This window comes from Neovison vison, chromosome 7, assembly GCF_020171115.1.
Source record: "Neovison vison isolate M4711 chromosome 7, ASM_NN_V1, whole genome shotgun sequence".
Classification (NCBI taxonomy): Eukaryota; Metazoa; Chordata; class Mammalia; order Carnivora; family Mustelidae; genus Neogale; species Neogale vison.
Window position 1 is genome coordinate 201,336,807 of NC_058097.1, and position 451,678 is coordinate 201,788,484.

The 451,678-nt window shown below is 49.5% G+C and overlaps 13 protein-coding genes and 1 long non-coding RNA gene across 44 annotated transcripts; 9 read left to right on the forward strand and 5 right to left on the reverse strand.

The window, feature by feature from the left end:
* Positions 1-2,729: 2,729 nt before the first annotated feature.
* CCDC87 (coiled-coil domain containing 87) lies at positions 2,730-5,627 on the reverse strand. Its single transcript, XM_044261198.1, is given in 2 exon segments — positions 2,730-5,605; positions 5,607-5,627. Coding segments are annotated over 2 exon segments (2,700 nt in total). The 3' UTR covers positions 2,730-2,926.
* A 60-nt stretch (positions 5,628-5,687) lies between these two features.
* CCS (copper chaperone for superoxide dismutase) lies at positions 5,688-17,625 on the forward strand. Of its 4 annotated transcripts, XM_044259764.1 has the most exons (9): positions 6,133-6,205; positions 9,909-10,114; positions 11,541-11,614; positions 11,716-11,853; positions 12,064-12,241; positions 12,758-12,818; positions 16,937-17,014; positions 17,086-17,189; positions 17,304-17,625. In XM_044259764.1, exons 2-9 carry the CDS (start codon positions 10,110-10,112, stop codon positions 17,455-17,457), a joined length of 792 nt encoding a protein of 263 aa, XP_044115699.1. In that variant the 5' UTR covers positions 6,133-6,205; positions 9,909-10,109; the 3' UTR covers positions 17,458-17,625. The 4 variants fall into 4 exon arrangements, with proteins under 4 accessions (XP_044115698.1, XP_044115702.1, XP_044115699.1 ...); XM_044259763.1 differs by lacking the exons at positions 9,909-10,114; positions 11,541-11,614 and adding an exon at positions 5,688-5,809; XM_044259766.1 differs by lacking the exons at positions 6,133-6,205; positions 11,541-11,614 and having other exon boundaries at positions 8,522-10,114.
* Positions 17,626-37,901: 20,276 nt separating this feature from the next.
* Positions 37,902-38,454, reverse strand: LOC122914567. Its single transcript, XR_006385798.1, has 2 exons — positions 38,407-38,454; positions 37,902-38,208 (listed from the first exon to the last, which is right to left on the reverse strand). It is a non-coding gene; the product is annotated as an uncharacterized LOC122914567 (long non-coding RNA).
* A 209-nt stretch (positions 38,455-38,663) lies between these two features.
* On the forward strand, positions 38,664-54,485 carry LOC122913161 (RNA-binding protein 14). 3 transcript variants are annotated; one of them, XM_044259768.1, is made up of 3 exons: positions 38,668-39,106; positions 44,516-45,980; positions 46,757-47,641. In XM_044259768.1, exons 1-3 carry the CDS (start codon positions 38,770-38,772, stop codon positions 46,962-46,964), a joined length of 2,010 nt encoding a protein of 669 aa, XP_044115703.1. In that variant the 5' UTR covers positions 38,668-38,769; the 3' UTR covers positions 46,965-47,641. The 3 variants fall into 3 exon arrangements, with proteins under 3 accessions (XP_044115705.1, XP_044115703.1, XP_044115704.1); XM_044259769.1 differs by lacking the exon at positions 38,668-39,106 and adding an exon at positions 39,218-39,611; XM_044259770.1 differs by lacking the exons at positions 44,516-45,980; positions 46,757-47,641 and adding an exon at positions 54,401-54,485 and having other exon boundaries at positions 38,664-39,106.
* An 11-nt stretch (positions 54,486-54,496) lies between these two features.
* Positions 54,497-62,120, forward strand: LOC122913162 (RNA-binding protein 4). Of its 2 annotated transcripts, XM_044259771.1 has the most exons (4): positions 54,497-54,594; positions 55,555-55,977; positions 59,155-59,848; positions 61,681-62,120. In XM_044259771.1, the coding sequence occupies exons 2-3, from the start codon at positions 55,566-55,568 to the stop codon at positions 59,838-59,840; spliced, it is 1,098 nt and encodes a 365-aa protein (XP_044115706.1). In that variant the 5' UTR covers positions 54,497-54,594; positions 55,555-55,565; the 3' UTR covers positions 59,841-59,848; positions 61,681-62,120. The 2 variants fall into 2 exon arrangements, with proteins under 2 accessions (XP_044115706.1, XP_044115707.1); XM_044259772.1 differs by lacking the exon at positions 59,155-59,848 and having other exon boundaries at positions 54,499-54,594.
* A 22,888-nt stretch (positions 62,121-85,008) lies between these two features.
* On the reverse strand, positions 85,009-95,561 carry LOC122913163 (RNA-binding protein 4B). Its single transcript, XM_044259773.1, has 4 exons — positions 95,470-95,561; positions 94,359-94,782; positions 88,128-88,804; positions 85,009-85,626 (listed from the first exon to the last, which is right to left on the reverse strand). The coding sequence occupies exons 2-3, from the start codon at positions 94,768-94,770 to the stop codon at positions 88,137-88,139; spliced, it is 1,080 nt and encodes a 359-aa protein (XP_044115708.1). The 5' UTR covers positions 94,771-94,782; positions 95,470-95,561; the 3' UTR covers positions 85,009-85,626; positions 88,128-88,136.
* Positions 95,562-100,548: 4,987 nt separating this feature from the next.
* Positions 100,549-138,813, reverse strand: SPTBN2 (spectrin beta, non-erythrocytic 2). 3 transcript variants are annotated; one of them, XM_044259775.1, is made up of 37 exons: positions 138,273-138,813; positions 131,153-131,331; positions 126,645-126,796; positions 126,025-126,198; positions 125,074-125,165; positions 124,834-124,914; positions 124,392-124,507; positions 122,461-122,573; positions 122,138-122,325; positions 120,793-120,910; positions 120,260-120,418; positions 119,609-119,911; positions 118,513-118,666; positions 117,458-118,328; positions 114,972-115,109; positions 113,856-114,612; positions 113,084-113,286; positions 112,617-112,707; positions 112,227-112,373; positions 109,797-110,060; positions 108,403-108,627; positions 108,005-108,094; positions 107,415-107,675; positions 107,200-107,330; positions 106,743-106,947; positions 105,870-106,244; positions 104,929-105,173; positions 104,693-104,831; positions 104,324-104,408; positions 103,874-104,070; positions 103,393-103,535; positions 103,229-103,304; positions 103,087-103,137; positions 102,640-102,860; positions 102,168-102,341; positions 101,584-101,626; positions 100,549-101,405 (listed from the first exon to the last, which is right to left on the reverse strand). In XM_044259775.1, exons 2-37 carry the CDS (start codon positions 131,307-131,309, stop codon positions 101,172-101,174), a joined length of 7,173 nt encoding a protein of 2,390 aa, XP_044115710.1. In that variant the 5' UTR covers positions 131,310-131,331; positions 138,273-138,813; the 3' UTR covers positions 100,549-101,171. The 3 variants fall into 3 exon arrangements, with proteins under 3 accessions (XP_044115710.1, XP_044115709.1, XP_044115711.1); XM_044259774.1 differs by lacking the exons at positions 131,153-131,331; positions 138,273-138,813 and adding an exon at positions 128,713-128,890; XM_044259776.1 differs by lacking the exons at positions 100,549-101,405; positions 101,584-101,626; positions 131,153-131,331; positions 138,273-138,813 and adding exons at positions 101,637-101,820; positions 128,713-128,890.
* Positions 138,814-152,129: 13,316 nt separating this feature from the next.
* Positions 152,130-253,825, forward strand: C7H11orf80 (chromosome 7 C11orf80 homolog). 8 transcript variants are annotated; one of them, XM_044259777.1, is made up of 16 exons: positions 152,130-152,201; positions 154,309-154,450; positions 160,694-160,747; positions 203,488-203,597; positions 211,758-211,841; positions 213,237-213,292; positions 213,951-214,022; positions 215,420-215,615; positions 224,727-224,877; positions 226,761-226,907; positions 231,370-231,491; positions 233,221-233,331; positions 234,427-234,525; positions 249,017-249,089; positions 253,385-253,557; positions 253,653-253,825. In XM_044259777.1, the coding sequence occupies exons 1-16, from the start codon at positions 152,172-152,174 to the stop codon at positions 253,716-253,718; spliced, it is 1,686 nt and encodes a 561-aa protein (XP_044115712.1). In that variant the 5' UTR covers positions 152,130-152,171; the 3' UTR covers positions 253,719-253,825. The 8 variants fall into 8 exon arrangements, with proteins under 8 accessions (XP_044115712.1, XP_044115713.1, XP_044115715.1 ...); XM_044259778.1 differs by having other exon boundaries at positions 249,020-249,089; XM_044259782.1 differs by lacking the exon at positions 152,130-152,201 and adding an exon at positions 152,415-152,474.
* An 81-nt stretch (positions 253,826-253,906) lies between these two features.
* Positions 253,907-258,041, forward strand: RCE1 (Ras converting CAAX endopeptidase 1). 10 transcript variants are annotated; one of them, XM_044259796.1, is made up of 8 exons: positions 253,907-254,148; positions 254,286-254,388; positions 254,483-254,566; positions 254,820-254,898; positions 255,415-255,582; positions 255,711-255,782; positions 255,998-256,114; positions 257,464-258,041. In XM_044259796.1, exons 1-8 carry the CDS (start codon positions 253,964-253,966, stop codon positions 257,625-257,627), a joined length of 972 nt encoding a protein of 323 aa, XP_044115731.1. In that variant the 5' UTR covers positions 253,907-253,963; the 3' UTR covers positions 257,628-258,041. The 10 variants fall into 10 exon arrangements, with proteins under 10 accessions (XP_044115731.1, XP_044115736.1, XP_044115727.1 ...); XM_044259801.1 differs by having other exon boundaries at positions 256,009-256,114; positions 257,464-257,564; XM_044259792.1 differs by lacking the exon at positions 257,464-258,041 and adding an exon at positions 256,599-257,264 and having other exon boundaries at positions 256,009-256,114.
* Positions 258,042-258,862: 821 nt separating this feature from the next.
* Positions 258,863-355,602, reverse strand: PC (pyruvate carboxylase). 6 transcript variants are annotated; one of them, XM_044259787.1, is made up of 23 exons: positions 355,531-355,602; positions 354,854-354,972; positions 350,829-350,866; positions 281,626-281,761; positions 281,285-281,469; positions 280,915-281,080; positions 280,644-280,789; positions 280,411-280,528; positions 280,007-280,158; positions 278,399-278,517; positions 275,785-275,947; positions 273,370-273,552; positions 263,481-263,625; positions 263,084-263,173; positions 262,779-263,000; positions 262,151-262,307; positions 261,405-261,645; positions 261,042-261,291; positions 260,596-260,840; positions 260,332-260,511; positions 260,006-260,254; positions 259,577-259,717; positions 258,863-259,493 (listed from the first exon to the last, which is right to left on the reverse strand). In XM_044259787.1, exons 4-23 carry the CDS (start codon positions 281,759-281,761, stop codon positions 259,245-259,247), a joined length of 3,537 nt encoding a protein of 1,178 aa, XP_044115722.1. In that variant the 5' UTR covers positions 350,829-350,866; positions 354,854-354,972; positions 355,531-355,602; the 3' UTR covers positions 258,863-259,244. The 6 variants fall into 6 exon arrangements, with proteins under 6 accessions (XP_044115722.1, XP_044115720.1, XP_044115721.1 ...); XM_044259785.1 differs by lacking the exon at positions 354,854-354,972; XM_044259786.1 differs by lacking the exons at positions 350,829-350,866; positions 354,854-354,972; positions 355,531-355,602 and adding an exon at positions 307,657-307,780.
* LRFN4 (leucine rich repeat and fibronectin type III domain containing 4) lies at positions 267,362-270,635 on the forward strand. The gene is made up of 3 exons (XM_044259791.1): positions 267,362-267,425; positions 267,897-269,255; positions 269,799-270,635. Exons 2-3 carry the CDS (start codon positions 267,907-267,909, stop codon positions 270,358-270,360), a joined length of 1,911 nt encoding a protein of 636 aa, XP_044115726.1. The 5' UTR covers positions 267,362-267,425; positions 267,897-267,906; the 3' UTR covers positions 270,361-270,635.
* An 11,297-nt stretch (positions 355,603-366,899) lies between the features above and the next one.
* On the forward strand, positions 366,900-368,677 carry C7H11orf86 (chromosome 7 C11orf86 homolog). Of its 2 annotated transcripts, none has more exons than XM_044261200.1 (2): positions 366,900-367,221; positions 367,812-368,677. In XM_044261200.1, the coding sequence occupies exons 1-2, from the start codon at positions 366,952-366,954 to the stop codon at positions 367,908-367,910; spliced, it is 369 nt and encodes a 122-aa protein (XP_044117135.1). In that variant the 5' UTR covers positions 366,900-366,951; the 3' UTR covers positions 367,911-368,677. The 2 variants fall into 2 exon arrangements, with proteins under 2 accessions (XP_044117135.1, XP_044117136.1); XM_044261201.1 differs by having other exon boundaries at positions 367,815-368,677.
* Positions 368,678-400,309: 31,632 nt separating this feature from the next.
* SYT12 (synaptotagmin 12) lies at positions 400,310-421,982 on the forward strand. The gene is made up of 8 exons (XM_044259802.1): positions 400,310-400,337; positions 406,718-406,777; positions 410,251-410,444; positions 413,016-413,408; positions 416,326-416,541; positions 417,184-417,304; positions 418,199-418,332; positions 419,960-421,982. The coding sequence occupies exons 2-8, from the start codon at positions 406,744-406,746 to the stop codon at positions 420,131-420,133; spliced, it is 1,266 nt and encodes a 421-aa protein (XP_044115737.1). The 5' UTR covers positions 400,310-400,337; positions 406,718-406,743; the 3' UTR covers positions 420,134-421,982.
* A 4,984-nt stretch (positions 421,983-426,966) lies between these two features.
* RHOD (ras homolog family member D) lies at positions 426,967-435,959 on the forward strand. The gene is made up of 5 exons (XM_044259803.1): positions 426,967-427,139; positions 431,507-431,594; positions 432,410-432,519; positions 434,268-434,402; positions 434,974-435,959. The coding sequence occupies exons 1-5, from the start codon at positions 427,008-427,010 to the stop codon at positions 435,139-435,141; spliced, it is 633 nt and encodes a 210-aa protein (XP_044115738.1). The 5' UTR covers positions 426,967-427,007; the 3' UTR covers positions 435,142-435,959.
* The last annotated feature ends 15,719 nt before the right edge of the window (positions 435,960-451,678 follow it).

Here is a 451,678-nt window from a genome sequence, read left to right on the forward strand (position 1 = left end):
AAGCAAAGTTGAGCCTTGTGAGAGAGAACGTATCACTCACAGAACCTAAAATATTTCCTATCTGGCCCTTTACAAAAGAAGTTTGCTGTAGTGTTTCTCACCTGGATTACGTGTACTTTCTGGAGAATGTGGTATTATGCCAGGAGAGACATGAAGCCACAATATATACTAAATACAGCATAGCTTCCCGGAGTACCAGTTTAATCCAAAGATAAGTAATTTCAAGCATCATTCTTATCTAAAAAATGGACAGAGTATGGAATAGAATGCAAATTTTACATAAATTCCAAAAATAAAAGACTATAAATTTCTCAGACCTCAAGCTAGCTAGCACTGCTTCCCACACCCTCCCTGACCAAAAGGCTTGTGTTCCTCCGTTCTAAGGGGAATTGGGGTGGAAACGCTTGGGAAATGCTGTTTTGTTGGGAAAACAAAGTGGAAGTTTATGTGTCAGCCAATGATGAGTGAAAGAAATCAGAGGTGTTCACATTATCTATGCAGGCAGGGAAGGCGGGCTGTGTTTAAGAGCTCTTTTACCGTATCTCACAGAACCAGTATACCAAAAAGACACCTGTAGGCTTTGGGGTCAGACAGACCTGGGCTTGGGTCCTGACTCTCCCATTTATGTCCCTGGGCAAGGTACTTTACCTATCTGAGTCTTCATTTCCTCAGCACAAAATGGCGATTGAAATATGTGCTTTACAAGGTAGATGTAAGGAGTCTAAGAAATCAGGTAAGGAAAGTGTTCTGCACAAGGTAAGAGTTTAGTAAGTGTTAACTACTAACATGTTAGCTGAAGTCCCTAAATATATAAAGAGCTCTGAAAAATCAAGAAAAAGTCAAAACCAATTGAAAAGAGGGCAAAGCGCATGGGCATTTTATGGGAAAGGAAATACAAAGAGCTTTTAAACATACAAAAAATGCAACTTTGCGCATAAGAGAAATGAGAACACAACTCAAATGAGATACAATTTTTTACCCACTAGATGGTAAAGGTTGAAAAATTTGGTAATATTCTACTGGTGAGTGGGGAAAGAAATATACTCATGCAATGTTAATGATACTGCAAATTGTTACCACCTCTGTGGAGGGCAATCAGTAATATCTTATCAAAATTACAAATGTTTTTATGTAAATGCTTGTACATAATTCCACTTTCAGGAACTTAAACTATAGAAATATTTGTGAACAAGGATGTTTTCTAGAGCATTGTGTTTGTAAATGTCCATTAATGTGGGACTAGTTAAATAAAATAAAAAATACACGCAGTGGAATACTATATAGTTATCATGAGTATGAGGCAGCTCTATGTGTGTTGATGTGGAATGAGCTCAAGGCATGTTAAGTAAAATAAGAAAGGAGCAAAATGGCAGTGTGGTGTACTATCAGTGTCGCTATATACATATGCATAAAGAATATATGCATCAATTCTCGTGCATGCATAGGCTTTCTCTGAACTAGTTCACACAATAGCCCATGAGACCTAACATATTCTAACCTGTCCCTTGGCATCTTGTTATGACTGCTCTGACTCCTCTCTCCCCCTTGTTCTGCTCCACCTGCTCTGGCCATCTTGCTTTTCTGGAACAGTCCAGGCACCTGCCTGCCTGAGGGCTTTGTATAATGTCAAGAAAGTTAACCTCGGGACGCCTGCGTGGCTCAGCTGGTTGGGCGGCAGCCTTCGGCTCAGGTCATGATCCCAGCGTCCTGGGATCGAGTCCCACATCGGGCTCCTTGCTTGGCAGGGAGCCTGCTTCTCCCTCTGTCTCTGCCTGCCGTTCTGTCTGCCTGTGCTCGCTCTTTCTCCCTCTCTCTCTGACAAATAAATAAAATCTTAAAAAAAAAAAAAAAAGAAAGTTAACCTCGATGTCCACACAGGGCTCACTTCCCCCTTCTTCAAGCCTTTGCTCAAACTTTTCCTTCCCAGTGAGGCTAGCACTGACCACCCTAATTGAAACACATCCCTCAGCCTGTTTCCTTACCTTAATCTCACTTTTCTTTTGCCTGCGGTATTTAACACCTTCTAGCATTCTACTATTCAGTGTGCTTAGGTACTATGTTTATGGCTTATGGCCTAAGTAATGTAGATATTCAGTTCCCTAGGGAGGAGAATTGAGGTATGGGAGGTTGAGATGGGAAGGAGACTTTGTTTTCAGTATATACCCTTGTGTTCTCTGCACCATGTGTTTGTGTCAACGGGTAAACATGTAATACAGCAAACTGAGGGTTTGGAAGGGAGGGGGGTGGGGGGATGGGTGAGCCTAGTGGTGGGTATTAAGGAGAGCACGTATTACATGTGCATAAACAATGAATCTTGGAACACTGAAAAAATAAAATAAATTTTTTAAAAAATGTAATACAAATGCTTAGCTCTACCAACTGGATCCTAGAAGTGGAAGTGACAACCTGGACTCAGCCCCTTCATCTTATGCTCCAGGGGTGGAGCAGTTAGGGAATTTGCCCGAGGTTACAAAACCAGGCTTTAAATCCATTATCTCCCAACTCCAGAGCCCTGGCTCTTAAGCATTTTCTGTCCTAGAACCTCTTGATTTGGGACTCTAATCAGCCATTTTAAATGTAGTGTGACAAATGCTAAGCTAAGGAGTCGGAAAGGTGAAGGTTGGCTTCTGCCTGACATCTCCCATTACGATGAATTCCAACAGATGGTTTCAGTTTTTTGGATGTGTGAGATTTTGGTTGCAGTGTGCATGAAATAAATGGGCATACTGGGTTTCTGGGCTTGGGGAGTCTTTTATGAGCACTTTACAGTCAAAATAAAGTATTACTCTCGGTCCCTTGGTAGTTAGAAGCACAATGTTCCCGAATCCCGCACTGCCAGATAATTTGTCTTCTAAGCAGTCAAGAGGTCTAGAGGATCTGCCATGTGTTTGGGGGTGAGGGAGGGGTGGGAGGACCCTCGGCCTTGTCACAGAGTAATGGGAGTATTTCCAGGAGTTATTAAAGGCTGGCTGCTGAGCTTCTTGAACAGCCCTGGCTGGTGGGAGGCCTTCTGACCCTGGGTCAGGTGGCGGACCCGCTGCCGCTGCTGGAGCCAGTAGAGCATCTCCACCTTGTCGTGCTTCATCTTGTCCAGGTATCGCCGCCCCCTGAAGGTCACTGGCTCCCCAAAGACTGACTCAATCTCCTCCAGGAGGGAAGCCAAAGGAGCCTGTAGTACACTGATCTTCCTGTGTAGATGGCTGCGGAATTGACTTTCCTCCAGGAAGCGACTCAGGTCCATGGCAGTCTTTTGGAAGAAGCGGTTGGGGTCAGAGGCTTGTCGCTCAAACCATTCTAGTCTCCCCAGCAACATCTCCCGCAGCTGAATGGGCTTCAGGGCTTGCTCCCAGGCACTCACCAATGAAGGCAGCTGCCTCAGACGGGCGTTGGAGCTGTACTTGATGGCCATGTCCAGCCGGTCCTTGTCGGGGACCTCCAGCATGGACCACAGGCGTTCCAGACGCTTCTGTAGGTTCAGGATTTTGTAGGGTTCTCCCAGGAGGCTGATCTTCTTATTTCCTAGCCTGTGCTCTAGCACTGTGTTCCAATCCCACTCTCCTGGCACAAAGTCTGGCTCTTCATCTTCCAGCAAGGGAGGTGGGTACTGAATCTTTAGGGACTCTCTGACAGGGGCTTTAGTCTCCACAGGAACTTCCTCTTCATACATTTGGAAGATGACATGGAGGAAATCGGTCTCTTGGTTGGTGAGGTACTTGAAGTAGTCATCCACAGACAAAGTTGTTTTCCACCAGCTCATCCAGGAGACTTTGTTTGACCACTTCTCCCAGCCTTTGCTTGCTTGGAGTGATGTGAGGGAGGCTGCCTTGTCAGAGGACTGTACAATGTTTGCTCCCTGGGAATAAAGCCCAGCTAACTTGGGATTGATGACGCGATACTGTTTTTCTTGACGTAGAATGGCTGAGGACAGGAAAGCTGACCAGTCTTTACTGGCTGCAGGCTCGACCAGGGGTCCCTGGTCCAAAGAGAAGTGGTCAGGAGAGACACGGCTCATCAACTCCTTGTAGACCTCCTTGATGTTATTGCCAACAAAGCAATTGATATCCATTTCCTCAATAAGTTTGGGTTCTAGTTCACCAGCCAGGTGGTTGTATAGGACTCCAGCCCCATCGACGTGGAAGGAGTCTACGAAGTTTCTCTCAGACAATTGCACAGCAGCTGCCTGGACCACAGCCTGATTTCTTAGCTTCAAAGTAACAGTCACCGGCTGTGGTTGAAGTGGTAAGGATCCGGGGCACTGGAGGCCCCACTGCCCACTGGCTTCCTCCTCTTCGAGGCTCTTCAACATTCTCTGCAGTTCCTGCATGCGATGTGTGGCAGCTGGGCGGCGGGTCAGGGCGCCCAGGAGTGGGGGCAGGCCCGAGTCCAGCGGGGAGTAGTGAGGCCTCTCCAGCCTCATGTTCTTTATCATCTGCTTCAGATCCTCAGCCACCATGTCGCCTGCCAACTCTGTTTTGCTTTCTGGAACCAGGACCAGTGGGGTTAAGGGGCGAGGGGGGAGTGGAGGAAGGCCCAGCTCATTTGCTAGCTTCCAGCCTTCCCGCAGAGAGGGCATGGACTGGCCCCTCTGGAGTTGGGAGTACAGGGGTGGGTGGGAGGATGGGGAGGGAGCTCTGGTGGTGGGAATCACGGGGTACTTGGGCGGTGACACAATCTGTGCGGAACTGAGGTTGCTCTCTCTCTTCTTCCGCATGGTGGACAGCCACTGGAGAGGCTTTTTCTTCTTCAGCTGGGGGATGGACTTCAGTTCCTTCACTGGATCCATCTCAGGCTCGCTGAGAAACTCCTGCGGGCGGCTGAGTTGGATGAGGTAGTTTAGGGTGAGGTTGCAGCTTGGTACTTGGGCGAAGCTGGTGCTGTGAAGCCATGGGATAGAGTAAAGCTTGAAGGCCCCGCTAGGGCCTACCGGGCGCAGCTTATGCATGCCACCGCGGGCCTGTTCTACCTTCAGCAGGGCGAGGAAGTCAGCGAGCAGGCAACGGTAGACCTCAGGACTGGTAAGAAAGATTGTGCAGTCCCTGGCGAGGCTGGCGGTCAAACGGGTGAGTGTGGCTGATTCAGTGAAGACCCCTCTGCGGGTCGACATGGTCTTCAGCAGGTGCAGGTAGCGTAAGAAGAGCTGCTCGCTGCTGAGCAGTACGTAGGTCTGGAGCCGTTTCCGCAGTCTCTGGTTGTTCAAGTGGCTCAGGTTAGGTTCAGTGGGAGGCTCCTGCCAGCTGCACTTCAGCTCGTCCAGGATGACCTCAGTGAAACGGAGTCGGCTTTCGGTAGGCACGCGCACCGCCAGCCCGCTGCTGGCCAGCCGGTTGGTCACTTGCCTGCACAGCGACGCCACCGTCAGCCGGGAGACCGGCAAAGGCAACAGCATCGGAACCTCCGGCGGAAGGCGCTTCTGAGATTCTGAGCGTGTCGCCTTGCGGGGGAAGAGCGACAGCGGGCCCAGCAACCGGTGGTAAAACCGCTGAAGCTCGGGCTCTGGTTTGTAGGGCTCCATCTTTGCTGGGGCGCCGCGGGAGGGCTGGGCAGAAGAGGCCTGGAGGTTACTAAGGCAACCCGGGGCCGAGGGCCCGAGTGCGCCTGCGCAGCCAGTGCCTTCGGACGCGTGACATTAGGGGGAGGGGCTGACGTGCGCGCGCTCCAGGAGGCGGGGCAAAGCGTGGCTTCTGAAGCTCCACCTCCCCGCTACGCCGTTAAGGTTTTGCACTTGAGCCGCGGAATAGTTGAGGCCTTTCCGCCGGTGGCTGGGTCCGGGATGGCTTCGGACTCCGGGGACGGCGGGACCGCCTGCACGGTGAGCGTCGAGGCCTCGTGTGGGAGTCTCTCTGGGCAGAGAGCCTCGGCCCCTGGGGTGATTGTTAACGCAGGGAAAGGTTAACGCAGGCACCTGGGGCGGGGCCTCGGGCCTCCTCGGGTAACGGGTTCGAGATTAGCAGGGCCCTTGGCGTTAACGTTGGGGGTTTGGTCTTGGACCGATAACGACTGGTAATGACGGCCTGAGAAGGGGTCACGTGAGGGCGTTTCCCAGGACTTTTGGGGTGGTCCTACGGCAAATAGTGAAACAGTCACGCAAAGGGGTTCCCGAGTCTCATCAACCGGTCCCTGCCGCCCTTGCAGTTGGAGTTCACAGTGCAGATGACCTGTCAGAGCTGCGTGGACGCGGTGCGCACGTCCCTGCAAGGGGTGGCAGGTAAGAGCCAGAACAACTTGCGGACAGTTCGGAGGCCTCTAGGAGGAGCCGGCAAACCTCTTAAACCAACAACACTATTCCCATTTACACATGTGGAAGAACACAGAGGTAGGAGGAAGGAACGTCTTCCGAGTCGCACGGAGACCCGGAGTCAGAGCCTTGAGTACAGATCTCAAGCCTGCCAGGCCAGAGCCCTCTACAGGCTCTGGTGCGTCTTATATCTCAGGTGCCTAGGGAGTGAGGAGCTAGACTGGGCATACATGGGCCCACCTCCAGAGGGTGTTTCCTGGATAGCAAGCAGCTGTTGCTTGCGAAATGGCATAATCTTGACAAAGCCAACAGCAGCCCTGGCCATGTTCCATCCTAGGCAGCTCCCAATTCTTATGAGCCAGCTAACTGGTCTGGAGGCGACCTTGCACGGTCAGAAACATCTGAGAAGGCAGAGCCACCAGCCTGGCCCTGGGAACCGCTTGCCTTTGATTCTGTTAAATGTTCATCCAGTCATTCAGCAGGTATGGACCGGACCCTGGGGGCTTTTTAGGGAGAAGAGTTCACAAATGTTTCAGACACAGTCCCTGCCCCCAGGGAACGATGAGCATGCAAGCGTCGCTCATGGAAGAGATGAGGTGAGATGGATTCTAAGCTGGGACAGTGGTGGCACTTGGCCGGTACAGGGCAGCGATAAGGGTATGTGACTTCAAATCCCTTTCTTTGCATTCACATCCCAGCTTTGCCTCTTAGCCTCACGTAGACGTCATGCATGTTACTACTTTTGCCTGTTTCTTCTGTGTTTAAATGGGGATGAAAATGGAAGCTACCTTGGAGGATTGTCGTGAAGAGTTAGTTGGTTAATACCTGTAAAGCACTTTATTTTTTGTTTAAAGATTTTATTTATTTGACAGACAGAGATCACAGGTAGGCAGAAAGGCAGGCAGAGAGAGAGGAAGGGAAGCAGGCTCCCTGCTGAGCAGAGAGCCTGATGTGGGGCTCCATCCCAGGACCCTGAGATCATGACCTGAGCCAAAGCAGAAGCTTAACCCACTGAGCCACCCAGGTGCCCTGTAAAGCACTTTAAAAAAATCTCTGACATGTAGTGAGAGCGCACTAAATCTTAGAAAATATGAGAGGAAGGGCTTACAGGTGGCAGTTTGATTGGGCAGAAGCACTTGGGGACAGACATTGAAGCAGAGCTAGCGAGCGAGAGAAATGTTTTTAAAAAGATACTCTTTATTTATTTGACAGAGACCACACAAGCAGTGTTAGCGGACGAGGGGGAAGCAGGCCCCCCATTGAGCAGGGAACCCAATTCAGGACTCGATCTCAGGACCCTGAGATAATGACCTGAACCAAAGGCAGCCACTTTAACCGACTGAACCACCCAGCTGCCCCGAGAGAGAGAAATTTGCCCTCTCCAGGAGGCCTGGGAGCTTTGGGGAAGAGGGTTTTGCTCCTCTTGCAATAAGTGGGAGGAGCTCCCAGCGCAAGGCCCACATCCTTGAACCCTTATCTCATACCCTAGAGTTCCTTGTGGCCTTATGTTTTCTTTCTTAGTGGGCTTTGAGCGAAGCAAGGGCTGGCGTGGCCGCACTCCGGACCAGCCCTGCTGAATCTTGCTCAGCTGTGGAGCCAGCCTCCTCCTTGCTTCAGGTGTGGTTCAAGAATTCTAGAAGTGCACTGTTACAGGGAGTAGTCCACTGGGGCCCTCCCACTCAAGGAGCAGAGAGTCAACTTTTAGGAGACCCAGGACAGGAACCCACCTGTGTGGAAGTCAGTCCGTCGGAAAGTCTTGTCTGCTCTGAATCTAAAATATATTCGGAATTTAGTGGCCTCTCTTTTTCCATTCTTTGGCCTTCACACGAATCCCAGCCACCTTCCTTCTCCCTGACCCACACGAGAACCTCATCTTCCGGGCTTCCTCTTCCCTCTGTTGTCCCCTCCAGTAGCTTTTCTTTTTCTTTTTTTTTTTTTTAATTTTTATTTCTTTATTTGACAGAGAGACCACAAGTAGGCAGAGAGGCAGGCAAAGAGAGAGGGGGAAGCAGGCTCCCCTCTGAGCAAAGAGCCTGATGCGGGGCTCGATCCCAGGATCCTGAGATCACAACCCGTAGGCAGCCAGGAACCCCATCCAACAGCTTTTCCGTACAGAAGCTCAAGTGATTTTAAAATTACACCTTAGAGGGGCTCCTGGGTGGCTCAGTGGGTTAAGCCTCTGCCTTTGGCTCAGGTCAGGATCTCAGGGTCCTGGGATGGAACCCCGCATCAGGCTCTCTGCTCAACAGGGAGCCTGCTTCCCTTCCTCTCTCTCTGCCTGCCTCTCTGCCTACCTGTGATCTCTGTCAAATAAATAAATTAGTTAATTAAATAAAATTACACCTTAGATAATATCACTGTCCTGTTCATTTAGGCCTTTAATAACCCTCTGAGTTAGGTAGTAGTAGTATCTCCATTTGCAGATAAAGCAGCTGAACAGAAAACCCAACAGAAAGGTTGAGTAACTTGTCTAAGGCCACACGGGTGGTATGTGGCAGACTCAGGATTTCAACTCTAGAGTCCACTCTCAACCACTATACACTGTGCCTTCTCCCAATAGCCTCCCAGTGCATTAAAATTGAAATCTGGATTCTTTCCTGTTGGGCCTTGCTTGACTGGTCTCCACTTACAGCCTCCTGTCTTATTATTCTCTTTATTCCCAACTTTAGCCACACTGGCCTTCTTTTCTTCTTGGAACACACGTCACTGTTGTTCCTGCGCATGCTGTTCCCTCACTTGGAAGGCTGTTACCGGACTACATTCAGGCCTTTGCTTAGGGTCCCAGAGAGTCGGTCCTTGACCAGCCTCAGTGGCTCGCCCCCATTTGTTCCCTAACACCTAGTTCACCGATCACTCCTTTCACTGTCTGCATCGCTCTTGTGTGTATATTTGACATTTGTATCCCTGCACTGGAACACATGCTATTTCCTGGGGCACAGATGTTGCATGACTTGTTCCCCGCACACTTCTACTGGCTGGAACGCGGCCCGTGATGGGTGCTTGGTGTCTGCTTGTTAAAGGAGGTGAGCAAACAAAATTTCTCATACTGTGCACCCTACTGGGCTCTGGGAGCCTCCATGGGAGCTGAACCGCACTTTCTGTGGGGCAGGGGGACCGAGCATCAGCTTTGGGGTTGGACAGGCTGCCTTCTGTACTTTGGGACCTCAAGCCAGTTGGGTCACCCTCTAGCCTCGTTTCCTCACCTGCCAGATGAGGGCAGTATCCTCGTCCTGATGTGTGTAAGATGGAGCACAGCTCTTGGCATCCCCTGGAGGCTCAGAGCACTGGAGTTCCCCCATCACCCTCCCTGTACCCCCTTTGCGGCCATGGACATCCAGAGGCATCTCTAGGTGGACCCAGAGCTCACAACGCCCCGCTGGCTGCCTGGGGGCACAGAGTAACATTTTGTGCGAAGTGAGGGCCAGTTTGGTAACTTGGAGGGTTTTCTTCTCACAGAATCCCCCTGTACTTGCAGGGGTGGGGCTGCGAGTCTCCCCAGTTCTGCCCCTCCCCCGACAGTGTCCCTGCCGCCTTGCCTGTACCCTGGGGGTTGTTATTCCCGTCTCTGCCTGGTGGTTAATCCAGGCATAGCTTGGCTTTTCCCACAGCCTGGGAGGCCCCCCTGGGGACAAGGACCAGTGCGTTCCCTGACCCTGGTCTCTTTCACACCCAGCCCAGCACACATTTGGTGAGAGAATACGGAGGAGGGAACCCAGAGATGAAGGGAACAACAGTAGTCCGTGTAGCCTTTGGTTCACAGAGGGCCATCTCAACAGCGTGAATCTGCAGATTTAACCTTTGTCTTCTTGACTGCGCACGGCTCCCCTGGGCCTTATGCCGGAGCAACAAACACATTTGCCAAGATCAGAGAGAGATGAGGTGAGAGCGGCATGATCGTCCCCAGCCCCTCCCCTGTGCGCTGGCTAAGGGCTGGAGAGTTCTCTTAAAAGGCTGGGGAGCCTTGAGTATCTGAATGAAAGAGAAGCGCCTTCTCTTCCTTCTCCCGGGTGGCTCGATGGCCCCCGAAGATGAGCAGGTGTCCGAGTCATCCCACAGTCTCTGCACGCAGGGTGACGTCGGGGATATGGTGGGCAGTTGAAACACACTAACTTTTGAACCTGACCCTTGTGGACCGCACAGAGCTCTCGCGCTTACAGAGGATTGTAGTCAGGGCAGCGGGAGATCCTTGGGGGAAGAGGGAGCTACAGGAGGACAGAGGGCGGGGTCCTAACCCAGCCTGCAGGGTGGGGGCTGTTTCAGGGTGACCAGCGTCCCCATGGGCTCCAGAGCTAGGCGGCCTGAGATGAGTTCCATATCCACAACTGACTACACTGTGCCTTTGAGCAAGGTTCTTAAATCTTTCTGTGCATTAATATTCTCATCTGTGATAAAGGGATAATAGGACCCACCTCGGGGCGCCTGGGTGGCTCAGTGGGTTAAGCCTCTGCTTTCGGCTCAGGTCATGATCCATCGGGCTCTCTGCTCAGCTGAGAGCCTGCCTCCTCCTCTCTCTGCCTGCCTCTCTGCCTACTTGTAATCTCTTTCGCTGTTAAATAAATAAATAAAATCTTAAAAAAAAAAAAATAGGACCCACCTCACAGGGTCACTTGACTGTCTAATGAGCTAATATGGGAAAAGGACAAAAAAGCCCACAGTGCACGTGCGGCAGATGTGAGTTCTCATGATGATGATGATAGCTCCCCCCACCCCGTTTTTTGATGTGTGTAACAGCTTTATTGACATATAATTCAAATATCACAAAATATTCCCATTTGAAGTGTACATTTTAATGGTTTTTAAGGTGTTCAGAGCTGTGTGGCCATTAGCACGGCCACTTGGACGTTTCAGCCCCTCGGGCAGGAATCATGCCCTTCAGCTATCAGCCTCCCGTTCTCCGATCCCCTCATCCACTCGCTATCTCTAGGGTTTTCCCTCTTTTGGATTTTCTGTCCATAATGGCATCACCTACCACGTGAGCTTTTGTGGCCGGCGCTCACTTCACATCGCATTTTCAAGCTCCTTCCCTGTGGTGGCATTATGGGCAGTTCCTTCCCTTGTATCTTTTTATGGCTGAGAAATAATGGCTACATGTTTTCTTGATCCATTCATCTGTTGATGGGCATTTGGGTTATTTTCACCTTTTGGCTATCGTGAATCATGGGCTGTTAATTGTTGGGCCGCTTTTATAAAAACATCTTAAAATAATTATTTGTGTTTTTTAAGTTGAAAAGCATGCCTGGCACATAATAAGGACCAACAATACTCCTGGGGCTGAGGGGGCCTTATCCCCACTTTATTCCTAAAGATACAGACTCAGAGAGGTTGAGGGCCCGGCACAGTCAGAAGGCGGTTTCCGAACTTGCCTCCAGCCATGGGAAGGTTGGTGAAGGTGAGGTGGGGAGGGACGTGTCTCTCTCTTCCCCGCTCCCAGCACAGGGGTGTCAGCCCTCTGCTGCCTTCTCCCCTCTCTCTCCTGCCAGGTGTCCAGAGCGTGGAAGTGCAGTTGGAGAACCAGATGGTCCTGGTGCAGACCACGCTGCCCAGCCAAGAGGTGCAGGCCCTTCTGGAAGGCACAGGGCGGCAGGCAGTGCTCAAGGGCATGGGGAGTGGCCTGTTGCGTGAGTAGCCACTCTGGCCCTGGCCTTGGCCTCTCTGGGAGGGAGGTGGCCTGGCGCTGGTACATAACTAAACCATGGGATTTGGGGGTGTGGGGTTCGAGTGGCTTTGGGGAAGGCGTGAAAGTTATGTGGAGCTCTCTCCCTGCCCTTCCTGGGCCATGTGGGGCTAGCCAAGGTGGCGAGCCAGCCCGGCTGTCTGGTACCTTGCAGAGAATCTGGGGGCAGCAGTTGCCATTCTGGAGGGCCCTGGTCCTGTGCAAGGGGTGGTGCGCTTCCTGCAGCTGACCCCTGAACGCTGCCTCATCGAGGGGACCATTGATGGCCTGGAGCCTGGGCTGCATGGACTCCACGTCCATCAGTTTGGGGACCTCACGGGGAGCTGCGCCAGGTGAGCCATCTGTGACCTGCCCTGTGGCATCTTCATCCCCTGCTCGTGCATCCCCCGGCGTGCCGGGGCTGTATGCGGCTACCCGCACACGCTTTTACGCTTGGTCCTCACAAGAACCGCGAGGCCCGTCCACCCAGGCCCAGTCTGCAGACGAGGAAATGGAAGCTCCGAGGTTAAATGACCAAGGCCCTGGGGCATGTGAATGGTGGGGTGGGATTCGAACCCACATCTGACCTTAATGCTCCTGTTCGTGGCCACTGTATGGCCTCTGTGGTGGAAGTGACTTCTGGACACAGCAGGGCAGGTCCCCGTGTCACAGTGTTTGTCAGGCTGTGTGGCAGTTAGTTCTTACTCATCTGCGTCTCCCCTGAAAGCTTAGTGAGGGCGGGACCCACATCGGAGTCTGGCACAGAGTGAGTCTGTCGGGTGAGCGAGGAGAGTAAACGCAGAGTGAGACAGGGATCGGCAGCCTGGGAGCCAGTGTCTTGCTGCTCAGCTGCTCCCTTTTCTTCTTAGCTGTGGGGACCACTTTAACCCTGATGGAACATCTCACGGGGGCCCTCAGGACTCTGACCGGGTAAGTGTCCATCCGGGGGAGGCTTAGGCTGCGAGAGGGCCCGAGGCCTCAGGCAAGGCAGGCCACTCCTGGGGCCTTAGCGCACTATTTTTCGGTGCGGTCCCCTCGCTTTATTTTGTTCATTTAGAAACATCAACCCTTTCCGTGGTGGGGAGCTCCGCGCCCCCCCCCCCAGGAGCTCCCAGTCCTGTGACGGAGACCCTTGAGAGCCCCGTGCCTGCGGCACAGTGAGGAGATCCTTGTAGGAGGCCCCGGGAGCCCAGAGTATACGCACCCATCCGCCCTGAGCCGGAGGACATGGGCAGTGGGAGGAAGCTTCCTGGAGAAGCCGAACGTGTGGACGTTGAAAATTTACCCGATGGCGCAGCTCCCTTCGTGGAGTCGCACTTTGCCCGAGAGAACTGTTTGCCTTCGGCGGGGCGGCGAGCGGCAGGCCGCCTTGGTTTTGGCTCATCTGCATACGGGCCTGTTCTGTTAGTCAGTCGCATTTTGCTGCAAGTGAACTCCGTTTTTTCCTCAGATAAACTTGGGTATTCTTAATGTTCTAATCCAGCACGGAATGTTTCAAACATTCCAAAGTACACAGACTTGTCCCAGGCTCCTGTGCCCTGTGTCCCCATCACCCACTCTCAACAGTGACCAACTCCTGCCCAGTCCTGTGTGATCTACACCTCCAGGCTTTCTCCACCATTATTTTGAAAGAAACCAAGACATCATTTTATGCAATTAAGGTGGACTTGTTTTTGTTTTTTTTTTTAGATTTGATTTTATTTACCTGACAGAGATCACAAGTAGGCAGAGAGGCAGGCAGAGAAAGGGGGAAGCAGGCTCCCCAGGGAGCCTGATGCAGGGCTTGATCCCAGGACCCTAAGATCATGACCCGAGCTGAAGGCAGAGGCTTTAACCCATTGAGCCACCCAGGCGCCCCTAAGGTAGAGTTTGTTTTGTTTTAGGTAGACTTGTTTCTTAATAAGAAACTTGATATTGCCAGAGAGATGGGAAAACCAGTTCTTTTTTTTTTTTTTTTTAAGATTCTATTTATTTATTTGTCAGAAAGACACAGTGAGAGACAGAATACAAGCAGGGGGAGTGGGAGAGGGAGAAGCAGGCTCTCTGCTGTGCAGGGAGCCCCATGCAGGGCTCAGCCCCAGGTCCCTGGGATCATGGCCTGAGCGAAAGGCAGCCGTTTAACGACTGAGCCACCCAGGTGCCCCAAAAACCAGTTCTTGTAGCCATAAGAGCAGGCCCACTGTGAAAACAGTCTGTGGTGGTCAAATAAACATTAGTAGAGTCCCACTGGATTCTGGCCTGCAAGGTCCAAGAACTGCAGAAGGCCTATGTTTTCTTCTTCCTCTTCTTCTTTTTTTCTTTTCTTTTTTTTAAAGATTTATTTATTTATTTGACAGACAGAGATCACAAGTAGGCAGAGAGGCAGGCAGAGAGAGAGAGAGCAGGAAGCAGTCTCCCTGCTGAGCAGAGAGCCCGATGTGGGGCTCGATCCCAGGAACCTGGGATCATGACCTGAGCCGAAGGCAGCGGCTTTAACCCACTGAGCCACCCAGGCACCCCTTCTTTTTCTTTTTTTTAACATTTAATTATTTAATTATTTGAGAAAGAGCAAGCGCATGTGTGGGGGAGGGACAGAGAGAGAGAGAGACTCTCAAGCAGACTCCCTGGTGTGTGCCCAGCCTGATGCGGGCTCGATCTCACGACCCTGCGATCATGACCTGAGCTGAAACCAAGAGGCCGATGCTTAAGGGACCCAAGCACCCAGGCGCCCCCATGGTGCATGTTTCTTATTTCACGTACTTGATTTTTTGGACAGTTCTGTGGCATTTCAAAGGGTCAGAAGTTTGACTCCATTCCCCTCCCGCCCTGGGAAGCTGGAGAAGCCAGACGAGTTTTTGTCGGGCCCACTGTGTGGTGCTGTGTTTGTGCTCAGCATGGCAGCGGGTTCTTGCTGTGTGTCGGATGACTCCGAACTTGGGGGTTTAAAACAGCAAGCGTTCATCATCTCAGTTTCTCTGGAGCAGGAACCTGGATGCAGCTTAGCCGGGGGCCTCTGGCTTAGGGGGACTGTAGTCAAGGCGCGGCCAGGGCTGCCGTCATCTGAAGGCTCATGTTGCTCTTGGCAGCCTCCTCAGGTCCTCCCTGGCGGTTGGCCAGAGACATCAGCCCTTTGCCACATGGGCCTTTTCCTAGGGTGGCTCGCAGCACAGCAGCTGGGCTTCCCTGAGAGCAAGTGCGTGAGAGAGGGCATCCCAGACTGAGCCAAGCCGTTCTCTTTCTGTAACCGAATCTAGCAAGTACACTAGGTCCAGCCCACTCAGTGGAGGAGCACACAAGGATGTAAGTACGTGGGAAGGTGCATCGCACAGGCTGTTGTCCTCATCGAGCCTTGAGAGGTGCTGTACAGAAATCAAGCCAGAGAACAGAGTGTGAACTGTCAGACAAAGCAGAGAAAATGCCTTAGGCAGAGCCCCCGAGGCATGAACCAGCAAGGGGCATTTGGGAACTGGGAGCACCGTGTCTCTTACAAAGCGGAGATCAGAAGGGTGAGAAGCTGGCTTGCCACCTGTGCCTTGGCTTGTTTGGACCAGGCCCCTCTCTGGGCGGGGAATCAGGAGGGGCTGGACCCAGCTGCCCTAGCGTCCCCAAGTCCTTGATAGAGGAGGAGGAAGACTTGAGTAACATCTAGCCCGCCAAGGCCACCATGATGCCTGATGAAGCCCTTTGGGATTTCTGCATCTGCTTTGGCCAGCTGGAAGTGAATTCAGTGTGGGGATTTACACCAGAGCCTGGTTGTCCCTTTGCACATCTCCTGACTGATCTCCAAGGGGCCTTCTCTTCTCTCGCCTGTCCCCAGTCCTTCCCCTTCATGCACTGTGCTAGAGGGATTGCTGCCAAGCACAGTGTAACCATGGCATGCCCCTGCCCACACCCGTTTTTTGACTCCCTGGTGCCTGAGGGCTCTGTAGGCCCAGCCCAGTTGCTGGGTGTGACATTCAAGGCCCTGCGGTCTGGTTCCTCCTTCCCCAAGTGCAGGGGAGGGAGAGGACCATGCTGCTGGGCCATGCCTCTGAGCCGCACTGCCAGGCTGCTCGCCCCTTCAGCCCAGTCCTGAAGATGCTCCTCGAGGCTTGGTATCCCCTCCCCTTCATTGATCTTTGTACCCGAAAGGCTGCCCGTGCAGGGTCACACAGAGTGCCAGGCGTCAGCAGCAGATGTCTCTCTGGAAAACCGGATAAAGCAGAGGTGGTGCTCCTTGCTGCTTGTCAGCCCCGCCACGCAGTGACATGCTCGGTGACCGTGCGTCTCAGCAAGGTCGTGTGCACCAGCCCACACCAGCAAGGCACCTGCTTCTGCCTAAAGTGTCTGATTGGAGACAACTTACTTGTACCAATGTGGGTCTCTGTGACTTGTCAGTAGGGTCCGGTCCGCAGAAAACCTCCTCTGTGCCGTACTTAGTCTATGTTTCATAATCACTGTCTGTTCTGTGTCTGTCTCCCCACCACGCTTCAAGCTCCTTGCCCGGGGCTGGGGGGCTGCACGCGTACCCCACCCCCATCCCGGCAGTGTATGTCTGACGTAGGCGGTGCTCAGTCGACGTGTTAGGACATTTTGTGCTACCTTAAAAGGGAGAAGGTAGGCAGAGCCAGCTTCTGGGGGGGCAGGACAGGCCCCCCCTGCTCCGTGTGTTTTTCTCTGTTCCAGGAGGCTGGGAGTCAGGGAATGGTCCTGGCTGCTTCCTTAACTTAAGCCCAGGGGAACTGTAGACTGCCAAGAGTCAACGAGAGGTTGGAGAGCTGGGCCCGCAAAGCGGTAGCGGCCGGGCTAGTTTCTGAGGCTGAGACACAGGAGGGGCAACAGCCTTGCAGGAGACAGGGTCTGATCCAGTGGGCAGGACCCCAAGGAAGGCAGTCGCTGTCCGGCATTTCAGTACCCGGGAGGGAGCATCCGGTTGCCTTTCTTGTGCCCTCGGCCATCCCGTTATCCCACCAGACTGTACCCAGAGGAGGACGTTGGTACCTTTGGGAAGGGGAATCGGATCCTGGGAAGCTAGAAGCTAGCAGCTGTGCCCCACGCACCCCTCTTCTCTCCCCCCGGTCTCATTGCAGCACCGTGGAGACCTGGGGAACGTGCACGCTGATGCGGACGGCCGAGCCAGCTTCAGGATAGAGGACGAGCAGCTGAAGGTAGTGGTGGAAAAGGAGGCGGGGGTCTCTCCTAACAGGCCGCTGTCTGAGGCTCTTATCTGCCCTCAAAGGTATGGGATGTGATCGGCCGAAGCCTGGTCATCGACGAGGGAGAAGATGACCTGGGCCGGGGTGGCCATCCCTTATCCAAGGTCACGGGGAACTCAGGAGAGAGGTGAGAGATGCCACCCCCAGGAGGAGACTCCACTCGGCCGGTGGCTTATGGCCAAGCGCAGAGGAGCCCAGACCAGTGTCCAGGGCCTACCCCTGACCACACGTTCTTCCTCAGGTTGGCCTGTGGCATCATCGCACGCTCTGCTGGCCTCTTCCAGAACCCCAAGCAGATCTGCTCCTGTGATGGCCTCACCATCTGGGAGGAGCGAGGCCGGCCTATTGCTGGTGAGGGACGGAAGGAGCCCGCCAAGCCGCCTGCCCACCTCTGAGCACAGCCTCAGCCCTGGGCTTGGGGCTGTTCTCCCCACTGAGCACTGTCCGCTTCCAGAGAGAGGGGAGGGAGCCCTGCTTGCCTGGTCCCAGCAAACTCGGGTACGGGGTGTGAAGGGTCACTTTGATGTTCCCTTGGCAAATTAAAGTTTTATTTTCATATGGAACTCTGGGCTTTGTCTGTGTCCTAGTGTCCCTTTATGGACTTACTGAACACAGTCTGTGTCTCTGGCCATCATGTGAGAACTACCTCTTGGCTTTGGAACCAAACAAAACTAGATTCAGATCTACACAGCTACCGAGGGCAGCATTCCCTTCAGGGTCACAGTGTGGGACCACGGCGCGCAGGTTGCTGTCATGCTCCCTGCTTTAGTTTCTCCCTGTGCTTGGCCCTGTCGTGCGGGAAGTCGAGGGCTGCAGGTGGCTCTCTTCTCCCTGCCCTGTCAGCTGAGTAGCAGAGGAAGCCTGTCTGCTGAGGAGCAGAGGAGGCAGAGGCACAGGGAGCTCCTCTGAGCTGTTGGGTAATGTCAGACACCCCCGAGCGCCTGCTCTGGGCCTTTCCTGAGGCCTCCTGCTTCCTGACCCGGGGGGTCAGGAGTCACTCCTGGATTTTCCCCAGGCATCCCCTCCTCCTGCTTTTTGAATTAATTTGGCTTGAGTTGATTTTTTAAATTCACAAGTAAAAGACTTTTAATTAACCTAATAAGCAGAGTGTTTGGCACAGGACCTGGCACGCAGGAAGTTAAGGGACCGGTGGCTGTGCTTCTGAGGCCAGACGGGGCCCCTGGAGGCTGCCCCAGCCGAGCCCTACTCTCACAGGGATGGCCGGTATCCAGGGACTAATGTGTGGGGCCAGGGATTCTGGGCGTCCCCACTTATCGTTTTGCCTCCCTCCCCCAACACTCCTAACCCCCCACTGGACTTTGTCAAGCTTGCTCATCCATGACAAAACTGCTTTTATAACACAGTGGACTGTCAGAATACAAACTTTGCCCCTTACCATGTCTGCTTGGAACCAGGCAGGTGATTTTCCAGCCTGCTGACCTTGCTGACTTGTGCCTGACTCTGGTCCCATTCCCTAGGCCTTTCCTCTTTCTCCCTCAAGGCTGCCGGCTCTGCGCCCAGCCCTAGCCCTTGGACCCTGCTCTCTCTTGCCAAGCCTGTGCTGGTTGCTTTCCAGCTCCCCTGATTCCTGGGAACCAAACCCCTTTCAAGCATGGGACCCAGGCTATCTTCCCCCGCCCCAGATCATTGCAGGAGCTCCTCGTGGACCCTGCCCACAGCCAGCGCCTGACCTCCTCTCTCCTTCATTCTGGAACGACAGCTGGGTTTCACCCTCCCATGGCCAAACCCTACCAAACCCTACCACTCTGTTCCCACTTCTAAAGAATCAGCATCCCCATTAGCTTTTCTCTCTTTTAAACTCTTAACCGTTGGGGTTCCTGGGTGGCTCAGTGTAAGGTTAAGCCTCTGCCTTCAGCTCAGGTCATAGTCTTGGGGTCCTGGGATGGAGCCCTGCATCAGGCTTTCTGCTCAGTGGAGAGACTGCTTCCCCCCACCCCTCTGCCTGCCTCTCTGCCTACTTGTGATCTCTGTCAAATAAATAAATAAAAGTCTTCCCAAAAAATGAACTCTTAACTGCATTGCTTTCTTTTTTTTTAAGATTTTATTTTAATTTTTTAAGATTTATTTATTTGAGAGAGAGAGAGAGGGCAAGCACATGTGGTGGACGGGGAAGGGTAGAGGGAGAAGAAGAACCAGGCTCCCCGCTGAGCAGAGACCCCCGAGGTCATGACTAGGGCTGAAGGCAGATGCTTAACCCACTGAGCCCACCAGGTGCCCCAAGGTTTTATTTTTAAATAATCTCTCCACCCAAGGTCGAGTTTGAACTTAAAGCCCTGAGGTCAAGAGTCACGTGCTCTCCTGACAGAGCCAGGTGCCCTTTACCTGTGTAGTTTTTATTTTTTTTTTAAGTTTTTGTTTTGTTTTGTTTTGTTTTGTTTATTTTTTTTCCAATTTATTTATTTTTAGAAAAACATTATTCATTATTTTTTCACCACACCAGTGCTCCATGCAAGCCGTGCCCTCTATAATACCCACCACCTGGTACCCAGAGAGAGAGAGAGAGAGAGAGAGAGAGAGAGAGAGAGAGCATGACAGGGGGAGGGGCAGAGGGAGAAGCAGGCTCCCCGCTGGGCAGGGAGGCCAATGTGGGGCTGGATCCCGGGACCCCGGGATCATGACCTGAGCCAAAGGCAGCCTCTAAACTGACTGAGCCACCCAGGCGCTCCTAACCGTGCAGTTTTTTTTTTTTTTTTAAAGATTTTATTTATTTATTTGACAGAGAGAAATCACAAGTAGATGGAGAGGCAGGCAGAGAGAGAGAGGGAAGCAGGCTCCCCGCCGAGCAGAGAGCCCGATGCGGGACTCGATCCCAGGACCCTGAGATCATGACCTGAGCCGAAGGCAGCGGCTTAACCCACTGAGCCACCCAGGCACCCCCGTGCAGTTTTTAAACTTTGGTTTTAAACCACAGAACACCGTTCAAACACGGCTCTTAAAGCCCTAACTGTGAAGCAAATGTGGAAATATGGCTAACGTTCCGAAAAGTCCTGGGGCTCCCGGGAGCACAGTTTGAAAATCTTTGCCAAATTCAGTCATGTTTGTGTTGTGTCTCAGTCTCTACCATGTCCACAAGCCCATTTGTACTATCATTTACCAAATACTTAAGAAATTTTTTAGCCACTTTTAAACTTAATTAAAAATGAAATTTTTATCATTTTTAGCTAACACCTATTAGTGATTATTAAGTGTTTTCTAAACACTCCATGCAGTAACTCATGTAATGCTCAAGGTGATGACACACAGTAGCTTCTGTTATCCCGTGTTACAGATGAGCAAACTGAAGCGCAGGGAGGTTATGTAACTTGGCCAAGGTCCCATAGCAGCGTCTCTGATCAGACCCAGGCGGGCCAGCTCGAGGCCTATACTCTGAACCACTGTTGGTTCTCACTGTGAGGTATGGGAAGTAGGATTCATTTGGCATAAACAGGAATTTGCTAGAGAAAGAAAATACATACATAGCTACTAAAATAATATTAAAAATAAATATTAAAAATTAAAAAAAAATCGTTCTGTGAGCCACCCCACAATTATGTGTCACTCCCCTGGTTTTACACTGCGCTTCAGGGAACCCAGACACTTTCTTTTGTCCCCGGTTCTCTCTGCCTCCATTTATTACTTTTCCTCTGACCCAGGTGCTTTTTCAGTGGTTCCCCAGCAACCCCCCAGCCTCATGTCCATGTCTTAGGGACCTCTTGTCTCTCCCTTCCCTCTTCACTCTGGGTTAGCCCTTTCTGGCGTTCCATTCTCAGCGCTGCCTGGGGTTCCACACTGGATTTGTAGAGCTGTGAACATTTAAGGAACCTCCTATTTTCGCAAGGAGGAGACCTTCTCCCCACCAGAACTCTGGCAGAGGGGCCCAACTGGAGCCCCTTTCCAGAGCAGTGGCAGAACCTCTTTTGGGGACTCCTGGCTGCCAGTGGGGGTCCCAGGAAACAGTGGGGCTGTTTCTGAAGGCAGCTGCAACTCTGGCTCCTGAAAATCCCTCTTCCTGTTCATCTGTCTTCTCCAGTGGCTCTCGCGGTGGGGGTGGGGGGGCTTGTCCCCGGACCAGCAGCATGAGCATCACTTGGAAACGTTTGAAGGCAAATTCCTGGGCGTCCCTCCAGACTCATTGAATCAGAAACTCTGTGGGTGAAGCCTGGAAATCTGTTTTAAGAGCCTTCCTTCTAGGTGATTCTGAAACACACTAAAGTTTGAGAACGGCTAGTCTCATCTTTTAAAAAAATGGTTAGCTTGGGGCCTGGTAGCCTCCCAGAGCTGCGTGTTTACCGCCGTTCTCTATCTTCACGTAGGAGCAGGGTCCGGGACCGTCCTCCAGCCCCCAAAGACTTCTCTTCAAATTTAAATACATATATGATACCTACTTCCAAGGAGGACTTGCTTTGTCTTAGCCAGAGACAAAGAGATTATATCTAAAAACCAAAGTGAGGGAATCACCATAAGAGAGTACACAGCTTTAAAGCAAAGGAATGCACCCAGGGTTCCCACGGCCTGGTCGCCTGCTAATACCATGAACAGTTTCAGTAGGAAAGAGCCGTCTCTGTGTTTATGATGCACGCTAGTGGTACTGGTGCCCCGAAAAGACGGTTAGTGATGACTTGGGGTGGGGGGAACTATTGTGATTCAGCTGATAATGGCCACTGAAGTTACCAGGTCCTAATCCCTAGAAGCTATAAATGTGACCTTATCTGAGTCTTTGCAGATGTGATTAAGTTAAAGATTGGGGGGGATGAGGCGATTATCCTGGATTATCTGGATGGGCCCTGAATGCAAGCGCCTGGATCCTCACAAGGAGGATGCAGGGTTTTGACAGAGAAGGTGTTGGGAGGACAACAGAGGGAAAAACTGAATGATGCTGACCTTGAAGTTCGGTCTGCTGCGGCCACAGACCCAGGAGTGCCAGCAGCTCCTGGAAGCTGGCCGCCAGAGGCAGGCCGTGCGTGGCCCTGCTGACCACGTGACTTCAGTCCGCTGCTAAGGATTTTGATCTCTGGGCCTCCAGAACTGTGAGAAAATGAATTGTTGCTTTAAGTCACGCCGATTGTGGTGATGTCTTACAACAGCCACCAAGAAGCCAGCACGGTTAGGATTCAGTTTTTTGTTTTTTTTTTTTAAAGATTTTATTTATTTATTTGACAGAGAGAGATCACAAGTAGGCAGAGAGGCAGGCAGAGAGAGAGAGGAGGAAGTAGGCTCCCTGCTGAGCAGAAAGCCTGATGTGGGGCTCGATCCCAGGACCCTGAGATCATGACCTGAGCTGAAGGCAGCAGCTTAACCACTGAGCCACCCAGGCGCCCCAGGATTCAGTTTTATTAAAGTAACACATGTAAAACTTCGTTTTCCTTAAGCCTTTAAGTTCCGAATTTCAAAATTTATTTTTCTGTTTTCAAATCTGGTAAAATAAGAACATTATCCCCGGGGCACCTGGGTGGCTCAGTCAGTTAAGCGTCGGCCTTTGTCCTGGGTTGTGATCCCAGGTCATGGAATCAAGCCCCATGTCGGGCTCCCTGCTCAGTGGGGAGTCTGCTTCTCCCTCTGCCCGCCGTTCCCCCTGCTAGTGCATGCCCTTTCTCTTTCTCTCTCTCAAATAAATAAGATCTAAAATTAAATAAAATAAAAATCCTGTTTAAAAGTTAGGGACGCCTGGGTGGCTCAGTTGGTGGAGCAGCTGCCTTCGGCTCAGGTCATGATCCCAGTGTCCTGGGATGGAGTCCCACATCGGGCTCCTTGCTTGGCGGGGAGCCTGCTTCTCCCTCTGCCTCTGCCTGCCATTCTGTCTGCCTGTGCTTGCTCTCTCTCCCTCTCTCTCTCTGATAAATAAATAAAATCTTTAAAAAAAAAAAAGTTAAGTAAATAAAGGGGCGCCTGGGTGGCTCAGTGGGTTGAGCCTCTGTCTTTGGCTCAGGTCATGATCTCAGGGTCCTGGGATTGAGGCCTGCATGGGGCTCTCTGCTCAGCGGGGAGCCTGCTTTCCCTCCTCTCTCTCTGCCTCTCTGCTTATTTGTGATTTCTCTCTGTCAAATAAATAAATAAAATGTTTAATAAAATCAAATAAAAAAATAAAAGTGAAGTAAAAATAAAATCTTAAAATTCATTTTTTTATTTTGTTGAAATAAAAATAACAGAAAATTGATTATTTTAACACTTTTTAATTTTTTTTCTTTTTTTTTACATATATTTTTAATTTATTTATTTGACAGACAGAGATCACAAGTGGGCAGAGAGGCAGTCAGAGAGAGAGAGAGGGGAAAGCAGGCTTTCCGCTGAGCAGGCTTTCCGCTGAGCAGAGAGCCGGATGCGGGGCTCGATCCCAGGACCCTGAGACCATGACCTGAGCCGAAGGCAGAGGCTTTAACCCACTAAGAAAGATTGTATTGGTTTGAGAGAAGGAATGGAGGGGAGAGAAATAGAGCGCGCGCACAAGCAGGGGGCATGGCAGAGGGAGAAGCAGATTCCCCACTGAGCAGGGAGCCCGATGTGGGGCTAGAATCCAGGACCCCGGGATCAGGACCTGAGCCAAAGGCAGATGCTTAACTGTCTGAGCCACCAGGCACTCGAACTTTTTTTTTTTTTTCCTTGAGAGAGAAAGGGAGAGCGCCCCTGAGCAAATGGTGGTGGGGGAGAGGATGGGGAGAGAGAGGAGAATCTTTTTAAAAATTAATTAGTTAACTAATTAATTTGAGAGAAGGAGCACAAGCAGAGGGATCAGCAGGCAGAGGGAGAAGCAGGCTTCCCACTGAGCAAGGAGCCCGATGTGGGACTCCATCCCAGGAGGCTGGGATCATGACCTGAGCCGAAGGCAGCTGCTCCACCAACTGAGCCACCCAGAGGCCCCAGAGAGAGGAGAATCTTAAGCAGGCTCCACGCCCAGCATGGAGCCCACAGCAGGGTTTCATCTCACAACCCTGAGATCGTGACCTGAACCAAAATCAAGAGTAGGACACTTAACCAATGAAGCCACCCAGATGCCCCTATTTTAACCATATTTAAGTGTACCTTTTTGTGGCTTACCTACATTCACAGTGTTGTACAGCCAACACCATCATTCATCTCCAGAACTTGCTCATCTTCCTAATCAGAAACTCTGTCCCTGTTAAACACCAACTTTCCATTCCCTGTCCCCCAGCACCTAGCAAGCACTCTGGCAATCTACTGTCTGTCTCCATGAATTTTACTACTCTAGGGACCTCACGTAAGAGGAATCATACAATATTTGTTCTTCCGTGATTGGCTCATAAAATCAGTATCTTGAGTATTCCTTTTAAGTTAGAAAACCAAGACTGATCTGTCAGATTCTCTAATAGGTCAGCATTTCTTCAAAATTCTTTCAAAATATTCAGGTTTCCCCAAATATGACAAAAATCTACTTATGAGCTTAAAATTATTACTGGCATGTATTTCTTTACTTCAGTACGTTTGTTTTAATTCTACATCTTCCCAGGATTAAGATAGATTACCCACTAAAAGGACACTTTTTCAGCTGAAAAGAAGTTGGGCTACAGTCCCCAGGACAGGAGCTACTGACCTCTGGGACTGCACGTGTCAAGGGCAGTTCTTCTCTGCAATAAGTGTACTTGCTGGGTCTGTCTGCTTTAAATTGTTGCTGTGGTAACGGAACTCCAAGGCCAAACCCTACAGATGGCATTGGTTTTACCAACTATGGTCCCTAAATTCAGATTAAGTCTATGAGGTATGTTTCCATAATCTCTTAATTTTATTACCTGATTTAAGCAATAAAAATTGTGTAAATTGCCTCCCTATCCCCACACCCCCACACTTGTAGATTTCTTCTTGATTTGATCAAATTAAACCCAAATAATCTTTTAGAGGTTGGCTTTTCTTCTTTCCCTCCCCCCTTTCTCCTCCCCTCCTCTCCTCCCCCACCCTTCCTTCTCCTTCTCCTCCTCCTCCTCCTTCCTCTTCTCCCATAATCCTAAAGACCTTCTAAGGACAGATCTTATTCTGTCTGAAAATGTATTTACCACAAAGCAGCATCTTTCCATAATGAGTGAATTCCTTGCTAGTGTTTTCAACACTGCATTTATGGTCTATGTATGGCCATGTTTAATAATCATTCTTACTCATGCATATACCCAGGAAACTATAATAGCGATGAGTCGGGCTTTGGGTCCATCCAGATCCCATGTCTACTGCTTTCTAGCTATGTGACCTTGAGGAATGCCTCTCAGTCTTCTCTATGAAATGGGGATTACAATAGCCCAAACTCCTGGGCCTGCTGCTATGATAATCAAATAAGATTGCCCGTGCAAAGAATAGCACCTGGCAAATTTAGTATTCAGTGTTCAGTGTTATTATTTTGTTTTCACTCACTCGTTCATTCATTCATTCATTTTTTTTAAAGATTTTATTTATTTATTTGACAGAGAGAAATCACAAGTAGATGGAGAGGCAGGCAGAGAGAGAGAGCGAGCAGAGAGCAGAGAGCCCGATGTGGGACTCGATCCCAAGACCCTGAGATCATGACCTGAGCCGAAGGCAGCGGCTTAACCCACTGAGCCACCCAGGCGCCCCATTCATTCATTCATTAAGGAATTCAGAAAGAACCTGCAACCATCTCAGGAAGCTCTCTGCTGCTGTTTAGCTGCATAGGAGGTAGAATCTGTATAAATGTAACGTGAAATAAGATCTTTCCCCCATCTTTCTGATCACTTTGTTTCTGTGCTTTTTATGTCAGCAAAATGTACATGCTGTCCAATCTTTTTTTAAAATTATTTTATTATTTATTTATTTATGTGACAGAGATCAGAAGTAGGCAGAGAGAGAGAGAGGGACGCAGGATCCCTGCTGAGCAGAGAGCCCCAAGCAGGGCTCAATCCCAGGACCCTGGGATCATGACCCGAGCTGAAGGCAGAGGCTTTAACCCACTGAGCCACCCAGGCGCCCCCATGCTGTCCAATCTTATTTGACAACAAAATTAGTACTTTTTTTTTTAAAGAGGTTTTTTTTAAAAAAGATTTTTATTTATTTATTTATTGGACAGAGAGATCATAAGTAGGCAGAGAGGCAGTCAGAGAGAGAGGAGGAAGCAGGCTCCCCGCTGAGCAGAGAGCCAGATGCGGGGCTTGATCCCAGCACTCTGGGATCATGATCTGAGCCAAAGGCAGAGGCCCAACCCACTGAGCCACCCAGGCGCCCCAGTACTTTTTTTTTTTTTAAAGATTTTATTTATTTATTTGAAAGAGAGAGAGAGATCACAAGTAGGCAGAGAGGCAGGCAGAGAGAGAGGGGAAAGCAGGCTCTCTGCTGAGCAGAGATCCCGATTCGGGGCTCAATCCCAGGACTCCAGGATCATGACCTGAGCTGAAGGCAGAGGCTCAACCCACTGAGCCACCCAGGGGCCCCAACAAACTTAGTACTTTAAAAATTAAACTCGAGGCACCTGGGTGGCTCAATCAGTTAAGTGTCCAACCCTTGATTTCGTCTCAGGTCATGATCTCAGGGTTGTGAAATTGAACACCACTCACTCCCGTCAGGCTCCACACTGGGTGTGCAGACTGTTCAAGATTCTCTTCTCCCTCTGCCTCTCCTCTCTAGCGCTTGAGCATGTGCGTGCACACACACTATCTCTCAAAAGAAAAAAAAAATTCAAAGTTTTTTTCCAAATATCCATTGCATCCTGTAGCTTTTCTTTTATTTTCAGTAAAAGTACTTTTTTTTTTAAAAAAAAGATTTTATTTGAGAGAGAGAGCAAGCACGAGTTGGGGGGTGCCTTGGCAGGGAGGGGAAGAGGGACAAGGAGACTCCCTGCTGAAGGGGAGCCCATTGCAGGGCTCAGTCCCAGGACCCTGAGATCATGACCTGAGTCAAAGTCAGACGCTTAAATGACTGAGCTATCCAGGCATCCCTTCATTAAGGTACTTTAAATTTTTTTTTTAATTTTTTTAAATATTTTTACTTATTTATTTGTCAGAGAGAGAGCACACAGGCAGACAGAGTGGCAGGCAGAGGCAGAGGGAGAAACAGGCTCCCTGCTGAGCAAGGAGCCTGATGTGGGACTCGATCCCAGGACGCTGGCATCATGACCTGAGCCAAAGGCAGCTGTTTAACCAACTGAGCCACCCTGGCGTTCCAAGGTACTTTAAATTTTATTTATTGTTTTTTTAGATAGAGAGAGAAGCAGGGAGAGGCAGAGGGAGGGAGAGAGAGCAAGAGCGAGAGCAAGAGAGAGAAAGAGAGAGAAAGAGAATCTTAAGCAAGCATGCCCACCGCAGAGCCAACACAGGCCTCGATCTCACAACCTTGAGATCATGACCTGACCTGAACTGAAATCAAGAGTCAGATGCTTAACCAACTGAGGCATCCAGGCACCCCTAACTTTTAGTCATCTTTTTTCTTCTTTCATATTTTATTTATTTATTTGACAGATCGAGAGAGCACAAGTAGGGGAGGAGCAGAGGGAGAGGGAGAAGCTGGCTCGCCGCTGAGCAGGGCTGATATGGGGCTTGATCCCAGCACCCTGGGATCACCACTGGAGCTGAAGGCAGACACTTGACTGACTGAGCCATCAGGTGCCCCTAACTTCTAGTTCTATTTTTATCTAAGTAATATATGCATACAAGTAATAAGTCAAATAGTACTACTAGGTTTATGATGAAAACCTCTGTCTCATCTCTTCTGAAATCCAGTTCCTAGAGGTACCTAATGCCCTTGGCCATTTCTTCTGTGATTTACTTTCATATATTTAGGCAATAAGACTGTATTGCTATTTCTTATTTGCAATCTTGATATTGTCTGTTGAATTCTATACTAGGATGAACTCTGCATATAATGAGAGTTCTGATAGTAATGGCCAGGGCAATAAGATGTAATTATCTCGTAAGATAAGCAGACTAGAGGTTTCAGAGTGGGTCCAGTGGCTCATGGTGTCAGGACACTACATTACCCTGAACTGTGGTTTCTCTTAGCGCCCCTCTCCTCTTTGTTTGCATGGCCAAGCCTCCCTTCCTCAAATGCTAACACATGGCAAGGTCAAGGTGGGTAGCAGGAAGGAAGGAGGTGAAAAGGGAAAAGCTCTTGCCCTTTATGGGGGAGGAACATCTATGGAACATCGTGTAAGTCCATGCTGTGAAAATGCCTTCATCCATGTTGTTAAGAAAATGTAACTTATGACTATTAGCTTCCTGTGGCTACTGTAACCAACGACTACAAATTGGGTGGCCTAAGGCACCAAAACTTCATCCTCTCATAGTTCTTGAGGTTAGAAGTTCAAAATTCCTAACACTGAGCTGAAATCAGGGTGTCACTTGGGCCACAGTCTCTCCAGAGGCTCTAGGAAAATATGCATTCCTTGCGTCCTCCAATTTATGGTGATGGCTGGCATTCCTTGGTTTGTGGCCATCCCACTCCAATTTTCAAGGCCCAGATCTTCAGATCTCTCTCAGCTCCATCTTCTCAACACCTTCTCCTTTATCTGTACCAATTCTCCCTCTGCTTCCTTCTTATAAGGATACATGTGCTTTATTTAGGGCCCATTCGAATAACCCAGGCTAATCTGCCTATGTCAAGATCCTTAACTTCAACTGCAAAGACCCCTTTTCCAAATAAGGTAATGTTTCCAGATGCCAGGAATTAGGACCTGACACCTTTGACCTATTACCATAACCTATCAAACCAAAGAATTTTGGGGTTATTAATATAATTAACTGAGGCCAAGTTCATAAGTAAATGTGGGCTCTCTTCCTGCCATTAGAGGACAGAATTTCTAACATTTCCTTCTATTTACTGTAAAAAGATAAGGACTTTTCCTAGCAGATTATTTTATATCGGCAATGAATTTTTACAATAAACTTCACACTTTTGAGACTTTTGAGGCTTTGTGAGGGAGATTTCTTTGGTTGTGACAATGCTGAGTGTGTGTATGTGGGGGGGGGGTCCTGGCATTTAGTGGGGGAAAGCTAGGGATCCTTGCCAACCTGCAGTACTCAAGATAGTCTGACACATGAAAAACCAACAGTCCCATTACCTGCCCAGCTTGCAAATGTCCTACCCAATATCCTTGTAGGTGAAAAACATGTTTATAATTAGAGCCCCATTTATTTAGTGTATTATTATATTTATAAACACAGTATTTTTGGTGCAGTTTTAATATACACTGATGTATCTTGTTCTTTGGTTTCGAATATTACTAAGAGTTGTTCACCATTTTGGAGAGTGGTTTTGCTGGTGGTAAGGTCCCTTCTACCACCTGAGTCACTAATGCAAAAGCTCTGCATTGGTCTACATTTGTAGCTGACCAGAAGACATATTTTGTTATATGATATGTATTATCTTACTAGAAATGTCTTTTTATTTTTTAAAAAAGATTTTATTTATTCATTTGAGAAAGAGAGAGAGGCAGAGAGAGCACACAAGCAGGGGGAGACTCAGAAGGAGAAGGAGAAGCAGGCTCCCTGGTGAGCCAGCAAGGAGCCTGATGTGGTACTTGATCCCAGGACTCTGGGATCATGACCTGAGCCAAAGTCAGACGCCTAACCATCTGAGCCACCCACGCGCCCCTAGAAATATCTTTTTAGCTCTCTTTTTTATTGCAGTTAAAGCCACTGGGGACAGCAGTGATGGGCTAGGTATGGCACTGGGCTTACGACATGGTCGGAGAAGTGAAGGATCAGGGAAAGTATAGCTTCGTCACCAGAGAAATAGATCTAATTGTGGGCTTGAAGTATGGGGAAAACAAAGGGAAGCAATTTTTATTTTTGTCTTTAAACACATAGGACTTCATGATTCTAACTGAATGTTGTTCCAGAAACATTAGAAGAACACCTGGCAGATAGTAGGTGCTTAATAAAATTCTAGTTGGGATACTACAGGTTCTTTTTATTTCATAGGATTCATAGAATCCTGTGGCAGACTCTTCTAATTGCTTCATTTATTGAGCTTACTATGTGCCTTACGGGGTGCCAAACACTTTATTGTTCAACGACCTTGTGGTTCATAGGTATTTACCAAGAGAAATGAAAACTTTTGTTTGCACAAATACCTGTATGCCAGCTTGAGTCATAAGTTCCAAAAACTGGAAGCAATTCAGATGTCCTTCAACTTGGGAATGGAAAAACAAACTGGCACATCCAGACAATGCTGGTCATTGATAAAAAGGAGCTAACTACTGATATAGGCAAGGACCTTGATGAATTTCAGATGCCTTATGTAAGTGAAAGAAGCCAGACTCCGAAAGTGACACACTCTATGACTCCATTTGTATGACATTGTAGAAAAAACAGAACTGTAATGCAAGATGATAGATCATTGTTTCCCAGGGCCTGGGGCTTGAGTGGGGGGGTTGACTGCAAAGGAACAGCGGAAGAAAACTTCAGGGTGATGGGCCTGTCTTTATCTCAACTGTGGTGGTGAGTCTGTGACTACATGGTTGTCAAAACTCAAAGGACTCAACACAGAAGAGATTGTTGTTGTATGTAAATTATACTTTAGTTAAAAAATAAAATCCAGGGGTGGTGGCCCAGTGGGTTAAAGCCTCTGTCTTCGGCTCAGGGCATGATCCCAGGGATCCCAAGCCCTGCCTGCATCGGACTCTCTGCTTAGCAGGGAGCCTGCTTCCCCCACTCTCTCTGCCTGCCTCTCGGCCTACTTGTGATCTCTCTCTCCCTCTGTCAAATAAATAAATAAAATCTTAAAAAAAAATAAATAAAATCCAGCCATTTCACTTCTGAGTATATAACCCAAAGAAGTGAAAGTAGGGACTCAAATAGATACTTGTGCACCTGATTTCATAGCAGCATTATTCCCAGTAGCCAAAACGACCATGGCCAGATGAGTGGATAAACCAAATGTAGTATCTACATACAATGGAACAGTATTCAGCTTTAAAAAGGAAGTTCTGACTCACGCTACAGCATGGATGAACCTTGAAGACATTATGCTAAGTGAAGTAAAGCATTTATAAAAGGACACATATTTGTATGATTTCACGTATATGAGGAACTTAGGGTGGTTGCATTCATACGGGCAGGAGAGCGGTGGTTGCCGGGGGCTGAGGGGAGGAGGGAATGGGGAATTAGTTTCATGGGTTCGGATTTTCACTTGGGAAAGATGAGAAAGTTCTGGAGATAGAGTGTGGTGGTAGTAGCACAACAATGTGAATGAATGTACTTTATACCACAAAACTTTGCCCTTAAAAATAGTTATAATGGGGGGGGGTGCGCCTGGGTGGCTCAGTTGGTTAAGCGTCTGCCTTCAGCTCAGTTCATGGTCTCAAGGTCCTGGGATCAAGTCCTGCATCAGGCTCCCTGCTCAGTGGGGAATCTGCTTCTCCCTCTCCCTCTGTGCTTGCTCTCTCTCTCTCTCTCTGTCAAATAAATAAATAAAATCTTTTAAGAAAAGGTTATAATAGTAGATTTGATGTCATGTACATTTTTACTGCACACACACATATGTAAAACTTGTTTAAAGAGAAAACAAGGGGCACCTGAGTGGCGCAGTTAGTTAAGCATCTGACTCTTGATCTCAGTTCAGGTCTTAATCTCAGGGTAGCGAGTTCAAGTCCCAGGATGGACTCCATGATGGGTGTGGAGCCCACTGAATGAATGAATGAATGAATGGGTGAATAACAAAAAAAGAACGAACGAAAGAAAGAAAGAAAACAAAACCCAAAACTCCTTGTCGGAAGGCCAGTTATTTTGCAAGTGAAAGAGGTGAACCTCAAAGATGTGAAGAATTTTGCTCAAGTTTTCACAACTGGCAGATTGTGATTTGAATTATGATCTAACTCTGACCTGGCATAATGGAAAGAACATTGAATTAGCCCCAGTAATACCACCACCTTGATAGTGGGTTATTTTGGAAAATCAGATATATCACCAACGTTGAAGTTCTGCTTTTCCAAAGGATGTCTCTCCAGGATCTGAAGCCCATTTCAGGAGGAAGACTAAACCTGCAGTAGCTAATACAGCAGCCACTGGCCACAAGTAGGCAGAAAAGCAGGCAGAGAGAGAGGGGGGGGGGAAGCAGGCTCCCTGCCGAACAGAGAGCCTGATGTGGGGCTCAATCCCAGGACCCTGAGATCATGAGCTGAGCAGAAGGCAGATGCTTAACCCACTGAGCCACCCAGGTGCCCCATGGCTACTCAATTCTTGAAATGTATTTAATTCAAACTGCTCTTAATTCAAAGTGCCCTTAGTGTACAATACACAATGAATTTCAAAGACTTAGTATAAGGAAAAGAATGTAAAATATTAATAATTTTTATATATTGATTACATGATGATCGTTTTTTAGATAGATTAGGTTAAAATGTATTGTTAAATTAATTTTACTTGTATTTTTCTTTTGAAAGTGGATAGCAGAAAAATTAAAAGCACAGATGGGTTTTATATTATATTTCTGTTTCACAGTGTTCTGACTCTACACCCTACCAGCATTATAGGAACAAAGATAGAACTGCCCCACAATACCCTTAAAATGGCTGTGCTTGCTTGCTGGGGTGGCCAGGGGCCCACTGATACTCAGTCTGGGAATACTGCCAGCAGCTAGGATTTGCAAAGATACCAGAGTGGTATCAAAATGGTACTTTTTTAATTGTAAAAGAATTAGGTGCTCACTGTTAAAAGTCTAATGATATGGGGCACCTGGGTGGTTCAGTCAGTTAAACAGCTGCCTTTGGCTCAGGTCATGATCCCAGGGTCCTGGGATGGAGCCCCACATCAGGCTCTCCACTCAGCGGGGAGCCTGCTTCTCCCTCGCCCTCTGTTGCGCTGCCTGCTTGTGCTCTCTCACTCTGTCAAATAAATAAATAAAATCTTAAAAAAATAAGTCTAATGCTATGGAAAAGTGTAAAAAAAATAACCGATTTCATCCATAACCAATGTTATTTCTCTGCTGAAAAAACAGATGCACCTATATGGAGGATTTTCCCCCCCTGTAGTTTAGAAAGATGTAATATTATACAATTACAGTGTGCTTTTCCCTCTTAAATTATGGTCATCCTTCCATATCAACAAATTCTGAACTGCTTTTAGTAGCAACATGATATTTAAGGTTTTGTTTTTATTATTATTTTTAAGAATTTTTTTAGGGTTTTGTTTTTATTATTATTATTTTTAAGAATTTATTTTATTTTATTTTTTTAAAGATTTTATTTATTTATTTGACAGACAGATATTACAAGTAGACAGAGAGGCAGGCAGAGGGAGAGGGGAAGCAGGCTCCCTGCTGAGCAGAGAGCCCCATGTGGGGCCCAATCCCAGGACCGTGGGATCATGACCTGAGCTGAAGGCAGAGGCTTTAACCCACTAAGCCACCCAGGCACTCCTAAGATTTTATTTTTAAGTAATCTCTATACCCAACATGGGGCTCAAACTGACAACCCCAAGATCTAGAGTTGCATGCTCTACTGACTGAGCCAACCAGGTGCCCCCATAATATTCTATCTTAAGGCAATACCTTATTCCCTTATTTACAGACGTACAGGTTACTTCCATTGCTTGTTACTACAAACAATGCTAAAATAAATAAATTCATACCAATATTCTTTTTTTTTTTTTTTTAAAGATTTTATTTATTTATTTGAGAGAGAGAGAGTGTGAGAGAGAGCATGAGCGAGGAGAAGGTCAGAGAGCGAAGCAGACTCCCCATGGAGCTGGGAGCCTGATGTGGGACTCGATCCCGGGACTCCAGGATCACGCCCTGAGCCGAAGGCAGTCGTCCAACCAACTGCGCCACCCAGGCGTCCCTCATACCAATATTCTTATTGAAGAGCTTTTTTGTACACTAGATTTCCAAAGTTGGATTACTCTGTTAAAGAATCACCACATTGTGGTGCCTGGAAGGCTTAGCCATTAAGTGTCTGCCTTCAGCTCCAGTCATGATCCCAGGATCCTGGGATGGAGCCCTGCATCCGGGCTCCCTGCTCAGTGGTGAGTGTGCTTCTCCCTCTCCCTCTGTGATCTCTCTTGCTCTCACACTCTCTCTAATAAATAAATCAATAAAAATACTAAATAACCACCACATCGAAAGTTTCAAAATTGCCAGAACAGTTCCCAAGGATATAGAGTTTACACTACCGTCAACAATATGCGTGTACTTTTCTCACACCCTTACCAGCAATAGATATAAATCTTTTTTTTCTTTTTTTTCAAATTCAAGGGTGAAAAATCTTCTCATTTTCTTAGGAAAGTGCATTTTCTTGGCTACCAATGAAGTTTCTGGTTTATTAGCTATTTGTACTTCCTTTCCAATAACATGGCCAGTTTGTATCCTTGGCCCACTTATCTCATCTTTTTTTTTTCTTATCAATTTGTAGGAGCTCTTTGTACAGTTTAGATATTAACTCCTTAGACTCCCAAATTTACAAATGCAGCTCAGATCTCCACCTTGAACTCCGCACACATATCTAATTGCCCATTGCATCTCCACTTTGGTGACTTAGAGGCATCTCACACTTACCATGACCCAAACTGCATTTCTGTTTCTCCCACAACAACCCCCATCTCAGTAAATGACAATTCCATGCTTCCAAGTTGCTCACTGTCATCTTTTTTTTTTTTTTTAAGATTTTTTATTTTATTTGTTTGACAGAGAGAGAGAGATCACAAGTAGGCAGAGAGAGGGAGAGAAGCAGGCTTCCCGCTAAGCAGAGAGCCCGATGCGGGGCTCGATCCCAGGACCCTGAGATCAGGACCTGAGCCGAAGGCAGAGGCTTAACCCACTGAGCCACCCAGGCACCCCGTCACTGTCATCTTTCTCCTGGATTTTAGCAGTGATGTTCTGAACAAACAACTTTTTTCTTTTCTTTTTAAAGATTTTACGTATTTAATTTGACACAGAGAGAGAGACAGAGAGGGAACACAAGCAGGGGGAGTGGAAGAGGGAGAAACAGGCTTCCCACTGAGCAAGGAGTCTAATACGGGGCTCGATCCCAGGGCCCCAGGATCATGACCTGACCTGAAGGCAGACACCCAATGACTGAGCCACCCAGGCACCGCAAAACAACTGTTTTCCATTGGTTTTTGCTCATTTCAATAGCAGCCAAAAAAGATATTTGTAAAGCTATGGGAGATAAGCCATATCAGATAAACTCCCCTGCGCTTTGCCCTCCACAGACTTCCAGCCTCACTTTGTAGTAAAAGCCAGGGTTTTTATCATGAATGGATGTTGTACTTTGTCAAATACTTTTTCTGTGTCTATTGAAATGATCATATGGTTCTTATCTCTTCTCTTATTGATGTGATGTATCACATTGATTTGTGAATAGTGGACCACTCTTGCAATCCAAGAATAGAAAATCCAGAAATAAACCCACAACTATATAGTGAACTAATCTTTGACAAAGCAAGGAAGAATACCCAATGGGGAAAAGTCTTCACCAAAGGTATTGGGAATACTGGACCACTTTCTTATACCATATAAAAAAATAAGTTCAAAATGGATTAAAGACCTCAATGTGAGGCCAGAAGCCATAAAACTCCTAGAAGAGACCACAGATAGTAACTCCTCTGACATCAGCCTGAGCAACTTTTCACTAGATAGGTCTCCTGAGCCAAGGGATACAAAAGCAAAAATAAACTATTGGGACTACATCAAAATAAAAAGCTTCTGCGCAGCAAAGGGAACAATCAACAAAACTACAAGGCAACCTATGGAATGGGAGAAGATATTTGCAAATGACATATCTGATAAAGAGTTAGTATCCAAAACCTATAAAGAACTTCTACAACTCAACACCCAAAAAACACCTAATTAAAAAGTGGTCAGGAGACATGAACAGACATTTCTCCAAAAATGACATACAAATGGCCAACAGACACGTGGAAAGATACTCATCGTCACTGATCATCAGGGAAATGCAAATCAGAACCACTATGAGATATCACACCTGTCAGAATGGCTAAAATCATCAGTACAAGAAACAACAGGTGTTGGCAAGAATGTGGAGAAAGAACCTGCTTGCACTGTTAGTGGGAATGCACAGTGGTGCAGCCACTGTGGAAAACAGTATGGAGTTTCCTCAAAAAGTTAAAAACACAACTAACCTGTGATCCAGCAGTTGCACTACTGTATACCCAAGGGATACAAAACACTATTTCAAAGGGATACATGCACACTTATGTTTATAGCAGCATTATTTACAAAAGCCAAGATATGGAAGCAGCCCAAGTGTCTTATCAATTGATGAGGGATAAAGAAACTGTGAGATATAGTAGATCTGTCTATCTATCCAGCCATACTGGCACTTTGCTATTATAGAATATATATATATAATAGCATGTTAATATAATATATATATCAGTATATATAATGTATATATAATGGGATATTATTGAGAATGAAATCTTCCCATTTATAACAACATACGTGGATCTAGAGAGTATAATGCTAAGCAAAATAAGCTGCTCAGAGGAAGACAAATACCATATGATTTCACTCATATGTTGAGTTTTAGAAACAAAGGGAGAGCGGCGCCTGGGTGGCTTTGTGGGTTAAAGCCTCTGCCTTCGGCTCAGGTCATGATCCTGGGGTCCTGGGTCCTGGGATGGAGCCCCACATCGGGCTTTCTGCTCAGCAGGGAGCCTGCTTCCCTTCTTCTCTCTCTACCTGCCTCTCTGGCTAATTGGGATCTCTGTCAAATAAATAAATAAAATCTTAAAACAACAACAACAACAACAAGGGAACAAAGGGAAAAAAGACACAAACCAAGAATTAGACTTGTTTTTTTAAGAAGGAGAAAGAGAGAGAGGGGTGGGGAGGGGTAGAATCTCAAGCAGGCTCCATACCCAGTGTGGAGCCTGATGTGGAGCTCCACCTCACAACCCTGAGATCATGACCTGGGCTGAAATCAAGTTGGACGCTTAATTGACTGAGCTACCCAGGCCCCCAAGAAACAAATGCTTCACTATAAAGAACAAACTGGTGGTTACCAGAGGGGAGGTGGGTGAGGGATAGGTTAAACAGGGGATGGGAATTAAGAAGTGCACTTGTGATGCAAAGGTATGGAAATGTTGCATAAAATAAACACTTAAAACAAGAAGTGAAACCAGTCATTTCAATGGCCCCTGTGGTGCTACAACCTTCCCTTAAACTTCATGCTCTATTATTTACTCTGTTACAGTCTCCAGCCATGTTGGCACATGGCTGTTCCTCGGACAGGCAGACATACTCTTGCCCCAAGACTTACTGACTTGTTACTTTCTGGCTGGAATGAGTCTCCTTAAAATGGCTTGCTCTGTCATTTCAAATCTTTAGCACTACCATTTTTTTTACCTTTTTTTTTTTTTTTAAAGATTTTATTTATTTATTTGACAGAGATCACATGTAGGCAGAGAGAGAAGGGGAGGCAGACTCCCGCTGAGCAGAAAGCCCCTCACGGGGCTTGATCCCAGGACCCTGAGATCATGACCTAAGCTGAAGGCAGAGGCTTAACCCACTGAACCACCCAGGTGCCCCACTTCTTACTTTTTTTAAGTAGGCTCCACACTCAGCACAGAGCTCAGTGTGGGGCTAGAACTCAAAACCCGGGGATCAGGACCTGAGCTGCAAACAAGAGTGGGTCCCCCCACCGAAGAAGCCACCCAGGCGCCCCAATACCATCTCATGGTATTATGTCTTAATGGTCTATATGCTTTACTTCGTTGTTTATTATGTTTCTGTCCACCATAGTGTAAATTCCAAGGTCAGCATTTTTGTCACTTTTGGTTCACAGCTGTACCCTTGGTGCTGCCCATTTGGTAGGTGTTCAATAGAATCAGGAGAATGCGCATGTTGCAGGTAAAATATTGTCCTGAGTTTGTCGCATGTGTTTATGTTTCTGATGTCTTCAGCCATGCAAAATACTTTTATTTACATACACCTGTTGGTTTTGAATTTTTTATTTTGTTTTAAGCCTCAACTTTTGTTCCCTCAGGAACTGTTCTGACCTAATATTGTTTCATTAAACTTTTTATTGTGGAAAAATTTTCAACGCACGCAAGAGAGATACATCTCATTATTCCTCTTGTGGAAATTCCATAAAGGCAGAGACGAAAGTCCGATTTTTCACTCTCCATCTTCCGCCAGGACCTCAGCAACATCATGGAACGTGTTTCCAAAGAATGAATTAACAGCACGAGGGTTCTCTGGGGCAGATGCCTCTCGGGCCCCTCGGACAGCCCAGCACAGTCCTGGAGGCGGCAGTTTGCGGACTGAAGGCGGCTGTCCCGGTTTCTTCGGCCAGGCCCGACCCTCTCGTGGACAGGCCCGCTGCCGCCTCCAGGTTCGCCCTACGTTGCCAGAAGGGGAGGAGCTCTGACTTCCGACTGAACAAAGTTTTCCCTCGCGCCCGCCGATCCCGGCCCCACCCCGGCCAGAGGCCATCTCACCGACTAGGCCTCTCCGCCGCCGACGCTGCCCGCGCGCGTTCCCTCTTCTCCAAACCCTTCTTTGCCCCCTCCCCCCGGCAGTGGCGGTTGGTCGCGCGCCGTCGTCCCTTTCCCGCCCCCTCCGCTAACGAGCGGGCTCCAGACCCTCTGGGATTGGCTGCGCCTGAGTGCATCTTCTTTCAGCCTCTATGATTGGATGCAGGACGCGCGGGATGTGGGCCCCGATTGGTTAGGTCAGGGCGCCTGCGCGGCGGGGTTCTCGGTCGCCAGCCATTCCTGGGGAGGACTGCCGGCCGGTCGGACGTCTCGCCTGTCGCTGGAGGAGAGGTCCCGGCTCCCCGGGAAGGCGGCTGCGGCGACAAAATGAAGATATTCGTGGGAAACGTCGATGGGGCGGATACAACCCCAGAGGAGCTAGCAGCCCTCTTCGCGCCCTACGGCACGGTCATGAGCTGCGCCGTCATGAAACAGTTCGCCTTCGTGCACATGCGCGAGAACGCAGGCGCGCTGCGCGCCATCGAGGCTCTGCACGGCCACGAGCTGCGGCCGGGGCGCGCGCTCGTGGTGGAGATGTCGCGCCCACGGCCTCTTAACACTTGGAAGATTTTCGTGGGCAATGTGTCGGCTGCGTGCACGAGCCAGGAATTGCGCAGCCTCTTCGAGCGCCGCGGACGCGTCATCGAGTGTGACGTGGTGAAAGGTAACGCGGGGGCGCGCGGGGGCGCGGGCGCGGGCGCGGGCGCGCTCTGGGCACTCTGCTTGTTAGCCACGCCCCTTTCCCGGGGGTCGGTCACCGCGCGGTTGGGGAGGGTGGGGAAGTCCGCGGGAGCGAGGCCGGAGGTGTTGGGGGCGCGTTGGGTAGAGCCACCCTCCTCCCCTGCGGTCAAGCACCATTCTCCAGATGGGAGGAAGCGGCTCTGGGTGGGTTCGGCGGCCGATGTGAGCCGAGCTACGGGGCCGGGGACGCGCCTGAGAGACTTGCGAGTGTACCGGGGGCGCGTCTTCCACTGGTCTCCTGGGCCTGGCACCGAGCGGAAATTGGGAAGTGACGGGCACAAGCCGGATCATGGAGCGGGGAAGATTTCGCCACTTCCCCACTTTCTCTCCAGACGTCGGTCAGAGAGCAAGGGAAGAGGGAAAAGGTGGGGGCTGACGCCCCAAGGCCACCCTCGTGTTCCCTCCCGATGAATGCTCCCGAGCGGAAGGTAACGGGGCCCTTGGACGTTTCTCGGGCTGGGATCTTTTAGCTTTGTGTGGCATGGGTCTACTCACTCGTAGGTACAGGAGGGGCCCCTTCCGAATCACTTTGGCATTTCAGTATGGTTAGGTGGGTTAGGTGTGGCAACGCTATTTTCCAAGTTCCTAAAACTTGGGTTTTTTTCCTTTGGGCTCGATTTTACATCTATAAACTGGAAACCCGGACCTTTCGAATGTGGAAGGAGGCTTGTTTTATGAAGGCCTCTCTTCCTTAACCTTCACCTGCCAGCCCATGCCCTTGGGGCTGTGTTCTTTTATAAGGTCGGTGCTTTTGCAAGGGGGCGTATACTCTGTTGCTGAGGGGGACTTTGAGAGGGGTGTGTGAGGGTTCTTGGTTAAACATTGGCAAAACACATTTACTTGGTATTTGTCTTTGCTGGAGTAGTCTGATCCTTAGGGTAGATCCCTAGTTGGCCTTTGAGAAAAATGTATCCCGAATTTAGGCCGGACTTCCTTTTTGGGACCCAGTGTTAACTTTTGTAGTCTAGGTTTCTATCCCGTTAAGTTCTGTTTCCTTTATGTTGGCAAGGTTTGTTGGGATAATCCTTGTGTATGTGGCCAGTTTCTGTTCCCCTTGGGAACAGATCAGAGTTAACTTTGCCATGGTCAAGGCTGCAGCCTGGGGGAGCATCTGATGCCCTATTCTGGGTGTTGGATTCATACCTGCCCTTACTTACCCTGTGTGAAAAGTTTAGGGGATAGGAAATAAGTGGGTGCAGGTGCTTGTTTCCACCAAGACACTTCATTTGCTCTCTTGGAAAGGTGTATCTTTTGGGCCATTCGTTGTATTTTTTGTAACTGGGAAGGTGTGAAGGGTCGTAGTCTCCACTGCTCTCCACTGCTTGGAGCAATTCCTTGTTTTGCGTTAATACCACATTCTGTTTTCCTGAACTCAGGTTATGCAAGTCTACAAATATCCAGAATCAAGCTTTCCTGCTGGTGCTCTAAGGCAGGCTTTGTGGTGCATTGATTTTTGTTTTTGTTTAGAGTTAAGAGTAGAAAGGACTTTAGATTGGGCATCTGGCCAGGAAATGGATGGGGGTACATGACTCATTATGAGAGTTCTGTGTTTAATTGATCTACCAAGTTTCCTTTGTGGTTCTCAGGCAATGTGCCTACTATATTGGGAATCTAGAAACTAGCATCTGAGGGGACAGTCTCCATGGAACTCATTGGTCAAGAACTTTCAGGTGGTAGAGAAACCGAAAATTTGCCTTGATTCGCTCTGGACTGAGACCAAGTGACAGTGGTGGGGAGGGTGAAGTGGATAATAGCATGTGGTTTATAGAACTGGCTGACTTCTAGTGAGAAAGTGAAAGTTATGTCTATTATCCTTTTGTAAACATTCAGTTAGCAGAAATGTGTTAATTACATCAAGGAGTAGTGGTTAGCTCTTATTTGTAGTTACCCTGATAAGTACCAGAGGTCCTGAAAGACTTTGATGTAAGAGACTCTGGGAAAGATTTGACTGTCATATTCTCCACTGATGCTTTTCTGTCTCTATGAGGTGAAAGAAAGTGAAGTTTTTAAGTGGGGAATTTGGCAGAAGAGACTGGCTCTGGCTTTATAAACACGAATTTCTTGGGTTGGGAATGGGGCATTCGATGATCGATGGGAGTTTTTTGGTGTTGGGCTGTGGGGGTCTTTGAACAGCACAGAAGCTTGGGGTTGCACAGCAGACCAGTTCTGTTTTATTTCACAGAGGGAAAACATAGTTGCCTGGTTACCCTTGAAGCTTAGATGTGATTGGATTTACAGAGCAAAAATCTCCATAGCGACAGGGATTGTAACTACTGTCCACAGGTCACATTCTATTGGTTGTTCAGAAATGAAGTATGAGAGTTGCTGACAGCTTTAGGAACCATTTAGGCTTCAGGGGGAGGTCTGTAAGTTAGAAGAGGAAATGGTTTCCTCTGTGTTTTTTGTTTTGTTCTTGTGGTTTTTTTGTTTGTTTGTTTGTTTTGTTTTTGTTTTTTGTAGGGGACCATTTTACCCTCCTGTAACAAATTTGTAGTTTAAAGTTAAGAGATTTTCACTCTTCTGAGGATAGGAAAATTCATTTTTCTCGATTCTCGTAGCTTTGGCGCTAGAGGAATTGTGATGCCACTAGACCGGAGGTGATCTGTGTGAAAGATTGTTCGCCAGTAGGTTTCTTTCAGAGATTACTGTTTTTTGAACTAGCTCTTCAGGCAGATGGGTCCTGGAGATCTCTAGATTTCTGGTTTTACATCGTCCTAGGATTAAGTGGGTTCCTGGGTATCTATGATAGGGCTAGGTTTTGGTTTGGCTCTTGGCTGTGATAGGGTAAGTAAGCCCTGATGTCATTGAATCAGCTGTACAACCAAGTCACATATCTCTTGATAATGTCTGGCTTAGGAACTTTTTGGTATTAATTGGTTTTAAGTGTATTTGATGGCTTTTTAAAAAAAATCAGTTCTAAAAATCAGTGATATAATTAATCTGGGCAATCAGTTGAATTCTACATGTGAAATCCCAATTTTCAGATTTCAGTTTGGTCTGTTTTTTAACAAAACCCAGCTAAATAGGGAGTAGACAGTGGGACGTCCTGTCGCTATTGTAAACCGTTTGAAGTTTTTGTTGGGCGTTTTTCCTACTTTGAATCTGCTGGTGGATTAGCCAGGACTATAATACCATTCATTAATATTCTCTCATAGTGCCTGGAGATTTTTTCATTTTCCTTAATCTGCCTACAAGCTCCCATTTTTTGCTTGCCAGTTGCATTCTCTGGAGGGTCAGCCAAGCCCGTTTTTAAGGAGATCTCTGACCACTAGTATCTATTTTTAGCTACTTTTACCCAAAGTGGAGGTGAGAGACCATAGGGACAGTTCTTGTACCCTGTGGCTAAGCCAAAAGGAACGCTTGCCTACATGGTAGGTGGGAAATCAGGTTCTGATCATGGGGGTGTGAGGATTGAGAGTTGTGATGGTTCGTTTTGTTTTTTATCATCTCTGGCAGGTTCTAAGTTTGCATATACAAATGTTACGGTAACTCTTGTTTTTTATTATTAAAAATGAAGGAAAGTGTTCTGTAGGAGAAGCTTATGGTTATTTCTAGACTTAAATAATCATCATAATTCTTTATTATCATATAGCTATTAATATTTTGCAAGGCACTTTTATTTTCTTATTTGAATCTCCTGGCTCTGAGGTGGGTAGGACAGATTTGGCAAGTCAGTGATATCTGGGTCTATAACTGAGACTTTTAAGTGCTTAACCCAGGATTCCTTGTGCTGTACCATACTTAGGATTTGTACCTGTTAATTAAATTTTTATTTTCATTTGTGCGAGGCGCAGGTTGGTGGCATGCCTCACATTGAGAAAAATTGACTTGCTTTCTCAGAGCAGCTAGAAAGGGCATCCCAGTATGAAAGTTTCTAGAAATTAGAGGACACTTACTTCAAGGCTATTTAAAAGGATTTCTTATCTTCAAGAATGGAATTTTAGTGATTTCATTCAGGTAGTTTTTCATTTCCTAAACTAATGTGAGAGAGATGGTGTGCAGGTACTTAGTACTTAAGTAGCCACAGATTCAGATGGGTTTGAGTGCATGGCTTTATCTCCCAAGAGCATGATCTTCTCATTGTTTTTCATATCCTGCTTGCACCTTTGTGGTTTGTGAGTTTGAGCATGAATAAGAATTTCTTCCCACTCCTCCCTCTTCTAATCTAAAATTGTCTCCTTCTGTGTGGTAGCTGAGGACTTTGAGATCAGCGTCCTGTCGAGTTTGTATCCCACCAGCTCATTCAAATTCTGAATGAGGACCTCAAGGGTAACCTGCTTAGCAGAGCCCACAAGCTTCAGTAATCGCAGCTTCTCACCTTGAGTCTAGGAAACCAGATCTTCCCTGTAAACAGTCACCCTGTGAACAGGAGTCCAAGGGTTAAGGTGTATTTCTGTCCTTTGAAGAGGAATACGTAGAGGATATTCTGTAGCTTGGGGGAGGGGGCTTAGGCCTGAACTCAGCCAAGAGGCTTGATTTCCATTCCCACACCTCACTGGCTTACTTACATGCGTTCCAGCTTCTGTTGTAAGTTTAAAATTTCTAGTCACGTTACACGGTTCTGCCTTACACACTGACTTCTCAGGGATAGACGGGTAGTGAAGGGGCACAGAAGAATTGGGATTCTGTTCCTGGCTCTAATAAATTTTGATTTAGGGCAGGGCATATAAATATTCTCTGAGTATATTTCCCCACCTGTAAAGTAGAGATCATGATCTTTTGCTCTGCCTGCCTCCCAGGATTGTTGTGAGGCCCACATGAAGGCCTGTGCGTGGAAGTACTCTGAGAAAGGGGGAGATCACATTGGAGGAATTTCATGAAGTGTGCATTGGAGTCTAGCTCTCTTGCTTTAATTGGACCCTGGGCTGAGACATGGTCATGTTAAGACAGTGGTCGTTTCCAGGGTTTCAGAGTTAAGCTTCAAAGGTGAGCAGTAGTGTTTGGTGACCTTGGGTTAGAGAACACTGATAATTGAGTGATCCAGAAACCCTTTCTGTGTTTTGTCCATGGTTTACACTTACAGGAGTTGGAAAGATTTTCATCCTGTGTTACAGTTCATCTTTGCTCTTTCTTCTCTCGCCAGAAAGTTGGGTGAAGTCGCAGGGGGATAGGGGAGAATGGGGAGAAGGCCATAGGGAAAGGTGACTGCTTGGGACGGTCGGAAGCTTTGATATATGGGAGCCATGTTTCATGACATACTCCTGGAGAGGAGGGTTTGGAGGCCTGGAGGTAGCTGGCAACAGCTGGGTGCTGTTGTGTGTCCAGTTTGGGACCCATCAGGTAGCATGCCCTGCCCCCCTAATTGCTAACCCTCTGTCTGCTGCTTTATCAGACTACGCGTTTGTTCACATGGAGAAGGAAGCAGATGCCAAAGCCGCCATCGCGCAGCTCAACGGCAAAGAAGTGAAGGGCAAGCGCATCAACGTGGAACTCTCAACCAAGGGTCAGAAGAAGGGGCCCGGCCTGGCTATCCAGTCTGGGGACAAGACCAAGAAACCAGGGGCTGGGGATACGGCATTCCCTGGAACTGGTGGCTTCTCTGCCACCTTCGACTACCAGCAGGCTTTTGGCAACAGCACTGGTGGCTTTGATGGGCAAGCCCGTCAGCCCACACCACCCTTCTTTGGTCGCGACCGCAGCCCCCTGCGCCGTTCACCTCCCCGAGCCTCCTATGTGGCTCCTCTGACGGCCCAGCCAGCCACCTACCGGGCCCAGCCCTCAGTGTCGCTGGGAGCTGCCTACAGGGCCCAGCCTTCTGCCTCTTTGGGTGTCGGCTATCGGACTCAGCCCATGACAGCCCAGGCAGCCTCTTACCGCGCTCAGCCCTCTGTCTCCCTTGGGGCCCCATACAGGGGCCAGCTGGCTAGCCCTAGCTCCCAGTCTGCTGCAGCTTCCTCGCTTGGCCCATATGGTGGAGCCCAGCCCTCGGCCTCGGCCCTGTCCTCCTATGGGGGTCAGCCAGCTGCGGCTTCCTCGCTCAACTCCTATGGGGCTCAGGGTTCCTCCCTTGCCTCCTATGGTAACCAGCCATCCTCTTACGGCGCGCAGGCTGCCTCTTCCTATGGGGTTCGTGCGGCTGCCTCCTCCTACAACACCCAGGGAGCAGCTTCCTCCCTAGGCTCTTATGGGGCCCAGGCAGCCTCTTATGGGGCCCAGTCTGCAGCCTCCTCACTAGCTTATGGGGCCCAGGCAGCTTCTTACAATGCCCAGCCCTCGGCCTCTTACAATGCGCAGTCTGCCCCGTACGCTGCACAGCAGGCTGCTTCCTACTCTTCCCAGCCGGCTGCGTATGTGGCACAGCCAGCTACAGCTGCTGCCTATGCCAGCCAACCAGCTGCCTATGCTGCACAAGCCACTACCCCAATGGCTGGCTCCTATGGGGCCCAGCCGGTTGTTCAGACCCAGCTGAATAGTTACGGGGCTCAAGCATCAATGGGCCTGTCAGGCTCCTATGGGGCTCAGTCAGCTGCCGCAGCCACCGGCTCCTATGGTGCTGCAGCTGCCTATGGGGCCCAACCTTCTGCCACCCTGGCAGCTCCGTACCGCACTCAGTCGTCAGCCTCATTGGCTGCTTCCTATGCTGCCCAGCAGCATCCCCAGGCTGCTGCCTCCTACCGTGGCCAGCCGGGCAATGCCTACGATGGGGCAGGTCAGCCGTCTGCAGCCTACCTGTCCATGTCCCAGGGGGCCGTTGCCAACGCCAACAGCACCCCGCCGCCCTATGAGCGTACCCGCCTCTCCCCACCCCGGGCCAGCTACGACGATCCCTACAAAAAGGCTGTCGCCATGTCGAAAAGGTACTGTATGCCCCCCCGCCTCTGCCCCCAGCTGGGGCTTAGGGCAAGGGGCTGAGGTTGGCATGGGAGGGAAACTGGAGCCATTGGCCCCTCCTTTGGTCTTCACTCCTCTACTCCCATGGGATGTCCAGAGGCCGAGGGGGTTGATGTCTGTGAACTTTTCTGGTCACCAGAGTTCAGGTGGAGCATTAGTGCTCAGCCTGGGGTGGTACCAGCTAGTCAGGCTGGGAAGAGTGTCACCTGTCTAGGCTAGCCCAAGTGCCATTGGAGCTACTGCCTGCAGGATTGTGGCCCACAGCCTTTCCCACCGTCTCAAGGATCCTTAAGCCTGTTACGTGGTTGTCCTGGCTTTGGTGGGGTGGGTTTGAAAGAGTAGTCCCTTTGGCACTCACCGGCTGAAGGCAAGGTGTAGGAGGTGCGTCCACTCTTTGGGAAGTTGGGGACCTTGCTTTCGTCCGCCGTTCTGTTGATAAACAACCAAGGTCTTTCTGTGCAGGGCCCAGGGGGGATAGTTTGTTTGTGGTTTGGGAATGTAGACCAAATCCACCTTGGCCAGTTGAGAAGGGAGGGCTTCGGTGGTGGGCTTGGTTTCCCACTGAGTTGAACCAGGCTTGATTTTGTGCCCTGGATAGGGTGATGAGCCTTCTGACAAAATCGTGTTTGTTGGAGACCAATCTGATCACACCCTCCCTATCCCCATTGGCATCTCCCCCATGCCCACCTGGAGCCCTCCCCTCAATTGTCTCATTCACCAACTGTCTTCTTCTCTCGACTAGGTATGGTTCCGACCGGCGTTTAGCCGAGCTCTCTGATTACCGCCGTTTATCAGAGTCGCAGCTCTCGTTCCGCCGCTCGCCGACAAAGTCCTCGCTGGATTACCGTCGCCTGCCCGATGCCCATTCCGATTACGCACGCTATTCGGGCTCCTATAATGATTACCTGCGGGCAGCTCAGATGCACTCTGGCTACCAGCGCCGCATGTAGGGCCATCCTGGGATGGGGCACCACAGGGAGGGAAGGAGAGGAAAGGTGGGGTAGGGTGCAGACCCGGGTTATAACCACTGGCCCATACCTCTCCCGTTTGCGGTTTTTCATCCCCTCTACCCTGTGGGCCTTCCCCAGGAGATGATCCTTTTGAGTGTTCGGCAGTAACCTACTTTGTTCCTTCGCCTCAGCAGCAAATCTTGCTACTGGCTCTAGATCTGCGGTTTCCCCTCTCCCCTGCTTCCCATCTCCCAGGATGGGAATTTCTTTTACGTTTTTATTTTTTCCTGGCTCCCTTTTATTTTTGTGCGCGATATTTAAGGTCGTCTGGATGGGGAAGCAACCTGCAGCTGAGGTCGGCGGCGCCTTTTTCTTTTTAGATGTGAGGGAGGCCAGGAAAGGGTTAGCTTAACCATTTCCTATGCGCCAAGCTGTGCCAGCAGTCCAGGGGGCCCTGACTTTGTCCCTCTATGGACTATGTTGAGACTGAGTTCCTGTCGGGACAGTCGGTTGGTATACGTCCAAATCCCTACTGTCCCCCCGATGTTATAGCTGATGCTGAGTGGCACAGTCCCACGTCCCCATCTCCCCAAGTAGGTGGTGTTAGAAAACCTTGATTTTTTTTTCCCTTTTGTATGGACTACAAATAAAACTTGGGGCAATTTGCAGTTTGGAAACCTGGTTGTCATTGTCTTGATTGCACTCAGTTTCAGAGGAGCCAGTTTGACATCCAGGAAGTCATGACAGCAAAGGGAAAGGCAGCTGGAGAACCCCAGGGCAGATAAGGAAACGGGTTTGAATGTGGGAATTAGTGATTTTCCTGCTGCCCAGAGGGATATAGGTTATCGTTGGCCTGCTAGTCTGCCATCTTTAGGACTGGAGAGTCCAGACCAAGTTGCTTGGACTTTCTCCGCCCTTAACTTGAATTGATCACACCAAGGTGCAGTAAATTTATTGCCTGTTTCCCCCTAACTTATCTCCAGGTCGGAAACAACCTGTGCTTCAGCGGGGTGGTTCTGGGGTATGGCTTCTCAAGTGAGAAGTGGGGAAGTGAACTGCTTTGGTGCCTAAAGTCTATAGACGATTCTCCAGAGGGTGGGCTTGAGTGCTGAAGCTGGGACCCAGAAGGGAGCCAGTGGTGGGGTAGGGGTGATGTCAGTGTCTGGTACTTCCCTGTGGTTAGAGAGAGGAGGAGCAGGGACAGTCGGAAGCAGGTCTGGGGAATCTGGCTTGAGACCCGGTATTCTGCCTGTTGAACATCACCATGGAGCGTCCTTCCTGCGTCCTGCCAACTTCTGCCGTAATAGTGCCCTGAGACTCAACTTCCCTTATCTCCATTTGTTGGGGTTTTTAGATGTTTTCTTGCTGGGTTTATAGTTGAAGGTGTCCTCACCGACTGGGAAAGGGGTGAGGTACAAGCATAACCCAAGAAGGGTTGCTGGGTTAGGGTGAGAATTGGAAGACACTTTCTAGACTTGAATTCTGGGATGGGGGGGGTTGGGGGGCATTGAGAGGGCCTGGGCCAAAAAAAAAAAAAAAAAGAAAAGAAAAAAAGAATAAAGAAAAGTTCCAGCCACGGACCAGATGGAAGTTTGGGCTTACTGATAATGAGTGAATGGAAGCAAACTGGCTGGGTAGGAACCTGCTGATGTTCTTTTGGGAAAGGGGGCTTTAGAGATTGGATTATGGGAGCCTGCTGGTGCAAGGCGATTTGGGGGAGTTGTCTGTCAAATCAGGTGGAGTTCAGGTGGATTCTTTCCTGCCTCTCACTGGCTTCTCGTGAATTCGCCTGTGACAGAGTGGCTTCCCCCAGATGTTCTCTTCCCTCTGCCCAGTGGGCAGAAGTATATAATCTTTATAACCATGAGCTTTTGTGTATGCTGACTGTAATTTCAGGGGGTTACTGGGGCCATAGCTCTTGTCCTTGCTTCTCTTTTTGCTCACTGCTTTGCCTCCAGGTGCTTCGCTGTTCCTTTTCATTTCTTTACAGGACTGGGAGGGGGGGTTCGATAGGTTTCTTGTCACTTTTCTGCACGGAGGGTGGGGTGATCTGAGGGCCAAGCTAACAAGCTTAGCTCCGATTATTACTCTGGAAAATAGAGGGTTGGTTGATTATAGGGCTGTGATTGTGGCTTGTGTATTTGTGATATTTCTTTGTCATGTGGCTTTCTGTCTTCCTTTTTCTCCAGTGAGGGTGCTGCCACTACCCTAATCCCAGGGTTCCTGTAAAAAAACAGCTAAATGTGCTCTTGGGGCCAGCATTCTTTATTGCAGCCCACGTTCTTCAGAGTGACCTGGCCCTAGAGGATCACTAGCATCTGTAGGTCGTGATGCCCTTGCTGCCTCAGCCCTGAGGTTTTTCCTTGTTTAAGTAGAAGCGAGTACAAAGCTAAATCATGTCATTCTCTTATTTCTTGCAGATTGCTTTAAAATTCCCTTCCTCTTTTATTTAAAATATGCCACCTGTGTTAATCCTATAGCCCACTCCTTATACTTTGCTTTTTGTGGATTTCTGAGTTCCTGGGTCCTATAACTTGGAGGTGGTTGGGTTGAGTGAATGGGAGGACAGACGTATACTGTGTGTGCTTTGGGATAAGAGGGTGGGGAATATGGGCTCCCAGTGTCTTCAGATTTTTGCACTTCTGCATCTGTTACCTCTACAACTTGGCCTTTATTGGAGAAGTTTAAGATGATTTATTACTGGAACAAGATCACATAGGGGCTTCCGGCCTTGCAGTCTGCTCCCTTCTGAGGTTTGGACTTTGTTTCAAATTCTGCCTGGGGTAGACCTGGGGCCCCATCCCTTGTACTGGAGGTAATGGGACTGTCACTGCGACTGGGTCAGCCTCTCGGTAGGCTGCTGTTCTAGTTATGCACATCAGTTAAGCTCTACCAGTGTCTGCACAGACTGTTGGTTCTCCAGTTGTTTTGCCCTATCCAGCCAAGTAAGCTGACTATAATAGGGGATGACTGAGGTCATAATGAAAATAAATTTCCTAGATTTATGGACTGTATCTAATAGGAGGTTGGGTAATAATAGAGAAGAAAAGGTGGAGAGCAGGTGAGGGCTGCCTGGGTGACTCAGTTGGTTAAGTAAGCGTCTGCCTTGGGCTCAGGTCATGATCCCAAGGTCCTGGGATCAAGTCTCTGGGATCGAATCTCCGGCGTCGGGCTCCCTGCTCAGCGGGGAGTCTGCTTCTCTTGCTCTCTGATGTTCCCCACTGCTTGTGCTCCCGCTCTCTCAAATAGATAAATAAAATCTTAAAGTTGAGCAGGTGAAAAAATTATGTTCATCTAAATTTTATAGTTACCTTTAGAGAGATCACAAAAGGGTTTTCCAAGGAAAAAAAGTTTTAAAATTATTTCAAGTAGCTCTAAATCATTTGAAATATTGTGTGTTTATACTACTGGAAATAACGGTGTCGAAGTAGCTGAGCCCTTGGGCTGACCTTGAATTTATAATATGGGGAGGTAGGACCTATCTCAGTGAACTACTTACAGTTAATAAACAATACTAGGGTAGTGAAAGGCAGTTCCACTAGTTACAACTTTCTGGAAATAGGATCTGTTCGGTTGAAAAATTGACTTGGTACAGAGAGAATGACTAAGGGTGTTGACTCCAAAACCAGGTTTCCTGAGTTTGAATCGTGTTTCTATCACTTAGCTTTGTGATCTTGGACGTGTCAGGAACTCTGCCTGTTTTTTCGTCTATAAAATGAAGATAATAGCTAACATTTATTGAACACTTACTAAGCACCATTAAAAGTGCATTTCATACAGGAATTTCATTTGATCTTCATTGCAATCCAAGTGCCATTTAAGTATTTTTAAATCTAATAAACGGGGAAGTTGAGGATGTAGGTTAAATAACAACAACAAAAAAATTCTCACTTTGTTAAAAAGTAGATCAAGGGATTGAATCAGTATTTTGAATTGAACTATCCAGGACTTTGCTTGTAATTATTATAATACTTGGAAGGAACAGATGAGAACATGTGACAAGTGTAGGGCCTCATATATAGCCACTGCTCTTTAAGCGCTAGCTATCTCACAGACAGGAGTTAGAACATTCTGGAGAGATTGGGGTGGCCTAGTAGAACACACATTTGAGCAAAGGACTTTGGATGTAGGTGTGAGTGCAGCACATGAATCCGTGAAACTGGATTTTTTGAATGAGTGGTACCTAGGAGCTAAATAGGACACGGACCACACCAGTTTTTGTCACTTGCAGTCTCAGACAACACTTCAGTGTCTTGAGATCAGATTCTCTTTGGGCGTGGGAAGGAAAGGTATGGGGTAGGAAACCTGCAGAAACATTAAGCGGAGGGTAAGAGGGTGTAGCTGCCAGTTGGATTGGAGGTTTAGGAAGCTTGCTTGACTGGCCTAGTCAAGGAAGGCTAATCTGGACATCCCTGGAGAACGCTGATTTTTAATTTGAGCTCTTGTTAAACCAGTAACTTGTTTCTGGGTAGGAGCCAGAGTTTAACATGTATAAATGTTCACCCCTAAGGGTGTTAAAGTAGTAGATTTGTTTATTCACATTTGAATGGTTTTCACTGACATCAGTGTTTCACCCTTAAGTTTGGATTTTTCCTTTATTGCTCTTTGAAGAGTCCAGACTTCTGTCTTTTTGGGATCTGCAGTGAGAATGTGTATTTTTGCTTGGCTGTGACAGATACCAGCTGTCTAGATGACTTTGGACAAGTCGCTTTCCTTTTAGGTGCTTGGTAACTCGATCAGCAAATCACCCAAGTAGTACCTAAAGTGTTACTGGACAGGGTGCTTTTAAAACTCTGTATTCAGTCCTATTTTGCAAAGTTGGGTTGGTAAGGTAGAGGATTTGGACCAGATGATTTGTAAACCTTAATGGTTTTTAAGGGATGAATATTAAGCTGCTTTAGTGCTCAATACAATAGAGTTGGATAGATGAGGATCAGTATGGACATGCTTGAACTACAAACAGATGTTTCTACCTAAAGCTTCATTTTTTAGCATGTGTCAAGCAGGTATTCCTGATGATCAAAAGCTGTACCATAGTTACCCCCTGGCTTTTGAGCACCTGCTTTTTCTGTTTGAGGGAGACTGGAGAGCATACTAGGTAATAGGGGTAAAAGTGCTTGTTTTTGGAAATAAGGGCGAATGGTCTTAAACTGATATTGACTGAAAATCCGAAGTATTTCTCCTTTTGGTTCCGAGAAGTCTTGCATTCATTCACCTCTGTGTTAACTTAGTCAACAAATAATTGAGTGCCTGCCATGTTCCAGGTGCATTTAACACTGATAGAGTAAGGACGAAGAAAGGGTCCCTGCCCTTGAACAAGTATATGATGAGGGAGGGGGGAAAAGGTGGAAAGAAATGGAATGAACAAATAGAATTTCAAGTGGTGGTAAGTATTTGGAAAAATAACATGAAGTCATGGCATGGAGTGCCAAGGTAGGGTTGGGGTAGGGGGATGAGGTGGCCACCAAAGGACCTGGGGAAAGAACATTCCAGCCTGAATGAACTTGGAACAAAAAGGCCAGTGTACTGGAGCATAATTGGGGTTTGGAGTGTGTGGGGTGGAGCACTGTGTGTGTCCGGGTGGGGGCTGTTAAGGAGATTCTGGCAAGAACCAGATCAGGCAGGGTGAGTTGACAATTTTACAATTGCAGTGGGTTTTAAGAATCAGGTGATGATTTAATGTGCTTTTACTGAGTTGGATGAGCGTGCAAAATGAAACCTGGGATTACTTCACCTTAAAGGCTTTCAGAAGGTAAATCAAGTAATTAGATTGAGGGTGTTGGGGACAGGATTGGGGGGGGGGGGAGGCTGTGGTCTGCAAACTGGCATGGATTGTGATCCTGAGATTTATATTCCCAGTCCTCTCCCCTTTGGGCCTGGAGAGATTCTTAGTTTATAGAGTGAGTGGGTCTCTTCTGCTTTGGTTATTTTGGAAGAAAATTTATCTCCAGGGCGGTTGGGACACACAAAATTTGGAAGATCAGACTGAAAGGAGCTGAGAGGATTTCTATACCAGATGTGTTTCCCTGCAGATTGAGTGCTGACCCTCATCTGATGGCTGGCCCCCTCAAAAGGGCACACACACAGCTGACTAACGTGGAATTGATTTTCTTCATCACTGATTATATGGCCTTTACTCAGTCTCAGAGTTTCAGTATCAAAATCCACAATGAAAACGGACCACCATTAATGACTACACCTGTAAATGTTATATTTTGATGTTTTTAGGTCCTTTGCTCTTCCCACCCTAGAATAAGTCTTGACCAGTTTTCCACCACTTGATTCCCGAGTCATGTCCAGTTTAAAAACTCATTTCCATAACTTTGACTCCTTTCTTTTTATGGTCCCCACCCCTCTTTCTGGGGGCCGTGTTGGACCGTTGCATGTTATACTCAAATGTCATCCCTTGCCTCATAGATAACTCACTGCTTTTGTTTTAAGTTCTTTCATTCAGCACCTTTCCGCACTCCAGCTTTTAACTTTCTCCTCAAAAGCTGCCTCGCAAAGGGTCATTGCTTGCTCCATGAATATGGGATTACGTGAAGAAGCCAAAGGATGAGAAAGAAAGATGTGATGAGGGAGCCGGACGCTCTGGAGAATGCTGTTTTGATTGTATTTTGTTTATAGCTGGATGTGATTAGGCTCCCCTAAAGGTCGGTTCTAGGAGTTTAAACCTGCAGCTCTGGCTGATGGTGCCCAATAAAATAAAACCAAAAACTTTGCTGCTCCAGTTTTTTCTCAGGGCGGGGTGGGGGCGTTTTCAATCTTCAAGGTCACACAGAGAAGCCGTTTTTCTTCATCTTGGACCCACCCCGGGAGGCTGGTTCCTCGCGGGAGCTGGTCTCCGCGCCGTCTGAGTAACGCAGCCTCCGACCCGGCCAACTTCGGGGCCGTTATAAACCAATTGAAGCCGCGCCCATTAACCGTTTCCAGAACTCCTTTCACCATCTATGTCAGTAGTTTTGATCCGGGGGGAGCTCCGGGACTCCTAGGGCTACAGTGTGGATTCTTGGGCAAATGAGGAGGTTGGTTCTTCAGACGGGGACGCTTCGTTATTTTTCTTACCTGGCGTTTGGGTCTGCTAATCGTTCGTAGCATCCTGGCTGCGAGGGGTCGGTGGTTGGGAGTGTAGAAGGAGAAATTTGGAGAAGGCAAAATGGGCCGGGGGAGAGTGTCAGGATGTGCACGTGTCGGTGGCAAAACGTGGAAGCTTCATAAAATTGGCGCCATGAAGCTAAAGACCGCCACACCGGGGCCTCAGCTCGCTCCGCCTAATGGCGGGCCGCACCCCGCCGGCGAAGCCCACGTTTGTAGTTCCTCCTTCACGCCGACCTCTTGCCCAATCAGTGACTTCGGCTTCGGCAGATAGGCGCTCATTGGCATTCGCATAAAAGCTCCGGGGTTACTGACGTTTCCACCTCTTCCCGGCCTCTCAGGTAATTGGCGTTGGTCGTAACCAATCAGGAAGAGGAACTGTGGGAACGCCTGCCTTTAACTTAACTGAGCAGCCAATCCGCTGGTACACTCACCTCCCCTTCTACCCAGAGTCACTGCTGCGGCCGCCGCCATTTTAGCGTTTTGTCAGAAGCGTCTGCGCCGCGAGGAAGAGCCCCTGCTGATTTCCGTGCGGGTGAGAGACTCCAAACCCCTCCACTGTCTTTTTTTTTTTGGTCTTGTTAAATCTTATTTCACTTCTTTGGGCTTCAGGGGTATAGTAGTGGGGTCGCGGCCTCCGCACCCGTCTCTGAGAACAGACCTCGGTGCTGGGCACTGCGCGGTAAGCCTGAAGCAGCCCTTCCCCCACGACCTCCCCCGAGAATATACCCTGCTTTCTCCCCACCTTGCCTTCTACCCGACTTGGCTCGGTTTCCTGCCTAGAGGTTTCCATAGAGATAACCGCGTTTTCCTTGGACTCAGGAAAATTGAAACCCTTTTCTAGAATTCCTTGGGTCCCGAGACACTGTTGTCTGGCTGAAGAGTCTGAAGCCCCTTCTCAGGCCACGCATTTTCCCCGTTCTGCAGGAGCTCGTAGGATGGCACCTCGGGAGAGGCGTTCTCCGCTCTTGCACTTACCGTACTTTACCTCCTGCCGAGCTCTCCGGCCCGGGTCGCCGGTTCTCTGCTTCCAAAGGAAGCCCGAAAACGTAGCCATTATAAGGCCCACTTTCCCGGAAATGGTGGCCGCTCGCTCGTTTGCAAGAGGAAGAGCTAATTCGTAATTTCAGTAGTCAGTTCAGCCAGCCAGTATTTAGACCTTCGTTTTCTGACCTCACAGTGGCTAGAAAAACCCAGTATCTCTAGCCGTGCGTGTACGCCCTCGCTTTCGTTTCCATTTGCGTTAGAAGCTTCCCAACTCTTCTCAAACCCTTTGTCTGTTAAGGACCTTTTTGTTACAGACTTTACCATTCTTACCGGTTCTATCCTTTGTACTGTAGTGGGCTTCCTTATTCCCACTTTCCTTTGATTGTTCTGTGGAGGTGGGCGTGTAAGAGAAAGGGAAAACTGGGAATATTCGCTAGAGGTTTTTGTTTTGTTTTAATCAACGTGAGCCTTAGGTCTTTTGTTAGAAATTTTGTTTCTTCCCGTGCAGGCTGTGTCGAGATGGTGAAGCTGTTCATTGGAAACTTGCCCCGCGAGGCCACAGAGCAGGAGATCCGCTCACTCTTTGAGCAGTATGGGAAGGTGCTGGAATGTGACATCATCAAGAACTACGGCTTTGTGCACATAGAGGACAAGACGGCAGCCGAGGATGCCATCCGCAACCTGCACCACTACAAGCTGCACGGGGTGAACATCAACGTGGAAGCCAGCAAGAATAAGAGCAAAACCTCCACAAAGTTGCATGTGGGCAACATCAGTCCCACCTGTACCAACAAAGAGCTTCGGGCCAAGTTTGAGGAGTATGGTCCAGTCATTGAATGTGACATCGTGAAAGATTATGCCTTCGTACATATGGAGCGGGCGGAGGATGCAGTGGAGGCCATCAGGGGCCTTGACAACACAGAGTTTCAAGGTGAACCACCCTCTTTGGGAAGAGGACTGAACACAGGCTATGTGCAGAAAATAGGTTGGATAAGTAAAGGGAGGGGTTTGGGGTAGAGATACAGCTGTTGGTGTTGATGGTGAAGCACTGTGGGTGATGGACTTAAAATAGAGAATGCATGGGATGTAGAGGCTTTACCTTAGGCCATGTCTACCACATGGCTTTAGTTTGGAACCCCTAAGACTCTTATGCCTAGTAGCACAGAAATGCTTTTCCTTTGATATCCCCAGTTATCTTGTCTTTTTAATTTTTTTCCCTTTTCTTGGTAGAGCACGTTCCATTGGTTCACTCTGAATTTATTGCCTCAGCCCAGTATCAGCATTATATCTTATTTTACATATAAAGAATCTGGCAAGAGTATCCTAAGCAACACTTTAGGGAGCAGGATTCCTGTTAAGCAACACCCCCCCCCCCAGTCCCAACTCATAACTTCCCAGTAAAGATAAGTGATCATTAAATAACTAGTCTTGAGATAGCTGGTGTCTTTAAAGGCTTATTGCTCTTGTTGGTTTTCTGTTATGCTTGTACCAAGAGGTTCTCTTTGGAGGTTGAGGCTACTCCAGAATACAAGTCTGATTTAGGAGTTTCTGAGGAGGAGATTTGGGGACTTGGGGGGCAATAATGGCAATGCCTTTTTACTCTTGGAAGGTAGACTAAACATCCTTGGTGAATAGAGCATCTAGATGGGTGTTAACCTTAGAGCCTTGGCTAGATTGTTAGTGTGCCTGGAGGGCAGCGTGAGTAATGGTATGGATTGTCCCTTTATATGGAAGGTTTTATCTTTTCTTGGTTTAAGATTTGAGCTCCTGTGGCCAGAGTGGCAATCGGGAAGGGTGAGTGTGGTAACCATGGTGAGTTGCTAACTCTTCTCCCACCCCTCCACCCCTTCCTTTTGTGTCCCTAGTAACAAAAAGCCATTTCTTTTTTATTGTGATTGCTACTGAGTTAAACGGGATACTGCCACAACTTCTTGCTACATTTTAAAGTATGTTCCAACCTTTTTAGCCCAGGCAGGTAGTTATTGCTTCCTTTCCCGAGTACTCTTGTTAAGAGTCATTGCTGCTGTTTTGGTGTTTATTTCCCTTAAATTGGACCTTTCTTAGAGCTGGAGGTCTGGTCATCGTTCCTCCAAGTAACGGATGCACTGTGTCGTGGGTATTGCTGTGCGTTATTAAAGAAAAGTGTCATTAGTCTCTCAGGTCTAGTTTTTCTTTTTTAATTGGTAAGTTGAGAATTGTTTGTTGTCAACAACTTAATTGGGGTCAGGACTGCCTTTGTGTGGAGGGTTTGTGATATGATACCTAATTTTTGGACACTCTTCTCCACTTTAATCCAGTCATAGAATGGGTGGCTGTGCCTGCTTGTAGCAGTCACGTGTTAAGGGGAGGCCATTGTGTACCAGTTCAGGACAGCTTATGCGATAAGGACGGCATAACTTTTGGCATATGAATTGTAGGCTGTCTGGTGCCACTTATGCTTATTTTTATTTTCACTGCTTTTCTTATTGTTAGTCATTCTCCTTAGTACTGTTCATTAGAGTTCTTTGTGTACAAGGAGTAGCAGTATTTATTAAGTGGTCTTTTAACCCTTTTAGTTTTTCAGTGTCCGTTGTGTTCTCTGCTGTTTGCTCACTTAAAAGACATCAATTGTAGATCTTTTTAAAGACACCCCCCCCCCCGCCTTTGGAATTGACACATCCTTAAATCAGGGCGTTAGTTAATGACCTTTATGTCGTGAGTGTGCAAGGTTTGTTTTCTCTGGTTTTGTTAGGTGCCAGAGTGGCCCCATGGGCAAATGCCAGAGGGACATAGGTGAGCACTTTAAAACAGTTAAGTACTTAATTAGGTATCTTAGTTCTTAACTTGCAGTGTGACTACACCAACCAGATGTAATGTTTACAGCAGGATTTTTTGGGGTAGTTTGATCCTTCACCTCCTTTTCCCGCTTCCCAGGACTTTTAAGTTTGCATGTGAAATGGTCCATTTACCAACCTCTGTATTGTTAGATCTTAATAGAAGACCTGTCTTTTCACTCTCTACTGCTTCTAACCATTCACTTTGACATCTGCATGTTTGGGTACATCATAGCCACTTGCATTGGAAGTTTTTGCTGGAATTTTGCTTACAGGTAAATTGGTAGATTATGTTAGCTGGAAACTTACTGTGAAAAGATTTTAAACATTAAACTTCTTGAAAAGTTTGTTTTGTAAAGTTTTCCAGAAGTAATATTTTTTTATTTTCAGAATATAAATTGTAATTTTCAGCAGAAGATAGCATTATTAATTGTGTATTTTTAGAATCTCTTGGATGCCTCGTTTAAGTAGAAAAAGTACTTTAATCTTGTTAAAACGAACTCTTTGATCCACTATTAGTACTGGTTAGTCTTAGTTTTTCTCCCCTTTCTTCCCCTTTTTCTAACATGTTTTTCAAAATCTAAGAATTCAGGCATCTTGTGAATTGCCTGTCCTGTTTCCTTAGGAGGTCACTGAAGTTAGCCATCAGATTGTAAAGAATCTTTGGTGGAATGACTGTCAGGACTGGCAGTTGAAAGGACTGTGTTAAGGAGAAAGGCAGTCCTTCAATGTGTATTTATTATCCCTTTTCCCCCAGTTCATGAGTGTTGTTCCAGAAATCTTGAAACTTGCTTATCCCATTCAGCCACAGATCATGTTTGGGTCATGTTCTCCATCAGTGGTAACTCTAGGGTCTTAATCTCTTTGATTTTGGGGTGGGGAGCTAGAGGACTGGCCTTTGCATTATCCCACTTAATGGAATCAGTCTTGGTGGTGAAGATGGGAAATGTCAGAATCTTGGAGGAGTCTTACTGTAGTTTCTTTTGACAGTGGGCCATTGTTCAGGGTAGTTTTTGTCTGCAGTGACTTGGCAAAGGATGAAGTGCTTGTTTTGGGGCACAAGCATTAAATTAGTGTTACAGCTGAAACACCTCATCTAATTGATCTTTGCCTGAAATCAAGTCGTTACATTGAATTTGTATAGTGGATTTTTTTTTTTTTTTAACTTTTTTTTGGCAATGAATTCTGCATTAAGAGTTGTCTAGGTAAAGCCATTGCTATGACCAGTGTCTGGGGTAGGGGCGTGGGCTATGACTAAGAGTGATAGCAACCCTTCTTGCGTCTGTTTCTTCAAGGCAAACGAATGCACGTGCAGTTGTCCACCAGCCGGCTTAGGACTGCGCCCGGGATGGGAGACCAGAGCGGCTGCTATCGGTGCGGGAAAGAGGGGCACTGGTCCAAAGAGTGTCCGATAGATCGTTCGGGCCGAGTGGCAGACTTTACCGAGCAATATAATGAGCAATATGGAGCAGTGCGTACACCTTACACCATGAGCTATGGGGATTCGTTGTATTACAACAACGCGTACGGAGCGCTCGATGCCTACTACAAGCGCTGCCGTGCTGCCCGGTCCTATGAGGCGGTGGCGGCTGCAGCTGCCTCTGCGTATAATTACGCAGAGCAGACCCTGTCCCAGCTGCCACAAGTCCAGAACACAGCCATGGCCAGTCACCTCACCTCCACCTCTCTCGATCCCTACGATAGACACCTGTTGCCGACCTCAGGAGCTGCTGCTGCTACAGCCGCTGCTGCTGCAGCAGCCGCTGCTGCTGTTACCGCAGCTTCCACTTCATATTACGGGCGGGATCGGAGCCCCCTGCGTCGCGCTACAGGCCCAGTCCCCACTGTTGGAGAGGGCTACGGTTACGGGCATGAGAGTGAGTTGTCCCAAGCTTCGGCGGCCGCGCGGAATTCCCTGTACGACATGGCCCGGTATGAGCGGGAGCAGTATGCGGATCGGGCGCGGTATTCAGCCTTTTAAGGCTTGAGGTGAGAGCGGTGGGGTGTCCCCTGTTCTGGTTTTGCCATCCCTCCTGCAGCCTAAAGGCTCCAGTTAGGCTGCCCTGCTTGCTTGCTTTTGCTGGGTCAGGGTAAGGTTACTAGCATGGTTCAGAGGCTAGGGAGAAGACCTTAACTACCTAACTTTTTGAAATATATAAACGTCCGTAGCCCTCATGGCTATTTTTCAGGGCTCCTAGTAGTGGGAGTCCGTCTGATCCTATTTGTGCCTGGAAAAACAAAGAATGGTGTGCTGAATCTTGGGTCACACCTATGTGCTGTAATTGAACTGAACCTGGGACCCATATATTCAGACTGAGGTGTGCTGTTTCTCCAGAGCCTTCGTTGAAATTCCTAGGTGTGCGACATTATTAAGGGTTGCAAGTTTCCTGTTCTGCTTCGTGCTATGTGAAAGGTCGGTTATGACCTATAGTAATATAAAATTGATAACTAGTTAACTAGTCATCATTGCTTGGGTCCCAGTTACTATGAAGACTACCCAGGTGGCATCATCTTAATCTTGAAGCAGTGTTTTTCTGACATTCCTGAACAGTTCACTCCTGTGAGCTTTATAGGAAAGTCGTCTTTGATGGTAAGTTGGGGCAAAGAGGAGAAAAGAGATCTTAATTTATAAAGCTTTAAACAAGGAGTCTGGGGCATAGACTCAAATCCAACTTCTCCACTTAGCACAGATTCATTCCCTGCATTGCTTGGTCTTTGAATCTGCCCTATAAGAGCCTGTTTACTTCGCTCAGTATTTTTCTTTTTCTTTTTCTTTTTTTTTTTAAACTGTCCCACAGTGTTATGGTGGACATCCTCACCCCTTCTTCATGTTGTATAGTAATACATATCTGCACAAACCACCAGGGTTGGGAGCTTTGCCTTAAGCAAATCACTCCCTTCGTCTTCCCACTAGATAATGGGCATTTAATACTCTTGAACCACCAGCTCTACCCTGAGTCCTCTGGCTTTGTCCTCTGCTCTACAGTTTGAACCTCATGATCCATTTGGCTCTACTTGAGTATATTCTTTCTGATATTTGCCAGCTTTGGGCTCTAGGTGTTGGAGATTGCTGTTGCATTAAAGGGTGGTTCTCAACACCATTTGTTTGGGGTAGTCCCCAGTGTATCCCAGACAGTACCTTCAATCCATAATTTTTTAGTGACAGGGTGAGTGACATTCTGTCATCTTTGAGTTAAGGCAGAAGGTATATGTGACTTCCCCGGGATTATAGGATAGGAAATCTCTGATAGGGCTGGAAAAGAATGAATGATTTGAGAGGTAGTTTACACATACCCTCCTCTACAGTCTTTCAGTTTCTTCACTAGGCAGAGTTGGATGCCCTCAGGTCTTAAAAAGTTTGTTCAGTCAATGCTACTTTTGCCTAGACCTTGAATGATTTTTAACTTGGACCTTGGTAGTAAACCCAGATTCAAGCATACTTTTGACTTTTACCCCAGAGAGCTAATTGGAACCTTTCTTTTTTTTTTTTTTTCTGCTCTCTAGTGATAATTTGTGATGTGGAAATAACCTTTTCTGAGGAATGCTAACGTTAACTTCAAGAGAAGTGCATTGTCTTTGCTTAATTTCCTGAAAAAGTATTTGCTATTTAGAGAAAGGCCCAGCCTGGGATTGTTTGACCTTCCCAGTTACTCCCTGGCCTTCAAGCTCTTTTCACTTGTAGAGGTTATTGTGATACTGGGAATGGGTACAAGTAAATTGAAAAGGATTGTCCAGACTTCACAAAGATGCTCTTTGAAGTTTTAAGTAGGAAAGCCCTTTTGAGCTTTGCTGTAAAGCCCCTGTATTGTGCTCTCTTTCAGGTGGGATGTGTGTGGGCTGAAATTCCGAGCTGCGGTTGTGCATGAGAATACACCCTTCGTGGTACCCCATCTCCGGGACGTTCTCGGCTCTGTACGTTCAGTCCCTCAGGAACCGTGGACCTTAATTTACCTTGCTAAGTTCAGACCACCTCTTCCTTTCCTCCTTCCTGCCCATTTTCCTATTCTTCCTGTTCTTTAATACTTCTGTAGTTTCCCGTTTATGTTCTGTTCTCCCAGCAGGCCTCATTGTGTGCAGAAACTGTGGTGGGGTTTGTGCTGTCTCCCCGCCTCCTGCTTCCAGTGGGTGTTGGACTTGGGAATGACCTTGATGAGAGTGTCACTACTCCTGAGTCTTTTTGGCCCAAAGGCTTGTGGCGGGTATACACATAGAGTTGGATAACTTTTTTTTTTCCGGTGAAATAAATGGTTTTTCAACTTAGGGTATGTGTGCTTTGAGAGAGTTTTTGCTTGGGTTTGTGTCTGGATTCTTTATTTGTCCCTGGAAGAGAAGGGGAGGTTCAGTGAGCTTGACATTGAGCTCGGGGTGAACATCATTGCTGTTACTTTATTGTAGATAGAACTTATAGGTACAAAAGGAAACAGAGGTTGCAGAAGAACCCAGGTAGCCTTATTCCAGTAAAGACTTCTTCCCACTAGTCCACATTTGTAATGAAACCAACTAGTTCCTAGTAGTTTTGAGATACAGGTTTTTTCTTGTCTGCAAAGAAATCATCATGCACCTCTTACTACCATTCTAACCACCCAGTCAGTACATCAAGCCTGATTTATTGCCAAGGTAGAGTTCTAGGAAAAGGAAGTGTTTGAAGGAATAGGTCAGCTTTCATTTTTCATGCCGTATGGAAAAATAAAGTTGTGGCTCGGTCAGCATTCTGCTGCTACCTTAGGCCAATAGGTAACATATTTTGATGCCTTTCGCCACGTTTTTAGAGCTCTGCCAAAATCCAAAGAATACCTGAATGGTACCATTAGCACCTCATTAACTTGTACTTAGAGCCTTTAGAATGATAGGTACAGAAAAGGACCCAGCAATGAGCTTTAGAATACTTAGCAGGGTGCCTGGGGATGAGTGCAAGGAAGAGCCACTGCCTCTCAGTTCCATGCTTCTGTCAGATTGTCTCCCAGATTTTTTTTTCTTCTCTGTACCTTGGTGCGAATTTTAACATTATGAATAGTAAGACTTTATGTAGGGTATTTTCTAGTACCATTCATTTAATAAATATTGAGCATCTATGGTATCCCTTTAGGAAAGGTGGATTGGGATGGGTGATAAAAAGGATCTGGTATTCAGTGGAGCGAATTCTCAATTTTTCTACTTCAGGCTTCTACCTCTGACTGGTTCTAATTCATAGATGGCCAAGATGAAAATAACTGTATGTATATGACTTGTAACCTACTGAATGTTTGCTCTGTATGAAACCCCATGATTGGTCATTTGTTCTCATTTAATACTGCCAGCAGCCATTTACCATTTTTCTGTAAATTATAATGTTTGATTTCTTTTACCCTCAAAATATAATCAATTGCTGAACACAGAGGCTGTCTATGATTGGGAGGTCTAGTGACTAAGATAACAGTTCCGGGAAACCTGTTGGAGGAGCTAAGGGGATTAAAGTTGAAAAGAGTTACTGGCTTCTACAGGTAAGAAGTGGTCAATAACGAAGATTATATGAGTATAGTCTAGAGTTAACTTTTCTTTTCTTTTTTTTTTTTTTTTAGAGTTAACTTTTCTTGCATTTGTCTCTTTTATCTTTCTTGGCTGGGTCTGCCAGTCTACTTCTTGGAGGGTGGTGCCTACTTTGATTCCCTTTTCTCTGAAAAGACGGACCCATCTCTCTTTGGCACTTCCATTGGTGCACCATTGGTCTGATAGGTGGAATTGGCAAATTTCAAAAGATGGAGACTGTAACCGTATTTGCTTCAACAAATAATTTGATATTCTGCAGGGTATTGTAGGTGCTGGATATAGTTCTGGAGCTTACGGTATGGGGGGGGAACAAAGTAATGTCAAATAGAGAATTTTATTTAGATGTGAGTAGTGGGAGAAGGTTTTTTTTGAGGTGATGGCATGTCATAGTAGAGTAGCTATGGAGGTAATATATTTTTCTTTACAAAACACAGTGTCTGGTTAAAATTTTAGGGGACTTCATTTTTTCAGAGCATGTCTCCCTGTTAATAGCCTAAGCAGTTTTTCATGACTGTCAAAATCTGGCCGGTTTAATGCTTCATTCCTACTGTGCTATCTGATTATTGTTAAAAGGCAAAACTATTAAGAACAGTGGAAATAAATTCTAAAATTTTATTTAAATTGGACTTGCTGGTATTTCAGCATTAAGTTTTTTGAAATTAGTGTTTAAGCTTCCGGTTAGATGTACCTCTGAGTTGAGGCTACATAGTCTGCTCTGTGTAATAGAATTATATGATACCTCTTAGCTCGGGAGTCCTGTGGTAGTTGAAGAGTAATGCATTCATACACGGATTTCTGTAGCTTTTCACCATTCCTACTGTTGAGTGAAGTGTGCTTAGCATGCACCTGAGAGCTGGCTTTAAATATAGTTTATGAAGTACTTGACTGGTTGGTCACCTAGTACGTCTAAGTACACTTGGTAGAGAATACAAAGATACCTGTCCTCACCTTGTCTGCAAGCAGCTTCCCGTCTAGGCCTTGGGTGTGTAGCTAATTGTTTTATCACTGAAAGTCAGTTGGGGGTGGGAATGGTCACGCTTCTATAGCGTTGGCATCTGGCCCAGATCTGACCCATCTCATTCTGGATGGGTCAGAGGAAATTAGGAGAGATGTTCACAAGGTGATATTGGGGTTTGATTTGGTGGTAGACCTTAACTTTGACATAAAAGAGTCTTCCAGGCCTCAAAATTGGGGTTGACTTGGGTGAATGCCAAATCAAATCAGGCTCCTTAGCCCAGAGCTGCCTCACACTAAACTAGACTCTAGGGAGATGGGAGTCCTGAGAGGTAGAGCATTAGCATTGTGGTTTTGTTTGGGCTTTTTCTTCTTAGATTTTATTTATTTATTTGACAGAGAGAAAGGGTACAACCAGGGGGACCAGAAGGAGAAGCAGGCTCCCCACTGAGCAGGAAGCCTGATGTAGGGCTTGATCCCAGGAACCTGGGATCATCCAAACTGAAGGCAGACCCTTAACTGAGCGCCCCAGGATTGTGGGATTAAGTGCTGTTGCAAACTACTGGAGTAATGTTTGCTAAGTACTGGTGTTTTATGAGGTCTCATGCTGAGGTAAAAAAGAACTCCCAGAATAATGACAATGGGAAGTCCCAGGAACACTTTGCTTTGGGCTTGGAGAACAGTATATAGTCGTGGGATTGAAGCAGAGCAAAGTAGAATTACAGAAGGGAATTCCATGACAGAATTTTAAAATTCCTGTATTTTAGTATTTTGAGGAAATTTTTGGTACATTTGAAGAGTGTGGAGCTTGAATTCCTGATAAGTATATAGAACATAAATGAAAAAACAAATGTTTTACCAAAATTTGTAAAATAGAATTATGGGGCTCAACCTAGTCACGATCATGTCAGCACTGTTAATAGTAATACATGGTCAGACATCTAACTAAATTGGGAGAATGGGGAAGTGTGGATGAGTGAATTATTAGATGTGTAAGAGCAAAACTCATTCCATAGTAGAAATTAACATAATTTTAAGAAGTGGTAAATGGAGAATAATGACTATCTTGCGGAGTCCCATAAAAGTAAGAACAGCTATAAAAAGTTGTTTCTGGCTAGAGAAACAAGATAGACTTGAAAACCTTACATAACTATTTGTTAAACCATGTTCATGGATTTTTTTTTTTTTAAGATTTTATTTCACAGAGTACGAGTAGCCAGAGCGGTAGACAGAGGGAGAGGGCTACACGGGGCTCCATCCCAGGACCCTGGGATCATGACCCAAGCCAAAGGCAGCCGCCTAACCAACTGAGCCACCCAGGCACCCCTCATGGATTATTTTGATAAAAATAAACTTATGCTAACAGTTTGTTAAGCTTGAGGTGATGGCTGAACACTCAAGTGAACCTTTTCAGCTGAAAGGGGCAGGGACTGTTACTTTATTGACCAGTAAATAGGGTTTCTGAGATAACAGGGCAGGGATGGTACTAGCAGTCCATCACATCACCTAGATAGGACAGTAAAGAAAGGAAGTACTTACTGGTAAGTAAACATTAAAAACTGAATTGAGAATTTTTTGTTTGATTGGTTTTGGTTTTGGTTTTGGTTTTTTGAGTGTTTTTTTGGGGGGGTGTCTTTTTGTTGTTTTTGTTTTTGTTTTTTACATTTCCATCTAGTTTCTTTCTTTCTTTCTTTCTTTTTTTTTAAGATTTTATTTATTTATTTGACAGATCACAAGTAGGCAGAGAGGCTGGCAGAGAGAGAGGGGAGGAAGCAGGCTCCCTGTGGAGCAGAGAGCCGATGCGGGGCTCCATTCCAGGACCCTGGGACCATGACCTGAGCCAAAGCAGAGGCTTTAACCCACTGAGCCACCCAGGCGCCCCTGAGCATTTTATTACTGCTCCTGTTTTGTCTAACTTGTCAAGGCCAGCAGAGGGAAACTGTTCTACTTTGTCCACCGGGGCTAGTTCTTCCTTTAAGGGCTGAGCCTGCTGGTTTCATTCAGCACCTCTATCCAACATGCTGAGTTGTCCTTACTCCATTATGTAACAAGATGAGACCTCTCTCAGTTGCACCATGTAGGAAATATTAAAACCAGATGTGAGGGGCTGGAGCTTCCTGAGTATAGAACTTCCAGTCTTACTGATATCATCCAGGCTGTTGCAGGAGGAGGACGGTAGATAGTTTTTACCCAAAGACTTGAGCTGGAGTAGGACTTTCTGGTTTATTTACAGACTTGAAATGGTTTGAATAACAGGCTTGAGTAGTGAACAAAGAAGTTTTTCCTGAAAAGTCTGGGACTGGGAGCTAAGATGCCAAAAAACGTTTCCTATAGCTTTACCGCGGTACCATGTATAAAAATGCCGAAGACCTGGCAAAAGACGGGGAACCAGATTTTGAATATACTTCAATTTTTAAAAAGTTTTATTTAATGAAATTAATATGAGGTTATAGGATTATAATTAATACATTTTCTTCATGTCTTTTAGTATCTCTGAAATTTGAATGTATTTTGATACCCATAGTTAGCAGTGTCTGGGTTTTAGTGGTATGTGAAACAATGATGCACCTTAAAATCAATGACATTTTGTATTAAATGAAATATGGTTATGTTGATGAATGCAAATGTATCTGTAAGCTATATTCATAGAAGTGAAATGGCATTTTACATTTTGGTACATGTCAGATTGTTCTCAAAAGCTGTACAGTTGAGGGGCTTCTGGGTGGCTCAGTCCATTAGGCATCTGACTCTTGGTTTTAGCTCAGGTTATGATCTCAAGGTCGTGGGATCGAGCCCCGTGTTGGACTCCATCCTCCTCCTCCTCCACACATCTGCTTGAAATACTTTATCCCTCCCTCTCTAAAATAAGTAAAATCTTTAAAGAAAAAAAAAGTTATTACAGTTTATATTCCCTCCAGCAAGGTATGAAAATGTTTCCTTAAACCCTGATCCAGTGCATTGTTATCTTTTCCAGCCTAATAGTTAAAAATGATATAGGTAGGGGCGCCTGGGCGGCTCAGTGGGTTAAAGCCTCTGCCTTGGGCTCAGGTCATGATCTCAGGGTCCTGGGATCGAGCCTCGCATTGGGCGTTCTGCTCATTGGAGAGCCTGCCTCCTCCTCTCTCTCTGCCTGCTACTCTGCCTACTTGTGATCTCTGTCAAATAAATAAAATCTTGAAAAAAATATATAGTTAAACTTAGCATCTGTTTTTATGAGTGCGGTAAGTCATCTATTTTTAACAGCCATTTGTATTTCCTTTTTCTCTTCAATTCTCAGTTCTTAACCTTTTTTTTAAAGGTTTTTTTGTTTTTGTTTTTGTCTTTAAAATCATTTATTTGACAGAGATCACAAGAGATCACAAGTAGGCAGAGAGGCAGGCAGAGAGAGGAAGGGAAGCGGGCTCCCCACTGAGCAGAGAACCCAATGCGGGGCTCAATCCCAGGACCGTGGGATCATGATCTGAGCCGAAGGCAGAGACTTTAACCCACTGAGCCACCCAGGCGCCCCGTTCTTAACCTTTTTTAAAAAGAGTTTTATTAATTTGTGGGAACAATATATAAATTAAGGAAATTTTGTGGTCTAAGTTGCCAGTGTTTTTTTGTCACTTGATGTTTTTGTCATGTAGAAAAATTATATGTGTGGTAGTTGAATTTCCAGCCTTTTCTTAAGACTTGAGGATTTTGCATCATACTTGGGATTTCTGCACTTGAAAAAGAAAAGAATTGGAGCAGCTCAGTCGTTAGGTGTCTGCCTTCTGCTCCAGTCATGATCCGGGGCCCTGGGATCAAGCCCGGAGTTGAGCTACTTGCTCAGCAGGAGCCTGCTTCTCCCTCTCCCACTCCCCCTGCTTGTGTTCCCTCTCTCACTGTGTCTCTTTCTGTCAAATAAGTTAATAAAGACTTAACAACAAAAAAAAAAAGATAAGAAAATTCTTAGCTTTTTTTTTTGATACTATTTGGATTCATTTTTTAAATTGAGAATTTTAATCTATTTGGAATTTATTTGTATGAAGTGTGACAGGGATCTCTAACCTTTTTTCCAGATGGCAACTCAGTTGGGGAACTAATTGAAAGAAATCTCAATTGCAGTGGAATGAAGGGATTAAAATAATGCTATTTAGAACATACCTCTTTTTTTTTTCTGATAATAAGAAGGAAGAGGGACGCCTGGGTGGCTCAGTTGGTTGGACGACTGCCTTCGGCTCAGGGCATGATCCTGGAGTCCCGGGATCGAGTCCCGCATCAGGCTCCCAGCTCCATGGGGAGTCTGCTTCACTCTCTGACCTTCTCGCTCATGCTCTCTCTCACTGTCTCTCTCTCTCAAATAAATAAATAAAATCTTTAAAAAAAAAAAAATAAGAAGGAAGAAATTTTAGCACCCTTTTTTTTTTTTTTTTTTAAAGATTTTATTTATTTGTCAGAGAGAGAGGGAGAGAGAGCGAGCACAGGCAGACAGAATGGCAGGCAGAGACAGAGGGAGAAGCAGGCTCCCCGCCAAGCAAGGAGCCCGATGTGGGACTCGATCCCAGGACGCTGGGATCATGACCTGAGCTGAAGGCAGCCGCCCAACCAGCTGAGCCACGCAGGCGTCCCTTTTTGATGAAAGACTGGAATGAACAGGACATAGATGCCTCCTACCTACTCAACAAACCCTGCTTATCGAGAGAGGAGCCGCTGCCTTAGACTAATTATTAAATCATACTTTCTAGTGGTTGGCCTGGCAGCACAAACAACGCTTTGTGTTTGTGGATCTGTGCCTATAGTGCTTAAAGTACTTAGGCTTTACTTTATGGAGTGTTAATCAGGTTTGTTGGGTTTGGCATGCCTGTCCTTCAGGATTCATTCTGTAGGATTCAACCTACAGAGCTTGATGAAGACCCAGTGGTGTTCCCCAGTCCCCACCCATGGGTGCTCCCCAGTGCCTAGGACTTCTCTATCAGGATGAGGGCCCATCTCTTGGTCAAGATGGATGAGACTGATTTTTCCTTCCTCACCTGTTTCTTCTCTACATTGTAACACTTTCTAACTGGTGGAAAGCACAACATACCAACTTGGGGGCAGACACGCAAGTTTTAACTCCTTGAAATTTTCTTTGGCAAATTATACTCATTGGTAGTCTAAGACAAAACTTCTTTGCTCATATTTGCTGAGGGGCTCGTTTTACTTGATGGGGCTGCTCCTGTTCCATCTCTGCATTGGCCTATGTGACCTGTTCTTATATTTGCTCTCTTAGGAGTTATTCAGGTCTTACGGCCATTTCCTTGAAATACGCTGTGTACAATAGGTAAGTTATCTGGCTGCAAGATAAATCTTCAACTTGGCCCAGGTTATGGGCCATTATGTTGGCCTGCTAGAGCTCTTAATCCCTCAGGTTTTCAGCTGAGCAGTAGACTTGCTGAACCTTTACTCCAGTGGCTTCTCCATAGTAGTTGTCAGGTTATAGGTTCTAGTGCTAAATTAGCAGATGTCTTACTTTCTTCGGTGGCCAGAGCCATGGGTTTTGTGTTTTGTTTTTATTTTCCCTTCTTGGCATCCAATTCTTCTGCATTCTTATGCTGCAGCAAGAAGAGTTTACCTCCACCTTTCCCAGTTTCACTAAACTATTTGATAGACTTTACATGGCATGATGTATTATGTTGGCTAGCATTCCTACTGGCAGGTGGTTTTTCATCAGAAACTAATTTCTTATGTAGCTCATATAACTGGATTTAGAAAGTTACGTTAGAATCATAATGCTAGACTTTTATCAAAGTGAATAATGGAAATGGTAGCTGGACATCATAAAAAAATCAATTAAGTGGGGTGTCTGGGTGGCTCAGTGGGTTAAGCCTCTGGCTTCAGCTCAGGTCAGATCTCAGGGTCCTGGGATCGAGCCCCACATCGGGCTCTCTGCTCAGTGGGGAGCCTGCTTCCCCCCCCACCCTCTGCCTGTCTCTCTGCCTATTTGTGATCTGTCAAATAAATTAAAAAATCTTCAAAAAAAAGTTAGTTATAAAGTTTCTTGAAACAAATTTCCTTTCAGGTTTAGCGTTGGACATCTTTTAAGATAGGAGGTGGATAAGCAATCTGGCAGTATTTTCCCCCTTCCGCATTGGATAAATCACATTGGTGGTGTAGGAACCAACGTGGAAGGGTGTCTTGTTTTTTTTTTGGTTTGGAGACAGTCCTTCCAAAATGTCAGCCTCTTAATTTCTCAGAACTTACTGTCTGTTCTTATGTCAGCCATCTTGTGTCTTTCCAGATTGCTTTCTTCAGTATTCCAACCCTTCCATGCCATTGGAACTAATTCATTGATGCAGCTTTCCATTGTCCCTCACCCTTATATTCTCACTTCCTTACCCAACTTGAAATATGTGCCAGTCATTATCATTTCGTTGCTTACAACCTTTTCCTTGCAACCCTTGGGGCTACCCAGTCCCCCAGCTTCATCGTACACACTTGGCAGAACCACTTCCCAGATTAAATCCAGTTCATCTGTTCACAATCACTTGATAGATGAGGCTGAAGGTGATGGAGAAAAACAGTCTCAGTGACTGGTCTCACTTTGATGAGGGTTCACGAACCTTGCCTTGTGTAGGAGACCTGTGGTTCTGCCGGGCAGTCAGGAGTTAGAGGTCCCCAGTCTGTTCTCTGTCTCTTTCACTTCCTCTCTTAGGCCTAACTCCCCTACTGGCCTACTTTACTTATGCTTAACTGAGAAAACAAGCAACCAGAAGGGAGTTTTCGCCTTCTCATCACACTTGGTCCCTTCTAGTATCTGCAGCCACATCACATTCCCTCTGGTTAGCTTTCTTTTACCTAGGACCAGTGTCCCACCTAACACCGTAAGGCCCAGCTCGTAGTTCTTTCCCTCTGCTGTCATCCAGTTTTCCTCTTTACTGGGTCATTCTTACTAGCATTACAAATACTGTAACTCCCCCTAAAAACATTTCTTGACTATTTCTCTTGCTTGTTACCACCACTTTGTTTCTTAATTCCTTTTGTAGCAAAACTCCTCAAGAGCATTTTCTTTGGTTTCTGTCAGTAATTACTGCCGTCCATTTTCTCTCTTTTTTAAAAAAATTTTTATTTATTTATTTGTCAAAGATCACAAGTAGGCAGAGAGACAGGCAGAGAGAGGGAAGCAGGCTCCCCGCTGAGCGGAGAGCCTGATGCGGGGCTGGATCCCAGGACCCTGGGATCATGACCTGAGCCGAAAGCAGAGGCTTTAACCCACTGAGCCACCCAGGCGCCCCCGTCCATTTTCTCTTAAACCCTCTTTATTTTTTAAAGATTTTATTTATTTGAGTTGGGGGGAGAGAGCGAGCAGGAGGGAGAGGAAGAAGCAGGCTCCCGCCAGAATCATGACCTTAGCCAAAGGCAGATGTGGCACTGATTCAACCACCAAGGCACCTGCTCTTAAACCGTCTTTTTTTTTTTTTTTTTTTTTTAAGGTTTTAGTTATTTGAAAGAGAGCGAGATAGACTCGGGGAGGGGAGGCCAGAGGGCGTGGGAGAAGCTGCCTCTCCACGGAGCAGGGAACCCACTGCCTCAGGGCTCAATCATGACCTGAGCAGAAGGCAGAGGCTTAGCCCACTGAGCCACCCAGGGGCCCCTCAACTCTTCCCTTTTTAATATAAAGCTATTTCCTGGGGCACCTGGGTGGCTCAGTTGTTAAGTGTCTGCCTGCAGCTCAGGTCACAGTCCCAGGACCCTGGGATTGAGCCTGGCACCAAGCTCCCCGCTCGGCTGGAAGCTTGCTTCTCCCTCTCCCACTCCCCCCCCCATTCCTGCTGTGTTCCCTCTCTTGCTATCAAATAAGTAAATAGATCTTTAAAAAATTTTAAGTTTTATTATCTTTTTATTTGACAGAGGGAATACAAGCAGGGGAAGCAGGAGAGGCAGGCTTCCCTCGGAGCAGGGAGCCTGATGAGGGGCTGGATCCCAGGATTCTGGGATCATGATCTGAGCCAAAGGCAGACACCCAGTGACTGGGCCACCAGGCACCCCTTAAACTTTTTTGAAATTTTAATTTTTTTTTTTTTTTTTTTTTTAAAGATTTTATTTTATTTATTTGAGAGAGAGAGACAGTGAGAGAGAGAATGAGCAAGGAGAAGGTCAGAGAGCGAAGCAGACTCCCCATGGAGCTGGGAGCCTGATGTGGGACTCGATCCCGGGACTCCAGGATCACGCCCTGAGCCAGAGGCAGTCGTCCAACCAACTGCGCCACCCAGGCGTCCCAGAAATTTTAATTATTTTTTTTATTTGACAGAGAGACAAAAAAATTTTAATACAAAGCTATTCCCTAACACACAGTTTCCTATGTTCACCGTTAACCCTTGAGTCATCGGACTAACACAGAGGAGGAGCCACTACACCACCACAGTGGGCACGTGATATGAGCAAGAAATAAGCTTTGATCTTTTTAGTTTAAGAAAAAAAAAGGTGACCACATGACTTAGCAGCATAAAATTTTAAGCAATGTTCCTTGGGATGATGGGAGTAAAAGTCTGATTAAATAGGTATTAAGGAGATGCCTGGGTGACTGAGTCATTTAAGCATCTGCCTTTGGCTCAGGTCACAATCCCAGGGTCCTGGGATCCAGAGCCTTATTAGGCTCCCTGCACAGCGGGGAGTCTGCTTCTCCCATCTGTCTGCCACCCCCATCTCCCCCCACCTGCTTATGCTTGCTCTGGGCCTGCTGACTCTTAGCAGTCCCGGTGTGAGGTGTGTGACACCCTTTTTATAAAGGAAAAAAAAAAAGGTTTATTGAGGTGTCCTTTCTGTGAAGTTAAAATAACACTGATTTTAAGAATACAGTTTGAGGGCTGCCTGGGTGGCTCAGTGGGTTAAGCCTCTGCCTTCGGCTCAGGTCATGATCTCAGGGCCCTGGGATCGAGCCCCACATCGGGCTCTCTGCTCAGCGGGGAGCCTGCTTCCCACTCTCTGCCTGCCTCTCTGTCTACTTGTAGTCTCTGTCTGTCAAATAAATAAATGAAATCTTTAAAAAAAAAAAAAAAGAATATAGTTTGGTACATTGATAAAGTACAAGATGAAGAACATTTTTGTCACCCCAAAAGGCTCTGGTGCTGCTTTGCAATTACTCCCCTCAGCCCTTGATCAATTTTTAGGTCATCTATCTACTTCTGTCTTTGGTATTAGTATTTTGACATAGTTGACTACTTTCTGTTCCTTTTTTTTTTTTTTTTTTTAAGTAAGATTTTATTTTTTTATTTGACAGAGCGAGAGAGGGAACACAAGCAGGGAGAGTGGGAGAGGGAGAAGCAGGCTTCCCCCAGAGCAGGGAGCCCCCGATATGGGGCTGATCCCAGGACCCTGGGATCATGACCTGAGCCGAAGGCAAAGGCCTAACAACTGAGCCACCCGGGCGCCCCCACTTTCTATTCCCTTAACACTTAATTCATTTGACTTAACAGGACATGATGCCTGGTTTTTCTACCTTTTCATTTTCCTCTGCTCATTCCTCTCTCTGACCTCTTGATGGTAGAGGCTCCATAGTTCAGCTCTGGGTCTTTGGTGATCCTGTGGATTCAAATGTCATCTATATATCAAAATTCCCAAGTTAAATCTCTGGTCTAGATCTTCCAAATTTCAGATTCATATTCTACTGCCCATTTATTTTTGCTCAAGCATCTGGTATTTCAAAACTTGTGTAAGCTTGATCTTCTGTTAAGTAACCCCTCTGCCACCACCACTCTTGTTCCCTTGTCTCTGTTGATGGAGACTCCATACTTCAGTTATTCCGGCCAAGAACTTGGTTACACCCACGCTCAGTCCATTAGGAATCCTGCTGGTTTTCCTTCTCACAATCTTCCGGACTGTTGGTCCTCTAAGTAAGAGCCACCATCTTCTCTCCCCTGGATTTCCCAAGTTCTTTCCCAGTTGATGTCCCTGCTTCTATAGTATCAACTGTCTGTTCACAGTATAGCAACTGGAATGTTCCTTTAATCTGCCATCTGTTCACAGCATAGCAACCAGAGTGGTCCTTTTTTTTTTTTCTCACAATTTTATTTTATTATTATCATTGTTATTTTAGTTAAGTAGGCCGCATGCCTAATGTGGGGCTTAAACCCAGGACCTGGAGATCAAGAGTTCCATGGTCTACTGGCTGAGCTATCCAGTTGCCCCTCAGAGTGATGCTTTTATCTTTAATTTTTTATATATATTTATTTGATACACAGAGAGAGAGACATGCAGCGAGAGAGGGAACACAAGCAGGGTTGTGGGAGAGAGAGAAGCATGTTCCCCACCAAGCAGGGAGCCCGATGCGGGGCTTGATCCCAGGACCTTGGGATCATGACCTGAGCCAAAGGCAGCCGCTTAACGACTGAGCCACCCAGGTGCCCCCAGAGTGAAGCTTTTAAAGTGGAAATCAGATAGTTTGAGACGCCCCACCCCTCAATCCCCCTACCCCATCTAAGGGCTCTTCCTTTCATTCAGTCAGAGTCAGAATCCAGTGAAAGGCCTCTAAAGCCCTCCATGATCTGCCCCACTTCTCACCTTAGCTCTCTCTGTCCCACTCCTTTCCTCACTGGGCTTCGGCTATACCATATCCTGGACTTTTTACAGCCAGGCCTCTTCTCCCTTAGCATTTACACTGGCTGTTCTCTAGATGTTTCTTAAAGTACCCCCCCTTTTTTTTTAAACAGCAGATTTGGGTTTTCAAGGTGAAAGGAAGCTGGTAAGTTTTCAGGGCAGTGAAAATGAAACTGGGGCTCTATTTTTTCTTTTCTCCATGCTCTCCATTTTAGTGGTATCACCAATTCCCTTGGCTTTTTATCTGTCATCTGTATTCTGAAGTTTCCCACATGTGCATCTCCAGCCCCCAGCTTTTCTTCTCTATGCTCAAGCAGGCTGATTGTCCAAAAGGCAGTGGAAGTGTGATTCGAATTTGTTCCTATGGTTTCCTCTAATTTGGATAACTGCCGCTCTCTCCAAAAGGGTATATGGAATTTTTCTTTGAGGACAGTCATTTGTCCTCGGTATATGCTTTTGAAACTCCATGGGTATTCCTTGGTCTAGATGGAAAGGGTCAGAAAAGAGAAAAACTTAATTCTTACCAGTGATGGTGGGGAAAGACTTCTTGATGTAGCTATTAGACATTGGTTGGGTTTTTTATGTGCTAGAAACTGGATCTCTCAGGTCTTCAGGTGAAATCACCAATACCCCGTCCTTCCTTTTGCGTTCCTTTTAATTCATCTATGTAAACTACCTAAGGTGGATGCTAAATCTGGATGTTCCCAGAGTTCTCTTGGACCCTCTTCTGTCTACAGTCTCTCTCTGGGTTCCCCTCGCTGCTCCCCACCCTCTGCTGGGACATTGGGCAGTGTGAAGTTTTTAATTGTCAAAACTGGGGGGATGCTCCTGGTATCTAGTGGGCAGAGTCCAGGGATACTGCCAAGTATCCTACAATGCACGGGAAAGAATTCCTCCCCCCAAAGAATTAACTAGCCCCACATCTCAATTGCCTAGAACAAGGTTGAAACCCTGTTCTAGGCAATTATGAATTCCTTTGGTTTTGTATACCGGCTGGAGTTGTGCTGAGCCATAGAGTAACCCCACACCGATAGGGTGCTGTGCTGTGAGCATGTAATACCCAGGGGGGTTCAGAAGCTTAGTATGAAAAATAATGTAAGACATTCATATTTAAGTGCTCATATAAATTATATGAAATAATATATTGGATATATGGGTTAAATTATTAAATAGTTAATTTAACCTGTTTCTTTTTACTTTTCTAAATGTGGCTGTTAGGGCACCTGATGGCTCAGTTGGTTAAGCGACTGCCTTCAGCTCAGGTCATGATCCTGGAGTCCTAGGATCAAGTCTCATGTTGGGCTCTCTGCTCAGTGGGGAGTCTGCTTCTCCCTCTGACCCTCCCCCTTCTCATGCTCTCTCTCGCTCTTTTTCTCTCAAATAAATAAAATCTTAAAAAAAAAAAAATGTGGCCGGCTGTTAGAAGTGTTCAAATTACAGGTGACCCTTGAACCATATGCATTTGAACTGTGTGGATTCACTTCTATGTAGGTTTTTTCCGGTAAATACGGTACAATACTGGAACTGTGTTTTCTTGTCCTTACAGATTTTCTTAGTATTTTCTCAGCTTACTTTATTGTAAGGATATGATACGGATCGTGTAAAGCATACAGAATACATGTTAATCAACTGGTTTATGTTATCAGTAAGGCTTCCGGTCCACAGTAGGCTTATTAGTAGTCAAGCTTTTGGGACTCAAAAGTTGTATGTGGACTTTTGGCTACACAGGGTCGCAGTGCCCCAACCCCCATCTTGTTCAAGGGTCAACTGCATGTGTAGCTTGCTTTTGTGGCTCACGTTACTTCCGTTGGATTACACCAATCTGGCTGCTAAAGAATGAAATTTACTTCTCTTGTCCCAGACCTCTCCTTGTGCTCGGAGTTCAGGGATCCAGAGACCTACAGAGTTTTCTCCGTGGTTGTCATCTTTCTTTTCTTTTTTTTTTTTCAAAGATTTTTTTTAAAGATATTATTTATTTGAGAGAACGAACAGGGAGAGTCAGAGGGAGAGGGAGAAGCAGACTCCCACTGATTGCTTGGAGCCTGACACGGGTCTCCCTCCCAGGACTCCTGGGATCATGACCTGAGCCGAAGTCAGATGCTTAACCCACTGAGCCATTTAGGCAGCCCCGGAGATTGATTGATTGGTTTGAGTGAGGGCGCATGAGCGGGGACGGGGGGGGGGGGGGGGGGGGGGGGGGGGGGCAGCGGGAGAAAGAGAATCTCAGGCCGACTCTGTGCTGATTGTGGAGCCTGACCCAGGGCTCTATTGTCAACCCAAGATGACCTGAGCCAAAACCAAGAGTTGGACGCTTAACAACTGAGCCACCCAGGCATCCCTCCGTGGTTATCTTAATACACTCAGATTCTATATGTCTGAAATAGAATTCCTGAGTCTCCCCACTCTGAAAGTGATTTTTCCTCCAGTCTTCCCTGTATCTTTATTTCTTACTTTTTACAATGTTTTTTAAAGATTTTTATTTATTTGACAGCACAGTCGGGGAAGCCAGCAGGCAGTGGGAGATGGAGAAGCAGCCTCCCCATAGAGGAGGGAGCCTGATGCAGGGTTCCATCTCAGGACCCTTGGGATCATGACCTGAGCCAAAGACAGACGCTTAACCAGCTGAGCCACCCAGGTGCCCCTCCCATATCTTTAAATAGTGTTTCCATTCACTGCCTTGCTCCAAGGAGATTTCTGGTTGTCATCCTTGATTCTTGTTTCTCATTTCTTATGTTCTTTGGCACATTTTGCATCAAATGTTGTCACTTGTGTCTGTGTCTTTGTCATTGTGATAGTCAAGACCATATGCTCATCTCCTACCCACCACTACTCCATACAGCAGTAACCTTTGCCTGGTTTGTCTTCTGTCTTCCTGTTTGTTCTCTTCAATTAATTGATTAATTAATTTTTAAAAGATTTTTTTAAAAGATTTTATTTATTTATTGACAGAGATTACAGCAGGCAGAGAGAGAGAGAAGGAAGCAGGCTCGCCGCTGAGCAGAGAGCCCAATGCCAGGACCCTGAGATCATGACCTGAGCTGAAGGCAGAGGCTTTAACCCACCGAGCCACCAGGCGCCCCTTTAAAAGATTTCTTGAAAAATTTATTTATTTGACAGTGAGAGAGAGAACACAAGCAGGGGGAGTGGGAGAGGGAGAAGCAGGCTTCCCACCAAGCAGAGAGCCAGACATGGGGCTCATCCCGGGACCCTGGGATCATGAGCTGAAGGCAGACGCTTAATGCCTGAGCGACATAGGCGCCACCTCCCCTCAATTTAATCTCCATTCAGTAGCTGGGATGATCTTGTTCAATATAAATCTGATTGTTACTCCACAACTTTGAACCTTTCAGCAGTTTTCCATTTGCTTTGGAACAATGCCAGTCCTCTACTTCAGCCTAAAATGCTTTGAAATGTCTGGCCTCAACCTGACTCTAATCTCAGGACCTTTCCCCCTCACCCACCTTTTTTCTTTCTTTCCTTTATTTTTAGATTTCTTTTTAGAGAGTGCGCAAGTAGGAGCAGCAGAGGGGGAGAAAATCTTGCTCGGGCAGACTCCCCACTGAGTGTGAAGCCCAAAGAGGAGGACAGCTTGATTCTAGGACCCCGAGATCGTGAGCTGGGCCGAAATCAAGAGCTAGCTGCTCATCTGCCTGAGCTACCCAGGTGCCCCCTCACCCATCTTTTTCTAACCACACTGGCCTTCCTTTCATGTTCTAGTTCACTAAACACTTCCTCCCTCGGGACCTTCTTTCTGTCTGGAAGGATTTTCCCTTTGACCACTTCAGGGCTAATTTCTATCCTTAAGATCTTATCTTCAGGATCAAGCATCAGAGAATCCTCCCTGTCAACCTCTAAGTAGATGTCCCCTTCCATTTTTCCCTACCATTGTGCCCAGTTTATGAATTTTGTGCTTAGCCCACTTTCTTTGCTTAATTTATTGAATGTTTTCCTCACAAAATTACAAGCTAGGGAACAGGGAATTGCCCCTGTGCCAGGCAACAGTGCCTGATACATCACAGACGTTTAATACTAAATGCATATGTGCAAGCTAGCATTTGAATTATGTGCTCTCCTTGAGAACATAATACCTTCTGCCCTTGTCCCATCCATTCATTGCTTTAGCAGTCCTAGTCATTCAGGAAACGAGTGCGCGCATAGAACCAGGCCTTGGAGTAGGACCAGAGGATTGCTGGATACCTACTTTTAGGGTTGGAGTTGTATCCCGTAAGAGTTTAGTCCGTAAAAAGTAGAGAAGGTTGAACTCTTTGATAACCTTGGCGGGCCTTTGAGCTTTGAGATTTGATGATCCCTAAGGTCTGAGCAAGTGGGTTTGTCTTTGGGTCTCAGAGCTGGGTAAGGAATGGAAGGAGGAGGAGTTGGAATCCTCGAAGGACTAGAGAGAGCATGATGTCAGCTCTCCTTCCTCTACCTTTCTGCATGTATCACCCTCTTGGTAGTTTGTCATTCTACATTGTATCTTTGAGATTACACTTACTCCACTAATTGGTGAGCTGCAGAAGGGGTGGAACCTTCTCTTGCTTGCCCACATCACAGTTCATCTGTGATAGGAATGGCCAGCTGAGTGCTTTACATGTATTCCAAACAGCTCTTTTTCTTCTTCTTTTTTTTTTTTTTTAAAGGATTTTATTTATTTATTTGACAGAGCACACAAGTAGGGGGAGCGGTAGGGAGCAGGAGAACCAGGCTCCCCAGGAAGCGGAGAGCCTGACTTGGGGCTCAATCCCAAGACCCTGGGATTGTGACCTGAGACGAAGGCAGATGCTTAACCAACTGAGCCACCCGGGCGCCCCCTCCAAACAGCTCTTAATGGGAAGTTTATTATTCCCATTTTCTGCTGAAACAGGCTCAGAGGGGCACCTGGCGCTCAGTTTGGCGCTCCAGTTCTAGAGCCCGAATTGCAGGCTTCGGGGAGTGTGCTCAGGCTTGTGGCAGTGCACCCAGCTCTGCCCTGGGGGAGCTCGATGGTGAGCTGCACCCAGGATTCCGGCTTCCTTGTGGGGCCCAGGGTTCTGGGCCTGTCCGATGCAAGCCTGGTTCGCCCAGGCCTCTCCCGTGCAGTGCTTCCAGGTGGGGACGCGTACGAGCAGCAGAGTGGTCCCTGGAGCACTGGCCAGCTGCCCAGCTTCAACGGTCTTGTCTCCGATTCTTCACTGTGTCCCTGTGGTGGAGCGGGGGACAGTTCCCACAGCCGCCGAAGCACACCACACCCCAAGGTGGCGGGAATAGAACGGTAACTTGGGGGGGGGAGAACGCTTTCCCTGACCTCTCATTTTCCTAATTCTCATGGCCACTGCCCTGCTTCAGAGATACCAGAGCCAAGGGCAGTCTAGGGCCACCATCTGTGGGGTCTAGTTCACCTTGCCAAATGAAGAGGCTCAGAAACCTCCCACCGTTCCTCCTCCACGCGGGTAGGGTCTGCCCCTAAGACTGCCGCGTCAGATTGCCAGCTCCTTCTCTCGTAAGCGTCTCACTGTGGCTTTCTGCTGCAGAGCAAGCACTGGGGATCCCAAGTCGTTCCCTCAGCGCTGCATTGGGGGAGGGGAGCCAAGTCATTTACCCTTTTAAACCTCTGCTGCGTTCATTACCAGGGCGGCCCAGGATGCTACCTCGCTGGGCTCCTACGGACTAGCAGAGATGCCGGCTAAATCAAATCTCGAGGGCCGTTGTGCTGTTTGAATTTGGCTGGGATTCAGAGGGCCTGCAGAACTGAGCTGCTGCTGACTAAAATCATCTCTACCAGACCTTAACAACTCTTCCCTTGTGGGTTCCTGGGGCTAACGTCTGTAGAGCATAGCCCAGACCTTGAAGCCCCGAGATGGGTTATTCTGACAAGCTGACAGTTTTTCCCAGGAAAGCGTTTTGATCTCTGCTTTCCTCCTTCCAAATCTCCTGGGGCAAGGACCAGATCTGTGAACCAAATCCTGACAAGCCATGAAGCCAACCTTGGGCAAGTTGCTTCTGTTCTCTGGGCTCTCTTGCAGCCTGCCAACCCTTTCTTGCCTTTCAGTCAAGCTCTGGCCAATGCGTTGAGTGCTGAGGGCCTGGTATCTTTTCCTGCCACATGTGGCTCTGCAGTGCTGCTGGCCTGCAGGGTGGAGCAGGCCTTGGGGGGTGCGGTCGGCTGTTGCCAGCTAGAAGCCGTGGCAGATCTGTGTCCCCTCCCACCCCAGGGAAGGCCTTGCAGTAGAACTCGGAGTTCTCAAACACCGCCTGGGGGAATCTGGACGCCTTTCTTCTGGGCAGCAATGTTTAAGTCGAGCTAGGATTGATTTTGCTTTGTACCCGAAGCGCCTTACACTGCTGCTGGTATGGCTGGGCCTTGCGTGGGTAGATGCTCAGAATCCCACCCCAAACAGTGGACCCCTCAGGAAGAAATTCATGGAGATGGAAGACCCGGGCTATTCCTCATTCCCATTCCGCACGCCCAGGTCGGGTCAGGGATATCCCTTGGCCTTCATTATCCCTCCATTTTTCACTGTCTCTGTACACTGCTCAGTTTATTTGTTGCAAAGGAGAGAGGTCTTAAGGCACAAAGAATAAGCAGTAATTTTGGTAGGATTGCAGAAATAATTGCCCTTCTCTGAACCCCACCCAGTGCTTTTACCTTTCTCCTAGCAATTAACGTTTTTGTCGTACTATCCTCTCATCTGAGACCGTACCTCCTTCATCTTCTCTGCCCCTCAGTGGGGCCTCATGCAGAGCCCTTGGGGCCTGGCCAACAACAGGTGCTCGGCAGATGTTAGGGTGGGAGAGGCACACCTCGTTCTGTTATTTGAGGATTGGTTAACCTCAGGGATGTAAACCCTACCCCTTTGAGTGCCCCTTGAATCACTTGTCCTTATGAATGATCCTCTTCAGTCCGTATTTTTTCTCCTTTTCCAGTGTCAACTTTTTTTGGGCTTCTTGATTAGGGGAGAGACCTCTGTTTTGTATCATATAAATTTCACCTTTGTGATGCTATTCATTTTTTTTCTTTCTTTTCCAGAGTGAGTTTTTAATAAGAAAAACTAGTCTGGTCCTGTTAACCCCCCAATTTAAAATCCTTTAATGGCTTCCAGTTAGTCTTGAAGTGAAGATGAAATTCCTAACAGCCTGTAAGGCTCTAATGAGCCGTGCGTGTAACGCACCTCCTTCAGATGCCTACTGCTGTTTCTTCTACCACAGAGCTCCCTTCCTGGTTCCTCATGGGTGCCACGCTCGGCCTGATCAGGGGTCTTCACACGCACTGCTTCCTCACTTGGACGAGCAACTGCCCCACTCCCCCAACCTCCCGAATCAGTCACTGCTGTTTTCCTAGCATCCTGTCGTCCACCCTCCACAGTACCGATCAGAGATGTAATGAAAGTTTGCCTCTCTGCTAGGAACCACATAGGCTGCCTTCATTACCCAAATCCTGACCCACGTAGGAATTCAGTCACTGATAGGTGAATTCACAGGCGCTTTTAGTGTGAGACCTCATGGGACTCTGAAGTGGTCCCAATGAGAAACCTGGTCTTAGTGAAGAAAAGGGATTTATGGCCGCAACATGCAATTTCTCATGGTAATAACAGATTTAGAAATAAACACATTTGTTCCTACTCAACAATTTCCTTACATTGGCTGGAAACTAATCCCTTTCCCAGTATACCAATTTGGGGGGGAATGAAAGGATTTTTTAAAAGGTGGTATTATGTACTTCAGAGAGAATGAGCCGGGGGCAGCAGCAAAGAGAGAGGGAGAAGCAGACTCCCTGTTGAGCAGGGAGCCCGATTCGGGGCTCGATCCCAGGACCGTGGAATCATGACCCGAGCCAAAGACAGATGCTTAGCTAACTGAGCCACCCAGGCACCAGGCATCATGAAAGGTGTTTTTCTTCCCCCCGCTCAAGATTTTATTTGTCAGAACACAAGCAGGGGGAGAGACAGACAGGGGGAGAAGCAGACTCCCTGCTGAGCCAGGAGCCCGCTATGGGACAGGATCATGTCCTGAGCTAAAGGTAGGCACTTAACCAACTGAGCCGCCCAGGCATCCCATGAAAGGTTTTTGCTTTTTTTTTTTCTTTCAAGATTTCATTTATTTGTCAGAGAGAGCACAAGAAGGAAAGTGGCAGACACAGGTAGAGGAAGAAGTAGGAGCAGGCTCCCCCCTGAGCAAGGAGCCTGATGTGGGACTCCATCCCAGGACCCTCAGATCATGACCTGAGCCAAAGGTAGCCGCTTAACCGAATGAGCCACTCAGGTGCAAAAGGTTTTTTTTTTTAAAGGAAAAATATTTTGTAGAATTCTGCAAGCAACCCCCAAAGGAACTTATTAACCATCTAAACTGTGCTGTACAGTGTAGAAGCCACTGGCCACTTGTGGCTAATAATAACTAAAATAAAAAACAGTTCCTCAGCTTCACGGGCCACATTCAGTACTTAACAGGCACATGTAGCTAATGGCTAAAAACTGAGGACAGCACAAATCTAGAACACTTCCAACACTGCCAAGTTTTATTAGAGCGGATGCAAAACTATTTTGCAGACTCCCATTTTTTTTTGTCTTGCCAGTAAGACAGAAATCAAAGAATGTTAAACTGTTAGTTCATGGGGCGCCTGGGTGGCTCAGTGGGTTAAGCCGCTGCCTTCCGCTCAGGTCATGATCTCAGGGTCCTGGGATTGAGTCCCGCATCGGGCTCTCTGCTCAGCGGGGAGCCTGCTTCCTCCTCTCTCTGCCTACTTGTGATCTCTCTCTTGTCAAATAAATAGGTAGAATCTTGGGGGGGGAAAAAAAAGGTAGCGTTCATGCATACACACAAAAACCACAGAAGAGGTACCTGAGATTTTGAGGCGGCCAGTAAAACCTGTACGTATTTGTTTTGCCTGGTGCCTTGTACATTAATTACAAGGATATCCTAGTACCTCTGCCTTTTTTTTCCCTTTACGTAAAACAGACAGCCCTGCCTCTTGGGGAATGTTGAAGCTAATGTGGGCCTTGAATACTTTTACCACTTGTTGCAATGGTGCATGGACAGGTTAACCTCTTCACTGTTGTATCCTACCCCCAAAACACCAGGGAAAATTTTGCTTCACTTATGTCAGGGCTTTTTTTTAAGTAGGCTCCAAGCCCAGCATGGAGCCCAATACTGGGGTTGAACTCATGACCCTGAGATCAAGACCTGAGCGGAGATCGAGAGTTGGATGCTTAACTGACTAAGCCACCGAGGTACCCCTATGTCAGGCTTATTTTAAGTACAAAGTATGTGGGGAAAGTGCTATAAAATTAGGTTGACATTCACAGGTAGTCAGAATTTACACATTAGTGTTACTATACAGGTTTCAATAAATATAGCTTACGTAGTATGGAATCCGTCACTGAACCTGTTTTTATGGGGAACTAAGCAATGATAAAATGTCCACATATCTTTAACAAAAAATCTATAGACATTTAATTGCAGAATGTTGTCACTGCTAATCATTTTTTTCAAAAAAGATTTTATTTATTTGACAGAGAGAGATCACAAGTAGGCAGAGAGGCAGGCAAAGGGGATGGGGAGGAAGCAGGCTGCCGCTGAGCAGAGAGCCTGATGCGGAGCTCGATCCCAGGACCCGGAGATCATGACCTGAGCCACCCAGGCGTCCACTGCTAATCACTAATAACCCTACTTTTCTGCTAAAAAAGTATCACCTGTTCTCCCTCTTTGATCTCTCATTAATGATTATTCATTGTAGCCATAGTCCGCACCTAGCAGAGGACTAGCACCACAGGAGACCTCTTTAAGTAGTTCATAAGTGAATTTAATTGACTATGTACTATGAAGTCAAACTGACTCAACCCGATAGGTCCTTGGCAATATTCTGACTTAACTTTTTCCTGACACGTGGGTTCTAACCTGGGTCTGCTAGCCTGTAAAGTGGAAAGACTAGCTCTGGTTATAGAAAGACGGAACCCGACCGTGAGCAGTAGCACACTAATGTCTCGGGATGCTGGATGATTCTCCTCTGCCCATTGCTAAGGCCCATTAGATCACACTAAATCCTTCCTTGTACATCGAAATTTCCAGTGTGTAGTCATTCAAATTTTAGAGTTTCAACACAACTGAGAACGAACCAGAGATACTGGTGGTAAATAACAGTCAACACAAACACAAAAAGGTACTTAAGTGTTAGAAACGTTTATTTGTCAAAATATTAAAAAAAAAAAAAAAAGTGGGAGGAGTGGAGTAAAACAGGCTAAATTTCAGCTAATGCTGTACCACGATCACAGGTCAGACATAAAAAAACAAAACAAACAAACAAAACAACAACACCCCCACCCCCAAAACCCCAATGGTCCTAGCAGTTTCAGAAGATTAGCTTCAATGTTAGAGTCCAGAGCTAACAGAGAAGAGTAAAAGGTCGCTTGCCACTACATGGTCATTTTAAAGGGAAAGGAGATGTTGCAGGTAGACAGGGAGAAGGGTTCAACTCCTAAGGAAAGCAAGATAAGAGGGGTTCCACTGTACAGGAAAAAGGGGATGCCAGCATAATCCTTACCTAGGGCCGCTCAGAGGCTGAGAATGTAAGGAACAGAGTGAAAGGCTACAGAAACTAGTATCAGGAGGAAAGAAAAGTCAACTTAGAAGAATTAAATTAAGAAAGAAAACATAGTTGGTCACAAACTCCTTTGTTTACTGAAACATGAAGCAATGGAAACATCCCGGCAAAGGGGACCGCGCGGAGCAAGTTCTCATATATGACCGCAGCCCGAGGGTTCAGTCCGCAATTATCCTACCTGAAAGAGAGCACAACACAAGAGGCTTACACAATGCCTGGAGAGCAGCTTGGCTCCGAGTACAAGGGCCCTGGTCCCGTCCTGTATTCCAGGGGGAAAAGAACAAAGAACAAAACAAAACCAAGTCAGACTGGATCAAACTTACATCCCGTGTCATTACCAGGGGATCTACTCACAGCTATGTACAGAATGAGCAGCAGTCTCTCTGGAAGACTGCTGTGCTGCAGATAAAATCTATCTTTCTCATCTTTTAATCCATCTTTTAGGCAAGACAACCTCTGTGATACAAAGCTACTGTCACTGCAACAAAGGGCATACACGATAGTATCAAAAACCATTAATTTAGTTGTGTCCCAAAAAAGAGAGGATGCCAAGATCTCGAATACTGCCAACGGCACTACTCTTAAGTTGGTTTCATGTCACGGTTTCATAGTAAACAGGTTTTCAGAAACGGCAATCACAAAGGGCATCATTTGTCCTGCAACATACCTACATGTCCTACTGTCCCAGAGTTAGAGCCGTAACTCCAGTAGTTCCCTACGTGGTCAAATCTCCCTTAACCAAATCAAAAGAGGAAACCCTACAATTCTCTAATTCTTCCATTGATGATGGGAACTCCAGACACCAATGGCTGGGGGAAAAAAGAAGTTAACTCACACCAAGTTTCTCTACTTATTACAGACAAAGGGCCAAATCTTGGTCTTGATCTGTACCAACCGACTTCAAAAGTTGTGACGTTCTTGAATCAGTTCTGCTAGGGTGAGACCCAAATTCAGATCCCCAACAGTTCTGGAGTATTTCCTCCTGGCAGCCTCATTAACATCAGGCTCCTGGGACTGCAACCAACTCAGGGTTATTCAGTCCATTTGAGGTTCACACCTGGAAGGTAAGTTTCTTTAAAAGTCATCACTAAAAAGAGGTTAGTTAAACAACCACGGCTTGCAGTCAAAATTCACTTTAAAATACCTTAGCGATACCCTTAAAGACTGTAATACGCTAATTTGACTATAAAACACATTAGAGGAAAACAAGTTATCTGGTAGGTGATACCACCTTTAGAGAACTATCCCACTTCGTGGCAGATCCAGCTGCATTAAAAGTAAAAATTAAGGCATTCTACACAAGCTTTAAGTCTGTGTACTTTATACACATTAACACGCTGCTGCTACACAAGGTCTCAGGAGATCACAGTCTTGTCATGGGCATCTAGGACACAATTTACCACAGGTTCGAACCATTGTTTGCTTCTCACTACATAAAAGGGCAAATTCCTATTGCTTTAGTTTCTTCTACACACATGTATCAGCAGGCTAAGTAAGGAACCCTGGAAACTCCATTTAACTTCTTGAGTAGGTTCTTGAGTAGGCCTCCTGGTCAAGTGATGCTCAATTTCAAGGTACAAGGAAAACCACGAGAAAAAGTTGTCGCGATGCCATTTCCACTCAGATGAAATTTACCCAGATAATCCTACTAATTATCCTTGCCATTCCAACATCTTTGGTGTACATTTTCTAAAGCAGGAAAAATTAAATTTCTGGGGTCACCACCAGTGGGATTTTACACACACTCAGAAATTACCTGTTTATCTAGACCCTTACGTGTTCCTCCTGAACAAAAACCAAAACCAAAATTGCTGGGGAAAAAGAAAAAAGTGTTGGGGCTCTAAATGATAGTAACAGGGTATGTCGAAATACGGTTTCAAGGGCTCAGGTCAGGCAGAATAAGGTGCTCTGGATTACTAATAAGGAAAGGACTCCATGGGACAGAGGCACCGAAACATCTCGCTTTCAAGGGTCTTAGAACTCAACACCTAAAGCTTACAGGGCTTTATCTGGCCTATAGATCTAGGATATTAGAAGAGTTTCCTCTCATCAAAACTAATGACCTAAGTAGTAGCTATATTAACAAGTGAGAAATTTAAAGCTGTAGTTAAAATTCTCACTGTGACGTTCATGACCAATTCCTGAACCTGTATTCTTCCACCTACATCACAATGACTTTTCTAGTGGGAAGAGAATGGTTTTGGAGCCCACCACGCCTGAGTTTGAATTCTGACTGCCTCTCAATTATCCACATGACTTCAGGCAAAGTACTTAACCTCTCTGAGCCTGTTTCCTTCTCTGTAAAAGAGAAAATATCTCAAAGGCTTTTTGTGTAGATTAAATGCTATAATGGATAATGAGGGCACTCGGCAAGTGTTCTCTTAACTATGTTTCTGTAACGCAGATGGCTTACATTCGATTAAATAATACCCTCCTAACCGAGTCTGTTGTTGTTCTCTCCGAAGGCGCCAGCTGGTTGGAGTCCTACACTAAAAAACCTCAACAGGCCCAATGAACCTCTGGCCTAAGCCAGAGAAATATTGAAGACTAAAATGTAAATTTCTGTCTCGTGGCTACTGTCCTGGCAGCAAACCGACCCGTGGCTTTAGCCTCCTCTATGCAGCACAGATCGCTTTCAAGGAAACTCGAGTCTCTTAACCACACCGACCCCACTCTCACCTCCAGTTTTTAAAAGGCTGAGTACCGCGCTCGGTCCACATACTGCTCCCGCTCATACCGGGCCATGTCATACAGAGAATTCCGGGCAGCGGCTGAAGCCTGAGACAGCTCACTCTCCGGCCCGTAGCCGTAGCCCTCTCCGACCGTGGGGAGCACAGCGGCAGCACGGCGCAGGGGGCTCCTGTCCCTTCCGTAATAGGAGGACGTGTTGGCAGCGGCGGCAGCCATAGCAGCCGAGGTGGCGGCGGCACCTGAGTTCGGCAACAGGTGTCTGTCGTAGGGATCAACAGAAGTGGAGTTGAGGTGACTGGTCACAGCCGTGTTCTGGACTTGAGGCAGATGGGACATGGTCTGCTCCGCGTAGTTGTACGCGGAAGCCGCTGCCGCCGCTGCCACTGCCTCGTAAGAGCGGACCCGGTAGCGCTTGTAGTAGTCGAGGGCTCCGTACGCGTCGTTGTAATACATGGATTCCCCGTAGCCCATGGTGTAAGGCGTGCGCACCGCTCCGTACTGTTCGTTATACTGCTCGGTGAAGTCCGCCACACGACCCGTACGATCTACCGGACACTCTTTGGACCAGTGCCCCTCTTTCCCGCACCGATAGCAGCCGCTCTGGTCTCCCATCCCGGGGGCAGTCCGAAGCCGGCTGGTGGACAACTGCACGTGCATCCGTTTGCCTTGAGGAAACAGACGCAAGAAGATTTATTATAACTCACTGACGTTCTTTAATCCTCCCCCACAGGCAAGTAAGCTAGCTGGTGTAGGACACCCAGACCTACACGCGCTCCGGCAACCCTAGGTCAGCGGTCCCCTCCAAAAGCAGTTCGCGTTGTGATACAGATGACAGCTAGAAACTGTGAGTCCTCGGAGACCAGGCAACACTACTTCCACCGGGTAGCCCGATTCCCGGCTTCTGTGTCCACGACCGTCCCTTCCTTTCCTCTGGCCCCCAACACAGAAACTGAAAACTTTTCCACTTACCACTGCTAAGACTGATTACAATGGTCCTGATTCAAGACCTGCCAATTCCTCCAAATCAAACAGTCAACAAAACCTCAGTTATGCCGCACTTGAAAAGCATCTTACCAGCCTCTCACTGATTTACTCAGGGCAACGTAAGGCCCCAGCATTTACTGTAGCTTAAAAACCACGGCACCCTGTCCATCTTGTTTCCTCCGGCCTCTTTGACAGGTGTCACCCGAAGGCTATGCTGACACACGCACCATACACTGCTGCACCTCAGCCCCTCTAGGAGTTATGCAACCCTCCGGATTTCAACCCCGCCCCCGAGTTTTTCAGCAAGGGTGATCCATGCCTATGTGGAAAAGAAAACTTGACCAAGGTCTCTCAACAGCAAGAATTAGGAAGATACTGAAGCAGTACTGGGTTTTTTAGGGACAATGTGTACCCACGTAACTCAGCATTTCACCCTGACATGTAACTTACAATCCTTCACAGGGGATTATCTCCTTAGAAAAATGCAGCATTTGCCCTAAGAGCCTCAGGGCACCCATACAAACAAGCAGTATCGATTCTTCCAGTATATGGCCAACACCATGACCAGCTAAGAGAAGAAACCATCTCTGCTCTGGGCTTCTGCCTAGGGGCCCTTACTGATGAAAACATCCAAGGTCTTTAAAAGCAGTTTGAGGAAAGGAATCTTTTTGGCAGGATTCCGTCCCAAACTGCCTAAGACTTTGGAGATCGAGTCAGTAGTTCTCAAACTGTATGTAACCGAAAGACACAGCCACTACAGATGCAGAGAACAGGGACTTCAGGTCACTCTTGAGGGCTGCTCAGAACAAATCCCCCCTCCGCGATCAGCAATTTGCTCTCTTTAACAGACCTTGTTCTGGATGCAGCTATGCGATAGGAGGCCTCGTGCTCCACCATCCTGCTGGAAACGCCTGATTCAGGACGGCAGCCAGAACAGCGGCGGGTTAGTGCAGTGGTATCACTTTAGTCAAACGCAGTTCTGCCCAATGTCTAAGATTCCAACCACCCTGGTTTCCGGTAGTTGCCACCTCCAACTTAAAACCCCTTCTTTAGCAGAAACCGAAGTGCTCAGGTTTTTACTTCTAGCTGCCAGCAGAGAGGCGGTGTCCATCATCACCACTGACAGTCAAGAGATAACAAATCTCGGAATGTAGCATTTAGTCACCCATTGTTTTCAAAGATTTAAATACTCCCATCCTCATTCTTAAAAATTATTGGGCCGCCTGGGTGGCTCAGTCATTAAGCGCCTGGCTTCGGCTCAGGTCATGATCCCAGGGTCCTGGGATTGAGCCCCACATTGGGCTCCCTGATCAGTGGGAGGCCTGCTTTTCCCTCTCCCATTTCTCCTGCTTGTGTTCCCTCTCGTGCTCTCTTTTTGTCAAATCAATCAATCAATCTTAAAAAAAAAAAAAAAAAGTTATTAAGGGCCACATGCTAACTATGCTTAGAACAGAAACACAGATTTTTTTTGCCCCAATTTCTATCTCAAATGTAGAGTTTCCTAGGAGTTAGACTGGAAGACCAATAGTTACTTGGTTTTCACACATGCATGGTGACTTTAACCTCTGTGATAGACATAAACTGTTCCCATTCTGAAGTCGCAGGAACTCTGCCAATCTAAAAAGTAGCTGATTCAGAGACCTAGAAGTACATTTAAAAAAAATTTTCAATTTAATTTGCTTTTTACTTTTATAGATTCTGGCCCAGTTTTTGTTCTTGTTGTTGTTGTTGAGAAACAAAACCCAGTGATTTTTCTTTGGTATTTGTTACTACATCCAATCTTCATTTTAGTTTTACTGAGAGAACGCCTAAGTTTATAAACATCTATGTTTATAATCTACCTCTGTAAGCAGCTGTAAAAAGGATTCAGGTAAAAGAAAATTTTTTTTTTTTTTAAAGATTTTATTTATTTATTTGACAGAGAGAGATCACAAGTAGGCAGAGAGGCAGGCAGAGAGAGAGGAGGAAGCAGGCTCCCCGCTGAGCAGAGAGCCCGAAGCTGGGCTCGATCCCAGGACCCTGAGATCATGACCTGAGCCGAAGGCAGCGGCTTAACCCACTGAGCCACCCAGGCGCCCCGTCAGGTAAAAGAAATTTTTAACTAGAACTAAAAAAAAATCTGTAATAGAAGTGATAGTCGTCCCCCCCACCCCGGACCCATTCCCCTCCCCCCAATCTCTCCTAGGTTGTAACTAGGTTTTTAATTTAAATCCGCTTAAGTTATTATAACCAAATACTGTGCTTCTATTACTCTATTACCTTAAGGAACCAGGGCAAAGGAAATTGAAAGACTAAATTCCACCACTCTGCTACACTTGGAGAGGACAAAAGCTTAAAGATTTTCTGAGACCTCAAAAGTTAGTGAAATACGTTGCCAACATTTCCCAGAAAACCAGCCTAACAGAAGTGTTTTCTTTAGAAAGCTGGAACAAAAAAGATTATTAAAATGCTGAGAGATGGGCAACCTGGGGTCCTCTAAGTGCTGAGCTCCTAGTATGTGCCAGGACCCAGAGAAGGCTGGGGGCGTAGCTGCTCCCTAACACCGCTCCAGCTTCGTGCTTGTTTGCGTACGGCGAAAACCAAGACACCTGACCTCTTACACATCATTCCCAAATCAGTTGCTTGAACTGTTACTTGGGAACAGCTTTTTCAGTTAGAGTCTTCCAATGCAAACTGTTTGCCAACTCAACAGTGGCTCAAGTTCACCGCTGCTTGTGGACAGGAAACCAGGTCTTGAAAGAGCCAGGTTAACTCCGGTTCCCCCGCTTCCTTTGATAAGGATTCCTTCCTCTGATAAGATAAATGCAGAAGCCTAAATGGCAACAATTAATAAAGGTTCGGGGCACCTGAGTGGCTCAGTGGCTTAAACCTCTGTCTTCAGCTCAGGTCATGATCTCAAGGTCCTGCGATCGAGCCCTCATCAGGCTCTCTGCTCAGCACGGAGCCTGCTTCCCCCTCTCCTTCTGCCTGCCTCTCTGCCTACTTGTGATCTCTGTCAAATAAATAAATAAATAAATAAAATATTTAAAAAGAAAATAAAGGTTCAGAAGATGTTCAAAGTGGCACTCCTAAGAGGCCGCCTTCATTGGCAGCTGACTAAAAAAGCTTTACAGACAAAGGTGACAAGCTGGTATCTTGATTATATTTTCTATAAAACTGCAAGGTATTATCCCACGCCAAACGTTCTCTGGTCAGCTGGAAAAAACAGAGCTGGTTATAAAAATATCTATATGTGTAACTCCGAGTAGAGTGCTTTCTCCAGAGTGGACAGGCTAAGAACATGAAGACCAAGTCAAGGATTCTTCTTTTCCAATGATGACATTTTAAAGAATTTCATGGATCACTGTTACTCCAACATCCATTTCCCAGAGTAATTAAACTTGCTTTATTAAAACACACTCTTCCCAAGCCAACTTCCCCCAGTCAACTAACTTGTGTGTGTGTATTTCTGCCCTTATCCTTTTATTCAGTTGTTGTTACAAAGGTAAGGACATGCAGTACTGTATTACTGTGACATCTTTGCAGAGTCTGGACCCGACTTTAATTGCATTCTTCCACATTTTGTTACCTGTCAAGAGAGAACCTCTATTTCCCCCCAACACTGTCCATTCATGATCCCATCTCCAACAAGTGAGAAATAATTAAGAATATTCTTAAGTCTGTCTGAAGTGCAACAGCTTTCCAAAATAAATTTAAAAAAATATATATATATAAACAAATAAGAGAGGGAAGTGAGGAAAGCTATCATTTTTAAGTAAGCTTCCGACTGTAATGCAAACACTTCAGTTGTTGCAAACAACACTCGCCTCTCATCACAGAGCGCTCACCGTCCAGCTACTTTCACATCTATTACCTCATTCTAGCCCTACTACCATCCCAAGAGGGAGGTACTGCAGGGATCATTAATTCTACTTTGTAAGTGGGGAAAATGAAGCACAGAGAGATTAAAACACTGGTCCAAAGTCACACATCTCGTTAATGGTAGCAAGTCATCTGTGACTTTTGCCCTACGCTTTAGAGAAGAGCTAAAGGCCAGGACACCACTGGCTGAACCCAAAGAGATCTGATGCGCTCTTTGTAATCTACACTATTTGCAAACTTTCCTACCCTTTTCTAATCAACTTTTCCTCTTCTGGCATTTCTTTTTTGACTGTTTTCTAGGTTTAGCAGAGGACACTTAAGTACTTCTCAACGAACCTTTTAGTGGCACTCGGAAAAAATGGTATTAACTTATGAACTGAGAAGTGACTGTAAATGCGTGGCTCAAGATGAAACTGTCATCAAAAAACTGTAGAACTGCGCCGTCCAACAGAACTTTTTATAATGATGGGAATGTTTTCCCTTTACACTAATACGGTCACCAATAGACGCATGTGACTTCTGGGTGCTTCAAACGTGCGTCCAACTGAAAAACTGAAATTTAAAATGTATTTAATAGCCACATGTGCCTAGGGGCTACCATATCAGACGGCTCAGTTGCAGTCTTCCGACAGCCTCGAAGTATTAAATTATAACCTATGGAGCTTTATAATTGGTAAAATTATATAATAGGCTCCATAACACCCTTACTGGAAACTTTCAGAAGCAGGACCATCATCTCGTTCGACCTAGTATTTTTAAAAATTTTCTTTTTTTCCCATTGGGGTTAAATAATAGTAGGTAGAACAGTCCAGTGCATGGCCTTGGGCTGACAGACTGAACAAATCTGAGCCCTCAAAAGATACTTCCCCAAATCCAGGTTCACCATCCGGTTATAATATAGGGATCCCTCTAGATGTCTCTGTTCCTCTTTCCCACAACAACCTATCACCCCAGGCTGTAAAGAGTATAAATCCTAAGCACTTAAACTCTCAATATAAGGCCTTTTGATGATAAAAACAGATAATCCACAGACTTTTATCCTCTCTTCTCCCATGAGGCAGGGACTCATTTGCCTAGGCAGGTTAAACTTCCAACAGCACTCAAATGAATGAAGACTGCGGGATGAAGTAACCCAGTTTGTGCCTCTACACAGCTGTTGAGGAACATTTTGCCAAGTAAATCTGCAAAGGGGGTGTTTGCTTCTCCAAGAGTAAACTGTACTTAACAATGGAAAACGCACAATCTTTCCATTACATCCAGCTAAAACAGAATGGAAGACACCTCCCCGCCAGCCTCCTGGTCCTGTGCTCTTGTCTCTGTCTTGTCCTAGACCCCGCTACTCAGTTCTGCCACCCAGACCCCAGGGCAGTTCACCTTGAAACTCTGTGTTGTCAAGGCCCCTGATGGCCTCCACTGCATCCTCCGCCCGCTCCATGTGTACGAAGGCATAATCTTTCACGATGTCACATTCAATGACTGGACCATACTCCTCAAACTTGGCCCGAAGCTCCTGGTTGGTACAAGTAGGACTGATGTTGCCCACATGCAACTTGGTTGAGGCTTTGCTCTTATTCTTGCTGGCTTCCACGTTGATGTTCACCCCGTGCAGCTTGTAGTGGTGCAGGTTGCGGATGGCATCCTCGGCCGCCGTCTTGTCCTCTATGTGCACAAAGCCGTAGTTCTTGATGATGTCACATTCCAGCACCTTCCCATACTGCTCAAAGAGTGAGCGGATCTCCTGCTCTGTGGCCTCCCGGGGCAGGTTTCCGATGAACAGCTTCACCATCCTGACAAGAGCCTGGGAGGGAACAAATAAAATGTCCAAAAGTTAGGGGTGGAGTGGGAAATTTCAGTGCATTGCATTTTGGTTTAATTCTCCAAAAAAGTTCTTAGCACCTTCAAGATTCAAGACCCCCTACATAAACGTTCATTATTTTTCTCTTAACAGAGAGAAAAGGTTTGTACATTAAGAGGTAGTGTGAGACGTGTGTGACACCCCAACGGGAGGCTGGGATCAGCAGGCATCGCACCGTCTATCATCTCCGTGAAATGAGCATTGAAATAACAAAGTTGGCTGTTTTAAGTCTTAAAATACTCTCTTTGGGGGACAGGAAAGAGAAGAGCTCAAGGAGAGGGCAAGAGGCGTCTATCTCGAGTGTCCCCGGTAACGAGGTTTTGGAGGGAAATCGGTGTCCCTCACCTCCGTGCGGTATTACCTTCTACAACACTCGAAGAATAAAGAGGCTTCCTTGGCCCCAATCCGGGACCCCCCCCCAACGACCCAACCTCCAGCTTTTTCGCCCCAACAAAGACTCGACCCGACCCCTGCCCCGCCCCCTCCGGAGACCCGGCCCCGCCTCCTCCCGTTGTCTTCCCCGGACCTCCCGCAGCAAGAGAATTCCACACCTTGGGCTGGCCCCGTCCGCCAGAGGCCCAGCCCGACCCGCCCTCCGGCTCCCCACAGGCCCAGAAGACCCCCTCGCACCTCCGGGTGGCGGCGGCGGTGGCGGCGGCTCCCGCGTCAGAGAGAACCCTACAAAATGGCGACGGCCGCTCGAGCCTCGGCGCGACCGGGCCCTTTCTCGCGCGCCAGCTCACGCACGCGCGAGTGCGCGCTGCCTCCGTCCCCTCCCCCTCGCGGGAGCCGGGCGACCAATCCCGCGGCCGCATACAAATGGCTGCTCCAGGCTAGGCTCCCAGCCTCCCCGGCACGGGGGCGGGGCCAGCTGGTGACGCCACTGCGGAGCGGAGGTCAGCCCGCCCCCAGCCCCGGTTAGCCAATCAGCACTCTGGAAGCCGGGTGGGGTGGGGGTCGGCACTCCAGCGTCAGAAGGGCTCCGGACGCAACCACTACCTTGGCGTAATCAGAAGCCCGGGGAGTCGCTAATCATCACAATGGATCGTGCTATTGGGCCAGTTGGGGCGGGGGGGGGGCGGGGAGCTAATGACAAAGGGTTATCTCACTGGGTCCTCTAAATGGGGTTTTTCTGAGCAGGCTGGCCAGCCACCTCGGTAGCTTGGGTCAACATTTTAGAGACACAGAAGAGCCACATTTTAAGCAAACGTAGTCCATGTTTGTACAGCTGTAAACGTAACTCAGCGTTTCATTGCAAGCCTCTTCCTGGTGAGGAAGCAGAACCAAAGATGGCAGAGCTGGGAGAGCTCTAAGATGCACTGTATCCAGGCTGCATTTATCGGTCACATGTTGTTTGCTCACGGATGTGTGTGGGCTGTTTTTCTCTCTTTAGTTACACTATTAGCTCTAATTGTGTGTCCTTCACGGTTCCCGGTCCGTGGTCACTACGCCAAGGGAGCACTTGGTGCAGAGGCCCAGAAAAGTTCTTTGTTTGGGGCGGGGCGGAGGGACTGGGGTGAAAAAGGGTCTCCAGGTCCACACCAAGCTGCTGGAAGTCTAGGCAGCTGGGACTCCGGGCGCTTTCTAGCATTCAAAATTCTGCTGTGGTCCAAGGGTGCCTCCTGGTGGCAATAGAGATGCTAGTAGGTGGATTAGACACTGTCCCCCTTGAACAAAGAATAGACGTTTATAGAGATTGATGGATCCGGCTTATCTCTGAGTGGAGCATGGTGGGGTGGTTGTCAGTCACCATTCTTCATTGTGGTGGCTCCATAGAAGCTTTTCTGATACCATCAGGCACAAATTCCCCAGGCTTCCCTCCTCCTCCCCAGCTACTCTGATGTGTTTCTTTCACTGAATTCTTTTTGTTTCCCAGCCATTTTAGAAGAGGCACCGTCCTTCCAATTTTAATACGACTCACGATTTTTCCCACCTAATTCGATCTACTTCTCCCTTTTCTCCTCCTCTTGGCCGTTTCCAGTTTCTCTCTACACTCAGACTTCTAAAACATGTATAGGGACCTCCTTACCCATTTCTCAAATACCTTCCACTAACCTTCACTATTAATGTTTTCTATCTTGGGGTCCTTCCTTGTGTTCCAGGTCAGAGGCTTTGCAAATGGGAAGTCTGAACCAACTATTGCCCACCTTTGTACACGGTTTTGGGTTCTGTCCACCTCTTCCAATGCCCCAAATTTTCTGAGGTCATCAAAGCTAATGTCTTTTTAAGTTTTCGCCCTTCTAAAGTTTTCATTTCATTCAGCATTTTCTTCTCCCGTGTTTTTATACTGCTCCTCAGAGCTCTGACTGTACCGTTCTGTCTCCGTCCCCACTTCTATTTCTCTACTCTTATTCCTTTTATCTCACGTCCCCTTCCCTCATAGGCAACCACGCTAATGAGTTTAATATGTATTATTTTGTTTGTGATCTTGCCTGACATATCCTTTCAGTGCACATTTGCTTTATCCATTTTAAAAAATGTCTTATTGTGGGGGCGCCTGGGTGGCTTAGGGTTAACCTGCCTTCGGCTCAGGTCATGATCCCAGGGTCCTGAGATAGAGCCCTGCATCGGGCTCCCTGGATGGCAGGGAGCCTGCTTCACCCTCTCGCACTTGTGTTCCCTGTCTTGATGTATCTCTGTCAAATAAATAAATAAAATCTAAAAGAAAAAAATAAGACATCAGGGCTACACTAATATTATCTAATCTTTATAATAATATTTCCCCTAGGTTGTGGCAAATGCCTTTTTACAATTGTCTTCTAACGTGGATCATAACAAGGTCCATCGGTTGTGCATTTGGGTAAATTATGTATTTATGTAAATTATGTTGCAGGGCTCATTGTTTGTTTTTGCACTAAATACCCGTGTTGCTGCACGTTATGTAACCCGTGGAACTAACTTGTCTAAGTAGTGCCAGATTGCTCTCTGGAAGAACCGTATCCGTCACCGCTCACACCTGCAGCACGTGAGGGGGCCTGTGTATCAATAACTCCGCCAGTGTTGAACATTGTCCAGTTTTCTAATTTCTGCTAGTGTAATAAAGTGAAATAGCACTTGTTTTAATTTGCATGATTACTAATGATCTTAAGGATCTCCTCTTATTAGTTTCTTTGGGATTTCTTTTCTGTAAATTTCCTGTTCATATATTTTGCTTAACTTTCTTAGTGGTTGCAATCTCCTCTTTGTTGTTACTTGCAGGATTTTCTTGTATATTCTGGACAGGGATCTCTTTAAATATTTTCCATCATTCCATTAACTTATTTTATGTATAAACTTTGCCCATGGTGCCCTTCATTGAACAGAAATTAATTTTTTTATGGTATCTAATTAATTTTTGTCTTAAAGTGTGTGCTTTTGCAGTTTTGTATAAGCTGTTCTTTTCTACCCCCCGAGTCACAAGTGTATTCTCCTACATTTTCCTCTATTAAAAGTAATTTTTTTAAAAACTATCCACATTTAGATCTGTAGTCGATTCAAAGTGGTGCCATCCTGGGGTGCCTGGCTGACTCAGTAAGTGGAACTCGTGGCTCAGGGTTGTGAATTCGAGCCCTACGTTGGGTGTAGAGAAGACTTCAAAAATAAAATGTTAAAAAGAAAAACAAAAGCAGGGCTGTCCAGACAAATATAAGGTCAGCCATTTATGTAATTTAAAATTTTCCAGTAAAGACATTTAAAAAGTAAAACGAAACAGCTGAAGTTCATTTTAATACTTTGGAAACCCAATAAAGCTAAAATTTTGCAACATATCATCAATATAAACAGTATTAATGAAATACTTCAAGTTCTTCTTTTCCTCTTCAGTTTTTGAAGTTGGTGAGCATTTTACACGCACAGCACGTTTCGCTTTGGATTTGCCCCATTTCAAGGGCTCAGCAGCCACATGTGGCCCATGGCTACTATCTCGGACAGTGCAGCTCTAGAGTTCGCCCTCAGAGGCCATGTTTGGTGAGAAGGCAAATTCGTTTTTCTCCAAATAATCCATGTCTAGCTGTCCATATTTCGGACTTGTGGTGCCTGCACAGACTGTATTTTTGTGTTCTAATCTATCTCGTAGCCCATTTCATTCCATCTCTTTCTGGAACTTTCTTTTTCTTCCACTCATATCTGAAGGTGTCTCTCAAGACTTACTTCCTGACCTTATGTTTATCCTTATCTGTGTCCAGTCACCTGGATGACGCTCAAAGCACCTTTTCATGACGTCTCCGTTCGCAGGGACTGACTCCATCTTCCCAGATGGCTGTACTTGGCTGCCCTATTTCCACTCACATTTTACACACTAAAATGAGCCTTTCTTCATTTATTTCTCACTCCCATATACATTTCCTTCTAAAATGTCCCATTATTGCTTCTCCTCCCAACTCCCAGGCTTGCCACGTTGCAGTGGAAAACCCGTTTCCCTGGGTACTCTACAACGTTATGGCTCTTTCTTCCTTTGCACAGTTGGACCAGAAAGACAAGAGAAGCTGATGGGTCATCCTGTGTAGTCCCATGACAGATTGTTCCGGTTACATCTATCCAACATACTGACTGTGGAGTACTTCTGAATCTGCTTGTCTTAAGAGGAAGGGAGAATTATTCTGTGGGCTGTCTGGTCTATCAGATCTCACGTTCGGAGACCATGCTGGTTTGGGCTGTGTTGTGTGAGTCCTGGGCCTGCACACACCTGACCCTTTGTCATGGCTGATGATGGTCAGGGGTCTACTGGGCCAGGGTCCTTGGCCACTTGTGCTAAAGATAGGGCTGCTTAGGGGAGGAGGGGCGGGGATGGTGAAATAGGTGATGGGGGTTAAGGGGTGCGTCTGTCGTGAGGAGCATCAGGTGATGCGTGGAAATGTTGAATCACTATGTCGTACGCCCAAAACTAATAGAATGCTGTATGTTAACTGTACTGGAATTTAAAATTAAAAAAATATATATAGGTAGGGCTGCTTCTCTGGAGAGATCTCCTCTGAGCCTCCAAAAGAAATGGTTGTTTGTATGTTTCTGGGAAAAAATGAAAGAACAAAGCTTTTCCTGTAGGAGACCACCAAGGCAATCATACTCTTACCCTCAGACTGCCAAGCCAGAGACAAGGGAGAAAACTATTTTTTTTTAATACTTCACCGGATCTAGAATATATTCTGTGTTTTTGTGTGTTTACACACTTTGGATGTACCTGGTGGCTTCCCAGAGTGAGGTCATCCTATGGGTCAGTGGATTGGGAACTTGCTACTTCTCTGATCCCTGTCTGACGCCCCCCTTGATCCTCTCTGTTGGGGAGGAGACAGAAGATGGGGTCAGTCCTCACCCCCACACGCTCCACTTTCTACTGTCGGGCTGAGCGGTGGCTGACACTTGCTTGGGCAATTCAGTCTTCCATTTTTGAGAACAGTTGAGAGAGTCATGAGTAAAGAAAGTTGTGTACCAGGGAAGGAGTTGTTCACTGCCTTTTAACATTGATGGTGCTTGTTACCATCACCCTGACCCACGGAGAACTTCTTTGGTCTAAAAAGAGGCTTGTCGTTGGTCAACCCAGCAGACTGGAGGTCCTCATCATGGGGAGATGAGACCACGGTAGGGAGGCTCTCAAAATAATGTGGCTTGTTGAGGGCTGGGAGGCTGGTGGCAGAGTGGAAACCTGACATACAGGAGACCAGAGCCAAAGGCAAGAATGTGGGCACAGGTAGGGAGGCTTGTGGTCGGGAAAGCAAAGACACCCGGAAGCAGTGAGAGAAGCTGAGCTGTTTAATCACCTCCTTGGCCAGGCTCCAGGCTGTGGCTGCCCCGAACAACTCACACCGGGAAGCCACGAAGCATTGCCGGAGATGGAGTGGCCGCTCGAGTCAGAGGAGGAGTCAAGGCGGGAAGGGGGAGCTTCGGGGGCTCTGACTCGGCCATCTGGCAATCTCGCCCCCAGGTCCTGCTTCAGCTCTGACAGGTTCCTGGCTGGTCCCCAGGGGCAAAGGACCGAGGGAAGTGCCCTCGCTGCAGTGGGGGAATGACCTGAGGCAGGGGCAGCCGTTCCCACGTGGCCTATGCGGAGGGGGCAGCGCAGTCCGCACCCGGGTCGGGATTGGGGCACAGGGCTGCGGGGAGAGGGAAGAACTCGGGAGGCGGGAGTGGAATTGGGGGTCGCCTGGGTCCCACCACCAGTCTGGAATTAAATAGCAGGAGAGGAGCGTTGCCCTGGGGAACACGGACTTGTCCTCCTAGACAGTTCCTGGTGATGGGCTGACCTTGGCAATAGACCCTAGCAGCAGGCGGTTGTCCTGACAAGAGGGTGGTCCCTGTTGGCAGTCCCTGGCAGTTTCCTGAATCGAGGGAAGAAGCCGGCCTGGGAGTCTCGCCCCCCACTACTTGTTCTTCTTGAAGAAGCTGAAGCGTTTTTCTCTCTCTCGTTCTCTGCCGTCCTTGCTGCGAAGTACGACAGGCCCCTCCGCCCCGACCGGTGACACCGGGGGCATGGTCATGGCCCGGGTCATGCCCCGGGCGGCGCTGGGCAGCGCTGGCTCTTCAGGCTCTCCGGAGGCAGAGGACGCGGTGGCGATGGCGGCATTCACCACCCGCAGCCACGAGCTCATCTCCGCCTGCGCGGGGCACAGAGGGGCCGGGGCTCAGCCGCGAGGCCGCTGCGGGCTGGGGCCGGCGGACGGCAGGCGGGCAGAGAAAAAGGGAGGAGAGGGAAGGAAAGGGGAATCCGCAGCTGGAATGTTCTGAGAAGGGCACGGAAAGGTGGGAGCGTGGGAGGAGAAGGGGCCAGCTCACCTCATCCTTGGCCTGGAATAAATACTCTTTTCCATCCTGTAAGCTGTTGGGAGAAAGAGAAACGTCCGGGCAGAGCTGAGAATGTGGGAGGGCTACCTGAGAGTCGGGGAGAGCTCGGGCGTCAGGCCGAGAGCAGGCTGGGGAACAGGCGGCCGCGGCCTTCAGCGCCGGACCAGACACGCTCTGCACATTCTTCAGATTCTCAGGACCGCGCAGAAGCGCACCCTTGCAGTCCGGCTGCCGGGGAGCGTGGTGAGCTCACTTGCACCCCAGCTCATGCCTCTTGCTCCGGCTGCTTGCCGGCGGGCAGGGGCAGGCCCTGGGAGGTCCCGGGCAGCCGGGCAGCACCGGCCCCCTGCCTTCCGAGTTCCCACCCAGAATCTCATTTTGGCTTGCCATCGTTGTCTTGGGGCTCCTGCGCCCCCTTAGCGTGGATTACAACCAGGACCCCCCACCTTTCCTCATTTCTATCGCTGGCCCCAAACACCCAGCCCTGTAACTCTTTGCCTCTGCTTCTAGCTCGTGGCTTCCCTTTGCATCACCCCCTGCCTCCCTCCCACCCCGAGGGCACCTCGCACTCCTACCCCAGCTTGAAGACATGTTTGCGCTTCCGATAATCAAAGGCGACGCTGCCCTGGGCCCTGGCCAGGCTGACAGGCACCTCTCCGTGGTACGGCACTCCTGCGCTGGCTGCCTTTGCGTCCTTGTAAAAGCCGAGGCTCCCGCGCCGGAGGACGCAGTACACGTTTTGCCATGACCTTGGAGGGACCGTGGTGCAGGTGAGGCAGGTGGCCGGTCTCTGCGGGGCCTAGACCCCCGGGACGAGCTCGGGTGTCCGAGGGCTGCCAGTGCCACCCGTCGGTGTGCTCCTTGTCTTTCCCTGCTCCGGACCCTCACCTGAGGCCCCGCTCTCCTCCTGGGTCCTCTCCCGGTCCCTGAGGCCCCTCCTCCTCCAGGGCACCCCTTACCCGTCTATGGAGGAAGGGTTTGCAGGTTCGCCTCTTCAGAAGGCGGGAACGGGAGAGGCCACCAGTGCTGGGTGGCCGGGCCCAGTACCTGTTGGCAGCCTTCTTGCCAAAGGCCTCCATCTCCTGTTTGCGACACAGCATCCCCTCCATCTGTTCCTGCGCAGAGAGCTCGGGGCCTCGGGGCGGCAGAGTGGCAACCCGGGCTGACTCAGACGACCTGCTCTGGGGCATGGCGGGAGGGGCTGGGCCCCGCGTCCGGCTCTGCTTGTCTCCCCGGGGCCCATTGGCCTCGTCCCCAGGGCCAGACCCCTGTGGGGAAAATGGAAAATGGTCGGCCTCATAGGACGAGATGGGAAATACCTTGCCTGAAGGTCATGAAGCTTGACCTCCAGGAGCTGGTCTGCCCGCCCCGCCCCCCTGTGTCCCTTGGGCCCCCAGCCTCTCCCGTACCCAGCATCACGGCCGCCTGGCTCACGCCCCCGTGCGCCCCTCCATCTCCCGGTTGTTCACACCCAAACCTCCGGGAGAAACTCACAGGTCCTTCTGCGAAGGTGCCCTGCTCCAGTCTCTGCTGCTCCGACAGGGGCTACAAGGACAAGAAGCTGTAAGAAGACCAGCCCGGGGAGGGGGTGGTGTGCTCAGGTCCTGATGGGGGTGCACAGGGCAGCGGGGCTCACCTGTGGGGTCTCTGCGTCTGCACAGACTCCGTTGACGCTGGCCTGCTGGGTGGACGCCGGGAGCCGGGGGTGGGTTCTGGAACAGCAGGAGGTGACACAGACCGTGAAGCCCGTGGGCGGCTCAGACTCCGCCTCTTCTCTCCCCAGAGTGTCCCAGCTCTCACCCGTCCCAGGCGGCGCCGGGAGCTGTCTGGCTGTCCACCAGGTCCCCGGCAGGCCGACCGGCTGTGGGCTCTGGAGCAGGGGGCTGTTTCCTCCGTTCCTCCTCCTCCCTCTTTCTTTTCCGCTCCTTCTCCTGCTCTTCCAGCTGTCAAAACATTCTGGGATCAGAGCATAGAAGGTCTCACTTAAGAGGACCAGGGCCTGGGGGAAAGCTGAAATGCCTCAGCTCAAGCCTGATGAAACAGAAAGGATTGGCAACAGAATTCCAGAAGAAGGTGCAGATCGGAAACAACGGGGGAGATGGTGTCTCTCAGCGTCCCCCTGGTCCGGGTAGGGTCGGGGGGTGGGCTGATGGCTCCAGCTGTGCTGACAAGCGGCACCGGCACCGTTGGCTCACATTTGGGAGAGGCTGGCGCAGAGGGGAGAGCAGGGGCCTGGGGCAGTGGGAGGGGGCGGGCAGCCCTGGGGTCCCACAGCCCTCACCGCTGTGAGCTTCTCCAGTGCGCTGAAACGCTCCTCCCAGGCCACCGCTGACTTCTGGAAGGCCTCATGCCGCTTGATGAGGCTTTCAACCTCGTCGACGGTGCAGCCCAGCTCAGCGCTGCGCACCAGCGGCTCTTGGCTGCACAGCCAGGCCTCCGCCATACCCGCGTCTCTCCCAAACACGAGCACCTCCAAAACTGCAGGGGTTGGGGGGTGGGTCACAGGGAGAGGGCAGGTCAGAGCACCGGCAGGGCACTGCAGCCGCAGCCCTTCGAGAACAGAGACCCGGAGGAAGCCAGTGCCCCAGAGCAGGAGCATGGCGTGAGCCGGGCAGTGCCAAGAGTGGGCCCCGTGAGTTCCATGCCCAGGCCTCTTGGTCTTACCGACTCTGGTGTACTCGGTCTTATCTACCGACCCTTCTGCTGAGCCCCGGCCCCCACGGCAGCTCACCAAGCTGCAGCCAGTCCATCTTCTCCTGCCACTTGTCTGCTGTCTCCTGGCGCCGTGCCTGCAGCTGGGACAGCTTCTCTGAAATCTGGGGGGGGTGGGGGGTGGGCAGAGACGTGAGTTAGCACCCAGTGCGACCTTGCCAGGATTCCTGGAGGACTCACACAGGGAACTAGTGAATTCTGATGTCAGGAGGCAGACGGTTCGGGGGGTGGGGGTGGGGGACAGTTGGAATGGGGAGATCCCTGAACAGCACTGACGTGAGAGAGGTTTCCACGAAAGAAGAATGAGAGGAAGGAGGGAGACTCAGAGACATCGGCACTCGGGCCTCCCCCCGACAGGTTGACCCGGCGGCACACACACATCACCCACCTCCTCGGCTGCGTAGTGGCTCCTGGCAAGCAGCCCCTGGCCCATGTCGATGCATGAGGAGAAGCGGTCGGCCCTGGCCTCTATCTCCGCCTTGATGCCCTGATGGTTCTTGATGACCAGGTCTGCGGAGGACACATCCCTGGGGGCACAGAGACCACGTTACTGCTGGGCCCTCAACCCTCTCCCGGCCGCCCGTCCACACCCCGTGGAGGCCGCGGGGCACCGGGGGCCCTCACCGGGGCCGCTCCTGGGCGTCCATCTGCAGGTTCACGCCGTCCATCCACAGCATCAGCTCCCGGACAGCCTTGAGGAAGCGGAACTTGTCCGTGGTGTCCAGCAGCAGCTGGCGGCGGGCAGCAGAGCTTCCCTGCAGCTGGGTCCAGGCCTCGGCCACAGCCTGCATGTGACGGCCGATCTCCTCGGCTTTGTCTCCGGCGTAGGCCTTCTGGAGACGGAGGCCATCGTCCTGCACCTGCTGGACCTGCGGGGCCCCACTCAGAGTGAGGGAGAGCCGGCGGGGAGGATTCCGAGGAGCTCGGGGCCTCCCGGTCCTGGTCTCGGGTCTCCGTTCTCGCCCTCCTGTCCATTTGATCAGCCAGAGAAGCAGGAGGTGGTGCAGAGGGATGGGGTCTGGGAAGAATGAAGGCTGGTGCCCAGCATAAACCTTGTCACACCCCGCCCTGCTGGGTCTCAGGATGGGGCCTGGAGGTATGGGGGAAGCAGGGCTTTATGGGACCACTGGCCTCCTGAGCTTTCCGAGGCCTCTCCGGGACACGCAGGACCTCGAAGATTGCCAGAATGAGACTTCCAGCCAAGAAGGGACATGGGTAGTGGCTGATTGGGTTTAAACAGTTGGAGGGAGAACCTATGCTTATTAGGCAGAGGTCTAGAGCACTAAGCAGGGCGGGACCCACAGGCTGATTTTAGTGCAATATGAAGAACCTAGGCATTGGGACCATCTGAAAATGTCACGGGTCCTCAAGAAGGCTGTGGACGGTGTGGCTTGACATCCCCTGGCTAGAGATGTTTTCCTAGAACTGGCCTAACCTCATCCCTAAGTGTCCCTCCAGAGAATGCCACCCTCCCTGCGTTTCCGCAAACCCCCCCCCCCGGCCCCCACCATTTCCCACCAAGTCTTCCCCAAGCCAGCCCCCATCTCGCCGCACGGGGCACAGACCTGGGTGCTGAGGGCCTGGATGTCGTGCTCGAAGGCACAGTGTCGGCGCTGCAGGGCCTCAGCCGCGTTGAGGTCACGGCCGGTGCCATCGGGAAGCTGCTGCTGCTTGTGCTGGACCCGCACCAGGGCCTGGCGGGCCCCGTGCAGGAAGCGCTGCAGCTCGTGGGCCGCGGCCAGCACCTGACCCCGTGTGTCCAGCAGCTCGAGCAGGTCAGCCCAGGCCTCATTGAGACTGTCCTTCCACTCGGCCACGGTGGCCCGGGCAGCGTGACCCCCGGCGATGAGCCCATTGGCCAGAGCGTTGGCACCATCCACGCGCTCCTGACCGATGGTGCTCGTGTCCCGGGAAAACTCTCGGAATTTGTCCCGGAGCATCTGGAGGAGACATGGACAGCGCCGTCACGCTGGCGGACACAGTCCCTGCCTGACCCGTGAGTCTTCTCCACCCAAACCCAGAGCCCACTTCTTTCCCTGGGCCCCATGGGGCAAAACAGGTTTCTTCCAGGGGCAACTGGTTTCCATTTACCCCCGATGCAACTGATGCCCCCAGGCCCTAGCAAAAGCACGGGGGGTGCCGGGGACCTTTGGCCTTCAGACAAAGATACCCTAATTATGATCCATATATCTGCACTCATGAGGGTTCAAGCCCCCAAACTCTGCAGAGGAACCTCAAGGCCCCTATGCTGGTGAGTTCTGTTGGGAGAGAAGGATTGGAAATTTCCTTTTTGGCCCGTCTACATGCGGCCCCAGGACTCCATTCTGCACGATTCTTCAGATACCCAAGGATGGCTCCCCTCAGCCCAGTCTCATGCCCTCTGCCCCCAGCCCTCCCCGGGGCGGCTCTGCAGCCAGCGGTGTCCACCCCGCACTCACAGTCACGTGCTCGTAGTCCTGGCCCAGCTCGTGGGAGGCCGCCACCACCTCGCGCTCCTGGACCCACTGCTCCAGGTCGTCCAGCTCCCGGCGGAGCTGGCAAAGCCGCAGATGCTCCTGCAGCCGCTCCCGCCGCTCCCCGGCCAGCTCCTTGAGGCTGGCGTACAGCTTGTCCACCTGGGCTTGGCGGATCGATATCCGGGTGCTGCGGGGGCAGGACAGGCACCGCGGGGCTTAGGATGCCGGGCTCTGATCCCCCTTCTGTTCCGTAGAGTCCTGTCCCCTTGGGCGCCCCCCCAACTCCCTGCTAGGTCTCTGCTTGTCCAGCTCTCTAGACAGGTCTGCACACGTGCAGTCCCAGATGCTCCCCCGTCCCCGCACTGCCCCAGAACCGGCCCCTGTCCCCGTGTCTTACCCCCCACCACCATCCTGTCCCTTGGTTGCGCGCTGGGCTCACCTCTCGGGGTGGTTGTGGTCGATCATGTCCTGGCTGCTGGCGGCCAGCTGGCGGACCGTCTGAGCGTAGTCGGCCAGGGCTTGCTCCAGCCCCTGATGCTTCTTCACCGCCGCCTGGGCGCTAAGCTCGTCCTGGGGACGACAGTGGGTGTCAGAGAGCGGCCTCTGCGGGGAGAGAGCGGCAGCCCCACAGCCTGGCTCTGCCCGGCCTCTCACCTTGGCCTTCTCCTGGCCCATCATGTGCAGCTCCTGCTCACCCATCCAGGCCTCCGCCTCGGCGGCGTCGCGGTAGAACTGCTGGGCCCGCAGGGCGTCCTCCAGTCGCTTTCCTCGAAGCTCCAGCTCGCGGCCCAGGCGTTTCCACATCTCCTGCAGCTCGGCCAGTTCGGGGCCTGCAGCCGCTGCGCCCAGGGCACGCTGCCGCTCCGTGAGGTCGGCGATCCGCGGCTCATGGCCCTGTATCTCCTTCTGCAGGGTCTGTCCCCAGTGGCAGAAGAGGTCACTCTGACAGCAGGCCCCTCATCCTCCTCCCGTTCCCCCTCACCCCTGCTCCGCAGCCAGCCCCTCACTCCCACGTCTTGTTCTCCCTCCGCCCTCCTCACTCGCTCCCTTTCAATCCACCTGGTCTGCGCTGGAGGGAACCCACCCTCCCACGGTGAGGGAAGGCCCAGCCCACCCCTGAGGTGCGCGATCCCACACAGCCTCGAGGCGAACCAGAGAAACCCCAAGGTTTTTTAAGAAAACACAAACTTCTGGGCCTGGGAGGCTCCTGGGACCTTTTCTTTTGCCTTTAGATTTGGCCTCACCTGGTTTTTCTTCATGAGGAGCTGGACACTGGGCAGGTCCTTGCCGTGCTCCATGGAGCTAGCCATGGGCAGCCGCTCTGTCACCCACAACTGCATGAGAAAGAGGGGGTCAGTGGAGGTCCCGAGGGCAAAGCAGGAGGAGGGGTTGGACGGTGGGGAGACCTGCAGGGAGGTTTTTCTAGGTCTCCCGGTGAGTGTGCGCTGGGAACAGCCATCTCGGAGTTGGGCGTGAAGGGCATCCCCAAGAGTCCCTCGAGGGTCTCTGTTCAGCGCCAGACGTTAGAGAGAACAGCGCTGCTGGCATTGCCCCAGCATCCAGGAAGGAGACCAGAAAGCGACTGGCAGGGCACCACTTGCCAGGACGATGACGCGACCCCATCGCAGCCCTCGGGACTCACGATCTCGTCCTCCACGTCCCGGTGGAACTGGTGCTGCTCGCGAGAGGCCTGCAGGCGCTGGCAGCGCTCCTTCATGGGCTGGCACAGGGCCCGGAACTTCTCCTCCACGGCCCTCGAGGTCCTCTCCACCTCCCCTGCACCCTGGTCCTCCTGGGCCAGCGCTGTTGCCTGGGCCTGGATGGCCTCCACCTCCTTCTCTCGCACAGCCATCTCCCGTTCCAGCATCTGCGACCCGGGGAGGAAGGAGCCGTGGTCAGCACGCGCACGGCTTATGCAGCCAACGGAGATTTCTCATCCCCAGGGTTCACCCCAGGGAGAGCATCCCCGCATGGCCTCACTCGGTGGAGCTCAACCCATAACACACGAGTCCAGGGCTGTGTGATAACTGGGCCACCTCCCGTTTATTGCCTCTCGGACCCAAGTTCACCTCCGTGCCAGGAACATCTTACCCTGTTTTGAGACCTCACAAGGGAACCCGGTCAACACTTGCCAGTGTTGGTGCAATGCTACACCTTGTGAGTAGGGGGCGCTAGAGGGACACTACAAGGCACAGGAGGAGAGGCTGCTTGCTCGGGTTCCACTGTGCCTTTCTTCTTGCTCCTGGGGCAAAACTAGCCCATCATGTGCAGGAAATCCAGGGGCTCCCGCCCTCCAGCAAGTTTGGTGGCATCCCATCAGCAGCTTCCTAGTGGCCCGTCTTGGCCTGCCAGCTTTAGATCTGCTTGGTCCCATGATACCCTGGCAAAGTTCTACAACACCCAGTGGGCCTCAGCCCTCTCCACAGTCTGAAACCCCACCTTGGGGTGGTGGTGGGTGGGGGGCACCTTGTTCCTCCTTGGGTACCCCTCCCCAGCCCTGGAGGTAGTAGCTGCTACTCCTGTACTCTTTATCGCAGGGACCAGCAAATCCTGCCCCCTGCCTGTTTTTGCAAATAAAGTTTTATTGGCACAGAGCCCCACCCATTACACATATAATTTTCCATTTTGCCTATTGCAGCTTTTACACTACAAGAATAGAGTTCTTGTGACGGACACCGTATGACCTAAAGGAGCCAAACTGTTACTGTCTGTCTCCTTATAGTTTTCTGGTCCCTACTTTTGAATTCTCTTTACCCTTTTTGGTAGTTAGGCACCTTTTACTAATTGATACTTCTTTTTCTTAAAGTTTCCTTGTTCAAGTTAGAGTGTGGGTTCTGTCTCCTGACTTTGTTCCGACTGATCTGCATTCCCCGAGATTCTGATACAGTGGCCCACAGACCTCGCTTTGAGGAATACCAGGAAAGATGTTGTCTGTGAGGCCTTAGAATGACCTGCCAAGTCTCAGGAGCCACAGACCCCCTCCTCCTTTCTGCCGCGGTTCGCAGTCCCCATCGCAACCAGGGGCCTGCAGAGCACCTGTTGCTTTTTGAGCAGAATGTTGACGCTGGTGAGGTCCTTGCCGTAGTCGTCAGAGTGCAGCTGGGCCTGCAGACTCTCCAACCAGCTCTCCAGGGCGGAGCAGCTCTGGGCAAACAGCTCGGCTCGGTTGGCATCGAAGAGGCTGCGGGCCTTGGCCTGGGTGGTGCTCTCCAGCCTGTCCCAGCGCTTGTGCAGGTCGTCCAGCTTCTCGGACACCAAAGCTTTCAGCTCTGGCTTCTCGAGGGTCAGCTCCCGCCCTTCCTGGGGGGGTGGGACACAGACGGGGTCAGTGTCAGAATTCGATGTCACTGAACTTTATGGGTCAGTAGCGGCCCAGGGAGCTAAAGGGCAGTAGGAACCTGAGGCGTAGGCCACAAGTGCAAGTTCTTGGGTATTCTCTGCAACACGCTCGTCTCAAAGGTTTCAAACGGCTCCTAAACCACGCCTCCCACCGCTGATTACACCCTGCTTGTTCAAGGGCCGGCTCAAACCTCATATCAACGAAGAAGCCACAGAGACCTTTCCTTTGTTGGGCTCCCTCGTGCTTATGGCTTCCGGGGCTGTGCACATGTGGTCTTGTGTACTCGCCGTCCTCTCCCGTGTCTCAGCGAGTCACCCCTCACCTGAGCTATGTACACGCGAGTCCCACCCGCTCTCCCCTCTCCCAGCCTTTCTGCTGGAGGACTTTGGTTGCTGGGGAGGTGGGGGAAGCATGGTCTCTTGACCTGTGTGCAAGGCAGACCGGACGTGTCCGAGAGTTCATGCCCTGGGAAGCAGCCCTCAACCAGTGACAGACGGGGAGCTGGCGGGCAAACACTCAGCATCCTTGTGCCTTGGTTGGGATAACACTGATGCGTGTTCTACGCTGTCTCCCAAGGTGCCTCGTTAGGACTGAGTGCCAGCTGCCCCCTGGGGTGACTGACGTGGCAGAGGACCCGTTATTGAACGTCTTTCCTTTTCTATCCCGCTCCCCACTCCCCTACTGGTGTTTTCTGTGCTCATCTCCCATATAAGTGGTCTGCACTGGAAGTCTCGTTTCGGGGTCCGCTTCTAGAACACAAACCAAGGTGCTGCCTTGAGACTGTCTCAAGCCTGGCTGCCAGGATGAAGAGCTAGTGTTTAGCACTGCTCGTGCAACCCCGTGAGCCTTCGGCACAGTCCACACATCAACGCACAGTCCTTATGTATGGTCAAGGCCTTTAGTGACCTGGCTGGAGGTCACTTTTCCTTCCCACCTTTTCTTCCATGGGGCCCCTTTCCCCATTCTGTGTTCCTGCCAGACTGATATACTCCCTTGTTCCCGTACAGGCACCCTACTTCCACACCTCAGGTTTCCTGTTTTTGCTGTTTTCTCTGCCTAAAAACATCATTCCTCAAATATCTCTGCTTGTCCAAATTCTACTCAAACTTCAGGGACTGCCCTAGAGGCTCCAGGCCCCTAGGATTCCTCTACCTCCTCTCTCCTTGTAAACAGTTTTATGGGCACAGAGCTTTACGGGCACACGCAGAGGAATCAGGCTTTATCGGGCCCTCTCTGAACTGCATCTGTCATATTCTGCTTGGGATGTAACTTTGGTGTTTGCGGATCTGTCTCAAATCCCGACGGTAGCGTCATTTCTCAATGGTGCAGCCGGCAGCAGAATCTCCTTCATTCCCCCTCTCGGTGCCCTGTACAATGCTTCGCATCTAGTAGCGCCAAGTAAATATTTGCTGAACAAACGGAAACACCAGACATACACTGGTCTCCTCCTTTCCCCAGCCCTGCCCTTGAGGGAAGGAGAGTGTCTTTTCACATACCTTGCAGGGTGCTGAGCACACACAAGGTCGCTTGCCCAGGCATACTTGCTGAGTTGAAATAAAGTTTTACCTATGCTCAGCTCTAGAGGAAGTGGTGGGTTTGGAGACTAAGCACCAGGAACAATAAGACTCATAAGCAGGGGTTGGTGAACTGTGCTCTGCGGGCCAAATGCGGCCCCCACCTGTTTTTATAAATAAAGTTTTATTGGAACACAGCTACGCTCAATCCTTATCTATTCTCAATGGCTGCTTTTACGGAGAGTTGAGTAGTCACAGCAGAAACCGTGTGGCCTGCAAAGCCGAAAATATTTACCACCTGGCCCTTGGCAGAAGTTTGCTGACCTCTGCTGAAGAGGGTCACTGTCACCGTGGTCCCGACCCAGGGATAGTTACCACGTTGATGCAAAGCTGCAGTTTGGCTCCCTACTGATTTGCACTTTTCCAAAGTTCTGGAGTCACTGTCTCAGAGACCTAAGACTTTTGTACCCCAGAACTTAAGTTTCCATCTTGGAGGACTGGCACCAGAGACCCCATAACCACTGACCCTGAAAGCACCCCAGCCCGAAGCCAGGATCCCGTCCTGAGGCGGCCCCGGGGCTCTCTTCTTGCTGCTGCTGTCACCCCACTCACCTTATCCACTTTGTCCAACCAGTCTTTGTTGGCGGCCAGCTCGGCCATGAACGCCTGGTGCTTCTGCCACTTGGTGTGCAGGTTGCGGGCCTCGTCATAGGACACGTCCTGGGCGGTCAGCATCTTCTCATCAATCCAGAGCTTCAGCTGGACCAAGCACAGAGTGGGGGTGGAGAAGGGCAGAGTACATTTCAGATGCGCAGAGGCACAAGGGGGTGAGGCGAGCTAGAAGAAGAGCTGGCCGCGGGGAGACGCCAGGCCAAGAGGGGTCCACGCTCTTACTCAGCAGCCACTGCCATGGTCTTGCTCTAGACTCAGCAAGCCAGGGCACATCAGCAGACGGATGGCTAGGAGATGCGGGAGGGGACATGGGGGAATAGGGAGCCTTACCTCCTGACAGTCTTGCAGGAAATGCTGCTGCTCTCGGTTGTCCCGAAGACGGCCCAGAAGCTGCTGCACTGCTTCTTGATTTTTCTTGTGTCTGTAATGACAGGCCCTTGTGAAGCCCTCGAACTTGCTGTCAAAGGGTTATGACCCTCTAATTAACCTAGAAGTCTGCAGTCCTCCTGCTACCGGCTCGATGCCTTCCAGGAGCACTAACCCGGGATTACTGATGTCCGGCGTCCAGCTAGACCAGCGGACGTCGCCTCCCCTGGTGGGGGGTAGGCAGACCTTCCCAGCTCATGGCCTCATCCCTCTCTGGCCACTAACTTCTTCCTCCTCTGCTTTTTGTCAGCCCCCACCACCATCCGTCTGTCTGTGCTGCGTTCTGCAGCTTCTCCATCAGCGGAACAGGCCGGGCTGCTCTCGCTTGCTTCCCCATCGGGGCTCCCATTTACCTACTGTCCTCACCATACCTCCTCTCGATGGAGTCGGCTTTCTCCTGGATCTTCTCGGCGTGGATATTGCCCCCAGACACAAGCTGGCGCCCAGACTCCAGCAGCCCGCGGATCCGTTCTCCGTTGGCATCCATGGTGCTCATGAAATCCTCCAGTTTTTTTATGGCGGCATCCGCAGCTTGGAGCGTCCCCGGCATCTCCGTGTGGGACAAAACGTAGTCCTGTGTGGGAGGACAGGGATGCAGCTCACTTCTCAAAAGTACTCATCGACCTTTTGGAAGGGACCTACCATGAGGACGTGGCGGCCAGCTGGGGAGGGGAGGGTGGGTGGTTTGGCTTGAAGACCATGTGGGGGGGCGCCCCGTTACCCCACGGGCTTGTAAAGTAACAGGGGAGCTGGGCCAGAGGAACTTAGCAGCCCAAATCCTGTTTCAAATTATTTCTAGCCACTGATTTGATTCAGCAGCTACACAAGTCAGGTTTTCTATTTCTTCTTAAGTCAATTTTGGCAAATTATATTTACATCTTTTTTTTTTTTTTTTAAAGTAAGCTCTACACCCAGAGTGGGCTTTGAACCCATGATGCTGAGATCAAGAGTCACATGCCCTACTGACTAAGCCAGTTGGGCACCTACATCTTTTTTTTTTCCTTGCACGGTCTCCCTGTCTGTCCTGGTTTCTCAGTTTTTCCACCTGCTGCCATTTCCTCCCCATCCACCTCTCTCGTCCACACTTCCCTGTCCCTAGTCCCTTCTTTGGGGGGGGGTGTCTCTGTGTCCCCGGGCTCTCACCTGGCTGCTGAGCACGCCCTCAGCCTGGCGCGCATCCCGCAGAAAGCCTTGGAAGCCATGGGCCTGGGCCAGGCGGCCTTGCCGGCTCTCCCACATGCGGCCCAGCTCCTCCCAGCCGGTGCCCAGGGCTTCCAGCCGCTGCCGCAGGAAGAGGCACTGTGGGTCAGCCTGGTCCCTGGTCACCTCCTCTCCTAGGGCCCGGAGCCGGCTGTACTCGCCGCGGGCCCGCTCCACCTCTCCCCGCAGGCCGGCGTGTTGGGCCAGGAGGGCCTCTGCCTCCGGCAGGGTGGCTGGCCCTTCTTCCGAGGCCACGGAGGTCTGTGTGCGACCGAGCCATGCCTGGAAGTCATCCAAGCTGCGCAGGAAGTCCTGCAGCCGCCGCGCCTCGCCCAGTGACTCTTCTCGGCGCCGCATGGTGGCCCTCAGGTCTTCCCAGCCGGCTTGGACCTCTCCAAGACGGGCGTGGATGGCAGGGGCTTGGGTGGGGTGGCCGGTGGCCAGGGCATTGGCCTCTCGGGCCAGTTCGCCCACCCGTGCGGCGATGGCCTCCAGGTCCCGCTCGGTGCCGGCCAGCTTCCGCTGCAGGGCCAGCACCCCGGCCAGGTCATTGCCCAGGCCCTGGGTGGACTCGATGACCTTGGTCTTTTCTCTCATCCAGGCCTGGGTCTCCGTGCACTCCAGGTGGTAGTTCTGGATGCTCAGGGCTGACGTCAGAGCTGCCTTCTTGCCGTCGGCCAGGGTCCGGAACTGCTGCCACCTGAGGGTCGAGGGAGGGTCTGGTGACTAGAGTCACTCAGCTGCCCTGCGCTGTCCGGGTCTATCTGGAAGCTTCTTCCCTGCCTCAGAGGGAGGCACCACCTGCTCTGCTGTGTTAAAGAGGCCGCTCCTGGCTCCTCCTCCCCCGAACCCCTGATTGCTCCCTGTCCAGCCACAAGCCCGTTTGGACTACCTTCACCCCCCTCCACTCCTTCCCTCATTTCCCACCTCTGCCCTGCAATGTATACCAGAGGGCCTTCCTGCCTCGTTTTCAGTCTCCGTACCATGCCCTCCAGGACTCCTCTGCGGCTGCCATCCCCATCTGCTGTCCCCTTTCTTGGCTCCCCTCCCCAAGCCCACCTGTGGTTGAGCTGCTTCTGGGTAGTGACAATGCTGTCCTTGCCCGGCGGCTTGGCCTTCAGCAGCTGCTCCGCAATGTCGTTCACAGCAGTAATCCGGGCTGCAAGGGCATTCATCTCGGGCTCCAGGGTCTCGAACCTGAGCAAGAGGAAGACGGTACAAGAGGTGGCCATGGGTCGTGGAAGTGGTGGTGCACCAGCCCCCCTCCCCTAGATGCCCAGGAAAACGGCTCTCTGTCAACGTGTGGCTGATTTATAGGACATCTGCACATCTTAACCTATGAGGTTTGCAGTATCTGTGGGTCAGGTGGGGAGCCCCAAGTCCCCCCAGACAAGTAGAAGAGCAGTCATCTCTAGAGCAACTCAAGTAGATGATGGTAGTTAAATATCGGGAACAGGTGCACGAACCTACGTAAGGCCTGGCCCAGTGCCTCGTTCTTTATTAGATCCTCCCTATTCCTCCTGGGACTGACCCCTTAGCTGCCTAGCTGGGTCCCATCCTACTACCAGGTGTTAATGAATGAATTGATAACCAAAAATATTTGTTTGAGGGACGCCTGGGTGGCTCAGTTGGTTGGACGACTGCCTTCGGCTCAGGGCGTGATCCTGGAGTCCCGGGATCGAGTCCCACATCAGGCTCCCAGCTCCATGGGGAGTCTGCTTCGCTCTCTGACCTTCTCCTCGCTCATGCTCTCTCTCACTGTCTCTCTCTCTCAAATAAATAAATAAAATCTTTAAAAAAAAAAATATTTGGGACGCCTGGGTGGCGCAGTTGGTTGGACGACTGCCTTCGGCTCAGGGCGTGATCCTGGAGTCCCGGGATCGAGTCCCACATCAGGCTCCCAGCTCCATGGGGAGTCTGCTTCGCTCTCTGACCTTCTCCTCGCTCGTGCTCTCTCTCACTGTCTCTCTCTCTCAAATAAATAAAATAAAATCTTTAAAAAAAAAAAATTTGTTTGAGTGATAAGGGTGTGAAGCCCAACTTCTGTGATTCCCTCACAGTCTGCAAGTGGTTTCTATGAAGGGCCAGAGAGCACATATTCCAGGCTGTGTGGGCCATAAGGTCCCTGTCACAAGTATTTAGCTCTGCTGTTGTAGTGCAAAAGCAGCCAGGGATGATATGGAAATGAATGAGCCTGGCTCTGTTCCAATAAAGCTTTATTTAAAAAAAAAAAAAAAGGCAACAGGCTGGATTTGGCCCCAGAATTATAGTATGCTGATCCCTGTCATAGCATATCTTGGAAACTCAAAAAAAAAAAAAAATCCTAAATACATTTTTAAAACCATCAGGAAATTTGACTCTAGGATGAGTAATAGATGATATCAAGGAATTGCTAATTCTGTTCTATGTGATAATTAACAGTAGGGTGGTTCTATGAGAAAAATTTCTGGGGCATCTGGGTGGCTCAGTAGGTTAAAGCCTCTGCCTTCGGCTCAGTTCATGATCCCAGGGTCTTGGGATCAAGCCCCACACTGGGCTCTCTGCTTAGCAGGGAGCCTGCTTCCTCCTCTCTCTCTGTGCCTGCCTCTCTGCCTACTTGTGATCTCTGCCTGTTAAATAAACAATAAAACAAAACCTTTAAAAAAAATTTCCTTTCTCACCGATTTTAAGATGTATTATCCTGTAAATACAGCTACTTGATGAGGTGACTCAGTGTACCTATCTAAAAGTCTATAACATCAAAGCCTCCACTATTTTAAGTCCCCACAATTAAAAAATAATTTATTATATATTATACATTCTTCCTAATTCTTGAAGGACACATCGTGGGGAACACAGAAGTGAAATGATATTCTGGAGATCTGCTAATCTTTTTTAAAAATATTTTATTTTTATTTATTTGAGAGAGAGAGAGACAGCGAGAGAGAGCATGAGCAAGGAGAAGGTCAGAGGGAGAAGCAGACTCGCCGTGGAACTGGGAGTCCGATGTGGGACTCGATCCCAGGACTCTAGGATCATGACCTGAGCTGAAGGCAGCCGCCTAACCAGCTGAGCCACCCAAGCGCCCCTGGAGATCTGCTAATTTTTAAAACGAAAAATAATCAAATATAGCAAGACGCTGACTATCGCTGAATCTGGTGATGGTGATGTAGGAGATTGTGGAAGGTTTTCTCCCTTTGAGTATGTCTGACATTTTTCAAAAAAACAAAACCCAGACCACTGTTAAGACACAAAGGGTCGGAGGCGCCTGGGTGGTTCAGTGGTTGAGCCTCTGTCTTCAGCTCAGATCATGACCCCAGGGTCCTGGGATGGAGCCCTGCATGGGACTCCCTGCTTAGTGGGGAGCCTGCTTCTCCCTCTCCCTGCTTGCACTCTCTTGCTCCCTGTCTCAAATAAATAAATAAAATCTTAAAAAGAAAAAAAAAAGACTCAAAGGGTCGTAGCAAGAGCAGGCGGTTTATGGTAGGGCCGGTGGTCCACACGCGGGCGGCCCCACTCGCCAGGCCTGCAGTGGTGGGGCCGGGGGAGGTCTGCGGGGGGCCTACCTCTGCTGCACCACCTCCAGGTCCTCCAGGCGCTCGGGCAGGGCCAGCCCATTGAGCCACTGCTCCTTCTCCTCCACCCACAGGCCGCAGGCCCCGGCCTCACTGAGCATGGTGTAGAGCGCCAGGCCCGCCTCCAGGGCCCGCGCACGCTCGCCTGCCCGGGCCTGCAGCTCCTCGTAGTGCCGCTCCAGGCTGGGCACCCTGCCCTGCACCTCCGGTGTGCGGCTCAGGGCAGGGGGCAGGGCGGCGGCCTGGTCCCTCAGGGCATCCAGGGCTGGCCGGTGGCTGCGGATCTCCTCCTCCAGGGCCCGGTGCTGTCGGGCCAGGGCCTGCGTGGAGAACTCGTCGTGCCCCAGCTCGGGGCTGGACACCAGGCGCAGCGCGTCCACCAGCCAGGCCTCCATGTCGTTCGCGTCGGCCTGGAACTGGTAGAGGCTGGCGGCCTGGGCGAGCCGCTGGGCGCGCTCCTCGGCCAGGGCCTCCAGCCGCTCCCACTGGGCCCGCAGCTCGGCGGTGCGGGCTGCGGCCTGGCTGGCGCCGGGGTGGCCCTCGGCGACCAGCTGCCGGCCCTGTTCCAGCGTCAGCTTCAAGGGCCCCAGCCGGCCGCTCATCTCGCCCCGCAGGGCCGTGTGTTTGTTGAGCAGGCGGAGGGCGCCGGTCAGGTCCCGGCCGGTGTCTGCGGAGGCCAGGAGGTGCTGCTGCTCCCGCACCCAGGCCTCGGCCTCACCCGCCTCCCAGAGGAACCGCCAGAGGCGCCGGGACTCCTCCAGCCGCGCCCTCCGGGTGGCGGCCAACTCGCACAGCGCCTCGTAGCTCTGCTCCAGGGAGGCCACGCGCTCTGACACCAGCTGGGGGTCGCAGGGTTTGTACTCTGAAAAGGTTGGGGTGGAGGGTTGAGAGCTGTAGCCCAGCCAGCCCGCTGCCCCCACCAGTCCCTGGTTATGACTCTCCACCGCCCCATCCCCGTGGGCCCCCCTCCCCAGCCCCATCCCCTCCCATCTGCCCCCACCCTTCCCGTCCCAGCTTTTCCCCATGCGGCTGTCCTCCTGGTTCACCTTTGCTTGGGTCGCAGAAGCGCAGGGCCGAGGCGCTGACGGCGCGCACCCTCTCGGCCTGCACGGCGATGTCGGCCTCCACCAGCTCATGTAGCTGCAGCAGGTCCTCCACCCCGGCCAGGTGTTTGCCCAGGTCGTGAGACTGCAGCCGGCCCTGCGGGGACAGGCGGCATGCCCGTGCCCACCCGAGGGCCTCCCACCCAACCTCCCTGGGCGGCTGCGGGGGTCACACCCCGAGGAGCGCAGCCGCCCCTGTCCGTGGGCTCCCACTCACACAGGCAGTGGCACCCCAGCTCTGGGCCAGCACCCCGGTCTCCTTGTACTCAACTGCCCTCCTATGGAACGACCGACTTTCTTACTAAATCTTGCTCCCAAAATCTCTGTTCTGACTCATCCATCTTCTCAGCCCCAGAATTCTCACCACCCTCCTGCGGGTCACTGCTCGGCCCCCAGCACCCCAGCAAGTCCAGGGTCTCTCCAGACCCACCGTCCTCTCCGTCTCTTGCCTAGATCACCGCACAGCATCTAACTGCCCCTTGGGCTATCCACGGCCCTCCTGCACATTGTGGTCACAGTGACCTTTAAAAACATGAAGGCAGAATCATGTCTCTCCTTTCCAGAAGCTTCTGATCACGCTCAGTGATCCATGCTACTCTGAACAAAACCCAAAGCCTGAGTAGGCCTGGCAGGCCCGGGGAGGTGGGGGTGGGGGGCTGGCTGTTCCCACCCTTACCTCATCCAGGGCCCCTCCCGTTCTTCCAGTGCCCCTGGCCCTCCTTCCTACAAGAACGCCGCACGCCTGTGCAGGCCCAGGGCTGTTCCTTCTGCCTATGACACTCCCTGCTCACACCTCCCCACGCCGGCTCCCTGTGGGTCTGAGGCCTTCCTGGACCTCACCCCGCGGCCCTGTGTCCCCGGAGGCTCTGGGTCTGCCTGCTATTCTGTTTCATGACAGGCCCAGGGTTTCCCTCGGCAGCCTCCTTCCACTAGAAGGTGAGCCCCACAATGGCAGGGCCCATTTGCTCTGCGTACAAGGCCTGGCGTGGGGACCTACTCCCCCAAGATGCTCCCCCGCGCCCCCTGGGCCGTCGGTTACCTTCATCTCCTCCATCCAGTCCATGAGGTAGAGCAGGTCCTGAAACACCTTCTGCAGCTCCAGGGTGAGCAGGAGCCGCTCCCGCCGGGCGGCCACCATCTGCCGCAGGAAGTCCCAGAGCCGCGCCACGTTGTGCTGCCGCGCCGCGATGCGCCTGATGTCGTGGTAGCGCTCGGCCGCCAGCTCGGCGGCCACGGCGTCCACGGCCTGCACCCGGCCGCTGTAGGCCACGATGTCCGTCTCGATGGCCTCGTGCTTGCGCACAGCCGCCTCGACGGCCGCCAGCTCCAGGCCGAAGTTGTCCTGGGGCAGACAGCGGGCCAGGGGAAGTGGGGGAGCGCAGGCCCCCAGCTCGGCCCACCGGCCGCGTCTGCCCTCCAGGGCCCGCCCGCCGCCAGACCCCAAGTCCACCAGGTGGCCCGTCTCCTCTCTATCCTGTCCCTGCCTGGCTCCCTTTCCCCAGTTCAAGCCTCCGGCCCCTGGTGCCCCCGGTTCCGGGGACTCTGGCTTGTCTTCTGTGGGATGGCCTCCTTGTTTCTTTAGCTTCCCCACATGGCAGCCCTCCTAACCCACCTCCCTCTCCCCCTCCCTCTCCCTCTGTACCTCCTGCCCAGCCTGCACAGACCAAGAGCCCCCGCCCCCTCGCTCTACCTGGGACACGAGGCGCTGGTTCTCGCTAAGCCAGGTCTCCCGCATGGCCGCTTTGCGGTCGAAGCGGGCGGCCAGCTGCTCCAGCTTCTCCTGGCGGATCAGCTCGGTGCGCAGGGCCAGCTCGCGCTCGTGCTCTGCTTTCTCCAGCCGCTCCCACGCCTGCGAGGTAGGGGGGCAGGGCTGGTGAGGAGGGGTCATCGGGACTGGGGGGCACATGACGAGTCCCAGAGGAGCTCGGTCTAGCGGGTGTGGTCGGATGTGGTCAGTGAGACACTAGTGCATGGAAGCAGGAGAAACGGACAGCACGAGGGCCACGCAGCCACGCGAAAGCACTTCTGCTTACGGATGAAAACCGGAAGGGGACAGGGAACAGTGAGGACCACTGGATTTGTCTGTGGGGGTGGGACTAGAGGTGAACCTTATCACGTATATTAATCTTATGCAGGAGGCCAGGACAAGCCTTCCGATCAGGGCAGTGGGGGTGCTGGTGCCAAGGATGGGACATCTGTGGAGCAAGGAGGGGGGCCGGGCACCTTGTTGATGTCAGAGATGAGCCGGCCCTCGCGGGGCGTGTAGACCTTCTGATTGTTGGCCCGCAGCTTGCTCTGGATGGTGAAGAGCAGAACTTCCAAGTTCCCCTTCTCGGTGAACCTGAGGCAGGAGGCCAGGCTAGGGTCAGAGTCAAAGGCCACACGGGCACAAGGACTCTACATTTCAAACCGAAAGGACCTGTGGTGCTTGTCTTCTCGTGAGCTCAGTGCAAAAGCCAGAAAATATGGGCAAGCAACAAGAACATAATTTGAAAACAAATGAAAACCGGACAGAAATGGCCAGTTACACTTCGGCATGTGTGTACTTCTTCTTCCTTTTTCTTCTTTTTTTTTGGTTACACAGACGGATTATTCCAGAACCATGGCTGACGATCACCGAGGACTCATCCACCACGCGCCAGGCCCTGCTCGTGTCTGGCTCTCACTGTCACCTGCATTCTCTCATCGCTTTCATTTTCCAGTTGGGAAAACGGAGGCACAGAGAGGCCGGAGAAGCTGCCCAGTCCTCATGACTGCTTGACGGCAGAGGCAGGCTTTGAACTCAGGTACTTCGAACCTGACCCCTTAGCCACGTGCTCCCTGCTGCCTACAAATAAGCGGTTCTGTAAACTGCTTCCTCGTTTCCGTTTCATGAACATCTTTTCATGCCAGTAAGTGCATTCCTTCAACACGATCTCTAGTGGCGCTCCCCTGACTTATTTTTCTTTTACAAAGGTCAGGTGAGTGAACATCCCGGAAGTTCTAACTTCCAGAAAGCAGAGGGCTTTCTGGGTCACGGGGCGCACCTCAAACCATTCTTGGAATGTGTAGGAACAGACGTTTTCTGGATTAGTATTAGTTTGGGGGCTAAACGTATTAACTGCGGAAGAGCTCAATACTGGGCAAGCGGAGGCTGTAGCATGTGCCATACAGAGCTGCCTCCTGGCGATCCCATTTAGAAAGTCCATTTCTAAAGCAGACCAACAGAGCCTTTGCAGTGTGCGCAGAAGCAGCCACACTCCCGTGTTGCTGGTGATGATCTGCCCGTCAGATCCAGTCCGCCTGGCCCTAAGCTGGCATTGGGTTCTGGGACACTCCAGCCAGTAATATCGGAGTGGATTGTGTTGACTCTACCTACCATAGTAAGCATTTCCCCAGCTGGTTTTTTTTTTTTTTTAATGGATCATCATTTTAAAAATTTATCTTGGAATTGCTTCTGGCACTTTGAACTGGGGGAAATGAGCCTTCTCTGCATTTATGTCCTGCCAAATCTCCCTCCCAAAAGGCCATCCTAATTTAGGCTCAGGGCTGGCATGTTGCAGACCGGGGGCGGCCCAGGGACACCTACTTGGGTGGCTTCTCCACGGTGCGGTAAGAATTGAAGGACTGCAGCTGGTTCTGGACCCCACTCAGGGAGTTGGCCAGCTGCCTGTCATTGAGGGTCACAATTGTTTGCTCGATCCACTGCAGCAGCTCTGAGGCCAAGGACTCATACTTCTCCACAAGGCGCTCGGCCTCCATGGCATGGTCCAGCACCTGCGAGACAGCAACAAGGGGGTCTTGCCAACGGGGTCCCTGGCCCAGCACAGCAGCTTCCCACTGTCTCTGCTTTCAGGAAGGAAGACCCCTAGGCCTGAGCTCTGTCCCACCCACCTCATGGCAGAGGGGTACCTTGCCAATCCTTTTGCCTTCCACAGCCAGAGCCTTCATCTTGGAGAAGTAGTGATAGTAAGTAGCCACATAAGTGATGATCGATTTCTCGTCTGGTTGGTCCACATTCACATCTGAGAAGAAGGAACACTCCGGTCAGGCCCTGATGTTTAGAGATTAGAAACCTGCCTCCCAGAAGTACACCTGCAACTTGGAGTGCTTACCCCAGTCCCAGGGCCCCCCCCCCAGCCCTCCGAAACTGACATCCTTCCTGCTCCTCTCAGGGCAAAAAGACAAATAAATCATTTGGACTAAAAGGACATGAGGAAGCGAAGTTTCTCCCCACCCCACACCTCCTCTAGAAACAAGCAGAGGACAAAATGCAGAAGCCCAAGGAGACTTTTACCCAGTGTTTCTAAGGGAGACCAAAATTAGCTGTTGAGGGCAGGAAAGGCAAGAAAAGAAACAGCATTCCAGTTTGGGGATGGATCTTGTACTTAGGGGCTGGAAAACTGTCTAAGAAATCAGTGGATTTGGGGGGCAGCAACACGGAAGATAAAAACCAAGCTTCCCGAAGCCGGGATGTTCAGAGGGATGGGCCCAGCGAGCCCCAGCTGTTCTCAGGGCCATCTCGGGGCTCAGTCATGGCTATTTCTGACCTCAGTCCCAAAGCTCAGCTGTGAGTCTAAGGAGGTGAGTGTCCTTTGGGCAAACCAGCTTCTACCACAAAGAACAAGACTGGGACTTGAAATGCCTGGGTTCTACGCCCACAACTGGCAGATTCCACCCTACCTACAGGTAACACTATACGGCTGGAAGCTCTTGCAGTCCCCTCTGAAAGTCCACAGGCAAGAAGGACCCATCAAAGTCATGTCATAAAGTTATAGGAGACTTTGTTTTACTTAAATGTTCTTTATCATAACTGTGCCTCTCAAATGCTTTCCCAGGAATCTGTGTGCGCGACTTCTGTCACTAGATGGCTGATGAGTGTCGCTCTGGACTGAGATGGGGCTATGGTGGGACAGAAAACACGGAGAAAAATACCGAGACGCAAGTCTGCACAGTGAGCTTAGGGAGGAGCGTTTCCAGCACGGAAGCCTCTTGGCCCTCCTCTGCCTCCCTTTTCTGCTTTTCTGGCAGCACCGAGACGGCTCTCCCTGAGAACTGGCTGAGGAAGCAGGTCTGGAGTTTGGATCTCTGCCCCACCCACTGTATGACCTCAGGAAAGTCACTTAACCCCGTGGATAGGTCCCCATCTTCTCTTCCATAAACTGAGGACAGAAACGGCCCTGATTTCCAGAGCGTGTAGTGAGGACTGAGTTGAGTAAAGCCTGTCGAGTGCAGGGCCAGGTCCGAAATAAGAGCCTGTCCTGTCTCAGCAACAAGATCGCTGCCTGTCTCCGCAACAACCAGATCAGAACCAGAGGGGCCAGTCAGCAGGGCCCGCTGACCGTAAGGCCAGAGCTGGGGGAGATTTCAGTGTCACGCAGCTTAAGTTAGAACCCTACAATTTTAGAGGAAGACGGAACCTTAGAGACCTCAGAGACCAATCTTCTCATTTTGGAGATGAGGAAAATGAGCCACAGAGAGGTTAAGCGGCTGGCTCTAAGTCACAGAGCTGCTCCGTGGCGGGGCTGGCATAGAACCACATTCGAGGGCTCTTTCTGCCATAGGACTGCCCGTCTCCCTACATCTTTTTTTGGAGGAGGGATGAAATTTTCACATCATACAATTCACCCTTTTATAGGGGACAATTCAGCGGCTTTTAGTACCTTCACAAAGTGGTGCAGTCCTTACCATGATCTGTTCCAGAACATTCTTATCACCCCCAGAGGAAAGTCCATACCCATTAGCAGTCACCTGACCCCAGCCCCCTGCCCTCAGCCCCTGGCCCCCACTCATCTGCCTCTGCCTCTATCCCACAGCACTTTCTTTCCGTCACTCTGCCCCACCTTCGGGATCCAGCAACTTCGTGAGCCCCAGCTCCTTCTCAGCCAGATTGAAAGCATTTTGCAGGTTATAATGTGCATTGCATTTCTTCAGAGACTCAAAATCCAGCAGATCCGGCCTACAAGGGGAGGGGATAGAGAAGGTATCAAGAGCGTGTGAGCCCCTAAAGAGGAAAAGTGAAGCCACCCCTGTCTTTATCGCCGCCACCAACTTCATTTTGTCCCGAACCCGGCATCCCAAGCCCACACCCACTGCTCCCACCCGCCCTGGCTCCCACCACTGCCCTCTGTGCAGCGTGGTGCCCCCACATCCCAGCTCTCAACTGAACGTTCACCCTTCATAACTGCCGGGTAGCCCATCTCATCGTCCGTGTGGGCATGTGCGTGCCCGAGGGCCATGAGCCCATCCGGCCGCCCGGCAGGCTCGCCGACCCCAGCCCCTCACCGGTGCTTGTGCACAATGGCGTTGAAGGCCAGCCCGTCCCTCCAGCTGGTCGTGAAGTTGTGCACGTTGACATTGGGATACCTATTAATGGAGACCGGGAAGAACAGTGAGTAGGGCCTAGCCCCGGTCTGTGACTCAAGGATGGATCCCCAGCTCGTGGTTCTGGGAGCCCATCCCTCCTTTACCGCACAGCCTCGGTGCGGCCAACCCTCCAAGGCCACGGTCCCTGGGCAGCCTCACCCCGCCGTCTTCATCTGGCACCACAGCAGCAGGGCGTCCTTGGCCGACTTCTTCTCCTTGTTGTCTTCTGTTTCCACACTGATGTCTTGGATCTAAGAAGGAAAGAAGGGAGCGCCTCAGTCCCCCAACAGGGGCTCCTGGAGTTATCGGAGATACTCAGAGATACACAGCAGAAAACTGCTCTTTATAGACTCCTGGAACAAGGGTGCCGGGATGGAGCCGGAGGACTTTTCCTCCTGGGATAATGACCACAAAACATCAGTTCAAAGGGATTTGAGAGTAGGCTGGGGTGGGGATGGTGGGGGGGGGGGTAAAAAAAAAAAAAAGGATTTGAGGCAGCAGGATGGGGTCGCAAGTCAGAAGAGTGGAAGGGCCTCAAAGTGAAGGATGCTGGCTCCTCGGAGTGGGGAGTGGCGGGCGGGCGAGTGAGAGCTGGGTTTCCAAGGCGGCGCCGCTGAGCCCTGCTCCAGGCTGGGAGGAGCGCCGGGGAGTGAGGGGACAACCAGGAGAACTGCGATGGTATGGGGACATTGGCCTGCCTATGCTCAGAGCATAAGAAGCAACAGGGTGACTGTTCTAGAGAGGCAAGCAGAGTTGGAAGCGGACGAGTGGACCAATGAGTTCTCAAACTCTCAGGGGTGAAGGTTGGTCCAGTTTGTACAATCTCCCGTCCCTTGTGGACCAACATGTGGTCCTACCACATGTGGCCAGTAAACAGACCAGGCCACGGGGGACCTGCCACAGAAGTCTGACAACACCCACACTGGTCTCTACCCGGTGGGAGGGGGAGGCTGTCTGGGTCTGGTGCTTGGATAGCACAGCAACCTCAAACACTCTATGAAGCTCTAGGCCCTGCGTGTTTTCGTCGGTCCCACTGTGGACGGGCGGTGCCCGACCGCGGTACGGCACCGATGCGTGACGTCCGCTCTGCGAGACGCTGTGCCGGGCTACCTGGAACCGAAGGATGATGGTCCAGACCAGCCCAAGGGTCAGACGGTGGTTTCCGTCCACAATGTCGTGGGAGCCCATGTTTTCCAAGTGCACTTTCTGCTCCTTCAGGAACTGGAGGGCCTTGTCCACGTTCTCCAGGCAGTGGATCCGCATGCGGCCTTTGGTGGGCTTTGGCTGTTAAGGGTTAGGGGACACAACAACATGGGACCGTGGGGCTCCTCCTCTTTCCCTCTCAGCCTTCTCAGGACCCTGCTCTACGCATCTTCCCTGTGACCCCCGTTGGGAATGCGGGTACAGCCCCCAAGCCTGGGCCCAAGTTCAGGAGCCAAAGTGCAGTTTCCAGAAGTGGCTTGGGCAGATTAAGATTCCCAAGGGAATTAATTGCACCCAGAGTGGGTGGGAAAAGAAAAGTTTTCAATGGGGCCACTGTTCCTGTCTCCGTGAAGCAATGCTCTTATTTAATCCAGGTGGCAAAGCCTCTCAAAACAAAACCATCCTCTGAGCAGAGGGCAGCCAACTGCTTCCCGCTCTGCACCGTCACTCTTCAAAGGGCGACACCCAGCTTGTCCCCCTGACCACTGTTTCTTGGGCTTCCTCCTCCCTCTGTGACCACAGCTCACCAGTGTCTCTCCCGAGAGCACCTCGAGGAGCCTCAGGAGGTTACGTCCATCCCGGAGGTCACTGTACAGGTCTCCTACCCGGCATGTCACCCGGGCCAGGTGCGAGTTCACCCACTTGGTGAAGGTTTTCTTCTGCACAGCTTCTCGCTCATCTGTGGTGGCAACAGGAGGTCATTTCTGTCCTTCAAGTACAGTGCACCTGCTTCTAAACACCAGCTGTCGGGGTTGGGGGGCTGGGGGTGCTTGAGGACCCGGAAGTGAGGTCTAGGAAGGAGGAGGGGCAGGAAAACGCCTGAGACAAAATCCCTGACTTAAAAAGCAGGGAATAAAGAAATTGGGATGAGCTCATAGGGTAAAAAAGAGAAATGAGCAAACAGGCTTTGAGAAGAAAGGAGGAAAGAAATTAGAAGCAGTGAGACATGCAGGGAAGGGCTGGGATCTGGGATCAGGGCTGTCCTGTAACAGTGGAGAGACACTGTTATCATCATCAGTCTTGCTGTCCTCATCTGTTAAATGGGCATACTGCTTGACTTTCCACTTCAACCTGTGACTGCTGACGAAACGAGACAATGTACGTCAGCTGCCCCGCACACATGATGCTTGCTCCTTGATGAGTTACAGTTATCGGGGCATGATCTAACCCGAAGGAGAGACCCAGAGCTCTTGGAAGCAGCAGGAGGCGTGGCCATTCTCTTTGCTGGCGGACAGGGCGTGGACTTAAATGACACCAGCAGCTCTTCCAAGTGGTCATTAGAAGGACAAGACATTACAGAGGCTCTAGCCTCCTGAGTCAGCTTGTTCTTCTGGGATAATTTAAAGAAAAGATGGGGCTCCTCTACTTCTGGGGTAGGTTCATTCAGTTCATTCAGGGCTACAGTGGGATCTAGTCCTGGGACAGCAACATCCCAACTCTAAGACGGAAAACAATCTTGAAGGTTGGGAATAAGGAAATCGCTGAGCCCAGGACACACAGGGGGTTAAAACAGGCAGAGTTGGGTGCCGATCTCAAAGAAGGTGAGGAAAGGCCTTGCTGCCTGGCCCGCAGGACAGGCTGCTGATGAAGCATGCTTTCTAGGTTCCACAGGAAAATTTAACATTTTAGACGTTATAAATGACAGTGAGGGAAGAGGGTCTGGCCACTCGGATTTCTGCCCGTTTCTCCCACAGGAGCCCAGTGCGAGGACCCAATCCAAGGGGCTGGGGCCTGAAGAGTCACTTTTGCTTCCCTTCTCAGCCCCAGCATCTCAGAAACCGAAAAGACCCATCCCTGAATTTCACATTCCTGTGCACCTCACCCATAAAACATAACGACACACCCACATCTATTCTTGTCTCTCTTACCTCCAAGCCCCGTACCTAAGCCAGCCTCCTCCGGGTCCTAACAACTATACAGCCAGGCCCCTGCTCTGTGGGCCTCCTTTCAGGGTCTCCAGGCCCTGCCTGAGCCCAGCACTGCCCAGAGCACCGGCCATGGCTGGAGGCGTGAAGATGGCCCTGATGCCAGGCACACTGGGGTGAGGCCATCCTGGCCTACAGGTAGAAAAAGAGAGGAAGACCAAATCCGTAGCAGCTAGGAGAAAACTGGGCAAAGCCAAGGCCCAGAGATAAAGCATCACTTTACAAGGTGTCCACAACATCCGCAGGCACCCCCCCAGACTCAGTGGTCCTGGAAATACACTGAAATATCGGTGCCAGAATGAACACAGGCCTGCCCGTCCGCACCAGCTCCCTTTGACACACTCCCTGGTTTACACACACACACAGCTCCAGACACCCACTCAAAAAACAAAAGCCACAGGGACAAGCCCTGGGTGGCTCGGCCCCCGGGGGGACCGCTGTCTCTCCTAACAGCCATCCCAACAGGTGCTTCTCCTCCAAACCCTTAGCGGGGACAGCGGACGGCTCGGTGCTGACGCGGGCGCTGCCACCACGCTCACGTCCCTTCTTCCAGGGGGGCCCAAGCCTTTCCCGACTCTGCGGGCGCCCATGGGTTGGGTCCGTCGTAGTCAGTCCCAGCGCACACGGTCTCGCCGGCTCCGTCCCGGGGCCCCTGGGCGCGGCCGCTCACCTTGAAGCTGCTTGAAGCGGCCTTCCAGCACGCTGGCGTACTGCGCCGGGTTGATGAAGGCGGCCGGCGACAGCAGGAGGCCCCCCGGGCTCTGAGCCCCCTCCACGGCCTCATAGTAGAAGTCGCCCGCGCCGTTGAGGCCGGGCCCGTGCGCCCCGCTCACCCCGTTCCCATTCATGCCGCCCGCTGCCTCTCACGCGGCCCGGGGCCCGCCGTCCATGCCCTGCCCGCGCCGCGCGCCAAGCGCCACGGCTCCGCTCCGCGCCTCCCCCCTGCCCCACCGCAGCGCGGGGTCCCGAGCGCCCGGGCTCCCGGCGGGGAGTCGGTCCGAAGGCAGGGGACGTGTCGCGGAGCGGCGGGAAGCCGAGCGCCGGCCGTCTGAGCGCCCGAGCTCCGGGGCCCGTGGGCAGAGCGCACCTGGCTGCGGCGAGGGGAGACCGCGGCGGCTCCAGACAAACAGGTCGGACGGTGCCGGGGGAGGGGCGGGAGGCGGGGCGCGGCTCGCGGCGGCGGCGGGCCCGGCCCTGCGCGGCGAACCGGGAACCGCCGGCGCCTTGCGGACCGGCCCCCCGCCCCCGCCCCGGGCCCCAGCTGCTCAGCGCGGGTCCCCGAAGCAAACTCCTGCCTCTGGAAGGTCTGCAGGTGGGACAAGGATGGTCCCCTCTTGGGGTGACTGTAGGAGGTCCCCCCTTCAGGACCTGAGCTCTGGTCCTCAGCTCGTAGGGCAGAGAAAGAGAAATCCCTGGAGAGGTGAAACCAGCTCCGTAGGTGCGGGGCACTCCGCTGGGCGGTTGCTTAAGTTCTCTTATCTGTGAAATTGGTGTTCCCGTCTTCCCCACTTGTTTGTCACCGCCTCCGGTTCCCGACCCTTCCCTGGCTGGCGGGAGGCTCACCAAGCCCTCCACAACCAGGCCATCCCTGGCCCCCAATGCATCCTGCTGCTGGGACATCTGCCAGATTCCCTTCCGATCTCTCCCCGGGCTTCAGCTCATGTCCCTTACAGGCTACTCTTGGTCTCTCCTGTCTTCATTCATTATTTCTCTGACACCTGCTGGTGCAAGGGGCCGTGCTGGGTGAAGCCCACACAGGAGAGCCCGGTTTGGTGACAGCTCAAGGTGGCATGTGTCACTTGGGCTACAAACATGGGGACAGTCCTGGGTGGCATGTGCATAGACATCATGACCCCAAAACCGGGGTACTAGGGAAACTTCTCCTCAAAGAGGTGACATTGTCCACAACCCACTGTTCTGTCTTCTCTTGTCTACAGAAACACTGAAATGAGTATTTCACAAGCCAGCCTGAGACTCAACCAGAAGGGCAGAGACATCGGGGAGAAAATACACGATGAGGGCTTCCCAGACCTAAGGCCACCATGCAAGGGTCCTGGGACACTGTGCTGCAGGAGAGGAATTATCTGGAGAGCTTTTTTAAAAATCCTCATTTCTGGACCATATATGGGTCCAACGATCCTAATTCAGTGCGTCTAGGAGGGGGCTTCGGGATGTGTATTTGTAAAACTGTCCCTGGGTGAGCCTATAAAAAGTGCTGCCCGGTTTGGGAACCACCCCCTCAGTGTCTCCCTTCTCCCAGGAGGCCACCACCCACTCATGCTGGGGACACTGCCTGCGATGGCGGGGCGTGGTTGTGGCTTCCTCCCAGGGCATGGGGCTGGGAGGCCAGCAGGTCGGTGGAGGAGATGAGGGTGGGCCGGAGGAGGGAAGCCAGACGGGGTGGGTGGCCTTAGGGTGTGTGGGTGACTCAGCCCCACGCCAGCCAGCCGCTGACGGTGTCAGGTGGCAGCTGCACTCTTGTTGCCATGACAACTCCTCCCGGAACGCAGGGAGGCCCGTCAGACGGGTTTGTTTGTGCTCAGCGGAGCTGAGGGAAGAGCCCAGGCCGTAGGGGAGGGCAGAGGAAGAGGCGGGTTGAGAACAAACCGGGGAGAATGGGCGGCTGCAGAAACCAGCGGCGGGTGGAGGGAACCTGCTTCAGGGAACAGGTAGACGAAATAATGGGAGGAACAGGAGGCAGGTGGATGGAACAGGTGGGGAAGGAAGCGGGAGGGTCATGGACTGGGAGAGATAACAGGTGTGACAGGTGACAGGGAAAACCAAGGAAGGCCCAGCGAGGGGATGAAAGGTAAGGGACAGATGGGTGGAGATGGCAGCACTAAATGCCAGAGAGTTCAAGACCATGACTCAGGGACAGAGGGGAACAGAGCTGAGTCCTATGCTTGGGGAAGGGAAGATGGGGAACATTTTGGACTGTATGAAGTTTGTTCTTGGAACTGCAGTTGGGGACCAGGGGCTTGACGGGGTAATCTGGATCAGCTGGCAGCTTAGAAAGAAAGTTGGTCTTCCTGTGACCTTGGAGGACTCTCCCTGACTAGTTTCTCTCCCCAGCCTCCTCAGCATCTCCCCTGGCCCTCCCCTGACCTCACCTGCCAGGGCCTTAATGCGAGACCTCTCAAAGAGGCGGGCTGAGCTGCTGTCATTGTCCCAGTCCGAGTCGGGCAGATCCCAGCGGTTGTTGATGTCGCTGTACTGGCCCTGGATCTCCAAGCTGTCGAAGTCTGTGGGTGACAGGGTGCTGCTCATGGTGGTAGGTGGCCGCCTGCTCCTGCAAGGGGGAACGTGGCTGGTGAGGGGCATCTCAGGACCACTGCGCCCACTACTCACCATGTCCTTCTCTCCTCTTGCCCTAGATCTGCTTCACTCTCCTGAGGGCCAAAGGCTGTGGTTGGTTTCTCTTGTCAATGGAGATCAGCCCCTAGTGGGAGAGGGGAAGCCACAGTGAGGAAGCAGAGGGACAGGAACCCAAGAGATGAACATGGAGGGGGACAGGAAGGCAAGAGTGTCTCGGAGTGCTGTGGCAGAGAAAACAGGCTCCAGGGAGGGACAGTGGGCGAAGCTGGGGACTGAAAATGACGATGGCTAACAGCATGGCTTGGGAGGGCAGTGCGCAAACCAGGGTAGCACAGGAAGCAGACGTAGGACCCCAGTCTAAACTGGAGTTCTTCCATTTCATGGTTCCACAAACTGCTCTGAGCTCCCACTCCGCATAAGGCGACCTCTTATACCCAGTACGTGATCTGAGATGAAAAGACCCTAATCTGGGGCGCCTGGGTGGCTCAGTGGGTTAAGCCGCTGCCTTCGGCTCAGGTCATGATCTCGGGGTCCTGGGATCAAGTCCCGCATTGGGCTCTCTGCTCAGCAGGGAGCCTGCTTCCCTCTCTCTCTGCCTGCCTCTCTGTCTACTTGTGATCTCTCTCTGTCAAATAAATAAATAAAAATCTTTAAAAAAAAAAAGAAAAGAAAAGACCCTAATCCTGCTCTCCAGCTGAGATGGATTTAGAATACACCAGGAAGCCCGTGATGCACTCTTAGGTAAGTATAGACAAAGTGCCCAGGAGTTCAGAGGAGGACATGGTCTGGTTCTCTCCCCCTTTGTTTCCTTTTGTTTGCTACAGGGAATACCTGACAGATGCTAGGTAAATGTCAGCTGTGAGACGTGGCCCTGCTGTGTACATGTGTCACCTCACCACAACCCTTACGGGGCAAGGGTTCATGGTCATCCCCACTCATAGAGGAAGCTGCACGGTGAAAGTTAAGTCATGGTTCAAGGTCACACAGCTGGAAGGAGCAGAGCTGGGTTTCAAAGAGAGGTTCTTTCTGACTTTGGGGAACAAGCTCCCAATCATAACACTTACATGTTCCTCGAGCATCCTGAAGCCCTTCGGAGCTCCCTGGGAAGCATCAGCAGCTGGGGCTCCCTTCAAGGGCCCAGGCTAGGGAAATTAGGACCACATATGCTTGCCAGCACTACTCATGGGTCTACGTTATGCAAACTCTGTCCTTCTCAAAACTAACAAAGGAGATTCAGATTAGCTGCTCGGGATTTAAAAAACCCTCTACTGTCCAGCTTCTTGTATATTTCAGCATTCAGCAGCCGTTCAAGGGAATGGAGGGGGCTGGGTCTGCAACTTCATTAGAACCCCAAGTCTGCATTTCTCATTTTCCTAGTACTTTTCAAACACGAAGACATTTTAACCCTTAACACCACTTCCTAGGGTGAAGGCTATGATATTGGCAGTCTCTGGTTCCGGGAGGGTGGACAGGAGGACCTCGTGTGTAGTTTGGGGGAAAGGAGAAGGGATGGGTGGTGAGTTGTGGGTGGGTTGGGAAGTGTGTTCCCCTGGGCACGCAAAAGCTGAACTTAGCTTCTGTCATTAACTGGTTCCATGAAGCTGAACCTGACCCTGACCCACAGGAAGCCAGGATTGTCTGCTCCTCCCCTTTCTCTCAAAGAGAAATCAGGCACAAGGATTTCCCTGGGAGTAGCATTAATGAGGTGTGAGGGAGCTAAGGTCTAAGACTCCTAGACTGGGTTTTGCATTCCCTGTAATAGGGAAAAGAGCTTAATTTCCACTAGCTGGGACACCTTGCTCCTTTAAAATTCATCATTTCTCTTAATACCCAACAGATTCTTTGAATCTGCTCTGTAAATATTTATATAAAAATAAATTCTAGGGCAGAATTGAGTCACCCTGAGCAAAGAGTGTTGTGGGCAAGGTGTGACCTGAACTAGAGTCACCTAATGCTGGCAGGCACTGAACAGGGAAGGAGCCTAAGCCCCCGAACTGGTACCGATTCCATTTTTCTCAGCCATTCAGGTCCAGGCTTCCTTGCCAGTAGCCATGCTCACACTTAGCTCTGGGATTGACATTTCCAGCACTCACATGCTCTCTACATAGACCTCCCCACAAAAGTCCTACATACATACAGTGCCCTCCAGCCTTCTGTTTCCATAACCCTTTTTCCTTTTATCAGGAGTCACAGAACCTACGAAAGCCAGCCCCTAGGCCTATGTCCAATAAACTGTTTAAAAAGGACTAATTTGGGGGGTACTTGGCTGGCTCAACTCGGGGTCATGAGTTCAAGCCCCACGTTGGGTATAGAGATTACTTAAACAAATAAAACTAAAAGATAACAAAAACAAACAAACAAAATACACAACTGAGTTTGGATTCCTTTAGGTGGGCCTGGCACTTTCCAGTTCTCTACAGACCCCACCACTCCCTCTCTCCTTCCCAGCCATGTCACATATATATATTTTTTAGATTTTATTTATTTATTTGATGACAGAGATCACAAGTAGGCAGAGAGGCAGGCAGAGAGAGAGGAGGAAGCAGGCTCCCTGCTAAGCAGAGAGCCTGATGTGGGGCTCGATCCCAGGACCCTGGGATCATGACCTGAGCCAAAGGCAGAGGCTTTAACCCACTAAGCCACCCAGGCACCCCCATGTCACATATTTTTGTCACCTCTGGGGCCCCGAAGACCTCGAGATTCTTAAATCTTCCTTTATATCTTAGTACTACCAAAGAGCAGACCCTTAGACTGACTCTGTCTCCAAACCACTGTGTGTCCTAGGGGCCCCATAACCTGCACAAAACTTAAACATGTATTACTCTGGCTTCCTTTTGGTGATCCAACCTGGTCCTCCCATAGTGGGACCCAGGCGTGGGATCCAGACCTCCCAGTGAGGTCTGGCTGTTAGAGCCTCTCCATGGAATCCTATCATTTTGGAGAGAAAGTATGGATTTGGAATCTCCCCTCCTCCCAAAGAAAAATTCAGCCACTTAAATGCTCCTTTGGCCAAGTCAAATTTTGACACACATGCTTTGTGTCCTGAGTTCCCAGGAATGCCGTCAGATAGATAAGGACCAGGATGGCACCGGTGTCCTTCGATTACGGATCGCTCTGGGGCCACATGTTGGGATTCCAAGGAGTTGGTTCCCACGGACTTGCATGTGAATGGTGCTCTCTGGTGTTGTTCAGTGCTATTGCCTCTGAGGTTTGTTTGACAAGCATTTGCGCTCTGCAGTCCCTGGCCTTTGGGACAATACTCTGTGTTCTCTGTCCCCTGCTGCCATCTCCAGATTCCTACAGTTCTCTACAGAGTTTCTCTACATAGATCCTGCTCTGAGTTCTTTCACTGAGTACATCACTCCTCAATTAGGATCTGGGTCTCCATACTCACATCTGCTTAGTCTGCTTGTCCACCAGACTCATGACCCCTGTGTGTCTGTATGCTGGAGAATCCTCAGCCTCATTCTCCCCATGGATTCCCAAACTCTGGCAAGAGGACTGCACGGCAGCTAATCCAGATTACAGTTCCACCGGCACCTTATTCTTAGCCACTGACCTCGAGGCCAGGCCCAAGTAGCTTACATTGTTCATGCTAGAATAAAGCCAACTCCCACCAGCTGCAAGCCTGGGGGTCCTGCTGGATTCTCCGCCGGCTGCTGCTGGATTCAGCCAGGGGCGGATCCTCAAGGGCAGCTGTCCCACTTCCCCTTTCCTCCCATTTCAGCTGGCATGCAGGCTAGAAATCCTATCCCCTGGCTATAGCCTGTCTTGTACCCTAATTCCTCCTCTGGCCACATATTGCTCCTGATTAAGTCTTTGCCTCCCTCAGAGACAGTTGATGGTTCTCTCCTCTGAGATCCCACAGCACATGGGAGAGAAGCTATTACTGCCCCCGTCACATTGTATTACACTTGCTTGTTTATGAGCCTCTCTGCGTGCTCCATTTTTAACCCATGGAGGACAAGGGCTGCGTCTTATTCATGTTTGTCTTTTCCAAGCCCGGTACAAGAGGCATTCAGGAAAGAAATAGTGAATGACTCGACCATAACTCTTTTTTCTTCTTTCTTTCTTTTTTCTTTTCTTTTCTTTTTTTTTTGCCAGCCAATTAATGTCTTTCTTAGAGCTGGAGAAAGACACAAGGAAAGAATGAAAATGGGAATGGAGGAGACCCTCGGTTGAAGTACGCTCAGGGTTAAACTCTATAGTTCAGGATGAGGGATTCTCCAACTTGCATGAATTACAATGACCTGGAGGCTATTAAAACACAGACCACTGGGCCCTGATCCCCTTGTCCCCCTCCTCCCTTACCCCCCCAATAAGGTTTCTGATTCAGAAATCAGAAAGCAGGGGCCCAGCACCCTGCTTTTCCTACTTGTTCCCAGAGGACACTAAAGACCTGATTTGAGGGCACCATTGTCCAAAGATGAGGAGCGATAGAATTGGCTAGGGGAGCTATGAGGACTGAAGAGACACCAAGTTTCGGGGGTGAGGGTGATCCAAGGTTAACTTCTGGGTGGGTTCAGGCTCTATCCAATGCTAAACTCAAAATGTAACTTCTCTGAGAAACTTCAAGACCCACAAAGAACCAGAAGCCTCAGGCGATGAGAGAGGAAATGAAGACAGAGAGAACTCTGGATCTAATGAGACAAATAGAGCTGAGGCCCTGACACGGGCGAATCACAGATGTGCGGAAGAAGGACGAGATGGCTGGAGATGCTATGGGCGGTGGCGGGGAGTAGAGTTGACCAAATGACAGCAGGGTGAGTAACAGATGAGAAGAAATGGGGACCTTGGCCAAATAAAAATCTTAGACTCAAAGTCTGAGTGGATCGGCAGAAACATAAAAGGAAAAAGGGATTACAAATAAACTCAGGGCTCCTAGGAGGGCAAAAGAAAACGCACTCAGGGCAATCAGAGACCCTTGCAGAGAAAAACACCCTAACCCATTTCCCTCAAGGCTGTATTCCTGGTGAAACGCAGGGACTCTCCTCCACGGAACTTAAGGACCAGGCTGAAGAGTGGCACTGAATTGTTGTTTGATCCTCTCTGGAATCCTCCACTCAAGGCAGAATTATTCAGACTAATTTTCACTCCCTTGCTATGCCCCTCCCCCAAGCCTGCGCCGGAGGGGTTACATCAGTTTCTCCAAGGGACAAATCTAAGATCCATAATAACTTTTTCCTCTCTAAACCTTTCCTCTTCCGAATTGACCAAGAGCTTGGTCCAGCACCCGACGCATATTTGGAGCTCACTCTGCCCCTTTCACCTTCAAGGAAAACTGGTTCGTGGATACCCTGCCCGTGCCTGCCTGAACCGACCAGCTCGCCAGCGCTGGAACCGTGGCGGCTCGAGGGAGAGGAGGAGGGCGGCGGAGAAGCAACCCGCGGAGACAACATGCAGCAGGTTAGGAAAGGGACAAGCCCGCGGCGCAGCCGAGCATGCAACGCCACGGGGTCAGTGGGGTGAAGTCGTCCCGCGCCAGAGTGGACAGTAAATGCCCACCGTGGTGCTGGAGTTGGAACACCCCAGCGCAGAGGCCTTGCGGGGTAGTTGTGTGCGGGGCGGACTCTAAGCCGTCCGGATGTCCCGGCCACAGAAACACCTTCCCCGCTCCTTCCCCACCGCCCGAACGGGCTGCAAGCTCCCTCTGCCAGCGTTCTGGTCCCCACGGCCAGCCGTGTCCCCTCTCACACACAGTCAGGAAGCATAAAGGGGCGCATGGGGCTAGCTACCAAAGAGGCTAGGAGGAGCCCCCCCCGGCTCCCGAGGGAAGCCCCCCGCAAGCTCCGGAGAGGGAGCCGGGCGTCCGCACACGCCGGGCGCAGACGACGGTAGAGCGTGTCCGCAGCACCTGGATCAGCGCCGGCGGTCGGCGGAGGAGCCGCGGCCACCGGAACAGCCGGCGCTGTCACACACGCTCCGAGCACAGCCGGCCCGAGCCCTCACCGCGTTTGTCAGCCGCAACTCTTGCAAGACTCTTCGCTCCGCTCCGGAAAGGCCCGCGTTCCCCACGCCTCGACCCTCACCCCCGGTACCTGGGTGGCTGGCACATGACTCTCCATCCTGTCCCCCGGACCGGGCGGGAGCGAGGGCCAGGCGCCGCATCCTCCCTCCCCGGCTCCCGCGGCCGGCCCCGAGCCCCGACCCTGACCCCAACCCCGCCGCCCGCACGCGGCCGCACAAAGCGCGCCGCCCCGCCGCCGGGACAAAGCGGGCCCGGGCGCCGGCACCTACCTCGGTGCGGAGCGCCGGCCGGCCAGGCGGGAGTGCGGCGGACGGGGGCGCACCGGTCGTCGCCGCGCCCGCAGCCCCGCCGCGAGGGCCGGTTGCGGGCGGCGGCGGCGGGTGGCCGGGCGGCGGCGGCGGGGCGCACGGCGAGCGGCGGCGGGCGCTGTCACGGGGCGCGAGCGGCGCGGGGGGCGCGCGGGGCCGGCGGCGGCGGGGCGCGTGGCGGCGCGCGGGCGCGAGCGGCGGGACTGCGGCGCCGCGGAAGGAGGACAATAGCCTCCCCCCTGCCGCAGGCCGCCGGCTCCCGCGGGAGGCCCGGGACCATCTGGAGCCGGCGGCCCCGCGGGGCTCGGGGCGGGGCCCGAATCACCCCCTCCCCGCCCGGCGCCATGGTAACCGCGGCCCCTCTCGGTTCTCGGCACAGCTCCCCGGCCCCGGGGTCGCTGACCTTCCCCGGGGCGACCACGGCGGCCGCTCTGCGGCCGGCTCTCGACCCCCGCCACCTTCCGTGTGGGTGCTCCCCATAATGCCGCCTTCCGGTCAACCCTGGGCCATCTGGGTACCCCCCACAGCTGGCGGGGCTCGGGCTCCGCAGTTTGAGGACCCCCACCTTTGTCCCTACTCCTCCTTTCCTCCAAAACCTGTATCCCCGAGACACGCAATCCTTCCTTTCACGGTACTCACCGCCCGGAAGGTTTCCCCAAATTCAGCCTCCGTTTTCCTTTTCAAATTCTCTCTGGGCACCTCCAGTTCATCTCCCTTTAAGCAAGCCTCTCCTCCATCCCCTCTCCCGAGCATCCTCCTTCAGGCAGGTAGGCCGGCTCTCTTTCCCAAAGCGTCTCCATGGTCTCCGTGGTGGAGATTTCGCCTGCTTGCAGATCAGATTCTCGGAACAGTCATCCCCGCAGCTTCTCTCCGCTCCTTCTCAGCTCAGCTTCTCTCCGCTCCTTCTCAGCTCTTCTCATTTATCAACCAGGAGAATTCCGGCCTACTCACTGTCTTAAAAGGGGGTGGGGGTGGGGATGGACATTTCTAGGCCTGGCACAGCTGGGTTTCTCCTTGGTTTAGTAGCATCTGAGTGGTCGAAGGTCTTAGGTCGTTAGGGAAGGTAAACTGGTATCTATCTGCTTGAGAGAGAAAAGAATTATGCCCAAGTATTAATAAAGTTATAAAGTGCCAGCTGGGTATTAAAAGTGCATTATCCCATGTGACCCCCACTCCCACCCCCCACCAACTCCACACTCCAGCTCTAAGAGGTAGGTACTGTTCTTCCAGACTAGGAGGCTAAACTTGGAGATGCACTAGAATAATAGATAGGGTTTTGTACAGAGCGGAATTTAACCATTAGATTATTCTGTCCCTGAGGATGTGAGCCTGTTTCCACAGGGGAAATGCCTGAAATGGCCAAGTAAGGGCAACGTGGGGCGCCTGGGTGGCTCAGTGGGTTAAGCCGCTGCCTTCGGCTCAGGTCATGATCTCAGGGTCCTGGGATCGAGTCCCGCGTCGGGCTCTCTGCTCGGCGGGGAGCCTGCTTCCTCCTCTCTCTCTCTGCCTGCCTCTCTGCCTACTTGTGATCGCTGTCAAATAAATAAATGAAATCTTAAAAAAAAAAAAAAGAATGGGCTTGGCATGAAGTATTGGGTTTAAGGATTTATTTATTTACGGGTAACGGAGTTGTAGGATTTTGCTCCTTTCTGAAAAGGTACACTTAGTGAAACAGACCTGTAAGTGACTGAAGTAGTTTACAGTTATGATTTTGGCAAGGTGAAATTATTTGTTTTAAACTTATTTGAAAACATTTTCAAGGGAAAAAAAAAAGCCCTGCTACCAATCTTCTCTGGTTGTATCATCTCTCACCTACCTGGCCTTGGTTTTCCTAGACTGTAAAATGGGTCGGGAGGCGTATCAGGGAGTTGTACTAAAAGATGACCCTGAAGCTCTCTTCTCGCTCTGATAGTCTGATTCCACCACTCAACTGGAACAGTGATTCCACCACCGAACTGAAACTGGGATGTGCCTCACCAGTAGCCACAATTGCTATTTATTACTTTTTTTAATTTAAAGATTTCTATTTATTTCTTTGACAGAGATTGCAAGTAGGCAGAGAGGCAGGCAGATGGGGGGGGGGCACGATCCCCACTGAGCAGAGAGCCTGACACGGGGTTCGATCCCAGGACTCCGAGATCATGACCTGAGCCAAAGGCAGAGGCTCAACCCACTGAGCTACCCAGGCACCCCTATTACTTGTTTTTTAACAGTCACTGGAATCAAAGAAGTGAGGACATAAGCTGCAACCGTTCCCAAGGATACGAGAGAGTTCAGGGGCAAGGGACCAATGAGGTGTTTTTGGTCATCAAGGAGACTTGGTCAGGGATATTAAAGCTGTTGGGATGAGAATCAGCTGATCTGCCAACGGAGCCAGGACACCTGCTATGCCGGTATGGGAACCAAGGGTCTGAAAAAAGCTATTGGATTGTGACCCAGTTAGAAGACAAGGATATTAGGTCTTATGGGCAACATACTAATAAGGTCTTTTCTATAGTATTTCCCATTTTTAGCATTTCATAGTCCTTTGAAAAGCCTTGTAGGATAAACATTATCATTCAGCAAACTGATGTTCAGATGCCCAAGTGAATGCCCAAGTTCAGAGTTAGTTCATGGTGGAGACGTCAGGTCTTCTGATCCCTAACACGTTCTTTCCCTTCTGCTAGAGAGAGTATAACAGAGTGGTTAAAGGCATCAATTTTGGAGTCAGACTCTTTGGGTTTAAAAGTGGTTTTGCCACCTACTTGCTATTGACCTCAAACAAATTACTTAAACTCTCTGGGATTCAGTCTCCTTACCTGCAAAATGGTATCAAAAGGTGGGGATCAGATGAGTTATTGCAGATAAACAAGAACAGCTCCTGGCACACAGTAAGCCCTCAACCAGCGTCAGCCGTTACTATTTTACCATGTTATCCTCTTACCATACTATTTCCCAGTTTGGGGAGGAAGCAGGCTCAAAAAAGCGAACACTGAGATCGCTAGTTTCAGTTGCTTTGGAAACTTGTTATTTTGCTCTGTAGTGCATCAGCATAGTCAATGATGAAGGAAAAAAAGTCAGCTTCCTTTTTAGGTGAGTTGCAAAAGTGAATGGAATGAAATCAAGCAACTGTGCTGAGCTTCTCTGAGAATCCAGATTTGCTATTTAAGTTACCAAGATTCATGGAAAGGTCTGGTAACACTTCCTGCCACCAGACAGACCTAGCCGAATGTTCATCTCTCATTCCTGTATCATGGAAAAGGTGTCTCTTCTGTCTGAGACTGATTCTTCTGGCTTCTGCACGAAGTGCCATTCCCTCCTGCAGTCTCATGGCATCTAGTCATTCTGGTGAGTTCCCTCTCTTTGGGCTTCTTCCCATCAGCAAGTGAACATGCTCAAGTTTTAACAAGTGAGAGATCCTGAGCCTCCTCCAAGTCTTTCCCTTACTCTTTATGACCATGATCTTCTTGGGTGATTTGAATGCATTGGCTCCACTACCTTGCCTCCCCTTTAACCAAACATTCATTTAAAAACAATTTGGCTTGGAGCACCTGGGTGTCTCAGTGGGTTAAAGCCTCTGCCTTCGGCTCAGGTCATGATCCTGGGATCCCGGAGCCTGCTTCCCCCTCCTCCCCTGCCTGCCTCTCTGTCTACTTGTGATCTCTGTCAAATAAATAAATAAAATCTTTAAAAAAAAATTTGGCTTAGGGGCGCTTGGGTGGCATAGTCGGTTGAGGGTCCAACTCTTGGTTTCCACTCAGGTCATGATCTCCGGGTCCTGGGATCGAGCCCCATTTCAGGCTCCACACTCCACAGAGTCTGCTTGAGATTTTCTCTCTCCCTCTGCCCTTCCCTCTCATGTGCTCTGTCTCAAATAAATAAATAGATCTTAAACAGACAAACAAACAAAAAAACTGCCTAGCTTATGCTTATGTGTCAGGCACTGTGCTGGGTTCTGGGGGATCTAATGATGAGTAACATGGACAGTCTCTATCTTCTTGGAGTTTATATTCTGGGAGGGTTGACAGACATTAATAAAATAACCCCTGAGATATATAATCACAAAGTATAATGAATGAAAGTTTCAGGATGCTAGGGGAGAGTCTAACAAAGAGTCATAATCTGGTTGGGGGGAGTGTGAAGGGAGACCTCCCCCAGATCATTTGAGCTGAGATTTGAAATAAGAGAAGTGTTAACTAGGCTGAGAATGGAGAAAATTATAATGGTAACTAACTCTAATTGGGGACTGCATTTTTAACACTTTACGCACGTAATTTCATTTCATTCTTATAAAAACCCTGACAGGTAAGTATTAACCTCATTTCACAGAACTAAAAACAGAAGCATAGAGAGATGAAGTGTCTTGCCCAGGGTCAGTTAGCCAGGCTGGGGTAAAGCTAGGATTTTTAACCCAGACATCTGACACTTGAACCATGTTCTTAGCTACAGAGACACAGAGCATGTGAATGCCAAACCCGAAGCAGCAAGATGCGTGGTACGTGTAGTAAATGGAGAGAAGGACAGTGGGAGGAAAAACAAGGGCAAGAGGGAATGTGTAGTAAATCCGGGCTGGGAAAATCTGCAAGGACTAGAACATGCAGGACTTTCCAGGTCATTTAAAGAATTTCGGTTTTCACCTTTGGAGCCTGCGGGAACTATTGGAGGATTTGAAGCAAAGAAGTGAAGTGACCAACTATGTATTTTAAAAAGATGACTCCAGCTGCTGGGTGGGGAATGGAGGGGTGCGCCCGTTGACGTGAAAAACCAGTGAGGAGGCTACCCCTGTACTTTAGATGAGAGAGAAGATGGTAGCTTGAATATGAATGCTGGCAGTGGAGACAGAGGAACACATAGGTAGGAAGAACTGACAAGAGGTGATGATGGCTTAGACACAGGGTGGGGAGAGAGTTGTCATGGATAGATCATGCAGCTGGAAGACTGGAGGTACCATTTACTGAGATGAAGCACACTGGGAGACGACCAGGTTTGGGTGGGGGGAGTGTAGTAGGTCTTGGAACTTGCTGGGTTTGAGATATCTTTGAACTAATCAAGTGGACATTCTAAGTAGTCAGTGGTATCTGGGTGTGCAGCTCAAAGGGGGCCCTGGACTTATGATCAACATCTGGAAGACACCAGTGCAGGGCCAGATGGTGAGTGAAGGAGATGGACGGACACTGATGCAATTGGTTTAGTCCAACGCAGTATAACTTCTATTCCTCTGCAGCTGCTTTCAACAAAGTCGTCATTAGTCCTCTTGCTAAATCCAGTGTTAATTTCCAGTTACTGTTCCTCTTGGCAGTGGTTGACTTCAATTATGTCTGCTTCTTGAAATTTTCTTCCTTTGGTTTAGGGTTGCCACACTCCTGAATTTCCTTCAATTCCTGTGGTCCCTCCTTTGTTCCTTTTGTGAGTTCCTTTCCGCTTGTCACTTAATTGTGTTGTTGCCATTGGTGGTTGTGGTTCACTCTAGGCCCTTTCTTCATTCTGTGCATTCTTCGTGGGCCCCCTTATCTACCACTCTGCAGCCAGAGCATCTGTTTAATACAAAATTCTGAGAGATTACTCCTCTGCTGAAACTCCTTCGGTGGCTTTGCAGTGCCTTTGGGATAAAGTCCAGAGTTCTTTTTCTTTTCTTTTCTTTTTTTTTTTTAGATTTTATTTATTTATTTGACAGACAGAGATCACAAGTAGGCAGAGAGACATGCAGAGAGAGAGGAGGAAGCAGACTCCCTGCTGATCAGAGAGCCCGATGTGGCCTTATCCCAGGACCCTGGGATCACAACCCGAGCCGAAGGCAGAGGCCTTAATCCACTGAGCCACCCAGGAGCCCCAAAGTCCAGAGCTCTTAACAGAGTTGACACACACTGCTTACTTCTCCAGCCTCATTGCTCTCCACTCCTCACTTGATATCCTATGTCCTCCAGACATAAAGAATCTGTTTGGGTTTTTCCATTGTTTGTGGGATTTGGAAACTCTTCTTTTTCCATTCACCTAGATTTTACTCATCTGTTACGTCTAAATTTAGGTGTCACTTCTGGACTCTAAGTCTGGGACAGGGGCCTTCTGACAGCACTCCCTGTGATTGGCACGCCCATTGTGTTCCCTCTTAGATGGTGAACTCTGGGAGAGAAGGGAGCACATCTATGTCTTGGTTGTGTCCCCAGTAGAGCAGACATGTAAATATCTGTGCAATATATTGACGAATGACATAAAAGACTTTGGGAGAGAAGGGGATTCCTTGTTGTAAAATGATAAAACTAGATGTTTTCATATCAAACAATGCATTTTCTGTTTCCTGTTTCTTTAACCTTGACTCTATCTCCATCATTAAGCTGGAGCAAGTGCTTTTTAGAAGCAGTATCTTCTACATAGGGATGATATAGAAAGATCAGGGTCAAAGACTTGGGCTTTTGAATCCTTAACTAGACCTTTTAAAATTGATCATAGAGGGGATGTCCCTCAAGGGGGAGGGATAGAGAGAGAGGGTGAAGCAGACTTCCCACGGAGCAGGAAGTCCGATGTGGGCCTTAGTCCCAGGACCCTGGGATCATGACCTGAGCCTAAAGCAGATGCTTAACTGAGTAAGCCACCTAGGTTCCCCTAGAGGGATTTTTTTTCCCCTTCAGAAGTTTCTCTTTAAATATCAAGAGACATAATGTGACAAACCTAAAGCTTAGAATTTATACCATTATCTGGTGAAACGAGAAGGACATGTGGGTTTCCCCTCTACACAGAAATACAATCCTTTTTGAGTCTAGAGCAGAATTGGAAAAGACTAGAAAAAGAGGGAAAGAGTTTAGATGCACCTTTGGGCTCTGTTTTCTGTGCTCATCACAAATAATAGTAGACAGAAGAGGCTTATGCTCCATTCCATTCTTAGAACTCTGAGAAGACAAAGCATTTCAAAGTACCCTGTGCTAACAAGGGACAGCTGCCACAGAGTAGAAGTGGCATTGCCACCTGCGTAGGTAAAGCAGGTCTGAGATAAATTGCATTTCCTTACTACCTACAGCCTAAACCTGAGTCTCCTTGGCTCCTCGACAGTTGGGGGAAATTTGAAAATTTCCTTGGTGTCCAGCCCCTGAGAGGGGTGTGAGGGTGAGCTAAGAGCCAGATGCCCATTGAGGATTGCTTTGGAGTTGGGGGTGTGAACCTCCCAGTTGAGCTGAGGGCTGCAAGACTCAAGCCAGGGGCCAGATGGAGACTCAGTAGTACCAGGAAGGGCTGAGATGGGAGCCACTGAGCTCCTCAGGAAGCAGTCACTGTACCTTTCTAATCCACCCACCAGGGAACGCCGTAGCAGGTGCAGTGGCAATAGAGTCCAATGGCCAAGATCAAGTGAGGCAAGAGAAACAGAAGATGGCCCTTGACCTTGATGCCCCTCCCTGATGTCAGCATGCTATGTGAACCACCAACTAGAACACTGTGGGGAGAAGGAAAGAGAATCCTAAGAGACTGAGTTTAAAACGGAAAGATTGAGTTGGCTGGAATTGGCAAAGTTCATTATTTTTCTGCCATTAGTAGAAATAGGGGGTTGAAGAGGTGGGTTAAGAAATACAGAGAATTGGGTGCCTGGGTGGCTCAGTTAAGTGTCTGCCTTCAGCTGAGGTCAGGATCCCAGAGTCCCGGGATCGAGTCCCACATTGGGCTCTCTGCTCAGAGAGGAGTCTGCTTCTCCTCTACCTTTCCTCCTTGCTGTGATCTCTCCTTCTCTCACTCCTTCTTTCTCTCAAATAAACAAAATCTTAAAAAAAGAAAAAGAAATACAGAAAATTGCATATGTCCTCACCTGGGTCGATGACTTGAGGTTATAAACAAGCCTGGTGTAGAAAGTAAAGGTCAGAAAGGTGGACTTGTAAAGGAGAGTTCTCTGGTGCCTGACAAGGACTGACCTGATTTCCTGCTGTGGACCAGGAAGCTTGTGTAACACAAGCTGGGGGCAAGATTTGCAAAGAACGATCATGTATTTGAAAGCAAAAGTCTGCGGATGAGTCAAGATAAAGTGTCAAGTCAAACCGGGTGTTCTGATGCTGGGGTGGGTGGAGGAGGGGCACAGAGGCCAGACTACTACCTGGAACTCCCTTATATAGCGGAGAAAAGTCTGAGGTTCTAGGAGCCTTGAGGGGCACGTTCTGAGCTGAGCGACGTTGTGTGTGCCTGCTGTTGGGGACTAAACTGGAGACACCGGGACAGATTTGAGGACATGGAAGTATTACATCCATTTGTCTTCGTCCAGTTTGAATTCAAACCAGCATTTTATTTATGGATCTTCCCTCCCCAACTATTTTTAACTTGCAACCCTAAATACAATTAAAAACTGGACCAAAAACATGTTTGAATGATTTCAGCCCATCTAAGAGCAGACTGGGATCAACCACGATGCCAGTATCTTTGACTTTACCTGTCAATAACGAACCACTTCTTTCTCCTAAGAGGCTTCTGCCACAAAGCCTTGAGAATACACAAACCCTTTGAAAAAGTGTCTGATCACACCCATCTGCCTGAAATAAATTTTGGCAGCATCTGCTTCATACTAACAGCTGAAGGGAAGTCTTTGGAGTTCTTTGATCAAATTGCACTGAGAAATGTGAGTTGTGTGGGAAACCTACAAAGAGTACATTTTTGGGTGCCAGAACCCAAAATGAGTAGACTTAGTGTACATCTTTGAAGCTGGGAACGTCTTAGGTCAGTTTTCCATATTGTAGCCTAATTGTGCGGTAAACAGCTAGGTAGGTACACAGCTATGTAGCCAGTCATTTCGATTATTATTGGCATCTGAAACTTCCCGATGGTTAAGACTCTGGAGTTTTATGGCCTTGTTGGAACCCGGGTCCATCATTTTCTAATTCTGTGATCTTGCATAAGTTATGTAACTTCGCTAAGCCTTGGTTTCCTCATCTGTAAATAGGGGATAAGTTTAAAGGAATTGTGGTGAGAAATTAGTGTATTTCAGGTGCAGATTAGGGCTCAATAAATGTTAGCTATTGTTATTATCATCATTATTTTACTTGTTTTGTATGCAGGCAAATCTTGCCTTAAGTAAAATGTCATGTATGGAAATCTAGATTTGCATAAACGTTTAATGGGAAAGAACTCTGCATTACAACAAAGTTCTTCAGTCTATGAAAGAAGCAATAACAGGGTTTCTTTGAGATAGTCAACTTCTCAGTGTGTCTAAAACAATTTGATTCACACACAACTAGATTTACACAATGCATTAGGAACATAGCTAGTGTACAAAGCACGGACATCTGTAATACAATCATGCAGGCCAGGTCTGAACCACTATGACAAGTTAACAATAACAATCCTGGGTATTCCCCTCTGTCCTTTACTAAAAGGATTAGGTGACTGCTCTGTGATTTCAAAGAGCTGAGCTGGGACCAACGGGTGGAAGATGCAGTGGGGGAGTTTCAGTTCAATATAATGGAAAACTGCCTACCAAATCACTGCTGTCCAAAACTGGAATGGGTTGCTTCTGAGGTGGCAAATTTCCCAACACAAGGTATTCAAGTAAAAGCAAGATATCAACTTGTCAGGACTGTTGGAATGACTATTACATAAAACAGGGAGGTGAATTAGAGCAGTGTTTCACAACCCTAAGCACACAAAATATATTGTGCAAACTAGATCAGCTCTCTACCTTGGATACCAAGGGTTGAGGAAGGAGGCAGAGGGAGGCTGTTCAGAGGAGGGTTGGGGATAAAGGAAATGAACTGGAAAAAAAATATTGCTCCTTTGGTTGGGAGATACCAGATTAAATGACTACTAAGATTTTCTCTAATTTAAAGAGTATGGGGACTCCTGGCTGGCTCAGTTGGCAGAATGTGCAACTCTTTTGATTTTGGGTAATAAGTTCAGAGCCCCATGTTGGGTGGAGAGATTACTTCAGGATTAAAAAAAAATATCTTAAGGTGAGCCTGGGTGGCTCAGTCGGTTAAGTGTCTGCCTTCGGCTCAGGTCCTGATCCCAGGGTTGAGTCCCACATTGGGCTCCCCGCTCAGTGGGGAGCCTACTTCTCCCTCTCCTACTCCCCCGTTTGTGTCCCCTCTTTCACTGTGTGTGTCTCTCTCTCAAATAAATGGATAAAATCTTTTTAAAAACTCTTAAAAAAGTAAAGATTCCAAGACTCTCAAATTGTTTCACAGATGTTATTTTAACTATATTCCTGGGATAATTTTCCTATTTTAGTTGAGGAAAACTAGAACATAACACTGAAAATGAGTGGTAAAATAGGAAAAGAATTCAGACATCCTCGCCCTTTTAGTCTTTTGATCCCACAGCCTCTTTTCGGCTAGTGAGAAGGGAAGTTGAAGAAACAGAAGATGATAGAGGCCTTGAAGCCAGAACAGAGGAGATCAAGTCAGCTTCGGAGATGAAGGGAAAACCAGCTTCCCCAAGGTTCTGTATTACTAGCTTTAAAGACTCCATACACCGGCATGCCTGGTAAAGTCCTTAGAGTACTGGAACCAGACAAAGATGGAACCAAGACTAAACTTGTGGAGCCAGTTCCTCTTGAATGTGGCTTCTAGAAGATTTTTTCCAGTTACCCCACTTGTCTTTTGAATAAACGGGATCATCTGGCCTTTGGACCAACAGACTTACTTAGCCATATGTGACCAGATCCCACTGCTGTTTCCATTCCTAAGGTTTCTATGCCACAAAGAATATCTGTCATCCAGTGGACATCAGCTAGTGGACATCAGCTAGAGAGAAACCTAAAAGCCAATTAGCAGAATGAGCTGTGTGATATAGATTTTATTGGTTATCTAGGAAGAGTACAAATTAGACATTAACAGAGAAGGAATAAAATCTCCCGGGCTGGCCCGGGAGCCTATTACTGATGGGTGAGGGATCAGACTCTGTGTACACAGGGGGACTGTCACCAAGAAAACCAGGAAGCTATCTGGTATCACAGTCATTCTAAAAGTAGAGGAAGGAAACATCAGGAAAAGAGGTGAGGAAAATAACACTCTAGCTATACAAACTCTAGTACTGTCTTGGGACAGAGTCGTTCCTTTCCCCATAAGTCTCAGAATAAGGAAGGACAAATGGTGTAGGCAAAGAATTGGCATAAAAGTCAGCACCACTATGGCTACCAGTGCCCCCACAACCCAACATACCTCTGCGAGAACATCCCTGTCTGACCCCGGATAGCAGAGGGAGGTGAGTAGAGAAGCTGCCCCAGATTCTGTGCTCCAGGTGGAGAAGGCCTCAAGAAGGTGAAGGGATGAGCTAATCTGAGCTTCCTGGCCCCATTTCCAAGGATGTGATTAGTGGAGAGGCACCTGGGACCTGCTCCATTTCAGGAAACCCGGTTATGGGAACTGGTGGGGGACAGACTTGGCTCAGGACCCGAGAGAAGCAGTTAACCCTTTCCTATTGCATGTATGGGAAACAGCCTCTTTTAATAGTTTCCCAGGGGGAAATAAACTTCTCAAATGGATTTACTTTTGCATCAGCCTCATAAGGGGGACCACGGGGATATTTTCCACTTAAGTTTCTATAGTCAATCTCTTCAGGGCCTCCTTAGAATGCTCTCAGGGAGCCTAAGCACAAGGTAGACCTAAGAGGTGTCTAGGAAAGATATCCACAGAGAGGGCACATTCGAAAGAGAAAGACAGTTTGGCAGTTCCTAAAATGTCATTGTTCATGGCAGCATTTCTTAGGATGTTCTTGGTTCCACTTAAATCCTTGGGCTTGGGTTAGAATCTTTAGATGGAGTCTCTTGTATCCAGACAGGGGATTTCTTCTCAGAATAAACAAGATGTTCAAAGCAGACACACAACACTATTTCAAATATTGAGATGGGCAGAGGAATACAAGCAGAATTAATATGGCGCTAAGTGTAAGGACTGGGGATAACTGGCCCGCTGAAGACACTGATAATAAGACCCTGAACACCAGGGCTGAAAATGTCCAGAGTAGCTTCCAAAAGCCCCTTGGCTGACCTGGTTGACTAAGGTGACCTTAACCTTGGGCAGGTCACTTAATGTCTTTGGACCTCAAATTTCTTCATCTATTTAAGATAATTGATAACCTCTACAGCCCCTTCTGATTCTGACATTCTATTGCTCTGAGGTTGGGGTCTGAGTAAAAACAATTTTAACAATGTGGAGCCCAATGGTGTATTAGTTACTAGACCCCAAGCAGGATGGGGGCACCCATTGATGGCTTAGGGAAGGTTTGGGAGCTGTGGCTCATTCAAACCTTAGTTTGTGGTAGAGGAGGGCATCTGAGTTCATTGGCTCCTTAGTTTTTGAATGGAGGGGCTGGATTTTCATGGTAATGTTAATGTTCTCATACTATAGAACTCTGAGACAAGCAATCATATTCCAGTAGAGATGTACTGGGTAGCTGTGGGGGAGTAGAAAGAGGTGTTAAGAGATCTTGTTTGTTTCAGATTCTGGCCCTGTCATTTACAACTCACTGTCATACAAGCTCTTCTTGGAACCTCATCTTCATGTTTTATAAAACAAGGACAACACCTTCCATACAATGTTGGGAGGATTACTTAAGAAAAAGTGAAGATCACTTAACACAGAGTAAATGCCCACCAAATGTTAAGACTGCATCAAATCTTGCCTAAAGGGGGCACCTGACTAGCCCCATCAGTTGACTGTGGGGCTCTTGATCTCACGACACGAGTTCAAGCCCCATGCTGGCCATGGAGACTATGTTAAAAAAAAAAAAAAAAGGCTTGCCTAACTGCAAGAGTTTATACTATGGAAGTCCTGATGGCAGCCCTCATATCAAAGCTTCCCTTCCTCACTTCTGCCTACATCCAGTATGGAAGATGACTGTGTTCTTGGTCTCTGTCAGGCCTCCTCTGATTCTAGGATAGTGCTGGGTGTTCCACTGCAGGTTCATCCCTGAGGCTCACTCCAAGGCCAATGGCTGGAAGCCAGGAAAACCAACTCATCTGAAGTACTTCTACATTGGAAACTGTTCTCCACCCTTCATTCCCAATGCCACTCTCAAGGTGGGGCAATTCCTGCTGAGCCAGACTCTTTACGGGAGATGCTTTGAAAAGCCATCCTCAGAGCCTTGGTTCCTCCCTGATCGATAGCGAATATAGTGAAGAGAGTTAAGTATCTCACAAGATCCTTGTGCGAGTGAAAAAAACGTGTGTAATGAGCCAGTGGTGTCAGACAACACGCAGTCATTCAGCAAACGTGAGCTCCCTTCTCCCTGGCAACTCCTTTGCCTAAAGGAACACTGGAGAGAGAAGAGAGTGAAAGGGAGAGGCAGCTTCCAACTCTCTTATCAAGTCTGAGATGGTTTTGTGATGAATTTTCCAGACATAAAAGCCACCTTTCTCCAGTAGGTCTACTGTGAGCCATTGAGATGGAGAGGGTGGTCAGTGGTGCTGAGCATGGACTGGCCAAGATTCAGGTCTCAGCAGACATGTTCTCTGGAGTGGCAGGAAGGCCGCATACGGGACGGGCATTCTGATAGCTTCCCCCATCTGTTCTGCCCAATCCTGGCTTCTTGGAGCTGGGGTGGAAGAATTTCCCCTGAAGGACAGCAGCCAACACCCTGTACCACCCTTCTTCTTGGGCAACTCTTTGCCACACAGGAATCTCTCTCGCCAGTTTCTTTCAGCTGCCTGGGAACCAGCTGCCAGATTTTCAGTTTGGGCTCAAGCCCCGCTCACCTCGTCCCTCCCTGAACCTGCCCAGAGTCCAGCAGCTGGTCTGGAGTAATACCAACCTTCCAGCTGGGAATACTCTGAAAACCCCAGAGCTTGTCGTGTCAGCCGGAGGCCGAGAAAACCAGCTCCTGCGGTTGGCACGTGCAGAGCCAAACGTGGGGCAGGACCTATTCCCCCGCGGGGGCCCTTCCACGTCCTGCCTAGGGCCGGCCAGGAAGCTCGGGATTAGGCTGGGGACATGCGTGGGGCAGGTTGCCAGATAAAATACAGGATGCCCAGTTCTGAATTTCAGATGAGCGAAATATTTATTAGTATATGTATGTCCCATATATTTCATGGGATAGACGTATGCTTAAATTTTTAAAAAATCTTTAATTCAATTTTAATTAGCCGTCCTGTATTTTTATTTGCTAAATCTGGGAGCCAGAGGTTGGCCTAGGACACTTGGGACAGCCTCCGCAGGAGGAGAGGCTGCTCAGGAGCCAAGAACCGGCTTGGGGATCCCGCACCCGGCTCCAGCAGCTTCTCCCGACTGAGGGCTGCTTCTCCGCGGGACCGTGGGAAAGTCTCTTTCCGGAGGAAGGAGAGCCTTGGCTTGGCCCCATTCCCGCTCGCCTCGAGCTTCAGTCGGCGCCCGCGGGTTCTCCCCAGCTCCGCGGCCGGCCCTCCCGCCCGCCCACGGGCCCTCGCGGCTCCCGGCACCTCCTCACCGCTCCTGGCAAGCCCCGGCGGTTCGCGGCCTGGGGGCGGCGCGGCGCGAAGTGCGCAAGCGCGGCGGGTCGGTGGGCGGGGCGCGCGCGCGCGGGCGGGAAGAACGCCGAGCGGCCGGGCGTGGGCGCCCGCGGAGGTCGACGTCTCGGCTAGCAGCCGGCGGTGGGCGTTGCTGCTGCTGCTGCCCCCGCGCCATGGAGGGCTCGGCCGTGGCAGTCTGCGAGGTGATGCCGGGGAGGGAGAGAAAACAGAGGACACTCTGGGAAGGGTTTTGTGAGGGGTCCGCGAAGTCTGGGCAGAGGGGTCTGGGAGTGCCTGAGGTGGGAATGAGGTGCTTCGGTGACAGCCCGCCGGCCCCACACGGGGCTGTGAGGAGCTAATGAGGGGGCCCCTGCGCAGAGAGGAACAGTCCCTCAGCTGGGGGGACGCCCCACCTGACAGCCCAGAAAACCGGGGCCCCGGAGGCTGAAGTGTTGGCCAGGCGTTAGCGGACCGGGGTAGGGCGTGGAGAGCACCCGGGGAGCCCCCCCAGCCCCGGGCCGAGGGGGCGCGCACGAAGGTCGCATGGGCAGCCGCCGGCGGAAGGCGGGAGCAGTGCGGGCGCAGTGGCAGTGAGCGAGAGTCGCGTGCAGCCGGCCGGTGGGCCACGGCGTGGGGCGCCTTCCTGGGTGGGGCCCCGAGCCGGCGGGGGATGGATGGCCCCGGGGCAGAGGCCTCCTGGAGCTCCGACCACCCCGCGGGCCTGAGAACCTTCCCGCCCGGGGGGGGGGCGTGGGGGGGGGCGGAAGGCCCGGCGCCGCCACGCCACGTGGGCTCTCCCGGGGCGGCACCTTGCAGCCGCCACCTGATGCGACTCTCAGGCACTGGTCTTGTAAGGGGAGCGAGGCAGAACAGAACCACAGGCCAGACGGGGCTGACCTGAAGGCACGCGAGAGGTCGCCCGGTCCTCTTGCCTCCTCCGCTGTGCTCCAAGGAAGTTGGAGGATTCGATTTTACAGACGGCAGACGCTAGGCCAGAACCGAGGGCTTCTGACTCCCCGGCCAGTGTTCTTTTCCCAACCGCGCTCTCGCGGGTGAAGACAGCGCGGGAAAATCTTAACAGAGGGGAGCACGCTGCGTCCGACGGTGTGTGAGGGAAGGGGTTAGATTGCAGGAACGCCTGGAAACCATTTTTATAACCTCTGGTACACATTAGGATCTTCATTCCCAAGGTCTCTTACTGAGATCTGTTTGCCTTTAAGAAAAGGGGTACTTGGGGCGCCTGGTGGCTCAGTCTTTGAGCGTCCGCCTTTGGCTCAGGTCTTGATCCCAGGGTCTTGGGATCAGCCCCGCCTCGGGCTCCCTGCTGGGCGGAGTGGGGGGGGGGGTGGGGTGGGGTGGGCGGGGAGCTGGTTCTCCCTCTCCCACTTCTGCTTGTATTCCCTCTCTTGCTGGGTCTCTGTCAAATAAATAAATAAGATCTTAAAAAAAAAAAAGAAAGAAAGAAAGAAAGGGGGTTATAATCTTCCCTATGGTACCTGAGTGTGGAAGTGAGAGTGTACTTTCATGAGTGATGGAGTTAAATACAGTATATTTTAAATTTGTCTCATCAAGATTGAATGTTTTGTCTAGACATCTTGGAAACCTTAAAACTTACATTGTGTGCAGTCTTCACTGCAGATGAACTTACTCGAAATAAAAGCTAATGTCTATTAACCACTTACTATTATATACGCAGAGCACCGTGTTAGGCACTTTGCTCTTATTTTGTTTACATTTCACAGAAGCCATACCTGGTAGTTTTGTCTTCATTTTGGTAAATGAGGAAGCTGAGGTAGAGAGGAGTTAAATAACTTGCCCAAGGTCACATGGCACATCAGGGATTTGGACCCAGGCGTCTGCCTCCAAAGCCAGTGCTCTTAACTTGTATTCTGATCTTCAGAAATGATGATTTAATGAAAGGTAAAGATGATTCATAGCTGGATGCCAGTCTTATTCATAATCTTCATATTGGTTTTTACTTGGGGAGAAAAAAAAGAAACAGGAAAAACAAACTCCTACACAATTTTTCCAAATTATTATTTCCAGATGAACTTACCCTTTGAATAAAGCAATTTATTGTCTCCATTTCCTGTCTTGTTGGGCATTTTGTTAATTTCCTATGTCTCCTTTCTTATGTCACTTTTCTAGTTATTTCTTCTGTAGACACAATACTTTGTTCTGAACAAAATCTAAATCTGACATTTTGTAAGCAAGAATATTTTTTGGAAATTAAGATTGTTAACTGTGTCGTAAATTTGATATTACCTTGCTTTCTAAAGATTTGTTTACTTTGAATTGTGCCCTTTTCAGATTTTGAAATATTTAATAATTCACTGGAAGTGTGAAACAGCAGGAACATCAAAGGGAGCATTGCTAGAAGGACAACTAGTGATTTCCATGGAAGCATTAAATTCTAAGCACCAAGCAAATACTCTTCATTGTGTAACAACTAGTAAGTAGATGAAGAAATATTGATTTTCTCTCTTTGTTTTGTTATGGTTTGTTATATTTAACTTAAAATTTTAAGTTAGTCAAAATCTTTTATCAAGTTATCACTTCAGGGTTATTCCATAGTTAAAATAAATAATTATGTAACAAGTATCTGGTGATAGATTTACAAGTGTGTTATACAGGAAAGGTGAGTACAATGACTCTTATCAGAAGACCATTAATTTTACTGGCTTAAGAATTCTTAGAAACTTTAAAAAAAAAATTCTTAGAAACTGTCTCCTTGCTCTTGGTTTTAACCTCCTCTTTCATAGCAAAATTATATTACATTGAATTTTATCCTCTTTTACATGTCCAGCCTTTGGTAGTTGGAAGAGAGACTTCCAAAATAAAGAAAAAGGAGAAGAAATAATGTTGAACGGTGCATACCTTAAAAATCCCAACTTGCGGGGCGCCTGGGTGGCTCAGTGGGTTAAGCCGCTGCCTTCGGCCCAGGTCATGATCTCAGGGTCCTGGGATCAAGCCCCACATCGGGCTCTCTGCTCAGCGGGGAGCCTGCTTCCTCCTCTCTCTCTCTGCCTGCCTCTCTGTCTACTTGTGATCTCTCTCTGTCATATAAATAAATAAAAAATCCTTAAAAAAAAAATCCCAACTTGCAGTTAGTTTGAAAATAAACCTTTTCTATTTGGCTCTTTTTTAAAAAAATATTTTATTCATTTATTTGACAGACAGAGATAACAAGTAGGCAGAGAGGCAGACAGAGACATAGGGAAGCAGGCTCCCTGCTGAGCATAGAGCCCAATGTGGGGCTCAATCACAGGACCCTGAGAACATGACTGGAGCCGAAGGCAGAGGCTTAACCCACTGAGCCACCCTTCCATTTGGCTTTTATCCCCTCATTATTTCTGCATATACTCTTGAGGGAAAGGTGATGCATGCATTGAGTGTCTCTGGAACAACTAATTTTCTTCAGCTTTTGAAGCAATAACTTGTTTGTGTGTGTGTGTGTGTGTCTGTCTGTCTGTCTAGGTTTACTGAAGGATACTTGGGGATGAAATTATCCCATCAGCCTTAGGGGAGTCATCCTGAGTACCAGCTGAGACTGAATAGTACTTTAGACTCTACAAGACATTGTGTCACTGAACTGGAATGCCCTGTCTTCTCTTTGGGTACTAGTAGTACACATCCTTGAGAGAAGTATGATAGGTTGGTTTGCTCTTACTGTGCATGAACCCCATTCTGACTGGACAGAGTTCCCACCATGCATAAGAGAGTTTTGGTTAGCTAGATAGCTACGGTGATGCTGGTCTGTATATGGTTGTGTTAGTTTATGAATTGATTCTAATCCAATAAACTGGCCAAGGTAGCAGGGTTGATTTCATTCAAAGTGGAGGACTTCAGCCATGGTAGTAGCTTTTGGCAAAAAAACCAATTCCATAGGCGTTTTGAGCTTAATGGACTTGTTCAGACCATGTGAAATATAGGGACCTTTTTATTGTCTTTCATCTTTATGTAATAATTTTCATAATTTTTTGGTAGAAGGAAGGGTGATACATGTTTATCATGAAGCCTTCCAACATTACAGACACATATATTATGGAAAGGGAGACTTTCTAGTCTTTTCATCCCTTGAGATAATTACTAATTAACATTCAATATGCATTCTGCTAGATTTTTCTATGTGTAAATTCATAGCCTCTCACTATGAGAGAGAAAAAGCCAGATTGTGAATCTTCTGGGATGGAGGGGTAAGAGAGGTATCTCAGCATTTAGTCTTTATGTTCATTCAGGCCAGTTATTTTTAATACAACTTTGGTCCTCAACTCAAAAACCCATGCTTTGTCTTTATCAAAGGATAACCCTTTCTCCACTGCCTGCCAGGGTTAGGATGGGTCAGTCCCTAGAATGGTAGTGGAGCAAAGCATCTAAAGACCTGACTACTTCTTAAATTCATTTTTTCAACCAACTCTCCTTATTTTAGCTCCCATCCCACCTCTAATTCTGAAGGTTCCTGATTCTACCATTCCTGAATCTTTGGGGGATTTTGTAGCATTATTTGGGTTGTTTCTTGGCCTTTCTCTTTTTTGGATTATAATTCAATTTCTAAGGTCCCCTGAATCCTATCCCACTTGTCCTTCTGCTTTTCAGTTTCTAGAATTTAAATATCATCATCTTTGTTTCTTCTCTGTCCTAGTTGGTTTATTCCTCTTAAAAAATACCCCTTCTGTTGTTTTATTGCAGTTTCAGGAGGTGGTAGAAATAATGGGTATGTTCAATCTGTCCTCTTTTTAAAGATTCATTTATTTATTTTAGAGACAGGAGTTAGAGAACTAGCTGGGGAAGGGCAGAGAGAGAGAGACTCGGAAGCAGGCTCCATTCCATGCCCAGCATGGAGCCCCAAAGAGGGCTCTATCTTGTGACCCTGATCAGAATCATGACCTGAGCTGAAACCAAGAGTCTGATGCCTGACCAACTGTGCCACTCAGGCGCCCCTTAGTCTGTCATCTTTGCTTGAAAGTATGAAGTGGTGTATTTGGTCTGAAATCTCTGATGATGAAAAACCGTGTATTAGTTTTCTAGGGCTGCTATTAAAAAGTACCACAAACATAAAATAAGTTTATTCTGTCACAGGTATGGAGGCCAAAAGTCCAAAATCAAGGTCTAAGTAGGGTTGGTTCCTTCTGGAGACTCTGAGCAAGGAATCTATTCCATGCCTCTCTCTTTTCCTTTGGTGATTGCCAGCAAGATCTTGGTGTTGGCTTGTAGGCGTATCACTTCAGTCTCTGCCTCTGCCTTCATGGGATAGTCTCCGTCTGTGTTTATCTGTGTCTGTGTCTGTGTCTCCATGTAGGCTTCTTAAAGGGACACCAATTGGATTTAGGTCCACCATAACCAGTATGACCTCATCTTAATTTGATTACATTTGTGAAGACCCTGTTTCAAACACATATTCACAAGTACTGGGGCTTAGTTCTTCAAAATCTCTTTCAGAAGCACAAAATTCAACTCACAACATGAGCAAATTTTATTGCTAGAATGACCCATCTATGAGAAACTGAAGAGATCACTACAGAGTTTTTCCATCAGTAATTGCTGAAGTCTTTAACACATTATTTATTGCAGTGTTTTTCATAGTGTGCTACAGTATGTTTATATGAGTTATGAGGAAGGAGTTTGTATTCATATAAATTTGGGGAATGCTGATGAAAATCAAATGAGGAATGCTGGGGTGTCTCAGTTGGTTGAGCAACCGACTCTTGATTTTGGCTCTGGTTGTGATCTCAGGGTTGTGAGAGTGAGCCCTACATTGGTCTCTGCACTGGGTGTGGAACCTGCTTAAGATTCTCTCTCTCCCTCTACTCCCTACCCTCCCCATTTGGTCCTGAAAAAAAAAAAAACATTAAATGAATTTCATTATATCTTCTCAAAACCTTTGATATGCTACTGTAGACCATGAATCTTCAAAAATGGGCAATAGTATACAATATTTCCCAAACATATTTGACCTCATAGCTCTTTTTTAAAAAAAAATCATTTGCTGTTCTTTAGAGGGAATTTTGGGGAATGATGTTGTTTTATTTTATTTTTTTATTTTTTAAAGATTTTATTTATTTGACAGAGAGAGAGATCACAAGCAGGCAGAGAGGCAGGCAGAGAGAGGAGGAAGCAGGCTCCCTGTTGAGCAGGGAGCCTGATGTGGGGCTTGATCCCAGGACCCTGAGATCATGACCTGAGCTGAAGGCAGAGGATTAACCCACTGAACCACCCAAGTGCCCCATTGCTGTTGCCTTAAAAATGATGTTTTACAAATAAGTCTGTGTTGTTATCTTTGCATTTGAAGGATAGATCTTCATTACTTTAGTACAGAGACATTAGAAGGATAGCTGAAAATTGGGGGCTGGAAAGGGTGTGGAGCAGGCAGGATAATTGCTCTCTGAGTACATTCACTGAAAATGACCCATTTTCTTTTCTTTTCTTTCTTTCTTTTTTTTTTTTTTAAAGATTTTTGTTTATCTATTTGACGGGAAAAGAGAGCACACACACAAGTAGGGGGAGCAGCAGGTAGAGGGAGAAGCGGGCCTCCCGCTGAGCAGGGAGCCCAATGTGGGACTCGATCCCAGGACCCTGGAATCGTGACCTGAGCTGAAGGCAGCCGCTTAACTGACTGAGCCACCCAGGTGCCCTGAAAGTGACCTATTTCCAGCAATAGTTGATATGGTACTTGTTAAAATTAAAAAAGAATGTTTGAAGAGACAGTGTGACATATGCAATTGAGAATTATCATGGATGCACTGTGAGGTATATTGGTTCTATTTTTTTTCTTATTAATGTTCAGTTCCTCAGTAATCACTAGTGTAGGCCTGCCACCACCTGCCATCCCTGTCCCAGTGATCTGCTCTCCAGTTAGAACCAGTGTGTGCCTGTGAAGAATGTTAAGAAGAAAGATAATATTTTTTTAAAAAGATTTTACTTTTTTATTTGACAGAGAGAGCACAAACCGGGGGAGTGGCAGATGGAGAGGGAGAGGCAGGAAGCCTGATGTGGAGCTCCATCCTGGGACCTCACGATCATGACCTGAATTGAAGGCAGATGCTTAACTGATTGAGCCACCCAGGCACCCTGAGATGATTTTTTTTAAGATTATATTCATTTATTTGACAGAGAGAGAAATCACAAGTAGGCAGAGAGGCAGGCGGAGAGAGAGGGGGAAGCAGGCTCCCTCCTGAGCAGAGAGCCTGATGTGGGGCTTAAATCATTCAAAATCTGGAAATGTAAAGCCCTGTTCTTTTTTTTTTTTATTTTAAAGATTTTATTTATTTATTTGACAGAGAGAGAGAGATCAGAAGTAGAGAGAGAGGAGGCAGGCTCTCCACCAAGCAGAGTGCCTGATGCCGGACTCAATCAATCCCAGGACCCTGAGATCATGACCTGAGCTGAAGACAGAGGCTTAATGCACTGAGCCACCCATGCACCCTAAATCCCCATTGTAATAGAATTTCAGTAGAACTTACTGTGATGACAGAAATGTTCTCTATCTGTGCTGTTTAGCACAGTAGCCATTACCCACCCTTGGCTAATGACCACTTGAAATATGGCTAGTGTGACAGAGGAATCTTATTTTTCATTTGTTTTAATTAAGCTAAGTTTAAATTTAAATAGCTACATGTATTTAGTGGCTACTGTATTTGGACTGCACACATTTAGAGAACGATTGCCTCTCACTGTTCTGTTCTTCTAGCCTCTTTCCCTTGCCTAAGGAATACACATTTCTAGAGAGAGAGACACACATTTTCATTGGTTCCTATAGCAGTGATTCTTAGATTCTTAACTGTGGGTTAACCCTCTGGGGGAGAGATGTTCAATTTAGAAAAAGTCTCTAGATGGTTCTGAGGGCTTAGGTACCTGCTTCATTTTTCATCCTCTTCCCCTGGGAAATCATTGCTCTAGGGGCACCTGGCTGGATCAGGCAGTTGAACATGTGACTCTTGATCTCAGGGTTGTGAGTTTGAGCCCCACATTGAGGGGTAAGAGTTTACTTAAAAATTTTTTCTAAAAAGATTGTTGGTGTAAATGTTTTGATGTTCAGAGTTAGAACTCTAGATATGAAGAATTCTTACCTGATAGTCTAATATTTTCTACTAGAGAATAAATTATTTAAAAGAAGGGCCAAATTTTTAAATTGAATCTTACACTGGAATGTGGGTTATTGGCATGATATATTCTGATTACTAGCTGTAGTTTTCAGTCTTCCTATAATCATTTTCTCTCAGGAATAGTAATACCTAAAGAAGCGGTCTTGGTATTGGGTATAGGTGAAAAAGACTTGCCATTTAGTTCTCATCTCCAAAAAGTTATTCTGCTGCCAGAGAGTTGTTAAAGCCTCATAATGCTTCTTTGGTGTCTCCATTTTTAATAAACCCATTACAAAGTGGTCACCTTTTTTTTTAAAAGATTTTATGTATTTATTTGACAGAGAGAAATCACAAGTAGATGGAGAGGCAGGCAGAGAGAGAGAGGGAAGCAGGCTCCCTGCTGAGCAGAGCCCGATGCAGGACTCGATCCCAGGACCCTGAGATCATGACCTGAGCCGAAGGCAGCGGCTTAACCCACTGAGCCACCCAGGTGCCCCAAAGTGGTCACCTTTTTTATGTTCTGTATCTATAAACTGTTTTTAGGCTCCCATTAGATTCTTTAGATAAATCTGTTTAATTGTTTGTGATATTTCTTTGTATTCTGTTTCTTACAGTTGCTTCTGCAGGAAGCATTTACAGTGGTTTGGTTCGCAAGAAGTTCCTAAAAGGTAAAGAAAGAATTACTCTACTTTCGTGAGATTAAGTCTCTTCCTGGCAGTGAATTTGGTATTTTCTAAAACAGACAAACTGAACGATAGTGTTGCCAGATTTAGCAAATAAAAATACAGGATGCCCACTTAAATTTTAATTTCAGAAAAACAATGAGTAATTTTGTAGTGTAAGTGTGTTCCATGCAATATTTTGTCCTGTATTTTATCTGGCAATCCTACAGAAAGATGATGTATAAAATTGTATAGATACAGGAATGAATAAGATAACTAGGTCTCTAGCTTCTCTGAATACTGTCTATACAACTTCAGGCAAAATTATCACAGATACAAAATAAAATTTTTGGTAAAGTATTTGTTTCCATCTACCTCAAAGAAATAATGCGTGGATAAGGCATTATAAATTGTTTTGGCCAGTTTTAATACTGTACTCCACATGCCAAAGTTGGTGTGGTTTAGGAAGTTTTGGTGACCCTGGTTTTAGCTCTTCTTTCCTTTGGCTTGAGAATAATCTAAAGCAAAAGGATATACATTTATTTTAAGGAGATCAAAATGATCTGAGAATTGTTGTGCTTTCATGTTTATCTTCTATAGTTGTGTGGTTTGTAAATTATTTAATGGGCCTTTTCTTTTCTTTTCTTTTTTTTTAAAGATTCTATTTATTTATTTGACAGAGAGAAAGATCACAGGTAGGCAGAGAAGCAGGCGGGGGGGAGGGGAGCAGGCTCCCCGCTGAGCAGAGAGCCCGATGCAGGGCTTGATCCCAGGACCCTGAGATCATGACCCAAGCCGAAAGCAGAGGGTTAACCAACTGAGCCACCCAGGTGCCCCTTAATGGGCCTTTTCCTAATGTGTGGTTAATTTACAAATTTTACAAAATTTTTTTTCTTGCAAGCTTATACCTTTTATTTAAAAAAGAATTTTTTTAAAAATTAACATGTAATATAGGGGTGCCTGGGTGGCTCAGTCATTGGGCATCTGCCTTCGGCTTGGGTCATGGTCCCAGGGTCCTGGGATTGGGCCCCACATCGGGCTCCCTGCTCAGCAGGAAGCCTGCTTCTTCCTCTGTCTTCCTCTACCTGCTTCTTCCCCTGCTTGTGTTCCCTCTCTTGGTGTGTCTCTCTCTGTCAAATAAATAAATAAAATCTTAAAAAATATATAATGTATTATTTGTTTCAGGATACAGGTCTGTGATTCATCAGTCTTACACAATTCACAGCACTCACCATGGCACATACCCTCTGCTGTGTCCATCACCCAGCCGTCCCATCCCTCCAGCAACGCTTGGTTTGTTTCCTGAGATTAAGAGTCTCTTATGGTTGTCTCCTCTGGTTTTGTATTGTTTCATTTTCCCCTCCCTTCCCCTATGATCCTCTGTCTTGTTTGTCAAATTCCTCATATCAGTGAGATCATATGATACTTATTTTTCTCTGTGAGGTGAGTTTTTCCACCTTGTCATTTTGTCCAGAGAAGAACAGATGAATGAGAGAACAAAATGCTAAAAATGTAACAATGACCCCAGAAGAATATACACAAAACAAATCAGAAGAGACCTTCTAGAAGGTGGTCACTTTTCTGTTCATAGGATTGCTGCTCTTCTTTGATCTCCTGTTGAGTTTGTAGGCTGTTCAGAATGATTGGATAACTATCTAGCTATATTCCTGGGACCAGAAAAAATTTAGGTCTCCTGCTCCTCCACCATCTTGCTCCTCCTTATAAAATAATTTTTTAAAAAATTATTTATTTTTTTATTTGACGGAGATCACAAGAGCAGATACTTTTTACAACTGAGCCACCTAGGTGCCCCTGTATCCTAGATTCTTAATGGACCTCAGCTTTTTGCTCTGTGAATCTTATTTCTTTATTTTAAAGATTTTTTATTATTTATTTTTTAAAAAGATTTTATTTGAGAGAGAGAGCTTGTGTGTGAGTGAGGGAGCATGAGCTGCGATGAGAGGAGAGCCAGAGGGAAAGGGCCAAGCAGACTCTATCAAGAAGGGAGCCTGATGCGGGGCTCAATCCCAGGACCTTGGACCACGACCTGAGCCAAAGGCAGACACTTAACTGACTGAGCCACCCGGGTGCTCCCCCATCTTAGGTTCTTCTTGGTGTGCACACATTTGAAGGCAGTAATTGTGGGGGACAATAGCTCCATAACAAAAATTCTGTGAAACCTTGAGGAGAATGTTCTCCTGTGGTAATCATCATAACGACGATTCATTGAGCATTAACTATACACTTAGCTTTGTGCTTGACATGGAGGGGTTATAGAGATGATCAAGACAGATTTGGTGTCTTCCTTATGCATATACCTAAGATCTTTTAATCAATTAATTCTACTGCCTCCCAAAGCCTATGTCTGGAAGAAAAGGAGAATCAGCTTATTGTCCTGAAGAGTTTGCTCTGATTCTAAGACTTTGGGAAGCCTGAGTCCAGCTTTAAGAATTATGAGGTAGGGGCACCTGGGTGGCTCAGTTGGTTAAGCCGCTGCCTTCGGCTCGGGTCATGATCTCAGGGTCCTGGGATCGAGTCCCGCATGGGCTCTCTGCTCAGCAGGGAGCCTGCTTCCTCCTCTCTCTCTCTCTCTCTGCCTGCCTCTCTACCTACTTGTGATCTCTCTCTGTCAAATAAATAAATAAAATCTTTAAAAAAAAAAAAAAGAATTATGAGGTAACTACCTCAAAACCATCTAGCCTATTTATCAATCTTTAGTCCTCTTCTTTTTTGAATTCTGCCATTTGGGTGATCAAGGAATGGAAAGATCATTCTTTGTTTGTTTTTTTTTTTTTTTAAGATTTTATTTATTTATTTGACAGAGAGAAATCACAAGTAGATGGAGAGGCAGGCAGAGAGAGAGAGAGGGAAGCAGGCTCCCTGCTGAGCAGAGAGTCCGATGCGGGACTCGATCCCAGGACCCTGAGATCATGACCTGAGCCAAAGGCAGCGGCTTAACCCACTGAGCCACCCAGGCGCCCCCTGGAAAGATCATTCTTAAGGCCACTGCTTTAGTTAATATGTGTGAAAATGCTTTGAAAGAAGTGCAAATCCATGTAAATAACAGGGAGTATGTTGTTATTAGCACTAAGGAAGTAATAGGAATATTTCCTGAAACATAAGCCTATACTTAACACACCTGTATAGTCAGTGATCAGATTGTATCTAATACAATTTCTTCAATTAATATTTGTGAAAGTGCTTTGAGAAAAGTGAAAAACCTATGTATGTACAAGGGAATGGATTTATTATCACTGTTAATACCTGGAGAGAAGATTTTGAGTTGAATTAGGGTATGGAATAACCACCTGTTATTATGTTAACACAAAATTTAAACAGTTTGTCATGTAACTTAGTTTTAATTCTTTTAAAAGCTCACAGCAATTTTATGCATATTTATTTATTTTTATATCCTTGGTGATAAGGTATAGGTGGCTAACTTTTTGTATTACATATCAATTAGACAATAAAAATTGAATCATTTAATCATAGTTAATCACATTTAATAGCCAACTTCAGCCTATTTTCCAGGCTCATAATACTAACCTCCAGTCAATAATGCTATTTATTTTTACTAATTAGTAATAAAAATGACTCAGTGAAACTCACAAAGGAAATTGTCCAAGTTTAAGATTTAAATCCCTTAGCTCCCTGGTTTATGCACCATTAACTATGGCTTTATTACTATGGTTATTTATTTAGGAGTCCTATAACATTATTAATGAATTGCTTTATTTTTTTAAAAGATTTTATTTATTTATTTGACAGAGGGAGATCACAAGTAGGCAGACGGAGAGGGTGGCGGGGTTGGGAGGGGGGGAAACAGGCTCCCTGCAGAGCAGAGAGCCCGATGTGGGGCTTGATCCTAGGATCCTGAGATCATGACCTGAGCCCAGGGCCCTGAGATCATTTCCTGAGCTAAAGACAGAGGCTTAACCCACTGAGCCACCCAGGTGCCTCATCATGAACTGCTTTAAATTGGTCCATTCACAAGTCTTTGTTTAATTAGCTTCATTAGAAAGTTTCTGATGGCTGATTCATTAACCATCAGATTTCCAGATGTTAAAAAAAATTAATTATCTATATAAAATTAACAGTATGCCTCTTTAACTATTTTGTTTTCTTCAACTTTAACTATTTTGTTCTCTTCATTGCTTGGTTGTTGTCTCTCAGTGCCTAAAATAAGGTCTGATCTCTCTTTGGGGAACTGTGTTGTTGTAGAGCCATCCACCTTCAATTTTCTTTACCTTCAGTCTGTTCTATCAGGATTGTATAGGTATTTTTCACTGGCTCTGGAATACTTCTATTTGTATACAAACAGGCTCTTATTTTGGGGTGTTTTATTTATGTTGGAATAAGAAGTAATCAAGATAATCTCTCCTTTTTACTTCCTCTGTATGGTTTATGTTCTCTTTCTTGCTCACTTTCTTCTCTGCTTCCTAACTGTTCTTACTTTTATCCTGAAAACATTTAATTGAACATCCACCTTGCCACAGGAAGTAATAGGGAGAGGTAGATCTGAAAATAAAATGTAATGTGATTATCACATACTATACCAGAGTATAGTACTATAATGGAGGTACGTAAATTCAAGGTGCTTCTTTGGTAAACTAGAGGATAATCCTTAAAGTTCAGTCACCCATATACCTTTCTTCCATTCATTATTCTGTATTTACTTCAGATAGCTTTTCTACTTTTAAAGTTTTAATATCAATTCTATGCTGATGAGATTTATTTTTCTTGTATCACTAATATGTTTTCAGCTTTGATTGTCAATTAAACTATTCCATTTGAAGGTTCCTTTGAAATATATGTGCAACATATCTGAAATGGGTTTCATTTTCTTGCTACTAACTTGCTCTGTAATGTCTCCATTTCTTTCAGTGATACTAATATTCATAATTTTCCAAGCTTATAAATTTTGAGGGTTTTTTGGCATCTTTTTTCTTTTCTCCATTATCTAATCTTACTGAATTTTGGTTAGTTTTCCTTTTATTGTATAGAATTATTATTTATTCAGTTATATATGAATTTAAATATTTCTTTAAGTTCCTACCTTGATGACTCCCAGTTGCTTATTAGGATAACACCTCAGACAGGTGCTAGGTCTCTGTCAATTAGAATAACTTTTGTACTTTGAAGGATGGTGTCCATTAGTATAGACAAATTCTTAAGTGTTTAAAAACTCTCATTACTTCATACTGATATATGCACTATTATTTTGTGTGATATGCTTATCCATTTATATATAGAAATCCATTTTATATCCATTATATATCTGCTTACCCATTTATGTAGAACTACTTCTATCATAAAAATCTATTTAGCAAAATATAATGATTTTAGTTTATCCTTCTTGTCCAGATCTACTTCCTATCATGTCCTATGCTAGTGAAGAAAAGTAAAAAAAAAAGAAAGGGTAGAAGAGAGTGATAAGATGAGGGAATATGAAAAATCTTGTGTTTATAGGTCCCTGTTTTGCTGTTTTTTTTCATTCATATTATTTTGATTTCTTTTTTATTTTTTAATTAGCTCCTCCTCATTCCCATGTTTATTGACATAATTTAACTCTTGTAAAATACAGCTTAACCAGTCATATTCAATTGTTTTTCCCAAGTCAGAAAATTTACAGCCTTTTTTTTTCCTTCAGAAAGAAAACTAGATAAGAATACTAATCCTTGAAAGTAGGGAAGACAGCTGTGCTATTGATGTATGGTGATATGATTATGATAGTCTAGTTTTTGCCTCTTTGTTGTGTTCCCTTTTGCTGTCAGGGAGATTTTATAAAAAAGTTTAGTTTAATTTTGTCCTCTTTGTTAATATGTTGTGAAAGGAAGTGGAAAGTCATGCTTTTTGTACATTAGAGAGATTGATGGGTCCAGGCTTGCTGATCACTGAGTGAGAAATTCATGATGGTGAACTCTTGGATGTCTGACCTAATACATATTTTTAAACCTGAAATTCTCATATTCAAAGATTAAATTCTATTTTAATTTTATATCTTACAAGATCAGCAAGTCTAAGACTCAGTACTCATCTAACACTTTTTCCCCAGGAGCTCATTTTGTAGACATGATCTCATTCATTCTCCAGAGGTAGGTCAGACTTACGTGTTATCATTTCTTTTTCCGAGATGAGGAGACTGAGCTTTACCTCAGCCTCATATATTAAATTTAGAAGCAAGGGAAGAATTTGTGGGGTCATAGGTCATTGGTTACCCTCTGAGTCCACATTTAATCCTAAAACTTTTGGTACATCCAAAACAGTCTCTTGCTGCTAAATTTTCATAATATGTAGCAAGATTTTATAAAGAGAAGATTGATTAGAGATCAAGAGAATTAGTAAATTCTCTTATACAAAATTATATAAATTCTCATATATTAAAATAAATGAATTTGTTAGGATGCCTGACTAACTCAGTCTGTGGAACATGCAACTCTTGATTTCAGGGTTGTGAGTTTGAGCCCCATGGTGGGTATAGAGATTACTTAAAAAATAAAATAAAATCTTTGGGCGCCTGGGTGGCTCAGTGGGTTAAGCCGCTGCCTTCGGCTCAGGTCATGATCTCAGGGTCCTGGGATCGAGTCCCGCATCGGGCTCTCTGCTCAGCAGGGAGCCTGCTTCCTCCTCTCTCTGCCTGCCTTTCTGCCTACTTGTGATCTCTCTCTGTCAAATAAATAAATAAAATCTTTAAAAAAAAATAAAATAAAATCTTTTAAAAAATGAATTTGTCGTCTTTTTCTTCCTTAATATTTCTTTTCTCTTTTCCCTGTTAAATGTATATAATCATACTTCACTATTGAGAATATATTCAAGATTTGATATGAAGGGAAAGGAGATGGAAAAAACATGAACATTGACATGTTTCTTTTCCTTTTGAGGTAGGGTAGGTAGAGGAAGAAGAAAAGGAGAGCTCTTAACATCAGAGATCCTGGGAGTTGGCTCATCCTCTAGGCAAGTGGTTTTTATTTGGTGGTTAGTGGGAGCTAGCCTACATTGTACCTGCTTTGGCTTAAAATCCTTGTACTGTTGTTACCCCTCATTGTGTAATCAACTGGGCACTTATTGCTCCAACTCTGGCCTCTTGGGTTATCATATTGCTTTCATCTCCATAGCAGACCATGTTAGCAGCCTATGGCAGTGAATTTGGCTGGTATGGAAGGAAGGGACATTTTGAGTATTATTTCCTGAGTAGACTTTATGGTTACCTACTTAGCACATTTTAAAAAGTCATATGACACTATATATAACAGTTAACTCAAAATGGATCAAAGACCTAGATATAAGAGCTAAAACTATAAAACTCTTAAACAAGAAAATATAGGTGTAAATCTTCATAGGACATTTAAAGCACAAGCAACCAAAGAAAAAAATAGATAAATTGGATGTCAACAATATTAAAAACTTTTGTATTTCAAAGAACACTATCAGGGGGCCTGGGTGGCTCAGCCATTGAGGGGCTGCCTTCAGCTCAGGTCATGATCCCAGGGTCCTGGGATTGAGCCCCACATCGGTCTCCCTGCTCTGTGGGAAGCCCTATTCTCTCTCTCCCACGCCCCCTGCTGTTGTTCATTCTCTCCCTGTGTCTCTGTCAAAGAAATAAAATCTTAAAAAAAAAAAAAAAGAAAAAGCACCATCAGGAAAGTGAAGAGATAATAATTATATGATGTGATGGAAGTGTTAGCTTAGACTAAGGCAGTAATCATTTTGGAACATGTAAGTATCAGATTTACAGGTTGTACACCTTAACCTTACACACTGTTATATAGCAATTGTACCTCAGTAAAACTGAGAAAAAAAATTTTAAAAGAAAAGACAACCTACAGAATGGGAGAAAATATTTTCAAATCAAGTATCTGATAGGAGTCTAATATCCAGAGTGCAAAAACAACTTTTACAACTCAACAATAAAAAGACAACTAATTTTAAAATAGGGAAAAGATCTGAATAGATGTTTGTTATAAATTGAATGTTTGTGTCCTCCCAAAATTCATATGTTGAAGCCCTAATCCCCAATGCAAGGGTATTTGGAGATGAGGCCTTTGGGAGGTAATTAGGGTTAGATTAGGTCATGAAGATGGGAACTTTATGATGGGATTAGTGCTTTTTTTTTTAAGATTTTATTTATTTGGGAGAGAGAGCATGAGAGGGGAGAAGATCAGAGGAAGAAGCAGACTCCCCATGGAGCTGGGAGGCTGGCATGGGACTCGATCCTGGGACTCCGGGATCATGACCTGAGCTGAAGGCAGTCGCCCAACCAACTGATCCACCCAGGTGCCCCTGGGATTAGTGCTTTTATAAGAAGAGGAAGAAAGAGAAATATCTCTCCCAAGTGCACCTACCCAGGAAAAGCTATGTGAGGACACAATGAGAAGGCAACTGTCTGCAAGCCATGAAACGTGCTCTCACTGGGAACTGAATTTTGGCACCCTGACACTGGACTTCTCAGCCTTCAAATCCGTGTGAAGTAAATTTCCACTGTTTAAGCCTCCTAGTCTGTGATATTTTGTTATGGCAGCCTGAGAAGGTGAAGACAACATTTATCTATATAAATGGCCAATAAACCCATGAGAAAATGTTCAACATCTTTTTAGGGAAATGAAAACCAAAACCATAATGAGGGGTGCCGGGGTGGTTCAGTCAGTTGAGCATCTGCCTTTGGCTTGGGTCATCATCTAGGGATCCTGGGATTGAGCCCCCGCATCGGGTTCCCTGCTCAAGCGCGGAGCCTGCTTCTCCCTCTCTCTCTGCCCTTCCTCCCCACTCGTGTGTCTCTCTCTCAAATAAATAAAATCTTAAAAAAAACCATAATGAGATACTACTTAATACCCTACTAATATGACTGTAATTAAAAAAGTAACAGGTATTGATAAGCATATTAAGAAACAGGGACCCTCGTACTTCGCTGGTAGGAATGTAAAGTGGTGCAGCCACTTTGAAAAAACAGTTTGGAGGTTCCTCGAAAAAAGTTAAACATAGGGGCACCTGGGTGGCTCTGTGGGTTAAAGCCTCTGCCTTCGGCTCAGGTCATGATCCCGGAGTCCTGGGATCGAGCCCCGCATAGGGCTCTCTGCTCAGCGGGGAGCCTGCTTCCTTCTCTCTCTCTGCCTGCCTTTCTTCCTACTTGTGATCTCTGTCTGTCAAATTAATAAAATCTTTAAAAAAAAAGAAAAAGAAAAATTAAACATAGAGTTATCTTTACTCAGCAGTGTCCACACAAAATCTCATGCACTAATATTTATGGCAGCATTATACATAATAGCCCAAAACTGAAAACAACACAAATGTCCCTTAATTAATGAGCGAGATGTGCTCTATTCACACAATGGAGTAGTATTCAGCCATTAAAAATAATGAAGTCTTGGTATATGTTACAACATGGATGAAAATTGGAAATATGCTAAGTGAAAGAAGCTGGATACAGAAGGCCACACATTGTATGATTCTATTTATATGAAGTGTACAAAGGAGAGTAGAGGGAGAAGGGAGGAATGGGGGGTTAGTATTAATGGGTATGAGTTTTTCTTCTTGGTGTAGTGAAAATGTTCTGGAGTTAGATAGTGGTGATGGTTGTATAACCTTGTGAGTGTACTAAAAGGCACTTAGAATAGTGAAATATATGGTGTGAATTATATACCAGGTTTAAAATAAATCCCCCCCACCAGTGTTTATAGCAGTACTATCCATGGTATCCAAAATATGGAAAGAGCTCAAATGTCCATTGGCTGATGGGTGGTTAAAGATATGATGTACACACACACACGCACACACACGCACACAGGCTGGAATATTCCTGAGCCATCAGGAAGAATGCAGTCTTGCTATTTGCAACATCATGGATGGAAATAGACTGTATTATGCCAAGTGAAATAAGTTCAAGAAAAACAAATACCATATGATTTCACTTGTGGAATTTAAGAAACAAAACAGATGAACATAGGGGAAGGGAAGGAAAAATAAGATAAAAACAGAAATGGAGGCAAACCATAAACTTTTTTTAATTTTTAATTTTTTATTAACATTTAATGTATTTTTTGCCCCAAGGGTACAGGTCTGTGAATCGCCAGGTTTACACACTTCACAGCACTCACCATAGCACATACCCTCCCTAATGTCCATAACCCAAACACCCTCTCCCTGTCCTCCTTCCCCCAGCAACCCTCGGTTTGTTTTTTGAGATTAAGAGTCTCTTATGTTGTGTCTCCCTCCTGATCCCATCTTACTTCATTTTTTCCTTCCCTACCCCCTCAGTCCCCCATGTTGCCTCTCAAATTCTTCATATCTGGGAGATCATATGATAATCGTCTTTCTCTGATTGATTTATTTCGCTCAGCATAATACCCTCTGGTTCCATCCACATCATTGCAAATGGCAATATTTCATTTCTTTTGATGGCTGCGTAGTATTCCATTGTGTATATATACCACATCTTCATCCATTCATCTGTTGATGGACATCTAGGTTCTTTCCATAGTTTAGCTATTGTGGACATTGCTGCTATAAACATTCGGGTGCATGTGCCCCTTTGGATCACTACATTTGTATCTTTAGGGTAAATACCCAGTAGTGCAATTGCTGGATCATAGGGTAGCTCTATTTTCAACTTTTTGAGAAACCCCATGCTGTTTACCAGAATGGTTGCACCAGCTTGCATTCCCACCAACAGTGTAGGAGGGTTTCCCTTTCTCTGCATTCTTGCCAGCATCTGTCATTTCCTGACTTGTTACTTTTAGCCATTCTGAATGGTGTGAGGTGGTATCTCATTGAACCATAAGAAACTCTTAACTATAGGGAACAAAGTGTTGCTGGAGGGGAGGTGGGTATGTGGATGGGGGGTAAGCGGGTGTTGAGCATTAAAGAGGGCACTTGTAATAAACACTGAGTGTTACATGTAAGTGATGAATCACTAAATTCTACCCCTGAAACTAATACTACACTATATGTTAACTAGCTTGAATGTAAATAAAATTTTAAAAGAAAGAAAAAAGAAGTAGTTATATGAAATTGACATTTTTTGAACTGTCATTTTCCCCTTTCCTTCTCTCTCTATATTGACACTGCTTCTGGCCTCCCTACCCATGGTTAATTAACCACTTGGGCCAGTATAATCCCCTGCTGCCTTGATTTTCTATCTTTCCTTACAGCCTTTAAGCTTGAATAAACCCCTTCTGTTTGTTTTTCCCATTCTTATTTCCAAGCTGCCAAATATTGCTAGTATAAATCATAACACTGGGCACCCTACAAATTTAAGCAGAATTTTTAACTTTATAAGGGTTTTCAATAATTATTCTTTTATTTATTGAAAACCCTTATAAAGTTAAAAATTGTTTAATTCCGATAGTGTATGTTTCAACCTACTTGAACTCATCTAAACAAATTTACCTTCTGTTTTTACTGGGAAGATTGAGATTGTCGAAGTGGTATTTCTTTAAATTCTCTTTGTAACTTAAATTTGAAATACTAAGTTGTAATGAGAAAATCTGTCTATTAGCTTCATAGGCTTAGACAAATCAGTCTTATGGCATCTACTTCATCTGCAATATTATCTTTTCAGAAGTTTGACTGTATGTAGAACCTAATTTGTAATTGTTTTATTACAAAATGCTTTTATATTATAAGGAAGTGCTTTTGATAAAGTAGGTATAAGGTATTTATTTTAAAAATTCCTACAAAAAGTTCACAAACTTATCTAAATGTCTGTAGTTAGCATTAAGATGTAGAATAAATATTGGGGTACCTGGGTGGTGCAGTTGATTAAGCACCTGCCTTCGGCAAGAAGTCATGATCCCAGGGTCCTGGGATAGAGCCCAGTGTCACACTTCTTGCTCACTGGGGAGTCTCCTCCTCCCCTGCTTATGTTTTTCTCTTTCTCTCTCTCTCAAATAATAAATAAAATCTTTTTAAAAAGATGTGAAATACATTTCGAAGAATACTGGTTGTAGTCCTGACTCTGACATTAACTACTTGGTGTGAGTTTGGGTATCTTGATCTTTTTGTACTTGGGATTCTCAGAATATAAAATGTAGGGATTCACTGTGTAAACAAATTTCAAGATCCAGTTTTTAAATTCTGCTTTTCATCTCTGTACCTTAATTTTCTGATATATAAAGTGAAAAACCTGGTCTCTTTCACAATTAGCTTTAATTTTGTAATGAGAAACGAATTTAAAAAAGCATAAAGCATCATGTAAATAAACATGAACAATATTCTATATTTCCAGAAGTATTTCTCATCCTATAAAAAAGGATAAATGTGCTATTTCCCTGGGCTTTAGTCCCTTCATATTGAACCTATGTCACATCATTTTTGCTATTTAAATCTTTGCCTCTGTTACACTGGCTTCTTTGCCCTACGTGCATATGTTACAAAGTCTTTTCCAGTCTTAGAAAAGAAGGAAAAAAGACAACCAGTCCTCAATCCTACTATCTATTTTTCTCCTTTCTTCCATAAATTTAAGGGAGCAATCTCTATTCACTGCTCTTACTTATTCTTTTTCACTCAATTCCCTAGTCCCTTATAAATTAACTCTTCACTTTAACCAAATACATTTATTGTAGAACTGTAGGAAAATGTAGTAAAATATAAAGAAAAAAATCAAAATTGTAAGTCCACCATTCAAGGCTAATAATTTTTAACATTTTGATGGTTTTTCTTGCAATCCTTTTTCTTTTTTTTTAAAGATTTTTTTTGGTTTGTTTATGTGTTTGACAGAGAGAGATCACAAGTAGGCAGAGAGGCAGGCAGAGAGATACTGTATCTTTTGGAATTATGATATGGTGTTTAAAATCCGTTCATATGATGACTTACAGTGGTAAACCTTCTTAGGAAAGAAGTCTGACCTTATGAAAGAAGGTAGACCTTCTTAGGAAACATCCTTGCAGTTCCATCACAGTTTTATCATGAAGTTTTATATATCCTGGACTTAGTTTTTACATCTGTATTCTCAGTGAGATTGGTTTCTGTTGTCTTTGTCCTGTTTTGGTAGCAAGATCATTATATTAGCTTTTTAAAATGAGTTGGATAGGTTTATCCATTTCTGTTATGGAACTTTTTATATCTGTTCTTTGGAGATTTGGTAAAGCTAACCTGTTTAAAAACCTGTTAAAAAAAAAGTCATCTGAACCTGGTATTTTGGGTGGAGGAAGGGGAGTGGAAAATATTTTTTATAACAAACTTGTTTTCTTTGATGATGTTTGGTTTAAATTTTCTGTTTCTCCTAGGGTCAAGTCCATATATATATGGATATATATATATATATATATATATATATATATATATATTTTTTTTTTTTTTAGGGTAAGGGAGAGGCAGAGGGAGATGAGAGAGAATCTTATGTGTGGAGACCAATGTGGGGCTTGATATCACAACCCTGAAATCATGTCCTGAGCCAAAATCAAGAGTCAGGCACTTAACACCAGGGTATTTAAAAAAAAAATACACGAACGCACACAAATTATTTCTTACTCCATTTCAGTCATTCATCCAGTACATATTTATTGAGCAAACTGCTATGTGTTAGGCATTTCATTTTATTTTTTAATTTCACTGATACATTTTTATGATTTAAAAATATTTGTATTCTTATCTCTTTGGGATCTATGTTATTTTTTTGTTTGTTTGTCTTTAATTTGACACAGAGAGAGAGATCACAAGTAGGCAGAGAGACAGGCAGAGAGAGGGAGGAGCAGGCTCCCTGCTGAGCAGAGACCCTGACACCGGGCTCAATCCCAGGACCCTGAGATCATGACCTGAGCTGAAAGCAGAGGTTTAACCCGCTGAGCTACTCAGGCACCGCCGGGATCTATGTTATTTTTGTGCCTTTTTCTTAGTGGTGGTGATCATTATACTAATAGCAAACATTTCATTTTTTACATGAAAAGGTGAAGTAACTTGTTCAAAATCACAAAGCTAGTAAGTGGTTGAGTGGGATATATGAACCTAGACAGATTGGCTGCAGACACTCTTACCCACTATTCAATAGTAATATGGTTTACTCTATAGTATACTATTTTGCTCCAGGTTTGCCTATGATATTGGCTTTTTACATAACCAACTCTCGTTTATGCTCAATAAATGAACAGATACTAATTTCTCTCTTCCTTTGACAACTTTTTACTTTACTCTTATACCACAAGTTGAAGAAATCTATAGCCTGTATCACATTTGGTGGTTGAGTTGTTGAGGTTGTGTGAAGAAGCAGGTGTACGTTTGGAAGAATGATCAAGTTTTTTCTCCCTTCATTCTCAACTTACATCCTTTTGGTTTGGGAACTAGTAGTAGTATGAGGCTCAAATATATATTCCCTTGTTGGAGACTTGAGCGATCATATCTTTCCTTCCTGGAGCCCACTGAATATGCAGCAGTGGCTACTAGTCTCTCTACCTTTTTTGAGGGAGTAAATGAGGATTTGACACAATATTTTTAAAAGGTTCTGATCCATTAAAATATTCTGCTTTCTATTTCTTTCTCTAAAGCATGTCTGGGGAACACCTGGGTGGCTCAGTTGGTTAAGCGTCTGCCTTCAGCTCAGGTCATGATCCCAGGGTCCTGGAATCGAGTCCCACATTGGGCTCGTTGCTCAGCAGGGAGCCTGCTACTCCCTCTGCCTGTCACTCTCCCTGCTTGTACTCTCTCTCTGACAAATAGATAAAATCTTTAAAAAAAATAATGTCCAGGGTTGTTTTATAATGTGGAAATAATTAGCCAATTTAACTAACGACATCAAGCCACAGAGCCAACCAAAGAACTTTTCATCTTTTGGCTTAATTGGCTTCCTTCTTGAACATGCTTGATATGGCTGCTTTATTTACTGGTACATTATTTGCAAGCATTATGATAAAGTTATGTTAAAGGACAGGAGTCAGACCAAGTGAGACCAAATGGTTACTGGTTTGTTGAGTCTCTTGAAAAAATAAAACAACATGTAGCCAGATCTTAACATTTGCCCCCAACAAATGAATTATTTTTAAAAGGAACTTTCTGTTAATAGAAGCAATATTACCCATTTTAGAATATTAGAAAACAGAGAAAAAGAAAAACACTTCTTGCATGATAAATCTTGGAATTTTATTATATTCTCTGCAAACTCCCCCCTGATGTATTTTTTTTTTATTTAAAAGGTTTTATTTATTTATTTGACAGAGAGAGAGAGAGACAGAGATCACAAGCAGGCAGAGGCAGAGAGAGAAGCAGGCTCCCCGCTGAGCAAGGAGCCCGATGCGGGGCTCGATCCCAGGACCCCGAGATCATGACCTGAGCTGAAGGCAGCAGCTTAACCCACTGAGCCACCCAGGCGCCCCCCCCGATGTATTTTTAATGTAGTTGTAATCACAATATATATAGTTTTGTCCTACTAGTTTTTTTAACTTAATATGTAAGTATTTTTTCATGTTATGACATAGTCTTCTAGTCCTTATTTTTAATGGGTAAATTGTCCATAAGATGTATCATTTTCATTTTGTATTATTAATCATTTTAATAGTAATCATTTTCATCATTTTAAATTTGATCATTTTAATCATTTCATTTAACCATAATCATTTTAATATTTTAGGCATTTAAGTTTAGTTTTTCCTTCCATTATTATGAATAATGGTGAGTTGCAATGATTAGGAACTCATAGGTGTGTCTTTGAGCAAGTTTTTGATCTTTTGAAAGAACCTAACTCATAAAGCTGTTTTGAAGATTAAATGAGGTAATACACATAATGCATGTAGCATAGTGGTTGTTCCGAGTACATAGTTCTCAATAAATGCTAATGTAAGTGTCACTGGGATGAATAGCTTAATGTATATAGCCTTTTACTTAATTGAGAAACTTAGGGCTAATTTCCCTAAAATAGAATTAACTTAGTCTGTGAACATTTTTTATGGTTCCTGAAATTGATTTTAAAAACATTGTGTCATGTAATGTAGCATTTCTAAGTGAAGATACCAACTTCCTATACTTTGCTAGCCTTGGGAATTTTAATTACTTTAAATATTTTAGCCAATTTAATAGTTAATGAAGTGGTATATAATTTTGTGTTTGTTTGAACCTTTTTATAAAGGTTTCCTATCTGCACTTTCTTTTTTTATGAACTTTTTCCATGTTTTTAGGACTAAATTTCTAAGGTGAAATTTAGAATAAATTTGGCCATTAGCTGTATGCTGTGATGTCAATATTTATGTTTCTCCAGACATCCATATGTTGGAATCTTAATGCTCAGTGTGCTGGTGTTAGGAGATGGGACCTTTGGGATGCTTAGGTCATGTGGATGGAACCCTCACAAATGGGATTAGTACCCTTTTAACAGAGACTTCACAGACCTTTCTAGGTTCTTATGCCATGTGAGAATGCAAGAAGTCTGGAACCTGAAAGAGGGCCCAGAACCCGACAAAGCTAGGACACTCATCACGGACTTAACAGCTTCCAGAACTATGAGAAATAAACATCTGTTAAGCCACCCAGTTCTGTGGTATTTTGTTAGAGCATCCCAAATGGACTAAGATAGTATGCAATTTATATTTTTAGGCTTGATACCATGATTTACAAATCATTGACATTCATTTCACTATTGTAATGCCATTTTGTTTTGAGATGCATAGTTGGCTATGGAATGATAGGTCTAGTGTAATGATTTCCCAGATTGTATTTTCTTCTAATATTTACTGATATAAGGGTCTCATTGTGGAAGTACTTGAAGAGCTAGAATATTATTTTAAAATGTTCTTTAAACAAAAGCTATTTGTGTGATGATGTTCTTTTCCAAACAGATTAAAATGATATTTATGCTGTGTTACTTATGTTATTAAAATCAATTTTACTCTAAATAGGTACGTATAGTGATTGAAAACACAGGCTTTAAAGTCAGGTCAATGCTAAACCCTAACTTTTACATAAGATGTAACATTTGAAAACCAGTTTTCTCAGTTTGAAAGTGGGGATAATAAGGGAATTCCTATCTCATAGAATTAAATTAATTTAGTTAGGTAATATTATAAAGTGTAAGTCCAGTCAGTTGCTCTTTGTTTTGCTCCAAACTTTCTGAAAGGATTTCCTGAATAAAATCACTTGTTTTGGGGAAGCTAAAAAACTAAATGGCATCAGTTTTCTTTATTAATTGGAAAAAAAAACCCATTTCAATTTCTCCATACCTTTTATTCCCACTCAAAAAGGAATAATTTCTTTGCATATTGATTACCAGATATAAAGAGCATAAGCTGTATAGCTTAACCATTGGCAGGAATTTTATTTTTTAAGGCATTCTAGACTTTTCTGTATTTGATATATCAAATCTAAGTTCTTTAGTATTTAATTACTCTATGGGCATTTGGGCATTTAAAATTAATTTTTTCTTATGAACTGTTTTATATGTGTGATATAAAACAAAGAATAATGAAAGAAACATATATCACCCATACTTCTGGAGATAATTACTATTAACATTTAAATATTTTTCCTTAAGGTCTTTTTTTCTTTACCTATATATTTTCATAAATACCATTTTCCATAGTATGTCTTATATTTCTCACTTATAGTAAGCATTTTCTTATTTCATAAGAAGTCTTTGAAAATACCATTTATAAAATCACAGTGGGGGTCCTAGCCAATGTAATAAAGCAAGAAAAATGAAAGGCATAGAAGTTGGGAGGCATAAGTAAAAGGCATAAGTAAAACTGTCTTTATTTACAGATGAAATGATTGTTTATATACAAAATTATATAGGGAATCTGCAAAATAGTTTTAGAAAAATATGTGTATGTAACAAGGTCACAGGGTATAAAGTCTATAAACAAAAAAAAAATATTTTGATATACTAGTGGCAAACAACTGGAAAATAAAACTTAAAAAACAGTTCTAGGGTACCTGGATGGCTTAGTTGGTGGAACATATGACTCTTGAACTTGGGGTTATGAGTTCGAGTCCCACTCTGGGTGTAGAACTTACTTTAAAAAAAAATTGCATTTGGGATGCCTGGTTGGCTCAGTTGGTTAAGCATCAAGTCCATTTTGGCTCATGTCATGATCTCAGGTTCCTGAGACTGAGCTTTGCATTGGTCTTCTCACTCAGTGGGTAGTCTGCTTCTCTCCTTTGTGTCTCTGCCTCTGTTCTTATGCTTGCTTTCTCTCTCTCTAAAATAAAACAAGCAAATCTTTTTTAAAAAATGCCTTTAAAATATTTCCATTTATAATAACATCAAAACACATGAAACAGGGATAAATTTTATGTAAAAAGTTGTTCTCGGGGCAACTGGGTGCTCAGTTGTCTAAGCATTTGGCTTTGGCTCAGGTCATGATCCCAGGGTCCTGGGATTGAGCCCCTCATTGGGCTCCCTGCTCAGTGGAGAATCTGTTTCTCCCTCTGCCTTTATTGCTCCCCCTGCTCGTGCTCTCACTCTGTCAAAATAAATAAATAGAATCTTTTAAAAATAGAAGTTCTCTATGCTGAGAACTACAAAACGTTGTTGAGAGAAATTAATGGAGGTATGTACCATTGGAATATTGGAAGATTCAGTATTTCTTTTTTTTTCTTTAGATTTTATTTATTTATTTGACAGAGATATCACAAGTAGGAAGAGAGGCAGGCAGAGAGAGAGGGGGAAGCAGGCTCCCCTCTGAGCAGAGAGGCCAACGCGGGGCTCGATCCCAGGACCCTGAGACCATGACCTGAGCCAAAGGCAGAAGCTTTACCCATTGAGTCACCCAGGTACCCCAGATTCAGTATTTCTAAGATGTCTATTCTTCCCAAATTGATCTATGAATTCAACACAATCATAATATCAGTAGACTTTTTGTAGAAATTGACAAACTGGTTAAAAATTTATGGGGACTATAGCAAGGCTGCAAGGTGAAAGGTTAACGTACAAAAGTTAGTTGGGTTTTTATATGCTATCAATGAACAAGTAAAGTTTTAAGTTGTGGCTCAGTGGGTTGGGCCGCTGCCTTCGGCTCGGGTCATGATCTCAGGGTCCTGGGATTGAGGCCCACATCAGGCTCTCTGCTCAGCGGGGAGCCTGCTTCCTCCTCTCTCTCTGCCTGCCTCTCTGCCTGCTTGTGATCTCGCTCTGACAAATACAAATAAAATAAAATCTTTAAAAAAAAACACAGATTACTGTTTACATTAGCACCCCCTAAAATGAAATACTTAGGTATAACATAAAAAAATGTACAAGATCTATTGAGGAAATCTATAAAGCTTTGAAGAAAGATATCAAAGAATAAGTGGAAGAGACACTCCATGTCATGGTTAAGAAGGTTCAGTATTGACATGACATCTGTTCTTCCCAACTTGATGTAGAGATCCAATGCAGTCCCAGTCATAATCCCAGCAAGTTATTTTGTGAATATTGACAAACTGATTGTAAAGTTTATATGGAGAGGCAAAAGACCGGGAATAGCCAACTCAGTATTAGAGAAGAACAAAGTCATAGAACTGACACTACTTGACTTCAAGACTTACTATAAAGCTACAGTAATCAGAACACTGTGGTTTTTCTCCACATCCTCACCAACACTTGTTTCTTGTGTTTTTGATTTTAGCCATTCTGACAGGTGTGAGGTGATGTCTCATACTTTAAATTTGCATTTTCCATGATAATGAGTGATATTGAACATCTTTTCATGTGTCTGTTGGCCATCTGAATGTCTTCTTTGGGGAAATATCTGTGCATGTTTTTGCCCATTATTTAATTGGATTGTTTAGGGGTTTTTTGGTGTTATATAGGTTTTTTATATATTTTGATACTAACCCTTTATTGGTTGTGTTATTTGCAAATATCTTCTCCCATTCAGTAGTTGTCTTTAGTTTTGTTGCCTGACTCCTTTGCTGTATGGAAACTTTTTATTTTGATTTAGTCCCAGTAGTTTTATTTTTTGCTTTTGTTTCCCTTGCTTCAGGAGACATAAATCTAGAAAGATGTTGTTATGGCTGATGTCAGAGAAATTACTGCCTTTGTTCTTTTCTAGGATTTTTATGGTTTCAGGTTCTTAAGCTATTCTGAGGTTACTTTTGTGTATGGTGTAAGAAAGTGGTCCAGTTTCACTTTTTGCATGTAGCTGTCCAGTTTTCCCAACACCATTTGTTGAAGAGACCTTTCCCCATTGTATATTCTTGCCTCCTTTGTTGAAGATTGATTGACTCCATTTAATCATGGGTTTATTTCTGGGCTCCCTAGTCTGTTTAGTTGATCTGTGTGTCTTTTTTTTGTGTCCATATCATACTGTTTTGATTACTATAGCTTTGTAAGTTAGTTAAGTGTCTGCTTTTGGCTCAGGGTATGACCCCAGGGTCCTGGGATCAAGCCATGCATCAGCCTCCTTGCTCAGTGGGGATTCTGCTTCTCCGTTTCCCTCTGCCCCTTCCCCCTACTCATGCTCTGACTCTTAAATAAATAAATAAAATCTTCAAATAAATGTTTGGTAGAATTCACCTGTGAAGCCGTCTGGTCCTGGACATTTGTTTGTTGGGAGTTTGTGGATTACTGATTCAATGTCATTGCTGGCAATCAATCTGTTAAAATTTCTATTTCTTCCTGATTTGTTTTTGGGAGGTTATGTTTCTAGGAATTTATCCATTTCTTCTAAGTTGTCCAATTTCTTGGCATATAATTTTTTATCTTTTTTTCTTATCCTTTGTATTTCTGTGTGTTGGTTATTTCTCCTCTTTCATTTCTGGTTTTGTTTGAGTCTTCTCTCTCCTTTTTTGGGGGGAGGGTCTGGCTAAAGTCTTTTTTTTAAAGATTTATTTACTTATCTGACAGAGAGAGAGGAAGAGCGAACACAAGTAGGCGGAGTGGCAAGCAGAAGGAAAGGGAGAAGCAGGCTCCCTGCTGAGCAGAGACCCTGACTTGGGGCTCAATCCCAGAACCCTGGGATCATGATCCGAGCTGAAGGCAGACACTTAACTGACTGAGCTACACAGGCATGCCTTTTTTTTTTTTTTTAAGATTTTACTTGTTTGAGAGAGAGGGAGAACACATACAAGCAGAGGGTGAGGGAGAAGCAAGGAGCCCAATGTGGGGCTTGATCCCAAGACTCTGGTATTATGACCTGAGCTGAAAGCAGTTGCTTAACCGACTGAGCCACCCAAGTCTGGCTAAAGTCTTACCAACTTTCTTGATCTTTTCAAAGAGCCAACTCCTGGTTTCATAGATCTTCTCTATTTTTTTTTTTTTTTTTAGTTTCTCTTCCATTTATTTCTGCTCTAATCTTTATTATTTCCTTCCTTCTACTGGTTTTGGGTTTTGCTTGTGCTTTTTCTAGTTCCTTTAGGTTTAAGGTTAGGGGTTCATTTGAGATTTTTCTTGCTTCTTGAATAAGCCCGTGTTGCTATAAACTTCCCTCTTAAAACAGCTTTTGCTGGATTCTGAAGACTTTGGATTGTTGTGTTTTCATTTTCATTTGTCTCCATGTATTTTTTAATTTGTTCTTTGATTTCTTGGTTGACTCATTGTTTAGTAGTATGTTATTCACCCTCCATGTATTTGTGTTATTTCCAGATTTTCTCTTGTGGTTGATTTCTAGTTGTGTAGCATTGTGATCAGAGAAGGTGCATGGTATGACTTCAGTCTTCCTGAATTTGTTGTAATTCGTTTTGTGGCCTCACATGTGATCTATTCTGGAGAATGTTCCATGTGCATTTGAAAAGAATATGTATCCTATTCTTTTAGGGTAGAATGTTTTGAATATTTCTGTTAGATCCATCTAGTCCAATATGTCATTCAGAGCCACTATTGATTTTCTGTTTGGATGATCTGTGCATAGATAAAATGGGGTGTTCAAGTCCCTTACTATTACTGTAATACTATAGATTACTTCTTTTATGTTTGTTATGAGCTGTTTTGTGTATTTGGGTTCCTCTAATGTTGGGTGCGTAAATATTGACAGTTCTTAACGTATTTTTGTTGGATTGTTCCCTTTATGATTATGTGGTGTCCTTCTTTGTCTCTTCTTGCAGTCTTTTGTTTAAAGTCTATTTTGTCTGATACAAGTAGTAGTACCCTGGCTTTGTTTTCACTTCCATTTGCATGATAACTATTTTTCCATCATTGCACTTGCAATCTGCCTATGTCGTTAGATCTGAAATGAGTCTCTTGTAGGCAGCATAGAATGGGTCTTGCTTTTTTATCCATTTTGTCACCCTATGTCTTTTTTTTTTGTATTTTATTTATTTATTATTTGGGGGGTGGTAGGGAGAGAGAGAATCTCAAGCAGGCTCCATACTCAGCATAGAGCCCAACATGGGGCTTGATCCCAGGACCCCAAGGTTATGACCTGAGCCAAAATCAAGGGCCAGATACTTAACTGACTGAGCCACCCAGACACACCACCCTATGTCTTTCTTTTGATTAGAGCATTTAGTCCATTTATATTCAAAATGGTTATTGATAGATATGTATTTATTGCCAATTCCTTCCTTCTTTTGTGGTTGTTTTTGTAGTTCTTCTCTGTTACCTTCTTCTCTTGCTTCCTTTCTCATGGTTTGCTCGTTTTCTTTAGTGATATTCTTTGATTCCTTTCTCAAAGGAATCAAAAACTGTTACCAGTTTTTGATTTGTGGTTACCATTAGGTTTATATATAACATCTTACACTTATAGCAGTCTATATTAAGTTGGTGGTTACTTAAGTTTAAACCCATTCTAAAAGCACTACATTTTTACTCCTTTCTTCCCCTGCTATGAATATGGTGTCACATCCTTATATTTTGTGAATCTCTTGACTGGTTCTTATACATTGTTCATTTTACTTTGGTGGTTCCTACTTTTCTTATTCCTGCTTATGATCTTTCCATTCAGAGTTGCCTTTAACATTTTTTGTAGGGCTGGTTTTTTTTTTTTTTTTTTTTTGTAGGGCTGGTTTAATGGTGACAAATTCCTTTTAACCTTTGTTTGTCTGGGAAACTCTATCTCTCCTTCTATTCTGAATGATAGTCTTGCTGGGTAGAGTATTAGTTGCAGGTTTTTTTTTCTTTTAGCACTTTGAATGTATCATGCCACTGTCTTCTGGTCTAAAAAGTTTCTGCTGAAAAATCAGTGGAAAAATCCCAGGAGAGGGAGAGTGATAGCCTTATGGGATTTTCCCCTGTGTGTAATTGTTTTGTTGCTTTTAAAATTCTTAACCATTACTTTTTGCCATTTTATTTATTATATGTCTTAGTGTGGACTTCCTTGGGTTGATTTTGTTGGGGAGGGTCTCTATACCTTCTGGATCTGGACTTCTGTTTCCTTCCCCAGATTCAGGAAGTTTTCAGCCATCATTTCTTCAGAGTAGTTTTCTGCCCCCTTTCTCTCTCTTCTGGGACCCCTGTAATGCAAATGTTATGCTTGATGGTGTTGCAGAGTTCTCTTAAGCCTATTCTTATTTTTTATTATTTTTCTCTCTCTTGTTCCATTTGATCACTTTCCATTACTCTTCCTCCAGGTCACTGATGCATTCTTCTACTTACTATAGTCTGCTATTCATTCCCTCTAGAATATTTTTGATCTCAGTTATTGAGTTCTTTGCCTCTGATTGGTTCTTTTTTTGCTTTCTTTCTCTTTGCTGAGGGTTGCACTGATGTCCTCCACTCTTTTCTCAAATCCACTGATTATCTTTAAGACCATTATTGTAAATTCTCTATGAGGGGTATTACTTACCTCCATTTTATTTAGCTCTTTTACTGTGATTTTGTCCCGTTCTTTAATTTGGGACATATTCTTATGTCTCCTCATTTTGTCTAACTCTCTCTGTCGGTTTCTGTGTGTTGGGAAGTTCACCTATGCCTCCTGCTCTTGAAATTAGTGGCCTTATGAAGAAGAGGTCCTGTAGTGTCCTGAAGTACAACGTCCCCTGTTCACCAGAACCTCGCATTTCAGGGGTGTCTCCCATGTGTGTTGCATGTGCCCTGCTGAGCTGCACTTGCCTTCATTCCAGTCTTCAGTGGCTCTCTTTGCCAGTAGTGGGCAGTGTTTTGTCCCTGTGTTAGTGGGCCAGGGCGGGGCTACCTTGGGTTTGAGCTTAGTCTGACCAGTTATTTGTCAGAGCTGTGGTAGCCCCAAACTGTAAGGCAGTTTCCCTGTGTTGTCCTGAGAAGTTTTTGTTGGTGGGTGGGGCCTGCAGTCGGACCAGATGTCTACCCACTGGTAAGGCTGCAGTCAGACTGGTGTGTGTGGTTATCTTCCCCTCTCCTCAGGGGAGGAGTCACTTTGGAATTGTGCTAGCCTCTCCAGGGACTGCTTACACACTGCCAGGTGTCGCCCTCGACCCACAAGGACGACAAGAAGCCCCGGTTCAGATGTATCTTCTCTCTCTTTATTTCCGCAAGTCTACACACTTATATACGTTTACATGACCAATCAGCGAGCAGGGTGACCAATAAGGGGCCAAACAATGGGGAGAGCCAATGAGAGTCCTGTTACTATGCTGATTAAATTTGAAACAGCCAATGACTATGTCCTCCTTTAGGCGAGCTTCACCAGAACGTTCGTTGTTTACTTGCAGCGTATTTTGCTGGCAGTGAGCCAAGCGCCATCTTGTAATGGCGGGGACTTTCCTGGCTGGAGGCGGTCCCCGACATCTCCCCCTTTTTTGTTTTATGGCAGAGATTGTGCCTGTCTTAGGTCGTCAGTAGCAGAAAACATCCTTACCCGTCATCAGACACAAGATATCGATGATCTCTGTCCTGTCTTAGGTTGGTATGTTTCTCTACTGATCTTACCTGTCTTTGGCCACCGATCTAGCATGCTTAGCCATATCTGGGGAGATGTCCAGCCTCTATTGACATAAGGGCTTGTACTATAGCTCGGCTCTGCTTTCGCTGCTGTGTTCTCCATTGGCGAACTTTTCTGAATATAAGCAGAATGCCAATAAGAAGGAGGACAAGAAGACCAGTTGTGCCAGCCCATTGTTTGGTAAACTGGAACATACTGCTGAATGTTTGAAATAGCTCTGGGAAGGAAGCTGGTTGCACACACGTACTCGTGTGAAATTTTGAAAATCGTCAGACCAAGCACCCTGCAAATACTGGGAGAGCTGTCGGGAAACCTTCTGTAAGTCACTCATATTAGTATAGACTATGGGAGTTACACAAATTGCCAGGAAGGGTGCTATACATCCCAGTCCCAAGAGGGCCCCCAATATGTCCACTTGTTCTTGAACCAAATCCACTCTCTGGTTGACTATCAGGATTCCTGCTTGCAGATGTGCATTGATCTGAGTGTGTTTGAAGGGCTGCTGCCATTCCTTCTGCAAGGGTGTTCACAGCTTCCGCAGTGGGTATAGTTGCCGTGGCAGCTGCTGTAGATATAGCCAATGCTGTCACAACGGCGGCTGTGATACCAAAATCTCTCTTCTTTCTGGATAGCACCACCGGTAACTTGTCATCTGGAATGGAAACTGGGATAGAAACATGGGTAGGGATACGCATAATCACAGCCAGCTTGAAGGCCGTGACATTCCAGCACTGGGAAAGATCGTGGAGTGAATGTAAAGCTATGCATTTAAACTGAGCGCAAGGTACTCTGACATCCAGACCACTCCGGTGGCCATACCCTGTTATTGGTGCACCTGGGCAAGTTAAAAGGTTGATATGGCCCCGAGGCATTAATAGGTTTCACATGGGCCAAACCCTGGATCACAGGTGGTCCCACTGAGGTATGTTTAGCAAGCCTTCATCTAGGAACCATGGAGCCGCCTTTTCCACTGTATTCAAAAAGGGCTGAGCAGTTTTTGCTTTTAGTGGAGTTCCATGGGCTTTCAGCTGGTCTTTTAATGACCCTTCCAACCGCACTTTAGATACTTCAGATCCCATTATGAACACACAGACAACAGACGCGGACGTTAAAGACACTAACACATTAACTTTTTACGCGCATATACTTCAGTCGACCTTTACTCCCCGTTTTACCGCGGAATTCCCACTTTTCAAAGAAAAGACTAGTCTGCTATCGTCACTAAAACAGTGAGGTTTCTCAAGATCGTCACTAACACTAGTGAGCTTACGTTACAATCGTCACTATAATCAGTGAACTTTCTCAAGATCGTCACTAACACCAGTGAGCTTACATTGCAATTGTCACTATAATCAGTGAACTTTCCTAAAACTTCTCTGGCCAGAATTTTCTTCTAAATAAATTCGTGAACGTGGCCTTTACTCCCGGCTTTACGGCAGAAGAAAATCCTGGCTCTATGGCCGCCCCACTTCTTGTTGTGGTCTTGTACAAGATTCCCACCACTTTAATCGTGGTCCCTTCCCCGCTTACCTGCGGTTTTTCTCCTTGCAAGGTTTACTTACTCGTTAACGATTCCCGGGTCTTGGCACCATTTGTTGCCCTCGACCCGCAAGGACGACAAGAAGCCCCGGTTCAGATGTATCTTCTCTCTCTTTATTTCCGCAAGTCTACACACTTATATACGTTTACATGACCAATCAGCGAGCAGGGTGACCAATAAGGGGCCAAACAATGGGGAGAGCCAATGAGAGTCCTGTTACTATGCTGATTAAATTTGAAACAGCCAATGACTATGTCCTCCTTTAGGCGAGCTTCACCAGAACGTTCGTTGTTTACTTGCAGCGTATTTTGCTGGCAGTGAGCCAAGCGCCATCTTGTAATGGCGGGGACTTTCCCGGCCAGAGGTGGTCCCCGACAGCCAGGGTTGTGGCACCACTCTGAATGGGCTCCTGCCAAGGATGTGTTGTTGAAGGGAGTGTGTCCACAGGAGAATACAGGGGCAGGGCCCATGGTACCAGCAAAGTCTGCCAGTCTGCTGCAGGAGGAGACCTGCCGCCACTGTGGAAAACCCCTGCCCAGGCCAGGATGGAGGGGGACACTATAGCAGGAGAATCCTAGGGGTGAAGCATGCTGTTAGCAAGCTAGGTGGAAAGTGTTTGTTCTGTACTGGTTCTTGCAGGAGTCTCTGTATTTAGGCTGGGAGCCAGGGGAGGGAAATGGTGACTGCCAGCTCTTTTATTCCTTTCTTTTTTTTTTTTTTTTTAAGATTTGCTTATTTTAGAGAGAGTGAGAGTATGAGCAGAGGGAGGGACAGAGGGAGAGTGAGAGGAAGAAGCAGACTCCCCGCTGAGCAAGGAGCTTGATGGAGGGCTCAATCCCAGGATCCTGAGATTATGACCTGAGCCAAAATCAGACATTTAACCTACTGAACCACTCAGGGCCCCACCTCTCCCCACCGCCCCTGCCACCCCAGCTCTTTTCTTCTTGGAGAAGTCTTAAGTGTTTTTCAAACTGTGGTTTCAATGCTGTATTGCAGCCGGGCTATTTGTTGTACTGTCTCTTTAAGGATGGGAACTTTCTATCCTAGGAACTTTCCTAGGATAGGAACTTTCCTATCCCTTCCAGCTCTTCCAGAGCTTAGCTGCTGATTTTTTTTTTTTAAGATTTTATTTATTTATTTGACAGAGAGAGATCACAAGTAGGCAGAGAGGCAGGCAGAGAGAGAAAGGGGGAAGCAGGCTCTCCGCGGAGCAGAGAGCCCGATGCGGGGCTCGATCCCAGGACTCTGGGATCACGACCTGAGCCGAAGGCAGAGGCTTTAACCCACTGAGCCACCCAGGCGCCCCTTAGCTGCTGATTTTTAAAGTTTTAGGCATTAGGCGCTACAGATTGAAAGAACTTGTGAAGTTAGGCACCTCTAGTTTTCAAAGCCAAATGTTATGGGGATTTGTTATCCTAGTGCAGGTCACCTGTGCCTGGGTTGCCTGGTGTAGGGTCTTTTCTCCCCTCTCTATGCCCTGATGTCCCTCCCTCCCACAGACAGTCATTTTGGTCATTTTGGCTCTCGACCTTTTCTGCCCTTCTTAGGATTCTCCTACTCTGTCCTCTTCCCCAGAAGTCTCCAAACGTTATTAATTTTTAAAAAACAAGGAAAATAAAAGGGCATCTGGGTGACTCAGTTGAGCATCCAACTCTTGATCTCACCTTAGGTCTTGATCTCAAGGTCATGAGTTTAAGCCCCATGTTGGGCTCCATGCTGGGTGTGGAGCCCACTTAAAAAACAAATAAGGGGCACCTGGATGGCTCATTCAATTAAGCATCAGACTCTTGATTTCTGTTCAGGTCATGATTAAGATTGAGCCCTGTGTCTGGCTCTGTACCCAGGAGGGAGTCTGCTTGAGATTTTCTCTCTCTCTCTGCCCATCCCCTCGCCCATACTCTCTCAAAAAATAAATAAGTAAAATCTTTAAAACAAACAAAACAACAACAACAACAAAAAAAAACCAGGGAAAATATATGTAAATGGAAATGAGCTAAGATAATTAAAACAAACTTGAAAAAGAAGAACATTACCGGAGGGCTTAGCCTACCCTGCAAAGTACTTTCTATGAAGGTACAGTAATTAAGACAGTGTTGACTTGGCATAAAGACAACAGTGGGGAAGAATAGAATCCAGAAATATGCCCATACTTCTACAGTTAATTGATTTTTTTAAATAAAAGTAAAACAATCCAGTGAGAAAAATATTTAATTGAGATATAATTGATGTATAACATTATTTAGTTTCAGGTATACAACATAATGAATTGACATTTGTATACATTGTGAAATGATCACTACATTAAGTCTAGTTAACATCCATCACCATAAATAGATGCAAACTTTTTTCTCATGATGGTAACTTTTAAGATCTATTCTTTTAGCAACTTTCAAATGTGCAATACAGTGTTATTAACTGTAGTCACCATGGTGAACATTACATTCTCTTGACTTCTTTATTTTATGACTGGAATTTTGTATCTTTTGACTCCTGTAGCCCCATTCCCCTACCCAGGAACTACCAGTCTGTTCTCTGTATCTATAAGCTAATGTTTTTCTTTTTTTCTTTAAGATTTAATTTATTTGGTTGAGAGAGACAGCACAAGCAGGGGGGTGGGAGGGGCAGAGCGAGAGGGAGAAGCTCCCCATTGAGCAGGGAGCCCAACATGATCCCTGAGATCATGTCCTGAGCCAAAGGCAGACGCTTAATCTACTGAGCCATGCAGGTGCCTCTCACTTTTTTCTTTAAGATTCCACATGTGAGATCATAAGATATTTGTTTTTCTTTATCTGACTTCACTTAGCATAATGCCCTTATTGTTCATCTGTGTTGTCACTAAGAGCAAGATTTCATTTTTCTAAAGGTTCAATAATATTCCTGTGTGTGTGTGTGCCGTATTTTCTTTATCTATTTGTCTACTAGTGGAGACTTAGGTTGTTTCCATGTCGTGGCTATTGTAAATAATGCTGCAATAATGTGTGTTGCATATATCTTTTCAAATTAGTGTTTTTGTTGTCTTTATGTAAATAGCCAGAAGTGGAGTTGCTGGATCATATGGTAGTTATAATGTTAATTTTCTGAAGAAGCTTCATACTGTTTTTCTTAGTGTTTGCACCAATTTACATTATCACCAGGAGTGCACAAGGGTTCACTTTTCTCCACATCCTCGCCAACACTTTATTATTATCTTTTTGGTAATAGCCGTTCTGACAGGTGTGAGGTGATACCTCATTGTGGTTTTGATTTGCATTTCCCTGATGACTAGTGATATTGAGCGTCTTTTCATGTACGTATTGGCCATCTGTATATCTTCTTTAGAAAAATGTCTATTCATACCTTTGCCCATTTTTTAATCAGATTGTTTGGGTTTTTTGCTCATATATTTGTATGGGTGCTTTATATATTACGGATATCAACTCCTTATTTAGATATATAATTTGCAGGGTTTTTTCTCACTTTCAGTAAGCGGCCTTTTGTTTTGTTTTGTTTTGTTCTGTTTTTCTTAGCTCTGCAGAAGATTTTAGTTTGATGTAGTCACACTTGGTTATTTTAATTTTTGTTGCCTTTGTTTTTGGTGTAAAATCCCCAAAAAATAATTACCAAGACCAATATCAAAAAACTTCCTGTCTGTTTTCTTCTAGGAGTTTTATGATTTCAGGTTTTAATATTCAGGTCTTTTTTTTTGTTTTTAAATATTTTATTTATTTGTTTGACAGACAGAGATCACAGGTAGGCAGAGAGGCAGGCAGAGAAAGAGGAAGGGAAGCAGGCTCCCTGCTGAGCAGAGAACCTGATGCAGGGCTCGATCCCAGGACCCTAGGACCCTAGGACCATGACCTGAGCTGAAGGCAGAGGCTTTAACCCACTGAGCCACCCAGGCGCCCCTTGACATTCAGGTCTTTAATCCATTTGAGTTAATTTTCATGTATGGTGTAAAATAATGTTCCAGTTTCATTCTTTTGCAAAGCATTTACATTTTTAATTTGAAAATAATTTTAGACTTACAGAAGAGTTGCAAAAACAGTACAAAGAATTCTTATATACTCTTCATCCAGCTTCCCCTATAGTTGGTACTTTAAGTACCTATAGTGCAGTTATCAAAACTGAGAAATTAACATTGGTAAAATAATACTAACTAAAATACAGACTTCATTAGATTTTACCAGTTTTTCTACTAATGTTTTTTTTTCGGTTCCTGGATCCATTACAGGATCTCACTTTTCATTTTATTGTTATGTTTTATTAATCTCTTTCATTCTGTGACAGTTTCTCAGTGTTCCTATTTTTTCATGACCTTGATACTTTTGAAGAGTATTTGTCAGGTATTTTTTAGAATGTCTTGCAGTTAGAGATTATTTGATATTTTCTTATATTAGATTGAGGTTATGCATTATTGGGAACAATACCACAGAGATGATGTATTCATTTCATTGTATCATATGAAGGAACTAATGATATTGAGGTCTTTTTCTTAGTGAAATTTACCTTGGTCATTTAGTTAAAACCACATTGAGATACCGCCTTACACCAGTTAGGATGGCTAAAATTAAAGAGACAGTAAAAAACAAGTGTTGGAGAGGATGTGGAGAAAGGGGAACCCTCTTACACTGTTGGTGGGTATGCAAGTTGGTGTAGCCACTTTGGAAAACAGTGTGGGTGAGGATTCCTTAAGAAATTAAAAATAGAGCTACCCTATGACCCTGCATTTGCACTACTGGGTATTTACCCCAAAGATGCAGATGTAGTGAACAGAAGGGCCATCTGTACCCCAATGTTCATAGCAGCAATGGCCACAGTTGCCAAACTGTGGAAAGAACCAAGATGCCCTCAACAGACAAATGGGTAAAGAAAATATGGTCCATATATACAATGGAATATTATGCCTCCATCAGAAAGGATGAATACCCAACTTTTGTATCAACATGGACGGGACTGGAAGAGATTATGCTGAGTGAAATAAGTCAAGCAGAGAGAGTTAATTACTATATGGTTTTACTTATCTGTGGATCATAAGGAATAACACGAGGACATTGGGAGATGGAGAGGAGAAGTGAGTTGGGGAAAACTGGAGGGGGAGACAAACCATGAGAGACTGTGGACTCTGAGAAACAAACTGAGGATTTTGGAGGGGAGAGGGGAGGGGGTTGGATGAGCCTGGTGGTGGTATTATGGAGGGCACATATTGCATGGACCACTGGGTGTTGTGCATAAACAATAAATTTTGGAACACTGAAAAAGATTAAATTAAAAAGAAAGAGGGGCACCTGGGTGGCTCAGTTGGTTGAGCCGCTGCCTTTGGCTCAGGTCATGGTCCCAGTTTCCTGGGATGTAGTCCTGCATCAGGCTCTCTGCTCATCAGGGAGCCTGCTTCCCCCCTCTTTCTCTGCCTGCCTCTCTGTCTACTTGTGATCTCTCTCTCTCTGTCAAATAAATAAATAAAATCTTTTATTAAAAAAAAAGAAGAAAGAAAAATATCTTTTGTATTTGCTTATTTATTTATGGTGTTCTTCATTTCTTCCTTCCCATTGGGTTTTCTTCTAAAGAACATCCTTTAGCATTTCTATAGTCAAGTCTTCTGCCAACAAGTTATTTAATCTTCTGTTTATCTTAAAATGTCTTTATCTTGGGGGTGCCTGGGTGGCTCAGTCAGTTAAGCATCTGCCTTTGGCTGTTTATGACCTTAGGATCATACCCTGCATCAGGCTCCCTGCTTAGTGGGGAGTCTGCTTCTCTATTTCCCAATGCCTCTCTCTCAGCTCATTCTTTCTCCCTTTCAAAGAAATAAGTAAGGGGCACCTTGGTGGCTCAGTCATTAAGCGTCTGCCTGCAGCTCAGGTCATGATCCTGGGGTCCTGGGATCAAGCTCTACACCGGGTTCCCTGCTCGGCAGGAAGCCTGCTTCTCCCTCTGCCACTCCCCCTTGCTTGTGTTTCTGCTCTCGCTATCTCTTTCTCTGCCAAATAAATAAAATCTTAAAAAAAAATAAGTAAAATCTTTTAAAAAAATACCCTAAAAATTAGAATGTCTTTATCTTACCATTATTTTAAAAGGATATTTCGGTGGATTTGAAATTCTAGTTTGACAGTATTTTAAAAGATGTTCCATTGGGGCGCCCAGGTGGCTCAGTGGGTTGGGCCCTCTGCCTTCGGCTTGGGTCATGATCCCAGGGTCCTGGGATTGAGCCCCGCATCAGGCTGGCTGCTTGGCGGGAAGCCTGCTTCCCCCTCTCTCTCTGCCTGCCTCTCTGCCTACTTATGATCTCTGTCTGTGGGATGGATAAATAAAATCTTAAAAAAAAAAAAAAAAGATGTTCCATTGTCTTAGGGATTCCATTGTTTCTCAGAAGAAGTTAGCTGTAATTCATATTATAGTTCCTCTGTATGTAATATGTGCTTTTTCCCCAGCTTGTTTCAAGATTCTCTACTTTTTTTTTTATTAATCACTTTGTCCATTATGTACTTAGGTGTGATTTTATTTGCATTTATCCTACTTGGAGTTTGCTGAGCTTTTCACATCTTAATAGTTTTCATCAAATTAAAATAATTTATCCATGATTTTTTCCTATTTTTCCTGTCCCATTCCACTTTCTTTTCCTTCTAGAACTCACATTATACATGTTGTGACTGGTTGGTATTGTTCTATAGGTCTCTAGGATTCTATTCATTTTTCTTGAATCCCTTTTCCTCTACTGTTTAGATTGGGTAATTTTTGTTCTTTGTCTTCAATAATTTCACTGATTTTTCTTCCATATCTAATCTATTAAAACTGTCCAGAAAATTCTTCATTTCAGTTATTGAACTTTACAGTTGTAGAATTTCCATTTGGTTCTTCTTTAACAGTGTACATTTTTCTGCTGATATTTCCTATCAGTTGACTAATTTAAACTACCTTTATTCCTTTGAACATATTTATAATAGTTTGTGCTTTAAAGTCTCTCCTAAATGTAGTAATTATTATAGGCTTGGTTTTTTATGGCTTTTTTTCATATAAGTTACCTTTTTTTTTCTTTGCATGTCTAGTAAATCATTATTTTATATTGGGTAATATGTTCATATTTTATATTCAGTTTTATGTCCAAAGAGTGTTGATTTTTGTTCTACCAGGCTAATCACCTTAACCCTGTGTTGGCTTGTTTTTGTACATTTTATAGAGTTGGTATGTAGAAACCCAAGTCATTTTCCAAACTCTTCTAACTTGATACCACACAACATCCAAATTATCTTTTCTGTGGATCTTGTTGAGGCTTTTTTGTTTTGTTTTGTTTTTTAGGGTAGATCAAGAACAGATTTCCTCTACAAAGTGTTTTTTTTTTTTTTCCTACTAAAGCCTTACTTTTTTGGCCTCTTAGTTGGATACCATCAGTTTTATCAAGGTCTCTCCATTCTGGTTAGACCTGAAAGCCAACATTTTCTAGCACTGCTTGACCATTCTTGTTCCATTCTCAACACCATTGCAGCTGTTCTCTGGGAAATCTTATACAGTCTCATTGGTACATGAATAGCCCACCTTTTGGCCGAGGACTCATTGGGAGCTCCCACACAGACTTTGAATACCCACTTCTTCATAGGTCCCTCCTCTCCAGTGCCCTGCCTTGTAGAATCCAGGTACTTTGGCAATTCTGAACTCTGTTCTGTGTCTCCTCATCTTACTGGAACCACTGTATTCTGCTTGGGCTCTAGGTCCCTGCTCAGTGGACAAGAAATTTTCCATAGGCAGACATCCGGGGCAATCATAAGTTTACCTCAGGAATTTCCCTTCTGTCAGGGATAACAGTCTTGTACTCTCTCTTATCCAGAGCCTGAAAACAACTGATTCATATGTTTTATCCAGTTTTATAGTAGCTTTTGGTGGGAAGGCTGATTTGGTACCTGTTATTTCATCATTGCTGGATAGAGACGTTCCAGTATATTGTTCTGATGTATATTCCCATTGCCACACGATTGAACTTTTGCTACTTCATCTTTAACAGTTGAAGAGTTACGTGAAGAGATAGTTTGGTATTGTTGATGATACAATTCTTTTGTTCTTATCCCCACAGTATCCTAGCAAAAAGGTGCAAACATTTTAAAATATTTTGTTTATTTGAGAGAAAGAGAAAATATGAACAGGAGGGGGCAGGCAGAGGGAGAGGAAGAAGCAGACTCCCCACTGAGCAGGTAGCCCGATGTGGGGCTCCATTCCAGGTACCTGGGATCATGACCTTAGTCGAAGGCAGATGCTTAACAGCCTGAGCCACCCAGGCACCCGAAAAAGTGCAAATTTAGAATCATTTTTGAGTGGTCATGCTGGTTTATTTAGTTTATTTTGTTCTTTCACCAAGAGCTTGTAGAACATAATGTTTAAAGCTGCTCATTCTTTAATGATAGTTTGATTCTCTTAAAAGTCCAGATTCAAGTTAGTTTTTTTCTGGTCTTTGACAATAATACTTAATTATTTTCTGGCATGTAGCATTGCCGATAGGAAGTCTAACATGTATCTGGGTGATTTCCTTCTCTTTTGTAGTGTTTAGGGTTTTCTCTTTATCTTTGTTATTCTGGGTTTCAATGTGATATACTCAGTTGTGTGATTTTTTTGTGCCTTTTTTTTTTTAAAGAAATTTATCATGCTTGGCATTTGGTAAATTTATTCAAACAGAACTTACATCTGTCTTTGTTATAATTCTCAGTTATTTATTCTGGACCTATATTTTAAATGAAATTTTTTAGTATTTCTTTTTAAAATCTATCTTTAATGTCCTTAGGGATGTGCCTATTTTGGACATTTCATATAAATGATATAATACAATATGTAAACTTTTGTGTCTAGTTTCTCTCTCTCTTTTTCTTTCTTAAAATTTGTTTATTTATTTATTTGACAAAGAGATAGAGCCAGAGAGAACAAACTGGGCGGAACAAACTGGGCAGAGGGAGAAGGAGAAGCAGGCATCTCCCTGAGCATGGAACCCAATGTTGGGTTTGATCCCAGGACCCTGGGAGCAAGACCTAAGCCAAAGGCAGACACTTAACCAACTGTGCCACCCAGGTACCCTTTGTCTGGGTTCTTTCATTAAGCATAACATAATGTTTTCCAGATTTATCCATGTTATAGCATGTAATAGAACTTAATTTATTTTTATGGTTGAAGATATTACATATTTTGTTAATCTGTTTATTTCTGTTAGACACTCAGGTTGTTTTTACCTTTTCCTACTATGAATCATGCTGCTATGAAAGAGTCAAGTAGAATGGAACTGGAGGCTAGTATGCTAAGTTAAATAAGTCAATCAGAGAAAGATAATTATGATCTCACTGATACAAAGAATTTGATCTCACTGATACGAAGAATTTGAGAAACGAGACAGGATCATAGGGGAAGGGAGGAAAAAAATGAAACAAGATGAAACCAGAGAGGGAGACAAACCAAGAGACTCTCAATCTCAGGAAACAAACTGAGGGTTGCTAGACGGAAGTGGGGTAGGAAGGATGGGATGGCTGAGTGATGGACATTGGGGAGGGTATGTGCCATGGTGAGTGCTATGAATTGTGTAAGACTGATGAATCACAGACCTGTACCCCTGAAACAAATAATACATTATATTTTAATTTAAAAAAAAAGAAAGATTCAAGTACTACCTTCTTTTAAATGTGTTCTTTTATAGTTACTAATCTGCTTTCCATAACATCTTCATTTCAAATACTGTATCTTTAATTTCCAAGATTTCTTTTTTTTTTTTTAATTTTATTTATTTATTTATTTATTTGAGAGATAGACAGTGAGAGAGAGCATGAGCAAGGAGAAGGTCAGAGAGCGAAGCAGACTCCCCATGGAGCTGGGAGCCTGATGTGGGACTCGATCCCGGGACTCCGGGATCATGACCTGAGCCGAAGGCAGTCGTCCAACCAACTGCGCCACCCAGGCGTCCCAATTTCCAAGATTTCTAACAGGGTTTTCCTCCCTTAAATTTTCTGTTTAATCAATGGCAGTATATTCTTTTTTGAAAAAATTTATTTGAGTATAGTTGACACAGAGTGATACATTAATTTCAGGTATACAGCATAATGATTCAACATCTGTATATGTTATGCTATGCTCAACACAAGTGTAGCTACCATCTGTCACCATACAACACTATTACAACATCATTGACTATATTCCCGCTATACTTCTTATTCCCATAAGCTATTCATTCCGTAATGAGAAGCCTATAACTGTTATTCCCCATTCCCCATTTTACCCATCTCCTATCCCTCTCCCCTCTAACAACCATCAGTTGGTTCTCTGTTATTTATAGGTCTGATTCTTTTTGTTTGCTTGTTTTTTTATTTGTTTTGTTTTTTAGATTCCAGTTATGAGTGAAACTTATATGGTATTTGTCTTTCTCAGTCTAACTTATTTCACTTAGAGTACCATCCATGTGGTCCCAAATGAACCCAATTTTTACAGCTGTATAATATTCCTGTGTGTGTGTATGTGTGTGTGTACACCACATCTTTATTCATTTGTCTTTCAGTGGACACTTGGTTTGCTTCCATATCTTGACCATTGTAAATAATGCTGCAGTCAACATAGCAGTGCATATGTCTTTTTGAATTAGTTTTTTCCTTTTTGTTTGTGTAAATGCCCAGGAGTGGAATTATTGGATCATATGGTAGTTCTATTTTTAATTTTTTGAGGAAACTCCATACTCTTTTCAACAGTGGATATACCAATTTATTCTCCCACAAACAGTGCATGACAGTTCCTTTTTGTCCATATTCCTGCCACATTAATTCTTATTTTTCATTTGAACCATTCAGAAGTATAAGGTGATATCTTATTTTGGTTTTGATTTGCATTTCCATGATGATTAGTGATGCTGAACATCTTTTCATGTGTCTGTTGTTCATGTGTCTTTTCATGGCCATCTGTATGTCTTTTCAGATCATCTGCCCATTTTTAATTGGATTATTTGTGAGGTTTTGGTGGTATTTTTTATTTTGGATATCAGCCCCTTATCAGGCATATCATTTGTACATATCTCCTTTCATTTGGTAGGTTGCCCATTTTATTTTTATTTTTTTAATTTAAATTCTAGTTAAAATAGGTTGCCTTTTGGTTCATTGATAGTTTCCTTTTCAGATTTTTTTTGTTAATTCTGTTTCCTCATGTATAAGTTTTACTAGTTGATATGTGTCACATTTTTCATGGTATTGATCTTTGTTCATTGGTAATTTTTAGTTAAGAGTTAATTGTCCATCATCTATTTGTTTTGAACACGTCCTGCATCAATAGGCTTCCAGTAGGAGGTTCTGTGTTGCTGAGCCCTAATCTTGCAGGAGTGTGTGTGTGTGTGTGTATGTGTGTGTGTGTGTTTAAATTTTGCTTGAGTGGCAAGATACATCTTGGCCTGTGTGGATCTTGTTCCTAAACTTGTGGCTGTTGCAATATTAGCCCCATTTTTTCCCTCTAGTCCAAGCCCCACGTATGGTGTGCATCTTTGGTCTTTTCCTACCGTTGTAGATTCTTTCTCTTTTTCCTTTCTGAAAATGAGGAAAATATACCTTTCCATTTCTGGTCTATAAAAATTTCTCTCTTTTTCTCACCACAACTATGTATTTATTAAGTTGTAGACATACTTGTTTTTTTTTTTTTTAAAGATTTTATTTATTTATGTGAGAGAGAGCATGAGCGAGGAGAAGGTCAGAGAGCGAAGCAGACTCCCCATGGAGCTGGGAGCCCGATGTGGGACTCGATTCTGGGACTCCAGGATCACGCCCTGAGCCGAAGGCAGTCGTCCAACCAACTGAGCCACCCAGGCGTCCCGGCATACTTGTTTTAATAGGTGATGGGGATTAAGGAGTGCACTTGTGACAGGCATTGAGTGATGTATGGAAGTGTTGAATCACTATTATTGTACACCTGAGACTAATATTACATTGTATATTAATTAAATATGCTCTAAATTTAAAACTTAAAAATATTTGTTTTATCATTTTATGTGTTTGAATAGGAAGATGCAGTTTTAACTTATGCTCAACTTATCTTGAAATAGAAGTTTTATTTTAATATTCATATTAGTTTTACTTATAATAATAAATTTTATTTATAATAATAATTTATAATAGTATTAGTTTTATTGTTCTGGTTTTCACATTTAACTCTAGTCACTCCATCTGGATTTTGATTTATGTGTGGGTGTGAAGTAAGGAAATTGAAATTGATTTCCCTCAAATCAGTACATATTTTATTTGAATTGTTATGATTTCTTGAGTCCTTAGTTATTTTTGTTATTTTTTTTAGAAGATTTTATTTATTTATTTGACAGGTAGAGATCATAAGTAGGCAGAGAGGGGGAAGCAGGCTCTCTGCTGAGCAGAGAGCCGGATGTGGATGCAGGGCTCATCCCAGGAACCTGAGATCATGACCTGAGCCAAAGGCAGAGGCACTGAGCCACTCAGGCGCCCCGGAGTACTTAGTTATTGACAAGACTTTTTCCTCACATATCTACCTCTTTTCCATGTTCTTTACTGTATTGGTACTTCAAAGACAAAGTAGATTTCAGGAACAAATTTTTTCTTACTTTACAGAAAAGTAATTTAATTACAGTGAAAAAAGGGGGTCACCTAAGGTCAGAAAGTTGGTCAGTGGTAAAACTGAAGATTGATTCAAGTCATCTTGCGTCAGTGCCAAGTTCACTAAATTTTAGTGTAGCATAACCTTGCTACTATAATATCCCATGCTTTATGACTGAATTATATTTGAAAAACAATGGCAAGAAAAATACTACCCATTAAGATTGATAGCCAGGTCCTGATAATGTTCTTACTTTTTGAGATGGTTAAAGCTTTATTAGATGTGTAGTATGAATGCTGTAGGAGAAAGTTGTACTATTAGGATGTATTTTGTTATCAGGTTTTTAAGGTTGAATTCTTGTATAATATCAGCATTGTCAACCTCATTTACAAGGTAGAGCTTGTATAGTTCTTTATTCATCTGTAGTTCTTTATTATAATAGTACTGTGGAAGGGCAATAAGGGGTGGCATTTATAAAATGGGATATTTGGGGTTTTTTTCCTTTATAGTATGAGTGCCAGGGTACAGAAAAGAAGAACATTGATGCAAATTTTGATGATGCAGGACCTGCTGGTGCTTTGTGGAAAGATAGTTCTAAGTCTACATATGTAAATACACCAAGTGGTTAACTTATGAATTAAATTAGCAAGAATTTGCTTTACTTCGTTAGAGACTGCCTTTACTTTGTTAAAGACTGGCACAAACCCAGTATGTTGTTAACAAACATACTTTCATCCATTCTGAGTTTATCTTTATGTATGGTGTAAGAGAACGGTCAAGTTTCATTCTTTTCTACACAGCTGTCCAGTTTTCCCAGCACCATTTATTGAAGAGACTGTCTTTTTTCCTGCTTTGTTGAATATTATTTGACCAGTGTTGAGGGTCCATATCTGGTCTCTCTACTCTGTTCCATTGGTCTATGTGTCTGTTTTTGTGCCAGTAACGTGCAGTCTTGGTGATCACAGCTTTGTAATACAACTTGAAATCAGGCAATGTGATGCCCCTAGTTTGTTTTTCTTTTTCAACATTTCCTTGGTGATTCGGGGTCTTTTCTGGTCCCATACAAATTTTAGGATTGTTTGTTCCAGTGCTTTGAAAAATGCCGATGGTGTTTTGATCAGGATGGCATTGAAAGTATAGATTGCTCTGGGCAGCATAGACATTTTAACTATGTTTATTCTTCGATCCATGAACATGGAATGTTTTTCCATCTTTTTTTGTCTTCTTCAATTTCTTTCATGAGTGTTCTGTAGTTCGAGTATGGATCCTTTATGTCTTTGGTTAGGTTTATTCCAAGGTATCTTATGATTTTTGATGCTATTGTAAATGCAATCAATTCTCTAATTTCCCTTTCTACAGTTTCATTGTTAGTGTATAAGAAAGCAACTGATTTCTGTGCATTGATTTTGTATCCTGCCACAATACGAATTGCTGTATGAGTTCTAGTAATTTGGGGGTGGAGTCTTTGGGTTTTCCACATAAAGTGTCATGTCATCTGTGAAAAGAGAGAGTTTGACTTCTTCTTTGCCAATTTGAATACATTTTATTTCTTTTTGTTGTCTAATTGTTGTTGCTAGGACTTCTAGTACTATGTTTAACAATAGTGGTGAGAGTGGGCATCCTTGTTGCATTCTTGATCTCAGTGGGAAGGCTCTCAACTTTTCCCCATTGAGCATGATATTCACTGTGGGTTTTTCACAGATGGATTTTATGAAGTTGAGAAATGTTCCTCTATCCCTATACTCCAAAGAATTTTAATCAGGAAAGGATGCTGTAGTTTGTCAAATGCTTTTTCTGCATTAATTGAGAGGACCATGTGGTTCTTCCCTCTTTTCTTAATTTGTTCTATCACATTGATTGATTTGTGAATGTTGGACCATCCTTGCATCCCAGGAAAAAATCCCACCTGGTCATGGTGGATAATCTTTTTAAAGTACTGTTGGATCCTATTACTAGGATCTTGTTGAGAATCTTGGCATCCATATTTATCAGGGATATTGGTCTGAAATTCTCCTTTATGAGGGGGTCTTTGCCTGGTTTGGGGATCAAGGTAATGCTGGCTTCGTAGAAAGAGGCTGGAAGTTTTTCTTCTGTTTCTGTTTTTTGAAACAGCTTCAGGAGAATATGTATTATTTCTTCTTTGACTGTTTGGTAGAATTTCCCAGGGAATCCAGCAGATCCTTAACTCTTGTGTTTTGGGAGGTTTTTGATCACTGCTTCAATCTTGTTACTAGTTATTGGTCTCTTCAGGTTGTCAATTTCTTCCTGTTTCAGTCTTAGAAACTTATAGGTTTCCAGGAATGCATCCATTTCTTCTAGATTGCTTAACTTATTGGCATATAGCTGTTGATAATAATTTCTGATGATCATTTCTATTTCCTTTGTGTTGGTTGTGGTCTCTCCCCTTTCATTCATTTCATTTTTGTTAACTTCGATCCTCTCTTTTTTCTTTTGAATTAGTCTGGCCAGTGGTTTATCAATCTTATTAATTCTTTCAAAGAACCAGCTTCTAGTTTCGTTGATGTGTTCTACTGTATCTCTAGTTTCTAACTCATTGATCTCTGCTTTAATCTTAATTATTTCTCTTCTTGTGCATGGAGTAGGCTTAAGAAGATGTGGTTTATATATACAATGAAGTATTACTTCATTCAATGAAGTATTACTCAGCCATCAGAAGGGATGAATACCCAACTTTTGCATCAACATGGATGGGACTGGAGGAGATTATGCTGAGTGAAATAAGTTAAGCAGAGAAAGTCAATTATCATATGGTTGTACTTACTTGTGGAACATAAGGAATAACATAGAAGGCATTAGGAGAAGGAAAGGAAAAGTGAAGGGGGGTGGATTGGAAGAGGAGATGAGCCTTGAGAGATTGTGGACTCTGAGAAACAAACTGAGGGTTTTAGAGAGGAGGGGGATGAGAGGATGGATGAGCCTGGTGGTGGGTATTGAGGAGGGCACGGATTGCATGGAGCACTGGGTATTATACGTAAACAATAAATCTTTTTTCTTTTTTCGTAAACAATAAATCTTGAAACACTTCATCAAAAACTAATGAAGTGTTGTATGGTGACTAACAAAACACAATAAAAAAATACTGTATTAGGTAAATGCTTGAGACGTCATTCTTGAATTTTTCTGCTTTCAGTTCTTAATTAGCTCACTAACTGGGTTTGAGTTTATTAAATAATGAGTTAATTTATGGGCCCAGCACACTTCCACTGTGCAACTCTGCTAATAATGAGTTGATTTATTAAAAAATACAAGAATATGGGGTGCCTGGGTGGCTCAGTGGGTTAAAGCCTCTGCCTGCAGCTCAGGTCATGATCCTGGACTCCTGGGATCGAGCCCCGCATCGGGCTCTCTGCTCGGCGGACAGCCTGCCTCCTCCACTCTCTCTCTCTGCCTGCTTCTCTGCCTGCTTGTGATCTCTTTCAAATAAATAAAGAAATAAAATTTAAAAAAATTAAAAAAAATACAAGAATATAAGCTAGAGGGGTGCCTGTCTTAGGCTCAGGTCATGATCCCAGGGCCCTGGGATCAAGCCCTGCATTGAGCTCCCTGCTCATTGGGAAGCCTGCTTCTCCTCTCACTCCCCCTGCTTATGTTCCCTCTCTCACTGTCTCTCTGTCAAATAAATAAATAAAATCTTAAAAAAAAAAAAGAATATAAGCTAGAGCCATCAGCTTTGAAGATTTCTGGCTTTGCACATGACCTTGTGGAAATTAACTGAAAATACAAATTGATTTAGCAAATGTGAAAAATTGAAAACATGAGATTAAATGTCTTAACCCCATAAAGTAATTCTAAATGTTCAAGCAATTTGCTGATGCATAGCCATTTCCAGTCATATTTTGAATTTTGCAGATAATCTTTTCATCAGGGAAATGCCTTCTTGGCTCATCAGTTTAATAAACAATTCCAGAAATTCTGGTGCTTTTCCAAACTGCTTTTTCTTTTTGTAACCATTTCTTCTCACACAGAAATACAATCTCTACTGCCTGGATTCTCTGCAAAACTGAATTGGACTTCAGAGGAAGCCAGCTATTCTCAGGATATATCAGGGGTAACACCCTTCCAGATGATTTTTGAGGCAAGTTTGTTGTGGTTCTATAAATTACTGATGTCTTAATTCTTATTTTTCTACAAATCCAGTAAAGCCTAGGTCCATCACAGTTCCAAGCTGAAATAAGGCGTTGGTTCCCAGACTTCTCTGTGCAGATGTTGAAACACTCGGTAGCTTCCAAAATACTGGTATTTGTGTCCCACTCCAAGAGGCTGTGATTTAAGTGTTCTAGGGTGCAGTGTTAGTTTGCTCATTTGGCCATTAAAAAAAAATACTACGGATTGGGTGGTTAAAAAATAGAGACTTATTTCCTCATACTTTTGGAGGTTAGAAGTTTAAGATTAAAGTGGCTAGTCATTGTTTCCTCACATGGCCTTTCCTCTGTACGTGAAGAGAGAATACTCTTGTGTCTTTCTCTTCTGTAAGGACACCTGTCTGATCACTTTAGGGCTCCATGTTTATGACCTCACTTAACCTTAATTATGTTTTTAAGGCTCTATCTCCAACTATAGTCACATGGGGGGCTGGGCTTCAATGTGTGAATTTTGGGAGATACAATTTAGTCCATACTGATGGAGCCTGGGCTTTGGAATATTTTTGAAATTCCAGATGGGAAAAAATCCCAGATGATTCCTAATGTGCAGATAAATTTGAGAGCCACTGAAACAAGCCATTATTTGAATTTGGATCTCCTGAAAAAGAAAATAAAAATGGATTCTCAGTGCAGATGCTATTTGGATACATTTTTATTAAGTTGGCTTAAAGATCTTTATTGATTTATTTGAAGCTCAGATTTATGAGGGTGACTGTTGAGTTCTCCATTCTCTTTAACAAATCTCTGATCCCCTATCTTTCTTTCCTTTGAGTTTGTGGAGTCATAAAGAATTAGAATTTTTTTTAAGACTTTATTTAGGGGCACCTGGGTGGCTCAGCCAGTTAAGCATCTGCCTTTAGCTCAGTAGAGAGCCTGCTTCTCCCTCTCCCTCTGCTGCTCCTTCTGCTTGTGCCCTCTCTCTGTCAAATAAATAAAATCTTTAAAAAAAGAGAGAGAGGTTTGACAAAGCACAAGCCAGGGTTGGGGGGATGCGGGATTGGGCTGAGGGAGAGAGAGAAGGCTCCCCCCCTGAACAGGGAGCCCAATGAAGGGCTTGATCAGGACCTGAGCCAAAGGCAGTTACTTAACTGACTGAGCCACTCAGGAGCCCCAGAACTAGAGTACTTTAAATATTCTCCCAAGAAACATTTGGGAAGCCTTTCTTTTTTTGGACAATTATATGCCCCTTCTCAAAGGAAATGGGAGCAGTATTGCGACAATAGATATCTCTGGCTGTGCTTTATCTTCTTTGGGGGAATGGTGGGTAAACAATCTGGAGCAATTAATGGTTAGTCGACTCTGAAACTATTAATTTCAAGTAGCAATAAAAAAAGCTGATTTCAATGAACCAAGGAAAGCAGTTCTAGAAAAGGAGATCATGTGTTTTAACCAGTTTAAACAAACAATTATTTTTATAACTAGCATTTATATATTATTTAAGCCTCCTGACAGTTTTGTGAAGTGGGTAGAACAGGGATTATCCCCCCATTTTACAGATGCAAGAACCCTGAGATTCAGAGAGTTCAATTGATTTACCCAAGGTCATGCAAAAGTTAAGTGACAGAATTAGAATTTGAACCAAAGTCTTACTCATTTTATTCAGGTCTGTTTAAATATTTATTCACTCATTCAGGAGCCTGTGTTTGCTCAAGTTGGCCTCACTGTGCTAGATGTTGAAGGTACAGAGTCCCAAGACACATTACTTGATAAAGGAAAAGATAAACAAGCAAACAAATAATTACAAATACAGCGTAATATGTATCATATGTACGTATCAAAAGATTTTCTTGGGGGGAAATCTGGGTGGCTCAGCGGGTTAGAGCCTTTGCCTTCAGCTCAGGTCATGATCCCCGGGTCCCGGGATCAAGCCCCGCATTGGGCTCTCCGCTTGGCTGGGAGCCTGCTTCCCTTCCTCTCTCTCCGTGCCTCTCTGCCTACTTGTGATCTCTGTCAAATAAATAAATAAAATCTTAAAAAAAAAAAAAAAGATTTTCTGGGTATAAGGGATTCAGAGACTTGAAAGAATAGGAAGTTGTCTTCAGACTTACGGAGTTTGTCTCATTTTTTTTCCTTATTGCAAAAGCAGTGTTTCCCTCAGGAAAATCAAAGAGAGCATTTAAAACACAGATAATTTGACTTAATCGTGGTAGCCACTGTTAACATCTTGGTGTGCATCTTTTCACGCAAGGGTGAGGCATTTCAGTGTTAGGTTTTTAGAATAGTACAATTCCAAACTAGGCCATGGAAATAGGTGGAAATGCGTGGATGTCAAGGTCACTGGAGTTGAAGAGGTCAGGAATTTGTGAGACTTAAGTTGTTCCTTAGGCCATCAACTTGGATGTGGAAGTCAGCCCAGTTGATGGCAGGTCTTTTTTTTTTTTTTAATATTCTTATTTATTTATTTGACAGAGAAATCACAAGTAGGGAGAGAGAGGCTGGCAGAGAGAGAGGGGGAAACAGGCTCCCCACTGAGCAGAGAGCCTGATGCCGGGCTCGATCCCAGGACCCTGAGATCATGACCTGAGTGGAAGGCAGAAGCTCAACCCACTGAGCTACTCAGGCACCCTTGATGGCAGGCTTAAAATGCTGAGGAAACGTGAGCTCAGTGCCTGCAGTCAGCTGGCAATGGATGAAAAGTGGCAAAAAGTAGTCTGACCTCAGAGGAGCAGGAACAAGAGTTCCCTGAAAGCATTTGTTCCATTACATCTCATTGTCTCCGGTACTGTGCAGTTATTTAAAAGATATTTGAAGAGAGTGAGAAGAGAAGAAGGGGGAGATTATGAACAAATTCATCATATATACCTCAAACGGGGAGAAGAGTCAGGTAGCAAGGTTCACAGTGGAAGCTAGTGAATGGAGACATCCATGAAAAAGCAGTAAAAAATGATCCACTGCTCTGGGCACATGAGAATCCCAGGGAATACTGAAGAGAACGTCATTTAGGAAAGATGCAAGGTCTTGTGTTTATGCTGAGTCAGTCCTGCATCTTGGGTTCCATTCGGCTGGTAACATGTCCCTCCAAAGACAGTTTGATTTTACAAGATCTTCTTGAAAGCTTTATCCATTTTTATATTATTTCTGCTATGGTACTAAGTGATAAAATTGGTAGAGGTACACGAGTATTTCAAACATATCTTCATGTTTATCTATCTCTATTTCTCTATATACATATTTAACTAGAGACAGGACAAGACAGAAGCACAGATTTGCTTTCTTCTAGACAGTCATATAGGGCCTATGACAACCTGAGTTCAGTTTGAAACTATAAAACAGCTTTTTTTTTTAAGATTTTGTTTATTTATTTGACAGAGAGAAATCACAAGTAGATGGAGAGGCAGGCAGAGAGAGAGAGAGGGAAGCAGGCTCCCTGCTGAGCAGAGAGCCCGATGCGGGACTCGATCCCAGGACCCTGAGATCATGACCTGAGCCGAAGGCAGCGGCTTAACCACTGAGCCACCCAGGCGCCCTATAAAACAGCTTTGATATTATCTGTGATATAATTAGATTTGTGTCTAAAGGTGAACGCTGGAACATATGATTCAATAATCTTTGCTGCTGCCCAGGGCTGGCAGCATCTATGTTTTCCTAACAACACTTAAGTAAATTCACTGCTTCTATATTTATGTCAGGCTGTGGTACTGGGTTTCTGACACCCAACTCTAAAAGGCTTTAAAAGACTTTGTAGACATAGACACATATATCTTCTTTTTTAAAAGATCTTATTTATTTATTTGACAGAGCGAGAGATCACAAGTAGGCAGAGAGGCAGGCAGAGGGGGAAGCAGGCTCCCTGCTGAGCTGAGAGCCCAATGTGGGGCTCAATCCCAGGACCCTGAGACCATGACCTGAGCTCAAGGCAGAGGCCCAACCCTCTGAGCCACCCAGGCGCCCCCAACACATACATTTTCAGTCCCTCTCAATAAATTATGAGTAGATTATAAAAGGAGCTATTTGCTTTATGTTAACTGTCCTCTGCTGACGTGATATTAGGTCACTTTATCCTCTCAGTCTAGATTAGATACCAGTCCTTCTTGTGTTTTTCTTTAGCATTTCTTAATATATGTAAATCATAGAACATTTCACATTGTCATATACATTATTTATTTGTCTTTCTCTTCTACTTAACTGTGAACTCTTCAAATTCATATTGTTTTATTTACCTCTGTAGGCCCAGGTTACATAAACTCCATTCAGTGTTTTGAGTGGGTAATTCAGTAGTTTGCATAAGCATTGCCTGTCAGACTCCATAAAAGTGATGATGGATTACATAATATCTGATTCTGAAAGCTATATGCACAGATAATGAACTGTCTTGGAGAGACAGTATTACATAATGGAATGTGGGCTTTGAAGTTAGATCTAGGTTTGAATCCCAGTTTTGACACTTAGCTAGCTACGTGTGACCTTGGAAAAATTAAACAACTTATTAAGTCTCATTATTCTCATAAATAAAATGGGGGATATTTCCTACTTGCATATAAACTGTTTGGCATGTAGCAGGTGTTCAGTAAGTGGTAGCTTTCATCATTATTAATTGTAGCCCCTCTCTGGTAGCCGCTCAAGGAATTTTCACTTATTTGGTTGCCTTACTGCTAGATTTAATTAGCCCTTTCTGTGATATACCCTATAATAACCAAGGCTACAGAAGTTTGAAACTGTTCCAAGAAGTTGTTTTCTAAGTGCTAAGTACAGAAAATGCTTTGAAGAGCTCATTGCTTTTCTTCTATTTGAACATCTTATAATAAAGTTTTTTTTTTTAAAGTAGGCTCCTCACCCAGCGTGGACCCCAACACTGGGCTTGAATTCACAACTCTGAGATCAAGACCTGACCTGAGATGAAGAGTCAGACATTTAACCAACTGAGCCACCCAGGCACCTCTGTAGTAAAATTTTTTTTTGAAAAATTTTATTTATTTATTTGACAGACAGAGATCACAAGTAGGCAGAGAGGCAGGCAGAGAGAGAGGGAGGGAGAAGCAGGCTCCCCACAGAGCAGAGAGCCCGATGTGGGGCTCAATCCCAGGACCCTGAGATCATGACCCGAGCTGAAGGCAGAGGCTTTAACCCACTGAGCCACCCAGGTGCCCCGTAGTAAAATTTTTTAAATGAAGGATGTGACTATGATGTGTATGTTGCAGTTACTGTTTAATCACTACTGTTTATATGCAGGAATAATCCTAGATCTGTTTCCAGAATTTTTTAATCATTCCCATCTACTTTTCTGATAATTTTTTGTAATGATTCTATAATAATCTTTCTAATTTTCCCCACTCACTGCATACTTCTCGTTCTCATTTTCAATGTATTTACAAAAAGCATTATAGAAAAATTTTTTTAAATTAATTTATTTATTTGACAGAGAGAAATCACAAGTAGACTGAGAGGCAGGCAGAGAGAGAGAGAGGGAAGCAGGCTCCCTGCTGAGCAGAGAGCCCGATGTGGGACTCGATCCCAGGACCCTGAGATCATGACCTGAGCCGAAGGCTTAACCCAGTGAGCCACCCAGGCGCCCCGCATTATAGAAATTTATTCTGTTTCTTCATCATTATATTATATGTTGAGGTCTCGGACCATTTTTTTCTTTAATATGTACCTACTACATGGCTCTGTATTCTCTGATTCACCAATAAGAACTTACTGATTTTTTACTCTATTTCTTCTCATTTTCCTAGACTCTCCATTTTCTAAAGACTCCTTCTAACTTTGGGTTTAGGGACATTGTATTAAATGGAGTAAATCATTACAGGAAAGTGGTTAATACTAAAGCTTTGGAGGCAGATTAGGTAACCTTGAGAAAATTATTTGACCTCTTTGAGACTCATTGTTTTCTCATCCATAAAATGTGGGTTATATGTAACTCTCAAGGCTTTGTGAGGGGTAAATGAGATAATAGAAGCAAGATACTTTAGCTCCATTCCTGGAATGGAGAAAGCTCTCATTAAATTGTAAATTTTATTATATTTATAGGGAGGTATCTGGGTGTATTGAAAAAAGTATGGACAATTGGTAATAGACAGACTTAGGGTCAAATTCTGGCTCTATCACTGAAAAGCTGGGTAACCTTAGGCAAGTTGCTTAACTTCTCTAGGTCTCTCTCTCTTTTTTTAAGATTTTATTTATTTATTTGACAGACAGAGATCATAAGCAGGCAGAGAGACAGGCAGAGAGAGGAAGGGAAGCAAGCTCCATGCTGAGCAGAGAGCCCGATGCGGGGCTTGGTCCCAGGTTGCTGGGATCATGTCCTGAGCTGAAGGCAGAGGCTTTAACCTACTGAGCCACCCAGGTGCCTCTAGGTCTCGTTTAAAAAATATATATATATCTAGGGGCACCTGGGTGGCTCAGTCATTAAGCATCTGCCTTTTGCTTAGGTCATGGTCTCAGGTTCCTAGGATCAAGTACCACATTGGGCTCCCTGCTCAGCAAGGAGCCTGCTTCTCCCTCTCACATTCCCCCTGCTTGTGTTCCCTCTCTCGCGGTCTCTCTCTGTGTCAAATAAATAAATAAAATCTTTTTTAAAAAAAACCTACTGGGTGGCTCAGTGGGTTAAGCCTCTGCCTTCAGCTCAGGTCATGGTCTTAGGGTTCTGGGATTGAGTTCTGCATCGGGCTCCCTGCTCAGTGGGGAACCTGCTTCTCCCTCTCCCTCTGCCTGCCACTCTGCCTGCTTGTGCTCTCTCTCTGTCAAATAAATAAATGAACTCTTAAAAAAAAACTCTAAAGAAAGGATAGTAGTACCTGCCTCGAGGATTTTTGTGAGGTAATATAGGTAGAACACCTGCTCAATGCTTGCTACATAGTAGGCATTCCACAAGTGATATCTACTGTTGTTGCCATGTATAATATATAACTTAAACAGTGCCTTCTTAGCGCAGTAGGCAGCGCGTCAGTCTCATAATGTATAACTTAAAGATTATTACTTGATCCTTACAACAGTTCTGTGAGGTGGAATTGGGTAATTTTTTTTTAAAAAAGATTATTTATTTATTTTAGAGAGAGAAAGCACAAGCGATGGGCAGACACAGAGGGAAAGGGAGGAGCGGACTCCCTACTGATCAGGGAGCCCAAAGTGGGGCTCCATCCCAGGACCCTGAGATCATAACCTGAGCTGAAGGCAGATGCTTAACCAGCTACTTAACCAAGCCACCCAGATGCCCCTAGAATGGATGACTTTTATCCTTGTTTTACAGATTAGTAAATGAAATTCAGAGCAATTAAGAGCTAGTACTAGAACTCAAGTCTTCTGACTTGTGAACTTTTTGCTTTACAGCTTTTCCTAAAAAAAATAATAAATGAGTAGATAAATGAATTGATGCTGAAAAATAGTTCCTTTTAGTGTCTGCTCCTTTCACTACATTCTTTTTTTTTTTTTTTTTTTTTAAGATAGAGATCACAAGTAGGCAGAGAGGCAGGCAGACAGAGGTGGGGAGAAGCAGGCTGCCCGCTGAGAAGAGAGCCCAATGCGGGGCTTTATCCCAGGACCCTGAGATCATGACCTGAGCTGAAGGCAGAGGCTTTAACCCACTGAGCCACCCAGGCGCCTCCTTTCACTACATTCTTAATACACATCAATTCACATCAGGATGGTAGAGCTAAGGTAGTGTTACTTTTCTTAGTTCCAGCCTGAAATACTTTTAAATTTGTTCCAAAAGGTGGTTTTGAAATTGTATCTCCAGAAGGTCCATGAAATAGTTTAGCTCAAGAAATAATAGCTATTAGATTGCCTTTTATGTCCAGTTCTTAGATCCATAGGTGTTTCCCCTTGGATATCTGAAAAGCTTTCTGAGGGGTAAGTTACCTTTATAGGAAGAAATACCTCTATTCATTTATTTAAAGATTTATTAAAGCTTTATTTATTTATTTTAGAGAGGCAGGGAGGGGCAGAGGGAGAGGGAAGGAGAATCTTGAGTGGACTCCACGCAGAGCCCAATGTGGGGCTCGACCTAACCACCCCGAGATCATGACCTGAGCTGAAACCAAAAGTCAAATGCTCAACTGACTGTACCACCCAGATGCTCCAAGAAATAACATAATTTAATTTATTTGTGCTCCTGGGTTTGTGTATGTGTGGTGGATGTTTTTGTTGTGTTGTTGCAGGTTGATGAGAAGCCCAGAACTCTGATGACAGATAGTCTGGTGATAAAGAATTTTTTACATAAAATTGTCATGGTACACCCTAAGGTAAGCTGTTCTTTGGCACAGTGATGCTTCTCTTGTCATTTTTAGGAGACCTCTACTCTGTAGGAGATGAAATTATATGGTTGGTCCACTTTCTTTCCATGATAATGATTACAACTTTTAATATTGAATTGATTTGATTTCTTTGTCCCTAACACAGTGTTGATGTTGGTCATGTGACATAGCTGAGAGCCCTTGGATATAGAGCTTTCCTTGTGTTCTTGTTTTTACTTCCTTACTGTTTTATTGTATCAGTTTAGATTCATTTTTCCCCCTCCTCTGTGCTTCATTTTTCTATTAAATCTGGATAATGAACCTGGCTGACCATCTTCTTTTCCGAAGTGACCAGAAGAGCAAATCGGGAAATTCTGATAAAGTACTTCAAACTTTGGAGAGCTATAATTTTTTTAATAGATTTATTTATTTGACAGGCAGAGATGATAAGTAGGCAGAGAGCTAGGCAGAGAGAGAGGTGGAAGCAGGCTCCCCGCTGAGTAGAGAGCCCGATGTGGGGCTCGATCCTAGGACCCCGGGATCATGACCTGAGCCGAAAGCAGAGGCTTAACCCACTGAGCCAATCAGGTGCCCCAAGAGCTATAATTTTTTATAATTAGCTATAGTTAGGTATGTTTATAGGAATGCACACCATTAAGTATGCTTTTTAACTTCTCCTTTTCTTCTCTTGGTAGCTTTCTACTTTTTCTGTCTTCAGCAGGGTTCAGTGCTTATTATGCCAGTCACCATTCTGAGTGCTTTCCACACACTCACTCACTCACCCCATGCAGCAGCCCTTGTGAAGTAGGTTTTATCAGCATCCTTCCCATTTTATAGCTGAGGAAACTATGGTAGAGAGGTTAAGTAACTTGCAGAGCTGGGATTTGAATTCAGGCAGTCTGGCTCTAGAGTTCTTGATTACCCGTTATGTTACACAGAAAAGAAAAATGTATGTCAAAGGTAGGAAATAATTAGAACAGTGAAGTGAATTGGAGGGAGGACAAAAGTCAGAGACGGGCAGGGGAAGAAAAAGCATGGAATGTTCTATGTATAAAAACAGTGGAAAGAATAGAGAGAAAAATTGATAGTCCCTTTAAAGTTTAGGGAGAAGAGATAACATTGGGAAAAGAACAGAGAACAAAGGGTAGTTTTGACAGGTTCAAAGTGGGTTCATTCTTGTGATAATCTGTGGCCACTTGGAATTGAAGTCTAGGACTCAATTTATTTAAGATGCAGAATTTGAGCACAGATTAATGGTAATTGTATTAATTATATTATGTTCAGGGAAAGGACAAGTAAAAAAAAGTGGATATAAAGAATATCTTCCCCTTTGGGAATTAAGTATGGAAGTTTTTAATCTCTGTCCTGGTTCGTGTTAAATCTCATACTCCATTTACTTTGCAGATTAAATTTAATTTCAGTGTAAAAGTGAATGGAGTCCTCTCCGTGGAAGTCTTTGGGTAAGTCCTCAAATCCTGGCTTAAGCTTATGCTGTCTGTGGCTTAATAGTTTTTCTCCATCATTATTGTATTGTTTCTAGTAGCTTCACAATGTGACTTTTTTTTAAAGATTTTTTTATTTTAGAGAGAAAGAGTGCACCTATGCACCTGTGTGTGAGAGGGAGGGGCAGAGGGTAAGAGAAACCCAAGTAGACTCCATTCTGAGCGCAGAGCCTGATGCGGGGCTCCAGGAAAGCCTTGATCTCATGACCATGAGATCATGACATGAGCCGGAATCAAGAGTTGGATGCTCAGCCAGCTATATCACCCACATAGGTGCCCCACAGTTTGACCTGTTGACCCAAACTCACCCTGAATCTAATTTTCTTAGAGCTCCACATTTTCTTATTCTATGTTAGCTATTATTTTTTTTTCAGATTGAATAAATTTCTTTTCTTATATTAGCTTTTAATGAGCAGGTAGATTCATCTAAACATTTCATTTCTTTTCCTCTCCCTTGAGTGGGTGATCTTAAAAATTGCCATTTTCCCCTTAGTTAATCGACTATTGAATTCTAGTAATCTTTGGGGGTGATGGTAGTCATGGGCCAGAATTTGTATCAGGTAAATATTGGTTTTAGAATCCCTGAAATATGGCTTAGTTTTTCTTTGCTTTGCAGGACAAAGAATGAACCCACTTTGAACCTGTCGAATGGAATTGCTCTTGTTATAAGCTGTCAGCATTATGTGAGGTGAAGGGGAAAAGCACTGTGGTCCCTCTCCACATTTTAATCTCCTGTTACGAGTATGAATGTGGGTAGAAATTGAAAGTAGCCTCACTTGTCATTTCTTAGTGCCAGGTATCAGATTCTCTGTCAGAAAAGTGAAAGTAGAATTTTGAAGCTATTGGTATTGAAAACATTTATTATTTCTGGTTTCTTGAATATATTCTAATTGACCCAAGGACATGTCCCTTTTCTTTCCCATCTGTAAATGAAACAAAACAAACCCTGCTAATTTCATTCTTATTTACATATGAGAAGAGAGGAATGACTTTTTAGATAGTTACCTGAACTCTTGGATAGAAAGATACTATGAATAGAAAGGAATTTTTTGTATGTTATTATTTGTGCGTCAGCATTTTGCATATGTTTGGAAATCCTCTTTCTCTCTACCTTTACCTTCTTCAAATTACAAAAAAAAAAAAAAAGAAAGAAAGAAAGAAAGAAAAACGAAAAAATCCATGGAGTAGATGGTAAATAAATGGAATAGAACCCTCTGTCTTGCCTTCCTGTGCTGTCCATTTACCACAGAATCCAAAGTGAACGTGTATTATAGCAAGAAAAAGACTAATTTTTTAAAAAGATTTTATTTATTTATTTGACAGAGATCACAAGTAGGCAGAGAGGCAGGCAGAGAGAGAGAGAAAGGGAAGCAGGCTCCCTGCCGAGCAGAGAGCCCGACGTGGGGCTCATCGCAGGACCCTGAGATCACAACCTGAGCCGAAGGCAGAGGCTGTAATCCACTGAGCCACCCAGGCGCCCCAAGACTAATTTGTTATTAAGATCAACTCATTTATTCTTTATTCAGTAGTTTTCAACTCCATTTGTATGCCCTGAATCATCACTGTTAGTCATAGGATCTTAAGGCTTGAAGAGACTCCTCGTGGCCTTTTAGTTTTACTCTTAATCAGAATTACAATTCAGATCAGATTTTTAAAATTCTTTAATATGTGCAGGAAACAAAACCCCCAACCTTAACTTTCTTTTGTAGTCCTCTGCTATCATACAATCTTTACAGGTAGACAGTTCATTAACACAGATTTTCTGAAAAAGTTTAAGCCTCTGAGCCAGTGTTTGTGGACATATCTTCCTGGATGACCTCATCAGTTTAAAGAGAGAGGAAAGTCTTTGTTGGGTGTGGAGTCTACTTTATTTATTTATGTTTAAAGATTTTATTTTAGGTAATCTCTACACCCGGTGTGGGGCTCAAACTCACAACCCCAAGATCAAGAGTTGCACACTCTACCAACTGAGCCAGCCAGGCACCCAATTGTGGACCCTACCTAAAAACAAAACAAAACAAAACAAAAAACCAAAAAACTTAAGAATCAAAAAAGCTTAAATTTGTCTTACCTGTTTTTTCACAGTAAACCAAAATTTGCTACAGCTGAATTACTCTGCAGCAGAATCCATCCTGTCCTAGGACATCCAGTAATGCTTTTCATCCCTGATGACATGGCTGGCATGGGCTTGCTGGGAGAGCTGACACTGACTCCAGCCGCTGCTCTGTGTCCCTGCCCAGAGGTCTTTCCCAACCAGCTGAATAGGATTTCTTCGGTTTCCATATCCTTTTGATGACAGAGTCCATCAAAATCTTCAAATTCATTGTCTTGAAAAATGAATTTTTTAAGATTTTCTTTATTTATTATAGAGAGCGAGAGAAACAGTGAGTGGGGGTAGGAGCAGAGCAAGAAGGACAAGCGGACTCTGAGTTGAGCATAGAACCCAATGCGGGACTCAATGCCATGACCCTGAGCTCATGACCTGCACTGAAATCAAGAGTTGGGCACTTAATTGACTAGGCCACCCAAGCACCCTGAAAAAAATGAAATTTTTAAAAAAGATTTTATTTATTTATTTGACAGACAGAGATTACAAGTAGGCAGAGAGGCAGGCAGAGAGAGGAGGAAGCAGGCTCTCTGCTGAGCAGAGAGCCCGATGTGGGGCTCGATCCCAGGACCCTGGGATCACGACCCGAGCCGAAGGCAGAGGCTTTAACCCACTGAGCCACCCAGGTGCCCCCCCAAAAATGAATTTTTATATCTCAATTCTAAAAAAAAAATCCTTGGCATATAAACTCCATGCCTAGAAGCCAGTATGATTTGTATAAAAATAAAAATCCAGTATGAAAGCCAAGCTTGAGAATTTTTCCAAAAACTGGAAACTATAAAATGTGACACATGTGCCACATGCTTGTCATGTAATTTAGTATGAATGAAGCATGGAATGAATGGTGCAAGCAGGAGAGATGAGGCTGGGAAAGTAGTTGGAGTTGAACATGGCTCTTGTGAGTCACACTAAGGAGTGTAAACTTCATTGTCTTTATAGTGGGAAATCATTGGATGTTTTAGGAGTCTCAGGCAGCATTATGCAGTGGGGTAGGAGAGAGAAGTCAGTAAACACTACGTATATTCATAAGTGACCTCAGCAAGAGATAATGCTTGCCTCCGTTAAAAGTGTGAGGAGCATAGAAAAGAGAAACTTATCATTGGAAGTAATCAACATAATGAGGCAACCAATTCATTGTTAGGGTAGGGAGAGATTAGGGGCAGGGAATGGCCAAAGTTGATGTCCAGGTTTCTACATCCAAAAGAGGCAAATCTATAGAGACAGAAAGTGGATAGAGAGGGATTTTTTTAGGAGGTGATAAAAATGGTCTAAAATTGATGGTGGTGATGGTTGCACAATTTTTTAAATATACTGTGACCTATTTAACTGTGCACTTTAAATGGGTAAATTGTATGTTATGTGTTATCTTTAAAACTCAGTAAGCTGTTTAAAAACATTTCCATAGTGGGGCACCTGGGTGGCTCAGTGGGTTAAAAACATTTCCATATATGGCTGATAGAATAATGATACTGTCAATTAGAAACAAATCATAAATGGCAGATTTGGAAGGTAAAGAAGATTAGCTGAGGTTTAAACACGTTTATGGTTCCTGCAGGATGTCCCTTGAAAATGGCAAGCAGCTACATAGAAATTTTGGTCTGGAAATTGGAAGTGATCAGATTTAGAGATATATTTTTGAGCGTCAACGTTTCCGCCGTGGACTTAGTGTAGCACAGTGCTGTGGCTAGAGCGCGGCACAGGAGTGTAAACGCCAGATTCTCCGCTAATTGGCTGTGACTTTATGTAGCCTACTTAACAGCCTAAACTTTTATTTCATCAGCTTTAAAACAGAGATAATACTACTTGGTAGATTTATTTATTTCCCCTTGCAAAGGTTTTGTTGTTGTTTTAGTTACTCTTTTGTGATTTGTTTGTTTTTGGACTGATTATATAGTAATCTATGTGAGCCTCCTAGCATACTGCCTGACATTTAATAAGTGTTCAATAAATATTAGGTATTATTGTTATATGACTGAAGCTATATGAGTAAATGTAGTTATATAGTAGAGTATAAAGAGTAAGAACAGCAGAAGGCGAAGGTCATGGAATAAATATTAGCTGAAAATATCATTAGGGAGGAGGAAGGAGTGGGATGGTGATAAAGATTATGCATGGACTTTTGGATTTTAAAAACCTTAATATCTAGGTCATATAGAAGAGGATAAAGTAAAATATAAAAATTTCTCCTTCCTCCCCATCCCATTCCCCAGAGGGAATAAGGCACATTTTCTATCCTCTTGAACTTTACATTTAGTGGGACATTTTATTTTATTTTATTTTATTTATTTGAAAGAGAGAGAAAGAGAGAGAGCACAAGAGCGGGGAGGGTCAGAGGGAGAAGCAGACTCCCCACTGAGCAGGGAGCCAGATGTGGGACTTGATCCTGAGGTCCAGAATCATGACCTGAGCCAAAGGCAGTTGCTTAACTGACTGACCCACCCAGGCGCCCCTTAGTGGGACATTTTAATAAATAGATGTCAGGTAGTGATAAGTACAGTAAAGATAAAGCAGGTAAAGAGATAATGATAGGGAAGTTACTTAAATATTATAGCCCAAGGAGACTCTAGAGAGGTGATGTTTTAGTGAAGAGAAAGAGAACTAACAGAAAACTCTGGTAGGATTACAGTTTCTGAAAATGGCAAACTAGGTAATTTAGACTCACCCTCCCATTGAGGACAAATGCTGTATGAAATATTAAAACATCATAAAAGAATCTAAGAGCTAGTGAGTAGGGAGAAATTTCTGGGCCAACATAGGAGAAAACAGGAATCACAATGCTTGAGCCCAACATTGGGGGCTGCTTTTGCCCTAAGGTCATTTGCAAATTAGAGCAAACAGCCTAGAAGCTAAGATGCACTTCCAAATTGATGTAGGACAAAAAAGCCAAAGAGTTTAGGGCTTGCTGAGCTGGGGTGCTGTTAAAAGTTCCTCTTGTTTTGGGCAGGGATAACTAAAAGCTTACACTTTATGGAGTAAGGTGAACCTGAAATAAACCATCCTTCACATGAGCTCATATATTTTTTGGGTCATCTGGGAAGTCTAGAAAATCTTAAGCTTTCAGAATGGATTAAGATGATTCTAGATTTCTAATTCTCCCAGATGCCCTGTAGAAGCAAACAAAAATTCTTTCTAGATAGTTAGATGACCACATCTATGCTTCAGATTATTTAACAGATGCTTTCTCAAAATGTCCAGCTCATGTGCACATTTCTTTCTCTCTGTCATACACACCCCCCACACACACCTAGGTACAAGAGTGCACAAGGTAACATGAACAAAAGCTAGCAAAAACAGAAGCAACGGAAGCACCCATTGGGACTCCAGATATGGGTAATATCAGACATTGACTTTAAAAATAAAAAATTATGTTTACTGTACTTATGAAATTGAAAGCCAACATTAAAAATCTTGCCAGGGAACTGTAAACTATAAAATGTGACAAAATTTTTAAAAGAACCAAACAGAACTTGTAGAATCAAAAAAGATAATGACCAATATTGAAATTAAATTGATTTAACAACAGATTAGATATAACATAAGTGAATTTGTAAAGTAGAAGATGAGGATAGCAAAAACTAGTAAAATAGAGACAAAAGTATGGAAAATACAGAAGAGAAGTTAACAGGTGAGAAGAAACAGTGAGACCATTTAATGTACATTTAATTTCTGTCCCAAAGGGGAAGAGAGAAAATGGGGCAGAAACAGTCTTTGAAGAACTAATGGCGGAAGCAATTAAAACAGATTTTAGAGCTCAATAATCAAGCAGGATAAATAAAAAGATATATATACCTGTAGAAAATCAAAAACAAGAAGAAAAATCAGCTAAGAAAGATGGATTTTCTTCAAAAGAGAAACAAATTGCAGCTGACTTCCCCATTCCAACAGGATGTAGTAGTATAATAGTGTTAATGTCCTGAAACTAAAAAATCAAGCTGGAATCCCAGAATTTACAGAAATCCCAGTATTTACAGAAATACTGTAAAAGTATTTCTCAAGATAAAAGATAATGAACTTACCCATATAGATTAATGTCATAATTCATACAGTAAAAAGATTAGTTCAGCTGACTTTAGAATATACTGTTTTGATGTACATTCATGGTGGGATATACTCTATGAATGAAGTGAACTGTAAAGCACTCTTGAAATTCTTTTAGTGACCTTGATTTTTAGTAATAACATTGGTATTATACTGAAATTATTATATACTTACTTATTATAAAGCAAGTAATTATATTAACATTGTTGGGAACCAAAATTTGTAGCATAAGATAACAGATACAGGAGTATAAATTCAAAAAATGTTTTTATTTTGAAATAAAAAAATTTTTAAGTAATTTTTAAAAATATTTTATTTATTTATTTGACAGACAGGGATCACAAGTAGGCAGAGAGGCAGACAGAGAGAGAGGAGGAAGCAGGTTCCCTGTTGAGCAGGGAGCCTGATGCAGGGCTCAATTCTAGGACCCTGGGATCGTGACCTGAGCCAAAGGCAGAGGCTTTAAGCCACTGAGCCACCCAGGCGCCCCTTTTTAAAGTAATTTTAAAGTGGAATTAAAGATACCAGTGTGTACCCCCAAGTTTTCTGACCTTTGAAATTATATATTTCTTAGCTTTGTCTGCTAAATAAACAAAAAACAAACAAGTGTAGGAACAATGAGCACTCCCTAGTACCTAGAATGTGTTCTCTAAATGTCATTGCTCACTAAAAAGGACGAATGACTGATTCCAGGTCTAAAGTAGAAATGTACAAGATATGGGTCACCTGGGTGGCTCAATCAGTTAAGCATCTGCCTTCGGCTCAGGTTGAGCCCCACTTGGGGCTCTCTGCCCAGTGGGGAGTCTGCTTCTCCCTCCCCCTCTTCCCTTCTCATTGCACTGTCTCCCTCCTCCGTCACCCCTATGCATGCTTTCTCTCAAATAGATAAATCAAATCTTTAAAAAAAAAAATCTACAAGATGAGCCTGGGTATCTTACGTTAATCCAGAAAGCAAAGAAGCTATCAAAGTCCATGAGATTATGTCAATTTCAGAAATTCTACTTCCAGCCAAGAACAAATAACAGGGACTGGATCCAACTTCCTACCATGAACAAATAAAAAAATGGACAAGTTATATAAACAATAGATAGTATAGGACAGTGGGTCTATAGAGAGGAGATATGAACAAACACTGTGTTGTACCACTGTACAATCTAGAGAGAACTTCATAGGGAGGTTATACCCAGCTAGAGTCTAGTGATATCTCTGAGTTGAGAAGACAAAGTTGAGAGTTTAGGGAGGTTCAGGGAGCTAGAACTTACAGAGTACCAAAGAGGAGATGAATATAGAGAGAAAGCTCCAGACAGAGAATTCCTGGAGTACACACAGACCTGGGAATGGTTTCTATTCCTACAAGGCAGGATAGAAAACCTCATATTTCATAAAGTATCAGTTGGAGTCCTAAGAAGGTTTTGCCTGAATATAGTGGAGGAGTCAGCCCTAGCCCTAGCTTCCCTGGTCCCACCTAACAAAGCTTGAAAGTATGATCCAAAAAGCTCAAACTATTCCTAAGTAACTTTATAGTGTTTGAGAAAAAAAGTTCAAGAATATTTACAAGAATACAAAAAGGTCCTGCATTTCACCAGATAAACTTCATAATGCTGGGCATCCAATAAAAAATTACTTGGCATGCAAACAAACAGGAAAATAGGACCCATAATGAAAGAAAAAAGATTGGTCAATGAGAACTGCCTAAAATGACATAGGTAATAGGATTGTAAACAAGGACATTAAGACAAGTATAACTGTACCCATATATTCAGGGTGTGAGAAGAAAATATTGAACATCTTAAGTAAAGAGGCAAAAGCTCTAAAAAGCACCCAAATTGAACAACCAGACATAGAAATCACAACTTTTAGGATGAAAATACACTGGATGAGATCAGTGACAGATGTACACATTGCAGAGGAAAATATTAGTGAGCTTGAAGACATGGCAATAGAAACTAAAATGAAACCCAGAAAAGACTAAAAAAGTGAACAAAGCTTCAGTGAACTGTGGGATAACTTCAAGTGGCCTAATTTAGAGACATGTAATTGGATTCCTGCAGGGAGGGAGGGCAGATAAAATATTTGAGGAAATAATGTTCCCCCAAATTTCCAAATTTGATGAAAAGTATAAATCTACAAATGCAAGAAGATCAACAAACTTTAAACATAAGAAACTTGAATAAAATTATATCAAGATACATCATAATCAAATTGGTTAAAGCCAATAATAAAGAAAAAAAACTTTAAAAGAGACTAAGGTAAAAAGACATATATAATATACTGGGGAACCAAGATGAGAATTAAGATTTCTCATTGGAAACTGTAAGTTAGGAGAAAGTTAAGCAATGTTTTTATTTTATTTGTTATTTTTATTCTTTTTAAGAGAGAGCACATGAGTGGGGGGTGGAGGGGCAGAGGAAGAGGGAGAATCTTTTTGCTTTTTTAAAGATTTTATTTATTTATTTGAGAGAGAATGAGTGAGAGCATGAGAGGGGAGAGGGTCAGAGGGAGAAGCAGTGTCCCCCACTGAGCAGGCACGCCCCCCCCCGATGCGGGACTCGATCCCAAGACTCAGACATGAGCTGAAAGTAGTTGCTTAACCAACTGAACCACCTAGGCGCTGTCCCCCCCTTTTAAAGATTTATTTATTTTAGAGAACGTGGGAGGGGCAGGGAAAGAGAGAGACTCTCCAGCAGACTCTCCACTGAGTACAGAACCCAAAACAGGGCTCAGTCTCAGGGCCCTGAGATCATGACCCGAGCTGAAACCAAGAGTCAGACGCTCAACCCACTTCACCACCCAGCCTCCTAGAAAGGGAGAGAGAGAATCTTTTTTTTTTATAACATTTCTTTTTTATTTTTAAAGTATTTTTATTTATTTATTTATTTGACAGAGAGAGAGAGAGAGCGAGATCATAAGTAGGTGGACAGGCAGACAGGGAGAGGAGGAAGCAGATTTCCCACGGAGGAGAGATCCTGATGCAGGGCTCGATTCCAGGCCCCCAGGATTGTGACCTGAGCCGAAAGCAGAGGCTTTAACCTACTGAGCCACCCAGGTGCCCCGGGAGAGAGAGAATCTTAAGCAGGCTGAACATTTAGCATGGAGCCCAAGGTGGGGCTTGATCTCACGACCCTGAGAACATGACCTGACCCAAAATCAAGAGTCAGACACTTAACCAACTGAGCCACACAGGTGCCACTGAAGCAACATTTTTAAAATAGTAAAAACAAACAAAAAAAACTTAACCTGGATTCTATACCAAAAGCAAATATTTTCAAAAACAAAGGCAAAATAAAGAATTTTTCAGATGTACAAAAGATTTCAATCACCAGCAGATCTATATTCTAAGAAATGTTAAAGGAAATGCTTCAGACAGAAGATGGAATTCTGGATCTACACAAATAAAGAGGAGCACTAGAGACCATAACTATGTGAATAGATATAAAAGATTTTTGCCATATTTTTAAAAATAAGACAGTGACTTTTAAAATTTTTTTTATTTTTATTTTTTAAAGATTTTGTTTGACAGAGAGATCACAATTAGGCAGAGAAGCAGGTGAGAGAGGGGGGGAGGCAGGCTCCCCGGCCAGCAGAGAGCCTGATATGGGGCTCGATCCCAAGACCCTGAGATAGTGACCTGGGCCCAAGGCAGTGGCTTAACTCACTGAGCCACCCAGGTACCCTGATAGTTGACTTTTTAAAGCAAAAAAAAAAAAAAAAAAAAAAAGCCATCGGTATATAAGATTTATATGCTTTGTCACAGTAAAATGAGTGACAATAGTACGAAGACCGGGGGTGGGGGGGAAATGGAAGTATTTTTGCAGGATTCTTATACTTTATGTGTGTTAACTCTTATAATATCACTTAAAAGTAGGTAGTGATAAAGTTGTATACTATAAAGCCTAAAGCAATCCCTAAGTTATTACAGCAAAGAATTAAAACGAATAAGTCAAAAAGGAGGTTAAAAATGGAATTACAAAAAAAAACTGAGTCCAAAATAGAATCCAAAAATAGAAAAGAGGGAAATACAAGAAACAAATGCAAAACACATAATAAGATGGTAGATTTAAACCTAACCATAACAGTACTTATATTAAATGTAAATGTTTTCAACAACCCAATGAAAAGATAGTCACACATTTTGACTCTTCAGACAGTCCACTCTTACTAAGTTCGCAGTACCTCAAAGCTCCCCTGGCTCTAAAAAGTGAATGTGTTGGCCTTAGCTCCTGTGTAAATATCTTGGATTTGTGACAGCGACTTCATTTAGGGGTACTGTCTTGCCTTGTTCTGCTGGGACTTTTCATTGTGCCTACGGGAGAGGATTTTAATCTTCACACTTAATTCTTCATGTGTACCCTGTTAAAAAGAGGATGAAAACAAGAAAAGATACGGGAAAATATATTTCTGGTTTATTTAGCTTTGGTTTAGGGGACAAAAAGGGCTAAGTATTAGTTCTTAACTGAAGAATTTTGCCTTCATGGGACATTTGGGAATGTCTGGGGAATTTTTGACTGTCATGACTCAGGAGCAGCTTGCTACTGGCATCTAGTAGGTAGAGGCCAGGGGTACTGCTAAACATCCTACAGTTCACAGGACAGCCCCTACAACAATTATCTGACTTGAAGTGCCAGTAGTGCTAAGGTGAAGAAACCCTGGGTAAAAGGTGGGGTGAGGGGAGGAGCAAAATCAAGAGAAGGAAACCATTTCAGAGGTCCTTGCCCCCTTGGTCTTGGTTAGAGAATAGGGTTAGAGAAGGTAAAGAATTTCCTTCTTAATCTGAATATACTCAGATACTTACTGAAAGATATTTCTTTGTATATACTTCTATTCTAGTGTGTATCACACCATATTTTACTGATTTTTACCTGTATCTCCAGTACTATAAATATGGTAACTCAAAGGTAGGTATTAAATCTGGATATTCATCTTTGTATCCTCTGAATTTAATATGGTGTTTAGCTTGTAGTACCACTCAAACCTATGATGGAATAAGTAGGATGAATATATAAACTAGATGTCCCAATACTATACCTGTAGCACACACTTATTAAACCTGGAATAAATTTCTAGGGATTCTAGTGGACCTTCTCTGGTGCCTCACACCTCTATTCGATGTGGAAAGGAATAGGTAATCATCTAGCACGCTAGTTTATTTCTGGGAATGTGAACCAGGTCAGTGTTATGTTTGTTTTATGCAAATGAATACATAGTCATAAAAAACTAAAATCTAGTAGTTTTCTTTAGCAACTATACATATTTCTCTATGGACCATCAGGTCTGCCTCTGATATTGCCAGGTCAGGAGCAACCAACTACTACTGTCTTCAAAGATACCTCTTATTTCATTGATTGGAAGAAATACCACTTGTGTATGGTGCCCAGTTTGGATCTCAATTTGGATAGAGGTACATCTCCCTCTCTTTGCACAGGAATAAAGAAACCTGGAGGATATTAGAAAAATGCAAGGAAATATGAATAGCAGATGTACATAAAAAATAGGAGACAGTGATCTGATGGTTTATGTTGGGGGCTGCTGGTGAGGGTCTAAGTTTGGGAATCTACATGAAGTGCGGCAAAGAGGTCAATAGTCAAAGATGCATTAGAGCCTAACTGTTTTGGTATTACCTGTTAATGCTGGTTTTCCTCTCATTTCTTCTACTGCCTTCTCTCTTCCTGGTCCTCTAGAGATAGTCAGTAGGCCTCCATCTTGTAATGACTTGTTCAGAGGGTTGCTGTCGTACCTTAATCTGTCAACTCTGGGGTTTTAGAAAGGTTAGTAACATCACTGAACTATTATGGAAGAGAAATATTTTCTAGTGAAATGAGAAAATTCACATAAAATTACTCATAAAAAATTAGAACACCATATAAATTCAAAGCAGGAGTATAAACCACACTAATCAGCTTAGGACGCTGGCTGTAGTATTCATATAGATCCTAACCACATTAACTTGGGGTGAATCACACCGAAAGTTGGACACTTAATAACTGGACCAAAAAACAAAACTGGAAAGTAGGGATATGCAGCCAGGAGGTGATATCTAGGAGGTTTACAGACTTGAGCTTGACTATTGTTTGCTACAATCCTCTGAAATTTAGGAGGTAGTCTGGTAAACTGGATGCTGAGGAAGGTGACCAGTGGGAAGAGGCATTCTAGAACTGTGCCTGGAATGAGAAGACTGAAGCCTCCTGGGGTGAAGTATCTCAGGGGAAATGATAGAATCTTCTCTAGGAAGTATGACTCAGAGTAAGGATTTTTTTTCTTGAGTAGGTAATTGTTACAGAGGGTGCAATGAAAGGAGGGTGTCTTTGAATAGGGTCTGTCTGTGGAGGTGAGTGCTTTTGTGAAGAAAGAATGCCTGGTCTTAACAGGTGGGATGTCATGCGATTAAAATTTTTGAGTCTCTAGGGCTCTCCATATCTCCTTTTCTCTTTCAATTTTTATTTTCATGCTTTGTTGGTTTCCTTCATTTTTTGCCAATTCACAGTGCCTGAACTTGCTCAGTTTACTTTGGAAATGAGTAATGTAGAAAATGTCCCTTCATCTCCTTCCCTCACTCATTACTGTAAAGGACAGAACCAGAATCCACATGGAGGTACTTCTCCGTATGGACCTGGGTGAAACTTAGGACTATCATGATTGTATTCTAAAGGATCAAGGTGCTAGAAAGTGACTGTAGGGCATCAGATTACCTGGGGATACAAATACAATTATAGTAATGTGGTTAAGAACACAGATTTTTGAGTCTGTCTAAAACAGTTCCACCACCTTATTGCCTCATTTTGGGCAATGTATTTAATCTATTGGTGCCTTTTTTTAATCTGTAAAATGATATAAGGATAGGTCCTATGCCATAGTGTTGTTGAGAAGACTACGTATTTAGATAGTCCATGTGAAGAATTTAACATACTGAAGTAAGCATTTAATACAAATTAGCTGTTGTCATTATCGTTATTCAGCTTTGACTCTAACCTCTGCCCCTTACTAGTGATATCTATCTGGGAAAGTCATGTGGGGAATCAGCAACTGTATTATACTAATGTTTCCCAGTAAGTTCTAAGGAGTGCTGTTTGGTTTGCATTTTGCACACCCAGCTGTTATTTTGATGTTCCTTCTAGGAGTCCCTATTCTTTGCTTCCATCAAGTGGCTAGAACAACAGGTTCAGGAGGAGAAGGGAGTGTTTGAATTTAGATCTGTCTCAGATCCTTCTTTGAGGTATAGGTTCTTTATTTACTCAGCATTCTGAGGGCTTATGTTAGAATACCGTGTAATATCTTGTCCTCTAGATTTGGTGCTTCCAGATGTGAGTTATCAGGTGGAATCCAGTGTGGGAGATCAGTCTCAGAATATGGACTCCCAGGGACAAACGCTGCTGCTTTTTCTCTTTGTGGATTTTCACAGCGGATTTCCAGTCCAGCAAACAGAACTGTGGAGTAGGTATAGGGGCTGCCGGTTTGGGTGTGCTTAAGTGATAAGAAAGTAAAGAAAGGGAGACTTTATATGATGCACATGTCTGAATTACATATATTTCTGTAGAAAAATGAATTTTAATGAAAAACCTTGCCTAAAAAAGTTAAACTATATGCTCTATGGAAAAGATAAGTATCTTGAAACACCCCTCAAATGATGACATTCCCAGGTTTAGTTGGCCAGATATCTGTGGATACTTCTGTAATGTCTCTACAGAGTCTGTTACCTTAGATGAGTGGTTTTCAACCTTAGCTGCTTGATATATTACCTGGTGAGCTTCTAAAAATTGCCCAGACATCACCCCCAGGGATTATGATTTCCTTGGACTGAGACAGGATTCAGATAGCAGTATATTTTTAAAGCTCAGGCCTGAGAACTGTCCACCACATTACCACTTTTCCAGGTGGAATCAAGAAACATTACTCTCAACTGCTTGGCCTTGAGGCAACATCTCTCTCAGCTACAACATAGGGAGGTGTGGGCATGTAATGGTATGAATGACTTTTCTGTGACTGCCACATGGACCTCTGGAAAGGGAGAAACGGTCCTTGTTCTGGCATACAAAGGGGGACTTTAGAGTTTATCTAACAAATTGGTGATAACCTTTTACCAGAAAGGTTCTGGTTGGTGGTCTGTGAAATGCATGCATCAGAATCACCTACAGTATTTGAGAATATGCTGCTTCCTGAGCCAAGGATTAACTCACTGCTTTGTTATAATGTAAAAATATGGTGTGGCTCAAGAGTCTGCATTTTTAACAAGATTCTCAGGTAATTTTTAAATATAGTGAAGTTTGAAAACCACTGAGTGTGAGTTGGCTTATGCATTTTAATCCCATAAATACTGAGATATAAATTTAAGTGTTTCCTTTTTCTTTAAGATTTTATTTATTTGCGAGAGTGTGAGCAGGGGAGGGGGAGGGGCAGAGGAAGAGGAAGGAGACACCCTGCTGAGCAGGGGGCTTGCTCCCAGGGCCCAATCAGGGATCATTATCTGGGCTGAAGGCAGACACTTAACCAACTGAGCACCCAGGTGCCCCAAAGAGAGTTTCCCAATGCCCTCCTAAACTTGGAAATAGCAAGACATGGAGCTTATAAATGTGCGAGGAAAGGTTCAGAAGCCTCCCTTTCAGTGCTCCCAATATGCTGCTGTGCGCTCTGTGAGCCACTGTTTTTTCTTGGGGTTCTGCTCCAGCTATGCCGTGCTCATTTGCTGTGGCCCTGCTCCCACTGAGTCATGAGAGAAAGGAGACAGCTTAGTCCCCAGAGCAGAAGAGCTCCTGCTGACTGGTGCCAACTATTTATTGAACAAACTGGTGTCAGCTGTGGGATTTTTTTTGCTTCCCGATTTCTCTGCTTCTCTGGTCTTCCCCAGTATGTGTGTATTGTTTAGGAGAGAAGCACACCACTTTTGTGGGTTCTGGCCTGCCGCTTTTCATTTGAAGAGCTGTTGTCTGGTGCCCCACTCTTCCATTCATCAAGGCCCTGGAATGGGAGCCTGAAGGGACCCAGACTAATGAGGCTTCCAGCAGGGAGGACAAAGTGAGGAGGCCTAGGGTTGTTACCAGCCTGCACTCTTAGGGACAGAGGCTGATAAGAGAAAAATCTTAGTATAGTGGAAAGGACTTCAGGGTAGAATCAAGAAAGCTGGCTATAATCTTAGTTCTGCTATCGAATTCCTTGGTGATTTTTGGGAAACAAGTCACATAAATCATCTGATCTTCCCTTTTCATGTATTTAATGTGAGATTGTTAGACTAGGTGCAATCAAAGCCCCTCCAAGTCTAAGACCCTCTTACGACTCAAGATCTATGTCTTTTGGCAGGCTTTTTTTGTTGGTTGTTGTTCGGTTTCGATTTTGTTTGTTTTATTCTGTTTTGTTTTGAGGTCGGCTAGAGGCATTATCACATTCAGTCTTCCCTGGGATGACAGAGAGTCTCATACCATTTTCTGAATCCTATCGAACACACCTGAAGAACTCAGATTCCTCAAAAACCAGTGGTTCCAGTCATTCTTGCAGTAATTTGATCGTTCATACATCTCTGCTTAGCTTGACTCTGAGGGCCTGTAGCATCTCAGGTAGTTGACACTTGATACTGGATTAAATAGAAATTCATCACTGCATTAGTAAATATACTAAGTATCTTTAAAAAAAAAAGATTTATTTATTTGAGAGAGTGGGGAGGGCAGAGAGAGAGAGAGAAAATCCTGAAACAGACTCCCTGCTGAGCATGGAGCCCAATGATGCTGTCACTGGGCTTGATCCCAGGAGCCCGAGATGATGACCTGAGCCGAAATCAACAGCAAGCTGCTCAACTGACTGAACCACCTAAGAGCCCCCATACTATGTATCTTTATAAATTTCCTTACACATCTGGTAGTGTAGGACTAGCCTTTGAAAAAGGGTATATGGTAAAGGTATGTAGATATAGATATATGAATAGAGACACAGTAAATTTTTTTTAAGATTATTTATTTATTTGACAGAGATCACAAGTAGGCAGAGAGGCAGGCAGAGAGAGAGAGAGAGGAGGAAGCAGGCTCTCCGCTGAGCAGAGAGCCCGAAGCAGGGCTCGATCCCAGGACCCTGGGATCATGACCTGAGCCAAAGGCAGAGGCTTTAAACCACTGAGCCACCGAGGCGCCTCAAGACACAGTAATTTTATCTTCTTTCTCCCATATTCTTTCTCATATCCTTGAAAGCTTTCTCTAGAGCTACTTTTAGGAAACAGATTGTGCAGAACTACAGTCTGTTTCCATGTGTCTTAAAAAATCACTTAACTGGCCTCCTGCCCACCTTGTCATGGTAACTTTTCTATGATTAACTCATTATTTTGCTACAACGTTAAAGGCATCTGGTAGTATCATCAGTTTTAGGGGAACAAACTTGTAGCTTTTTAATTAAATGTCTGCTTTCAAAAAGGGCCTAACTGGTTTCTTGAGGCTATTTTTAGCACCAAACAATAGAAAACAGTAATCCATACGATATCATCATAGCAATAGCAATATTGTCCCGTTGCATATTGCAATGTACATTTAAAAACACTTCACACATATTATCCCAGTTTATCTGCGCAACATGCCTGTGAGAGCAGGTGGTATAAAGCCGGTTTTAGTTTTGAAGTGAGAAAAGTGAAGGGACTCGGTCACCACAAGCTAGTGGTTGAATTCACTCTGGAATCTATGTTCTCCAGACTCCAATTTTGGATTCCCTTTGAGCAGACCACATTTTGCATTCCTTTCTGGGATAGAATCATGGTGCCTTGTGGTAGAAAATGTACCTTCTGGTTTGCATTTTTAATGCAGCCCTGAGAAAAACCAGCTGTGGGCTGCTTCACCATAGCCTTTGCACGGAGTATTCAGGGGAGAACAGAAAAATACTGAAAAAGGAAAGGTTAATTACAAGGATTTTCTCAGGTATAAAGTGAATTTGTCTTCCCATGTCTGTTGTCTCTGGGTCATCAGGGTAGCCTATTATTGTTTGACATATTTTACCTATTTCTCTCTCTTTTTTTTTTAAAGATTTTATTTATTTATTGACAGAGAGAAATCACAAGTAGATGGAGAGGCAGGCAGAGAGAGAGAGAGAGGGAAGCAGGCTCCCTGCTGAGCAGAGAGCCCAATGCGGGACTCGATCCCAGGACCCTGAGATCATGACCTGAGCCGAAGGCAGCGGCTTAACCCACTGAGCCACCCAGGCGCCCCAATATTTTGCCTATTTCTCTTAACTGTTAGCTTTTCTTCTGAGCAGTGGTGCCTATGGTTAATTAGAAATAGCCCCATTTAAAAATACGTTGAAGAAAAAAATAAAATAAAAAATAAATAAAAGTGCCTTGTACCAGCAGTCTTAGAGTCATCTTTGTGAGTGTTAACTTTTTTTGTATCACAGGATAGGTGAAAGGATTGAGACCCTGACAGTAGCAGTGGCTCACCCCAACAGTGATGCTCACATAGGAAGGGAGTAGGGTAGACACACTGTCAACAGGCCTTTCCTTTTTCTCTTCCTCCTCCTCCTCCTATCCTTTGGAAGTCACCAGTGTCATTTTTTATAGTATGTGGTATATAGTTCTGTTTCTGATATGAATTAAACAGATCCCGCCCTTGTCTCTTCAAAAATAATGTCAACCTTCACACTTAGTTTTTGAAGTCTTTTTCATTTGCAAGTGGAATTGGATGGGTTTTAAGTTGCTGACCTTTTGTTGTTGTTTGTTTTCGGGGGGTTTTGTTTTGTTTTGGGGTTTTTTTTGTGGGGGTGGTTTTGATTGTTTGTTTGGTCTAAAAAAGTAATTATTTGTGGATAGGCAAAAGTGTCCTCTTCTTCCAAGAGGCCTCTTTCTCATTCCACCCCTAACTCATAGCACCATAACAGCAGTCTTGAAGTCTTGGACATTCTCATTCAAAGTTACCAATATTTTCCCTCCCCTTAGGAGTCCACACTTTGCTCACCACTCATCTCAGTGCCATCCTCGTGGAGAGCCACAGCGTAGTGCAAGATTCCATCCAGGTTGCCATGGACCAGGCCTTAGAGCAGCATCACCAGGCTACCAAGGTAATAAGAAATTCATACGAACTAGAGGATATGACCGAGCTTGAGAGCCCTTCCTCCCTTAATGCCTAGTCTTCTTTTGTCACCTTGGTTGATCCTAACATGGCCTCTAGCCTAGGAACTCAAGATTTAACTTAGCATATGTCACTGTACCAGCTTGCATAGTACAAGTACAAGATGTGGACCATAATTCACCCTAATGGGTGAATTTGAGTAAATAGGGACAAAATAATCGAGAAAAATTACTAATAATGAGCCTTTCCTTATCTTTCTTCCCTTTCACACATGCGTTTGGAGCTACTGCTTCTCTAAACCTTACATTTTTCCCTCATTTCCTAATGGTTTATAACCTCACGTTCCCTTTTTTTTTAAGATTTTGTTTATTTATTTATTTACTTATTTATTTTATTTCTTTTCAGCATAACAGAATTCATCGTTTATGCACCACACCCAGTGCTCCATGCAATACGTGCCCTCCATAAACACCCACCACTTGGTTCCCCCAACCTCCCACCCCCCCCACCCCTTCAAAACCCTCAGATTGTTTTTCAGAGTCCATAGTCTCTCATGGTTCATCTCCCCTTCCAATTTCCCCCAACTCCCTTCTCCTCTCCATCTCCCTGTGTCCTCCATGTTATTTGTTATGCTCCACAAATAAGTGAAACCGTATGATAATTGACTCTCTCTGCTTGACTTATTTCACTCAACATAATCTCTTCCAGTCCCATCCATGTTGATACAAAAGTTGGGTATTCATTCTTTCTGATGGAGGCATAATACTCCATAGTGTATATGGTCCACATCTTCCTTATCCATTCGTCTGTTGAAGGGCATCTTGGTTCTTTCTACAGTTTGGTGACCGTGGCCATTGCTGCTATAGACATTGGGGTAGAGATGGCCCTTCTTTTCACTACATCTGTATCTTTGGGGTAAATACCCAGTAGTACAATGCGGGGTCATAGGGAAGCTCTATTTTTAATTTCTTAAGGAATCTCCACACTGTTCTCCAAAGTGGCTGCACCAACTTGCATTCCCACCAACAGTGTAAGAGGGTTCCCCTTTCTCCACATCCTCTCCAACACACGTTGTTTCCTGTCTTGCTAATTTTGGCCATTCTAACTGGTGTAAGGTGAGAGAGAGCGTGAACAAGAGAGAGCAAGAGAACATAAGCTTGGGGTGTGGGGAAAGAGGCAGGAGCCCAGGGAGAGGGAGAAGCAGTCTCCTCACTGAGCAGGGATCTTGATCCTGGGACTCCAGGATCATGACCTGAGCCCAAGGGAGAGGCTTAACCAACTGATCAACCCAGGTGCCCCAACACTTTCTCTTTTTATCTGACTTTCTGACTTCCTATATCCTATATACTTTTTGTAACATATTTCTTAAATTCATATGGCCCCCTTTGAGGGAAAAAACCCACACTAAGAGGGCAAAGTTTAAAGCTTTTTTTTTTTTTTAAATAGCAGGCACATCTGTTTTATTGCCTAGTGTCTTATGGCTTATCTTTTCTGAATATTTCTGTGTCAGTAAGTGATCTCTGCAAAAGGGGAGAGAACATTGTTTCAGTCCATAAGTGTTCTTTCCATGGCATGATCTCAGTAAGTATTGTTGATGGGGGTGGGGGAAGAGTTGTTGAAATCCTGCTGTTACTGAAATCTTTGATTCCTTTGGGATTCTCTGAACCAGTAGCTTGGGATTATTACAAACTACCATCTCTTCTTATTATGTTCCTTAGGATCTTCAGAAATTTCAGGCCTCACTCTCAGTGGCTGTGAATTCCATCATGAGTATCGTGACTGGAAGCACCAGCAACAGCTTCCGAAAGATCTGTCTCCAGGCCCTTCAAGTTAGTGGGAACTTGGGGCTGCTGAATAGTGCCAGGGTTCTAATGACATTCTACTGCCAAACACAGCATTATGTACAGAGCTTTTAGAAACATTATTTCATTTTATCCTACTGTGATCAAAAATTCTGATTTTACATACATAGTGTCAGGCCTGTGGTGTTTTAAGAAATATTTATTGAATGGATAGTATGTATGTACTACTTTATAAATGAGAAAATAAGTTATCTAAAATTTCTACTTGCTTTAGGTCACATAGCTGTTACAGTTAGAACCAAGATTAGACAGTGATTCCCAGTTCTTTATTGAAGAATAAAGTAGAGTCTAAGAGCATAACACCTTTATAATCTAGTGCATCCTACAGCTTCAGCTTTCTGGATCATGTGGATAGCACAGGGTAATGAGAAGAATGCCACGCTGGAAATCCTTAGGTCAGGCCTAACTTTTGTATAACAAGTCATGAAATCTTAGGTGGGTTACTTCACCTTTTTGGATTTTAGTTTTCTCATCTGTAAAATTCGTTTGTTGTATTAGGGGATTACTCTTGTCCCCTTCAACCCTAATATCCTGCAATTCTATACTAAAACTTAGAAGCTATTACCCATTCCTTATGGATGCTATTATCTTCTTTTATTTACTAAAAGACTTATTTGAGGAAAAGTTCTTATGTCAGTCTTAGTTGAATATAGTGAAGCCTCTGCTCTCCTGGCACTTGTTTTAGAGGAAAGCAGTTTATATAACCCCTTTATGAACAGAGAAATCTCTGGGATATGTATTTCCTGTAGAGCTAGGAGAGCAAAGGCCTTGTTTGAAAGATCTTGGTTAGGTAACAGACACTGGAAGCCATAGGAACCACAGCTACTTGTCCCATGGCATGTATCCCAGGGCGCCTCTCTACTTCTATGTGTCCATAGGAATTAAGGAAACTCCAAACATAACAAGAGGGATGTCAGTGGTTTGCCTTCCTATTTGTCTCATCCTCTTCCCATATCCTGTGCTCGCTTCGGCAGCACATATACTCTTCCCATATCCTGTGGGTGCCTTCCTTTTGGTTGCCAGTACTGGAACTCAGCACATTTCATCTCTGGCCCATTTTAGGCAGTTGACACTCAAGAATTTGGGACCAAACTGCACAAATCATTTCATGACATCACCCGGCACCGATCTCTTCCCTACTGCTCATGTGAGACGAAGCAGGTAAGTATAAAGTACTAATTGTACTTTGGTGGAGATCTTCCATACTGATATGTGGGAACCCTGAATACGGGTGGTTAGGGGCAGGTACTTTAGATTGCACAATCTGAGGTTAGTCTTTCAGTAGGGAAGCCTGTGGTTTAGGAAAACTTTATAAAATACAGTATTACACAAAGGTCAAGAGCATAGCTAGATGTTGCTCAAATTCCATTTCGGCCACTAGCTAGTTGTGTAGTATTGTGGAAGCTGTTTAACCTTTCTAAGCCTTAGTTTCTTTATCAATAAAATAGGAATGATGCATAACCTGAAATAACTGTTGTGAGGTTTGAATAAAATAATGTATGTAAAGTGCTGAGCACACAGCTACCATTACAGTGGAATATTTTTGTTTAGTTTTGTCTAATCAAAGCCATACTTTATTTACCTTTCTGGGTGCTGGAGATAGAGAATTGCATTAGTTGGGGTCTCCACCCTCAAGGAGCTCAAACAGCTTCATCTGGTTTTATGACAGACTCCTCTAATGAGTGAAAAGATTCATAGCTGGGAGATTCTGTATATCTCCAGATTGCAGGTATAACTGAAACAGTGTTCCAACTAAAGCCCACTCTTCTGGCTCTCTTGGCTCCAATCAGTAGGACTGGCCTTTGTGGAACTAAAGTATAATATGAGTAAATAAAAGAGAGTAAGGGTGATACTATTATACAGTGGCTTCTGGCCAAGACAGAGTGTCAGGAACTAGATTTACTCTCTTGACTGAAATAAAAAAAAAAAATCCAGACACAACATATAAAACAATGGTTCTCAAGACACTGAGCAGCAATGAATAGGATAGTCTTTCCTGAGATGTGGAAAACAAATGAAGTGAGCCCTATGATTACCCTAACATACTGCCTAGAGAAAGTACAGAGGCCATTGAACAGGGAGAAGGTATCCAGGCAAAGCCTAGTGGTTTCCCTGAGTTGAATAGATGAAGCTGGGAATTCCAGTATGCCAAAACAGATAAAGTTTTCAGGGTGAACTATCAGAAAAGAAAGAACTCCATACAGAGAGAATTCTGAGAATCTGCAGGGTTCCTTCTCTTTTATTCAGATGAGTATGAATCAGCTCAGTCTTGTGAAGAAACTATTCAGGTAAAGAACCACCCAGAAGGATTAGAGGGAATAATATGCAGAGCTTAAAAGGGCCGGGAATAGTGCCTATTTCCATCAACCAGAGAGGAAAGCTTTATAATTTATGGAGCATGATATAGAATACTAAGAAGATACTTGCCTTGGGGCGCCTGGGTGGCTCAGTGGGTTGAGCCGCTGCCTTCAGCTCAGGTCATGATCTCAGGGTCCTGGGATCGAGTCCCACATCGGGCTCTCTGCTCGGCAGGGAGCCTGCTTCCCTCTCTCTCTCTCTCTCTGACTGCCTCTCTCTCCGTCTACTTGTGATCTCTCTCTGTCAAATAAATAAATAAAATCTTTAAAAAAAAAAAAAAAGAAGATACTTGCCTTCGGAATGGAGGAAAATTAAACCTCTGACTAATAAACACTCCTCTGGTCCTGCCTAACAAAGCTTAAAAGCAGAAGCAAGACATAGAGGAATCAAGTTGTTTCCAAGTAATTCAACAGCATCACAGAACAAAGGTCAAGAATATTTATAGGATTATTAGAAATATCCAGCACCCACTATGGTAATATTCACAGTGCCTTGCATCTAATCAGAATTAATAGGTATGGTGAGAAGCAGGAATATACAACCCATAATGAAGAGAAAACTCTTAATTGGTCAATTATCATTGAATCAAAACTGATCCAGAACTGACACAGAAGTTAGAATTAGTAGACAAAGACATTAAGAGAGTTATTATTATAACCGTATTCCGTATGTTCAGGAAGAAGCTAGAGGAAAGACTGAACATATCAAGTAGAGACATGGAAAGTATAAAAAAGGCCCAAAATGAACTGTAAAGATGAAAACTATGATGTCTTCAAGGTAGAAATTATACTGAATAGTATGAATGACACATTGGACACTTAAGGAGAAACACACAGCAATAGAAACTATCTGAAATGAAACACAGTGATTTAAAATAATAATAATAATATCAAAGGGGCAGTTGGGTGGCTCAGTCAATTAAGCATCTGATTCTTGATCTTGACTCAGGTTGTGATGTCAAGATCATGAGATTGAGCCCTGCACTGGGGTCCATGCTCAGCGTGGAGTCTGGTTAAGGTTCTCTCCCTCTCAAACTAATGATGTACTATCTGTTGGCTAACTGAACATAATATAAACAAATAAATAAATAAAATAACTTAATCTGTTAAAAAAAAAAAGATTCCCTCCCCCTTCCACTCTTTTCCACTCCACTAACGCCCCCTGCTCACACGTGTTCTCCCCTGCTCACGTGCGTGTTCTCCCTAAAAAAGATTAATTAATTAAAAGGGTAAGATTTCTTTACAAATAATAATAATAAAACATAGAATATCTGTGAGTTATGGGACAGCTTCACATAGCCTAAATATATGTGTAATTGGGGAATCTGAAGAAGAAATGGGGCAGAAAATATATTTGAGGGAACAATGGCTGAAAACTTTGCAAATTGATAGAATCTATAAATCTAATAGATCTAAGACTCTTAAGAAACACCAAGCCGTTGGGGCCCCCGGGTGGCTCAGTGGCTCAGTGGGTTAAAGCCTCTGCCTTCGGCTCAGGTCATGATCCCAGGGTCCTGGGATCGAGCCCCACATCGGGCTCTCTGCTCAGCAGGGAGCTTGCTTCCTCCTCTCTCTCTGCCTGCTTCTCTGCCTACTTATGATCTCTGTCTGTCAAATAAATAAAAGAAACACCAAGCCCACAAAACAAAACTACACAAACATAATTAAATAGGTTAAAACCAGTGGTGAAAAAATCTTATAGACAAATGGGTGAGGAAAGCTTATTTACAAGGAAACAAAGATAAGGATTACAGAAAATTTCTCATCAGAAACAGTGTAAGCTAGAAGAAAATGGAGCAACATCTTTACAGTACTGGAGAAAAAACCTTCAACCTAGGATTATTCACCTAACAAAAATTAAATCTTTAAGAAAAAAAGAAGATGAAGTAAGGACCTTTTATGACATACAAGAGTTGAAAGAATTCATTATCAGCAGATGAGAAATGTAAAGGAAGTACTTCAAGTAGGAGAAAGGTGATACCAGCTAGAAACCTGAATCTACACGAAGGAATGAAGAGTACGGAAAATGGTGACTACGAGGATAAATATAAAGACTTTTTTTCTCATTACCTTAATCTCTTTAAAACATAATTAACTTTTTAAAGCAAAAATAGCAATAATGGAAGCGCCCGGGTGGCTCAGTGGGTTAAGCCTCTGCCTATGGCTCAGATCATGATCCCAGGGTCTCCTGGGATCCAGCCCCACATTGGGCTCTCTGCTCAGCGGGGAGCCTGCTTTCCCCCACTCTCTCTGCCTACTTGTGATCTCTCTCTGTCAAATAAATAAAAAAAAATCTTTTTTTAAAAATAGCAATAATGTATTGTAAGGTTTATAACCTCTGGTGAAGTAAAGTGTATGACAACAGCACAAAAACCAGGAGGAGAAAAATGGAAATATACTGTTGCAAAGACTTATACTGTATGCGGAGTGGCTAATATTACTTGGAAGGTAGACTGGTAAGTTAAGATGAAAGGAACCATCAGAATAATACAACAAGGAGTTGCAGCTATTAAACTAAGAAAGGAGATAAAACGGAGTCAAAAAACATATTCAGCCTTCCGGAGAATGAAAAGATAAGCCACAGACTGGGAGAAAATAATTGGAAAAGACACATATGATTAAGAAACTATTATCCAAAATACACAAAGAACTTTTAAAACTCACAAAAAAATAAAAAATAATAAAAAAAAAAACAGGCCAAAGACCTTAACAGACACCTCACCAAAGAAGACTTAAGATGGCAAATAAGCACATGAAAAGATGCCCCACATCTTATGTCATCAGGGAAATGCAAATTAAAACAATGAGATACTCCTACATACCTATTACGGTAGCCAAAATCCAGACCACGACACCAAATGCCGGCAAGGATGTGGAACAATAGGAATTCTCATTCATTGCTGGTGAGAATGCAAGATGATACAACTACTTTGGAAGGCAGTTTGGTAATTTCTTAAAAAACTAAATACACTCTTAACCATGTGATCCAATAATCATGCTTCTTGGTATTTATCCAAATGAGTTAAAACTTAGGTTCACACAGAAACCTGCACACGGATGTTTACAGCAGTTTGGCGGCAACCAAGATGTCCTTCAGTAGGTGAATGGTTAAATAAACTGGCATATCCAGACAATGGAATATTATTTTACACTAAGAATAAATGAGCCATAAAGCCATGAAAACACATGGAGGAAGCCTAAAGGTATATATATTTTTTAAAGATTTTATTCATTTATTTGAGAGAGAGAGAAGATGAGAAGGGGGGGGGGTCAGAGGGAGAAGCAGACTCCCTACCGAGCAGGGAGCCTGATGCAGGACTCCCTTCCAGAACTCCAGGATCAGGCCCTGAGCCGAAGGCAGTTGCTTAACCAACTGAGCCACCCAGGCACCCCCTAAAGGTATATTATTAAATAAAAGAAGTCAGTATGAAAAAGCAGAACATTCTTGAAAAGACAAAACTATGGAGACAGTAAAAAGATCAGTGATTTCCAAGGGTTAAAGGAAAAGGAGGAATTAATATAAAAAACAGAGGACTTTCAGGGCAGTGAAACTACTCTGTATGATTCTGTAATGGTGGGTACAAGTCATACATTAGTCCAGAGCCATGGTATGTACAACACTAGGGGTAAACCCTCATGTAAACTATGGACTTTGAATGACAATGATCTGTCAATGTAGCTTTATCATTTGTAACAAATGTACCAGTCTGATGGGGGATGTTTATAATGGAAAAGGCTATACAGATATGGGGCAGAGAGCATATGAGAAATCTCTGTACCTTCTCCTCAGTTTTGCTATAAACTTAAAACTGCTCTAAAAAATAAAGTCCCTTTTTAAAAAATAATCAAAAAGAGGGCAGAGAAAGAGGAAGAAGAAGAAAAGAGAAAAGAGAACAAAGTACAGATGAGACAAATAGAAAGCAGTTAGCAAGAAGATATATTTAAACTCAGCCATATCAATTATCATATTAAATGTGGTCTTTACAACTATTTACATTAAAAGATCAAGACTGCTAGATTAAATAAAGAGAACAATATGCTGCCTATAAGAATCCCACTTTAAAATACAGAAGTAGGGGCGCGTGGGTGGCTCAGTGGTTAAAGCCTCTGCCTTCAGCTCAGGTCATGATCCCAGGGTCCTGGGATTGAGCCCCGCATCAGGCTCTCTGCTCCGCAGGGAGCCTGCTTCCCTTCCTCTCTCTCTGCCTGCCTCTCAGCCTACTTGTGATCTCTGTCAAATGAATAAAAATGTAAAAAATAAAATTCTGCAAAAAAAAAAGCATGGAGGGGCATCTGGGTGGCTCAGTGGGTTAAAGCCTCTGCCTTCAGCTCAGGTCATGATTTCAGGGTCCTGGGATCGAGCTCTCTGCTCAGTGGGGAGCCTGCTTCTTCTTTTCTCTCTCTCTCTCTCTCTGCCTGCTTTTCTGCCTACTTGTGATCTCTGTCTGTCATATAAATATATAAAATCTTTTTTAAAAAAACCATCAAAAAGGCTATAAAGTAGATTTCAGAGCAAACAATATTACTAGGGATAAAGAGGGCCATTTCATAATGATGAATACAATACAGTATGTACAGTGTAGTGAAGATAATGGCCCCAGATGTTCATGGAACTCTTTTTTAACGATATTTATTTGACAGAGAGAGAGATCACAAGTAGAGAGGCAGATGGAAAAAGAGGGAGGGAGAAGCAGGCTCCCCGCTCAGCAGAGAGCCTGATGTGGGGCTTGATCCCAAGACCCTGAGATCATGACCTGGGCCCAAGGCAGAGGCTTTAACCCACTGAGCCACCCAGGCACTCCTCATGAAACTTTTGCGAGAACTTTAAAATAAATGAAGAATAGAATTATTGTAAGAAGAAATAGACGAATTCACATTTTTAAAAAAGATTTTATTTATTTATTTGACAGAGAGAGATCACAAGTAGGCAGAGAGGCAGGCAGAGAGAGAGAGAGAGAGGAGGAAGCAGGCTCCCTGCTGAGCAGAGAGCCCGATGTGGGACTCGATCCCAGGACCCTGAGATCATGACCTGAGCCGAAGGCAGCAGCTTAATCCACTGAGCCACCCAGGCGCCCGAATTCACAATTTTTAAAAAAGATTTTATTTATTTGACAGAGAGAGAGAGAGACCACAAGTAGGCTGAGAGGCAGGCAGAGAGAGGGAGAAGCAGACTCCCTGCAGAGCAGAGAGCCCGATGCGGGGCTCAATCCAGGACCCTGAGATCATGACCTGAGCTGAAGGCAGAGGCTTAAACCACTGAGCCACCCAGGCGCCCCACAAATTCACAATTATATTTGGAAATTTCAACATAATTCTATTAATAATTGATAAAGTAGACAGAAATTCAGTAAGTCTGTGGAAGTCCTAAGTAACACTATGAACTTCACTATGAACTAGTAACTTCACCTAACTTATATTCATAAAAACGTCCTGCCCAACCACAGCAGAATATTTTTCTCAAGTACAAAAGGGACATTTAACAAGGTAAACCATATTCTTTTTTTCTTTTCTTTTTTTTTTTTTAAAGATTTTATTTATTTTTCAGAGAGAGAGGGAGAGAGAGAGAGCACAGGCAGACAGAGAGGCAGGCAGAGGCAGAGGGAGAAGCAGGCTCCCTGACAAGCAAGGAGCCCGATGTGGGACTCGATCCCAGGACGCTGGGATCATGACCTGAGCCGAAGGCAGCTGCTTAACCAACTGAGCCACCCAGGTGTCCCAAGGTAAACCATATTCTGAGCCATTAAATACATCTCAATAAACTTAAAAGAATTCAAGTCATATAAAGTATGTTTTTGACCACAGTTGGATTTAAGTAAAATCAGTGACAGAATGATATCTAGAAAATTTCAACTATTTGGAAATTAAATGACACACTTATAAATAACCCATGCGTCAAACACAAAAGCAAAAGAGAAAGTAAAAAATAATTTAAATGGAAATGCAAATTATCAAAATCTGTGAGCTCTCTCTAAAGCAATACTTAGAAAAATGCCTATGTTAGAAAAGGAAAAGTTCGCAAATCAATGGTCTTAGCTTCCAACTTAAACTAGAACAAGAAAAGCAAATTACACACAAACAGAAGAAATTAAATAATAAAGTCAGAGTGGAAGTCAGTAAAATAGAAAACAAAAACAGTAGGGAAAAATCAATGAGGATTTAAAGGTGGTTTATTGAGAATATTAATAAAATTGACAAACATTTAAACAGACTAATCAGGATAAAAGAAGATACAAATTTCTTTTTTTTTCATATCTTTTAAAAAATTAACATATAATCTATTATTTGCCCCAGGGGTACAGATCTGTGAATCATCAGGCTTATACATTTCACAGCACTCACCATAGCACATAACCTCCCCAATGTCCATAACCCAGCCACCCTATCCCTAACTCCCTGCAGCAACCTCCAGTTTATTTCGTAAGATTAAGAGTCTCTTATGGTTTGTCTCCCTCCCGATCCCATTTTGTTTCATTTTTTCCTTTCCTACCCCCCACAACCCCCTGCCCTATCTCTCAATTTCCTCATATCAGAGAGATCATATGATAACTGTCTTTCTCTGATTGACTTATTTTGCTCAGCATAATACCATCTAGTTCCATCCACATTGTTGCAAATGGCAAGATTTCATTTCTTTTGATGGCTGCATGGTATTCCATTATATTTTTAGACCACAGAAGACACAAATTTCTACTATTAGAAATTAGAGAAGTGACAACTCAGATATTAAAAGGATTATCAGGGATTATTATGAGCAGTATTGAATGTTAAATTTTTTTTAAAGATTTTATTTTATTTATTTGAGAGAGATTTATTGAGAGAGATCACAAGCAGGCAGAGAGAGAGAGAGAGGAGGAAGCAGGCTCCCCGCTGAGCAGAGAGCCCGATGCGGGGCTCGATCCGAGGACTCGGAGCTCATGACCCGAGCCAAAGGCAGCGGCTTAACCCGCTGAGCCACCCAGGCGCCCCTGAATGTTAAATTTTAAATATTGTATCAATAAGTTTGACAACTTAGATCAAATGGACAAGTTCCTTGAAGGACAGAAATTACTAAATTTCACTCAGGAAGAAACAGCTCTAGGGGCAGCTAGGTGGCTCAGTCGGTTAGGCAAGTGCCTTCAGCTGAGGTCATGATCCCAGGGTCCTGGAGTGGAGCCCCTTATTGGGCTCCCTGCTCAATAGAGTTTTGGCTTCTCCCTCTCCCTCTGCCCCTCCTCCTCTCCCTCCCACTCTGCCCTTCTCCCTGCTCATGCATGTGGTCTCTCTCTCAAATACATAAAATCTTAAAAAAAAAAAAAAAAAAAGCAATAGCTCTGTATACCTGGTCTGTTACACCTATGTCTATTAAAGAGATTGGATTTTTAGTTAAAAACCTTACCTTAATATTGAGAATATTTTAAAACTCTCAAAACTTAAGCATAAGAAAACAACCCAGTTTTTAAAATGGGCACAAGGGGGCGCCTGGGTGGCTCAGTGGTTGGGCCGCTGCCTTCGGCTCTGGTCATGATCTCAGGGTCCTGGGATGGAGCCCCGCATCTGGCTCTCTGCTCAGCGGGGAGCCTGCTTCCTCCTCTCTCTCTCTGCCTGCCTCTCTGCCTGCTTGTGATCTCTCTCTGTCAAATAAATAAATAAAATCTTTTTTTAAAAAAAAAATAAATAAAAATAAAATAAAATGGGCACAAGACTTGAACACACATTTCACAAAAGATACAAAAGAAGAAAGATGCCTAACATTAGTCATTAGGGAAAATGCAAGTCAGAAGCATAATTTCACAACTACTTGGTATAAAAAGACTGACCATACCAGGCATTGGCAAGGATATGGAGGAACTGGAACTCTTGCACCCTGTTTGTAGGAAGAAAAAGTTGTACAATCACTCTGGAGAACAATTTGGCAGCTTCTTAAAAAGTTAAGTATATACATATGATCCATCCATTCTACTCTTAAGTATTAACCCAAGAGAAATGAAAACCTGTATGTCCACACAAAAATTTATATACTAATGTTCATGGCACATCTGTCATATAACCCCAAACTGGAAGCAACCCAGTGTCAGTAGGTAAATGGAAGTAAATGGTTCATTCAATGGAATACTACTCCGCAATGAAAGGAATGAACTGTTGGTATACACAGTAGCATGAGTGAATCTCTAAATAGCCATGCTAAATGAAACCCCTTGAAATACTGGATTAGGTGTAATAGCTGGGGGGGGGGGGCATCCCTGAAATACAAGAGTACATACTATTTGATTGCATTTATATAAAATTCCTCAGTGTGCCTGGGTGGCTCAGTCATTAATTGTCTGGCTTTGGCTCAGGTCATGATCCCAGCGTCCTGGGATCGAACCCCATATCAGGCTCTCTGCTCAGTGGGGAGACTGCTTCTCCCTCTCCGGCTCCCCTGGGTTTGTGTTCCCTCTCGCTATCCCTCTCTGTCATAAACAAATCTAAAAATAATTTTTTTTTTCAGAATGCCAACTAATCTTTACCTACAGATTAGTGGTTGCTTAAAGATAGGAGATATAAGAGTTCAAGGGAATGATTATGAAGGTCAGAGGATACTTTTGAGGATAATGGATGTATTCATTACCTTGATTGGGATGATCAGAAAGTATGTTTATATGCCCAAATATGTATGTATGCCCAAACTTACCAAATTGTACATTTAATATAAATGCAGCTTACCATAAGTGTGTAAGTTATATTCCAATAAAGTTGCTATACAAAATTACAGATACTGTTTACAAAATAATAGGCCCTTTTGCATTTCTACTACCTGTCTCCCTCTTCTACTTTAGTTTGCCTGATTTGGATGGGGGTGTTTAGGTGCCTAGATCACACCCAAGGATCACAGCATCTCATCAACTGGCTTATCCTCCTCTGCTTTGTAGTTAGAAAGGCTAGAGGATGGGAGTGAAATCCCTATGAATGCTCCTTTTACCACAACTTTTCTGTACCTTCTAGGAAGCCTGTTCCTTGGAATGCATCTGCCATTCCCTTCAGCTAGTTCACTGCAAGTACTCTTGCTGGTTTCACTCCAACTTGGAAAGCTGATGACCACAAAGTTGAACAAACTAATTTCCACAAACTTAATGGTTTAAAAACACCAAAATTTATTATCTCGCGGTTCTGGAGTCCAGAAGTCTGAAATCAGGGGCATATGGGTGGCTAAGTTGGTTAGGCTTTGGAGTCTTTGATCTCACCTCAGGTCTTGATCTCAAGTCCAGCATGGAGCCTATCTTAAAAAAAAAAAGAAGAAGAAGAAGAAGTCGTCTCAAATCAAGGTTTTAGGAAACCATGCTCCCTTGGAATCCTTCCATTCCCCTACCAGCTTCTGTTGGCTCTCAGTGCTCCTTGCCTTGTATCTACAACACTCCAGTCTCTGCCTCCATCTTCAACACAGGGCCTTTTTCCTATGTCTCTCAAATTTCCCTCTGCCTCTTTTATAAGACCTGTCATTGGATTTTTGGCCTACTCTGAATCCATCATGATCTTGAGATCGTTAATTACTTTTAAAAAGACCTTTTTCCAAAATAAGGTCATATTTACAGGTTCTGGGGGTCAAGACTTGGACATACTTTTTTTAGGAGCCACTGTTCCATTCACTACAGCCATCCACTCCTTCAGATTTCTAGGGATAAGCATGTGCCATTATCATAGGACCAAAGATATATGGGTAGGATCTAGAAGTGTTTCGTCCTGTGAAGACCTTTTGCTTGGGCCTCTCTGATATCCCAGGGAGATCTCAAAAGGAAATTATCTGACCTCTTTTGCCCCCATTCTGTTACCATAGTGATGGTTCATAGCCTCAGGGCCATTCATAGCCCAATTAATTTTGCAGATGGCTAGTGAACTCAAGGTCTTACCCAGTACTAGGTCTTGGAAGGAAGGAATATTCATTGAATTCTTAATCTGTGTCAAGATTTCCACTTTAATATCAAAAAGATCCTACAAAATAGGTTGTAGTTTTCCCATTTTATAGATGAAGAAACTGGTTAGAGAACTTTCCTAATTTGCTCGGGATGACATAGCAAATGTCAAGGCTAGGCTTTACACTGAGGTCTCCTAGTTTCAAAGCCTAGTAACGTTGTTACCATACAGGACTGGTACTGGAATGTTCCACACCATATAGCCCAGGGAAGATCAGTGATCAGAGGCACTCGTGAGCAGATCCTCTGCTTCTGCACTCAAGATCATTACTGTTTTCCTTCTGGTGATGTCCTTTTAGTGATAACTTGTTAGTGGCACAAGAGTGGCACCCAGTGGCTTTAGCTAAAAACTACAAGATCAATGACGATAGGTCAAATTCTTTTACCGCTGGACCAGTCCCTCAGTTTCCACTTTTAAACAGATAAAGTAGAAAAGCTGAACTCTTCAATAATACAGAATAAGACAATCTGACTATTTAGTTTATGGAGAAGTAGAAGAAATGAGAGAATATGTTTTTAGAGTTTTGTAGAATATATTTAAGAGAAGCCCATGCCAGAGTGGAGATTTATAAGCTGGGTGTTGGAACATACGACAGTGGGCCATGAAGGAACAAGGTAGTTCTCCAGGGCTAGTATCACAGATGTGTGTAGCAGCAGAGAACATAAGTCCCTAATAAATAAGAACAGTAACAGGGAAGTAGTTCTTAGGAAAGTTATTGTCTTCTGGGAGGGGGGGTGGGGTAAGACCAGAATCAAATGTCTTGGTGTTAAATCCAAGGAGGTATATCCCAGAGATTCGGTTGTCTCATTTGGGGGAACTGATGATGAATGAAGAGTGTGCAAGATTCCTCTAAGGCTGAGGGCTATATATTGAGGGTGGGTATTTCCTTGGTGATACTTGTTTTAGGATAGGAGAAAGGTTTTGTCTATTACATGAGATTTTCCAGACAACAATGAAATAAAAGAATAAACTTTCTCTCAAAGAATTTTTTTAAAATGGAAATTGTTTTAGTGCTGTTTCTTTTTTCACACCATCGGAGCCATCTTTACCCTTCTGTGTTCCTTGGAAAGTACTTAGAAGTTTTAGTAAATAATACATGATAAGTATTTTTTTTATTGAGTTACAATTCACATACCATAAAATCTACCATTTTAAAAAATATATTCACTGTGTTGTGCAACAGTCACCACTAAATTCTACAATATCCCCATCACGCCAAAAAGAAACCCTGTACCTATTTGTAGTCAGTCCCAATTTCCCCTCCTCCCAACCTCTGGCAACCATTAGTCTGCTGTCTGTCTCCATTGATGTGCCTACTCTGGATATTTCACGTAAATGGATCACATAATAAGTAGCCTTTTGTGTCTGGCTTCTTTCACTAAGCATAATGTTTTTAAGATGCATCCATGTTTTAACATGTGACAGTGTTTCCTTTTTATGGTTGAATAATAGCTTTTTGTATGGATATACCACATTTTCTGTCCATTCATCAGTTGATGAGTATTAGTGTTAATTGCGCTTTTGGTGATTATGTATAACCCTGGGAACATTTACAGGTGGACATATGTTTGCAATACTCTTGGTTATATATCTCGTAGTAGAATTGCTGGGTTGTAGATAACCCTATGTTTAACTTTTTTTCCTTTTTAAAGATTTTACTTTTAAGTAATCTCTGCACCCAACGTGGGGCTCAAACTCACAACCCTGAGATTAAGAGTCACATGCTTTTCCAACTGAGCCAGCCAGGCGCCCCACTATATTTTTTTGATAAACTTTCAAACTATTTTCCAAACTGGCCATTTTACTTTCCCACCAGCAGTGTGTAACGGGTCCAGTTTTTCCACATCCTCCTGGTGCTGCCTGTTACTACTGTTTTTGTTGTTGTTACTACCATCCTGCTGGGTGTAAAGTATCTCATAGTGGTTTTGATTTGCATTTCTCTAATGAATAATGATGTTGAGCATCTTTTCATGGGTTTGTTGGCCATTTGTATCTCTTTTTTGGAGAAGGGTCTCCAAATCTATCAAACTCATTTTTAAAAAAGATTTTATTTATTTGTCAGGGAGATAGAGAGAGCACAGGCAGGCAGAGTGGCAGGCAGAGGGAGAAGCAAGCTCCCACGGAGCAAGGAGCCTGATGTGGGACTCGATCCCAGGACTCTGGGATCATGACCTGAGCCGAAGGCAGCCATTCAACCGACGGAGCCACCCAGGCATCCCTATCAAACTCATTTTAAAAAAAAATATTTACTTATTTGACACCAGGAGAGAGAGAAAGCACATAAGTAGACAGAGTGGCAGGCAGAAGGAGAGGCTCTCCCTTGAGCACAAAGCCTCATGCAAGGTGGGGTTTGCTCCCAGGACCCTGGGATCATGAACTGAGCCGAAGGCATATGCTTAACCAACTGAGCCACCCAAGTGCCCCAAACCCATTTTTAATTGGGTTGTTATTTTATTGTTGAATTATAAGAGTTCTTTATTCTGGATACAACACCCTTATCAGACGTGAATTGTGAATATTTTCTTCCATCCTGTGAGTTAGGTTTTCACTTCATAGCACCCTTTGAAGCACAAAGTTTTAAATTTTTAAACAGACAGGAAGTCTGTTTTTATGTACTTGTATTCTTGAAAGACAAGAAGCTAGGAGAATTGGGCTGATCTTAGAACTTTTCTCTGTCCAAATCGAACCAAGTGTGGCAGGGCTCTGAAAGGCTACAGAGGACCACAGAATGTGCCCTGTGGCTTTTTCCAGGTTTGACCTCAGTCAGTTGCATGTTGAGCACTTACCTGTGCAAGGTACACTGTGCTGGCTGTAAAGGGACACAGGCACAATGAGCCTTACCATTCAAGGAATTTAAAGCGTGGAAATGGGGCACCTGGGTGGCTCAGTCAGTTAAGCGTTTGACTCTTGATTCTGGCTCAGGTCATGATCTCAGGGTCATGAGACTGAACCCTGTTTCGGGCTCGCTCTCTCACTCTACACCTCCCCCACTTGTGTGCACTCTCTACATACCTAAATAAATAAAATCTTAAAAAAAAATAATGTGGAACACACACACACACACACACAAATGATAAAACAAGGGCAGGCAGTGCATCTTCAGAGCCCAAGGAGTGGGACAGACAGTGAGCGAGTGTCCAGAAGGAAATGCCCGGGGTGCCTGGAATGAGCTGCAAAGGCTCAGACTCTAGAAGGAAGCCTTGATTGGAGCTGGGGAGGGGGACTCACAGGAGCCAGGAAGAAGGAAGAGAGAGTTCCAGGTGAGTGAAGACAGCCCTGGGAGGTCAACAAAGCCACCAGGCCAACTCACCTCACCGGGGCTTTTTCAAGTTCCTGCAAAACTCACTTAGTACTTCTGATTTTTAAAGCAGCTGCTCCCAGAGGAAAATGCGGAGGAGAACACAGAGGACACACAGGAGAACAGCCTGGAGTTCCTTGCAGGTACGGTCTCAGCTTTTCAGGTGAGCCCAGGACCAAAGCTCAGGAGTAAAAAATGTTCACTTAAGCTTTCAAACTGCATCTTCCACCACAGCAAAACCCTGGGATTTGGTTGACTCCCACCACCACAAGCAAGCGGTGTTCTGGGGCAGCAGGGGGCATTCCCTCCCCGAAGCTGGAATGACAGAACTAGAAACTCCTCATGAAGTTTGTGCAGTTAAAGATAGTTGCACATGGAGGGCCGGGGCCCTGAATCCAGTTCATTCCTTTTGTCTTTTCTCTGTCATTAGTGCTGATAAGCTCTCCCTGGTTTGGGTTACTTCTGTTTGGGGCTCTGGAGATCACTCGGGCGTGTGGAATACCACCTCAGCCCTGATGTATGCTATGGGGGTAGCTGTGTGTGACATGATTGTACTGGTCTTCTCCCTCTCCCTCCAACACTCACACAGCATTCAGATCCAGCAGTGACAGAGGGATGTGTTTACGGCTGGAAGTCACCGCAGCCACTGGCATCTGAGCCTGATAGTGCAGGTGCCAGACACTAGTCTGAGGTTTTAATTTTTTTTTTTAAGATTTTATTTGACAGAGATCACAAGTAGGCAGAGAGGCAGGCAGAGAGAGGGGGAAGCAGGCCCCCCACTGAGTAGAGCCCGATGCAGGCTCGATCCCACGACCCTGAGATCATCCCACGACCCTGAGATCATGACCTGAGCCGAAGACAGAGGCTTTAACCCACTGAGCCACCCAAGCACCTCCTGAGGTTTTAATTTTTTAAAAAAGATTTATTTTGGGGGGAGAAGGGGCAGCAGGCACGGGGACGGGGGGAGAGGGACAGAGGAAGAGAGAGAATCTCAAGCAGATTCCACGCTGAGTGCAGAGCCCAATGCAGCTCGATCTCACAACCCTGAGATCATGACCTGAGCCAAAATCAAGAGTCAGATGCTCTGTTGGCTGAGCCACCCAGGCACTGCGACTCTGAGCTTTTAAAATGCATAAATGCTCTTCATTCTCAAAACAATCCTATGAGATAGTGTTACTATTCTCATTTTACAGATATGTCAGTAAAATTACTGAAGGTCACACAGGTAGTAAATGGGAGAGCCAGAATTCAAACCCAGGTAGCCTGGGTCCAGTCTGACTCCAAGAGCCAATCCCAGCAGGGATGCACTGTCATAACAGCACCTCGGCTTCAGGGAATTTGGGGACTGACTGTAGCACCTATACTTTGTTGGTAAAATTCCTCTTTTCAGGGTCACAACTAAAACATACTGCGTGTTGTCCAGACTTAGGCCTAAGAGGTGCTCCTGAGTTTGTCAGTTGAACCTTGTTTTAAATGCAGTGGGGGCTGTTGCTACTGAGAAGGCTGCAGTGAAGGCTTGTGTAAAGCAAAGTATCCGTTCATGTAAATTTAGATTTGGAGACTTAAAAGAATGGATACAACTCAGTACTTATGATGCAGTGAAGAGTAGTAAAAAAGGAACTCTTTTTTAGAAGGAAAATTAACATTTTATCCAGCACTTTCTGTGGATCCAGGGGGATACTAGACTTTCCCACAGCGGCCACTCGGAGCCTGGTCTCCTCCAGCATGGGCACCATCGGTCCCATTTCACAAGAGACAGTCCAGACTCAGAGGTTGCTCTGTGGGTGGATAACCTGAATGTCAGGCTATGCTTTTTCCACTGTGCAATATAAGCCTTAAAATCTAGGTATTTATAAATCTGGTGGAGCCTGGAAGACTGGGTGAGCTGCTCTGCTTCACACAGCTGCAGCTCTAGTCTCCGTCAATCCTGTGTCCCACACGGGCAGTTCTGCTGAAGAAGATCAGTGGAAGTTGGTGGACGCCACCATATTTAAATTTTTTTTTTTTTTTTTTAAACAGACAGAGATCACAAGTAGGCAGAGAGGCAGAGAGAGAGGAGGAAGCAGGCTCCCTGCTGAGCAGAGAGCCCGATGTGGGGCTCGATCCCAGGACCCTGGGACCATGACCTGAGCCGAAGGCAGAGGCTTAACCCACTGAGCCACCCAGGTGCCCCAGTGGACGCCACCATGTATTCACTGGGTGGCCTTCAGCTAGCAGTCCTTTATGTTGTCTTCCGGCCTTCTCGTCGCTGGCTATTTGATTCTTTAAAATACCTACCCAACCTCTGCCTCCTGACTTAGCCTCCTACTTCACCCTTAGTGCCCCAACTATATCAGAATGGGGACCCATCTCTGCCAGGCTCAGGGGTGGCCTCAGGTACTGCTTTCTCAGGACCTTCTTGCATCAGCTACCACTTCTGCACCTTTAGTCTTTCTACTGTTCTCTCCCCACCTCAGCAGGGCAATCTCTCACTACTTAAAAGGAAATTTCCCATGATCTTGAACTTCTCTCCATCACATCACAGCCAGCTCAAAAAGCAAGCTGTACCCTCTCCCTTTTTTCCTCCCATTCGCTCATTCTAACCCAGGGCACTTGCTTTCTCTGTGGCCTCTGCACTGCAAGGTCTTGTTGGGGAAGACTTCATAAGTACCAAATCGTACATTTATCTTTACCGTGCTTGAACTATTTACAGAATTCCATGCTAGGAGACTGTGGCTCACTTCATTTTCCCCTCTGATCTTTCTCTTCAACCAGCCTCCTTTGGCCACTCCCTTGAAAGTGCTTGTATAGCACTCCTTTTCTAGCTGCTTTCTTCTATCTCAGGCATCGAACCTTTCTTCTGGGCTCAGGACTTACCAGTTGGCATGACAAGCCCAGGCCTTTCTTGAGTGCCAGATGGAAGATTTATCTGCTAACCAGACAGCTCCATGTGGTGGTCCCATGGTCCTACCTCCGTCAGGATCTTCTGTGTTTTTAAGATTTTATTTATTTATTTGAGAGACAATAAGAGAGAGCACAACCAGGGGGTAGGGGCAGAGGGAGAAGCAGACTCCCAACCAAGCAGGAAGTCCGATGTGGGACTAGATCCCAGAACCCTGGGATCGTGACGTGAGCCAAAGGCAGACACTCAACCCGCTGAGCCGCCAGGCGCCCCTCTCTGTGAAGATTAATAGCACCACAACCCATCCAGTTTTTCACATCTGAAATGAGATTCATTCACTATGCCGCTCATTCTCATGTATCACACCTAGTCTCACAACAAAGCCTGTTGATTTGATTTGGCCTCATAAATACACTTCTTAACCTGGTGGTGCCTCCATCCATTCCTACTCCCTTCACTCTCTGGGGCTCTTGAGGTCTTCATGTGGTTGGTTTTTTGTTGGTGGTGGTGGTTTTTTTTGAAAGAGAAAGCGAGAATGTGTGCCTGCATGCACAGGGGTAGGGGGAGAGGGAGTGTTAAGCAGACTCCACGCTGAGCACAGAACCCCACGTGAGGCTCGATCTCATGACCCGGAGATCACAACCTGAGCTGAAACCAAGAGTGGGATGCTTAACCTATTGCACCACCAAGGTGTCCCAAGGTCTTCCTATTTCTAATTTGATTTTAAGCCACACTTTTGACAGGAAAATCTAAAATACAAAATTAACAATACATCTCCAGTGCTTATTTCAGTTCTTCACAGCCTACTTTCTACAGTTAAAAATCCATTTTTTGGTCTTCTCTGATTTCTACTAACCCTTTCAGATCCATCTCCTAGGGGACCCCCCCCCCGCCCACTTCGCATTTTATGTGGGATACTAATTAATGTTTTGGGTATTTGCATCTTTTCACCTGGAATTCCTTTCCTTTCCCTTGTTGGGGAAATACTGGTTCCCCATATTTCTATTCGTCCTTTAAAACCCAGCTCAGACAGCTCAAGGAAACCTTTCTTCACCTCTAGGGATGGTTGTTAGCAACTTCTTTTTCTGTTCTATCCATGGGCTTTGGACACACTTCTGCATCCCTCCTAGCATTTGTGAGCGTCACGCAGCATCGGCTCATTGAGCTACATTCCTAGGACCTGCTCAGAAGGAACTACGGGTAAAAACTCACTTTAAATTTGCACAAGTCCGTCAGTTAATATAGGGAGAATGCCAATGGGCACTGCTCAACGTACTCTGAGCTATGAAGGGAGAGGTGAGGCTGGCTTTCAGGCAGGGGATCACAGCTTGGCAGGGAGGGAGGAGCTGGACAGTGCAAACTCCACCAGAAATCTGTGTGCGCGTGAGCCCCAAGCGAGGACTGAAACAATTCTGTTGCCTCAGCCTCGACCTGACTGAAAAAAATTTGAGGTGGGAGGGCTAAGAAAGATGGCACCAGTTCCTTCCTTTCTGCTGCCCCAAGGGTCTTTCTAGCACAGGGCCGTGGGCACAAGTAAGTGGGCTTGTCTTCGCCTAGGGACCAGCCGGCAAGTGGAAAACAAGAGGCTCCAGCAGGGCCTGGAGGAGACACGGGCCTTCCTCTCTGCCAGGGGCCCGAGCCAGTCAGAGGCCGCCGCGTGCCGCAGGAAGCCCACAGCGGCCTCCCTAACGCCTAGCGGGAGCAGGGCGAGCCCCGGGGGCGACCTGGAGGTAACCGGCGAGGGTCGCGCAGGGGAAGGCTCAGCGTGAGGCGGAGACGGCCGCTGTCGGTGGGTCCTCACCCTGGGCTCCCTTTCCTCCCGCAGGACTCGCTCTGGCAGCGGGAGGTCTCCAATCTGTCTGAGTGGCTGAATCCCGGCCCTGAGCCCTAAGCTGGGTGCCTCCCCCCCCCCCAATTCCCCTGCACTTCCACGCCTACCCGCCAGCTGCTAACCGCCGCGTGTTGTCTGTTGTTCAATAAACCTGCTCTGCGCGCGCCGCCTCTGCTTCTCTGTTGGGGGCGGGGCCGGGGGCGGGGCATCCGCGCCGCCGGATGACGTAACTCCGCACTTCCGGCAGGCGCGGGTCGAGCGCCAGCGGGATCGCGTCACTGGTGCGCGCCGCGGGTCCGGGCGCGATGGCGGCGCTGGGCGGGGATGGGCTGCGCCTGCTGTCGGTGTCACGGCCGGAGCGGCAGCCCGAGTCGGCGGCTCTGGGTGGTCCGGGCCCTGGGCTTTGCTGCTGGGTGTCAGTGTTCTCCTGTCTCAGTCTTGCCTGCTCCTACGTGGGCAGCCTCTACGTCTGGAAGAGCGAGCTACCCAGGTGCGGGGGCAGCGCGCGCGGGCGGAACCCGCGCCTCCGCGAGGCGGGGCTGAGGGCGGAGCTTGGGAGAACTGGGGGCGGGGCCGCGCCATCCAGAGGAGTCTGGGGGCCCCCAGAATTTACTGCTCCCTCCGTAGGGACCACCCTGCCGTCATCAAGCGGCGCTTCACTAGCGTCTTGGTGGTGTCCAGTCTCTCGCCCCTCTGCGTGCTACTCTGGAGAGAACTCACAGGCATCCAGGTGCGAAGGAGGTGGGGCAGAGGGCAAGAGGGGGAGGATCTTCGGGGTCTCTAGGGGAGAGAGCTAGACTGATGCCTCCTTTCCTGTGGCTCAGCCAGGCACATCCCTGCTCACCCTGATGGGCTTCAGGTTGGAGGGTATTTTCCCAGCAGCGCTGCTGCCCCTGCTGCTGACCATGGTGAGTGCTCGTTTTATTTTTCTCTTGGTATTAACGCGATTTTTCTTTCCATGCCCCCTCCTTTTTATCTTCATTGTGTCCATCTTTGGACTGAAGGGTAACAGAAATTGTGAGATGGCCCTTGGTCCTCGGGTATGGATGGGTGGGAAATCCTGAGACCAGGAGGCTTGAAGTTTCGTGAGACCTTTTCTGAGCAAGGGCAGTGGATTATCGCTTAAGCCTTTCCTTTGATCGCCCGTTTTTCTGTCTCCAGATCCTTTTCCTGGGCCCACTGATGCAGCTCTCTATGGATTGCCCATGTGATCTGACAGATGGGTTGAAGGTTGTCTTAGGTGAGTCCTTAGGGCTGAAGGAAGAAGTAGGCACAGGCAGCCCAGTTCAGTGGAAGAAGGGAGTAAGCGGGCTCCTGGTGGGACTTGGACATGAGATGTAGATGTTTTCTCTATATCCTGTCTTAACATGTAGCAGACCGTCTGTAAAAGTTGGTTTCTGCATTCATGGAGGTCCCCAGGAAGCCGTAGCAGTACTTTGTGTGGACTAAAGACCTTTCTTCCTCTAACATTTGACTACTTCAAATCAGAGCCGGTCTTGAGTTCTGATTTTGATGTTTCCAGAATTTGCTACCAGGATATCCTGCCTCGGTTACTAATACCTTTCTTTTCGGTCCTCTTGAAACATTGTTTTATACTTGGTGTGGTAACAAAACTGGACTCTCCTCTGTTCTCAGGAGTATTGATGCCTAACCTGAGTTTGGCCTGGGAGAGGTTGTGGGAGAGGGGCCCTGGGGGCCTCTAGGATCTCTGTTTAGTAGCTAATCACTAATTCTTCATCCTGGATCCCCTCCCTAGCCCCTCGCTCCTGGGCCCGCTGCCTCACAGACATGCGTTGGCTGCGGAACCAAGTGATTGCACCCCTGACAGAAGAACTGGTATTCCGGGCCTGTATGCTGCCCATGCTGGCGCCATGCACGGGCCTGGGCCCTGCCGTGTTCACCTGCCCACTCTTCTTTGGAGTTGGTGAGTTTGTCTAACCGAGTCCTGTCGAGATGTTCCCAGCACGAGCACCAGAAATGGGGTTTGGAGCAAGGGTACGGCCTGTGAGGCAGTTGCAGAGGAATGAGACCTAGTTCTTGCCTTCCTCCCAGCCCATTTTCACCACATTTTTGAGCAGCTTCGTTTCCGACAGAGCAGCGTGGGGAGCATCTTTCTGTCTGCAGGTGAGTCTTAGAAACCTTGCCTGGGGCAATCCTGGGTTGGGTGTGTAAGGGTGTCCCTGAAGGCCGTTCTGGAGGAAGACTTGGGAACAGAGGGATGTAGTACGGGAAAGGCCCCTGGCCATGGGAGTTGGGGTGTAGAGGACAGCCATAGGTCCTGGGGCAGGCAGCCACGGCCCTCAGGGGGAAGGGGGTGTCTCTGGCTGATGGGTGTGCAGTGCTGGGGCAGAAGAGCATGCAGCTGTGGTCACTCGAGGCCTCCCCGTCTCCAGCGTTCCAGTTCTCCTACACAGCTGTCTTCGGTGCCTACACTGCTTTCCTCTTCATCCGCACAGGTTGGTCCTCAGTCTCTCACGGGTCCCCCGCCCCGGGGGAGCTCGGGCCCACAGGAGTGGGTGGGAGAATGGGAATGCTGTGTTTGTGGTAGGAGTGACAAGTGTCTTCCACTGTTGTCTTTGAGACAGGCAGAACCAGGGCTTTCAGTCTGGTGAGGTCGGAGAGGTGGAAGGGAGCAGAGGCCCTGTGGTGTGTGGGCGGTCATTCATCTCCTATTTCAGGAATGTGGGAGATTTTATTTTATTTATTTGAGAGAGAGAGTGAGAGAGAGAATGAGCAAGGAGAAGGTCAGAGAGCGAAGCAGACTCCCCATGGAGCTGGGAGCCTGATGTGGGACTCGATCCCGGGACTCCAGGATCACGCCCCGAGCCGGAGGCAGTCGTTCAACCAACTGCGCCACCCAGGAATGTGGGTGATCAGCCCTGAAAGGGCCCTAAGAGGGGGCGGGGATGCTCCAAGAGCTGCTCTGTCTCCCCTCCCTAGGACACCTGATTGGGCCGGTTCTGTGTCACTCCTTCTGCAATTACATGGGCTTTCCTGCCGTGTGCGCTGCCCTGGAGCATCCGCAGAGGCGGCCCCTCCTGGCAGGCTATGCTCTGGGTGTGGGACTCTTCCTACTTCTGCTCCAGCCCCTCACGGACCCCAAGCTGTACGGCAGCCTTCCCCTTTGTGTGCTTTTGGAGCGGGCAGGGGACTCAGAGGCTCCCCTGTGCTCCTGACCCCTGCTCCTGACCCGTGCTCCCATGAACTCTCAAGGGCTCCCCAGCCCCTCCCCACCAAGGGGTACTGCAGGGGAGGAGCTGGCTGGGGTCCCCGAGATCTCAGGAATTTTTGTAGGGGATTGAAGCCAGAGCTAGTTGAATCCCAGGGACCAAGAAAAAGGAGCAGATATCCAAAGGGTGCACCCCTCCAAAGGAGGTTGAGGAGCAGCTGGGAGTGAGGGGACAAGGGGCAGGTCCCAGGAGCCGTGCACTCCCTTCCTCACTTTGGACTGCTGCTTTTCTGAGCTCCTCTGCCCCCCTCTGCCTCTGAAAAGCTGCTCGGGGGTGGAATTTACAAAATCCCTCCCCCCAACTTCCCAGGGTTTTCTCATTGTCTTTTTGCATCAGGACTTTGTATTGAGATATTAAAGAGATTTAACTTGGGTAACATGGCCTTGGATCTTTGGGAATCAATCTGTTTGGGTTCCGGTGTCCTCACCACCTTTCTTAGCTACTTTAAACCCTAAGCTCTGGGCAGTTCAGCCGGACAGGCCCAGTTCCTGAAGTAAAGGGCAGGATGGGGTCCTCTGGCTGCCTTGGGTCTTCAGCTTCCTCCCTTCTCAGCCATGCCCCGTGTCCTGGCACAGATGGACCCGGGACTAGAGGTGCCAGGTGTGAATTCAGCTCGACGCAGGGCCTCGTGGCTCAGGATCAGAGAATGGAACCTCCAGCCTGTGACCTGAGACGACAGAGGGCTGACTGGGCTCTCCACCGGGACCTCCCCAAAGTCCGCCAGCCTCACTTTACATGAGGAAGAACAAACACGTTCAGAGTGGGAAAGGAACCAGCTCCGTGTCACCTGGGAGTAGAGGCTTTTCTGGCTTGGACCTCTGCCACTGTGCTGCTAGTCTGGTCCCTGGAGGAACTCAGAACAAAGACTGCAGCCCTGAGAGCATCAAGGACCCTGCTGAGCAACACGGAGCTCAAGGTTCATTCTTAGAGCTTTCTAGTGTTCTACCTGCCCTTCTGCTTGTGTTTCGGATAGTCGTCATTCCCCGCCTCTGGAACTTGAACTTTTAGGGAGTATTCTACCTTGAGGTCTCCCTTGAGCCTGGTGATTGAAAGGAAATGGGTGCGCAGTCCGTCCCCAGGGAGGACTGTTGGTTTAGCTGTGGCTACACGACATTCACCTGAATCTAAAAGGTCATCATGATGGTCACACCTACCTTGCTGTGGAGAGCTTTCCTGTCTTCTGGCCTGTGTAGCAGCTGTTGGGGAGGCAGAGAGGTGAGCTGGCCCTACCTTAGAGGGTACCTTTGGAATTTTGGGGTCCAAAAAGGAAACCCAAAACTGTCCCCAAAATTAGGTTGTGGTACCCCAAAAGCACGGGGCAGTGCTCTACCCCTTGCTCATGTTCCTGCTCAGGAACCGCCCAGTGCCCCCCACGTCACCTCCCCTGTGGGCGCTCCGGATGGGCAGCCATGCAGTCGGGCTGCTGTCCCCCTGCGGGTGAGGGGTTCTCCTGGGGGCTTGGTTAGGGAATGGGCAGAAGGAGATCCTGAGACTCAGCCCACTACTCCTAACCTCCCACTAACACCCTCTTGCCCACCTCCAGAATTTGGTGCCTGTTTGCATCTCGGCCTCAACTGATGGGGTGGGGGTTGGCTCTGAGTTGAGGAAGTAAAGCACTCTGGTGGGGAAGCAAGGCCCCTGACAGACTGGGTCTGAACCCTCCGCCTCTTACTAGCTCTGGGGTCTTAGACGAGTTATTTAACCTTCGTAGGACTCCATTTCTCTTTCCATAAAACAGGACTGACTCACTGTGTTCCTGGGTGTTCAGGGCTTAGGGCAGCATCCCTTCCCACAGCTGCTTAGCACAGCTATTCCTGTCTGGGGTGTGAACCGCAGGCACTCCGTGGTGGCTGAAGCCAAAGCTGCTGTTCTCTCTACCCTCCAAGGAGGAAGACAACTGACCTGCCCCTGCCACGGGGAGTCCCAGCAGGCAGCTCTGTCCCTCTGCTGAGTGGCGCTGCACAGGACCCGGTATGGAGGGCAGGGGAAGCCAGTTTTATTGAGCAAAGTTCTCAGGACCTGGAGCCTAGGTCTCCTCCCAGGAGACAGGACCCCTAAACCTGCTCCCCCGGGTCTTCGGCCTACCTACACCACCACCTGTAATCTCCAACGAGGAGAGGACCCTTATTTGGCAAGAGATGACCATGTGAGCAGCTGTCCAGCAGGAAAGAGACAGAAGGCTGGACGCGGGGAATGTGCCACAGCAGTGGGTCTCCTGCCACAAGCAGCTGAGGACAGGCGCTCCAGGGCTAGGCCTTTCCGCTCCCGGGCACTGTCTGGCCTGGGCCTGCCCTGGCAGCACAGTGTCTCTGGAAGGCTTGGGGTGGGGATGGCCAGGCTGCCGACCTGGGGCAGATCACTCAATCTCCAGGATGAGGTCATCGCCCTCCAGTGTCATATCTGTGGTTACGTGGACCTTGCGGACAGTGCCCTCCATGGGGGACGTCACCACAGTCTCCATCTTCATGGCACTGAGCACACAGAGGGGCTGGCCCTTGGCCACCTTGGCCCCAGCTGCCACCTTGACGTCTATTACCTTCCCGGGCATAGGCGCCCCGATCTGGCCCTTCACGTCCTTCAGGGCCTTGGGATGGAAGTGCATCTCCTGCAGACAGGGCGGAGTGGGGGAGACGTGAGGCACAGGCCCTCCCCATCCCCACGCCCTGCCTGGCCCCGGGGGGACTATACCTTCATGGCCTGAGTGTCCTTGACCAGAATGGACCGCAGCTGTCCGTTGAGCTCAAAGAAGACCTGCCTCTGGCCGGCCCGGTTCAGGTCACTCACGGCGAGGGCTTTGATGTGCAGTGTCTTGCCCCGCTCCAGCTCCACCTGCAGGGAGGGCGCGGAGGCTCAGAGCTGGGGGTGGGGACAGCAGAACACACAGGCCTGGGCAGAGCAGCCCCCGGAGCCAGTCCCAGGCCAGTCCCCCAACCCTGGGCCTCGGCTCCTCACTTGCAAAGGCCTAGCCTCCTGGTCTCAAGGGTGCTTTGGGGACCTACAGCTTGTGAGGCGGGGTGACGGCCAAGCCAAAGCCTGGAGCTCTAGCTGTGCTGGTGTCCTTAGGGATTCAGGGGCAGGGGTGCTGGGGGGCAGTGTAGACAGGTGCCAGAGCCTGACCTCAAACTCCTCTGCAATTCTGGGTCCCTGCAGGAAGAGGCGAGTATTGAGGCTGTCCAGGGGGCCAAAAGTAGCCGTGAAGTCCTTGAAGTGGGCAAAGACATCTGGATATATGGCCGCTGAGAGCACATCCTCTGGGGTCACCTCCTCCCCATGCCGCTCTATCAGCTCCTTCTCCAGCATCTGCAGATCCAGGGGTGGGAGGGAGGCTCCAGGCCGCCCCTCCACCCTTGGCAGGTCCTTTAGCACCTGGGGAGCAAAGCAGGGCGTCAGGTCTGATGCTTACACCCAGCCTCCCCCTCCCAGACTGTGCTGGGCCTTCCTACCTTAGAGCGAAAGGGCTCAGGGAACCCCCCGTGGGGAATGCCAATGTAGCCCTGCAGGAACTCTACCACGGAGCGGGGGAAGGACAGTTCTTCTGCCTGGGCTTCAGCCTCCGCGCGGCTCAGCCCATTCTGCACCATGAACTGGGCCAGGTCCCCCACAATCTTGGAGGACGGTGTCACCTGAGAAGAAAATCCCCTGGGTTAGGACACCTGGTGCCTTATGGATGCCCAGAAGCAGGGATAAGAACACTGGGGAAGACTCACCTTGATGAGGTCGCCCAGCATCTGGTTGGCCTCTACATAGGCTTTCTTCACCTCCTTGAACTTGGAGCCAAGCCCCATGCTGTGGGCCTGGAAGTGCAGGTTGGTGTACTGGCCCCCTGGGATCTCGTTCTCGTATACGTCCGAGTTGCCAGACTTCATGGTGGCCGTGCAGTCAAAGGCCGCGTACAGTCCCCGGGCCCCCTCCCAGTACTCACTGTAGTCAAACACACGCTCCAGAGGCACCCCTGCAGGGAGGCCAGGGAAACAGCCTAAGCTCCCAGGTTCTCCTCCCAGCACCCCAGAGCCAGCTCAGGTCCCTCTCCAGTGTGGGTCATGGAAGGCAAGGTCAGGAACTAACACCTGGATTCTAGCACAGGCCAGACGCCGCCAGGACTCTGGAGGGCCACAGCTGGGAGGGGAGGGTCATGCACCCTCGCTGTTCCTACCTGTGTCCAGGGGAGTCCCTCGGGTGCAGGCCACCAGGGCCCCCATGCTGGGCTGTGACGTCATCCCGGACATGGAATCAGCTGCCACATCCACCACATCGGCCCCAGCCTGGGCACAGGCCAGCATCGCTGCCACACCTGCCCCGGATGTGTCGTGGGTGTGGATGTGCAGCGGGAGGTCGGGGAACCGGTCCCTGAGGGAGCCGACCAGCATGGTGCAGGCCGCCGGCTTCAGCAGCCCGGCCATGTCCTGGGGCAAGGAGGGAAGAAAAGGCGGTAAGGAGGGGGGCGAGGTGGGGTTGGGGGAGGCGGGTAAGGGCCCGGGGGGGAGCCTGGGGAGTCCTGGGGCGGGGGTCCAGGCACCTTGATGCACAGGATGTGGGTGCCGGCTCGCACCAGCTCTTCGGCCAAGCCCATGTAGTACTGTAGCGAGTACTTGGTGCGGCTGGGGTCGGCCACGTCCCCGGTGTAGGAGATGGCGGCCTCCACCACGCCGCCGGCACTGCCCGCGGCCTCCATGCCCAGGAGCAGGTTGGGCATGTAGTTGAGGGAGTCAAAGACCCGGAAGACGTCCATGCCGTTCTCCTTGGCCACCTCACAGAACCTGAGAGGGCAGGAGAGCCTGAGGGTCAGTCCCACCTCCCGGCCCGCCGCACCTCCCGCTCCGGCTCTGGCCTGGCAGGGGGAGGGGCATCCACCGAGCCAGTGGGGGCGGGGGAGGCGCCCCAGGGTGGACAAGGCCTTTTCTGGGGCAGCCGGGGCTGGCCAGGGTCACCCCGGAGGCACGTGGCCCCCCAGAGCTGTCCTGCCCTAGTGCAGCTGTCTGCCCAGGTCAGAAGACAGCGGGAGAGCCCCCGCGGGAGTGACGCCCGGAGCGAGAGAGCGGGCACCGAGCACGCACTCGCTCCCGCGAGTTTTCAGTCCTTCCAGTTCTCCAAGCGTCAATTCTACACTCCACGGGATGCCAGATGGCAGCCCTCGCTGGGGACAGCTAGGAGGCTCAGCGCCAAGCCCCCTGCGGGCAGCACAGGCCATCGCAGTGTGGCGCGGCACCCGCGGGGTCACGCGCCCGTGTCTGCCCGCGCCCCCGCCCCCGACCCCAGGCTCACTTGAAGACCACGTTGTCGGGGTAGTTGGTGTAGCCCACGGCGTTGGCCCCCCGCAGCAGCATCTGGAACGGGATGTTGGGGATGAGCTCCCGGAGCTCCTGAAGCCGCCGCCAGGGACACTCGTACAGGAAGCGCATGGCAACATCAAACGTGGCTCCTGCACGGGACCGAGAGGCCCAGGTCAGCCCCTCACTCCCCCGGGACTCCACCACACCCTGCAGCTCCGCGGCCCGAGCCCCCGGCCCGCACAGCCGTCCCGACGCCTTCCGGACCCCCCCCCCCCCGTTCCCGCCCCAGCCCCTGCCCCAGCCCTTGCAGACTTTTCCCTTTGTGGCTCCCAGGGTAGCTCAGATCAGTGTCCTCTGCGCCCCATTTCATAGCCCTGCGGCCAATTCTCTGTGCTGGGACGAGCAAGCTGGTGGCTCCTCCCTGTCCTTGAGCTACTGGGGTCTCAGCTCTGTGAGGCGTGTCCGGAGCGGGCACCAGTCGCTGCTGAACAAATGAACACACGCCTGGCGCACCCCTCACTGATTTCTTCGGTGTGAACGTCTCTAGCTTCCGGAGCGGCCACACTGATACCCGATTCCTTCCGAGGTCTGCCCCGGCCTCCAGCCCTCCCCCGGCCTACCTCCCCAGTTCTCGATGCTGAAGAGGTTGCTGAAGTTGTGGGCGACGTAGGGGGAAATCTTCTTGAGATCGTGGGTTCGCACACGAGTGGCCAGCAGGGACTGGTGGGCATCCCGGAAGGTCGTGTCCATCAGCAGCAGCCCCTGGTGGTTCCGCACGGCTCGAGCAAAGCCCTCCGGCCCCTCCCGCAGCAGGATGTCTCGGAAACCGGCCGGGGGCGGGCCTAGGGCAGACCGGGGGGTCAGCAGCCGTCCCGCGGGCAGCCGCCTCCTGTCTCCCCGAGTTGGCACAATGAATCTCACCTACCTATGGGCACCGCGGGGACAAGAGGGTCCGTGGGGCTGGGGCTGGCCTTGACGGGGATTGGGGTGGTTGGGCCATTCACCATGACATGACCTAGGGAGGGAGGAGGTGGTGGGATGAGTGGGGGAGAGTCCCATAGAAGGGCCGAAGTGACAGCGGATGGGCCTGGGGATGATGGCTCTCCAAAGCCAGGGCCTCCTGGATCCACGCAGTGGGGACCTACTGACGGCCACACGGACGGAAAAGGGGGCATCTCCGAGATCAGGAGCAACGAAGGAGGTGGGCAAGGTGGGAGGGTGAAGCCAAGGAGGGCAGGGACCGTGGGAGCTGGGACTCTTCTAGGCAGGGGGTCAGGAGCAAGGCCTCTGGGAGGGGAGAGCAGGGCAGTCCAGGGTCAGACCGAGGTAGTGCAGCAGCTTCTGAGCCCGGTTCTGCGCAGGCCGCAGCTGGAACAGGTCCGGGTTCTCGTCGATGAACTGGGTGTCCACGGTGCCCGCCAGGAACTGCTGGTTGTTGAGCACGTTCTGCAGGAAGGGGATGTTGGTCTGCAGGACAGAGGGGGGGGAGGGCGTCACCATGTAGCACGGTTGGGGAAGAGGCGGCCGAAGGTGCCAGCCACCCTGGGCCAGCAGAGCCCCTCTGCCACCCTGTCCCCCAGGATACTAGGCTGAGGTCTGAGGCCTCCCTGTGGGATGACACTGTCCCACCTCACCAACCCCCTATCCTGGCAAAGTGCCCTGAGTGTCAGAGGGCTGAGCCCACCCCCACCCCGCCCGCCCAACCGTGCTCCCCCCAGAACAGGTGCTGAATCACTTCCTCCTTCCTCAGTGATCTGGAAGTTCGCTGGTCCCTTCCACACAGCCCAGGAAACGGGTCAGGCCTTCCCCACAACACTGCGACACCCGGCAGCCACGCTCCCCTTCCCAGCCACGCTTCTTGACAGATGACCCTACGCCCCCACCCCCACAGCCGTACTCGGGCGGCCTCAGCTCCATCGTGGCGGCCAACTCCTACGGCCCTCTCCCACCGGGGCACTGTTGCCCTGGGCTTCCACGCCCTCCTGCTCTCCTCCTCCCCAGCCCCCACTGGGGCCTCCTCTCACCCCTGCAGGATGGAGTTCTCAGAGCTGTCACTGGGCCTCTTCTCCTCACACAGCACATTCTCCCCGGGTGCCTCATCCTGGACTTCCAGCTCCTGAGCCAAGACCCTGAAGTGGAAATGCCTCCTGGGCACCTCTCCTTGTGTGGCCCTCACACAAGCTCACCATGTCCGAAGTCCGCTTCCCTCACCCGCCGTCCTCTGCCTTCTGCTGGGTGCTCACTGTCCACCCGGTTACCCCAACCTACGCTCCATCACGCCCAGCAGCCACTCCTGTGTCACTGGCCAGGCCAGATGGTTCTACCATGGTCACCTCTAGACTCTATGAGCCCTTGTCTCCAGACACGTCGTCTGCAGGCTTCCAAGTCACGGCCCCCTCCAGCCACACCGGAGTCGCCTCGTGAACTCCCGAGCCGCCACACCTCTGCACCTGCCTGGTAGGCTCTTCCAGGAAGTCTGAACTTGAAGGCCTCTGGCGGTACCTCCCCCTCTCTAGCCCGCTTCCGTGGGATCAGCTGTTGCCAAGTGCCTCCTAGGCGTCAGCTCTCGCTTGTCTGCGTTCTTCCTACACCTGCGAGCCCTGGGAGCGTTCTGGGGCAGGGCGGCTGCAGGACGTGCCTGTGTCCACCTGCTTTGTGCCCAAGGGCCCTCTTTTTCTTTTTTTTTTTTAAATTTTATTTATTTGACTGAGAGAGAGAGAAGGAAAGGGAACACAAGCAGGGGAAGTGGGGAAGGGAGAAGCAGGCTCCCCAATGAGCGGGGAGCCTGATGCGGGGCTCAATCCCAGGACCTTGAGATCATGACCTGAGCCAAAGGCAGACGCTTAACCCACGGAGCCACCCGGGGGCGCCCCCCCCCCGACCCAAGAGCCCTCATTTCTGCTCATTAAACTACTAGGTGGCAGCTTGAAGCTGAAGTCGGGCAAGTCCAACCCAGAGGCCACATGGTGGCCTAGAAGCCAGCACGGAGACATGTCCCATGACTGCACGGCCTCCTGGGTGGAATTCGAGCATGCACTGCCTGTGACCACAGGCAGTCACTTCAGATAAAGTATCTCTGTGTGTCATCCACTCATCATCTCTGTTGGCAACTTCAACAGGGACTCATGCTTCTGGGCCCTGTTGCTACTCCGAGAAGTTTTACCTGTCACCCCCTCCACCCTGGGCTCCTAAAGCCTGGAAGTCCAGACGGAAAGGGTGCCTCCCCCAAAGTCACTGCGGAGTGGGACTCCGCCAACATTGCCTCATGCCTCTCTGGTGCGACAGATCAGCTATCTGTCCCTGAGACTAGTCCCTGCTCCTCTTAAAGAGATGGAGCTTTTCAACCGGACCAAGGCACAGCACGTGAGAAGATACAAGCAGCCAAACCATCTAACGAACCTAGAACCACATCCGGGTAAGAGGGATTCTCAGAGGCCTCCCCTGGTCCACCCTCCATTCCTATGTGGGGGATCAGCCATCCCTATGAACTGTGAGCTCAATGCGGGCACAGCGAGGACCATCCGTTCCTGATGTACCCCTACGCTCAGCACAGAGCGGCTTGTGACGGATGCCAGCAGACTTTGTTCCCAGCGAATGACAACTCTCCGGGAGGTGAAGGGAGGAGCTACCCGCACTGCTGAGCGCCAGAGTGGACCTGGACTAGACTCCAGTGCCTTCCTTCTGCAAACTCAACAGCTGAGGCCCTGGGAGCAGCAGCGGTCAGGAAAAGCTTCCAGCTGCCAGGCAGCTGCGCCCCTCAAAGGCGACATCTCTCCTCTCGGCCCCACGACGCACGTGGGGACGTGTCATTCATACCCCTTGGCCAAGACGAGTGAAGTGTTTTCAGCGGTTCAAGAACTTGCCTAAGGTTACCTGCTGCACGGGGCAGAATCGGAATTCCGTTTCCCAGGGGTCCCGCCCCCCCCAGTCCGTAGGAATCACGTCTGGAGGGAAGGGGCAGGGGCGCAGGTGGGGGTGTCCGGGGAGCCTGAGGACTAGGAGACACCTGGAGAAGTGGCGACTCGCTTCCCGGAGGACCAGAGCGCTCTGGCTGGCTCCGAGCACTCGGCGCGCCCACCGGAGCCCCGGCCCTCACAGGGAGGAAGCCAGGAACCCTCCTCCCACCGCACCCCCGGCCGGGAGCCCCTTCTCAGCCCAGACGAGCTCACCCCGGGGCCGCCTCCCAGCCGCACAGCCCGACGGGGGGGGGGCGCGGGCTCGGCGAGGACCACTGACGCGCCGCTGCGAACCGCGTCCTGCCGCCGGCCTGCTGGGAAGCGGCGCCGCGCGGACCAATCGGGCCGGAGGCGGAGCCCGGTTGGCTCCCGAGCGTGCCGGGCGGGGCGGCGAGCCCGGGCGGGGGAGCGAGGGGCGGGGCGCGGCGCCAGCCGGGAGGCCGAGCCCTCTCCGCCCCACCCCGCAGCCGGCCTGCCGGGGGCGTCGCCCCAGCCCCTCACCGCCCCCCCCCACCCCAGGCCCCGTGCCTGTTGGGGACCCTCCACGTGACTCGGTGATGCAGAACGGTTATGACCTTCAGCGTGTGTCTGTGAGGGTCCCAACAACAGTGCGGGTTTGCGCCCGGCCCTGCCTGTGGATGCGGGGACGTGTGGGTGTGTGGGCATGTGTGGGTGTGTTGGGGAGGGTGCCCGGCGACATGTGACAAAGGCTCCCGTCTCTGGGAGATGGTGAAGGGGCCCGCGAGCCGGCGCTTTGTCTGGCTGTCTGCGGAGTGACGGTTGGCGCGGCGGCGGCGGGCGCCCGTGCGGTGCAGGATGCCAGGGCGCCAGGGTGGCCGGGGGCGCGCGCGCCTGTGCCACGGTGAGTGCGCTGCGGCAGCGCCGGGGGACTGCGCGGCGGGCCCGCGCCAGCCCGGGCCTCGGGCGTGACCGGGAGCCACCCGTGGGCGCTGCAGTGGCCGCGTGTCCCCGTGACCTCAGGAGCCAGCCGGCCCGGGTGGATCCCCGTGCGCCCCTCCCTGTCCGCCCTCCACGTGCGTGTCCGCGGAGCGCGTGCTCGCCGGCGCGCACCCGCCTGCCTGTCGCTGCTGCCACCGCCGCCGCCGCCGCCGCCGCCGCGAGCCGCCGGGAAAAGGTGCCGGGAACCGAGAGAGCCGGGGCCGCGGGCCCGAGCGCCATGGGCAGGAGGGCGCGCGGCGGGCGGCCGGTCAGCCCCGGGCCTCGCCCCCGCGGGAGAGCCGCCTGGAGTCGGCGGGGGCTGGCCAGGCCCACGGGGAGGCCGGCCCGCGCCCCCTGAGCTACAGACACCAGGTGAGGGGGCCGCGGGGCTCGGCAGCGGTAGCTGGCCAGGGAGGGGCGACGGGCCACGGGAGGGGCTGGGGGGGGGGACGCCTTCTCTGGCGGGGGAGGGGATGGCGCGGAGGGAGGGGGCTGGCGGTTCCTGGAGACGCCAGAGAAAGGAAGTTCCGGGACCCTCCCTGCTCTAGTGCCCACCTCCGCTTCCTGCCTCATGCTGCACCTTGTCCCCAGAGCCAGGACCCCCCTACCCGCTTGGGAAATGTGACCTTTATTCCGGGGGGGCCTGGCCCTGCAGGCCCCAGCCTTCTTTCTGCCCCTGGGGGAAGGGGAGAGTCCTGGGGCCTCTGGCCCTGACGCCACCCCCCCACACACACACACATACCCAGGCCAGGCTCTGGAAGCTGGCCCTTGAGACTGGGCGGTGGGCACAGGAGGCACCTGCACCTGCCCCACCTGTGCCTGGGCTCCGGCCCTTCCCTGCAGGGCGCTCACCATGGCCCCGCCACTCCTGCTGCTGCTGCTGGCCAGCGGAGCGGCCGCCTGCCCACTGCCCTGTGTCTGCCAGAACCTGTCCGAGTCGCTCAGCACCCTCTGTGCCCACCGAGGCCTGCTGTTTGTGCCGCCCAACGTGGACCGGCGCACAGTGGAGTTGCGGCTGGCGGACAACTTCATCCAGGCCTTGGGGCCGCCAGACTTCCGAAACATGACAGGGCTGGTGGACCTGACGCTGTCCCGGAACGCCATCACCCGCATCGGGGCCCGCGCTTTCGGGGACCTGGAGAGCCTGCGCTCCCTGCACCTGGACGGCAACCGGCTGGTGGAGCTGGGCTCCGGCAGCCTCCGCGGCCCCGTCAACCTGCAGCACCTCATCCTCAGCGGCAACCAGCTGGGCCGCATCTCGCCTGGGGCCTTCGACGACTTCCTGGACAGCCTGGAGGACCTGGACCTGTCCTACAACAACCTGCGGCAGGTGCCCTGGGCGGGCATCGGCGCCATGCCCGCGCTGCACACTCTCAACCTGGACCACAACCTCATCGACGCGCTGCCCCCGGGCGCCTTCGCCCAGCTCAGCCAGCTCTCCCGCCTCGACCTCACGTCCAACCGCCTGGCCACGCTGGCCCCCGACCCGCTCTTCTCCCGGGGCCGCGACGCCGAGGCCTCGCCCGCCCCCCTGGTGCTGAGCTTCAGCGGGAACCCCCTGCACTGCAACTGCGAGCTGCTGTGGCTGCGGCGGCTGGCGCGGCCCGACGACCTGGAGACGTGCGCCTCCCCGCCGGGCCTGGCCGGCCGCTACTTCTGGGCCGTGCCCGAGGGCGAGTTCTCCTGTGAGCCCCCGCTCATCGCGCGCCACACGCAGCGCCTCTGGGTGCTGGAGGGCCAGCGGGCCACGCTGCGGTGCCGGGCCCTCGGCGACCCCGCGCCCACCATGCACTGGGTCGGCCCTGACGACCGGCTAGTTGGCAACTCCTCCCGAGCCCGGGCTTTCCCCAATGGGACCCTGGAGATCGGGGTGACGGGCTCCGGGGATGCAGGGGGCTACACCTGCATTGCTACCAACCCTGCCGGCGAGGCCACAGCCCGGGTCGAGCTCCGCGTGCTGGCCCTGCCCCACGGCGGGAACGGCAGCGCGGAGGGGGGCCGCCCGGGGCCCTCGGACATTGCTGCCTCGGCCCGCACCGCCGCCGAGGGCGAGGGGACACTAGAGTCTGAGCCAGCTGTGCAGGTGACGGAGGTGACTGCGACCTCAGGGCTGGTGAGCTGGGGGCCGGGGCGGCCTGCAGACCCCGTGTGGATGTTCCAGATCCAGTACAACAGCAGTGAGGACGAGACCCTCATCTACCGGTGAGGGTGCGGCCCGCAGCCCCCGCATGGCTCCCTACGGCCCTCAGAGCCCCCCTCCAGCCCTCCCACACTTGGCCACTTCCACACACCCCTCCTCAGCTTCTGAGCTCCCTGCGGGGGAGGGGGGGGGTGCGGGGGGGCAGGCACCAGGGAGAGGTGGGAAGTGCCCATGGGGTCCTCAGTCCAGGCCTCTTGGCGTTTGGTCTCTGTGCAGAGGCACACAACCCTGGGCCGCGCGCACCGCCTTCTTTCTGGCGCTGGCCACGTGCCACGTGCCTCCACACCGCCTCCCCCGCTTGCCCTGGGCTTGTGCATCCACACACTCGCCCGTCCAGCCCCGTGCTCTGTCCCCAGCTGCACACACTCACGCCTGTCTTGGCTTCTCGGCCTTCTGGAGTAAACTGAGGCCCAGGTGGTCCCAGGGGAAGGGAGTGTTCCCAGGTGGGAGCTGGGTGCCGGGGGGGGGAGGGGGCGGGTGGCGAGGGGCCGGGGGCTGGGGCCAGAGCCCAGACCTAGGCTCTGACCACCCACCCCTGCCCACAGGATTGTCCCGGCCTCCAGCCACCACTTCCTGCTGAAGCACCTCGTCCCCGGTGCCGACTATGACCTCTGCCTGCTGGCCCTGTCACCTGCCGCTGGGCCTTCCGACCTCACAGCCACTAGGCTGCTGGGCTGTGCCCACTTCTCCACGCTGCCGGCTGCACCCCTGTGCCACGCCCTGCAGGCCCACGTGCTGGGCGGGACCCTGACCGTGGCTGTGGGGGGTGTGCTGGTGGCTGCCTTACTGGTCTTCACCGTGGCCTTGCTGGTTCGGGGCCGGGGGGCCGGGAACGGCCGCCTCCCCCTCAAGCTCAGCCACGTCCAATCCCAGACCAATGGAGGCCCCAGCCCCACGCCCAAGGCCCACCCACCGCGGAGCCCACCACCGAGGCCGCAACGCAGCTGCTCCCTGGACCTGGGAGACGCCGGCGGGTGCTATGGTTACGCCAGGCGCCTTGGAGGGGCCTGGGCCCGGAGAAGCCACTCTGTGCATGGGGGGCTGCTCGGGGCAGGGTGCCGGGGGGTGGGGGGCAGCACGGAGCAGCTGGAGGAGAGTGTGGTGTGAGGGGAAGGGAGTGAGCCCAGGGTGGGCCGGGGAAGGGGCACAGGGCCTGGGACCGGCAGCTGCTGGGCCCGGTGGGTCAGCACAGCCTGGGAGTCCCTCCTGATTTTACCCTTGGTACCTCAGGCCTCCTTTGTACTTGGCAGGACAAGGGGCCCTTGCCCCAGTTCTGGCCTCCAGGCCTGCATTCCTCTGACGGGTGCTCACAGCCGCCGAGGCAGGGCTGCAGCCACTAAGCGGGAGTCTTGTTTTTCTTTATAATAAAATTGTTGCGTACACCTCCGTGCTAGCCTTGTCTTGTCCTGCTAGGCTCCCTGACGGGAGAGGGGGACATGTGGGCCAGTAGACACCCGCAAACAAGACAGGGTCAGGTTCAGGGCCACTAGCCCCACGGAGGTGGCCCAAAGAGCTCAGGGTGCCCTTGGCCTTGCCTAACGGCAGGTGCTTGGAGCTGGCGCCTCCTGTCCCAGGTGAGCCAGACCGGCCCCTCAAGAAGGGGAAGGGGCTGTGCTGGAGCCCTCTGGGCCCTGTGCCTGCACCTCTAAGTGCAGCGAGCACCCCTTCCTGGCACGACATGGGCACGATGGGACGTCCTCGTGGAAGCATGGACGCGGGGCTGCACAGAGGGCAATGGGCACAACGGCCACGGCACCGCCCTTCGGGGCAAAGGGACCTTTGGCTGGCAACACTCCAACTCTGTAGAAAGTTCCCATGGCTTCCACTGGAGACCGCCTCACCACTTCCCAGGGCAGCTTCTGGATTTGTTCACTGTTACCCCAGAAAGACTGGAAAGGCTTAGAATTCCACTGCTTTGGTATCAGCCCAAGACCTGGAAGGTTCGTCAGTCCTAGAGGTCCTGAGCACCCAGCTGCTCCACTGATTCCCCCACCCCCCACCCCGCTTCTCCCCGAGGCTTCGCTCTGGGCTTGTCTGGAAAGCCTGAGTCAAATGGCTGCTGGACACTGGAGCGGCAGACGCTGGGATGAGGGGGCACTGCCCTGCTTTTGTTCCCCACCCCGACAAGCTGCAGTCCGGGGGGGGCGCGGCCGGGCCCTGCTCTAACTCCCCTGGACCAAGAGCCCTGCCGGCCTCTGGCCCCGGGCACAGTCCCGGCTCCCAAGCGTCAGCTGGGAGGATCCGATGCTCCAGACACGAAAGACAGCGGACGTGGGGCTCTCCACGGCGCTCGGCCCCCCCAGATGCTTTAAGAACATGAGATGCCTGAACGCCAGCGCAGATGGCAGACACCGGCACCCCAGAGCCCGTGATGCGGCCCGGACCACAGTGGCCGCCACACCTGTGCCAAGGAGCACACGGTGCCGTGTGTGAGGCCTGCCGGGTTCCAGCGGGCGGCCCGCGAGAGCTGGACGACGGGCATGTGCGCGCACACGTGGGCCGCCAAGCCCCCACCCCGGCGTGTCCGCACTTGACCCACACGTGAGCCTGGACATGGCCCAGGGGAGATCCCGGTTTAAATAAATGAAACCAGGTCCTCCGCGGAACAGCACGAGAACGGGAACCCTCCAAGGGGCCGCGGGGAGAAGGCGGAGGCCGCCCGGGGCTGAGGGGAGGGGGGCCTGGGGTGTGCCGGGCAAGGAGCTGCCGGGCGTGGACGGCTCTCGAGGTGGCGGGAGCCCACAGCCTCGCTGGGGTGCACATCTGGGGAGGACTCTGGTGCCCCAAGGAACCAGAAACATACGTCCCACAGCTGGCCTTCCCACCTTCCTCCTGGTGAGCCCCGTGACCCCCGCCTCCCTTCTCTGCCCTCAGGGCCCTAGGGCAGGAGGTCCTCATGAGCCTGCCAGGCTGGGGGACGGGGAGGGTCCGATGACCTGGGCACACAAGCGTAGGGGCCAGCGGTAAGGGCAACAGGGCAACGAGGGCAGGCGGGTGAAGGGTGGGGTAGTCGGGCCCCATACAAGGGTCATGGCACATACTGGCCCCCAAAGCTTCCCCAGGACACCATGCTGGAGACATCAAGGCCCCTCAGGGAGGACGTCACGACACATCTCTGTGTGCGCAGGAACCCCCAGACCAGGAGCCCGGAGGCTTCCCACGGGAGAGCACCGAGACCCCAACACTTGGGGAACGGCCACCGCGTCTGAGGTGGGCCTCAGGCCTGAGGGGAGACGGCTGACCCCCCCACTGGCTCTGCAGGTCCCCTGCCTCCCTCCTCCCAAGTGCTTTTTCAACAGGCTTCTGCAGCCACTGGAGCCCCTGCCAGGACACATCAGAGCCGCGCCGGTGCGTGAAAGGACGGGCCCGGGCACCGCGAGAGGACAGAGGGGCTGGGCGGCACAGTCCGCTGCGGGCGGGACCCTCCTCCCTAACCTCGTGCCGCAGGGCCTCTGCAGGCGGCCCCTGGCCCGGGGATGCCCACGGATACGCAGGCAGAGCCGGCCTCCGGGACAGGACAGCATGCGGCTGTGGTTTCGTCTCCGGCTACAGACACAGGGAACCAAGAGGCCATCGAGGATGTCAGGTCCCTGCCTGGCAGCTGGGCCCCGTGCCTCCCCCCGGCCTCCCTCAGACCTCCGGCTGCAGCCTCCTCCCCCGGCTGTCCCAAAGGCACATGACATGACACCCACGTGCCAGGCCAGGGGACGAGGGCAAGGAGAGCAGGCGGGGGTCTCACTTTATGCCAAGTGACCTGTTCCGCACGGGCTGTGCTCTCTCACCCAGCGTGTTCAGAATGCAGGCTCTGCGCCCCCCACCCCAAGCGATGAGATCAGAATTTCCAGAAGGGAGACCCGTGATCTGCTGACCGAACACAGCCTCCAGGTGATCTCCCCTAAGAAGGGCAAGCAGGAGCGTGGGGCTCCCCGGAGCAAGACTCCCGGCTCTGGCCGAGGGCCCCGAGCACCCGAGCACCCGAGGAGCCCAGGCCCACTCCCAGGGTGGCGGAGACGCCCAGCCCCAGCAGAGCGGCTAGGAGAGTCGCCGTGCGGCCAAGGGGCAGGCCTAGGGCGGGACCGAGCACCTGGAAGGCAGGCAGAGCCTACGGCCTCTCACCTTTACACCTCGGACCCGGAACTCGGCAAGGGCTCTGCTCATCTTGGTGGCAGCCGTAGGGTGATCTTTGCCGTGCGCGATGACTTTGACGAGCAGGGAGTCATAGTGCGGGGAGATGACAGCCCCTTGGAAGGCGGACGCGTTATCCAGGCGGATGCCCATGCCCTCTCCGCTCCGGAACACCTGTGGACGGGGGTGGGCGGAGTCAGGAAGCGGGTCGGGAGCGGGAGTCCGGATGCGGCCCCCAGTCCAGGCTGGACGTGTGCGGGTGGGGCCGGGCGCCAGGCCTAGTACAAAGGCGCCAGCTCTGGCTGGTGAAGTTCTGCCTCATTCCCACCAGTGAAGCCCGGGGCATCCCGCCTTCTCTGGCTGCCACATGGTCACTGCATCCTTCCCCTGAGAGAAGCTGGCAGGGCAGGAGGCAAGAAAAGGCGCAGGGGAGGACCCACCCGGCCAGCCCCAGGCCCGCGTGCCCTGAGCCCAGGGCGGATGCAGAGCTCCGGAGAGCACAGAGAGGGGCCCCTGGGCAGGCAGCAGCCGGATGCCCCTGACCTTCCTCCCGCCTGCATGGCCAACCCTCCTGCCTCTTAGGCTCACTGATCCCATGGACATCTGTGCCCACCACATGCCAGGCACCGAGGTGAGCAGTTAAAAGAGGGCCCCTGATCCCAGGGGCTCCCAGCCTGATCAGGACACGAGCAGGACAGGGAGGGAAGGCAGGCCAAGGGGTCTTAACATATGCTGTGAAGCGATGGGGAAGCCCTCAGTGTCCCCCCACTTTCCCTTCCTTCCAAAAGGGGAGAATGGGAGGGGGAAGGCGGAGCGGCAGAGGAGAGAGGAGATACGAGCGGGGAGAAGGGCCGGCCCCGGGGCGCTCAGGAGAGCAGGTCCGGGCCCGCACGCTCGGAGAGGGAAGCAGGGCAGAGCGGTGCGGGTCCTGCAGCAGACTCGCTGGGGCGGGCGGGGGTCCCAAGTCCACGGCTGGATGGGACAGGGCCCTGGGGGACAGAGGTTTAGGGTGTCTGGGGTAACAGGTACAGACACGAACACCCGTGACGGGGCCCGGGGTGAGTCCCGGCAGGGAGAGCCCATACCCGGGCCAGGGGACCCCCGTGAGGGGGGACGGGGAGCGGGAGGGACGGCCCAGGGGCATGGGACACCCACTGCACCAGGGCTCTGCTTCTAAGGGACACAGGCCTGTGTTCGATAAAAAGGAACTTAATAAAATATTTAAGGGCGAACACTCAGCTGTGAGCAGGAACTGTCAGCTAAAAATATTCTGTGGTAAACCAGGCTCAGAGGAGCCAGAACGTGGAAATGGAGGTGGAGGAAGGCCGGGGGCGTCGCAGGGCTGCCCCTACCCCACGGAGGGCAGACAAGTCAGGCCCCCGCTGGAGAGCATTCCGGCCTTCAGGCTGGCCCCCACCTACGGGCTTCGATTGTTCCAGAAATGGAATTCCGGTGGCAGCTCTGCCTCAAGCCTCCCGGCCCGGCAACTGTCAGAATCCAGCTCTCCCTTTCCCTCCCCACATCACTTGTTTCTCCGAAGCCTAGTACCCGCCTCCAAATCAGCCTGGCCCTCTCCCCGGGCCAGAACCTGAGCTCTCGCACAGTCCTGCTCCCTCAGAGGCTCCAAGCAGATGGGGAGGTGGTAAAGCAGCAGAGCTGGCAGCAGTGCTGCTGAAGGTTCCGGAACATTCTCAGCCAACGTGAGCGAGAGGACCAGGGACGTGCACCCCGCAGCTCAGAGGGTGCCTGCCCCAGGCAGGCGTAGGGACGTGACTGCAGAGGGGAGCAGTGGGGGGGGGGTGTCTGTGCTGAGGAAGAGGGGGGAGCACAGCAGACATTCCCAGGGACAGAGGCACCGCAGGGCCCACCCCCACGTCTGCCCACTCAGCCCCTGGCGCCCCGAGGCTGCCTCCTCCCTGCCCTCCACCATCTCCCTGGCTCCCCCCCTTGATCCCTACTGGGCCCCTTGTTCAGCCGGGCCCTTCCACGGACACATCCGGGCCCCAGTCCTTTGCCCCAGCCCCCGGGGCCTGCCTGGTGGACCACACTCCCTCGGACCGAAGGCAGGAGGGAGGCCGCGGCTCTGTCCGTGGGATCTTGCAAGAAGCTGAAGTCAAGGGCCTGGGCTTCGTTTCTGGGGACCCTGCATCGGGCTCCACCCAACTGGTCTGCTCCCCGTTCCCCACGTGACTCCCTTGCTGGTGTCTTCACCTGCGCTCCCGGCCCTCTCCCCCTGGAATGCTCTCTCCCTGACCCTTGGACCAAGCCCGGCTCCAGTCTACCCTCAGCCGGCCTCAGCCAACCCCGGCCAACCCCGGCAAGGGTGCTCGTGCCCCGCCAGGCCCACAGGAGGGTCTCCCTGCCCCGACAGAGACCAGGGTGTGCCCCGTGGGAAGGGGGGCGTACCTCGATGCGGCCAGTGTCCGGCTGGAAGCTGCGCGCAGGGTCCTCCGTGGTGACCCGGCACTGGATAGCGCAGCCATTGATCCGGATGTTCTCCTGCCGCAGGCCCAGGTCGGGCAGGCTCCGGCCCTCGGCCACGTGGATCTGGGCGTGGACCAGGTCCACACTGCAGGGAGGCGCAGAGCGTGAGGCAGGGGATGGACAGGGAGAAAGGTCCCCACCCGTCTGCGGACCCTTCACCAGCCTGGGTGGCAGGCTCCCTCCAGCCAGACCAGCATCCCCTGCCCCTGGCCCAGGGGACAGCAAGTCCAGGCAGCTGGAACAAGGAGGGGGCGGCCGGAGAGGGCGCTGCTGAAACAAACGTCTGTGTCTGCCTGCCCCTGCCTGCCCCGTAGCTCGCCACCAAACGCCCCCTCCCCATGCCCCGCCCTACTGCCTGCCCAGGGCCCTTCTGTCCTCCGGCCTCCCTCAAGCCCTCCCTTGATCAAGCCGGACTTGAAGCCTCAGACACTCGATGCGGAGAGCCGTGTGCACCACACCCTGAGAGAGGCGGGGGCTGGCTGACAGGGAACGACGGGCTGTTGGGAGGGTCCGTGAGGGCATGCGCGGCAGTGAGGATGCCGCCGTCCTCCTGGGATCCGGGCCTCGGCCGCACCTGCGCCCCAGACCGCACCCCACGGAAGACCTCAACCTCAGTGCACAGAACTCTCCTAATGCGTATGATTTGTAAGCTTGGCCTCACGGACTGCAAGGCTCCTAGGGACAGTGACAGATCCAAGCGGAACAGCGGTTTCAAAAACAAAACAGAACGAAATAACAAAAAACTCAAGGTTTAAAATATATTGTCACTGAGGTCTGTTGGCAGGGGCAGCCTGTAAACGGCACCGGCAGCTCTCCCCTGGCGCCCTGCACTTCCTGCTGGAGCGTGTCACAGCAGCGCCGGCGACCGCGTGCAGCCTGGACTGAGGCTGGGCCTCCACTGTGATGCTCTGGAGTCCGTCACTCCCAGCCGAGGAGGAGCCTGAGGGTCAGAGAGGCTGCAGCTCACCCCAGCTCTGTGTGGGTAGTAGCCGGGGAGGAACCTGCTCCTGGTCTGTCTGACACAAAACCCCCACTCCTAAGCTGGCACAGATGTCTGTCCTGAACAGAGCAGGCCTGCGGCAGGCCCGAGACACACAGCATGTTCACCGTGGGGCAATCGGGCCAAGTCTCGTGGAGCCAGAGTCAGATGCCAGAGCGTCACACCTCGGCTCAGGCTTTAACCTCCAGAAGACAGAGTCTGGAAGCCTCCGCGCATCTGCTGGGCACAGGCAGGCCCCCACGGCATCCTCAACCTCAGGAGAGGGTCGGGGGAGGAACAAACTGTCAGGAAAGTTCGGGCGAGAGGGACCGGCCCCGAGCCAGGGCTTCACACTTCAATGGCTCAAAATAGGATCTTGAAACTACTGGTGGTTTACAAAAAGGGCAGATTTTTAAGTGTCTCTACTCAGTGCTTGTGGGAGCACAAACGGACACAATCTGGAAACCCGATGAGGCTTCGCTCAGGGAACCACACAGGAACCGTCTATCCCCAGGACTCTTCAGAGGGGAAGGGAGAGATCTACGCACCAAGACGGAAACGACCCCCCTTATGGGCCTCAAAAACCAGCAACGACCTGACTGCCTAGCACGAGAGGGGGCTGGCTACTTCCCTAAGCTACGAGACAGGCACACCTCAGTTCGGAGAGAACAGGGGCTTGGAGGACGCCTTCCACAAATACAGATTATGCAAGTACAACAAATTCTACACGTAACATCTCAGTTGCGTCCAGCTGTTTATAGAGTAAAGTAAGGAGATGAAACAAAACCAGGACAGTTAAAGCAGGAACAGGCGATGCTGGGCTGGCCGGACTTGGGCCTCCAGCTCACCTGGAACCCGGGAGACCAGACCTTCCCCCAGCGGGCCTGAGCCTCCTCAGCATCCCGGTTCTGAGAGAGGGGGATCTCAGTCTTTTTTTTATTTGCTCCTTTATTCTTTTTTTTTTTAAGTTTTTCACTTTTTTTTTTTAAGATTTTATTTATTTATTTGACAGACATCACAAGCAGGCAGAGAGGCAGGCAGAGAGAGAGGAGGAAGCAGGCTCCCTGCCGAGCAGAGAGCCCCATGTGGGGCTCGATCCCAGGACCCTGAGATCATGACCCAAGCCGAAGGCAGAGGCCCCAACCCACTGAGCCACCCAGGCGTCCCTGCTCCTTTATTCTTACAATAGGGCATATAATGCTTTTCTTTTCTCTCTCTCTCTCTCTCTCTCTTTTCTGAGAAAGAGAATCACCTTAAGCCGGCTCCATCCCAGGACCCCAAGACCATGACCTGTGCCAAAATCAGGAGTCGGAGGCTTGACCCACTGAACCACCAGGCAGGCGCGCCCCATGTAATGCTCTTCTAATGGTAATTTTTGTAAAAAGCAAACACCTAGACCCCTGACTGCTCTCCAGTACAGTGGAGACGTGCTGAGCTCCCCAGGAGCCTCTGGCGTGGATTTTACTGGCCACCCAGAAGCTGCCCCATCCCAGCGGCTGCCACCCCCTCCCACAACCCCATCCCCCCCGGCCCCCGCCCCGGGCCCGCCCCACTCACTCGGTGATCTCCTCGGTGACAGTGTGCTCCACCTGCAGGCGGGAGTTGACCTCGATGAAGTAGTGTTTGCCGTGTCTGTCCACCAGGAACTCCACTGTGCCCGCGTTCTCGTAGCCCACCTGCGGGATGGCCGTGTCAGTGGGGCCGACCGCCACCTGGGCTCAGCCACAGCCATCGGGCCGCTTCCGTGAGGAACAAAGCGCCACGCGCCCTGCCCCAACGGAGGGCACAACCAGTCTTGCCCCCGGAGAGAGCGCTCGCAGCCCCCGCAGCCCACGGCCGGGCCCCTGCCTGGACGGCTCCCCGGGCTCCGGCCCGGGCCTCTGATGGCTGCACCTGGCTTGTTTGGGGCACGAGGTCATGAGCTGCCACCGGCCCCGGACTCGGCCCCCTCTCCCTGGAGGACAGGCCCCATCACGCCTACCCCAGCCTCTGCTGGACCTTCTCATTCTCGGAGGGTTCCTAGAAAGTTCCCCCCTGCTCTACTCACCACCACCTCTGGCCAGGACCCAAAGAGGTGTCCTCTGAGAGGAACCAACAGTGATGATTCTAAGGCAAAATTCAACCCTCATTCTAGTCTCACTCTGGTCCTAACAGAACCACAAACTAGACGACAGTCCGCTCCCTCAAGTGGGTTACAGAGTGACACACGGGGCCTAAGCCGATAAATTAGACCCAACTCTAGGTAAGCTTACTCCTCATACGAAATAACCCAAAGGTCAACTCCAAATCAGATGCTGACCAAGCCTATTAACTGCGGCTGAGACCTCTGCCCAGCGCTGACCCTGCCTCTCAGCCGGGGAAGGTCACGGAATCATCTACTGCCCAGGAGGTTTGAGAGAGCACAGTTCTGGAAAGAGAGCAGGACCCGGGCCCACCCTGTCCGCTGGGGAAGGCAGATCTGAGCAGAGGCTCTCCCTCGGGGCGCCGGGAAGGGGCGGTAAGGGTGCGGACTAGGCGCCTGGACCCGGAGAGAGGGTGGGCTCAGGAGGGCCCAGAAGAACTGACAGCTGGACCCCTGCCACAGGCCTGGCCACGACAGGTGCTCTCTGGGCAGGCCGGCGACAGGTCACTGCTGGGGGAGCCAGCTGCCATCTCCTGTCTCCATGGCCAGCAGAGCAGACACTGGCGCAGGAGGACCTGAGGACTCAGTGGGGGGCAATAAATGTGATGCGGGGAACGGTCGAGAACAAAGGAGAAGAAATGCCTTAGTAATGTTTCTTATTTGACCAGACTGCACTGGATCCCACTCCTTTCGTTCCAGGTTAGTCAGTGCCACGCAGAAGCTCTGTCTGTGCAGAGGGAGTGGCCAATGGCCTCTTTCCCTCCCTCTTCTCAGCCTTCCTGGATCCCAGGCTTGGTCTCTGGGCCTGGCGCCTCTGCTCTCACACAGCGAGGGTCCCAAGGACCCCGAGTCAGCCCTTTCTCCTCTCAAACAGTCCCCACCCCGCCCTCCCGGAGTCAGTCACGCAGCCTCCCCGCTCCCTGGCAGGCTGGCCACCTCCAGACTGGGCCCCTGGCAAGAGGCCTAAGCTGGCGGAGCCAGAGGGAGCCACTAGAATGGTCTACCCACGTGATAGACCATCCCCGAAGGGCCCTGCCCTTCACCTGCTTAGCAAGTTTGACGGAGTCGCTGGTGAGCCTCGTCCGAAGCTGGGGGTCCAGGTGGGCAGCGGGGGCAATCTCGACCACCTTCTGATGCCGCCGCTGGATGGAACAGTCTCGCTCATACAGGTGCAGAATGTTTCCGTACTGGTCTCCTACAGTGAAAGGGAGACTCAGCTTCTTCAGGGATCTGAACACCCACCAACCGCCATACAACTACGGGGGCCAGTTGACGCCCACTCCCAGCAGTCGGGGCAGCCAGGACAGAAACCTCCACCGCCAAGGCCCGGGCCCTGACCGGTGCGGCCTCCACAGCCTGCCTTCCTGCGGGAGCGGCTTCCCGAGGGACAGCTCCTGGAGAGCAGCCGCCCTGAGCCCGGAAAGCACCCAGGGACGCCCCCACTCACCCAGGATCTGCACCTCGATGTGGCGTGGCTTCTCGATGAACTTCTCCACAAACAGCGCCCCGTTCCCAAAGGCGGCCAGAGCCTCTGAGTAGGCCCGGTTGTAGTTCTCCTCCAGCTCCTGAGAAGGCAGGCAAGCGGAGCTCGGTCTCTCCCTCTGCAGGACCCCCGCCCGCTCCTGGAACCCCAGGCCTGCTCTGTGGGTGGTTTCACAGGCCAGCTGGGCTTCTGCTCACCTCGTAGCTGTGCACGACCCTCATGCCGCGCCCCCCGCCCCCATAGGCGGCCTTGAAGATAATGGGGAAGCCGTAGGTGTTGGAGAACTCATGGGCCTCGTGCAGGGAGGTGATGGGGGCATCTGTGCCAGGGACCACGGGGACACCTGTTGGGAGACAGGCACGTGGGTCCTCTGTAACAGGCTGGAATCCTGCCAAAACCCGCCAACCCCCTCCTCGGACAGCCCCTCTCGAGCCATGCGGCCCCCAGAGGCCTGTCCACCACACGCACCTGCGGCAATGGCAATGGCCCGGGCCTCCACCTTATCTCCCATCTTGCGGACCACCTCAGGGCTTGGCCCAATGAAGCGGACCCCGGCATCCTGGCAGGCTTGGGCAAAGTCTGCGCGCTCCGACAGGAACCCGTAGCCAGGGTGCACGGCATCGACGTTGTTTTCCTGGGGGCATGAGCAGTCAGAGGAGGGCAGCGACTCTCCGATTCCTTCCCACAGGCCCAGAACCACAGCCGTGGCTCACACACACACACACACACACCCCCGCCCCGCACAGCACTTGGTCCATCCACCGATCCATCCATCCCTTCATTTATCCATTCCCCTACACACAGACACTGCCTGGGGGCCAGGCCCAGCCCCACTCACCTTGGCCACTTTGATGATGTCTGGGATGTGGAGATAGGCCTGCACTGGGGCGAGGCCACGGCCGATGAGGTAGGCTTCATCTGCTTTCTGTCGGTGCATCTGGCCTGTGTCCTGCTCCGAGTACACAGCCACAGTGCGGATACCCAGCTCCGTGCAGGCCCGGAACACACGGATGGCAATCTCGCCTTGGAGGGAAGGGGCAACAGACAAGCCACTAGATTCCTGGGTCCTTACAGAAGCAGAAGCAGGGCGGGGAGCTGGTGTGCAGGGCAGGGGCAGGACAGGAACACTAAGGCTGGGCTGGACACGCGGCTCCTCTTGCCGGCTCCAAGGGCGCTCACCTCTGTTGGCCACCATAACTTTCTTGATGGGCTTGTACTCCAAGCGCCGGACATTTGGGGAGGCAGCAGGGGCAGTGGAGGTTCGGCGGATACCCAGGAGCCTCAGGCCCCCACGGACGGTTTGGAACTTCAGCATCTGGGAAGTCAGAGCAGGATTAGAACAGCTTTGGCAAGGAGGGTCCCCCAAGAAGAGTGAGGGTCCCGCTCTGGCCCCGCAGCGGCCCCACGCAAAATCCAGCAACCTCCCCTCCCCCTCCTTCAATTCCTGGCCAAACCCCGTATTTCCTGGAGGGCTAACAGGCTGTAGGGAATCAAGCAGTCAAACCAGAACTCAAGCTCACCGGAGCATTCTGGTAACTTAGACAACTTCACACTCTTAAAGCAATCCTGCGTGCGCGCGGTGTGTGCTGGTCAGAGGGCCCAGCGGCCTGGGTTTTAGAACCTCCCCGTGCCACACTAGCCCATGTCCCTCCACCGGGGTTCTGCCTGGCCAGGTCACAAGGGTAATGACAGATTGACCTGCACAGATGCACCATCCCAGGAAGCAAAGCCTCCGCTCAAACTTCAGGACTGCGACGTGGTCACACGGTGACAGAGCCTCCTTTTCTACGTGGCTCCTCGAAGAGCACTGAGCTCGGGTCTCCCCCGCCCCACCATCTCCCATCGTGGACCCACTAGCAGCCTGACCCTCTGAGACCGGTTTCAGGTAACTGGCCCCCGGGAGGGGCGCACTTTCCAGCGGGGGGTGGGGGTGGGGGGGGCCGGCCCTGCTGGAGCCCACCGCCCTGGCAGAGAGCACTGCCCTCACCTCGTCCTGGGCACCGAATGCCGCTCCGCTCGGGGCCACCGGCAGATCTGGGTGGGGACAAGGGCCCCACAGAAAGAGTCCAAACCACCACACAGGTCAAAAAGTCAAAAAGAGGCAAAAAAGCTCTTGCTCCTTTGGGACAAGCGCAGCGACAGTGAACAGGAATGGTAAAGAGAACAGCAGCAGTTTCACCACAGACAAAAAAGAGAACAGCGAGGGGCCACTTTACCTATTAAATCAGCGACAGTGCTGAAAACACTGGGACTTAGTGCTGGCAAGGCCTGTGGGACACAGACCTGCGAGGTGAGGGCTGGGTGTCCAGGCGGCTCCTGGAAAGCTCCCTGGAAATCCCATCACGAGCCTTTGAAATATTTATGCCCCTTGGGCCGGTGGTTGCCATTCTAAGAATCCAACCCAAGGAAACATTCTAAAATGGGAACCAAGGTGGATGCAGAAAGATGTTCAAAACAGCGTTATTGACAACAGCAGATAATTAGAGGCCCCTCAGAGATCCAACACTCGGGCACCTACACGGACGCTCTGCAACGATTCAAGATGACCGTCCGCACCACTCCGAGAACAAGGGGAACGCCTGGGACACAGTGTGATGCTCTGGAAATTAGAAGGGTAAATAGTATGATTTCATGACGCTTTGTTTAGGCGAGGAAATAACCGGAAGGAGCGCTGTCAGAAGCACGTCAGTCGCCCCCATGTTCTAGAACCGGTGCGGCGCTGTTCTCTTCCTTACGCTTCTCCAGACGGTCTGTGTCTTCTCCACTGGGGGGATGTCATGTACAATGAGCACAACACAGACATACATGGAAGGGACTGGAAGATCTCTGCGGAAAAAGGCGAAGTGCGCCGTCGCCGTCGCCCCCCGGGGGCTGGTGAGGACTCAGGTCTATCCCGCGGAACGGCACCTGCGCGTGAGGCTGGGCGCCCTCCCCCCACACACAGTGGGGCCACCTCACCTGCCTCACCCCGTGCCCCAGGGGAGCCGCTGGGTCTTCCTCACCTGTCCGCAGGTGCGCAGCCTCATAGCTGGTGCCAGGGCACCAGGATTCTCAAACTTCCAGAAGTTTCAGCTCTTTCCGGGGAGGCCCATGTTTTTCTCCCACCTGGGTGGGTTTGTTCCTGCTGTCACTCAGGCACCTACCCCGTCTTGGCTACGAACAGCCCCTCATACTCCCACTCCCTTTCCCGGAGGCTGTGCAGAGGGTGGGCACAAGTGCCTCCCAGTCCACAGCGAGGCGAAGTGGGAGCCTGAAACACCCACGCAGGCCTCAGAGCACCCCCGCGCCCCATGTCTATCCTCACAGACCCTGCGGCCCGGCTTCCCTGGCAATACGACCTTCCCTACCAAGAACTGGGCTCGGGGCTGGGGCGCGAGCTCCAAATACCCCGAATCCGTGTCCAAGCAGATCAGGCCCTGGGGCGCAGGAGAGCGCCCAGAGGTTCACAGAGAGGAAGATCAGGGTCCTCGCCCCAAAGCCAGAGCGGTGGGGAAAGGGGCGGAGAGAGCGGGTGCCTCGGGTGCCCCGAGTCACAGGCCCGGGTCTGCTCCCAGCCGGGCCTGCCTGAGCTGTGAGATCTGGGGACCCGAGGCCCCATTTCCTTGTCTGTGAGCTAGCACCAAGCCCCCAACCTCGGCGGGTCATCCTGGGGACCCGGAGCATGGAGCGATTGCTCCGTCTCCAGGGGGCCCCCCTCGGCAGCTGGCAGCCCCAGGCCCTTGCTCAGAGAGACGGGCACGGGGGGTCGCGAGAATCTCCCCGCAGCACTCACCCTGCACCAGAGAGGCACACGAGCCACTTCTGCCCAGGGAGGCTGTGGGCGACTGGCTGCTCGGCCTGAGGCCACCGTACTGGGTTACGGCGTCCACGCACCAGAGTTCTGAAAGCCCACGTGGCAGCCAAGACTGAAATCAGGGGAAGAGGCGCCCACAGTGGCTCCGGGGCTGGAGCCAGGAGAGGCAGGGAGGTTGGGTCATGAACGCAGCAGGTGATTCACAGCCTGCAGCCCACTCCCTTGACCCCCTGGGACCAGGGAAGACTCCAAGGGACGTGATGTGAGGCAGGACACCAGCCGGCGGAAGGACAGCAGAGAGCCTGGCAGTCGGGACTGACTTGAAACCTGCTGCCACTTGACGTTAAAGGCACAGAAACATCAGGGAATGGGCCGAGCGGGGTCCGGGGAGGCTAGCAGGGCGCGGCTCATGTGCCTGACAGAGGACAGAGGTCACGCTGCTCCTCAAAGCCCAGACAGAGCCCCGAAGTTCCACGCATAGTGGAGTAACACACGACCCTGACCTGCCGCCACCGCCAATGGCCGCCCGGCTCCTAGGAGGACACAGGGACCAACGAAAATGTCCTCTCGTTCCCAGCACATGTCCACTCTTCTTAGAACATGGCTCACCCAGCATCCTGCCTCGTCCCTTGTCAAATCCTCTGCTCCTCCTAGACCCCCAGAGGTTGGGGGCCAGCTGCCCGGTGTCTCCTAAGGCCTTTCCAGAATCAACTACAGCTGGAGAAAACGGGCAGGACAGGAGCGGGCTGCCTCACGGAGCCCTCTCCTCCGGGAAGCAGGACACCCGTGAGTTGTGTGTGACGATTCCCTCTGGGTGTGTGGAGCTTGGGGGTTCTGGGATGGGCCAAAGGGAGGCCCTGAGCAGGCAGACTCCACTGCTGCCTGCATCTCGCCCCCTCTCCCAACCCGGGAGGGAGGAGAGCCCCTGTGCAGTGCTTGTTTTTGGCGGGGGCGGTGGGCGTGGAGGCAGGAAGCCACACTGTCGGGGAGGCGTTGGGAGAAGAGCCCGACGGGCGGGTCACAGGTGAGTGCTGCGGGGCCGGTCCCAGGCTCCCACCATGGGTTTTTGGTGGGTGGATGGTAACCAAGAAATCCTCAAACTCACTGGCAGTTTGGCCAAGAACCTCGCTTACAGGCTCCAAGGGCCTCGTTAACCAAACCTGGCATCTTGGAAAGCCCTGGAACCCTTGGGCCAGGGAGGCCGCTGTCCCCGGAGGACAGCCTCGCCAGCTGGATCTCCTCAGGAGAGGCCGCTCGATGCTGCCCGAGCGCAGCGAGCCTCTGATTACCCGCCCCAGGCACGCCACGTCACCCGGCTCCACGCTGGGGACGCACATGCGCCACCCCTCCTTCCCTGACCTCGGCAACAGTCAGGGGAAGAAACAGGTACAGAAAACAACCATGGTCACCTGCAGATCCCTTACCCTGGTTTCCTCTCCAGAGAGCTGGCAGCCCCCGAGAGGCCCGTTTGCTATTTTCTGCACATGCCAGCTGACAGATCGCTTTCCTTGGCCTCAGGTTGTGCATTAGAGCCTGGGAATAAGACGGCTTTGACTCTCACTCGGGACGTGTAAACAACGCCCTGGCGGCGAGCGGGAGGCCCCGGCAAGCAGGGAGCGTCTCCGGCAGCTGCTCTCTGCCCACAGCCCCCCTGCACGACTCCACACTTCTACCTCCCTCTGAGCAGGATTTCTCCGACAGGAGACCAAGCAGCTCAGTGTTCTCCTTGCAGAAGGCAGGGATAACAAGTCAGGAAGGGGCCTGCAACCACCCGTGGAAGGAGGAAGGGGACCAACCCCTTCTGCCCAGCCTCGATGATCTGCCCACTCGGCTTCGAGGACACGCGGCACTCCCCAGGCTCTGCCCGCACGCCAGGCCGGGGCTGGCCGGCGGGACCCGTGCCGACTGCACGCCAGCAGGGCCTGTCCTCTCTACCAGGTACCGAGCTACACACGGGAGGAGACCTGACTCCGGCGACTCTCTACAGTGCTCATCACGCCCTGGGACGGATAAGGAACCACATCCCAGGTGACCCAGCAGGGCTGGGTTTGAGCCCAGTGTGGCTGCTGCCTCCAGAGTGGGAGCTCTCCTCCACCAGGGCACACGGAGTCATCCCCAACTAAAGGAGTAAGTTGTGGGACGCCTGGGTGGCTCAGTTGGTTAAGCAGCTGCCTTTGGCTCAGGTTATGATCCCAGCATCCTGGGATCGAGTCCCACATCGGGCTCCTTGCTCAGCGGGGAGCCTGCTTCTCCCTCTGCCTCTGCCTGCCTCTCTGTCTGCCTGTGCTTGCTCTCTCCCCCTCTCTCTCTCTGATAAATAAATAAAATCTTAAAAAAAAAAAAATTTTTTTAAATAAATAAATAAAGGAGTAAGTTGTAGCTTTCATCGAAAGCAGATCGCGATGGGCGCTTGGAAACCGAAGCTGCCCGAACCCCGGCCTGAACTTCCAGCAGGGCCGCTAGAGGCCTCTGCAGGCCCCACCTGGGAGCAGGCGGACAGTGCCAGAAGCCCCGTGCCCCTGTAAGCCAGGGCAGCTTCAGTTTCTCCAATAAGCCATCAAAATGTCACTGGAAGTGCCACTACTTCAGACCTCAACTACATCTCCCAGGATGCCTCTTGCAAGCAGGAGCAGCACCAGATTCTGTCAGGCCATCGTCGTCCACATTTTGGTCCACACGGCAGGCCGCGGCGGCGGGGTGGGTGTGCCCTCAGCCAGAGGAGCCCTGCTGGGACCAGGGGAGGGCGGTCACCTTCGTGGTGTAGCCAGGCGTCAGGAACCAGAAGGCCCCGTCAAGGATGTGTCCTGCTTCCATCCTCAACAGCCCTCCCGCAGCATCTCCGGCAGCCTCGGAGGGCAGCGGTGGGCAGGCGCACACTGCAAGGGGAAGCCACGGCCCCGTTTCGGGGCTGCCTGGCTCACGGTGGTTTCGGAGGGCCCCAGGCTGGGCTCCCGTCGCCTGTTCCCAAGCCCCTCGGCAGGTCCGTGTCGGAGGTGTGTAGGAGGGCAGCCGGAGGGGGTGAGACAGGCTCAGACACCGGCCCCAGGAATCTCCAAATGAACAAACAAGACTCCCATACATCTACTGCCCCGACCCTCCCAGCGCTGGCAGCCCCACCAGGCTCCGGCCCGGCCCCCAGCCGGCCTCGGCAGGGCCAGCGAAAGCAGGTCAAAAGCAGAAGAAAGGAGTTCTTGGCAGAGGACTGCGGCCGTGGCGAAAGCCAGCCTCTGAGGCGTGGGGCCGCTCCCGGCGAGCTTTCTCTCCAGGCAGCTCCGCGCTGTCCTAAACGTGTCCAACGGGGGCCCCAGGGCTGGCGGCCAATGGGGACAGATGAAAGGAAAGGACGAGCCAGTATCAAAGCACCCAAGAGAGGCTTGACTAAGGCTGAGATGTCTGGGTAGGGGGAGCCGAAGGGAGGACACGAAACAGTGAAGGTGACAGACGAAGAAGAAAGGGGAGCAAGACTACAAAGTCAGCGACGGGCGTGGAAACAGCGCGTGGCCTGGAGCAGCGCAGCGGGCTCCTACCCTGAGCGGCCGTGGTTCAGAGCCTCACCAGCATGGCTCCACGGGCCCTTGACTGAAGGCGGCAGGGAGAGGGGAAGAGGGCGGGACAGCCACCCTGGGCCCAACCGTCCTGCGTGGGCTGCCGGGATACGGAGGCGGGGGGATGGAGCAGGCTGGGAGAGAGGAGGCGAGCCCGGGGCCTGGGTGTGCAGGGCGGTGGCAGGGAAGGCCAGGGACGGGGCAACTGGCACAGCAGTGGCTGCCCTGAGCCAGCCTCTTTCAAGGACAGGGCGACCTGCAGGTCAAACACTGCCCCCTGGTGCAAAAGGAGAGCTACTGCCGACCAGCGCACACCTGCCAGGACAGTGTCACGAGGCCGGTCACCCCCAGGGCTCCACATCCTTCAGGACTCACTCAGAAGACCTTCCTGGACATCCCACCTCGAGCTCTACACCCTCCCTGGAAAATCTCTGTCACTGTCCTTCCCACACCCCACTGTCTTCCTGTCTATGGAGGATGTCCGTGAGGTCATGTCTGCCCTTGGGAAGGAGCACTTAATGTAACGATTCATGGACACATCTCAGGAGACACTGAGGAGCCTCCGTTTATTTTGTCCTTCACTGTCTCTTAAGTGCTCGGTACCGTGCCTGATGCCGTGATTAAACGTCTGGGGAACGAATGGATGAACGAACAAAGGAATGAATGCTCCAGATCACCAAGTTTCCAGAAATATACAACACTGAGACCAAGAGTCATGTCCCTCCTCGGAGCAGCACACAGAAGTTACACACAGATTAGAGCCCAAAGTACTGACAAAGAAGTTAACTAAATGGGCAAAGTCAGCAAAAAGCACCGTCCCGAATGGAAGCCAGGAGCCAGGAGAGCTGAGTAAGGCGACCAGCATTAAAGCCTTCGTTCTGGACAGTGGCTGGACGGTGGCTATGCAGGGGGAGAGACCCCAGAGCGCAGCAGGCGTGTGAGTGGGCCAGGCAGCTTCCCAACCCCTTCGCAGCATACCACCCTGGCAGGCGGGTCATGGATGATCCCCTCCCCAGTCGCTCACCCAGTCCATCCCAGTCCCAACGTGTCAGGGAAGTGGATGCCAGTATATGGGCTGAACCGTGTTCCCCAAGGTCGTCTATGGAAGTCCCAACTCCAGGACCTCAGAACGTGAACTTAATTAAAACTGCAAGGTATTCAGTGAAAATGAGGCCCTTAGGGGGCCCTAATACAATATGCTTGCTGTCCTTACAAAAAGGGGAAATTTGGAACCAGAGAAAGACAAACACAGAGAGCAGATCATATGAAGACACACAGGAAGAAGAGGGCCACGTGTCCAGAGAGATTCATCTAGAAGGATTGCTGGAAAGTACCAGAAGGCAGGAGAGAAGGAAGGACCCTCCCCTACAGCTTTTGGAGGAAACAAGGCCCTGCCAACACCTTGATTTTAGATTTCTGGCCTCTAGAAGTGATAATAAATCTCTGTTATGAGTTTTGGCAGGCCTAGGAAATTAACAGACTAGGTTCCCCACTAATGACCAGAACCTTCAGAGACACTAAAACCAAGGACCAGGACCAGGGGAGACACATGCTAGGAAAACGTCCCCTTCTTTTACCTGCTCATGCCAGCACAGGCCACAGCAGGGCCTTCAGAGCACAGCTATTTAGGATTGTGGTCAGCGTCCCCTCCCGGGAAGGCCGAGTGGGAGGCCGTGACCATGGGCAGTGCCAGCACCAGCACACAGCCGCACGGAGAGCGGGCAGCAGCAGGACGACCTCCTGAAGGACACCAGGGCCGACTCTTCAAGGCCAAACCCTCAAGGCTGAGGAAGAGAGGCCGGCGGTCCGGGATGGGGCAGCTGGAGCAAAGGCACAAGAGGAGCAGCCCGGGGCCGTGCACTGAGGGCAGAGGCAGGAGCGAGCGTGCTGCGTAGGCCGGGGCCCCGCACCGGAACTGCGACACCCGGTCGTGAGCTCGCCGGCACAGCACGGGCCGGGGCCGCAGCTCCCAGGGCAGGAGGTCCCAGCCCAGAAACCAGGCAGGCGAAGAGAGACCAGCGGGACCCCTCTGGCCGTTCTGAGGAAGCTGGATTTGGGGACCCCTCTGGCCATTCTGAGGAAGCTGGATTTGAGAAGGAAAGACCAGAAGGCGGAAAGCATGTTCCAATGTAGGGAAGAGACGGGAACTCGGAACAGGGCAGCTCTGCCAGCACCTCCCGGATGTGGGGTAGCGACCCATGGCTCCTGCCCGAAAAGCAGGGACGAATGGCACGGTGACGTCCAGTTAAAGAACAGAGAAGTGGCTGCAGGTATAGAGCAGCGAGGAAGAGCAACGCCTGCGGGCCCCCGTGAGGGCCACGCGGTCCCGAGTCCCCTGTGGTCACGTGCCAGGTCCTCCAAACCCTCCCCACGACAGTTCCCTGCACCCCGAGAGCTCAGGTCTAGAGCCGCAGGAGGTGAAACCCAGACAGGTCAGATGGTGCTGCCCCTGGCCCCAGGCCCTAGAGAGGCTCCACCCTGGGGGACAAATGACAGAGCCCAGTTCGAGCCCAGGAACCAGGGAAGGGTGGCCAGGCAGGACAGGGACGCCAAACACCCCTCAGCTTCCACCAGGCAGTCCCGGGCTGATGGGCAGGCAGCACGACAAGGACTCCTCTCTAGGAAGCCACCAGCCCAGGGAAGAGCCGCAGTGACCAGCAGGTGCCGGGGGAAGTGGCTGCCTCAGTCTCCCCTCTGAAGCCAGAGATGAGCAGCCGTAAGGGTCCTGCCCCACCCAGGTTCCAACCCACGTCCCCGTCAGTCTTCAGTAGGAACGGACAGCCAAGATCACCAGCTATTTGAGGCAGTCACCCCAAATTCACCAAAACAAATGGGGAATAAAAAACGGAGAACTCTGAGGAGAAGAGTAACATGGAGAGCAGATAGTTAGGAAAAAAAAAAACCTGTAATGAATCTCAGAGAAGTAAGAGAAGCTATCGCATTGAAAGGCGGCAGCTATTTTAAAGGCAACGAGAAAGAGCTCTAGGAAATTAAAAATAGAGTTGCAGACACTTTTAACCATAATAAATAGAAGGATGAGAAGACAGTTGAGGACATCACCCAGAGAGCAGAACAGGAAGACTGGCACACGGCAGTCCCGGGGCTGGGGACGGGCCCTCGGGCAGCGGTGGCGAGGGCGCTTGGAGATGCCAGCGTGATGCCGTGAGTCCCACCTGGCAAGGGAGCCGGGCGGGATCCACCAGCGTCCCGCACGAGTTTTCTGGCACGACCGTCACAAACCGCCCCAGACGTGGCAGCCTGAACCAACAAGCATCTGTGCCCTCCCTGTGGCGGAGGCCAAAAGTTCCAAATCAGCTGCATGAGCCCAAAGCGAGGTGCCGGCAGAGCCATGCTCCCCCCAGAGTCTCAGGAGGGGGTGTCCTACTCCACGGCCCCCTGCCTATGGCACCTATGACACCTCGGGTTGTGGCCACATCCCTCCGGTGGCACTCAGCCTTCCCTGGCATGTGTCATCTCCCGCCTCTCTCTCGAGGACACACGTGACAGCATTAATGGGTCCCCAGATAATCTGGGGTCATCTCCCCATGTCAAGGTCCTTCCCTTCATCACCTGCACAAAAACCCTTTTGCCACTGACAGGTTCCACGGATGCGAATCCAGAGACCTTTGGGGGCCGTCACCCAGGCTGCTATGCTTCCAAAATGGAGAACGAGAAGAAGGTCACGTAACAGTTAACAGGGACACTGAGCCAGAAGCTACTTCCAAGGGAAGATGTCCTCCAACCTAGAACTCTCCACCCAGTTAGACGACCACTCACATGCAGGGGCAAAACAGACATCGTGTGGGGTACACCCAGCAAAGGCAAGCTTACTGCGCAGGAGCTGGTTTGCCTGGGGAGCTCCTGGGGAAGGGGCATCAAGACCAGAGAGTAGGGCGCCTGGGTGGCTCAGTGCGTTGAGCCGCTGCCTTCGGCTCAGGTCATGATCTCAGGGTCCTGGGATCGAGTCCCGCATCGGGCTCTCTGCTCAGCAGGGAGCCTGCTTCCCTTCCTCTCTCTCTGCCTGCCTCTCTGCCTACTTGTGATCTCTCTCTGTCAAATAAATAAACAAAATCTTTAAAAAAAAAAAAAAAAGACCAGAGAGTAAATAACCCAAGATGAACACGGGAGATGGCACAGGAGATGCGAGGGAGCGCTCAGAAAGATGGTGACAGAGAACCCCTGCCCGGACAACTGCGGAAACCAGAAGGGCCAGGGCGGGAGAGTCCAGGAGAGAGAGGGAAAGGGGGCGGTAAGTAAACAACAGAAAAGGCTACAATGCCTAAGTCCTTGACAAAATGGAGAGGAGGGGCAATGTGCAATTTAGGGATGAAGAACGAGGCAAACAGTAGCTCTAAGAAGCTACCGTACAAGAAAAGCTTGTACAAGAAAATTGTACAAGAAGTTGTACAAGAAAATGTTTCCACATATGCACGAGGGGTTCTCAAGTGTGAATATTTTCTTGATTTTAATCATGTACAAACTGAAAATGTACTTAAACCAAAACGGTTCCCTAACCGGGGAAGTGGGTGCAGGAGGGGGGCTGGGGCAAAGGTAAAAGCAAATGAATTCTTGCACAACAGAATGAACGGCCTGGGCAGCAGCTAGGAGTAAAGGGTCTGTCTCTGAGGAGACAATCAGGGAGGGCGGGCTGGGCAGGGACTGAAGGAGTTTGGGAGCCTCATGACACAATTTGACCTCCCAAGTGTCCACATGAATCACTTCGGTAACATTACAGTTCAAGTTAAGGAAAGGAAAAGCGCATCCTACGGACAGCGGCAGCTTCTCCTGCTTTTCTTCCAGTCCCATCCCCCACCCCTCTCCTCCTCCCCTGATCCCCAGGGGTCAGCACAGGCCAGTCTCTGGGGGTGCTGCTCCCCCTTTGTGGATTTTACACTGATCAGATAGATGTGTACCCAGGCCATATACCTGTGTTTTCATTTTTCCATAAATGATACACTATCACTGTTTAACTCACTCTTTCCACCCAACGTATCTGGAATCTATCCACATTGTTCCAAGTCGATCTAGCTCATTAATTTTAATGAGCTGTATAATAGTATACAGACTCCAGCTCAACCATGCTCAAATGAGAGACACAGACCAGAGGTGGCCTCCAATTTTAGCGATTAAAAACTGTGATGTGGGGTGCAGGGGGTGCTCAGTGAGTTAAGCCTCTGACTTCAGCTCAGGTCATGGATCTCAGGGTCCTGAGTCCCACAACAGGCCCTCTGCTCGGTTGGGAGCCTGCTTCCCCCCGCCCCACCCCGCCTGCCTCTCTGCGTACTTGTGATTTCTCTCTCTTGTGTGTCAAATAAATCAGTAAAATCTGAAAAACAAAAACAAAACAAAAAATGGTGATGCACAGATTGACAGATCCTTGTTGCAACTGGGGGCAGGTACAGAAAATTCATGGTACTATTTGCTCCATTTTTATGGATGTTTGGAAACAACCACAGTAATCTCAATTGAAATATTAAAAAATCGGGGCGCCTGGGTGGCTCGGTGGGTTAAAGCCTCTGCCTTCGGCTCAGGTCATGATCTCAGGGCCCTGGGATGGAGCCCCGCATCGGGCTCTCTGCTCAGCGGGGAGCCTGCTTGCCCCCTCTCTCTCTGCCTGCCTCTCTGTCTGCTTGTGATCTCTGTCAAACAAATAAAATCTTTAAAAAAATACATTAAAAAATGAATAACCTTGAACTCATATACAAAATGTGTGGGAATTTCTCCAGGGCCTACATGTAGAATTGGAACTGCTATCTCAGACGGCAGGCACATTTTACCTTTTTTCTTAAAGAGAGAGAGAGAGAGACTGTGTGTGTGTGCGGGTGTGTATACAAGTCGCGGCGGGAGGGATGGGGGGGCAGGGGCAGAGCGAGAGAGAGACTCCCAAGCAGGCCCCATACTCAGTGCAGAGCCCGACGTTGAGCCCGATCTCATGACCTGAGCCAAAAATCAAGACTCAGAAACTCAACTGACTGAGCCACCCAGGTGCCCCTGGCAGGCACATTTTCAACATCAATACTGCCAAACAGCTCTCTAAGGCAGCTGTCCTGATAACTCACGCAGCCACCAGAAGCACAACAGAATTCCTATTTCCCCACATCCCTGCTCACTCTTCTGTCAGACTTTGATTTTTGTCAGTCTCATGGGCAGAAAGTCATTTCTCTGATTATTGGTAAAGCTGGATATTTTCTTAAGATTACTGAGATTATTTTTAGGTTTTCTCTTTGATGACTTGCCTGTTCATATATCATTTGCCCCTTTTTCTACTAGACCGGTTGTCTTTTTCTTACTAAGTGTAATAAGTCCTTAAATATTCTAAATATGAACCATTCTCCATTATATACCTGGAAGGCAGCTTCCTGCCTGACAAAGTAGGTTGTAAGTCCGAGGAAGAGCAGAGGGAGAGGAAGCGCAGAGGGCAGTAGGAGACGGAAGCAAGCCCAGGCGGGTCTCCCTGGTACAAGTCCATAGAGAAGGCCTTCCTCCCCCGAGACAGAAGTACCTACATTCGCTGGGACAGTCCCAGCGGAAACTTGCCAGCGCCTGGCCACAGGCAGCTACAATATGTAGCTGGTTGGGACCCAGTGTCACCTAATGCACTGACCGGGCCACGGTGTGAAATGACCGGTAGATCTTACGCTCTGGCTCTCCGGGCTGAGAAGCCCAGACATCACGTTCCAGGAGGCACAACCGGAAGACAGCAGCCCACGGAAGCAAAGTCTGCAGATGGCAGGGCAGCCCGTGCACATCCAAACTCCTGGTTAGCAGCAGCTGTTGCGGTGAGCCCAGGCCGCATCACAGATGACTGATACTTAACTTGAAGAATAACGTCTGGCCAGTCAGATCAGCAAAAGATACAGATGAGACCGAGCAGTGGCATCTCCCTCTGAGGGGGTCTTAAAAGAATTTAGACAGTTTTCCGAAAGAGTCGGTTTAGATCAAGTGACTCTTTTGGAATAGCAAAATAGGAAACTGATTGTATGAGACTTCTTGAGTTTCTGTTATGCTTATCCTTGGAGAATGGGGAAGCAAAAGCAGTTTTCTACCCGTGTTTTGGCATGTTCCTACAAAACATGTTTTAATATTCTTTCTTTAGAGGAACAAAAGCAAAATTTACACTTAGGAGTTCCGGTGTTAAGAATGTTGTTCTCTACAGCGTACAGTGGATCAGAGACCTGCAGCCCCCAGCGCAGCCGGGCCAGAGAACCAGCAACAGCAAGACCGGCCCTTCGATCTCCTCCCGACTGTGATCTCAACCACCATAAAACTAGCTGAGGGAGACCATTTGGTTAAGATCTGATTTTCAGATAAATAACATTTTTTTCAAAATGTGAGTATATCCCATGCACTATGTGGGGTACATTACAAAATTATTTGCTGTTTATCCAAAAGTTAAATTTAACTAGGCAGCCTGTATTTTATCTGTATTTTACCCCAACAAGCCAGTGGTGCTGGGGGCCAACTGCGTGTGAGGAGGAAAGAAACATGCGAGGAAAATTCTCAGACGCGAGCGCAGAAGACAGGGAGGACACTGCTTACAGTCCCGGGGTCCCACCGCCCGGGTTCACATCAGGGCTCCACCGAGCCCACGGACTCTGGATAAGTTGTCACCTTCATCGTAGTGACAGCAACGGCACATAGGGTTGTTGCAAAGACAACCACGAGTTAGTTAATGCTTGTGAAGCCCTCGGCTCAGCGCCTGGCACGAAGCAGCTTTCGCTGTAACTGTCAGCTTCTCGGGTTAGAAGCTGGACGGCGGGGCTGGCCCTGCTTCTGATGGAGAGAGGTGGCGGGGGAAGGCCGGGAAGGGAGGGCCAGAGGACAGCTGAGGTCCAGTCGAGGCTGGGCTGTGCCATGAAGCACTGCTTATTGTGAGGACACTCTGAAGCACGCCTCGACCCCAACAAGACAACCTAAGAAACAGGGTCGGCCTGCCCAGCCGCATCACGTCATCGGGGACCCCCCTGAGCCACACGCAGCGGATGCGGCTGCTCCCGCGTGCTCCCACCGGCTCCCTGACTCTGCAGCTGCCCCACTCCGGGCTCTGTGGCATCTCACTGGGAGCCGACGCTCGGCCACACTGGGCAGATGTAGACCGCAGAAACTGGCAAACTCGGCGATCAGGGCCCTTTCCCCACCTCTGGGACAGGCACAGACGGAGCAGCCGAGAGCCTAGCAGACCGCCGCCCTGTCGCAGAGACTGGGGGCGGGGGGGGGGGTGAGTGGCGCCCCTTCTCCATTTTCTCCTTTGGCTACACAATCCAAATAAAGAGGCCTCTGTCTCCATTGCAAAAGCCTGACATACAAGTGCTTAATTCAGTAAAAACATGAGGGTGAGCCGAGAAGAAATGAATCTGGCACGTCCTGAGTCTTCCCGCAGCTCAGAACCCATCCCGCGACACCAATTAACCTGTGAGAGTATCAACCTAAAGATTCTCTTGATAATCTCATTTAACAACATGATAATTATTGTTTTGTTTTCTAAGGGACGGTTTCTTTTTTTTTTTTTTAAAGATTTTATTTATTTATTTGACAGAGAGAGATCACAAGTAGGCAGAGAGGCAGGCAGAGAGAGAGAGGAGGAAGCAGACTCCCTGCCGAGCAGAGAGCCTGATGTGGGACTCGATCCCAGGACCCTGAGATCATGACCTGAGCCGAAGGCAGCGGCTTAACCCACTGAGCCACCCAGGCGCCCTCTAAGGGACGGTTTCTTTGTTCATATCCTTGACACCGTGTCCCCCCCGCCCCCCCGCCCGCCACGCTCCCCCTTAAACAACATAGACATTTGCAGATTGAAGTGCGAGGATTTATTTATTTATTTATAAAAGATTTTTATTTATTTATTTATTTGATAGACAGAGAGAAATCACAAGTAGGCAGAGAGGCAGGCAGAGAGAGCGGGGGAAGCAGGCTCCCCGCTGAGCAGAGAGCCCGATGTGGGGCTTGATCCCAGGGCCCTGAGATCATGACCTGAGCTGAAGGCAGAGGCTAAACCACTGAGCCACCCTAGGCGCCCCAAAGTGCGAGGATTTAAAATAACAGCTGTTGGATGGACATGTCCAAGGTCTGTTCTATAACAGAACTTACCCCTCCCTCCTCACCCTCTTCCTGCTCCCCCAAATAACACCCCAAAACCCAAGCCCCACACTTCTTCCTGTCTTCCGTCTCCCCAGGAACTAGGGTTTAAACTAGGGTCCTCCTTCCTTTCGCTTCTTTGAACACACCCTAGATTATGGCCTTCGTGTACTTCGACTCGTGCAAAACCCTCCTCACCATGACCAGCCACGACCCTCGGCTGGATTCAGCTACCAATCCGTGCTACGTACGCCTGGTAGTTAGCACCCCCCAACAGAGGCCTTATTTCACTCTCCTCTAACCCCCACCCCACTACCCGCAGGTAAGCTCTCCCCCCGCAGGCCCTCTCCTATCACCAGCACAACCTCCTTTCCATCCTCACTACCCATCAGTCCTCAGCCTCCCGAATCTTCTACCTCCAGCCAAACTGCCTCCTTCTTGTTCCCAAAGAACCCGAGCACTCCCCATCTCCCTGGGAGCACGTCTTCCCCGGAACGCCCCCACTGACCACCCTTCTCCTTGTGCTGATCCATGCAAAGCCTGCCTGTGGCATCTCATTTTCCTTTCTCCTAAAATTCCACCAAAACCCAAGTGAGGAATTTTTTGTTTTTATGAAGCTCTATACCTCAGTGACAGGGAGACCAGGAGAGTAGACCACAGCCACGCAACTGTGGAAGCCGGAAGACAGTTCTCGAACACTGGCCTCGAGGCCTCTCTTGGGTGGCGGGGAAGTCTGCCCACATGCCGCGGTCTCTTCCACAGAATCCACGAAAGCCTAGGGAACCGTGGCCCTGGGGCCCCTGGGCCTGGGATGAACTGTTCCTCGTGTGGCTGGAGACCATCCCCCTCCTGCTCTCTCCCAAAGAACAGATGTTTCCTCTCTGGAGATGGCAAAGCTCTGGGTCTACACTGGGGGACAGGAGGCCCAGCTGAAGGCCTGGTTACCTTGTCGAAAATGGTGGAGGAATGTTAAGTAAGCCTACGCATCCTGCCCCGTACCCCGCTCGGCTCTCACAACACAGCAGCCTGCCCTTCCCCTCCTCGGAGACCTGACCCAACTCAAGAGGGAAGGCCTCAGGATATGACACTGAGGTTCCCAACAAAGGACACGCACGTCACCTTCTGTGCAGCTCAGAAACCAGGCAGCTTGCAGCCCCTGATGAGGACAGATGCCCTCAAGGGTAGAGACCAAAAGAAGCAGCAGAAAAAAGCAACTGGGAGGAAACAGCCTGGGCAAGGAAAAAAAGACAAACACACTTTAGCATCCTCTGAGAAGTATGGAAAGCCCACAATACCAGCGAATCAACAGGCTGTGCACATACTGTCCAAGGCCCATTCAGAGAGCAGACAGAGCCCTTGGAAATTAAAAATATGATGGGGGAAACGAATGAATCCATAGAAGGGCTGGAAGACAAGGTAGGGGAGACCTCCTAGAAATGGAAGCAGAAAGACAAAAAACGAAAACAGGCCCGAGAGTGAAGAGAATCTGGGGGCTGTCCAAGGGCCCCGAGAGCTGAGTGACAGGAGTCTCAGAAAGAGAGAGAACAGAAAAACAAAGGGGTTACAGTAAATTCTAGAAACTCCCTCCACAGAAGCACATTCCACACGGAAGGGCGCACCGGGAGCCAACAAGACGGATGAACCCACACCCACACCAGGCATGTTGTGAAATTTCAGGTCTTGTGAGTTTTCCGAAAGGGGGGAAAAGGACACAAAGAATCAGGCATCAATGAGGTTTGCATTTCTCAACAGCAACTCGGGAGCCAAAAAGTTCAAAGCAATCCTTTCAAAACTGCAAAGGAAAAGTTCAAACCTGAAACCCCTCATCCAGTTAAACTACCAATGCCCTATGCAGGTAAAATAGAAACAGGCCGCCGTGCCTGAGCTCCCCTGCACCTGGCACTCCTTCTTAGGAAGCTACCTGGACAAGCCCCACCAAAAGGAGACGGCAGACAGGCCAGAAAGGGGGCAGGAGCTGCAGAGAGAGGTGGCATGCCAGGGAAGGCAAGGACCAGGCAGGATCCTCTCCACGGGCACCCCTCTCTCCAGGAGACCTGAAGGAAAGCAGAGCCAGCATTCCTCCGGATGGGACCTACTGAACACAACTGGGAGGAAGGGCGGCGGCATAAATGACACCTTAGCCAGAGCCTTCTGTCCCCAGGCGCCAGCAGGGGAAGAAGTCCAACCTGTCCCACCTGCAGGACTCCGCTACAGAGACAGACATTTGCTTCTGTGCATGTAGAATATTCACAGACGGACACTCGAGGGGCGGGTAACAGCAGGTGCCTTTGCAGAAGAGATGTGAGGAAAAAGTCTATCTTGAACCATTTACCCTTTTGACTTTACATCATAGGGCTGAATATTCAAAATATAAGTAAATACAGGGCACCTGGCTGGTTCAGTTGGTTAATTGTCTGCGCCTGCTTTCTGCACAGGTCATGATCCCAGGGTCCTGGGACTGGGACGGAGTCCCTCATCGGCTCCCCGCTCGGCAAGAATTTGCTTCTCCCCTCTGCCCTCGACCACCCCGCTCGGTGCTTTCTCAATCCCCCGACCTCTCAAAAAAAAAAAAAAAAGTAAATACAATATATGACAAGGGGATCTTCCCACTCTCGAGGCCCCTCCCACAGGGAGCCTCCCTTGGTTTCCCAACCATGGCCCAGAGCCAGCCAGGTGTCCGGTGTCGTCTTCCTGCCTGCCTCTCCCTGGGTGCTAGGTAGCTAGTGCCGGCTAAGGGCGGACCTAAAGTTCTCTGTGGTCACATCTCACTCATCTTTGAACTTGCCCCAGGAACTCTGCAGGGGAGCTTTAATTTTCTGCCTACTGGATGCCAAGTCCCTTCTAGTTTACTTAATTCATACCACAATCCCAGGAGTTCAACCCTGACTTTACTGATAAGAAAAAATCAGCCTCAGGAGGGCGCACAGAGAGAAGCCAACTCAAGAATCACCAAGCCCGTCCAAATCCAGACCCCCTGTTTTTCACGAGCCTACCTAGTTTGGTGCCTGGTTCACAGAAGAGTTCCAGAACCATTTCACCAAACCAAAATGCAAACTGGGTTGGAATTAAAATTTTCCACAGAGTCTTCCCATGCTCTGAGACCCAGAAAAGGAGGCGGAGGGTGCTCCGTGGCAGGCAGCACCTCTGCCCCGCCAGCAGGAGTTTCCTCATGAAGTCACAGACTTGGCCTATGGGATTACCACCAGGGACCAGGTCTGTGTGGGTTTTGTTAAACAGCATTATTGAGGTCAAATTCACAAACCAGACAGTTCGCACACTGAAGTACAATTCAGTGGTGTTTCGTCTACGGAGTCGTCTATCCGTCACCACAATCCGCTCCAGAGCACGTCCATACCGCTTAGCTGTCCTCTCCGCCAAGTCCCAGCTCACTAAGCTGACGTCCTCTGTCTCTGTCTCTGTCTCTGTCTCTGTCTCTGTCTCTCTCTGTTTGCCCATTCGGGATGTTTCATATAAAGGAATAAGAAGGTCCTTCGTGTCTGGCTTCTTTCCCTCAGCAAAAGGTGCTCGAGGTTCCTCCACATCGAAGCAGGGGCCAGACCTTCAGTCCCTTTCACTGCCAAGTACTACCCCCTGCAGAGACAGACCGCGTCTTACCCGGTCTCAGGCAGGTGGACATCCGGTTGACGTTCCTACACGCTGGCTGTTAGGAACAGCGCTGCTGTGAGCACGTGTGTGCGGGATTCTGGGTGCGCACGGGTTTCATCTCTCAGCTAGGGACAGGCAGCTGGAATCTATGGGGACTCTATGTTTAACTGCTCGAGGGACTGCCGGACTGCTTCCCACAGCAGCGGCTCCATCTTATAGCCCACCAGCTCCCCCACATCCTCGCCAGCCCTTCTAACTGTCTTTTTGAGCAGCCGCCCTAGAGGGGACGAAGTGGCATCTCATCGTCATTTTGATTTACATTTCCCTGATGCTAATGATGTTGAGTGTACTTACACGTGCTTACTGGCCATCTGTCTATCTTCTTCGGAAAAAATGTCTATTCAGATCCCTTGTCCATTTTTATTTTTTTAAAAGACTTTATTTATTTGAGAGAGAGAGAGAGTACACATGCATGAGCACATGCATGTGCAGGTGCGGGGCAGGCATAGGGGCAGACACGCAGAATTCCTGCTGAGCACAGGGCTGGATCCCAGGACCCTGAGATCATGACCTGAGCCAAATTCAGGTGCTTAACCGCCTGAGCCACCCAGGCATCCCTCCCTTGTCCATTTTTATGATGGATTATTTGTCTTTTTACTGCTGAGTTGTAAGAGTTCTTTACATATTCTAGATACAAGTTCTAGAAAGAAATTCCCTATAAGATTTGCAAAAATTTTCTCCCATTCTTTGCGTTGCCTTTTTGCTTTCTTGACAGTGTCCTTTGCTGCACAGTTTTCAATACTGATGAAGTCTGACTGATCTATTTTATTTTATTGCTTGCGCTTTTGCTATTGTAGCTAAGAAACCGCTACCTACCCCAACATCACAAAGATTTACGACTGTGTTTCCTTCTGAAAGTTTTATGGTTTTAGCTCTTGCATTCAGGTCTTTGATCCATTTTGATCTCTGACTGTGGTAAAAGGCAGGGGTCCAATTTCATTCTTGGGCATGTGGACAACCAGCTGTTCCAGCGCCTTTAAACTGTCTTGGCACCCTTGTCACAAACCAACTGACCGTAAGTGTGAGGATTTATTTCTGTGCTCTCAATTCTATTCCGTTCATCTCTATGTCTGTCATTATGCCAACACCATACTGTCTTGATTACTGTAGCTTTGTACAAAGTTCTGAGTCAGAAAGTGGGAGTCCTCCAACTGAGTTCTTCCCCAAGATTCTTCTGGTTGTCTGCTTCCCTTGCACTCCCATGCAGAGTCTAGGATCATCTTGCCAGTTTCTGCAACTAAAGGCAGCTGACATTGTGAAAGACCCTGCACTGAATCTGTGGGTCACTGGAGGGGGAGGGTACTGTCATTGTAACAGGATTAATTCTGATCCATGAAGATGGGGGGGGGCATTTATTTATTTAATTAAGAATTAAATAAATTCTTAAAAAAGAAAAAATGAAAAAAAATTCTTAAAAAAATTTTAAGAAAAAATTCTTAAATTTTTTTTCAGCCATGTTTTAAGCTGCTGTAAGTTTTACATTTCTCTCGTTAAATTTTTTTCTTAAGAATTTTATTCTTCTTGCGCCTCGGTGGCTCAGTGGTTTAAGCCTCTGCCTTCAGCTCAGGTCATGATCTCAGGGTCCTGGGATCGAGCCCCATATCGGGCTCTCTGCTCAGCAGGGAGCCTGCTTCCCCCTCTCTCTCTGCCTGCCTCTCTGCCTACTTGTGATCTCTCTCTATCAAATAAATAAATAAAAATCTTTTAAAAAAAAAGAATTTTATTTTTCTTGATGCTGTTCTACATGAAACTTTTCATTTTCCATTTGTTCACTGCTACTGTATAGAAATAGTTGATTTCTGTATATTGATTTTATGTCCTGCAACCCTGCTGAACGCTTTTATTCCTTCATTTTAGTAAGTTTTTAGTGGATTCTTTAGGCTTTCCTATATAAGATCATGTCCGCTGAAAATATACATCTACTTCTTTTTTTCCAATCTGTATGCCTTTCATTTCATTATCTCTCCTAATTGCCCCTGATGACCAAATTTGAAACTGGTGACTAATTTTGAATGGGAGGTAGCCCGTCCCAGAAAGCAGCAGCTGCTCTGAGGCACAGCAAGCCAGAGCCCTCATTCCTCTGCTTGTCACGTTAAGTGGATGTTTCCACAGAGATTTGGCCTTTAGGAGAAGCTTCCTGGTTGGTCACTCTCTGCTCTGCACCCAGGGAATCTGAGACCTGTGAAAGGGCTCCCTGCCTTTTTCAGCCTGGTTTCCAGTACGTTCAGCCACCGGGAGGCACAAACAGGAGAGAGCATGGGTCTACCTTCCCCACTCTCTACGGGCTTAGGTGCCATAGGCCTGGCCGGGGGTGCTTCCTGCCACTATGACAGTCCCTGCTGGGCGTTCCCCCCTCCACGCTGCCAACCCTCCCTGGAGTCTAGAGGAAGCACTGTTTCCTCTCCCAACGTGAAGTAATGGCTTCCCACTGCTGCCCATTCTGGGTGCCTCGACGTCCCTGGTTTGGCGCCTGACTTGCTTGGCCTCATTAATTCAGTTTCTCAGAATCGGTGTGTGACCTCAGCCATTCCTAGCAACCTTTACCACTACTCTGCTAGGCACCAACCCCCAGACATCCCCTTGGTAGGGACAGAACCTGGCTCACTAGAAAACCTGGTTCTCTGGGTAAACAGATCACTGAAGTGTCTAGTCCATAAGCCAAGGAAACAGTGAGGAAATTCAAAGGCAAAGTGCTTCAGTTCCTAGCAGGAAGAAAGTAAACCACCACCCTGACAGGGTAAGACCTTGACCGTGGCTGCTGCTACTTGCTCCCTCCATTCTTGACTCCGGGAAAACACAGGTCAGCAGCCCCCCTGATCTGACTTTCACCCTCTGCTTTGCAATCTGAGCACAAAACCTGCACGAGAGGCTTTTCCCAGATGGAGTCGCAGGCACCATTATTGCTGGTTTCATGCACATGACCAAAGCCACGTGGCAAAGTGTCAGGGCCACTGATGACATCTGCCTGGGCTGCTCCTGGGTGCCAGTCACCGCAGTAAGCGCTGCACACCATCCCATTCAATCGTCCAAACCCTTGTCTGGCGGGCGTTACAGCCCCAGCTTTGTAAGTGAGGACACGGAGACTCGCGGTAACTAGCTAGGCCCTGGCTTCGAAGCCGAAAGGCGCCCGTACTCCGGTGTGCCCGTCACCCCACACCGCGCCTCACTGCAGGCGCTAAGTCCCAGGAGCCGCCCGCGGATGGCGGCCTTACCAGCCACCTTACCAGTGACCCCTCTCTCCCTTCCCTGCCTGTCAACCTCCAACTAGCCTCAACCACCACACCTGCCACCTGCCCTGGCCACAGCCGGGTGCCACTCCATCGCTGTGGAAGAGTGGGGGGAGCCCAGCCGAGCATCCTGCTGAGAGGAGCGGACCTTCCCCGAGACTGTTCTGGAGCTCTGCAGAAGTGACCAGAGGCTCCCGCTGCCCTTTACCCTGGCGCCCCCTGCAAAGGGAGAGCAGGTGCCTGCCAGGAGCTCCGCAGCTCCAACCCCTCACCTCCCCACAGGTTCGGACTTGCCAAGACTCACTTTCCCGCCCTCCGAGAGCCAGGGCGCGTGTTCTTCTGAACTGAAAGCTTCTCCTCCACCTTGAGGAGTTCGACTGACAGTTCCCTGGAAGAAAGACCACATCGGAGCTGAGAACTTTGGGCTTCCTGGGAGACCCCCTAGAGACCTGAGTGGGAACTGAATTCCCGAAGTCCAGGCGACGGACTGCCCCCCTCATCTTCTCACTCCCAACTACTCCAAGAGGTTCCTCGGTGCATCCACCCTCCATCTGGGGAAGATGTCATGTGTTTTAATAGTTGAAACAAAACAATGAATGACAGCTCTAAGTGTCTGTACGGTGCCAGACCGACGCAGGTTCCTTCCCGACGCTCAGGAGGTGGCAGAGCTCCCCGGGACAGCCTTACGGAGCGGCCCCGCTGCAATCCCAGTCAAGAGCAGCACACTCACTCCGGCTCTCCGCAGGCTGGAAGGGGCTCTGAGACACTCTCGTTTGCTACCAACAGCAACTCCGCGTCCTAGGGAGGGCAAACAGTACCTCCATTTTACAGATAAGGAAAAAGGGGCTTTCCAGGCCCATGTGCGGACCCCGCGTCACTTCCCCAACTCCCTGCTGCTGCCACACACCACACCGCTCTGCTCTTTTCGAGCAACTCAGGGCGTCCACAGCCCCAGGAGCCGGGACTTTGGAAGGAGAAAGGGAAAAGCAGCCGCGCCCTGCCCCACCCCCCCCCCTTGGGTCGGGCTGGAAGCTCCCTCCCCGGAGGCTAGGACCGAAGTCTTGATAAAGTGGAGGTGGAGCCAGGCGCTGCGGAGATTCCCTGGAAATGGCAAAGTCTTTTGAGTCCGAAAACTCCGGTTCAAATTCCAGCTTTGTCACTGCTCGAATGACCTTGGGGAATCACTCCGCTTCACTGCCCTTGAGTGACATAGCGATGTATAAAAACTATAGAATTTGCTTTACCTCCCTGGTTCCTGGCAAAGAGCCCCTAAAACCCTTGAAGAGTTTCTTGAGTGCTCGGGGAGACGGGAGCAGCTTTTCTCATTCGCAGTAAGCGCCTTTTAATCACACCTGACTTTATACTAATGAAGCGACCCCTGTGGGCCCCTAGATAGCTTCAGGCAGGGGCTGCTGGCTGGAGAAACCAACCCCACGAGCAGAAGGTTGGAACTTCCATGGAGAGGAAGGGAGGGACCAGAGACTGAGTTAATCACGAATGGCCAATGATGTGATCAGCCACGCCTCCGGAACGATGCGATGCGGAGGAGAGAGCTCCCAGGAGGGTGAGTGCGTCCACACACCACGGGGCCGGTGGACCCCAGTCATAAGGACAGAAGCCCCTACACTCAGGACTCTTCCAGATTCCACACAGGTACCTCCTAATCTGGCGATCTATCTGTATGCTTTACGAGAAGCCGGTAACAGGAAGGAAGGCAGTATTCTGAGTTCTGTGAACAGTTCTAAAAATTACCAAACCAGAGGACCGGATCGCGGTCATCTCTGATTTATAGCGGGCGGGTCAGAGCTCCAGAAGGCCAGGTCTTGTGATTGGTGTCTAACGTGCCGGCCGTCTTGTGGGCCTGAGCCCTTTACCCAAGGGGTCTGCTGCAAGTAGGGGTACCTGGGTGGCTCAGTTGGTTGGGTGACTGCCTTTGGCTCAGGTCATGATCCCGGAGTCCTGGGATGAGCCCCACATCAGGCTCCCTGCTCAACGGGGAGTCTGCTTCTCCCTCTGACCCTTCCCCTTCTCATGTTCACTCTCTCTTTCTCTCAAATAAATAAATAAATAAATAATCTTAAAAAAAAAAAAAAAAAGCAGCAGCTGCAAGTGGCACTCCTGAGACTAGGATTAGTTTCACGCAACTGGAGCCTCCCCGCATGTTTCTGGAGCCCATACTGCCGTACACACTCCAGATGGACAGAGGATAATGTTACAAACCTGGGCCTCCGCCCTCACGAAACTTTCTGCCTGGTGAGGAACCGAGACTAGCAAACTTGCAGTAGCAGGGATAGTAAGTAGCCAGCATCTTAAAGGATCTGCCTGGGGGAAAAGGGAGATTAGAGAAGGGTAAAGGGTAAAGCGTTGAGGAAAGTTAAGTAAGTGACGTGGAGGAGGGGCTCGGCCTGGGCTCCAGAGGCCCAGAGGCCCCGAGGCCCCAGGGCAGTGGCACCTGGCCCACAGGGCATCAGTGTGGAGCGGAGGTGAGAGGGAACCCCGGGGCCTCTCCCAGTGCGCATGCTCTTGCCTGACTAGTTTAGAGTCATGGTCGGGTGACATCAAGAAGATGCCGATCAGGTGAGAAGTCTGGTACGGAACCAACAAAAGATGAAACTGCAGAGGTTTAGTGAAATGACAGGCAGAGAAAGTGTTCATTCATTCACTCAACAGTGACAGAGCCTTCGCAACAGGTACCATTAGGCACCGGAGGTAAGCCGAACAAGAGAGAAGAGGTCCTCACCTTCATGAAACTGAGGGTTTCGTTCTAGCCAGGAGCAAACCTAGGGCACAAGTGAGATCATTCCAGACCCAGACCTTCCGATGTGTAAGCACAGACTGTCATCTTGCCCTAGAATTTCTCCTGATGACAGGTCTCCCTCTGAGTAACCCAAAAGGGAATGAGGTCCAGAAGCCACATCCCTCCCACCATCCCTGGTCCAGAACACTAGGAGAAAAGGCACATTTCTCCCCAAATTCTGCTCTGGGAAGTTTGGGACAAAGTCAAGGGAAATGTAAGTCCTCCTTCTCACCTGTTCCTTAACACACACACACAGAGTTACTGAGTTACTCCCTTCCTAAATCCTTACCCCATGTATCCCGTGACCTGGAAAATCTGGCTATCTGGCCTGGGGCCCTTAGCCTCTCTGTCACTAGAACTGAGGGAAAGGTTTGCTTCTAAGCAAAAGTCGTTTCGCATTATACCAGAGTAGTGGGTCCTGCTGAAAGCCAGAAATCTGTTCTCCCAAAAATGTGGGTAGTTACATACTTTCCCTCCACAGCTCTCTACGACGTCATCACAAAATCGCCTCTTGAAGAGAACTGATCTTGGCCCTTCCGTGTCCCAGATTCCTAAAGAGAGCCAGGCCTCCTTATACCACAGCTCCAGAGCATTTGTCAAGCCCAAGCTGCCCAAGGAGCTGGAGCACAGCACATGCGGGACCCCGAGCCCCTGGCAGACCTCTTACTGCTTCCCCATTTCCACAAGGGACCCTAGTCAAGGGACCCACATGCCCTTTCCCCTAGCTGTCACCACCACACAAAGGCATCCTGGCCCAGAGCTCCGGGACCTACGCCACATCTTCCTCTGTCCGCAAGGTCTCAGGAAGAATCCATGTTCATTCTCAAGTAGGGTTTGCCCCACCTTGGGCTCCTTGGTTTTGACCATCTCTCACCAGAACGGTCCCCACAGGCCTGTGTGCCATGATCCAGCCCACCCGTCGCCGGGGTTCCTGTCTCCAAGGACTATCCCCAGAACCCGTCTGCCCTCTTTCTTCCAGTAGCAATAGACTGCCAAGCTCCAGAGGGAAGAGAAACAACGACCACAGTGTATGGTCCCTCACCAGTGACCACCGGTGCACACACCCACCCGGACAGTGTGCCCAGGACTGCTGAGAGGTGGTCTTACCGTGGCAGCTGGTCTGCAGAGCCCCAGGGAGGCCAGAGCGTTCCGGTACCGGAATACCCAAATCTAGGCTCTCTGCCCACAGCCTGTTTATAATTGACGTTCTAGGTTAAGCCTCTGTCAATGACTTTCTAGAATTATCCCCTCCCTACAGCTCAGAGGAGAGAGCTGCTTATGAGCCAATCTCTGGCTCAGCAGTAGACCTTGAACAGCTTGTTTGAGAGAAGGAAAAAACAAAACCAGGCCAGGGGTGAGCCGGGAGAGGGCGGTCAAAAACACTGCCTATGGGTTCTCCGGAAAGATTAAAGGGCAGCAGTGTTTGGCCTTTACCAGGAAAAGAGGGCCAAGGACAGGCGAGCCAGCCAGGTGAGAGAGCTTCTGGCCTAAGGACAGAACAGAGAATCTGACAGCTGAAGAAAAAATGAGGACTCTGAGGTCTACCTCCTCCTGCTGAGATCTTACCAAGTCTCAGGTTGTCCCTGTGGGATCTGCAGACATCCTGGGTCTTTTCTCCCCTGGGGCCAGGAGACAGGATTCCTCCCAAGGGCACATGTTACCAAGTGGCTCTTGTGAGCCCTTGGCCTAGTCTGACTTCATTAGCAAGGCTTTTAAATACCTTAACATATCATTAAACCCACTCAGATCAGCCCATTTAACACAGTGCTATCCCCAAGACCGCTCTAGTCCAGAACAGGGACAGAGTGCCCACACCAAGGATGCCGCCCCACTATCACCAAAATAAAAACCAGCCCAGGCTGAGCTCAGACAAGAGTTCTTGGAGGAGGCGCAGTCAGTAAGTCACTGTTCAGTCTTTGCTAAGCTTCTAGAACCCGAGGTTTACTGGTCAGAGGGGCCTTCCCCATTCTGAGTGCTCATCCCGGGCAAGGCAGGTGGCATCCAGGCAAGCAGGAAGGACACTGCTGCTGCTGTGAAATGCGGGCACGCCTGACCGGGGCAGAGGGTCTTAAGTCAGGTGCGAGCCCAAACATCAGGAGTCCCTGGGGGGTTCGACGCAAACTCAGCCTGGGCGGGAGTCTGCTTCCTCCTCTCAGATCCCAGACCTCACTGAGTACAGGTACTCTGCTACCTACCCCCTTGCCTCCAGCTTTCTCCAGAGCTTTCTCCAGGCAGCTTTCTAGCTCCCCTCCAGCCCACCAAGGAAGGGAGCTAAGCCTTCACGCGCCCTGACGAAGGCAAGCAGCTGCAGGTCTGGGAAGAGGCCAGCGACCCTGCAGGGGGCCTGCCCAGGAAGAGTGAGAGGAGAGGGTCGGCTGTGATGCCCGGTGGGAACCCAGTAGAGGCTCCCTGCATCCGGTGTCCCGGCTTCTCGCTGTGGCAGGCCTCGGCCTCCCACGCCATCGGGACGGGCGCCCAGCGAGGCTTCCCCGGCTGAAGGCAGAGCAGCACTTTGAGACTGGCCAGTCTGGCTGATGGAGCGCTGAGCGGGGATGCTAGAGGGAGCCACTGGCATCAAGCTGGCACACAGGCCTCGGCCTCATCCAGGGGCAGGGACGGGAGCAAGGATGCTCTGAGGGACGTTTCTGCAGCACGCGACCTTAGCCCAGCACTTGCACGCACCTTACCTCAATCTCCCCACACCACGGGGATGAAGACAGGACAGGGCCACGGATCCCCAGTGATGGAGGGGAACGGAGACCCTCCCGACACCTGGGCAGAAACAGGTCCGAGAAGGCCTGGACAGTCAGAGGCTACATGGGGAAAGGCATAAACTGTGGGTGAGGGCCCCTGGATAGGAAGTGGCTGAAATCAGGGAAGATGGGACTCTCTTCACCAACGCTCTGGACATGCTGGCAACAAGGGGCACAGAGGGGGGGTGATGCTTGCCGCGCACAAGGATGAACAGACATGAGAGAAGGATGGGGCGTCACAGTGAGACACACCTGGGCTTGGATCGTAGCTCCGCTCCGTGTCAGCGTGTGACCCTGGGCAGGTCCCTTCACCTGCAAGCCTCGATTCAGTCATTTGTAAAATGGGAATCAGCAACACACAGCTTGCAGGGCCGCTGGTGAGGGCTCGATGGACCTGATTATCATGAATGGCCAGCTGTGGGGTCCAACTGTTCCCAATTTTTCTCATAAAAGTAGAACGAGAAGAAGGCAGTCCGGAAGGAGAAACAGTCTACTGTTTCTCCAACTTCTGTTAATCTCAGGAACTCAGCACTCAGGAACTCGGAGGAGGACGGGGTAAGGGGAAAGACTGGTGGTCGAACAGGCTCAGTTAGGTAGCTGGGCACATGGCGTTTTCCTCTGTAACCTCCTGGACACCCACAGGCATCGATCGCAAAGATGCCATGAAATCTGGTGCCTTTCTTCCCATAGCACCCAGGTCACCCAGCTTTGAGCAGGGATGGTCCCAGGAGCAGAGCCCTGGGTTCTGAGAGCTGTGAGGACCTGGCCCTCTCTAGGGTCAGTTGGAGGGGGCTGGGGACAACTTCCAGTGGCACCGATGCCACTTCCCATGGGACGCTTCTCACGAGCCCCAGCTGGCTCCGAGCAGGCTTCATTTCTAACACTCGGAGATAAAGCAGAAGAAAAGGAACCTTCAGAACAGGTGTCTCTGCTCGCCCATATTCGAAGCTGCCCGGGACTTGGCCTGCGGCGGGCACTTCACAGGCTGTCACCGGACTGCGCCAAGAATACCACTGCCGGGGGCCACGGTGCTCTGTTTTCTGGTCAACACAGTGCAGCCTGCCCAGCTTTCTCTACCAGCTGTGGGGACACAGAGTGATGCAGGAACAGGGGTGGGCCCTGCCCTCATGGCGCTGGCATCAGCGAAGAAATAGACACGGAAAGAAGTGAAATGAACTGCTCGGCACGGCGGCTCCAGTAAACGCTGTACTGCGTACCTCAAAGTTGCTAAGAGGGATCTTAAAAGCTCATCACAAGAAAAACAAACGTGTAACTATGTGTGGTGAAGGATATTAGCCAGACTTACTGGGACTATCTCACGATACATACTGTACATACATACATACTGAACCATTACCCCATACACTTGAAAGCAATATTGTCAATTACACCTCAATTAAAAAAAGGAAAGGGGCGCCTGGGTGGCTCAGTCCATTAAGTGTCTGCTTTCGGCTCAGGTCATGATCTCCAGGTCCTGAGATCGAGTCCTGGGTTGGGGGGGTGGTCCCTGCTCAGCAGAGAGTCTGTTTGTCCCTCTCCCTTCACCCCTCCCCCTGCTTGTGCTCGCTCTTTCCTTCACTCTCTCTCTCAAATAGATAAATAAAATCTTTAAAAAAAAAAAAAGAGAGAGAGAGAGAGAGAGAGAAAAGAAAAATAAACCAAGGGGGAGAAAGTCAAAGGAAGCGTGATGGGCACTGTCGTACAGAAATCAGCAGCAGGTGTCAGCTCTAAGCTACTGGTAGTAGGTCCTACTGGTAGGACTGAGGATCCAGAAGGGCATCATAGGAGGGAGCCTGAAAGAGGAGGAGCAGGACAGGTGGACTGTAGGGAAGGAGGAAGGGCAAGCATCCAGGAAGAGGGAGCAGTGTGACAGGGACACCACCTGGCTTTGCATGCCCACAGCCATGCATAGGTCGGCGTGGCTGGGGCAGCAGGTGCCAGAATGAGGCTGGGGAAGAAGGCGAGCTCACTGCATCGCAGAAACAATCATCTGTGCCGCTGCTTTCCATCTAAGCAGAACATCCAGCATCAAAAACTGTGCCAGTTAGGGGCGCCTGGGTGGCTCAGTCAGTAAGCTCTACCTCTAGCTCAGATCATGGTCTCCGGGACCTAGGATCGAGCCCAATACCAGGCTCCCTGCTCTGTGGGGAGTTTGCTTCTCCCTCTGCTCCTCCCCCTGCTCATGCTCACTTGCTCCCTCTTAATTTGTCTTTCTCTCTCTCTCAAATAAATATTTTTTTATAAAAAACCTGTACCCGTTAACTTTCTATATAGTTGTAACATACTATCAAGGCCACCAAGGTCTACTACTTCAGAGGTGTTTTCCTACTTTAGAAAAACAGAAGTGGGAGTGGGGAGGAAGGGTCTGGCTCAGTGAAACCAACGGCAAAGATCCTCAGCGCTGTTCTGGTTCACGGGTGACTCAGGTGTGGAAATAACGCCACAGCCCTGGATGTGACAGACCAGATGTCAGCGACTCCAAGAAGGAAGCTGTCTGTGCTCTGCTCTGGGGGTGGAGACGTGACCGATGGGAGCAGGTCTTGAGTCACTCCCATGCCTGTCTCACATCGGCCCGGCAGCGGGGACCCCTCTGTCCTCTGTCCCCTTGTCCCCCTTTCTTCTACATCACCCCAAATCCGGCCATTGAGGCTGCGAGGTTCCACTTCCATGGAGCAAAGCAGGCAGGCAGAGTGTCTTTGATTTACTGAAAAAGCTTGTAAAGAATGTCCACTGGGTAATGAAAATGATGCCAGGTGCTCCAGAGAAACAGAGAGGGAGAGAGTCACCCCCGGAAGGGAGCAGCAAACCAATCATTCTGAGATCCCAGCTGCAGGCCAAGGACCAAACACTTCTGGATTGATCCAAATCAGCCCGGTGTTGATGAGCGTCAGCTTCCGAGAAAGCCCCCATCCCCCCCCCCCCACCTCCCCACGCCTCTCCCTCTTGCAGCACCATAACTGCAGTTTTTGGAACAGTGCTGAACGCGTAACTCACTCTCTGACCTGGGAGTGTCCAAGGGCCTCTGAACTTTCACCGCTGGTGTGTAGCACGCTGTGATCTGAGTCAGCTAGTGCAGTGGCTCTGAGAACTTAATTCGGTCGCCTATTTTGGAAATACCTCGGAGAGTCTGGCACGCTGGAAATGCCCAGAAAAGTGACCCCAGTGGTCAGCCCTTGTGCTATCAGCCTTAATCATCTCTTCCCTTCATGCCCTGGGGCTCTATGCAGAAACAGACACACAAATGGGGGTGGGGGGGAAGGACAGAATAGATGTCAGGGTACCTGGTGGCTCAGGAAAAAAGGATAGAGTGCCAGTCCCACTCAGGATGATGCCTGGAAAGAGGAGTGGGCTGTGATTCAGAAAAATCCTGGACCTACCTCTGCTACCACTAATGAGCGCTGTGCCAAGAAGCAAGTCACCTTGCTCTCTGGGCATCAGTGTCTTCAACTACTAGGCCAGGGACAGTAAGACCATGCCTTCTTCACAAGGGCAGTGTGAACAACAACAACAACAAAAAAAAAAAACACAAGAAAATCTCTACTGCAGTGCACTGTGCTACCTAAGTACCAGGCCCTGCAGGGACTCAGTCTAGTTGAGGAGACAGTTGGGGCCGGGGCAGGGGGCAGTGGAGTAAATCAATACAGTTTATTATTTTTTTTTTTAAGATTTTATTTATTTGACAGACAGAGATCACAAGTAGGCAGGCAGAGAGGAGTAAGCAGGCTCTCTGCTGAGCAGAGAGCCCAATGTGGGGCTCGATCCCAGGACCCTGGGATCATGACCTGAGCCGAAAGCAGAGGCTTTAACCTACTGAGCCACCCAGGCGCCCTGAACAGTTTAACCAATATAGAGCAAGATAAGAATCAAAAAGAAGGGGCATCTGGGGGGCTCAGTCGTTAAGCATCTGCCTTCAGCTCAGGTCATGATCCCAGCAGCCTAGCACCCTGGGATCGAGCCCCGCACCAGGCTCCCCGCTCAGTGGGGAGCCTGCTTCTCCCTCTCCGGCTTGTGTTCCCTCTCTCCCTCTATCTCTGTCATAAATAAATAAAATCTTAAAAAAATAATAATAATAATAAAATACCAAAGAACAAATTTAACAAAAGAAGTGCAAGACTGGTACACTAAAAACTACGAAATTATCACTGAAAAAACCTGAAGACCTGAACAAAAAAGCAAAACACCTCAAGTTCATGGATCAGAGACTGAAACATTGTTAAGATGGCAATACTCCCCAAAATGATTCAATATAAACCCTAACAAGAGCTGCAGCTTCCGGGGCGCTTGGGTGGCTCAGTGGGTTAAAGCCTCTGCCTTTGGCTCAGGTCATGATCCCAGGGTCCAGGGATTGAGCCCTGCATCAGGCTCTCTGCTTGGCGGGGAGCCTGCTTCCTCCTCTCTCTCTCTGCCTGCCTCTCTGCCTACTTGTGATCTCTGTCAAATAAATAAATAAAATCTTAAAAAAAAAAAAAAGAAAGAAAAGAAAAAGAAAAGAAAAGAACTGCAGCTTCCTCTAGTTGCAGAAATTGGCAAGATGATCCTAAAATTCCTAAGGGAATGCAACGGAACCAGAACCACCAAAAGAATCTTGAAAAAGACGAACACCGTTGGAAGAGTCACACTTGCCAATTCCAAAACTCGCTAGAAAGCTATAGTCATCAAGACGGGGTGGGGCGGGGCCAACAACGGTGTTGCACTGGGAGAGGGATAGAAAGACAAACCCAGGGGACAGACTTGAGAGCCTGTAAGTTAGCCCTCGTAGTTTAGTCAATTATCTTCAGCAGGGTGTCAAAAACAATTCAACAAATGGTGCTGTAATGACTGGAGAGCCACAAACAAAAGAATGAATTTGGACCCCTACCTCCCACCATTTATAGAAATTCACACAAAATGGATCAGACATAAATGCAAGGGCTAAAACTATAAAACTCTTAGGATAAAATATAAATCTCTGTGGCCTTGGCTTCTTAGCTCCGACAGAAGACTTGTGAGAAACCGAAGAAAACAGATAAATTGGCTTCATCAAAATGAAAAACCTTTTGTGCTCCCAAGGACACCAAGAAAGAGAAAAAAACCGCACGGGATGGGAGAAAGTTTTTACAAATCATGTAACCTTCTAAGGGTCTAATATCCAGAATATATACTTCAAAACACATACACACACAAAAACCCTCCTGTACCTCAACCGCAAAAATACAACTTCATTAAAAATGAGCAGGAGATCTGAACAGGTATTTCTGCAAAGGGAAGACAAATGGCCAATAAGCACACGAAGAGATGCTCGAGGCCATTAGAGAAATGCCCATCGCCCACGAAAACCACAGTGAGACAGACTTCACACCCACCAGGGTGGCGGTAGTCCACAAGCCAGTCACAAGTACTGACGATGACACAGAGAAATCAAAGCCCTCATACACCGCCGGTGGGAATATAAAACAGTGCAGCCACTTCAGAAAACTCTCTGGAGTTCCTCAAATGATTAAATACTGAATTACCATACGACCCGGCTCCCAGACACAAACACAAGGAAACAGAAATATGTGTCTACACCAACTGTGTTCACAAAGGGTCACAGCAGCACAGGCCAGAACAACCAAAAAGTGGAAACAACCCAAACGTCCAACTGGTGAACGGATAAACATGTGGTCTACCCGTACAATGGGATATTATTCAGCCAAGAAAAAGATGACTGAATTACTACTTGTGACAAAGTGGGTGGAGCTTGAAAACATCCTAACTGAAAAAAGCCAGACATAAAAGGCCACATACCATCTGACTCCATTTATATGAAACGTCTGGAATAGGCAAAACCACAGAGACAGAAGCAAATAATTGGTTGCCAGGGGCTGGGGGGGTGGGCGGGATAACAGAGTGATTGCTGATGGGCACAGGCTTTCCTTCTGGGGTTAGGAGAATGTTCGAGAATAGCAGTGTTGGTTACACAACACTGAATACACTAAAGCCACTGAATTAAACCTTTAAAAGGGGTGTATTTTATAATATATGAATTAGATCTCAAGTAAAGGTATTATAAAAGTGAATTTTTTTTAAAGATTTTATTTATTTGACAGAGATCACAAGTAGGCAGAGAGGCAGGCAGAGAGAGGACGGGAAGCAGGTTCCCCGCAGAGCAGAGATCCGGATGTGGGGCTCGATCCCAGGACCCTGGGATCATGACCCAAGCCAAAGGCTGAGGCCCCAACCCACTGAGCCACCCAGGTGCCCCTAAAAATGAATTTTTAAAAGTAACGCATGTTAGCGGCACCTGGGTGGCTCAGTGGGTTAAGCCATTGCCTTTGGCCTAGGTCATGATCTCAGGGTCCTGAGATGGAGCCCCCCATGGGGCTCTCTGCTCAGCAGGGAGCCTGCTTCCCTCTCTCTCTCTGCCTGCCTCTCTGCCTACTTGTGATTTCTCTGTCAAATAAATAAATAAAATCTTAAAAAAAAAACGCATGTTAAAACTTCTTGAAAAGTTAAAATCCTTGCACGAATAAAAATTTTAACCACCCATCAGAAGTCTATATGCTCTCTGACCTCAGACAATCTTGTAGTAAGGGGAACTGAGCTTTGTATAGGCAAAGTAAACACAGTGCAGGGCTATTCTGGGATGTGGTACCCTCATTTATGCTTCTTAATGTTTTAAAATAATAACAAATACATTACAGGTTAACATACTTTTCATAAAACATAACTATTTTTTTAATTTTTTAATTTTTTTAAAAGATTTTATTTATTTTTTTGACAGGTAGAGATCACAAGTAGGCAGATAGACAGGCAGAGAAAGAGGAGGAAGCAGGCTCCCCGCTGAGCAGAAAGCCAAGGAGGCTCAACCCACTGAGCCACCCAGGTGCTCCCTACTTTTTATTTTTTATTAACATATAATGTATTATTAGCCCCAAGGGTACAGGTCTGTGAATTGCCAGGTTTACTCACTTCACAGCACTCACCATAGCACACACCCTCCCCCAAAAACATAACTATACTTTCAAAAACACTTAGAAGAGTGGTATCATTTTACATTTCTTAAATCTACTTCATGTCCAGCTTAACAGAAGATACTAGATTCTCATATCTGTGCTTCTGCATTCAGTCTGTTGTGGTAAGTGATGCTCACGAGGAAAATCTGGACAACTCACCCAGGCATGTATTAACAAAAGGGAGGAATATTTTAGTAGCCATTTCAGACAATGCTGGAGTCTCCTGTTTGATACTATACCAAAACCTGACCAACAGTAATTAATGATAATGCGAGACAGGAAACCCTATGAACCTTAATGTACTGTGTTATTTTAAAATCCACTGGGGGCGCCTGGGTGGCTAAGTGGGTTAAAGCCTCTGCCTTTGGCTCAGGTCGTGATCCCAGGGTCCTGGGATCGAGCCCCACATCGGTCTCTCTGCTCAGCAGGGAGCATGCTTTCCCTGTCTCTCTCACTCTCTGCCTCTGCCTACTTGCGATCTCTGCCAAATAAATAAAATCTTAAAAAAAAAAAAATCCACTGGCCTATCTTGAAATATAAATGGGCCTTTTACCCAACATGATTTTTTAACCTTACACACCACACTGGTCATTTGGAAAAATACTGGTTCACAGGCTTATGCTGATCTTCCAGATGGGGACACATTTTCTAATAAAACACCAAGATGTCACATGTGTAATATTACCACCAATAAAATCATCAGAAAGTCTAAGGGCTGAAAAGCAGCAGAGCTTATGATGGTGGGTAAAAGCTTTCGAAAACTCTCACTGTGGCTTGACAGCTTGAATTTGGCCACCGGCAATAAATGTTCTTAGCGATTTTCTCTGAAGCGACGGGTTTGCTACATCCATTTTTCAAGAAAAGTCAGTTGAGTAGCCAAGTCCGAATAACCACAACTGCCTGCTCTTTCGAGTACAAACAACGTTCCCTGCAAAAAGCGGCCAGTTCAGCTCGCCACCCACACAACTCCAGGAGTGCCTGTCCTCAGCCAGCAACACGGTTCAGCCCGGGCAGCGACCGCCCATCTCGCCACACAGGGGAGGAAGGACATGCACATACCACACGTGTGGGGAGTCAATGAAATGGCCATCTTCCTGCTTCGTCAAGGCCACTGCTCTGCAAAGCCAGCTCCTGGCATGGTGAGCGTGTGGAGGCCAAGGGCTCCGTGGCCTGCCCCCCCCCCCCCCCCCGCTGCCCTGACTCCCCAGACTCCAGCAGCCTCGCCCAGCTCTGCTTCTGCAACAGCTGTGCACTTGTGAGCGCGCGGAGAGAGGCAAGTCATCTCTTGTTAGCATTACAACCACCATCTGGACTCAGGGGCCCCCTTGAAATGGGCCTACTGACCCCACTTGAAGAGACACTCGTCTAGGAGGCCCCTCCCTGCAGACTGGGAGAAGGGCAAAGCACCTTTAAAAGAGAACAAACTCCTTCGCGCAGGGACATAAGCAGAGGCGCCAGAGGGAGGTGAGCCGGGGTTCCTGTTCTGAGTCAGGGCAGCGGGGCCTGACTCAACGCCCTGTAACTGACGCCCTGTAACTGACGCCTGAGGAGGCCCAGGGCCAGCGCACAAAGACCGCTCGCTATGCTCTCCAAGTTCAACGAGCGAGCTCCCTACCGGCTCGCTCGCCCAACCCCTGCTCCGCCTACTGGTGCCTTTGACCTCAGCATAAACGAGGCACCTTCTGTTCTTGGACTTGTACTCATTTCCACACCAGACAGCAGGCCACGTGGTAAACGGGTGCCACTGGAGGACCGCAAGAAGGCACAGAGAAAGGAGGGTGGCAAACGGCATCCTCTGCCTTAGGTCCAGCTGCCCCTACCCAGGCCCCAGCCTCGGCTCACCACATTCCCTTCCTGCCCAGTCAGTCAGGGCGGGCCTACATTCCTGCCAGCTAGCTCCTCGGTTCAGTGTGAACAAAGGGGTCTCCCCACTTTTCCTTCGGCCACAGCTAAGCCCTCCTGGTAGGGGAGGGCCCTGCTCTCAGCACCTCTGTTCTTAGCTCTCACCCCACAGTGACTAACACACGACCCTAAGTTGGCTCACAGCCCTGCCCTCCCAGGATATTCACTGGAACACCGTGAAGTCAGAGTGGGAACGGATTTCTCATCCGAGACGTGACTGCGGCCAAGAGCAGCAGCAGAAAAGCCACAGCCTGGGAGTTCAAACGAAGAAAACAAAGTGCCATTCAGGCCCCCGGGGAACAAACAATGGGCCCTTATCCTCTTCTCTGGGGCAGGCCAAGAGGAGCAATGCAGAGCTGGAGGGCCCAACGGGCAGCCCTCGGGCAGGTCTGCCCTAGGATATGCAGGGCCCCAGGCAAATATTTTGGGGGAGGAATACCTCATCTATATAAAAACTTGAGTCACAGGGCTGCCTGCATGGCTCAGTGGGCAGCTGCCTCTGCCTTGGGTCTCACTCCAGCTCTGATCCCAGGGTTGTGGGATCGAGCCCCGCATCCGCTCTCTGCTCAGTGGGGAGCCTGCTTCCCCCTCTCTCCATGCCTGCCTCTCTGCCTACTTGTGATCTCCCTCTCTCTCTGACAAATAAATAAATAAAACACTTTTTTAAAAATAAAAAATAAAAACTTGAGTCATGCACACTTCACATTATCAGCACCATCTTGGCTGTCCAATTTCATACAAGCCTACAAAAGACATAATACTGTGGCCTCCAGTGGGAGCCATCCTGGAACTGGGCCCAGACATGAGACCCTGGGACAAGCTCTTAGGACATCTGGTTGTCCCTGAACAGGGCAGAGGGTTGAGAGCACCCCAAAGATACGATATGGGTCTCACTCAGGGCTGGGAATGCCCAGCCAGAACGGCACTGGAGGGGGACCCAGAAGAGTCACGGGGGGGGGGTACTCCCACACGTGGGGCTCTCTGAGATATGAGTTCCAGGTAGGGAGGACACATGCCTGGCCCAAAGGTGGCACTGGCCCTTGGACACAGCCACAGTTGTAGGCCTTCAAAAAAAGAAATCTAGATGCGGTGCCTGGATGGCTCAGTGGGTTAAGCCTCTGCCTTTGGCTCAGGTCTTGATCTCAAGGTCCTGGGATAGAGACCCGCATCGGGCTCTCTGCTCAGAGGGAGCCTGCTTCCCTCTCTCTTTCTCTCTCTCTCTCTCTCTGCCTGCCTCTCTGCCTACTTGTGATCTCTGTCTGTCAAATAAATAAATAAAATCTTAAAAAAAAAGAAAAGAAATCTTAGGACTCACAGCCGGGGTGCTTCCTGTGTCCCGGGTCACCCAGCACCCGGGCAACCTGAAAACAACTCAGTCCCCTTCACCGGCACTTATCCCTTCCTGTCTCTCCCAGCGAGGGCCACAGCTAAGAGGCCAAAAGAAAACCCTGAAAAGACTTTGCTGGGAGCTCTTTGAGCCTGGCCCAAAGTCAATGCTCCGCAAGTGTGCAGAGAGAGTAAGCGCAGACAACCCACAACCCGACCATCCGCTGCCTGGCAAGAAAGCATGTAATTAACTAGAAACAGACCCTGTCCCCTGGGGGCATTTCTGCCATCACCTCAGTGACACCACAGGGGCTGGTTAAGAGCAATGGCACCAGAGGTCCCAGGGTGTGCCCCTGGAAAGGGGCTCACCAGGTCTGCAAACAGCTCCGGGAACCCCAATCCAGCCAGGGACTTGGGGAAGGGGAAGAAGGGGTAGGGAGCGGTGGAAGACAGTGGTGCCTGCCGTAGCTCCTCCCGCCCTCTGTTCCAGTTCTGGGAGTGCTGAGATGGAGTCGCTAAACCCTGCCTAAGGTTCCCTGTGTTCTGCCAAGATCCACACCCAGCCGCTGCCCGCTGTGGAGGCAGATAAGCGGCCGGCCGGACCTCGCTGCTAAGGGGCTCTCCCTCCCACGTCGCTTTTCTTCCCAGCACTTATCACAGCCATAACTGAACAGTAACTGGCCTTCTACCTGTCTTCTCTGATGCCAAGCGACCAGGGCTCCATCCTTCCGGCTCCCTGTTGTGTCTCCAACAGGTAGCATGGGGCCTGGAACACATGAGTACTCAATAATTAGTTGGGGGACACATGCAAGTGTCTGTCAACTACACAGTGGCCCCTGAAGCGAGGGTGCGGAGCTGCGGAGCACTCCACGCCAAGTGATCATGGAGACCAAGGACCCCAGGGGTGATTCACCATTCAGCCCAGCCCACTATCTTCTCTTAGCAATGGGAGACCAGGTTCATGGTTATGGACAGAAGGCCTGTTCTGCTTGCTGCCAAGCAGTGTTATATGTGTGACCTGTGCTCCTCACAAAGTAAAACAGAGCTTTACTTCCCAAGCGACATGGCTGGCTGGATGCAGCAAGGAGCTCACCCCACTGCCAGGCTGGAGAACACAACTTACTCATCTCTGCATCCCAAACCCAGCAGAACAGAAAACCGAACAGGCACGAGGTAAATGCCTGTGGACATAAGAAGCCCTTAAGGGAGAGATAAATTGCGGCAGACTGTCCAGGGGACTTGGTGGCAGATTTCCCAGGCCCAGCTCTATGCGACCATCGACCAGAATGACAGCCCTAATTCTTCTCGGGAACAGAGGTGAGAGCGCGGTGTTTGCTGGAAGAGTCCACGCAAACTGGGATCAGTTTCCAGACCGGCCCTCACCTGCCTCTGATCTGGATAAGAGGGGGATGGAGAAGTGGTAAGCTAAGAAGAGAGGTCAAGCCTGAAATTCCAGAACTGCGCTCCAGGGAAAACCGGAACCAGGCCTGGAAGGCTGGCTGCCATGTTTCAGCAGCTGATGTGTCTGCAGCTCGGACGTCGCTCTCCGGCTGCGTCTGGTGTGTGGACTTCACCTTAGCTGGGCCTCAGCTTCAGTGTAATCAAATACCTGAACACGGGCATGTCAGCTGCTTACGTGGATGTAAGTCACCAAAAAGGGGAAAGGGTCTGGAAAACTGTTGTCATTCTTGTGTAACAAGGCAGAGATGATTTTTTGGCCTGCACTCGGGTGACCTGGGGCAACAGGTGCCCCAGCCGTGTGGAACAGCAGCACTAAGAGCCAACGGCTGGCTGCGGGGAAGGTCTATGGAAGGTCCAGGAGGACCTCCAGCTACGAGCAGGGGAGAAAATGGAATCTCGTCCCCTAAGTTACACGTTTTTATCTCTGTGGAACACCCAGCATCCACTGCAAAATCTTGACTCAAAATGCCCAAGTCCCTTTCCCGGCAGAAGGCTGAGAGCTCTCTAGGTGGTGAGGAAAACAACAAATGAAATCCTCTTTCCTCCTCCTAAATCATTTTGCATTAAAGGAAACAGTCACAGGAAGCCAATGAGAATTCGTCTCACAGGCAGCTCCTGCAAAGGGCAGCAAACCGACCAGCAAGCCTCACTACTTCCATCGGTCTCTTTCTGGGGCTGTGTGTGGGAAGATGAGACGCAGAGGAATAAGTAAACAGAATGACTAAAAGTTTTCTCCACCCCCAAGCCTCCGAGTGTTCTGTTTCTCACCCTGGTCTCCAAGCAGAGTCCCGGACGTGTGGAGGCCCACAACACTCCCCTCTTGTCCCTGAAGCCTCCTCTATCCAAAAGCACCTCCAACACAGCAGCTCAGAGAGGAGACAGAGCGAGCCCCACAGGCCTGCAGGCCCACGGGAGCCTTCAGCACTCACAGAAGCCAGAGGGTTTCAGGAAAGACCCTGGGAAAGCTCAGATAATCCTGGCACCTTGGGCCCAAGTGGACTGTCTCAAGCCATCAGGTTGGTCTCAAAAGGTAAAACAAATGAAGAAAAACTTTCTAGTTTCAAGTTCCCCCTTCCCTGGTACCCTTAAAGAGCATCTTTTTGGAAGTTGGGGAAGGGGCTTCCTGGGTGCTTTCAGAGGCTCCCCTGAGACCTTCTGGAGCTGGTAAGAGCGAAGGAACAGAAGCCACTGCTTCAGGGAAGGGGTCACTGCTTCGGGGCAGGGGTGGGAGGGACAGGGTAGTGACAACAGTGGAACAGGCTCTAGGCCAGAGGCAGTGAATGGGCCAATGCAAGGATCTGTGCTAGGAATAGCAAACAAATAGCAAGGAGCGGGGGAAGGGGGAGCCTCTAACTCCCAATGCTGAGAAAAAAATGAGGCCTGGCAGTGAGGGGCCTGGCCCAGGCTCCCCCTCTGAATGAGGTCAGAATCAAAATCTAGGCCTTGGGACGCCTGGGTGGTGCAGTTGGTTAAACGACTGCCTCCGGCTCAGGGCGTGATCCTGGAGTCCCGGGATCGAGTCCCACATCGGGCTCCCAGCTCCATGGGGAGTCTGCTTCTCCCTCTGACCTTCTCCTCGCTCATGCTCTCTCTCACTGTCTCTCTCTCTCAAATAAATAAAATAAAATCATAAAAAAAAAAATTAAAAAAAAAAAAAATCTAGGCCTCAACCCCTTGGGAAGAGACACCAGATTACTCAGGAGGAGCATTAAGTTTATTAAACAGGCATCAGGTCAAAGGCACATTCATCAGTGACCCACACTTCTGCAAGTGATCCTGGTTTGATGAGGTCGGATGTGGCCTTGAGAACGCATGTTACCACACTGCCTGGCACAAAACGCTCGTGGGGTGAAAACACAGATGAATGGATTCAGAATGAGGCTGGTCTGATCTGGAGTCATCAGAGTAGCAGAGACAGAGTTGGCGCGTATGTCATTTGGAACAAGGCGGCTCACTTCACCAGGGACCCAGAAGAGACCACGCCTCCGGCTGGGGTACAGGGGAAGGGAGTGGCAGGGGGAGCAAGGAGATGTGTTCTCAGACCCCCCTTGCCAACAAGACGAACCTCAGCTGGCACAGTAGACAGCCTGGAGAACGGTGCCTGGCTACTCATCAACGGGGCCGTCAGCCCCAGATCTCGGCATGTGGGGCTGGGAGAAATGGGGGAGGGGGGCAGGAGAAATGGCACGGACCTAAGACCAGGTGTGGTGTGCGGCCTGTCTTCTAGAAACCTGTTAACAGCTTCAGAAGAGCAAGGGGCCAACTCTCGGCAAGGGTTTCCCGTCAAGTCCAGGCTCTCAAGGGCACCCTCTGTCTTCACCATACCCTCCTCCAAGCAGCTTCACCGCGGGCTCTCTTCCCTCTGTGGGGGGGTATCTCCCACCGCTTTAGGAAACAGCACTGCTCCTGGACTCGCCATGGTTCAGTGCAGACCAGTGTGAGGCAATGTGGCCAAGGACAAGACGGCCTCCCAGGCCAGCGGCCTCACTGCCCCCGACCACATCCGCTCGCACCCGGGCCTCGCTGTGTCGCGAGGAAGAGCACCGGCTCTCACCAGGACATAAAGAAGCGGGGCAACAAGCTTCCCAAACACCCAACTGTTTGCTAAAGAAACTCCTCCTTGACGTTTCTTCAAAGCCTCGGGCAGGCTCCTCCTCCTCCTCACGATGGCCTGAAGCAGCAGCACTGTCCAGGGGAAATGAAAGCGAAAATGAAAGAGGCCGAGGAAAATTTTGTGATTTAGACAAGAACCAAGATGTTCTGAGCAAAGATTCCTGCTTCGACACGGCGAGCATCATGTCCGAGGCCAGCAGGGAAGGAAAAAGAAAAAGGAGAGGCTTTTCGAGAGACACCGGCACAGAAAGCGACAAAGAGAAGCCGGGCCAGTCAGAGAAAGCAGCAACCGCGTGGCCTCCTGGCAGAGGGCGGCAGCGGCGCCGTACCGGGGCCCGGGTGTCTGGACAGAGAGCCGAGTCTGTCCCCGGTCTCTGCCACTCTATCCCTAGACAACTTGGGGCAAGGAGATCACCCCCAGGAGCCTCAGTTTTCTCAGGGTAACACCTTCGGCCTCCAGAAGAGACCCCAGCAGAGCAGAACAAATGCAGCTGCCGTTACACTCTACGACTGATTTCTGTGACACACATTTAGTTTTAAATGGGCGGGAAGAAAAAACCACCAGCAGATACAAACCCACCCAAGAATTCTGCTCTCATTTTCCTCCCACTTTGGAGTGCTCCCTGAGAATTTTGGACTGACAAGGCCCTACAAAGAGAAAGCTGCCTCCCTCCATATCATTCATAAAGGGGTTCCTTCCCTAACCCCCGCCTCAGTTAAACAGAAAAAAGGAGAGCCCGCATCCTCCTCATCACAATCCCCCCGTGCTTGTGAATGAGGCCGTGGACCCCTCTGTCTGCACGGAGCCCACCGGGCATCTACAATCCCAGAACAGAGTTTCTGAAAGTAAGAAGCTTTCCGACAGCCTCAATTTATTTATTTTTATTTTTTTATTTTTAAAGATTTCATTTATTTGTCAGAGAGAGAGAGGGAGAGCGAGCACAGGCAGACAGAATGGCAGGCAGAGGCGGAGGGAGAAGCAGGCTCCCTGCCGAGCAAGGAGCCCGATGTGGGACTCGATGCCAGGACGCTGGGATCATGACCTGAGCCGAAGGCAGCCGCTCAACCAACTGAGCCACGCAGGCGTCCCCCGACAGCCTCAATTTAAATCTGCGTGATAAGGCGCTTCAAATCGAAATGAACAGTATAATGGCAAGAAGGACAGAGAGGCAGCTACAGACGGACGCACCTCCATTCAACAAGCACCGGCCTCAACCGAAGATTAAAACTTCCTTTCAGGAGCGCCTGAATGGCTCAGTAGGTTAAGCCTCTGTCTTGGGCTCCGGTGATGATCTCAGGGTCCTAGGATCAAGCTCTGCATCGGGCTCTCTGCTCCGTGGGGAGCCTGCTTCCCGCTCCCCAACACCTGCCTCTCTGCCTACTTGTGATCTCTGTCTATCAAATAAATAAATAAAGTCTTTAAAAAATAATAAAAAATAAAACATTCTTTCAGTCTTCCCAGCGTCAACTAGGAAAACCAGCTCTGCCGGGTATGCACCTGAAAGTCCATGGCGAAGTGCCTGCTTATCCCGTGCTCTACCCTTTCTTTCCCATCTCGGGTCCGCATCCCCTCACGGCTGCACGGGACATGGGCATGAGTCGTCCTCCGGCCACAGGAAGTCGAGGGCCACTGGGCTCACCAGCACTGAGTGGGCCTGTCAGTTCCCACCTGGGCGCCAAGCTCGTCCTGCCCAAGTGTGCTGTTAGCTAAGAAGGCGGTTTTGGAGAAGGACACAAGGAGTACGGGAGCATCCTCACTGCTGAAAATGAACTTCAAGAGAAAAGCAAGGTCAGTGGCATCAGCCTCCTAAGGAGAAAATGGCCCGTCCCTGCTGCCAAGGCTCACCTGGCTTGCGGCTGCTGAGCTGTGAGTGCGGCGGAGAAAGGGGACCAGATGCCACGGGGCGGCAAGAAGGCAACCTAGTGACGTCTCAGCCACACACAAAGGGGAAGGAAGAGGTTTTCGAAGTCCACCGCTTCCTTTCCACAAAAGAGCCATGACATAGATGAAGATTTTCAACGGGTCACAGAAAAGCACACAGCTTTGGGATTCAGAAAAATGAAGCGCAAAAAAAAAAAAAAAAAAGAAGAGAGAAAAGTTGGGAATTAAGGGGGTGTTGATGTGGCAGAACAAACAGCAAACACTACGCATTCTTTCTTCTTATTTGCAAACAAGATAGACATGATCTTTGGACAATAGGAAAATGGCATCCTAGGGTCCTGTCTCAGAGAAGGTATCTAAGAAACTATTTGGAAAGAAGTGATGAAGGCCAAACTAATTCAAGATGCAGAGAAGATAATAAAAAGAATGATAGAACAGAAAGAGAGGGGAGGGGGAAAAAAAAAAAAAGAAGCTCCTTTGCTGACTTGGCATTGTCTGGAGGCTTCTAAAAGTAAAGGTCACAGTCCAAGCAAGACCATTATCTAAATCTTGCTTAAAATTAGCAAATATTATCTTTGTGATCAGAAAAGCCAAGCACGCTATTTTCTGTCTGGAAAAAATATATACACAGCTTACAAATGTAAAATGTAGAGCTCTTACTGAAAGACACATAATTTAAGAAATATTACCTCTTTCTGAAATAATCCTGAACAACGTAATTCCAGCTAACCTGCAATTGTCCACACTAATGAAACGCAAAGAGCAAGCGGCAGTAATTCAGCAAATGTTTACAGAGAATCTCTTAAGTGCCTGGCATCATGTAGGATGTAGGAAGTAGAATTTTTTTTAATTATCCATCGTGGTAAATTGACAGGACCAGTGACAGGTACATGAACAGTTAGAACTGTTTGGCACAAGGGCCTAAACACGTACCACAGTGGTTACAAGTGCATACGAAGCGCACAGGCTGCTGACAAAGAGGAGAACGAAGTTTCACGTGGCATGATGAAGCTTTCACTTTGCAACTCTAATTTTTTTAAGTGTGTTTCCCACCATTTTGAAGTGTGCAAGTTAGAACTTCACAATGCTGTGCGGTCATCACCACTATCTAATTCCAGAACATTTGTATCACCCCAAAAAGAAACCCAGTACTTTTTAAAAAAAGATTTGTTTGTTTACTTAGAGAGATAGAGAGAAAAAGAGGGAAGGAGGCACAGAGGAAGAGGGAAGAGAGCAGGAAGGGGCAGAGGGAGAGAGACTCTGAAGTAAGCTCTGCACCCAGCACAGAGCCTCGTGCGTGGGGCCCGATCCCATGACCCATGAGATCATGACCTGAGCCAAAACCAAGAGTCGGGCGCTCAACTGACTGGGCCACCCAGGCGTCCCAGAAACCCAGTACTATTAACCATCACCCCCCACTCCCTGGCCCTTAGCAACTACCAATCTACCTTCTGTCTCTATGAATTTGCCTACTATGGCCATTTCATATCAAGTCCATACACTATATAGCCTTTTGCACTAGCTTCTTTCATGCAGCATAATGATTTCAAGGTTCATCCGTGCTGTGGCATGTGTGTCATTCCTTTTTATGGTTGAATAACATGCCATTTTGTGGATATACCATATTTTGTTTATCCACTCATCAGCGGATAAACATTTGGGTCGTTTCTACTCTTGGGCTATTATGAATTATGCTGCTGTGAACATTCACGCCTACATAACATTTGAAATACATAATTTTTAGCCATCCAGGCTGGCCTCCCTAGTTCTGCTTTAATTAGTCAAGGACTTGAACCCAGTAGTCTGACTCCAGAGCTCAACTCCCAGGCACACCGCTGGACTCCTCTTCATTCCTATCTGGGAAGATGGCAAAGTAAGTAGTTCCAGAAATCTGACTTCCCTCCTACACAACTACTGGCAGAATTTTCTGATATAACTATTTTGGAACTCTGGAGTCTGCTGGAATCTGTTGAAGTCTACAGTCTGCAATTTCCATGGGAAGTCTTGGGGGGTAAGTTGCAGTTAATTTCTGTCAATTTCAGCTCTTAGCATAGTAGACTCTATGCATCCCCAATCCCAAGCCACAAGGCAGGCAGAGGTGTGTACGTTCCTGGAGCAGGGGGCACGCAACATGTGGGAGCCAGAGGGAGCCAGAGAGGACCCTGACCTTCAAATATTGAAGATCTGTGCTCTGATCATTGACTGCTGCTCCTGATCACAGAGGTACAGAAAAAGAGGTGGGTGGCCATAGTTACTGCACTTTCCTCCACTGTTGCAAGACCCCCACCCCTCCAGTTGAAGGGACTGCCTCTTTCCTTCCCTTCATTTTTTGCTTTTTCCCCTTTGGGGAGCTAGACAGTCAAGACAAGAACATCCAAAACAACTGCACATGCAAAACTGGAAAGTGACCATGTGCATGTTGGGAAGACGCATGGAAAACACCTATAAAGATCTTACATACACACCCCAGGCTGATCCTCAGCAAAGAGTCAGCCTACAAAAATAATTAAAAAAAAAAACAATAAACAAAGACAACAAACCCTGGGAAACAGGAAGTCTGACTTCCAGATACCATACTATTGGAATCAAATGCCCAGTGCTCAACAACAACAAAAATCACAAGGCATACAAAGAAACAGAAAAGTATGGCCCATTCAAAGGAGAAAACAGGTATTGTCTCTGAGAAAGACCTAATAGCAAATTTACTAGACAAAGACTTTTACATAACTGTCTTAAAGATTCTCAAAGAACTGAAGAAAGATGTGGAGAAAGTCAAGGAAATTACGTGGAAATTATCAATAAAGATATTTTAAAAAACCAAAACGAAATTCTAAAGCTAAAAACTGTAATATCTGAAATGAAAAATATACTACAGTAATTCAAAGGCAGAGTTGAGCAGGCAGAAGAAAGAATCCATGAACCTGAAGACAGGACAACGGAAATTATCAAATGTGAGGAACAGAAAGAAAAGACTGAAGAAAAGTGAACAGAGCATAAGGCATCTGCGGGACACCATCAAGCATCCCAATATGTGCACTGTAGGAGCCAAGAAGGAAGAGAGAAGAGAGACTATCTGAAGAAATAATGGCTGAAAACATCCCAATTTGATGAAAAACATGAGTATGAACATCCAAGAAGCTCAATGAACCCAATTAATATGAGAATATGACAATATGAGACCCACAAAGAGACCCACACCCAGGGCGCCTGGGTGGCTCAGTGGGTTAAGCCTCTGCCTTCGGCTCAGATCATGAGCTCAGGGTCCTGGGATGGAGCCCTGCATGGGGAGGGCTCTCTGCTCAGCAGTGAGCCTGCTTCCCCTCTTTCCCTGCCTGCCTGCCTATCTGCCTACTTGTGATCTCTCTCTGTCAAATAGACAAATAAAATCTTTAAAAAAAAAAAGAAAAGACAGAGAGAGAAACCCATACACATTATAATCAAATTTTCAAAGGACAAAAACAAAGAGAATCATGAAAACAGCAGAGAGAAGCAAACTGTCACATAGAGGGAGATTTAGCACTCTGTCATCAGAAATGCTAGAGGCCAAAATGCAGTGGAGCAATATATTTGTAAGTGCTAAAAGGAAAAAACCCTATCAACATAAATCCTGTATCTGGCAAAGATGTCCTTCAAAAGCGAGGGAGAAATTAAGACAGTCCCAGGTAAACAAAAACGGAAGCGGAGTCTGACAGCTAGACCCGCCCTGCAAGGTGCTAGACCCGCCCTGCAAGGTACGCTCAAAGGAATCACGCAAGATGATACAAACAGATACTAGATAGTAATTCAAAGCCATCAGCAGAAATAAAGATCTCAATAAAGGTAATTACATGGGCAATTATAAAAGCTAGTATTATTGCAACAAACTACTTTTCTACATCATTTAAGAGACTTAAACATTTGAAGAAAAGAAAACAATTACTTGTGTAAACACTAGTATTATTGCAACTTTAGTTTGTAACTTTAAATCTTTTCTATACAATTTAGGAGACTAATGCCTCTATAAGAATTATCAGTTTAAAAAAAAAAAAAGAATTATCAGTTTATGGGGCGCCTGGGTGGCTCAGTGGGTTAAGGCCTCTGCCTTCGGCTCGGGTCATGATCCGAGAGTCCTGGGATAGAGCCCTGCATCAGGCTCCCTGCTCGCCCTGAAGCCTGCTTCTCCCTCTCCCACTGCTTGTGTTCCTCTCTTGCGGTCTCTCTCTCTCTCTGACAAATAAATAAAATCTTTAAAAATAAATAAATAAATACTAAATAATAAAAATAAAAAAGTTATAAAAGAAGAGGCGCCTGAATGGCTCACTTTCTTGAGTGACTGCCTTCGGCTCAGGTCATGATCCCAAGGTTCTGGGACTGAGCCCCAGGTTGGGCTCCCTGGCTCAGTGGGGAGCCTGCTTCTCCTTCTCCTTTTGCTGCTATGCCTGCTTGTGCTCTCTCTCGCTCTGTCAAATAAATAAATAAAATCTTTAAAAAATAAAAATAAAAAAGTTATGAGACAAAGATATTATATATTAATAAAGGAGTCAGCAGAGCAAGAAAATATAACAGTCATAAACATTTACACATCTAATGACTGATCATCAACTGACAAAGTTGAAGGGAGAAATAAACAGTTCTACAGTAATAGTTGGGGAGACTTCAATATCCCACTCACAATAATGGATAGAACAACAAGACAGAGGAGGACTTATATAACACAATAAACCAAGTAGATCTAACAGATTTATACAGAACACTCTACCCAACAACAGAATACACATTCTTCTCAGTGCACATGGGACATTTTCCAGGACAGATCATACATTAGCCCACAAATCAAATCTCGATTAAAAAGAGAGCAGCTATCCATGCAAGTATCTTTTCTGACCACGATGGGATGAAGTCAGACATCAGTAACAAAAGGAAAACTGAAAAATTCACAGATACATGGAAATTAAACAACACATTTTTAAATAACCAATGGCTCAAAGAAGAAATCATAAGGGAAATAATACTTACACAAATGAAAATGAAAACACAACATACCGAAACTCATGAAATGCAGCGAAGGGAGTGCTAAGGGTAAAATTTATAGCCATAAATGCTTACATTAAAAAACATGAGGGGCACCTGGCTGGCTCAGCTGGAGGAGCATAGAGCTCTTGATCTCAGGGCTGAGTTTTGGAGCCCCCCCATGCTGAGTGTAGAGATTACTTAAATAAACTTAAAAAAAAAAAAAAAAAAAACCAAGATCTCAAATCAACAACCTAATTTTACAACTTAAGGAATCAGAAAAAGAACTAACTCACTCAAAGTTAGAAGGAAGAAAATAATAAAGATTAAGAACAAAGATAAATGGAATAGAGAACAAAGAAACAACAGAGAAAATCAGTAAATCCAAAAGCTAATTCTTACAAAGATCCACAAAACGAACAAAAAAGTGGCTAGACAGACTAAAACAAAAAGAGAAAAGACTCAAATTACTAAAATGAGAAATAAAAGTAGGGATATTATTACCGCTTCTACAGAAATTAAAAGGACTATGAGAAAACTCTAAACAATTACACATGACAAATTGGATAACCTAAATAAAATGGACAAATTCCTAGAAATACAAAACCTACCAAGACTAAATCATGAAGAAATAGAAAATCTGAATATAAGAAACTGAATCATTAATAAAAATTTCCCAACAAAGGAAAGCCCTGGACCTGATGACTTCACTGGTAAATTCTATCAAACATTTAAAGATGAACTAATACCAATCCTTCTCAAACTTTTGCGAAAAACAAGAGGAGGGAGTACTTCCTAATTCATTTTGTGAGGCCAGCAGAACCTTGATACTAAAGCCAAGGACACTGTAAAGAAAACTACATCAGAATCCCTTATGAACACTGCAAAAATCCTCCAAAAAAAACCTAACAAACAGAATTTAGCCGCATATGATAAGGATTATACACCTTGGCCTAGTGAAATTTATTCCTGGAATGCACAGGTTCAATATATGAAAACAGATCAATGTTAACAGACCACATCAACAAACAATGGAGGGGAAAAAAACATGTGATCATCTCAATTGATGCAGAAAAAGCATTTAACAAAATTCAACATCCTTTTAGGATAAAAACACTCAATGAAACAGGAATAGAAAGAAACTACCTCCACATAATAAAAGCTAGATATGAAAAACCCACAGCAAACATAATACTCAATGGTGAAAGGCCGAAAGTTTTTCCTCTAAGATCAGGAACATTGCAAGGATGCCCACTTTCACTGCCACTGTTCAACACAGTACTGGAAGTTCTAACCACAGCAATTATGCAATAAAAAGAAATCAAAAGGCATCCAATTTGGAAAGAAGGAAGTAAAATTATCTCTGTTGGGATATGATCTTATAAGTAGAAAACAAAAGATACCACAATAAAAAAACTATTAGAATAAATAAATTCAGCTAGGTAGCAGGATACAAAACAAACACAAAAGTCAGCTGCATTTCTGTAAGAAAATTACAGAAACAATTCCACTTACAATGGCCTCAAAAAGAACCAAACACTTAGGAATTAACTTAATCAAGGAGGTAAAAAGCTTGTATAATAAAAACTATAAAACACTGCTGAAAGAAATTAAAGAAAACATAAATAAATGGAAACATCCCAGGTTCATGGTTTGGAAGACTTAATATTATTAAAATGTCAATATTACCCTAAGTGTTCTACAGATTCAATGCAATCCCTAACAAAATCCTAATGATTTTTTTTTTTTTTTTTTTTTGCAGAAACAGAAAAAACCATCCTAAAATTCATATGGAATCTCAATGGACCCCAATTAGCCGAAATGACCTTGGGGGAAAAAAAAGAACAGAACTGGAGGAAGTTCAGGAAGTGTGAACTTCCTGATCTCAAAACCTACTATGAAGCTACAGTAACCAAAATAGCGTGGTACTGGGATAAAGAGAGACATACAGGCCAATGGAACAGAAGTAAGAGCCCAGAATTAAACTCACATACATGATCAAAGTATTTTCAACAAAGATGCCAGCGGCGAAAGGATACTCTTTTCAACAAATGTTGCCAGGAAAACCGGAAATCCTCAAATCCTCATGCAAATGAATGAAGCTGGATCTTTATCTAAGACCATATGCAAAAATTAACTCAAAATGGATCAGGAACTTAAATGTGAGTCCTAAAATAATAAAATGCAGAAGGAAACATAGGACAAAAACTTCATGATTGGTTTTGGCAGTGATTTCTTGGATATAACACCAAAAGCACAGGTAACTAAAGAAAAAATAAACAAAGCATACTTAATGAAAATTTTTTAATTCTGTGCATCAAAACATTATTCCCAGAGTAAAAAGGCAACCCACAGGATGCAAGAAACACTGACGAGTAATATATCCAATAAAGGACTGATATCCAGAATATACAGAACTCCTAAAACTCAACAACAAAACAAACCACCCAATTCAAAAATGGGCAAAGGACCTGAACAGACATTTCTCCAAAGAAGATATATGAATGGCCACTAAGCATATGAAAAGACAAAGTATAATAGTGGTTTCCAGGGCACAGATGGGAGGGAAGAATGGAAGTTATTGGTTAACGGAATCATGGAAAGAGTTTCACTTTTACAGGATAAAAAAAGTTACAGGGTTGGATGGTTGTGACAGTCGCAAGCAACGTGAATATACTTTTAATGCCAGTGAAGTTTACATTTAAAAATGTTTAAGACGGGGGCGCCTGGGTGGTTAACGGAATCATGGAAAGAGTTTCACTTTTACAGGATAAAAAAAGTTACGGGGTTGGATGGTTGTGACAGTCGCAAGCAACGTGAATATACTTTTAATGCCAGTGAAGTTTACATTTAAAAATGTTTAAGACGGGGCGCCTGGGTGGCTCAGTGGGTTAAGCCGCTGCCTTCGGCTCAGGTCATGATCTCAGGGTTCTGGGATCGAGTCCCGCATCGGGCTCTCTGCTCGGCAGGGAGCCTGCTTCCCTCTCTCTCTCTGCCTGCCTCTCCATCTACTTGTGATTTCTCTCTGTCAAATAAATAAATAAAATCTTTAAAAAAAAAAAAAAGTTTAAGACGGCAAATTTTATGTCATGTGTATTTTACCACAATTTAAAAAATTAAAAAATTAAAAAATTTAAAAATTTAAAAAAAAAAAAAAAGGGGGGAAATAAGCAGCTTCTTCAGCTGGAAGAAGGACATTATAAAAAGGTTACCAAAAAGGTTTGGTTTTGTTGAGAGAGAGCATGAGCCAGAGCCAGGGCCAGGGCAGTTGGCAGAGCCCAGCATAGAGCCTGATGCAGGACTCAGTTTCACGACACTGAGATCATGACCTGAGCTAAAATCAACAGTCAGATGCTTAACTGACTGAGCCACCCAAGCACCACAAAAAAGGGGGGGGGCATTTATTTTTCTTTTTTAAATTATTTATTTGACAGAGAGAGACAACAGCAAGAGAGGGAACACAAGCAGGGGGAGCGGGAGAGGAAGACGCAGGCCTCTTGCTAAGCAGGGAGCCTGATGTGGGGCTCGATCCCAGAATCCTGGGATTATGACCTGAGCTGAAGATAGACGCTTAACGACTAAGCCACCCAGGTGCCCCCCAAAAAAGGTTTTTAAAAAAATAAAAAGAAATCAGGCCACCCTGAAATTAACACCTACCAAGATCAACTGGCAGTAGCAGAATGACAATGGGATGAGGGATACTCAGAATGACAATGGGATATTTACACATCTCCCCAGGAATGCAAAAAATGTGAAAACTATGGAGAATTTCAGAAATCAAAACAACAAAGTATCTGGAAAAGCAACTATGCTCAAGCAGGAATCTGCAACCAGAGACAAGGGGTTCCGGGGTCTAAAATAGGATGGTTTTAAAACTCTGTTGACAGGTATGGAAAACTACCTCTGTCACTCCTGCTCTCTAAGCTACCTATGGAGTGAATGCTAGTGTGGACCTAGCCCCCAGCATACCTACTTGGTACAGATGTGCCAACCACAGGGTTTTACAACGAGAAGGGTAGACCTCAGGGATTCTATCCTCCATTACAAATTCAAAGTGGCCTCCCAGGACAAATCAATGGCACATGAATTTAAGATGCGTGAGAGATTTCCAGGCCCAACCCAAGCATCCAAGTACTACAGTTCTGGGGAAATGGCCCAAACCACGTCCATAAGATCACTATGATGCTAGCGGTTTTATTCTCAAGGGATAAAGCTGAAGACCCATGACCATGGGAGCCACATCCTAGGGATGAAAGGGCCCTGCCTCAAAAGCACTACTTCAAAATTATTTTTTTTTAAAGATTTTATTTATTTATTTGACAGAGAGAGATCACAAGTAGGCAGAGAGGCAGGCAGAGAGAGAGAGAGGAGGAAGCAGGCTCCCTGCTAAGCAGAGAGCCCGACGCGGGACTCGATCCCAGGACCCTGAGATCATGACCTGAGCCAAAGGCAGCGGCTTAACCCACTGAGCCACCCAGGCGCCCCAGCACTACTTCAAAATTAAACAAGAATTTTCCTAGCAGGGTTAGATAAACATTGATGACACCCCCCCCCCAAAAAAAAAGGAAAGAAAGAAAAAAACAACAGACCCCAAACGGAGTCACTTGTGCCAAGCCCTACAACAGCAAGCCAATATTTAATACCTAATTGCATGTTCAATCTCTCCCTGGAATGTAATCTTAAACCAGTCAATCTGGACTCTTCTCTGTCAGCAGTAGTGAAGCATCTGCCTGAGAGACCCCTTCCATCCCCCAAAGAAGGTTATAGGTTACTCCTTCCTTGTTCTGTACCTTCTGCTACAAAAGTCTCCCGTTACATAGAGCTCTTGGGAGGAGCGCCTTTCTATTTGCTGCATGAGATGCTGCCTCACGCACGCATCACTGAATCAAGACAAATCCTCAGATTTACTCAGCTGAATTTTTTAGGTTTGTTTTTTAATACCATCCATGCCTCCTGCAGATAACTAAAAATGCTGAATAAAATACCTGCATATATATGTATATGTTTCTTTCTTTTAAGATTTTTATTTATTTAACAGTGAGATAGAGAAAGAGCACAAGTAGGCAGAAAGACAGGTCGAGGGAGAGAAGCAGGCACTCCGCGGAGCAGGGAGCCTGATGTGGGGGCTCAATCCCAGGACCCTGGAATCACAACCAGAGCCAAAGGCAGACACTTAACCCACTGAGCCATGCAGGCGAACCGTATGTATTTATTTCTTAGAAGTTTTTTAAATTAGCCTTCAGCTCATCCATACCGTAGAAAGCTACGGAACAGGGAAAATGAAGGGAGTTAAGTGCATCCACATGGACACAACCCATCCGTGCTGAGTGAGTCAGAGGCTACAGTAGGACTCCTTGTCTGCGATGTTCAAACACAGGCAAACACTAAACAGTAAGTTACTCAGAGATTGGTCACAGGCGGTGAAACTACTGAGAAAAATCAAGAGGCCACCGGGATGGCTCAACCTGTTAAGAGGCTGACTCCTGATTTGGGCGCAGGCCATGATTTCAGTGTCAGAGATCCACTGCCGAGTAGGGAGTCCGCTTGGGATTCTCTCTAAGTATCCCAAGGGAGGGAGAGAGGAAGGAAGGGAAGGAAGAGAAATTCAAGAGAATGGTTATTACAAAAGGACAGCTGTGGGGTAAGGCCCTTCAGCAGATGGGGGGGGTGCTTATAAGATCTAGTCTTTTTTATTCCTTAACTTGGGGGATAGAAACATAAACGTCTATTATTTTGTTTTAATGGATCCTTATGTTTAATGTATGCATATGTTTTAAATACCTCTTCTGTGGGATATATTTTGTAGTAAACATATGGCCAAAGAAAAGCTATGGAATGTTACACGGCTTTTAAAGAGCGAAGCCCATGTCTGTACTGATACGGGAAGATCTCTAACACACTGGCAATTGAAAATGGCATGGAGCAGAGAGAGAGGCTAGGAGGAAAAAGGAATAGAAATAGATTTGTATTTTAAATGGACCCATCATCTCTAAAAGGACAGACAAGACACTTGAACCAGAGGTGGCCTCTTGGGAGCGGAACTAGGTTTCAAGAGATCACAAAACAAGGCTTCTGTATACATCTATTGTGTCAGATGCAAGCATTACTTAGCTAAAACACATGCTTTTTTTTCTTTTTCTTTTCTTTTCTTTTTTTTTTTTTTAAGTTAAACCCTAACCCCTGGTTTACCACGTGGTAAACTTGTTGTAAGAAGACTAGGCTCACGTGCGGTGCCTCTAGGGATGAGGGAGCAGAAGGCTGGCTGAAGACAGCAGAAGCTGACCCCCTGCACACACACACACACCCACTCCGGGGTGGGACAGGTTGACATTCTTCCAGAAATCTCCCAACTGTCTTCACGTTAACACCCTGCTAAAGGGGAAAAACAATATTAACTTGACAATGGCAAGGCCTCCAATATCTAGTAGGTCTTCTTTAGCATATGAAAGTTCTTTTGAAACCCTTTTCCTTACTCCCCCCACCCGCCCAACCTACCCACCCCCAGCCAAGTGTACAACCAGCCGCCCCTCACAATGCCAGTGCAGCCATGCTTTCTGCCCACGGGTCCTGTCCTCGAGCTTTAACAGACCACCATTTTGCACCAAAGACGTCTCAAGAATCCTTTGTCAGTCGGCTCTGGACCTCACCTCACTGAACTTCACCTATATTCCAAAACCACGCCTCTAGGGCCATTGCCTGGGTCACACCTGGGCATCCTGACTCCTCTGTAGGTTTTCCACCAGACCTCAGTTCTCAGGGCTGAAGGCACTCCACCATCCCAAAGATTTCAGCGCAAGGGTACCGCAGCCCATCCAAGTCCAGAATCCTACAGGGACCCTGTGATACTGTAATAATAAATAGGAATTTGGTCTTTATTCCCGGTTTCCCTGGCATAAGAAATTCTAAAACCCTTGCAATTTCCAGAGACGGGGGAGTAGGGTGTCTTTTGCTATTCACAACAAGCCCTTTACAACCACACCAGAGTTTATGTTAATGAGATCACTCTTGGTGCGCCCCTAGATTGAGTTCAGGAAGGGGCTGGTTGCCAGAGGAACCAAAGGTGAGATTAGAGGGTTGGAGCGCTCAGCCCCATCCTTGGGCCTCAAGAAAGGGAGACTGGCTCAAGATGGAGTGAATCACCAATGGCCAATCATGCCTGCGTAATGAACCCTCCATAAACACCCTCAACAACAGAGTTCAGAGAGCTGCTTGCCGGCGAATGCCTCTGCATGCTGGAAGGGAGGCGTGCCCCCAATTCCACCAGAACAGAAGTTCCTGTGCTCAGGATCCTTCTGGACTTTACCCAAAGCACCCCTTCATTTGGCTGTTCATTTGCATTCTTTATAATAATCAGTAAACCTAAGTAAAGTGTCTCCCTGAGTTCTGTGAACCATCATAGCAAATGATCAGACCCAAGGAGGTGCTCGTGGGAACGCCACCTTACAGCCTGTCGGTCAGAAGTAAGGCAACGCAGCGTTTGTGACCGGCCTGTGAACTGGAGGCCATCTTGTGCGACTGAGCCCTTAACCCAAGGGATCTGCACGAACTCCAGGTAGTTAGTGTCAGAACTGAATTAAACTTAGGACACCCAGCTGGTATCAGTCAGAACATTGGTTGTGTTAGGAAAAATACCACGCATTTAGTGTCTGAAGTGTTGTGGGTGAAAACCCACCAGGAGAGATCTTCCGACGGGAACCCAATCCTGACCGGACCCTTGGGCTTACTCTGCTTGGCTTACTGATCTGGGACAAAAACCTCGGAGAGACGGTGGCTGAAATGTCCTCCTGGGACCATGAATCTGCTAGAAACGGCGGTATCTGGCCTCTGCCCTGCACATGCCCTTCATCTTCGTCCTGGGGAAGAAACCCCGTTTCAAGCGGAGTTGTCTCCAGCTGGGGAAGTGAGCTAGGAGGAGGAGGACAACAGACTGGGAGCTGTAAAACCAACCAAGCGTGAGGCCAGCTACAGGACTGGATGCAGGCCTGTGTGTGGAAGGGAAAGCCGCCATCCCCTCACTCAGGACGGGTCTCAGTGGCCCTCAGCAGGAGCCCCGCCCGTCTGTGCTGCTCACCAAACGCCACTGCGAAGCCCCAGCCCGGGAAACACAGAACAAAGCAGGTGGAAGAACAGAGGCAGAGTTATGCACGCGCGTGCGGAGTGTGCAGGGAGGACCGGCCCCCGGCATGCCTCCCTCCCCTTGCTCCTGAAACACGTGAGGAAGAAAACCTCTCAAATTTAACCTCCCCAAATACACCGTTTTGCCTAGAGTAAAGCCAGGCAGTGCCAGCTTCCACCTCCCCAGCCTTGGAAGGAAAGGGGAAGTTGCAATTACTGGAAGCCCTTTCTGTCCTGAAGAGCCCCGCCAGCCAGCCAAGGGGCCGGGGGCTCCGGCAGGCCACCATGCAGACGACACGCCGGGCTCTCCCCCGGGCGCTGTCAGCAGCTCCTGCCCTCAAATCGGCAGAAAAGGGCAGGCCCTAGGAGGCCACAGTGGGGAGGTCCAGGAACTTGGCTTTCTCTCTCGCCGCATGTTTCCTCCAAGTGCGTTTTCCGGACTAGCTGCTCTGGTCTCAAGCAAACTCCATTTTCTCAGGAGACGGAGCGTGGGGCCAACAGCGCAGTCCACACACGCCGTTCCCCGCCGTTCCCCGCCGTTCCCCGCGTCGGGCCTGTCGGGTCTGTCTCTCCGGCTCCACGAATGCGGCTGTTTTCCCAGCTCGGCATCTCCGGATGGAGGCAGAGTTGAAAACTGGGGCGAGTCCTCCCCGCGCCCCACCCAAGGCGACCTTCCTTCTGTAGCCCAGGCCGCTCCTTCCTGGCCACGGCCACCGCCACGGCGCGGAGTTACCTACCACAGCCGCTTCCCAGAGCCGCTCTCCCGCCCTGACCACCTGCCTCTCCCCATTCCAGGCGCGAACACAGGCCCCAGGAGTTTCTCAAAAGCCCATCTGCCCGTGGGCGGTCGCCCGCTCCGGCATCTCGGGCTGCTTCTCAGCGTCTCCGACGCCAGCAGGCCGCTGGCCATTCAGGGAGTGAACCCCCAACAGCAGCCACTCTCCCAGTGGGGTTCTAAGTGCAGGGCCTGTGGGCTCAGCGGCGAACACAGCAGGTGCGGACCTCCACCCCCGAGGGGCTTCCACAGTCTCCCCGCCGCCAGCGCGGCTGGGGCACCACCCTTCCCGATGCCAGCTCCTCCAGCATCGTGACTGGTCTCCATGCGCCGCCGCTCGAGTGCTGTCCTCTCCCCTCTGGAGAGCGGCTTGTAGGCCAACAGGCTTAAGCGATGACATGCAGAAGTGTCCCCAGCGTCCCCCTGGGCTGAACGCCGACAGGACCACTGGGCGACTCACCTCAAAGCACCCACAGGCCCTAACTAACCAATGGGCTACTTACAGCCACAGTTTGGCAGTTACCCAAACAGGCAGAATTCTGCCCCCGCACCGCCTCACCTCCCCGCTTTAAAATCAGCCCCACCACTGCCTCGGGGCAGTCTCTGCTTTGCCGTCCTGTCCTGCTCCCTCAAGTAGTCAGTACACCTCCATTTCCTTTGTTCTGCCTCAGCTGAATGCCTTCACTGCCCGTGCCCAGGCGTCCACCCCACATCTGGGGCCTCACATCTGGGAGACACCCCATCTAGACAGCAACTCTCTGCCAGCCCAGATAGGACCCCTGCCTCAGGGCCAGCTCTCCCAAGAAGTCCATCCTCAGTAGCCACCCACCCGACCCGTGCCCTCTCGCAGGCCCTCAGGCTCCTGTGCTCCGCCGCCCACGGCTCCCCTGCGGCCGGACTCCCCCAGTACCACCAACACAGCCACCGCGATGACGTGTCTGCCAGGGCCGCTTCGTGGAAGTGATTTCGTTTAATTCCCCCAATGGCCCTGCGAAGCAGGTTTTATTGTCTGTATTTTACAGAGGAGGAAACCAAGGCTCAAAGGGACTCAGGAACTTGCCAGAAGTGACAGGGCTGGGAAAGGGCCAAACTCCACTCCTGACCACCTGACTCCAGAGCCCTGCACTTAGCCACGTCTCTGGGAAGCGCTGGCCTCCAGCCTGGCACTGAGCATCTCCCGGGCACAGACACAGCCCATGGCGAGGGCCAGTTGCGGCGGCCCCTCGTTCCCAAGCGAGCACATCCCGTGCCCCGGCACATCCCAGCCGTGGGATACGTGACCAAGGGCAAGGGCCATGTCGGATCCCCACTCTGGTGACCCCACAGCATCTAGCAAAGGGCAATGCCTGCCACAGGGTCACAGCAATTGCCTGAAGAGAAGTTTCTTGGAATCCGCACAGGAATTACCTCTGCCCTTCTTAAAGCATTCAGCTGTGACACACAGGATTAGGTCATGGGGAATTTATCCCGCCAAATATTCGAACTGCCATTTAAGACGATCGGAGGGAAAAGGGAGGGAAAGATGGCTCGGGTCGATAAAAACACCAACTGTGGCCTTGCAACCGGCTGGAACCAAACAGGCAGAAGCCCAGAAGACGGAGCCAAACTTCAGGTCTCACGGAAGTGGCCCAGGCTTCAGCCTTGGCAGGGAGGAGACCCTGCCTGGACGGGAGGCTCCCAAATGGCCCAAAGTCCAAGTGACCACAAACAGCTCTAACGGAAGAAGGTACAAACTCTCCTCAGGAGAGCAACTATGAAGCCGGGAAGACTGAGTTTCAGGGTGATCGCTTCAGCCCCGCGCACCTGTCACCACGCCACAGTCACATCACTTCTGATCCCCCGTGTGACAGCAGGGAGGACTCCAGGCCAGGAATCAAGGTCCTGCTTTCAAAGCTTCCTGGCAGAGCCGGTTGACTCACTGAAGCCCTGTAGCCTCTGCTGTCATCCACAAACAGCAAATCCATGACCTTGACCAGTGCCAGTAAGAACTGTCTGACGACATGATGACTCTGGAAAGGACTCTACACCTACGAGGAGCATTTCCAACGACAGAAGCAGCAGAACAGAGGCATGCGGCGCAGCGGTGTCCTGGGAAGTGCTGCCTGGGATTAAAACTCCAGTATCTGCTGAAACCTTGACTGCGCATCATGGGCAGGGGAGAAGCTGCCTCTATTAGATTATAGCAGCTGTTCTATTTTTCTTGAGGCAAAACTTTCTTTTTTCTGTCTCATAATTCCATTCTGCTATTCCCTAAACAGTCAGTAAAATTTTGTGAAATGTCCAGTAATTTTTTTTAAAAAATTTTATTTATTTATTTGACAGAGAGAGCTCACAAGTAGACAGAGAGGGAGGCAGAGAGAAAGGGGGAAAGCAGGCTCCCCACTGAGCAGAGAGCCCGATGTGGGGCTCCATCCCAGGACCCTGGGATCATGACCTGAGCTGAAGGCAGAGGCTTAACCTACTGAGCCACCCAGGTGCCCCTCCAGTAATATTTTTAAAAGCTGTACTTCGAGAAGTTATTAAACTGGTTGGTCTGCATCTTTTTTTCTTTAAAGATTTTATTTTTTTTGACAGGGAGATCACAAGTAGGCAGAGAGGCAGGCAGGGAGAGAGGAGGAAGCAGGCTCCCCATTGAGCAGAGAGCCCGATGCAGGGCTCAATCCCAGGAACCTGAGATCATGACCTGAGCTGAAGGCAGAGGCTTAACTCACTGAGCCACCCAGGCACCCCATGGTCTGCATCTTTCAGGCAAAAAGAGGAGGTATGAGGAGAGAGGCAGGAACTCTGAGACGGGAGAATGAGGTCCCATGCACAAGAGTAGACAGACAGCTAGCCAAAGAAGGAAACAACCCAGGCAGATTTCATTCATTGAACAAATATTCTAGGGGGCCTATTGTGTTCTTGGCTTGCTAGAACACAGAATAAGCATCTCCTAGGCATTTCTAGAAATACTTGGGGAGGGAAACTTGGTTAAAGACTTCCAGCAGATCAAGTGTGAAAGGACCTCAGTTGTTAGTTAGGGACTAAACTGACATGTCATCCCTAAGGATAGAATAGAACCGAGCTGTCTCAGACTCAAACGTCAAATACATTGAAAGTTTGCCTCATTAGACATCAGTGTTCATCCTACTGCCTCTGGCCTCTGTGGTTTGCAGGGAGAAATCAGCTCTTAATCTTACCAAAGATCCCTGTTGGGGCGCCTGGGTGGCTCAGTGGGTTAAAGCCTCTGCCTTCAGCTCAGGTCGCCCTGCATCGGGCTCTCTGCTCTGCGGGGAGCCTGCTTCCTCCTCTCTCTGCCTGCTTCTCTGCCTACTTGTAATCTCTGTCAAATAAATAAATAAAATCTTTAAAAAAAAATCCCTTGTTAGTGATGAGTTGGTTAAGCACTGCTTTCAAGACTGCTTTTTTTAGATTTTATTTATTTATTTGACACAGAGAGAGATCACAGTGCAGGGGGTGGCAGGGAGCAGGCTCCCTGCTAAGCAGAGAGCCGAATGCAGGCTCCATCCCAGGACCCTGAGACCTGAGCCAAACGCAGAGGTTTAACCCACTGAGCCACCCAGGCATCCCTGCTTTCAGGATTCTTTTGTGATGCCTAGGTATGGCTCTCTTTGTGTTTTCCTACTTGGATTTCTTGAAGCTTCCTGGGCACATAAATTTTTGTTTTTCATCAAATTTAGCAACTTTTTAGCCACTATTTCTTCAAATATTCATCCTGCTCCTTTCTCTACATCCTCTCCTTCTAGGACTCCAACATGCGCACACTGTTTAGAAGAAAGCTACAGGGGGGCCTGGCTGGCTTTAGTCGGTACAACATGCAACTCTTGATGTTGAGGTTTTGAGTTCAAGCCCCACATTAGGCCTAGAGCTACATTAAAAAAAAAAAAAGAAAAAAGAAAAAGCCACAGGCTCAAAGAGGTGTTGTGTGCCCGTAGGAGGGACAAACCAAGACTTAATTAGTGTCAACCTCCCTAGGAGTGGAATCTTAAACCAATCAATCTGGAATTTTCTGATTAGTACTAGAGGTAATCTGTCACATCTGCCTTTACAACCCCCAGAGACAGATAAGGCAATCCACCTAATAAGATGGCATGCCTCACCCTCCCTCCTGTAAATACCAGGTACCACTCCCCAGAGCTCCCCTCTACTTGCTAGCCTGGATGCTGCCCAATTCATGAATGCCTTAAAACCCAATTACATCTCCAAATTTACTGAATTTGTTGTGTAATAACACTGATAGGTTTGATGGTTTTCTGCAATCATCTGAGTCTCTGTTCATTATCCTTCATTCTTGCTCCCTTCTATTCCTCCAACAGGATAACCTCAACTATCCCCAAGTTCACGGATTCCTTCTTCCGCCTCCTTTATTTCACTCTTCAGCCCCTCTAGTGACTTTTTCATTTCAGCTACTATATTTTTCAACTTCTGAATTTCTTTCTGGTTCTTTTTCCATAATTTCTATCATAATTTCATAATTTCTATCGTAATTGGCAAGGCACTGTTCTCATAGTTGAGTTCATTAGACACGTTTTAACACAGCTGATCCAAAGTCTTTATAATAAAGTCCAACAAATTAGCTTTCTTAGGGATAGTTTCCGTCAGGAACTATACCCCGTGTATATGCCATTCTTGTTTCTTTGCAGGACTCATAATTTCTGTTGAAAGAAAGATTTGGCCATTTCTCCTTGGACTGCTGCAAGCCATTAATTCCCTTAGTTCTGAAAAAGATGATTTTGACAATTTTTGCCAGCTTTTTTCATTTCTTTAGGAAGATACATCTTTTTTTTTTTTAATATTTATTTATTTGACGGAGAGAGGGATCACAAGTAGGCAGAGAGGCAGGCAGAGAGAGGGGGGAAAGCAGGCTCTCCACTGAGCAGGGAGCCCGATGTGGGGCTCGATCCCAGGACCCTGAGATCATGACCTGAGCTGAAGGCAGAGGCTTAACCCACTCAGCCACCCAGGTGCCCCCAGAAAGGTACATCTTTTAAGAAGTCTTTATTTCACTATTTCCCAGGAATCTCTATCTCATACAGCATTTAGAAAAAGGTTTTCATCACCCCCAAACAATCTGTTGGAGAACAGGAGTAAAGAGAGGAATTTTTTTTTTAATATATCTTATGGATGGGGCGCCTGGGTGGCTCAGTGGGTTAAAGCCTCTGCCTTCGGCTCAGGTCATGATCCCAGGGTCCTGGGATGGAGCCCCACATCAGGCTCTCTGCTCGGTGGGGAGCCTGCTTCCCCCCCTCTCTCTGCCTGTCTCTCTGCCTACTTGTTATCTCTGTCTGTCAAATAAATAAATAAAATCTTAAAAAAAAAAAAAAAATCTTATGGAACCCAATGCAGGACTTGATCCCAGGACCCTGGGATCATAACCTGAGCTGAAGGAAGATGCTTTAAGTGACTAAGCCACCCAGGCGTCCAAAAGAGAAGAATTCTGATAGTTGAAACCCAGTCCCTGCTCTTAAGTGCCACATAGTATTGTGAGTTGCACCCTTCTCTGTATTTTTTTTTAAAAGCTGATTATTCAAAATTAAAAGACACAGCAAAACAAACAAACAAAAAATTTAAACACGTAATTTTCTAATTCCAGCATCCAGGGAAACAATTTTGGTATAGCATTCCAAAATAACCAAAAAGGAGATGCTACACATTCTGTTTCATAATATACCTTTCTTCAATAAAAGCATCTTGTTCTAAGGTAACAAATTAGAAAGCAAGTTTGATTAGGGTAACATGGGCTATTTTCAAAGCTGTGCTATATGACACTGAACAGACTACACATGCGGTGACACTTTTTTGATGTGTATTTTGGTGGTTTCCCATTTTCTTTCATTTTTTCCATTTTTAAGATTTATTTTTAAGTCATCTCTACACCCAATGTGGGGCTGGAACTTACAACCCTGAGATCAAGAGTCACAAGCTCCACCAACTGAGCCACCCAGGTGCCCCGGTTTCCCATTTTCTGCTATGAACATGTGGATCTGAACAGCCCAGTTTGTCACGTCTAGAACTGACATTGCTGTGCTGAATGCTCTATTTATTGATTTACTCTAAGTTTTACGTGTGATCTCTCTGTCCCCCGTCATTTAATGCCCTGCCTGTGGTGGAGGAGCGCCCCTTCCTCTCTCTCTGAACAGAGATTCTGTTAGCGCAGGGAGGTCACCGCCATCAATAAACTCCAATACGCTCTACATGGTCTCACACTACCGCTTCACCACCTGAAGGGGAAACTCAGAGCCAAAGCTGAACACAGACTGTCGTATTTCAAACAGCAAAGCATTTTCAACCAGATCCCACTAACTACCCACAAAGTTTCCTGAGGCCACACTCAGTGACGAGGATGGGAATGCAAGTCCACATTCATCATCTAACAACAAATCCATAAAAAGAATCTGACAGTAATGGCCCCTCCAAAGAGACCGGTAGCCCTGTCCTGCAAGGTCAGGGTGACGCCAGGGTTCTCACCATTTCTAGGAAGGTGAACCTGAAGAAAGGGAAAAGGCAGGCGTGGGCTGTTGGTGCCAGGATTTCTTGGTAACCAAGACTGACCGGAAACCAGCTGTATTCTGAAGTCCCAGCCTCCCTTTCTCTTCATTTGAGACGATGTAAGCAGTTGGTGGGTGGGGGATGGAATGCCAGATCTAGACCCAGAAGACTGGGACTCGAAATTCTAGAACTGCTGGGTCACTGGCCTGATTTTACAGATAGCCCTTGGTCAGAGAAAGTGCTGGAAGATACACAGAACCTCAATTCCACCTAATTTGTACTTTTAATTCCACCTATTTTGCAGCCATAGTGCATGAGAAATGAAGCCTTAAATAGGTTAATTGAATCCAGTGATCCAGTCACACGGTATGGCACCCTGGGTGGAAAAGTGTGGAGTTCCGTGGCAAGAAGATTAGGCGATGTGATGCTTTGATCTGGGACATATGGGCTGTGAGGCTCTCCCATTTGGGAGCAAAACGGCAATGAATCAGGACTGCTTAGCAGGTGTCCTCAAAGGAAAAGACCTAGTTTCATCCTGGCCAGCAATCTCTTGAATTATAACGAAATGTCATCTAGTCCAGAAAGAAACTCCTGAAGTTGCTTAAGAAAATAACTTACTACAGTTTGAAATCTAAGCAATTGAAGATTCTTTAATTCCAGGAAGTTAAAGCATTAAGAATAAATATGCCCAGGGCACCTGGGTGGCTCAATGGGTTAAGCCTCTGCCTTCGGCTCGGGTCATGATCTCGGGGGTCCTGGGATCGAGCCCTGCGTCAGGCTCTCTGCTTGGTGGGGAGCCTGCTTCTTCCTCTTTCTCTGCCTGCCTCTCTGCCTACTTGTGACCTCTCTCTCTGTCAAATAAATAAATAAAATCTTAAAAAAAAAAAAAAAAGAATAAACACACCCAAGAAAATAGAAACTATAGTATTTATAATTTTGAGTAAAGAAATCTGCATGTATCTGTTATTTTATGCACTTCAATTCAAGGGAATTCGGTCTGTTCAGAATTAACAAGTCAGTCTCAAGATTCCGATTAAAATCAGACATGATTTTAAGGAAGAATTTTATTAAGTTTAAAACCAGTGTGGCAGATGACGAGTACACACACTCAAAGATGCTCACTATCATCAGCCACCAAGGAAATTCACACTGAAACCACAAGACACCAACACACGTCTTTTAGAATGGCTAAAATTTAGAGGACTGACCGTGTCCAGTGCCAGCGAGATGTGGCGAGACGGGCGCTCGGATGCCACGGGCGGGCGTGTAAGACCGCACAGCCACTCTGGAAGAAGACTGGGCAAGTTCAGTCACATCCACACCTCCCATATGCTCCGGCCACTCCACCGCCACATGACTGCTCAAGAGAAAGGAACTAACTATGTGCCCGATAAAGACTTGGACACAAACATTCAGAGCAGCTTTATTTGGCACCACCCAAAACCGGAAACAAATGAAATGACCAACGGCAGGTGAATTAGCAAACAGACTGTGGGGCACCCACATACTGGCCTGCTAAAGGGAAAGGACTACTGATGGGTGCGGCAACACGGACAAATCTCAAAATAAGTGTGCTGAGCGAGAGAAGCCGAACAAAAAAGGATACATAATCTACGATTCCACTTATGTAAAATTCCCCGAAATGCAAACTGTTATCTACAATAACAGAAAGCAGCTCAGTGGGTACTTGGGAAGGGAGAAGCGGAGAGCAGTGGGAGGGAGGGCCTACCAAGGGGCATGAGGACACTTTCAGAGGTGATGGATGTGTTCACTGTCTTAACTGTGGTTAAGGTCTCACAAGAGGAAACATACGGGGAAACATACAGTATATGTATGTTTCCCCGTATGTATATACAGTGTACACGGAAGATGAGCGACTTATTATATAAACGACACCTCAATGAAGTGAGCAGAGTAACTTCAAAATGTTAAAACATAAAACAATATTAAGAATGGGCACCTGGGTGGCTCAGTGGGTTAAGCCGCTGCCTTCGGCTCAGGTCATGATCTCAGAGTCCTGGGATCGAGTCCCGCATCGGGCTCTCTGCTCAGCAGGGAGCCTGCTTCCCTCTCTCTCTCTGCCTGCCTCTCCATCTACTTGTGATTTCTCTCTGTCAAATAAATAAATAAAATCTTTAAAAAAAAAAAACAATATTAAGAATGTTTAAGAAAGGGGCACCTGGGTGGCTCAGTGGGTTAAGCTGCTGCCTTCGGCTCAGGTCATGATCTCAGGGTCCTGGGATAGAGCCCCGCATCGGGCTCTCTGCTCAGCAGGGAGCCTGCTTCTCTCTCTCTCTCTCTCTCTCTCTGCCTGCCTCTCTGCCTACTTGTGATCTCTGTCAAATAAATAAATAAAATCTTAAAAAAAAAAATGTTTAAGAAAATTTAACAGTCAGGTTAATTTATTAGACTTACAGGGATTATTTAAGCATTAGGGATGTTTGTTAAGCAGACAACTGGAAGTGTTGAAACAATTAAAGAAAGTTGAATGCAATTTACAAATTCAATTTAAAATTTTCAAATGAGTTAAGTTCACAAAGGAATCAAGTCGTCATCAAAATTTTCTAGAATCATAAACAGAACAATCTATAGGCTTTACTTAAAAGCAAAATTTAAAAGACTAGAGGCACCGGCTGGCTGGCTCAGTTGGTTAAGCATCTGACTATTCATTTCTGCTCAGGTCATGATCTCAGAGCTGTGAGACTGAGCCGCATGTCAGCTCATGCTGGGCATGGAGCCTGTTTAAAATTGTCTCTCCCTCCCCTCTGCCCCTCTCCACCCTCTCCAGAATAAACAATACATTTACTATTAACGATGTCATATTAATAAATTTCACACTGATGAACAGCACAGCAGTAAAAGCACTTGAAGCAGACACGGATGTGCAAATACAACAGATCAGAGCACGCGTGCTCCGGAGTAACCACAGTCCCTCCCAGACCCTGGGCTGGCCAGTGACAGACATGCAAAAGGTGCCACACAGATCCTGTGAGACTAAGCATGACTCAGCACAGACAGAGCACGGAATTTTCCCTAAGCCCCCAGCCAGGGATGGATGTCTGTGGGGAGGGGAGCTGCCACATGTGGAGTCTGGCCCCATTCCACACACAGCTGGTGGAAACGCACTCAGAGCAGCCCTGGCTATCCGCCCGCCCTTCTCCGGCTTGCAGGCCAATCGGGATAAGGAGCTTCGGGACAGCGGCGGTGGCCGTGGCGGCGGCGATGAGGGGAAGCTGGGATGACCTCCGTCACACCTTCTGGCATGCTACCTAAGACGACAACAACACCACACTCCCATCCCCCTCCCTCTAGGATCACCAAGGAGACAGCAGAGGAGGACAGGGCAGCCACCTTCTGTGGCAGTCTTAGTTCAGTAACTAAGGAAAACTCCAAGGACTCGGCGGGGACTTAGGGATGAAGCACTAGACAAGCCTTAACAGATCAGATGACATGGCCAAAGGCAGCCTTTCTTGGCAACTAATGCTCCCTTGCTACTGATGGACCTGGGGGAAGACAGATAAGAAAAGAGGGCACTCTTTAAGAAGCGGGGGGAAGGCCAGAATCTTGGCTTCTGCTAATCAGCCTTCTCCGGGCCCCCATTTCTCAGCTGCGTGAGACAGGTGGTTAGGCTCTCACCCAACTCTCCCCACTCTCTGCGGAGGGATGCAAGTAAGGGCAGTAACATTCAACTCCATCAACCAAGAACAGGAAGGCGCAAGCAAGCAGAGAGAACAGGGCAGTGGAACCTTTGTGGAGGGTACAGTTCATCAAAAATCCGTATCCATGGCCATAAAGCAGGCCTTTACTCTACCCGCTTTTCATGTGATGAGAATTTTTCTTTCTTTTAAGGCAGGCTCCACACCCAATGTGGGGCTTGAACTCACAACCCTGAGATCAAGGGTCACATGTCCTACCCACTAAGCCAGCCAGGCACCCCACTCCACAGGCTTTTCAAAGCAAACACAAACGTAGAGTGGAAACCGGCCACGGCTGGTCCAAGATCTAGAACTAGAGAGGGCTGTGGGAACGTCTCAGAACATGCCAGAACAACACCTGGGTCATGACCGGTCACCTGAGAAAAATCCCCACACAATGGGTGGAAACTCAAGAATCCCAACGCCAAGGAAGCTTCGCCCTGAGCACAGAGTCTGAGCTCTGGGGAAAGTTGGGAGCCACGAAGCCGCCAGAGCACCTGGCTATGAAGCGACCTGCCTCCGGGTGTGGGGAAGAGCCGTGATCAGTGCCTGAGACACAGGTGGGCAAGCCGGAGAGCAAGGCTCGGGCCAGGCCAGGACGTTCGTGCTGGACAAGCAGCGGGAGACAGGACTGGGTCACTAGGTAGATTCCTGCCCAGGGGCCTCGGCATTGGGCTGCGGGGAGAGATGCTCTCAGACCGGGCATCGGGGAAACCCTGTGCGAGAGCAGCAGCTGGTTTCACGGGACAGGGCTGCCGGAGCACTATGAGGGCAAAGAAGGTCCAACTTCGCCCCTTCACCCCCTTATCGCTGGGACTCCCGAAGGCTGGGTGTCCTTGTCTGGAAACACAGGTCAAGTGTTTTTACAGCCAGCCGACAGAGCCCCTCCCAGGTCCAGCTTCACACCCCCCCGAGTCCCCCACTGCCCAGCTGCCTGCTCTACCCACTGACTCAAGGGGTCTTCCCTGAGACTGCCCAGCCCTAGACCTGCTTCTTGTGGTCCTGAGAAGCTCTGCTGCGCCCCCCTTAACTAGCTTCCCCAGCCACACCCTTCCAGATGTCAGGCCGCCTGCACAGGCTGCCGGCTACCAACTGAGGCCAGCGGAAAACCAGATGTCACTTTCCCGGGTAAACCACGAGAGATCAGGAACAGACAAGGACTGCTTCTATTTTCTGAAACTCAGAGCTCGGCCTCTTTTATTTATTGAACTTGATGACGGACATGCCAGGACTGCGAACCTCTACACCTGCTCCTGGAGAAGACCCACGAGCATCCCAGCGGCCTGGAATCAGGCACGGACTTACCCTCAGTTTTCTGTTGGCTCTCAGAAGGCAGCTGCTATCTAAAGTAAAAGAAAAAGAGAAGTGTTATCTTCATTTCTTCAGGCATTCCCCCAGAGAACCCAGGAGTGGCAAGAACAGAGCTCTAGAATCCAGTGACCTGTTCCTCTGCTTCCATCTTAGGGACCAGGGGCGGGGGGTGGGGGTGGGGGGCCAGGACAGCACAGGGCTGAGAGCATCCTGGCCCGTGTCCCACAGTGTGGGCCCCACCCATGCCTCTCAGCCACCCATTCCCATAACCAGTCAAAGCCGGTTTTCTCATCTGTGAAATGGGGAGAAGCGCAGCGCCCAGCCTGCCGAGCTCCCCGTGACGCAACACACACAAGCCACGGGCACGAAGCCTGGTACGAAGGACGCTGTCAGACATGAGCCAACGTGCTTCGTAAGGAGCGTTAAAGTAAAACCCTTTTCTGGCACCCACCACACAAGAACGAAAAGTTCTAAAAAACTTTTTTTTTTTTTTAATTTTATTTATTCACCTGACGGAGATCACAAGCAGGCAGAGGGAGGGGAAAGCAGGCTCCCCGCTGAGCAGAGAGCCCGAGGCGGTGCTCGACCCCAGGACCCTGAGATGGAGATCACCAACTGAGCCGAAGGCAGAGGCCCAACCCACTGAGCCACCCAGGCGTCCCTATTGTTTTATGCGAAGTGTTTTCTCTAACTACCCACCTCCATTCAGCCCACGCCCACTTTCTCAGCAGAGCCGTCTGGAAGCCTCAGGAGCTACCTACCCCTTGGATTCCCTGAGCCTGGTTCCTGTCTCACCAAGCAACTTGACACTAATTAAGAACTGTCTTATGTGACCTGAGAGCTGATAGGTCTCCTACCTCCCTATTTCCTCAGATCTTTTCCTTTAGTGCTAACACATACACACAAGAGAGCACATCCCTTATTTCAGACCCAAAGAAGCCCATCATTTTTTGGAGTTTTACAGACCACTTGGGGTTTTTTTTTGTTTTTAACATCTGACTTATTTGAGAGCAAGTGACAAGGGGTGGCAGGGGGTACAGAAGCAGACCCGCCGAGCATGGCGCCCGACAGGGGCCAATCCCATGACCCCAGGACCCCAAGCCCGTGACTAGAGCAGAAGCCAAGATGCTTAATGGGCTGAGCTACCCCAGCGCCTCTGCACCACTTGTTTCTCAGAAGCCATACCCATCAGTCAGCTCTAGCCATTGGTCAGTAAAGAGCAAAATGGAGACACAAGCCAGCAAGCTGCTGAATGGATTGAATCCATGTTCTAAGATCAGCTGCCTTAAGAAATTATGTCAAGGCTCGAAATCTTTGGGGCATTCAAGTCAATAAAATATTTATCAAGCACATACCTTGCATGAGGCAGCCATGCCAGAAGGTACAGGCTCTGTTCCCAAAAAGCCCAGGAGCAAGTTGTCGAGGGCAAGCTAACAGAGGATCAAAACGGGTAATACAGGAGAGGGAACCAGGCACGGACCCCCGGGCCTGGCGGCCTGCGGCGGACGTGTACATGAGCCCCTTAGTTGTAGGGCTGTTGTCATCACCAAGTAATACATGCGGTGGGATTAGCAAAAGCCCACATCCAACTGAACAGACTTGTCAAGACTTAATAATGCAGGAAAGCCTGAGTCCGGAAGAGTTAGAGAAAACAAGGATGTCAAGGAACAAGACGGGGCGGGGGGGGGCGCGGGGGACACTAAAAGGCAAGTCTGGGATGATGGCAAGCAGTCTCAGATGAGGGCAGAGGCAGAAGAAGGTACCTGTGGAGAGAAATGGAAGAAAAAACCCAAGAGATGGCCTCACATCTTTTCGTTCAGTGGGTAAGAGGAATGTTCTTCCTTCCATCATTTCCTACATCTACTATGGCACCCTACTCCTTTGGCAGCTCAACAGCATGTCTACAACTGAGACTAGAAGCAACTAGGACAGAGACCAAGGGAGAGTGAGTCAGGCCCCGATGAGGTTTCAGATTAACAGGCAAAATGGCCCACTTCTGCAAAGGAGGCCTCCGGTGAGAAAGTAGCCCGCAGACAGGTACTCTCTCTCGGGATGGGAGGAGTCAGGGCCCAATCAGAAGAGGGTCAGGTGCTGTTGGGAGACAGCCAACAAGAAGGCCCACCCTAATCCTCAAGGAAAATTGTCTACTCAAGGGAGGTGTCCAGCTCATACGGCAGCGTGCCAGTGACAGATCTGCATGGTCTGGGGCCTGCCCAGGCCTTCCTCCCAGATTTGCTGCCCTAGAACAGTCATCAGTGCAGTTCCTAAATGGGACCCTTTCCTGGTTCCCCAACTTCCTCACTGGTTTCCAATTTGAGCCATTTCCAGTAATTCACCTGAAACATTTGTCCACAGCACTGACAAGTCACAGGGCAGAGGGACACAGAGAACTGCAAGTTGGAATGTCCTGGGTTGAAGCCTACCCTGCCATGTTCCCAGGGCCTCTGTGAGCACTGTTGGGAGGACTGGCACCTGGCACAGCACTGGGTGCCAGAAGGGAAACAAGGAGAAAGCAAAGAAGAGGGCAAAAAAGAAGAAAAGGAAAAAAAAAAAAGGCAGGTGGCCTGTATTGGTACATCAGAGGCAGCAAGGGTCCAGGAGGCTACCCACCAGGGCGAACTTCCCAGAAGGATGATCCTGGAAGTGAGAACTGGCACAGGCTTTGGGAAAGAGAATAGGGAATAAGGCACAGAGGGGACTTTGGGACAAATTGTGGAAACTTTGGCTGGCAACTGAATTCAATTCAACAAACAGATATTGAGCAACTATGGTGAACAAAGCCCATTCCAGCAGGGCAGGGAGCCACTAAGAACCGGAGGCCGCTTGCTCACACAGAACACAGACACACACTACCTGCAGCTGCTGGGCCCTCGGAGCCCAACCAACCCCCATTCTGCACTTGCAGAACCCAATCTCACTTCTGCCTTTTCTGCACCATAGCAAGCGCCCTCACCTTGCTACATCTCCCCTCTGCCACGTGCCCGGCCAAACTCCTACTCAAGTGGGAAGTGCGATTCCTCCCATCTTCTCCGCACACCTTCCTCAGACTTTACCTTACAGGTTTTAGTTGCTTAAACTCAACTCTCCTCCATAATAAAACCTGGACTGCTCAAATCCAATCACTGCTTCTTCACCGAAGGATCCAGTGGAACTGAAGACGATGCAGGACTCACCTCCTCCAAGAAGCCTGCCCCAATCTCCCCTATTTCTCCTCTCCCTGGCCTTGGTGTGTGGTCTGATTTGTGGGCCTTTACTGGATTTCCTAGGGGCCTCCTAGAGACCATGCCGCATCCACGCTGGGCTCTCTGTGGCACGCTGACTCACTGGTTAGGTTTTTTCTTTTTCTCTCCCCGGTTTGCCAGCAGTCCTAGGGCAAGGATTAACCTCACCTCGGAAGTCTTCTTCCAATGCCCAGTTTAGGACTCCCAACATGGTAGGGGTGCAAAAGAATGCCATGGAGAGTTCCAGACTTAGGATGAGCACTGGGCAAACAGAAAAGCTGTCACTGACAGTAACCACAAACGCCAAGCACATCCAACCCCACCAGAAGTGTCTGCATCACAGGCAGGGAAAGGGTGGCAAGGGAAACCAGGGCTGCTGGCCCCAAGGAAGGCAAAGACACTGGAGGCTAACACTGGGATCTGGCAAACACCCGCACTTCCTGGAGCCTCAGCTTTCTCAGCTGCAGAATGGGGACAACAGCCCTGGCCTCCTCTCGCTCACAAAAGGAGTGCTTCGATTTTGAGTGTTTCAAAGCTGCCTGGAGCCTAGGGACTTGACCTCACCCCAGCATGTGTTTGAGGAGGAAAGAGCTCGAGAGAGGTGAAACAACTCACTCAAAAGTACACGAAACAAGTCCCGCTGGAAAGAACCTGCCAGGGCAGGTCCTCAAAGCCTGGGCTCCGATTCCGTGCCCAGGAGGGAACTTCCAGGACCGCCCGCTGCTCCTCACCGCCCCCGGCCAGTGCACTTTGTAAACTGCTACAAGCCCGAGAATAACGGGCTGAGTCCAGCCCCACCTCCTCCTCCTCACGGAGCAGCCTAGGACGAACCGCTGCTTCCCCCTCCGAAATCCATGGAACCGAGGATCCCGACAAGGTTACTACGAGAATCCCTACGGCAGTCGGAGTGCAGGCACCTGGAACACAGAAAACCCTCGCCTTGCACCCCACGGCTTTCTTCAGGGCTAAGCAACTTCTAGTACGTTGGGGAACGCTTGGGCTCCCGATTCTGACAGACTTGGGTTCCAACCCTCAGGGACCTCGCCCTTGGCATTTGAGGGTTCCGTGCGTCAGTTTCTCCATCTGCAAAATGGGCCCAAGGGCAGGAGTAAGGCCGCCGGCCGCCGACGAGGACGCGGGGCGATCGAAACCAGGCGGGGAGGCGGGCCGGGGTCCGGGCGACAGGACCCTAGAGCAGGGTCTCTGGAGCGCGTGCGCGCGCAGGGAGGAGGGCGGGGGTGGACCCGCGCCGGTCGGCCATCCCCGTGGGAGGGGGAGGGAAGGGGAGGGAGGGGCGGCGCACGTCGCGTCTCGCACCGCCCGCCGCCGTCTCCTCCAGCCGTCACTCGTGGAGCCCGCACCGCCTTGGCGCGCACGACCCTTACATAAGCGTCCCCCGCGGCGGCGCTGGCGCACGCCCACCCGCTCCGACCCGCCGCGAGTACAGGAAGGTGCGCAGCGCCGCCGGCACTCACCTCCGCGCCTCCGCCGCAAGTCGTCGCCACCGTCTCTACCGCCGCTACCTCCACTGACAGGGAACAGCTGCGGTTTCCGCGCAACCGAACTTGCTGCAGTCCTGGCCCCGCCTTACAGACTTCTTATTGGCTCAGGCAGCCCATCCCCTCCTGTTATTGGACGGTAACTCCCGTCACTCACCGCTCCCTGCTCAGGACTCCTCCCTACGCCCCGCCTACCCGTCACGTTTAAGCCTTGGCGCCCCACGTCAGCCCCGCCCCTCGCGTCGCCGGCGGGTCCCGGGATTGGTGAGGAGGCTGAGAGAGCCCGCCCCTGCCGCACCACCGCCTACTCCCTTGTCCATAGAGGCCCACGTGGGCCGCACCGCCGGGGCCTCCGCCCGCAATAGGCGGAAGTAACTGGGCTCCGGCGCGCTGTGATTGGCTGTCGGCGGGGGTGGGGAGGTGCGATTCATTCACCCGAGTAGCACGTGTCTCCCAAAGCCGCAAGCATAACAGATCGCACGGGGACTCAAGATATCTGGCCTGTACTTAAATGCACTGAACTGACGGGGAAGAGGGCAGAGGAAAAGGGTTTGCGAAGGGCAGGGCGAAGGAGATGGCAGTCGTACCACACGGGTGTGCGTGATTTTGTCCCGTAGCTGTGGGAGTGGTGGTGATGGGCAAGAGTCCGTCTCTGTTTGACCTTGGACAAGCAAACTCATCACTCTGAGCCTCAGTTTCTTAATCTGCAAATCGAGACCCGTGGGGACCTAGAAGGTTTAGAAGGCTTGATTAAACAGAAAGCTTCATAAGCTGGGCTCTCTGCCAATTAGGAGATATGAGAGTGACCAAAACCAAACAAAATCTCTGCTTTACATTGAGAGAAAAGACATAATAAAATATAGGGTACACCGGATGGTAATCAGGGCATGGAGGAAAAATAACCCGCTTCCAGACCGCGGTAAGGATCAAGGACTATGAGAACATCTTGTTAACCAGAAATTGTTGATTGAGTATGGAGAAATATTACAACTCCATTCCCTGTCATGTCTGTCATATTCTCTGACTGGTTTATCTCTCCAACTTTCTTGTCCTTCCTTCCACCTAACTGGCTGAACTTCAACATAGGTCAGTCCAACACAGTTATTTTAGTAGCAGAGCAAGGATTAGAATCCCAGTTCTCCAGATCCACATAGTGATTCGATTAACAATTGATTTGATTGTGCACCTATGATGAGCCTAGTGCTATGCCAGTGCACAGTGGTGAAAAGACAGGCCCTGTGGCATCACATCATAGAGCTTACATTCTATTAGATGCCCGTACTAGGACACTTCCTGCATCAGAACTTCATTAATGCTGGAAAGAATTAAAGCACTGTGACCTTGGCCAGGGCCCCTCCCTCTCTGGATTGAATTTCCTCTTAGAAGCCATCGGACTCTGGGTGCCTGGGTGGCTCAGTTGGTTAAGTGTCTGCCCTTGGCTCAGGTCATGATCTCACAGTCCTGGGATCTAGATCCGGCTGGGAGCCTGTTTCTCCCTTTCCCTTTGTCTGGAGCTTCCCCAGCTTGTGCGTTCTCTCTCTCTCTCTCTCTCTCAAATAAAGAAATAAATAAGCAGATGAACTTGATAGACACTGAGTCCCCTATTATTCATCTAGCATGCCTACCTCGTGATTTCAACATTTTCTGCCTGTATCTTATATCCCTCACTGTGCACATGTAAAATGTGGACCCTGTGTCCCTCAGGAAAGGCAAAGCCCTGCTCTAGGGCTGGCCATGCTGTAGGCGCTATGAAGGTCAGGTCAGCCCTGGCTGGTCCCTGTGAACCTGTGGGTCTGGAGCAAAGAACGGGTGGCTCCAGCCCGGTTCAGGTGATTCCCATGTCAACAACCACCGGGCAGAGATCTGAACAAAGAAACTAATTGAGAACTAGAAAATGGACTGCTATGAACAGAAAAAGTGTGGATTTTGAACAGTTAACACAGGCATGTAAATTATCTAGTTCAAGTTAGATTAGGAAACAAGACACTTCTCCATTGGGGCTTTGTCCTACGCCCAGGCTGAGCTCCCTGAGAGGACAGTTAGAAGGGATAGTCCATCCCAGATGGAGAAAACTGCCCGGACAAAACCTGGGTGGAGAGCCTAACGTGACTTCGAGCATCCCTCTGTATGGGCTTCCGTACCACGAGTGATAGAATCTCTTTGGGACAGGGTGCTTGCTAGTAGGAAACACAGACTCTTGAGTGCCACTCCGTCGTTCTCACCAACTCAGAGGTTTTCGAATGACCAGGAGAATACTACTTGGATCCCTTTCTGGGGAATGAGATCCCTGCATTGCGTTGCTAGTTTAAGAAGCTCTCCAAATGAGGGGGTGCCTGGGTGGCTCAGTGGATTAAGCCTCTGCCTTCGGCTCAGGTCATGATCTCAGGGTCCTGGAATCGAGTCCCGCATCGGGCTCTCTGCTTGGCGAGGAGCCTGCTTCCTCTTCTCTTTCTCCCTGCCTGCCTTTCTGCCTATTTGTGATCTCTGTCTGTCAAATAAATAAATAAAGTCTTTAAAAAAATAATAAAATAAAAGAAGTTCTCCAAATGGTTCTAATGTGGGTCAGTGTTGAGACCCACTAAGAGACCAAGAGAAGTTACTCTCTTGGCTTTCTGACAATAATACTCCCCCTGAGGCTCCTTAAAAACAAAACAGGGGACGCCTAGGTGGCTCAGTTGGTTAAGCGTCTGATTCTTGATTTGGGTCAGGTCATCATCTCAGGGTGGTGCTAGTCCCTCTCCCTCTGCACCCCCCACCCTGCACATGCGCACTCTCATAAATAAATAAATAAATATTGTTTAAAAAAACAAATAAAAATAAAACAGATCCTGCCTCCCCCCATCCCTAATTCAGTAAGGATTCAGTAAATCTGGTGGTTGGGCCCAAGAATCTTTTTATCTTCTATTTATGTATCAAAAGCCCCAACTAATTCTTTTTTTTTTTAAGATTTTATTTATTTATTTGACAGACAGAGATCACAGGAGGCAGAGAGGCAGAGAGAGAGGAAGGAAGCAGTCTCCCCGCTGAGCAGAGAGCTCGATGTGGGGCTTGATCCCAGGACCCTGAATCATGACCTGAACTGAAGGCAGAGGCTTTAACCCACTGAGCCACCCAGGTGCCCCTCTTTTTATTGTTTTTTTTAAGATTTTATTTATCCATTTGAGAGAGAGAGCACAAGTGGGGAAGGGCAGAGGGAGAGGGACAAACAGACACCCAGCTGAGTGTGGAGCTCAACGTGGGGCTCGATCCCAGTACCCTGAGATCAGGACCTGAGCCAAAGTCAGATGCTTAACCTACTGAGCCACCTGGGTGCCTCTCAACCCCCAGCTGATTTTAAGGCCACCAAAACCTTGGGAAACTTCGCTGAGTTCCTAAGAGGCTACAGGGGAAGATGAGGCAGGAAAGACAGCTCAGAGCAGTGTGGAGGAGCTATACACCAGAGCAGTCTCTCTCTGGTGTATAGGGCCCAGGCAGCACAGCTCAGTTGGAAGAGAGGGGTCCAGGGGTGGCTGCAGAGCAGCTCATGGGCTCCTGTTAAGCTAGGATTATGTCTGCCTTACAGCTTCTTAGTATCAGTCACTTTCTGGAAAGTTCTTGGTTTGTGTTTGTCTTCTGTATTCCCATTCCCTTCTCACATTTGAACGTTACCACTACAGGAGTTGAGTCTGGCATACAGCAGATGCTTAATAAATAGCAAATGAAGGAATGGGAGTCATCAGCCAATCCCTGAGGCTGAGTGGAATCCACCAATAGAGAGGCGAGTTCAGAGGGCACCACATCTAAGGGGAAGGGGAGAGCTAAAGAGGGGGAGGGCACGGGCTGGCGGGAGGAGCAGAGTCTGAGGAGGGAGGCCTCTACAGTGCCCCAGACCAGGAAGGAGGAAGGGGGAACAGGAGACAACGAGATACAGTCACTCCACCGCCATTTTGGCAACACCCAATGGAAAAAGGAGCTACTTGCCCCCCACCAAGCTGCTCTGAGACCAGAGTGGGCAGACACACCTCAAAGCGTAGAATTCCAAAACAGTGCAGTGCTGTGCTAGAGATAATGGCCAAAGTGCAATCCCAAAGAGGGATTCCTTACCCCAAGAGAGGGGTGTAGAGGGCTTCCTGGAGGGGGCGATGCCTATGCTAAGTCGATAGACGATAGATAGATCCGTAGATAGATAGATAGACAGGCAGAGATAAGTTGAGAGCTTATCAGATAAATTTATTGGTAAAAGGAATCCCATACAGAGCCTAAACAAAGGCAGGGAGGCATGATAGGATGAAGGCGTGGAGCGAGTTCAGGAATTACTGCCTGAGGTGGGAGCTGTGGGGAAGGCCCAGAGCAGTTAGGATAAGCAGAAGCACCCAGGTAGGTCCCTCAAACTGTAACAGCCACCATGAAGCCATCTCTCGCTGGTGACAGTCCAGAAGGCTTCCCTGAGGACCTCGCAAGCACAACCTAGATGTCCCAGATCCCCTGTCCTGGGAGACAAAAGAAAGTCACTTTAAAAAAAAAATCTTTACTTTTTTAAAAAGATTTTATTTATTGATTTGACAGAGAGAGACACAGCAAGAGGGAACACAAGCAGGGGGAATGGGAGAGGGAGAAGCAGGCTTCCTGCTGAGCAGGGAGCCAGATGCCGGGCTTGATCCCAGAATCCTGGGATCACGACCCAACCCAACCTGAAGACAAAATACTTAATGACTGAGCCACCCAGGTGCCTCAGAAAGTTACTTTTTTTTTTTTTTAAATATTTGATTTATTTATTTGACAGATAGAGATCACAGGTAGGCAGAGAGGCAGGCAGAGAGAGAGGGAAGCAGGCTCCCTGCAGAGCAGAGAGCCTAATGCGGGACTCCGTCCCAGAACCCTGGGATCATGACCTGAGCCAAAGGCAGAGGCTTTAACCCACTGAGCCGCCCAGGCACCCAGAAAGTTACTTTTTAAAAAGATTAACCAAATACTAGCAGCTGGAACCTCAGATAGTTGGACTGCTGGTGAGACCTCAGGGTTAAATACTTCACGATGGAAAGAGGAGGTGAGAAGAATGGACAAAGCCTGCCCTTTTTCACAGGCTGGAGTTGTGGCTTCTATTCTTCGAAGCAGCCCAGAACCCCTGAGGTGTGTGATGGGGGATGGAGGTGGTTCAAGATCTGTTCTTCTCCGGGCAGGTCCTCAAGTGTCCAGGCTGCCCCACCTACCCACCAACACCGTTGACCCATGCTGCACCTGTGACAATGAGGAAAAAATGCTCCTCTGGCGGCATCCTGGGGATGAGGCCCTTCTTAGGACAGCAGCAGAGTCATGCCAGCACATGACTGAGCTGGCAAAGCATGGACTGGATTGCCATCCAAGCTTGCCAAGAGTATTTGTGCAGTGCAGAAACTGAACAACTGTAAGAGGCTGCCCTGGACCCTTGCCGTGGCCACCCAAATAGTTTTGGGGTTGGAGGAAACTAAATCCCAATGCCTCCCCACTGCGGTCTCCAGGCTTAGTTAAGCCCACAGACCACCTACTCCTAGGGACCTGGGATTCCTACACAGGGACCTGGACCAGACTCCTATACCCTGTCTTTTTGGCCTCCTCCTACTCTGGTTATTTGGCCCACTGGGCCTGTAGAGCCCATGCCGTCATGGGATCTCTACAAGAAGGTCAAACCTTCTACCTATGAAGGTGGGCCTTGGTCTGTAAATCCCAGCCCCACAGTACTTCAGGCCCAGACCAAGGCTGCTGCTCATAGGCTAAGGCAGAGGAGGGTAAGATCCTCCCCTCCCCCCACTCCAAGCCCCAGCTCCTCTGGTTCTCCCCCTGAGGCTCAGAGAAAGGAAAGACTTCCCTCTGGATCACAGAGCTAGTCAGGGGCAGAGCCAGGACTCGCCTTCCAGTCCCCTGATTCCCAGGCTGTGGTCTTTTGGCTCCACTGGGTTGCCTTGAGGGAAAAGAAAAGGCAAGAATGTGCAGAATTCAGAATTTCAAAGGGAGGGCTTTGATTTGAAATCTGAGTCCTAAAATCACAGTCCTCAGAGGCAGAAGGGCCTTGAGCAATTATGTTTCCAAGATTTCCCACAAGATACAGATCACCTAGGTCTTGGTTGTGTAGACAGCTTCTCAGGCCCTGTCCATGCAGGGGGCTTGTGATGGGGACCAGCAACTGGTGTTTTTTAACAAGGGGCGTTTGGGACACTCCAGTGGGACCCACCCATTTCACAGATGAGGAAGGAGGCTCTCACAGGAGAAGGGACAGGCTCACCATCAACAGCCATCAGGTCCCACATATTAGAAAAACTGCAAAAGCGCCTATACTGTGAGCTCCGGGACCCTACACCAATTGATCCCGATTGTTTTGTATGTAACGTAAAAATAATCTTCCCCTGATTCTTTGGGACTACATGTAGGAAGCCCTACAACACCTGGCAGAGAATGAGGGCTCAGAACATGGGAGCTTTTATAACCAATAGCATTATTAAAATTTATCATTCCCTTTGCTTGATTTCTCCAAGTGCAAATGATGCCAAAGTCTGACATTGAACCTGATAGCCTGGCATTCTAGCCTCCTGTGGGGCAATGGAAACCACAACCATGAACACATCTGGTGCCATTATTCTGAAGCAGAAGAACTAACTAGTTCCCCCAACACAGACTGTACTATAAGAGTTGCTCAGGGAAAGAGATGAATTATCAGTTGAAACATACAGAATTTTAAATTAAATATGTGTATCTGGACAGTCTCTCGCCACCCTTCTGCCAGGCATCATAATTTTAAGGAAGATTCTAGGGGCATTAACCTTTTGGGTCATAGTTCTGTTTGATCATCCTGTAGGGTGTGTGAAGACCATCCACAAAGGGTGGTCACACATTTGCTAAGGCCTCCGTTTGTTGGTCTGACACCACGAGGAAGAATGTAAGATCCACTACTGACTGTGTGTCCTTGGGCAAGTTGCTTCACCTCTCTGGGCTTCCGTTATTTCATCTGAAAAACGGGGCTAAGCTCCAGAGTAGTATGAAGATGAAATGTAAGCACAGACGTAAGGCTCCTGCAACAGAAGACACACTCCATCTCCATCTCCAGGCTTCCCTAGAGACTGTGCTCCATCAGCTTTTCCAGATTCTTCTCCCACCCTGGGGGTAACCCTGTGTGTTCCCAGGCTCTGGTCGCCCATAGGATCTCAGCCCCCATCTCTACTGCACCAATCCATCTTGCTCTCAAGGCTAAGCTCCAACACCACCTCCTGCAGGCAGCCTGCCCAGATTCTCCCTACCCCAAACCAAATGTGGTCTCCATCCTCCTTTCCTGCACTATCAGCGCTCTGCGTCTGTTTTTATATGTATGAGAATCCCTTGTCTTTTGGGCCTTACTCCTAGGTATCATCAAAAATTTTTTTAAAAAGTCTCACTTGAAGTGTGTAGACCAGGATTAATTTCATTGGCCCACTAATAAGAAAGAATAACTGGTGGGCGGGCCCATCTGTAGCTTTCCTGTGTATCAAGTCCCAGAACCCACTTTAGGAAAGAGATACAATGTGTTTCAGTAATTTCACAGCACACCACTTCCCCCGCCCCCCCATTTTAACCTCTCTGAAATGAACTGCATCTTCCAATGAATGGGAAATGAGTACTCTTTTTTTTTTTTTTAAGATTTTATTATTTATTTGTGTGAGAGAGAGAGAGCACAAGCCGGAGAGTGAGGGGGTCAGGACCTGAGCCTAAGGCAGATACTTAACCGACTGAGCCACCCAGGCGCCCTGAGTATTCTTTCTTAATGATGTATGAATTAATGCTCCCTTTCATACCACCTTAGGTTGGGTGAAATAAGGTGTTTTCCCCACTTTGTAGCTGATCAATTACAGGCACACGAGGTTAAGCCACTCATTCAAACACAGAGCTATCACACAGAAGTGCCAGGCTCTAAACTCAGGCAGCATGATGGTTTAAAATACAGACCTGGGGCACCTGGGTGGCTTGGTTAAGCATCTGACTCTTGATTTCAGCTTGGATCTCATGGTCTTGGAATGGAGTCCCTTCTGGCTCTGTGCTCAGCGGAGAGTCGGCTTGGGGTTTTCTCTCCCTCTGTCCTTCCTTCCTACTTGTGCTTGCGTGGGTGTGCATGTGCAAACACACACACACACACACACACACACACACACTCCCTCTCAAGAAAATAAATAAATCTTTTTTAAAATAATAAATAATACATTTTTTAAAAATAATAAAATCCCAGTCTGTGGGTAAGCAGCTCCATGATGTCCCCCAGCGATCCCGCCTGCTGGTGTTCAAGCTGTGTGGGGATCCCTCCCTGGAGTGCGGACAGGACCTGGTGACTCTCCCCCAGGAAGGAACCGAACAGGGCAGAAATGACGGGAGGTCACTTCTGAGACGGAGTTCCCCAAAGACTCTAGCTTTGGCCTGCCCCCATCTCTTGCCCTCCCATGGGCTGGTTCCAGCTGAAGTCAGCAGCCACGATGCTGTAAGCCGCCCTTGGGAGAGGCCCACGTGGCAACAGCCAGCAACCAGAGAGGAACTCAGGCCCTCAGGCCCTCGGGCCCTCCACCTGCAAAGAGCAGAGTCCTGGCAACAGCCATCCGAGTGACCGGGGAGGCTGATTCCCCAAAGCTGAAGCTTGACATGGCAGCAGGCCCCTGACTGGAGCCTGTGAAGGACCTTGAGCCAGAACCCCCCCCCACCCCCCCACCCCCGCTCTCAGCCAGGCCTGGACTCCTGTCCCACAAGAGGTGCCTCATGAATGTTGCCTTAAGCCACTAGGTTTTGGGGTAATTTTTTTAGGCAGCAACAATGAAAAGTCTCCAATATTTAAGACAAAATATGTACTACATCAGGTCCTGGGAACACAGAGATGGAAAGTCTCCATGGGACACCCAGTGGAGAGAGCGGAAGGCCTACGTGTGTGACTGTGACGGAGGGTAACTGGGAGGTGGGCAGGCAGGCAGGGACCAGCGCCTCCTAACCTCAAGAGGAAACCACGCTTAAAAGGATTTTACACGCCCTGCAAGGAGCCCTCCATCCCTTCCATAGGATAGATAAGTGATAAAAATCTGATTGGCTGACCGGCCCAGAGGCTTACTCAGATTAAAACGGCCCACCCACAAGCCAGTAAAAACCCCTAGACTCAGAAACTCACGTGGCAACCCCTCCCGGGCTCCTTCCTCCTTGAAGTTTTGTGCTGTCACTTTTGCGAACGCTCAGTAAATCCCTTCGTTAACCTCGCATCTCTGCCCGCCCCTCTGTCCCGTCTACCGCTTCGTTCTTCCAAGTGGCATGGCCAAGAACCATGGGCATCAGCGGAGAAAGGAAAATCCTGCAACAATCTCCGTGTTTAAACTGTGTTGGGGGGGGGGGTTGGGGAGCAGGAGGGGGGCTGCCTCCCTCAGCCATGCAGAGGGGGCAGTGGGCTCCCAGGGTGGTTTTCCCCGAGCACAGCAGCGTCTGGAAAAGGCAAGTGCTTCCCAGCTGACATGAAGGCAGGGAGGCAGCAGGGAAGGAAGGGAGCACGCATTTTGTCCATTGGCTTGGGAAGTTGTAAGATGACACACTTGGCAGGAGGATATCGAGTGGCTGCCTGCTTGACACAGAGTGAGTGTGATTCACCCCAGCACGTCCCAGAAGTCTGAGTCAGCGAACTCTTCCTGGACCAGGCTTCAGTGAGAGTGGGGGGGTTGGGGGAGGGGTTGTCTGAGCCCACCTCCTGGGGGGTGAGGGTCCTGATGGTTAAACAATGGCTTTGCTGCCTTTCATCCAGCACCAGGGCTGGCCTCTGGATTGGACATTAGAGGGTTGGTCAGGGTTGGAGTAAAGAGGGTCCTTCTTGGGGCGCCTGGGTGGCTCAGTGGGTTAAAGCCTCTGCCTTCAGCTCAGGTCATGATCCCAGGTTCCTGGGATCGAGCCCCACATCGGGCTCTCTGCTCAGCAGGGAGCCTGCTTCCCCCTTCTCTCTGCCTGCCTCTCTGCCTATTTGTGATCTCCGTCTGTCAAATAAATAAATAAAATCTTAAAAAAATTAAAAACAACAAAAAAAGAGGGCCCTTCTTCCCCTGAGCTCCTCTGGCTGAGAGACGAGCCTGGAGGACATGACAAGACCCTTCACCCCGGGAAGGCCTCGCCACCCCGAGAGACAGAGGAAAGAGAGCCAGGCCAGCCCTCGGGAGAGGTCAGGGATGAGCCCAGAGCTGCAGCCAGCACTTCCCTGACCCCCGACAGCGGGCCCTGGGCAGCAGCCCAAACACAGAGGAGGACCCCCGGCTCTGGGTCCTACCTCGGCCACCAACACCAGAGCAGGGGGACCAGAATGGGCGCAGCATGGGTTCTGACCAAGGAGCGAGTCCCAGCTCAGCCTCTTACTGGGCGTGCTTCCTGCAGGTGCGTCACCTCCGAGCCTCTGTTTCCCGATCTACAAAATGGGGATGACGGTGCCCACCCGACAGGGCTATCCTGAGGCTGAAAGAGCCGCTGCTGTGGTCTAGCTCTTCCACATCCACGATTTCATCGGGTTTTCACAGCGACCCATTTTGCAGCTGATAAGACCAAATGAGAAGGGTTAGGGATCCGTCTCGGCTAATGAGTCATGTCCAGCCGCAGTAAAATATCCAGAAACGTACATTTTACCATGTAGCCATTTTTCTGTACAATTCAGTAGCATTACGTGTGTTCACTGTGCCATTCCCCCAATCTCTGGAACGTTTTCTTCTTGCGGGTCTGCAGCTCTACAACCGTGAAGCAACCAGTCCCTGGCAGCCCCCGCGCCACCTTCTGACTCTATGCGTTTGACTCTTCTAGACCAGAACTGTCCCGTTTCCTACTTCCTTTTTTAATTTAATAATGTTTTCTTTTTCAGGGTGCCCCTTTGGTGGGATCTGTTCACGTGTCCCCGCCGGCAGGAGGGGCAGCTCTGCCCTCAGTGTTACCAGCATTGATGACTCAAGCTCTGTGCTTTGAAACCAGGTTAATAAGTCCTTTTACTGAGGAGATCCTGAAGGGCTGACCCAGGCCAGGGGACCTCGAATCTTCTCTCAGACACAACAGCTGGGGCTCTAAGCTTAGAGTTGAGAACTTAAGAGAATTTGTCCTATGTTCCTTTGTCGCACAAGACCAGGTCATTGAGCATGCCTAGAACCATACTTTTGGACGATTTCTTTTTGGCCTTGGCCCCAGGTCTGCTCACCAGGTCTTTGTCTTTCTTGGATGACTTTCCCGCGGGTAGAGAGAGGCAGTGGGGTGCTGACTCAGGGATGCTTGTACCCTGTTGCCTGCCCTTTGGTTTATGATGGCCACCTCAGCAGTACCAACCTTTGCCCCCAAATAAGTTCCCATCACAAGGGTACAGACTCCAGGCCATCTCAGAAGCCACTGGCTAGCCAAGGGGCCTGCAGCCGTCCAGTGCTCGCAGCCTCCAGAACGATGGGGTCGGGCCCACGCAGCCAGTCCTTGCGAGGACCACGGCCCACCTACGGCAAACTCCAGGAGCCCTGGGGGAAGCCTCGAGAGAGCAGACTGTGCAGGGCACTGAGCCTCACGCAGGGGCATGAGAAATCCAGGCCCTCCATCGAAGGCTCAGAAAGGCTGGACATGCCCGGTCAGGAGTCGCTGCCAGGGGGCCCCGAGGACATGGAGCGGCTCATCCAGGCCCAGCAAGGAAAAGGGCAGCAGTGGCGGAAGCAGTATCAGCAGGTTTGGCTGCGGGTTGATGGACGGAGGAGCACTGCAGGGGAATGGTGGGGACTCCACAGAGAGGGACCCAGGGCAGCAAAGGCTCAGAAGTAGAAACATGGGGGACCAAGGACCAAGAAGACAGCAGAACTGTCTGGCGATGAGGCTGGAAAGAGAGGTATCCAGTCACCACGTTTCAGAGGGCCCTAAAGGCATTTGGGATTTATCCCCTAGGCACTGGGGAGTTACGGAAGGTTTTAGAGCCGGCTGGTGATAGGGTCAGAGCTGTTCTAAAATGATCGATCTGGCAGTGTTTACATGGGTGGATTTCGCTGGAGGCAAGGAGATCAGCCAATACAACTTCTCCAGGGTTACATCTTGTGTTCCTCTGCCCCAGGAAAGGGGGCATCCTGACCCCATTGGTGGGAGCTGCGGGATCCTGGCCCTCCCTCCTTATTCTGGACGAGGTGCCCCCTCCTCCCCCGGCAGTGCCCCGGTCTCTGCGGTCTACCACCACCTCGTGGCAGTAGGTGGAACAACACTGAAGCCCACCGCACAGCCATGAGACCGAGCCCTGATCACCCCCCCCACCCCCCGCCTCTGTCTTCCAGCAGGTGAGGAGAAGATGGAAGAGCTTTGTCTCCAGCTTCCCTGGTGTGACCCTGAGCTGGCAAGCCTCCCCACAGCCCCCTCAGGGCACCACCAGCTAAGGATGTCGGAAGCAGTGCAGGCCCCTGGGGCACCCAGACGGCATGGCTATGTCTGTTGACCCACCACTTCTCGGCCTTCTGGACTCCTCTGCGTGGACCACTCGTGCCTTCCTTCCATGGTGCACCAAGGCCTCTGCCATCACCTCACCCGAGGGTCCTGTGAATGCCCCCTCGGCCCTGGTCCTCCACTCCAAGGCCAGCCTGCAATGAAGACCCCAAAAGGGCTGTGAAGAAGGGGGCTCATCCCTGTTTCCTGGTGGACTCTGCCCTCTGGGCAAGAGGGCATCCCTGGACAGTGACAGGTATGAGGGCCTTACCTGCCTAGAAGTAGGGGTGTTGACACCCTTCGCCCCACACAAGCCCAGTCATGAACTTCCAGGACAGAGCTCAGTGAAGCCAGACCATGGCTGAGAGGCTCTTGTCCCCCCACACTCCCCACGCCCCGCCTGCCAGCAGCTAGTGGTGGGCGAGACGGGTCTCCCTCCCTGACAGCGAGCCCTCCAGGGGCAAGAACTGAGTCAGGGCACTTGTCAGTACCGGAGCTGTGTGGCTGAAAGGCCCAGGCCTGTATGTGGTCACTTGAACCCTCACAGTCTCCCAACGAAGGAAGCAGGGGATGCCTTCCCTCCTTGTGCGACAGAAATGGAAACTGAGGCCCAGAGTGAGGAAGGAATTATTGTTTTTGGCATCTCTGGCCCCACCCACACCCAGTTCCCACCCTTGGGGGCTGAACCTAGGAATAAAGATTGCCAAGCTGAAGTAAACTACGTGCCTAGTGATTAATTTGCCTGACGGGGGAAAGGCTTGGCTCAGAATTTGCTAGAATGGTGGACTGGGGCCACCAGGGATGGGTTCCCCATGGGTGGGTCTTTCCTGCCACTTCTCTTGACCTCACTCCCCAGAGGACTTGCCACCCCTCCCTCCAGCTTTGGGGAGCGTGCTTTGCCTTTGTGCCCACCGTCATGAGGCTGGGCTCCCTCCGAGGCCCAGAAAGAGCGAGAGGCTCAAGGCTACACCGAAGGGACGGTCTTACCCCAAAGGGTCTGAGCTCTTTGAGAGACACTGGCACTTCTTGTGGGGTCCCTTGGCTGAAGCAGACCCAAGGTCAAAGGTGAGGGGTGTCCCAGGGCGAGGTCTGTCCTGGGATGGTGGGAAGAGGGTCCAACCAAACAGAAAGGAAGGTTCCCTGTTTCCACAGAGTCCAGAACCCTGGCAGGGCCACTGAGGAACAAGAGGGCTCCTGGGGAAATCTTGTTCTAGACAGCCACTGGGATCGGAGACTGGGGTGCCCGGCTTGGAAGCTGGAATCTCGGAGCTGATCAGAAGCTTCCAGACCAAAAAAAAAAAAAAAGATTAAAAAAAATAAATAAAAATTTAAAAAAATTAATTAAAAAATAAAAAAAAAAAAGAAGCTTCCAGACCAACGAGTCACAAACTTTAGAAGCCCGCTGCTCTGCCACCCTCTGCAGTAGCCTGTTGGGCGCCTCTAGGCAGCCCCAGGACTCCAGGAAGAATAGTTTGAGTCCATGGCTGTGGCAAACCCTCATCCAGAGGAGGAAACTGAGGCCCAGAAATGGGGAGGTGTCCTTGTCACCCTCCAGATGTCTGCCCTCTAGGCTCATCCTGGCCTCTGTGTCCCCAGGGATTTTCTAGCCCGAATTCTTGCTGCTCTATTTGTCATGCTCTGTGACCGGTTTGTCCAGTTATGAACTTCCATCATCCACAAAACAGAAGGTTCTGTGGGGGCCTGGCCTGCTCACCACTAGGACCTCAGTGCCTGGCTCAGAGCCCGGCCCATACTAGGTACTCAATAAGTTGTTGAGTGAATGAGGCACGCCTCCCATCCGGGGAGGAATTCTATTTTCCCTCCCCTTGAATCTGGGGGGCCCTGCCCTGCTCAGACTAACTGAATGCGATTGAAATCATGATGTGGAACTTAAGTAGGGCCTTAAGTAGTCCTTGCTGCTTCTGTTTCTGGCCTCTTGGAGGCCAGTGGCCATGGGAAGGAGTCCACATGATCCGGCCCCAAAAGCGGCCCCGAAATAGATCCGTCCATATTCTAATCCCCAGAACATGTGACTTTTGCTTGCTATGGAAAAAAGACCTTTACAGATACAATTCAGTGAAGGAATGGGGCGCCTGGGTGGTTCAGTTGGTTAAGCATCTGCCTTGGGTTCAGGTCATGATCCTGGGATCCTGGGAGCGAGTCCCACATGGGACTCCCTGCTCAGCAAGAAGCCTGCTTCTCCCTCTCCCCCTCCCTCTCATGACCCCTGCTCATGCTCTCTCTGTCCCAAATAAATAGATAAAATCTTTAAAAAATTAAGGATCTTGGGATGAGGAGGTCCTTTTGGATTCTTGGGGTGGGAGGAAACCAACTCCAAAAAGAAGCTTCCTTAGAGAGATGCACAAAGGAAAAGACAGAGAGGGCGAGGCCATGTGAAGGCAGGGGCGGTGTGGAGTGCAGTGAAGTGACCACAAGCCCAGGAAGGCTAGGGTTGCCCGCAGAGACCAGTGGCCGCCAGCAGAGTCAGGAAATATCATCCCCTGGAGCCTGCAGCCTCACGAGATAATACATTCTTATTGCTTAAGCCACAGAATTTGGGGCATAGTTACAGGAGCCCCAAGAAACTAAGACAGTGTTTGTGTGATTCTGCCTGGCAGAGACTGGCCGGGTGTTGAAACCTGACGTGCCGGCTGGGGGACAGCTCCCAGACTTGCTTGCACTCTGGTGTGGCTTTGTGGCCAAGCTCTGGCCAGTGGAGCATCAGTACCGGTGGCACACATGCCCCTCCAGAACCAGTAGCCAAGCCTCTCTGCCCAGCCCTCGATGCTTCCCTCTTCGCTCACAGGCCTGCCCAGTGCAGAGGACCCAAGGGTGCTCTGAAGTTAGGGGATGACAGTGGCACAGAAGCAGAGCCCCCCGTCACCCATCTCAACCATGCTAGGACCTCAACATAGGCCTTCGTCGTGTGAAGCCTCTGATTTGGGGGCTGCTCGTCACAGCCGCGAGTCTATCCCTGCTCTTTCCTGTCAGGTCTGTGTGGTTCCTTGGGGACGGGAAATTTCCAGAAGGCGGGACAATTCTCTTTGCTCACCGCCAACCGCTCACCTTGGACGGTGTCTGTCTCCTTGAAGGTGCTCAGCAAACAGTTGTTGAAGTCCTGAGTCCTCTGCCACTAAGGGGTAGAGTTAGCCAGGCCGACGGAGGGAGGGAGGAAGTGTTCCAGGTGGAGGGAGTTGCTTGGGAGGCCCAGAGAGAACACGGCGCATCTGGGAGGTGCAAACCATGTGAATGGTCTATGGCAGGACAGATGTCCCTGGCTCAGGCTCTGGACATACATGTGGCCGACGGTCCCCTTCCCCACCTCCCTGTCTCCCCAGCTGTGCCCTCCTTGGGCCTTGCCCGTTGTGGTTTTGTCTGCACGTGAAGACTTCACTCTCCTGGGGTGGGCAGGCCCCTAGGAAGGCCCCTGAGCCTCAGGCCTGGCTCTGCAACTGCCCCTCACACGCTCACACCCCCTGGGGTCCTCAGCTTCTGTCAAGGAGAGAAGATACCCTTGCCTTGTCAGCTTTTGGGGTGCGGTGAGTTGACAGGAGGGGGAAAGGGCACCACGCCAAGCTGGGCCACACCGAATAGGGGCTTGGGTTCCATCAAGGTGAGAGGGAGGGGGTATAAGGCTGCTTCCGGGCCGGCCAGCTCCTGAGCCAACCAGCTAGCCGACCTCAGCGGACTTTGCCTGTATCACAGGTCTGAGTGGGAGGAGTTGACACCGTTGGAGGCCTCCCCGATGTGCGTGGCAGGGGTGACCTGTGTGGAGAGATGACGCAGCCAGCACTTGGCTCTCAAAGGGCTCCACCCTCGGCCCGCCTGTGCCCAAAGGTCACACAGAGCAGAGCAGGCTTTGTGCCCCTGGGTTCCGGTCCTGCTGCCCGTAGGGCAGAGCCTCCCAGGCCTCTCCCATGCCATGGGGGCTCAGATCCAGGAGCTGGAGGGACCTGGGACCCTTCAACCCACCCCCTGCCCCGCTGTGCGTTTCCAGAACCAGAGACACTGTTTCTCAAGGTCCTTCCACAGGACCTTGGTGCTCAGGCTCACAGTTCTGCTGGAGAGGGAGACAGACAGGCAGACAGGCTGATGACCAGCGGCTCTGTTTCGATGCAGAACGGGGTAGGAGCTCACAAGGCAGATCAAGCAGGAGGCCCCATTCCTGAGCCAGCGGGACACTCTGGGTGTGGTTGGACCTCTTCCCCCAGCTTCCTGTGGCTTCCAGCCGTGCCGGATGGGAGGAGGCCAGCAGGTGGGGGGAAATATCCTGCAGGGGAAACGGGGCCACTTGGTTGCCATCAGGGGGAAGGCAACAAGGCAAGCGGGGAACACCGTGTCCCCAAGCACCTCTCAGAGCAAGGACAGTGAATTCAGCTGGAAGGACACACAGAGCCCAACGGATCCAGGCCGTTCATTTTACAGACAAGGACACTAAGGTCCCAGCAGGTCAGAACTCTCTGCCCACCCTGGGCACACAAAGCCCCTTCCCTCCGGGATGGGGGGTGGGGACTGCAAACTCAGAGTGCCCAGATAGTCAGAAGGGCTGGAGGCCGAGCCTGAGTACCAAGCCTGGGGCCCCAGCCCCTACCCTGCAACTAACTTGGGGAGTGATTTTGAGCCAGTGATTCCCCTCCCCTGTAAAATGGAAATCTTGATCTCTGCATCTCCCTGAGCCCAAGGGCCCACCAAGCACCAAGTGCACAAAAGCTTTGCAAATCGGGGCATGCTGTGTTCTGAAAAGGAACAGCGTTGCCGCCCCCTCCTCCCCACCTGCGTCATCAGGCAGGAGAGCAAAGTCTATAAAAGCTCTGTAGCCAAATGCCTGAGTTAAAGCCCTGACTCCGCCACTTACTAGCTCGGTGAACTTGGGCAAGACGCTAACCCCTCTTTCTGCCTCGGTCTCCTCATCTGTTCAATAAATACAAAACCGACCCCTCCTCACTGGTTGCTCTATTCCCCAAGTGAACGCACGCAAAGCATTAAGAGTATTTGGTCCTCGGTTCCTAGCAGTTCCAGAAGGTTCACCTGATGTGACCCGGGGTGGGTCCCTTCTCTGAGCCTCAGCGGCCACCTCTGGCAAATGGGGGCGCTAATAATAGCATCAGACTAAAGGCATCCTGGGGATGAGATAGGCCAAGGCGCACAAGCACTGAGCACGGGGCCAGCACACAGAAGTGCCTGTTCAATGAGAACCTGGCGCTCAGAGCCCAGTGTGTCCTCACCTCACCTTGGCCTTGGCAGGGCCACGGGCATTAGGATCCAGGAAAGTGGGCCCAGCCGCAGACCAGACAGCTGCCCCAGGGCCTCCCAGGACCCGGTCTTTCCTCTAGTGCCAAGGCAGGAACGGGCGTGGGAGGAAGGTCTCTCTTCACCCTGCACTGTGGTTGTCACCGAACCTTCCTGCCCCACCCCCACGAGGCCCTGTCTCCCTTCTCAGAGCTCCAGACACAAGCTGTCAGCTCAGCCAATACTCAGCCCTGCTCTGGGGAAGACTTCAGGCGGGATGGCGGGCACAGCCCCTGGAATCCACCACGGCCACAGCCACGGAAGTGAACCCATATTCCAGGAGCTGCCTGGAGGAGCAGGTGTGCCCAGAGACGGGCTCTTGGAGAGTGGGCAGCAGAGAAGGCTTCTCGAACAGCGGAGAACAGGGCAAGGGTGACCCCCCACCCTCCCAGAGGGAAGGGCACGCGGATATGGCTCAGCTGGAGTGTTGGGAGATCCAGGCACATCTCCGTCTTCCTGGGGGACAGGTGGGAGTGGGGGAGGCGAGGACAGGTCCACGAGGGACAAGGCGCAAAGGACCAGGACACCACTTTGCCTGGGGAGCCGTCACAGGGCTTTCAGTAGCCGGGGAAAAGGGATAGCGTAAAGATTCCCTGTGACCCTCCGGCCCAGAGGATGGTGGAGCCTCTCTGGCCGGAGGGCAGGTGGACTGTTCCCATTTTACAAATGAGAGTTCTCAGGCAGGTGGGGAGGCAGGCTTGGATGGGTCACACCCAGCGAGATGACGAGGCCGGGCGCTCTGTACTCCACACCCGGGCCCGCATCACATGCCTTGGCACAGATCCACCTTCTGTCTTCTTTCCTCTGCTGGGTCGCACCACCCCAGCTAGGAGCTCCCGGAGGGCGGGGTGCTTGGCCCCCAGGGCCGGCTGCGATCCTGACAGCTGGGGGTGGATGGGTTGGTGAGGACGGGCGCCAGGGAGGCTGACCACAGGTCTGGGCCCCTGCTTCTGCCCTTGGCGCTGGACACCCCCTCGATCTTTCCACATCCTCCTCCTACTTCTGTCTTCAGCTTCACCCTAGAAACGAGCAACCCACCTCTCCATCTCTGCTCGCACAGTTGCTGCCTCCTGGACCGCACGGACACCAGACGCCGTGACTGGTCAGTGTGCTTAGATCAATGTCATAGACCAGGATGTTTGGAGGGCTAGCACCCAAAGCTGTCCCAATGTCTGCCACTTCACCTTCCCACAGCAGAAGGGCCCTGGGGACTGGTGTAAATGTTCCATGGGGAGGTAAAGTGAGCTGGAGCCTGCCTAGTGGGCTCCCTGCAGCCAGTGGGTCCCTGAGAGAGGACGGTCCTCCTGGTCCGACTTCCGAGAAGTCGACTTCTTCACACCACAATGGAGACTCCATTCCTGGGAGGGGGCTACGGCAGCCTGTTCCCAACCAAGAATCCTGGATCTTCAGAGACATGGAGTAGGGGGTTTGGTTGGCTGGCTCAGGGGGCTCAGTTACCCATTTGCTCACTAGTTGTGTGACCTTTGGGAAGTCCTTCATCTTTTCTGGGATGTGCCTTTTTTTACCTGGAAAATGAAAGGATTGGATAGTTTTCCAGGTACCCCTCTTTCTGTTTCAGAAACAAGAAACCAACCTAAACCACCTTGAGGAAAAAAAGAATATATTGGTACATATAACGAAAAAGTTTAAACACAGACTAGCTTCAGGTACAGCTTGCTCAGGGGCTCAAAGCCATGCCTAGGACCTGTGTTATCAGCCTCTCCCTCTCTCCATCTCTCTCTCAGATTCATTCTTTCTTCATGGTCTCCTCATGGATCTGCGGATCTCTCAGCTCCTATATCCAGGAGCACGCAGGGAAAGAATGCTTATCTCTGTCCATAGGCTCATCTCCGAACCAGTCAATGCTGACAGGTAATGCAAAGCTCTGACTGGTCAGGTCTGAGTTGTCTTCCCTGGAATCACATGGGACAAAATGGATTCTCCAACTAATATAAAGCTTTTATAGGAAATAGTCAATTGCCCAAGATGACACAGCCCCCTTTAACATGTCACACAGCCTCCCTTTTACAAGCCCCAAACTGTCTTCCCGGTCATCTGGGCCACCCTGCCAACTCCAAGCTTTCCACAGGCAGGACCAGAAAACTCAAGGGTCAGCACATCAGTTAGGGTCCTCCAGAGAAACAGAACCAGTGTGAGACATATACGCATACAGATTTAATATAAAAATAGGTTCACTGTAGGGGCAGGGCTAACAGTGTAAGTCCCAATCTAAGTCTGGATCTAAGTGCAAAGGCTGGAGGAAACTGATGTTCCAGCTCAAAGACAGCTGGACAGAGAGAGAATTCGGCCTCACTCTGCGTTTTGTTCTTTTCATGCCTTCAGCAGATTGGAAGAAGCCTAGCCACATTGGGGAGAGCTATCTGCTTTACTCAGTGGACCAGTTCAAATGTTAATCTCATCCAGAAATGTCCTCACAGACACAGGCTGAATAATGTTTAATCAAGTGTCTGGGCCTCCCATGGGCCCAATTACACATGAAATTAACCATTATAGGGAATATTAACCATTATAGCGAATCCCCCACTCTCTGTATGCCACTTCCCCCAGCTAATCTTGTTGGCCTCATCTTCCAAATTCATCCAAACTCAGAGAACTTGGCCTCTCTTTTGAGTACCACAGCCCTGGCCTGACCACCATCTCCTTGTGGTTTCCTATTAGGACCATGTTCATTAGGACCATGTTCATGGTTTCCTATTTGGTGCTCCCATTCCAACTTGGCCCCCTGCCATCTACTTTCCACATGTGTCAAGGGTTAAGCTTCTACAGCTAAAGTCAGATCTGGGCACTTTTCTCAAGACTTGGAAATGGCTTCCTGTTCCTGCACACCAAATCCCATGGCATACACCACCCGACACCATCTGGCTACCTTTCCAGCCTCATCAGGAGCCCTCCCCCCGCACAGCCTTTCCCCTCAGCTCAATCACAATGACTTCCTGGATGTTCCTTAAGCATATTGACACACTCTCCCACCTCAGGGCCTTTGCACTTCCTATTGACTCCATGCAATGTTTTCCTGCAAAACCTGTCTCACTTCTCTTCAATCTCTGTTCATTCATTGCCTCATCACAGAGGAATTCCCTGACTTTTCTACCTAAAACAGCTCTCCCATCCTTCCTCTCTCTACCTTACCCGCTTATTCTGGCCAACATATGTTCTTACTCTTATTCTCTTTGCGACCAGAATATCAACTTCATGAGTCAAGAACTTGATATGCTTTGGGACCTGTTATATCCCCAATAACTGGTGCATAGTAGCTGTTCCATGGATTTGACACCAAAAGCAAAAATAAACAAGTGGGACTAGGTCAACTAAAAAGCTTCTGCTCAGAAAGGAAACCATCAATAAAATAAAAATGGAATGGGAGAAAATATACATAACCCCTTATCAGAGATTAATATCCAAAATGCATACAGAACTCACACAGCTCAATAGCAAAAATACAATCTGATTAAAAAATGGGCAAAGAATCTGAATCAGCATTTTCCCAAAGAAGACACACAGATGACCAACAGGTACAAGGAGAGCAGGGGGACGTCACCCGTCTTCAGGGAAATGCAAGTCAAAACCAAAATGAGATGTCACCTCACACCCTTTAGAATGGCCATTAGCAAAAAGACAAGAAATAACAAGTGTTGGCAAGGATGGGAGAAAAGGGAGCCCGCCACTCTACCCAGCCTCAGAGTTGTCAGAGGGGGTCTTCTCTGGATCCCACTTCTCTGGGTGGGTGGGTAGATCATCTTTTGCTACTCATAATAAGCCCCCTTTTAACCACACCCAAGCTTGTGCTAACGAGGAGACATCTGGAAGTTGGAGGCAGCCCTGGGACTGGAGGGGTTGGAATTTTCGGTCCCACCTCTGGACCCCTGCGAGAGGAGAGGGACTGGAGACTGAGTTCTATCACCAATGGCCAATGATTTAATCAATCGTCCTATGAATGGAACCTCCACAAACATTCTAAACAACGGGATTCAGGAACTTCCTGGTTGGTGAACATATCAAGGCAGTGGGAGGGGTGGTTCTCCTGGAGAGAGCCTGGAAGCCCCACATCCTTTCCATATCCTTTGCCCCATGCTTCTCTTCCATTTGGCTGTTCATCTGTATCCTTTATCATATCTTCTATAATAAACCGGCAAACAGGGATTCCCTGAGTTCTACGAGTCTTTCTAGCGAACTGTTGAACTTGAACCCCCGATGTGTAGCCAGTTGGTCAGAAGCAGGTGTGACTTAGCCTTATACCTGTGACCTATCACTGGCTTCTAAACAATCTTGTGTAGATTGTGGGGACAATCTTGTGGGACTGAGCCCTTCACCTGTAGGGTCTGCGCTAAATCCAAGTGGCTAGTGTGAGAATTAAATTGAAGGACACCTAGTTGGTATCTAAAGAGTTGGAGAATTGTTTTGGGTTTTTTTTTAAAGACTTATATATTTGAGAGAGAGAGAGAGCATGAAGGGGGAGACAGAGGGAGAGGCAGACTCCTCACTGAGCAGGGAGCCCGACGTAGGGCTCCCGGGACCCTGGAACCATGACCTGAGCTGAAGGCAGATGTTTAACCAACTGAGCCACCCAGATGCCCCAAATTAGTGAAAGAAAAAAAAGTGAGGGAAAACCACACGTTTGGTGTCAAAAGTATTGTGGATATAGAGAGAAACGGTTTTTCTCTTAGATGGTTATGAAAGAGAGCTCTTGGGAGACACAGAAAAAGCATTTAGGAGTGAAGGGGCATAACACTTACAGCCCGTTCTCAAATAATGTGTATATAGGAATATACACGTGTGAATGACAAAATTAGTATGACAAATAGATTGATAAATCAAGGTGGAGGTATACCAACCATCCTTGCAATTTCCCACAGCTTTGAAATTTTTCCAAAATAAGAATTTTTACAGGGACGCCTGGGTGGCTCAGTTGGTTAAGCAGCTGCCTTCAGCTCGGGTCATGGTCCCGGTGTCCTGGGATGGAGTCCCACATCGGGCTCCTTGCTCCGCGGGGAGCCTGCTTCTCCTGCTGACTCTGCCTGCCACTCTGTCTGCCTGTGCTCGCTCTCTCTCTCTCTCTCTGACAAATAAATAAATAAAATCTTAAAAAAAAAAAGAATTTTTACAAATAAAGCAATATGACACCATTGCAAAAGGGGAGGCAATTGGACAGCATACATCTCCTGATTTAAGAAACAGTACCACCAGGGCGCCTGGGTGGCTCAGTGGGTTAAAGCCTCTGCCTTCGGCTCAGGTCATGATCCCACGGTTCTGGGATCCAGCCCAGCTTCGGGCTCTCTGCTCAGCGGGGAGCCTGCTTCCTCCTCTCTCTCTCTGCCTGCTTCTTTGCCTACTTGTGATCTCTGTCTGTCAAATAAATAAATAAAATCTTAAAAAAAAAACAAAACAGTACCACCTATCAAACAATCTTGCCAAAAAAAAAAAAAAATCAAGTCTGTGTCTTCTGAAACTTCTAGATCCAACTCCCAATCTATAAGATCCCACAGGGACAGAGAAACATGTTACATTACACCACAGGGCTGCAATCATCGAAATCCAGGCATGGGTGGTCCCTACAGGATAGACCGCCAAGCTGTTTTTCAACAAATAAGTTACAAAGAAAATAAGAGAGATGGAGGGACACTCTAGAGTAAAAGAAACCTAACACACGAACCAATCAGTGTATTAACCTTATTTGGGTACTAACTCAGACTTTTTTTTAAAAGAAATTCTTTTTTATTTTATTTTATTTATTTGACAGAGAGAGCACAAGCAGGGGGAGTGGCAGGCGGAGGGAGAGGGAGAAGCAGGCTCTGCACTGAGCAGGGAGTCCAATGCTGGGCTCAACTCCAGGACCTTGGGACCATGACCTGAGCAGAAGGCTGACGCCTAACCGACTGAGCCACCCAGGTGCCCTATTGAAGGAAATTCTTTTTTTTTTTTTTAATTTTTTTTTTTTAAAGATTTTATTTATTTATTTGACAGAGAGAGATCACAAGCAGGCAGAGAGGCAGGCAGAGAGAGAGGAGGAAGCAGGCTCCCTGCTGAGCAGAGAGCCCGATGCGGGCCTCGATCCCAGGACCCTGAGATCATGACCTGAGCTGAAGGCAGTGGCTTAACCCACTGAGCCACCCAGGCGCCCTTGAAGGATATTCTTTAGTAAGTAACTGGCACTTAGAGTGCTGACCAAACATTTGATGGTACTATAGAACTATTCCTCTTGGGTGGGGGAGGGGAGTGGAAATTATACCATTATATTAATGAGAAACTCCTCATCCTTGAGCTGATTCTTGCCTTCTGCGGGTGAACTGATGCACCCTCTGGGATTTGCTTTAAAGGAGAAGGATGTGGATGGGAATGCAGACCAAGCTAGATCAGCCTGGAACTGAGGCAACGGGGTGGAGACTACCTGGTTTTATGTTCAAAAGTCTCCAAAATCAAGAGCTTTGGCAAAGTAGCCCTCTCTGTTAGTGGCGGCGAGAGCCGCTAACATACCCACCCAGCCCTGCAGCCCAACTCCCTCCTCTAGGGGTGCGGGGTGCCCGAGACAGCCCTGGAAGGGGAACTCCAAAGTGCTCTGATAACAAAGATACCTGTGTCCAGGAGGACTGGGAAGACTTTGTTCCCGATCATTCTGTGAAACATGAAGTGTGGACGAGGCACGCGAGCCGGAAGTGGCTGCAAACTAAGACCACTGATGATGGTGGCCAAGACGCCCCAGCACAGGGCACGTGCTGTTCTGAGCAGGGCTCAAGACCCAGAACCTGACCCCGGGGAGTGGCGGAAGCCAGGCGGGATGTTTGGAGTTGGGGCCAGGCCCAGTTGAGTGGGGAAGGAACACTTAGCTCCGTATATTTGGAGATCTGTGGGCGGTGTTTATTTGCTGGGAAGTCTGCGTCCCTTCCCCTGGGGGTGCTCGAAGCCACAGCGGCCAAAGGATATGTCCTGGAGGTGGCTGGGGAGTGGGAGGCTGGGCTAGGGCTGAGGACAGGGCAGGCTCCTGGCTGCAATTTAGCTGCTGACTCAAGGGGCTCAGAGGTGGCCTGGCCATGGGGAGGGCCTGGGAGAAGCCACCAACTTGCTGGGTGGACACAGATAAGCGTCCTCTCTCTGGAACTTGGTTTCTACATTTAAGCAGTTCTGTCCAGGGGCACCTGTCTCGCTTAGTGGAAGAGCGCGCAACTCTTCATCTCAGGTTCCTGAGTTCGAGCCCCAGGTTGGCTGCAGAGATTACGAAAAATAAATAAACTTAAAAAAAAATAATAAAACAGTATGTCCATTGTCAGGCAGACCCAGGGAGGAATCCTGATTTTGCCACTCTCTGGCTCCAGTGTGGCTAATGGCGGGTGGGCTCCACTTTCTCGCTACAAAATGGAGACAATAAAGCGACCAACATTACAGGTTGTCCTCAGGGGTCCGTGAGACAAGTGAGGAAGCTCTTAGTGTGGGGCTGGATGCTCCAGAGGCACTCTCTACATCAGCCCTGCTGGCGTCACTCATGCTATGCCTTGGTGAAGGTCCCTCCAGCTCTGAAGAGACCAAACAGGTAAATCTTCCATATGAAAAGACACCATTTAAAAAAAAAAAAAAAAAAGAGGACACTGTAGACACAATTAACACACAGGAAACAGGAATAAAGGAGTAACTTGACAGTGAAAAACCTGTCAAATACTACCTCGGTGAGGTCAACATCAGTTTTGATAAGCGGTATGACAAACATGGCGCTTTATCTCTGTGGTCTTCCCCACAAAGTGCCCGGATGCTACCTAAACAGGAGGAAACGAACAGGTCCTAATTGAGAGACAGTCTACAAAACGCTAACCATTTGCCCTTAAAACTGCCAAGGTCATTAAACACACACACGGGAGGAGCAGAGGGAGAGGAAGAGAGAGAAACTCAAGCAGACTCCACACTGAGCGCAGAGCCTGATGTGAGGGTCAATCCCTCAACCCTGAGTACAGGACCTGAGCCGAAATCAGGAGTCAGACCCTTAACTGATGGAGCCACCCCAGGGATCGTGCTTGAGGTTCTCTCTCTCCCTCTGCTCCTCCCCCTGCTCTCTCTCCCACTCTATTTCTCTCTCTCTAAAATAAATAAGTAAATCTTTTTTTTTAAGATTTTATTTATTTATTTGTCAGAGGGAGAGGGAGAGAGCAGACAGAGAGGCAGGCAGAGGGAGAAGCAGGCTCCCTGCTGAGCAAGGAGCCCGATGTGGGACTCGATCCCAGGACGCTGGGATCATGGCCTGAGCCGAAGGCAGCTGCTTAACCAACTGAGCCACCCAGGTGTCCCAATAAGTAAATCTTTTAAAATGAAAAAAAGAGGAGCATAAGAAGGCAAGGGGACTAAAGGTAATGTGGCATCCTGGATGGATTCTGGGACAAAAGGACATGGCTTAGAAAGGAAGGAAATCTGAAAAAGGTTAAACTCTAGTTAATAATAAAGTGTAAATGTTGGCTAATTAATTGTGACAGTTGTACCATACTAATTCACACTGAGGTGTTAACAGAGAATCGGGTGTGGCGTAGATGGGAATTCCCTGTTGGACCTTTGCAAATTCTCTGTAAGCCTGAAATGATTCTGCGTTAAAGAGTATCAGAAGAGGTGTACCTGGGTGGCTCAGTCGTTGACCGTCTGCGTTTTGCTTGGGTCGTGATCCTGGGGTCCTAGGATCGAGCCCCACATCTGGCTCCATGCTCAGCAGGAAGCCTGCTTCTCCCTTTCCCACTCCCCCTGCTTTTGTTCCCTCTCTCGCTGTGTCTCTTTCTGTCAAATAAATGGAATCTTAAAAAAAAAAAAAAAAGTATCAAAAGAGAGAGACACTTGGGTGGCTCAGTCGCCACAGTCCTGGAATCAAGCCCTGCATTGGGCTCTCTGCTCAGCAGGAAGCCTGCTTGTCCCTCTCCCTCTGCCCCTCCCCCTGCTTGTACCTTCACACTTTCTCTCTCTCTGTCAAATAAATAAAATCTTTTTTAAAAAAGAGTATCAAAAGAGAAAAAAGACAAGAGACAGTGGGGGAAAAATACATAAACCTTTAAAGCAAGGGGAAGATCTGTGGCCAAAATACACAGGAGCTTCTATACACAGTAACCAGCGGGAATCCGATTAAAACAACAATGAATCATCATCTTCTCACCTGAAGGGAAACCGGTGGTGATGAGGGCACAGGGCTAGAATCAGTGTTCGCAGGTGTGCAATCCCTGGTGTAACCTCTGGAGGAGGCAATTGGGCTGTAAATTTTAAAAATAAACATGTTTGGGGGTCACCTGGGGTGGCTCAGTGGGTTAAAGCCTCTGCCTTTGGCTCGGGTCATGATCCCAGGGTCCTGGGATGGAGCCCCAGGTCAGGCTCTCTGCTCAGCTGGGAGCCTGCTTCCCTTCCTCTCTCTCTCTGCCTGCCTCTCTGCCTACTTGTGACCTCTGTCAAGTAAATAAATTAAAATTTTTTTAAAAAAATAAATAAGTAAAAATAAATGTGTTTGTTGCAGCATTGTTAGTAATAACCAAAACTAGAAACAGCCTTAGCCCATCGACAAGAGACTACAATGCTCCCAGAAAATAAAATAGTCTGCAAGAAAGTGAAAGGATGAGGTCAGCCTTTGGCACAAACAGTGCCACGGTCACGACTGACCCCGTACCATGCATCGTGGGCTAGCCTCTCCCTCAGTGTAAATTTCACAACTCTGTGACTTCATCGCTATTGTTATTCCCATTCTGCAGACGAGAACACTGAGTCACAGAGCCTGAGTAACTTTCCCAAGGTTGCACATGTAGTAAATAGCAAAGTGGGTATCTGAACCGAGGCAAGCTGGCTCGAAACAGAAAAAAAAAACCAAACAAACCAGTGTACACACGGATCTGTGTGTTTATGCAAATGCATAAATAAACAGCTGATTAATGTGCTCTCCTTTAGCGGGTGTCCCACAGATGAGCCAAGAAGGTCCTTGGCTTCACACAGGATAGAAATCAAATGTGAACTGAGAGGAAGTGAGAGCAGAGTTTTTTGAAGACATGAAGAGCTGCAGACAGAGACAGAGCATCTGGGAGGCTCGGAAAGGAAGTAAGCGTGACTCTCCGCTTGGCTTGGGGCCTGGGCTCTCTACCGAGGATTGTGGCCTGGTGCACATGTCTTCTCAGGCATCCAGGAGCAAGGACAGGTATATACGCATCCCCTGTTAGCCACTTAGATCCTGGAGCTAGGGTTCTCGACGAGTCAGTAGTCTTGGAAAATGCCCAGTCACTCCTTATATGTTATCTGTTGTGCAAAAAGACTCTAAAGAAATCATTAAATCCTTGACCTCTACGAGGAGGACACACATGATCTGTTCTACAATGCATGCAGGAGGCGGGAAGGTAGGGCGAGCTAGAACAGAAGCAGGAAAAGGAACCAAAAAAGCAATTTTTCATGGGGTCCGTTTAGTTTCCTTGTCTCAACTGCACTAGGTTTCAAAGTGACGTGAATTTTCTGCCTTGAGCTAAGGTCAAAAATAGAAGCCAAACTTTCTCCAAGACTATGAGATTTAAGTGTAAATGGAAAGTGCCCAATGCTAAATTGGCAGTATTAGGATTTTGCTGCCACTGAGCAGAACCGTGGGCAAAGGGAGCTGAGCTTGACAGAGTTATAGATTCTGGTTTTTCGTACCAAATTTCGTGTTTCAGATCCTAAATGACAGCCATTTGTTTGATGTTTGGTACATGGATAGAGCTTCTGTAATTTAAGAAAAAGTTTAATGAGTGTATTTCTTAAACACATGCATGAATGAAAAGCAAAAAGGACCAAGGGCCATGAGGTTATCTGGGGTCTTTGGCACTCTAGTTTTGCTGTTGTTGTCATTTTAAAATCTACTGAGAGAGAGAGAGAGAGAGAGAGAGAGCGCCAGAGCCGGTGTGGGAGGAGATCGGGCAGGGCAGAGGGAGAGAAGGAGAGATCATCTCAAGCAGACTCCCCACTAAACTTGGAGCCTGATGTGGGGTTCCCTCCCATGACCCTGAGATCATGACCTGAGCCAAAATCATGAGTCAGACGCTTAACCAACTGAGCCACCCAGGCACCCCAAGGCAGCTCTAATTTTTTAAAGCCAAAGAATTAAGAACCTCATAGATTCTTCTCCCATTTGGCCTAGAAGTGGCGGGTTCCCTTTCTGTCCCTGTGGGTGGTCCTCACGGCACAACTGGATACGATCAGAAGGGGATCAAAGGTGACAGGACCAAGCCCCACTTCAAAGAGCACCTTATCATTTCTTGTGCCCACTCTGCGCCAACCCTGTGCATCAGGGTGAAGATGGTGGGAAGGGTCGCTATCATGGTGAAGAGACCAGTGGCCTAATAGGCACAAAACTGTCTATGTGTGGGATGTCCTGACTGGCTGGGGACCAGTCTAGCAGGTGAGGGAAGAAGTCACCCAAGGCAGAACTAAAGAGATAGAAGTTTACTGAATTCGTTGCAAGGGAACAGGAGGCAGGACAGCAAAGGGGAGATGGCCACGGGTGGTGGGGATCGGCCACAGTTACAGGATGGAGGGAAGCAGTATGGGGATGTATGGAATTTTCCATTTTTTGATAACTGTGCCTGGTCATCCATAGCATTGACCGGTTAGGGCCTATGGCTTAATGCACCTGTTTGCATTCATCTCCGTGGTCACTGTGGTCCTTAGCCTTGTTCAAGTTTCCACTGCTCAAGCCTGTTGCCCAAAAGCGACCTCTACAACAGGGTTTGGGGGGAGCTCTAACGGGGTGAGGTAAGACACACAGGAGGGAACTCAGAGGCCAGTCATGGGGGCAGTGAGCGGTGGGCAGAAACAGCGTGCAGGGCGAGCGTGGGTCCTAACGAGCTTGAAGATTACAAGTTTGGCACGTGTGAAAAACACCAGTCAGACAGCCGCAACGTCCCTGAAGGGCGTGAGTGCTCTTTGCCCTGGAGGGCTGGGTCAGACAAAAGGGTAGACTGGGTTGAACAGGGCGCTGCCTAGGGTGAAGCAGCCAAGGCGAGATGAACCATGACCGAGAGCGAAAACTGGAGGTCAGCTCCAAGGGACAGCGTCACCTGCTCGATCTAAAGGGGCAGGCGTGAGTCTGCGCAGGAGATGCAAGCCCACTGGAAGGCTGGTGTTACGGACTGGAGTGGATCGTGTCCTCTCCAAATTCCTAGGTTGAAGCCTTAACTCCCAGGGTGACTATTTCGAGATCCGGCCTTTGGGGAAGTAATTAAGGTTAAATAAGGTTGTAAGGGTGGGGCCCTAATCAGTTAGGGCTGGTTTCTTTGTAAGAGGAAAAAACCGCGGAGAGCATTTTCTCTGTCCACAGGACGCTTGGAAGTGAGAGGCCTTGTGAGGACAAAGTGGAAAGTGGCCCTCTAAAAGCCAGGAAGAGAGGGCTCCCCAGAAAGAGACTTTGCCAGCACCTTGATCTTGGACTTCCGACCTCGGTAACTATGAGAAATTCAATTGTTGTGTGAGCCGCCCAGCCTATATAGTATTTGGTTACGGCTGCCCAAGCAGACTAGGATGGTCCGGGTGGAAAGATGATCTCATGGGGAGGCAAGGAGAGGAGGAGAACCCGCTAATAATGTGCAGGGCTTGATGCAAAATGTTAATGCGGACTTTTTTGAAAAGTTACTGTGAATGGCAAGCCAGCAACAGCAGAGCATCAAACCATGCACAGGCTGTACGCCCAGCAAGACAGGCCAGAAGACGGGTTAGGGTGGAGGCCTGGAACCAACACACGCACGGGTGAGGAGGTCTGTCCCAGCCCCATGCTGGGGTCCTCGCGTGGGTTTGTGCGCAAAGACCCGCACACACGACCGACTCAGAAGGCAAGTAAAGGCGGCGGCGGTCGGACGTAACTGCACTGCCCAGGAAGGGCAGTCAACACACACAGAGATCAATTCTGCAGGAGGCGTAAAGCTGAGAAAGGAGCACGCAGGTGGCCCGGACCCCCTTTGCGGTGACGTCAACATCCCTTACTCGACACCCCCCCCCAAGAGCAGGCCTGCGCAGCCCTGTCTGGATCACGTGACAGCACACCTGGCCACACTGGATTGGAGCAGGGCTGATCACCTGACCCACGCCAGCCAATCAGAGCTCTCCCAGGGAAGGCGGCCCAGGTTGGGATTCTAGACGCTGTTACCCTGGGAGTTGGGGTGGCCTTTCTCTCTGGCGGGGGGTCTGCAGAGTGGGAAGAAGGGGGCCACAGAGGGAAGCCGTTAGGGTTCGCGGCGGCTCCACGTCCCTGATCCTTGTCCTTGGTGGACATCTGGCTGCCTTGGCGGGGCGCCTCGAGATGCAGAACATGTTTGAGTCGTCCCCCTCTTCGGCTTCAGCGAGCTTGAGTGGGATTCTGTTCCTTGCCGGGGTGGGGCAAGGCTTCCCAGAGGAGGGGGAGGAAGCCGGGTTTCCAGGGATGAGCAGGAAATAGGAAGCGGATGACACGGTGTGAGAGTGGGGGTTCCTGGTGGGTGCTCTGCCGAGAGCTTCCTTCACACTCCCTCAGGTTTGCTATTTTTACCCAGCGCGCTCCCAGTTCCCAAGTGAGAGGCAATGATAAGAGGGAGTGGGAGAAGGCAGGATAGATTTATTAAAAGACTGGGTATGAATCAAAGGGTTTCTCTTCATTTCTGAGGGGGAACATTTCCTTTCTGATCCTGAAGAAGTCCCTCTTCATTGGATTTTCTCCTGTAGGTCCTTTTAGTCATCTGTTCATTCATCAACTCATTCCTTCTCCTCCTCCTCCTGTTTTTCCTCCTCCTCCTCACTGCTATTACTACTGCTACTACTCCGAAGTCTCTTGTTCGAATCCCACCTCAGCTACCTGCTAGTGGGTTTGCCCTTGGCCACATTTCTTTCTTCCCCAACAAGCACCAAGTCGTCTGATATGGGAACTTTCATGGTAGGAGTGTTGGGAGTTAGGGTGAGGAGTGTTGGGAGGCTTAAATGAGTCAAACTATATAAAACACTAAGAACTGGGGTACCTGGGTGGCTCCCTCCTTAAGCATCTGCCTTCAGCTCGGGTCATGAAGCAGGCTTCCCGATGAGCAGGGAGCCGCATGCAGGACTCTATCCCAGGACCCTAGGATCATGGCCTGATCCAAAGGCAGACACTTAACCTACTGAGCCACCCAGGCATCCCATTGATTTTTAAAATACTGACAAAGCGCTAAAGGACTGAGAAATGTCAGAGAAATGGAACCTGGTCCTCAGCCGACCAGCATCCCGTAGAAACAGGCACAGAAAGAAATACTTCCGGGGCACTTGCTTGGCTCAGACAGTTAAGCCTTGGACTCTTGATTTCAGCTCAGATCATGATCTCAGGGTCATGACATTGGGCTCCATGCTGGACGTGGAGACTGCTTAAGATTCTCTCTCTCCCTCTGCTCCCCCCTCCCCCCAAAAAAAGGGAAGCAAGAAATACTTTCATGACAGACTTTATATGTTGTTACACTAAAAGGAAGGCCAAGTTTCTGTGGGAAAGGAGAATGACCGACCTGTTGGAACAGTTCTGGAACGCATTGCAGGAGAGGGTTTTGAAGAATGAGGAAGAGTTTTATACAGAGGGAAGCATATAAAAAACATTCCAGGCCAAAGGAATTGCACTGAGCAAAAGCCTGGAGACTAGAAAGGCTTGTGTGTTTGGGGAATAGTTAGTAAGGTATCTTGCTGAAGCTTAAAATGTATGGATGGCCCTAAGGGACAGGGAGGGCTAGACAAGAAGCTGAAGATACAGGTGAGAAAATACCACAAAAATATCTGCCCCGGTTTCTGGCTTCCCAAGACTTTAAGAGAAAATATTTTGCCACCTCCCAGGCTAGAAAAAGAAGCAGAGTCTTGAGAATTACCTGGACGAAGAATCTTCAGTCATTCATTTCTCCCCTGTGGGAGTGTCCAGGCCAACCATATCCCAGGGGCCCTTGAGGGGGAGGGTGTGGCATGATTTCTGGAGCTAGCAGCCTTGCCCAGGTCCAGGTTCCATCCACCTCTGTTGTGCTGGGTCCCCAGGGGTGGGTAGGATAGAAGAGAGCCAAGATGGGCATCAGAGTCTAGACTGTAGGCATCGTGCTTTAGCTGGACTTGTGCAGTGCTAACCCCCCTTCCAACCCGAGGTCCCCTAGATCCCTTCCTGGGCTCATGCCCTTCATCCTGCCAGGACTGTTCTGGCTCAGTGTTAGCTGTTTGCCTAGCACCTGCCGCTGACACCACCTCCAAATGCTCTTCGTGGCTGCCCTGCCTCCTGCTGGTGCCTGTGAGGCCCTGACAGCTGTCCCTGGGCATTCTGGGGGAGGGTGGCCTCAGCTGTGACTCAGGCTCTGGGGAGAGGTCAGGAGGTGTTTTCCTGTGGTTCTTTTGCTTTATTTTAACAGGGGCTGTTGGCAGTGCTGCCACACTTTTTTGGTCTTATCCCCAAATGTGTTGAGCCAAGGGAATTTCGGGTCTGGGGAAGTAGGGAAAGGGTTTGGGCCCCAGGTTCATTTAAGACTTTCCTAAGGCCCCAGGTTCTCCTTCTCCTGAAGTCCTCATCCCATAACACATCACACAAAATGTGTCCACATGTCACGATGAAGAGGACTGATTCTTAATCACACCATATTGAAGTGCAGTTTACTAGTTGGCAGAATATTCCTGCATGATCAAATATTAACTTTGATTTCCTTATCTTAGTTTGAAGGCAATAATTTCCCCAGTTTTTCGTGTTGTAGGCCCTTGCAAACTGGGTTGGAAGCACTGGGCTGTCTTTGAAGAGCCTCCCACAGAAGTTGCCCAACCCCTTGGCCCTCTGGTGGCCTCCTGCTCTAAACCCCACAGTGTCCCCTATCACAATCACACCCTTTGTGACGAACCTCCCACAAAATCAACATTCTCGTTAGTTATGCGGGACTTGTCTCCCAGTCCAGCCCAGGCACACAGCGGGTGCTTAATAAATGGGCCTTGACTCTCTGCCCAGGGCCTGGAGATGGAGAGAGCCTGAGCCTGCAGGGCAGACCTGACCTCATGTCCCACCTTTCCCAGTGGCTAACCCCCATCTCACCGCTCTTCACAGCAAGACTGTGAGATAGAAAGGATGAAGAGTGCCCACTGTACAGATGGGAAAACTGAGCTGCTTAGATGGGGTCCATAGTGGCAAAAAACAGCTGCAAAAGGCAGAGGGAGCCCCAGTGGCTGGTTGCGTCGGCAGCCAGACTAAGACTCAGACACTAAGACTCAGTGTCGGGCTGTGGTCAGAACAAGGGTGCGGTGCCTGGGAGACACCGGCAGGGGTCAAGGGCAGGAGAAGTCAGGAGAAGGCCCAGGCCCAGGGAAGGAGGCCCCAGGGCTGGGTGGGTCAGGAGGCTGGAGCTTTGGAACGAAAGCCCAGGTAAGGTTGCTGGGTGGCAGAAACTCCAGATCTGCCCCTCCCCCACATACCCCTCTCACCCCAGCAGAAAATACTGCTCTGGATGTGCATTTAAGGCCTGGAGATAAAGCCCAGATCACCAGGACCCACAAGGCCCTGCATGGCCCCTCTCCACCTGCACAGCCCCCTCTTGCTCCATTCCCCTCTGCAAGTAAATTTCGTTCCCTCGGCAAATACTTACTGGGCACCTCCTAGTAAATACGGTGCTGGACATGCAGGGTTGATCAGGTCAGCCTGCCTCCCTGCTTTCATGGAGCTTATGGCCCAGTTTCCTCTGCTTGGAATGCCTTCTCCCACCACTTTTGTCTAGCCCAATGCCTGGTCATCTTTCAGGTCTAAACTTAAAGGTCACCCTTTCCAGGAAGCCTTCTGGGAAACCCTTCCTGCTCAGATTGGGCTAGTCATACTCCTTTGTGCTCCCTGCATGCCTTACACTCCCTCATCACATTGCTTGGTTACTAGTTAGCCTCCTCCGTCAGACTGTGAGCTTCGAGAGGGTAGGACCTATCTCATTCATGGGCCCTAAGACCCGCCTTCATCTGAAAATGCACCTAAAATGCCAGCAGGTGAAGGGGGCAAAGGAGCCTTGAAGTCAGCACCAGATCAGGTTTCCCCATTGGCTGCAAAGTGGTAATAAGAGCCATTGCTCACAGAGCCATGTTCCAGGTTCTCACCCGTCTAAGGAGGCAGTTCTGGTTGCTTTGCAGTTTGGGCAAACTGAGGCATCGAAAAGGTAGGGAACTTACCCAAGCTCACAAAGTGACTCTGGTGCCCTTAACCACGTGTGCTGCCTCTGAGGGTTGTGGAGAAGGTTCTCAGATGTCAGATACTTAGTGCAAAGTAGGCACGTGCTAGAAAGGGCCTGCAGAGGTTTTCCCCGAGGAGAGGGGACTCTTGGGGCAGGAGTTGGGGCTCGCAGGTCCAGGAGAGTCAGCCTTTCCTTTGGGAGGTAGAAGCAAGAATCTTACCTGTTGTTCCTGAGTTCTGGGCCTCGAGGGATCACACCCATGTCTTCACAGGTGCTGGGCTGTAGAGTCTGGCTGGAAAGTGGGTGTGGGTGGCTTGAGGCAGAGTAATTCAAGGTAATCGAGTCACTGAGTGGGGATGGGAGAAGGGCCCAGCCAGGCAATGTGTGGGGTGTCCCGGTGGAAAGACACCCTTAGGGACCAGCTGGAACCAGCCATACCCAGTGCTGAGCTCTGTGCCCGGCACTCATGTTTCTGTTCTCCTTCTGTGGGGAATTTGGTCCCTCTCTGGGATGCTTCCAACTTGGGGGACTCTGACCATGAGAAAGTTCTTGTTTATGCTGAGCTGACCTCTGCTTCCCAGCGTTCTTCTGACAGGTGGTGCTCAAGGCCCACTTGGATCTCACCTCCCTTTTCTCCCTACCGTGCTTCCGGGAGCCGAGCAAGCCATCCAGACCTTTCTGGTTTTCAGCCAAGACTCCTGCCTCTCTCCTCTTTGCCCCAACACTGACATTCAAGGCCTCCAGGCCCTGCGTCCATCCCCTTCACACCCCGCCCCCTGCCAGCTCCTGGCCCACAGCTTCCCTCCCTGGGCCAAGGCCCCACCAGCCAGTTAGCAGGGCGCTGAGCGCACCAGATGCTCCTGCTTTGGACCCTCCCCTGTGAGGTCCTCCCTTCTCTTCCCTGCGAGGTTCTAGGCTCCTGCCAAGTGTGGCCTTGGCTAAGAAGCGTCCTCTGACCTCCAGGTCAGGGCCTCTCTGCCCGCAGACTCCCAGGGCGCTCTGCTCCATGCTCTGGCCCATCGGGGTTCATGCCATCTGTATGAGGTTCCTGGGGCCGCTGTGACAAATGACCACAAGCACGGCAGCTTAAAACCACAGAAGTTTATTTTCTCTCAGTTCTGGAGGCCAGAAGTCTGAAATCAGGTGCTGGCAGGGCTGGTTCCCTCTGGAGGCTTGAGGGAGCATCTCTTCCAGGCCTCTCTCCCAGCTTCCGGTGGCGACCAACCACCCTTGGCATGCCCTGGCTTGGGCTCCCGTGTAGTCTTCCCAGGGCCGCCTGCTCCCTGTGTCTCTGTGTCTGTGATCTTCCTCTCTCGTCTCTTGGAAGGCCCCCAGCCACTGGATTTAGGGCTCCCTCTATATCCAAGGTGATCTCATCTTGAGATCCTTAATTATCTCAGCCAAGACCTGATTTCTTTTTTTTTTTTTTTTTTAAAGATTTATTTATTTATTTATTTGACAGGCAGAGATCACAAGCAGGCAGAGAGGCAGGCAGAGAGAGAGAGAGAGAGAGGAGGAAGCAGGCTCCCTGCTGAGCAGAGAGCCTGATGCGGGGCTGGATCCCAGGACCCTGGGATCGTGACCTGAGCTGAAGGCAGCGGCACCCCCCTACAACCGCCGTCAGGGGTCAGGAACAGCATCTCCTCTGCCTCTCCATCGCCACAGAAAATGCTTGTTGGGAGAAGACTGTTGGCTGACGCAGTGACCGAGAATCCAAACAGTGTGCCCAGGGCAGATGCCTGGGGAGGTGTGAGGGGGAGGCTAGGGGGTGAGCAGATGGAATGGAGGGGGGGCACAGACACCATAGGCTAGCCTCCCTGCCTCCCCAGCACCAGCTTCTCTGGAGCGGGCTAGAGAAGGGGTCCCTGCCAGCCTGCCCTCTGCCTGGACACTGAGGCTGGACCATGAGGAAGGTAAGTCCCCAGGGGCCTTGTGGGTAGAACCCAGGCTGGAGAGTAAAGGCTGAGGGGTTGCCACAGGGGGAGGGGAGGGGTGGGTGCTGGGGTGATCGAACACCTGTTTTCACTTGAATGGAGGCAGCGACGTTTGGCTTGAGGGTCTGAGGACACAGATGGGCCTAGGTGTCCATCCTGCCCTCCACAGGCACCTGAGCCCTGTGTGGTCTCCCTCCTCCTACATAGGTGTTTTCTGGCAGCTGGGAATGCCAAAGACGGGGACGGGGGTAATACAAGGACATTCCCAGCCCGTGAACATGGGCCGTGGGAGCTGATGGGGGTGGGATGTGGGGAGGAGAGTCCCAGCCAACCTGGGCCTCTGGGCCACAGAGGCAGATGCACAGACACCCATTAGGAGGGAAGCGGCTGGCAGACAGGTCTCCCTGGGCACATCCTGGGCGGCTGGAAAGCGCCCCCCCACACACCTGGCCTTCCATCCAGAGCTGCAGCCTCCACTTGAATTTCCTCTGCCCTAATGCCAGTGGCAGCCCCCGCCCCAGCCAAGGGCTCTGAGCTACCCATGAATGGGGCACACCGGGTGTCTTGTGGGTGCCAGTTTGGAGGTTTACAACAGGGGAGCTGGGAGAATGAGTCCTGCCCCCACAAAAGACACTTAGATCCCCAGGCCTTCTCCAGGCTGAATCCCAGCCCCTCATGCTGGAAATGGCAGCTGGAGGAGCTACTTCCCTACTAGGGTGTGGGGGAGGGAGGCACACAGGGTCAGGCATGGTGGGTGCCCTCAGGCTATGGTACAACGGGATCCCCCACTGGGAGCAAAGGGAAGTTAAGCGGCTCCTTGGAGAGAGGGCGTTCAGGACTGGGGGCTAGGCTCAGGGGCTCTATGTGGACGTGACTTCAGCTTCACTGGACTTGGGTTCTCTGTCAGAGACAAGAGTTAATTACAGCATCAACCTGCTGGGATTAACGAGATAATGAATATAAAGAGGGTTTGAAACACGTCTGAAGGATCCCAGCTGTTGTGGCCGTCACCACTGGAATCCCTGCATGTTTGGAGCTGTAGAAAATTCCTCCCTGTATGTGACCAGAAAGAACTATGAACACAGGAGGGTCCAGTTGCTCCTTCCTTCCTTCCTGGCTCTGGATCTCAAGCGGGTGGGGACGGGAGGAGAGGGATTAGAGAAGCGGGGGGAGCCCCGGCTGGATTTCACTGGGAAGCTGGGGAGCTCACGGCTAGAGAGAGATGCTATCTCTCTCCATCACAGAAAGGAGGCATGAGGACGGGCTGTGGGGGAGCCCCAACAGAATGTTCAGGCAGCTGGAGCCAGGTAGAGAAATCTGGGAAGCAGCAGGCAAGGGTAGAAGACAGGAGGAAAGGGATTTTGCTGAGCATTTATGAATGCGCTGCTTTGGCATTTTCTGGAGAGGCTTCTGGAAAAATGTAAATAACTTTTCAGCCATTTCAGATGCCAGACTAGTGTTTCTTTAAATGTGTAAGACAGCGTCTCCAAGTAGCATATATTATCAAAAAAGAGCATCACGAAACCTCCCCAAGGCAAGCTTGTTCTGGAACTACGCTCTAGTTTACGAGCCTCATGGATGGCATCGCAGGAACGATAGCTTCTCCTCTTCCTAATTGGTTGTTGTGCCCCCCAAGAGAGACCCTAAATCTGTCTATTCCTCTTCCTGGTAAAACTCTGTTCCAAGCTCTCACCTGCTCTACCTGAATCCCACGAGAGCTTTCAAACTCTCTTCCATCCCTCTTCCACAGAGTGACCAGAAAAGGAGTCACAAAAATTGACCTCAGTGGTGGTCCCTGCTCCTGTCACCCCAGATCTGCCACGGCGCATCTTGCTGATCCGTCTCTCCTTACCACCGCCTAAAGCTACGCGGTCCTCACCTGCACAGCTCACCAAGCTCCCTGCTGCCTCAGGGCCTTGACACCGGCTGTTCCCTCTGCTTGGACCGCCCCTGAGTCCTAGCATGGCGGGGGGGTAGCTCAAATGTCGCCTCCTCAGAAGCCTTCCTTGCCCACCTAGTCTCCCGCTGTCATGTCACCCTGCTTTATTGTCTTCATTAGAGTTACCAAAGTTTGTAAGCATCTCATTTCCTTATTGGTTTACTCATTTATCTCCTGTCTTCACCACTAGAGCATAAGCCCAGGGCCCCATCTGCCTCTTTCATGGTTATGTCTGCCTTGCGGGACAAGAAGACCCTTGGCTGGCCCTGTCCTTCCTCGGTCCACGAAGGCGGCAAGTAGGGACCCCAGCCAGGGCATAGGCCACACACATCTGTCACTATGCTGAGTGATAAATGATTATGACATATTATGACATATCAGTCATATGTCATATCATATTACCATATCATATCATATCATCATATGATGATGTCATATGTCATGATGATATCATCATATCATATCATAATATGACATATCATATTATGACATATATGAGTGACAACATGATCCCAAGGTGGCCAGGTATGGGAGCCATTAGAAATGAGGTTTCCGGGGCGCCTGGGTGGCTCAGTGGGTTAAAGCCTCTGCTTTCGGCATGATCCCAGGGTCCTGGGATCAAACCCCGAGTCGGGCTCTCTGCTCAGCGGGGAGCCTGCTTCCCTCCTCTCTCTCTCTCTCTCTGCCTGCCTCTCTGTCCACTCATGAGCTCCCTCTGTCAAATACATAAATAAAATCTTTAAAAAAAAAAGAAAGAAAGAAAGAAAGAAATGAGGTTTCCGTCTTCCTGCTCCAATATCTCCAGCTACAAGCTGATGAGGAAGGGGATAGACAAGAAAGAGGCCAGGACTGGGGTCCCAGTCGCCCTAGAAAAGTATGTGTTGCAGGGAGAGGCCCACAGCATCTTGGGGACTGATTCACACCCGAGCCAGCCCTCCTCCCAGACTCCTCCCAGAGGGCATTGTGCCCCCATCCCCCACTCTGTTTCTGGCCTTCCCGAAGCTGCTTACTCAAGACCCACCTGAGGGCTTTAGTTTCCTAACGCTGCTATGACAAATTACCACAGAATCAGGGCTGAAATTTATTCTCTTCGGTTCTCGAGGTCAGGAATCTGCAATGGGTCGTACAGGGCGAGAATCAAGACCTCAGCAGGCTCAGTTCCTTCTGGAAGCTTGAGGGGAGAATCCACTTCCTTGCTTTTCTCCTGTTGCTAAAGACTGTCCTCATTCCTTGGCTCATGGCCCCGCATACCGTGGTCTTTTGTCACTCCACTAGTCTCCAGCTTTGGCCCTCCCGCCTCCCCCGTGAAGACCCTTGTGATTACCCTGGGCTCATGGTGATAATCACGGACGCTGTCATCACAAGCTCCTTGACTTAATCAACACAAGCAACATGCGCTTCCCTTTTACGGTGTGAGGAACCACTCATGGCCCAGGGTTGAGGCTGTGGACATGTTTGGAGGGTCATTATTCAGCTGCGACCTGAGTACCCCAAAACACGGACCTCAATGGGTGGAACCTCAAACTCTGTTTCCCAGAGTCCCAGGGCTGGGGGGAAGCTCTGGCTTCAAGGGGAACGGATCCCATTGATTTGTTTCATAGAGTAAAGAAAGACAGGATTTGAGGCATAAAGTTTGCAAATCACCAAAATGGCTGTGAGAGCCTTAGGACTAAGGCTCCCACTTCAGGGGCCCGGCCTCCCCCGCTGTTCAGCACCCCTCCCCTCCACCAGCTCTGCCCCCTCCTCAGTTGCTTACTCTGCACACCTCCCATCCCCCAACATCCTGGCCACTGTCTGTGTTGGCACCCACCCCCAGACCCAGGGGCTGCTGGCGCTGAGGGGTCAAGGGGCCCTGGTCCAAACACAGTGCTGACCGGGTGCCCACACACCTCACCCGGCTCTGGGGGCTTGGGGTCCCTGCTGGTCTCCCCAGGTTCCCTTCTTCCCTTAGACCAGCCCTGTAGTTGGTCACAGCAAAGGTGAGGTTGAGATTGAAGAGGCCAGAGAAGGAAGAGAGTTGTGGCCAAGAGGGAACCAGGGGTGGGTAGCCTGGGAAACGGTATAAGGCATGCTAGGCACCCTAAAGGGCCTGAGCTTTACAAGGTGGGGTGGGGACAGAGGGTGCCACATACCCCCCCTGCTGTTCACTCACAGCATGACTCCCCTCCTGCTTTCTGAGCCTCAGTTTCCCCATCTGCCTTGGGGCATGACAGAGTGAATAAGAAAATAGGAGGCATAAATCCGCCCAACCAGTTTGGGGGCTCTGGCAGGGAACCCAGCACCTCTCTCCCAAGCCCTGGCTGGCTGATCTGTGCCCTTCGTTTGAGACCTGTTACCTCCGAGGGTCCAATGCCCCTGGGCATGAGCTCTGAGGATAGGCAGATGTGAACCTAACTTCCATCATGGGTGAGCAGCTTTCCTTCTCCAAGCTCAGTGTCTTCATCCATAAATTGGGGACGAACCTCACAAGACTGGGGGGGGGCATTAAAGGAGCGTGTGCACGACATACAGCAAGTCTTTGTCAAACGGGAGCAGCTGCCGCCAGCTGCCCCTGCATTTTCTTTGAAATAATTATACAGAACTGGAATTCATATACTCCTTGACATTGTGCAAGGTGTTTTCTTGGCTGTTACACCATGAAATCCTCCCAACAGTTGGTAATATTGGGGCAAATGATCCCAGTTTATGGAAGGGAGTGGGATAACTGAGACCGAGCCCAGAGAACTTTCCAGAACTCACAGGTAGAACTGGAAGGTTCTCCTGGGGTGGGAAGGAGTCTGAAGAGCTCTGATTTATTCGCATAAAGCCTCAACTTCTGCTTTTTGCTTCTCCCGTAGAAGCCCACATCAGCGTTGTCCGTTTATGTGCTGATGGCACTTATTGAGTACCTACTGTGTGCCAGGCACTGTCCCAGATAGGCTATAAGGATGAAGACAGACAGAATTGTCAAAAGTGGAGAATTGAGACTCCGGAGCCAGGCTGCCTGGGTTCAAACCCCGGCTTTGCTGCCTTCCAGCTGTGTGACCATGAGCAAGTTACATAACCCCTCTGAGCTCCAGCTGCCTCAGTTGTAAAATCGGCCTAAGAATTGTATCTCCCCATGGGGTTGGGATGAGGACTCAGTGCCTTAATATCATGTTAGAAGAGCACTTGGCAAATAGTGTGCCGTGTGTTTGCGATTATTAGTCTAGTGGGGGATGCAGAAAATTAACTGTAAACACATAAATAAAATAATTGTGGATTATGGCTGGTGTTTTCAGGGAAATAAAGGACATGCTGTGGGGTGGAGAACTCCCTGTGGGGTAGTCAGAAGGGACTCTCCGTGACTGCTTTAGGGCAATGTTTAGGGGATAGAGGAAGCAGCCTTGGCAAGAGCAGGAAAAGTGCTTTCCAGGTAGAGGGACCAGCAAGCGAGACTCCCTGAAGTGGAAAATGGCTTGGCAGGTGTCAGAAACACCAGAAGGCCTGAGAGGTGGGAGATCAGTGGGTGAGGAGGAGGACGGCACGACAGGTCAGAGAGGCCAGCAAGGCCGTATGGACCACAGAAAGAAGTTTGGCTTTTTTTTCCAGAATGGTGGGCAGTCAAACGAGGTACTTCGTTTCTGTGTGCAGAAGTGGATGGTGTGTGCAGAAATCACACAATCTAAGCGGCCAATGCTGGGAAGTTACAGAAAGTGAACACACCCAGGAGCCAACACTGAGCTCAAAGCCAGGACAGGAGCAGCACCCCAGACACCCCCCGGGTCTCTTCCAGCGACGACCCCTGTGGTAACCGTCATCCTGATTGCTCACAACAGAGTAGTTTTGCCTGGTTTGTTGTTGTTGTTGTTTTACTTTCTATGAATGGAATCATTCAGCTCTGTTTTCTGTGTCTGGCTTCCTTCGCTCAACATTATAAGCACCGTTCGGCATCACCTGCCAGTGAGATTCACCCACCTTGTTGCAGGGGGGCCAAAGTTTTTCTTTCCCTTTGCTGTGCACCTGCCACGTGACTATGCCCCCGGGCATTTACACACCTGGCTGTTGACGGGCACTCGCAGCCCCTGACATCGGTGCACAGTGAGCGCTCCCGCGCTTCTGTTCAGGGAGGGGGTTTCCGCATGAAATCCACAAGAGCTGCTTCCAAGCTCACTCCAGTTCCTGCATCAGCCCCCAGAACCCGATGAGCCTCAACTTCTGCTTTTTGCTTCTCTCATAGAAGCCCACATCAGTGTTGCCCTTTTATGCACTGATGGCGTGTCTAACTCATCACTCCCTCCCAAACCAGGAGCCCTGTCATTCCCTCAGGCTTTGATGTCCTAAGAAGATACTATTCTTAGGCTGATGATGTTTCATGGAAAATGGGTTCAATCATTCCAAAGCTGCAGGTGGCTGTGAAGAGTCAGTTAAATGAGAAACAGCAGTGAAAGCCCACAGTCCGGGCCCCAGGTGCTACCCAGAAAGCGAATGGAAAACGAGGGCGCCCCCTGTGGGTACCGGTGAAGCTGCATCCCTGATTCCCCAGGGTCCTGCTTTCTAGGCTAAGTCCCCTCCCCACAAAGCCAGCACAGACCCAGCTTCTTTTCTTCTTCTTCTTTTTTTAAAAGATTTTATTTATTTATTTGACAGAGAGAGATCACAAGTAGGCAGAGAGGCAGGCAGGGCCGGGAAGCAGGCAATCCGTTGAGCAGAGAGCCCGATGCCAGAGTTGATCCCAGGACCCAAGATCACGACCTGAGCTGAAGGCAGAGGCTTAACCCACTGAGCCACCCCAGGGCCCTAGCACAGACCTGCCTTCTACTGAGAGGTCAGTGCCCACAGGTTACTCTCAGCCCCAAAGACCCAGAGGATAGATGATCTGAGAACCACTGCTGCCTTTACACACGTATTCCCCCACTGAGATGCTCTCCCCTCTTCTTCACCTCATACCAGGTCCTCCGGGTCTCCTGCAGGATTTCCCAGGTGCCCACCAGGCCTGCCCTCTTGATCACTGTGCCCATGGCAGGTGGCATCTTCCCACACACACCCAGGCCCCTCCTGATGCGTGCGCGCCTCCCTGCCAGACTGCGAGGGTAGGGTGGGGACCTGTCCCCCTGTTCTGGGAACAAGGAAGATCGCCCACACCTGGCATTCTGCCTAGAGTCCAGCGGGGGCGTCATAAATAGCTCCTGAATGATTCATTCATCCCTTTGGGAGGAAAGCACGACCTCTAAGAGGTTAAGATCATGGGCTTTGAAGTCACACAGATATAAGTTCAAGTCTTGGCTCTGACCTTTGGCTCTGTGACCTTGGGAAGGTCATTGCACCTCTTTGAAGCTTGCCGGCTCATCTAAAAAATGGTGGGACCACGACCCCATTCGGTCATTGTGAGCATGGAGATGATGTTGGCCTGCCCAAAAGCCCAGTCTCGTTGGGAGGGATGATTATCCATTCAGCGCCTTGGGAAACCTCCTGCTGTTCCACCTGTTTTCTCACCAGTGTCTAGGAGGCGCGCAGTATCAGGCGGGTTTTAGGGGAAGAGAAACTGAGGCCCAGAAAGGGAATAGGATAACCTGGGGCGCCGCAGGCTGGGGCTGGAACCCGGGCCTGCCCACTCTGCGTCCAGTACTCCGCCTGCCTCTCAAAACCACTGGAGAGCACATCCCCCACCCGATCCTCGTCCCCCGACCTGGGAAGTGAGGGGCTGCGCTCAGCCTTGGGCAACCTCCCGGGACTGCCGGGTGCGCTTGGGGATTTTGGGCTCAGACCCCGGAAGCGGCGCGTGGCTCCCGGGAGCGGAGAGAGCGCTCGGGGTTGTCACTTTAAATTAAAGAGGGAGCGGGAGGGGGGCGGGCGAGCGCGAGGGAGCGCGCGGCGGGCTCCTGGGAGCGTGCCCGGACTGCGGCGCAGCTCCAGTCCGCCGCCCCGGCCCGGCTGAGCCCCCGGCCCGCGCCGCGCTCCTCCGAAGGGGCCGCCGGGCGACACTGCAGGGGTGGCGTTGCGGGCGACGGCCGGGCCTGGAGCCGGTGCGTGCGCGCTGCAGGAGGCCGGCCGGGAGCCGGGAGCCGGGAGTCCGGGAGCCGGGAGCCAGGAGCCCGAGCGGGAGCCGAGAGGCGGCCCCTCCGCGGAGCCGGGGTGAGTAGCACCCGGCCGCCCCCGCGCACCACCGGGATCCGGTCCCGCGCGGGGACGCACGCGGCGCCCCCTGCCAGCGCCGCGGACCCCGGCCTCCGCGCACTCTGCACACCCGCGCCGCGCCGCGCTTGCACACGCGCGCCGGGCGCCCTTCCCCGGCCTGGCCACTCCGCGCACTGCGCATCACATCGCGCCCGCACGCCCGTCCCGCGTGTGCACACACGCGACTCACCCGGGCATTTACACGCCTCCCCGGCGCCCGCGCTGCGCGAGCGCCCCTCACTTTCACACTCAGCGTCCTGACTGGCCCCACTGCCCCCTGCCCCACCTCACACCCTCTCCCGACTCTTCCGGCTCAGTCCCCGGCTCTCGGGGGGCCCCCATATACCCTTGGTGGGTTCCCGCGGCAGGGGTGCTGGGTCTTCAGGAAATGCTCCGATCCCGAGAGGCAGGTCGCACCGCGTCGCCGGGAGGCCCGGGGAGCTCGGGAGAGGATCCTCAGCCTCGTCCCGCGTCAACGGCCTGGGTCTGGGGCTTTCCGGAGGCTCTGGGGAACCTCTGATACTGCTGCTCTTTGCAAGAGGAAGCTTGCCCCGTCTCAGGGCCTCGGACTGTAGAATTGGCTGCTGAGGGGTGGGAGTGGGGCCCAGCATGGGGACCTGGAGCCAGGCCTGTGGGTGGAGGAGCCCTGAGCCAGCCCTCCTGGTGATTCCTCTTCCAGGGCTGCAGGACAGCGTGCCCCCCTCCCCCGTCAGTGGGGCCACCCCAGAGCGACTGGGAAACCTTCACCCAGGAATGTCAGCTCCTTCTCCAAGCTAAGGAGAGGGGGCAGGTTTGGAGGGCAGCTTCTGTTGTGCTTCTTACTAGAAATGGGGAAACTGAGGCTCAAAACAGACAGGAGTTCCAGCCAAGTTAACCCAGCCAGTCTGGAGAAGGGTCAAGACAAGTACCTAAGCCCCCTGCCTTCCCACTCTGAAATCCAGAGCCTTCCTCTAGCTAGGGAGAGAGCAGGTTCCCAGTCTAGGGTTCAAGCTTGGATTCTGCGTCTTGTCAGCTATGGTGACGCTGGGCAAGTCATTTCTGGCGGGTCAGTTTTCTTACCAGTACAATGGGCAGAGTAGCACCCCCCCAGAGGGCAGCGGGGAGGGACTTGCTGAAATAAAACACAGCGAGTCCTTGGTACGGTGCCCAGCACATAGTAGGTATCCAGTAGATGCCAGCAGCCGCTACCCTAGCCAGTCTGCCCTGCGGTTTCTGTAGGCTTTAGGGAGATGGTAGCAGGATGTGGTTATTTCGGGGGCGGGGGGAGGGAAGCACTTGAAAAAGATTTCAGACCTAAAGATCCTAAAGAGGTTTACAGCTTGGGAGGCGAGGACTGCCCTGTGCCCACATCAGAATCCTTCTTAATATCTGATAACCACAGGGGTGGGGGGTGCTGGCAGGCAACATCTTGTGAGCCACAAATGTGATGTGGGGACACAGTGAGCAAGGAAATGGGGTGGGGGGGAGCAGAGACACGGGCCTCCTTTCCCCTGGAGAGGCACAAAATTCCTGGAAAGCCATTCCTCCAACAAGCCCAGGAGGGGGCCTCAACTGTGGTCAGATTCCAGTAAGGCCAGTGACAGTTCTTCCCACCCACCTCCACCCCCCGAAAGGCCTGGTCAGAAGGTGGCATTACGGCCAAGAGCCCAGGCCCGGATCCATCACACCTTGGCGCCGGTCCTAGTGTTGCTACTCAAATGCTGAGTGACCTGGGGCCCCCGCTTCCTCATCTTTAAAACAGGGACCCGTTCATCCAGCCAAGCATCACGGCTGTATCGCGAGCCTCGGCCAGGCCAGGCTCTGTGCTGAGCATTTCGCAGGTATGAAGTCCGATGCTTGCAGCAGTAGGGAGCCACTGCCGTGTAGGTCTGATTAAGTCTGGATTTGAACCTAGAGCTGTTTCCAGTGAGCAAGCCCCATGCAGTTTTGGATTCAGCCGGGGGCGGGGGATGGTTGGGACCAGAATGAGTAGAATGGATGGATGGGAAAGGGTGCCAGGAAGGGGACGTGGATCTGAGGAGGTCGGGTGTGAGTTTGGGGCAGCTCTGGCTCATCCCTGGTGTGCCCATTTCCTCTGTATCAGAAGCTCGGGGGAGTTCTATCGTAGGCTGCCCTGGCTTCCTGACATGCCTTGTCAGCAGACGGCTGAAGCCGCAGCCCCTCTGCCCAGAGGACCTCCAGCCAGGCGGAGGTGGGAGCCTGCTTGCCAGAGGCTGTAGTCGGTGAGATGAGGGGGGCGAGGGGGCCAGCACTAGGGAGGAAAGCCATGCAGAAGGACACTCACTGCACGGTTAGCTCAGTCTCTGCTCCCTGCTTCCTGGTTGGGTGACTTTGGACAAATTTACTGCCCTTCTCTGAGCCTCTTCTTCCTCCTCTGTGGACCGAGGTTAATGATAGGATATCCCATAGGGGTCTTGTGGGAGGTGTTGGGGAAGACACCTGTGAAGTCCTTGGGGGCTGTGGCTGCTAGTGGAAGAGGCACCGGATGGGGCAGCAGGCGTGGCTACCCAGGACCAGCTCTCCCACTGCTGGCTGTGCGGCTTTGGGCAAATCCCCGAACCTTTCTAAACCTCTCACCGTTCATCCAAGAGCCTGCTTACCAGGCCCATGAATGGAGATGCGCTCCAGGGGCCAGCAGGTTCTGGAACTGAATGGAGGGATGAGAGGGGCTGGGCTTGAAGAACAAACGCCCCGTCCCAAGGGGCAGAGCCTACTCTATTCCAGCTTTGGCATTTTTGCAGGAGTCAGGGGAGACCGACCCACCGGCCCCCAGATCTCCTCATTTTTTAAGTGAAGCTGTAAATTGAGCTTACTGCCCACACGATTCTGCTGCTCAAACGAGGGCTTAGTTAGGGGGCCTTTGGGACGATTGTCAGGCTGGTAACCACAGCAGCTAACGTTTACCAAGCCAGACTACGCTTCTTAGTCTGCCCTCCTAGCACCCCGATAAGGCAGTCATGAGCCCCATTTTACAGATGGGACGACTGAGGCTCAGAGCTAGTCAGGGGGCAGAGCTGAGATTCAGAACTGTGCTCAGGCTGCCCACCTCCTCCCCCAGCCCAGTTTTCTCCTCCTTCCCTCCCTCCGTCTAGGCAGATTCGGTCAGACTTCTGCCACCTCTCTGGGGCCCACTGCAGAAACTTGGGGCTTGGGTGTGCCTCGAATCATCCACATGTTCACTGAAACTACACCTCCCAGGCAAGGGGTGTGGGAAGAGTGGGCTGTGTGATAGTTGGGGTTTGGAGCTGGACCAGCCTCGGAGGCTGGCGGCCCCTCCACTGCTCTAAGTCTGGCACAGCAGATACGGGGTTCTGTCCCATACCAGGTGGTACTTGCCGCGGGGGTGTACCCTGTCCACGCTAGCACTGGCTATCCCCATGGAGCCTCACTCTGGAAGCCAGCTTGTGCCAAGTAAGCAGGAAAGGAAGCTGATGGCATTATTGGATTCCCAGCAAGGCTGGGACAGGTGTGTACCCCTTAACATATGTGTGTTGGTGTGTCCAGACCCCATTCTGCCAGGAACTAGGGCCACCTTGGACTTGTCCACAGGGACCGGTTTGGCCTGCACATTCTCAGGAAAGTTTTGAAACCATGTGCCCATCTGCAGTAAGGCACGGAGGTTAGGCGTATGGAGCCAGAGGGTCTGGGTGGACCGGTTTCTTAGCCGTGTGTGGTCTTGGGCAAATGATTTTCCCCTTGGGCCTCAGGACTCTTCCTCAGCAAACTGGAGATGATAATAGTATCTACCTCCTGGGGTGGTTAGAGGATTAAATGAGGTCATGTATAAGTAAAATGCTTAGAATCATGCTCTCGGGCCTACGGAGTGCTCAGCGAGGCTGTCATCCAGGTCTACAGCCCAGGGTCCCAGGAGTGAGCTCCCTTTTCGGGTCAGCATAAGTGAAGCCTTCCGGGAGAAGCCTCCCTTCTACCACCATGAAAGACCCACATCTCACTGGATCACCATCAGCAGAGCTGGGAGCAAGGAGCTGTCCCCGCACCTGACAGAGCTTTGCCCCAGGGCTCTGTCCTGCCCTGTTTCTCCAGGCCTCCTGCCCTGGGGCTTCTGGCACTCGCCCATGTGCTGGATAACCCCGTCCCGAACCAGACTTCTGGGCTGTAGAGCCACAGACTGGGGAGAACCCCAGGATTCAAGAAAATGCTTAACTTCTGATTGGACTCCAATCCCCAAGGGAACCCACAGAATCTATCCAGGGTTTGCAAAGAGGGTAGTCAAGCCACAGTCTGGGAGCCTTTTACCCTGTGGCTGAACAGTGTTCACATTTTTTTGTGAATTGGTTACAACATTTAAAAAATCAAGAAACTGCACATTAAAAAAAAATCCAGGTATTTGGCTTTTCTTTTTTTTTTTTTAAGATTTCATTTATTTATTTAACAAACAGAGATAACAAGTAGGCAGAGAGGCAGGCAGAGAGAGGGGAAAGCAGGCTCCCTGCTGAGCAGAGAGCCCGATGTGGGGCTCAATGTGGGGCTCGATCCCAGGATCCTGGGATCCTGACCCGAGCCAAAGGCAGAAGCTTAACCCACTGAGCCACCCAGGCGCCCCTACCTGGCTTTTCTTGAAAAAGCCAGAAGATAGATAGATCGATCGATAGATAGAATAAAATAAAATGCCCAGAGATTGGGGCCCCTGGCTGTCTCAGCCAGTACAGTCTACAGCTCTAGATCTCAGGGTTGTAAGTTTGAGCCCCACATTGGGCGTAGAGATTACTTAAAAATAAAATATTTTATAAAATAAAATAAAGTCATGAAAAGCCAGAAGATCCAGCAGTGCTAGGTTGGCATTCCTGCGGGAACAGAAAAAACAGTGGCCTTTGGTGGGGTGGGGTGGGGTGGGAGGCGAGTAACACCCTGACCTGTTTGCCCCCACCTCTGCAGGGGTGGGGCTGTCCTGTCTTCCCGTGACTCTTGGAGCTGAGGCCCATAGGGTTATCCCAGCCTCCCTTGTCCATTCCCTTAGCTCATGTCTGTGAGACAAAAGTACTTCTCAGCAACGCAGTAATAAAATTATGAGCAGTCACTGGGGTTCAGGTAATGGCTTGTATGACTCCCAGACCTTTCTAGAACAACTGAGTCAGACCTTCAGCATTCATAAAACTTGGAATTGGAGGGTGGGGTGGGGAGGAAACCATCCTGAGCAGTGAAAGGACTGATAATAGAATATTGCAGAAATGCAGCCTTGCCTTTCCAGTGGAAACAAAAGCTTTTGAAGTAAGCCTTAGCAAACACCCTAAAAGCCCACGCTATAAGTAGCAAAGAATCAAAGAACAGTTGCGGGTAGGATGTTGGTTGGATGGGGTTGGTAGGATGGAAATGAGGTAGCGGTGCCAGATTTAGTGAATATAAATGCAGGATACCCAGGAAATTTTGAGTTTCAGATAAACAATGAATAATTTTTTTTTTTAGTATAAGTATGTCCCATACAATATTTGGTACATACTTATACTAAAAATGAATCAAATTCAAATGTCACTGGGCATATTGCATTTTTATCTTGCAATCCGGAAATTAAGGTGGTCTTAGAGTGGTTGGAAAGAGCTTTAAACGCCATTTTTTAAAAATTTTATTTATTTATTTGACAGAAGGAGAAGTCACAAGTAGGCAGAGAGGCAGGCAGAGAGAGAGGAGGAAACAGGCTCCCTGCTGAGTAGGGAGCCCAGTGCGGGGCTTGATCTCAGAACCCTGAGATTGTGACCTGAGCCGAAGGCAGAGGCTTTAACCCACTAAGCCACCCAGGCACCCTAAACACCATTTTTTTTAAAAATGCCATTTAATAGGTGATTGGATTAAGCGTTTACCTTTGGCTCGTTCCAAGGCCGTTCTATCCCTGCTCCTGGCATTGAGCAGGGAGCTTGCTTCTCCCTCTGCCCCTTCTCCCCACTCCCCACCTCTAGCTCGTGCATGCTCTCTCTTGCAAAAATAAATAAATAACTTTTTTTTTTAAAGATTTTATTTATTTATTTGACAGAGATCACAAGCAGGCAGAGAGGCAGGCAGAGAGAGAGGAAGAAGCAGGCTCCTCGCCGAGCAGAGAGCCTAATGCGGAGCTCGATCCCAGGACCCTGGGATCATGACCTGAGCTGAAGGCAGAGGCTTTAACCCACTGAGCCACCAGGCGCCCCTAAATAACATCTTTTTTGAAAATAAAATTTTAAAAATTAAATTAAAAAAAAAAAGAAAATGCCATTTAAAAGCCTACCTTTGGCTGAGCTCTCCTCATAGGTGAATGTGAGGCCCACGGGCATCAGGGAGGTCAAGGCATAGGGTTGGGGTTGGTGGCCCTCCAAAGTCCCCTCTGCTGACTGTCTTTCCCCTTGCAGGTCCGGCTGCTGCAGCAGGCATCACCATGGCCATGGATGTGGCTGAATACCACCTGAGCGGTGAGTCCCAGCAGAAGCTGTCACCTCACCGGGCCCTCCCACAAGGCCCAGGGTGGGGGTGTCAGTGGGATGCCAGTAATGGCCCTAATTTAGCAGTAAGGAGAGGGACTTGCCCAAAGTCACACAGCCTTGGGGACACTGGGCTAGGACCTGGCATGGCCTTGGACAAGTGACAAAAACCTTTCTGGGCCTCTACTTACTCATCTGTAAAATGGGGGCAGTGAGGCCTCCCTCAAGGACCGCTGGGAAGATTCAGTGACCGAGCTTAGTGCCAACACAGGCCTTTGCATGTGCCCTTCCCTTTGCCCATAGTCCTTCCCTGCCTCCGCCTGGCTAAGCCCTTGAGACTGGTGTGGATGTCCCAGAGGCAGATCTAGCTCCAGACTGGCAGGCCGCCAACACCTCCTCGGCCCCCCACCTCCTGGGGTCTCAGTGGCTAATCTATAAACAAGTGCTGGACAGGGGCCTGGCAAATAGCCGACAGTCGAGAAAGCTTTTATTACCTGCCACTCCGCCGCTGCTGCCTCCTCCTCATTTCTGGTCCCAGCAGAGCACTCGCTTCCCTCGGGAATTCTCCCCATACCCCCGAGGCTGGCAGGCAATAAAATGAATAAACAAATTCGCATTAATAGGCATCATTTTGCGTCACCGTCCTGGGGCTTTTCCTCTCCTGCCCCCCTTTTCTGCCAACCAGGACTCTGGCTTCAGGCCCTCAGCCCCCTGGGATCCTCCCTCTCAGGGGAGCCTGGCTCTGCTGTGCCACGTGGCCTTGCCCATCATCCACGGGGACCTCAGACTTCAGTGCCCACCTGCTTGCCCACCCCCACGGCCACTGGCCCTGCTGGGAGCCATCCCTGGAGCATCCCGGGCCAGAGCTTCTTACGTGTGCCCTCACTCTCCAGTTTACCAGGCCCATTCCTAGGCCATCCCTTATTCACCAGACTCCCAGAACTTTCCTGGCTCTTCAGGGCTCGCCTGGGGCCCTCTGTAGATCTCTGTTGTGGTTTTGGTTAGCCCACAAATGATATTCTGTCAACAGAGGTCAGAACTCCGGGTTTGCTCACAGCTCCTCCGTCCTGACCTCCTGCCCCTCTCATCTGTCCCTGGTCCCGCCCCGCCCTTGTCCATAGGCTGTGTGATGTTTACGTCAAAACTGTGTGGCTGGACCATGTCATGAATTCATCTTTTTTTCTTCTGACAATGCGTGACACATCCTCCTGCTTTGCCACCGTGACATCCTAATGACTTCCATTCTCAAAGGCCAGTGGTATTTCCCTCCCTAGTTAGCACCACCGGGCCCCAGTGACCCCGGCAGGCTGTTTCCAGATTTCTGAGGTTATAAATACAGCCTTGATGATTCACACCAGATATATAACTTCCTGGGATTTTTTTTCCGCAAGATAAATTCCCCAGGGCGGGACCGTCTGCTTGGGGGGGAGGGGGGCGGGCGGGGTGGTTATCTCCATTTTCTGGGTGGGAAGGCTCCAGCTCAGACTGGTGAGGCTCTATGTTTCCTACCCCAGGGCCTTGGGCTGGTGGCTGGGCAGGCTCTCAGCCTCTCCCAGCCTCAGAGCTCCTCCTCTAGCAGGTGGAGGTCGGGAGCTCATAGGATGTGTGTGCTGGATAAATGCCGGGGTACAGGCCGGCCCTGCTCTTCTCCAGAGTGCGTTGGTGTTTTGGCTTCTGGCTAGAGTTGGCGGGTCTCAGGAGAGCAGGGGTAGGCTGAGGCCTCCCACTGCCAGAGGGACTGCTGCTACTGTGTGGCAGCACAGGACAGCCTGGCTTCAGGGAAGGGGTAGCAAGGAAATCCCCAGGCCCAAATGCCCCACTCTCTCTCCCCCACTGGGCACTCTGAATGCTCCGGGCTTTGGACGCCCTCTCCTCTTCTCATCCTAAACTCCCAGTCCCTGGCACCTTGGCCTGGCACATTTCTTGCTCCTCCCTCTTATCTCAGCCTGGATGTCTCTCCTCCAGGAAGCCCTCCTGGATTGTGCTCATCACTCCGTTTTTGTCTATTTATTTGTCTACTTCTCTCTTCCCTAGACTGTGAGCTACTTAAGGACAGGGACTGAGCCTGGGGCTGACTCCCTCCACAGTGTTCGCACACAGTAGGTGCTCAACAGACGTTGCAGTGATAAATCTCCACCCGTGACATGCCCTCCCCAACTCTTTCCGCCCTGCTGCTTCAGAGCTGTGCTGGGTGGAGGCTGGGTGGCGCAGTGGTGACTCCTGCTTGCTCTCAAGTCTGGCTGGCAGAGTTGAAATCCCAGGACCTGGCTCTGTGACCTTGGGCAATTTCTTTATCCTTTGTGCACCTCAGTTTCCCCATTTGAACTGAGCATAGAAGCAGCCCTGACAATGGTGCAGAGAATGATGTTTGCCGGCAGAAGGTCACTTCTGATAGGAGAGAGCTCACCCAACACAGGTGAGGGGCAGTTTGTTACTATGTCTGGGGCCAGTGAGGCTCAGATAGGGAAAGTTCTTTACTTATCAGCGGAGAGAGAGCATTAAGTGTCTGGATTTGTCCCCAAGCCCTGCACAGCCGGAAGTCTACATCTCACTCCTGGCTGAGCCTTTTTTTTTTTTTTTATAACAGCTTTATTGAGATAAAATTCACATACAATTTACCTGCTTAAGGCGTACAATTCAGTGGATTTAACATATTTTATACCCATCAACACTTTCAACTTTGAGAATCTGCTTATCATTCTCCAAAGCAACCCTGTATTGCCGCCCAGTCGCCCTAGACAATCACTAACCAACTTTCTGTCTGTAGGCATTTACCTATTCTAGACATTTCATGTAAATAGAATCCTACAACATGTGTTTTTTGGTGTCTGGTTTCTTTCGCTTAGCATGACGTTTTCATGGGTCATATATGTTGCAAGATGTATGTTGCAACCAAGACCTTTGTGTTGCCACATTATATTCTGTTGTGTGGATGGAGATTTTATTTATCCGTCTATCAGTTGATAGACATTGGGTTGTTCTACATGACGGTGAGGCAAAAATGGGGTCATTTCTTCTTTTCCCCGAACCCTTTCCCTCTTCCCTCAGACCTCAAAAAGTGGCTTTGATTACCTGGTAGCAAGAGGCCTTTTGAAGGCTCTAAGGTCAGAGAACTCAAAAGGGGGAAAATAACCCTATTTGTTCAAAGCCTAGGGAATGTTTAACCATCGTTCACAGCTCTTCATCTGATCTAGCCAAGCTAGTCCCCACCGCCATCCTGTTCTGGTAGAAATGGATGCTTTTGTAGAAAAGGAAATGGAAGTAGAAATCACAACGTACATATGTCTTATTCAATCCTGGATCCCCTAGCACCCTGCATGGAGCCTGGCGCGTAGTAGTGGCTCAGCAAATATTTGTGCAGTGAATAAGGAGGTCAGTGCTGAAACCCCTGCTCCTTGGGTGGGAGTCTATAAGCACGGGGGAACCCCAGAGCCTACTAATGAGAGGCTGCCCTTGTCTTGCAGTCATCAAGAGCCCCCCTGGCTGGGAGGTGGGTGTCTACACTGCTGGGGCCCTGGCACTGCTGGGAATTGCAGCTGTGAGCCTGTGGAAGCTCTGGACATCGGGGAGCTTCCCCAACCCCTCCCCGTTCCCAAACTACGACTACAGGTACCTTCAGCAGAAGTACGGGGAGACCTATGCGGAGGCCAAGCAGAAGGTGAGGTTTCCACTCTCTCGAGACCGCATTCCCCTTCCTCCCCAGTCCCTTGTTCTCTCCTGGTTAACTTCCTCTGGTGACCAGGGACCCTTATCCCACTCCGTGTCTCCACCACAACCCAGTGGTGCGAAACCAGAGGACACTTAGTGAGGGAATGAATGCTTTCAATTTAAAAAACCATCCTGTATGGGGCACCTGGGTGGCTCAGTCGGTTGGGCATCTGCGTTCTGCTCAGGTCATGATCCCTGGATCGAGCCCCATATCAGGTTCCCTGTGCAGTGGGGAGCCTGCTTCTCCCTCTCTCTCTGCCTGCTGACCCCCTGCTGTGCACTCTCTCTCTCTCTCCCTCTGTCAAATAAATAAATAAATCTTTTTTAAAAAATAAAATAATAAAATAAAATAAAAACCATCCTGTGAAAACTACAGGAAAATACAAATAAGAAAACCTCTCCCCACATGCCACCACCCAGGGGCAAATAACTGTGAGCTGTATTTTAACCACTAACATTTTGATTTCATTCCAGTACTTTTTTTTTTAAAAAAATATTTTATTTATTTATTTGTCAGAGAGAGAGAGAGGGAGAGAGAGCGAGCACAGGCAGACAGAGAGGCAGGCAGAGGCAGAGGGAGAAGCAGGCTCCCTGCCGAGCAAGGAGCCTGATGTGGGACTCGATCCCAGGACGCTGAGATCATGACCTGAGCCGAAGGCAGCGGCTTAACCAACTGAGCCACCCAGGCGTCCCCCAGTACTTTTTTTTTTTAAGATTTTATTTATTTATTTGACAGATAGAAATCACAAGTAGGCAGAGAGTCAGGCAGAGAGAGAGGGGAGGAAGTAGGCTCCCTGCTGAGCAGAGAGCCCGATGCGGGCTCGATCCGAGGACCCTGACATCATGACCTGAGCCAAAGGCAGAGGCTTAACCCACTGAGCCTCCCAGGCACCCCTCATTCCAGTACTTTTAATATACCCTCCAGTCTTCTTTCCATGCACAGTTTTTATATAATGGGTGTCATTTCTACATAAAATTTTATACCCTGCTCTTTTTATCTCACAGCTAAAACATTTTCCTATATTGTTGAGCCCCCGTCATAAACCATCATTTTTTAAAAAAAGATTTATTAATTTATTTTAGAGAGAGAGAGAGCAGGGGGGAGGGGCAGATGGAGAGAGAGAGTCTTAAGCAGACTCCACACGACCCTGAGATCATGACCTGAGCCAAAACAGAGAGTCGGATGCTTAACCAACTAAGCCACCCAGGGGCCCCGTAAACATCATTTTAATGGCCAGTTCAGGTTCCTTTTTATGTATGTGCCATGATTTCCTAAGTGCCATTATAAATAATGCAGTGAATATTTTATATATAAAACTTTGTCTTCATTTGGGATTATGTACTTTGAGTGGATGCCCTGATGTGGAATTCCTGTGTCAGGGAGCACAAAAATTTTTTAGGGCTCTCAGTGTATATTGCTGAATGTTTCATCATTAGATACTTGGCAGAGAATTTTTCTAACATGACAAGTTCCAGAGAACACAGCCAGAATCTGTTACTGGATAGGGGCCCCGTACACTCTTTCATTTGGGGTGTGAGGGGACTATCTCCCATTCTTCTGGGGGGGACTGTACCTTGGCACAACTTTTCCAAAAAGCATTTTGACAACATAGGTCAACCGCTTGCAAAAGGACCGTGTCCTCTGAGCTAGGATTTTAAGAAAGCTTTTTGATGCTACGTTATCTCTCTTCGTGAAAAATAAACAACAACGTAAGTGTCCAGCAGTGGGGGACAGTAAAGTAAATCACAGCTATCCACTCAATGACAGGTTGGGAGCCCATTAAAAATTATGGTAACGAAGACTGTGCAACACCTTGGGAGATGCTCATGGCACAAAGGCTTTTGTGTTCTCAAATCCCAAGGTCAATTTAGAGAAAATTTTGAATATTGGAGTGAACGTTACCCAACTTGGAAGACTTCCCCTTTTGTAGACATTTTGGTAAACATCCTTTGAGGCTTCTCGATCATCTGTTGAACAGCTCTGCCCTAGTATTCTTACCACTTGCCCTTGCGCTGGAAACTTAGATTGCAAACTACTTCCGCTTTTCATAAACATTACTGCAGTGAACATCTTTATGTACAGAACTCAGTCTGCATCACTAAACATTTTGAGAAAAAGCTTTCTTCCTCGTGGTTAGGGAAAGAAAACGGAGTGACACAAAAGAGCATTAAGCGAGGACCTTCCTGGGGCGCCTGGGGGGCTCCGTTGGTTGTGCGTCGGACTCTTGGTTTCGGTCCAGGTCCTGATCGCATGGGTTGTGAGATCGAGCCCCGCACGAGGCCCCATGTTCAGTGGGGGTCTGCGTGGATGTTCTCTCCCTCCGCTCCTCCCCCTGCTTGTGCTCTTCTCTCTCTCTCTTTCTCTTCACCCTCAAATAAGTAAGTAAATCTTTAAAAACACCTGACTAAGGCATGCATCGTTCCTGCAAAAGGGGAACTAGAGGTGCCTCGAATAGACCAGGCTCACAAGACCATGCCTTTGCATTTGTGAGGCTCCCGTGTCCCTTTTTCTCACCCCCAGAGAGTGCCTGCGTGGAATGCCCCACGGGCCAGCATGCGGGGACCACCCAGCCGCAAAGGCAGCCTCAGCATTGAGGACACCTTTGAGACCATCAGTGAGCTGGGACCTCTGGAGCTGATGGGCCGGGAGCTGGACCTGGCCCCCTATGGGACCCTCCACAAGTCGCAGTCGGCTGACTCGCTGAACTCCATCTCGTCCGTGAGCAACACCTTCGGGCAGGACTTCACGCTGGGCCAGGTGGAGGTGAGGATGGACTACGACGCGGCCTCGCACACCCTCCACGTGGCTGTGCTGCAGGGCAAGGACCTCCTGGAGCGGGAAGAAGCCGGCTTCGAGTCCTGCTTTATGCGCGTCAGCCTGCTGCCCGACGAGCAGATCGTGGGCATCTCCCGGGTAAGTGGGGTGCGCTCTGGGCTCTCGGGGGTCCTCCCCGGGCAGGCGGGTCTGCAGGGCCAGGCTGGATGTGAGGAGGGTGCCACAGGGCAGCTTTAGATGCTAATCCCAGAGCTGAAGGACCTGAGGACCAGGCGCGGTTCTCGGCAGTCCTACCCCAGCAGCCCAGTGTGTGGTAATTGTCCATTTCCGCTCCTGTCCCCTGGGTCAGCTTAGGGTCCTGGCAGAAGAGCGATGACATGTTCAAGTTGGCTTATTTGCAGGAAGCTCAATAATAGGACTGTTAACGATCATGTGGGGAGGGGCGCCTGGGTAGCTGAGTCGGTTGAGCTTCTGACTTTTGATTTAGGCTCAGGTCATGATCTCAGGGTCGTGGAATCGAGCCCCGTGTCAGGCTCCACGCTCAGCGGGGACTCTGCTTGGGATTCTGTCTCTCTCTTCCTCTGCTCCTCTGTCTTCCTCTCTGCCCCCGTTCCCTAAAATAAATAAATAAATCTTTAAAAAACACACACACACACAAAACAATGGTGTGGGTGGGGTATAGGGCGACCTCAAAGATGGAGTGGCTCCCTTTTCTGAAGAGATAAGGGGAAGGGGAGGCTACTGGCCCCAAAGGAAGAAAGGCATGTGGAGGGGGCCACATTGATAGGCTCTGTGCCCTTTGGTCAAGGGACACACATGGTCAGACCACAGCAGTACTGCAGAGAAGGACCTAGGGAATAAGCACCCCACCTCTGACCTCTGATTTCCCTTGAGTGACTCCCCTGTCTGACTCCACCAGGAGCCAGAGGCTAAGGGAGCCTGTCGATCAGCCCATGGAGGTCAGTTCCTGGGGTCGAGAACAGGGTGGGGAGAGTTGGGGGAGACACTCAGCACCCTCCCACACCGGGCTACCTTTCAAGGGTCCCTCTGTTTTGCCAGGAGGGAGCAAAGCCTTCATGAGACACACTCCCCTCCAGGCTGGATTAGGGGTAAAAGGGCTCCAGACGCCATGGCTGGGAGTCCTCTGTGGGCAAGGTAGACGCCCCGTGGCCTCTAACTGGAGTAGGAGGAACCTGCGGGCCTGCAGGACCAAGGCCCATGTCCAGTCACTCTTACCACGCTGAAGTTGACTGTCCCTCTGTGGTGGACACTGTCATCCCTTTCCCACCCGCACGCCCCCCCCCCACTCCTGGGCCCTGACCACAGCCCAGTACGTGTGGGACCCAAGAGAGGCCGTCCAGAGGGTGGTGAGGAGCAAGACCCTAAAAGCTCACTGTCTGGTTCCAACAGCAGTTTTCCACTTCCTAGCAGCATGACCTTGGATAAGTCACGTAAGCTCTCTGTGACACGGTTTCCCCATCTCTCAAATGGGGACCGTAATCCTTGAGGAGGGGATACAATAGATTGTATCTCAGGACCATGGAGTGTCCCTGCTGAGCCTGGATCCAGGCTGCCGATGGCCTGGACTGTCTAGAAGATCCTGGGTGGTTCCGGACACTTTCCTTGAGGGCGGACATTGATGGATGGGAACCATCACAGCCTGGTGTGTGCTGAGAATCTGGTTCACCAAGTCCCTACATCTGTGACTCTCTCATTAGCCCCAGTGGGATGGACCGAGGGCATCTTACAGATGAAGAGGTTCAAGAGAGTGCTTTGCCCAACACAACGCCAGCAAGTGAGCCGGAGATCCAGGACTTAGCCCTGGAGTTCCCATTTTCCTCCCCCCATGTGCTCATAAAGCACAACACACAGAGAATGCACATTGGTCAGGGAACCCGAGCCCCTGCAGGCAGGGGACAGCAAAGTGGCTCATTTGGCAGGAGGAGGGAGATCGTGAAGAGCCTGGAGGCCAAAGTAGATCAGGGGGTGGACTTTATCCCACAGGGGAAGGAGTCCATGAAGATCCTCAAGCAGGGAACTGGCTGGGGAACGTGGCTCCCAGGGAGCAGTGGCAGAGGAACCTTCCCACAACCCAGGCAGGGACCAAAGAGTATGCTTCAGTGCACCTGGAGCTGTTGGCGGATTTATTCCTGAGAAGGCAGGCTTCTCAGCATTGCAGCCCAGCCAGTCCCAGCAAGTAGGTGGCTGCCCCCAGGCTGGGCAACCCCCCAGCTTCAGGCAAGTTTCCAGGGATGAGAGCTCCTCCCTGAATATTGCCAGGCAGTGACTAAGGCAGCCCCCAGTGGACAGAGGAGCTGTGCCCGCTAGGGCACCTTCCCAGGGGGCCTGCCCACAGCTTCCTGGGAGGAGGCCAAAGTCACCCACCAGGCAGGACTGGTCTTGGAAGCAGAGTCTGCCCAGCCTCGCCTCGTCACTCCATCCATTCATCCGTGCACCTATCCATCCATCCATCCACCCCACAACGTTCAGGCCATCCGGGGCCAGGCTCTGAAGGGCTGGGACATCAGTGGTTCGCAGCTCCATGATTTTCTGTACTTACTACACTTCCCGGCCCAGAGCTGGACCTGAACTGGTATAAGAAAGAGGAGACCAGTTCAGCAGATATCACAAGGGTTTTATGGAGCCATGGGCACTGAGTGTGGGAATTTGTTGGTGTCCAATTATGGAAGCTTCGAATGCCAGGCTACCAGATTGGCCACCAGAGAGAGGAAGATGGGGGCCTTTAAATCCCCAAGGCTGGGGTGCCTGACTAGCTCAGTTGGTAGAGCACACAACTCTTAATCTCAGGGTCATGAGTTCAAGCCCCATGGTGGCCATGGAGCCCACCTTAAAAAAAAGTCCTCAGGGCTAAACCCCCAAAGGAAGAATTGGCATTGGGGCCGGGCAGAGGGCTGGTGCGCAGCAGACCCACAGCGCTTGCCCAGGCCTCTGGACTCTCTGTCCGGTGCTCTCTCCCCACCATGGCTTCTCAGGCCCCTGACTGCCACCCCTTCCCCAGAGTCAGAGCTCCCTCCGTGTCCCTTTCTCTCTGCAGATCCAGAGGAATGCCTATTCCATCTTCTTTGATGAGAAGTTCTCCATTCCCCTGGACCCTGCCGCCCTGGAGGAGAAGAGCCTGCGGTTTTCTGTGTTTGGCATCGATGAGGACGAGCGGAAGGTCAGCACGGGCGTGGTCGAGCTGAAGCTCTCGGTACTCGACCTCCCCCTGCAGCCCTTCAGCGGCTGGCTCTACCTCCAGGACCAGAACAAGGTCAGTCCGCCCGTGGAGAGAGGGTCACACATGCCTCTTGCCGTGGGGAGACCCCGCTGTCCATAACAGCCCCCACCCCACCGTTCTTTAGGGGATGAGAAAAAGAGGCCTGTGCCGCATTCAGGAAAACTGTTTACTGCATGAAATGAACATGCTCTCACCGCTGGTGCCTGCGCCAACCACCAAACCTTCAGACGCTCTCCTCCTAGAGGGTTTCTGCTGGGGAGGTGCTCCGGCGCTAAAGGGAGTCATTGCAGACAGAGGCCGAGCTGCTGTTTACCTTTATAAGCGTAGGATGGCTTGGGGACCATCACTGCTACTCAAGCAAATGGTCTACCCGTCCTGGTCCGCTGGGACCTCTGTGTGCTACTCCACAGAATGTTTTCCATGGGCTGGAAGGAGGGACCCTACCTGCATTGGGTGGCCACATTTGACAGGTGCCCTCTGGCCCTCCTTCCAAGGCAGGGCCCACTCCCTGTAGGAGGGAGGGATCGTGCACCCTTCATGGGATGGGGGACTGGGGTCCCTTTCTCAATCCCACTGGCCCAGTGCCTGGTGGAAGGGCAGGAGCAACAAGTTCTCAACGGAGAAGGAAGCTTCTGCCTTGCCCGGGGCCCCTCAAGTCACTCACGTGTCCTCCAGGCTGCTGATGCTGTGGGTGAGATCTTGCTGTCCCTGAGCTACCTCCCAACAGCTGAGCGCCTCACGGTCGTGGTGGTGAAAGCCAAAAATCTCATCTGGACCAATGACAAGACCACAGCAGGTAAGGCCTGGCCAGCTGCCCGGCTCCTTCGTGTGGGCTGGTGGGAGCGGTGGCCCAGCTGCTAAGCAGGGGGCCCCCGGGAGCGTCAGCAGGTGTGGGGGTACAGCGCCTGGCCCCTCCACCCCCTGGTGTTGGCTGAGCTCAGGAGCCGTGCACAGCGGGGAAAGCAGTCTGACTGTGGAAGGCTGAGCGCAGCGAGGGTGGCAGGGAACCCCCGGGAGGGGCAGACGGGAGTCTGAGCAGGAGGCTGGGGCATGGGGAAGAAACCAAGGTGGATGCCTGCTTTCCAGAACTAGACTTCATGAGGAGCTGGGCTGCGTCCCAGATCCCAGACAGGACCCAGGGCCCCCAGGATAGTTTGGGTGCCGGGCAGGACCTGCTGCCTCCCACCGTCTGCAGGAACAGAACTGGAAACAGAGGGCTGGGGGTCCGGAGCCTGACCTGCTGGGAGCCGGCGGGGAGGGGGAATCCAGGGTCCAGGCGGGTACAGCAAGGACACCCAGTGGGTGGAGGGTGACAAGCAGTGAGTGACTTGTTATTTCAAAGTCAGGCTCCACAGAACGGGTGCAGGGTGACTCAGGGCTGACGTCTGTGCTCATTATAGAATGAGAAGTAGTGGGTCTGCAGAGTGTGCCGAGCGCCATGGGCGGGGAGCGTGTGCAGGGCCCGGAGGCGGGCTGCCTGAGCCCCAGGCCCGGCTCTTCTCCTGATTCATGCATGAGCCTCAGTTTTCTCATCTGTAAAATGGGAAAGAACTAAAGGCCCAATGGCAGGATGGCAGGGGATGGTAGCAGCCGTGAAGGTTTGGCTATGTGGAGCCAGTGGGCCACTAGGACTGGGCAGGCCTATGCCAAGGGAGTGTAGCCCTGACCCCCGCCTCTCGCTCGCCCCCAGACCCCTTTGTCAAGGTGTACCTGCTTCAGGATGGGAGGAAGATGAGCAAAAAGAAGACAGCTGTGAAGAGGGACGACCCCAACCCGGTGTTCAACGAAGCCATGATCTTCTCGGTGCCGGCCATTGTGCTCCAGGTGAGGCGGGGACCGGCTCAGGAGTGGGAGCCCAGGGCTGGTCACCCCGGTCTCTGGGGCCACTCCAGCCACACCGACCTTGCGTCTCAGGGCTCCTGCAGATGCCAGTGGTTTGCCTCCAGCCCTCACCTTTCTAGTGGTGAGGCATTTATGGAGCACCCGCCAGCTACCGGCCCTATGGTGTGTGCTGGGGACACAGGCGCTGCTTCCTTGGTGCTCACAAGGGACAGGCAGAAAGTCCCCAGACAATCTTTTTTTGTTTTTTTTTTTTTTTTAAATATTTATTTATTTATTTATTTGTCAGAGACAGAGGGAGAGAGAGCGAGTGAGCACAGGCAGACAGAGAGGCAGGCAGAGTCAGAGGGAGAAGCAGGCTCCCTGCCGAGCAAGGAGCCTGATGTGGGACTCGATCCCAGGACCCTGGGATCATGACCTGAGCCGAAGGCAGCTGCTTAACCAACTGAGCCACCCAGGCATCCCTCCCCAGACAATCTTAATCCACCAAGAGCATGCCAGACTTCGGTGGTCAGGGGAGGCTTTTGCAGGAGGGGGGAGCTAAATTAAGACAGTTTCCAGTAGGAGCAACAAAGGCCTTGGAGATGAGCCAGGGCTAAGCCAAGGGCCCACAGTGCTGGCCTTAACTCTCTGGAGGCTACCAGCAGAGGCCCTGCTCTTCTGTGGCATTCAGAAGGTCATATGATCCAGGGAGACCACGCCCTCCCCCCCACCCCCCTTACAGATACCACAGACCAAACCTGGGGGGCTACAGAGGATATGGCCTGTGCCTCACCAGTGGCCCTGCTGGCAGAGGATGGGGAGCATACCACCTCCCCCACTATGTCCTTCTGTCCCTAGGCATCCCTGACAGTGAGAATGGCCTTTTGTGCCTTGAGCTGAAACCTGCCCCTCATCCATGGGGCTGTGGGAACCCGCCTACTCTGACAGCCCCCCTGAATTTGAAAGCCCAGAAATCGGCCTCACTCCCAGAGTCCCCAAGGCAGGCAAACGTCCCAGCATTGCTGGTTGACGCTGGTGTTGCCTTCCGGCCACCCTCATAGGACAGACTGTCCACCTGCCCCCTCTTCTCCCACCCCCAGTGGCCGCAGTGTCCCTATTCCACAGCCTCCAAGTGGGGGAGACCTCTCGGGACCAGGAGGGAAGGTGGGAGAGGGGAGCATGAGGAGGAGGAGGAGGAGGAGGTAGGAGGTCAGGGTGGGGTTGAGTTTCAAGCTCAACCACTTTGATCTCAAGCACATTCTTTCCTTCCTCAGCTCTGAGTCCAACATGTGATTATATTAAGAATAATGAGACATCTAAAATGCTCCGTGTGCAGGCTGTTCTAAGCACTTGACACATTTTAACCTTTTTTTCCCCCCAGAACAGGTAGGAACTAATAGGATTACCATTTCACAGATGGGAACTAAGGTAGGAAGAGCCCAAGGTCACACAGCGAGGCGCGTGGGGAGGCCAGCATTTGAACCTGGTAGTCCAGCACTCCCGCTGTGTAGGGAGACAGCAACAGAAGCTGGGGGCTACACAGATCGGGGCTAAGGATTCAGGGAGCCACACCTGACCCCCTGCTGGGGCCTGGCACCCTGTCCCCAGCCCCATGTCACTTCCTCCCCAGGACCTGTCTCTCCGTGTGACAGTGGCTGAGAGCAGCAGCGACGGCCGAGGGGACAACGTGGGCCATGTCATCATTGGGCCGTCCGCCAGCGGCATGGGCACCACGCACTGGAACCAGATGCTGGCCACTCTGCGCAGGCCCGTGTCCATGTGGCACCCCGTTCGGCGAAACTAGCAGCTGGCACGATGCGCCGGGGGGGGCACCGAGCCTGGCCCATGCTCAGCTCTGATGCCCCTCCCTCGTCCAGCAGGAGCCATGGATGTTGGGGTCCCCTGCCGGAGCCCCCATGAGCCATCTTGGTCCTTCTGTCCAGACTGCAGTGGAGAAGCGGGCCTGGCCAGGTGTCTAGGGACCCAAGGTTTTCTCCCACAGAGGGCCTGCTGGGGCTGGGCCACGACCCACGGAAGGCAGCCTGGCACTGGCTCATCCTGCTTCCACTTTGAGATCCCCATCCAGCCTGTCCCTCGGCCTGGGGCGTTGCGGCTTGGCCTCTCAGGGCTCTCCACATCCCACCCTGCTGGGAGACCAGTGCTAAGCGGGGTCATGTACGGGGAAACGCGTGAGTCTCGGGGGCCAGATGCTGTGTTAGACACCAACAGACATGACATGAAGAGGACTCGGTCCTTAGGATGTCGGGAAGACAAGACTCCCCAGTCCTGGGGATCTGCTCAGTGCTGAATGCCACCGTGGCAGAGCTCTGGGGGCTGCGAGGACAGGGTGGGAGCCATGCCCTGAGGGACAGGAGAAGAACAGAGTGTGTCTCATGCAGGCAGCCAGCCCTAGCAAGGCAGGGACAGGAACTTCCCTGTCACTAACTGTCCTCAGCCTACTGGAGTGGACACAACGACCTTTCTCTGGGCAGGAGAAGTGACCAGGAGACCAGGCTGACTCCGGAATCACGCTCCATGAAATCTGCTCCCTCCATCCATAACCCTGGCAAGGCCCAGAGGTCCCGAGAGGCCCAGAGCCAGGTCCCTGCGTTTGGTCCCCACTGGATTAGGCATTGGCTCTCTACCTCCAGGCCACACCCTATTGGGAAGAGAGATGCCTCAGCCTGTGGGTAGCCGGTGGGTAGTGGGGCCAGAAGACAGACTGCAGGGATGGCAGGAAAGGGGTGGCCTGGGCAGGGGCAGGGAGGGGAAGTCAAGGGGCATCCAGATGGGCGGCGGTGAGAAGGGAGGGTTTGAATGCCAGACTGGGAAGGAGGGGGCACTGGGGGTCCTAGGTCAAGTTCCAGAAGTGAACCCTGAGATTCTTAGGCAAGGGGTTAGTTAGGAGAGCAGGGCGCCTTCCTCCATCTGGAGAAAACTGGGGGGAGAGAGGAGAGCCGTGAGCAGGGGCAGACTCCAAGCACGTCGTGGCTTCCAGACTGTCCAGCCTGATGGCCTGAGGAGCCCTGGTGTGTGATTGGCCCCCTGGGGGGATCCTGACCAGAAAACAAGGGGCTGGACTGTTTGACCCCCCACCAGGGCTTCGGCTACCACCCACCCCAGCTGGAGGAGGAGAGAGCACACTCTCCAGCTGTCACGGGCTGGGACAGCCCCTGTGCGTGAGAAGCAGGCAGCTGAGGGGTGGGGGTGGGGAGGGTGGCCTGCAGCAGCATCCGCTCCCCGGGGCCACCCACAGGTCAGCGCAGGGGCTCTGGGGCTGCCACAGGCCCTGGTGAGCTATGGAGACCTAGGCCCAACCTGTTACCCCCAGTGCCTCTGGGAGAGCCCAGTCATGGGACGGGAGGCAGAACTGTGGCCAGCACCGGAAGGTCTGCATGGCCCGCCACAGAGGCCAGGGGCACAGCGAAGACCCTGACCGTTTCTGCCCCAGGGGCTCGGCAGCACAGGCAAGCCTTTACACCCACCTTCTCTTCCCCCTCTTTCCCTCCCTCTAACTGCATGAAATGTGGACTGTGGACCCGGGACGGGCACGGTGGGGACCGAGTCTGCTGACTGGAATGATTCCAGAACCAAAATAAAGCTGGGGCAGGAAGGAGGGGGCTTCTGGGGAGCCTTGCTCGGCCCCGAATCACCTTTGTCTCTACTCCAGGAATAGGGACTTGGTCTCTGTGTGGGTTACTCTGAGCAGACCCAGAGTACCCAGAAGGGAAGGAGGTCTCTGTCTGGCTGGGAGGCTAGCACAAGGAGCAATGCCATCGGACTGCTTGGGAGGCTCTAATAAGGGGCCCTCCGCCAGGCCTGGCAGGGAGGATGGCAGTAGGGAATATCATGGAGGGCTCCCTGGTGGTGTCACTGAGCTGTCTTCAGGGAAAGAAGAACCATAGGGTTGAGAAAGGTAGGACAAGGCCCAAAAAGCATTTCTGGAACAGGGAACAAGACACAAAAGGGCAGGAGTGGGCAAAAATTGAGGCCAATTAGTCAACCTTGCTAGAGCAAATTTGGGGGAGGATGAGGACAAGGGAGCCAAAAGAAAGGCTTAGAGGGGAGAAGGGTCGCACACGTTCAATGAATGCGGGTGCCAGCGGGCCACCCTGTAACCCTCGCTGCCCCGGGGGAGGTTCAGTTATCATCCTATTTTGAAGAACCGGAAATGGAAGCTTAAAGAAGGTAACTATGCCAAGATCACACAGCCCCAGAAAGTCTCAAAGCTGGGATTCAAGCTCTGGCTGTCTCGTTCCAAAGTTCATGCTCTTAACCCCCAGGCCACACTGCCCCCTTCCTCGACTCTCCCAGGCTGTTCTAGTCTCTCCCCTGCTCTAGAAGATCGTACCAAGGATAAAAGGATGATCTAGGTGGGAATTACCAGTATCTCTGAGGAGGCCTGCCTCCCACAGAGCCCGACTGTGCAGGCTTCTATGGACCTCCCCCCACGTCTCCCACCAACACTGGACAGAGGACACCGGTGAGATAAGAGTGGAAGGGTAGGGAAGGCCTTCCTGGAGGAGGTGGAAGCAGGAGCACTAGCCTGGCAGAGTAGGGAGGACCATGCGAATGGAGGAGGGAGAGGGGCCTCTGGGCATGGGAACTCCTTGGTGTCCTTTGTGACACTGGAGGCTGGAGAGGCCAGATGAGGCGGAGCTGGGGAGGTTTTATGGCTCCAGGGTAAAGTCAAAGGTCCTGGTCCGGCTGGCAGTGAGGAGCCACGGAGGGTCCCGGGCAGGGTCAGAGGCGCAGGTCAGGGAAGGGAGGCAGGGGACCTTCTGAACAGCTTTGGAAGTGATGAGGGGGGGACGTGAGCCAGCACCAGCTCCTGCTCAGTGAGAGCCAGCCTGAGCTGTCCTGAGGTGTCAGGCTCCTTCGGCAGAGCCCGCACCGCACCACCCGCGTCTCTTCCTGCCTCTTCCTCCTCCCAGCCCTACGCCCATGGGCCGGCCTCAAGAGTCCCAGACCTCCTTCGTCGGGGAGACTTCAGGGATAGGCAGTGCTGCATCCAAGAGGACAGGTATGGAGGTCACTGACCTGACCACACTGGCTCCGCCTCTTTGCAGTGGGGACAGTGACTCCTGCCCCAGCTGCCTCTTTGGTCCACAGTGAGGTTCAACACGGGTTGAGGGTGCCTTTCCATCTGCCCACATCTGCAGGGGGCGGGGCTGCGTCCTTGTACCGCCCACAACCCCCAGCCGCTCAGACCTTCGCTTCCTCTCTCCTGCCCCAGCCATCTGTGCCTGCAGATGCCCAAAGTGACAACCGGAAAGGCTAAATAAACCTGAGACTGGGCCGCAGGGCCCCCTCGCTCTCTGCCCCTCCCACCCCATTACCAACCTTCTCACTCCACCCACCAGGATCCATAATGACAGGTCGGAGAGAGGAGGCGAGGACAAGAGGCCTGCATTCCCAGCCCTGAGCTCCATCCAGTTAAATGGTGGCTGGAGCGGAATGGATCTGACGGAGCCCAGACAGACGGAAATGGGAGAAGAGGCTCTTCCGGGCTCCGACTGCCGCAGACTAGGCCTGCAGCTTTCTCACTGTGCGACAGGTCCCTTCCTCTTGAGAGCTTCAGTTTCCCTGCCTGAAGAATAAATGTGTTGATCAGGAAGGTCTCTAAAGGCCCCCCACACCTCTGACTTTCAGGAGTTCCGTGCGTCTCAGCCCCAAATGCCTGGGTTAGAATCCCAGCTCACCCACTCACCAGCTGTGGGATCTTGGGCAAATCATCTGTCCTCTCTGGGCCTCAGTTTCATTACTTGTCAAAGGAGGATAAGAATTATACGTAATAGGAGGGAATAAAGCAATACATGCCAAGTGTCCAGGACTCAGGAGATGCTCCGTAAACAAGAGGTCCGGGCTTTGGGTGGAAGGGTTCTGGCCAAAGACAGACCTTCTGGGACCTGGGTTCGAGATAAAACGGGATGGCACATAGGGAAGCATGAGGAGCAAAGAGCCTGTGTACCCTGCCAAGCCACTCCAAGGGGCATGACAGGACCTCTGAAGTTCCACTCCACCCCCTGCACCCACTTCCCCCATCTGCCAGCCACTCGTGAGCACCCCACACCCCAAGCCAGGAGCTCCCGCCCACGGGGCAAGCCGCCGAGGAAACGGTGCAGGGAGAAGAGCAGCCACACGGCGGCAGCAGAGACCGGCCGGGGCAGCAGGGGACTCCCGGGCTTGCGAAGGGTGAGGTCAGGGGGTCTAAGATGCGGCCAAGGGGCCAAGGCCGGGGGTCCTTGGAGCCGAAGGAAGCAGGAGGGCGGTCCCCTGCCTGCTGGCCCTGCCACTGGGTCACGCACTGTAATCTCACCTGGGCGGTCGTTTATCCCTTTCTCGTTTCTTCCGTTTGTTTATTCTTTCGAGTCCACCAACCTTCCTTCCTCTCGTCCCTGCTCCATTTCCCTTCTTTTGCCCTCTTTGTCCAGCCAGGTGGTCAATCGGACCTACCATCCTGAGCCTCAGCTCCCAGTAGAACGAAGGAAGCAGATCACTTGCTGGGCTCACAACCGAGTCTCACGGCCAAAGGAAATATAGACGAGGTGTGATGTCAGGAGAGAGCCCTGCCGTGTGGCCAGACCTGGGTTCAAACTCAAGTTCTGCCTCTTCCTAGCTGCGGGTCTTAGGCAAGAATTTAACCTCTCTGCCCCCACCCAGGGTTCCTCATCTGTAAAATGGGGCTAACAATTCCCACCTGCTAGGGGACAGAGCCGGCACACAGTGAGCTAGCCATGAATGGGCGCTGTTATTCTCGGAAATGTTCAGTGAAACTGCAAGGCCTGACACACGTCAAGGATGTCATTATAATGATTATCCCTATAGCAACCAAGGCCAAACGCCTCTGCCTGACTCTCAGCTCCTTCCACCGCCAGTCTGGCCCCACCTGCCTCCTAGCCTGTCACCCAAGGCCTGATGACAGCAGCAGTGGAGAGAATAGAGGATGACAAAGCTGACAGCTGATCGTTGGGGGACGGGGCCCCTCCCACCACTCCTTGGGGCGGGGAGCCCTGCTCAGTGCCAAGTCATTGCTCAGCCCTTTGGCAGTTTCGGGGAGGAAAGAGCCTCTGAAGGGTGGGGATGTCATGAGATGCTCCCTCCATCCAGATGAGGCTCCATTCCTCCTGCGGACTGTGGCCCCGGCTGAGCTTGAGGCAGGGGTCTGGGCTCTGCCTCTTTGCAGTGGGGACAGCGACTCCTGCCCCAGCTGCCTCTTTGGTCCACAGTGAGGTTCAACGCGGGTCGAGGGTGCCTTTCCACCTTCCCAGCTTCGAACTCCACATGGGATGACATCATGACGTGTGTGGGGAACCCAAAGATTCTACTGTCTATTCCTTTGAGCTTCACTGAAAACACTCAGTCCAGGACCTGGGGAGAACCTTGTGCCCATTTTCAAAAGATTTCAATTCACTTCAGTTCTGTATTTAATCCCGGCACCAAAAATGCTCCGCTATCCAAGCCCTGTTGGAACGTCAGCCTCTCCTGGCACCAGCCCCCCAACCCGACCTCACCTTCCATCACAGAGAAGGACCACAGCACCCCCTCAAAGTACCCCGTCTCTCACCTCCATACTTTGCCTGGGCTTCTCTCAGTTTGGACCACCTTCCCCCACCCCCCGCCCATTTGACTGTCTCACTTTTTCTTCAAGACTCTGGCCCCTCTCCTCAGAAGGGTTTTCTGATGCCCCCTCCCCCCAGGTAAAGAGCCAGCCTCTCTTCCCTACTTCTGCCCCGCTGCCTGTCCCCACTTCCGTTGTAGCTCCTACCACACCAATGCCCTACCTGTCTCCCATTCTAGACGTGAGCTTCTTAAAATAGGGACTTCATCTTGAAGGGTTCAAGGTCCCCAGGCCCTTGGGCATCAGTATTGGTTAAATAGTAAGGATCACGAACACATGGACCAACCATGCACCAGACCCTGCTCTCATCACTTTGTTGGTGGAAGGTTCCCTCACTTTCTTTAGATGATGCCCTCCCAGAGGTGAGCAGATGGTCGCTGACCTACCTGCATGGAAACTTCCTGGTGCTGGCTGGGACAGGGCAGGCCAGGCTAACAGTGAACTGACCCATAAGGGTATGCCCGGCTCATCCCCTTCCCACCTGGCCTGACGTATCTGGAGGGAGGACCGTGGTGGGCGCTGATTCCAGAGCCCTGGGGAAACGCACATTTGTCCCTTCAGGCATCCATTCATTCACCGGCTCTTGCGGCTCTTGTTGCGGCCGACGGGCGCTGGGCACCCCGGACCCAGTTCTTGTCCCTGCAAAGCTGGTAGACTCCCCTGGCTGCCCCTCACCCCCACCCCGCGTCCTTCCTCCCAGAGGAAGTGGGCCAGGGGCCTCCTCCTTCCCTGTCCACCCTCCCCACACACACAGTCATCTCCCCATCGGACCCGGGTGGGCCTCCAGAGGACGCAGGTCGAGCGCGGGACCCTTTCCCGCCCCCGCACTCCCGGCGCCCGCCCGCAGTAGCGGCTCCCCAAGGGTTTCCCCAGGGGCGGGCCCCGCCGCTCGCCACGCCCCCGGGCTCTCACCTGGCCCCGCGCCCCCGCCCCCGCCCCCGCCCCCGGCCGCCCCGCGCGCACTTCCTCCCGCCGCCCCGCCCCTTCCACATTCCTGCCCCGCCGGCCGCCCCGCGCCGCTGCCCGCGCGCCCCGCGCCGCCGCCCGCCCGCTCGCGATGAAGGCGGCCCAGGACGCGGGCGCCGAGGCGTCGCCGGGGGCGCGGTCCGTCAAGGTGGTCCTGGTCGGCGACGGCGGCTGCGGGAAGACGTCGCTGCTCATGGTCTTCGCCGAGGGGGCCTTCCCCGAGGTGAGTCCCGGCCCCCTCCGGGCCCCGAGCCCCGGACCCTGCCTCGCGCGCTCGGCCGCCGGGTCGGGTTCCGCGCGCGCTCCCCGGGGCGCCCACCTGGTCCCGCAAGGGGTCTCCCGGCGGACTGTGTGCTCAGAGGCAGTTCCCGCTCCGCTATCGGGAGCGAAGGCCTCAGTGGTATCATCTGTAAAGTGGCAAGAAGGGCACTTCGCTGGGAGAGGTGCCACAGGGACTGACTTAGGCAACCTGGGTACCCCCTAGATCCTAAGAGAGCACTTGGCGGCCCAGCATGGCTAGGAAGGACTGAGGACACTGGAGCCAGACTTGCCTGGCTGGGTTCGAATCATGGCTTTGCCACTTAAAGCTGTGTACCCTTGGGCAAGTCCCCTACCCTCTCTGTGCCTGTTTTCTTGACCACACAATAGGAATAAGATTGTGAAGAGTGAATTAATACAGGTCAAGGGCTCAGCTCAGAGCCTGCAGCAGGAAGGACCCACGGAATTTGGCTAACATCTCTTCTCCATCAGCTCTTGTTTGTGCGGGGGTGGGCTGTGTCCTGGAGGTCAGAGCGCACCAGACTCACCTCAGATAGCTTGGTTGGCACCTCAGCTCTCCTCTAACAAACTGTAGGGCCCTCGGTACCTTGCTTAGCCTCTCTGAGCCTCCATTTCCTCACACAACCTCAGAGGGCCGGAGACCCAGTGAGGTGGAATTAGGGCAAGGCTGAGAGACAGCCCGTGTGTACCAGGCACGTCTGGGACGCTCTGGGCACCTTGGCTGTCGGTCCTTCGCTTGCGCACTCAGACTGTCCAGGCGGGCTCCCAGGCACCAGGACAGGGGCTCGGCCCACTCACTTCTCAGCCCAGTTCTGGGAGTCTGTGGGTTTGCTTCCAGCATCTCGTCTCCCTCCTGCCTATCCCATCATCCTCCAAACCCCTGGACTGTTGCAGGCCCTGGGGAGTCTGATGGGGGAGGCAGGAGAAGCCAGGGCTGGTAACAGGGTCAGACCTTCCATTCCACTATGGCAGCATCGAGCCAGCTCTTGCTTTGTGGTTTGTGGAGCTGACGTCACCTCCTCTGGGCAGTCACTTTTTTTAAGTTGGGTGGGACAAGTTTCTGGGCCCCCAGATGCTGCCCAAGGGAACCCAACAATTATGGCATGGTAGGGAGAGGGACCAGGCCAGCCAGGGTCCAGGAGACTGGCTGGGAGGGGTGTCCTAGGCTCTGAGACATCACTGATGGCAAGGCTCATCCTGATTCCAGAGAGATCGCAGCTTGGAAGTGGGCTTCTGGAAGTTGATGGAATGTGTGTTTTGAAGGGCATGCTGGGGCTGGCCAGGGGAAGGGAGGACATGCTTGCCACCAGGGAGATAGAGCTGTCCTTGTCTAAGCTCCTCATCTGTTTGAGGACCCCTCTACCTCCAGGCACAAGGAAGAGCTCTTCTTTTAAAAGAACGGCAAGCACTGGAAAGGCCCCATTTTACAGGTGGGAAAACTGAAGCTAGAGAGAGAGTCTTGCCTTGGGGAGCAGGGTCCAGCAGTGACAGTGCACGTTGGGAGCCCAGATCTCCCCGCCCCTGACCAGGACACTCTCCACAGTCCCCAGTGCTCTGCCTGCCAGACCAGCCTTCTGCTCTGGCCCTGAGACTCCTCCTCCTGGCACGCCTCCAAACTCAGGGAACCAGCAGCTAGAAGACCTGGAGTCCCCCACAGGGCAGACAGTAGGTTGGGATTCGAACCTCAGGGACCCTTGTCTGGCTGTGCCCAGCCTTAAGTTCAGAGCAAGGGAGCAGAGTAGAGAAAGCTCCTGAGGTAGAGGAAAGTCAGGCACCAGCCTCTGCCCAGTCCTGGCTAACCTTTGGATCAGCAACCATTCCAAAGCCCAGGGGTCCCACAGAAGGATGGGAAGGGAAGCGGGAAGGGAGGACCAGCCCTGCCTTCCAGAACCAGCTCAGTCCCTCCTGGTCCACAGAGGGACTCTCCTTTCTTGAACTATGTTCCCCCATCCTGTAATGCTCCGTCTGTCTGTCTGTGAGCCCTATGAGGGCAGACCCAAGCCTGAGTCACCTCTACCCTGGTCTGGCTCAGACCTGGCCCTCCCTTTCTGACTAAGGACAGCTCAATAGATAAGATTAGGTATTTACTGGTCAGAGTGACCCTGCCTGGTGGTTCAAAGAACACAACAGAAGGTGTAGACAAAGTCTCTAGAGTTGGGGGGAGGGTTGTGCTGTTACAAGCCACAGGAGCAACCCAGCCAGGCAGCCTGGGATGGGGCTTGCCTGCCCACTCCGGATACCCGGGGCTCAAGAGTCAGTGACCTCAGGACAGGCCAGTGGCCTGGGACAGAGCCGGGAAGGATGGAGCCAGGTCTTTCTGCCTCAAGAGGCCAGGCTCTGGCCTCAGGCTCTTGAGCCAGAAAGACCTGGCTCCATCCTTCCCAGCTCTGTCCTCAAGAGGAAAATGGGGATAGTGCTAACTTCCCGAGGTTGTGGGTATCCCAGAGAGGACAGGTGGAGGGCCATGCACAGTAGATCCCTAGAAAATGTGGATGACGGTGTCATCTCCACAGGTGTTCGCTAAGTAGTGACACAGATCTCCTCAGGGCTTTGTGGCCGGCTGCCCTCCACCTCAGATCAGGAGGGGCCCCGCCACAGGTGAGTGGGTGCATGGAAGCTCAGCAGGTGTCAGTCCCTTCCTCGGTGACAGGCTGGGGAAGGGCCTACCACCTGCAGGGATGGACAGCAGCTGGCATGGACACTGCCGCCGGCGCTCCGCTTTCTAAGCGGGGGACGTCTATGCCGGGCCTCCCCTGCCAGCCGGTCTCCCCTATCCCACCGTAAAGGGACACTCTTCTCCTTTAACCAGTGAGGGGACGGGCCCAAGGTCATGCAGCTGGTGAGGGCCAGAGCCAGTCCAAAGCCAGGAACATCTGAGACCACAGCCACTGCTCTAGCCACCATGTCACACTGTCTCCCGCCAGGCAAGGGACCTGAGGGGAGGCAGCCTGGGCCGGCTGGGTGCTAGGGGGTGGGGCGGGGGGGTAGGTAGAGCTCTTGTCTGTACCTATTGGTAGAGGGAGTGACAGGTGGCTAGAGTCCAGGGCAAATTAAACCCCATCCCAGGGCCGTCCTCACCTTCTCCGTTGGCCCACCCTCCCCCTGTACCTTCCCAAGTGGCCTGGAGGACCACACTGACCCACCGCTAAGGGGCTGCCCCTCCCAGCAGCCCAGGGCCTGACTCAGAGCCTGCGGGCAGGTGGGCAGGCTTGAAGTTGGCCGGAGTTGAGGCAGGCGCAGTTGCCATCTGGCCTAGGAAGTGCGGAGGCCAGGAGGCCAGGGTCTCCCCATGCTGTGGCTCCACCCACCAGCCCTGAGCAAGTGAGCTCGCCTTGGGGACCCTAGCTGGTCCAGCACGCCACTCCAGCAAAGGGCTTGCATTGTCGCGCTTTGGAAACCTCCTAACCTGTTGCTCAGACCGCATCTGTACACGTTCCCCCTTCTCATTCCTGCGAGTTGTCTGTGTACCAAGAGTTGTCTGTGTACCAAGCGCGTCCTGTTTCCATTCATCCAGCCTTCATGGAGAGGGAGTGCCCTCAGCCTCTAGGCCTGGGTGGAGGGGCCTGTGGCCCCAGTGACTTCCTCCTGACGCCAGACGGGGCTAATAAGAAAGGCAGACACAGACAGGATGTGGGAAGCAATCCAGAAGAGCTTCCTGGGGGAGGTGGCATGGGGCAGGGGGCTTGGTTGGATTATGAGAGGTTGAGAGGCAAAGCAGGGACCCCCCAAAAAAGCTACAGGCTCCCCAGAGCAGACAGTGAGTCTCGTTCATGACTTCTCCCCAGCATCCAGGACTAGAGAAGGTGCCAGTGTTTACTGAATGTATATATGAGGGAGTGAACGAATGGACAATCAATCAAACAAACAAATGTAGGTTAATGTCATTCCAGGAGGAGGGGACAACGCGAAGGAAGACTCAGAAATGGGACAGTCCCCCATCCGGGGGGACAAAGATAAAAATAACAGTAGCTGGCGTGTGGGGGACTGCTCGGTACGTCAGGCTCTGCACAGAGCTAGCCTCTCACCGGATCGTTAGGGCAACACATGTGGGAGGCGCTTTCCATATTCCCGCTTTACAGGTGGGAAGGCCGGGGAGGTTCCGTGCCTCGCGGGGGCCCCCAGCCTGGAGGTGGCAGCGCTAGGCCTTACCCCCTCGGGCTGCCTACCTCGCAGAGACCCTCCCTCAGACTGTCAGACTCCCAAAGAGGGGAGCAGTGCTGCAGGCAAATCCGGGCTCTGGCCAGGGCACCCGGGCACACCCTGCTACAGAAGCGGTCCTCACAGCCTCTGCCTTGCCCCCTTCTTCCTCAGAGCTACACCCCCACTGTGTTTGAGCGGCTCACCGTTAACCTGCAAATAAAGGGGAAACCCCTGAACCTCCAAATCTGGGACACGGCAGGTGGGTGTGCGGGCTGCAGGAGGGACAAGGGAGGAGGGGGCCCCCCATGCCCAGAAGCCCAGCCCTGCTCCCTTCGTTCCGAACCAGAGAAGCCCAGCCAATCTCACCAATCTCCAAGGGAGGGTGTTGGCCACGATTAGGGTCCCCAGGAACTTGAAGCTTCTTTGCTCCTGCACCTACGTCCGCTGCCTCCCCCAACAGAGGGTAGCCAGCTATGTCCCGGAGAATACATAGGGGGAATCCATAGCTCTTTTCTCTCAAGGGGTGAGCTATTACTGGCCTCCTAAGCATTCCATCCTGGCTCTAGCTTCTGTAAGATCTGCCTGACCTTGACCTCTGCCTCCCAGCTTCCTGACCTTACCCACATAGGGTTCCGTCAAATCCACACAAGAGCTGAAAGCTCACCCCAGGGTATCCCAGCAGCCCCCTGGCCATGCAGGAGTTAAGGGGCCTTTGTCCAGGGTCCTACCTGCTTCCTACTCCTCACCTCCCAAGCTCAGGGCAAAGCAGACTTCGGACCGATGGCCCCAGTCCCTGCAGGCTGGGCCTCTGCCTGGTCCCCCACTCCTTCCCGAACAGGGCTTTCTTGGCAAAGGCTAACACCAGGGCTAACCAGGGCTAACACAGACCCCAGGCAAGCTGGGGGAACACCGCCGGGAGGGAAATGTCCGCGTGCTGAGGCCAGCTAGGCACCACGTGTGTATCAGAACACGAGGCATACAACCAGGCCCTGATCCCGGCTCCCCCATCTGCTGGGATGACCTCCCTGATGTTGGGGGAGATCTGAAGGGAATGCCCACCCCCACTCTCCCCAGGGCAAGTTGACTATGACCGCCTGCGGCCCCTCTTCTACCCCGACGCCAGTGTCCTGCTCCTCTGCTTCGATGTCACCAGCCCGCACAGCTTTGATAACATCTTTAACCGGGTAGGTACTGGGGGGTAGAGGAGGTACAGCCCCCCATAGCCAGGCCACTCTGCTCTGGCCCCACCCTTGACTCCACAGCCTGTCAGAGCATGGCAGGCCCCAGATCACTCAAATCCAGCACCTTTGGTGTATACGTGGGGAAACTGAGGCCCAGAGCAGGGGCAGCGACTTGCCAGAGGTCCCATAGGGGTTTGGTAGCAGGATCTGGACTGAGAAAGCTGAGTGGCCCAGAGGCCCCTGCAGCTCCCCAGCCTGGGCCTGTCTGAGGCTGCACGCACCGGCAGCCTCCAGCAGCTCTCGGCCCCCTCCTGTGTGACCGTTGGCTTTCAGCGGGGGGGGGGGGGTACTCCCACAGTGCCCCCCAGCTGTGTCAGGGCTTCCCAAGGCTGCTCACTGCCCGCAGGTATCAGGGATGTGGTCCCTTGAGTTGTTCTGCTCTTGTACCCTCTGCTGCCAGGGCCTCCACGTGAACAGCATGCAAACAGCATGCTCTAGGGTTCCTCAGAGCACAGCTGGTGACAGCGTGAGTCACACTGACCGCAACAATGATGGTAATAGTTACTGAGAACTTACCCTGTGCCAAGCTCTGTTCTGGGCACTTCTGCCCATTCACTCATCTCCCCTTGACAGCCTGGTGGAACCAGTAGTATTGTCCCCAGGTTGGGAGTGGGAGAGAGGTTTGGACCAGGGCAAATAGAAGGTGGCCTTGCCATTTCCCAAGATGAGAAGGAGCAAGTGGGGGGTAGGGAGGTGGGAGATGGGGGCCTGTTGGCCATCGCAGTGGAGGGCCAGGTAGACATGGGGGTCTGAGTGCAGCTCCCAGGGCTGGGCAGATCCATTTCGGCACCGCCAGTGGGGAAGAGCCTTGCACACGGGAAGGTCACCTGGAGAGAAGTGAGAGATCAGGGTCCCAGAGCGAAGTGCCAACCAGATGGTGGGGGAAGGGAGAGATGGCAGCCTGGTGCCAGGGCTCAGGCAGGACGAAGGCCGAGGATTCAATGTTGGATTTAGCAAGGCGAAGTCACAGGGGAGACCACGGTCAGACACAGGTCTGTGGAGGGGCTGGAGTATGGGAAGTCAGCCCAGGGACCCCCCCCACCCCGGGCCCCGTCTGGCTCCAGCAGACAGACGGTTTGATGCCAGTTTTTTCTGAACAGACAAACTGAGCAGGCGCGCACTCCTGGAGATCTAAATCCCCTGCCTCCAGATTCTAGACTCCCCAGCTGTCCAGGCTGAAATAACCAGGCCCTGAAGCCTCACATTCCAAAGAGCAGCTGACACAGAATAGGAGAGTTCCCTCCAGCAGGCAAACAGCTGCTGCGACCATTTTGTGAGCTGCTTTATTTTTAAAGGCTGACTTATTTCTTTATATATTTTACCCAGTTGGGAGGCAGTCCTAGGGGCCCTTACCTTGGAGAGTGGCAGGATTCTAGACCAGGCAGGAGCAGGCCTCTGGGTCCCAACCCTGGGCTCAGATCCTGCCGCTTCCAGTTGTGTGACCAAAGCCACATTCCACAGTGTCTCCGAGCCTCAGTTACTGCATCTGTACAATGGGATTGATGACAGAACTTGCTTCACGGGGACTTAGGGGATTGAAGGGTTCACACATGTGAAGTCTCAGAGCGTAGTACGGGGTAATTCTCCCTAAACGTTGGCTGCACTGATTATCATTGCTGAAGTCCACCTGGGGAGCGTGAGGTGGGAGGACATGGCTAACACACGCACCCATGCTGCCACCCTCCCCACAGTGGTACCCAGAGGTGAGACACTTCTGCAAGGAGGTGCCCATCATTGTCGTGGGCTGTAAGACTGACCTGCGCAAGGACAAGTCGCTGGTGAAGAAGCTGCGGAAAAATAGGTTGGAACCTGTGACCTACCACAGGGTAAGAAACTCAGCCCAAGGGTGGGAGGGACGGATCCTGGGAAGGGGGCGGGCTTCTGGGTATGCTGGCCCCGCCCAGGCTTTCAGCAGCAAGAGGCATCCAGCACAAACAGGGTGTAGATCAAGGTAGAGGTCATCTTGGAATGGTCTGGGCTTAGAATCGGTACCTAGAATACTCTAGAAGCTTTTGCCTGTGGAAGGGGAGCGAGTGGTCTGCCCATTCAGATAATCCTGCGCACCCACTTCACAGATAGGGAAGCTGAGGCCTGGAGAGGAACTCCAGCCCTTCAGGCCACAGGCCCCTCTCTGCTACACACCTAGTAAGTGGGTTAGTTCGTGCCGTGAGAGGCAGAGACCCATCCTGGAACTGAGGCAGGAAACCCAAAGAAGCCATGAGAGTGCTTGGTCAAGCCAGGGGGCAGGAGCTGTGGCTCCTGGAAAAACTCACCTTCCTCTTTTGTCCTGGAGACTCCCTAGGATGGCCAAGAGCGCTGTGAAGCCGTGAGGAGGCCAAACGCAAGGCCCTCCGGAGGCCTCCCCCTCAAGGCAGCCCTCTCCTCTCTCTCTGTTAGGGCCAGGAGATGGCGAGGTCCGTGGGTGCAGTGGCCTACCTGGAGTGCTCAGCCCTGCTCCAAGAAAACGTCCATGCAGTCTTCCAGGAAGCAGCCGAGGTGGCCCTCAGCAGCCACGGTCACAACTTCTGGAGGAGGGTTACCCAGAGCTGTTGCGTGATGTCCTGACATCTTGAGCCCCTCCCTGCCCCCCAACGGCCCCAGCAGCACCAGAAGGAGCTGGGCGCTGTGCTGCCCAGTCGGCTGGGCTGGACCCAGTCCCCAAGCTGTGATCACCGAACTGCACCTCACACAGCTGGACCCGCCAAGGCTGGGCCCCTGAGCTGGAGTTGCCAACCCTGGAATAGAGCGTCACCCGCTCACCCCGAGGCCTGAAGAAGGGGCTTCTGGAGCCCACCTGCCCTGTGGAGGGCTACTCCTGGAGTCCCCTAAAATGACTGCCTGCCTCCTAGCTCCCAGCCTGGACCACACATCCAGAAGCAGCCTGTTGAGCCTGGCACTGCCTCACGGCTGCCCCCAGGGCTGCCCCTTCGGACAGGGCACTCCCAGAACCCTGAGCCACACAACTCACACCCTCCCTCAGTCCTGGGGATAGTAACTAACAACTAAAACCAACTAAAACCGCATTCCTTGCCAGCTAGGTCACGTGTCTTGCTTTACACACACGCACACTCCGTAGCAGAAAAGGACCCACCACTCGTAGGCACTGGTGTGGGACTAGCCGCATCCAAACCCGGATCCAAACCCAGCTCTATCACTTCAGGATCTTCGGCAAATTACTCGAACCCTCTGTGCCTCAGTATCCCCATCAGTGAAATGGGACCAATCCCAGATGATGGCAAGGAGCCTTTAGATGAGGAAGAGCATCTGAGACGCACGCAAAGAGCTTGGCAGGTGGCTGGCACCCAGTAAGTGCTCACAAAAGGTTCACAAGAGGGTTTTTTAGTTGTTGTTTATGATAAATAAAAAATATTGCTGAGATATAATATATGTAATATATTCAACAATATTATAGTGGGGTTTTCCAGAGAAACAGAACCATATAGAACCAATAGTGTGTGTGTATATGTGTGGAGAGAATGAGAGGAATTGTAAGGAGTTAACTCACAGGATCACAGGGGCTGGCAAGTCTGAGAGTTATAGGGCAGGCTGGAGATTCAGTCCTGAGTCTGAATTCTGCAGGGCAGCCAGCTGGATGCTCAGGCAGGCTTTCTGTGCTGCAGAATTCCTTCCTCAAGAAACCTGTCATTTCTCTTAAGGTCTTCACCTCATTGGGTGAGGCCCACCCACATAGAACCAGCCACAAACATGCACCGCTTGGGTTTCATTAGAAACAGCTTGAGGGCAGGAGGGTGGGGAGGCGTCAACTGCATGACTCAGTGCATTAAGCGGCTGCCTTCCCCTCATGTCATGATCCCGGGGTCCTGGGATAGAGACCCGCATCGGTCTCCCTGCCCAGCGGGAAGTCTGCTTCTCTGTTTCCCTCTGCCCTCCCCCTCTCTCTCTCAAGTAAATAAATGAAATCTTTAGTTTTAAAGATTTATTACTTACTTGTCAGAGGGAGAGAGAGAGGGCACAAGCAGGGGGAGGGGCAGAGGGGGAAGCAGGCTTCCCGCTGATCAAGGAGCCCAACATGGAACTCGATCTCAGGACCCTGAGATCATGACCTAAGCCAAAGGCAGAGCTTAACCAACTGAGCGACCCGGGTGTCCCAGTAAATAAAATCTTTAAGAAAAAAAAAAAAAAAAGTGCTTGGGTGGCTCAGTGGGTCCAAATGTTGGTTTCGGCTCCGGTCATGGTCTCGGGGTCGTGGGATCACACCCAGCGCCAAGCTCCGTGTTCAGCGTGGAGTCTGCTAGAGATTCTCTCCCCCTCCCTCCCTCTGCTCCTCCCCACACTCACTCCCAGTCTCTCTCTCTCACTTTTTAAAAAAGAAACTCAAGAGAGGGACCACTTCATGGGCACATGGCAGAGGCAGCCGCTTGATCTCAGGGTTGTGAGTTCAAGCCACACGTTGAGTGTAGAGATTACTTAAAAATAAATCTTTAAGGGAAAAAAACACCTTAAAAAAAGAAAGGAGAAAAAAACGACAAACAGCTCAAGGGAAGGACTACTTGTGCAAGAGGAGGCCTCATGGCTTGGGATACAGAGCTGAACCGAGGCAGGGGAAATGATGCTATTGGCCTGCTCCAGAAACCCCACGTGAATTACAGGCTTCACTCCAGGAATGAATGGGAAATAACGTTTCCTGGCCTAGATTTCTAGCCTGATTGCTCCTTCCTGCCAAGCATACCCCATGCCCAGAATATTCCTTATTCTCCCCTTCCTGCCCTCCCCAAGCCCAGCTCAGACAGCCCTCTTGTCTAATTTCCCCAAATATACTTTCCTGGAGCCATGATAAGTTGCTTCGAAGCTTTTTACGCTAACTTCTTGCACATCTGTTTGTTGTTGGTTTTTACGTTATTTATTTATTTAATTTTTTATTTGACAGAGAGACAGTGAGAGCAAGAACACAAGCAGGGGGAGTGGGAGAGGGAAAGCAGGCTTCCCACCGAGCAGGGAGTCCGATGTACGGCTGGATCCCAGGCCCCTGGGATCATGACCGGAGCCGAAGGCAGACACCTAATGACAGCCACCCAGGCAGCCTGCACACCTCTCTTCTTTTTTTTTTTTTTTTTTTTTTAAAGATTTTATTTATTTATTCGAGAGAGAGAGACAGTGAGAGAGAGCATGAGCGAGGAGAAGGTCAGAGAGCGAAGCAGACTCCCCATGGAGCTGGGAGCCCGATGTGGGACTCGATCCCGGGACTCCAGGATCACGCCCTGAGCCGAAGGCAGTCGTTCAACCAACTGCGCCACCCAGGCGTCCCCACACCTCTCTTCTTGCACTAGATCTCCGCTTCCATGAAATCAGGACCTTTGCTTTGTTTCTTTGTCCCCAGCCCCTAGCTGAGGATGTGGCTTGGCCACATCCACAGGTAAGTATGGGGTACGACGTGTCCCATCGTGATGACCCAAGAGCCTGAGTGTGTGTGTGTGTGTGTAAAGTCTTGCAAGGCAGGTGGGACAAAAGGACGTGGGCCAAGGGGGCTATAGGATTAACAAGAAGGTAGGAGGAGTGATGCGCTTGGTCCCAGGAGGGTCTCCGTCTTCTCATCTTCTCACCAGACCATGGGAGGAGTAAGTTCCGCTTCCTCGCTTCTTGTCTCTTGGCAGTGTTCTATCTGGAATGAGATGATTAGATAAATAAGCAGCTTTGACGGTTAAATTTATGTGTCAACTTGATTAGGTGACAGTGCCCAGTTATTTGGTCAAACACCAGCCTAGATGCTGCCCCTAAAGGGATTTTTTTAGAGGTCAGGAACGTTTGCATCCGTAGGCTTGGAGTAAAGCGGTGATCTTGCATCATGTAGGTGGGCCTTGTCCAATCAGTGGACGGCCTTGAAGGACAGGTTTCCTGAGGAAGAGGGTCATGTGACCAGAGGCAGGCCTGACATTCAGCTCAACCCTCACCGCTTTTCACCCCGGGACACACGCTGGGAGGTCAAGGTCAGAGAAGAACTGCTCTGGGCAGAGGTGAAGTCAGATGGGGTCAGGGAGACAAGAGGAGATACAGTGGTATGCAAGGAAGGGGCTTCTGGCGCCGCTGCACGAACGGAGAGGGACGTGGGCCGGAGCTCAGTCTCATGGGGTCCCCGCAGGGGAGCTGCTGAGTCAGAAAGACACATCCATTTACTCTCCGCCTCGCCCCGCCCTTGGAGGCTCTCCTTTACTTTCCTCCAGAGCTCATCACCGTGTGGGACGGTCTTGTGGGGCTCCCCGCGGATTACCAGCTCCTCAAGAGAACGGACTGGGTTTGTCGGATTCCCCTGGGCCTCCAACAGTGCCCAGCATATAGGAATCTCTAAAGAAATACCCCCGGGGATGAATGGAGGCTCACGTTCGGTCCTGCCTCAGTTATCACGTAGATCTCCCCGCCTTCCTCCTCCTCCTCCCCAGACTCCGCCCCTCCTCCCCAGACTCCGCCCCTCCTCCCCCCCTCCACACCCCCCCCCCCCGCCTCCCGCCGCCTGCCAGCACGGCCGCTCTCCCCAGCAGGGATCCAGTCACGTCAGCTTGATGATCCTTACGCAAACCTCTGCCCGGGAAGAAGGTCGTCCGGCTGGGGTAGCCGGGGACTTGAACTCTCCCGTAAGAGGCTGTCTGGCTGCCGTCCGCCTTCCCTACCTCGTGCCGGGACACCTGACACTCCAGCCACACCGGGGAGCACCACGGACCTGTCCTAGCTTCCAAGTCTGTTCAGACCTTTGGCCCACCAGCTGACCACTGCCTGTTCAAGTCCCCCGTCCACCTCCAAATCCTCCAGAGGCAGATCAGACACCACCTTGCCCAGGAAACCCGTTGACCTGTCAACCTATTCACTCCCCCTCATGGCACACACTCCCCAGGGTCCCTCGTCTTTGCACGGGCCCCTTGGGAACTGGGCTTTGCTTTCCGGCAGTGGGAACGGCCAGACTGGGCTCCTTAGGATGACAGTCTGGTGGCCAACCGGGCAGGATGGCTGGGAGGGCAGGGCAGGAGCCGGGTTGGGCAGCCGCAGACGTCCAGACTCCACCAGAGAAACAAGCCTGCACAGGTCAAGGCCGGGTGACTTCTAGGCTTGGAAGCCGAGGTGGCGGCCCCGGGTGGACTGCGGGAAGGGTGGGGACACTGAGAATGAGGGAAGAATGCAGGCCTCTCCCCTGCGTGAGAAACTTGGAGAAGGCGAGCTCCTTCCCCGCGGGCCGCACCAGCAGAGGCGGATCTGTCCAGGCGGTCCCCCCACAGCCATCCCAGGTGTCGCGGGAGGGCACAGTGAGTGGCAGCCCTCGGAGCCGCCTGGCCGAGGAGCCAGGGTTGTTTTTATGGGCTGTTGTTCTCCTCCTCACCCGCCAAGCCCCCCTTCCAATCCCTTACAACCCTGTCTGGCAGGGCGGCGGCCAGACGAGTGGGAGCCAGGGAAAGGCACAGCCCAGAGGCCAGCTGGGGCCAGGAGCCACAGACCGCAGTGTCTTCAGTTCTCCACACCGCCTCCGCCAGCCTTGGGGTTGTCTGCCGGGAAGGCAAGGGGTGGGGGTGGGGACCCCAAGTCACCTCCTCCCAAACAGGCCACTCCCTGGCATCCTTGGGTGGGAGGGTGGGGCACACTCCGTGAGTCACGAAGCTTCCCCGTAACTCTGCCTTTATGCGTGCGGAGCCCCACATCTGGGAGCAGGGAGGGGAGGGTGGCTGCCAGATCACCCCACTTTGGGCCACTCTGTTTTCTCTGGCCTCCTTTTGGAGGATGAGAATTCACAGGCTCCCAGGAAGTCATCCCGAAGCCACTGGCGAGGGAACCAACAAAGCCTGAGAGGCAGGTAAGGGGCAGAGAGATCCGCGATCCAGGAGAGAGCGGGACAGCTGACGGGCCACCCTGCGTTCTAGGGCTCGATCTCCAGCGAAATGCTTCCGTTTAACAGGCCGGATTTGGCCCAACCCTCGGAGCGGAGGCAGGAGGATGGGCTGAAATTGCCTGTGGGGCTCACGTCTGCAGAGACACCAAGCCTGGTCCACGACTCATCTCAGGGCAGACACTCCAAGTGTTTGTTTAGGAAAGACGTCTTGGTTGCCTACCATGTGCGGTCCCTGTTCCAGACACTGGGGTGTCTGGGAGGTGTGGAAGGGAGCAGGATGTGTGGCGCCTGCCTTCTAAGCCTCCATCCTCCCCACTCCGTGGGAGTCCCATTGTGGACACAACCGTGGCGGAGGGAGCGTCCAACGTGTCATCTGGAGGCTGCTTCTACCCTTGAGATGAATAAGCGGGGAGACGGGGGAGTTCCCCCCTCACAGCCACAAATCTGAAACAGGGTTGTTCCAGGATCTGTGCTCCCGTCTGCCCTCCGGAAGACGCCGAAGGTGACATTCTGCACACCATCCCCCATTCAGTCCTCGGAATATCCTCACTTCAGAGATGAGGAAAGCACTTCAGAAAGCTAAAGAGTGGGACCAAAAGCTGGGGTCTTGCACGCAAGGTGGGACTCCCAGCCCAGGCTCCTGACCTCCCCTGGGCACGGCCAGGTGGCTGGACCTCCACCAGCAGAGGGCAGCAGGGTCCAAGGAGAGGAAACTCCCCAGGGGAGGCCGGCGGGCAGGTCAGGAGAGGACACCTGCCCCATCGCCCCCACCTGGGGCACTGTGGGCCACCACACCATGCCCACGAGCTGCCACCCACCAGCTGTGCCCATCCCAACATTTTATTGAAGAAAAAGCAGGCTCAGAGTGGCCAAGGACTTGACCATTCAGCGAGTCTGGGTGAACTTAGAATGAAAATCGTGCTGGGGTTGTATCGTCAGACTCTGGGACTAGAATCCCAGCGCAGCGTGTACGCCTGGCAGGATCACAGGGAAGTGCGGGGGCTGGACTGAGATCAAAGGAGGTGGCTCTCTGCAAGCACTTTTCATGGGGCCACGGGACCCAGACTCGCTTCATGTCCTGGGGCGACACCTGGGGAGGCAGACGGTGTCTCAGCCCCTGACTTCCTCTCCCTTGACTCCACCCCCGAATTTAGAACATGGTTGTAGATTACCCCAATACTTTAGGACATCAGGGAAACCCCAAGGGAGCACACCCGGAAAGTAAGACACTGTGGGCAGGCACCTGGAGCATGCCCCCACGTGGCCAGAACTATCCTGAGGGGCTGACGGGAGGAGGGAAGGGAAGACGGGGAGCATCTGGAGGACCTTGGGGTCCTTCCTGCTGAAACTAGGCCATGCGGAGACCCAGACTCTGTGATGGGGGCAGGAGGGTGCTGAGAAAGGTGAGCATCTCCAGCTGAAGTCTTAATCGTGTGACCAAGGGCTGCCTCCACAGTAGGGGAGACCTCCCGCAGGGCTCCCCACTGCCCATTCCCTCCAGCTTCAGACGCCTCGGGCTCTCCAACTCTTTTCGCTTCCCCCGAAATGAAAAAGAGTGCTTTACGCTGTTGTCACTGGTTGCGTGCCTAGATTCATGGTGTGCGACTTCCCACTCACTCCACCTTTATCCCTTCCCTTACCCCAGGCCGGGGACCCCCCTGACCACAGGGTGGAGGGGCAGATCTAAATGCCTGATGGTCCCAGTGGCGACCTGCGACCTGTGGGACAGGGCATGAAGAGCTTCTTTTTCTGGTCTCACTGCCCCCACTCCCTCCTCCTGCTTCCTGGTCTCTCCTAACTAGCTTTTCTGTTCCTTCTAGTTGTTTCATTTATTTTGCTTGTCTATTGAATCATGCACTGGACCCTTCTTTCCTGAACACCTCCCAGACCAGTCCCTGGACCACTGGCTTCTTGATTCTCTGTGCAGCCTTACTGGGAGGCAGCACGCCTTCCTCTGTGGAAGCTGGGCCACCCACTGGACCCTCACTCTGTCCTTAACGTGCCGCTAGGACATCACCAGTATCGATTCCTCTTGCTGTCTCTCCCACACTTAAGACTTTTAATCTGGACGAGGAGACAAAGAGGGACGTTTAAATTCATCTTTGTGACATGGGCAATATATATATATATATTTTTTTTCTACCTTTCAGACTCATTCAGTCTTCATAACCACCATACAAGGTAGGTCCAGTTGTCAGCAGCTCCATCTTACAGATGGGAAAACTGAGGGGCAGAGAGCTGAGGAAACTTATCCAACTTGTACAAGCCAACGAGTGACAGGTCTAGGGTTTGAACTAGGGCTGTATCTGTGCATGGTCCAGGCACTGGGTGGGGTGGCCTGCCCAGGAGAAGTGCTCAGTGGCTGTCACCTGGCCCATGGGGAGCTGTTCCCCTGCTTTCACACTGATCAGACATCCTTTCCATAGGCCTTTTCTGCAGAAATTAACCAGCCCCTTCCAAGGTCCAAAGCCTCTGAAGAGCTCTGAGTGGTTGAGATCGTGTATCAAGGGAAAATTGGAAAACAGGATTCAAATTACTCTGTAACATGATCAACCAAAAACAGCTGTTGATAATTTGCATAGCTTCTTTCCCTCTTTTTTTCTATGAAAATGCTTTTGCATAGTTGTAATCACACCATTGACCAATTTTGAATTCTGCTTTTTTTTTCAAAATTTTAGCCTAAAACAAAAACAAAACCCAATTTTTAGTCTAAGCATTCTTATATTCCAAACAGCTTGTGAATATCATTAAAAATTATTTTTTGAATAATCTCAGATTTAAACAGGAATTACAAAAATAGTATATCAAGTCCCCATAAACTCTTCACCTGGCTTCTTCCCCTAATGTTAACACTGATTTATCAAAACTAAGAAATTAACATTAACACAGTTCACTCTGGATCTTACTCGGGTCTCACTTGCTTTTTCACAAACGTCTCTTCTCTGTTCCAAGATCCAATCCAGTGTATCATGATGCGTTTAGGTAAATATCATTTTTAGTGGCTGCATGTTATTTCCTCTAGTGAATATTCTAATAAGTTTTTTTATTTTTTAAAGATTTTATTTATTTATTTGACAGACAGAGATCACAAGCAGGCAGAGAGGCAGGCAGAGAGAGAGGAGGAAGCAGGCTCCCCGCTGAGCAGAGAGCCCGATGTGGGGCTCGATCCCAGGACCCTGAGATCATGACCTGAGCCGAAGGCAGCGGCTTAACCCACTGAGCCACCCAGGTGCCCCAATAAGTTTTTATTTATTTTTTTTTTAAGATTTTATTTATTTATTTGACAGAGAGAAATCACAAGTAGGCAGAGAGGCAGGCAGAGAGAGAGAGAGGGAAGCAGGCTCCCTGCTGAGCAGAGAGCCCGATGCGGGACTCGATCCCAGGACTCCGAGATCATGACCTGAGCCGAAGGCAGCGGCTTAACCCACTGAGCCACCCAGGTGCCCCAATAAGTTTTTAAAAGCCTATCTGCTGCTGCACATTTTTTTGCATTGTTCCTAGTTTTACTTTGGAAAACTTATTTCATAAGAAATGAAAATAAGAATGCTTACTTAAAAACAAGTGCTGGTTCACACCTGGGGGTTGGGCACCAAATGAAACAAAACAAAAAACATGTTCTGTTTAAGTAGGAGCCCTGCTATCAGTAGTGTAACTACTTAGTGGCCCCACGCCTCCTCCATGCACCCCACACCCCCATGCTCAGGTAAGGAGAAAGGTTAGGGGACCCACCCAAGATCACACAGGGCTGGCCGGGAAGGACAGGGTTCAAGGTCTTCTTGCCCCTAAACCCTACGCTGTTGTCTACAGGAAACTCTATCAAAGTGCCAGTATGGCATCTGTTGTGACTTGGTAAAGGGAGCCCAGGAATCAGTAAACTAAAGAAGAAAGGTTTTAGAGAAGGAAAAACTCTGACTTGCTCCCTGCCATTTTTGGTTTTAGATACATTTATTTTTTTATCAGATTAAGATCAGTAATCAGTGGGTGGGGCCTCGGCTTCCTCTTCTGTAAAGCAGTGGTAGGACCTCCCTCGCTCGCTGCCTAGAGTGTTGCCAAGAGGTCCTGCACCGGAGGACTTAACACAGCACCTAGCGAGTGCCTGGGGAATGAGAGCCTAGCTGGTGTTCAGGGAAACCACTTGGTCATTAGTGATGGTACTTCTGCTGCAGACCTTGCAGGGGCTGCTGAAGGGCCTTTGGGGCAGGGGAAGAGACAGAGGGGAACATTGCTCCTCACCTCCCACCACCCCAGTCAGACAGGATGTTTTAGGACTCACGTCAAGCACCCCTTTGGTGGGTCTATTCTCTACAGCTTAATTAATAATCCCAACAGCCCTAACAAGGTGGGTGCTCTTAACAGAGATGCAGAAAATAAGACTTGAACCCAAGAAATCCATGTCTCAATCACTACACCTCACTGGCCCCCTCCTGACCCCAGAGACCCTCCGGTTCCCCCCCAAGACCTCCAGGCCACTGAGCACCCCACCCCTCAACTCCATAGCTCTGATGGCCAGGTCTAGTCTTCTACAGGCCAACAGAGAGATAGAGGAAGAGTTTGGGCCAGGCAAAGCAGGTGCACCCCAGAAGAAAAAAAAAAGGTGAAGGCAATAAAGAGGGCTGGGGCAGAGGGAGGGGAGAAAAAAATGAACAGTTTTGGAAATAGATTTAATTTTTATATTCAAGATTAATCAAAACACTTTACCATTGTGATCCTTCCCAAACCCTATTTTATTTATTTATTTTTCAGATTTTATTTGTTTGGTTTTTTTTTTAATTAAAGATCTTATTTATTTGTCAGAGAGAGAGAGAGAGCATAAGCAGGAGGAGAGGGAGGCAGAGGGAGAAGCAGGCTCCCCACTGAGCAAGGAGCCCGATGTGGGATGTAGGACTCCATCCTAGGACCCTGGGATCATGACCTGAGTGGAAGGCAGGTGCTTAACCGACTGAGCCACCCAGGCGCCCCTAAAGATTTTATTCATTTGATAGAGAGTAAGAGAGCACGAGCAGAGGGGGAGCAGGCTCCCCACTGAGCGGGAGCCCGAAGTAGGGCTTGATCCCAGGACCTCAGGATCATGACCTGAGCAGAGGGCAGATGCTTAACCAAATGAGCCACCCAAGTGCCCCCTTTTATTTTATTTTTTTTTAATATCTTATTTTTAAGTAATCTCTATGCCCAATGTGGGACTCAAACCCACAACCCTGAGATTAAGAGTCACCCACTCCACCGACTGAGCCCCTATTTAATTAGAAGAAAAACTACAGACAAACCCCTGCTGAGGGACATTCTACAAACTACCCGGCAGGTCCTCCTCAAAACTGTTAAGGTCATCAAAAACACTCGAAAATCTAAGAAACTGTCACAGCCAGAGGAGCCTCAGGAGACGTGACCATCAAATGTCGTATCTCGTGTCCTGGAAGGGATTCCGGGACAAAAAACATTAGGAAGAAAGTAAGGAACTCTATAGAAGGCATAAACTTTAGTTAATAATGTATCAGTATTGGCCTATTACTAGGGCTGTCTGGCCGGCTCAGTCAGCAGAGCATGCGACTCTCCATCTTGAGGTCCTGAGTTCAAGCCCCATGGAGCCTACTTAAAAAAATAAATACTAAAACAAAACAAAAGAAACACTGGTTCATTACTTGTAACAAATGTACCAGGCGAATATAAGATACCAGTACTAGGCAAACCTGGGTGCAGGGATACACAGAAACTGTACTAATACTTTTTTTTAAATATAAATCTAAAACTTCCAAAATAAAAACATTACTTAAGGGGCATCTAAGTGGCCCAGTCGGTCATGGGATTGAGCCCTGCATCAGGCTCCCTGCTCAGTGGGGAGTCTGCCTCTCCCTTTCCTTCTGTGTCTCTCCTGGCTCATTCTTTTTCTCTCTCTCTCAAATAAATAAAATCTTTTTAAAACATTATTTAAAAAATGAATCCAAGTAAGCACCGGGAGAAGTCTTGTGTTGATCGGACATCCTATTATCTATGCTGGGGAAGGACCCCATGATCCTTCAGCTGAGAACCTCTAAGGACAACTGTCAAAGCTGAAACCGTGTACCACGACCGGTGTCTGCATGGCAAAAAGGCTGAGGGCAGGTCCCCAGCCGTAGCAATGTGCCCCGGGGCCTCCCTTGGAGGCCTTTAATGTTCATTAAATGCACGTGGGCTCTCAAAGCCTGAAGGCCCCACCTCCAGGCAAGACGGGTAACGACGTGCGATTCGTGCTGACTTGTGAAATTCAAGTTCTGAGCCGAAGCCGAGACCCAAAAGAGCCAGGGGAGACCTCCTGGGGTTTAAACAAACAGACGCCGGCCTCTGACAATAGAAGTGTAAACAGTCCTGATGGGCTCGCTCTCACTCTCGGGGACGCGTCTGCCCAAGCCCAAATTCACTGACCCTCCAAGTCCCGGAAAGCCGGGACACAGCAGTCAGTTACCACGTTTCAAACCAGAGCTAAGTACTCTGGCCCAGACGAACTCAGTTCAGAGTCCCCGGGTATGACCTTGCCCCTGGGCTGACCGCCTGCCCTAGGGACCCCGGGTTGGGATGGTCCAAGATGGGCCTCCTGAGGTCTTTGGGCCGTGGGCAGAACAGCCACAGCCCAAACTCACCCGCCCAGCTTCCCGCCCCTCGGCTCGGCGGAGAGCAGAAGGGATTATGGCAGGGATTAAAACCTGCAGGGCGGGCAGAGATTACAAGGCCTGTGTCCCGGAGGCCAAGGCGGCTGGGGCACGAGGCATAGCTGTGCACGGTCAGCGGGGGACCCCCTAAACCCCTCACTCACCCGGCCCGAGCCTCTCGAAGCCTCTGGCCCAAGTTCTACCCGGCCCAGCCTCACAGGGTGGTGGTCCGTGGTCACCTGCGTGTGGGGCGGGGCCCCGGAATAGAGGGTCGTGGTGGAGGTAGGGGAAGAATCTGGAGCTAAACCAGGCAGGGGGACCCTGGAGAATTTTTGCCTCTGGGCTGAGGGTAAAGCAGGCAGAGAATCACAGGCCGGATGGAGAATGCCGCGGGGCATGTCCGGGCTGAAAACTAGTCAGGGCCGGGACTGAGACCTTCCCCTAAGGAGCAAAGACCCACCTCCAGCTGGGAGGTCACCCTGGCCCCCTTCCCCTGAAGCTGCTCCGTCAGCTCCCACCAAGTACCCGCTGGACACCTAGAACATCACCGTCACTCCGAGCTGTGGGCAAGACTCAGGACAAATCTCCCTTCGGGAAGGGGCCCAGGCCCCACAGCCATGTATCCACTCTCTAGAGGACGCTCTGCCCCAGTCCCACAAAGCTGCCCGGACTCCCGCGGGCCAGCCCGCCTTGCCTGCCGCGCTCCCTCCTCTCCCACTCTCGAGAGAGAGCCGCGTCCGTCCCTGTCGTCGGAGCTCCAGGGGAGCCTGCTGGCATCCAAGGGAGACTGGGGGTCACTGCACCTGTGAGCACGGAGTGGCTTTCCCGCGCTGGGGTCGCGCTCTGCTGTCTGCGCTCGGCAGCAGCCCCTGCCAGCCCCTGGCCCACTGGGCACAGCTGCTGAGGGGGCTACAGAAAAGACACCTTAGGGGTGCCTCCTGGCTCAGTTGGTGGAGCCTCGACTCTTGATCTCAGGGTCCTGAGTTCGAGCCCCAAACTGGGTGTAGAGATTGTTTGAAAACAAAATCTTTAAAGGGGTGCCTGAGTGGCTCAGTCGGTTAAGCGGCTGCTTTTGGCTCCGGTCATAATCCCAGGGACCTGGGATTGAGCCCGCATCAGGCTCCCTGCACAGGGGAGAGCCTGCTTCTCCCTCTCCCTCTGCCTGCTGCTCTGCCTGCTTGTGAGCTCTCTATCTGTCAAATAAATAAATAAATAAAATCTTTTTTAAAAAGAGACCGTTAAAGATAAAATCTTTAAAAAGAAGAAAGGAAAGAAGGAAGGAAGGGGAAGGGGAAGGGAAGGGAGAAAGGAAGGGAAAACACTTTAGCTTCTGGCTGGGACTCTCTCAGAAGTGAGCAGAATTTCAGTTTAACACACTTGTCGCACACCTTAGGGAATCTTGAGACAAAGTAAGGCATGAGTTGTGTGCTCCGAAGTATCTCCAGAAGGGCCCCTGTAAGGAGCAGCTCTTTATCTAGAACATCACTCAGGACCCCAAGAGCCACGGCGTCAACCCCTGGCACAGCCAAGCTGTGACAGCTCAGGGCTTTGTCCAAGAGGATCGCCGTCCGTCCCAGGACTGCGAGCCCCATCTGGGCCCCGAGACTACATGGGGGCCGCTGCTGCCTGAGACTCAGTAGCCTTACACAGACATAGGTCAAAGAGGACAATGGACATGGGTTACTTTCTGGCTGATAATTCTAGTGCTGTAGCACAGCACAACTAGAAGCTGCTGAACCCTTCAAGGAGAGAGGAAGGGGCGGGAGTGGTGGGCAGGCAGGACTGCCCGGCATGGGGGAGGCAGGTGCCCTGGGGCTTGGGCGTGGGGCGGATCGGAGGGCTGGCGGGAGGCAGGAGTGTGTGGGAGTGCGGGTGTGGGAGCAGGCCTTGCCTTCCCACGGCAGGATCAGACCATAGGACTCTGTTTCCCGCATCCGCCTCCACTCCCAGGCTGCTGCCACGCCCTGCCCCAGCCGCGGTCACCTCCCTCCATCATTTATTGTGGCCTTTCTCATCTCCTCCCCTGGCCTGCACGTCTGCTCCAGAGAAAGGGCCGTGTCTTCCTCACCCTTTGCAAACCTAGTGCTCCCCCGCACCTGACACAGTGGCTCCCATCTTGGGCCCCTCTGCTTGGCAGGTGCACCTGTCTCATCGCCTGGCCTGCCACAGCGCCTGCCCCTCTCCCACCTTGCCATGCCCCCAGCTAGTGATGCCCAGGGAAAGTTCTTCCTCGCCCTGTTCCTGCCCTTCACCCAGGCCTGCCCGTCCAGTTCACTTTGCTGGGAGAGTCCCCTGCAGCCCTCCGAGAGTCTCATTCACACTTGTCACGGAACACACGCAGCCTTCTGGGTGTTTGTAGAGCAGGAACACAACCTCGCCTGTATTTTTTTGTTCAGTGTATTTATTTAAGTAATCTCTACACTCAATGTGGGGCTTGAACTCACGACCCCGAGATCAAAAGTCGTATGCTCTACCGGCAGAACCAGCCAGGCACCCCAATAAAAGTTTAAAGGGCACCTCTGGCCGCCAATGAAGGCCAGGGAGGCAGGTGAGATGCTGCTGCCTGGCGAGGAGGATTGGGGGGTGGTCCTCCGCTCTCCGGCCTCCTTCCCCCCACCTCTAAGCCAAGCAGGCTACCTCTGATCAGGATGCCTCCTCCTGGGGTGGGACTTTGGCACGGTAGGTTCTCTTTCCAGCTGGCCTTCCTTTACCACATTGGCAAGTTCATGTTCAGAGCCCATCAGACCTAGAGAGCCTCAGTGAAGAAATCACTTGGGTCCGAGGACACTCTCTCTCTGGAACCGACGGCTCTCCTCTGCTGCCCACCATCCCTCTGTGTCCCAGCTCTCTCAGAGAACCCAGAGAGCCCTCCCCACGCTGCATTGGACAGTCCTGGAAGGGGTGGCCTGGCCCGCCCATGGCTCCTCAGGAGCCCCATTCTATGTCTCTGCCCGAGGGCTGCTTCAGCTGCTAACTCGGTGAAAGGGCTGGGGAGCTCGTGGCCTCTGGAGGCCACTGTCCATCCATGACAGATGGCAGTTGGTGGCTAAATGAAACTGTGAGGCCTCTTCTGCACCACCTCCCAGAGGCCCCAGCCAGGCTGAGCTCCTGTGGCTCACTGGGGTAGTAGCTGTTTGATGACGCACCTTCTGCGGGCCTTCTTCTCTTCCTTGTCTAACGCCCCCACCTCCCCATCAGTGCTCCCTAGGACCCCTTCCCTCATCAACTACTTGCACTTGAACCCTTGTTCTGAGTTTTGCTGCTGGGTAAACTCAAGTGAAGACACACTCACCGGCTTACGTAAAGACCAGAGCCTGTCGGGACGCCTGGGTGGCTCAGTTGGTTAAGCAGCTGCCTTCGGCTCGGGTCATGATCCCAGCGTCCTGGGATCGAGTCCCACATCGGGCTCCTTGCTCGGCAGGAAGCCTGCTTCTCCCTCTGCCTCTGCCTGCCATTCTGTCTGCCTGGGCTCGCCCTCTCTCCCTCTCTCTCTGACAAATAAATAAAATCTTAAAAAAAAAAAAAAAAAGACCAGAGCCTGTCACATTTCTCTTTCCTCCACCCCCACCCCTGCCCCCGTCCCTGGTACACAGTACCTGACATGTAGGAAACGAAAATCATGAACCAACCTGCGGTTCTTCTGAATTCCTCCTTGGACTCCACATCTGCGTCGGAATCCGACAGCATCCTTAACCTTTAGTCGGCAGAGACTGAGCTCTCAGATTGAGTCAGAGTTCTTAGTGGCAAGCAACAGAAAGGGACTCCGGCTAACCAAAGCGGACCAGGAACTTGACCTAAGTGTGCATGTCTGCGGGGGGTGGGGGGAGCTGGCCCCAGAACTGACTGGGGGCTGAAGGACGACATTTGGGTTGGTGGGAAGCCAGGGAGCTTCACCTGGTTCAGGACTGACATCCTGAAAGAGAGGGTCTGCCGGGTCACACCTAAGTCACAAGCCCCCCACCCCCAAGAGGAGGTGAGCAGGGCTGGCGCCTTCAGCTTCCACAGAAGGGAGGTGCCACTCCTCTCCCTTAAGACTACCCGTGAGGCCTCTCCAACCCTTTGGAACGGAGCTGGGTAAGGACCACCGAGAAACGCAGCGTTCTCCAGCCTCTCCTCAGGCTTTCCTCCCACGCACAGGGCGAAGCTCAGCCTGTGTGAGTCACTGCCACCCTCCTCAGTCCATGCCCTCTGCCAGACACTGGTCTTTCTCGCCTGCTCTCCAGTCTTCCCATTCCTCCGTCACCACCTCAGTCTAGTCTGTGGCCATCAACCCTCCCCATTCCCGGCTTCTAGCAACTGCTGACATGGCGCCCAGCTGGTGGCCACAAGTGCCCTCTCTCTTGCCTTGAGTATAGGCTGCAGCCCTTCCTAGAGCCTTGCACCGCTGCCGGCAACCAACCTGTTCCCAGGCTAAACTCACCAGCAGCTCTTCTCCTCAGGCCCCTTGCGCTGCTTCCTCTCTCGTCGCCTCCACCGCTGGCTGGGCCTTCGACGTCACTCAGTGTCCTCTTCCATCGCTTCGTCCTGTCTGAGGTGTCACTCTGGTGCCAATACCTGGTGTCTGTGATGTCGTCTTCTAAGAGTTACTTCACAAGTTCCACAACTTTCCTCACAGGCCCTCTCGCTGGTTCTTGTGCCTTTGGCCCCTACCCCG

Coding starts and splice junctions, on each gene's coding strand:
- CCS (XM_044259763.1), top strand. CDS start 5,771: ATGGCTTCGGACTCCGGGGACGGCGGGACCGCCTGCACG. Junction 6,206..11,715: donor GTCCCTGCAAGGGGTGGCAG/GTAAGAGCCAGA, acceptor CTCTCCTGCCAG/GTGTCCAGAGCGTGGAAGTG. Junction 11,854..12,063: donor CATGGGGAGTGGCCTGTTGC/GTGAGTAGCCAC, acceptor GGTACCTTGCAG/AGAATCTGGGGGCAGCAGTT.
- LOC122913161 (XM_044259768.1), top strand. CDS start 38,770: ATGAAGATATTCGTGGGAAACGTCGATGGGGCGGATACAACCCCAGAG. Junction 39,107..44,515: donor CGAGTGTGACGTGGTGAAAG/GTAACGCGGGGG, acceptor CTGCTTTATCAG/ACTACGCGTTTGTTCACATG. Junction 45,981..46,756: donor GCTGTCGCCATGTCGAAAAG/GTACTGTATGCC, acceptor TCTCTCGACTAG/GTATGGTTCCGACCGGCGTT.
- LOC122913162 (XM_044259771.1), top strand. CDS start 55,566: ATGGTGAAGCTGTTCATTGGAAACTTGCCCCGCGAGGCCACAGAGCAG. Junction 55,978..59,154: donor TGACAACACAGAGTTTCAAG/GTGAACCACCCT, acceptor TGTTTCTTCAAG/GCAAACGAATGCACGTGCAG.
- LOC122913163 (XM_044259773.1), bottom strand. CDS start 94,770: ATGGTGAAGCTGTTCATCGGAAACCTGCCCCGGGAGGCCACAGAGCAG. Junction 88,805..94,358: donor TGACAACACAGAGTTTCAAG/GTGAACTGCCCT, acceptor TGTTTCCTCAAG/GCAAACGGATGCACGTGCAG.
- SPTBN2 (XM_044259774.1), bottom strand. CDS start 128,890: ATGAATGGGAACGGGGTGAGCGGGGCGCACGGGCCCGGCCTCAACGGC. Junction 118,667..119,608: donor ACTGGATGGAGGAGATGAAG/GTAACCGACGGC, acceptor CTGTCCCCGCAG/GGCCGGCTGCAGTCTCACGA. Junction 101,406..101,583: donor TATTCCAGGCCAAGGATGAG/GTGAGCTGGCCC, acceptor TGCCCCGCGCAG/GCGGAGATGAGCTCGTGGCT.
- C7H11orf80 (XM_044259777.1), top strand. CDS start 152,172: ATGGAGGGCTCGGCCGTGGCAGTCTGCGAG. Junction 154,451..160,693: donor TCTTCATTGTGTAACAACTA/GTAAGTAGATGA, acceptor TGTTTCTTACAG/TTGCTTCTGCAGGAAGCATT. Junction 231,492..233,220: donor AGCATCACCAGGCTACCAAG/GTAATAAGAAAT, acceptor TATGTTCCTTAG/GATCTTCAGAAATTTCAGGC.
- RCE1 (XM_044259792.1), top strand. CDS start 253,964: ATGGCGGCGCTGGGCGGGGATGGGCTGCGCCTGCTGTCGGTGTCACGG. Junction 254,567..254,819: donor TGCCCCTGCTGCTGACCATG/GTGAGTGCTCGT, acceptor TTCTGTCTCCAG/ATCCTTTTCCTGGGCCCACT. Junction 254,899..255,414: donor TGGGTTGAAGGTTGTCTTAG/GTGAGTCCTTAG, acceptor TCCCCTCCCTAG/CCCCTCGCTCCTGGGCCCGC.
- LRFN4 (XM_044259791.1), top strand. CDS start 267,907: ATGGCCCCGCCACTCCTGCTGCTGCTGCTGGCCAGCGGAGCGGCCGCC. Junction 269,256..269,798: donor GACGAGACCCTCATCTACCG/GTGAGGGTGCGG, acceptor CCCTGCCCACAG/GATTGTCCCGGCCTCCAGCC.
- PC (XM_044259785.1), bottom strand. CDS start 281,761: ATGCTGAAGTTCCAAACCGTCCGTGGGGGCCTGAGGCTCCTGGGTATC. Junction 281,470..281,625: donor AGTTATGGTGGCCAACAGAG/GTGAGCGCCCTT, acceptor CTTCCCTCCAAG/GCGAGATTGCCATCCGTGTG. Junction 262,308..262,778: donor CAGCATCGAGAACTGGGGAG/GTAGGCCGGGGG, acceptor GGTCCCGTGCAG/GAGCCACGTTTGATGTTGCC.
- C7H11orf86 (XM_044261200.1), top strand. CDS start 366,952: ATGGGGTCGGGCCCACGCAGCCAGTCCTTGCGAGGACCACGGCCCACC. Junction 367,222..367,811: donor GGCGGAAGCAGTATCAGCAG/GTTTGGCTGCGG, acceptor TCTGTCTTCCAG/CAGGTGAGGAGAAGATGGAA.
- SYT12 (XM_044259802.1), top strand. CDS start 406,744: ATGGCCATGGATGTGGCTGAATACCACCTGAGCG. Junction 416,542..417,183: donor ACCTCCAGGACCAGAACAAG/GTCAGTCCGCCC, acceptor CGTGTCCTCCAG/GCTGCTGATGCTGTGGGTGA. Junction 417,305..418,198: donor CAATGACAAGACCACAGCAG/GTAAGGCCTGGC, acceptor GCTCGCCCCCAG/ACCCCTTTGTCAAGGTGTAC.
- RHOD (XM_044259803.1), top strand. CDS start 427,008: ATGAAGGCGGCCCAGGACGCGGGCGCCGAGGCGTCGCCGGGGGCGCGG. Junction 431,595..432,409: donor CCAAATCTGGGACACGGCAG/GTGGGTGTGCGG, acceptor CACTCTCCCCAG/GGCAAGTTGACTATGACCGC. Junction 432,520..434,267: donor TTGATAACATCTTTAACCGG/GTAGGTACTGGG, acceptor CCCTCCCCACAG/TGGTACCCAGAGGTGAGACA.